This window comes from Rattus norvegicus, chromosome 6, assembly GCF_036323735.1.
Source record: "Rattus norvegicus strain BN/NHsdMcwi chromosome 6, GRCr8, whole genome shotgun sequence".
Lineage (NCBI taxonomy): Eukaryota > Metazoa > Chordata > Mammalia > Rodentia > Muridae > Rattus > Rattus norvegicus.
The window spans coordinates 46,336,424-46,871,423 of record NC_086024.1 but is presented as its reverse complement, the minus strand read 5'-3'; the positions used below and the strand labels follow the sequence as shown (position 1 = coordinate 46,871,423).

Genomic DNA, 535,000 nt, shown 5'->3' with positions numbered 1-535,000 from the left:
GGAAGGGGAGAGGGTGGCTCCAGATGGCCAGTGTCCTTGGGAGTTGATAGTCGGGCCAGTGAGCCCTATCTCAAATTCTCTCAGGCATGTCTGGACTTTGTTCATGACTAACTTTTAGAAATTTTAACCCTTCAGTAGCAGTCTGTCAATACTAAATACACTATCATCTCTCCCACTTAAAACTTTTCCATCCAATTTTCTGAATGTCTTTGAAGCAAAATGCCTTGAGGAAGTGAAGATAGGCTGCCTTTCATCCGTCTGCCTGCCTGGTACCCCATTCCAGTTCAGCTCCACTGGTTGTCTGATCAGTCTCAGCCCTCTCTCCCTAACCTAGCAGCAGCATCACCAGATGCCACTGTCCTCCTATGAAACACTGTCTCCTTGGCTTCCAGAACATCCCTCCTCTCAGCTGTCCTGACTTCACAACACAGTAACCCTGGGAAGGCCCAGAGCTCAGGTTTTTGGTCCTCTTCTGTGTCTGCATTTTGGTAACATCCAACAAACTTAGGGTTTAAATCATAGCTACTGTATTTTACGTTTGTGATGTACCCACCCACATTTTAAAACCCCTGAAATCCAGGTAACTCAAACAATCATTAGCATGTCACAGTTTAATTTACAGCATTCTTCCTTAAGGGTACTTAAAATGTTGGGGTATCTCAGTATGCTGGCTAATTTTGGCTTACTTAACACAAGTTTGAGTCATTTGGGAAGAAGGAACTTCAGTGAGCAAGCATGTGTGCCATTTGGAAATTAATGCTACAGAGCCCCAGCCTCTGGGTGGTGCTATCCCAGGCAGATGGCCCTGGGCTGTATAGGAAAGTAGGCTGGGAGACTTGATGCCATCCTTTTGCCTTTCAGCTGCTGAATTGCTGAGCAGACACAGGTGGAGTGCTGCAAAACAAGAATGGAGCTGCTGCCATCACTGCTGTGGTACAATCAGGATCCTGCAAAGTCCTGGGGAAGGGAGAGGTCCCTAAGCAGCCTGTCGTCCCTCAAGGCCAAAGTGTTCATCAGAAGAGCTGAGGAAAAGATGAAGGGTGTTGGGTCTGCCTGTGTCCTGCCGGCCGAAGCCACACAGGGAGGTTCATATAAATGCTACCATTTTCCATGTAAAACAAAACAATAACAGAAGAGGCTGAGCAAGCTGGAGCCAGTCAGTTTGTAGTGTTCCTCCAGAGTCGCTGCTGCAGCTCTTGCCTAACCTCCTTCAGTGACGCACTAGGATGTGGAGTATCAGAGAATTAAACCCTCTCCTCCCCAGTTGCTTACAGTCGTGATGTTTTGTCACAGAGTAACAGGCACTTGTTTGGAAGCTGTAGTTCAGGGGTAGAATGCTTACAGCCTGGATTTGATTATTTCATGGTTATAATGTACACTGGCAGTTATAAATATCTACCCTTTCCACTACAGACTTGTCTGTTTCACTACATATGTGATTTCTCCTCTTGGATGTCTAACAGCTGTCTCAAACTTAACATGTCCCAAACCCTACCCCTGGTCCCACCTGCCCTTTCTGTTTGTGGCAGTTCTTTCCTTCTACCTGCTAAGGCTGAGAAACCTGCAGGCATCCTTGACTCCTGCCTCCCACACCCCACATGAAGACCATCAGGAAGTCCCGTTGGATCTCTCACAAAACCCTTCTACAGCCTACTGCTCATCCTGTCTTGTGTGCTGCCAGCCCCATCCGCTGCCGCTCACCTGATATAGGATTGGGTGGGTGGTCCAGGGAGGCCTGAAGTTCAGCATTGCTTCTTTTCCACACCTCATGCTAACCTCATTTCCCAAGACCCTTCACCATACTGGTAAGTCCTCCATGGCCAGTCTGGGTTACATAACATCCTTTCCAAGGCCTTACTACACACATTCGTTTGCTCGATCTGGAATCAATAGTTATCCATAGCTCAAACACGGTAGGTTAGGGTGCAGACACTGGCCTCTCTACTTGGAACAGTTGCATCCAAAGCCCTAAGGTCGCATTTGCAGCGTTACTGAGGTCCCTACATTCCAAGGTGGGATCTGTGGTTCAGAACTGCTAGGCAAGTTCTCTATCTGTAAGTGACTCCCCAAACACATTTTTAAAAATTTTTTATTAGATATATTTCTTTACTTATATTTCAAATGTTATTCCCCTTCCTGGTTTCCTGTCCATAAGCACCCCCATTCCTTCCCCCTCCCCATATGGGTATTCCTCCTATACATCCCCCCTTATTGCCTCCCACATTCCCCTGCACTGGGGGTCCAACCTTGGCAGGACCAAGGGCTTCCCCTTCCACTGGTGCCCCAAAAAGGCTGTTTTCTACTACATATGCAGTTGGAGCCCTGGGTCAGTCCATGTATATAGTCTTTTGGTAGTGGTTGAGTCCCTGGAAGCTCTGATTGGTTGGCATTGTTGTTTTTATGGGGTTACAAACTCCTTCAACTCTTTCAATCCTTCCTCTAATTCCCCCCAAGGGAGTCCTGTTCTCAGCTCAGTGGTTTGCTGCTTGCATTGACCTCTGTATTGGACATGCCCTGGATGTCTCTCTCAGGAGAGATCTATATCCGGTCCCTTTCAGCATGCATTTTTTATCTTCATCAATCTTATCTAGTTTTGCTGGAGATAAATAAATAAATAAATATATACACACACACACACACACACACACACACACACACACACATACACACACACACACACATATATATATATATATATATATATATATATATATATATATATATATATATATATATATATATATATGGGCCACATGTGGGGCAGGCTCTGAATGACAGTTCCTCAGTCACTGCTCTAAACTTTGCTTCCATATTCCCTCCTATGGATATTATTTCCCCCTTTTAAGAAGGAGTGGGAGCATCTGCATTTTGGTCATCCTTCTTCTTGAGCTTCCTGTGGTCTGTGGATTACATCTTGGGTAACTCGAGCTTTTTGGCTAATATCCACTTATCAATGAGTGCATACCAAGTGTGTTTTCCTGTGACTGAGTGACCTCACTCAGGATGATGTTTTCCAGTTCCGACCATTTGCCCACAAATTTCATGAAGTCATTGTTTTTGATAGCTGAGTAATATTCCATTGTGTAGATGTACCACATTTTCTGTATCCATTCCTCTGTTGAAGGGCATCTGGGTTCTTTCCAGCTTCTGGCTATTATAAATAAGGCTGCGATGAACATAGTAGAGCACGTATCTTTGTTATATGTTGGAGCATATTTGGGTATATGCCCAGGAGGGGTATAGCGGGGTCCTCAGGTAGTACAATGTCCGATTTTCTGAGGAACCTCCAGACTGATTTTCAGAGTGGTTGTACCAGCCTAAACACATTTTTAATTTAAAATATATTTTTCTATCCCTTTCAGGAAACAGTACTGCAATACTAGTGTGACAGAAATGATGTGATTTACCAATGGGCTTCCAATTTCGTTTCTTATTCGCCAGGATTTAATGTGATACTATCCACCAGGTGTTTACTCACATCAACAAAACTTTTGTAAGTTTTCAGTTAGCCTAAGATTAAAGTGTCATAGAGAATCCCAATTTTTCATTTCTGTTTTCTATGTGCTAGGCAGCATCCCAGGGCGCAAAGACAACCAGAGACACCAAGTATGAAATTTAAAGGTCATGTTTTGACTATTTTGAATAATTCTTTCTTTCTTTTTTATGGCATCATAAGACCATAGAGCACCTTTTGCTTTTCGTGACAAGCATGTGGGCTCCTATACCTGGACAGGTTAGTGACCCGTGTGCAGCTCTGAGGCCTCTCCTTTGTTCACCTATAACTTAGTCCTTTCCTTTTGACCCAGGCATCTTAGACCTGGATCACTGACCTTTGCATACAGACTTATGAGGTCCTTGCCAAACTAGGAAATGTTGGACCACCTCCCAAGTTTCTAGCAAACGTGAGTCTCGAGGACTGAGGCGAAGTCCTGGAGGGTAGCTGCCACTCTTCAGACACACCTCAGCACTGGAACTGTCCTTTACTCCAAGCAAAAGTGCCATAACACACTTCGGAAGCAATTCAGAGCAAACGGCTCAGAGAGTGGCTTGGACGGGCACCCAGATTGCCTGGCCGTCACTTCAAAGCTCTGAGATGGGACAGTAAGGGGCAGACATGGAGATGCCAGGTAAAGTAAGCAGGGGGGCCAACTGAAGGAACAACACATGCAGGGCCTGGGGATGCAGCTCAGTTGCTAGAATGCTTGCCTAGCATGCACAAAGCCCTGGTTTGGATCTTCTGAATACAAACATAAACATAAAATTATATCTGTCAATCTAGTACTCGGGAGGTGAAGGCAAGCCAAGGTCATCCTCGACTATACAGCAAGGCTGGCCTAGGATACATAAGACCCTGTCTCAAAATAAAATAAGCTGGGTGGTGCACTTGCCTTTAATCATAGCACTTGGGAGGCAGAAGCAGTGTGGATATCTGTGAGTTTAAGGCCAGCCAGGGAGAAATAATCAGGTTCTGTCTCAAAAACAGCCGCCACCACCACCACCACCACCACCACCACCACCGCCGCCGCCACCACCACCACCACCACCACCACCACCATCATAGGACTACCATATGCAAAAAATTCTAACAACAGTAAAAAAAACAAGACAAACAAATACTACAAATTAAGCAGCCAAATGACAGATGTCCCTCAAAAGCCCTCTTCTAGGCCAGTTAGGAAGCCCAGAGGCACAGAGTTTACCCAACATATTAGTTTGACTCCGATGCTACAAAGCAAATAAGAAATTCCTTAAAGTTCTCTCTATAAAATGCATGAGTTGGGTTTGGTGGCTGTAATCCTAGTACTTGAAAGCCTGTAGCAGAAGGATTACCAAGAGTCCAAGGCCAGTCTCGACTAGGAAGTTAGACCTTGCCTCAAAAGACCAAAACCAAAACAACAAAAATTTCCAAAAGGAAACTGTGATGGTTTGCATATGCTTGGCCCAGGGAGTAGCACTATTTGGAGGTGTGGCCCTGTTGGAGTAGGTGTGGCCTTGTTGGAGTAGGTCTGTCACTGTGGATGTGGGCTTTAAGGCCCTCATCCTAGCTGCCTAGAAGCCAATATTCTACTAGCAGCCTTTAGATGAAGATGTAGAACTCTCAGCTCCTCCTGCACCATGCCTGCCTAGTTGTTGCCATGTTCCAGCCTTAAGGATAATGGATTGACCCTCTGAATCTGTAAGCCAGCCCCAATTAAACATTGCCCTTTATAAAATGTGCCTTGGGGGTTGGGGATTTAGCTCAGTGGTAGAGCGCTTGCCTAGCAAGCGCAAGGCCCTGGGTTTGGTCCCCAACTCCGAAAAAAAGAAAAAGAAAAAAAATAAAATAAAATAAAATGTGCCTTGGTCATGGTGTCTATTCATAACAGTAAAACGCTAAGACAGAAGATAAATTTTACTTCCTTCATGTTATAACTAGTTTAATAAACAGCCACAATTCATTTTGAAGTCTAGATCATTCTGGATTGCACCAGACGCCTCTTTCCTGAAAATCCACAGACAAGCACCACAGTCAGACTCAAGCAGTCATGAGAAACACCTTTGTTTTTCTGTCACGCGAGTGAATTTTAGTGCCTCATGTCAGGGCCCAGGGCTCACCTTGGCTTTCCTTCCACTTGTGCGAACTGGGTTTTTACAATAGGCCTGCTTGCTCTTCTGAAGGTAGCGCTTCCAAAAACTGTGCAAGACTTCATTCTACCAAGGAAGGAAAACAGGTGATGGTGACATACGCATAGGCACATGTACCACACAAGCTCTCACACTCTACAGATGGCCCCTGATCTACATGTGTTCTCACATGCTTCTCCTTACTGGGCACATGGGAAAACCAAATAAATAATGTTCCATTTTGTTTTTCAGTGCTGGGGATTAAATGCAGACCTCAAGATAGACTTCTAAGCTTAGAGTTAGGGGAGGGTCCACTCGAGTCCCACTTTTCAAACGACAACAGCTAACATCCAGACACACGTCACTTACCTTTAGTTCTGGGCTTACTCCGAGGGTCTCCAGGGCTTCTGCTTGGTGATAAAGTATGCACTGGAAGCCTTCACACACGTACCAATCCCAGCCTTTCTCTGAAGGACAAATAGCTAGCCTTAGATGCATAGATCCTAACTCACTACAATGCTTCTACATAACGCCATCTCTGTTTACATGTGCCGAAAGACTTCCATTTTTGTACTTCAAATAGTTTTCTTGTGTGTACACATGTACGCTTTATGAATATGCATGTATTCTTTGTGTATGTGTGTATACTTTGTATGTATGTGGATTTTGTGTCTATTTGTGTTGTACATATTGTATGTATGTACATTTTGTATATGTGATTTTGTATGCTATATATGTATACATGCTTTGGGTTTTGTTTTGTTTGTTTTTTTAATAAGGTCCCACTATGTGACTGTGCCCAGTGGGGAACTTGCTATGCAGATGAGGTGGCCTCAGATGTGTATCAATTTTCCTGCCTATGTTTCCACCTCCTAAGTGCTGAAAGCACAGACATCCATCACTACTCAACCATGAATAGCTTCTTTCTTCCTTTATAAGATTTATTTACTTATGTATATGAGTGCTCTATTTGCATATATGCCTACATGACAGAAAATGGCATCAGATCATTTTATAGATGGTTGTAAGTACACCATGTGTGTAGTGGCTGCTCAACTTGTGTGTCAACTTGACACAAGTTAGTCATTGGGACAAAAAGACCCCAAGTTGGGAAAACACCTCCATGAGATCCAGCTGTAGGGATGGCATTTTCTCAATTAGTGATCAGTGGGGGAGGGACCAGCCCATTGTGGGTACCACCTTTGGGCTGGTGGTCTGAGTACTATGAGAAAGCTGACTGAGCATGCCAGGGGAAGCAAGCCAGTCAGCAACACTCCTCCTTGGCCGCTGGATGAACTTCTGCCTTTAGGTTCCAACCTCGCTTGAGTTCCTGTCCTGGCTACCTCCAATAATAGACTAGAATCTGGAAGTATAAGACAAATAAGTCCTTCCCTCCCAGCTTGATTCTTGGTCATGGTACTTTATCACAACATTAGAAACCCTAGGACAATGTGGTTGCTAGGAAATATACTCAGGAACTTTGGAAAAGTAGCCAGTGCTTTTAACTGTTGAACCATCTCTCCAGCCTGATAGTCTCTTTCTTTCTTTCTTTTTTAAAAAAGACTTATTTCTTTATTTATTAAATATAAGTACACTGTAGCTGTTTTCAAACAATCAGAAGAGGGCATCAGATCTCATGACAGATGGTTGTGAGTCACTATGTAGTTGCTGGGATTTGAACTCGGGACCTCTGGAACAGCAGTCAGTGCTGTTAACCACTGAGCCATCTCTCCAGCCCCAGCCTGACAGTTTCTATCTGTACATTCTTTTTACTAATTGGATGCATTTGTATAAAGATGCTAAAGCTAAACATTTTGTTATCATACTCAATTTTCCCAGGTATCCATGAGGCAGAAAACTGACTACTTGGTATGTTTTTAAAAAAAAAATGGGGGCTGGGGATTTAGCTCAGTGGTAGAGCCCTTACCTAGGAAGCGCAAGGCCCTGGGTTCGGTCCCCAGCTCCGAAAAAAAAAAAAAAAAAAAGAACCAAAAAAAAAAAATGGGTGAAATTTGCTTGTTTGAGATTTTTGTTTTTGTTTTTGTTTTTATTTGGTTTTGAGACAGTGTCTCACTGTAACCCAAGTTGTCCTGTGACTCAATACATAGACCAAGCCAGCATGGAATTGTCTGCCTTTGCCTCCTAGTGCTAGAATCAAAGGCTTTGCCACCATACCCAGGGAGATTTAAGTTTTTTAGATGAGTATTTTACAGTGCCCAAAGCATTCCTATGTGGAAATACTTGGTCACTGCACCCACCAGTTTTCTGTTCCATTTCAACAGTATTTTAGTTGATGAATATGCAATGCCATGATCCAATAAATGATGCCTAGAGGTCAGGAAAGGGCAATCCACACATTTAAGAAAACAAACTAACTCAAAATGGCACTCTGCTTTTATGAAAATGGTTCTGGAGAGAGAAACTGAAACTAAGAAATTTGATACACCACTGCCTAGGTACCAGATGTATCCTACGTATCTATATGTGATATTGTGTGCAGTGTTTGTAATTGTTACTGTGTGTGCACATGTAAGTGGGTTGCATGTGGCCATGTGTGGGAGTGTGTAGATCTGTAATCAATGACAGGGTCTTCCTTGATCACTCTAAATCCTTTAAAAATTACTATTATTTCGTTTCATGTATATGGGTGTTCTACCTGAATGTATGTATATGTACCACATAGGAAAACCAGGTGCCCACAGAAGCCAGAAGAAACCATCCGATCCCCTGAAACTCAAACTACTGTCAGCTGTAAGCCATCATGTGGGTGTTGGCAAAATGCTCTTCCCTGCTGTCCCATCTCTCCAGCCCTTCCACCTTTAGCTTTTTAAATGGGGTTTCCCAGTGAATTTGAAACCCGTGGATTTGGTGAGGATGGCTGGCCAGTGAGCTTTGCAGATCTACCTGAATCCATCCCTCCCAGTACTGAGGTCACAAGGAGCATGGCATAATTAGCCACTTGTACATGTGTTTTGAGGCTCTGACCTCCAGTGCTTGTATGTCAGGTACTTCACTGAGAGAGCCATTTCCCAGCTCCTGAATATTTCAAATGGACCATTCTTATGAGGTAAGAGATCATAAAGAAATTGCCAGAGCAGTCAGAATTATATGTTTAGCTATGGTAACAACCAATTGCAGACAATGCTACAGTGGGTGAAGACCCTTGATTTTACCTGCCATAGCCAGGCAAACACAGAAATTCATTCAAAAGCACACTATCAAAATTTCTCACACATGGCTTCTGAAGTTTGTTACTGACTCCCACACAGCTTCTCTGCACACCCTGAAGACTCCAACTCCTTCCACCCACCAGAATATCAGTGAAGGGCAGAGTCTTAAATATAAAAAAAGCCAATCATTTCTGATGCATGCAGAGGCGAACAGGATAAACCCTCCAAGTGGTATGCATGGACAAGGTTCCCACATACTGTCATACAAAGTTAGACACTGACGATGTTGCATTTAACTTTCTCTGTACTCTCCTACATATATTGGTAAATGGTTTTCTTTCACAGGTGACAATGCCATGACTCTGGCATTGACTAGGAGACACCACCTAATGCACCATCCAAGGTTCCGTAGACATTTAAACCTGAACTATACACTTTAACTATTTACATATCTAAGTTACAACTAATCGTGTTTTACTCTAATAAAACTGAATAATAATCAACCAAGTTTTAGCCTATTAAAAAGTCACTATTGGGCTGGAGAGGTGGACGGGTCAGTGATGAAAGAGCACTAGCTGCTCTTGAAGAGGACCTGGGCGCCGTTCCCAGCATCGACATGGTGGGGTCACAACCATCTATAACACAGTCCTCTGCCCTCTAAGGGCACCTGCATATACAGAAAAATACCAACATACATAAATATAAAATAATCATTTCTTTTAAAGTTACTATTAAAGCTTAAACAGAAATCTGTGTATTTGAGCATTCTCTCTGTTATTTATCTAAGGATTTCACATATATATATTTCATGTATGTCCATATATGTATGTTCATACACATGTCACCACATATACATTTGGATACATACCTTGACAGCGACCTTTTGTAGAACTATTTACCATATCATTAGGTCAGTGGGTTTCCACTTGACAATCTATCTGGTCCTAGTTAGTCACAAAAATATAAAAACACCAGCTGGATATTTTCAGATCCTTCTCAATAATGGCCCACTGTAAGAATTCACTGAATTGGGGCTGGGGATTTAGCTCAGTGGTAGAGCGCTTACCTAGGAAGCACAAGGCCCTGGGTTCGGTCCCCAGCTCCGAAAAAAAGAACCAAAAAAAAAAAAAAAAAAAGAATTCACTGAATCAGTACTCATGCTATAGCTATCTTAGGAAAAAATAATCTTTCCTGTTTTAAAAAGGTATGTTCAAAATTCAACGTGAGAAACAGTGTTCAAAAGGTGAACATGGATGGCATTGAGCTAGCCCAATCTGAGAGGCACTCAGCTGAACCATTTCAGACAATCACATCACTATAGCACAGCACAAGACACAGGCCAGGTTCAGACAGCTGACACTGTTACTACCTTCTGCGGGACAGCTGCCCCTGCAGAAGAGCAGCCTACGGACAACACATACTTCAGCGCATTTGCTCCCGAGTGTACCCCCAGCAGCAACTGGACTTTAATAACTTGGACTTTCGTCTATGTCCTCATGAAGGAACGTGTGAGGGAGCCTTGCTGTGGGCATCGGTACTCACCATGCTTGCTTCTCTGTCTCAGGCCCCTGCTAATGGAGTTGATCTTGGTGTTAGGGATAACTGCAGTGCTCACGACTTCCTCGGATCGCTGCAGGAAACAAAGACAGGCCATGAGGAGGAAAGCTCTGTACCTTGAAACTCACCTCCCAAGTGCACACTGAGAGTGCCGGACCGAGAGTGCGAAGCCTTACTCTGACAGTCAATCTTTATTCTACTTTCTCATTCAAAACATTGGTTCCTAAAAGAGACAATTACACAGTAACCAAACAAACAAACCCTTACCTAAATTATGAGATTATAATGCAATTAAATTTAAATTTAAAAAGCTGGACAAGGTGGTGCATAACTTTAATCCCAGCATTTGGAAAGCAGAGACAGTCAGATTTTTGAATTTGAGGCTTGCCTGGTCTACAGAGCAAGTTCCAGGACAGCCAGGGCTACCCAGAGAAACCATATCTTGAAAACAACAGCAAAACAAAACAAAGATGTATTAAAAGCTTTTATTTAAATTTTTAAAAAATAAGGGGAATCAAACAAAACCAAAAATAAAATATACTCATTTTTTATCTGTGCAAAATACACTTTAACATGAAAACAATGTGTGGTTAGGGATAGTGGCACAAGCTCATAATCCAAGCACTTAGGCGGTGAAGGCAGGAAGATCAAGAGTTTAAGGCCAACCTGTGCTACATAGACCCTCCCTGAAAATAAACAAGGGACAACAAAAACAACCAATTTCCTGACTCCCTGCCATGGCTAATGCCTGCCACACAGGGAGGCTCATCCTCTTTCAGCATGGTTGTGTGAACATTAATTCAGAAAGGATTTCATTTACAAAATTACTACCATGGGTGTGGGGAGCATGCCTTTAATCCCAGCACTAGGGATCAGAAGCAGGGCAAACCTGGTCTACATAAGTGAGTTCCAGGCCAGACAGCATTACAAAGTAAGACCTTATCTGAAAAAAATAAAATAAATAAAATAAAAGCACTTTTTATTTCCATAAAAGCACTTTAAAATGGTAATAGTACCGTTCATAACAAACTGATTGGTACCAATGGCTATCAAGGGCAATTATCTCAGATTGACTTTCTTGCAACTAAAAACAAAATACTGAGTCTCATTTCTGGATAAAAGTAAAAAATTTTAAATAGTAAATAATATTAATAAACTTTTCTAAATTTAAAAACTGAGAATGAGGGAGGAGGGTTCCAGATAGCCTGGGAATGCCCTGTCCTTTGAGCTCTCGTTCCAGGCTCTACCACCTGCAGCAGAGTGAGTCTCATAAGAGTAAAAGGCATAAGCTGAGGAGTACCCCACCAACCTAACATGCCCGAACATGTTCAAGCCCCCAGAGCCAGCCTGGGCTACATGAAACCCATCTCAAACACAGTAAGAGGCATGCCTCTAACAATACATTTCTGGGTGCAGATACTGTTTTCAAAACACTATGGTATACTAAAGAGGATATGGTGAGAAGTCATGCCAAAACAGCACAACACCATTATCCAGAAAAGACAGTAAAACATGTAAGAAGTGAGAAGGGGCTTCACACTCTCAAACTATGTAAGACACAGAACAAGAACTAGGGAAGGCTAAACATCCCCATAATTAGACTGTGGCATATTCAATACTTAACAGAAATCTGTGATACTTTGAACAACGTAGTAGAAACCATGAAGAAAAATACTCAGTGAGACTTAAAGTTTCCTTTCCCTTTCCCTACACAGAAAAACAAAAGTCGGGACAGGAGCTGCTCAGAGTGCTGGGCACTTGGGCTTCCACTTACATAGTTTTCAACATGCACTATTCTTACAAAAATTATTAAACTCACATAATTTAAGCCCATACTTGATATTAAATGCTTAAGGACTTATAAAAATATGTGCCATCTAAACTGGCCAGATTAAGGACCCTAAGTTCTTTTTCCTGACTAAAACACACCAGGAAAAAAGCTTTCCACTCAGAAGGCTTTCCTGGGATTGTACACAGTGCCAAGAACTTGAAGAATCACACACAGTGAACTGAGGGGAGAGGAGAGAAGCAGGCTGTCAGGACAGGAGAGCTCTATCGCAGCCTCTGGAACAGGCGTTCCAGGCTACTGACTCACTAGTCATTCTTCGCCCACTGATTTCAACAGCACCATACTACACAGCTCCAGGAAGCACAGCTGTACACTCTTCTATGTGTTGAATATGCCTGGGCTAGTGTAAAGCCCAGAGTAACTTCACTCAGGCTTGCCTATGGTGTGGAGGGCAGCTTCTCAGACTCACACAGCCTTTTACAAAAACACATTGAGACCAGGGATATAGTTAATAGGACACTTGTCCAGCACACAGAATGTTCTAGATCATGCCACTGAACAGGAAGAAAAGAAAAAAAATGTCATCCACTTTTAAGAACTGTACATTCTCACTCCCTTGGGTTGAGACTCTTAAATATGAAGCTTGGTAGTAATATTATATTCTTTCAAACTAAAAATGATGGTAGTTGACTTAATCAGTCCCAACCAAGAAACATCAAAGACAGAAATAAAAGAAGCCATTAGTTACAGCTGTTCAATTCCTATGAAATTAGTGCCCTGACTCCACCTGCAAATGGAGGCTCCTTCACTATGTTTACATCTGAACTGCACTATAAAATTAACACTGACTAAGCCACTGGAACCTCGATGAGCATCAAAGCACAGGATAAACTGCATACATTTCAAGTGTCCAATCTGACGGATTTGTGTACCTGAGTATTTGCATATCTTGATGGGACGTGTCTCCATTGCCATGATCAAGGAGATTATCACTCCACCATTCCCCAGTGCTTTTGGTTAAGTATATACTGGGGTAATATCCTGTCTGACTAACAGGGAAGCAAACAAGCATTTGAGCTATAGACTGAAGAAGCCACCTCAAAGGAACACACCTGTATGGGGATGGGGAGATGATTCAGGGCTGAGAGCATGCATAGGTCTTGCAGAAGACCCTTGGGTTCCCCACCAATCATCAACTCACAAACATCTCAAACCCAGCTCCCCCCTGCTGGACTCCATAGGCACCTACACTCACATGTACATGCACATACCCATACATACACACACTTTTTATAAAAGCAAAGTGCTTTGTGGAACTGAGTCATCTGCTAAATTAGTTATGTATCTTAAAGGGTCTTCTGTTGTTTCGCATCTTTGTCTGAGGTAGGAAGGCAAGTCAGCCCCTATCATACTCTATGTTGGGACACAGTCTCTCTTCTGCCCCAACTAGACTTTCTGATTAAATGCTGAGGGCAGTGCTTACTCCTTCTTGGCTCTGCACTTCTAGCAAATCCTTCCCTGTGAGGAAGAACAGTCGAGGCATGTTTAGCTAGTCCAGCATCAGGCTGTCCGCACTTTGGGTACTGGCCTAAAGGTAAGATGTGCTGACTAGAACAGGACCTGGAACTTTCAGTGTGGAGATAACCTTGTTTACCATGATTACACAGTACAGCGTGACAATCTCTAGTTTAAGAAACAGGTGTGGTGGCCAGTAAATATCTTCAACAAAATCATAGAAGAAAACCTCCCTAACCTAAAGAAAGAGATGCCCATAAATATACAAGAAACCTACAGAACTCCAAATAGATTGGACCAGAAAAGAAATTCCTCCTGTCACATAATAGTCAAAACACCAAATGCACAAAACAAAGAAAGAATATTAAAAGCAGTAAGGGAAAAAGGTCAAGTAATATATAAAGGCAAACCTGTTAGAATTACACCAGACTTCTCAACAGAGACTATGAAAGCCAGAAGATCCTAGACAGATGTCATACAGATCCTAAGAGAACACAAATGCCATCCCAGGTTACTGTATCCTGCAAAACTCTCAATTAACATAGATGGAGAAACCAAGATGTCCATGACAAAACCAAATTTACACAATGTCTTTCTACAAATCCAGCCCTACAAAGGATAATAGATGGAAAATTCCAACACAAGGAGGGAAATTACACCCTAGAAAAAGCAAGAAAGTAATCTCCTTACAACAAAATCAAACATAATTTCACCTCAAACAACAAAAATAACAGAAAGCAACAATAACTATTCCTTAATATCTCTTAACATCAATGAACTCAATTCCCCAGTAAACAGACAAGGACTAACAGACTTGATACATAAAGGGGACCCAGCATTTTGCCACATAGAGGAAACACACCTCAGAGACAAAGACAGACACTAAAAGGCTGGAAAACAAATTTCCAAGCAAATGGTCTGAAGAAACAAGCTGGAGTAGCCATTCTAATATCAAATAAAATCGACTTTTAGCCAAAAGTCATCAAAAAAGATAAGGAAGAACACTTCATATTCATCAAAGGAAAAATCCACCAAGATGAACTCTTTCTTTTTTTTTTTTTTTTTTTTTTTTTCCTGGGCTGGGGACCGAACCCAGGGACTTGCGCTTGCTAGACAAGCGCTCTACCACTGAGCTAAATCCCCAACCCCCAAGATGAACTCTTAATCCTAAATATCTGTGCTCCAAATGCAAGGGCAACTACATTCATAAAAGAAACCTTACTAAAGCTCAAATCATACATTGTACCTCACACAATAATAGTATGAGATTTCAACACCCCATTCTCATCAATGGACAGATCATGGAAACAGAAATTAAACATAGACATAGAGAAACTAACAGAAGTTATGAACCAAATGGACTTAACAGATATTTATAGTACATTCTATCCTAAAACAAAAGGATATACTTTCTTCTCAGCACCTCATGGTACCTTCTCCAAAATTGACCATATAATTGGTCACAAAACAGGCCTCAACAGATACAGGAAGATAGAAATAATCCCATGCGTGCTATCGGACCACCATGGACTAAGGCTGATCTTCAATAACAAAAACGACAGAAAGTCCACATATACATGGAAGTTGAACAACATTCTACTCAATGATAACGTGGTCAAGGAAGAAATAAAGAAATTTAAGACTTTTTAGAATGTAATGATAATGAAGGCACAACACACCCAAACTTATGGGACACAATGAAAGCTGTGCTAAGAGGAAAATTCACAGCTCTGAGTGCCTCCAAAAAGAAACTGGAGAGAACATACATTAGCAGCTTGACAGCACACCTAAAAAAATCTAGAACAAAAAGAAGCAAATACACGCAAGAGGACTAGAAGGCAGGAAATAACCAAACTCAGGGCTGGAATCAACCAAGTAGAAACAAAAAGACTATTAAAAAAAAATCAACAAAACCAGGAGCTGATTCTTGGAGAAAATCAACAAGATAGATAAACCCTTAGCCAAATTAACCAGAGGGCACAGAGAGTGTACACAAATTAACAAAATCAGAAATGAAAAGGGAGAGATAACAACAGAATCTGAGGAAATCCAAAAAAAAAAACAGCTCCTAATACAAAAGCCTATATTCAACAAAACTAGAAAATCTGGAGGAAATGGTCAATTTTCTAGACAAATACCAGGTACCAAAGTTAAATCAGGAACAGATAAACCATCTAAACAACACCATAACTCCTAAAGAAATAGAAGCAGTTATTAAAAGTCTCCCAATCAAAAAGAGCCCAGGACTAGATGGGTTCAGTGCAGAATTCTATCAGACCTTCATAGAAGACCTCATACCAATATTATCCAAACTATTCCATAAAATTGAAACAGATGGAGCACTACCGAATTCCTTCTATGAAGTCACAATTAGTCTTATACCTAAACCACATGAAGACCCAACAAACAAAGAGAACTTCAGACCAATTTCCCTTATGAATATTGATGCAAAAATAATCAATAAAATACTTGCAAACCAAATCTACAAAGAGAACTTCAGACCAATTTCCCTTATGAATATTGATGCAAAAATAATCAATAAAATACTTGCAAACCAAATCTAAGAACACAATCATCCATCATGATCAAGTAGGCTTCATCCCAGGGATGCAGGGATGGTACAATATACGGAAATCCATCAACATAATCTACTATATAAACAAACTCAAAGAAAAAAACCCACATGATCATCTCATTAGATGCTGAGAAAGCATTTGACCAAATTCAACACTCCTTCATGATAAAAGTACTGGAAAGATCAGGATTTCAAGGCCCATACCTAAACATAGTAAAAGCCATATACAGCAAACCAGTAGCTAACATTAAACTAAATGGAGAGAAACTTTAAGCAATCCCACTAAAATCAGGGACTACACAAGGCTGCCCACTCTCTCCCTACTTATTCAACATAGTTCTTGAAGTTCTAGCCAGAGCAATCAGACAACGAAAGGAGGTCAAAGGGATACAAATTGGAAAGGAAGAAGTCAGATCACTATTTGCAGATGATATGATAATATACTTAAGTGGCCCCAAAAGTTCCACCAGAGAACTACTAAACCTGATAAACAACTTCAGCAAAGTGACTAGATATAAAATTAACTCAAACAAATCAGTGGCCTTCCTCTACTCAAAGGATAAACAGGCTGAGAAAGAAATTAGGGAAATAACACCCTTCACAATAGTCATAAATAATATAAAATGCGTTGTGACTCTAATCAAGCAAGTGAACAATCTGTATGACAAGAACTTCAAGTCTCTGAAGAAAGAAATTGAAGAAGATCTCAGGTCTCCCATGCTCATGGATTGGCAGGATTAATATAGTAAAAATGGCCATTTTGCCAAAAGCAATCTACAGATTCAATGCAATCCCCCATCAAAATTCCAACTCAATTCTTCATAGAGTTAGAAAGATCAATTTGGGGGCTGGAGAGATGGCTCAGTGGTTAAGAGCACAGACTGCTCTTCCAGAGGTCCTGAGTTCAAATCCCAGCAACCACATGGTGGCTCACAATCATCTGTAATGAGGTCTGATGTCCTCTTCTGGTGTGTCTGAAGACAGCTACAGTGTACTTACATATAATAAATAAATCTTTAAAAAAAAAAAGAGAGAGTGCTCAGAAGGTGTGTATGTGGGTGCGGGTCTAAAACATGACACAATTAAAAAAAGAAAGATCAATTTGCAAATTCATTTGGAATAACAAAAAACCCAGGATAGCGAAAACTATCTTCAACAATAAAAGAACTTCTGGGGTAATCACCATCCCTGACCTCAAGCTGTATTACAGAGCAATAGTTATTTAAAAAAAAAAAACTGTATGGTATTAGTACAGAGACAGGCAGGGAGATCAGTGGAATAGAATTGAAGACACAGAAATGAACCCATACACCTATGGTCCCTTGATCTTTGACAAAGGAGCTAAAACCATCCAATGGAAAAGATAGCATTTTCAACAAAATGGTGCATGTAGAAGAATGCAAATTGATCCATTCTTATCACCCTGTACAAAGCTTAAGTCCAAGTGGATCAAGGACCTCCACATCAAACCAGATACACTCTAACTAATAGAAGAAAAAGTGGGGAAGAGTCTCGATCACATGGACACTGGGGAAAATTTCCTGAACAAAACACCAATGGCTTATGCTCTAAGATCAAGAATGGACAAATGGGACCTCATAAAACTGCAAAGCTTCTGTAAGGCAAAGGACACTGTCATTAGGACAAAACAGCAACCAACAGATTGGGAAAAGATCTTTACCAATCCTACAACAGATAGAGGGCTAATATCCAAAATAAACAAAGAACTCAAGAAGTTAGACTCCAGAGAGCCAAATAACACTATTAAAAAATGGTGTACAGAGCTAAACAAAGAAGTCTCAGCTGAGGAATATCGAATGGCTAAGAAGTACCTAAAGAAATGCTCAACATCCTTAGTTATCAGGGAAATGCAAATCAAAACAACCCTGAGATTCTACCTCACATAGTCAGAATGGCAAAGATCGAAAACTCAGGTGACAACAGATGCTGGTGAGGATGTGGAGAAAGAGGAACATTCCTCCATTGTTGGTGGGATTGCAAACTGGTACAACCACTCTGGAAATCAGTGTGGAGGTTCCTCAGGAAATTGGACATTGCACTACCTGAGGACTCAGCAATACCTCTCTTGGGCATATACCCAAAAGATGCCCCAACATATAAAAAGGACACATGCGGAGCTGGGGATTTAGCTCAGTGGTAGAGCGCTTACCTAGGAAGCGCAAGACACATGCTCCACTATGTTCATGGCAGCCTTATTTATAATAGCCAGAAGCTGGAAAGAACCAGATGCCCTACAACAGAAGAATGGATTCAAAAAATGTGGTACATTTACACAATGGAGTATTACTCAGCTATTAAATATAACGACATCATGAAATTCATAGGCAAATGGATGGAACTGGAAAATATCATCCTGAGTGAGGTAACCCAATCACAGAAAAACACACATGGTATGCACTCACTGATAAGTGGATATTAGACCAAAAGCTCGAATTACCCAAGATACAATCCACAGACCACATGAAGCTCAAGAAGAAGGATGACCAAGTGCAGATGCTTCAGTGCTTCTTAAAAGGGGGAACAAAAATATCCATAGGAGGGGATATGGAGGCGAAGTTTGGAGCGGAGACTGAAGGAATGGCCGGCTATTCAGAGCCTGCTCCACATGTAACCAAATCTAGATAAGATTGATGAAGCTAAGAAGTGCATACTGACAAGAACCAGATATAAATGTCTCCTGAGAGACACAGTCAGAGCATGTCAAATACAGAGGTGAATGCTAGCAGCAAACCATTGATCTGAGAACAGCATCCCTGTTGGAGGAATTAGAGAAAGGATTGAAAGAGCTGAAGAGGTCTGCAAACACATTAGAACAATGCCAACCAACCAGAGCTTCCAGGGACTAAACCACTACCAAAAGACCACACATGAACTGACCCATGGCTCCAGCTGCATATGTAGCAGAGGATGGCCTTGTTGGGCACCAGTGGAAGGAGAAGCCCTTGGTCCTACCAAGGTTGGACCACCAGTGTAGGGGAATGTTGGGGGGGGGCATGAAGGCAGGGTGGATAGTGAGGAGAACACCCTTATGAAGAATAGAAGAAGGGGAGGAGGAGGGAATAGGGGGCATATGTCCGAGAAACTGGGAAAGGGAATAACATTTGAAATGTAAATAAAAATAATCCAATAAAAGAAAAAAAAAAGAAATAGGTGTGATGGGGTTAGAAGACTTAGAAGTAGCAACCACTTTGAACTCATTGGTAACACAAATGTGTATCAGAGAATGGGAAATAAATTCAGCCAAAATTGAAGGACCATCTACATCAGTGAAATTCTTAGGAGTCAAAGTGGTGTGGGGCACACAGAGATATTCCTTCTAAGGTGAAAGTTATTGCACCTGTCCCCTCCCACCACCAAAAAAGAAGCACAACCTTTAGTGGGTCCATTTGGATTCTGGAGACAGCACAGTCCTCACTTGGGTGTGTTACTCAGACCATTTACCAAGTGACTCGGAAAGCTGCTTGCTTTGTGTGGGGCTTGGAACAGGAGGAGGCTCTTCAGCAGGTCCAGGTTGCTGTGCAGGCTGCTCTGCCCGTGGACCATGTGATCCAGCCGACCCTGTGGTACTTGAGATGGTGGTGGCAGATAGAGATGCTGTTTGGAGCCTCTGGAGGCCCCTGTAGGTGAATCACAGAAGAGGCCTTTGGGATTTTGGAGCAAAGCTCTCCCATCATCCACAGACAACTATTCTCCCTTTGAAAAACAGTTCTTGGCTTGCTATTGGGCCTTAGTGGAAACTGAATGTTTGACAATAGGACAGCAGGTTACCACGTGACCTGAACTGTGATTATGAGCTGGGTGTTATCAGACCCTCCAACTCATAAAGTAGGACGCGCACAGCGGCGGTCTATTATCAAATGGAAGTGGTATATACATGATTGGCCTGAGCAGGTCCTGAAAGCACAAGGAAGTTATATAAAGAAGTTGCTCAAATATCCATGGTCTCTACTCCTGTGACAAGGCCATCTGCTGCCAAGCATGTGCGTATAGCCTGTTGCGGTGTTCCCTGTGATCGGCTGACTGAAGAAGAGAAGACTAGGACCTGGTTTACTGATGACTCTGCACGTTATGTGGGCACCACCCAGAGTGGACAGCTGCAGCATTATAACCCCTTTCCGGGACAACCCTAAAAGATACAAGTGAAGGAAAATCTTCACAGTGCGCAAAATATCGGGCAGTACACATGTTATTACAGTTTGTTTGGAAGAAGAAATGGCCAGATGTATGACTGTTCACTGGCTCATGGGCTGCAGCCAATGGATTGGCTGGATGGTCAGGGACTTGGAAAGATCATGACTGGAAAATTGGTGAGAAAGACATCTGGGGAAAAAGTACGTGGATAGATCTCTCCAAATGGGCAAAGGATGTGAAGATATTTGTGTCCCATTGAAATGCTCACCAAAAGGTGACCAGCTGAGGAGGAGTTCAATAATCAAGTGGATAAGAGGACCCATTCTGTGGACTGTCAGCCTCTTTCTCTAGCCATCCCTGTCATTGCTCAATGGGCACATGAACAAAGTGGCCAGGGTGGCTGAGATGGGGGTTATACTTGGGCTCAACAACATGGACTTCCACTCACCAAGGCTGACCTGGCTACAGCTGCTGCTGAATGCCATATCTGCCAACAGCAAAGACATATGGCACCATTCCTTGAGGTGACCAGCCAGCAACCTGGTGGCAGTTGACTACATTAGACCATTTTCTCCGTGGAAAGAACAATGTTTTGTTCTTACTGGAGTAGATAATTATTCTGGTTATGGATTTACCTTTCCTGCACATAATGCTTCTGCCAAAACCACCATCCATGGACTTACAGAATGCTTTATCCACCATCATGGTATTCCATACAGTACTGCTTCTGACCAAGGAACTCATTTCACAGCCAGAGAAGTATGACGTGGGCCCATGATCATGGAATCCACTGGTCTTACCATGTTCCCCACCATCCTGAAGCAGCTGGTCTGATAGGAAGATGGAATGGCCTTTTAATGATACAGTTACAATGCCAATTAGGTGGCAGCAGCATGGAGGGCTGGGGCAAAGTTCTTCAGAAGGGAGTATATGCTTTGAATCAGCATTCAATACATGGTACAGTTTCTCCCATAGCCAGAATCCATGGGTCCAAGAATCAAGGGGTGGAAAAGGGAATAGCTCCACTCACGATCATGCCTAGTGACCCTCTAGGAAAATGTTTGCTTCCTGTCCCCACAACTCTCGGTTCTGTTGGCCTAGAGGTTTTGGTTCCAGAGAGGGGGTGACCACCACATTGAACTGGAAGCTCAGACTTCCCCCTGGTCATTTTGGGCTTTTAATGCCCTTAAACCAACAGGCTAAGAAAGGAATAACAGCATTAGGAGGGGTGATAGATTCAGATTACCATGGGGAAATTGGATTGCCTCTCCACAATGGAGGTAAGAAGGATTATGTCTAGAGTGCAGGAGATCCCTTAGGACATCTCTTGGTACTACCATGTCCTGTGATTAAAGTCAATGGGAAACTACAACAGCCTAATCCAAGCAGGATGGCAATGGGCACAGACCCATCAGGAATGAAGGTATGGGTCACTCCTCCAGGAAAAGAGCCAAGATCTGCTGAGGGGCTTGCAGAGCGTAGAAGAAATACAGAATGGGTATAGAGGAAGGTTGTTATAAATGCCAGCTAAGGCTACATGACCAGAATTATAAAGTAATATGAATACTTCTGTTTTATTTCCTTAAGAACATATTTGTCAGGCTGGAGTGATGGCTCAGCAGTTAAAAGCACTGACTGCTCTTCCAGAGGTCCTGAGTTCAATTCCCAGCAACCACATAGTGGCTCACAACCATCTGTAATGGGATCCGATGCCCTCCTCTGGTGTGTCTGAAAAAAGCTACGGTTTACTCATGTATATGAAATAAATAAATCTTTAAAATAAAAAGAATATATTTGTCTTTCTTCCAATTTCCTTAACATCAATTGGTATTTAAGTTGAGATACTAAAGGAATGTTCCCAAGGGACATTGCCCCATTGTAAATTACAAATGCATTTGCAATTGTTCAGGGAATAGTTATATCATGTTAGGTGTATTCATGACTTTGTTATTTCAGGTGGACATGAGATGTTATTTGTGTCAAGTTGACAAGGGGTGGATTGTAATGGCTATTCCTGGTTGTCAACTTGACTATATCTGGAATGATCTACAATCCAGAATTGGAGGGCTCACCTGTGATCCAGACCTTGAGGCTGGGAGATATAAGTTTCTGACCTGGATCTTGGCATGGAAATCATGAGGCATAGTGGCTATAAATCCCAGCAGACTTAAGGCAAGGAGATCTCTGAGTTCAAGGTCATCTGGGACAAACCAAGTCCCAGATCCAAGCACGGTAGTACACACCTTTAATCTGAGACACATGTCCTGCTGGAGACCTACGGACATTGGAAGAAGGAAGATTCTCTCTCTTCTCCACCACCCTGCCTTGTGGGACTAAGCCACTGCTAGATTCTTGGACTTCCATTCATAGCTGCTGCTGATCATTGTTGGGGAGTTGGACTACAGACAGTAAGTCATCAACCAATTCCCTTACTATATAGAAACTACCCATGAGTTCTGTGACTCTAGAGAACCCTGACTAATACAAAGTCCTATCCAAAATCTTTGCACTCCTCTGGCATTAGCCACGAACTCATCTAGTGTCAGGTGTGGTGGTGTATGGCTTTGATCCTAGCTCTCTTGGCTCTCTGAGTGGGAGCCTACACAGTCAGACTCTGTCTTAAAACGAGAACAACAAAAACCACTAATGACTCATGAGCCCTGCTTGCTCTGTCTATCTGTGAGATACATTGTATCTCACAGGTTGTTGTGAGGCAGGAATTACATAATGGATGAGAAAGTACTTGGTAGGGTGTAAGGAACTACACAAAGATATTTGGTAAGGAAGAATGTTTCCAATACACCCAACAGTCCCCCACCATTCTAACATTCTGTCCTCCAAATCTCTAAGCTGGTACAACATGTTAAAAACTAATAAAAATATCCTTCAAGTATAATGCTAAATACTTCAAACTGGGTGTGAATCCCAGCATTCAGGAGGCAGAGTTAAGCAGATCTCTGTGAGTTCTAGGCCAGCCAGGTCTAAAAGCAAGTTCCAAGACACCCGAGGCTGTTACATAGAGAAAACCTGTCTCAAAAACACCAAAACCAAACAAACAAAAAACCAACAACAAAACCTCGTACATACACAGTATAAATGAAATGAAAAAATGTGACTCGATGCTGACTTGAAAAGTTCATCTCCAGTCTAATTTGCAAAGTTCTTATCCAAGGCTGTTTCTATTCTTGGAATTCAGCCACTGAGTGAGTGATGTGGATTCAGTTTTTAGGAGTCAGGCCATGTACCAGGTTGAAACTGCAATTTTAAAAACATAATCAAGTTCGTGAATGCCATGTTACTTACATCTGTGACATTGTGGCAGGAGGTACAATAGTATTTGCCTTCATCAGTAAGGCCCCAGGAGACAGCGGCGCACTGAGAACAGCGGTCTGTGAATGCTTTCTGTGGAAGGCAGAAATCTGTTACTGTCAGGCCAACACACTGCACCTTAAACCAACCCATGGTTCTAAGTTCTACTTCCAGTGTTCCTGGCAATTTCATCATCCCCCCCCCCCAAATTAAAAAAAATCATGAAAAACTAAAAATATATCAGACAGTATTATAAATAAGGAGAGTTTAGTTTCTTTAGCAGTAAGAAATGCTATAACTATTCTGTTACTAAAACTACTGAAATATGCAGTGTGAGAACAAAGAAGGAAAGGTGGGCGGGGCTAAATTGGAAACAAAGACATAGGTAAACTTCCCGAAGAGCTGAGGGAGGAAAAGACAGCCCAGTGTAGGCAAAACAAACACACAAAGATTAAGAACACTGTTGGCTTTCCCTTTGGGGCACTGAGAATGTATCATAAGGTAGATGTTCCAAATTTTGATTTATTCATCCAGCAATATAAAGGGTATATCAACTACATGTGTACTAGATGTTTAACTGGGTACTTGGGGGTTCTACTGTAAGCAAAAGGAGCATAGGGTCCTGGTCTATATGGACGGATCATGGTGGGTTATAATTTTAGTTTTATCAACTTATTATCTAGACACATTATTACATTTGTAATAAATACAAATAGTATTGACTGTCTACCATGAGTCCCTAATTGGTTCCTAATTCTTTGGTGTTTGGCATATGGGTCAATTACTGAATATGTCTATCATGTTAAAAGTGCAGGCAAAGTTCAGGAGCATCCTGACCACTTTTATGATGAGGTATGGGCACATGTGCTGGATAGTTGACACAAGCTAAAGACATCTGAGAGGAGGGAAGCTCAATTAAGAAAATACCTCCATACCATCAGGTGGCAGGTAGGCCTGTAAGGCACTTTCTTAATCAGTGATTGGTGAGGGAGGGTCCGACCCAATGTGGGTGGTGTCATCTCTGGGCTGGTAGTTCTAGGATTTACAGACCCTGGCAGGTTGACCAAGTCATGAGGAGTAAGTCAGTAAACAGCACCCTTCCACAGCCTCTGCATCAGCTCCTGATTCCAAGTTCCTGCCCTGTTCTTTAGATGATTGACAAATGATGTAGAAATGTTAGCCAAATAAACCCTTTTCTCCCCAACTTGCTTCTTGGTCATAGTGTTTCATTGCAGCAATAGAAACCCTAAATAGCAAGCACACTAGAATGTCTGAAATTTGTACTCTAGACAGACTGACAGGAATTACTTGGAGGCATCCCAAGTTCCAGGTCCTGCTCTCCTTTACGCGCCCCAGCATCAAAGGGAGCTTTACTGGATGGTCTCCTCTAAAGAAGACGAGCCATGGGGGTGGCTATCCCACAAGCTCACAGCTTCATCCTCTGTCTGGCCCACGGTCCATGTGAACAAACACTCCACCCACCGCATCTCCCAGGGCGGACTAGGAGCCAGGTTCCGGGCCCCGTGGCCGCCGCCCCTCGCTCCGCCCACTATGCGGGTCACCGCCCCCAGCCGACGCGTCCTCCGGGCTCTGCTCCTTCCCCTCCTCCTCCTCCTAGTTGTCCTTGGTTGTTTCAGTTAGGGAACCCGAGTTGGAGCTCGACCCATACCTCTAGGTACTTACCATCTGCTCCACGTCCATCGCTGCTGACACCGCTACCCAGGCACCGCTTCCGGGAGAGCCGGGGAGAGCGCTCCGGCAAGAAACACTGTCTCTGCCTTTGCGTTCCAGGAGTCTTCTGTGCTGTCTTTGTCGGGCTCAAGACCCAGGCTGCAAGCAGGCAATACAGGACCGAGACCAGGCCCCAGAGACAGAGCTCAGACCTACACGGGTTTTCTGGAATTTTGTTTCTGTAGCTGTGGCTGTCCTGGAATTCTGCTCAGGAGATCAAACTGGCCTCGAACTCACTGAGATCCACCTGCCTATGCTTTCTGAGTGCTGAGATTAAAGACGTGTGCTAGCACTTCCTGCTTCTGGATTTTACAAAATGTATTCTCAATGTTTTGAAGTAGAGAACTCAGATTGTTGAGCTAGAGCTGGATTTCTATTTGGATTTTTTTTTTTTCTTCCCTGATCCTAGAAACCAGACTCTCCTACATGCTAGCAAAGTACTCCACATCACTGAGCGACATCCCCAGCTCTTAGACCAAGTTTCTAATTATGACTTGACTTTTTTGTACCTCCACCTCCTCCTGTGTAAAAAGTATATATCGGCCTGTGAATATAAGTATGTCTCATGTAATAAATTCTTGATAAATTTATCTCTTGTTCCCTCGTTGAACACACTAATCCCTTGCTTGATTCTGTAAACCAAAATTGGGTTTGTTTGGGTTTTTTTTTTTTTGGTTTTTTTTTTTTTTTTTTTTTTTTTTTTGGTTTTTTTAGAGATTGATCTGTGAACAGAATAAGACTCCACCTTTGTGAAGATTTTATTTGTTTTTGTTTGTTTCAAGACAGGGTTTGTCTGAGTAGTCCTGTCTGTCTTGGAACTCGCTTTGTAGATCAGGCTGTCCTTGAAGTCAGAGACATGTGCCTCTGCCTCCTGATGGTTGGGATTAAAGGCCTGTGCCACCAGAGTCTGGTTTTTGTTTTGTTTTGTTTTGTTTTTTAAATACTAAAAATTCTTCCAGGGACACAGAGAAGTGCTGATATAGATTCCAGTTGATAAGGCCCCCAGCAGGGGTGGCTGGTGTGGGTCAAAGATGCTGCAGCACCCTGGAGAACAAAGGAAACTCTTGATATTATAGATGTTAGAGGGAAAGGATCTCCAAGCCCTTAGGAGAGGAGGACTTTTCCTTTTGCAAATTAATGAAGGCACTAAAAAAGATAAAGGCCCATTATTTAGGAAGCTAAACCTATTGTGCCTCCCCTCACGTCGGGGCCGCCATGTGCTAGGAGTTGGAAGTTTATGGAAGGTATTAGATAGAGTGGGGCTGATTGACTTTGATATCAATACTGTGGTAGGAAGAAACAAAAATAAGAAAATTGGGGCTGGAGAGATGACTCAGCAGTTAGGAGCACTGACTGCTCTTCCAGAGGTCCTGAGTTCAATTCCCAGCAACCACATGGTGGCTCACAGCCATCTGTAATGGGATCTGATGCTTTCTTTTGATGTGTCTGAGGACAGAGATGATGTACTCACATACATAAAATAAGTAAAGCCTTAAAAAAAATAATAAGAAATTCATGGGGTTGAAGAGATGGCTCAGCAGCTAAGAGAGCCCTGGCATCTCTTGCAAGGTTTCAATTTGATTCCCAGCACCCACATGGCAGCTCAAAACTGTAACTCTAGTTCCTGGAGATCAGGTGCCATCTATTGACTTCCATGGATACCAGGCACAGACATGATATACACATACCTGCAGGCCAAACATCCATACACATAAAATAAAAATGAAATACGGAAGACATGTTAAATTCAGTGAGAGAGGTGGTTTCAGTTGGAAACTCAGCGGTCTGGAAAGGTCTCACCGAGAAGGATCTTTAATACAGACACACACACATTTTTTTTTTTAAGAAGACAAAGGTTAGACTGAGAAAGAAAGCAAGGGAAAGGGAGAGCAAGCATTCGACAGGAAGCTGCCACAGACCAGTATCAGCTCTTTCTAAGAGTGACAATTCTAATAACTCTGGAAAGACTGATCAAGAAGAGAAGCACATTTGCAAGTCCCTGGGTTGAATTACCAACACCAAAATAGAATAATATAGAGTAAAGTATGGACCAGTATAATCTATATCACCAGAAATGTCATAGGCAGAGAGAAAGAGAGAAAGAGAGAAAGAGAGAAAGAGAGAGAGAGAGAAAGAGAGAGAGAGAGAGAGAGAGAGAGAGGCTGTTTTATGGAAACCCTAATCCTGTACATTTGGATTTTCTTTCCTTTCCTTTCCTTTTCTCTGTGTAGTCCTGGCTGTTCTGGAACTTGATCTGTAGACCAGACTGAACTCAGAGATCTGCCTGCCTCTGCCTCTCAAATGATTATAGACTTATGCCACCACTGCCAGGCTGCATTGGGATTTTTCAAAGAAAGTGACTTTTTTTTTAAGAAAACATATTATTTAAGAATATACAAAGAGAAATAGAAAAATCTGAATAATCCGATAGCTACTTCAGAAATTGTCTTAGGGCTATGATGTCAGGCTATGAGCTCAGGCTCTGAGGCTGGAAATAAATCAGTAATTGAAATATCAGCAAGACAAAGAAAAGACAAAAAGTGTTCACGATACTCTGCTCAGGAACAGACTTATGGAACCAGGATTGGATATGAGCCAATAATGAACAGTTAAAAACGGGCAAGAGACAAGACAGCAGAGTACGGCAGTGCTGTAGCTTTCTAATCCCAGCCCCTCGGGAGGTTGGGGCAGGAGGATCATAAGTCCAACGCCAGCCTGGGCAACTGAGCAAAATGCAGAGTAAAAAGGGGGTAGCTCAACAGATGGTAGATGCAGATCCGTTGATGGATCGTTTCCCAAGCCAGCACAAAGTTCTGCATAAAACCGGATATGGTGCCACACATACATACATACCTGAAATCTCCTGAGGCAGGAGAACCAGAAGTTCAAAGTCGTGTACAACTACAAAGCAAGTTCAAGGCCAGCCTGGGCTACATGACATGTGGTCTTTAAAAAGAGAGAGAAAACAGAAGATGTAGTTGGGTAGTAGAACAAGAATCCCTAAATCCAATCCCAATACCACATGGGGTTTTAATAGGTAATCAATGCAAATGTATTCATGTTCATTACTCATAAGAAAATGCAAATTAAGACCAAAAGGAGAAACTATCACACATCCAACCAGGTGGCCTCAATGTTAAAAAAATGATAATACCGAGACTGGGCAAGACTATGGATAAACTAGCTCTCTTCTGTATTACTGATCAGAGAGTAAATTGGTTAAGACATTTTGGGGGAAAAAATTTGCAGTAAAACTCAGGAGGCTGAGGCAGGAGGATCATGAGTTTGAGGGTTACCTGGGTTACATAATGATACCTTGCCTCAAAAAAAAAAAAAGAAGAAGAAGAAGAAGAAAAGAAAAGAAAAGAAAAAAAAGAGAGAACAGAATGCTCACAAGGAATGGCAGTGACAGGGAGAGAGAGGATTAAGTTCCGGATATAAGCAAAAGCCCAACCTGATGAGTTGGATGAGAGAGGAGTTAAGGTGCTCTATAAGTGTCAGCATCTGACCTCCCGTGTGAGGACAGTTAGCCCTTACTGAGGCAGAAAGTCTTCAGCATCAGCACACAGTACAGTGGAGAAGAAAGCAGGATTTCTTTTGGGTGTGTATCTTAGTGGTTCTTGACCCACGTCCGTGTGGGGACCCCAAATACCACACTGAATATGAGAGTTGGATATTCAGGGAAGAGGCACAACTGTGGGTATGAATGCGGGCACAAAGACTGGGTGAGATCACTGAGGGTAGGGGCTTCCAGACAGGAAAAGGACTGAGAGTGCACATCTTGACACAGAAGGAAAACCAGCAGCATGAGTGTCCTGGAAGCTAGCAGTGTCCTTGAGGAAGAACCACCACCCCCAAGCAGATGTTCTTGAGACCTGCAGTCAGGGGAAGATGGGCTCACCTTCCTGTCTACTGGATGACTGATGGATCTAGCCACAGGGGTCACTAGGGAGGCAAGCAGTGATCTGGTTAATCTCGATTGTCAGCCTGACTGGATTGAGAAATGGTTGGGAGATCAGTGAAATATGCCTATGTCTGTAAGAGTGTTTCCAGAGGTGATTAACATGTGCGATAGCAACGGAGTGAGGAAAGACCCTCATGAATTAGGGCAGTTCCATCCTAATAAACTAGGGACCTGGAGGAATCCAAAGTGGGAGGAGAGAGCCTCCAGCTCATGTAAATTCCATCGTCCTTCTTGCTGCTGTCATTACCAACAGATATCAGACCCCATTCGCTTCAGCCTTTCAACGTGATTCACACCAGCAGGCCTCTGGGGAGCCTGCAGGCCTTTAACCTTATGCTCAGGCTGCATCTATGAGCTTCTTGCTCTGAAGCGTCCAGCTTCTCAGACTCAGAAGCCACCAGGTTATCAGGGTCCCAGTGTGCAGATGGTCATTGCTGAATCACCCAGCTTCCAATGAACACTAAGAGTGTTCAGCCTTTTGACGCTGCAGCTTGACACCGTCGTCTACAAAGTTCACACTCAAGAGCTGAGCAATCGAGTTGCCAGGAGGAAAAAAAAAATACCACAGCCATAAGCGGATGCAATACGTCCTGTATTCGGCCTCCAGCATTGTGAGCTGCACGCCCGACAAATTTTCTCGTCTTATATTCTTTTAAGACTTCCGCAATCAAACTATCTCTGACAGAGAGACAGGAGCAAAACCGGCCACATTCCCTAATTGACTGGAATGAAAACTCAAAACAAAATCGGGGCTGGTTCCAAGACAAGACACTGGGGTAGAGCCACACCTGCTCTAAGGATTCGTGCAGTGACACAGCTGCTTATGCTGAATCTCGATCATCCACCCTACCAAATGGTTGCCAAAGTATTCGCCTCTGGAGATGGGAGCATGTTTAACTGCAGGAACAAATTAGCTAGATTAATAATAAATCCATAGAACTTTTTGAACTAAAACACACACACACACACACACACACACACAATGCTTTAAATAACCTCAAAATTTTGCGTTACACTTCATTCATATGAATTCATGCGAGCCACATTTGACCCACAGACAAGCCTGTGAGCTGATTCAATACATCCCCTATCATATGCACGTGTGTGTGTGTGTGTGTGTGTGTGTGTGTGTGTGTGTGTGTGTGGTATGTGTGTGTGTGGTGTGTGTGTGTGGTATGTGTGTGTGTGGTGTGTGTGTGTGTGTGTGTGTGTGTGTGTGTGTGTGTGTATTCTATCAGTTCTGTTCCTCTAGAAAAGCCTGAGTCATGAAACCAGCTTCGGTGGAGTGTTGGGGATGAAAGCCTGTAAGAGTGTGTTTTAAAAACAGAATGAGAGAGGCAAGCATATAGACCACTCTCGTTATGATTTTTATTGCAAATAGGAACAATTGCTGTCTAGGGGCTGGGGATTTAGCTCAGTGGTAGAGCACTTGCCTAGCAAGCGCAAGGCCCTGGGTTAGGTTCCCAGCTCTGAAAAAAAAAAAAAAAAAAAGAAGTACCTCGGAACAATTGCTGTCACTCGTGGGTAATATACAATTAAGAGACTTTTATTGGTTTGTCTGCTCTTCTCTTTTTAATTATGTGTGTTTTGTGTGGTGGGGGTGGGGCCAGGGGTATGTGCGCACGAGTGCAGTGTCTTCAGAGGCCCCTTCTTCTGTCGGTTGTGAGAAGCCTGAGATGGGCTCTGGGAACTGAACTGGGAGCCTCTGGAAGAGCAATCTGTACCCTTGACCACTGAACCATCTCTCCAGCCCCTTCTGTTCTTTTCCTGACTTTCTCATAAAGAGAAAAATGGTGATGACCTACAGACAGAAGAGCAACACAAGGGCTTCTCAGAGGACTGGGAGACTGGAGCTTCAGGAGGGCAGGTATGAGTGGGAACATGGTAGAGGCCGGCTCTGATTGCTTCCAGTGAAACAGAAAGCCGGTCATAGGGAGCTGAGAGTTGGGAGCAGGCCAAGCTGTGAGAGGTTTCAAGAGACATCACAAGGTGACATCACAAGGTGACATCACAAGGTGACATCACAAGGTGATGGCAAGGATGGCTCAGCTGGTAAAGACACTTGCTGCTAAGTCTGGAGCCTGATGATCTGAGTGCAATCCCTGAGACCTACATGGCGGAAGATGAGTGAGGCCCAAATCCCACAACTTGTTCTCTGACTGGCACACACATGTCATGACACTTACATGTCTACACACGTACACACTACTAGATGGATGGATAGATAGATAGACAGACAGAGAGAGAGAGAGAGAGAGAGAGAGAGAGAGAGAGAGATAGAACATAATTGTAAAAATCTACAGAGGGCTGGAGAGATGGCTCAGAGGCCAAGAGGCTACACTGCTCTTGCAAGAACTCCAAGTTGGTTCCTAGCACTTTTTTAGAGGAGCTCACAGTGGCATTGCCCAGTTCCAGGGGATCTACTGCTGTCTCCTGGCCTCCATGAGCGTCTTCATTCACATGTACATACTCATGGACAAACACAAACACATGATTTCTTTAAGAAGAAAAATAAAATCTACAAAATTAGAGAAAAGCCAATACAAAGGAGAAAATACATGTAAAGGGGGAGAGATCACAGGTATAAATGTATGAGAGAAGAGAGAATTGAATAAGAAATATCGCCAACGACTCTCAGCACTAAGTAGTCCCAGGCTTCCACCCGCTGCTCTCTTTCCTATGTCTTTCCTTTGTCCCAAATGGAGGGATTCGGTGTTTCAAATGTATCCTCCAGGACTTATTCTACATGAAGTTCCACGTCATCCCATGAGCACTTCTCACTTAGAAGGAAAGTAGGCAGCTCGGCTCATCCCTAGGCCTCGTGAATCTCTGGAGTATTTTGCCTTCAGCTTCCCAAAGCCTTCTGTGGGAAATCAAGTCTTCACTACTTCATCAAGGATGACGGTAATGACCCCAGTATATCTGCACAGTCTGTGTGTCTAAAATAAGAATCCTGCCTGCAGCAGGATGTGCCCTCTGCCTTCAGCTTCCTAGGGTACTTCAAGCTGGTGAGGGAGACGGGGAGTGAACCTCACCCACAGGCCTGCCTGCTGACATCTCAGAATGCTTTTATTTTTATAATTAAATCAGTAACTCCTTCAGTGGTTACACAAGTATAAATGTACCACAAAACGCTGTTTGTAAATTCTTCATTACATTAGGAAAATGCATTGGGGGATGGGAGTGCCATGGCATGCCTGTGGAGGTCACAGGACAACTCTGTAGGAGTCGACTCTCTTCTTCCACACTGTGATTCCTGAGGTTCTGGTCAGCAGGAGCTTTACCTACTGAGCTCTCTCTCCAGGCCTCACATACTTACTGTGGAATATATGCTCCTCGGTGCACATTATCACTAGATGCTCACCACTGGAAGCTTTCTGCATCTCATTAACGTCTTTAATGCAGAGCAAAAATTGGGAGCATTGATATTTTTATCCACTTGTTTAGCAAATCTCCAATGGGCCTACATGATCTAATCTAAAAGTTGTTTCTTTGGAAGTTTCATCAGTATATTCTAGGTCTTCCGACAGCATTTGTCATTTGGGATCTCGGTCATGTTTATCATGGGACGAATGACAGAAAACAGCCAAGTATGAAATGTCACTTCGATGAATGTACATGCTGTGACAATGGAGAGGGCTGTGTCCTTAGGATGGCTGGGAATGGGGCATGAAGAGAGTTGCACGCAGTGGTCAATAAGACAATTCTAAAGATAGACCCATTGAGCAGAGATGGGGATGGTATGAGAGGCTCGTAAGAAAAGGGCTGGGGAGATAACTCTGTGGGTAAGAGCTTGCTATGTAAGCATGAGGACCTGAGCTCGGGTCCCTAGCAACCAGGCATGGCAGCACACACCTAAAACTTCATCCGGCACTGGAGGCACAAAGGTGAATGGATCCTAGGGGCTTTCTGGCCAGCCAGTCTAGCCTGAATGGGAAACTCTAGGTTGGGTGAAAGACCCTGTCTGGCAAAAATAAGGTAGAGAACAAGAGAGAAGAAACTCAACATTGACCTACACACACACACACACACACACACACACACACACACACACACACACATAGGCACACGCACATGCACATACATGCATACACCACGTAAACATGCACACAAAGAATAAGGGGAGGGGTTGGGGATTTAGCTCAGTGGTAGAGCGCTTGCCTAGGAAGCGCAAGGCCCTGGGTTCAGTCCCCGGCTCCGAAAAAAAGAACCAAAAAAAAAAAAAAAAAAACAAAAAAACAAAAAACAAAAAACAAAAAAAAAAAAAACTAAAAAAAAAGAATAAGGAGAAACCAAACATAGTGGTTCATACATACAATCTACCACACAGGAAACTTAAGCAGAAAGATTGCAAGTTTGGGGCCAGCCTGAGCTACATAGCAAACTTGAGACCAGCCTGGGTTCATAGAAAAAAAGTAACTAAAAAGTAAAAATAAAAAAATAAACATGAAGAGGAAAAGGAACAGGAAAGAAAGAGAGGAAGAGAAGAGGGAGGAGGGAGAAATAAACATGTTTTAGGGAAATAAAAAGGACTTGAGGCACATCCCAGGTGGAATTTTTGAAGAGACCATTGTGGCCTGAGGTTAGGGGGTAAGAGGCAGTCTCATGGGGTCAGAGAGATGGGCAAGGCCTCATTGCTAATGATCTTCTTGGCCTGCAGGCCTGATTTAGCTAGGATTTACAGTCAACCTGGTTGTTTGTTTGCTGAAGTTCTCTGTGCTTGGCCACCTTCATGGGTTCTCAGCAGGGAAGGGCAGGAGAAGGAACTCCAGGATCAACCGGTGCCATGTAACTGGTCACAGCTCCTCTAGTTCCCACCAACTCTGAGCCTGTACGTGCAGTTAGCAGTTTTCTCGGGGTTTTGATCCAGAGCCAGAGAGAAACAAGGAAAGCAGAACTCCAGACACCTTCCAAACCCTCCTCAGACACTTGGGTTAATTGGGATATAGTTAGGCAGGTACTACTTCTCTACAAGGTGAACTTCACACAAATTCATGTTTTGTGCTAGTTGAGGGTGTTGGATTCCTTGGAGCTGGTGCTACAGACAGTGGTCTCACACACACACACACACACACACACACACACAAAGACACACCACACACACACACACACACACATATACACACACAGAGAGACACATATACACACAGACACCACACACACAGACACACAGACACATACACACAGAGACACATATACACCACAGACACCACACACACAGACACACACACAGGCACACCAATCATGGATGCTGGGAACTGAACTTGGAGCCTCTGGAAGAGTGACAGGCATTAACTACCGAACCATTGCTTCAAGCCCTGATGAATCTATTTTTGAAGTGGTGCCAACATTGAAGTGGATGTACATGTGAGAAAGAAAAAAAGAGGACCAAAATGGGTAAACTGGGGTAAAAGTGGAGTCCATCACCGCCACGGCTGTCAGCAGATGCAGGGATGAACATCAAGATCTGGGTCACACTAAATGTGACTACAAGAGGTGATATTGAACAGCAAGTTAGGAGTGGGAATGTGGACGGGTGAGCCGTTCTGGGGCGTGAGTGGAATGCTACATCCATTGGGGGTGGGGAGTGAGGACAACTCAGAAATGAAAGTAGACGGTGAAAGAGAGAAGGGAATCACAGTACTGGGATAGGGGATGTTATATTCTCAGAGGTCTGGCAGTAAGATGATCCAGCAAAGATGATAGAGGACGAGGAGGAGACCCAGGATTATGAAGTCCAGAGTCACCAAACGCAGAGGGATTTGAGCAAACGTGGCACAGAATTTGCAAGAGGAGTTTAAGACGAGGAGAGGGATGAAAAGTTTGCCTAGAGAGGTTTGGAGGTAGGGTAGGAGGAGAAAAAGATTGGTTGCTGACTTTACACAAGTCCCTATTTTTGTTTTGGTTTTGTTTTGTTTTTCTTTTCTTTTCTTTTTTTTTTTTTTAAAGAGCCAAGAACTGTGCAGTAGCACAGGAGAGCTGTAGACAGAGGTCAAGAGAGGTTGGGAACTATGCAGTGTTCCGTGCACTAAGGTAAATGAAATGTCAGTCCCGTAGGAGAGGAAGATGACACGAACGTACTTAAGTGGGTGACGAGGCCACCCCGAGGGGCTGTATTATCTCAAGTGACCAGATCATTGGAATTCAGTGAACGTGGCCACCATGCAGCAGACTGGAGCCTGCACTGCCAACATGGCCGTTTGAGTCAGAGCCACCTTCTGCCTCTTCTTTACCCAGGAGGCTGCCAACATCTTGAAGGCTTGCAGCTCGTGACTTCTTGGATAAACAGAGTTTAGGCTCTGTTGAGTACAAAGGGCGCCAAATATATGTCCAGGAATCCTGGCCCCGACGGGTCCATGCTAGTTTGTGACTGAGACGAGCCTCTCAAGTCTCTGCTGAGCCTCACTTTTCCTCTACATTATCAGAATGATACATTTACCATCACCTCGTGAGGTGACAAGGTATAGCTGGGATAGTGGCAGACCTTTGTCAGAATGTCAAAAACTGAAGGACAAGATACATTCCATCATTAGTCATTGCTGTCAGTGTACTGTATACTCCCTTATGTGTGCCACAGAACATTGCAGGGGGTGCGTGTGTAAGGAGAGCCTCCTGTGCCACTCCCCTCTGTGGGCTTAATTTTCACAACTAGCCTACTTTTTTCAAGATAAGGAGCGAGTCCTGGCTCCTTGCAAAAGCTTCCCAGTTTCATCGCTGACATAAATGTATCGCTTCAAGATCACCAGTTAAAAGGAATGGGAAGACATATTATTATCTTCAAAGCTCTCTTGGGAACTTATTAAATGTTAATCACAAAGCACAGGGATATTTCAGAGAGCAAACAGCAGCCTTGAGACTTCTCATACCGAGCCTTCTTCTCAGATGCCCTCAAAATTCCTGCTGGAGAGAAGGCTCTGTTGAGCATGAAAGGCACTGAATATCTTTCACTAAGTGGGTTCTCCAATTGTTCCAAGGTCTGCTTTTGTGGCCTGGTCTGTGCACCACTGACTGAACTCCTCCATAGTTTGCGTAGGCTTGGAGAAAAGGGAGAGGGAAAGAATATTTGCTAGGCATTTATTTCATACATTGAACATCACTCAAGTCCATTACTTAAATCATCTCATAACTAAACTAGAATGTAATCATTGTCTGGTCACAAAAGGGGAAAAACTGAGGCTTGGAAGGTCAATCAGGTCTCACGGCAGGCAAGAAGCCAGTTCTTCCCTAGACTTCCTGCTGAGGGAGTAGCTGCCTCCTAATGTCTCATTAGTGAATGAGGAGTATGAAGCATACCTACTGGATACAAACCCACTCTGTCAAAGGAGGACATCAACAGGTAATGAAGGTGTGGTTACAACTCAATAGAAACAAAGTAACCTTCTAAGATTCAAGTGAGGTGCCCCGGAGTTACCCCAGACTTCTGAGTGATAAGATTGCAGAACCTGTCCATGCTGGTTTGTGCATTTATAGTCTCAAGGAAAATGTGGTCTTTCTCTTGCCTCCCTCCTAGAGAGGAGAATGAGCGGACATCATGGCTCTGGCCACAGGCATGGAGGGCCTGAAGTGAGAACTCTGGCTGCTGATCATTCTGCATCCAGGACAGCATACCTCTGTTGGAGACTTTATACAGGATAATAACGTAGAGCTTTTTGTCCAACAAATGTGTAGGCATGTCAAGGTGGCAGCAGTCAGGGGTGGGGTGGGGTGCGGAACTAAGTGAGGAGCCCTTCTGAGTACAGGACCTGGGATTCAGAGGCTGTTATGTCAAGGCACCAGTCCTGTCCCTAGAGTTGATTCCAGAGGCAAGGGGGAAAGATCCCAAAAGGAGATTGCTAAGATATATAGGTTAATTGGTAGACATTAAAGGTGTGGCAAATGGTTTTGACCACTGACTAGGAGACTCCATGTCCAAGACAATGAGGAAAAGATTTTTTTTTGCTTTTGTTTTGCTTCAAAAATCATTGCAAAATAACAAAACTAAATACAAAGCCAGGCCTGTGTAATCCCAGCTACTCAGAAGCCTGAGACAGTTGGATTGATTTCAACTTAGGGAGACTAGGACCTGTGAGCCTGGAGGGTGAGGTAAGAACCTGTCTCAAAGCAAAACAAGGCTTACTTGAGTGATAGAACACTTACCGAATACCACATCTAACAAAACAACAAAACCCATAACAACAAACTTTACTTGAAACTAGCTGTGGTGGGTTGTACGTGAAATGTCCCCCACAGGCTCACATTTGAATACTTGGTCCCCCAGCAGGTGGCACTGTTGGGGAAGGTGCTGAAACTTGAAGGGTGGAGCTTTGTTGGAGGAAGTGAATCATTATGGTGGGGCCCTCAGGTTTGAGAGCCTGGCTCCACTTCCTTCTGTCTTTCTGTTTCCTGACTGTGGTAGCAGTGTGCACTCTGTCACCATTCCTTTTCCACCATGATGGGTTATATTTCTTCTTAAACTGCAAGCCAAGATAAAGAGTCCGTGTTATTCTTGCTGGGTACTTGGCCCCAAGAATGAGAAAAACCCCTAATGCACTTGTAAATGTCATAGCTCACCCATTCTAAATGTGAAGCTCCTGTGTGGCTAGGGTTTATCTGTGCTCATGTGTATGGATGTGTGTATACTGTAGTATCCCCGTGGAGGTCAGAGGGCAATTCACTGGACTTCTTTTTGTCCAGCATGTGGGTCCTGGGATTGAACTCAAGTCATTGAGTTCGGCAGCAAACACCTTTACCTGCTGAACCAACTGAACAGTCCTAGAAGAATTGCTTTTTTAAAAAGCAGGGTGTGTGGGGGGGCGCTTAGAGTGGGCAGGGAGGTGCCTCCGTGAAGAGCACCCGCTACTCTGGCAGAGGACCTGGGTTTGATCTCCAGCACCCACACTGGCTCACAGCCACCTATGACTCCAATTCCAGGGAATCAAACACCCTCTTCTCTCCTCTGAGGAAACCAGATACATGCATGGTACACATACACAGATGCAGGCAAAACATCCCTACACATGCGTTTTTTCTTTTAAAAAAAAACAAACTGAAACAAAATAAAAAAAAATGGAGGAAAGGGCTAGAGGAGATGGCTCAGGGGCTAAGAAGTGCTCACTGAGTGTGAGGATGGGAGCCCAGAGCCCAGAGGCCATGTAACAAGCTACACACACACACACACACACACACACACACACACACACAGAGAGAGAGAGAGAGAGAGAGAGAGAGAGAGAGAGAGAGAGAGAGAGAAATTACCTCTAGATCTGTGATCTGCTTCAAGTTAATTATCAGCAAGTGTGAGATAAGAGTTAAGACTCAATTTTGTTGGACAGCCAACCAACCTCTCCAGCACTTTTCTCAAGACTTATCTTTTTATCTTTTCCCACATTTCACTGTGTTAGTGCCTTGCTGAAAATCAATTGACTGTGAAGCTGGGAGTCTATTTCTGGCTTCTCTGTTTTGTTCCAGGAACCTTTGTGTCATCCTTTGTCTGGATACCAAACCACCTAGGTCTTGATGAACTTCATAGTAGGTCTTGGAAACAAGGCAGAATAAGCTGTTCAAGCGTGCACTGCTTCAAAATTGTTTCAGTATTCTGTAGCAAGAAAGAAAGGAAGGAAGGAAGGAAGGGAGGAAGGAAGGAAGTAAGGGAGGAAGAAAGGAAGGGAGGAAGGAAGGAAGGAAGGAAGGAAGGAAGGAAGGAAGGGAGGAAGGAAGGAAGGAAGGGAAAAACAAAGAAACAAAGACACAAAGAAAATTTGTGTACTAATTTTTTTTCCACTTACTAAAATATTTTCACACAGCCCCACTGAGACCTTGAATGCCCAATTCTCTGTGTGTGAGAGAAACTGAGGCAAAAAGACAGTGATGTGCAGAGAGTTCTCTTCATGCTCCCAAAGTTGAGCAAAACAAAATTGGTTAATTGGGAGTTGCGGTTAGCTGAAATCCAGTTAAGTAAGAGTCGGCTGCATTTGGTAGCCACAGTAATAGACCTGATCATGTCACACCCCGATGTTTCAAGAACCTTCACTGGGAAATAATTATGGGATGTGGTCAAAGAATAGAGTATCAATTTACAAAGGGAAAAATTGGAAGCCACTGAGCAGAGCAGGCTGATTAAGAGAAAGGTGCCAGAGACTCACAGCATAGCCTGGAGAGTGACATTGTGCAATGTGGCTTTTAGAATGGGGTCAGACTGCTGGACACGTCCAGACAGGCGTTACTGCTCCACTCATGTTCTGACCACACTAGCTCTATTCTCACCTCTTCTCAATGTTACAGTTCCTGGTAGGATTAAAACAACAAAACAAAACAAAAAGAAAAAAAACCCCAGCTGCAATAAAGAAAATGTAAAACTATTGGGGCCAGTGAGACGGCTCAGTAGGTAAAAGTGTTTACTATGCAAGCCTGGTGCCCCGAGGTCAATTCCCCAAGACCACAGCAGAAGACTGGCTCTGGAAGTCGTCCTCTGACTTGCATATAAGAGCCATGGCATGTGAGTGGCTGCAAATACATTACATTCTTCACACACAGAAATACGCAGAATAAAATAACAATTTCTTTTAAAAATTAAAAACTATTACTGCAAAAGTCTCTTAATGACTAATGAAGCTGACAATGGGTTTGGAAATCAATGTGTGTTTTTATGTCTCTGGGAGAAAGGCAGAAAGGAAAGACATGAACAGGAAAACCTGAAAGGCTACATAAGCACCATAGCGTTAATAGGAGTGAATCGTGGCCACTCAGACTATGAGTTATTTCCACGTTTGTTATGTATAGCTCTTATAAACATATACAACACGACATACTCTCTACTGAGAAGAGAATAAACAGAAATGTCCTGGCTGTGGCGGGCTCCTCATCAGATGATAGAACTTGTCTCTCTGACTCATCCTTAACCCTCAGTTCATGATAGGGGCACAAGTTCTAGCTTTAAAGAATTACTATATCCCCAAACCCCTTGAGTTTCCTTGTCTACCACTGGCCCAGAATTCTCTAACCCTGCACCATCACTCTCTGTTGGAATTCAACTGCTCGACGTCCACGATAAAATGTAAGTTAAAGCAAAAATCCATATTTAAATTATACAGAGACTGTGTCCTCAACACACACACACACACACTCACACACACATACACACACACTCACACACACACACTCACACAAACATACACACACTCACTCACACACACACTCACACACATACACATACATACTCACACACACTCACACAAACACACACACTCACACACACACACTCACACTCTCACACACACACACACACACACACACACACACACACTATGGAAGGAAGAAACAGCACCTTGGGTGGAAAGAGGGTTGCTTGTTTTGTTTTGTTTTTATGTATTTTGGGTTTTTTGGGGTTTTTTTTTTCATTTTTAGTGTTCTTATATACTTATGAATGTGAAGTCAGAGGACAACTGACTTGTGGGAACTGGCTCTTCCCTTCCTCCATGTAGGTCCCAGGAATTGAACTCAGGTTGTCAGGCTGGGCTACATGAGGCTTTCTTTGCTGAACCATTTTGCAGGCTCCATGCTTGTCCACCTTCCACCCCCACATTCACATTTTATTATAGTTTCTAAATCATCTGTCATGACATGTTGGGGAAAAAATGGTGAAAAAAAAAAAGAGAGAGAGAAACACCATGCGTTTTAAACCCCTATGTCTCTTACAAATTCTCTCTTCTTTTAAATTATGATTTTGTTTTGCCTTTTCTTCTTTTAACTTTCTGGCCTGTGTGTCATATCTGTCTCATTATATCTACAGGTTTCATGGTATAAAGAACTGAGTCTGGAGTGAGAAGACCAGGTTGATCCTGGCCTCCCCTCTCATTGATCTTTCTAATCCTCGGAATATTTAAGATGTACTTGCTTTTTGCTTTTAAATAGTATTGTTTAGAGGATGCCAACTGGCCCCACACTGCTGACACATAGCTGCTGATTTTACATTTATCTATCTATCTATCTATCATCTATCTATCTATCTATCTATCTATCTATCTATCTATCTATCTATCTATCTATCTGTATAAGTGCATGGAAGATTGCTTGGAGGCCACAAGAGGGCATCCAGTCTATCTATCTATCTATCTATCTATCTATCTATCTATCTATCTATCTATCTATCTATCTATCTGTATAAGTGCATGGAAGATTGCTTGGAGGCCACAAGAGGGCATCCAGTCCCCTAGAACTGGTGTTATGGGCAGCTAAGAGCAGCCAAGTGAGTGCTAGGAACTGAACCCAGGTCCTCTGCAAGAACACTAAGCATTTGTAACTGCTGAACCATCTCTCTAACTCTAGCTACTCATTTGAAACCTACTATGTGTATGTTAACACTTAGGATCCTGAAACCAGAGGCTCTCCAAACCAAAGCTAGTCTGGGCTACATAGTGGACTTAACTATTTCTTCCATATTAAAACATTCCATTAAGGTTCAGTTAATAAAGCACACAAGTCTCAGGAAGCTCCTGAAGTTACAAAATTCACAAAGCCCTTCTCTAGTGCTATAAAATCAGTAACAGTTGCAGGGAAGAGGATACTTCTTAACCAACATGAAACTGGGGACCAAGCTTTTCTGAGTTGTCACTCAAACTAGAGTGGGCTTTTTGGTGATGCAGCTTCCTTGAGTCATCTCTGCTCCTGAAGGAATTTCTTTCCCAAAGTTCTGCAAGGAACCCCAGTAAACTCACTGGTTCACTAAGATAGACTTGGGTGGAATTATTCTTTTGGTCTCTCATTGGTGCATTATCTAGGAGTAAATAGACATTAGTTCATCTCTCCCCAGGAAAAGTCATACAACAAAGAGTCAAAGACACATAAAATCTGGGGATTGGCAAGATGGCTTGGTGGGTAAAAGCACTCGCTGTCTAACCATACAATAACCTGAAATTGATTCCTAGACCCACAGTAATGTAGAAAAAAAGGACTCCAAAGTTATCCTCTGACCTCCACCCACACACATAGCGTACTGACATATATGTACAAGACATAAAGCCTGTGCATGTACACACACACAAATACACACATTCTTGCACTGTTTATAGAATGACTATAGAGTCTTAATTTATTTTATTTATTAGTAGTGTGTTATGTCTTTTTTATTTTTATTTTATTTTTATTTTTTATTTTATTTTTTTATCTTTATTAACTTGAGTATTTCTTATTTACATTTTGATTGTTATTCCCTTTCCCGGTTTCCGGGCCAGCATCCCCCTAACCCCTCCCCCTCTCTTCTATATGGGTGTTCCTCTCTCCATCCTCCCCCCATTACCGCCCTCCCCCCAACAATCACGTTCACTGGGGGTTCAGTCTTGGCAGGACCAAGGGCTTCCTCTTCCACTGGTGCTCTTACCAGGCTATTCATTGCTACCTATGAGGTTGGAGCCCAGGGTCAGTCCATGTATAGTCTTTGGGTAGTGGCTTAGTCCCTGGAAGCTCTGGTTGCTTGGCATTGTTGTTCATATGGGGTCTTGAGCCCCTTCAAGCTCTTTCAGTCCTTTCTCTGATTCCTTCAACGGGGGTCCCATTCTCAGTTCAGTGGTTTGCTGCTGGCATTCACCTATGTATTTGCTGTATTCTGGCTGTGTCTCTCAGGAGAGATCTACATCTGGTTCCTGTCGGTCTGCACTTCTTTGCTTCATCCATCTTGTCTAATTGGGTGGCTGTATATGTATGGGCCACATGTGGGGCAGGCTCTGAATGGGTGTTCCTTCTGCCTCTGTTCTAAACTTTGCCTCTCTCTTCCCTGCCAAGGGTATTCTTGTTCCCCTTTTAAAGAAGGAGAGAAGCATTCGCATTTTGGTCATCCTTCTTGAGTTTTATGTGTTCTGTGCATCTAGGATAATTCATGCATTTGGGCTAATAGCCACTTATCAGTGAGTGTTATGTCTTATACATGTATGTCAGATATGATAGATTTTCCTTTGTTGTTGCCAGGACTTGGGGATTCTTGAAAGTGACAATCAATGGGCATGGTCCCAGCCTAGAGATGCTCTTCTGTCTTATTAAAGACAGAAATTTATAGACCAGAGGCACACACTGGAGCCAGCTCAGGAGCCCCAGGCAGGGTCCCTATCCATAAAAGGTATGTGGTGCCCAGAACAGAACAAATAGCTAAGTCTGACAGTCCCTGACAGTCCCAATTAAGTGGGCTCCAAGAAACAAAGACACTAAGCTATGACTGTCATTCCTCTGAGGGGACCCTGAAGACCCAGGAGGAAAACCACATGCCTACTGCATGTAATAGTGACAGTATAAGAGTTTACCCAGTGCGGGGAAGGTCATCTGGGATAGGTCAGGGAGCTGAATGTCTGCTCTTTCCAGTACCCATCACCATAGCTGATCCTCCAAAGCTTGGTTGTGTGCAAAGACCCAGGGAAACTTTCTCTGAGGCTCCACCTCTGGATCTAGAAGAGAATCTTCCAGAATAAATAAAGATACTCCATATGTGTAGGAGGTTCTCAAGGACAAGGCCTCTGTAGTGTGTTCCAGCAAAGACAACCACTCTACCTGTCCAAGCTCAGGTTCACCACAATGCTGACCCTGTAGGATTGCTGGCAGGGCTGAGCAAGATAGTGGAAGGAAAGTCCATCGTAAATGTGATAGACTCAGTAATAACACACAATGTTAATAGGATTACAAGCTCTCTAAGGCACCAAGGTTAGAGGCCTCTAAGTTTAAGACACATAAACCCAGAAATGTACTGTTGAACTGAATCTGGAACACCAGATTCAGAATACCATTGCTCAATCCTCGGGGAACTAAAAACTGAACTCTTATATGGTTTACAACCCCACTCCTGGGCATATTTCCAAAGGGATTCATGCCAATGTGTTAGAGGGGCATCTTCCCTTTTCATGGTCATTGCAATACTACTCACAATGGCCAAAGGATGAATACAGTCTAATTAGTCTGCCCACTGGAGAGTGGACAATGGAAAGACATTGGGTATACACAATGGAATATTAGCCAGCTATGGATCCAGCTAATGGAATCCAGCATGAATGGACCTGGAGAGTCTTATAGATAGCAAATAAGTCAGGCTTGTAAGCACAGATCTACATGATCACTTGTATGTGGATTTAAAATAAGTCGATTTCATAGATGCTGAGAGTAAATGGTAGTTTCTGCCATTGGGCTTTGTGCCCCTGAGACAGGGTTTTTTTTTTTTTTTTTAAAGATTTTTATTTATTTTATGTGAGTACACTATTGCTGTCTTCAGACACATCAGAAGAGGGCATAGATCCCATTCCAGATGGTTGTGAGCCACCATGTGGTTGCTGGGAATTGAACTCAGGACCTCTGAAAGAGCAGCCAGTGCTCTTAACTTCTGAGCCATCTCTCCAGCCCAAGACAGTTCTTTCATTATTTCATGCCTCAATTTCTCCATCCATTGTGTAGGCACAGTGGCCGGGACTCCACCTTCGAAAGCTCTCAGGGGTGTGTGTGTGGGGAGGGGGCATCAAAGCCTTTGAAGCTGGAATTATAGGTGTCCGTGAGCTGCCTGATGTGGGTACTGTGATCCAAACTCTGGCCCTTTGATAGAAACATAAGTACTCCTAACTGCTGGGCCATCTCTCCAATCCTAATTAGTGGATATTTCTATATCAATATCAGTCTAGATTGAAAGAGGACAGAGTTGTTAGGCGTGGTTCCTGTCACCCCAGCTCTCAGAAGCTAAGGCCAGGCATTGTGAATTCAAAGCCACCGTGGGTGAGCTACAAATCAAAACTCTCCCTCAACAAAACAAAGCAAGTATACAGACTGAGGAAAGAGATGTGTGGGAGATCCTCTGAGGACACCCTGGACTTTCTATGAAGCAGGGAAGCTTAGAATTAGACAGCTGCCAGGGTCTGCTCTCATTTGATTCTGCCCCTTTAGCTTTGCAGTTTCCCATCTCTCGCTGGCTCTGGGACCCGCTCATACTATCAGTTGAACAGTAGCTGGATCCTATGATCTAGCAAGGCCTCTGCCTTGTCCTCAAGCACAAGAGACCCAGGTCATACATCCTGAAGAAAGCTCACTGGGGTTAGAGTGGGGAGAGGAGAGGTTGAGGGTTACCTTTGTTAGGGCTACTGTCACTGATGAAACACCATAGCTAAAGCAACTTGGGGAGGAAAGGGTTTATTTGCCTTACACTTCCACATCACTGTTCATCACTGGAGGAAGTCAGGACAGGAACTCAAGAAGAGCGGGAACCTGGAGGCAGAAGTTGATGCAGAGGCCATGGATGGGTGCTATTTATTGGCTTGCTCTTCATGGCTTGCTCAACCTCCTTTTTTTTTTTTTTTTTTTTTTGGTTCTTTTTTTCGGAGCTGGGGACCGAACCCAGGGCCTTGCGCTTCCTAGGTAAGCGCTCTACCACTGAGCTAAATCCCCAGCCCCTCAACCTCCTTTTTTTATAGAACCTAGAACCACCCGCCTGGTGATAGGACTACCCACAATGGGCGTGGCCCTCCCCCATCAATTACTGATTAAGAAAATGCCCTACAGCTGGATCTCATGAAAGTATCTTCTCTAGTGAGGTTCTCTCTTTTCAGATGACTCCCTGCACAGGAGTATAGGCAAATGGAATAACTTAGGCTTGAGCACACTTCACAGATGAAGGTCAGATAGATACAGAAAGCAGGTGGGTACCAGCCAAGTAGAAGCCCCAAGGAAGGCTAAGCCATGAGTCTTCCGAGCTTTGCTTCTCTCTCCAATGAGAATGGGTTGGGGGAGACCCTAGATAATGGGAACACCTTCGCTGCATCAAGGCTATTTGGTTCTAAATGTGCTTGCATGAAAGAAGCTTCCAGAGAATTCTTCCGTGAGAATGCTCTTCCCACAATACTATGAACCATATTTATTGTAGTCATCTACTCATTTACTCTCTATGATCCCCTCAGAGGCATGGGTTATCTAACTGACAGGAAAACGGGACAGGGACGTTGAGCTGGTTACCCAGTTTTACATAGCCACCAGGGTTGGAATCTTTACTGTTAACTTGAGTCTGGATTCTGAGTTCTTAACTCCTGACCTCCCAACCCTGGTACTAGGAAGAGTCAGCAGCTGAATCGGTGACATTACCAGGCATGGGTGACGTCACCGGGTGTAGGCTAGGCTTAGACATCAACCTCTTAACCTTTCATGATCTCACACTTTTTCCAACGTACAAAATAGAGTGGCCTCCTTTGTGTGATCTTTGCCCTTACTGGACTTGACTTCCTGGTCTGTCCTGGGCAAGGAGACAGGAAGATGGCTGACGTCCCACAGGTTAGCATCCTGAACTCCAGCATGATGGTAGGTCCCCCTGAGACCAACATGTATGAAGAATCAGAAATCAGATCCAAATGGGCCCATGTGAAACAGGCCCTGAAGAATCACATGGGTTTGAGTTCTACAAACATCTACAATTCTCACATCCATAAATAACAGCATAATGAATAAGTTCCAAAAACAAACTTCAAATATTGCAACTAGAAGTGTTAGCAACACCGGCCACTCACCCTGGGTCTTTAGTATTACTACAGAGGACCCGTGGGGGGGGGGGGGGAATCCCTCCACACTACCAATCAAAACCAAGCCTTGACACTCAAGCCCTGACTTTGTGTCTCAGCTACCCATGGCATTTCAATAAAATGACATATTGCCATGTGTGGTAGCTTCCGGGATGGTTCAATTAAAGCAGACTGAGCAGAGAATACCCTGAAGTCAATGACTTACAAGGAGCTTGCAGCCCTGGAGCATAAACAACCTCAATGTTAGCAGCTGAAGGGACTTTCCCACTATTCCCTGCACTGTTCATTTCCACGCTGTTGAACTCTTCCCAGGAAATCACTGCTGATAACAAAACATGTTTCTGAGTCCCCTGCTGTCACCTTGTGAACCTCCCCCAGCCTCCCCCAAGGTTGATGTTCCTGTGGGAGTACAACTTCCTCTGCCCAGTGATCCTTTGTCTCCACAGTCCTCAGAGGCATCCTCGTCATCTATAGGAGAGAGGGAGGCTGTGAAGGATGCATACTCCTAGCTCTGGTGGTTGGTTGGTTGTTTGGATTTCTTCCTCAGACATGGTTCCTGTGTCCCATGCTAGCCCGGACTTGCTATATAGCCAATAATGACCTTAGACTTCTGCTCTTTCTGCCTCTACCTTCTGCTGTGTTCTGCAGTCATGAGCCACCATGTTTGGTGCCCAGCTTTACACAATGCTGAGGATCAAAGCCAGGCCTCCTTTCAAAGTGTGCTTTCCTGTTGCTGTGATAAATACCGCAACGGAAAGCAACTTAGGAGAGGAGAGGATTTGTTTGGCTTATACTTCTAGGTCACGATTCATCCTTGAGGGAAGTCAGTACAGGAACTTGGGGTCAGGGATGAAGTATAAGCCTTGGAGGAATGCTGCTTCGGGCTCAGCTAGCTCTCTTAGGCAGCCCAGACATACATTGCTAGGGAAGCGTGGCCCACAGTGGGCTGGGCTCTCCCACACCAAGCCATCAATCAAGAAGATGTCTCCTAGACTCGGCCACAAGGCTGTGTTTGATTTAGGCAATTGCTCAACTGAGGTTCCTTCCTGCCAGGTGACTTCAGGTTGGGTCAAGTTGACAGTAAAAACTAGCCAGCACTCTAGGCACACACTGCTGACTGTACTATATCCCCAATACCTTATCTTTGTTCCTTAAACTTGGTTCTTATTAAAAATCAAGGTCTGTGAAACATTCTCAAAATCTCCCATACGTTGTAAGTATACAACTTGTTAACTTTTTTTCAAAGTAGAACATATTCGCATAAATAACTATTTGTGCTAAGAAAGAGGCTGCCATAAGAGAGGCTTACCTTCTCCAAAGGTGGCCCAGAACCCTGAATTCTGCCACTCAGATACTTGTTTTGCCTGGTTGTAAGTTTTATGTAACTATGATTTTATGTAAATGGTTTGTGCTTGGCCTCTGTGATTCACCTCCATGTTTGTGGAAGTCATGTTACCGGGTGTCCTGGTAGCTTATTTACACTCATTGTCTCGGAGCATTCCGCTCTGCGAGAGTGTTTATCTATTCTCCCATGTGGGGAAGCTGTGGCTGCTCTTGGCACTGTCTTCACCATCTCTTGGCCGCTGGCCTTAAACCCAGGAGTGGAATCACTGAGTCAAACTGTATGCATCCGCTCCCTTGAGTAGATACCGCCAAGTCTTAATATTTGTTTTTCAAAGTCTGGCCAGAACAGGTGTGGTGACACATACCTGCAGTCCTAACATATGGGAAATCGAGGCAGGAGGATCATGAGTTTAAGGCCAGTTTGGCTTAAAAGGAAAAAAAAAAAGATCCATCCAGAAGATTACATAGAGGGTTTTTGTCAGGGCTGGGTGTAGTTGAGAGGAATGTAATAAATATCAGGCCTAAACCAGGGAGAAAAGGGAATAAGAAACCAGGGAGATAGGGCCCAGGTGAAACATACAAACCTGTAAGTCTAAAAAGTGATTGGCAGATGACAGGAACAGACCAGACTGTTCTAGAATGGAGAGATTGAGGGCCCCTGAGGGACATGACAAGCCTTAGAGAACACTGTGGCATGGTTAAACCTCTGGATCTCTTCCTGCTGTTGGTTTTCATCAGTGAGAATGGGAGAAAATGATTTCTCTCACAGGGCATAAAGGGTTAGGGTTAGGGTTAGGGTTTAGGGTTAGGGTTAGGGTTGGGGTTAGGGGTTAGGGTTAGTGTTAGGGTTAGGGTTAGGGGTTAGGGGTTAGGGTTAGGGTTAGGGTTACATTAAAGAGCCTCGTCACCGTGATACAATGGGCTCGTTGCTGCTGCTTCCTTGGACTTTGGATCCTTGACGTAGAGAGCTCTAATCCTGGTGTCTTCACCACTGAGATACTCCTCTGTGGGCATCAGAGGGAGCTGCCTGTCTCAGTTGTAGAGTCGATGCTTGGAATGCCCCAGTCCCCAAACTTGCTCTGTCTTTCCTGTTGCCTCCACAAAGCAGATGGCCGAAGAGGACCTCTGTCTAGGACACACATGTGTATGGTGTCCTGAGATCAAAGGAAAAACTTCCAGTGGTCCCTGCTATAATGGAGATAGTCTGGAATCTATAGATAGTGGGACCCCAGGTAGCTACCACTGACCAACTGAAACTCCTGCTGTGTCTGTCACCTGGTGTTGTTCACATGCCCATCTGCCTTCATAAGAAAGAAAGCTTCCTCCTTGGATGGGCCCCACTGCCCAGCCTGCCATGGGAAGGAAAAGTCAGGAGTAAACTCTAGTGTGTGACCCCCCCCCCCCCCAGTGCAGAGAACATCTCTTGTTCAGTGAACACCTTGGGTTAGGCACACACAAACTCACAGCTCCTGTCTGTTTGTCCTGAATATGTACCGTTTTCAGGCATTGTTGGACTCTCTTCACTGTGGTGTCTCGACAGCTGGGTTTGCCATCACCATCCCCATTGGCCATCCTTTGAACTAAGATGTTGAATGACTCATGTGGCTAGGCAGGTTTGCAACTCAAGAGCCCAGTGGCCTTGTAAGTGTCTCTGGATTTCTCTCGGAGGTTTGGAAAGTTGGAATATATGTGGTAAGCCCAGTGTGGTTGCAAAAGATGGCTGCCTCCGTTCTCACTGTTGCCTCGAGAGGAGCCCACTTGCTTATCAAAGCCCTGAAGCAGCCAGGCAGGACGGTAGCGTATGGTCAAGGAGAAGACTAAAAGACATCACTGGGGTCTTTCAGTTTCATCCCACTGTGGATAAGAAGCAGAAACGATTGTACGACAATCAATTACAAGGAAAAAGATGATTGAGGGAACCCGGTGATGTTGGTGGCACACGCGTTGGATCCCAGCACTCAGGAGGCAGAGGCAGGTCAGCCTGGTCAGGCTAGCCTGGTCTACAGAGAGAATTCCAGGACAGCCAGGGCCTACATAGAGAAACCCCATGTCAAAAAACAAACAAACAAAAAATTGACTGAAAGAGCTTACCTTGTAAATAAAACTGATAGTAGGTGCTCAGATAAGACCATGTCTTTCTAAAGAGGCAGAACTGATGCTGACGATCCTAGATATATCATCCATGAGCTAAGAATCCCAAAGGTTAGGTCAGAAAGTCTACAGTTTCCCAAGTACTGAATATATGTCTTTGTATATTTCAAAGACACCGTCCATGTCCTCAAAAAAGGTATAAATATAAAACTTGATATAAACCATACAGAGTTATACATAAGAGTGTAATACCAATATTACATGTGTGAAAGAATTAAAAATGTATAGAAGTATCAACAGCAAAATGACACACAGGAAGGTTGATCAGATGACAGGGTCTTGACAGGGTCTAAGACCAAAACAAGAGCAGACTTCGCTGAGGGAGGGCTGGCCCTTGTGTGGCCATCGAGGAAGGATGTGGGTCAGAAAGTACAGACATTAGTAGAAGGTCATGGGCTAGCCCCCTTCAGGGAATGCGTGATAGGCCTGGTGTCTGGGAACTGTCCCTCTTACCTCACTTCCTCCTCCTGGCTCAGACTGGGATACACTCCCAGGGAGGATGTAGCACTTTCTTTGCTGGTCTTCCTGACTCTTCTTTCCTTTCCCATCCTTTTTCTAGTGGGGCTAGCCCTAAGGCATCCTTGACACAGAGCGAGTCATGAAGTCCCGTACTTACTCAGTCAAGGCCCATCTCTCCAGCACTGTCAATGGACCGAACTGAAATGAACAAACTGACAAGAGCGGGAGGCGGGGAGTGGAATGAGACTCTTCACTACATAACCCAGGGCGGCAGCAACTCACTATGTAGCTCTGGCTGTTCTTAAACTTGTAGCTATCCTCCTGCCTCGGAACCCAAAGTGCTGGGATGATACGTCGGAGCTACTGTGCCCGTTGAATTCAAGACTGATCCTGATCACCGAGAAATGTGTTGATTCTAGGAGCTTTAAAAGCAGGGGGACGAGGTGCTGTGTCTGTGAAACACAAGGCTTCCTCAGCTTTGAGGGTGTTTCCTGGTCACCGCTCAGCGACTGTCTTCCTGAAATGCCTGGTTGCCCCTTTTAACAAGCTGATTCCCCCATCTTTTCGCTTAGTCCTAAGTGAGGGTTGAGAGTGCCACCTAGTGGTACTTCAATGGAAAGAGCCTACAGTCCCAGCCTTTCTCCCGGCTTTACTATCAACAGTTACCCGGTTCCTGATGTGCATCCCTACCAGGAGAGACAACGGACATGCCATACTCTTCTTCAGGGAGAAGTTTTCAGCCCTTTGAAAGGACCATGTGGACTCAATGGATTAGGGTCTGGGGTAGGTGGTTAGTTGGGGGTGGGGAGATCCTGCCCCAGGAGCTGTTGGCCCAATGTAAGGTACATCAGGTCACCTGAGGCATTCTAAGAATCCCAAAGGAGGGTATTGGGAGGCTTCCCCATTTTTCTCTGGAGACACCCTAGGTGTTGACTGAGCAGTTAGAGGGACAGAAGTATCCTGGGTGTCACTATAGTAACGACACAGAGAACACACCGGATCTACCATGTCAGCCACTGGGTTGCTGAGAACCAGCTGGGAAAGAGTGTTGGTCTGTGTAGGCCAGTAGACTGGGATTGCTTCTAAGGTTTTCTGGAGAAGAAGGCACTCGGGCCTAAGGAGATAGTCAGTAAAGTGCCTGCTGTGCTCGACACTGTGAGTCTGGATCTCCAGCTCCCATATAAAAAGCCAGGTGCAGTAGCTGTGACCCAAGCATGAGGGTGGGAGGTAGAGAGAGGCAGAGAAGCTCACTGGTCAGCTCCTCTAGCTGCATCCATGAGCTCTGGGTTCAATGGGATTGACAAAAACACCTAATGTCCACCTCTGTCCTCCATGTGCATATGAGCTTACACACACACACACACACACACACACACACTCACTCATCATACATACCAGTCTTTTTCCTTGATTTCCTCCACATGACCCTCCAACTCCGGATGGTTGGAAGGAGAAAGGCAAGAGAACAGAGGAATTCATAGATTCATAGGCTGGAGACCTGATAGGTAACCCCACCATTTTTACATAAGGCTCAGTGAATCTTCCAGGCCTTGGTGGCCTCTGAAAGAAGGCCATACCAGGAGAATGGGGCCTACCTTTGCCCTCACCAGGATTCCTGGATAATTCTAGGTACCTAGCAGCATTATAGGTAACATTCAGGAAGGAGGAATTCCTGGGGAGGGAGAGCCAGGCCAGACAGTGACAATCTTGCTGCCAGGAGAAAAGCCTGCAGCTTCCCTGCATGTACTACCCTCCTTAGGATAAGGGCCAGGACCAGGGCTGCCCTCACTGCTCTGATGTTGGGAATTGGTTCTAATGCTTTGAATAGTCTGGCCCCACTCTGTGTGTCCAACTTTGAGATTTATAAGGGCTAGGAACTAGGAGAGAAGAAGGAAGCAGAGCTCGCCATGATGAGGAAGAAGAAAGACCAGATCTAAAGGTGCTCTGACACTTGAGAATCAGTGTAAGTGGCTACAGGTCACTCCCCGACTGGGCCTAGGTAGCAGAGATGAAATCTATATTTTAAAAGATGTTAACTCAGGAGTACGGGAGGAGAGAGTTTGCTAGCAGGGGAAGGTTTAGGAATGCCAGGCCATTGAGCTAGTCAAGGTGTATCAAAATTAACTGTGGTGTGTGTGTGTGTGTGTGTGTGTGTGTGTGTGTGTGTGTGTGTGTGTCCTCCTGCCAGCTGGCTGGTCAGGTGAGGAGATATGGCAAAGCTGTCTCTGTGTTTGGGAGGTGTGCTTCTCTTCCGGAACCACAAATATTATGGATTATCCCTCGGGACCTTCACTGCACTGGGGGAGGAGAACATTTGTTTCAAGACACCTTTGGGTCTCCATCAAAATGAGGATGCTACCCCCTCCTATCCTAGTAACTAGGCAAAACCCTCTGCCTGGGCTCTGCACCTAATTCTCAGTCCCAGGCCTGGCTCCCTTGCCTTCCCCTTCCTGATGAGCTGCTCTGCACTAGGACTAGAGTCACCTGAATCTGGTGCAGTGCTGGGCATCCTGAGTCTGACTGTGAAAGTTTATACACAGCTGTTGTCATGCTGGATAGTTTATGTTAACTTGACACAGGTTGATCCACTCATCTGAGAGGAAGAAACCTCAGTTGAGAAGATGCCTCCATAAGACCTAACTGTAAAGCATTGTCTTAGTTAGTGATTGATGGGGGAGGGCCCAGTCCATTACAGGAGGTTCCATCCTTGGATTGGTGGTCCTGGTTCTTTAAGAAAGCAGGCTGAGCAAGCCCCGAGGAGCAAGCCAATAAGCAGCATCCCTCCATGGCCTCTGCATCATCTCCTGCCTCCAGGATCCTGCCGCTTTGATTTCCTGGCTTCCTTTGATAACAACCTGTAATGCGGAAGCATAAACCAAATAAACCCTTTCCTCCCCACATTACTTTGGTCATGGCACCCCATCATAGGGACAGATGCAGAGAACACAGGCAGGCAAACATTTCTATTGGCTAAACCAACCCTCCCTGAGGCAGCCTAAACCCCACTTCCTCCAGGACACCTTCCTGCTTCCCCCGTCCCTCGCCACCATCCTGACAGGGAGACCCAGGATATCATGGGCTGCTCAACAAGGCTGCAGTGATTGGCACTCCAGCTAGAGGTGCGTGTCCCCTGCTATCTTTAGAGCAACAATAGAACACGGGAGAATAGTGTGTGTCTGCTCTTAGTCCCTAAATGCAGGCCATGGGTGCCTCTTGCTTGCCTCAGGCCCAGGTGTCTGAAGTAGATGTGGGTTGTGTGAATCTGAGTAGTTCCTCTGAGCTCAGGGGCTATATGATCCCATAGCTTCTTGCCAGACATTGTCCCCTCTCCAGTGTATCCAAGTACAGAGGGTGGAACCTACCAGCTGAGGTCTAGCACCCTTGGGTGATGGCTAGGCATGGGTCCTTGTTACAGTACACTAGTGGGAGGACAACAAGAGAAAGTGTCAACCAGCATGTGCCAAATCCACCAGAAATGGGCCTGGGCGAGGCCCAAGCGCAGAAGAACTGAGGCCCAAGTTAGGAATTAAAACCCTCCCAGGGCTTCTCCGTGTTCCCTCTAGCCAGCCCCAGGCTCTCTCATTCTGTCAGGTGACATGCTAGTTCCCTCTGGTTTCTGTAACAAAGAGCCACAGGTGGGATGAGTTTAATCAGCAGTACTCCTCACAGTTCTGAGTCTAGAAGTTCACAATCAAGGGGTCAGAAGGGACATGGCCGTCGGTGGTTAACTGGAACCCTTCGTCATCCCTCAAGCTTCTGTGGCCATCAGTCATTGGGTGCTCCTTGGCCAGCTCTGCATCACTTCAGGCCTGGCCTCTGTCCTGAGTGTCATCCTTCCTGTGACTTTGCCTTTATGTGTCATTTCCTTCTGGTGAGGTCACAGTCACCCCATAGGGTACATCTGGATGGCCTCATCTTTTACACAAGGCCATAGAGTCATACATCTCTCTAGGGGATCACAATGCACCTCACAATGGGGAACAAACTGAGCTTAAGAGGTATTAGGAGCCAAGTTCCAGCTCCTGAGCTATAACAGGAACGGCCTGGCTGCCTCTATGTAAACTCTGGGGGCTGCGCAGCCACAAAATCATCTCCTGCAGGAGGACCTAATGGAGGACTCCCGGAGAGACCAAGGATTGCAGTGTAGACAATGCCAGCCATTTGAGAACTGCTATTTAGAAGAGATGCTTTCTTGGGACCAATGTGGGCGTGGGTGGAGGGTATTAAAGGAGCTTGGAGCAGTGCTCAGCTGAGCTTGCTGGACTGTTTCTCACCTGCTCCCGGAGTCTGTGTCGTTGACTCTGTGCCACCTCACCTCCAACCCACGAGGGCAGGTAGGGTTAGGCAGCGAGCAGTCCAGGGCACGGGCAACGTCTGGCGACCACATGGGGCTCGAACCCACGACCCTGAGATTAAGAGTCTCATGCTCTACTATCCGGGCACAGGCAACACTAAGCTCTATTGTAAAGGTTTTTGTGTATTTGGATTATTCTCTATTACGTTAGTCTTTATATGAGAACTGTGTCTTCAATTCCTTGACTCTGTGGAGGAAAAGTCCACGTTTATCCCATAGCCAGAGCAGGAGCTCAATTCTTCAAGCCGCTTGGTCAGATTCTGTACCGGAGGCATAGGATAAGGGAAATTCAGGAGAGAGCATCATGTCCCCTCCCACACCCTCAAATGTGGACAGGAATGGCTGTTTGTTTGTCTGTTTGGTGGCTGTTATGAAATCAGTGACCTGACTTCTGAAACTAGCAATTTGTCACGATACCAAAGAAAGCATACTTGGAGCATGCTCAGATGTGCCATACCCAAACACTGAAAGGCATGTGGCCTTCAGCTTTCGTGTGGGAGTGGGGGAGGGACAGGAACATCTCTAAGACCTGCATTGTTAGGCAATCTGTTCTGTAGTGTGTATTCGCAAAAACCATAACAGCCATGAATGCCACTGGGGGACGGAACCACGTGGGAACACCAGTATGTATGCGATGTGACAGTGACAGAAGTGCCTGTAGGTGGCACATATCTGTGATTATTTGCTCTGTGCTCTTTATTTTAAAGGTCAGTTCAGTGGCTTTTTTTTTTTTTTCTTAAAGGGAGTGTGGCTTCCAGCCAGGACTTTGAGCATCTCTAAGAGGAATGACTTACAGTCGAATGAATAGGGAGGCGGCCTATTGTATTGATCTGTCCACACCCATTTACCCACACAGAAGCAAGCACTTACTGGCACCTGACCTGTAACCAGGGGATTCATCATGGGAAGGATGTACCTTTGCTTCTCAGAAGCTCGCAGACACACAAGAGTAAGTGGCCACAGCCCTAAATTGCAAATCAAGAGGTGGCTCTGTGTGTGTGTGTGTGTACATGTGTGTGTGTGTGTGTGTGTACGTGTGTACGTGTGTACGTGTGTGTGTGTGTACGTGTAGTGTACGTGCATCATGCTTGTTCATGGACGTTGGGCGCAAGCATGCACACATGGATATCAGAGGTCAGCTTTCCTTGTTTGTAATAGGATCTCTCTGTCACTATGGATGTCACGTTACCTGGCCCATGAGCTTCCAGAGAGTCTTGTCTCTGCCTCCCATATCCCTGTGGGAAAACCTAGGAGGGCAGACGCTTGCACTATTGTAGATGTGAGTTCCAGGGATCCAAACCCAGATCATCAGGTTTGCCACTGACCCATCATCTCCTTAGCCCAATACATGGGACTTTTGAAGATCCTGCCCTTTAGTGTGTGGATTGATGCTGTTGCCTGTGTTGTGGATTAAATATGAGAGTTAGGATTGGTTTGGTTTTTTTTTTTACCTTGTTTGCCCCTCCCCTTCTTGTGTGTGCCTACTGCAAGTGTACTGTCTTACCCCTCTGCTTTCCACCGTGCGATGTTACATCATGAAAGCTCTCACCAGATGTGGCCCTTGAACTCCCAGGTTCTAACACTGTGGGCCCACTAAGTTTCTGCTCACTGTTTGTTGCTGTGCTAGTTAGTCTTATTTGGATGTTACACAGCTAGAGTTGCGGGGAAAGGAGGGGAATTCCTCTATAAGATCCAGCTGTAGAATTTTCTTAATTAGTGATTGATGGGGGAGGGCCCAGTCCACTGTGGGCGGTCCTGTGTTCTGTACGAAAGCAGGCTGAGCAAGCCACGAGGAGCAAGTCAGTAAGCAGCACCCCTCCATGGCCTCTGCATCAGCTCCTGCCTCCAGGTTCCTGCCCTGTTTGAGTTCCTGTCCTGACTTCCTTCCGTGATGGACTACAATGTAGCAGAAGTAAGCCATGCCCCAGGTGGCTTCAGTCATTGGGGTTCATCACAGCAATGGTAACCCTAAGACAGTTGCTCAGTCTCAGGGATCTATTATTGCAGTGGTAGTGCACTAGACTACAAACCATTCTTAGTGCTTTCTTCAGCAGAGACCTTTCAGCTAGTGACCAGCAAGGCAGGCCAGGGAGGGCCAGTTGTCAGCCAGGAGCCGGCAGGCTGGTACAGGGCCCAGCACACTGAATCCTAAAGGGTTTTTATCAGCAGAGCCGTGCATGTCAGACTTGCAGCCTGAGAAGCTGATCTGTTAATTTGACAAGATGGAGGGGGCCACTGATCTAGGGAGGACCCCCTGGCTCAAGTGATACAAAATGTCAGACTCACATGATACAAAATGTCAACATATGGATTCCTAGTGGGAAACCCATGTCACATGGACCCACATTTAGCATCCAGGGGTCCATTTTCCTTTCTAGTAAGCAACATCTACTTAGTGAGATGAAGCTGCATATTAAAATTGAACCACTTGGGTATCTAAGGCATCAGACTGTTCTGGGTGCTACGGTCATTGCCAGTGGGTTACCTTGACAACCAACTGCCCTTCGGTGTCACTGACTCAGTCCCTTCACCTTCATATCTTCCTTTTTCCACTCACATGAGGCACCTCTCTCTTGTAAATTGGTACTTCTAAAGCTGTGTTGATAAATTCGATTAAAATAGGAAAGCTTTCATGCTAGAGGGATGGTTCAGTGGTTAAGACCTCTACTGTTCCTACAGAGGACCTGAATTTGGTTCCCAGAATCGATGTCCAGTGGCTCACAACAACCAGAACCTCTAGGTCCAGAGGACCCAATAAATCTGGTCTTTGCAGGCTGCATTCACATTCACACACACACACACACACACACACACACACACACACATCTTACATATACTTTAAAAACAATAAAATAAATCGTTTTAAAAAACAGAAATTTTCACTTTTCCTTTTTACTTCTTTTTCTCTCTTCTTTGTGGAAAGCAGATGAAATTCAGGGTATGTTAAGCAAAGCTGATCTGAAAGCTATTTGAAGACTGGCTGAGAGCTCTCACGAGGAACAGAGACTGATCCTAACGAATTGTCTCTCTTGACAGTGGTTGGCGAGCCCATAATTTTCAAGGCAGTCTGGCAAGTGACAAGGGGGGCAACAGATGACATGGATGCTTGAGCCTCAAGGTGACAGGCTGGGAACCCAGGCTGGGTTTCTGGGATGTAGTCTTGAGGATTCTTCAGTTTTTCTCAACTGGAATTTTAAGCTGCGGAGTTTAGAAGTCCAGAACCTGCTGGCCTGTGGCTGCTCTGAGGCTCTAAAAACCCTTCTGTCATAACAGGGTTCTGTCACAACTCCTTCCTTGTCTTGCAGGTAGTGTCCTCAGTCCAGATGGTTCCCTGAGTAGACAGATGCCCTGACCACATTTCCCATTTGTAACAGAAAGCCAGGACTATTGGATCAGAAGCTCACTTGTTCTGGGGCGCTGCTTTAAAGAGCTTCCATATACAGGATGGTTGTAAACAATGAAGTCGTTCCCCATAGTTCTTGGGGCTGAGAAGTTCAGAATCAGGGTGTCATGGATGGCATCTTCTGTTGTGTGCTCATATGATAATCTTTTTTGGTGTTTTTGAGGCAGTTTCCTTTGTAAATCTGACTAGCCAGGAATTCACTAAGCACACCAGTGTGACCTCACATTTATTCTGATCTCCCTGCCTCTGCGTCCTAAGCGCTGGGATTACAGATCTCTATTACCATGCCAGGTTGAGAATCCTTCACAGGGCTACTGACCCCAGCACACGGGTACCACCATCTTTAATTCTCAAAGTTCTGCCTCCTACCATCATTAACCTTAGGGTTGGGGTTTCAACATATAAATGAGAAAGGCACCCATTCAGGTTAAAATAGGAATGCAGCTCACAGGCTAACAACAGAGATGGGCTCAGAGGAGGGAAGAAACAGGCTTGGTTATGGTCAGCAAGCAAGAAGCCAATGCAACTAACTCTCCGCTTCTCCAGAGGACTGGGGTGCCATGCATGGCTAGCATCTTGATCCCCTCTTTATTGCTCACATTCCTGAGGGAGCCCTTGTACGGCCTGGTTGAGCCAGGGACCTGTCCTTTTGTCTAGACAAGGATAGAAGAGCCTCCTTAACCATGATTCCAGTAGACTGTGTGGAAATGTTGACTCTTGATCTACACACTGACGAATGGCTGAGAAGAGGGAGTAGAAGCCAATGAAAAATGTGCCCAGCTCCCTCTCAAGTGGCTGTCCTACCTGTCGGGGTACTCAAGTGTGGTGTCCTGGCTCAGAGACTTTTCCCAGCTGGGAGCAGCAGGCTCCACAGGTATAGAAGCCGCTGCCAGGTCTGGCAGGGATCCAGGAGGCCCAGGTGTCCCGGACACCTCTGGTCAAGTCCTGGGCACGGGCCAGCCCTCTTTACCTGGAGCGTTTGGAGCAGGTGTGCTCTCAGCCCTCCGGTCCAGATGTCCATACTGGCAGATTGCAGAGAGAACGCTGGACTTGGCCTCCAAAGTGCACTCTCCCGTTCAAAATCTCCTTATAGCATCCTCTCCCCACAGGGGGCAGGGACCAAGGCCAGTCCTCTCCTTGGCTTCAGAGGGAGCCAGATCCAATTTCAGGTATGCCAGGGAAATATGCAAGGTTTATGATTCTCTACCAGGACCAAGAGGATCCAGCTGGTATCTTTCTATAAACAGTGGGATTCTCTTGTACCTGAAAACCTGGGCTAGGGCTCCTAATGAAGCCAGCACCCTCTACAGATTAGACCCCTGCCCTGTCCCTGATGGGAACCCCGCATGTTCTTCAGAACCACTTGCTGCCTCACATTGTCACGCACCCTCCTCTGAGCTCAGACACAAGCTCCATATCTGACAGGCCACAGGCCTGGGCCATCTCTAAAGAATCAGAGGCAACGATGTCATCACTTCCAAGAACTTCAGATTAGGAAGCAAGGCTCACAGGCAGGGCCCTCACACTGGGGTCAGGAGAGCGACAGCAAGTGAGTCCTACCCCATGGCCTCGGTTCTTAACCATTTTCAAATCGTGTTACCCTAGGTAAGCAGGTGGTTATTTGAGAGTCCTGAGATCCTTTCCTTTCCCTTTTCCTTTTCCTCTTTCCTCTTTTCTTTCTTCCAAGACGAAGTAGCCCAGGCTAGCCTTACTCATAACCTTGAACGCCCACTCCCCTATCTTCACCTCCCAAGTGCCAGGACTACGGGAACACATTCCAACAACCTAAAAGTCCTGGGGTTCCTTAGAAAGATCTTTAATTGGGAGTTTTCGATCTGAGAACGATCTAGAAAGAATCGTACTTTCTAGTTTGGATCATTAACGTAAACCCCTGACCCCTGGCAACCGCTGGGGCTCTCAGTCTGGTTGTGCTCTGACAGCCCAACTGGGGCCACTTTAACTATTGCAGGTTAGGAAGAGAAGAGCTGAGAGGAGCTGACGGCAATGTTCTCACCCTTGGATGAGGGCTTAGCCTGGGTGAAGGCTTCGAGGCCTACAGGATCCCACCGGCTTGTGAGTCCACAGGTGCTTTGCCGCAGCCAGGGTTTCACGGGTCCTCTTGGCTCCAAAGACAGAGACCCAGGCCTCACACCCAAATTTTCTAGGCTACGTGACCACAAGATCAACCATCCCAAGAACACAACAGGTGTTGGGGGGGTGGTATCTGATATGGAGAGGTTGGGTCTCTCAAGGACCAGACTCTAGCAGATAGGGGCCTGGGCATCTCTAGAGAATCCTGCTGGCCTGGACAGGTTTGTAAATCTGTAAGCAGCAAACTAGGAGACTTCTAAAGAAGCAATGACCTCAATTACACTGCACTTTTGCTCTAGGTGTTTAGTGGTCCCCGTCCCTAAATGCCTGTACCAAGTTCCACCCACTCCAACCCACTGGGAGGCCCTGTCAACCAGAGCATGGCCTTGCTGGGAAGGTCAGAACCAAGACTGAGTCCAAGCAGCCTCCAGGAAGACTCACTCCTACCCTGACAAATGTGGCCCTAACTGCACCCCAGTGGGGAGGTGGGGTTAGGTCTCTGTGGTGCTGGTCACGGACTCTGTTTGGGCCATTGAAGCCACGCTTTGCTCCACCCTGGAACTGTTGACAGAGTGGCAAGGAAATCTAGGTCAGTAGTGGGTGAGGCCCTGCAGGTGTGACCCAGTGCCAGGAGAGAAGGCAAGGCCAGCTGGGGAGAGAGCACCCACGCGTATGACACATCCCCGTTTCCGGGCCCTCCCAGAAACCCTTTCCCTGGAAGCTATGCAGCAGGGAAAACAGGAGCTCAGGACCCCAGAGCTGGACTTTCAGCAAGTGTGTCTTTACCTTATCCTGGGCCCTCTATGCACCAACTTCATGCTTAAGACCATTTCCTCAGAGCTGCCTGCTCAGACATTCCTGGGTGTCCCCCTGTGTCATTGGGACCCTTGGTGGGAAGGACCTGGTGTGCATTTGCTGGATGAAGAAATAAATGTGAACATAACCCAAGCCCCTCAGTCTGGAAGAATCTGAAAGCTTAGACCGAAACCCCTACGCCTACTATCAGGGCTGACTCTAAGAGACAAGGACCCTCAAAATGGGACACCCCTCAACTGACTGCCAAGACCTTGGTTCTCTAAGAAGTCCTTAGGGTTCTGCTAGAACCACGCATGGAAATCTCTTCGCTACAGCGCTCTGAAGTAATACTCGAGCTAATCTATTTCCTCCCTCCCACCCATCCACCCTCCCCTCGTTCCTTCTATCCTTCCTCCTCCCCACACTTCCGCCTACCCACCCACCCATCCTTCCTGTACACCTGCGTATCTATGCTGACATGCAGCAGGACCTACGGAGGTTCAGGGTACATCCCAACGTTGCTAAAGTTCCCAGGCTGGGGTAGAAGTCACTCCAGTCAGACTAGTTCAGCCAGCCCGCCCTGCACCACTGAACAGAACCTTGTGGCATCCTCTACCAGAAACAGAGGCCTGATGAGCCAGCTCACACCGGGGTAGAGGGAGGGACTGGTGTGGCCATGATATAGCCCGGAGCTCCTTCCTGACAGCAGGAATGGGTTGTCCTATATAAAATGTCCCAATCCACTCCCTGCCACCCAAGGAAAAGGGAAAGGGGATGTGCACTAAATTAGATATATTGTCCCTCCCATTTTGCAGATTTAAGGTTTAGAAAGAAACCTATCTAAGACTAACAGAGTCAGGATTGAACCTACATCCCAGCCTCTAAATATCAGGAAGGGAAGGAAGATGGGAGGGAGGATAGCAAAGTAAGAAAAAAAGAGGAGCTCTCTCCAGCCCAAGCTGGAGCCTCATGGAGCTTGCAGAAGCTACCATAGCCCTCTACTCTTTTCTCTTTTCTTCCTGGCCCACACATGCACTGGAGCTAGACGCTCAAGTGCCCACAAAGCCCCACTTTCCTCAGGAGAGTAGCTATATTCCAGGTGCTGTGTGTGCCTGCCCTCTGGTGGCAAGATCTGGAAGTGCGTCTCCACTGGTCCCAATACCCTCCGGCGTAAACCAACCCAGTTCCATCCTCATAGTGGTACGTTGAGGGGAGACTGGAGCAAATCTGGAGAACTCAGAGCCTCCAAGGAGCCCTTGGTTTCTTCTGGGCAGAGGAGTTAAGAAGACACAATAGGGCCTATATCTGCCTAGGGGAATTGGGAATCTCAGCTGAATTTGAGGGGAACTGGGTGGACCCGGCAGACATATGGGGTATCCTTGAAAGAAGAAAGTTTGTCAGAATGTAGTTAACCTTCCTGAGACAGTCTCAGGGCTCAGGGCAAGCATATAGTTCAAGGCTGACACACTATGTGTCTGAATATTTGAAAGTGATACATCAAACTCACGCCATGAAAAAAATGTGTTCCGATCTTCTTCCTTGACAAATATATCTTCAAAGGGGCCTGAAGGACCTGGTTAGGATTTAGAACTTGGATTCCTGGGTGGTGTTCACTGTACCATAGCAATGTGGGAGGTGGTCAGCTCCTGTGTGTTCCCTGTCTGCTCCCACTCCCACATTGTTAATCACTGGGACACATGCATGCATGCATACATACATACATACATACATATATACATACAGCACACACACATACCTCCGACACTTCACACATCAGGCATGTATACAAGCTATATTGGCTCAGTCTCCATATATGCTGCCCCTAGGTCAGGAAGACAGACCCTTGGAAAAGTCTCCTGGGTATGGAGAGGGGGGTGAGACTCTGGGAGAATACAGTCCTCTCCTCGTGGGAAGGGTTCAGCAGTGAGACCCTGTCACAGTTTGGGTGTGTTAATGACATTAAAGCCCTGGGGCTACAGATGATGCAGTGGTTAAGAGCATGTGTAGTTCTAGCAGAGGACCTTGTATCAGTACCCATGTGGTGGCTCACAGAGGACCTAGTATCAGTACCCATGTGGTGGCTCACAGAGGACCTAGTATCAGTACCCACGTGATCTCCTGCAATCCTGCAAGTCCAGTTCTAGGAGATTCAACACACTCTTCTGACCTCCATGAATAACAGGCATGTATGTGTGACATACATATAAGCAAAACACTCACAGACATTAAAAGTAATAATAAATAAATATTTTTAGCTGTGCAATGGTGGAGCATGCCTTTAATCCCAGCCCTAGGAAGGCAGAGGCAGGTGAGTTTGAAGCCAGCCTGGTCCACAGAGCAAGTTCCAGGACAGCCAGCTCTCCACAGAGAACCTTCTGTAATGGGATCCGATGTCCTCTTCTGGTGTGTTTGAAGATAGCTATAGTAATGGCTAAAACCCTATGGTATCAGATTTTCCAATCCATGAACACAAGATGTCTTTTTATTAGTTTAGGTATTTACTTGATTTCCATCAATGATGTTTTGGGCTCTTCCACGTAAAAGCCTTGCCTTTCTCTACATGTGCGTGCATGCGTGCATGTACCTGTGTGCACACACTCAGGTACATGTGTGTGCACATGCACTTGGAGGCCACAGGTCAGCTTCAGGTATCATTCTTCAGGAGCTGTTCACCTTGATTTCTGAGTCAGGGCCTCTCATTAAGTCTGGCACATGACAGTCAGGCGAGGTTGGCTGGTGAGCGAATGCCAGGAATTCTCCTGTCTCTCTACACTGGGGCTACAAATGCGTGCCACTGCACCTGGCTCTTTATGTGGGTATTGGGGATCAGGTGCAGGTCCTCGTGCTCATCTGCCAAGCATGTGAACTGACTGAGCTATTTCCCCAGCCCCAAGTGATTCATTTTATATACCCCCCCCCCATAGATCTTAAAAGCCATCTGTGAAGTATCATGGTGATTATTCGCCGTGCTTTATAGATCAGAAAACTGGAGCTTAAGAAGTCCTCAGGACATAAGTGGTGGAGCTAGAAAAGGAACCTCCAATTCCCCAAACCCTATGCTTATCCCAGCTACCCTTGGGAAACCCCATGATGGGGGTCCCACCTCCCTCCTAAGTGACTGAGGAAGGGGATAGGGAGGGCCCAGAGTTGATGTGTTCACAACCACTGAGGGAGTAGGCAGAAACAAGCAAGGGAACTGTTGCTTTTGGTCTGAAATCAGGGGTCTGGTTTTGTGGCTGCAATGAAGATCACCTACAAATTCCTAATGTTAGAGTCTAATGAATGAGGGACGTCGCCCCCTGCAGGCAGGGCGTGGAAGCACTGATGGTCAGGGCTACACAAATGCACCTCAGCTGGGATTCAGGTTGAGGCTGACTCATCCATCCCTGCCTGTCCACTTTGTTACAGCTTGTTTTGAAGCAGCTGGGGCCAGCGGGGTGGGGTGGGGGAGGGGAGCGCTGGCTTACTCAGGCTCCAAGCTGTAGTCTTGGCCAATCTTGGTTCTGTCTCATCCTTTCTAAGGCCCTAGATGCTCAAGTCTCTGAGTTGTCCAAGGGGGATGATATAAGCCTTAGGGGGTGAGGTCTAGTTCTTCTTTTGACCCTGGGTTGCTGTGATTTGTACAGATGGCAGAAGTCACTGTGCCAGCCCTGGGGTTAGACTTGATGAAAACCGGAGGCATCAATCCAAGGTCATTGAAGCTGAGTCCAACCCCCAAGTGTGGAAAGGCGGCAAGAGCCCATAAAGACCGAGAAGGGTCTGGTAACATTGTCACCCTGCAGGGTGCCAGCTGTGAATGAAGCTCTTTGGGACCTTCCAGCAGGCCTGTCCGGCAGCCAAGTTACTCTCAGTTGATTTCCACCTGAGATCCTAATCCACAAAAAACATAGGATTGACTACAATTGGGTCGTCTTTTTTTTTTTTTTTTTTAAATAGCTGTAGATGGCTGTGGCTGTTCTGACTATTCATAGATTGTTTTACTCAGAAGTCAAAAAGCAGAGTTTTAACCTTGGACTTGGCAGACCACTAGAGGGCTATCTCTCCCCCATGTTCTTGGTCATCATACCTGCAATTAGACAGGAGGGCATCCTGAGGCAGCTCTGTCTTGGAAGGTTATTCCCCATGGTCCTGAGCTCCATCCCTCTCTAAGTGGGGAAATCTGGGTATCCTGTAGAAGTGACTGACTCTGTGTGGGCCCTGAATGAGGTCTAGGATCTAAGAACTTCAAGAAGAGCAAGTGCAGGAGGGAATCAGGAGATTGCCCAGTTTGGTAAAGTGCTTGCCATAGGAACATGAGGTCTTGAATTCAATGCCCCAAATGTGTGTGGAAAAAGCTGGTCATGGGAGTGCACACTTGTAATTCCTATAAGATAGAGATGGGCAAACCCCTGGGGCTCATTGGCCAGCTAGCTTAGCCTACTTAGTGAACTGCAGCCGGTGAGACGCCTGTCTCGCAAAGCAAGGTGAATGGCTCCTGAGGAAAGACACTTGAAATTGACCTCTGTGTCCTCGATGTGCATGCACAAGAGAACCTGCCTGTCGGATCCAAAAGAAACGGTATTCCGAGGCCCATGCTTGCCCCTCAAGGCTCTCTCAGCATCACAGGTGCCTGTTACAGAGCCCATGCTAATATTCTGCCTCTTCTCAGCTCCTCTTGCCCTACCCCCACCATAAACCTCTCCAGCTCATGGGCTTCCTTCCCCTAGCTTCTCTTTCTTATATAAGCCATGATCTTTCTTGGAGGCAAAGGACTTAGCTCTCACTACTTTCCCGGCTGGAACAGGTACCATCTGGGACAGTGAAGCGGGCCAGACTTCTCAGGATAGAACCTTAGCTAAGCCGGCCTTGGCTGAGTTGCTGTGGTCTGGTTAATAAACCTCTCTGAGCCTCTGCCACCTCTTCTGAGGCTTTTATCCCTGAGTGGGAAGAGTGGCCCCCAGGTTCCCTTTGCTCTGTTCTGGATATTTTTAGCTGAGGAGGCTCTGGCAGTCTTGCAGCAAGTTCATTTTGAGTTCACTACGGTTGTGCTGTTCTGGTAGCTTGTTGTTCTGGTAGCTTGTTGTAGCTAGTTATCGAGCTGTAGGTCATGACCCCTTTGGGGGTCAAAAACCCTTTCACAGGGGTCACATAAAACTGTCAGGAAAACACGGATATTTATGTTATGATTCATAACATAAATGTTGTGGAAAACATAGCAAGGTTATAGTAATGAAGTAGTAACAAAATAATTTCATGGTGCCGGGTCGCCACAGCATGAGGAGCCCCTGACTAGAGGAATAATTAGATCTCTGGCTCAGGAGAGCTAGGGAGACGCCTAGTGGAAGGTGGTCCCTCTCTCCACTCTGGAAGTGCCCAGGTGAGGGTCAGATTTTCCTTTGTGGGAACAAGATCTCAGCTCCCCCGTGGCCCGCACATCCTGAAAGCAGGCTGAAGTGTCCCTCCAGCAACTTCTGTGAAAGGTCAATCCCTTGGCAAGCCCAGGCACTGGGACAGTTTCAGGTGACTCAGATGCCAGATGGCCTTCCAGGTTCCCAAAGCCTTGACAGTGTCTTCCTACACCCTTCCCCCTCCCTCTCTAGCGCTTGGCTCCAAGGCCTGGGGAAGCTGAAGGGTTTATCTGAGATCTGTGTTCCCAAGACTTCTGGGATCCCATGCCTTGGGGAATTCCACCCCTGTGCAAATATGTGCTAGCTGTGGAACTCTGGCGAGCAAACTCCCTGGGGTAGCACAGACCTGGCACAGTGGACTCAGCCACCCCCCAAAAGTGAGGGGGTTCCCAATCTTCCACTCAGCTGCCTCCACTTCCCTCTGGCCTTTCACTTTGCCCTGCCCCCAAGCTTATCAGGCTGCCTTTCCCTTCCTCTGATCAGGACTAAAGTAATAAGTGCCCCCTTTGAGCAAAGAGTAACTCCTAGGACCCCCTTAAACCCCTCCAAGTGCCTCAGTGCCTTGGCCTGTCACCCATACAGGGCAATCAGGGTCTTTTCTCAAACATAGCTGTCCTTCACTTTGCCACGAGGAATTTTGCTAGCATTTGCCAAGATGATGTTTTTATTCTTAAAAAGAAAAGAAAGAAAGAAAGTATTCCAACCTGGTCTACAGAGTAAGTTCCAGAACAGCCAGAGATACACAGAGAACCACACACACACACACATGCGCACACACACACACACACACACACACACAGAGACACACACAAAGTATTAATGTTTTTTTTAAATTACATGTGTGTGCACGTGTGTTCATGTGTGGTTGCACATTCCACTGAGTCTGTGTAGGAAGTCAGAGGACCTCCCCTGTGAAGCTGGCTCTCTCCTTCCACCTTTATGTGGACTCTGGGGATCAAACTGAGGTCACCATGCCTCTGCCTGCTGACTCACGTAACCCAAGCTGTCCTCAGACTCTAGGTGCAAAAGAAACGACCTTGAGTATCTGACCCTCTAATCTCACCTAACAAGTAAGGTGCCCCACACCCAGCTGCCTTTATGCAGCACCCTACCCAATGAGTGCCTCTCAGCCTTCCCCTTCCTCTCTGTTTTATGTTGAGCCAAGATCCCCATGTCTCTGCCTCTGTGGTGCTGGGACTATAGGCATGCATCCCCAGACCTGGTCCACTCACTTTTTGCTCTTTGCCATTTTCCTGTGATATTCTTGGTTGGTTGAAACCATGTGTGTGTGTGTGTATATATATATATATGTATATATATATATATATGTATATATATGATTTATTTATTTTTTATATATGTGAGTACACTGTCACTGTCTTCAGACACCCCAGAAGAGGGCATCAGATCCCATTACAGATGGTTGTGAGCCACCATGTGGTTGCTGGGATTTGAACTCAGGACCTTTGGAAGAGCAGTCAGTGCTCTTAACCACTGAGCCATCTCTCCAGCCCGAAACCACTTATATTTTATGTGATCAAAATAAAAGTCTCTCTCTCTCTCTCTCTCTCTCTCTCTCTCTCTCTCTCTCACACACACACACACACACACACACACACACACACACCTTTGCAGGGGTGGTGTAGGGGGTGGAGGCAGTGGTGGTCAATATTAACTGAATACTCAAGTTGTCCTCTGAAGGATACCATATGATATCCTGGAAGGGCTTTTCCACAGTTCTGTGAACCCTTCCAGTTGCAGCTGGAAAAGAGGAACCGAGATCCCTGAGGAGGAACACAGACAATGTCAGCGCAGCCTGGAGAGCCAGACCTTAAGTCTCTAGTCCAACATGGCAGCTTTGAAAATCAGTTGTCTCAGGAGAATAAAGCCTCTCCCTCTAGACTGAGGAAGTGTAATCAGCTTCCCTGTGAGCTCCAAGGTGAGTAAGACCAGCTGTTTCTACCTGTTTTTGCAGCCAGGCCTGTTGTTACCATGGAAACAGCTGTCAACAGGAACACTGCCTCCCTGGGGCGCATCACATCCTTCATTGCCAAAACTGTACGTTCCTGTGTAGAAAGCAAAGCAGCCCAGGCTTTGAGGTCTAGGTACAGGGCTGGTTCCCTTCCTCTGCACGTTGCTTATTTAGACCCCAAGGGAAATGTGCCCTGAAACAGGATTTCCATGTTCCCCTGCACACTTTACTTTTTATATTCCAGGAGGGCTGCCCAAGAAGGAGTTTGTTGTTTAAAAACATTTATTTTTTTTTAAACTGTTTGTTTGTTCTCGGAACAGTGTTACTGAACTCGTGGGTCACAATCAGTGCTCCAAGTCAGGTTCTGGTATCCATCCTCGCCAAGCCAATTAAAACAGTCAAGTCAGAGCTGGGTGGAGGTGGTACAGGCCTTTCAATCCCAGCACTCAGGGGGCAGAGGCAGGCAGATCTCTGTGAGTTCGAGGCTAGCCTGGTCTACAGCTTAAGTTCTAGGACACCCAGGGCTACATATAAAGAAACGCCGGGGGTGGATGGGGAGGAGAAGGAGTTAAGAGGCTGATGGACAGGAAACTGAGAAAGGGAATGACATTTGAAATGTAAATAAGAAATACACAATTTAATAAAAATTGGGGGGAAAAGACTAATTGATAAAAAATATCTCATTTTCAGATAAATATTTACAAAGGATGAAAAAAAAAAACCCGTCTTAACAAAACAAAGACCAAACTAGAACAACAAAAATAGCAACCACAAAACAACAAGAAAAACACCAAGTTACCTTAGATAAAAGTTTCTTTCCTTTTTTTTTTTTTGAGACACTGTTTCTCTGTGGAGAACTGGCTCTGTAGACCTGTAGACCAGGCTGGCCTCAAACTCACAAAGAGATCCCTCTGCCGCCCGAGTGCTGGAATGGAAGGCCCACAGCTGCAGCAACCACTACCCAGCTGGAGTTACTTTTCTCTCAGCTATGATCAAATACGTGACAGATGCAACTTAAGGGAGTATTTATTTTGGCACATAGTTTGAGGGTCTGTCATGGGGACAGGCATGGGAGGCAGCCAATAGCACTGTGGCTCTTATCAGGAAGAGAATGGTACTGCTCACTTTATGGGTAGGTCTTCCCACACTAGATTAACCAACACTAGGAACTTCCTCACAGATATGTCCAGAGGTTGTGATAGGTGACTCTAGGTTACATCAAGTTGACAGTCAATACTGTCTTAGTCATTGTTCTATTGCTGTGAATGAACCCCTCATCCAAGGCAACGCTTATGAAAGAAAGCATTTAACAATTCTAGAGGTTTACTCCATTATCGCCATTGTGAGGGACGGGGGTGGGGTGGGACAGAGCATGGCAGCACACAGGCAGATGTGATATCAGAGCAGTAGCTGAGAATTTATATACTGATCCACTGGCCATCCTGATCCACTGACCTAGAGAGATATTCTGGGCTTGCCATGAACTTTTGAAACCTCAAAGCCGACCCCAGTGACACTGACACACTTCCTCCAACATGGCCACACCTCCTAATCCTTCCAATCCTTTTAAATAGTGCCATTGTCTGGTGACTAAGCATTCACATAAGCATATGGGGATTGATTTTATTCAAACCACCACAGATACTAGCCACCAGGCCTATTCTTTGTCCACTCCTTCCTATCTGGGGTGACCACATTTGCTTGATTGACTCTTTGGTGACAATTAAGATGCAGTCTGAGAAGGTCACCTCTCCCTGTGACCTCTTTCCTCCTGTAGCTGAGCTCAGACAGGACAAACAGGAGAAAGGGACAGAGCTGGTGCGAGGCAAGAAGTCAGGGGTCTCGTTTGAGTTACTGGGGGCCTGTCTCTTCACAGCTGTCTTGTCTGGAAATCCTTTTCCCTCTTCTTCACTGCAAAATCCATCCGTTCAGAGCCAGCACTAAGCTGTCATCTCACCAGAATAAATAAAGTCAGATTCTAGTACTTACTGGCAGAAGTCCGGTTTTCCTTTACTGGCCCCTTTCTCTGTCTGCAATGCCTGCCCATTCCCCGTTACAGAAGCAGGAATATGGCCATACACACCCCTATTTTACCCCTGGCAGAGTCTTGCAGTCCCCTCCTGGGCTTGGCCCTTGCATCCTGACTCATGGTTGGTAGAGGTGGCCATTGTTATGGTCCAGAGATGGAGACCAGGTATAACAGAGCTGTAGCAGTAAAGGCCTGGCTAGTGGCTGCAAACCATAGAGGCATCCATTGGATGTGGAAGACAGTCAGAAATGAATTCGTGTGGACAGCTGGGCTCCCAACCAACGGAGACCCTGTCAGGTCTGTTTCATGCTTCGGCCTGCTCTGGGGTGGCACATACACAGTGGTGCTTTCATAGTGACATTGGCCTTGATTTAAGAAGCACCAACTGGGAATATGTCTCTGAGTGATTCTCCAGTTCTAGGCTGTTCCATACTGTATCTCCATGGCTCCGTGACCCACAGATTTGCAGAACTATGCTGTGCTCAGGCTAATGTATTTGGCTCCTTCAACACCCTGGCTTGTGCCCTCTCCAAGGAACTGAGGGGAGGCTCAGTGTTTTCTCTCCTTCTGTTACTATCCTGTCTTGCAGGGACCATCCTCACTCTTGCTGTGACCTTCTGAATCTTCCTTGTCCTTGTCACAGCCACTGACTGCAAAATATGTCCCCAAATACCTTCCGCATTAAGTGTCCTTTCCCCAGGTTGCTATACTCAGAGCCTCCTTAACTGTGCAAAATGGGTTCCCCATAAAGTCTGCGGGTCCTGGCCCAGAAGAAAAGCCATCCCTGCCAGCCCTGGAAGACAGACCGGGGAACCCTTGGTGGCACCAATCATAAGTACTGTGTACCTTAGGCAACCATTGGTCCCCTCTTCCAAACTCAGGGTTGGTCATCAGGTTGGCTTCTTCAGGACTGTGTGATGTCACCAGCCTGTGTCCTCACCCAAAGCTGCTTTCCTGTCTTCTAGGCACATCCCACAGGACACCTCAGCTGATCATCTCAACAACTCCAGGAGGCTGCAGCAAGGGAGGTGATTTGCCTGGACCTCACTTGGGGACACAGAGATCTGAGGGACACCAAGATGCCGATCTGCCCTTGGTTGACGGCAGGTTCTCATGTAGAACCCCAGTTCATTCCCCCATGGTCATGGGGTCGAAAGAGGGTAGGATGGTGACACGCCCTGAATTCCCTCCTGGTCCCCAGGGGTGTTTCTGAGCTCTCCTCTTACGTCACTCCCCCCCATGGACATGTTCCTGTCACAGAGAAAGGTAAGGTGGCACCCCAAGATACAGTGGAGGTGAGTTCCTCAGTCCTTTGTCCAAACTCTCTGTAGCTCGCTCGCTCTCTCTCTCTCTCTCTCTCTCTCTCTCTCTCTCTCTCTCTCTCGCCCAGCGGCCATTCCCACCTGTTTAGTTCTGAGGGAGGAACGCAGGAAGCAGCTTTGGGTGAGGACACAGGCTGGTGACATCACACAGTCCTGAAGAAGCCAACCTGATGACCATCTGTAATGGGATCTGATGCCCTTTTCTGGTGTGTCTGAAGACAGCTACAGTGTACGTATATAAAATAAATAAATAAATCTTTTTAAAAGCAAGCTTTGAGTCTGGGGCTTGAATATTTCCTTGGAAGTGCTAGTACTCGGGGTGGAGTCTGCGGAGAGGGGAGGATGTGTTAGCGCTGTGTTGGATGTTGTCTGGCTTGGGGATCATTGCAGTGCAGCCACATTGCCTAGGAGATGTCAGGGGCTGGATCCAGACTCCAAGTCCAAGCAGGGACAGTGGATGACAGTGGTAGCATTTCTGTGCAAATCTGTCTGGTACCAGGCTCATGTGAAGGATTAGGGACCTTGTTCAATATCTTCATTGTTGGCTCTCAGGGAGAAGAAAGCTGGTGGCATGAGAGGGGCACAAAAGAGCGCATGTGTGTGTGTGTGTGTGTGTGTGTGTGTGTGTGTGTGTGTGTGTGTGTGGAGAGAGAGAGAGAGAGAGAGAGAGAGAGAGAGAGAACTAGTCAATTTTTCTGAAAAGTTCCAGAATTCCCAAGGGGAAGTGTGGAAGTGTGGGCTTCTGTCCCAGACCCCCTGGTTCTCTAGTCTTCCTTTAATGCCTCTCCCCACTTGGTGCTCCACCTCTCTCTCCACCCCAAGTAACAGAAACTCCTATAGACTGTGGGCGCACTGTGTGTCAAACTGGAAGACTGAGTCAGAACCATGTACACATGGATTTGCTGAATTCACTCAACAACTCCAAAAAAGGGGTGGGGGAGGGGGGTCATGATTCTATAAGGTCAGGGAAAGGGCCTGGTAATGAGGCAAACTTCCAAGGCTTAGGAAGTGTGATGGCTAACATTGGTTGTCGAACTGACTACACTTGTAGTCAACTGAACCACAAGCTGCTGGGCACCCCTTTGAGGGACACTGGGAACTTCTTTGAGGGACATTGGGCACTCCTTTGAGGGACAGTGAGCGTTCCTGTGAGGAATTTCCTTGACCAGATTAATGGAAGCAGTGAAGACTTGCCCTAAACATGGATGCCACCTTGAGTGGCAGCCACATAAAAGAACACGGAAGAAGGAAACTTTGCTTTTTGCCTGCTTGCCCTTACTCCCGCTGGCAAGACCATCGACTCTGTTGCTGCAGCATCCCTTTGCTGATTCCTGACCAGTTTCTTTGGGATTCCAATGTAGAGTGAAGACCAGGAATCCTCCACACCTTTGCGCTATATTGGGATGATTGAGACATCCAGCCCTGTGGACTGAATGACCACTGGGTTCTCCGCCTCTCTGATGTGAGATAGCCATTGTTGGGTTACCTCAACTGCATCCCACAAGCCGATGTAATAAATCCTCTCTGTATAGTCTATCAGTTCAGCTCCTCTCGTGAACCCCAATACAGAGGAACAGTAGTATACTGACCTGAGGTCTAAGTAGGGACAGAATGACCCTGAAGGAGGGGACAGGGTATCAGAGCTTCTCAGAGGAAGGCTGTTTGCTATGTCTCCAACCAAATGTCCTAAACCCTCCAGCGACTGCCACTCTGGCCTCTGTACCCACTTGTCACCTCAAGAGAAATCTAGAAAGAGAAGGCAAAGTTTCTATTTTTGGATGAGACATGGGCGAAATGAAGGCTTTTAAATTATTAAAATACAGAAGTAAATTATTTATTCAGGTCAGATATAAAAGCGCCTCTCATTTCAACCCCTGGGGGTTGTTACTAATGTGCTTTTCCTTGATAAATCGTTTGTCTGCTTGGGGTATTAGTGCTCTCGTCCGTCACACGGATTGGACTAGCGCATTACTCAGAGCTTCTAGTGTTCAGAGAAGCCTAAAGACCCAGCCAAGTCAGGCTTCTTCCCGGAAGCCTTCTCATCTCCCTCAGGTTTGCATGGCCTCACCACCTCTGTCAGATGCCTCACTCCTCCCCACCACACTGGATGCTCCTTGAGTCCTGAACCAAATTACAGTCTTCTGTATCTGCAGGCTCTAACCAGGATCCTGTGTAGGGTCCTAGCTAGTGTTTGTTGAGGGGATGAGTGGCTGAGTCTAATAAAGGTATGCTGCCCTCACTGACCTGGGAAAGGAGGATCGTTGATTGCTTCAAGACCTGTGCCCAAGAAGCCCAATGAAATTTGTACAAATTCCTTGGTTATTTCTGAGATTATTTCCTCTTGAGGACTCAGCTTGGGAAAGGAAGATATTAGGTTGCCATAGAAACAGATTTCCCCCCTTCTGTCAGAGCAAACATTTCCAAGAAACCTGGAAAGATTGCAGACAGAGCAATGAGCACTTTGTCTCCTCCCACACCCACGAAGGCCTGTGAGTCTGCCTCGGGCCCTCCTGCTTCCTGAGACCTCTAAGGGTAGAGAGGCTCGTGCTTTGCCCAATGGCTTCCTCAATTTCCCCACACAGCCACCAGTCACACAACGGACCACACCATCCTGGGCCTTTTCTGATCCTTAAGGCCCAGGGCCCCCACTGGGGCCACTGGAGAGGCATGGGAAGGGAAGAGGCTGCTTTGAAGAAGGACAACCTCAGCTCCCCAACTCTGTCAGACTCAGACTCAGTAGAAATTTGAGGTCGGGGTTGGGGATTTAGCTCAGTGGTAGAGCGCTTGCCTAGGAAGAGCAAGGCCCTGGGTTCGGTCCCCAGCTCCGAAAAAAAGAACCAAAAAAAAAAATTTTTTTTTTGAGGTCTAAGGCAGTAGGCCCTAGGCACAAGCCTCAGGGAGGTCATGGGGCTTCCTGCAGGACATATAGCCAGTGAGAGGCATGGGAAAGATTTGAACCTGGTCCTTGGTGATGAGGTCCATTATTTTGCCAGGCTTGAGCCTACCTTCCTCTTTCCAGAAATGGGATAGAAGCAGCTCTCATGGGTTTGGATGGGCATAGTACCACACAGGCACGGAGAGGGTGGAGGGTCCAGCCACTGCCCAGCACTGCCTATCCGTGGCCTGTAGAGCTTATCTTAACCTTTGATACTCTCAGATGGGACACAGTACCCAGAGAAGCTCTCCGGCTTTGGCCAGGCTCAGGAGTGCTGAGGATGCTGGGAGGCCTGCAAGTTAGGACAATGTGCTGTTTCCTACAGCCCCGACTTGTGTGTTCACTGTCCGGTTGAATGCAGTCAAGGTAAAGAATGAATGGCTAGGAGCACACACTCAAGCCAGGCAGCTGGAGCCCATGGTCCAGGTTAAACCAGCTCTACCCAGGACAGAGGTGCCAGCCAGGCTCCATTCCAGACACAGTGCAATGTTCAGCCGCCATGCAGTCACCAGAGGTAGCTGGGTTCAGTGATCAATATCAGGGATACTGGAACCCTGTCCATCACCATGACTACCTTCAACAGAGCAAGAAGCACCATAAACTTGGGGACATGGGCAGACAGCTCAGGGTTGCAGCTACAGATCTGACCACAGCAGAGTTTTCTATTTTACTTTTGCTCCTCAGTTAGGATGACTTTGAATTGAGGGAAGCTAAATTATTCTTTCTGCCCATTGGTAGCACGGCTGTCATCTCATAAACAGTTGACATTTTCTGCTTCCAACCTATGTCTTGCACTTGCTGGTGGGCTTTGCCTTGGCTGTGGTCTCAGCACAATTGCCCTGAGAGGGATTGCCACTGTACTGTGAGAAAGAGAATCCTCACAGTCTGGCAACCAGTGATCAGCTCAGAATCTCACAACCGTGTTTATGCCCCCAATCCTGACATCCTAGGGCACCCTATCCCTGCCCAGAACCCCACTTCCCAACTCCGAGCCTCCAGCACCCACCCCCACTCCTTGAGATCTGTGGATCTGTGGTGCTTAGCTACCCACACATGATGCCCGCCTCCCAATGCAATATCTTCTGTTCTTGTCTCCATGACAACGCAAACCACCCCTGAGCAGGATCACTGTTGCTCTCATGGGGCTGTGCCCCATACTCTTTGGCTGCCCATCTGGGAAGTGTGTGTGTGTGTGTGTGTGTGTGTGTGTGTGTGTGTGTGTGTGTGTGTTTCTCTGTGTGTGTGTGTCAAGGTGCACCCACGCACCTGCTTAAGCTAAGTGCATTTAGTATTCACTCCTGTTCTTGTCCCCACACACACAGGCCAGAATGACAGCGTGTGGGTGTGCACAGGGATGTGTGTGAATGAGAACACAGGCACTGGAGGCTCCAACCCCTTATCTAACACACTGAGCGACAGGCTCCACTGGTCCTGGGGCCTTCCAGCCATGACTAAATATATGACATGTCAGCCAGTGCGTGTCTTATGTGCGCAAGTACTTATCAACATGCTTGCATCTCCAGATTTGTAATCCAATTTGTGCATCCGTCCATCGGTGTCTGAGGAGGAGGTACGTCCTTCTGCTTGTCAGTGATTCGGAGATGACAGCTCCCCTAGGGAGCTAGAGCTCCTGCTATGGCTAAAATGGCTGACTCGCTGCTGTGTTCTCAAAAATCTAGGGGCACAAAAGGCTCCACTTTGGTCTTCAGGATGCTCATTTTCTCGTGCTGACTTCATTTCTTGCCCAAAGGTGGGAGCTATAAGGACCGCAGTCAAGATGTACAGTGAAAGGACATCTGGTCATGGTTCTGCTAACAGCTGCTCATGTGACCTTGTATAGGTCTTTCTCTTGTTTGTAGTGACTCCTCAGGAACTGTCTCATTCTTGTCTGCATGACAATCGGCTGACTATATGATTCTCCTGATAGAAACCATTTCCTATTATCTCCTTGACAACCCCAATGAGTACAAGTTACTACCCCAGCTGATAAGGCTGTGGATAGATGTATGAAGACAGGATTCAGACTGCCAGGCTGCTCTGCTGGGAGCCCCTCCTCACCCTTTCCTGCCGGCAGGGCCATATATCAAAGAGGAAAATGTAAAAAAAAATGTGTGGGATTCGGAGGTCAAGGACTATATCAGGGAGTGGCTGGAGCCAGGACTCAGAGAGCAATGGAGGATTGAGATGTCCCAGAGTGGGATTCTAGGAGACAAATCGGCTAGGAGAAGCCCCAGGTACAAAGATTCAGAGACCAGGGCTTAGAGGCCACAGTCCTACAAGGAAACTGAACATGTGTGCTCATAGCTGTGAGATGGTGTGTGTGTGTGTGTGTGTGTGTGTGTGTGTGTGTGTTTGTGTGCGCTCATGGGTGTGAGTGAGATGGAGTATATGTGAGTGCTCATGGGTGTGAGATGATGGTGTCTGTGTGTGTGCTGATAAGAAAGATAGCCTGTAATTGATCCTCAAAATCCTTGTGGCAGGAGAAGAGAATGACTTCTGCAAGTTTTTCTCAGACTTCTATATTTTGTAACTGGACACATGCACACACACACACACACACACACACACACACACAGATATGCATGAGCATGAGCCTGTAGGCCATGGTTTGGGAAAGGAAAAAGAAAGAAAATCTCCTGAGTTATTTAGGTGAAGACAGGAAGAGAAGAAGTAGCCAGACAATGCTGTGTAAAGAGTTTGACTACGTTCATCTGGGATGATTACCCAAGCACCTACTGTGTGCATCATTCAAAGTGGGCAAAGTATTGGACCGGTCCTTGCAGAAAGCCCATGTCTGCAAATGAGGTCCCTCTGTCCTGCTAGTACCATATGATGCCTCCCGGAGAGATGGAGAACCATCTACGCACCACAGAGAGGGACTGACAGACCCAGGAAGGACACCATCCAAGTTCAGCTCGGTGAATTTATTTGGGTATTGTAGTATTTTATTTGTCAACTTCACAGAAACAAGATATGCCTAGGAGGGGAACTCAACTGAGAAATCGCCTCCATCAGATTGGCCTGTAAGGATTTCCTTGACCGCTGATTGATGTGGGAGGACCCAGCCCACTGTGGGTGGTGCTACCACTGGGGAGGCGGTCCTGATGCTGTATAATAAAGCAGGTGAGGAAGCCAAGGAGAGCAAGCCAATAGGCAGCATTCATCTGTGGTCTCTGTTTCAGTTCCTGTCTTGAGTTTCTGCCTTGGCTTCTCTTGAGGAAGCTGTAAATCAAATAAGCCCGTTCTTCCTTCAGTTTGCTTTTGGTTGGTGTTTCATCACTGCTGCAGGGAAGCAAACTAGATCACTGGGCTTATCCTAGGAGCATGGGTAAAGGCTCACTTACAAGAGGGCAGCTTGCAGCAGCAAAAAAAGCCCACCTTGGTAGGGTAGCAACTCAGAGAAAGTCAAACCCCTGGACAGCCCCTGCTCTCAGTCATCCTTCCACCTCTTGGGTACCCTAACACGGGCCAATAATCTGCACAGCGGGGTGACAGGAAGGGGCAGTAACAATCTGCACACCCCTTGCCACAGGAAATGTAAAAGCCTCAATTCTATCACCAAACACCTGGTTTTTCTCACTGCCATGACTTCGGGCCAAGGGATTCGGTAAGTTTCCATGGCAACTGCTTCATGATGGCGGATGCTTGGGAGAAACGGTTAATTACATGGAGGCTCTGGTAAGATGAAACCTGCTGGGCAAGTCTGAGTAAATCTGTGTGTCACATCTTCAGCATGGCTGTGGAGAGCAGGGGTGAGGACTCCCACCACTCATGTAAAGCCTGAGGGTGATGGTCGGCATAATCTTGACCAGCAGGATGAGGTCTGCCTGTAACAGCATCTGCAGGGGGTGGATTACCTGGATTGACTGAGGACAAATGCAGAGGGAGCCTCGGGGGAGAGGGGGTTGTTCACCAAAGAACACAGCCACAAGAACCCACAGCATATCAGGAATGCTGGGATCCAGTCCTGCTTCTCCTCACCCCCACCCCACCTCCACCCCCACCCCTCTGATGTCAGTCATGAGTAGCGTAGCAGAGCCGGTCTTTTTCTGAAGTTTTGTTCTGTCCCTCAGCTGCACCTGGCCCTTTCTTGCTATTTTATTCTCCTGGATTCAAGGACTCTGCTAGCCCTGCAGTGACCTAGAAAAGGACCCTTCTCATGAAAAGGCAAAACACCCTGGGTACTGTGCGGTGGTGAGTGGAGGGCAGGCCACATACAGCCCCTATTTACCATATCCCCAAAATGGGTACTTTTGGACACAAGCTGTCCCTGCCTGTGGACTACACAGGAAATGTAAAAAAATAAAATAAAATAAAATACATGGGCCAGCCAGGAGGTGGCACACACCTTTAATCCCAGCACTCGGGAGGCAGAGGCAAGCAGAACTCTGAGAGTTCAAGGCCAGCCTGATCTACATAGTGAGTTCTAGGACTGCCAGGACTACACGGCGAAATCCTGCCTCTAAAAATCAAAGGTTGGGGCGCAAGCCTGGTCCTAGTATAACATAAAGCCCTATCAGGTCCTTACCCTAGTGATCTCCTCTGAGCATCGATCTTCCCCCTTGTAAGGCCTCCGGCTGGTGCTCCCAGGTCAGAGATAAATTAACAAATTCAAAAGCACATGCCCCAGTGTGTCTGTTTCTCCTGCTTGGCCTCTCTCACCTTCCACCTGGCCCTCCTTGGTCTTGGACAATTGCATGCAGCTTGAACTGCATTTTTTGGGGGGCAGGGGAGGCTAGAGATGAGGCATCCTTCGTCCCCGACATCTTAGAGACCACTAGAGGCCACATACTTGCCCCCTAAGAGTGCAATAAACTCCTGAAATGGTCCTTCTCATCCTCTGAGCTCCACTAAAACACCCAGTCCCGGAGATGGGCCATGTCTCCCACCGGCCCGGGACTGTCTGCCAGTTGTGTTTTCCCATTTTGCTGCTAGGATACATGGAGCTTTCTGGAAACATGGTGTTTATGATCCGATGTGTTGTTCCTCCAAGTGATCGTTCTCGAAAATCCATCCCTTCGTCTCTGTAAGTAACAACCCAATTAGCAGGGCAACAGATAGAAAACCACAGTCTGAATTTCCAGACTTGGGTGTGTGAGGGACCAGACAGGATCAGCCCAGTTGCTGGGCGGGGGGGGGGGGGGGGGGGGAGGTGCCAGGGCGAATGCCTGCTTGGAGCATCATTAGGATTCAGGAGGCTCCAACGGCTCGCTTCTCCTCTGAGCCGTGGAGCTGGGAATAAATAAGTAAATAAGGCAGATGGCATTGCATTCTGCCTGCAAAAGCTGAGCCAGGGAGATGAGTTACTGCTGCCATTTCCAGGGGATGGGAGTCCCCAGGAAACACTCTCTGGGGGTTGCATGGGCCTGCCTCCCCAAAAGGAACTATGAGCTCCATCTGACCATGGAAACAAACAAGCACTGCGGCTCACATAAGGTTTTCCTGGCAGATAATCAACTGGATCTGTGTTAAGCACCCAGGGCTGCCTTCCTGGATGAAGACTTTGTTGAGCTGGAGGTTCAGAGGGCAGACAGCCCACACCACTCATGTTTGGGCTTTCTTTTCGCTCCCAGGATGAACTCATTATCTTAGGTGCAAGTGTAACTTGAGACTGCTGCTGTGCTTCCAGAGGCCAGGAAGAGGAGCCTGGGAAGTCAGGTCTGCACTGTTCTGCGGCAGAGGGGGAGAAACTAAGACAGACAAGGCGGGCAGGAGGGACAGGCAAGGTAGGTGGGACAGGGGGGTGGGTGGGGCAGGCAGGGCACTCAGTGCAGGAAGAACAGAAAGGAAGACAGAGGAGCAGGCCAGTGAGGCAGACAGGGTACAGGGGAGACAAACAGGAAGACAGGCCAGGCAGGATAGGCAGGGCTGGTTTCCTCCCTAGCACCTAAGCAATGATGTCTCCATCCTCAGCAGCTGCTACAGTCACCCCTCCTTCCCCCACCGCTTGGTTCTCAGGCTGAATAGGACTTGCAGACACAACCCCACAGGCTCCTTAACACCATTGCACAGCATCCTTGTCCAGAAACAAGATATTTGGTGTCTGTCTGTCTGTCTGTCTGTCTGTCTCTCTCTCTCTCTCTCTCTCACACACACACACACACACACACACGTATGCACACACACATGCACAAACACATACACATGTAAGACACACACTACACACACTCTTAAAGTTTTACTAAATGTTGTAGTATTAAGGGGTGAGTCCTTTAAGGCGTGATATGAATACGTAGATGTGTTGTGGGCTCAGTTAGTTATCATAGGAGCAGGTTCTTGATGAAGATTAAGTTTGACACAATGCTGGCCCTTCTGTGCCATTCTGTGGAGCACAGAGACCCTCACCAAATGCCAGCACCATCTTCTGGATTTCCCAGCCTGTAGAACTGTGAGAAATAAGTTTCTTCATAGATTACCCAATATGCAGTAGTCTGAGATAATGATAGGAAACAGCCTGGCTCTGGAGTTCTGGCGACTGTGTCAAGGAGGCTCCCAGCTCTGCAGAGATACTGACAGAGTCCTTCAGCCTCCGAACTCGATGATGTCAGGGCAGCAAAAAGACTATGTTATTACCCAGTGTGGCTTAGATTTCATATTGCTAAAAGCTATTATTTGAATATCTGTGGTAGTGTACACCTGTCCTTCCTGGACTTGGTAGGTGGACGTGGGAGGATCCTGAATCAAAGGCCAGTTAGGGCTACATAGTTAAATTCAAGCCTAGCTTTGGCTGAGACCCAAATCAATCAATCAATTAATAAATATTGTTTTTGTGTACATTTTTGTCCTTTTTTATTTCATTTTAATGTTTTGAGACTTGCAAGATCTTGCTGTGTTCCAGACTGGCCTAGAACTTGGGATCTGCCTACCTTGGCTTCTCAAGTGCTAGAATTACTGCTGCATGCCACCATGTTTGCCCAAGAAGCAAACTATTACATATCAAAACCTCTTGAAGGCAACGCTCTCAGGCTTAGAGGCTCGACAGATATGACAGATATAAGGAACCCCCAGAACAGGACTGGCCATCATCAGTTCAGCCCTGGTGTATACATCAGTAACCACCCTCCTCCTCCCCACAGATCAAATGAGCTACCTGTGGAAACCTTTTGTAAACCAGGGATGCTAAACAAACACTAAAGTCGGAATGCAAACAAAGAATCTAATCCTCCTCTGGTAATACTTGTGATGGAGTTGACGGCAGTCAGGAAAACTGGGTACCCTAGGCCTGGTGAGCCAAACAGCCCCGGATTACTCCCTTGCAGCAACACCTGAGACACCGGACACAAAATGAACCTTTTGTTAAGGCGGGGTTGGGCTCTCCAGTTGTGAACTAGAATCACTGGGGCCTCAGAGACAGGCATTCCCCTCTATTCTAGAACTTCTATAAACGAATCTCATCCCTCCACTCCCACCTGGATGATCTTGGACTTGACAATGTTTTGGAACAGTGTATGCTAATAAGGCAATAGATAAAGCCCTGTGTTTTAAACCTAGACTGCACTTGACTGTAGCTGTGAGCCTGGTTCTGTCTTCATCCCGGTGTCCCTGACAAGAGCAGGCCCAGGCTGAGTCCTTTGTAAGAGTGATTTGCTGCTTGTTTTTTGTCAATTTGACCCAAACCCATACGGGAAGAGGGAATCTCAACTAAGGGATGGCTCCACCAGATTGACCTGCAGGGCATTTTCTTGATTAACGGTTGACTTCTAGCGACCCAGCCCACTGTAAGCAGTGGTCCCAGGTTATATAAGAAATCAAGCTTTCGGTCCCCAGCTCCGAAAAAAAGAACCAAAAAAAAAAAAAAAAAAAAAGAAAGAAAGAAAAGAAATCAAGCTAAGAGCTGAAGAGATGGATTAGTGGTTGAGAGCACTGGGTTGCTCTTCCAGGGGACCTCGCTCGATTCAATTCCCATCACCTACATGGCAACTTACAATCGTCTGTAACTCCTGTTCCAAGGGATGTGACTCCCTCACACAGCCACACATACAGGCAAAACATCCATGCACATAAAATAAATAAATCTCTTTTTTAAAAACCAAGCTAAGCAAGCCTGGGGAACAAGCCAGTAAGCAGCACCCCTCCGTGGCCCCTGCTTCGGTTCCTGCCTCCAGGTTCCTGCCTTGAGCTCCTGCTCTGACTTCCGATTGTGATGGACTGTGATTGGGCTAGGTAAGGCAAAGAAACCTTCACTCCCCTCATTGTTTTCGCTCATGGCGTTCTGTCACAGCAATAGAAGGCAAGCTAGGACATGTAGCAAGTGTTTCTAATTGCTGAACCATCTCTTCAGCTCTAACTTGCTCTCGCTCTTGACTTTTGAGGCAGGTATAGAATCAAACACATAGCAGTGTAGGCAAAGAGTAAAAGGCAGCCAAGGAAGGAGCTTGTTGGTAAATGGCAAACCACTTCAAAGTCTCCGTGGATCACTCGGCCACAGGTGCCAGTATGTCCCGGGCCTGTCTATGGGCAGACCGTGAGTATAGACTGTTACAGGGGCAAGGCTGAGAAATGGAAACTTTGATCCCCTTTGGGAGGAGGAGGGGCAAAAGTTCAAGAGGGTGGGGAGAAGACAGGCAGGGTTCATCTCCAGTAACTGCGCTCCTGTATTACCACGGGAGCCTTGTGCTGCCTAGAAGGTGTGGTGCGGAGACTGTCTTCTCCCGTGGTGTTACTGTGCTTGGACGGCTGAAGCAAGGTACCCTAAACAGGGTGGCTTAGAGCTAGGGCCTCAGAGCTCTGTAAGGACAGGTAAGGCAAGTTAAACCCTTTGCAACACTGTAGGTACCAACAGCACATCTCCAATGGTGACCACTGCATGCCTAGTGTCAAGGAGCCCAGGACTCTGGCTGCCAGCCACGCTATGTGCCCATCCATTGAGGTTCCAGATTAGTCCAGGGTTTCCATGATCCAGATTTGGCCAGCAGCACCCAAGAACCAGGGACATGTGACCCTCAGAACCTGGACAAGGCAGTGCCTAGCTGTTGTTTTCCCCTGGTGCGGTAATTTCACCAGCTTCCAGTCCCCTGCTGTCTCCTTCTATCTGAGCCCCTCAGAAGACAGTCTGGACACAGTGCAACAGCAGGCTCCAGTGGGATCCAGTTCAAGACTGGACATTGGTCTGTCCTACACCAGATTGTGCTAAAAACAGTCAAATCATTTCAGAGGTGTCTAGGTTTTCACTACAATCCAGCAAGGAGAGAATCCACATAGAAGGTCAAGACAAGGAGAGGCATCTGTGTGAGTTTCTGACAGAAGCACGGCTCACGCAGTCTGCTTGCACAGTTTTGCTGGGGTGACGTGTACTAATACCTATTCACACCAGATAAGGTGTTGGTGGTTCAAAGAAACAATTCCAAATAGTGAACCAATGAGTTTGTTAGAATCGCTAACAGGAACATGGGGTAAGAGGCTACTCACGGGAACGCAGATGACTCAGACAGCTGCATCAGCAAAACGGGATCACCTACACTAGCAAAGAGGCCCACCATTCTGCTTCACATGGAAAAGAAAGCCGGCTGGGGTTGCCCTCCACTCTAAGATCAATCCACCCCAATTACATGCCTTGGCACCCACAGCAGAGGCTGGGCCACTATTCCACCCAAACCCCACCTTTGTTTCTGTTGATCCCGGTGGGGAGGAAATTGTGTCGTGGGGCCTTACTTGGGGGGAGACCTATTCACCTCGGACAGAACACTCTTGACAAAACAAAGGAATGATTATACCAAAAGTCTAGCTTGCTGAGCCAGTGTGCCTATTGCATTCACAAAACGTTGGGTCATTGGAGTTCTCTGCCCAGCTTGCAGGCCTCCTCCTGCCCAGCAACTGTCTACTGCTTGTAGAGCCTTGGAGAGGGACCCTGTGAGTCCTGAAGCTCTTGTTGTGAGGCCTGTACCTCCCCTGGGAGGGAATGTTTCAGTTCACAGGAACTAACTACAGAACACCCGCTGGGTGCCTCAGGCAGACATTCAGCTTTCGCTCACCTTCCCTTCTGATGGTTAAGAAGACCAAGGCTGAGAAACCTACCCTTTCCTGTGTTAGGATCGTATCCCCATGATGTTCCAACGAACACAACCAGGGTAGGACTCCTTTCAACGCCAAGCTGGATGCTGAAGAGCAGAGCAGAAGCCAGAGTGTAAAGGGATGAAGGGGTGGGAACCTGGACAAGTCCCCTAGAGGAGGTGACACCTGGGTCTGGAATGAGACTCTCAATACACAGAGAAGAGAAACCATTTCTCCATGGGTTTGGGTCTTTTTGTTATTTTTGTCTTTTTTTTTTTTTTCCCAGAGCTGAGGACCAAACCCAGGGCCATGCGCTTGCTAGGCAAGCACTCTACCACTGAGCTAAATCCCCAACTTCATCTCCGTGGGTTTTAACACTCTCCTTTCGGTCCTTGTGCCCCACCCCAACCCCAAGTTGAATGTAGTATACTGAGAAGTATTCTGAACAAAGCCAGACCTTTCCCTGTCTAGACTCTGTTGTTCACATGCAGGAAAGAAACCATCTCTGAGTTTCTTCCTTGGAAAACTTCCAAAACCCTCATTCACTCAGCATCTATTTACTGAGCGCCAGCTTTATACGAGGCGCCATTAACATTTCGTGCTTTGACTTGCTCTACAATCCTTTCAAGTAAGGACTGGTACAACTGAAATTTTTACAGATATGGAAACAGACTGGGGAGGAGCTGGGATTTGGGCCCAAGCGGTGAACTCCAGAGTCAGAGAGAGCCACACTGTCACCTCTGAGGCACTCGCTGAACACAGTGTGCCTGTCTCTATTTTGTCTATTTGTGAGCTGACGTAACACTTGCCCTTGTCTGAGGCGTTCATTCCGTACGACCACAATTGGCTCTGTGGCTCCAGTTTGTTCCCATGAGGGGAAAGAGACAGAGGAGAGAGACAGAGAGACAGACAGAAGAGAGAGATCAGAAAAGAGAAACTGAGGGGCTGGGGATTTAGCTCAGTGGTAGAGCGCTTACCTAGGAAGCGCAAGGCCCTGGGTTCGGTCCCCAGCTCCGAAAAAAAAAAAAAAAGAACAAAAAAAAAAAAGTTTAAAAAAAAAAAAAGAAAAAAAAAAAAAAAGAAAAGAGAAACTGGTCTGAGACTGGTCCTTCTCTGACCTTGGAGCAGGTAGGGAGCAGCAGGCCTCCGCTGCAAGCCTCTTAGCTCCCCCTGTAGGACCTATAGAAACATCAGAATGAGGGAACTAATTTAAACTCTATTTGTTACTTCTCTTACTGCTGGGCCAAATCTTTGACAAGCAATTTTTGAGAGGAAGGTGACCGGGGACATGGCTCAGTGGGTAAAGTACTTGTTACACAATCACAAAGACCAAAGTTCAGATACCTAATACTCAAAAAAAGGAGCCAGACGTGGCTATGTGCACCTGTAATTCTGGTTCTGAGAGGCGGAAACAAGCTTACCTGGGCAGTGTGGCCAAATTAATGAGCTCCAGGTTCAGTAAGAGCCCCTGTCTCAAAAAACAAAGTTCCAATGTAATAGAGGACACCAATGTAGACCTCCAGCTTCCATATATGCATGCATGGGTGCATGAATTCACAGCCATGCTTGGGGAATGGGGACTTGCTTTAGTTGATGGCCTGAGGGAATGCAGTCTGTTTCAGCAGGGAAGTCAATGGAATGGCTCATAGCTGTGACAGCAGAAGCATGAGGTGGCTTGCTTAATCCCACCTCAACAGACAAGAAAACAGCCTGTGCTGGGGTGGGCTATTACCCTCAAGGCCCACCTCCAGCGACCCGCTTCATCTAGCACAGTAGTTCTCAACCTTCCCAATGCTGCCATCATTTAATACAATTCCTCAGATTGTGGTGACCCCAAACCATAACTGTAGTTTTGCTACCGTTATAAATCATAATGTAGATATCTGTGTTTTCCAACACTCTTGGGAGACCCTCACTCCACAGGGTTGTAACCTACAGGTTAAGAACCACTGCTAGCAGGTCCTACCTCCTAAAGGTTATACAACCTTCAGAAATAGCATCACCAGGTGCAAGGGCTGGGGGTAGGGCAGTTATTTAGATACATGAGCCCTTGGAGGGGGGCAATTCAAATCCAAACAATTACACTTCCTATGGCCACCCTCATACCAACAGCCACATGTTGGTCTTCTTGATCTTCCCCAACTTCTCCCTTAGCCACATGCCCCACTGAGTGCCTCAGGCCCCAGCCTGTGCAAGCAGACATTCAGCTTTTGTTGACCTTCTGGTCTCTATGCCACGTTAATTCAGATCCTCAGGCTTTCTCACTGGCATTTCTCGGGGACAGCTCTGTCTGATGATTCCCAGGTCAGTTACTTTTCTCAGTGATGTGACAAGATACTTGCAAAGGGCAATTGAAGGAAGGGAGGGCTTATTCTGGCTTGCTGCCCCATGGGGTACAGTCCTTCATGGCAGGGAAGGCATGGCAGTTGGTCCAATCACATCTCTTCAGGAAACAGAGAGGGAACAAGATGTGGAACTGGAAAAACAAAACAGATAGACAGACAGACAGACACCCTCAGTCTGGCTAAATTAGAGTTCCAGGTTCAGTATATCAAAAAATAAGGTGCAGAGCAAATGAGAAGGATATCTGACACAGACCTGTGGCCCCCACTTGCACTTGCACATGCGCACACACTCACAGTCACACACGGGCATGCACACACCAGTGGCTAACTTCCTCTAGCCAGCCTTCACCTCACAAGGGTTCTATAACTCTCCCATGCAGCAGCACCAACTGGGGACCAAGTGTTCAAATACTTGAGCCTATGGGGATCTTTCCCTTTCAAACTAGAACTCATGGTTAATTTATTAACTTAATTAAATTGAGGAGCACCTAAGAGAGCCTCTGGATGTTTCCAGAAAGGGTTGGCATGCCCTGAGTGTGGAGAGTGATGTATGAAAGCCCAGGAAAAGTACAGGGGGACAAGAAGAAAATGGAGGTATGCCGGCCAGGTTTATTATGAACTGGGACATGGGGTTAATAAATGTCTCCACAGACACCTGAGGCACTAGGATGCGTGACAGCCTTTCTTGTGACCTGTCGTGGAGTGAATCCATGGGAGTGAGGCCGATGTCTTAGGGAGAGAGTGACACTCAGCAGCCTCTCTTAGAGGCTGAAATGTCAGCAGCCTTTGCTGAGGGTGGATGCCCCAGTGCCAAGGCACAGAGCTACTTAATATGCCTTCAGCGGACAATCTGTCCTCGTGTTACGCCATGCTGGGCCAGGTTCATGGGTGTGTGACCCTCATGGTCACACAGCCCCCGACTTTCAAGGGACCCACACTCAGTTAATGTTTGTCTCTGTCTTACCTGTTGTTAATAGCATATAACTAGAGGGCTTACATATTGCCAGACCCTCAGATTATGAAAGTCTGATGCTAAGACAGGCTCACTCTGATCTACAGAGGCAATGGAGACAGGAGAGCAGGAGGTGGGGTTAGTGTGAGGCTGAGTGTTATGGGTGTGTGCAAAGATTCTTTTTTTGCAGGGGAGTGGGGCTCAAGACAGGATCTCTCTGTGAAGCTGGCTATCCTGGAACTTACTCTGTAGACCAGGCTGGCCTCGAACTCACAGAGATCTGCCTTCCCTCATGATCTTGCCTCATGAGTGCTGGGACTAAAGGAATATGCCTCCACACTCAGCAAGATCTAAAGCTCTTAACTGGCAAAGCCAGGCTTGGTGGCTCAAACTAGAAATTCTAGCACGTAGGAGGCTGGGGCAGGAGACTCGGCAAGACTGGAAGCTGGGTGAAGGCTTACAGGAGCTGGAAGAAACCACAACAGAGGCTCCAAACTGCTCAAATTCTTGGTGATGGGCCACTGTGTGGGGACCCTGACACAGCTTGCCTTGGAAGTGTGTCATATTTCACTGATCCAAGGGCCTTCCTTGGACCACGGGATAGGACAGTGTATAGCACAGCTCTGAGCTCTCACCTTGTCACTGAGCATCAGCTAGTTCTCCCCGGGACCCATTCTTGTCCAGGAAAGCAGAGAGAAGGCTTCTGACAGGCTCTGTCCTGCCCCAAGGAAACCTAAAGTTTGCATATTGCTCAGAAATATGTCCCCTTCCTACCTAGTACCCTGCATCCTTCCCCCATGGACCAGCAGGCCCACCGTGGACTAATAGGACAAACTGTGAATGATATAAAGGAATAAATTCTTGGGCACATAGTGATGCCTTTCTCAGACCTGAGACCATTCAACCACAATGCCTCAAACGGTGGAGTTGGAGGCTGGACTCTTTCCTGGAGTGAGGTAATTCCACTCCTTCACCTGCCACTTAGGAAAAGGGAAGCAGGAAGGCATGAGGTTCCTCAGGGCCCCAGTGACACTTGGGGGCATCCAGCCTACTCCTCTCAAATTTACCTAAGAGGAGTCGGAGAGCTGAAAGATGACTTAAGTTGCTTGGCAGCCTGGGGCAGCACGTGACTCAGGTCTCCTAATCTAATTCCAGGGTTTCTTTTTATCATCTCTGGAATCACAGGGTCTTCCTGGATTGTTGAGAAATCAACCCATAAAGGCTTGGTCTCCTCTATGATAATTGCAGATAACATTTGTGCCAGTGACATCCCGGCTGGTCATAACCGGGAATGACAACCCCGCTGCTTCCCCAGTGAACTTTTCCATGTTTTCAAAACTTGGAATGATGGCAATGATTTCACAACGGAATTATATGGTGGTTTTTTTTTTTTTTTTTTGAGGTCCTCTCTGTACAACGTGCAATTTGGAGGGGAACATTGGTAGGGAGCATAGACAGTTACCCCCATCCAGTCAAGGAAGCAGAGCCTGGTTCCAGGGAAAGTTGAGACTTTTCAAACGTTGGTGACAAATGTGCATAAATGTCCTTATTTAAAATAAAGGGGGGGGGGTGACCCCAGGCTCCTGACAACGGGCCTTGCTTCAGTACACGCCTCACTGGGTCTCTGCTCTAATTTAATTGTTTCTCTTCCCGAACTGGACTCCAAGAGCCTTCTGGCTATACCAGCATTTAAAGAGATAAGATTCAGGGTTTGGGAGCCAAAATACTTCCGATTAGCCTCAAGGCTCAGGTTCCATTTCAGACTCTAATGACCCCTTGAGCATCTTCCCATTGGCTTCTGGGTAAGGAAGAGCAGGGTTTGTAGCATTCCAGGCAGGACCTGAGATAGTCTACAAGAACACACTTGTGCTCCCTGCCCCAGGATATCAGACTATTGAAACAATAGACCCCTCCAAAGAAATTAGAATCTTCCCAGAAGTCTCAACTGGGAAGGAAAAGGCCGTGTGTCCCTGGTGCCAGGCAGATGGGGATCCTGTCTCCTACATAATGATGGATGGGCAGGACCAGGCCTTGACCAGAACTGACACTTCTTGCCCTCTAATCTGAACTTCACATTAGTATCTAGAAAGATGGATTTAGGGGAGGGAGTCCCCACTAGACCTCTCTGTTCTGCTTCCCAATGTGATTTTTTTAAAAATCCCCTTTCTTTGTTGTTTGGTATCACTTGTTTCTTTAATTGCTTTGTTGAGGACAGTGGCTGAGTCAGGTCCTGTTCCTAAGTGCTCTGGCAGCAGGCCCACGATGGCTGGCAGGTTGATCTTTCAGTTTGCTCAGGAGGGAGCTAAACAGAGAGGGAAAAGGAGAGGACAAAGCATGTCCCTTGGATCTGTGCAGACTTAGGTCACATTATTGGCAAGGCCTGCATGTCGGCTTGTGTCCCTGCATGAGTAGGCGACCTGTTCGATGACACTACCCACCACCGGCAATTGGATGCTAGAGACCATGAGGACCTTGGCGCTGAGGGAAGACAGGTGACTAAAATGCTCGGAGTCTAGAAATACCGATGACACTAGAACTGTGGAGTGTCGCAGTGTGTGGCCTGGGCCCTGGCAGCTCTGACCAGCTAGACTCAGCCACCTATACACAGTAAAACAACAGTGCGGTCAAAGAAAGGAGATTGAGTCAGTGAGTCCACACCAGGAAGAGCAAATAAAGGGGTCTGGTGACCCCCAAGACCACCTCTGGGATCCTGACATTAGGTTATTTTAGTTTTTTCCTTTTTCTTTCTTTCTTTTTTTTTTCTTTTCTCCATCTTTATTAACTTGAGTATTTCTTACTTACATTTCAATTGTTATTACCTTTCCCGGTTTCCAGGCCAACATCCCCCTAATCCCTCCCTCTCCCCTTCTATATGGGTGTTCCCCTCCCCATCCTCCTCCCATTACCACCCTCCCCCCAACAATCCCGTTCACTGGGGGTTCAGCCTTGGCAGGACCAAGGGCTTCCCTTTCCATTGGTGCTCTTACTAGGTTATTCATTGTTACCTATGCAGTTGGAGTCCAGGGTCAGTCCATGTATAGACTTTGGGTAGTGACTTAGTTCCTGGAAGCTCTGGTTGGTTGGCATTGTTGTTCATATGGGGTCTGGAGCCCCTTCAAGCAATTCCAGTTCTTTCTAAGATTCCTTCAACGGGGGTCCCAGTTCAGTGGTTTGCTGCTAGCATTCGCCTATGTATTCGCCATATTCTGGCTGTGTCTCTCAGGAGGGATCTATATCTGGTTCCTGTCAGCCTGCACCTCTTTGCTTCATCCATCTTATCTAGTTTGGTGGCTGTATATGTTCTTTCTTTTTTTAAATATTTATTTATTATATATACATTGTACAGTTTTCTGCCTGCATGTATGCCTGCAGGCCAGAAGAGGGCATTGGATCTCAATAAGGATGGTTGTGAGCCACCATGTGGTTGCTGGGAATTGAACTCAGGACCTCTGGAAGAGCAGTCAGTGCTCTTAACCGCTGAGCCATCTCTCCATCCCAGTTATTTTAGTTTTTAAAGCCTATTTTATTATTGGTGTGTGTGTGTGTGTGTGTGTGTGTGTGTGTGTGTGTGTGAGAGAGAGAGAGAGAGAGAGAGAGAGAGAGAGAGAGAGAGAGAGAGCATATATGGTCAGAAAATAACTTTCAGGAGTTGGTTCTCTCTCCACTCTGGACTTCTGGGGACAAGCTCAGGTTATGAGGGCAGTATTCTCACTGCTAAGCCACCTCACAAGCCAGAGGTCTAGGTTCAAATAGAGGACAGGAGGTCCGCAAAACCGGTCACGCTCTGGCCTGGCTCACCCTCTCAATCTGGATCCCGTCCCTCCTGCGAGTTGTCATAACAAGTCATCAGAACTGTGACGTCTCTTCCTGGGAGGCCAGCTCCTTCTCACACTGTATCTGTTCCTTCCTCAGCAGGGGGTTAACTGGGAGCTTCCAATTCTTGAGAACCATCTCAATAGTCTCAAGGCCAAGGAAGAGACACAAGGGTCTCTTTAGAATGTCTTCACTCCGGGGCTAGGGAGATGGTTCAGCTGGTGAAGTGCCTGCTGTAGAGACACTGGGGACCTGAGTTCAGCTCCCCAGCACCCTCACAAAGAAGCCACCATACACGTGGATCTATAACTTTATCATTAGTGGTAAAAGGAGGTGGGAAAGATCTTCAGAACCTTCTACCTAGCTAGCCAGAAGATAAATTCCAAATTCAGTGAGAGACCCTGTCTCAAAAGACTAGCTTGGAGAGCAATCATGGAAGATACCTGGTGTCAGTTTCTGGCCTCCACACACCACACACATATGCACATACCACATACATGAACACACAAACACGGCTACAAACAAAGATACACACAGACACCACTTCCATGCACACGCGCGCGCGCGCGCGCGCGCACACACACACACACACACACACACACACACACACACACAACTTTCTTGTACACATGCCGCACTTTCTTTTTACTAGAGGGTTTGCTTGGTTTTGCTGGAGGGATCTGTAAACAATAAAAACAAAGCCCATGCCCTTCCTTCTTAAAAGCTTTTATTCCATTTGTTCACTCATGTGACAGGGAGGGAGAGTGGGTTCACAGGGAGGAGAGCCCCTTTCTCTATTTGTTCCCCTGACACCTTTGTAAATAGTTCCCTGACCTAAGTTCACTCACAGACTGGCTGATGATTCCCAGAGCAGTACAGTCACCGAGATGGGAAGCAACTTCGTGACTCGGTTCTTGATTCTCCTCCACCTTGATGTCCCCTCCTAACCCAGGCATTCTCCTTCCCTTACAAGTCTTTCTTGGGTCCTTTGCGATGCCTTTTCTTTTCTTTTTTTTTTTCTTAAAACAATTCTTTTTTTTTTCTTTTTTCTTTTTTTTGGAGCTGGGGACCGAACCCAGGGCCTTGCACTTGCTAGGCAAGTGCTCTACCACTGAGCCAAATCCCCAACCCTTTGCGATGCCTTTTCTACTGCCAGATGAGACATTCTCCCGTTCTTTGTCTAGATGACTTATCCTGACTCTTCAGTCTTTGACTTTAGTGTCTGCTCCTCTGAGAGGCCAGCTCTCCTTGTACCTTCTAGGTAGCTCTCATGACCTCTTATTCTGCACTATTTAATTTTTAAAATGTTATATCCATGGATGTTTAGCCACATGTAGTGTGTGCACCACATTCAGTTCCTGTAAGAGGCCAGAAAAGGGCATCAGATCCCCTGGATCCGAAGTTATAAATGTGAGCCACGATGAGTGCTGGGAATGGAACCTGGGTCCTCTGCTCGAGCAACCAGTGCTCTTAACCATTGACCCATCCCTCCAGCCCCATCGTGTTTTCCCTTTACTGCATAATTTTGGTTTGTGATGCTGTGCCCATCTCTTTGGCTCCCTGTGCTAAATGCTAAGGGAGACAATGACTGCTTCATCTTATGTCCCTAAGGCCTAGAAAGTGGCATATATGTGATGGTGTCAGGGAGACTAGTGATACACTGGTGAAAAAGTGAAACTGAGAATGGGGAAATTCTAACCCCCCTCAAAGGCAGTCACAATGCTGTCTCCATCACGATTATTGCACAGTGAGCAGCCCTAGTCAGAAAGTCCGAATTGTTCCAAATATCTGAAACTTTCAGAATACTTCCAGAAGTGGGGAAGACCACACTTGGGTAGGGCCATGCTCAAAGTGCGGGTGTGCTCACTGAAGATATTGTATGACGTTGCCTCCAATATGGGTGCACATGGGGTACTATGAAAACACAACAACGAACTTCGTGTTTAGATTTGGCTCTTTTTTTGAGATGTGTCAGGTTTTTTTTTGTTTGTTTGTTTGTTTTTTTTATTCCTGCAGCAAAATATTCAATGAATGCGACTTAGGGAGGGAAGTGTTTGCTCTGCATTACAGTTGAGGGTATCCCCTCCTCATGGCAGGGAAGTCATAATGGCAGGTGTGTGAGGCAGCTGGCCACATAGACAGAGAACAGAGGAAGTTGGATGCCAGCGCTCAGCTTACTTTCCACTCTTTGTTTAGGAGCCATCCCATGGAATAGTGTTAGAATGGGTCTTTCTCAGTTACCTAATCCAGAAACCTCCTCACATGCATGCCCAGAGTCTTGTCTCTTAGGGTCTTACTAGACCCTGTCATGTTGACAATCAATATGAACTACCACACCAAGACATCTCATTACGTATATAGAAATGTTCCAAAATCCAAACAAGGCAAAATCTGAGACATCCCTTTTCTTTTTTTTTTTTTTTTTTTTTTTTTTTTTTTTTTGGTTCCAGGCATTTTAGACAAAGTTACTCAACCTGTATTCATCTTCGAATATTTCTTTCCAATCTTTCCCTGGTCTCCTGAGCTCCATGACCTCTCTAAAAAAAAAAAAATGGTGATGTTGTTTTCCCCAGACAGTTCGTTTTTAAGCATATGGGGCTCTGCAGAGCTGAGATGTAGGTTGCCATGGTGATGCCTGCTGGTAGAGGGTGGAGTAATTGTACTCAGTAGCCAGTTTTTCTGGGTGGGTGGAACTCGTGTCTGGTGGCAGAAAGGGCAGCTTTGCGGTAACACAGGGCCTTCATATAGTTTAGGTGGGCAGGCAAATCCCCCAGAAGGCTGAGTACCAGATCTGTGGTCCCCGCAGCTGCCTTTGTGGTGACACACAGAAACAAAATACCCACACTTTTAGCTAAAGATGAGCAAATCCATCAAGAATACTGCATGGAGACGGGTTATCATCACAAGGGTGGTGTCAGCAACCCCCTGGGGGAAACCACGCCCTCCATAAGTAAAGTTATATCAGACCACGGCCTTGACTTTCCTCAGTGGCAGACCTAACCAGTTTCCACCTGTGTGGTCTTTGAGCTAGAATTATTTACCATCTAGCCCTTTGCAGATAAGGCTTCTGGACACTGGGGGCATGAAGGGCTTGAAGGTAGAACAGGAAAGGCACCACAGGTCATTTATATGGCCTCTATAAAGGCTTGCTTTTTGTTTTGTTTTGCTGTTTATCCTCATCAAATGCTACTTTGTGGCAGGCTTTCTAGTGAAGGGTCTGAGGAGCTCTGTTCTGCAGAAAAAAACAAAGAAGCACTATCATACTGCACATGTTTCCCTTAAAATCAACTCAGACTGTTTATCTGAAACTCAACCCAGATGTATGTTCTATGTTTGAACTGATGGTGGTATAAAGGAACTAGGAAGATGGCTGGGTAAAGTGCTTGCTGTGCAAACACAAGGGCCTCCCTCTCACATAAAAAGCCTGACCTTATGCAAACACCTGCAGTCCAGCCCAGAGGGGTGGAGGCTGCCCTTGAACACCTCCGGGTCTCAGGCTCCAGTGGCAATTTCTTCTTTTACAGAGTGGGGCTCATCCAGCCCGCCAGAACTATATCCGTTATTTTGCACTGCTGGGACAAAATAACTGACAGAAATGGTCGTACAGAAAGACCCATTTAGCTCTCTGTTTCAGAGGGTTTCAGTGGTCATGAGGAGAGAGCAGAAAGGAGCTCAGGGCCTCAGGCACATGTGAGAGAAGATGCCGGTAGAGACTGAAAGGCCTGGCCCCACACTTTGAAGATTTGCCCTAGTGACCTAATTCTATAAGCCAGCCCTACCTTAAAGGGTCCATAGCACCAAACAAGCAGAAGTAGATGGGGACCAATTATGCAGAACAGGAGCCTGTGGGGGACACTTGAGATTTAAAATGTGACTGCCTAATGTCCTGACCTAGGTGGAGTCATCGCCAACACCACCATCATCACCCATTGGCTGAGGTAGGGAGAGTAGGAGTTTGATTTGTGTAAACATACCAAAAAAGATTATGGAGAAGCTAAATTGCTAACCAGTCCATACTAAAATCTCCTGTTGAGTGCTGAGGCTGCCACAATAGCAGATTCAGATGCCTGCCATGGGTCTCCATGTGCCGTCTTGTGTAAGCCATTTTCTGGGTTCTCCCTATATGAGCACTAGGAAGTGGTGAGAGGAAACAGATGTACCACTGGCTTCCAGATGTTAAAAAGAGATCAAAAATCTGCCATGTCGGCACAAAAGGTTAAATGGGCCAGCATTTCTCATCTGTCTCTCCCAAAGTGTTCAACAACTGCTTCCCACAGACCTACTGTTTTCCTGCTATCTCCATCTTGAATCCGGAGAACTTGAGATTGGACAAGGCAAACTGATGTGGATCTTCAGATAAGAAGGTCCTTGACCTGGACACACACACACACGACTCTTGCCAGAGCACAGTCCTGAGAGGATCGATAGCCCACAAAACCTCATATGTACCACTCTAGCTTCCAAAAGCCTGGGCATCACTGAGCCATCAGCAGGGCCTGCTTTGGGCTCTGGACACTACAGAGCTCCTGGAAGCTAGACCATACTTCAGGGGCTCTAATTAGTCAAGCTAAAACAGCACACACACACACACACACACACACACACACACACACACACACACACACACACCCCAACCAACCAAACCAAAACAAACCCGCTAACACCAGCTAACACCATCCCTAGAAAAACCTTCTGGAAGCTCTTGCTCTCTGGAGAGCCAGAGAGAGTGTTGTGGCCGACAGAGAGGGCTTGGGGGAAAGATAGCACAGTCACCCTGTGACATGTCCCTGACAACCTACTTCTAGTTCAGCTCTACATCCTGACGTTGCCAGAGCCTTCCAGAACAGCACCTCCAACTCCAAAAACCTACCCTTTAGCAGACAGTCTTGTAGGGGATATTTCATTTTGAAACAATAGCAGATCATATAGATTTTAAAATGCAAACTCAAGGCAAGGCAAAAGTCACCCTCTATTGGACCTTGATTGTCCCCTTCAAACACCTAACACTGTCTGTCCTGCCTGTATGTTTTTATTATCTAAGTGCGTTTTCTTCTTAAGCAAGATTGATGCTGATCTTGTGCTCTTTCATCTAATTTTGCAATCCTCAGATAAAAACCCACATTTGAGGGCTAAAGAGATGACTCCGTGGTTAAGGAGCTTGCACAACAGTGAGACCCAGAGGGCAGATTTCTGTACAAATGCAGTGTGGTCACTGTAGCCGTTACAGGTGGCCAACCTGTAATTCCAGTCTTGGAAGGCTAAGATGGGATTCCCCAGAGCAAGGTGGCTAAGGACACTCGCAAGCTCTGAGTTCGATAATTGATAAAGTAAAGGGTCGATGGAGATGATTCTAAACACCAACTTCGGGCCTTCATATGCACACAAACATTCATGAGCCCACACACATGAGTGTGTGTGCCCATAAACATCAAATGTGTGTGTATATGTGTGTGTGTGAGTGTGTGTGTACATACAGTTGTTCTCTCACTTGCTCTCTTGTTCTCTCTCCTTCTCTCAAGAGAAAGGCATGTAATAATAATAATAATAACAACAACAACAATAATAATAATCCTCTCCTCCTCCTCTTCCTCCTCCTCCTCCTCCTCCTCCTCCTCCTCCTTTTTCTTCATTGAATCAACTCCGCATCACTACGGAAAGTATTTGTGGCAAATCTCCTTCCCCGGGGCACACTCAAACCCAGGCATTCCGACTCCAGGTCTGCAACATTCCCTACAAGCCCCCAGTGGCTCGAGGCTCTCATGGAGATCAGGAAGTCAGAAACAGTGCCTTAAATGGACATGCTCGCCTCAGGAGATGTCCAAGGCTCCATTCCTACTATGATTACTGTAGCAGCCATCAGAGAACACTCACATAGTGTCAGAATCATCAGCCCAAGGCTTTTCCTGCCCAAGCTGGCTGCTGCTCTGGAACTAACACCACCACATCCTCCAGCTTTATTCCAGAAGCCATCACTGACAACTGTCCTCGACACCTCTCGACAGTGACGGTACTCATCTCTGTCCCAAGTGTCCCTGAGAGACTTCCTGCATAACTGTGTGAGTAATCTACTTTTAATCATGTGGGGTTTGGTGGCAAGTGACTTGAGTCCTTGCCCCTCCATCAGAAATGTACTGAATCCACACCCATGTCCTGCACTTTGCTGCCAGCCTGGAATGGAGAAAAATAGATTGATAAGAGCCCCTTGCTCCTCACCCTCTGTCCAGTGCATTGCAGGAGAGAGACAGAAACGCCAAGAGGAAGGCATTGAGAAAGCTGTTTCCTGGATGATGTTGGCCGGACATTGCAGGACAAGGGAAGGGAAAAGCTGGCCTCTCCTATAGGGACTGACACCAAAATAGATCACAGAACCTGAAAACTCCCACTGCAACCCCAGCAGTATGTAGCTGGCTGTAGCCGGCCTAGACCTAGTGATGTGGAGGCTCAAACCGTTCAACCACCTGTGCTGCCCAGACTAGCAAACAATACAGTCAGGATGGCTAAAGGTGATTCCAAGAAACCAAAGGGCAAGATGTCTGCTATGCCTTCTTTGTGCAGACGTGCAGGGAAGAACACAAGAAGAAAAACCCAGAGGTTCCAGTCAGTTTTGCAGAGTTTTCCAAGAAGTTCTCTGAGAGGTGGAAGACAATGTCTAGCAAATGGCAAATGCGGATAAAGTACGCTATGATCGGGAGATGAAAGGTTATGGGCCAGCTAAAGGAGGCAAGAAAAAGAAGGACCCAAATGCCCGCCAAAAGACCTCTATTTGGATTTCTCTTATTCTGCTCTGAACTCCTCCCTGAGATCAAATCCACAAACCCTGGCTTCTCCATTGGAGATGTGGCCAAAAGCTGGGTGAGACGTGGAATAATTTAAGTGACAGTGAAAAGCAGCCGAACATTACCAAGGCAGCAACGCTGAGGGAGAAGTATGAGAAGGATGCTGCTGACTGTAAGCCTACGGGAAGTTTGAAGGCATCAAGGGTCCTGCTAAAGTTGCCTGGAAAAAGGCGGAAGAAGAGGAGGAGGAGGAAGAGGAAGAAGAGGAGGAGGAAGAGGAAGAAGAGGAGGAGGAGGAAGAGGAAGAAGAGGAGGAGGAGGAAGAAGAAGATGAATAAAACCTCTGTCTCCCTGTGAGTACCTTAGAGTAGGAAAGCGCTGTGATTGACACTTCTATTTGACGTGTCTATTGCCCTTGTTAGGTTTAATCACAAGATTTGATCAGAATCATGTTGTAGTTTCTCAAAGTGTCAGTGGTTTACCTGAAGTGGCCGTGGGTGTCCGGGGCTCCCTGAAACTGTATCAAAGTTGTACAAAGCTCCAAACATTTTTAAAATAAAAAGGCGTCCTCCTCGCGTCCTCCTCACTTAGTGCACTTTGCTGTTGGTGTGACAGGGCATTTGAAGATGTTTCTGGCATTTTATTCTCAACTCGTAAGGAAGTGTTAACTCTATGGCTACTGACTAAAACTCCTAAGCTGTCAACTGTACACATCTACAGTTTGTAAAGAGAACAAAACAGCCCAGACAGAGTCTTGATGCTCCTTGTTTGGCCGGGAAGGCTGAGGGGAAGATGCCTTTTGGAGGGGGCCGCAGCTCAGGGCGAGCACTGTGAGGTTGGTCCTGTTGACACTGTGGTGGGCATCCATTTAGCTTCAGGTAGTCTTGTTTTTGTACATAGTGGCATAGCATTCTGCTGCCATTCTCAGTTGTGGAGGAGTGAGGGGTCAGCTGGCATGAGAAGTGTTTGGAGTTTTTTCTTTAATTAAGTGCAGTAGATTTCAAACTTTTTAAAGAAACGGTAGAACTCATCGTTGTCAGCAAAGCGAAGAACTACTGCAGCAATGGAAGTTCAAGAACCCTCTGTACCTAAACGCAATCTGCAACATTCTGTTATTTTGTTGCATGGTTAGACTGCTGAAATGTTGAAGTTAAATAAACAGTATTACATTTAAAAAAAAACAAACGAACAAAAACCATTCAACCCCGGAGGCTGATTTCCACCTCTCTAGGCTGACAGCACTGTGTCCAGAGCAGGGGCAATGGAAAATTCCCCCACCGCTTTGGGCTGAACTTGGTGTTATTTTATCAAATCCATGTTCTACGACTGATTGAAAGCATTTTCTATCCTAGTGGTGCTCACGGCAGACAGTGCTCCAGGCTCAGGGCTAAGCCTGTGTGAGTGATATCATCTGCCTATCCCTTACACCTCTGCACCAGGTCATCGGACCCCTACTCTGTCCTGGCATCAAACTTACCTGCCTCTCGCTAGTTACCTTCCTTCCTGTGGATGCTATGCTTGTCAGTTTTCTGATGTTATATTAAAAACTTGAGGGGGCTAGAGAGATGGCTCCATGGTTAAGAGCACTGGCTGTTCTTCCAGAGGACCTGGGTATCTAGCACACACATAGCAGCTCACAACTGTTTGTGTAACTCCAGAGCCAGGGGATCTGACACTGTCATACAGACATACATGTAGGCAAAACACCAATGCACATAAAATAAAAATAAAATAAAAATGTATTTAAAAACCAAAAACTTGGGGTTGGGGATTTAGCTCAGTGGTAGAGCGCTTGCCTAGCAAGTGCAAGGCCCTGGGTTCGGACCCCAGCTCCAAAAACAAACAAACAAACAAACAAACAAACAAAACTTGAGGCTGGCTAATTTTTAAAGAAAAGAGGTTTGTTTAGCTTGTAGCTATCGCATCTGGTGAGGATCCTTTTGGCTGTGCCATAATTTGACAGAGGGCATTATGTAGACAATTTGCATCTCCTTTTGTCTTGTTTCAAGGTCACTACACCTTTTGGGGAGCCCACCCTCCTCTAACCCTAATCACCTCCAGATACATTAACATGAATTTGGGACTTAAGTCTGTGACCTATGAACTCCTAAGGAATTTATTCAAACCACAGCAGTTGCTATTCATAAACAAGGTGCCTCTGAGGCCTTTAAGATCCAGAGCTTTAAGGTCTCATCAGGTCAAAGTACATGCCAAGAAAGACTGAGGATCTGAGCTTGATCCCCAGAGCCTTTGCAAAGAGAGAAGGAGAACAGAATCTTCCAAGTTGTCCTCTGACCTCCATATTCCCACTGTGGCCTTCAGTCCCACTACAAAATTATATATGTATATGTGTGTGTGCATGCGTGTATGTATGTATGTATGTATGTATGTATGTATGTATGTATGTAAATCCAGAGGCTTGTCTGAGTACACAGCTCAGTTTTTAGAGTGTTTAGCTGGTACACAAAGCCCTAGGTTTGCTTCTCCACCACACAAGCCAGGTACGGTAAAACAAGCCTGTGATCCTAGCACTCTGTAATTCTGGTACTTGGGAGGTCAATATAGGAGGTGCATCAGACATTCAAAGTCTTCCTCTATTGTTTGAGGACAGTTTGAGCTACGTGAGACTCTGTCCACTCAGAGCACAATCGAATCTGAACCAGCCGAGACGGTAAGGTTGTCTCTATATATGCAGCAAGTGCTCTAAACGTTTATAACAGTAGCTTGAACAATAATATCCAGTAATATCCAAGCAGACACCATGGCTCTGACTCCACTGGGGGCCCAGCTGCCTTTTGTCTTCTTGCTCTGCCCACCCTAAGGTGTTTATTATACCTGCCTTGAATGATATAACCCAGAAGTTAGAGTCCACTTGTTTCAGGTCCAGCCAGTGACATTTTACATAGCTGCAAGGGAGGCGGAAATAGTCTTTAGTCTGGGAACAGGGATGGAAGTTCCATTACTGTGGAGGAGAGATGGGACAGACACTGGGGCGCAGGCAGTGTCCTTTCCTACTGTGCCTTTAGTTGTGCCTTTCTGGTTCTACAAAAGGCAGGTACTAAGGTGGGGTTAGCCATCCCAGTGATGGACAGGAAGTGGGAGCCAGAGGATGCTGGGATAGCCACCAGATCTTTACATCAGGGAACAGGGAAAAAGAGGGAAGGTAGTATAGGATGTCTGTTAGAGCAACATAATTCTGCAAAGAGTCCTTGAACCAAAATCACTTATCCCTAGATGCCCATGCCTCCCAGCCTTCCTTATATCTATGCCAGTCTCTGTTATTAATTACGGAGATGGGGCCTCATAGAGGAATTTAGGAGTCAGAAGCTGGGGTTATCTGTCTGTGATGTTCCCATGGGTCTGAGAAGCCACACTTACAGTCCCTGCCTTGAGTAACATTGAAAAGTCCCGTACTTCCCCTTGAAGACTTGGTTCTGAGTCCAACCCACATGGTTTGAAGATTCGAAATCATCCCTGTACCTTCTACTCACTGCACACACAGGCTGCTGATATCTGGCTTACTGTGCTTAATGGGAGTGGGGTGAGGCGATGCTATTATTCATTAAAGGCCTTTGATTGTGAGCTGGAAAAGTGGCTCAGTGGTTAAGAGCACTTGTTACTTTTGTGAAGGACCCAGGTTCAATTCCCAGCACCACATGTTATATGGCTTACGACCATCTATAACTTCAGTGTCAGGGGATCTGATGCCCTCTTTTGACCTCCACAGGCACCAGGCATGAACGCAGTAGATGTAGATACATGTGGGCAAAATATTCACACACAGAAAATAAAATAAAATTTAAAACTCCTCTGGGTTCTTTGTTTGTGGTTTTGTTTTGTTTTTTTTTTTCTTTCAGAATGGTGGTGGACAGCTCAGAGCACCTCAGCTCCAACAGCTCAGAGCTTCAGTACATATTCTGCCCTTGGCCCTTTGGGAGGATCCTCCCAAAAATACTCTCAAAAACACGTTTTCCTCTTCTTTCCAAAGTGATTTGCCAAAGAAGCTGAGCACCAAGGCTCTAGCATAAGGGAGAGCTAGAAGTCAAAGGTGCCAGGCCAGCAAAATGGCTCAATGATTAAAAGCTCTTGACCCCAAACCCAATAACCTGAGTTTGATCCCTGGAACCCACATGGTACAAGCACAGAGGGGTTGGGGATTTAGCTCAGTGGTAGAGCGCTTGCCTAGGAAGCGCAAGGCCCTGGGTTCCGTCCCCAGCTCCGAAAAAAAAAAAAAAAAAAAAAAAAGAAAGAAAGAAAGAAAGAAAGTGGTACAAGCACAGAAATAACTCCTGACAATTGTCCTCTGACCCACATGAGAGCACAGTGGCACCCACATACAAAAACACACAGATACTTTACATACATACATACATACATACATACATACACACACGCATGCATGCATGCATACATATATACATACAACATACATACAGTATATGGTTTTGCTTTTAAAGGCGCAGGGTGGACAGCAGCAGCTGGCTCAGCTTGCACTGGGCTCTGGCAGCCCATGATGACAACCTGCCCCCCACCCACCACTATCTCACTTCTCAGCAGAGTAAATGGTCACCCATCCTGGTGACAGTTTCTTTGTGTAAAAATACTGACTAATAGGGGATATTTAAAATAAAAACCATTGCCTTAAAAGGAAACCATGCACACAACAACTCAGATCAACTGGTTGGGCACCGACTCCAGACCCTAACTTTGCCATGGAATCAAGATGAACAAAATATAGGCTGTGCCAAAAAAAGAACCCCCAGAAAGGACGCCGGGAAGGACGGAGCAGGCAGGGAACTGATGAACTACCCAAAGGCAGTAGTGTTCAGGTTCACCATAGTGTGAGCGCCCGAGACCCTTGACAGCTTCAGTGTGAGCTGAGACAGCCTGCAGAGTATAAGAGGGCGGGGTCAGAGTCCCGCTCCTGTGCTGTCTGTTAGGGACAGTGTGGGACCGACAGAGGCTTGGGGACTGGAGGCTCCACCCACCGTACCTGTCCCCCACTAGACCTTGAACACATCAAAGACGATTGTTTTCCTTCTTCCTCCAGGTTCCTCCAGGTCATGACCAACCACAGAGTAGGTAATAAAACGATATTTTCCTAATTCACTCATGACAGATTAAAGATACCTACATTTGAACCAACATTTTCCAAAATACGTTCTCAAATCAAAAGATTAATATCTGATAAATGTCTCTGAAGAGGATTAACAAGCCAACTACTTGCTTATTGATGCCTGGGCCAGAGACCTCGTATGCCTGGACATGTCCAGGTTAGGCCTTTACAGCAATCCTCCTGTCCTCATTTGACAAATGTAGCCACAGAAGTTTGATGAGTTTAATGCCCTGGAAGAGGAATTAAAGGTCATGTGGAGACCCTATTTGAAAACATATTTTGAAACAAGTCTCTTGTTAATACAGTTCAGATACGTACACACAGATAAACTCTTTTACAGTCTTTGGAATAGACCATACCTGCCTCTTCAATGTGAGTGGATGTGTGTGTGCGCATGCGTGTGTGCGCTAACATGTGTGTCCTGTGTGCGTTAGCAAGTATAGTATGTTGTGCATGAATGGGCACGTGTGTATATGCTGTATGTGTACTCTGCATGTGGTATGTGTGTGAGTGTGTATATAGTATGCCATGTGTGTTGTGTGTATAGTATATATGAGAGCACTGTGTGATTTATGTGTATGTTGTATGGTATATATATGAGATTGTGTGATATATCTATGTATATGGGAGTATGTGTATGTATATTGAATGAGTGTCTTTGTGTGGTATACATGTGTGTGTGTGTCTATGTTTGCCAGCCACCCTCTGAGATTTTTTTGTGCAACTGAGGTATAAATAAAAGACATTTGTTTGCTCAAGAGTGACTGTCTGAAGTGTCAGCACCCATAAAAGTAGCCACTCACAGGAACAACTGACCAGTTCAGCCAGCAAAGAGCAGAGAAGCCAGGGTGAAGCTTGTCTACACTGGGATGCTTTTAAATACAGTGACCTACTAAACATGTACATTCCCAATTAATCTCTCTTTCAGCAGAACATCATCTCCAGCGTGATAAATCACAGTAAGAAGTCACCCTGCCCTCAGAGTCACTTCTGAACAGCTGTTTCAGGATGTGAAACCCTCATTCCTGTTAATTCCTGTCAGTTCCTGGAGTTTGAGGACACTTGTAGCCCTGACTGCCACTGTGTCTTGGATTCTCAAAGCCCTTACCTCATGGTGATGCTATTGGGCCCCAACAGGGAAAGTGAGTGCAGTGGTTTGAATGAGACTGGTCCCCATTGGCTCAGGTATTTGCATGCTTAGTCACCACAGAGTAGAACTGTTTGAAAGGATTAGAAGGATTGGAGGTATGACCTTGTTGTAGAAAGTGTTCACCCAGTGGGGGGTGAACTTTGGGGTTTCAAAAGCCAATGCCAGGCTCGTTCTCTCTGTCTCTGTCTCTGTCTCTGTCTCTGTCTCTGCCTCTGCCTCTGTCTGTCTGTCTGTCTGTCTGTCTGTCAGTCTCTGCCTACAGATCAGGATGTAGCTCTAACTCTCAGCTACTCTCCAGCACCATGCCTTTTAAGCCTGCTGCTATGCTCCCTGCAACGATGATAATGGATTAAACCTCTAAAACTGTAAATTTATACTTTCTTTTATAGGCGTTGCTGTGGTCAGGCCATGGCACTAGAACACTGACCAAGACAGTGAGGTGGGCAGAAAGTAGGCACCAAGGTCAAGAGCAAGCTTAATATTATTTCTAATCCTTTCCAAAGCCAGAGATTCCTCTTAGTATCTCATTTATACACAAGGAAACTGAGGCACAATACAGGTTGGCAAGTTCCCGAGATCATCAGGAAGAAAGCATGAGAACCAAGATGGGACAAGCTTGATCCTGAATGCCTGTGCTAAGCTTAGCTACAGGGTGACCACACTCTGGGCATATGTGGGGTTTGGGTGTGCTATGTGCATATGCGGTGGGAATGTATAGGTGTGAGTATTAATGGCGTAGGCTTATAAGATATGGAATGTGAGTAGTATATGCCATCGTAGTGTTTATGTGTGAGTATAGTGAAAATGTGGTAGGAGAGCATATGTATATGACGTGCATGTGTGTGTCTCAGGGGTGCTGTGTATGGTGCATGTTAGATGCAAACAGTATGTGGTATGTGTAGATTGTGTGTGCATGTAATATTGGGGTAAGTAGAGGTGTGTGTATGTGTGTTACACATATGTTTGGTGTTTACATGAATTTGAGGTAGGTGTGGAGGACATGGCTATGTACGGTATATGTATATGTGGTATATATAAAGGGAGACAGTGAGTGCATGTGAAAGATGTGGGTATGTGTGTGTACAAATGGCATGTGTGTGGTGCTTGGTGTGTGTCATGGTTTGTATATGCTCGGCCCAGGGAGTGGCACTATTTGGAGGTGTGGCCTTGTTGGAGTAGGTGTGTCACTGTGAGTGTGGGCTTTAAGACCCTTGTCCTTGCTGCCTGGAAGTCACTATTCTGCTAGCAGCCTTCAGATAAAGATGTAGGACTCTCAGCTCCTCCTGCACCATGCCTGCCTGAATGTTGCCATGTTCCCACCTTGATGATAAGGGACTGAACCTCTGAACCTGTAAGCCAGCCCCAATGAAATGTTGTTCTTATAAGAGTTGCCTTGACCATGGTGTCTGTTCACGACAGTAAAACCCTAAGACAGTGTGCATGCACAATGTGTATAATATATGGTTTCTGTAGAAGATGTGGGTTTGTAGGATATGTGTGTGTGTGTGTGTGTGTGTGTGTGTGTGTGTGTGTGTGTGTAATACAATGTATGGGGTGTGCAGAGGCTCTGGGTTATGCAACAGTGTGTATATAACCTTGTGCCTCAGTGACAAAGTCTTATAGGTTTGCACCTTTCAGAAATAGCAGTGCTGCAGGGCTGAGCCTGAGGTGGAAAGGGGCAGGTACTTTGACAGTAGATGTGAGCTCCCATCCAAGCCCTGGCAGATGACCACAGCAGAGAGCAGGCAGTCAGACTGCTCTGCATCGCCCTGCTTGGCAGGATTCCCCAGGAATGCTCACAGAGCTCTGGCCCAGCTCCATTCTTGCTTCTGCTTCCTCTTGAGCATCAACAGGCTGTGGGCCGAAGCTTCGGTGCTTTATTATACAGCCTTGGCATTTCCCATCCTTGCCCTGTACCCTGGGTTGGATAACAGTGAAATTCATGTCCTTGCCAGAATGTGGCTTTATTGGATGACAGGGTTCAAATGCTTACGTAATTGGTCAAGACAGGATCACTCTGGAATTGGGTAACCACGACCCTCTGGGACCAGCTTCTGCTTAAGGAGAGAAGATTGCTGGGGATGGGGTCAGGGGTAGGGAATGGGAGACAGTTCAGTGAGGAGAGCACTTGCCACATAAGAGTCCCCTCCCCCAAATCCCATGTGAAAGCTGGGCGGGAATGGAGGAGTGCCTGCAGAGCCATAATGTGGGAAACAGACAGGCAGTCTTCTAAGTACGCTGACATGACAGATAATTCACAACCATTATGAGCTCTGACTTCAGTGTGAGACACTCCTTCATATAGAAGGTGGAAAGCCATCCAGAAAGACACTGATGCTAGCCTGAGGCTTACCTACATGTGCACATGTATCCCCCAAAATGTATCCACATATGCAAATACTTACACACACATCCATATGTAAATCTCTCTCTCTTTCTCTCTCTCTCTCTCTCTCTCTCTCTCTCTCTCTCTCTCACACACACACACACACACACACACACACACACACATTTAGATAGATAGAGCCTCTTTTTTTCATGTGCACACTCTCCACTCTCCTGAAATTTGTGCACTGTAGTTTCTTTAAAGGTATCATGTTTACATAATTTCATTTCTATTTTAGCTTAGAACATACTGACATGGTCGTCCTCACATCCCCTCAGAAGTATCAGGAATCTAAATATTCCTGAGACTCTAAGCCTTCTGGCATCCTGGATTCCTGCATCAGTAAAATGGACCCTTATCATACCTACAGCTGACCACGCAAGTGGTACCGTCTCTTTGACCCTTCGATGAAAAGCCCCTGAGATTTCAGACTAGCCCAGATGTTGGGTCTCAGAAAGGATCTTGAGCTCTTAGCCAATCCTACCGGTGCTAGATGTGGGAGGAACTCAGGGTTATGCCTTTGAGCATTTCCGAAAGAGCTGGTGGCTGCAGCTGTGAATCTACTCATAATAGTGGCTCTCAAAGGTCTCAAGCTGTGCCCTTTGAAGCCCACACTGTGCCAGACTCAGGCTCCAGGCAAGGAGGTAGGAAGAAAGGACCCTGGGGGAAACCTGCCAGTCTGAAGCCTGGCGTTCCCAGGTCAGAGTTTCTGCCACAAATCAGGACAGCTATTGCAATGTCCTGTGGCTATTTTCAAAGCCACCCTTCAATGACATGCATCCTCACAGGACATAGTCCTCAGTGGCAAAGAGTGTGCACAAGCAATTTCAGTAGCTGCACAGTGGACGGCTCTCATTCTGTAGCCATCCCCTTGCTCCTGGCCATCCCCTCCATCATGTCCCTCACTGGTCTCTCAAAAGGTTCCATCCACATGGGATGCTGAAGGAAGACAAATCTTCCAGGAAAGTTTGTATATTCTCCAGATAAATACACAGAACTCAGTGAGGTGAACCCAAGCCTATATGTACAGCCTCTATCTGCCCATTTCACAGATGAGGAGCTAGTAGACAAGGGACTTGCTTACAGTAGCCTCGTTTGTTGAAGAAGTGTGAGAGTCAGGCTACATGCCCACTCATGCAAGAGAGTGTGCATTTCTTCCTTCCTTCCTTTCTTTCTTTCCTTCCTTCTTTCTTTCTTTCTTTCTTTCTTTCTTTCTTTCTTTCTTTCTTTCTTTTTTTGTTATAAATAAAAACGTTTTACTTAGAAAACCCTACAGTACTTGTGGGAAGGGAGAGCCAGGCCCCCGGACCCAGTGTGTCTAGCCCTGGGCTACACTGGGCCTCCAGCCCAACTGGCAGGGACGCAACAGGTAGGGACAGAACATCCCTTTGACAGTAGCATCATCAGGGTTGACGTAGGCCAGGACGCGTCACAGCTCCTGGCCTCAGGCAGACACACTCCCATCCAAGGAACTCTGGCAGCCCTGGTGGCCGTGCTGCCCTGGGGGCAGTGTGCATTTCTTAAGAAGCCTTTGCTGCCTGTGGATGGAGCAGTCATGAGTTTGAAGAGCTAAGAGGGACTCATTCATTACTGGGGGTCACCTCTGCTGTCATATTGGGAACATGCTTGACATCCCCATCAAACTGCGATCTGTACAAGAGAAGAAAGTATTTCTTATCTGGGTGACCCCAGAGTTCAGCACTGGGCCCAACACAAAGTAAATGTTCGATGACCAAGAGAACAGAACTCAATTTTGAAACGCGGGGTTAACAACGGGCCAGGATTCAGACCCAAATCTCTGAGCTCTCAAGTCTGTTACCTTCTGCTGCCTCAGCTTTGACTGCTAAGCCTCTGTTACTTCCCAAAAGGTTGCAGTGGCCTGAGCCGAGGAGTGTCAAGGAGGAATTTTTTTTTGTTGTTGCTTTTATTTTGTTTTGTTTTGTTTGAAACGGGGTTTCTCTGTGTATCCCTGTCTGTCCTAGAACTCACTTTGTAGGCTAAGCTGGCCTCAAGGTCAAAGATCCACCTGCCTCTGCCTCCCAAGTGCTGGGATTACAGACATATGACACCGTGCCCAACTAAGGGGGAGTTCTTGGCTTTTCGTCTCTGAGTCAACTTTCTACTTCCAAATCTGATGGTTGCCCTCCATGTCAAGAATCTATGACATGGGGTTGGGGATTTAGCTCAGTGGTAGAACGCTTGCCTAGCAAGCACAAGGCCCTGGGTTCGGTCCCCGGCTCCGAAAAAAAGAAAAAAAAAAAGAATCTATGACTCTTGTAGGAGACAGGACTAACTAGGATGGAGACCTCAAGAACCAGGACACTTGGGTGGGGACCCTCAACCTTCTAGTTCTTCCCTGGAGCCAGTGGCGAAAGCTCAGTGCCAAGGCACATCAATGGGTGGCACTCAGAGACCAGTAAAGATGAGCTCACCGAGGCGGTCCCTCACACCCTAGAGAACAAACCCACAACACAAAACCAGAGTGGCATGCAAGCTGGGTGTGGTAAGTGTTGGAAACCCTGCTGTGGCAAGCAGCTATGACAAGGTACCTTGTTTCCCTGACAACATAGTGGAAACTGGCCTGCACACACCAAACGAGGGTTCCCAGAAAGACTGAGGTCTACCAGAAGTCCAGTCCTCAGAGTACTATGGTATTCTCCCAGCGGCTGCCCTACATGTGTCTGCTTCTGAGTGTAAATTCTTTCCTTTGGGAAATGTTTACTGTGCCCCAGTGTCAATTGAAGATGTGAATAATTTAGTTCTAAAATCAAAAAAAGTATGAATACTAAATAAATCCAAGTCTTGGCTGCACTGGCAGCCCAAGCATGAAGACTAGCATTTCATTTCCTAGCACCCATGTACAGAGCAACATAGACACACATACACACACACACACACACACACACACACACACACACACACACACACAAAGTGTGGGGCTCAGCTGGTGCATACTTAGGAATCTATGAATCTATGTGGACTATGTGCTGCTCTCCTGAGCCTCAGAATAGTCCTGATCTGAAGAACGAGACTCAGAGGTTATTTTGTCTGCAAAAGGAGAGTGGATAGAGCAGAGCAGGCATTCAGTGACCCACATTGTGTTAAGACTGCATATCACACACAAGCTAGATTTTTCAAGGTGGACCCCTAAGTCTCAGTCTTTGCATAGCAGATGTGCAAATGAATGGGCTGTCCTCCTTCTATGAAGGAGCCTGGATTGGTTATTGAAACTGTAAACAGACATCCTCAGATCCATAAGAAAAACAGGCAGAGTGTTAGAGAGCACAGAGGAGGACGTGGCTGGGGAGCTAGGGAAGTATGGTGGTTTGTATATGCTTGCTCCAGGGCATGGTACCATTAGGAGATGTGGTCTTGTTGGAGTAGGTATGACCTTCTTGGAGTAAGTGGGTCCCTTACTGTGGGTGTGAGCTTTAAGACTCTTGTCCTAGCTGCCTGGAAGCCAGTCTTCACTTAGCAGCCTTTAGATGAAGATGTGGAACACTCAACTCCTCCTGTGCCCTGTCTGCCTGGACTCTACCATGTTCCCACCTCGATGATAATAAACTGAACTTCTGAACCTGTAAGCCAGCCCCAATGAAATGTTCTTATAAGAGTTGCCTTGGTCATTGTGTCTGTTCACAGCAGTAAAATCCTAAGACAGGAAGCTTCTAGAAAGTGCTTCCAAACAGTTAACAAGTCAGAAATACAAAACCTGTATGGGTTTGAGGGACCACAGATTGATCAAGATTAGAGTGAGTGATTCAGACAAAGGGTTGGAGGTGGGGGGTAGAAGATGGATGAAGGTCAGAAATAGGCAGTGGCTGCATTATGAAATGTCCTGACCTTGGAACTAAGAAATCAGGACCTCGTCTCTGACAGTTTCCGAACAAGTGAGTTAGAGCTGTATTCACAAAGACCACTGTCTGAAACCAAAAGTGTACTGATGCAGAAGTGGACCTGCAGAGCATGAAGGTGAAAGGACTGGGAAGGTTCACCCATGAGTCAGAACAAGGTAGAGAAGACTCACGTGCATAAGGAGATGCAGTTCTTGATAGAATGGAACCATAAGTAGCAATTAGCTATGCACATGAAAAAATGAATAATTAATCTGGGTATGGCAGTGTATGCCTCAAGTCCAGGCACTCAGGAAGCAAAGGCAGGCAGATCCCTGCGAGTCTGAGGGCAGTCTGGTCTATATAGCAAGTTCCAGAACAGCTAAGTTCATACAGTGAAACTATCTCAAAACAACAACTACACACACACACACACACACACACACACACACACACACACACACACACAGATGCACACATGCATATTTGCACACATACACACACCTCATTCCATATGGAGGAATATATAGGAACTCAAGACTTAATATTAAGCAAACAGGCCCCTTTAAAAAACCTTATGAAGTAATTATAAGAAAAATTTAAAAACCACATCTGTGGCCTTGGTGTGGACAAAAGTTATAGACAGGGAAGCTTTTATACAACAAAAGACAGAACAAAGTTAAGTCATACTACAGAAAAATGCACACAAAACAAGATAAAGAATTTATGTCAAAGTTTTTTAAGAACCATAAAACAATATGGAATCTTTAAGTGGGAGGACAAATATATGGGCAGATAATTTTTAAAATAAGAAACTAAACACATCCACTTAATAGAATTAGCAATCAGAAGAGTGCAAATTGAAACTAAAGCCAACTGTAGCACTGAGGAAGTAGAAGTAGGAAGATCAGGAGTTCAAAACCAGTCTTAGTTACCCACCAAGTTCAAAGCCAGTCTTTACTGCATGAGAAAACAAGACAACAGAAGAAAGGTAGAAGGGAAAGAAGGAAGAAAGGAAGGGAGGATGGAAGGAAGAAAGGAGGGAAGACAGAGGGAGGAAGCAAGGAAAGAAGGGGTGGAGAAAAAAGGGGAGGAAGAGAAGGAGGAAAGGAAGGAAGTAAAGAAGGAAGGAAGGAAGGGAGGGAGGAAGGGAAAGAAAATTGTAAGAAAACATGCTCATCCATTAGACCAGCAAAAATCAAGCTTAACTGTGTCAAGTATTGGTAAGGTTGAAGATGACAGATCATCTCATACCACTGAGGCCTAAGCTGGCACCATCATTGTAGAGAGCAACTCGACAACATACAGTGAGCCAGGAAGCATACGTATCCTATGACCAGTGAGCTACCTAGGACCCAACTACTGCAGGTGTCTAGGTAAACGCTTGATCCAGAAATCACACAGTGACTGGTACCAGAAGGGCCATCTCCATGTTGCTTGCAATGTGAAGGAACCAGAAACCGCCCACCTAACACAGAGAAGAATGGGCAGATGCATGTAACACTCTGCACAGTGGAGCACTCACACGGTGGAGCATTCACACGGTGGAGCACTCACGGTGGAGCCCTCACATGGTGGAGCATTCACAGTGGAGCACTCACAGTATAGCACTCTGCACAGTGGAGCACTCTGCACAGTGGAGCATTCACACAGTGGAGCACTTACACAGTGGAGCACTCTGCATGGTTGAGCACTCACACAGTGGAGCACTCACACAGTGGAGCACTCACACAGTGGAGCACTCACACAGTGGAGCACTCACACGGTGGAGCACTCTGCACGGTGGAGCACTCACACGGTGGAGCACTCACACAGTGGAGCAGTCACACAGTGGAGCACTCACACGGTGGAACACTCACACGGTGGAGCACTCACACAGTGGAGCAGTCACACAGTGGAGCAGTCACACAGTGGAGCACTCACACAGTGGAGCAGTCACACAGTGGAGCACTCACACGGTGGAGCAGTCACACAGTGGAGCAGTCACACAGTGGAGCACTCACACAGTGGAACACTCACACAGTGGAGCACTCTGCACGGTGGAGCACCCATACAGTTAAGCACTCTGCACGGTGGAGCAGTCACACAGTGGAACACTCACACAGTGGAGCACTCACACAGTGGAGCACTCTGCACGGTGGAGCACTCACACGGTGGAGCACTCACATAGTGGAGCAGTCACACAGTGGAGCAGTCACACAGTGGAGCAGTCACACAGTGGAGCACTCACACAGTGGAACACTCACACAGTGGAGCACTCTGCACGGTGGAGCACCCACACAGTTAAGCACTCTGCACGGTGGAGCAGTCACACAGTGGAACACTCACACAGTGGAGCACTCTGCACGGTGGAGCACTCACACGGTGGAGCAGTCACACAGTGGAGCAGTCACACAGTGGAGCACTCACACAGTGGAACACTCACACAGTGGAGCACTCTGCACGGTGGAGCACCCACACAGTTAAGCACTCTGCACGGTGGAGCAGTCACACAGTGGAGCACTCACACAGTGGAGCACTCACACGGTGGAGCACTCTGCACGGTGGAGCACTCACACGGTGGAGCACTCACACAGTGGAGCACTCACACAGTGGAGCACTCTCACAGTGGAGCACTCACACGGTGGAGCACTCACACAGTGGAACACTCACACAGTGGAGCAGTCACACAGTGGAGCAGTCACATGGTGGAGCACTCTGCACGGTGGAGCACTCTGCACGGTGGAGCACTCTGCACGGTGGAGCACTCTGCACGGTGGAGCAGTCACACAGTGGAACACTCATACAGTGGAGCACTCACACAGTGGAGCAATCACACAGTGGAGCAATCACATGGTGGAGCACTCACACAGTGGAGCACTCTGCACGGTGGAGCAGTCACACAGTGGAGCACTCACATGGTGGAGCACTCACACAGTGGAACACTCACACAGTGGAGCACTCTGCACGGTGGAGCAGTCACACAGTGGAGCACTCACACAGTGGAGCACTCACACGGTGGAGCACTCTGCACAGTGGAGCACTCACACGGTGGAGCACTCTCACAGTGGTATCATAGACAGCACTTGGAAGGGGGTGGAGGGCTATATGAACTCCAGTATAGACAGATCTCAAGACACATTGTTGAGAGAAAGATTAAAGTAAGAAAAGAAGATGGCTGGGTGGTAGTGATGCACATCTTTAATCCGAGTGCTCACGAGGCTGAGGTAGTCGGATCTTTGAGGCCAGCCTGGTCTACAGAGCAAGTTCCAGAACAGCCAGAGCTACACAGAGAAACCCTATCTTGAGCAAAACAAAACAAACGACAGCAACCAGAAAGAATAGGAGGATGATACCATTCGTGTACTTGTGAAAGCACAAAGCAGTGTTACATACTTTACACACAGTATAAAAGTTGGTGTGGAGGAAGCACGAACCTTCTAACGCTGCTCTGTTGTGGGGAGTTGTTGGTAGTGCTGGAACAAAAGGTAGATTGGAGGCAGACTGGATGCCAACAGAGGAGCAAACAAGGGCCAGAACAACCGGATCACACTAGTCTCTGGGCTAGGGTTTCCTGACCAGGAAGAGGCTTTTGAAGGTTCATGACTGTTCTTTCCTAGAACTTGTTTCCTGTTCATCTTTAAGGCCTTATAAGTCACCATGGAAACAGTCACACTGGGACTTCTATCTCCATGGCCTTGGTCTTCTGTTGAAGGGAAAATTCTCCACAGATGTGTAGGTCAGCATTCCCCAAATAGAGCTCCTCGCAGTCCCATGTGCAGCTAAATAGCAGTATGATTCTGCCCTCCCTCAGGGAGCTCATGGTATTGTTTGAGACACCGCCTGATATGAGTTCTAGGCTCTAAGAAGTTCAAGATCATTCCCTAAACATAGTGGCCATTCTCCCAGCTTATTTCTCCTTTGTGCACCCTTGGTTACAAGGTCTTTTCACTGACAAACTCCAACTCCACCTTCAGGGTCCTCTGCAAATAAACCCTTATTCATCCAGGCACATGACTGGACTGATATCAGCCTAGTGCAAAAGATAACCTTATTACAAATGATTTTGATGGTGTGCTTGACAAACAGAGAGGGACAGGTAGAGTGGTCAGGTCAAAATGAGACGCTGTAGGAATGTTGAGATGGCTCTGTAGGTAAAGACGCCTGCCAAGAAACCCACCAAATTGAGTTTGACACCAGGGATCACATGGGAGGGGAAGGGACCAACCCCTGCAAGTCGTCCTCTTTCTTCCTAGTGTGGGCCGTGGCATGGCATGTATAGTGATAAATAATAAAAAAAAATGAAAAAAGTGAAAAATTTTTAAAAAATTAAATGATGTGGGGCACCAAGTACCGAGCCACGCTACCTCCTGCTACTCTCTGACTCCAGCCTCCATGGCTAGCCCCATCAGTGGCTATCCATCTAGTTCCCATGGCCGGCCACTGTCACACCAGTCCCATACAGAGACCTCCTATCTCGAGGCTCTCTTGCTGTGGAGTCTGTTCATATTCCCAGCAAACGGGTAAAATCAAAACTCTACAGGCTTATAATTTATCAGTCAGATTAATATCAGTAAATTCGCACGCCACAAAATGTCCACAAAATAAAATCAGAGCCAATTAATATTGATACAAACTGCCCACCGAGATAAGACAAATTGCCCTGTAATTAGCCATCCCGTATAAGATTTTCATAGCTTCCTGTGGCTATTTAAAGCCACACGGGGGTGGGTCATCCTTCTCCTCCATCTTCTTTTCCTCTTCCCCCTTCTCCTATCTCTCCCACCTCTCAAAAACTCTGTCCCCACCTATCTTTTCCACTGCCCAATCACAGGCCTTGCCTTATCTTGTGCCTGCCCTCACCTGCATATAGACATCAATCCACATGCATGTGTGCACACCAATAAATAAATGTGATCACTTTTTTGAATTTGTTTTGAGATCATTATTTTGCATGCGTTTTGCTTGTATTGTTTGAAGGTTTCAAAATACTGGCTGGCCTGGAACTCACTGTGTAGACCAAGATGACTGTCATGGTTTGAATATGGTTGGCCCAGGGAGTGGCACTATTTGGAGGTGTGGCCTTGTTGGAATAAATGTGTCACTGTGGGCATGGCTTTTAAGACCTTCATCCTAGCTGCCTGGAAGTGAGTATTCTGCTATTAACCTTCAGATGAAGATGTAGAGCTCTCAGCTCCTCCTGCACCATGCCTGCCTAGATGCTGCCATGCTCCCACCTTGATGATAATGGACTGAACCTCTGAACCTGTAAGTCAGCCCTAATGAAATGTTGTCCTTATAAGAGTTACCTTGGTCATGGTGTCTGTTCACAGCAGTAAAACCCTAGCTAAGACAATGGCCTCTAACTCATCCATAGTGTCTGCCTCCTAACTTAGAGTTACTATTGCTATGGTGAAACACTATGACCAAATGTAACTTGGAGAGGAAATGATTTATTTGGCTTATACTTCCACACTATAAACCATCAATGAAGCAAGTTACAGCAGGAACCTGGAGGCAGGAGCTGATGCGGAGGCCATGGAGCAATGATGCTTACTGACTTGCTCAGTCTGCTTTCTTATAGAACCCAAGTCCACCAGTCCAGGGATGGTACCACCCACAATGAGCTGGGCCCTCCCGAATCAAAAAAATGTCTTACAACTGGATCTTTTGGGGGTATTTTCTCAGTTGAGTTTCCCTAATTTCAGATAACTCTAGCTTGTGTTAAGTTGCTATAAAACCAGCCAGCACAATTGACCCCTTGTCAGTGTGACACACAAACACATCTGTGCTAAGCCATAACCTTTTCCTATGTGTGCTTCTCCAATAACACACATTAATAACAACATTAAGATACAAACATTCCAAACTTTTAAAGTCCCACAGTCTTTAAAATTCAAACCCTGGGGGCTGGAGAGATGGCTCAGTGGTTAAGAGCACTGATTGCCCTTCCAGAGGTCCTGAGTTCAATTCCCAGCAACCACATGGTGGCTCACAACCATCTGTAATGGGATCCGATGCCCTCTCCTGGTGTGTCTGAATACAGCAACAGTGAACTCATATAAATAAAATAAAAACTCTCATTTAAAAAAAATTCAAACCCTGGGGATTGGAGAGATGGCTCAGTAGTTAAGAACACTGGTTGCCCAGGTTCGACTCCGAATACTCACATGGCTGCTCGTAGCTGTCTGTAACTCTAATTCTAGGGGACTCAACACCCTCACACAGGCACATATACAAGTAAAACACCAATGCACTAAAAGTAACTACATTCAAAAATATTCAAACCCTTAAAAATTCAGTCTCCTTAAAATAGCCAATCTCTTTTAAAATCCAAAGTCTTTTAAAATTCAAAGTCTCTCAGCTGCGGGCTCCTATAGAATAAAAAATAAATCAAATATTTTCTCACTTCAAGAGGGAAGAACCAGGGCACAGTCTGGTCAAGGCACATTTGAAGAAGGCAAAACCAAACTCCAACAGTGTAAATAACTCAGTGTCCAATGTCTGAGATTTACTAACGATCATCTGGGCTCCTCCATAGGGCTTGGGTCACTTCTCCTCCAGCTCTGCCCTCTGCTACACACACACACACACACACACACACACACACACACACACACACACACACACACTTTGTTTCCTAGGCTTAAGCCAGCTCCACTCCTCACCTACTGCTGTTCTTGGTGGTCATTCCATGGTACTGGCATCTCCAAAATGTTGGGGTCTTCTGCTGCAAGTGGGCTACACTTTCACTGTTAGTCTCTCCTGGGCTCTTTTCAGGGACTCCCTGCCACATAGTGCCAAGCCTCAGATGCTCTCCATGACCCCTTCACACTTTCGAAACCTGTAACATCTGGGTCACCCTTACACAACCTTACACATCTGGGCTCCTACCCTGAGATGGGAGACTACCAGCACAAAGCACAACCTTGACCCCCTCTGGAGCACAGCTCATGTGCGCTGACTCTGAGGAAACACTCCCTAGAAGATTTCACCTCTGTGATGCTCTCCTTAATCACCTCTAATTTCTCAGCACCAGTTAATCAGCATCAACTGTCCCAGTGAAACAAAGGTTCCACTTGAGTGGCTCTGGTATCTTGTCAATCACAGCTCATCTCTCATCCATAGCTAACCGGAACCACAGACTAACTCAACATAGCAAATGGCCCCAATAGACCCTCAAACTTCCCTCTGGATCGTCATAAGCCAGGCCTCTGCCATCTGTATCTCTCTCAAGATTCTTACCAAGCTCCCACAGAGTAGCTCACCAAGCCTTGAACACTCAAAGGTTTTTCTCATCCAAAATTCCAAAGTCCTTCCACAATCCTTCCCCGAAACAGCATGGTGAGGCCTGTCATGGCAATAGCCTACTATCCTCACACCAGCTTCTGTCCTGGTTAGGGTTACTATTGCTGTGACGAAACACCATGAGCAAAGCATATTGGGAAGGAAAGGGCTTATTCGGCTTACACAGTTCATCATCAAAGGAAGTCAGGACAGGAACTCAAGCAGGGCAGGGACCTGGAGGCAGGAGCTGATGCAGAGGCCACAGAGGAGTGCTGCTTACTGACTTGCTCAGCTTGTATTTTAATGGAACCCCAGACCGCCCAGCCCAAGTATGGTACCCACAATAGGGCTGGACCCTCCCCCGTCATTCACTAATTTTAAAAATGCCCTTTTGTAAATCTTACAGAGACATTTCTTTCTCCAATTTACTCCTTCCAGACAACTCTAGTTTGTGTCGAGTTCTGGGATAAAGGTATGCACTACCACAAATAGCCCTGTAATTGAATTTTTAAAAAAATTTTTATGAGTATAAATGTTTTGCCTACATGTATGTCTGTGCCCCACATGCATGGCTGGTGCTCAGAGGAGTCAGAAGGCGGCACTGGATCCTCTGAAACTGGAGCTAGAGATGGTTGTGTATACTGGGGATTGAACCCTGCTCTCTAGAAGAGCAGCCAGTGCTCTGAACTACTGAGCTATGTCTCCAGACCTCTTAGTTACTTAAAAAGAAAAAAAGAGCATAACTACTCTCTCTCTCTTTTTTCTTTTTTTCTTCCCGGAGCTGGGGACCGAACCCAGGGCCTTGTGCTTCCTAGGCAAGCGCTCTACCACTGAGCTAAATCCCCAACCCAAAAAAGAGCATAACTGTTTTTCTTAACTGGAAGTCCTGGGACAAGCTCCTTCCTCCCCGTGTCCAGATCTCTTCTCAAAGATGGAGATTTGGAGTAGATATTTTCTCATGGGTTCTCAAGTCCTGGCAACTTCGTGCCTCTGTCACTTGGGGACTCCTCTCCTTTTTCCCAGATGTTCTCTATTACTTCAGGGAACTTACGCTGTCACATCTGTGAGCTGCCTTCAGCCTGTGTTGTCCTCAGCCTTGAGAGGGGCTCATTCTATTTTTAGTGTGGGGTTCTCTGTCCAATCCCATGCTCAGAAGTAGCGCACCAGGCAGCCAGGGGTTTCTCAGGTCCCTCTTCTGTTCTCCCGTGCCACTGTCATCACGCTCCTGGGCTATTCCAGGATGGGGCAGTGAACTCCACGTGGCCTTCGTCTCCCAGAGTGTCTCTGGGACCCACGACAATGACCTACTCCATCAGATTGTCTTCCTCTCAGATTCTCTCTCTCGACTCTGTCCTCCAGCCTTGCAACCATGCATACGACATACACACGAAACATAAACAAACTGCAACCCCCTCCCATGGTATCTCATTGTGCCTATGAAAATATCCCAAGACCTGGGATAAAAATCCCAAACACCTCTGACCGCAAGCATTTCAGATAGAGGATACTCAGCCTACGTCAGGGACCTTTGGAACCAGAGTCACAGGGTTGCTGAAACAGAGAGAAGACCAGGTTGTTGATAATATGGCTCCGTGATTGGGTCCTCGCCATGAAAGCCTGGTGACCTGAGTCAGTCCCCAGTCAGTAAAAGGTGGCTCATCCTGGCATCATATGTTATCCCAGGGCTCCTACAATGAGAGGGGAGACAGAGGCATCTGGATAGCGTGAAGTTTACAGAAACAGCCAGAGACACTGTTGACACTGTCTCAATACGGTAGAGAGAAGTGACCCCCAAAAGTTGCCCTCTGACCTCCACCTTTCTTTCTCTCCTCTCTCCTTGCCCCAATCCCCCTCTCTCTTCCTCTCTGCCCTCACACAATGAAAATAAGAAAATATGTTCATTCAACATAGCTGGAGAGGTGGAAGGCTCCTTGTATCCCCTCCACTTGTCACAAGCCAGCTCTTGCTCAGACATATTAGCATCAGAAAGGTAAAAAAATGGCTCCTTGGGTTGACATTTGCAGGCACAGTTCAGGGCATCCTTCCTTACCACAGAGGACAGGATTAAGCACATTTGTGAATGGTGGATGCTAAGACCTATCGCCCGCTGAGAGGAGACAGAGGCATGGAATCACGTATTCTCTTCTCATTAGAGCACTCAGACCCACACCAGGCCTCAGGACTCTGGGACATTTCAGAACATTCGGACAAACATTCTCCAAGTTCCCAGATAGGGGACATAGGTCACGCTTCTAAAGCGTCAAGGGCTACTGTGAGGGGTATCTTCAGAGGAGCCTTATCAGAGCTGGGATACGGAAGAACTAGATCTTCTAAGTGGGAGCAGTGGTAAGCAAACTTCCCCCCTGCTAAGGGTGAGGTTAAAGCAAGAATGTGCCCAGACCTATAAAAACCCCAGAAGCTCACAGCAACAGCTGCCTTTCAAGAAAAGGTAGTTCTTTAAAAAAATTTTAAAAGGCTCAACCTACTTCATGGAGTCAGGTGATGCAGTCAGGCTTCTTCCTACCTGGAAGAAGCCCTTAGAGGGCCATAGATGAAACCAGGAGAGACATGGGAAAGAGGACTGGACGCCTGCCCAGAAGGATGCCTGATAGAGTCTGACCCCTCTCGGGAGGACCTTGAGACATCTGAAGAAATATCTGAGGCTGCGCTAGTCGCAAGGCTCAAAACGAAGATGCCGAGGGCATGATGGGGCTTTGGGGACAAATCTCCCCGTGTTGTTGCTAAAGGCCAAGTGCTCACTGACCACTTAGGGGAGGATTTCATCTTCCAAGTCACTGTCCAGCATTGAAGGAAGTCAGAGCAGAAACAGAAAAAGTGTAAGCCATGTATGTATGGTGTGTGCTGGCCCACGCACTGGTTCATGCTCAGCTGGCCTTCTTTCACAGCCCAGGGCTGCCCAGGCAGAGCGCAGTGCTGCCCACAGTGGGCCTGGCCTCCTACATCAATTAACAGTCCAGACAGTCTCCCACAGACATGACCGCAGGATGATCTGATCAAGGCAATTCCTCACTGGAGGCTTCTCCTACTGGATGACTCTAGTCTGGTGTCAGGCTGACAACCAAAACTGATGAGGGTGGCCTTCAGCACAGGGATAAGCTTTCTTGGTGACAGAAACTTCCAGAAAGACCCAAGTGAAGGAAAGGGCCAGGGAAGTAGGAACTGATATAGACCTGGCCCTCAGTCTGTGGTCAGCTTCTCGTCTACACTTATTCATACAGTCCTCACAGTAAGAGGAGATTGAGGCTCAGACTTCAGCCTCACGGAATGCCTGGGAGTCAAAACTTCCAAATACATAGAGCCTGCCCCTGGCCCTCTTCCACCTCACACCTAAGTCTGAAAATGAGTCAATTCAAGGGAGGGTGTTGGCCGGGTGGCCGGACTGTGGGGTGCACTGTATTTTTAGTCATTTTGTCATGTTGACTGGCGTGGAAAGATGAAAAAACCACAGGGGATTGGCATAGACCTGAGGATGAACTCATGAGCCAGAAATAGGTGGAACCAAAGCCTTCAGATGCCTCCTGGCCTCTGTGCTGGGCAAACACTAGGGCTGCTCCCTTCTCTTCCCTCTCCTCCCCTCCCCTTCACCCTTCCTTTCCTCTTTCCCTTTTTCCCTTCTCTTCCTCCCTCCTCCTTTCTTTTCCCTTCCCTTATTTCCTCACTCCCATCTTGTCATTCCCTACCCCTCTCTCGCTTGTTCTGGGGCTCAGGCCTCCTTTGGATACACTAAATCAACAAATGCTAGAGTTGGACAAAACCTTGGACATTTCAGTGTCTAATCCCTGCGTTATACAAATGGGTAAGCAGAAGCTAAGAGAAGGCTCATTTCCTGTAAATTAGAGATAAAAATGAAATTCCTACTATTCCCTGAGGCCCTTGATCACATCTTTCCCTACAGAAGCCGGGGTTGAACATGAAAGACATAGCTACAGGCCTTAGGAAGCCCTGGGCCTGCTAATGATATTTAATTACACATTTGAGAATCACCGGAGGGGAAGAGTTAGAAGGCTCTAATCCAGCATCAACATTTCATGAGATGAAATGCTGATTACCCTGTGTGGTGGTTTGAGTGGGTTTGGCCCCCATAGACTCCTGTATTTGAATGCTTGGCCCATGGGGAGTGGCACTATTAGGAGATGTGGCCTTGTTGGAGTAGGTGTGCCTTGTTGGAGGAAATCTGTCACTGGAAGGGTGGACTTAGAGGTCTCCTCAGGCTCCGCCCAGTATGGACAAGTCTCCTGGCTGTCTGCCGAAGTTAGTTCCCTTCAGCTGCCTTGTGGATGAAGATGTAGTATTCTTAGCTCCCCCAGCACCATGTCTGCCTGCACACTGTCATGCTTCCTGCCGGGATAATGGACTGAACCTCTGAACTATAAGCCAGCCCCAATTAAATGTTTACCTTTATAAGAGTTGCCTTGGTCATGGTGTCTGTTCACAGCAATGAAACCCAAGACACACTGTGATGGTTTGTATATATTCGACCCAGGGAGTGGCACTATTAGAAGGTATGGCCCTGTTGGAGTGGGTGTGCCACTGTGAGTGTGGGCTTTAAGTCCTTCATCCTAGCTGCCTAGAAGTCAGTATTCTGCTAGCAGCCTTTAGATGAAGATGTAGAACTCTCAGTTCTTCCTAAACCATGTTTGCCTGGATGCTGCTATGCTCCTGCCTTGATGATAATGGACTGAACCTCTGAACCTGTAAGCCAGCCCTAATTAAACGTTGTCCTTATAAGAGTTGCTTTGGTCATGGTCTCTTCACAGCAGTGAAACCCTAATTAAGACATACCCTGATTGGATTGTCTTATGATGAGTGCACATATGGAGTTGCAATGCCATGACCACCAGAAAATATAAATACTATATGTCAGTAAAAGGTTAGTCTAAAAGAACGCTGTAGCCACTACTTACTGCCCAGCTGCTGCTCTCTTGAAGCATATTTAATGGAAGATTAAAATATTTTTTAATTTAAAAAGGATAAGAAGTGGACTAAAGAGATGGCTCAGTGGTTAAGAGCACTGACTGCTCTTCCAGAGGTCCTGAGCTCAAATCCCAGCAACCACGTGGCTCACAATCATCTGTAAATGAGATATGGTGCCCTCTTCTGACCCACAGGCATACATACATGCATACAGAACACTGTATATATAGTAAATAAATAAATATTTTTTTAAAAAAGATAAGAAGTCATGCATGTTTTTGTACATGTGAACCCAGTACTCAGGAGGCTAAAGCAGTTAGCTAGCTATGAGTTCAAGGATAGCCTGGGCTACATAGTGCAGACCAGGGCAACCAGGTTATATAGAAAGATCCCACTTCAAGATAAGCAAACAGGCAGACTAATTTTAAAGTATGAAGAAAATAGCCCTGGATTTCCACCTTGCCTTACCACCTTCTGCCTTGGCAACCTTGAACCATCTGATCTATTTTTGTGATACTCATTTTTTCAAATCAGAATGGTAAGCTTTTTGGAGAGATTCTAAGGAGATAACAGGGTGACTTCAACTCCTCCTAACTTCAGATATTTCTAGAAGTAGGTCTCTAAACCTCTATAAGAATCTAACAGGAACCAGTCCCTCTGTCCTCTCTTCCAGCAGAACCAGTTTGCATGGCACCTACTCTTCCTGGGGCAGGGTTCTGAGGATGATCCACTCCTAGCAACAGTAAGGCAAACTGTAGTGAAATCATCTTCTTGGCCACCCACCATTCTACATGTTTTTGTAGCAGGGTGCAGACCAATGAGAACTTAAAAGTCATGTTCTTGGGGCTTTCAGAAACAACAGTGCCTTAAATAAAAGGAAAAAGAAAACAAGAAATGGAGAGAAGTGATCCCTGGACATGTTTTCCAAATGTGATGCTTGGGTCCACAAAGGAGGGGCCTTAGTGTGAGGGCTGAGGGCTTCAAAGAGTGCAAAGAAGAAAACTCAAGTCTCAAGGCCTTGCTTGTTTTTTGAGGCCATACAATGAGCCATCACCAGGGAGGGTTTTGACAGATGAAGCTCAGATTATAGCAAGTCGAGTGACTGCATCCAAACATAAAAATGTAGTAATTTAATTTTTTTTGAGACGTGGACTTACATATTGCATCAAACTCACAATGGACTTACATATCCTGGAACAGCATCAAACTCACTATGTAGTTAAGGATAACCTTGCACTTTTGGTTTGCCTGCCTCAATCACTCATATGCTAGAATTGCAGGCACGTACCACCACACCTAGCTTGTGCAGTTCCTGGGATCAGTTCCAGGTCTCTGTACATGCTAGGCAAACATTCTATCAACTGAGGAACATCCCACCTCAGCAATTGTTCTGGCTTGAAAGAAAATGGCTTCCATAGACTCACAGGACGTGGTGCAATTAGAAGGCATGGCCTTGCTGAAGTAGGTGTGGCTTTGTTGGAGGAAGTATGTCTCAGTTCTCTTCCTGCTGCCTGCAGATCCAGAAGTTGAACTCACAGCTCCTTCTCTGCCTGCACGCTGCCAGGTTTCTAACCATGACACAATGGATTAACCTCTGAACTATAAGCCAACTCCAATTAAATGTTTGTCTTTATCAGAGTTGCTGTAGTCATGGTGTCTCTTCACAGCAATGAAACTGTAAGACAGAATTCATAATTTAAAATTTTCAAGTTACATTTTACTTACTTATTGAGAGAGAGAGAAAGAGAAAGAGAGAGAGAGAGAGAGAGAGAGAGAGAGAGAGAGAGAGAGAGAGAGAGATCTACCAGAGACAGGCACAAGAATAAGTTGAATGCATCTGTGAGGCTCAAAGTGAGTCTTAACTACCAGGAGACCCAAATGAGACATGAGAATGGAGTTCGATGCAAACACAAGAGGTTTATTTTCCAGCGTGTTGGGGTCGACCTTCAATCAGTCCCTCATGGCAAGTGACTGGAAGGCAACCCCTAATGGCTATAACAAAGTTTTTATACTTTTAGAGGTACAGGTTATATCAGCAAGTTTACAGTTTAAACTTATATGACATGCCTTCAAGCTCTATCTGGAACAAGAGGGTCAGGTGACTATCAGTCAGTAAATTCTACGGATTTTCAAGAATGTCCCTGTTCCTCCCAAGAACTGTGGGGTGGAGAATGGAACTTGGCCTAGCCTAGACTCGAGGCAGGAAGTTGGTCTAATCTTGACCTGAGGCGATGGGTGCAAAGCTAGCGAAAGCCCTTAAGGTCTTCATAACCTACCTACTTTTTACCAGACCAAGCCTCTCAATAGCTCTTACACTTTGATAAGAACTGAGGTCCTAAACATCCTTGGTCCTGGAATGACTCGTGAGCTGCTGTTTAGGCCAAGATAGAGTCACCCATGGGAATTTCATTCCGGATCTAGGAGCTCATTGCCTATAGCACCTTCCAGACCTGATCTCAGCACATCCTTATATTCTGAAGAAATATTGATATCCTCAGTCAGGTAGTGGTAGCACAGGCCTTTGATCCTAGCACTCAAGGCAGAGGCAGGCAGATCTTAGTTTGAGGTCAGCCTGGTCTACAGAGCAAGTTCCAGGATAGCCAGGGCTGCACAAAGAAACCCTGGCTCAAAAATAAATAAATACATAAATAAATAATAAATAAATAAATAGCCAAACAAACAATAAACAAAACAAAATAAAAAAGGTTTTAAAAAACACAAAAGTATTGAAATTCTTAATAAGCTTTTAATTATTTGGCTTATAGTTATCAATACTTAGGTTTTTAAAAATGAACACTGATGAATGTGGTAAAATATATATTTAGGGCTGGTGAAATCACTCAGCAGATAAAGCACCGGCAGCCAGATTAGCGACCTAAGTCCCATCTCCAGGACCCGCAAGATGGAAGGAGAGAGACTGGTTGTCTTCTGACTTCCACATGTGTGCTAGCACACACATGCTCACACACGCACACGAAACAAAAGTGTTTATATATTAACGTAAGCTTAATAATAACAACCCAAGTTGTTATGCAAGTTAACATAAGCCAGATGTATCTGAAAGATAATTGTCTATCTCCAAGCAAAAATAATTTCGAGGGGCCTGGAAGGACTGTCAGTTAAGAGCATTGGCTCTTGCCAAGGACCCAGGTTCAGTTCCTGGCACCCACATGGTAGCTCACAATTGGCTGTAACTCCAGTTCCAGGGCATCTGATGCCCTTCCATGAACACCAGACATGTCTACATGCAGGCAAAGCACTCCTACACATAAAGTAAAAATAATAAAAACTAAATGTACTTAATGAACTTAGTAAAACTAACCACTGCAAATATAAACTATATATTTTATATATTTTTGTATACCTCAAAACAAAATAATTTCATGAGAAGAGAGGAGCTCTCAGACCTGTGTCTGCATTTAGCCCACTAAGCCACTGCTGGTCTGATGGCACGGTTTAATGAATAACTGCCCTCCAGAGATATGCAGTTCAAAGAGAGGAGACTCTCAATAACCTTTTCCAGATAATTGTGGATGTTCTTTGATGCTACATAAAACATCGGTAAGTGGTGGTTCCTTAATTACAGGTTGCAGCGTGTAATCTGAATTCAAATCGAAAGAAATTTAACATTTTTAACACTCTGTTATATAAAACTCCGCTTTCCCTTTTGTTCTTTGAATGAATCTTTTATCCGTGTGCGAATTTGTAACATAATGCACTCAGTGTTTGGAAAACATTAGTTTGCTAAATTACACAGAGCTTTTTAAACACTGACACATTTCATCATATAATGTAAGTATCAGGAACCAGTGAGATGGCACACACACATACGGTAAATACATATTTGGAAATTAAATATCTGTGCTAAGCACCGTGCTCGTTAATCTCGACCCACGGCAAATCCATCCTTGAGTGCTGAGAGATGAAGACGCTGTAGTTGGCAAAGGGACTTAAAACAAGTTTGTTCAAATTCTTATTTTCTCATTGAAAACTAGAACTGGGTCTGGCAGCCAATACTGTCCGTTGTTTTCTTAAAGTGACTGACTCATTCACTCAGTTGATTTTTATGGAAACGTTTGTCAGCACTCAAAGTCAAGAGGACCGTCATATCTATGTCAACACGTCCTTTCCAAGCAAAAATGAGAGAGACAAGAAGGTCAGCTTATAGTCCCCGGCAGGAGCACTGTTTTTCAGACAAGTATGGCATTTTGCAGGGTGCGAGACGAGAACCTTTGATCCCTGCTCAGACTCCGGGTAGAATATTAAGAAGCAGGTGCTTCAGAGCTGTGATTTCACACCATAGTAACCTCTACATTGAGGAGATTGTTAAGTGAATTTATTTCTCTTTTTTATTTTGTATTCTCACAATGCCCAGTGACCACAACAGCAGTACTGAGGCACCAGGACGTTGCTCACTGGGCTTCTGTGCCACTAGGGTGAAGGTCAACACAGGGTCTTGGTCTTGAGGGCTCTCTGAAGGGACTATAGAACCTTCTTAATGCTGCTTTAATACAGTTCCTCATGGTGTGGTGACCCCCAACCATACAATTATTTTTCTTGCTACTTAATAACTGTAATTTTGCTAGTATTAAGAATTGTAATGTAGGGGTTGGGGATTTAGCTCAGTGGTAGAGCACTTGCCTAGCAAGCGCAAGGCCCTGGGTTCAGTCCCCAGTTCCGAAAGAAAAAAAAAAAAGAATTGTAATGTAAATATCTGATAGGCAGGATATCTGATCTGTGACCCCACAAGGGGTTGCGGCCCACAGGTTGAGAATCACTGCTGTAGAGGTTCATGGGCTACGATGTAAAACCACCTTAAAATCTGCATTATGATACACCATAACCTTTAGAACAAGGAAAGGGAGCTGCTAGTTTTCATGTAGAACTTTTTCCAAGGCAAAGGAAATAAGCAAAAATAGTTATGAAAAATAGGATGTGTGACAAGATTACATGGGCATTATGGTGTGTGACAGGGAGGGCAGGCAGGGAGTATATAGGATACTATCAGTCATTTCCTCTGTGGATCTCCACGTTTTCACTATAAATGTCTGTGCTTGAATCATTTGTCACCATGATATATTCATACAACTGTTTTGAAAGATAAAAGTTTTAAAGTTGTCCCCCTAGACACAAAGTTTAGAGCAGAAAAAACAAAACAAAACAAAACAGGTTAGGCCCCAAAATTGTATGTTCCAAGAAGCCTCTCCTAGGGCTATAGAATGGATAACTACATTGGCCAGCTCAACAGCTTTCTCCCAGAAACTAACTGACCATAAATCTTAGAGAACAATCTTGAGAAACAGAAAACAACTTCTCCTAGGAACTAGCGGACCATGAAGTTAAACAATCTGAGAGGTAGGAGACAGCTTCTCCTAGGAAACAATCTTGGGGGACAGAGAGTTCTTCCTTGTGATTTTTCACTGTTATTCTACACACTTTCCAATGACGCCATCCCTGCCCCTTGGGGTTGTGGTTTCTCCCTTTAAATACCTCTTCTCCCAGCCTCTCGGGGTCGAACTCCACTGCCCCTGCGTGGGATAAGAATCTCGACCCCAGTGCACTGGTTGCTATCGATAAACCTCATGTGATTACAACAAGGACGGTTTTGTGTGAGTTCTTGGGGGGTTGCGTCATCCCGAGACTTGAGTGAGGGTCTCCCCACTCTGGGGGTCTTTCAGTTTCACGCAATAACCAGATATTTAAAGCAAAATAAAGGGATTGAGGAGAACCCACCCTCTGGGCCAAGTTTCTCCTAACTGTCTGCACCTAAAGGACAAGCTCTGCTTTCCAGTCAGGTGTGAGGGCAATATTGTTGTGCATTAAAAAAATACGAGAAATAGGAATTCTGAAACAGTGCAGATCAATGTTGTGCATTTGTTTATAGCTTTGTTTCTTGCTTTCTTCCTTCTTTCCTTCCATTCATTCTTTTTTTTTTTTTATGGTTCTTTTTTTCGGAGCTGGGGACCGAACCCAGGGCCTTGCGCTTCCTAGGTAAGCGCTCTACCACTGAGCTAAATCCCCAGCCCCCCCTCCATTCATTCTTTCTTCTTTCCTCCCCTCCTTTCTTGGCAGGGTCTCATATTCCCCAAGTCTGGCCTCCAACTCACTGTGTAGTTGAAAATATCCTTAAACTTGTGACCCAAGTTCTTGGGTCCCAGATGTGCACCACCATAATCCGGTTTATGTGGTGCTAGGTTCTGTGTGTGTTAGGCAAGCAGTATACCAACTGAAAAACAAGCCCAGCCTCCCAGCCCAAGTGTTTCTAAAACAGAGGGTCATTCACATTTCTTACAGTCCTAGCATAAAGTTACATTTTCCAGGCTGGTGAAATGATAACGGTAACTATACCAGCTAGGCCGGAGTTTCTGAAAAAGACTCAGACACTGTGGGCAGTTTGTTCATTGCCACCTTTTCCTCCCCTCCCTCAACCTCCAAGACAGCCTCGATGCATAGTCCTGGCAGGACCTCTATGTAGATCAAACTGCTGACCTTAAACTCACAGAGATCCGCCTGCCTCTGTCTTCGTGCTTAGCTACTTTCCAGTTGATATGATAAAGCACCATGACCAAAACAACTTATAAACAAAAGCATTTAATTTGGGGCTCATGGTTCCACAGGTAGTAGATTTCATAAGCATCATGGTGCAGAGCATGGTAGCAAACAGACAGGCACTATCAGAACAGCTGAAAGGTTTACGTCTGATCCACAAGCATATGAAAATATGTACGACAAAATTGCCACAAACAGTGAGAAAGGCAGAGGCAGACAGACAGAGAGAGCTAACTGGAAGTGGTGTGGGCTTCTGAAACTTCACAGCCCACCCTAGTGACAAACCTCTTCTAACAAGGCCACACCTCCTAATTCTTCCCAAACAGTTCTACCAACTGGGACCAAGTATTCAAATATATCAGCACATGGGGTTATTCTCACCCAAACCAGCATGTGCCGGGAATAAAGGCATGGACAGTCTTGCCCAGCTGTTGATACCATTTTAAAGAGCTTTTGACAAATCCCAAACACTTTTTCTACATCCTATCAAGTCCATTTCTAGAAATTTGTCTTGTAACTATTTCTGCACAACAACAATTAAGGGCACAAAAAAAGAATGCCCACACAGCATTGCTCAAGAAAGGAATAAAAAATAATTTTACTCTTCATGGGTGCATTATCTTTACACACCATTATGACTTATATAAGGAACAGAAAAACTGAAGTGAAAGTGGGTGTGCCAGTGCACGCCTTTAATCCCAGCACTCAGGAGGCAGAAGCAGGCAGATCCCCGAGTTTATGGTCAGCCTGAGCGAGAGAGAGAGAGAGTTCCAGGATAGTTAGGGCTACGCAAAGAAACTCTGCCTCGGAAAACCAAAATAGAAAGAAAGTGTGATGGCTATTCCGGGTCGTCAACTTGACTATATCTGAATGAACTGTAATCTAGAATTGAAGCGATCACCTGTGATCCAGATCGTGAGGCTGGAAGACACAAGTTTCTTTTTTTAAAATATTTATTTATTTTATGTATAAGTAAACTATAACTGTCTTCAGACACACCAGAAGAGGGTATCAGATCCCATTACAGATGGTTGTGAGCCACCATGTGGTTTCTGGGATTTTTGAACTCAGGACCTGGGGAAGAGCAGTCAGTGCTCTTAACTGCTGAGCCATCTCTCCAGCCCCAAGACACAACTTTCTGAGCTGGATCTAGGCATGGAGATCTTGAGGCATAGTGGCTATGAAAAGCTTAGGCCCAAACATGGTGGTATACACCTTTTTTCCCAGGAGACTAAGGCAAGGAGATCTCTGAGTTCAAGGTCAGCCTGGGACAAAACAAGACCCAGATCCAGGCGTGGTGGTACACATCTTTAATCTGGGCCACACCTTCTGCTGGAGACCTACATAAGGACACTGGAAGAAGGGAGATTCACCCCTCTACACAGCTTTCACTTACATGCCAGCACATCTGTTGGAATCTACGTCTACAGAAGAGCAGCTGGAACAACTAGCCTTGTGGGGCTGAGCAACCACTAGATTCTTGGACTTCCAATTCACAGCTGACCATTGTTGGAGAGTTGGCGTTGTTGTAAAAATATAAAAAATAAAAAAGTAAGGTTGTCTTTTATCCCCACTAGGTCTGGCACCTCAGTGCCCCAAGATATCTGCTGGATATCTTAATTCTCAGTCAGCAAAGCCTCTCACCTGCTTTGCTCCATCCCATATCACACTGCTGAAGGCCTCTCTCTGAGCCGTCAGCAATCTCTCTATCTAGTTCCCAAGGCAGGTTTCCATGCCAGGCATACACATCCTAATTCCTCAGCAGCCCAGCGTCTCCAGATGCCACACACTTTCCTATACTCAAACCATCACATAAAAGAACACACAACACAATAACCTTTGACCCAATTGATAAAATATAATTGCCCACCTAAACATACAAACCCCAGTACCATCCATCCCCTAAGAACATTAATAACAACCTGTAAATACACAGAGTGGAATCTTAATGTCACCTGCCATATTGTCCTGCCACAGCTTCTCTCCCTCTCCCTCCTGTCTCTTCCTCTTCCTTCAAACTTTTCTCCCGCCCATCCTTCCTTCTTGTCCAATGACAGGCCTCCTTCTATCTTGTACCTGCCTCACCTGTGACATCATCCCACAAGTTGGACTATAGATTATAGTCATAATAAATTCCCTCAATATAGAAAGACATTCCATACATTATGTGACTCTAGAGAACCCTGACTAATATAGAAAGAAGGGAAGGAAGGAAGGAAGGAGGGAAGATCTGTCTCCACTACCTGAGAAGTTTTGGAAGATGTGTTCCTAAGTGCAAAAGACCAGTGTGGAGCAGCAAATGTTATGTGACCCTACGTGCACACATAGACATGTTGAGGTGGCTCAGGTAGAGTCAAGATCTTCAAGGATGCTCCTTTCTGCCTCTGAAGGGAAGGACGAATGACTACACGGCAGAAAGGCTGGCAAGGTGTCTCAGAGTATATGGGCACCTGCTGTGGACCCTGCTGACCTACCAGGTTTAATTCCTGGAAGCCATGGGATAGAAGGGGAGATGTGACTCAGTCTCAAAGTTGTTCTCTGACCTCCTCGTTTGTACCATGGTACAAGAGTGCACATGTACACAGAAAATAAGTAAATAAGTGTAAAATTAGTTTTAAAAAATTAGTGGGGTTGGGGATTTAGCTCAGTGGTAGAGTGCTTGCCTAGGAAGCGCAAGGCCCTGGGTTTGGTCCCCAGCTCCGAAAAAAAGAATCAAAAAAAAAAATTAGGAAGCCTTTATTGGTTTGATATTGGCATAATTTTTAAAAATCTGTAATCAATAACTATCCTCTGTCAAGAGCCACAGAATGCCCTGCCAGTTGGGACTAAAATCTTAGAGCAGTCCCCACATGAGGAGGAAAGGGCTTTGCAAGCAGACAGATTGGAGACAACGTGTTAAGAGTAAACGGCTTTGCAGATGCAAGAGAGTGGAATGGTGGTAAGGGGCTGGGCAGTTGGGGGAGGGATGGGGTAAGGCTGGTTTGCAGGCACAATATAGTTGGCTGGAAGGATCAACATCTGTTCTACGTATCATGGGAGGTACCCACCCAGCAACTCTTCGTTACTGTTACTGTTCTTGGTGGTTTTAATGATTTATTTATTTTTATTTTATGTGCGTTGATTTTTTTTTTTTTTTGCCTGCATTTATGTTCATGTGAGGATGTCGCATCCCCTAGAACTGGGATTACAGTCATGAACACCATGTGGGTGCTGGGAATTGAACCTGGGTTGTCTGGCAGAGCAGCCAATGCCATTAACAGCTAAGTTATCTCTCCAGTGTCTTTGTTTTGTTTTTTTGAGACAAGAGTTCTTGACATGTAGCCCTAGATGTCCTGGATCTCTCTAAGTAGTCCAGGCTGGCCTCAAACTCATAGTTCTCCTACCTCTGGCCACTATGCCCAGCTTTCAAACTTTAAAATATCTAGTAGAGAGGTTTTGAATGTTTCTAACACAAAGAGTTTTTTTTTCTGATAGAGATGATAGATCTGATCACTGTGTGTTGTCTATCCAAGAAATGTCTGCTATAATTATCTACAATTATACATGTAAAAAAAAATGGAAAATGGGGTGGAGGGTACAGGGCACTGACAGAGTCTGGTCCAGCATTACCTTTTGGAGGAACTGAGCCCATTGGAAGTTGGTCATGGTAGTGCATGTCTGTAATCCTGGCCCTGGGGAGGAAGGAGTAGAGAGATTATGAGTTCAAGGACATCCTCAGTTACATAGTAACTTTGAAGGCCAGCACTACAAAGGATGCTAAATCAAACAAGCAAAGAACAAACTATCTAGCTAGATAGACCCCACGTTGGCACAAGGCTGAAGGGAAAATAAACACAAGGTCCCAGAGACCCTTGAATAGGGTCAGGGTGGGGTCAGGGTTTGGGGTAAGAGTGCTAATGGAGGATGCTCTGGGTGGTTTGCTATGGCTGACCAGTGTGGTGACCTTGGCCATGCTGTGAGGAGCATGGCGGAAGATATGCTGAGAGTACACAGGCTGTGGGTAACCCCTGCAGGGAGGGTAGGGTAGCTGCCTACCCCTCTTTAGCAGTAATCCCAAGGAAGAGCCTTCTGTGGTGTAGTCAAGATGGAAACTTCTAGAAGGGAAAGATGATCCTTTGTGCCTCCAGTGCTTTACAAGATTTTAGAGCAGGATCCCAAATTACATCTCATTTTAAAAATCTTCCCTACACAGCAAGTGTGAAAACTAGAAATGAACAGAGCCAGACCAGGCCGTCTGAACTAGTGTCATGAAGAGGATGTGTTTCCCCAGGGGCCTCTTCTGTTGAGTGAAAATTGCTGTGAGAGCCTTCTCTGGAGTGTGCTCCTAATAGCTCCCTCAGGGTCCTGGCTGTGAAGCCCACAGAACTCCTTCACAGCTGGCCAGGAAGCCCAGAGCCGTGTGTGTGTCTTCTTGAAAGCCCAGCCCCACACGTTCTTGGGAGAGGAAGAAGGATGGACAGAAAGCAGGCAACACATTCGCACATCTGGGATTCTTGACTGCCGCTTCCGATCTGTGCCTCTGTCATGACTCAATGGGAGAACAGATAGTGGATGATGTCAGTAAGCCCAGCGGTTTGATGGCTGAGCTAGTCTCAAGAGGAGGGGTTTTTTGGTTAATTGGATTGTGTGGCTTCAACTGAGTTTGGCATAATAACAAAAGATGCCTAGGACAGAGTTGAAGGCCTAAAGACTTGAGGATTGACACTTTAATGGGAGTCACGTTGGACAGAAGTGGAAAGGAGCCCAGTGGGAATGAGCATAGCTCCTGGGTGTGAGGTTTTCAATGCCTCGATTTCAGAGGTGCTGGGGCTTGCCTTAGACCAACAGCCTCAAGCTATGGGGCCTTCTCTGGTTTCTTGTTCAAGACTGCCAGGGAGCCGGGTGTATCTCAGTTGGTAGAGCGCTTGCCTGGCATTCACAAAGCTCTAGGTTCCACAGTCCCAGCTGTGCATTAAGCAGGCACAGTGGCACACACTCAAAGATTGAGGCAATATAATCAGAAGTTTAAGGTCATCCTTGGCCATATTGAATTTGAGGCAAGTCTGGAGAGACCCTGTCCTAAAACAACAACAGCAAACCATAAAAAGATTGCCAGATTTAGCAAAAGTGAGCACAGCACAGTGTGCCCAGTTATATTTAAATTTCAGTCACACAATGAATGACTCTTTAGTACAAAGATGGCCACTAAACACCCTTTGTTTCCTGAAACCTGGACTTAATTGGGCATCCTGTTTTCTGCCGGGCAACTAACAACTGCGATTTACAGCGCTCGCAGCTGGTTCCGGAGGGACCCCTCCCTCAGTTAGTTCCCATTCACCGTTCCCTTATTTGTACGTGTCTGTTTTCAGTCAAGGTCAACAGCCAAACACTTCCTCCCTTTGCTTTTGCTTTCTCTTTCCCAGCCTTGGACTTGGGCAAACTGCAGTTTAGGATTCTCAGAGGTTGTTTGTTAGTTTCTTTCTTTGTTTGTTTATTTGGTTGGTTGGTTGGTTTGATTGGTTTGGTTTTTCAAGACTGGGTTTCTCTGTGTAGCCCTGGTTTTTCTGAAACTCACTCTGTAGACCAGGCTGGTCTTGAACTCAAAGAGATCCACCCGTCTCTGCCTCCCAAATGCTGGGACTGAAGGTTCGAGCCACCACACCCGGCCTTGTAGTTTGTTTTTGAGACAGGATCTCTTGTAGCCCAGGCTGGCCTCAAATTTACTGTGTACTCAAAGATGACCTAGAACTTCTGATTCTCCTGTCTCCGTGTCTGGAATTATAGAATTTCAAGCTCACACTACTACCCTTCTTTATGCCGTGTTGGACCTCAAACCAAAAGCTCTCTGCATGCTGTGCAAACACTCTTACGTCTGAGCCGCATTTCTAGCCTCTCTGTTTATTGTCTACCTCAAGCACCTTGTCTACTATACCTGTCCTTGATCAGCAGGAGGGCAGGACCTTTTCCCTCTTCAAAACTCTTCGGTGTCCTTCTGAATGAGGTCCGTGTTATATAGAGAGCAAAGAGTGTTTTGTCAGACAGAAACTCTGTTCCTTCTGTGGGACAAGTACTCTCCTCGGGAGACAGGTTCTCCTCTGACTCTGATCATCAGATTCTGATAGGAGCTTCTAGATTGTCCTATGCCATTATCATCTGGCCACAGATGATTGGGCCAGAAGTGATCACTTGATCTGTGCCAGCCTATCAGATACCCTCCAAGTCCAAACCTGAGTAGAGCATTGAGCCAAGACTCCATTATTGTTGAGGACTTAGTTTTATCAGCTAGGAGCTATAGTTCAAATTGCTAGATCTCAAGAACAGCCATGCCTCTTAATGACTGTAGTGGCAAACGAGGCTTCTGTGTGATGGGATAAGTGGTCCTGGGAGCTGAGAAAATGACTTGAATTCAGTTGCAGCTCAGCCGCTATCTCTTTAGGAGACCCATTGTTTCAACAGGTTGGAAACCTTGTAGCAGCAGATTAGAGGCAGATAGAGAGGGTGTGGTATGGCAGCCATAGCAAGTATTCAACTTGTGGTGTTCCTCTAGCCCTCGGCCTTCTGAGTGTCAGAACTACTTAATAAGAGAATTAATGACCGGGTTCAGCAGAAGGAAAAGAATGTGGACAGATGCCTCATCAAAAAATAGACACAAATGGACAATATGCATAGAAAAAGATGTTCAGGGCTGGAGAGATGGCTCAGTGGTTAAGAGCACTGACTGCTCTTCCAGAGGTCCTGAGTTCAAATCCCAGCAACCACATGGTGGCTCACAACCATCTGTAATGAGATCTGATGCCCTCTTCTGGTGTGTCTGAGGACAGCTACAGTGTACTTAAATATAATAAATAAGTAAATCTTTAAAAAAAAAACATTAAAAAAAAAAGAAAAAGATGTTCAGCACCATGTACCTCAGGAAATATTAACTGAAAACAATAATGAGGCACCCCTGTATACCCGTGAGAACAACTCACATTCACCACTGTATACCCATGAGAACAACTCACATTCTAAACACTTGCCAAGCACCAAATGCTCCCACTTGCTAGTAAAGCCCCTTAGAAAGTCAGTTTGAAAGTTTTTTGCAAAACTAACCAGGCTCCCACCATATCATTCAGCAAATTGCTCCTTGGAATTTACCCAAGCAAAGCAAACTCTTTTGTCTGCACAAAAACCTTTGAGAGAATGTTTATCAGCTTCATTCTGTGATTTCCCAAACTTGGAAGCAATTGAAATGTCCGTAACACATCCACACAATGGGAGCTTATCTGGTATTTAAAATGAGACAAAACAAAACCCGAGTTAAGAAGCCACAAAAAGGCATGGCAGGGCTGGGGACGTTCAACAAACAGGTAAAGTGCTTGCTGTGTGAATGTGAGGACTTGAGTTTGAATCCCCAGAACCAACCAAAAAAAAAAAAAAAAAAAAAAAAAAAAGCTGGGTTCAGTAGTGTGTGTCTGTAACCTTGGTGTTCTGTGGTGAAATGGGAGATGGAAACTCCCAAGCCAGCTAACTAGCCCATCATATGCATCAGAGAGCAACAGACATGGCCTCAAACAAGGTGGAGGTAGAAGATAAAAACCAGAGACCAAAGGCTGCCTGCTCTCCATCCCTCTCCCTCTCTCAACTCACAATCACAGAGACCTGCCTGCCTCTGCCACTTGAGAGCTGGGATTAAAAGTGTGCGCCACTATGCCTGGTCCCAGAGTCTACTCTCAGGCTATCGTGTTTGCAGGACACCGGTGCTCTGTCCCACACCCCACGGGAAGAATCTATGTCTTGAAAGACACTTTATTTTTAGAGTAGTTCTAGATTCACAGCAAAATTCAACAGGAAGTGCAGTTTCCATGACTCCTCTACCCGTCACCACTCCCAATAGAGTGACACCCTAACAGTTGAAAAACAAATATTGACCTATGTATGATGTCATGTGCTCTTCATGGTAGGGTTATACACAATAGTTTCACTTGGTTGGTGTCCCTTGTGCCCCATCTATCTATCTGTCCCTTCCTAACCCCATCTCCCTGGCAATGCTGGTAATCTTTTTTTTTTAGGTATCTCTATATATTTTGTTTTTTCAAGTGTTAAAAGTGTTAAAAGTTAAAAGGGTGTACCATATAAAGCCTTCTCAGATTCATTATTTTACAATTAAGTTTCCTCTGTATCTCTTGGCTGTGTGGGTGTGTGTGTGTGTGTGTGTGTGTGTGTGTGTGTGTGTGTGTGCATGTGTGTGTGTGTGTGTGTAAGGCTGGTCTGCTCTACATATCTAGTTCTGAGCCAGGGCTACGTAGGCAACTATCTCTAAAGAAACAAAGTAGACTCTGTCCAGTACCAAATCCCCCTTCCTTTTATTATGCAAATGTCTTATACAGACTTCAGTTACTGCCACCTTCACAATGCTTAGCCACAGAGGTATGTCCAATTTTTGGTAGTATGCAGATGCATTTTCTATTCTAATCCTGTGTGCGTGCCTGTGTTTCAGGCTGAATATAGCTAAATGTGATGTATAGCTGTTACTGAATTAAAATATCCCTTTCATGGAGGGAGGAGAAAGCCTAATGGTGCTCATAAAAGTCACAATAAACTTTTAAAACTCAGAGGTCCCTTCCTGAGGTTCTAGAAACAATCTGTCATTGATGGAAGGCAGAAGAGGGTAATGGGGTGCTTGGGAATTGTGTAGGGGATGCCATGGCATGGGCTTGTGAGGTGACCCCCAACAAATTCACTGGCTCACCAAGACAAATTTGTATGAAATCTGTTCTTTAGAGTGTCTTTGCCCTACGTGGGTGGACAGGTACTTCTGGGTATCTTCCTAGGCTAAGTGATATGGCAGCAGGGCAAATACATATAACGTTAACGGTCCTTTTGAATAATGAGTGCATGTTTAAAAGAAGAACGGATATAGGTAGCCTACACAATATGGATTGGAAGTTTCTCTTTAAAGTGTAAGGGGAGAAGGCACAGCAGGTAAAAGAGGTTGCCACCGAACCTGACAACCATTCTGACAATTCATTCTTTTTTTTTTTTTTTTTTTTTTTTTTTTTTGATTCTTTTTTTCGGAGCTGGGGACCGAACCCAGGGCCTTGCGCTTCCTAGGTAAGCGCTCTACCACTGAGCTAAATCCCCAGCCCCACTGAGCTAAATCCCCAGCCCCCTGACAATTCATTCTTAGAACCCACATAGTAGAAGAGAGAACTGACTACACAAAAGTCATCTGACCTTCACATGTATACACGTCCCCTGCCAATACATACTTACATACGTACATACATACATACATGCATACATATGTAAGATGACATGTGAAGTAAATAACAGAGAGTGCAAAGGATGCTGAAGCGGCTTAACACACAATTATGGCCCCCAGAGTCACATAGGGCTGGAGACATGACTCTGTGGTTAAGAGCACTTAGTATTTTCACAAGATCTGGGTTCAGTTCCCAGCACCCACATGGTATCTCACAATCATGTATAATTCTAGTTCCATGGGAACCAATACCCTCTTCTGGTCTCTTTGGGAAGCAGGCATACACATAGTATATATATAGCCCATCTCCCTGGCAATGCTGATATATATATATATATATATATATATATATATATATATATATATATATATCAGCTGGTGCTCTTACTAGGATATTCATTGCTACCTATGAGGTCAGAGTCCAGGGTCAGTCCATGTATAGTCTTTAGGTAGTGGCTTAGTCCCTGGAAGCTCTGGTTGGTTGGCATTGTTGTTCATATGGGGTCTCAAGCCCCTTCAAGCTTTTCCAGTCCTTTCTCTGATTCCTTCAACGGGGGTCCTGTTCTCAGTTCAGTGGTTTGCTGCTGGCATTCACCTCTGTATTTGCTGTATTCTGGCTGTGTCTCTCAGGAAAAAAATTAAAATCTTAAAAATAACCTGTATGGCTGGAGAGATGGCTCAGTGGTTAAGGGCACTGGCTGCTCATCCAGAGGTACTGGGTTCAAATCCCAGCAACCACATGATGGCTCCTCTTCTGTCATGCAGGTATACATGCAAATAAAATACACATATACATAAATAAATATATGTTTTAATCCCTAAATGGGGGAATATAAATGATGGTATGACAATTGCTGGCTTTGAGAGTGCTGCTGAGCAGAAATGATTGGTCATTTGGGACATCTATGAGCCACTTCAACTCTTATCTCACCTCTGCAAAAACAGCCTTTCTGTACCAGGGTCAAGTGGTAGTGAGCTCCTTCACTTCATAGAATCAACACATTTGGGCTGAAAAGATGGCTCAGTGGTTAAGAACACTTACTGCTTTCCCAGAGGACCTGGGTTATGTTCTCAGCACCCAGATCAGGAGACTCACCAGCTCCGGGATCTGAGTACTCTTCTAGTCTCTGCTGATACCACTCACACGTGGCATATACTTACACAGATACACCCACATACATAGAGATAAAATAAAATATTTTTATATAAATCAGAACGTTTCCAAGCACTTGACGTGACTTTTAGCAGAGAGGAGAGAGAGAGAGAGAGAGAGAGAGAGAGAGAGAGAGAGAGAGAGAGAGGGAGAGAGAGGTGTCATGTTGTTGTTTCCTGTTGGTAGGGTACTGTGATGTCTTTAGGTCCTTTGCATAAAGAATGACAGAGACTATGAACAATCCATCAGTCACTTTATGTCATGGTCAAAGAACAATCAGTGGCTTTGTGCCCGTAGCTACAGCTGCCCAGTTATAGAGGATTGGAGAGTCTCAGAGGAGTCATTTTAACTCAAGGCTTATAGTGTCTCGAATCTGTCAGAATGAGAAATTAAACTTTGAGTTCCGTGTGCTGACTAGGAGGCTCCAAGAGACATTCTCAGGAAGAGTTAGAAGTCTGAGGCCTAGAAGTGGACTTAGGGGGCCTAGGTGAGTTTGGGACGGGGTGTGCACAAAAGAAAGGCGCAGCAGAAGTCAAAACACCCAAGGAAGATGTATGTCCTTCTCGTTCATTCTTTTAAGACTTTTTTAAAAAAAAAAAAAAAAAAACCTCAAACTCAAACTCGGGTCACCAGGCTTGGCAGCAAGTACATTTACCCACTGAGCCATCTTGCTGGTCCTCAGTCATTCTTTTTTTTTTTTTTTTTCTTTTCTATTTTTCGGAGCTGGGGACTGAACCCAGGGCCTTGCGCTTGGTAGGCAAGCGCTCTACCACTGAGCTAAATCCCCAACCCGTCCTCAGTCATTTTTACGTGAGTGAATGGAAGCTCTTGGTGGCTCCCTTGTAGCAAAAGAGTATTCATTTGGAGCCTATCTAGGCCATAGGGAAATTGTGTAAAATGACCCACCAACCTTTACTCAGCTGCCTGAAACTGTTTGCTTTTAAAGTAAATACTTCCGTTTAGACTCGTGAGTAAAACACAGTATCCTGAAGGAAAAGCCAGCAGGGTGCAGATCTGCTGGGTATCTATTAACCCTCACATCTCTAAAGCAAGAGTGCAAACTGCTCAAGTCACTACGAACTGGAGGTGGGATTGCTATGGAGCCTCCACCAAGTGTGTCGGGCTCTGACACACCCTCCAAACCTGGTGCCCTGACTCAGGCTCTCACCAGTCCAAGAAATATGAGTGTAGGTCTGTCACGAATGGCCCATCACATGGTCAAAGCACAGCCTATCCAGAGAGACTTCACCTTTACCAGAGATGAAAGTCACAGTTACACGGGTCTTCGCCTGAAGAGTCCTCCAGTGGTTCTCACACTTTAGGCTCTGCGTTAGCATCTCAGGATCATTTGTGAAAAACTAAACCCAGCTACAGAAACATATAAGGATAAAAAGGACTACACAGTCCTGGTGGTGGCACACATCTCTAATCAGGAGGCTAAGGCACCATGGTTGCTAGTTCACAGTCAGCATGAGCAGCATGACAAGTTTGAGCTCAACCTGAGCTACATGGTATGATGGTGTCTTAAAATATATAATCCAGGTATTTACATATAACTTACGTGCTTAAGCAAAACATTGCTGCAGGGGCTAGAAAAATGGCTATGTTGATCACGTGCTTACCGTGTAGGCATGAAGACAGAATTTAGATCCCACATAAAAAAGTGGGACTCATCTCTGTATACTTGTAAACCAAGGAGATAGACACAGAAGGATCTCTAGGGTCAGGGCTAGCTGGTCTAGCTCACTCAGTAAGTCTCAAAAATGTAGGTCTGCAAGATGACTTGGTGAGTGAAGTTTCCTGCAACCAAACTTGACAGCCTGAGTTTGGTGCCCATGACCTACATGATGGACAGAGACACCCAACTCCCAGAGTTGTTCTGAAGTTGGGGCATGAGTCCCTGCCATGCACTCACACAGTCCTGCTCCAGAATTAAAGATGCTACTCCAGAAAGAGCCTAACATTAATTAGCAACCAACAACACGTTACCTAATAGTTACTGCTTAAGGCCCTACCTGGCATCATCTATTCGGAGTCTGGTCCAGAAGAACTTTTCTCATCATTCTCTTTGTCCCTGATCCATTTCCAGCATCATATGGCCCACAACAGCACAACTCTGTGTGATAACTATTGAGATGTTTGGTTTCTGTTTGTAAAGTCTTCCAATAATGGCAGACCTCACTCTGTGGTTCTGTGTTCAGGATAGTCCTGTTACTCCAGGATCTGCCAATGGCATCTCTCTTTAGGTGTCTTAGTTAGGGTTAATTTTTCCTATAATGAAACACCATGACCAAAAGCAGCATGGGGAGGAAGGGGTTTATTTGGCTCAGATTTCTGCACTGTAGTCTATCATTGAAAGAAGCCAGGGCAAGAAAGTGGAGGCAGGAGCTGATGCAGAGGCCATGGAGGAATGCTGCTCCTGGCTTGCTCCTTGTGGCTTGCTCAGCCTGTTTACTTACAGAACCCAAGACCACCAGCTCAGGGATGGCACCACCCACAATGGGCTGGGCCCTCCCCCATCAATCACTAATTAAGAAAATTCCCTACAGCTGGATCTTATGGAGGCACCTTCTCAACTGAGGTTCCCTCCTTTCCGGATGACTCTAGCTTGTGTCAAGTGGACATAAAACTAGCCAGGACACCACCTTTAGCAGGAACAATTATGAGAAGACCTGAGAATGGCTACAGGCTGCAGGCTGCAGGGAGTGGAAGATTCTTCATAGACCTTCTTGGCTTCCAGCAAAGAAAAGATCGATTCCAGAGTTGAAAGGGTGACTGTTCTCTCCCACAGGTTTCTTCTGGAGTTTCCTGTGTCGCAACAGTTAGAGTCACAGACTGGCCTCAGTTTTCTCTCTACTTCCTGGGGGTTTTCATTCTTGCTGGTGAACCTGTCACACCCGGGCTGAATGGATCTACCCACGTCAGAGCAGCTTGTACGGTGTCCAGCAAGACACAGAGACATAAGTCTCCCTTATGTCAAGTCTCCCTTTGGGGAAGACGCCCCAACACTCCAAAGCCCACGGTCACGTGTTTTGAGCCCTATTTCTTTCATGAAAAAAAAAAAAAACTGTTTCTACTGAATAAAAAAAGTTGCTAAAAAAAATATAAGATGCGTTACATATGATTTTCCTAAGCTGACACTTTCACAGGAACCCTGTTCTAGTTTGCTTGCTCTTGCTTGGACCAAAAGCAACCTGGGGAGGGAAAGGTTTATTTGGTTTACACTTCCGGATGATAGACCACCACTGAGGGAAGTCAAGGCAGGAATTTGAATAGGGCAGGGATCTTGAAGCGGAAACAGAAGTAGACTGGAGAAATGCTGATTACTGGCTCACTTACTGGTTCTCCCGGTTTGCTTTTTATATACTTTAGGACTACCGGAAAGAGAGGACACTGGCTACCGTAGGCTGGGCCCTCCCCATCTCCCATCAGTCAAGATGTACCCGCAAGTCAGTCTGACGGAAGCATTCCCTCATTTGCACTCCTTCCCTCTACAGGACACAGAACAAATCCTAATAACCAGCCCAAATCCTGCACCTATGATTTTAGATTTAAATATAATTTGTCAGACAAATAACTTAACCCTTCTATATTCTAGGTTTGGGGAATTATGCCTTTCTGCTGCCATACGGCTTCAAAGAGGAAATGACCTGTAGAAGCAGGGTCACACGTGTCACTGGAAGCAAGACCAAGTTCTAGCTGTTGGAGTCAGCTTGCCTGAGGGCAGAGGTTTTAGAGACAGAGTGAGCAAGTATCTAGAAGAAAGAACGGGACGCACATACCTGATCACCCTGTCCCCCCAAGCCAAGGGTTATTCTTCCCTGGGATGCTGCCACCAACCACCTACAGCTTGAGGCATAGATAGCTCGAAATAACCTACAGTTTATCCAGAGAAATGAATCCGTGACAGCCACATTACTTGAATGAGTAGGTTTATAAAACACACAGCAAGTAAACGTAAGAGAAGAAACAGCAAGCAGAAGAGAGACAGGCCCAGGGGGGCGGCTATGGAAGTCTGAGGAGATAGTCTTGCTGGAGTTCCCAACTGAGAGACTTTTGGGCAGAGCAGAATGGTCTCTGTTGTATTCTTGTTCCTGCTGTGGGCATTTTTATACCACTGGATCAACAACAGTAACCTTGGTTAGACATAGTTTACCTTCTAGCTGTTCCCAGGGGCGAGATGTTTTTAAGGCCCTTAGCTGCTTGCTGTTCTCCTTTCTCCCCATCTCAGTCAGGAGGCCAGCCTGACCCAGGAGAGTGTTTTCAAGAACACTTAATCTTGCTTGAATCTGAGGTAAAGAAATCCATCTCTTGGTCTCAGAACTAGCTCTCAAGAAGAACGAACAGTATAGAACAATTTACCAGTGTATGTTGTATTATACCTGCCCAATACCTCAAAGGAACAAGTCCTCAACCTGGGACCTGTCCTAAACCATAAGAATGGGCAGCTGCATTCCTTTGTGTCTAAAGCCTACAAGCTGCCAGAGTCTGACTCAAGACTGTATTCTGCTCACTTTTCTTGCTCTCTGGGGGCTGAATGGCCACTGATTATTGTTGAAGTGGCTCTCTCTAGCATCTCCATCTACTGTCCCTGGGACGTTTCCAGAGCACATAACCTTTATTCCAATTCTATTCTTTTCCTTAGTAGGACTTGCCTCTGAGTCAAAGGCCATAGTTTGGACTTTTGAACACCTCCAGCTTTCTTTACTCAGAAACCACTTCCGTGACAGTGCAACAAGTGTTTACTGTTTGTCTGTAATTGAATGCAGGACAATGACAGGCTATGGTAGTATAAAAGGGCCATGTGCAAACCACCTGCTCTGTATGACCTCCACTCTATGGAAAATGCAATGAATGCTGTGCTATGACTCCTCAGGAAAGCTGATCAAAATACATGGAACCCCAGCAGCTAAGATATGGCCAGGGTATTGACGTGGACACCATATGCCAGGGTGTCATTGAAGGTGATCGCTTGAGTCACATAGATGATCTAAGCTGATGGGTGAGCCAGTCACAAGAGTGTAAGCCAGAGGCGAATAGAAAATTGGTTGGATTCTGGACAGCAAGGCCAATGAGAGGGATGAGAGTCACACATCCCCAAGGACACCACAGGTGCATTTGCTTCCTACAGAAATTAGGGTCAGAGTTATTACACACCAGCTTCTGGGGACCAAAGGCTCTCTGGCCTCTGTCCTTCAGTAGTCTCTATTAACCCTTCACTTTGAGCTATAGTAAAGTGTTTGCTACACAAGCATGGATATCTGAATCAAATCCCTCAGAATCCTCATTAAAGAAAACAAACAAATAAAAAACTATGTTAAAAAAAAAAGCCAAGTGAAACAGCACATAACTGTAATCCCAGAGCCGTGAAGGTAGAGATGGGAAGCTCACTGGGACGAGTCCAGCCTAATCAGTATTTTCAAGTTCAGTGACAGACCTTATCTAAGATGAAGAGTAATGGAGGAAGATACCCACATCGCCTATAACACACGTGTGTACACGGACACGCACACACACACCGCACACAAAACTGTTAGTGCTATTACTGGAATTAGGGTCAGAGCCTAGACCCTGACCACACCTTAACAAGGCAGATGGTGATCACACATTCTCAACAGACCAATTAAACAAGTAGGTAACAGTGAAAATCAGATAAAGGATATTTATTCTGGGTAGCCATGTTGGGAAGAAGAGCAAAGAGGTCCAGTGACCCATCAGCTAGCTCTTCATATGAGGTTCAGGCTTCACTGTGTGAAATCTCTTTGGGGGAGACAAACTCTTCCTCTGACTGACACCATGATTCAGCCTTTTCCTTCTCCCAGCATGGATTCCTGGGGCCCTTTATTTCATAGCTGATAGTCCAAGGGAGAGCACAAGTCTCTTTAGGATATAATCACTCTTGTCAAGATAGCTATGGTATCTCTGATAGGTTATGGGTCACCCCAAAAAGTCCTGTTCTGATGGGAGACATCGTCCTTTTGTCTACCAGTGTACTCTTTTAACTACCTTTACTTGGTCTGTAGACACTCATCTTTGTCACCTTGAAGATGAAACAAGTTGGATTTCTTGTCACCTTATGTTTTTAATACATTTAAGTCCCATACATTTATATTTAGGTAGGTAGATAGATGATAGATAGATAGATGATAGATAGATAGATAGATAGATAGATAGATAGATAGATAGACGGTAGATAGATACATAGATAGATACATAGATAGATACATAGATAGATACATAGATAGATAGATGGATAGATACATAGATAGATGATAGATAGATACATAGATACATAGCTAGATAGATGATAGATAGATACATAGATAGATAGATACATAGATAGATAGATAGATGATAGATAGATACATAGATAGATAGATAGATAGATGATAGATAGATAGATAGATAGATAGATAGATAGATAGATAGATGATAGATCTTCTTCAGTATTTCCCTCCAATTCTCCTAGTGCCCCAAACCTCACTGCCTCTGTGATGCCTAATCTTGGTTGGCAACTTGACATGTCTTAGAGGAGAGACCCTCAACTGAAGAACTGCCTCCATCTGATTGGCCTATGGGTATGAATGTCAGTGAGGCATTGTCTTGATTGGTGGGCAGGGTCACCTCTGGGTAGATGGTCCTGGGTTCTATAAGAAAGCAAGCTGAACATGAGCAGGGAAACAAGGCGGTAAACCATGGTTAGTGCTTCCAGCTCCTGTCCTCAGTTCCTGTCTTGATGATGAGGTTACCTGTAATTCAAATAAACACCATTCCACCCAACCCCACCCCACTCCTGCAAGTTGATTTTGGTCAGTATCTTATCACAGGAAGAGAAGGCAAACTAGGACACCCTCCTAGCTTCATATCTTTTTAATTTCATTTTGTTATTAATAACCTCCTCAGTCCAATTAATGCTGCCCATATGCATATAGGTGTGTGGCCCTTCACTTAGGCAAGAGCCCAAAGGATAATGACTCTATATTTCAGATTATTTTGAGACAAGGTCTCTCCCTAGGGGCATTTTGTTAAGCTGAAGGCTGTTAAATACTGTCAGGAATGCCAGCGATTATGTGTGCATTTGCATCATAGCATCCTTTGGGAGTCAGAGGATAACCTTGTAGAATTCAGTCTCTTTTCTTTCTTTTTTTTTTTTTTTTTTTTGGTTCTTTTTTTTGGAGCTGGGGACCGAACCCCGGGCCTTGCGCTTCCTAGGTAAGCGCTCTACCACTGAGCTAAATCCCCAGCCCTTCTTTCTTTAGATGGGTTCTGAAGATTAAATTCAAGCTGACAGGTTTGCCTTATTAGGGGACAGGGAGCCTTTACCCACTGAGCTGTCTCAAAGCCCTGGTGACTCATCATTACTGTAAACACCTTGAGCCTTTACTATTTCAAATAAGCAAAGCTGTTGGGAGTGGGTGGTTTGGGTTCTTTGATTGACAGCAATCTGATCCTTGCCTGTGACTGGTTGCCTGGAACAGGGAGCTGTCACCTGAGTGTCCCCTCTCATGATAACTGGCCAGATGGTCACTATGGCAACACTTCAAGCAAGACAAGTCTCTGAATGTTGGGTGACCCTGAAGCTATTCCCACACAAGATGGGTTGTGGGAAGAGGCAGGTGCAGTAACAGATGTACTTGGGAGGCTGAAGCAGAAGGTCACAAGTTTGAGGCCATTCTGTCCTACAGAAAGAGGAGGAGGAGGAGGAGGAAGAGGAGGAGAAGGAAGAGCCCCTAGTGATTGTTATAATGCTGGACTTGTAATAGGTCCTCATGTGGACCTGTGATTGGTGGAACTGGAAGCTGTGTTGTGAATGGTGCAAAAACTATCTTTCATTTGACTGTCACACTCCCTTTCTGACTTTATAACCAGCCGGTTTGACTTTCTCTTTGAATCAGCCAGGAGCCACCCTCCTATGCTGCCATGCGGTTTTGTGACACTGGGCCACATAAAAGGCTTCTCCTGGGTGATCTCTGCTTGCGTGTGATCTTTATCATGGGTAGAGTAGGCTGACATGGCCACACAAAGAGGAAATAGTGGCAATGACAAGTGGTGGCAGCAATAGTAATCGAATCCAAAAGGTAGCTGGGAGCTAGAGTGGAGCTGGGCTGGTGGAGTGCTTCCCTGGTATCCTGGCATGCACAAAACCCTGGGCTCCAGCCCAAGCATTGTGTAGACATTCAAGGTCATGCTCAAGTTTGAGGATTTTTTTTAAAAAGGTAGCCAAGGAGTTCCAGAGGGCCACTAGAGGTGGGAGATGGATGGGAGCAGAGATAGCAGAAACAGAAAAGGATCATAGGAGTATCCAAAAGAGTCACAGATGAGGGACTGGGGGCCCCAGTTACTGAACGGGTACTGGGGAGCTGGCCAGCCCTAAGGGGTAAGGATCCTGGTGACCAAGGCCCAATAGCTGTCACATGGTCACCGCAAGGGGAGCAGGTCCTGATACCCAAGGCTCTGGAGCTGTGGCACTAACAATGGTTAGGACCGTCACTTGGGCATCATAGCCCTGGAAGGCAGAGATGATTGTTAACTACCAGCTGCAGCTAAGAGCTGAGGATCACATGAGCTGCTGAGCAGTAAGCTTTCAAGCCTGAGGGCCTAGAGCCACTTTGCCTTATAAGCCAATGGTTCTCTTGGAGCTACAAGCCTCTGAGTCTGTCATAAGCCCTCGGCGTCCAAGGGATTGGGTTTGCCAACACCAGAAAAATTACTTGCCCTACTTACAGTTTCTCTTCTTTCCTCTTTTAAGATTTTTCATGTGTTTTTGTATGTGGTGTGGGCATATTCCTATCCACATCTCTCTGTGTGTATGGATGCACACATGTGGAGACTCAATATTGATCTCAGCAATCCTTCTATCTTAGTCAGTGAGTCTCTCAATCAAACCTAGAGCTCACCCGTATACCTTGACTTTCTAGCCAGCTTGTTCTGGGAATCCTCTGTGCCTGCCCTCCAGAGCAGGTATTACAGGCAAGCTGTCTGGTCCACCTGGTGTCTTATGTGGATTTCTGGGCATCCTCATTCTCACACTTACATAACAAGTGCTTTAACCACTGAGCCACTGCCCCAGGCCCTATCCACAGTTTCAGAATAGAACAAAAGAACCCCAGACTGCTGAATAGGGAGAGTAGAAACTCCATTGTGGTGACCCAACAAAGCAGACTGGGCTAAGTGTCCAACTAATACTGGGGAGGAACAGGTAAAGATCTAGAGAATGCCATGGACAAGATGGGTTTCCGGTCACATTTTGGAAAGTGTTGGGTTTGCAATAGGCAGAAAGTAGAGGGAAAGCAAACCCTGATGTTCTAAGGAGAAAGTTTCAAAGGGGAGGATAAGGAGTCTGTGGATCAGAAGGTGTTCTCATAAAGACACCAGGGATCACTTTAAGTGTTTGTCCTCAACAATGACGCAGTCAGGTATGACTTTAGGAAAACTTAACGGGAGGTGAGAGAGGGGAACTGTAAATGTAACTGGGAGGGGTGTTCAATGGCCCCTTTGCTACCAAGTAACTGCACAGTGTCTCTATGCCCTATTCAGCCTGTTTTGGCTCCCAAATAAATGACACAGAGCCTAAGGTAGCCACAAGCCTAAGGTAAGCAGGTTCTGGACTATTCTAACCCAACTAGTCTGTTAATGCCCAGAAAAGTGCCCTTTTATTTGCCATCTGGTCTTGCCCTGCCTTGCTTAGTCCTTGTGTGTCCTCATGGCTGCTCTCTCATTGCCACCTCCTGGGGAATCTTCTTGTTCTCGCCATGTGGTTTCTCCATACCATCTTCTCCTCCTAATCCCTCTCTACTCTCCTCCTTCTGTGGTCTCTCTGGGACAGGCCTACAGACAGACAGACAGATGAGTGCCACTACACCTCTATCCTCAACAACACCAGGCCACAGAACACTGTTCAGCAAGCTTCGCTGTTGTCTGAAGAAGGGATTGTTCCAAATTCTTTTATTCTTTTGTCATAACAGCATGGGAGCTGGGAGAACTCAGCCCACAGAGTTCCCTGCAGTGTTGTAGCACAGAGCCCAGCTCATCATTAAAGCTTAGCTGGAGGCAGGATGGAGGAAGATAAAATGGGGAGAAAGAAAAGAGAGGCCTGTGTTTCCCTGGCTTAGTGTCTGAAGGAGGGAAAAGGAGGAGAGAGAGGGGCAGGCACACGAGGAGGGCGTGGGATACCCACTGTGCACTGTGCACAAGATTGTTCAAGGTGACATCAAGGGCAGAGGGGCTACCGTGACAGGATGAGGTAGCCATGGCAAGAGAGCCGAGTGCAGGACAGAGCAGCCTCTCAAGAAACTGCAACTGGGAGCTGTACATATATACCCAACCTCACATCCACAGGACAGAAAACAGTCAGAGGGACCAAGCCCTTCCTACAGGTAGAGAGAAGGAGAGTCTGCTGTCACTAAAGACTTCATGCCTTTGCTGCTACTGTAAAAGGACATTTGTCTTCCTCCTGCACACACACGCACGCACGCACGCACGCACGCACGCACACACAGTGCGTCTTTCAGGCATCTTGGAGTCAAAGAAGTTTGTCTCAGACACTGAATATCATGACAAATAAGAGTTTCCTAAAGAGGTCATTGACATCTTCGGATGAGAAGTCTACATAAGATGAAATATTAAACTGCTCCTGTCTCTGTGAATCAACAGACAGAGGTGGAAGGGATCCCAAAAGGAAGGTCATATTAATGATGAAAAATTGATGCAGGAGAGTTACACTTTACCTTGATCAAGAATGATCACATTAGGGTCTAGGTATTAACCAAATGGAAGACACAGGAGCTATTGGAAGGAAGAGACTAGAGGGAGACAGAGAGAGTTTGCAATGGGCAGCCTCTTGGTGTTGGGATATGATGTCATCTACCAATGCGTTGGGCTGCACTCAGAGCTATCCCTAGATGAGTGTGGCCCACAGGCTGCAGGTTGGACACACAGACATGGAGTGATCAGAAACGTGTAGACAACACATTGGAAATGTCATCAACTTGTACCTAGCAAGGCCAGTAGTCTTGCAGAACTTGGCGATCCTACACACCTCTCTTGTTTCTGCTGAAGCTGCTGTGTTAAAACACCAGCCTCCTCATCTTATACGTAAGTTTGGTTACATGGGGCAGATTTCCCACATCTACTGCTGCTTTGCGAGCCTCAGCTCCCCATCCTACAGGCTGACCACTGTGACACAAGCCTCCACCCTCAAAGAAACAAGCCAGTAAGGCAGGGACATCTCCACAAGAATCTTTTGACAAACCTCAGCTCTAGTGTGAGCACCTATTTCTATCCTAGTTGAAGCCAAGGTGGTTGGCCGGTATGGTAGGAGACCATAGAGGAGTTGAGAGTCAGGTTCCCAGCAAACACAGGAAATGACAAGTTGGGGGAAAGCCTGTCCCTGCTGCTTCTCCTCGGAGACGGAGGAAATTCATACAACAGCCATCAGGAATTCAGGCTGTGACAGCTGGGAGAGCAGTAGCAGGAGGGGTCATTTTACAGTCACTTTGGCTGCCACAGAAGATTGCAGCAGGCTCTGTTGATGTGAGACAGGCCCCAGGCCACCTCATCACATTACGGTCTAGGTATTAACCAACTGTTCTGAAAACGGGGCAAGAGGCAGGTGACTGCCTACTCTCTCTCTCTCTCTCTCTCTCTCTCTCTCTCTCTCTCTCTCTCTCTTTCGCTTCATCCCAAGCATAGCACAGAACACTACTGAAGTTTCCAGTGTTATTCCAAACATCTCCCAAAGATAGGATTTAATTTACCTTTAAATACAGCGACTAGGGGGTTGGGGATTTAGCTCAGTGGTAGAGCGCTTGCCTAGGAAGCGCAAGGCCCTGGGTTCGGTCCCCAGCTCCGGAAAAAAAAAAAAAAAAGAACCAAAGGAAAATACAGCGACTAGGACTTGCTACATTTCTTTTCAATAAAATCGCTACAAGGCAGCAACCTTAAAGGAGAAGGCACTTAAAAATCAAAAATATCCATATTGCCACAATTTAACCCCAAGCAGCCAAATGGAAAACGTTTCACAAATTACTTTCCCTATCCACATTTAGTTTTATGGCCATGTAATCAAGCATACATATAATTTGATACTCTCCTTTTGTTTTCAAGATATCAAATAACAAATAAGCATTTACAATATTGTTGACAAAAGCATTTGTCCACATTTTCATAAGGTTGCTTAGTAATGACAAATGATTACATCAGAGGTTTGGAGTGTGACAACTGGGAGTATTTTGCCACCATAGAACATCACCAAATCTCTGGGAAGTCTGGTGTCTGACTCCTGAACAATGGCAGTGTCAATACTTACCTTAAAGATATCCACGTGCATGGTGGACATGCATGTTTGAAGGAGTAAATGTAGATGCATTGGTGCCACAGCACAAGTAGAGGGTTGTTGGCCCTCACCTTCTACTTTGACAGGGTGTCTTGGTCACCGATGCCAAGCTAGCTGTTCGTTGAGCTTCTGGGGAACGCCTCACTGTAGGAACACCTGGATTATAAGCTTATACTATTATGTATGGCTTTCCTTGGGTTCTGGGATCCTACCCCAGGTTTTCAGACCTGCACAGCAAGAGTTTTACCCACCCAGCTCCCAAGCTCCAAACCAAAAGCTTCAACGGTCTCCACAGTACCCCGTCCCAGCCCACGACCTTTACAGTTGACTGACATGCTGTGTCCTCCTCCAACCTGTTCCTCACAACCTAAGTGGAAGCCCCAGAGGCCATTGTCCCAGCCTCCCTGTGTTGGGTACAGGGAGTAACATTGGCCCTGCCTCTGGGATGCTGGCTTAAAAAGAGTGAGGGACCATCTGGAGTCCTAAGTACCACTGCCTTGGGACCATGCAGGTCACAGGGGCCATAGCAGTAACAGAGACACCACATTTTCTTGTATTAAAAAGTGGCTTCAGGCTGGGTGTAGTGGTGCACACCTTTAATCCCAGAACTTGGGAGGCAGAGGCAGGAGGGTCTCTGTGAGCTCAAGACCAACACAAGCTACTCTGCAAAGCAGGTTCCAGGACAACCAGAGCCGCCTTGGAAAAACAAAAACAAAATAAAATGAAACAAAGTGCCTTCAGCAGCCCCTGGGTTCTGTGCTGTACCTGTGACCATCGTCCAGAGCTCCTGGCTCTTAATAACTTAGCGCACCTGGCTCAGCAGGTTTCTGGCAAGTCTAAGACACATCAGTGTGCTGTCAATAACTCTCCTCGAGGTTTCAATTAGCGCAAGTCTCTCTTCATTCTTTCTGACTAAGAACGCCTTCTGATTCGATTTTCATTTCCTACTCCCATCAAAAGCCACCAGAGAAAATTGAAAATCTATTTCCACTGAGACATAAAGACACATGCTTTCTTCTCTGTACAAGATTTTACTGCTTGCAGTGTTCCTTTTTCATTATGCAAACCCCTCATTCGATTTGTTAAATCAAAGCGTTCTAACCTACACATTTTCAATATGTCCAGCTTAAAACTGAGAAAAATGGAGTCTGGAGCGGCTCGGCGAGTAGCCCCAGTTTAACACAGTAAATTAATGTGTCTCCTGGAGCTGACATCTCCCTTCACAGGCTTCACTGGACAGGAGGGCACTAACTGGAAATAAAATGTCAGAGCAGGGGAAGGAGAGATTGTGGCAATGATTTCTGCCAGGTAAAATGCAAAAAGATCTTGAACACACACGTGTGCATGCCCTCCACATGCATGTGTGCACGCACACACCTACGCAAAGACACACACACACACACACACACACACACACACACACACACACACACACACAGAACCAATTTTCTCTCTCTGCATTCCCATTGCAAGGCGCTAAGCCTCCTGTGAATTAGTTAAGAGCCCCCCAGCCAGGCAGAAGCACACCTCTGATGAGCTTCTATTTCTGTCACACTAAGTGTCCTGTCCGAATGGACTTGAACTGTTCCTTCTTGGGCAGAAATGAGTCATACCTGTCGACTGTGGCAAAGTGAAAGGGACGCAAACCCTCGCCTCCTTGCCTAGCACACAGCATCACTGCCTGCAGCTGAAGGCACCAGGGATGAACACACGCGTAGTTCCAAAACAGACTCCACACCACAGATGGCTCCTGGAGTCCTCCAGGCAGAGTCTTGTTAAGGTTGGTGCCTGCTTCCGTGGCCACTGTTTGGTTCTAGCCCCCAGATGGTACCATGTAAAAAGTCGACTTCTCCAATATAAAAGAAGAAATCTGGGAATAGCCAGGCCTGCGGACCGAACCAGGATATACCAGCCCAGGTTTCATCAAGAGAGAAGCCTGAGACAAGGTTGTTACCTGGAAAATGGTTCCAGGAAGGAGTGAAGGAGGGGCTTAAAAGTAAAAAACATTTCCCAGGACAATAAAGCCCTGGGCAGTGGTAGCACACATCTTTACTCAAAGCACTCGGGGGACAGCGACAGGCTCAGGCTGTGAGTTTGAAGCCAGCCTAGTCAGGCAAAGGGTCCAGGTAGACCCAGAGCCCTCCAGGAGCCAAGGAACCGATCCCGCTCAGCATTCGTTTTCTGGACTGTGCCTGGGAAGCGCATCGTGATTACCTTTTTCCTGATTCTAGATCTTTCCAGAGCTTCTAGTAGGGAGTTTTTGAGTTATCCCTACCATTCAAACAGTTACTGGAGATGGAAATCAGAATAAAAATCCGAGCTGTTTGGACTCAGGACCTACTTGACTGACAGTTATGATTCCTCTTCTTCAGGTCTCAACTGAGAGACTTAAAAGTCATGTCAGGGAGGTAAGAATCCAAGAGTCATCAGGTCTGACCTCCCTCACTACCATCAGGAGCTTGGATCCTCCTCCCCAGTATACTGGTCACCAGGTGGTCCAGGCTGCCTGGGAGTGTCGTTAATATAAGCCACTCACTACCTTCTACCTTCTCTTCCAATACCGAGGTGCAGTCTTTCTACTTAGCCATCCAGGTGAAGAAAAGCTTGCTTCCCCCCCCCTTTTTTTCCTTTCTTTTTTTCGGAGCTGGGGACCGAACCCAGGCTTCTCTTTCAACATACAACTCTTTAGCCACTTGACAACACTTTGCCCATTCCAAGGTGTGTCCTTGGCTTATTTTAAAGATCCTCAGCACCCCTGTTGTGGTGGTTTGAATAGTTCTGACTGCCCTCCCAACCCCCAGATTCATGTGTTTGAATGCTTGGCCATAGGTAGTGGCACTATTAGGAGATGTGGCCTTATTGGAGTGGGTGTGGCCTTGTTGGAGGAAGTGCATCACCGTGGGGGTGGACTTTGAAGTTATATATGCTCGGGCTATATTCAGTGAGAAACAGCCCATTTCCATCTTCAAAACACATATCACGCTGAGAACATTATGTTAGTTAAACGAAATCACAGAGAGACTATCTCATATGCTCTGCCCACTCCCCAGGAGGTGGAAACTGAGGAACAGAGCAGCCCAAGGTCACATGGATAGCAAACGACAGTCTTCCTAATCCAGTTATTGGTTGCTCCCCCTCCGGCTGCAATGCTGACACTCAAGCACACTAGATTTCTCCGGAAGTTTTCCTCCCATACAAACGAAATGTCCCCGCTGAGATAGCAGTCCAAATAATCAGTGTGAAAAGTCTATTCTGTTCTGTTCTTGTGCTCACTCCTCAGTCTGCAGAGCTCTGGAACACAAAGCCTTTCTCAGACACCTGATAGAAGCCACGAAAACATCTCCCATTGTCTTTTCACTGCTAAGCTGCTAAGCGGAAAACTGATGTGCCAACAAAGATTGGCCCGGAGCACCACATCTATATGAAAGAACAAATGCTTTATTTTAAAAAAGAAAAGGGGGAGTGGGGGGGGGCATTGCAAACAGAATACAAAATTACGCGTTCACAGTAATCACTGTAGAGAGAGTTAAATCGCTAGGCATGGAGACGAAGACTGGGGGGGAAGTGAAAAATCCGTTCTAGGCAACAAGACCATTTGTCTTTCTCAAGAACGTATTCAAGGTTTTTAACACATGTTTGAGCCCTAACGAAAGTGAATCTGAAACACGAAAGATCTCCATGCAGTGGGATTCACCTAAGATGTGGCTAAGCTGGTCTCTGAAGTATTGGTGTTTGGTTGGCCATGTTTGACCTTGACCGGTGCAGGTAAAGGTCACCGTAGAGATAGACGGGTGGGGGAGGGGGAGAGTTGTCATTCGCCCCGCAGTCCTGCTGTTGTTCTGTACTACAACATTCTGAGGACAGACTGAGCCCAGCATCTCCTATTTTGTGCGCCTCCTCTGCAAGTGGGCCCAGTTCGCTGAGTGCTTACTGTGTACCGGAGAAAAAGCTCGCAGAGTGGGAGGGCCCCCTTGCAGAACTCTCCTGGGCCGGGCATCTAGATGACGCCAGGTATCCTACAGAACAAACTTCAATGCATCTTACAGCTAATTCCACAACCTGGTTTCACCATCTTGGGCAAATCTCCTGTTTACATACTCCCCCAGCCTCTCAATGCTACAGAAGAAGCTGCTGAGGGTAGAGTTGAGTCTCATCTTTGTAGGACCGCATCTACCACACCTGGCAACTGGAGGACGGCTGCTTCTGTAGCTTAGTTGGGGTCTGTTGAGTTCTCTCAACTTCACTCATCCTTGAAAGAGCCTTAGCTATGGGCTTCAGACCGTCCTCAACTCCCAGAGGGAAACTGTTGGAGCAGGATTTGTGCCATGATTCTAAATCTCTTCTGGCTTGCTTCTCTTCACTGTGTTCCTGTTTGAATTCAGACTTCAGGACCCTCACTAGAAGACCTGGGGGTGATAAAAGGCTAGCTCAGGGACTCAGGAAGGGCTATTGCCTTAGTTAGGGTCTTATTGCTGTGAGCAGACACCATGACCAGTGTAAGTTTTATAAAGGACAACATTTAATCGGGGCTGGTTTGCAGGTTCAGAGGTTCAGTCCATTATCATCAAGGCAGGAGCATGGCAGTATCCAGGCAGGCATGGTGCAGGAGGAGCTGAGTTCTACATCTTCATCCAAAGGAATCCAGGAACAGACTGAGCATCCTCAAGCAGCTAGGAGGAAGGTCTCCAGCCCACCCCACAGTGACACACTTCCTCCAACAAGGCCACACTTTCTAATAATGCCACTCCCTGGGCCAAGCATATGAAAACCATCATAGCTATCATCTTTGGATATAGTCAGTTGAACAGCTGACCCGGAAGGAGCCGCTTTCAGAGGGAGATGCTTATGTACATACCCCGTCTGCCAATCTTCCTCTCTGCATATTTGTGTGTTTATATATCTTAAAAGGCAAACAGAAAGCTAAGACATAGATTACTTCATGATGAAAAATAAGCCTAGCAGCAGTGATACACAGCTTTAATCCCTGCACTTGGTAGGTAGAGGCAGGCAGATCTCCAAGTTCAAGGCCAGCCTGGTCTACAGAGTGATTTCCAGGGCTACACAGAGAAACCAGTCTCGATTAAACAAACAAAATTGTTCAGAGTCTGCCTCCAACTGGCTACTGGGATGGGATGCAGACTTCTGGTAGGTGTTGCTACAGGTCTCTGAGATTACTAAAGCTCAGAGGATGGGCCACGGAGGGCTTTTTCAGTCAGCTCAGTTTTGCTGAGGCATCTTCCTGGTAAACCTTCACATGGAGAAATGACCCTTTTTTTTTTCCCCAGAGCTGATGATCAAATCCAGGGCCCTGCGCTTGCTAGGCAAGCGCTGTGCCACTAAGCTAAATCCCCAACCCTGAGAGATGATTCCTTACTTTATCAAAAAGTATGAAAACCAGAGAGTCAAATGGGCTGTAATCCTACTTCCTGCTCAGAGCACCTGAGATCTAGCTGGTAGCCATCAATCCTGCATCAAGGGCATGGTCTCAAGCAAGCAGTGATTGTCACCTTTCCTGCTGCCTCAAACCACCTTCATCAATCCTCACGGGACTCTCAAAGTAACTTTAATACAGCAGAAGGCTCCCTGGCCTGATACCACTTTCCAAGCCCTGAACACTTGAGTACACGGAAAAACAAGCAGTTGATGTAGGGGGGACAGAAAGTGATAGGACGCACAGCAAGCCTTTTCTTGCTGTTCAGATCTGGGCAGGATGTGAGAGGACAAAGCTCTCCGGGGCCCTGCCAAACCATCACTAATATTTACCCGGTGTTTGCCAAGTTCCAGGACAATAGACACCTCAAAGGTGTTAGCTCATTTTCTCTTGGCAGGAGCCCTAGGAGGTGAGTCTGCTTTCCATGTGAGGCATTTAGGTGTGGAAGGACGAGTGGCTGCTGAGCTCTTGAGGGCCATGGGTGACGTTTGTGACAGGGTCAGGGCTACAGCTGCCCTTGGCTCAATCCCACACTCACTGCAGTCCGCTCTCCATCCCACACGATTATGGGGCCCTAGACATGCCACCAAGAGACAACCATCTGCAGTGTTTGCCCAGCTGGTCTCCTTGAGTGTGGAAGGTCAGCAAGGATAGCCCAAAGTTCTTACAGAAGCTGTGCAGGGCTCCAACACCTGTCCTCTAAGGCACTCTGGGAATCTAGCATGTGTTCCCTTCCCACAGGGCTGTGGGGTGGTGGGATGGGTGGATACTGTAGCCATCAGCACAATTCTACAATGATTTCTCAAAGGCTCAAGAGCCAGACAGAGCAGCTTGTACCTAAAAGCTCTCACTCAAGAGGAAGTTCAAGGTTAACCTGAACTACACAGTCATATTCTATCTAAGAAACAAAAAAACATACCCAAAGGCTCAAAGAGGGCGAGTGACCTTCTGAAGGTCATATAACCAGAAGCAGGCAGAGTCCAGATGGGAGCCTTATCAGTCTGACCTCAAGCCTGGGCAAGGCCCATGAACCACACGTACAGGTTACCAAGGTGCATGTTTGGGGCTCATTCCAAGCATCCCACACAGCAGGTAAGAGGCTGCCTGTAGACCTCCAGTTCCTGACTCTAAAGATGGTACCTGGGTGATGGGAAAGGAATGGAGCAAGAAGATGCAGTCACAATGTTGGTACCAAGCTTCAGTTCTTCTCTCTCTCTCTCTCTCTCTCTCTCTCTCTCTCTCTCTCTCTCTCTCTTTTTCTTTTTTTTGGAGCTGGGGACCGAACCCAGGGCCTTGCGCTTCCTAGGCAAGCGCTCTACCACTGAGCTAAATCCCCAACCCCTAGTTCTTCTCTCTTTATAGCAGATCATGCAAACTGCATCTAGTCACAGGGCCCAGAAGGTTGCAAGAAAGCCCAGGGTGCAGTGTGTGTGTGTGTGTGTGTGTGTGTGTGTGTACTGGGAGACCAGACTATGTTTTGATGTTGGGTATCTTCATTTTCACCTTTCTCTTTTGACAGAGGGTCTCTCATGGAATATAGAGCCCTCTGTTTCAGTAGAGTGGCTGGCCAGCTAGCTGCTAGGATCCACCTGTCTTCCTGTCCAATACTGCAGTTACAGATATGTGCTGCCCTGACTGGCTATTTTTACATGGAAACACTTTATGCCCAGACAGAGTCACCTCCCCAGTCCTCACTGAGCAGAGTCTTTAACCTACCAATATTGCTGTCTCTGCAGTCTAGACCAGCTGCAGCCTGCCAAGAATGCTGATGGGATCAATGGCATCCAAGGGTGACTTTGAGAGAGAACAGAAGGGGGCCTGAAACAGTTCACTCTGTGACAGTGACTTTGGGGAGTGTGGGGGGAGTCAGTGCTCCAGGCAAATTGTTTGCTTTGAGAATTCTACCTGTGTGTGTGTAATAGAAACCAGCCTGACACATCTCAGATATGCCTGACTTTCTGAGTTTCACCAGAGAGTTTGAATTCTTTGTCCTGAGTAGTATGACCCACTTTAGTTTTAGCTGACCAAAAGATGCCTTCTCCCAGTGGGTTTGTGTTGCATACACAGTTTAAGAACTGGAGCAGGACTTGGTACAGGGAAGATTGTAAATTTGGGTTCAACCCTCTGCTGTGTCACTAACCTGCTCTGGGCTCTCTTGTTCCCTATTTACCTGGTCTTTCAGCTCTCTAACCAGTCCAGGCTGACATTGAAGTCATTATGTAGTCCAGATTGGTCCTAAATTGACAGTGATTCTGGGTCCTCAGTCTCCCAAGGGCTGGAACTACAGACATGAGCAGCGGGAAGGAAGAGTTACCTTGGGTTTCAAAGATAAGTTGGGGGGTTGGGGATTTAGCTCAGTGGTAGAGCACTTGCCTAGCAAGCACAAGGCCCTGGGTTCGGTCCCCAGCTCCAAAAAAAAAAAAAGAAAAGAAAAAAAGATAAGTTGGTGTTGATAGATAGGGAGACAAGTACAGCTCAGAGCGGGAGAGGTCATGGGAGGGGCTGAAGACAGGAGGACCCCGCTCACCTCCCTACCCCGACAGGAAAAGAGAAACAAGACCTTGGACAAGGCCTTTGAGTCTCCTGCATGGAGAGAAAAAACCATGAAAAGGGTTTAAACCTGGGGCAACCACTTCCTCCCCTTTCCCAGTTGCTCTTAATGTCTGCCACAAACTCACAGCTCTCTGCAGGTGAAGCTGCCTGGACCTCAAGCTTCATTGTGTGTTTTCCTGTGAGTCTCTTGACCTCCCAAGGCCACATCTCACAGATTAGCCTTCAGTGGCATCTCACCCCACTCACCACTGCAAAGCCAGGAGTGGTGGAACATACTGGTTATTCCCAGCTTTTGGGAGGGGGTAACAAGGAGAATCAGGAACTCAGGGTCATCTTTGGTTACACAGAGAGTTTAAGGCCTGTCTAAGCTACACGAGGCCATATCTAAGAATAACAACATCAGAAAACAAACACAGGAGCTGGAGAGATGGCTTAGTGATTAAGAGCACTGACAGCTCTTCCAGAGGTCCTGAGTTCAAATCCCAGCAACCATGGTTGGTGGCTCACAACCATCCATAATGGAATCCGGTGCCCTCTTCTATTGTGTCTGAAGACAGCTACAGTGTACTTATATATAATAAATAAATAATTCTTTTAAAAAAAGAAAAGAAAACAAACACACAATAGCAAATGGACAAGCATGGTGCTGCACACTTTTGAGCTCCGCACAGGGGAGTCAGAATCAGAGGCAGGCAAGAAGGCAGGCATTTGAGACTAGCATGGTCCATATAGCAACTACCATGCCAGCAAGGGCTGTATATTGAGCCCCTGTCTCAACAACAACAAAACAACCCAGAGGCTAGAGAGATGGCTCAGCAGTTAATAATACTTGTTATACAATCATGAAGACCAGAGTCCAGACCCCAGCATCTACCTCCTAAACTGAATGTTCCTAAACCACGATACCCCCTTCTGACCTCCACATATACAGCCGTATACACACAAGTGCACCTGTACATGCACATGCGAATAGAGTCAGTCGAAACGTTTAACTGCCCAAAACAGGATCTCAACAGGAGCAGAGCTGGATCCTTCACCCCTACTCCATCCCCTTATGCTACAGATCCAGATGCAGAGTATCCAGGGTTCTAGGGAAGGATCTGGATCAACTGGGGAACATTTAGGGGCTGGAATGTTATTCCTCAATTATTTTCCTTATGGAAACAGGTGTGTTTCCAAACAGCTACTAAAGGGCTAGAATGGGTGCTCATGAAAGAACCTTCTAGCAAAGGGCAGTGAGGACTCCTATGAGGAGAGTCCAAGTCCCACTAAACAAAGACTCAGGGCTGAAAGGAACCTATGCCACTCAGAAGTGTTCTTCCTTGCTAACAAACACAAGCATACTCATAACTCTTGCCCATCATGGGTCCCCCCCCCCCCTTGGAGAACTCTGAAGCTTGTCATTTCTTCCCTGCTTGGATTTTCCCACACACACTGTCTGGTTCTACAGTTTCGCATTAGACAATGTGAGACAAGGCTCCCTTCCCTCCATTTGGTTGACCACCCTCCTTTCCATCAGTAGTCAGCCCCAGGAATTAAGGAAGACACCAGTGGGCACTGATGGTCCTACTCAAGGGCAGTTGCTAATGGGGTCTCATTTCTTCATATCAAGGGATGAGACAAGCAGAGACGTGGCCAAAGAGGTTTCTGAGGCTGATGAACTAAGTTTATTTTTGTTATATATTCCTGATGCTAGTGGTTACTGGGTAGCTATTATGCACCCAACACTCTATCAGGAGCTGGGACAGGCACAAACACGGTTACTACTCTTAGGCTGGAGAAGCACCATGGTACCTGGTGAAAAATCTGCCTCTCAATGACAGCAGAAGTTGTTAGGAACTAAGAAATAACCAGTAATGATAGGCTATAGAGAGCCCCAAGCACCACAGCCAGAGTCCATTCATAGAGAGAGCATGATGCTTAATGCCGATGGGAAAGTTTTTAAAAGCATCTCAAAGCTTTTCCCTTCGACAAGTATCTGATTCTCTAATCAATTAGTCCATTAGACGCATGTCCAAGCCTATAGATTTGCCTACAAAGCAAAACCAAACCAAACCTGTTAAGGAGAGAGGGAAGGCACGCCCATCCCCATCCTTCTAGGTTCTTTGGCTGTTACAGATTAAATTGATGTAAGACAGAATAACAGGAGAAAAACCACGTTTGATCACATGCACAAGCATGAGTGTCACACATAGAGTGAGCCCTGAGGAAGGACCGCATGATTAGTTTCTAGAGCATCCTGAGCTACAGAAAGGAAATTGGTGGAGATGGGCGGTCTGGAAGGTGTGACGGTTTCTGGGAAGAGATTAGCATGAGTTAAGAAAATCAGGAGTGTCTGTGCTTCTGGGGAAGGCTCATTCCATTTCTCCTGCCTTGGTCACAACACACACACACACACACACACACACACACACACACACACACACACACCCTGCAGTAGGATTTGGCATTGTGATGATAGAGAAGGCCCAGCTGCTAAGGAAGGCCAGGCAGGGTGACACGTGACCAGAGCAAGTGAGAAGAGAAGAGAGGAAGCTGGCAAAGGACTGAAGCCCAGTATGCTGGGGTGAGGGGCCCACACGGGGTGTGGCACATGTGTTTTGAGACACCCGGGAATGGACAGTTTTGTCTACCTTTCAAGATCAATATACTACATATATTTTTGGTTAATAAATATCATATTTATATATTTATATTTTAGCATATAAATAAGAAATAAATAGTATGTTATATATATTTATAATTCATGCATCAGAGATGAAAATCATCAACCAAATGGCCTGTAATTTTGAAATAATTGTGAGCTGATAGAGAATTATTTAAAAATCAATTTAATAAGGTCATCATCTTCTCACCTTCTCCCACAAGAAGTGGCCAGGGGGATCAAAATAGTGAATAGGAATTAGAAAAAAGACATTTTAATTCCATGGGTGTCTCTGAATTCCAATATCTAACTGACAACTCTGAAATATCTTCCCTTCCCATCTGCTCTTGTCACTGTACCTCACTACCCCGCCTGCCTCCTCGTTCCTCTGCAGCTCTCCAAGCCTGCTTCCTACCCGAGGATCTTTACCTCATCCTTTATGATACAGCCAGAGAGCCTCCTAACAAGTCACATCAACTTGCTCCTCTTGCTTCCTGTAACTCAGGAAGTGGGATGGCAGCTGTCAGAGGTAGGGTGGGGAGGAGGAGGGGTGCACAGCGTTTGTCTGGGAAACTTAGAAGGTTGCCTGATGAAAGGGCATGACGAGTACACACGTTAAGCACTGAACTGATACATTTTAAAATAGTTAATACGGGGTTGGGAAGATGATTCAGTGAGTAAAGTGTTGGCTGCTTATAAGGACCTGGCACCCCCGTAAAAAGTGGGGGCACAGTGGCATGCATCTCTAACCTCAGTGCTGTGGCTGGGGAGTGGCAAATCCCCAGAGCTTGCTAGCTAAGCCAATCTGTAAGCTCCAGGATCAATAAAGAGACTCCATCATCTATCTATCTATCTATCTATCTATCTATCTATCTATCTATCTATCTATCTATCTCTCTCTCTCTCTCTCTCTATATATATATATATATAATATATATATATATATATATGACATGTGGTGCCTACCTCTGACTTCCACATGCACACTCGTACACTCACACATACATATACATACCCATTACATACACATATACATACATCACCCATTGCTAAAATGATAAATTTATTATGTATATTACTCACATGGTAGTGCCTAAAGACCTCAGCACCCATTCCTCGGGAAAATTTTTAAAGATCTTCAGACTTTCACCAGCAATCCATCCTCGGCTTCATGAATACCACACACGCATTGTCTTCTAATTACTGTGTTCCCAGCCCACCATGCTTCCTCACTGAGGCGGTTTGAATACTTGGTGACCAGATGCTGGCCCCATTTGGGTAGGTTTAGGAGGTGTGGTCTTGCTGGAGGAAGTAAGTTACCGAGGACAGGCTTTGGGGTTTTAAAAGTCACGCCCTGGTTCCCCGTCATTACCTCTGCTTCCCCTTCGTGGTTCAAGATGTGCGTTCTCAGCGGCTGCCCTAGCTGCCAGGTGTGCTATCTGCTCCCAGGCAGACCTCAGCAGTATGACCCTAAGCCATCTGGAACCGTAAGCCACCCAAAACCCTTCCTTTTATAAGACGCCCAGTCATGGGGTTGGGGATTTAGCTCAGTGGTAGAGCGCTTGGCCCTGGGTTGGGTCCTCAGCTCCAGGTGGGGCGGGGCGGGGGTGGGGGTGGGGAGACGCCCAGTCATAGTGTTGTATCACAGCAAGAGAAACGTGACTCATACAGTGACTTACGGTTTCTTATCTCCATTCCTCCTCTCTGGAATGGTCTCCTCTTCCCCTCAATGGCTGAGAATGGATTCATGTCAACTTAAACCAACTCACCTCCTCTGTTAGTTCTTCCTCTATTGCTGTGATAAAACACCAAGATGAGGGCAACTTAAAGAAGAAAGACTTTATCTGGGCTTAAGTTCTAGAAGGTTAGAGTCCACAGTGACAGAGTGAGCAGGAAGGCGGGGGCTCACACCATGAATTGCAAACACAAGGCAGAGAGAACAAATTCTCAAAACCCACCTTCAATGACATACGTTCTCCAGCAAGGCCACGCCCTCTAAACCTACCCATAGAGTGCTACCAACCAGGTACCAAATATTCACATGCCTGAGACCAGGGGAGATGTTTATCACTCAAACACCTCTGCAAACCTTCCCACCTCCACACAGTAGGCACTGGATAGGACCTTCTGCTCTGAGACACAGGCATGCCTTTGTCCCGTCTGTCCCTTCAAGGCCCAGCAGACAGTAATAAATATTTGTTGACTCTTTAATGAATAACTCCTTTGTTCCTCTTATAGGAGACCTTGACAAGATTCATCGAAATGATGTAATTCATCTCAAACAAGCATGGTAGAATCCAGAGGTAGACTAGCCCCTTCGGCAAGAGGGAGGTGTTTGTTGGTCACGGAAGAGGTTGAATTGAGCTGGGAAAAGGCTCTCAGGTAGAGGCCTCAATAATAGTCATGTTTCCCCTGTTTTTTCCCAGAGAGAGAGGAAGGTGATCCCAAGTTGAGCCTCTCTAAGGCTCTCCAACAATTTTGCCTTTTCTGCCATTCAGGCCAAATATAATGGTAGAAGTTGTGAGGTATTTGGAGGTTACCCAGCCTCTGAAACCCTTTCTTCTGTGTAGGAATTTTCCTTACAATCTTAGTGGATGGTGTGGCCTGGCACGTGACTCAGATGTGATCATATCCAGATCTAGTTCCTGGAGTGAGGAACCTAAAGAGAAGGGATTGTAGAGAAAGTCTTTTAGGGGCAAGTAGTAGGACTAGTGCCATGGGTTTCAATAAGGATGATGCCACAGCAGGGAATGGGATCCAAGGTCTGGTACCTCATGATCTAGAGAGTCAGGGCAGCATGTCCTGACATCAGCTGGATAATGGCAGAAGCCACAAAGCTTATCTGGGAAAGTCTGCAGGGCAATGCTGGCCACAGCTTAGCCAGACACCATCACCAGTCCCCTTCGTTCCATAGACTTAGTTCATTACTCTCTCACCGCCAGTATGAATTAACAGTTAGCTGGAGGTGGTGCACACACCCTTGATCCCAGCATTCAGAAGACCGAGGAGGGCCTCTGAGTTTGAGGCCAGCCTGGTTTACAAAGTTCCAGGACAGCCAAAGTTACACAGAAAAACAAAACCAGAAAAAGAATTAACAGTATTACATTTAAGTCAAGGGAAATGGGTGGTGGGGTTACTTCTTTTTTTTTTTTTTTTTTTTAATTTATTTATTTATTATATATAAGTAAAGTACACTGTAGCTGTCTTCAGATACACCAGAAGAGGGCATCAGATCTCTCTACAGATGGTTGTGAGCCACCATGTGGTTGCTGGGAATTGAACTCATGACCTCTGGAAGAGCAGTCGGGTGCTCTCAACCGCTGAGCCATCTCTCCAGCCCCCCCCTTTTTTTTTTTTAAGATTTATTTATTTTATGCATATGAGTACACTGTAGCTGTCTTCAGACACACCAGAAGAGGGCATCAGATCTCATTACAGATGGTTGTGAGCCACCATGTGGTTGCTGGGATTTGAACTCAGGACCTCTGGAAGAGCAGTCAGTGCTCTTAACCACTGAGCCATCTCTCCAGCCCGGGGTTACTTCTAATAGTGGAGGTTTTATTTTTGTTTTTTAGACCCAGAGTCTTGCATGCTCTAGGCAAATGCTTTACCACCAAGACACCCGTCTTTTGGAATTCAGTAACTTAACATAGACTATGCTGGGTCCCTGAGCAGAAAGGGGGGAAGGAAACATGTCTTAGTCAGGGCTACTATTGCTATGATGAAAAACCATGACCAAAGAAACCAGGGGAGCAAAGGGTTTATTGATTTATGCTTCTACACTGTAGACCATCACTGAAAGAAGTAAGGTCAGGAACTCAACAAGTCAGGAACCTGGAGCCAGGAAATGATGCAGAGGCCATGGAGGAGGGCTGCTTACTGGCTTACTCCTCTGGCTTGCTCAGCCTGCTTTGTTATAGAACCCAGGACCATCAGTTCAGGGCTGGTCCCACACACAATGGGCTGGGCCCTCCGCTGTCAACCAATCATTAATTAAGAAAATGTCCTACCACTGAATGTGGGAAGGCATTTTTCTCAGTGGAGGTTCCCTCCTCTCAGATGACTTCAGCTTGTACCAAGTTGGCAAAAAACTTAGGACAAAACATGTTGAACACTTACTAGGAAATGTCGCTTAGTTTTTCATGGATGTCTGAGGACCCCTTAGTGATGACACTATCAGGGAACAACTAGATCTCGGAGGTTTATTGTCAGGGCCCTGACTCTACCTTATCACTTCCTCGAAAAGCTTCAAAATGAACCTTGACTTGCATGAGTTGAAGCTACAACTTCCTGTGTTCAAGACCCAAACATGGTTACTAAGTTCTCTGACCCTCCTCCCCCTGTGTGTGGTGCGTGCGTGTGTGTGTGTGTGTGTGTGTGTGTGTGTGTGTGCGTGTATGTGTGTGAATTTCTCTCAGTTGGGTTCATGTTTTAAATCTCTTGGCTCAAGAAGGGACAGGCTGCTGCCTTTCCCCCCTTTTTTTTTTCCAGAAGTTTGCGCAACAACTGTAGCAGCCGCTACCACCGGATTCCATCGGAATACATTCCAGCAGCTCACCCGCTGTAGAATCCTTCAGAGGGAGGCTGTTTTCCTCAGTCTGGTGGCTGATTAGGAGTGGGGAGAATGGCTGGCAATCATTTACTCATTAATATCGATTGCATCAATCGCTTACCCCAGGCAAAGAGCAAGCAGTTCACGGTGGATTAACGGCCGAGCAGGGTGGAGACATCTTTCTTTCAGGGTTAGCTTTTGGACGGGTTAAGCTCCTGAGTATCATAGTTTGATGTATAAAGAGTCTCTGTACCCTGACGTAAGGAAACCCAGAAGAGAAATTGTCCAGCAAAATTAGGGATCTAGTTGTCAGAACTTCAGGGGCAGTTGGGAATTTGCTTATTGAACCGAATATGACTGGAAGAAGGAGGGTGGGAGGGGCTGCCTGGATCTTTCACCACCCACCCCACCCCCACCCAGTTAGAGTCACGGGTGTCTCCAGCTGTGGCTGGATGTAGGCCAAATCCTGAAGCCATCCTGAGCAGTAGCTCAGCTCACCCTGTCCTCTGGGCTCCTCCTTCCTGCCTTTGTTAATTCATCCCTTTCACCATCCCTTTCTTGGCACCCAGTGTCTTCGCTGGGTGTGCAGCTAGGCACTGATGCTCTGTAGGCAAATCATATAAACAGGGCCCTTGCCTTAAGGTACCTTCCGCCTGTGGGCAAGCAGCCCAGAGCTGACCCGAAGTGACTTCTTCCTCAGGAATCACAGGACTGGCTGAGAGCTCTGATAGCTGGAAGGGTGGAGGAGAGCTCAGAGGAGTGCCGTCGCAGATAGAACTGAGAGATGCGCAGGTAGCCAGGTGTGGGGAGATGTCAGGGGACAGAAAGGACAAAGCCCAGAAGAGGTTGAAGCACAGCAGTGGGTGTGAGCCAAGGGCCAAGACAGGAACTGAGGTGAGGACATTGTCAATACTGCTTCAGAAATCTTCAGAGGAAGGCAAGGAACCACTATCACCATCTTCACTAATAGGGAAACAGAGGCAGCCAGTGGTCAGGTATCCTTCAGACAATACTATAGCAACAGAGTGGTGGAGTCCTACTTTGAACCCAGGCCATCTTGCTTCCAGGTCCACCCAACATGCTGAGCTACAACTGAGTCATGGAGACTGGATTTGAATTAACGTGGCGAAGAAATGGGAAGGTCTCACTTTTGTATCAAGATCCTCTCGGGACCGTGTGCTGAGAGCATAGACAGTTTCTCCAGCACAACCTGTGCTTGCTAACATCACCATGCGCTTGGTTACTAAGCTGTTGTGGCAGAGGGAATCCCACTCTCTCAGGCTAGGACATGGTCTCCTGAGTGATCTGCATTACCACATTTTGTCCAAGCCACTGAGTGGTTAACATTGGTTGAGCTTGACAAGATCTAGACTCCACGGGCTGAGGTTCTGGGTTTAATGAAAACTATAGCTGACCACCACTGTTCATCTCTTCTTGCTTCCTGCTTCTGGATTCACTGTGACTGACTATCCCACGCATCCCCCTCTATGATCTCCCTGCCATGACACCCTGCATCCTTGAGGTGTTGAGTTCTGTGAAGTATTTTGTCATAGCAATGAAAGTAACTCATACAGCTATTTGGAGGGCTTAGCCTCATCCAAATCCAGTGCGAGGCCTCTCCAGGGATGGCTCTACCAGGGCAGGAAGTAGAGAGGTGTAGACTCTTGTTTCTATGGCTCTCATGGCTCCCTATCAGGGTCCCGTTCACTCTGCAACCTCTTGATGCCTGAAATCTCTGTCATCGTTCCTGCCCACACTCGTCTCTCCCTTCTCTCAACTCCCATGGCTCTTATTGTGAGCACACACAATCAGCTCCTGTGTGCATTGTTCTCTGTTTTGCGTTCACTCATCTGTGCTGCTCTGCCGAATTGTCTGGAGATGAGTCATAATTTGGGTGACTGTTAAAGGTTTGTTGCTTTATGTGCAAAAACTTTAAAGCCCTGGTACTCTGGGCATTCAAAAGCACATCTCTTACTGCTCGCTCTGTCAGTCCATACTCTGTCCTTGCACACTTCCTCGCTATTACCTAGAAAACTGAGGCAATGAGGAGGCTTTGCTAAAAAAAAAAAAAAAAAAAAAAAACTAGAACAAAAACAAAAAAACCAAAACGGTAAACCTCCCAAGACCAAGAAAAAGAGAGATGACATAGTGGGATACAACAATGTCTTTCTTCATGCCTTGTGGAGGTGGGGCGGGGTCTCAAATAAGGAGACGGCAGAGAAATGATGGAGTCTCTGACCTCCTCCTTCCAGTTTTGGCAGAACTGGTACAGAACTCAGTGAAAAATGTAAAAGGTATACAGTAGAGCGGGGACTGTATCCGGCCCAGTGACAGAGTATGCTCATGAAGCTTGCAGAAGACTGGTTAACGCATAAATTAGGCTTGTGGGGCACTCAGAGAGAGGGAAGGAAGAGGATCCCAAGTTCAAGATCATCATTGGTAGCATAGTGAGTTTAAAGCCAGCTTAGGCTACAGAAGACTCCATCTTTAAAGACGTATGTATGTATGTATTTATGTATGTATGTATGTATATGTATATGTATGTGTGTATGTATATGTAGTATATGCCTGATATGACAAGGTTGAAAACATGAACTTTTTTGTATTATTATTAAGGTTCATTGTTGTGCATCTAGGCCCTGATATATATGGGCCATGTACCTTGACGTCTAGGTTCTTCTCACTAGCTCTTCCTAAGTTTGCTATCTCTTTTTATTTTTATCAGATGATTGCTTTGACAGAAGTGTCTGGATCCCAGGGCATCCCTTGGAACAAACCAGAGTTCCATTCGGAACCACCTGGTGATAAAAAGAATTGATACTTAAATTCTTTGCAATTAGCCACTTCTGGGTGGTTTTGGTCTAGGAAACCAACTGAGGGGGCCTGTTGCTTAGAACTTTTTCCCCAGAGGAAATGCAAACCAGGTATTCCCCTTCTTATAAAGTTCCAATGATAAATTGAGATATGATTTCACCAAAGTTTGGGAAATCAGAGTTTGGAAGGCTTATGTAGAGTATAGATGAGTGGTTACTTACAGGAGCATAGGTGCTCTCCCCGAAAGGCTGCACTAGAAAATCTTTTCCAGCAGGGATGAGGGTTTCCTAAAACCGCATGGGGGGAGTCCCACAAACCTAATCTTCCCTGCTCTCTATCTATCCTCCCCAAGAGCACCTGCAGTTAGGGCAGACTTGCTTACAACAAGGGGCATGGAGCGGCTAGACTCGGGTGAGGGTCCTTTGGCCCTCTCTGACCCTCCTTCTATCAGGGGATGTTATTAACCGTCAGCTAGCCTAGCTGGAATGATTTTTTGCAAGTGGACACAATTGAACTCTTGAAGATGGTGGTTGTTTAGCTCAGTGGATAAGCCTGTACAAGGCCTCACAGGGCTCTGTGGGGTGCTTTCTCTGCCCTTTACCGAGCTCCTGGTTAAGTGTCCTATCTTTTACTCTCTTGTAAGCTCCTTGTAGGCACACAGTATCTTAGTCTTTCCAAAAACATCTAGGATGTGGCACATGGTAGACGCTTAAGAGGTTTTTTGTTTTGTTTTTAACAGATTGCTGAGAAATTGAGCTAAGGCTTGGACAGTCTGCTACTAGGGTGTGCATTCACGTTTATCACGTTATCGTGTTCCCTGAGACCCAGGATCTTCGTGTTGGCTTCAAGGAGCGTGTTAAGCTCTCAGAGTTAGCACAGAGACTGAACACAGCTCTGCTCTCTGCTTCCCTGTTAAGTAGCTCAGTGCCTTTATATGTGGTCGGACACACATTGAACACACAATACTAACCATCAGTGTGACTGGACATGTGTGTGCTTGATGGTCTGAAATCACTCACAAAACAACCCTTCACTGAATGCCTTTTGTGGTGGTGGTGGTGGGGAAGGCACCAGGGACGAGGGAGTGAGATCTAATTTTACCCACTAGACTAGCACAGTCTGGAGGTTGGAACTGGGGGAAGAAATACAGAAACCGCCAAAGAGAATAAGTAAGGGATTCGAGGGTGCCTTGCTTGCTCTAGATACATTGAGAGTGAAACAGAGCTTCCACATGAAAATAAAAGCAGCAGCCAACTCATTAGTACATATATACTTAGCCACCCACCAGCCCCACATAACTAAACATTGTCCTCACACCAGCCAACAGTAGTGGCTTCTCCCCCACTGCAAACATACAGAGTCCTGGCTGTTGTAGAAGAATGAAGTCAGACTGTCCCATTGCTGAGTCTTAACTCTAAGGCTTACCACTGGGTAGGTGATTTAACTGGTCTGAGCTTCAGCAAAACCAAGCAGACTACAGGGTGTTTAGAGAGGGCACTGGATAAGACAGAAAAACAACCAACCAATCCCACTCTACACCACACACACACACACACACACACACACACACACACACACACACACACACAGAGCTTCAGAGGTCTGGTAAGGAAGAGGAAAGACAGGTATCTTTGGGTATATATTTAAAGCTATAGAAAGATATTCATATCATTTGCTGAGTGGAAAGTTATTGGATGTGTTAGTGGGGGCTTCCCAGTGAAATTTTATAGAATATGTGTGTGTGTGTGTGTGTGTGTGTGTGTGTGTGTGTGTGTGAGTTACTTTTTCTTATGCTGTGGTAAAATAATTGACCAATGGAACCCAAGGAAGGAAGGGTTTGTTTCAGCCCTCCGTTTGAGGGTATGGTGGTAAGAGCTTGAGGCGGCTGGCCATGTTACATCTGTAGTCAGGAAACAGAGGAATTCGAGCATTCAGCCTGGTTTCTCTGTTTATGCAGACCAGGAACCAAGCCCATGAAATGGTGCCACCCCCATGTAGGATAGGTCTTCCTACCCCAGCTAACCGAATCTAGATGACTCCTTAAACACACGTCCACATGCTTGTCCCCTCCGTGGACCTAGATCTTGCCAAGTTGACAAATGAATGCTACCTATCGCAATATAAAAATAGGAGAGACTGATTGTACACAAATGATTTATTTCACAGGGCGGGCCAACAAGCTGAGCCCCAGAAGAGATGATGCTCCGTTTTCAGTCCAAAGGTTTCAAGGGAGCCTCTGTCGCAGATGGTACTCAGACTACTGAAGGACTCTCTTGCTTAGAGGAGGCTGGTGCTTTTTCTCTCTCCTGGATTTCAACTGAAGGCTGGGACCCACCCACACCCACAAGGGCAATCTATTTACTCAAAATCCACTGATAAAAATGTCAGTCTCCCTGGGAGGTTGACCCCCTTTAATCCTAATAGGCAGATCTCTTGAGTTGGAGGCCAACTGTGCCCCCACAGAGGGAGTTCCAGGACAAACCCTGTCTCGAAAAGATTAAAATAAAAAAATGAAATGTTACTCAAGTTAATAAAAAAAATTAAAAAAAAACCAATAAAATAACCAAAATAATAATAATAAAAAAATGAAATGTCAATCTCACTTTTTTTTTCTTTTTTCTTTTTTTCGGAGCTGGGGACCGAACCCAGGGCCTTGCGCTTGGTAGGCAAGCGCTCTACCACTAAGCTAAATCCCCAACCCCGTCAATCTGACTTTTTAAAAAAAATCTTTATGGAGGCTGGAGAGATGGCTCAGTGGTTAAGAGCACTGACTGCTCTTCCAGAGGTCTTGAGTTCAAATCCCAGCAACCACATGGTGGCTCACAACCATCTGTAATAAAGTCTTAAAAATTAAAAAAAAAAATCTTTATGGAAACACCCAGACTCACATTTGACACTAAAGGAAGCCATCCTGTGGTCCTCACCTGGGTTAATTATAACAACGATTCAAGAGAGGTTTTCCTTAACAATTCACTAGACTCCAGAGCTCCCTGTAGCTGGACACCTCGCCCAGTCCCAAGCAGAGGGAAGGAGGAAACAGGGCAAAACTAAAACTATTTACTGGACACTTGTGAGATGAGACACCCCATATGTTCTTATGTGATAGCTGATTTAACTCTCTTCAGTTAGGAACGGTTTTTACAGGTGACAGGTCTAGGAACTGAGATCCAAAGAGGAACAAGGGTGTCCAAGGTCAAACTGTCAACATCAAGGACTGAGGCTGAGGCTCATCTGGCTGCAAAACGCATGTGTCTTGTTCTGTTCCAGCAACTTCTTCGTAGGGGAGTCAGGGAAAATAAGATAACTACAAAGTACTTTCTTTGCTGTTTCCTAAGAATCCTTCCCAGCACATTGGTGTGATGCCAAATACGTCTCGTATGGACTAGGATAAATGGCCAAGAAGACAGACTAGTCAGAGCCTTAGAATCCTCACAACTCCTATTGGAGCCCGAGAAGACTAGGGAACCAGCCACAGCAAAGACTCAAGGGTGCCACAAACACCACGTGTGTCTATATGTGTAGTTTTTGCTGCTAAGTGACTTGTCCACGACCCTGATCAGGCTGTGCCTTGCTTTCTCTTCTAGCGGCATTAAATACAACGGTTGAGTTAATCCTTGCAGGATTTAAATCTAGTGTGACCCTAGATAAATAAATATGAAATAATAAAATAATATGAAATAAATAATAAAACTATTCCAAATATCAGCTCTTCTGTGTTCTGGGATCTGAAGTGCCGAGATTTTTCTTTCAGACACAGACGGAGAACCTCAGATATTACAATTTCACAATGTGTCAATATTTTTGATTTCACATGATCATAAGTATATGAGCTTGTCTGTGATAAATATTTGGCACACACCCCTTTTGGGTAGGCATCTCAGAAACAACCCTTGGACAATTTCCCTTCAAATGTCTCCATCTCTCCTATCACCTCCATGGGCGTCTCCTCTCTATGTGCTGGGCTTGCTGCTCTAATTTAGGGAGTCTTGAAATTCACTGGCTACACAGAAGGCATTTTATCTGACCTTCCACACGTAAATTCTTTCCGTTGGGATTTCTGTGTGTCCAGCTCCACCCCAACCCACAGGACCATAAATGCTTGTGTGTCTGCAGCCTGGCCTTGGGGATTCCAGAAATAACACTGGGTCGTCCGCCGCTGCACTGGGGCATAGTAAGGCATTTTTGTATTAAGACAGAGTCACTTTCCAACCAGGATTCTCCTGGTCAAAGCACAAAGCAACCTTTACAAGTTGGGTAGGGAGGGGCAGCTGGAAAGGAATCTGAATTTCTGGAAGCTTCGTCCCTTTCCCTCCTTGCCATCTGTGTTTACTGTTAGACCTTCCGTTCTATGGACTCTATGGACTCTCCAGGTCCGCTTGGTTCCACCATGCATTTGAATCCACTTTGCCCTTGGCAGTCACTGAAGTTCTTTGAACCCTTGAATTGGAATCTCAGCAGAGCCGGGTGGCAATTTCAAATCTGGTAGGACAGCCACCTCACTTGGACTTGGATTGTAGGGCCCGGAGATAAGGGAGCGGATTAAAGGAGAAAAATGTTAGCTGTGACCCTGAATACATAGCATCTGGGGCAAGTGTTCTCATTTCAGAAGGGTGTTTATCGTGCGGAGAAAGTCAGCACGTGAGAATTTTGGCTTTACAAGGATCTTCACAAAAATATGAGGGGAAAAAAAACAAACCTAAAAGCACCCCTCCCCCCAAAAAACCCCCCAAACCACCACACACAAAAACCTAAAGCATGTATACATGCTTTACAGAGTACAAAGGTGTGTTGGGGGCGGGGTGTACTTAGACATTAACGTGGAAAAGAAAGAAATGTTTGTCCAAACCGTGCTTAATGTCATTTCCCGTTTTAAAGAAAAGCTTACCTGACGCTGCCACGCGGACCCGCCCAGATCTCCTGAATCTACCTTTCCATAAGGAAATTCCTGGCTTTCGGGTGCCTGTGTGAAAACTTGAACTAAGACACTTTCTCTGGGAACGAATTCTTTTTTTTAATGGGGATCGGGATATTTCTGATTGTAGTCGAAACAGGAAATTTATAAGGGTTGCACTTTAACGTCTTGAGGATCCAAACCTTGGTCAAAAATAGGAAGGTGGAAGAAAGGCGCTTGTGCAACAAACGGCCAATTATCTCACCCCTGCGTAGTCCAGCTGCAGCCGCAGCAGCCTAAGAGCTGCAACGCCCCATCTGCAGAGGCCGCTGCTGCAGGACACGCGGCCACTGCCTCGGAGGTCGAACGCACCTCCGGTCCCGTGCCGCACCCAGGAGTGCCGGGCTGGCGGGGAGGATGAGGGGAGTTGGTAAAATCATCGCCATGGCAACAGTGACGTCCATTCACCCTGGATCTAATTGGAGGAAACCCCGTGGCCGAAGCCGCAGCCTGCGGGCCAACCGAACCTACCCGAGCCGACCCACCCTCCGAGCCTCCGCTTCGCTTCCCGCCCCGCCCCCTGGGCCCCCTTCCGCGCGCTCGCTCTTTATTGGCCATTGGAGAAGCTGGAGGCGGGACTCCCTAGGGAGGTGCAGTGTTCTATTGGTCGGTAGCGAGCTCGTCGGCTCCGCGCTAGGCTGAGACGGGAGGGTCCTCGGCTAAAGCCCAAAGCAGATCAAAGTGGTGGGACTCGCGTCGCGGCCGCGGAGACTAGAAGGTGAGTTTGGGCACGGCTCTGGGCCTGCCGCTGCAGCCGCCGCCGCGTGGGACCGGGGCGGGGGTTGGCGGAGCTCAGTCCTCGGGACTGCTGGGCTACCGCGCGCCTTAGGGTCGGGCTGGGACGGGAAGGTGCGGCTCCAACGGCCGCTTCCATCTTGGGCCGGGCGGGGCCCGTGCTCCGGCCTCGGGAGGCGCGGCGGGCGGGCGGGAGGGCGCGGGCGGAAGGCGGCGGCCCCGCGAGAGGCCCGAGGACGCAGCCTCGTGCGCTGAGACAAAGCGGGCGTCCGGCTTCATTGTCTGACGTGCTCTCCCCTCGCTCCTTTTTGTCCTCTCCGGCGCCGCCCCGCCCCGCCCCTCGCGGCTCTCAGGAGGACTCCGGATCCGGCTCGGCGCTCGCCCTCGCTCGCCATGGAGAAGACCGAGCTGATCCAGAAGGCCAAGCTGGCCGAGCAGGCCGAGCGCTACGACGACATGGCCACCTGCATGAAAGCCGTGACGGAGCAGGGCGCCGAGCTGTCCAACGAGGAGCGCAACCTGCTATCTGTGGCCTACAAGAACGTGGTCGGGGGCCGCAGGTCCGCCTGGAGGGTCATCTCGAGCATTGAGCAGAAGACCGATACCTCGGACAAGAAGTTGCAGCTGATCAAGGACTATCGGGAGAAAGTGGAGTCTGAGCTGAGGTCCATCTGCACCACGGTCCTGGTGAGTCGTGAGTCGTGCACCGGTAGCAGTGAGGGAATAGGGCGGCGGGAGCGACCCTTTTGTGTGGTCCTCTCGATGGCGAGAAACCTGTGGGGTGGAGAGCTTGTGAGATGAGCCCCAGGCTTCTTCACACCTGTTTCAGAGCTTTCTCGGGGGTGAGTAACTTCCCAGGGTGTGGGTTCCAAAAACTTGGTACAGTCGCGTAGGCTTGCACAAGACCGAAAAGATCTATTTACTTGTGCCAGGAGTGTGGTCCTGAGATGTGTAAGTTCTTTTAAGGGCGATCGGTCACTTTGGGGGTTTCATGTGATAGAAGGCATGGGGACTTTTACCATAGAAATGCTAGTATTCCCCCGACTCCGGTAAGAATATATTTAGCCTTTCCTTGCTAAAGGGGTGTGTGTGTGTGTGTGTGTGTGTGTGTGTGTGTGTGTGTGTAGGGAGAATTCACTAAATGAAAAGTTCACAGATAATTTAAAGAATACAGTGTCCTGGTGAAATTTCATTAATTTTTTCTTTTCTGTTTGTTGCCTCACTTAAGTCCGGTGTGTGGAAATAAAACGAAAGCATTTCTGGTGTGAATGGTTAAGGAAGGTTTTCCAGGTTTTGAATATCCAGTCCCAGCAGGGATGTTAACTGCTATGAGATTCACCCTTATTAGAGGGAGCACTTTTAAAGCTTGGGTCATTGCACAGATCTCTTATTCAATAAAGCAAGTTTCTAAAATTTAAATAGCATACTGTGGAGTGCCAGATATTAATGCAGCAAACAGTTACTTCTGTGACTGCACATCGATAGGTAAAGGCTGGTAGAAAGTAGCTGCTGGGTTTGCCCTTTACATGCCACCTTTATAAGAGGCAGCTAGTAGCTAATAAGCTTGCTCTGTATCTTGCCTTTTGAAAGGCAAGCATGCAAGGTTTCATAGGAGAAGAAAAAGACTTTCCCTTCTAGCCTTCATTTCTTCATCACATCAAACCAAAGGAACCTAGAACTTTTGTTCCCTGCTGTGTAAAACTTAACCTACCTGTTTTTCTAAAACAAACGAGATTATCTGAGTAAAATCATGGTTGATAGATTCAGATGTTAGGGGTCAGAAGCAATCAGACAGATTTCAGAGTGAAGTGCAGAAAACTGTTGCTTTGTAAGGATGCCATTTTGTTGTGTTAACATGTATGTGCTCTTTAAGTTTCAGTCCCTGCGTAATAGTCCCTGTTCTTTGGTCTGAGTTTTTTACATTCTAGATATGTCAATTTGGATAATGCAGACTTTAATAGCATATATTGATGGCTATTATTAACACTTTGTGGTTTACTTTCTGGTAAATAGCCAGTTCTGAATCACCAGATTTTTCATGTAAGCTAGCAGTTTAATTTTGAAACAAAAGAATATTTTTTAAGGTTTATTTATTTTATATATAAGTACACTGTAGCTGTCTCAGCCACACCAGAAGAGGGCATCAAATCTCATTACAGATGGTTGTGAGCCACCATGTGGTTGTTGGGAATTGAACTCAGGACCTCTGGAAGAGCAGCCAGTGCTCTTAACCACTGAGCCATCTCTCCAGCCCCCCACCCCCTTTTTTTAAAGATGTATTTATCAAAAGGAATATTTATTCCATCTTGCAGCTCTTACACACTTAAGAATTGTGTTCTGCCTGTATGTATGTAGGTATGCATGCATGCCACCTATGCAGATGCATTGTCCAAAGAGGTTGGAAGAAGGGGTTGGAGGTTATATCTCCTGGTAGTTGTTAGTTACCATGTGGGTGCTGGGACTCAGCTGGGGTCTGAGACCCTCTGTAAGAATAGCAAGTGCTGTTAACCACTGAACCATTTTTTCCAGCCCCAGAAATATTGGGTTTTATGGTAGCATAAATGTGGGAGTTTTCCTCTTTTTTTTTTTTTTTTTTTTTTTTTTTGATGTGGTTTTTGGGAGTGACCGGGCATTTATCAGAAACCTCTCATGCATATTCTTTTAATAAGAGAGAACTCTTGAAATTAGGACAGTACTTTTTTCTTGGACAAGACAGAAATAGAAGAGGTAGGTAGGTTGACTAATTTGTACATTGCTGCACAGATTAGCTGAGTTTTGCCCTGATGACCAATCTGGAAAAAGTATCCAAGGAAAGCATGTATGTCTTCAGGTTGGGAGATGGTGATATCATGGAGCGCCTGATGTATTTTGAAAGGTTAAGCGATACAGGGAAGAACAAAGCTGAGAACCGTTGGAGTTTTGTTTTGTTTTTACCCCTCAAGTAATTTATAATATAGAGAATATTAGGTAATTTTTATTTTGAAGGGTGGATGTTGAGGGAGCAGTGTTGGAAGCGGTTGTTGTTATTCTAGGCCATTGGGAGAACTTGGGATGGAACTTGAGAGGTTCTTTTGTGTGACTAGAGGGTGGTCTGTTGGTAGGAACCATAATTCAGTCAGGTCAGAAGAAGCTTAGTTGAAGTTTTGTCTTTTAAGTTTTTTGTTTATGTGGGAATTGGGGACCTTGCAAATGTTAGACATGTGCTCTGCCATGGTGAGCTAGGCCTCCAGCCACATGTGGATGTCTGTAATGGTGAGTGTGAACTGACAAGTTTGTAATGTGAACATGTACACAAGGAAATGGCAAGTCAACAAGGATCTCATGACTGACAGACCAATACATTTTTGAGAGCTGGAACCCAGGGCCTTGAATATACGAGGTAAGGGCTGTACCACCAAGCTATAGTCATAACCATACTCTTTGTTTTGTAATTAGTAATTTAGTAAGGTGTCCAAAGGAAAAGTAAGGGGCTGGAGAGATGGCTTAGTGGTTAAGAGCATTGACTGTTCTTCAGAGGTCCTGAATTCAAATCCCAGCAACCATATTATGGTTCACAACCATCTGTAAAGAGATCTGATGCCCTCTTCTGGTGTGTCTTAAGGCAGCTATAGTGTACTTAAATATAATAAATCTTTTTTTTTTTAAAAAAGAAAGAAAAGGTGAAGCCTTATGTTTCTGAACATACAGTAAAATGTGTGTGTGTGTCTGTATGTATGTGTGTATGTACTAGAAAGGAGAATTTTGATAGAGAAGAAAAGTCAGATTGATTTGGTTTAAATGAGTCAGCTAGATAACTGGTGGTGGTGCGCCCCTTTAATCTCAGCACTCAAAATTTTGAAATTGCCTTTTAGATTAAATTGGAGATGGATAATTTTAACCAATTTTCTAGAATGTAGATGAACAGCCTGTGTAGCTGGTGTTCTCAAGGTTCCTAAATTGTGGGGTCATTCCAAGTAAAAGGATTAAAATCCAAATAAATATTATAAAGAGAAGACGAAATTAAGAGATCCAAAATGGTCCAAACCAGACTCTTAATGGCAATTTTAAAGAAGTCAGTGGCTTTACCAGGTTCCCTATTGGTATACTTTATGCAGATAGAGGTCTAAAATTTTTTATTTTTTTATTTTTTTAAGATTTATTCATTTATTATATTTAAGTACACTGTAGCTGTCTTTAGATACACCAGAAGAGGGCATCAGATCTCTTTACAGATGGTTGCGAGCCACCATGTGGTTGCTGGGAATTGAACTCAGGACCTCTGGAAGAGCAGTCAGGGCTCTTAACCACTGAGCCATCTCTCCAGCCCGAGGTCTAAAATTTTATAATTAGTTTTAATTATAACGGTTGTGGACTTGCCATTTCACCTCTACTATAACTGCCACCTTCCTGGTGGTTTGAATGAGAATGGCTCCTATTGGCTCATTTGGTTGAACCCATGAATCCTCGGTTGGAGGAACTGTTTTGAAGGGTCAGGAGGTGAGGCTTTGTGCAGGGAAGCGTGCCACTCATGGGCGTTATTTCCTGTTAGCTCCTTCTGTCTCCTACTTTTAGGTCAAGAGTATTGTCCAACTTCGAGTATTGTCCAACTTCAAATGTGGCTGCTGCTTGCTTTCCACCATGATAATCATGGACCCTCTGAAACTGTAAGCCTCAAACAAAGTCTTTATGAGTGGTCTTGTCACAGCAATCGTAAAGTAAGACAACCTCTAAAAATAATTTTCAGGTTGAGACACATGTCATCAAAGATAAATGATAGAAGTCAGTGCCTAGTGTACTGGCTTTGTGAAGAAGTGGTACAGAAGCCATTAGCAATCTGAGGGGTGACAAGAGCAAAGTTAAGTGAAAACTCAAGCAGTGGATAAATATTAGGTGTAAAATGATTGAGAGTAATTCAGAACTTGGGTATATAAAGTACGAGCAGATCAAAGATATCAGATGGATTCATAACATCTCCCCTGGAACTTGGGGACAAAATGTCATTTACAAACCTTGGGCTAGGAACCAGAAGCTTAAAGTGTATATGGGATGGCCTCTGTCTCTAACACTGAAATACCCTCTTTTCTAGACTTTGAGTAGATGAATTTCAGTATAAGCCTGTAATTCCAGCACTTGGAAGGTGGAAGGATTAGACTTTCAGGATTAGCCTCTGCTATATTATGTGGGTTTTAGGCCTGCTAGAATTCAAAGAAAAAAAAGAGCCAGAGGCAAGTGCAGTGTTAATATATATGTCTATAATTCCAACCGTTTGGAAGGTTGAGGCAGAGTTTGAACCAGCTTGAGGAGCAGCAAGAACCATCCTTTAAAAAGAAAAGAAGAAAAAATGTTAAGAATCATGTGCTGGGTGTCGTGGCACACTCCTTTAGTTCCTGAACTTCAGAGACAGAGGCAGGTGGGATGTCCAGGTTTGAGTCAGCCTGGTCTACATTAAGAGTATCAGAACAGCCAGGATTGCACAGAGACCCCCTGTCTCCAGAAAAGAGAGAGAGAGAGAGAGAGAGAGAGAGAGAGAGAGAGAGAGAGAGAGAGAGATAAATCAAGTGGAATGGGGAAGTGCATACCTTTAATTCCAGTATTCAGGAGGCAGAAGCAACAGTGTCTTTATCAGAATCTACCCTGCTAATCTATGCTGTGGAGTTAAACCTCTCCTATTTCAAAGGAGGGCAAAAATTAAAGTAAAAAAAAAAATCACATATTAAAGATGTAGACAATTTAGAAACCTCTGAATCTGTAACAACAACCACCTTATCTTGGTGATAATCTTTAGTTATATTCTAAATTAACCTTTTTTAAAAAAAGATTTATTTATATGAGTACACTATAGCTGTTTTTCAGATACACCAGAAGAGGGCATCAGATCACATTATAGATGGTTGTGAGCCACCATGTGGTTGCTGGGAATTAAACTCTGGAAGAGCAGTCAGTGTTCTTACCCACTGAGCCATCTCTCTAGTCCCTAAGTTAACCTCTTAATGAAATATAGCTTGTGCTGGTCATTATTTTGCCAGACATTTATTCTTGATTGCTAGTAATCGTAGATCTTAATGCAATTTTCTGTATAAGTCGGGGGAAAATGGGTTCTGAATTTGGCAGCTTTTAAGTCACTGCTCCTTCATTGCCCTTTTTGAGCCCTGACAGATCAGTGTTTCTTCATCTGTAAACTGAGGATGGTGCCCACTGTTAGAGGTTTGGAAATAAAGTAAGTACATTGAGGGACTGGGGTGTGGGAGTAAAGTGGGGCGATAAGTGTAGCTGAGATTGTCCTTGAACTCCTGATGCTCTTTCTGATAAGGTTCAATTCAAGGTAGGGGTGTGTGTGTCTGTCTGTCTTCTGAATAACTGATGATTGGACCTACGGTCTCATGAATGCTAGGCAAGCACTCTCACTCTGTGCTCCTAAAATTTTGTATATTTTCTTTATTCCCATAAATTGTTAATATTTTGTTTCAAAATTGAGAAAATTGAAGCATAAGGAAGTTAGCAACTTGGTCAAGATCACAAAGTGAGTAAAAGACTAAAGATTTGAACCCAAGTTATATGCTTCCACATGAACTGAAACACAGTAGTTCGTAGATGCATGGTAGCTGACAGTAGACTGTAGTATGCCTTTCTGTGTTGGGAATTTGGGCACTTTACTAAATGTAGATTTAACACTTAACTTTGGAAGAAGGCAGGTGTGTGGACAGAATGACTAGAACTTACATTACCGAAGACTTTATGTATATGGTAGAACAAAATTTTAGTCTTGACTTGGTATTTGCTCTTGGGTTATGTAAGTTACTTGATGCTAAGGGTTTTGTAGGTTTTTGTTTTACTGAATGGAGAGGGCTAGGTGTATTATTGTGTGCTTCCTTAGCCTGAAACAAGGCTCTGATCTGAGTTCTGTCGCAGCAATGGGACAAGAAAAAGTAAAATGGAGTAGAATGTTAGTATAAATTAGGTCAGTGTTTCTCGAGCAGGGTATTTATCCTCTCCATGCTGTGCAACATCTGGAGACATTTTTTGGTTGTCAAAACATGGAAGGGAGAGGGCTGTGTGTACATGTAGATGATAAATTATACAATGCACAAGACTGCCGGCTATTACCCTAAGAAATTTAATTATCAGGTCCTTTCAAAAGCCATTTTATGATTGTCTCTGAAGCCTTGAGTTCTGCTTCTTAACAAACTTGTCCCAGAGGAAGGAAGTCTTAGCTTTATTCTTACTAGGAAGGCAGTGAAAAGCATGCATACTGCAGGTATTCTCCATGAAAACTGCTGTTAACGTGTATGTGGCCCATGATTTTTTTATACCCTGTGAAGTCTTTCTTCATATGTTCCATATTTTTTTTTTTTTACTAATGAAGCCACTCAAAACATTTGCTCAGTCCAAAACTATATATATCTCAGTAAGGTTCTATACAGTTAGAATGTCCATTCAGAAGCAATGGAGCTTTATCTTGTTAGAGTGTTACGAGTACCCAGGACTAGCGTAGTGATGACAGTAGAGAGCAGAAACATAATCACTGCATTCTGAAAAATAAACATGTAAAAAACATAAATAAGAAATTCATGGGGCGAGGGGGCTGGAGAGATGGCTCAGTGGTTGAGTACTGACTGCTCTTCCAGAGGTCCTGAGTTCAAATCCCAGCAACCACATGATGGCTCACAACCATCTGTAATGGGATCTGATGCCCTCTTCTGATGTGTCTGAAGACAGCAACAATATACTCATGCATAAAATAAATAAATCTTAAAAAAAGTTCATTACTGACCCATCAATAAGCCACAGTGATCTAATGGATGGGGAGCCTGCTGCTGTATTGCATCTTGTGCTGCTTTTGGGTTAATGGTGATACCTACATATAGAATCTTGTATTGGGGCAAGTTTTTATTTTAATAGGGGAGCTTTTTTGAAGGGTTTCTTTTTCTTTTTTAAGGATTTTATTTTTTATTATATATAAGTACACTGTAGCTGTCTTCAGACACACCAGAGGAGGGCATCAGATCTCATTACAGATGGTTGTGAGCCACCATGTGGTTGCTGGGATTTGAACTCGGTTACATCTGGAAGAACAGTCAATGCTCTTAACCACTAAGCTATCTCTCCAGCCCTGGGGGGAGCTTTTCTGTGACAGGATTTTTCTGTGTAGTCCTGGCTGTCCTGGAATGCACTATGTAGAGGCTGGCTTTGAACTCTAGAGATCTGCTTGCCTCTGCCTGAATGCTGGGATTGAAGGTGTGTGTCACCACAGCCCACCCAGGGCAAGTTTTTTTAAAAAATAAAGCTTCCACAGGTTGGCCCTTTACCATAGGACAGCTAACATGCTTATACCATATCTGGCTTCTTCCTATATTTTTAGTTCTTTAATTGATACAGTGAATTGAGAGGGGCTATAAATTTGCTATTTTATTTCTTACTGAAACTGAATAGTATGGCATCAGAGCTACATGGTAACAAGAGGACTTTTAAATTTTTGAGAGAGGATTCAGACTTGCTATGGAGCTGGAAATGCACTTCTACCTCCAAATGCATACAAGGCAAGCTCTTTACTAACTAAACATCGCTATCCGTAAACTAACCCATGTGCTTTTCACTGGGCCCATGGGAGAAGTTTCATTTTTGTTCTTTGTTACTGATGCTAATGTTTTGTGGTGCTGGGAATTGAACCTGGGGCCTTGAGCTTGCCAGTCAAATACTCTACCATTGAATTTTTCTGTGCTATCATTCCCCATTTAAAAATGCTACGGTTAGGGCTGGGGGTAGTAGTGGTTGTTGTTAAAGGATTAACCTTCAATTTATAATCTTGTTGCCTTCATCTCTGTAGTACTGGCATTGCAGATGTGCAGTCATACCCAATTTTATATCGTACTGGGAGTCAAACCCAGGGTTTTCTGTATATTAAGACAGTCATCCTATCACATCCTCAGCCTCCTACACACATTTTTAAAATTGTGGTACAACTGAAAACATTTAGGAAAATAATGCGAAGAATTCTGCCAAAGCCAGCTGCAATTGCATTACTTCTGTGACACTTTCTAATACAACTCACTGTGATTTTACCATTTTTGCCTCAACACTTCAAGAAATAATTTAACTTACAGACTAGAATTAAAGTAGCAGTGGATGACCATAAATTTTCTTTTTACACCTTGTGGTACTTCTCTACCACTTTTGTGGTGTTCAAAAGTCGATGGTGCAAACTTAAAAAATAACTTTAAAAACATATCTGCAGCAAATTTATTCTAAGATCAGAAAACTGCAAATAATCCATTAGGAAAAATGGACAAGTAAACAGTACTATTTTAGTCATGATATATGTATTAGCAATTAAAAGGAATGGATTATTTGAGAAACTGCTATATGAAAAACTTCAGGAAAAAATATAGTATATAACTCTACTTAAGAAATCTTGAAACAAGCAAAACTGATGGGAAATGAGGTTAGTAATCTGGGATAAGCAAGGAAGGGGCAGGAAGAGCTTAATAGGATGATTCCAGAGTGGGTTACGCAGGTTAGTTAACAATACTCAGCAGTTACACAGCTAAGCTAATGACCTTTCTGTTGGATGCCCTGAGACAGAGCTGATAATGTTGGCTCTGCGAGTACATATGCTATAGCTACATATATAATGGATAGCCATAATGTAGTGCAAATCATATTCCATAGTGCTTCAATTTGCCTTGGATATAACAAACTAAATGAAAATACACTGGTGTCCTTGCAAATACAAGTCATTTCCTGTCGTTAGTAGCCTTATAGACTGTAGTGGAATTTGACTTCTATTTAGTAAGCCAACCAAGAGACTTTGATGCTTTCCTTTGAACTTTCTTTGTATTGGGTATCAGAATACCTGTTCAGTTTACTTAGGACTAAATCAAGATCTTTCCCTTCTTTTTTTTTTTTTTTTTTTTAAGATTTATTTATTTCATGCATGTGAGTACACTGTCGATGTCTTCAGATCCACCAGAAGGGGACATTGGATCCCACTACAGATGGCTGTGAACCACCATGTGGTGGCTGGGAATTGAACTCAGGACTTCTGGAAGAGCAGTCAGTGCTCTTAACCGCTGAGCCATCTCTCCAGCCCTCTTTCCCTTCTTTTATTGTATTTTTTTCCTTTGAAGTTCTGTGGCTGAAGGAAAAATATAGGAGTATAGGCACTGGTGTTTCTTTATTTTTTCTCATACACCAGAAATGTTGGGTTGTATGCAATAGTTTTTAATTGATAAAAAGGAGGATTTTTTTCCTGTATATCTTTGAAATCTTTGAGAGACTGTAGTATTTTACATGATAGTTACAACTACTTAGTACTCAGCTGCCAACATGGGAATACAGAGATCAGACAGGATGTTTTTTTCCCGACAGTACCTGGGATTGTTGCAGCTGCATTAAAAGGGACAAGAATGATTTCTTTATTGAGCATATTTCAGTTTCCATGTATTTTCTTTGTTGCCTCATTATCAGAGACCACATCTTGTTATATATCTTCAACACACTACTGCTATAATCATAATAGCTTGGTAATTAAAGCAGAGATTAGATGAACATTTTACACCAGAGTATCGTGTGTGTGTGTGTGTGTGTGTGTGTGTGTGTGTGTGTGTGTGTGTCCGTGTGTCCCCATACCCACCTGCCCGTCTGTCCATCCATCCATCTGTCTGTCTCTCACTCGTTTTGTAGCATCCTCCCTCTCTTCTATTTGATTTTTAACTATTTGTGGAGGGAGTACACCCTGATCTATTGTTATTTTCACTGTAGCTAGCTAGAGTGGTATATACTCTGTTGGGCCTGAATAGCATGTTAAGTCTCTGACAATTGTGATGACTGCTCTCAATTCATGGCACTAATTTAGCAAGTAGTCTAGCTAGTAGTATTAGGCTTTAGTTCTTTTGTTACTGTTAGAATCAAATCCCAAGCACTTTGTATAAAATGTTCTGTCTACATAAATACTGGTATTAATCTCATTTTCCACAAAGAGGCATTAGGATGCTTTAGACCTTTTTGAATTTTAATAAGCAGATGGGAGCTAGGATGCTCCATAACACTTTTTCTGGTATTTATCCTTTTCAGGTTAGGGTAGGCTTTACTGCAGTTATAGAGTACACGAGTGGGAAGTCATGGTAGTGTGACAAGCTTGGATACCAAGGAGGTAGGATGGGTAGTTAATAGAAAATTACAGTGATATGTGGTGTGTTGCTTTTTTGTTTTAGAAGCTTAGACGTCTAGGAAAACATCTTTCAAGTATAGTAAATCACAGAAATCAAATGCATGTGACTAAAAAAGTTGTTTTACTCATTTAAATGGAAGAAAAGCACAGAGATGATGGTGCTGGTGCTTACATGGCTAGTATGTTTTAGTCAGGAGGCAGATAAAACCTACTCGGTCCAGTTATAGTAAAGAAGTTGCTTAGTAACTAGCATTACTTCTGAAATGTTTTTAAGGCCAGCATCTCCACAGCTGGGATGGATTTGTGTAGATGGCTTTTGCCGCTTTTGTGGGTGGTTCTTTTTTCCATCCTTCTCTACTGTTTTCTCTTTCAACCCCCTAACATTAGGTGGGAAAGAAAAAGGGAAAGAAGGGAAAGGAAAGAGATCCTTGAGGTCAGAGGTTAGAAAGGGGGCCGTGTTATCATTGACTATTTTGAGCTGATTAAGGATGTCAAGTTCCTGGGGCTAGTTTGATCTTTGGTGTCAGGATAGCTAATCTCTTCTTTCTTCTTTGTGCATGACAACAAACTGTGACCACAACCCCTTCCCACATACACATACAACAACCAACAACACCACAATTGGAGAAACTGTCTGCTGGTGGTAAAACCACACCTCTGCTAGAGCGTGAGGCAAATCATAGCTGTTCTGGAGCAGTCCCCTATTGCCACACCTAGGATTAAAACAAAAATGTTCTTAAAATAGTTCTGTATTTTTTAAAGAAACCGAAATAATAGAATTCTCAGTACAGATGTGTTTGGTACATTGATGATGATTCATGCCACCCTGGACTATAAGTGTCTCGGTCCCTTTCATCTTTCTATGATTCCATTATTCTTACAGTCATCTTTAGTGTTGATCTGTTTAATTTATGTAGTCAGGTTGCATTTAAGTCTTAGGAATTTACTATATACATATACATATTTTACGTGCATTTATTTCGCCTAGGCAAAAGAACATCTTTTTCAGCTGGTGATTTATAATTAGAAGAGAGGAAATAGGTGTTTACAGGTGTTCTTCTGTTTTCTTGTCTGAGGTTTTTAAGTGCAATCTTGACTTCCTGGAGAAAATTACTTTTGTAAGGCAGGGGGAATAAAACCAAAAGAAGAGGTAGAATACTACCAGCCTTCTAAGTCAGTTGAGTGTTCTCTGTGAGAGAAAATAGAAAAAGTGGTAGATTGGGTGTGAAAGTTAGAATTTTAGAAAACAAGTTGTAGCCGTAGCTCAGTCCATAGCGTGTCTGTCTAATGTGTATGGAAGCCTAGGGCTTGATCCCTAGCATCACATAAACCGGCTGTGGTGCTCACACCTGTAATCTCAGTGCCTGGTAGGTAGAAGCAAGAGTGTCATTCCTGGCTGCATAGTCTGTTTGAGGCCTCTTTATTAAAACAGCAAAATTAGGGTGAAAATTAGAGCAGAAAGTCTTGGTGATTGATCTAAACAGCCATACTTAATAGGCAGTCAACTTGTTGAATAAATACTGTCTGTACACTGAAGAATAGTAGTAAACCAAGTAGTGTTTTAGTAACTCATTTAATCTTCACAACAACCTTTGTGAGGTAAATTGTCAGTAACTGTTTTGTAGATGAGACGAAGTTCAGAAGAATTAGAGAGGTAGTTAGGGAATGAATGGGCTTGTGAACTGTTAACATGGGCAGTAATCAGTGATGTCCATGAATATCTCAGGTGAGCACTTATACTATACTGTTGGTACATTAGTCAGGGGTCTGTAAATGAACAGAGCTGATAGAATGGACTTATATATTAAAAAGGAGATTTGTTAGACTGACTTACTGGATATGGTCTGGGTGCCTGGCTGTCTCATACTAGAAAAGTCAACAGTAGTATAGTCCATGAGGCTGGATGCTGTTAGTGGAGGATTCCCAGAGAGCTGGTCTTTATTTAGTCTATATTGAAATACTAAAAAAATACTAAAAATCTAAAAATAACTGAGTAGTTTCTTTGAATATTTCTTTTATTTATATCTAGCTTTTCTTTAAAAAAAAAAAAAAGTCTCCCTGACCTCCAAGTTTCCTTTTTTTAAGATGCGTGAGTGGTCTGTCTTTTATTAGGAGTTTGGTTATTCTCTAGAGTGTACAGCCTCAGGGTGGGGGCAGGAGTCACATTTTTCAGAAAGTCCTGAAGAGAAGGGGATCTGCTGAATGAACTCTGGCAACTAGAGTAATAGATGTCACAGCTGCATTGTTCTTCCATCCCTTTTCTAACTTTTGTACATGTGCTGTCCAAGCAAGTACCCTCTGGTGGTTTGAGTGAGTATGGCCTACCATAGGCTCATATATTTGAGTGTTTGGTCCCTAGTTGATGTAACTGTTGGAAATAATTATGATTAGAGATCCCTTGTTGGAAGATGTATGCCACCATTGGTGGGAAAGCCCTCACCATTCCCAGTTATATGTGCATTATACTTAGGGGCTGGAGTGATACCCAGACCAGCTTGGCTCCTTGGTGCTGTGCAAAGGTGTACAGCTGGGGACCTTGAGAATGAGGAGCATACAGTACCATCTCTGAACTGGTCAGCACAGCCTGTGACTTCCGGCTGCACCATGGCATGAATGCCCCTTTCATGCCCACGCTGCTGGTAGCTGTCAGGTCAGAGGGTATTTGTGGTGAATAAGCAAGACTGAGGTTGGGAGCCTGTTTATATCTAAGCTGCAGAAGGCGGAGGCACTGGCAGGAGAAATGGACTCTGTGGCCTGAAGTAGAGGATGCCATTTTTTAACCTTTCTTGTGGCTATAACTGGGCTTGTGCTCACTACTTTCCTTCTCACGCCAACCCAAGGCACAAAGGCTTAGAAATGTCTGAGCTAAGGGGAACTATGGCAAGGGAATCCCCTTCTTTTCTCTCTTCTACATAGTCACCAGTGCAGCCTTTGAAAAAATAAGTAACTAAGACATACTTCTTCCTTAACTTACTATGTTCTTTCCTCCTGACTTTATTTCTTTTTGATTTTTAAAAATTATATTAGGAAAATAACAAAAGCTTATTTAAAAAGAAAGAGAATGCTATGCACCCCTTGCCCAGCCTCAGTAGTTTTAAGAAATCTGGGTTTTGTTGTTTGTTCTTGAAACAGGGTCCTCTGTAGTCCTGGCTGCCCTGGACCCTGCTATGTAGAAAGGCTGGCCTTGAACTCAGAAATCCTCCTGCCTCTGCCTCCTAAGTGAGATATCTTAGAGGGATTACTATATGGAGAGACTAAGGTGTAGGGTAATATATGAGAGGTGTGGAGGAGAAAAATGGAAGTGGATCCCAAATGTTTTGAATTTCTGGAAAAGCATACAAGCTAGTACTGATGGCTGCTTTGTAGGAATTGAAGATCTAGATTTCTAAGGAATTATAGGGAGAACTTCTGTTTTTCTCTCCTGTGTTTTATATTAAGTACATGTATTATCTATTCAACAGGAGTCAGTGGTTGTATGCAAAGAGAAAACATGTATTTGAAATGGACTGCCATTGTGAGATGATTTTTTTTTTAATTTCCTGAGGAGGCAGAAAACCATTGAAGTTGATCATCATGCTTGACTCTAGTATCAGATAGTGCTGCTTCAGTATCCATTCTACTGAAATGTTTAGACATAGTTCATAATGTTTTAATGACCAAGAAATTATATAGGAACACACTGTTATTTAAAAATAAAGTGAGGGTCGTACTTTGCTTAGGTCGTACTTTGCTTAGTCTTTCACTTGACTGGAGAGGTCATTCATGGTACATGAACAAATTAGTAGTTAAAAATTACATTTTTGGGGCTGGAGAGATGGCTCAGTGGTTAAGAGCACTGGCTGCTCTTCCAGATGTAACTGAGTTCAAATCCCAGCAACCACATGGTGGCTCACAACCATCTGTAATGAGATCTGATGCCCTCTTCAGATGTGGATGAAGACACCTAGAGTATACTTAAATAAATCAATCAATCAATCAATCAATCAATCAATCAATCTTTTTTTTAAAAAAAGAAAAAATTCATTCTTTGCAATTGTAAAAAAAGATTTATTTTATGTCTTTCAAGTACTATATCTGCATGTACGCCTGCATGTCAGAAAGGGGCATCATCACATAGATGGTTATGAACTACCATGTGACTGCTGGGACTTGAACTCAGGACTTCTGGAAAAGCAGCCAGTGTCCTTAACCACAGAGCCATCTGTCCAGCCATTCTTTGTAATTCTTAAAATCTGATTACACTGTTTATGGTTTAGAAATATGAAAGTTGGGCTGGAGAGATGGCTCAGTGGTTGAGAGCGCTGACTGCTCTTCAAGAGGTTCTGAGTTCAATTCCCAGCAACCACATGGTGGCTCACAACCATCTGTAATAAGATCTGATGCCCTCTTCTGGTGTGTATGAAGACAGCTACAGTGTACACATATAGATAAAATAAATCTTTAAAAAAAGAAATAAGAAAGTTTAGATACTGAAATTCATATTTTATCTATATAGATGGATATTAAGATAGTTAAATCCTTAATGTTAGCTAACAGTGGTGGGTGAGTGGAGCTTTCTGAAAGAACTAAATAGAAAAAGGAAGGAGGCAACAAAGATACTTTAAACTGAAATCTCTAAAGTGTCTACCACAGCTGTGTCCATTTGGGATATAGATGAGGTTAATATATACAGTTGATTGTTAGAGTTAACGTCTGATTGCTGAACTGCAGACCTTTAGTTGAAAAACATCAAAGAAGTGCTTTTAGGGGCTGGAGAGATGACTGCATTTAAGTAGTTACTCTTCCTGGGATGTTGAGTTGCCTTTCCAGCACTGGTGCCAGGAGGCTCACAGCCTACTGCAGGGGTTCTGGCACCCTCTTCTGGCCTCTGAAGGTTCCAATACATACCCCCCAACACACACACCATTAAATAAACAATACTTTTTAATTATGTGATTCTTGGTGTGTGTGTAAGAAGCTTTTTTGTACCTTTTGTATAAGTGGTTTTTCATTTTCACTTTTTAAAGATTAAAAATTTATGTGTGTTGCACCTGTGTGCAATGCATGTGAATCAGATGAGGGCACTGAATTCCCTGTAGCTGTAATTACAGATAGTTGTGAGCCACCACAGTGGCAGTAAGCACTTGAGTCATCTCAACACCTATGATGGAGCAAGTTTTCAATATTGAATAATCCTTGGGGGCTGAGGTTAGATCCCCAGCACCAACAAAAGCAGCATACTTTGATTTAGGCTGTTGATGCTACATCGAAGGGTCTTTATTGTCTTACAAAGCAGAGTACTTCTTATGAGTGCAAAAAACTGACGTTAGCAATTTATACTGTGACAGCAAGCTTAAACCAAGAAGACAGGTCTGGACATGGCTGCTCTATTTTTCTAGCACTACTGCTTTATTGTACTTTGTGGGGCCATGGAATTTAGTGTGGGCTTGATGAAGAATTGCCGACCTTACAGGATCTGAGATAGTAAGGATACTACTAAACTTTCATTTGAAGCTTAAGTTCTGAGTACCAGAGTTTGCTGTGTGATATCAGCTGAGGTATCATCCAGCTTGAATAAGGTTTGCTTTTATTTGTACAAGTTTTTTTCTTTTTTCTTTTTAATTTATTTTTTGAGATAGTTTCATTTAGCCTAGATAGGATTTGAGTTTGCTGTCTGCATGATGCTGGCTGGCCTTCAGCTCTTGATTTTTCTGCCTCAAAATGCTGCCTTTTACTTTATTCTTTTACTTTTATTACAGTTATGTGCATATGTAATCTCTTGTCTAATGATTAATTTCTTCCTTTTTTCTCCCAAAGACAGGGTCTCACTGTGTAGCTTTGGCTGTCCTGGAATTTACTAGGTAGAACAGTTTGGCCTCAAACTGAGAGATCTACCTGCCTTTGCTTCCCAAGTTGTGGGATTAAAGGTGTGTGCCACCACCACCTGGCTAGTGATACTTTCTAAAGCTCATATTCCGCAGGAACACAATTCTGTCTGTATTACTAATTACAAGGAAACAGACTGCTAACTTGTTTTGTTTGTGCCTCATATATATTGCTTCATTTTAGGATATATTCTTGTTTTTATTAAATGAAGAAAAGATATTCCCTATCAATAGTCAATAGTGTATTAATGAATTTTAGTCAAGTGGCAGAAACTGGAAAATGTTCGAACATTTATTTCCTGTTTATTATTTTCAAGGTTCCTCTTCAGGTACCTGCTTAGTTCATTCTGTATGAAGTAAGTATAAGTTGTATAGTTAGATGAGAGCAGTGTATCTTGTTTTGTATTTTGTTTTCAGTTTTAATGTATGTAAGCACACGGTTGCTTTCTTCAGACACACCAGAAGAGGGCATCGTATCCCCTTACAGATGGTTGTGAGCTACCATATAGTTGCTGGGAATTGAACTCAGGACATCTTAGCTGCTGAGCCACTTCTCTAGCTAGCAGTGTATCTTGTTAATGAATCAGAAATCACTTCTGAATGAAGCTAGGATATATTTATTTTGATGAGTGTTGTAGACTGTCACCACTGAAGGCAAGAAGTGGATTACTTTGGTAAAACTGTTTAAGTGGTGGTAAAATTGTGAGAGTTTGTTACTCTAGTTCTTTAAGACACGGGAGCAAAGAATGAAAAGAAACATTACTAATATACATTTGCCTCGGTGCTGTTTCTTGGCAGACTCATTTCTTAGTTTATAGCTTTTGCGGTATTGCACTCCTGTTATTCCCATCTTGTTTTTCTGAGTTTAAGATGCTTATTACACCCTTCCCTTGAGTTCTTTTGTCTCTTTGAGCTAGAGTAGTAGTTCCCAATCTCTGTGTTGACCCTTTCAAGTTATCCTGCATATCAGATATTTACATTACAATTCATAACAAAGAATTACACTGAAGTAGCAAAGAAATAATTTTATGGTTGGGGTCAGCACAACATGAGGTGGTGTAATAAACAGTTGCATTGTTAATGAGGTTGAGAACCACTGGTCTAGAGTGTTCTCAGTTACCAGATCATCTTGGAGTGAGTAGTATACTGACAGCTTATAGCTCCTCCACATTATTTTGTTTTCTACACTCTTCAGTTAAATAACACTGACAGTGCCAGAGGGAGCCCAGTGGGAGTTCCTCAAACCTCCCAGGATCTTCATTGAAGACTACAGTATGAGCTACAGTAAAAATAAGTCCATGGAAGTGGCTGTGGAGGCTCTTGAATGTAATCCTTTAGTCCCAGGGCTTAGGCAAGAAGATTCTGAGCCCAATGCTAGGGTTATCTAGATCTCCTAAAATAATTACTACTAGTAATAAGAAAACTTTCAGCTGTAAATGCTAGATGATTTACTTCTTCCCTTCTGAGTTTTTACTAGCACTCTTATCCAGAAATTTTTTCTTCAAGGAGCTAGTTGGCAGCCCGTCCCAAACCCCAGCTATATGAAGTTGTTAAAAATAATTAAGAAATTACTACAAGTTATTATATAACCAGGCTGATTATTATTATTGTTGTTGTTCATCTGTTTCGTTTTTCTTTTTTTTTTTTTTTTTTCTTTTTCTTGGAGCTGGGGACCGAACCCAGGGCCTTGCGGTTGCTAGGCAAGTGCTCTACCACTGAGCCAAATCCCCAACCCCCCTGTTTTGTTTTTCAAGATGGGGTTTCGCTGGCTGTCCTGGAACTCACTCTGTAGTCCGGCCTCTGTTGGCTGGCCTTGAATACATGAGATCTGAGTGCTGGATTACAGATGTGAGATACTGCCACCTGGCAAAGCTGTATATCATAAGGAATTATAGCCTATCTATTTTGTATTAATAGCTACTATTTAGTAGTGATAATTCGATATCGCTCTGATCATTTCAGTAAGAAATGAAACTAATCTTTGAATATCTTTGAGTTTGATTAAAGTATTTGCCTCCACTACTGATAGTGCATGGGAAGACACTTATTCTGTACCTTCTGTTCCCTTTTCAGACAGCTAGTGACTGAAAGAGAACCATGGTCCCTGGCTGAAACTCTAGAAGTAACATATAAGTCAAATTGTAAAAGCCCAACATTGTAGACTGCCTGTAATAGCAGTGTGCAAAAGAGTTGTCAAAGTTGATACATTTTTAAAAAGAAGTTTTTAATGACTGGCTGGTAACTAATGGCAGTAGATGGTTGGTAGTTCCTGGAGTCTTGGAGGGCAAGCATGCCTTGAGGTGTATGTAATAACAGTCCTGGCAACAGATCGGTGAGTGTTGTCCTTAAGTAGCTCAGAAAGGACTGAGGACTGATGTTAGAATGGAAATTCCTTTCTTCCTGGCTTTTTACCTCAAGCCCTTACTCAGGGAAAATAAGATTTTTCTTAGCTTCTTCTGCCAAAATTCTATCACAAAGTAATAGCAACGAAAGCGGGGTCTTTAACTCCCTCCTCTCTCTCTCTCTCTCTCTCTCTCTCTCTCTCTCTCTCTCTCTCTCTCTGTGTGTGTGTGTGTGTGTGTGTGTGTGTGTGTGTGTACCACAGAGGTCAGAAGAGGGCATCACATCCCCTGGGTTAGATGGTTTTAAACCACCATGTGAGTGCTGGAAATTGAACCCAGGTTCTCTGCAAAAACAAGTGCTTTCAACCACTGAGCCATCTCTGCAGCCTCGTGATAAATTTTTTAAATTTAAATATTTTAAGTGCTTTTCTTCCTATTTATTTCCATCAAACTGACATACAGTGGTTGCATTTTGTTAGGCGTGTTTTATTAGATCTTTTGTGCCCCACATGTTATTTGAGATCTGATAAACAGATCTTTTTCTTGAATAATAGATTTGAGTTTAAAAGTCTTATTCTGGGTTATTTTCCAGACTTTTCAATTTGTATCATAGTTAGTACTTTATTTATAGCTTGTTCACAGATAGTTATCTGGTATTTTTTCAAGAATTCAAAGTATGAACTTTTGTCCTTTGCTCAGCTTCTCAAAATGAACGGAGGCAGAGGAGTTACTATTTTCTGAGTTCTTAGCATGTGACACTTTTCTAGGCTTTGACTTCTTTTGGTTGGTTTTATTTACAGAGAATGCTTATTATGAAGGTGTTGAGACCATAGTACTTTTATAAGAAATAAATTTTAAATTATATCAAGTACCAATCTTATGTGACTTTTTTTTCTCCCACAAACACTTCTGTTTAGGTCCCAAGTGCAGATACCATTGTATGGAATGAGAGATAAAAGTTGTTGTGGTGATACATCTATACATTACACACCTATAATCCCTTGGGGGCTAGCATTCGAGGAGCACAAGTTCTGAGAAAGGCTGGATTAAAATAATTAGGCTCATCAGTGGACGTTGTGTGGCCCAGTAGAATAATAGCTCCTGTCTGTATTACACACGCAAGGTTGTGCACCAGTTTGGTCCCCAGCACCACTTTAATACAACTATTCGATTTAGATCCAGTTGATGTAAATGATGTGAAAGTCACACTCGGATTGCTGTAAACATTTCTAAATCAAGTCAGCAGTTCCTGTGCTTAATCTTTTTTCAGATAGACACTTGTCTGCCAAGGATATTGAATACACCATTCTAAGCCATAGTGAGTTATCTGTGCTGTCCATATGGTTATCCCTTGTACTTGATGTCTTAAACACTTTGTGTTTCCTCCTTTGTTTTCTTCTTAGTGCATTCTTGTCCCCTATTCCCTGTAGTTTAAGTTGAGGGGGCGTGTCTTACTGTGTTGTATAGGCTATAGGCTAGTCTCTGACATTTGTGATTAGGTGATCTTCCTTACTAGCCTGCTAAGACCTGGGACTACAGCTGTGTCCAGTTAAACTCAGGTCCTCTTTTCCTAAATATCCTTTCCTTTAAAAGGAGAAGGCGTATATATTTATTTAATTTTATTATGCCTTTTTCATATTTGTATGTCATGTGTTTTGATGATATTCAGTAGCCCATACTACCCTCACTTGTCCTCTTCCACTCATCCCCTTCTAATAATCTCCCCTTTAAATTTTTTTTAATTACTTGTTTGTATATAGAATTATGTGCATGTGAGTGAAGGTGCGCCTCAAGTTCAGAGGCATTCGATTTCTTCGGAGGTTGAATTACAGACAGTTTTAAACAGCTTGATGTGGGTGCTGGCACCTGAACTCTTGTTCTATGCTAAAGCAATGTGTGATTCTAACGCCATCACCATCCCTCCAAGTGCCCCTCCCCTCTTTGTGTCTTTTTTTATCTTAATGACCCAGTGAGCTTCATTGGGGTTGCTTGAATGCCTTACCAGTATTTACACCACCTGAAGAAAATAATCTCTTCCCTTAGTAGCTAATTATTAGCTGCCTACAGATCCTTAGGAATTGCGGCCTTATGAGCCCCTCTTCCAATTGTTAATTGCTTATAAATCCCAAGAAAGTGTTGAGGCCCCATATTCCTTCCTCATCCACAAGAAGATATTAAAGGGCCAAATTTTATTATACAAGGTGCCTCTTCAAACTGAAGTATCAGGGTTTTTTTATATCACTTTCAGCTTGACCCTTTCCTACCTGCTTCTCTTCATCTCCCTGTCTGTCCTTAGATCACTTCCCCCTGCCACCTTTTCTAACCTAGAGGCTGTCTCAGAGTAGCTTTTTAAAAAAAGAGATTTATGTGTTTTATGTAAATGAGTTCTCTGTCGCTGTTTTCACACACACCAGAAGAGGGCATCAGATCCCATTACAGATGGTTGTAACCCACCATGTGTTTGCTGAGAGTTGAACTCAGGACCTCTGGAAGAGCAGTTAGTGTTCTTAACCACTGAGCTGTCTCTCCAGTCATAGTATCGCATACATTATACTTTTTTTTTTTTTTTTTTTTGGAGCTAAATCCCCAAGCCCACATTATACTTTTCAAAACATGGATGTGTAGTTCATGATGTGCTTAACCAACTGAGCACTTCTTAAGGGCTGCATGAACCTTATTTCAGACTTTTTAATGTATTTACTCAGGTCAGGTTCATGGCACCTAAGCAGGTGTCAATTAATATTGGGTAAAAGGGCTGCTGAATGGACAAGCTTTTTCTAACAACAGTATTTGGTGTTATCTAAGTGTTTGCCATAAACCATGGGCCAAATCATTTAAGGCCTACTGGGTAAGCTAGTACAACAACCTATTCTAAGAACATGTTTTAGGTCCAGGTTTGAATTATAGGCAGAAATATAAGTTCTTGTCTGTGAGTAATGGCGTTTTACTAGTATTTGTTTTATTTTCATTTTTAGGAATTGTTGGATAAGTATTTAATAGCCAATGCAACTAATCCAGAGAGTAAGGTCTTCTATCTGAAAATGAAGGGAGATTATTTCCGGTATCTTGCTGAAGTCGCTTGTGGTGATGATCGAAAACGTAAGTATGTTTGACCCATGTGTAAATCCAGAAAATATAAAAAAAAGTGGGAATGGATAGTCACTTATCACTGTGACAAACAAAATACCCAAGCAAAAATAGCTTACAAGGAGAGAATTACTTTGGTTTCAGAGGATTCGGCCCATGGTTCACTAATTCTGGTAATGTAGACCCTGAAGTAGGTAGAACTTGGCGGGATATGATGGAGCAGAACTGCTCATTCAATTGCAACCAGGAAGCAAGAGGGTCAGGATCTAGAGGCAACACTCCTTTGGCCTGTTTCCTTTAACTAGCTCCTGCCTCCTAGATTTCATCACATCCCAATAATGCCATCATCAAAGGACTGATCCTTTGGTCTGGTAGTACCCTAAGGATGTAGTTCTTAAAATTCACAGACTTGCAACCATATCTTTAACACATTTGCCTTAGAGAGCATTTCATATTCAAACCATAACAGAAGAGTTGGCCTATTTAGGATAATAGTCTGTAGGTGGTTTGCAGGTTCTTTTTAACTTAAAAATAAATTATGTGTCTTGTCCCATTGGATGGCCCCCCACCTATGTCCATATGGCAACACTTAATTAGACAGGGAGGGGTATTAATTACAATAACAAAAAAGACAAGATCATGGGGAAGATGGGGTTGGGACACTTGGATATTTGGAGAGGATGGTGGTGGGTGGATATGATTAAATTGTCTAAGTATGAAAATTTAAAAGTAGACAAATGGTATTTAAATTTTCATTTTTTTTTTTATTTTCTGTGTAGACATGTTTTGCTTGCATGTATGTCTACACCTGTGGGTGCCTGGTGTCCGCAGAGGCCCTGAACTAGAGTTCACAGACAGTTGTGCTGCTGTGTAGCCTTGGAATTGAACCTAGGTCATCTGGAAGAACTGCCAGTATCTTAACCACTGAGCTATTTCTCCAGCTACATCAAAGAATAAATAATAATACCTTAAAAATGAACACTTGTGTGGTGCTACATATCCTTGGTCCTAGCACTTGGGAGGCAGAGGGAGTTGGATCTCTGAATTCAAGGCCAGCCTGGTCTACATGTTGAGATTTATGACAGCTAGGGCTATGAAGAGAGACCCTGTCTGAAATAAGTATTTTATATCAAGAGAATTGAATGTAACTTTTTGTTCCTGAAAATGAAAATAAGCAGCACCTAGGAGGCTGGAGCAGGAGGATTGTTTTTCAGAACAACCCCGACTACATAGTGAAACCCTGCCTCAAAGAGAAAGGTCCAATTTATATATCTTCAACAAAATTGGGCTCATGGGTGAACTCTAATTATACTTTGATATTACAAGCAGCCTTAATCTTTCATGCTTTGGGAGTTTGTTATAATTATAGCTCTAGAATTCCTTACGTAACACTTCTATATTTCTTATAAAATTATATGTAGAACATAGAAATAGGATGGTATAGGGTATGTGTGCTTAGAGCTTGAAAGCAGGGCTTCATATAGGACATTTACTTTGTTTTTTCTTTTATACATTTATTTATTTATTATATGTGTGTGTGTATGTGCGCGTGCGTGTGCGCGTGCGTGTGCGTGCGTGCGTGTATGTGTGTGTGTGTGTGTGTGTGTGTGTGTGTGTGTGCAAATCAGAGAACAACCTGCCCATTCTCTCCTTCCAACATGTGGTCCCCCAGGGACTCACTCTGTCAGGAGTGGTAGTGATCACCTTTTCCCACTGAGCCATCCCTCAACCAAATGTTTGATTCTAAATTGATGTTCTTGAAGAGGACCAGAATTTGGTTCCCAAGACCTACATTAGGTGATTCACAACTGTCTGTCTATAACTCCAGCTTCAGAGGATCCCATTCCTGACCTAAGGCCTCACAGGCACCTAAATACAGATTGTGCACACACACACACACACACACACACACACACACACACACACACACACACACACACACACGTCTATCTCTCTCTCTCTCTCTATCTATCTATCTATCTATCTATCTATCTATCTATCTATCTATCTATCTATCTCCCAAATGATGCCCTCCAACCCCTTCACAGAGTTCCTCCCTCTTCCGTCCACTCCTTTACCTCCGAGAGGGCACCTCTGCCCCATATCTCCCACCCTAGTGCATCAAGTCTCTGCAGGATTAGGTGCATCCTTTCCCCCTGAGGCCAGACAAGGTAGCCCTCTGCTACATATGTGCCAGGGAATTGGACCAGCCCATGTATGCTCTTTGGTTGGTGGCTCAGTCTCTGGGAGTTCTCAGAAGTTCAGGTTAGCTGACACTGTTAGTCTTCCTGTGGGGTTGCAATCTCCTTGAGAGCCTTCAATCCTTCCCCTAACTCTTCCATAGGGATCCCCAACCTCCATCCAATGTTTGTCTGTGGGTATGTGCATCTGCCTCAGTCAGCTGCTAGGTAGGCTCCTGTCGTAATTAGGCCAGTTGCCTCCACTCCCCTTAGTTGTTATGCTGTGTGTCCATCAGTGGATTCGCCCGTCTGTGCCAGAACGCCTGAGTTCTGACACACACCTCTATTTGGACGTGGTGCTATGCACCTGTGCAGCAGAGGCAGGAGGACTACATCATACTTGGGGGTAATCTCCAGTGTAGAAAAATGTGGAACAACTTCCTTTCTGCCATCTTGTCCTGCCACAGCTTCTCAGCCCCTTTCTCTGACTTTTTTTTTTTTTTTAAAGTATGTGTGTGCCTAAATGCCATAGCACATACATGGAGATGAGAGGATATCTTTTACCATGTGGGTTCCAAAGATTGAACTTGTGTTGTCAAGCTTGGTGGCAAGCACCTTTCTTTATCCACTGTCTTTGTGGTCTCCATAGTTTTATTTAAATACAGTGGAGCTATGGTGATTCAGAATAGCCAGATACCTATATATTAAAGTTGTTAGCATGCTATATATTGGATAGATACTTTTGCTGTTGTTCTTAACTTTTTTCCCCCTTTCAACTCACAGAAACGATAGAAAATTCCCAAGGAGCCTACCAAGAGGCATTTGATATAAGCAAGAAAGAGATGCAACCTACACATCCGATCCGCCTGGGGCTGGCTCTTAACTTTTCTGTATTTTACTATGAGATCCTTAATAATCCCGAGCTTGCCTGCACACTGGCTAAAACGGTGAGATCTGTTGAGTTCATGCCTCTTTATAAGGGTGTTTAAGAAACTAAGTACATTAACTTTTAGGTATTTGGGTGCTCAAGGGAGGCCATTTTTATGTGTGTTAGACACAGTTTCTTCATTAGTGTCTCTTCCCCATACCTACCTCCCAGCCCCTAAATAGTTCTCTCACTGTGATTCTAAATAGTAATGTCTGACTGAAAAGCCTAGAGGGCAAAGTAGTAAAAGAAGTAAAAATAACTTTAGGCAGGAAACATCAAATGCTGGAAAGGAGTGCCTGCCAAGTTTGGGCAGTAGAAGCCTGTATCACCCTCCCCTGGTGTCTTAGAAGGGCAGTGTAACTACATTAGCTCTTGTAAGAATATGTAAGTGTTGTTAATATACTGTGTATCTTGTGAAAGAACCAACAAGTGTTTATGTAAATACTTAGAGTGAGTTTCACGATATAGTAATTCTCTTTATTTTATTTTATTTTATTTTTTTTTAAGAAGCAGAGCAAGTATTGCTTTAGTAAGGAAGGGTGAGGCCAGAACTCTCCCAAATGGGAGGAACCTGAAGGAAGAACCTTCACAAAATCTTAAACTAGATCTCCAAGGGACTACTTCCCTAGTGTTACCATAATGTGGTGGTACACAGGGTTGTATTTGCAGACTGGCTAGCTTCTGTTCCTGAATTGACTATATTACTCGCTGTTTAACTTTACCAGGCTTTTGATGAAGCCATCGCCGAGCTTGATACACTGAATGAAGACTCCTACAAAGACAGCACCCTCATCATGCAGTTGCTTAGAGACAACTTAACAGTAAGCTATTCCGTGTTGTATGTCTGTTTTCAGAAACAACAGTAACTTCATTTTGATGTTCATGCCTTTTGGAAGCAGGTATAGAAAAGCTATAGCCTCTTTGTTGTTATTTTGGGGACAAGGTTTTCTCTCTCTCTCTTTTTTTTTTTTTTTTTTTTTTTTTTCCCTTTTTTCTTTTTTTCGGAGCTGGGGACCGAACCCAGGGCCTTGTGCTCGCTAGGCAAGCACTCTACCGCTGAGCTAAATCCCCAACTCCCAAGGTTTTCTCTTGTGTAGCCTTGGCTGTCCAGGAACTCACTCTGTGGACCAGGCTGGCTTCAAACTCACAGAGACCAGCTTGCTCTGCCTCCCAAGTGCTGGGGTTAAAGGTGTGCACTAATACTGTATAACTAGAGCTCCATAGTCTCTTACAAAATTTGGAGAAGTGTCTTCATGGTGAAGAGGTATTTTATCAAACCTTTCTATGAAAGTTATAGGAACACAGTGTTATCATTGCTATTTGACTTAGTTGAACACAATAACAGTTAATGTAGAGAGCTTGTATAATTCTAATATTTCCTTTCTTTGAGTAAATTAGGAATAACAAATTAGGGATTCTGTATGTGTTAGAATCTCCTTATTTTACCAAAAGTTTACGTGGGAGGGCTAGAGATGATTGAGTGGTTAGGAACATCGATTGCTCTCTCAGAGGACCTAGGTTTGAGTCTCAGTGCCCACATAGTGGTTCACAATGGACAAACTCCAGTCCTAAGGGATCCAACACCCTCTTTCTGGCCCATGGACACTGTACATACACAGTATTCAGGCAGCATGCCTGTGCCTACAAAGGTTTAAAAAATTAAGTTGTTTTTGGACACTTGATAGAGGGTTTTCTTGTTTGTAGTCTATTGCACTGTGGAAACATGATGACTGAAAAGCATTGGGAAGAGAAGAATTTATTACAGTTTTTTCAGAATTGATTTATACTCCACCGTAGAGGGAAGTCAGGAGCTAGGCGGTGGTGGTGCACACCTTTCATTTCAGCACTTAGGAGACAGAGGCAAGAAGATCTCTGAGTTTGATTGAGGTCAGCCTGGTCTATAAAATGAGTTCCGAGATAGCCAGGACTACACAGAGAAACCCTGTCTCAGAAGAAGAGGGTAGTCAGAGCAGGAACTGAAGCAGGGGCCATGGAGGAGTGCTGCTTTTACTGGCTTGTTTCCATGACGTGCTCAGCCTTCTTCCTTTTATTACTCAGAAGCACATGCTCAGGAGTGACACTTCCCATGCTGAAGCTAGGTCCTCCCAGGCCAATCACGAGTCAAGAAATGCCCCAAAGACATGCCTACAGGCTAATCTGATGGAGGCATTGCCTCAGTTAACTGTTCCCTTTACCCAGATGACTCTGGCTTATGTCAGGTTAAACAAAAAGAGCTAACCAATACAGAGGCTACACCTATGTGTAAATTTACCTCTGCTTGTAAGCCAAAGCCTGTTTTATCTTTTCCTTTGGTTTTTCTCCCTCATTCTTAAGCAGTAGATAAAGGATGCATTAGTGTTCTGTCCTTGTGACAGATTGGATTGAACAACTTTAAAACAAGGGAACATTTAGTTTGACTCAAAGGTTTCAGTCTATAGTTGTAGCTTTGGCATGTGATGAACAGCTTGACAATGAGGTGAAGACCTGCATTTCTCCTGGCAGCCACAGGAAAGAAACTTGTCAGTGTCCTTCAAGGGTGCTCCCATAGTGACACAGCTTTCTCTAACTTGATACCTCCTCTTAGGGTTATACTATCTCTCTGTACCTCTCTAATGGCACAGCATGAGGATCTGAGACTTTAGCGTAGGCCTGTGGGGACATTTTAGATCCAAAGTATAGCAGGAAATAATTGAGAAACAGTATCTTCAAGAAAATGTGATAGGATGATATCTTAGACTAAACAAAGAACAGGAGGGAATGATGCCTTTTCATATATTTGTTCAGTTCTCTTGAGCAGATGAGTTCATGGTTAAGTTGCAAGTAGCATCTTGGTATTGATAAATTCTGTTTTCTGAACTGATTGCGGTTTTTATCAACTGCTGACATGTTGCTTCCTCTTTTTTTATTAACATCTTGGAATACTCTAGTTTTAGCATTCAGTTAATGTACACATATTCACGCTATGTTTCTGTAGCCTTTATCACCCAACCCCCATTTAAATTTCTGTCAGTACAGATTAATTCTGTTGCTTTTTCTGTTGACCCCTTCATGTACTTGGAAACAGTTAAAAACCATGATTTTCTTCTTATATAGGTCTTGCTTTATTCTCATAAATTATATTTCAGTACTGTTTTCAAGGAAAATGGTTCACTTTTGAGAATGAAGAACATGGAATTCTTAGTATTCTCTTTGTGTGTTCTGTAATTACTACTTTACTGGTATTGTGTTAGGAACTGTCTTGGTCTCTGCTTTCTATTGCTGTGATCAAGTCCACGACCAAAAACAACTTGGGTAGGGGAAGGATGTATTTGGTTTACATGTGGTAATCCATCCTTGAGGAAAGTCAGAGCAGGACCTCAAGGAGGAACCTGTAGATGGGTGATACTGCCCATACATAGTACACATATGTATGAATATATGCATCTCTGTGGCTTTGTCAATGTCTGTTAGGCTCTGTTTTGAAGGGTTGATAGGACAGTCTTGATCATCTTCTTGCTTAAAGGATTGACATTTTAAGGGACTTAATGTCTGCATGGAAGTAATAATGTACCATGGTTCTCTTTTCTTCTATAGTTATGGACATCAGACAGTGCAGGAGAAGAATGTGATGCAGCTGAGGGGGCTGAGAACTAAAGGCATCCAGGACACCAACCTCCTTCCCCTCAAGAAAACCTTTTTACATCTCCATTCCTTATTCCACTTGGATTTCCTCTAGCAAGGAAGCCCATTCATGTGTATGGGGTCAACTGTTTATAGTCTTTTCACACTGCAGCTTTGGGAAAACTCCATCCCTTGGTTTGTGTTGTCTCCACCTTCCTGGTGTGCAGTTACTGCTGTAGAAAAGTATCAATAGCTTCATTTCATATAAACACGAGTAACTTCCAGACACTTGTGTAGAGGACTGACAGCACATTTGGTATTTAAGTAATCTGAACCAGTTCTGCAAGTGACTGTGTTTTGTATTACTGTGAAGATATGGAAATGGTAGTGCATTACAATTTAAAGTGATTGTAATAATAACGTCTTGATTTCTACATTCCTTTTCTGAACTTTCTTGGGGGTTTCCTTTCAGAAGCAACTTTTCCATGCTCTTACTACAAATTCCTTTTTAGTAGGAATCCAGAAGTGTTAGATTGAATGGGAAAGCGCTTAATGCATCCGGGCTTGGGGGTCACAGATTGAAATGTCTCCTGTGTCACATTCTGGAGGTTACATCTGTCTGTGACAACAGGGCGTTTCCTTATGCATTCTTCATTTGCTGCTGTTTAAGTTGACAACTTCCTTCCCAATAAAAATTCACTTACACCTCCTGCCTTCGTAGCTCTGGTATTCACTTTACCTTGTGACAGAAGTAGCATGTTGCTGCCAGAATACAAGCATTGCTTTGGGCAAATTAAAATGCATGTCCTTTCTTAATACACTAGGAAGGAGAAATAAAGTACACAAGTCCAAGTCTAAACTTTAGTACTTTTCCATGCAGATTTGTGCACATGTGAGGGGGTATCCAGTTTGTCCAGTGATTGTTCTTTAGAGAGTTGGACCACTATATTGTGTGTTTGCTAATCATTGACTGTAGTCCCAAAAAAGCCTTGTGAAAATGTTATGCCCTATGTAACAGCAGAGTAACATAAAATAAAACTACATTTTATAAAACCATTTATTATGGCTTTGTAACAGTTGCATACCCATATTTTAAGAACAGACAAATTTACTACTTTTTGAAGTTTGTTGCTATTTCTCTTTATGTAACATATAATGGTGATATCCATATTTCTGCATTGTGGTACACTTGTCTAGGGTGCCTGGCACTGTAAAATTGGACTATATTTCTCCAGATAGCCTCATGGGTTGTCTTCCTCAGATGTAATGATAACTGGTTAGGTGTCATGTGTAATAAAGTGAACATTTGAAAACTAGAACAGGTAATGATGTGATGATGAGTGCCTTGGCTGGGATTACAATGGTGCTTACATTATATGAGCATAACCCACTCAGTGAGGATTCTGTCTACATTCAAAATGATGTTTTTATATCAATTATTTTTAAACTTACTAGTTTGAGAAATGATCTTCAAGGCAACATAATTTGAGAAAAAGCAAAATAGCATGTAAAATAGCATCGTCTGTCCTCTTCTAAACATGAACACGGACCAGTGCAACGTTTACAGCTGCCCCATGCTTGCTCTCTGGCTTCCACTTTTTTCCTCTACACTCTTTCTTGCTTCCCTCCCCTCAGAGCCTTGTGCATGCTAGAACATCTTTCATTTGTTTTTTTTGTTTTTTGTTTTTGAAAAAGAACCAAAAGAATTCAGCAGCTTTTCAATAAGCTTGTGATGGGATGTAAATTGATGATAACCAGGCCTTGTGTTTTCCTTTAATCCCATTGTTTTGGGGGGGGGGTGTAGAGTTAGGCAGCGAAGTTTGGTCAGCCAGGGTTTTGTGTAGTTGAGAGTTGGTTTCAAAACAAGCCTTAATTTAGAACGCTCATTTGATCCTAGAGCCCCCACAAAGGAGGGAAAAACTGGAGACATTTGGCAAGACTACTTTAGATTACAAATATTTTAAAGAAGATGAGAATTTGTGAATTTGATTTGGGAGACTCGTGTCTTAAGAGCCAATGAATTTCCATGAAGTCACATGATGGATTGGCAGAGCAGCCTCTCAAGTGTGCTTTGGTGTCTGTACTCTGAACACATTTACTGCAAGGCCTGAAAGGTAAGTCAGCAGGTAGAAGTGCTGGTTGCTTTTTCAGAGGATTCTGCTTAGGTTTCCAGAACTCACATGGACAACCACCTGTGACTCCCAACTTTAGGGATCCAACCTTCTTGGCCTCCTTGGGCATTCTTACACAAGTACACACATTGAAAGGTAATCTCTGGAAAGTAAGAATGTTTTCTCCCTTTAGGAGAAGTTGACAACTAAATTTCTGGTGTCTCTGCCCTTGTGCTTTATGAGCCTCTCAGCACTAGATGGACAGATGACGTCTTCAGGCAGTGTGTGTATATCAGAAGTGTGATAGGATACGTCAAAGCCACAGTGAGGGCTTTCTTCTCTAAACTTCATTTCTAGGCATTGTACCAGGGCCTCATGGTACACGAGGCAGTTTTGCTGTCCATCAAGCCCTTGCCTTGAGCTCTTTGGAAATTACTCTCTAAGGCTGGGTGTGGCAGCACGCACCTTTAATTGCAGAACATGGGAGGCAGGATGAGTTCCGGGCCAACCTTAACAAGAAAAAGACAAAGTTCCCTTTTGCAAAAGCTCATATTTGTCAGTGTTGCATTTTTTTGTTACTGGAACTTAAAACTGTATTTTAAAAATGGCAGTAGGTTTTATTGGTCAGAATGCAGTCATAAAATATCTGAGATGGTCAGCTCTTAAGAATACTTATTTTTAAATTTTTTTGAGACAGGGTTTCTCTGTGTAGTCCTGGCCGTTATGGAACTTGGTCTGGAGACCAAGGTGGCCTTGAACTCAAAAATGCCTGCCTCTGCCTCCTCAGTGCTGGGATTAAAGCTCTGTACCACCAAAACAGAGCAGGTTCAGTTCTAAGAATCCACATGGTGCTCATAGTCTCTTTATTTCAGCACCAATGACCTCTTCTGATTTCCAGGGCAACCAGGCATTCATGTGGCATACATACATACATACATGTAAGCAAGCAGTCACCCACACAATATATATATATATATATTATATATATATATATTATATATATATATAATTTTTATTTTTTATATTCTATGGTTGATTTTTCTGGACACATGTTTTGTACCACATGCATGCCTTATACTGCCTTATACATAAACCCTTGGAGTTGTATCCTTTGGAACTGGAGTTAAAGATTTTTTTTTCCCAGAGCTGGGGACCGGACCCAGGGCCTCGCACTCTACCACTGAGCTAAATCCCCAACGGAGCTAAAGATTATTAATTACCATGTTGGAGCTGGGAGTAGGAATTGAATCTGGGTCCTCTAAGAACTGCCAGTGTTCTTAAACACTGAGCCATCTCCTCAGTTCCTGACCCCCACCCCTTTTGTTGCTGGTGAAGATGTAGACAAAAGGGATATCCTTTCACTGCTGGTAAGAATAAAACTAGTCCAGCCACTGTTGGAAGTCAATATAAAGGTTTCTTACAGACCTAAAAGTCCTTGCTGTGCCACTCCTGGCATTTTATTCAAGACTCCAGTTGGTGTGCCACAGGGGTGCAGGCGCATGCACGTCAGTGTTGTGGCCGATCCACCATGAACAAACTGGAGCCAGATGGCCACCATCAGTAATGGATAAAGGGTATGGGAAATTTTCCAGCTTTAAAGAATGAAATAATGAGGTTGGGGATTTAGCTCAGCAGTAGAGCGCTTGCCTAGCGAGCGCGAGGCCCTGGGTTCGGTCCCCAGCTCCGAAAAAAAAAATGAAATAACGTTTTGCAGGGAAGTTGGTACAACTGTAGATAATAAGGCAAACTCAAAGTTCATTTTAATATACATATGATTAAATTAGATTTTTAGGTAAAATAATTGTTTTCAGATTACTATTTTACCCTGATTATTCAAATTGGAAGAGATCGTATTTCTATATAGTACACATTGAGCTTTGACTAAGTTAAAAGACAAGTTTTCCTCTAACAGAATGTATGTACTGAAATGTTTATGACCTAAATAATTGGAGACTTGCTTTTTTAAGTAGTAAAAAATTTTGGGAAGGCCATTTAAAAATAAAACTTAATGTACAAAATAATTTGGAATCAGAATTCTAGGTTATTTTTAAATGCACTGATTATTGGGACAGGGTCTCATGGATGCCTTGGCTGGCTCGGAACTATGTAGATAAGATGGTCTTGAACTCAAAGAGAGCCATCTGCCTACCTCTGCCACTAGAGAACTGAGATTAAAAGTATATGCCACCGTGCCTGGTGCTAGTTGTGCTTTTTAATTTTTTAAAATGTAATTAGGACCAGTTAGTAGGTAATGGAAAGTAAATGGATAATAGCTAGCTTTTAAATTTTAAATAGGACACTATACATGGCATGTTAAAGAATATTTTGTAATACCTATTTTATCTTACACATGTATGTGAACACTGGGTTGTGATGTGTTATTTCAAATGATTTTAAAAGGACTTTTCTCCCAGGTTGACTTGAATTCCAGATTCTAGGACTAGAAATTGGTTGTTTTAATTTTAACAATTCCTGAGACCTTTATGGTGGCATTTTTGGGATCCTCCCACTTACAGCCTGAGAGAATGTGTTATGTGATGAGTGTCTTTTAAAAAGAGACTCCCCATTTTGAGAGTAATAACATTCTCAGAGAAATATATGGCAATTATTAAATATTTTCCTGCAGTATCTCAGTCTTGTCTCAAGACTACTTTTGTGGTGTTCAGACTGATGCTGTGGCAAAACTGAAGGTTTGTTCAAGTGCCAGAGAGAGTTTGTGATAACTGTCCCTGTGGGGCCTGATGAGGTTGTTGGTCCCTTTAGAACTGCAGTTACAGCTGGTAAACAGCCATGTGGGTTCTGGGAACCAAATCAGAGCCAGCTCCCCAGCTCCTCAGATTTTGTGTGTGTGTGTGTGTGTGTGTGTGTGTGTGTGTGTGTGTGTGTGTGTGTGTGTGTTTCTTGCACACAGGAGGCTGGAGCACGAAGCTTACCACAAATTTTATTTTAGCTTGAGTTACATACATAGTTCCAGCAAAGGCAAGAGACTATTGCAAATTCAGGTGAGCGTGGCTTGCTGTATAACAATAGCCTGTCACCAGAGTAAGTTTTACTATGATTAAACAATTAAAATTGTGTACCCTGGAAGGTTTGAGGCACTAGGCTTTGGTGAGGTAGGGCTAATAAATTTAGTGCAGATAGTTGCTCTGTTCTTACTGGGATTTGTTACCAAGGACAGTAGCTGCCCACTGTGAGATTATTTAGATTTTTTCTGTTAGGTCATTGAGAGTTTTTCCTTCCTTGTGGAAGAGTTTAAACTTGGACCACATATTCTAGATAAGTGTTCTAATAAAGCCATATGGCCAGACCTAGACTTTAGGATGTTTTTGTTTGGAACATGGTCTGTGCAGCCCAGACTGCCCTCCTTTTTGATCCTCCTGTGTGCTGGGATCATCATGTATGGTAGTTGGTAGTGAGTGTGTGACAGTAGAAATTTGTTTTCATATTTAAAGAATCGTGCATTTAGGGGCTGGAGAGATAGACAAGAATACGAACATTTGCTCCTCTTAAGAGAGAACCTGGGTTTGCTTCCCATAACTTACATGGCTGTGTACTGCTCCATTCCTATGGCTCTGACCTTTTCTGGCCTCCACAGCCACAGGCTGTGCTCATATACCTACAATCAGACACTCATACACAACTTTTTTTTTTTTTTTTGGAGTTGGGAACTGAACCCAGGGCCTTGTGCTTGCTAGGCAAGCGCTCTACCACTGAGCTAAATCCCCAACCCCTAACTTTTTTATAATTATGTATTTTGCTTTGTGGAGTAGCACTGGAGCTTTCTGACAGCTTGCTATATAGCTAAACTTTTAGCCTGGAGTTTTCCTAGTAGAAAGGATACAAGACTTTCTTGAGGCCCTGTAATTTGAGTGAGTCCACTTTAGCTCTTGAAGGGTCCATTGGATTTGGGGAGTGCTGCTGTCCGGGGTGAGAGTGGGGGGCTCTCTTTTCTTACAAAAATCCATGCTACCCCAGCCACCTTACCACCCTAACATAGGAGCTTTTCAAGGATAGCAGGCTGCACGATGCTCAATTTCTGCAGGCATTACTAAGGTTTTGTTTTTCCTTTTTTTCCCCTTCTGGAGTTAGTGCTAAGTGTGCTTCCTCTAAGTGCTTATCCCTCGTGTCTTTTCACAGGCTCCATGTTTCAGCTATTCTCCATGATCTGTGATTTTTTTTTTTCCAGATTTCTGGACCCCATCATGAATCTTGAAATACTGATTTATTTTACTTGTAGATCCGAGGCCTACGTAGCAAAAATAAATAAGAGGGTTTGTTAGGGGTAAGAGACTAGTATTAGGTAGAACTTTGATCCACATGACTTTATAGCTACCACGTGAAGCCTACCTGTGCACAGCCTAACCTGCCCCTGAGCCACTGCATACAAGGATTTCCAATGGAGAGGACTGGTGAGCATAGAGGCGAGGGGTAACGGGCAGAGCATGGAAGCAAATTCAGCTGCCGTTAGCTTACATGGTAGTAAGTCCAGCCATTCAAGCAGAGCAGAAAGGCCCTCTCTCAGCCATGTATAGTGGCACACACATCTATAATCTCAGCAGTTGGAGGCAGAGTCCATCCCTAACTACATAGTAAGTTAAGGCCAGCCTGAGTTGCATAAAACCACCTGTCTTTAAAAAGAGGAAAAGACCCTGCTTAAAATGAAAGGTGTGTTGGCAGTACAGTGAGAGTGACTTCTTAGCATGCAGGAGGTCCTGGGTACACCAGGACAGCCTAATTTAGAACGAGAGGGTGCTAATAAGTGAAAGCACTCAACTGTACCAAGCAGTCCTATTGCCCTAGATCGTCAAGGACACAGACACAAAAAGAAAATTACTAACTTGGGAATGAAGGTTTATTAAGCAGTGATTTTGCTGCTAATTAGATGGAATTAGATAGAATACAGTGGGGGCAAGTTTTTCTGTTGAAATAAGTTAGAAAAAAAAAATCAGGACCCAGAGAAGAAATGTCTGTTTCTTGTTGGTCAAGAGTTCACCTGCCTGGTGTGTTAGCACAGACTATAAATCCTATCACTTGGGAGGCTCAGCCTGGGCTGCAGAGACCCTTTCCAGAAGGGGGAGGGGCACCAACTGTTGCAGTTCTTACTGGTAATGCAAATGATTTCAAGTCTCTCCCTCTGTGAGCTTTTAATAAAGTAATTTAACTTTCTGTGCATTGGTATTTTGCCTGCATTCATGTTTGTGTGAGGGTGTCCGAGTTCTCTGCAACTAGAGTTCCAGTTGTGTGCGGCCATGTGGGTGCTAGGAATTGACCCTGCATCCTCTGGAAGAGACTCCATCTTCACTGCTGAGCCATCTCTCTAGCTCCCTTCATTTATCAGTTTATATATTTTTGACTATGTATTCTGTATCAGCAGGACCTGGCTCTGCCTATGCTAACATGTATAGTAACCACTGACCATAACATCCTGAGCTATAATATGCTGTTCAAGGTTGTCATCTAAGAGTTCTATGTATTAGGCTGGGTGTGGTGGTACATGGCTGTAAATCTAGGTAAGTGGTTATCTGTGAGCTCCAGGCCAGTCTGGTTTATATAGAGAGTTCCAGGGCTACTGTCTACCCCATTTAAAACAAAACAAAACAAAGAGAGATATGTATTGGTTACTAGCTGGAAGTTCACAGATACCTGAGCATGGTATCACACAACTGTATTCCCACAGTTGGGAGGCGGAAGAGTGAAAGTAACATCAGCCTGGCTCTACCATATACCTTGGTTATCCCTGACTGAAGGGAGTGTATGGATAAGAACGTATGAGTTAACTGCTTAAGTTAGATATTTTCCAGACTTTGTAGACTGCCAAGTTTCATCAGAGACTTTTCAAACTATGTAGGCAATAAAAATCTGACGGGGTTTTATTTTTGTTTTCTCTGTGTGGGCATGTTGCCTTTGTGTACATCTGTACAGGCAGTGTTCCTGCATTGCACATGGTTGCTAGCAGAAGGTATGAGGTTATCTGAAACTGGAGTCTCAGGCAGTTGTTAGCAGCAGTGTGGCTGCTGGGAACTAAATGAGCCCTGGTTCTTGGGAAGGGCAGTCAATGCTGTTAAGTGTTGAGCCATTTCCCCAGCCCAACTGACGGATTTTCTTGTCAGTTTATGAACAGCAACTTGGAAGGAAGGTAAGCTGGCAGCCCTGGGCCTTTTTAAAGTATCTGTTGCATCAGTCCCTTCCATTTCTGGGAAGAAATCTGTGAGCAGTTTGGAAGAGGAAATGAATTCTGTTGGTCTTCCAAGGAAAGTGCACTTGCCTTTGGGACGCTGATAGCATCGTTGCATTTAGTTAGAGGGAGGGTGAAGCAACTTCCTGCCTGGAGCAAACCCCCACTAAAAGCCTGGAAAACACATGACAATGAGACTCACTTTGAAAATTCTCCCTCCTTAAAATCAGATGGCATTTCATACCTAACTTAGGTCATCTCCTCTCTCAAGGGCAAACACTCCTCTACCTAAGAGCTCTTGACTAGAAGAGCATAGCTTCTCTCACATCTCAAAATAGATCCCATTAGAGTTCTGCATAGGTGCTTAACTTGAAAAGGCTGCTCCTGAGGTGGTAGAGGTGACATTATGGGTGACTGGCTTTCCAGCCGTTCTTTTTTTTTTTTTTTTTTTTTTAAGATTTTATTTATTTTATCTATGTGAGTACACTGTCGCTGTCTTCAGGCACACCAGAAGAGGGCATCGGATCCCATTACAGATGGTTGTGAGCCACCATGTGGTTGCTGGGAATTGAACTCATGACCTCTGGAAGAGCAGTTGGGTGCTCTTAACCGCTGAGCCATCTCTCCAGCCCCCAAGCTGTTCTTTTAGAATGTATTGTGCTAGGGAGAATGGTGGTCTTATCGACCAGATACACACTCGTTTCACTTGTCAGGTGATAGTCAAAGCTAGCTTGTCTCAGCCAGGGCCCCCTGTCAGGAGCTAGATGCAGGCAGTATGCCCTGGACTAGACATTAGGAACCCTGGACTGACTGTCATTCCAGCCATAAATACCTGGGGAAGAAAACTAAGCCTCTTTCTATCAACAATACAAAAGGATGCTACTAGATGACTCAGGAATATCTTTAAAATGTTTAGCTTCATTATGCATATGAGAGTCTTGTCTGTATAACATGCCTGCTTGGTTGTCTGAGGAGGGCATAGGATCCCCTGGAATAGGAGTTAGAGATGTGAGCCTCTGTGTAGATGCTAGGAGTTGAGCATAGGTCTTCTGTTAAAGTAGACAGTGCTCTTAACCATTGAGCCATCTCTTCAGTTCCAATTCAGGAATATTTTATGTTCAATGTTTTGCACTAATATTCCCTGGAAGACTTGTTTTGGAGCTGAACTAGAAAATAAAGACAAGATAGAACATGGGGCATGAAACTAACAATCAGGTGGTCATCATATCCAACACTTCAGCTCCCATCTATCCTACTAACAAGTTTAAATGGATGTGTGCTTTTTAAGTTCTTTCTGGAATCAAGTAAAATGTCAACAGTAATCAAATACCAAGGTCTTCACCTTATGCAGGTAATGAGCCAGTGTTCTAATTCTACTGAGTTTACCTGATCCGTAATCCTTTAAGGAAAACCAATCAATAATTGGTAATATCATCCAGGGTGACTGACTAGTAGGTTCAAAGCACATCACATTGCACAAGGATCACACAGAATGAGAATTAGGGAACACCTACGTCGCACTATGGGTTTTTCTCTGTGGCACACGCATCATCTCAATACACACTGAATGCTTTTGCCTAGTGTAGATCCGAAATGTTTTCATGAGCAAACCTCTCCGCTCTGGTGATATTTCCCATGGCAGTATTAATGCGAATGGCTCACTGTTTGAATCGGGATTGATGGCATCAGATATTCTCCAGATCCAATAAACTGTTCTTGACAAGGTGGATGGGCTTACTTGCCAGTAGCCAGGAATTTCTACAGCTAAACTTTAATAAATGAGTTGGGTATTAAGCAGGGAGGAACACCGTCAGATTACTTACTGGCAAATCCGCTAGGCTAATCCTAGAGATCTAGCAAGGCTTACAGTCATCACCTACTCACCTGCAGGCCGCCATGGGCAGGTGGCCTGGTGTATAAAAAGACTGTCTACCCCAGCCCTCTCTCTCCTCTCTCTGTTCCCTGCCAGCCTTTCTCTTTCCCCCTTTCTGTTCTTTCTGTCTTTTTCTGCTCTCATGGCTCTACTTCCCTCTGTCTGCCTCTACCCCTTCTCCAGTTCCTCACTTCCCTTCCCCCAAATAAACCTCCGTTAAACCAGGTCTGTCTCACGGGGACACCACATAACCCCCAATGCACCACGTTATATTTCATAACCACCACCACCAAACCAACATCCATTTAAGACATCTGATTGTTGTTAAAGGTACAAATCACTTCTAGATTCTGATTTGTTTCTCAGGGCCTGTTATCTAAAACTCATCTTTTTTTTAAATTGTCTTTCCAGTCTCCTAGCATGTGGTGTCTTACGATTTATGCAGGATGAGAGGGAAGATGCTGAGGGACAGAGAGAGACACAGCTCCTTGATAACCTTGGGCCAAGAGAAAGGAGGTTAAATTGCCGGGCAACAATTGGACTGACTTATGAATTTTATTGAATTCTTTCAAGCAAAATTGAGACCAGGGGAAAGACAATTAAGTCACAAGAGACTTAACCCTAGCATTCAGAAGTTGGGAAAAATATGCTGTCTCCTGGCAATATCTTGTCAGAATGACTTTGAACCCAAATATTTGCCTCATATTAACTAACATATGGCTCTTCTGCATATACATAAAAGCAGGCTAGGAAGATGTGGGAAAATTCAGCATTTATTCATGTCCTGGGGCTGCTGTAACTGCCACATTCCTGGCCGGGATTCGAGGAGCTCAAAACAGGTTGTCACAGTTTGTTATGCTATTGCTGAATAGTTTTCTCTAAGTGTATGAGTATTTTGCTTTGTTTTTCATACATGTTTCACAGACATGTATGTTTGTACACTGCATGTATGCCTGATGTGTTGGGGTAACTTATCCCCACACATATTGTATCAACTGCCTGTGAAAGTGTGTCCCTGTATTCTTGATTGTTAGTTTGTGTGCTGGCAGGATATGTAAATGTTTGTAACTTTACACCTATCCCAAAAAAACATTCTCTGAGATTATCATGTTAGAGAGTAAACTGCTATGGGGGAGGTCATGATGCCTTCAATCGTGTTGCCAAAAGGCAACACTAAGATATGTACTGGGCATAAGTCCTGCTGCTGAGAATGAGTAAACTGGAACTCATGCTATAACCAACTATATTTTATATAAATATAAATATATATCTAACTATATCTCACCGTGTGTGTGTGTGTGTGTGTGTGTGTGTGTGTGTGTGTGTGTGTGTGTGTGTAACCCACTGCTAATAGCTTTTCTGTATGAGAAAGGAATGTGGCCTTTGGTAAACAGCTGGTGGCTTGAGCTGGGGTAGACGGACAGACAGAAGGAAGAGCAGGAGCACGGCAGGGAGCTGGGTGGAGCTAGATGGGTAGCTAAGGGACAGCCACAGCAAACAGCCTTATACCATACAGATGTCTCCATGTCTGTCACTGAACCCCAAATTGGACCCCCAAAAGCTCCCACAATGCTGGTTCCGTTGGAGGCCAGAGGAGGGCATCAGATGCCCTGGAACTGTGTGAGTGGTGTGTTGGGAACCTGACTCCTGCATAAACGAGTATTTTAAACTTTAAGGACCTATCTCTCCAGACCCCAATTTCTTAGTTTTTACAAAATGTATTCCTGCGCACACATAGTAGGGATGCTGGTAATTAGTAAGTAGGAATTCAGTTTTTCAAAAATGAAAGGATTTTTAAAAATCTAAAAAAACAGGCATGACCCGGTTTTCTAAAAGAGCCACTATTTCATTTGTGTTCGATTTTTAAATTTTTAATTATATGTGTGTGATGGTGTGGATATGTGCACTGGTGTTGAGTCCCTGTGGAGGCCAGGTATCAGATCCCCTGCAGGGGGAGTTACACACAGTTTGTGCACTTAGGGTGCTGGGATCCCAACTCAGGATTCATGTAAAAGGAGCCATCTCTCCAGCCTCTACATTATTTTGTTTGTTTGTTTATATTGAACTGCCTGAAGTACTGTGCTCACCTGGCTGAAGTCTACTTGTGTGCTTGTCTACTGTGTGTGGAGCCCTGGGTTCTCTCAGCATCATGAACACTAGGTGTAGTGGTACACACCTGTCACTCCCTCACTGGGGAGAGGGATGCAGAAGGATCAGAAGTTCAAGGTCATCTCTTGACTGCACAGTGAGACCCAGGCTAACCTGGGCTACATGTCAAACCAGAATGAATCTTTTGAAGGCAAAGGTATGGTATGGGTCTCTTCTGTAGTACCAGGTTTTGAATGTTGGAAATGGGCTTCCAATCAAGGTCTCTGGTCACAGTAAAACTGGAGAACTGCTGAGTATCTTCTTCAGGACCAGTCAATTCAAATCAGAACTTGGTCACTTTAGACTAGTTATCTTGATCAAGCTCCTTTCCAACTCATTCTCTTTAAACTCTCATGTTTAGTTTATGTGGTCCAGTTACTCTGAGCTCCAAGGGAGGAAGGTATTTCAGAAGGGAGAGAGCCTCCACAGCTCCTTGTGCACGCCACATAGTACACATGATGTATGATACTTTTGCACACATCAGGATAGTCACTGCAGGTAATTCTGTAAAATGTCTTCCGGAGATGATTTAAAGTTTAAAAGTACTAGAAATGGATCTTTTTCAAAATAATGTTAGGACTCATGTCTCAATGAAATGACATCAATTTTTCTTTTTTCCAACTTGAATGGAAACCTGACTGGTTTACTGGCCCACTAAAAAACCCCCAGGCTGGGGATATAGCTCCATGGGTAAAGAGCCTGTCTAGCATGCATGAAGCTCTGGTTCAACCCCCACATCACACAAATGGCACTGTGCACACCTCACCTGTACTACTACTCAGAAGGTAGAGGCAGGGACAAGTTCAGGCCTAGCCTAGGAAATATGAAACCCTGTCTCAAAAGGGTGTGTTAATCAGTCAGGCTCATTGGCCGATTGTACCATGTTTGCTTTTCCATTTGTTTTTCTAAAAGGGTTTTATGGTTTTGTATGAATTGTTTGATCTAAAACCTTGGAAATGAGTTCTTGGTACATGAACTTTGTACAGTCATATTTAAGTGGTGTTAGTGCACTTTCTAAAAAACTGTTTTATTGGTTTTTTTTTTTAAAGATTTATTCATTTATTACATACAAGTACACTGTAGCTGTCTTCAGACACACCAGAAGAGGGCATCAGATCTCTTTACAGATGGTTGTGAGCTACCATGTGGTTGCTGGGAATTGAACTCAGGACCTCTGGAAGAGTAATTGGGTGCTCTTAACCACTGAGCCATCTATCTCTCCAGCCCCTATTGGGTTCTTATACCTCTACTTCCCTTCCAAGCTTTATTCTACCTTGATCCGTTCTAACCAACCACCAGTCCCTCCCCACAGCAGGTAAGAGAGAAGGTTAGAGGGCAAAGGTTAGAGATCTGGGTATAGATCTCTATAGGCTGCTTCCTGCTCATTAGGAATGTTGAGTTTCTTGGGCCATCCGATCTTGGCTGTCAGGATATCTCCAGTTTCCTCTCTTTGCTCAGGGACACTTGACAAACCATAAAAAAGGCAATGGGGAGCAGACTCTCCCATTTATACTTTTCTTCAGAGTCCCCAGACTCGAATTATCTGTAGCTGGCAAGGATCACACCCTTATTAGTGCATGAGGCAAATCAAAATCACCTTCTGTGAAGCCTCCTCTTATCTCACACCTGGGATTAAAACAAAAACATTCTCAAAATTGGTTTTTAAAAGAAACCAGTCTATGGCCATACCACCCTGAACGCGCCTGATCTCGTCTGATCTTGGAAGCTAAGCAGGGTCGGGCCTAGTTAGTACTTGGATGGGAGACTGCCTGGGAATACTGGGTGCTGTAGGCTTTTAGGGCTGGAGAGATAGATGGCTCAGTGGTTAAGAGTACCAGGTGCTCTTCCAGAGGTCCTGAGTTCAAATCCCAGCAACCACATGGTGGCTCACAACCATCTGTAATGGGATCCGATGCCCTCTTCTGGTGTGCCTGAAGACAGCTACAGTGTACTCACATATATATAAATAAATAAATCTTTAAAAAAAAACAAAAACAAACCAAATTCTCACCACAAAGCTGTGGATCTTTTTTTATTTTTGAGATTTGAGAATGCATATTTCTTGAAGGGCTAGCTTTATTCAGCAGCAGGAAAAAAAAAAAGGCATCCAAATTAAGGATCTGACAGGTAGGGTAAGACAAACAAGTAGGGCTTCAAGGTGACTGACTCAGTATAGTGGGTAGATAATTATGGGGATAATTTTTTTTTCTAGAAATGTACTTTGAGAGTAAAATAAAAGCTTAAAGCCAAGTGTGACAGCTCATGCACTTGTCATCCCAGCAATTGGGAGGCTGAGGCAGGGATGCCTGGACAGGGTTACAAAATGAGCCCAGCTCAAAAAGCCCATCAAACCTTCCCTCCTGCCAGAACCAGACAAATCCCAAAAGAACAAACCCTTGAGAACCAGACTGGGACTGTCAGTTTTGGAACACTGGGTTTCTCCACACAGCCCTGGCTGTTGTTCTGTCAGCCTCCTAGTGCTGGGATGACAGGCATGGGCCACCACACTAAGCTGTAGGCACCAGTTCTGCTGTGTGGGCTTTTAAGCCAGCATGGCCCTGAGATGTTCCTCTGGTTCTTTTTCTCCCCAACGTGGGCCCTTTTATCCTAAAGTTACGGACTATGGTCAAATCAAAGATGAACTGCAAATTGGAATCATAACTTGAATGCTGACTTGTGAATGTTGAAGAGTACTTAAAATTGGGACTTATCCTGGAAACTTGTTATGATGAAGTGGATCAGGAGCTTTTTAAAAAAACTAGCGTGCAGTACTCAACCGTGGGTCAGACCCCCCTTTGGACGGTTGCATCATCAGGTATCCTGCATTTCAGATTCTTACATTACGGTTCATAACAATAGCAAAATTACAGTCATGAAATTGCAATTAAACAATTTTATGGTTCAGGGTCACCTCGCAGGAGGAACTGTAACTAAGAGGGTCCACTGCATTAGGAAGGTTGAGAGCCACTGAAATAGCATTTACTAAACATAGCTCAACTGCACAAGAATATAATCTTCAGTCTACTAAAGTTACAAACCAGGGGATATGGAGAACGGACATTCAAAAGAAATACCGTAGCATTTCTACTATTAAAAAGCCATACACAGCTGTGACATTAATTTATGGGGGTGATTTTTCTTTTTTTTTTTTTTGGTTAGGTATGCCACGAATGTGTGTCTACTGAAAGCGTTTTATAACTCGTTTGTTCAGACGAGTTTAGCTAACATGCCTCCAAAACTGTACAATGCCAGTAACTGTTGAAAGCGATACAAGACATTCCACAACGAACAAATTTAAATCAGTTTATCTTTTTCAGGAAGACAACTTGAAATCTGACCAGGGCTATTAATATTCTGTACCACAAACAGTAAACACAGGAAGAAAAAAAAAAAAAAAGACTGCAAAACCACAAAGGATCAAGTCGGGAAACCAACTACAAGGGTTAGGGAGTAGATGGTCGCTTCTGTTCACAGGTGAGTGAGCAATTAGCATTCCGGTTCCTGGAGACTCTGCCTAGAGCAGCTAAGGAGCAAATAAAATGTACATTCAGAAGCCTATGTACAGTCCCCTGAGCATTTTTAGTGACAATAGAGAACTGGTCTCAGGCAGCAAGACGCCGAAGTGCACACCTGATCCACGTGGGGCGGATCCTGGGGCTGGCTTCACGCCCCCTATCCTATCACCAGAGCCTGCGATAGCAGGCCCGTAGTTAACTCCACAGCAGACTTCACAGTCCCTTTAATAAAGACGCTACAGGGGATTTTAATCACGATGAAGAGAAGGCCACACCCGCCTGAGGGCCTGCCCATCCTCTCCCACCTTCCTTCCCCGCGGTCACCCGGGGACAGAGGCGAGACCGTGCTGGGTCGAGTCAGGACGCCGCCAGCTGAAGGCCAGGAAGGCGCCAACCAGGCCCCGGAGGGACCAGGAAGGAACAGAGCCCACAAGATGGCGTCGAGCCCGCGCCGGGGCGGGGCGAGCCACGCCTCCCACAATCCTATGCGACACCTCCTCTTCCGGCTGTGGGCAGCAGGGTGGTCAGCGACTGCGGCCGGAAGCAGGCTGAGCGGCTCTGGGCGAGCGCCGCCTGTACTTCCGGGGACTTCAGCCTAGCTCTTGAGTTTTCCCTGTAGGCGGCGCGGGAGGGAAAAGTTTGCAGGGCCGTGCTGGGAAGATCACCTCCGCTTCCCAATGTGAGCAGTTTCTCGAACGCTCTCTCTAGAAGGTTGCCCAGAGAGGTGGTGGACGGGAACATGAGGCAGCGTCTCCTCTTCCTGACCACTTTGGTGCCTTTCGTCCTGGCACCCCGACCTCCGGAGGAACCAGGCTCTGGCTCCCACCCGCGACTTGGTAAGAGCTCGGGGAGCAAAGCCCGAGGAGCAAACTGACTTATCTGGCTCCAGAGTGCTTGGAGGGACGCACCGGGGCGCTGGGAGCGGGATATTGGGCTACGGTGGCGCGTCCCGAAGTTTTCAGTGTGGGAAGGGGGGTGTGGCTCTTGGTGTTTAGCGAGAGGAAAGAGTTGGGCTTGTCTCTCCGTGAGAAGGGACATCCTGGAGGGGTCTCCCAAAGGGACTGAGGACCTGGGAGGGGCAAGTTCTCCTAGGTTTATTTCTGGAATGTTTAGAAAAGAGGTTTTGACACGTGGATGGTTGTTTGTGGAGTGTGAGACTTGGTCAAGGTCCTTTGCCTGCTAACAAGTGAATCCAAGGTGTTAGGTGTTTCTGCCAAAAGCAAGACCCTGGAAGAAAGGATGGGCCCAAAGCTCTACACCACTTGTTGGCTCTTAAAGGCTAACTTGAATTTTATGTAGGAGGTACTTAATGCAGTACTGAAGTAGTTTCATTTGCATTTTCAACTGGATTTGGAATCTTGTATTGGATTTTGAGGTCATATTAAGCACTGTCTTGTTGGAGAGAGCGAGGCTCAAACTTCCAAACCAACTCTTGAATTGGCTTGCCACTATGAATGTTTTCCTTGCAGTTTTTAACAGATCACCAGGGATGACCCGTCTAAATAACCTAGAAACTATAGGGTTTCCTCTTGAATTTTTTTTTAGAGAGATCTCATTATAAGGAAAGACATGCATTAGAGGTTTCGAATTGAAATTGGGGATAGGCAATTTACCCGGAGTCTTAGGAACCTTTAGCTTGCAAAAGTGGCTAAGACATTTCAGTTAATCAGTAACAAAGTTTGAAACAGTTTTGATGATAGGGAGCTTACCAAGTGTCTTAGGATCTTTCAGCTTACAAATGTTGCCATCTAAGGCATTACAGTTAATAACAAAGTGAGAAGCAGTATTCCCCACTGTGTGAAGTTAGCGATCTTGTCATTATAGTATTTTATTTTTCAGATTGAAACCTATGTTTTTTTGTTTTGTTTTGTTTTGTTTTTTAATGTCTGTTTTGAGACAGGGCCTCACTGTGTATTTCTAGTTTGCCTGGAACTCGCCCTGGCTGGTTTCGAACTCACACCTCTGCCTCCTAAAAGCTGGATTAAAGACCTTGCACCATTACTCTCAGCCTTGTGTTACTTTTTTACCTTGTGTTTTCATCTTATTTACCGAACAGAGGCTGTAGTTGACTGGAGTAGACATTGAGTGTGTTTTATGTTCGTATTGTCCAAATAATTTTCTTGTATGTGTTTGCATTTTAAAGTGGATTATGTATGTGACAAGTTTAAAGAGTGGCAAAGGAGCTAGTTAGAAAGTGCTGAAATGTAAGTTGATACAAACTGAAAGAAGAAATTTCAGGATGGAAAGCAGAACATAAGAGCATGCTTCATTTTAAGGATGCTATTAAAAATAAACTTGCATTTGAGACAGTAAAGTGATTTTTTTTTTTTGCACTATTCTGATACAACTTATTACCATTTTCCTGTCCATGGATAGAAAGAAAAGCATGGATCCTAGGAACTCATACCAGTGTAGAGGAAATCGACATTATTTCTAGATTGATTCTCAGCAATGTATGCTAATTATAGGAATTTTAAAATTTTTATTTATTTTTAAGACAGAGTCTGACTTGATAGCCTTGGCTGTCCTTTAACTTGCTATGCAGACCAGGCTAGCTTTGAGCTCATTGATCTGCCTTTGCTTCCAGAATGCTTGTCTGTCTCTGTTTCTCTTTCTCTCTCTCTCTCTCTCTCTCTCTCTCTCTCTCTCTCTCTCTCTCTCTCAATTCTAATAGCAAAGTATAGCACATTCTATGTCAGAAAACAAAAACCGAACCCATAGGTACAGTCTATTGATCTAAGATTTGAAGAACTCATTTTGGGGCTGCCAGGAGTTATGCCTGGTATTAAAGATATAAAGATGAAATAATATTCATCTTTGAAGGTTTATGGCTTAATGGAAAGAGATCTAAATAGGTACCATTGTTTGAATGTTAACCTTAAGGTAAATTTGAAAATGTTTCAGACACAAAATCTGTGACCTACTTTTTTTCCCTTCCACCCACCACATCCTCTTTTATTAAAAGTAACACAAAGGAAAAACAGTTTTGAAATCAAAGTGAGACTTATACACCCCAGCTGCAACTTCACTATGATATCATGACTAAGCTCATGTGACTCATAACTTTCCTAAATTATGCAATTCATAACAGTTCCTGAAGTCATTTTTGGTGATCCACAGAATACCCTAAAAGCCAAGTTTCTGTTTATTATGTACCTTTTGCCCTTCAGAAAATTATATACCTAATCGATCTTCAGTACATTTATAGTCTAAGAATTGAATCGAGTAAGTTAATGAAAAAAACAAAGACAACCCCCCAACCCCCTGGGATCTCAAATTAAACTATGTGTTGGTCTTGAACAACCAAGTCTAATAATAGGGTTGGTTGAAGCAACAGACAGTATCATGAACTGCCAAAAAACCAAAGAGTTCTTCAGGAGTCCACAAGACCTGTTCACTTCATGCTCATGACAGCTCACTGAGTTCTGAGAGCGAGCGATGTTTTTCCACCTAATTAAAAAAAAAAAAACCTAGCATCTATGCGCAAGGCTGTGAGTTTGAACCCCGTTTCACAGCTCATTGTTATTAGCACCATCACACTTGGGATTTAGACGCTTGGCCTCTTCATACCAAAGCTGCAGGCCTATAAAATCCAAGCCCTTCACACAAATGGCTCCAAGGGAGGTTTAGGGTCACTTTGTTCTGCCGTAGTGGTCAGAGACGAACTATTTCTGTGATGCAGGGAAGACTTGAGAGCCGTGATGGGGAAATTGGAGAAATCCTAGAATGTTATGGGTGAAAGTCCTCCACATCCGAGTGCGATTGATTGCGAATCTTCATTTTTGTTGTGGAAGATAGCACCTGTATACAAGTTTGGAGAGAGCGTGAACTAGGTTGATAGGGAAGGAATGACGCGTCATTCTCGACAGTCCTCAGTGTGGTGAGAAGTGAAAGAGAGGTTCCTACTCTCCTCTTTGCCTTAACATCAGCTAAGAGAGCGCGGGCATATCTTTCCCTAACTTCCTCTTTGTCTATGCCCCACAAACAGGAATTATAGACTGAAGAGTCTCAGCCATTACTCTGATTTCAGAGATACATGGCTGATCTTGTTCTCTGAAGCCCCATTCATATCCAGCTGATGTTCACATCTCCATGTTCAAAAGCATGTTAGTGTAGTATGTCCAAAATTGTTTGTCTTTTTTTTTTTTTTTTTTTTTTTTTATGGGTTAGAAGAGTGAGCATGAGGTGGTGGTGGTGGGGGGCGGGACTGTCTCACGCCCTTAATCCCAGGCGGAGGCAGCTGAGTTCCAGGCCAGCCTGGTCTACAGAGTGAGTTTTAGACAGCCAGGGTCACACAGAGAAACCCTATCCCCCCCCCCCCCCCGCACACCCTCCCTCAAAAAACTGAGCATGAAACCCGTGCCGAAGCTGGACTAGGGAGGGGCCTGGGGATTACTGACACTGACCCATTGTCTTACTTGAGTTGCACCAGTGTACTGCAGTGTACTCATGGCCCTGGCCTTCTTCAGGGATTCACCTGGACTCACCCACTCATTTAGGTTGAGCAGCTATTGGTAAGAGGACTTGCTAGGCTTGACCTAGGTTAGTTTTGGCTTTGGTGAGCACCCACCATATGCAGAATTAGTTGAAGCAGCTGACTGGTGTAAACCTATAAAGTCACAGTTTTAGTTGTGAGGCTCCGGTTTCCAGGCCCAGTAGAGAGCACTGCTTCCCTTCTCTCATGTCTTAGTCCCAAGGAGGAATTCATCCCTTCCCAGGGCTTTCTGTACAGACTGACTGGCCAGACTGCATCCCTCTGTGTTCCGGGAGTGCTGACCTTGAGTTGTCAGCACAGACACAGCAATCAGTGGCCCTGTCCAGGTTTGGTATTTCCTTTTGTGCTGTTGTTGTTGTTGGGCCAAAGGATATCTATCAGTTTGTAGCCCAGGCTGGCATGTGCCAGGGGGCTTGCATTTATAATCAGGCATTATATTTTAGGGAAATGTAATTCTGTACAAAACCAAAATAATGTAAAAGGCCCATAGATATTTCTACTCCCTTCTTCTTGATACTTTATTATATTTGCCCCACAAACATGAATACATTATATGTAACTATACTATTGCATACATATGCCTAGATATGTGCAAAAATTTAGACATGATTTTTAAACTTTAAAAATTAGATGTAGTTTAAAAATGCTGTGAATTTGGTGGAAGAAATTTGATTATACTTGAGATGAATTCACTGAATTCAATGGCTGTAAAAACTTACTGAGAGATAGCAATTCTTGTGTAAGAGCAGGGTGAGGTGGAAAGTTTATCAAATCTCCTGTAGACATCACCACATCCACACCAGGAGACCCAGTTTGTGGTTTAACGGTCCAGCTTTCTCTTCTTCCTTGAGAAATTTATAACCAAGTATAAGGTGCTTTTGCCATTGGCTTATCAGCTGTGTGTGTGTGTGTGTGTGTGTGTGTGTGTGTGTGTGTGTGTAAGTAAGGGCACGTACGTACATACATACATACATACATACATACATACATACAAATGTCTATGTAGGTAGCCAAGCCAAAAACCGAGGAGTCTTGCAGTGATACGCACTTGTTCATTCAGCAGCAGTTTACCCACTGATTTCCCAGATTCCAGTCTTGTTTGTTCCACACTGAAGTTCATTGAGATTTTTATTTAATAGTACCTTACCCAAAGTCCTTAATATTTCATTCCATGTTCATCAACTGACCTTTATCTGCCTAAGAGTCTCATAAATATTTTGTTTGATTTTGTTTTAGAGACAGTCTCAGTATGTAATCCTGGCAATGAAGACCAAGCTGGCCTTGAACTCACAGAGCTCTGTCTGCCTCTCTGGTTTGAGTGCTCGAATTAAAGGCTTGTGCCACCATAGCTGGCTTCATGGCTTCATACATATTCTTGCTGTGATGTTTACAGTACAGTTTAGCTGAGGTGCCTTTTCACATCCACTGCAGTATATGATATGCCTTCTCTTAGATGTTACCTCATCCTTTTTTTTTTTTTTTTTTTTTTTCCTTCGGAGCTGGGGACCGAACCCAGGGCCTTCAGTTGCTAGGCAAGCGCTCTACCACTGAGCTAAATCCCCAACCCCCCACCCCTTTTTTTTAAAAGATTTTATTTATTTATTGTATATAAGTACACTGTAGCTTTCTTCAGACACATCGGAAGAGGGCATCAGATCTCATTACAGATGGTTGTGAGCCACCATGTAGTTGCTGGGAATGAACTCAGGACCTCTGGAGCTCTTAACCACTGAGCCATCTCTCCGCCCCCCTACCTCATCCTCTTTACAAAAAGTTTTTATCTTCTGTGTGTTTTGCCTGTATGTATGTCTGTGCCATGTACATGAATCAAGGGATCCTGTAGTACTGGAGTACAGGCAGTCATAAGCAGCCATGTGGGTTCTGAGAATCAAACCTAGTCCTCTGGAAGAGAAGCTGGTGCTTTTACCCACTGACCCAGCTCTCTAGTCCTGTCCTTATCCTCCTGATACAGATACTGCTTTCAGGAAGAGCATTGGTTTGCCAGGCAGGGATGAGTCCTAGTTTGAAAAGAGCGAAAACATGTAGACTATGTATTCATGAAAGTTGAGGCAAAGGTAGGAGGATAGAGAAAATAGAAAAACAGTAAGGAAGATAGGGTCCCTAACTAGGGTACCTAGATTACCACTAGGTAGTACCAGGTGGGGAACTAAACTTATAGCACTTGGTGGAGAAGAGCATGGCAGTGGGGACTTAGAGAATATTCTCCAGCTGACCTGCCTCTGCCTTCGGAGGGCTGGGAGTAAGGTGTGCACCTCCATGTGAGGCACCAGTTTCCATTTCTTTAAATTTTTTTGAGAGATTTGGGTAGGAATGAGGGAGAAATTCTGTTGCAGAGTTTGTAGGAGAATGAGACCACCAGAGGTTAAAGTTCCAGAGGTGAGCTACAGTGAGAAGTTGAGGATCTGAGGGGCTCTTGCTAAGAAGACAGTATTAGGAGCACTAGGTGACTCCTGTTTGCCTTCCAAGAGGGAGCTGTTTCTTATTGAGTTGTTTGTAATGGCTCTAGGACATCTAATTTGTAATATCCAGTTATTAGAAGAAGATAATTGCAATGGAAACACAGTAGCTATTTTAAAGCTATTTTAAATGTTGCAAGCTACATTTAAAAGGCTCATATTATATTATAGACAATATATATCTTGTCCTTATTTTTCTTCTAGCCCCATTTTTATACATTTAGATACTGGGATGTGAATAGCTTTTGAAACCCTCCTTTTGCTCACCTTTGTAGATAAGCACTTCAGGTGCTCTTAGAAACCTACCGTGACCAGGCTTTTAAACTGTGAGTAGTTTCCCTGTCCTTTGGAAGTTCTGCAGCTTATCTGTCTTCCGGTTTAGCTTACCTCATTTCTGGTTGTTTTTAAAAGAAATGCAAGGCCAAATAAAAAGTGAGCTGGGTGAGCTGGATCGTAAACACATGAGTGTTAGCTGTAAAAAGGAGCCAGGTGTCTACTATGCCTTCCTATAAATTAAGATAGAGTGGAGAAAAAAAAAAAAACCTATGTTGAGTGTCCCCACAGGTTTGCTTATATATTAGCTGCTTGGTCTCCAGCAGGAAGAATTATTTTTAGCTGTTTGCTTACTTTAGCTTAAGTGGTTTTCTCTTCCTCTTTTTTTTTCCTCTTAATGGTATGGGGCAAGGAGGTTTTTGAAGGCAGGTGATTCTCTTTCTCGTCTAGGGTGGCCCTGAACTCCAGTCATCCTCTTTCTTGCCTCAACTTTCAGTGACTAAGATTACTGGTAGGAGCCCTCATGCTGCCAAACTTGTTCAGTGGTTCACATGAGAATCACCTGGAAGGCAACATAACTTGCTGGACTGCACATTGAGGATTTCTGAATGTTTGTGTTTCCAACAAGCCCCCAGCTGCTCACCCTGCTGGTGTAGGAGCCACACTCTGAGGAGCTCTGGTCCATGTTACTGACAATGAAAATATGATAAGGAAGTTAGGTCTCTAAGTCAGTAGGTGAGATTGTGATCTTAAATGAAACTGAGTTCATGTACCAGCCTGTATCAAGGCAGTTGACAGCTAAAGGATTGGATTGTCGTCTCACCATTGAGATCCTTGTACTTTGTGAACATGAGCCTGATGGGTCAAGCTTCCATGCTGAATATTTTGTGGTAAAATATTATAATGAGAGCCAGGTATGGTGGCCTTCACTTGGAAGGGGATTCAGAATCAGAAGTTCAAGACCAGCCCTGGGCCCTGTGAGAAAATGCCACAAGAAAAATATGCTGTGATGAATAAAACATGGTTCCTTTTTGATCATTTCCTAATCTGTGTGATAAGACATGTTATAAACAAAAATGTCAAGAAAAAGATACAAAGAGCTGTAAACTTCCAAGGGAAGAAATGCCATGTTTGTTTGAAATGCTAGGATGTCAAAGACCAAAGAGGTAGGCTTGAGGTAGGCAGTCCCAGGAGGGCGACATGTGTTCAAAGCATCGCTTCAGTAAAGCTTGAGCATTTCAGCCTGGATGGAATTTAAAAGCCCAGGGCTGTGTGTGCTAGGCTTTTTCTTTCATCCTTTGGTTCTTTGGCACACTAGTGGCATCAGGTTTGTGATGGTAGGCACATTACTTAGTCTTCTCTGAGCCTGTTTGTCTTCATTTGGAGTCTTGGGATGTTCTGTATAGATCGTGTAGTAGAGAAAGCTTGGGAATTGTTGACCAAGTTGGTTGACCAAGGGGCAAGTTTCTTGAAGGTTTTCCATTGTGCCCCTAAGTTGTATGATGCAGTATCAACTCACCATGTCCATGCTGTTGAATCAGAACCTTGAGTGAATGTTGGTTAACGCTCATCTGGTAGCAGCCTGCCTTGCACACTTGCTTTTCTCAGGTTCACTTAAGTGTCGTGCAGCAGTAAGGTGTTCTTTCCGACTACCCCGTAGGAACTATTCAGTACTTTTATCTTGCTTTAATATCCACAACACTGTTCTCTGTTCCTTCCCCATTTCCTCCTCCCTCCTCTTCCCCTTCCCTCCCTCCATTATGTCTCTTTATTCCCTTCCTTCCTTCTTTTGGAGACAGTCTCACTGTGAGTGTATCACACTGGCCTGGACTTTGCTATGTAGTCCCCACTCTCCTAAACACGTGCCTTTGGCTTGCCTGGATCATAGGTGTGGCCCAGGCCTGGCTTGGGCACCTTTTCTTGTGCATGCTTGTGTCCTATAGTAAAATGAGTGTTCAGTTGGGGAAGAACTTTGCTCCATTGCTGTTGTGCTTTAGCTCTTGGACTTCATTTAGTGCCTGGCTCATAGCTGCAGGCGAACGAGTTGATGAACACATTGATTGGAGTATTTAGGTTGGTTCTTTTTCTAAGTTTTAATTTAATTTTATGTGTATAATTGCTATGCCTGCATACATGTTTATGCTCCACTTGTGTGTCTGGTGTCCTTGGAGGTCAGAAGAGGGTGGGTGCCAGGTCCTAAGGGATTAAAGTTATAGTTGTGAACCACCTTGGATACTGGGAGCTAAACCCTAGAAATCTATAAGAACAGCAGTTACACTTAGCCTCGGAACTGTCTATTCAACCCCTCCCCCCCAAAAAAAAAGATTTTTTAAGGCTGAATGTGATAGCACAGGCAGGCTTGTGATCCTAGCACCTGGGAGGTGAGGTAGGCTCGGGAGACTGAGGTCATGCATGCTAGACCATACAGCCTGTTCCGGCCCACCCTGGACTGCAGATGATTCTCTTTTCCTTTTTTTTTTTTTTCTTTTCCTTTTTTTTTTTTTTTTTCGGAGCTGGGGACCCAACCCAGGGCCTTGCGCTTCCTAGGCAAGCGCTCTACCACTGAGCTAAATCCCCAACCCCTCTATCTCTTAAAAGGTGGATGTGATGGCTCATGTTTTAGTTCCAGCATTTGGAAGGCTGAGGCAAGAGGATTGCTGGAAATGGGAGGCTAATTTGGGCAACAATGAGGCCCTGTTTCAGAAACCCAAGCAAACAAACAAAAATGCCCATAATCCCAGCACTTGGGAGGCTTAAGTTCCTGGGAAAAATAACTATATATAGTATTCTCCTGTGCTCCATATAGAACTATTCTTAATTTTTGGTTGACATAAAATAATTGGACACTTTTAATGTTTCTTTTAAAAATGTTTAAGTTTTTACTGTCTAGCAATAAACTGCCGCTAGCAATCAGCTGCTGCTGATGTGAGGAATTCCTGGTCCATTGGAATGCTTTGAATATCCTTGTGTGTTGAAAGCAAAGTATCAACTCACATATTTTAGATAGCTATTACTTATTTTTATTTTATGTGTGTGAGTGTTTGTATATGTGTATGTGCATCAAATGTGTGCCTGCTGTCTCTGGAGGCCAGGAGATGGTTTCAGATCCCCTTGAACTGGAGGGACATAACTGTTGTGAGTCACCATGTGGGTGCTGGGAATAGAACCTGGGTCCTCTGCAAGAACAATAAGTGCTGGTAAGCACTGAGTCATCTCTCCTGTACCCCTTTAGACTGTTTTAAAAGAGACTAAAGTCTCCACCTTGTTCTAGAAAGTCTTTTTAAGTTAAAAACCTTAAACAAAAAGTTCTTCTTTTGGAGGAGGCCAGGAGTCTGTTGGTTGGAGCATGATGAGGAATGGCATGCACTTACTATAGTGGTCTAGTTTCTAATCTTATTTGTGCTTTTTCTCAGCTGGGGGCAGTGCATCTTTGTTTTCTTGAGTGGTGACTTGGTCTGGTAAAGCAGTTGGCATTGGTTTCCTTCTGAGGAATCAGTTCCCTCGGCTTCCTTCTGAGGAGTCAGTCTGTCCCCTCGGCCTGCACCCACCGAGCAGGTGGATGCAGTTGTGTCTGTTGTGGAACTAGTGGCAGTGGTGCTCGCTGTTCCCAGCTCTGGGTTTGGAGGATGGATCTTGCTGACAAGCCTAACCTGGTCTGGAACTCAGGCTCGGGTTTGGGACTTTGTGCAGAAGCGTTACTTTCCTGGTTTTGGTTTCTAAGAAACCAAAGGCTATTGATACATACATTTGTTACTCTTTCTAATTAACTGGCCACTGATAAGGGATTGATTTAGCTCAGTTTGACAATGAAAATGATGGATAAGCTACTTTTATCTTGGACACTTTAAACATGCACACTAAAAATGTCTTTTATTTTAAAGTCTTAAGTGTATATGGTAGTCTTTAGAGATACCAAATTGTTAGTTTCTAACTTCAACCCATGCTTAGTTCTCTGAATGGTTAAGTATGTTCCCACAGCTAGCTTGTTTGCCATGATTCAGAGTGATTTCTACAGTGTAGCTATTTCTGTATTCTTAAGTCTGTTACTCTTTGCCCCTCCCTTCTTCCTGGAGAAACTGGGTCATTTGTTCTACAGGAATCTAACTTTCTAGGTGTGGCTGGTGCTTCCTTCACTAGTTATTTAACTTGGCAGCATATGGACCTTTTATGTACTAAGAATCTGAACTTACATCTCCATTAAGTTCAGGTTCAGATTTTTATAACAATACGTGATTGTTGTGCTGGGCAATTAAGCACTTCAGCTTATTGTCTGGCACAGTTGACTATTAGATTTAAGTGCTCATTATCTATAAAATTATTTACTTACTTTTTATATGTGAATGTTTTGCCTGTGTGTGTGTGTGTGTGTGTGTGTGTGTGTGTGTGTGTGTGTGTGTGTGTGTTTTGTGCCAGTGGAAGTCAGAAGAGGATGTCAGATTTCCAGGAACTGGGGTTATGGATAGTTGTGAGCTGCCATGTGAAACTGAACCTGGGTCCTCTTTCTCTGTAAGAACAAGTGTTCTTAACTGCTGATCGAGCTCTTCAGCCTCTAATAACCTTTATTAAAGATTTGTTTGCTTTTCTGATTCTATGAATGTTTTACCTGTATGTATACCTCGTACATGCCTGGTGCCCATGGAGGTGAAAGGAGGGCATTCCCCTCCTCAGGAGTGCAGTTATAGATGGTTGCGAGCTGCCATGTGAGAGCTGGGGTCTGAATCCAGGGCCTCTGGAAGAACAGCCAGCACTCATCACTGCTGAGCTACCTCTTCAGCCTCCATAATCCCCCTGCCCCACAATGTGTGTGTGTGTGTGTGTGTGTGTGTGTGTGTGTGTGTGTGTGTGTGTGTGTGGTGCTGTTTATGTGGGTGCCCACAGACGCCAGAAGATGGCTTTAGATCCCATGGAACTGGAGTTAAAAGGTATTTTTGAACTGTCTGATGTGGGTGCTGAACTCAGGACCTCACGACTGAGTAGCAGATTCTCTTGAATGACTGAGCTATTTACCCAGCCACTAATACTTTTTTACTTTTATTTCAGAGAAGCTTGATTCTTTGCTCTCAGACTACGATATCCTCTCTTTATCTAATATCCAGCAGCACTCCATAAGGAAAAGGGATCTACAGTCTGCGACACACTTAGAAACACTACTAACTTTTTCAGCTTTGAAAAGGTAATTAGAATTATACATAGAATGACATGGGACAATGTGGGGGTGGGTTTTGTTTTGGCTAAAGCAGTAAAAAAGGGTATTTACAGAAATCTTAAATCTGCTATACTTGATGTAATAACATGTTATGTGTAATTGTAATATTGTTTAATGCCTATTTTTTTTCTTTTTTTTTTCGGAGCTGGGGACCGAACCCAGGGCCTTGTGCTTGCTAGGCAAGCGCTCTACCACTGAGCTAAATCCCCAACCCCTTAATGCTTATTTTAAAGTCCATACTTAAAACATTTTATTTTTTATCAATATTTTAAAGGAAATGATTATCCCAAGAGTATTACTGATAATAACAATGTTTATAAAGTTCTAAGAATTTTATTAATTGAATGCTTATAATACTTTATATTTTAAAGTTTCTTTATTCATTGTTTGGTATCTGAGTGTTTTGCCTGAGTGTCTGTCTTTATATCCTATTTGTGTTAAGAGCCCTCAGAGGCCAGCAGAGAGGGCATTGTAGTCCCTGGGCCTGGACTACAGTTACAGAGGTTTGTGAGCGGTGATGTAGATGCTGAGAATCCAACCTGGATCCTCTAGAAGAGCAGCCAGTGTTCTTAACTGCTGAGCTATCTCTCGAGCACCTATTTGAAAAGTTTTTTAAAAGTCTCTATTTTTACTATTTATGTTTGTGTCTGTGTGAGTATCGGTGCATCGGTGTGTGCTAGGGAAGGAAGCGTATGTGCCCGAGGGAAGCAGAAGAATGATCCATTAGAACTGCAGTTACAGGAACTTGTGAGCCGCTCCATGTAGGTGCTGGATCTGAACTGACAGTTGGTCTTCATGACAGTTAAAAAAAGCAGTAAGGGGGCTGCAGAGATGGCTCAGTGGTTAAGAGCACCCGACTGCTCTTCCAGAGGTCCTGAATTCAATTCCCAGCAACCACATGGTGGTTCACAACCATCTGTAAGGAGATCCGATGCCCTCTTCTGGTGCGTCTGAAGACAGCTACAGTGTACTTATATATAATAAATGAATAAATCTTTAAAAAAAAAAAAAAGCAGTAAGATGGGACTGGAGAGATGGCTCTGGTAGTGTTCTTGCAGGGTATCCAGTTCAATTCTCAGCAGCCGTATCAGGTGCAAACATGCATACATAAGAAAGAATACATAAGGGCTGGAGAGATGGCTCAGCGGTTAAGAGCACCCGACTACTCTTCCAGAGGTCCTGAGTTCAATTTCCAGCAACCACATGGTAGCTCACAACCATCTGTAAAGACAGCTACATTGTACTTATATATAACAAATGAATAAATCTTAAAAAAAAAATAAAATTAAAAAAAAAAGAGAGAATACATAAAATCTTAAAAAGCATCAAGAGTAGTCTGGTGGTGGTGACCCGCACCTTTAATCCTAGTACTTAGAGGCAGAGTTAGGCATCTCTGTGAGTTCATGGCCAGCCTGGTCTACAGAGCGAGTTCTAGGACAACCAGCAGTACACAAACAAACTCTGTCTCAGGGGAAAAAAGCAGTAGGAGAATATAAATGGGCTTTTTCTTTTTTAATTCAGGGGTAAGATTTTTTTCAAATAAAAATAAACATACAAGTAACCAGTGTTTTTTAGGGCAAACCCCCAGCTCAAGCAGCCCTAAAAGGCTAGGCTCAGTCCACTTAGTACTCCAGTGGTGAGGCTCACACATCAGGGAGGAGGGCCATGCCAGGGACCCTCCAGTTCATCTTCTAGTATGAGAAGTTTAAGTTCCAGCATGAGGTTTAAGTCTAAGCAGAGAAAAAAACTGGGTCATGGAAAAGAGATATTTATGATTAAGCTGTCCTAGGCAAGGTGTGGTTCTGCTGGTTATTGTCTCAGTTCTTGTTCGTTGGGGTGCTCCATAGGAGTCCTTATCAGTTGTCATTACTCTGATTCTTACCAGAAGATGCCTGGGTGTAGCCTCACCCTTCTGGATTATTGTTCTCATCTGGGCTGGTGACGGTAGGCGTCTATCTTGTGGGATTTTTTCTTGGTAATACAGAGCACTTGGCCCAGATGAAGTGCAAAGATCGTAAGTGCCTGTTTTAGTAATAAATGCATCTGATTTAAAAACCAAATTGTCACAGAAACAGGGATATAGTTTAGTGTGTAGAATGCTTTTCTAACATACACAAGGTCCTGTGTTTTATCCCTGTATCCGCCTTACACCTACAAAAACCAAACCAAACAACAACAAAATCTGAAGGAAGTATAGTTAAATTTTCATTTCCTAAGCTTCCCAGATTCAAAGAGGTTTTCTTTTTGTAAACTTCTAAAGAACTTTATTTTTAGTGCATTAAGATATTTTTAACTATTTAACTATTTTTATTGGTGGTGGGGACATTTCTGCTCCAGCTATGCTCTAGCGCATGTGTTGAGATCAGAGGACAATTTGCAGGAGTTGGTTCTGACCTTCAACTGTGCAGGGCCATTAGGCTTGGCAGCAAGAACCTTGCCAACTGAGCCATCTTGATGCCCCTTCAGTGCATAGTTTTTGCACAGATTAAAAAAAAATACAAACACACACACACACACACACACACACACACACACACACACACACACACACACACACACACACACGCAGCAGCAGCAGCAGCAGCAGCAGCAGCATCCCCTCACTATCTTTTTTTTCCTCCGGAGCTGGGGACCGAGCCCAGGGCCTTGCGCTTGGTAGGCAAGCGCTCTACCACTGAGCTAAATCCCCAACCCCTCCCCTCACTATCTTAATGAGTTCATTCAATAGCAAAATAAATTTTCATCTGATACGAACATGTACAGAATTTGTCTTGTTATTACTCCCTAAAAAAATAGTGTTTTAAATTTAACCAGATATTTTATTTATTTTTGAGACAAGGTCTTGCTGTGTAGCCCTCGCTGACTAGAACTCAATGTGTAGGCCATACTAACCTTTAACCTGCAGAAATCGCCTGCCTCTCAGGCACTAGGATTACAGGCATGTGCCTCTGTACCTGGTTCTGTGGTACTGGGGCACCCAGGGCCTTGTGCCTGCCAGGCAGACACTCTGCCAGCTGTGCTATGTCCACAGCCTTGTGCACTAGGTTTTTTCCCAGCATGTAGCTTTCATTTGCTCCGTGGGCAAATATCTCAGAGTTTGATTTACATTTCAAATGAACATCATTTCATTTGTTTTCTGTGGATTTTGCTTTCACAGGCTTTCAACAGTTTTTTCTATTTGAGGTTATCCTTTTGGCTACTGAATTGTAGTATTGCTCAGGACATTAAGAAATCGGTTGTCGGGGGTTGGGGATTTAGCTCAGTGGTAGAGCGCTTGCCTAGCAAGAAAAAAGGCCCTGGGTTTGGTCCCCAGCTCTGGAAAAAAAAGAAAAGAAAAAAAAAGAAATCAGTTGCCAGGCTGGAGAGATGGCTCAGTGGTTAAGAGCACTGTAATATACATTAGATAAATAAAAATTAAAAAAAAAAGTTAAAAAAAAATCGGTTACCAGTTGTGGTGGTGCACGCTGGTAGGATTTGCTGAAGGAGGCAGAGGCAGGAGGATCACGAGTTCAAGGCCAGCCTGGGCTACATATTTTGGGCTGGAGAGATGGTTCAGTGGTTAAGAGTGGTTAAGAGCACTGATTGCTCTTCCAGAGGTCCTGAGTTCAATTCCCAGCAACCACATGATGGCTCACAGCCATCTATAATGAGATCTGGTGCCCTCTTCTGACATGAAGATATATATGCAGAGCACTGTGTATATAATAAATAATAATAAATAAATAGATCTTTAAAAACAAAAGGGAATCAGTCAATTGTTGGCATATATATTTTGTGCAAGAAGTTTTTAATAGTTTTTCTAGTTGCCATATTCATGTTATTTTAAATGACTTTTAGAATTTATATGCAGATAGTAAAATAGTGATTACAGATAGTATAATATTGACTGTCTAGCTTCCAATCATTCTCAAAATTGAGTGTATTGTTTACCAGGCACTTGACATAGCTTATCTCCAATTCTCACATTTTCTTCGTGGTTGTTTCCTATCAAGGCACATGCCCGTGGCGCATAGAAGCTAGGTAGGATACCCATAGTAGAAAGCTGTTTGTGCACAGATAGGATAACCTGAGCTCCACCCCCTGCACCTTCATGTAGGAGAGACTCCCTGCATATGTGCACTGTGGCTGGTGTGTGCCCACACATGTGCACATTAAATAAAGGTAGTAAAATGGTTTCAGTATGTAGGAACAAGGGAGGAGGTACAAGCAAGAACTGAACATTGAGTTTTCTCTCTTAAATTAGAGATGGCTTGTGGAGCCCTTACCTTGGGTGGGGCAGATACTTCTGTGGATTTGTGTATTTCTCTCTTGAGTTTCACAGATGACATTAGTTCATTAAGGAAATGTTAATATAAGCTGTGCATTGCGGTACACTCTTAATCCCAGCACTTGGAGGCAGAGGGTGAGGTGGGGGCCATCATGGTTTCCACAGGGAATTCAAGGGTGACCAGGGCTATACTGGGGTTATAGGCATGCACCACCATGACCAGGCTAAGATTCTCATTTTCAAATAGTAGTAGAAGACAAAGAATTTAAAGCAGACTACAGTAGGTCTGGGGTGACCTTCAAAGGCTGAAAAGCGTGCAGTGAGTACTGAAGGGATTGTACCGTGAAGAAGGAAACTCGCTTAAAATTTGATTTGCCTTCTGAGTTTTGTTTCCTATTTGATAAGTCAACGCCTATTCGAAAGTGATGAAAAGCTGCAAAGACCTGTCTGGAGGTTTTATAAGGCTCAGTGTTAAGATCAGAAAATTTAAAAAACATAAATTTTACCATTACTAGTGAAAGTTGTGTGTGTTCATGTGTATGAATATGGATGTATGTATGGTGCTACGGATATATGGAGCAGCTCAAAGGACAGTCTTAGGCATCAGCCCTCACCAGCCACTTTTTAAAAAAAGTTGGTCCTCACATTGCCATGTGAAGTGCTCTAGCCACTGAGCCAGTCTCCCCAATCCTACAGCAGATTGCTAATGTAGAAAACCCAGAATGCAGTTGCTGGGACTTTCCTGGGAAGAACATTAGAGACACTATTACAGCTCATGGGATCTTTAATACTGAATAGGGCATTTGTAAGAGGGGTGCTTTTCTTCTCAAAGTTCCATTATAACCAAAGTGGAAAGAACTTTAACGTTAATGCCTAGTGTAGGAGGACCCAGTTGTGGATAGCAGAGGAAATTTGCCAAGGGTTTATGAAATGGTGTATTGTGTCTCTCTGACCATCAAAATATACCTAAGCAAAACTAAAATTACCTTGTATGCTCAAAATGTTAAAAATACTTGTTGCCCTGGAGACAGTCCCAGTCTGGATTTCTTCCTGGCAGTTTAAAGATTTATGCAGACCCACAGGGAAGTAACATTTCATATTTTCAACACCATAGCTGACAATATTTGTTCCTATGGCTGAGATGAATAACATGTCTTGCTTTGCCTTTGGTATTTGTGGGCACATTGAGAGGTCTCTGTAAATATTGACAAAGTCTGGCTCACCACCCCTAGTTTTTATTTTAGAATGAACATGTCTTAAACTTAAGCCATATAAAGAACTGGATATGTAAATCTAATATCTGCATTTAGAAGCTTTGTATCTGTCTCCCCAATAGTAAGTATGCATTACTGTTTGCAGGGTAGGTCTTATTGAGAAGCCATGGGCACTTTACACTAGATACGGCAGCGGCATTTCAGTAATCATACAGTAGTAAGACCTCCTCCGTAGGACATTGGGTGGATTGCTGGGGATTGTGGGTACAGTACAAATCCTGGGGTTTTTGATCACGCAAGTCCATTGTTGAGTTTCATGGTTTCTGGGCTGTATGACTTGAGGGTGTAACTTCTGAGCCTCCTCCACTTTTACTTTTATGAAGTAGAGATAATGCACATGTTGTCTTAGGAGCAGGTAGATGTAATTAATGGCATGTAACAATCTTTACTGGTGAGTTTCTGAGATAAGCAGGACCCCAACTTCAGCCTTCAACTGTCCCCATGTGTTTCCTTATTAATCAGTTTCCAGAAAAGATAAATGCATAAGCTTTTACCCTCATTCCCCAAGCATTAGTTAATGAGCTTGCTGTCCCCCCTGCCCCATACAGAATGTGAAGGTTTGTTTTTTTTAAAGTACATTCTTTAAATTAGAATACGCACAATCACTTAATATAACAGTACTTTTTGCAAAAAATAGATTACACAATACTCAGAAATGCAGGGAATAATCTTACTCTTTCAAAATTAGACAGCAGGTGCCTGAAGCTCAAGCAGCTTTCACAGTGGAGACAGGGAATGCTTGGTGACACCAGAGAGCTGTGCTGTAAAAGAAACCACTTGCCTGCAAGCTGTCCCTGTGTTCACACAGTGCTAAGCGAAATAACCTCTGTGTCAGTCCTTTCAAGTGGGCCTCAGGAACTACAAGAAAAACAGTTGGGTGGACTCTCAAGCAGTCACAGGTCTGCCTCATAGCTTCTCTCTCTTTATGTGTCTGTGCATTTGTGGGCACACATGCCATAGCATATATGTGGAGGTCAGAGTTTAACGTAAGGGAATTATTTCTCTCTTTCCATTATGTAGATCCCACAGATTGAACTCAGATTTCAGGCTTGGGAACAGGCACTTTTACCTATGAGCTATCTTGCCGGCCCCCATGCCTCCTTTAAAGATTTTGAAAATGAGTTCTGCGCAGGTTTTATAACTAAACCAATTAGTGCATTTGTCTTTACAGGAAGAATAATGCTGTATGTACCTATAAGTTGTTGGCTGCTGTGGGTCTGGAGAGGTGACTTGGTGGTTAAAGTACTTGCCGCTTTTTTTTTTTTTTTTTTTTTTTTTTTTTTTTTTTTTTTGGTTCTTTTTTTCAGAGCTGGGGACCTGACCGAACCCAGGGCCTTGCGCTTCCTAGGCAAGCGCTCTACCACTGAGCTAAATCCCCAACTCCTACTTGCCGCTTTTACAGGAGACTGGAGTTTTCCCAGCACGCATGTTGGATAGCTCACAACTACCTGTAACTCCGCTTCAAGGGAGCCAACACACTCTTCTGACCTCCCTGGGCACTCACTCGTGGGGGTATACACGCCCACACACAGACACACAGCAGAGGAATAAATCTTCTTTTTTCTGAGAGAAAATATGGAATGTTTCACAGATTTGCACAACATCCTGTGCAAAGGCCATGCCAGTCTTCTTTGTGTCATCCTAAGCTTAGTGTGTGTGCTGGCAAAGTTCGCATATTATAAATCTGGGGGAAAAATGCTAGTGGATATTATTCATCTCATTTCTTGTAGGTCTTAAAGAGTCTTTAAACTGTGAATGCATTCTTTCTCCAGGCATTTTAAATTATACTTGACATCAAGTACAGAACGCTTTTCACAGAACTTGCGAGTCGTGGTGGTGGATGGGAAAGAGGAAAGCGAGTACAGTGTGAAGTGGCAGGACTTCTTCAGCGGACATGTGGTTGGTGAGTATGGAGAGGGTGTTCTGTGTTGCGTCTGAGATGATGTACTTTATCTTGCCACTTACTGCAGTGATGGAAAAATCTGACATAAACCAAGGAGAGGGGAGTGGATCTGACGTGAGATAAACCCTGGCAGAGTTCACCTCACAGGCCAGGAAGCATGGGGCAAAGAGAGGGGCAAAGGGACAAGGCACATCCCTCAAAGGCTTGCCCCCGCAGCCTACCTTTCCCAAGTAGATCCCGCCTCTAGTTAGCCTATTCAGCTGTGACTTCACATGGCTCAATTCCTTGATGAAGTTAGGAGGCATTTTTAGGTTCAGACCATGGTAGGTCTCCAGCTTTAATTTAATTACAGTCTTTTTTTCTTTTTCATTTGGGGAGTGTGTAGGGAAAGGGGTGTCGTAGTTGGCTACATAGTTTTATCTGAGCTGTGTAAGCTTGGGAGCAGAAACAGCCGAATAGGAGGAAGTAGATACTGTTTAGCATGTTGTTTACCTAGCCTTCCTGCCACCTTCCCTCCCTTCTTCCCTCTCTTCCTCCCTCCTTTCTTACCTCTTAAAGTAGCCCAGACTGGCCAAGGTGTGAAGTAATGCATCTGCCTGAGTTTGGATTTTACTTTGTTCTAATAAGGAAAAGGAAATGGCATTTCCTTTCCTTTCCTTTTATTTTATTTTATTTTATTTTATTTTATTGAGATAGGGTTTTTCTGTGTAGCCATGGCTGTCCTGGAACTCATTCTGTAGACAGGCTGGCCTAGAACTCAGGTATCTGCCTGCCTCCCAAGTGCTAGAATTAAGGTGTATGCCACCATGCTCAGCTAACTTTCCTTAGTTTTTTTTTTTTGTTTTGTTTTCTTTTGGAGACAGGGTCTCACTAGGTAGCCTAGGCTGACCCACAACTCATGACAGTCCTGTCTCAGTTGCCTGACAGCAGAGATTGTAGTCTCTTGCTTCTTTCCTAAACACGTTTGGGTTAAATTCCGAAGGGAAGTGGGTGAGTGTCACATTACCTGACCTGCTCTTCCTCTTGGGAAGACTGAGGTACTAGGCCTTTTCAGGATTGTGTTTCTTGTTTGCAGAGCTCTCTGTCTAACAAGGGAAAGGCTATGCTGATGAAGGGGCTATCTGATTTATTTTTTATTATCAACCATGAGTAGGTTTTTTTTTTTTTATTACTTTTTTTATGTATATGAGTACATTGTAGTTGTCTTCAGACACACCAGAAGAGGGCACCTGATCTCATTACAGATGGTCATGAGCCACCATGTGGTTGCTGGGAACTGAACTCAGGACCTCTGGAAGAGCAGGCAGTGCTCTAACCGCTGAGCCGTCTCTCCAGCCCCACATGAGTAGGTTATTACTTGGTAATCTTTCTTTTGTATTTATGTATTGGAGTGTGTATGTATCCCATACACACATGGAGATCAGAAGATAACCTATGGGAGTTGATGCTCTCCATGTGTGGGTCCCAGGAGTCTAGTTCAAGGCTTCAGGTTTGCTGACAAGGGCCTTTAGGCCTGCCGATTCATTTTGCTGACCCTGAAACAAATATTTTTGATAATAAAACCACCTTTTTCCTCCCAAGGTGAGCCTGACTCTAGGGTTCTAGCGCACATAGGAGATGATGATGTCACAGTAAGAATCAACACAGATGGGGCAGAATATAACATAGAGGTAAGTCTGTGTGTAAGAGTGTTGTATTTGTGGGCATGAGTTTGAGAGAGAGTCTCTTATAACCCATGCTAGCCTCTTAACTGGCTGTGTAGCTAAGGTTAGCCCTGAACTCCACATCTTCTGCCTCTTTTCCTGTCTGCCTTCCTTTGGAGTTGTTTTTCTCTCAGCAGCTGTCTGTCTGGTTGTTACAGAGCTTCTTGGTTGTTATAAGTTCTTTAATTAAGTACAGTGGGTCAGCCCTGCAGTCCCTTTTGGGAGGCTCAGGCAAGAAGATTGCCTTGAGTTCTCTGCTTAGCCCCCAGGAAGGCAGAAGCAGGAGGATCATTGTAAGGTCGAGGCCAACCTGGGCTACATAGTGAGCGTTTGAGCTGCATAGAGAGACCCCAGGGTGCTTTACAAAACCTAATCCTAAATGCTGCAATTATGCCGCTATGCCTTGTCTGTGGTACTAGTAATTGAGCCCAGGGCCTCTGCATGCTCGCTAAGTGCTTGACATACACTCATTGCTATGCACACCAAGTACGGCTAGCCATACTGTTCTTCCTGCAAAACTGGGTTCAGAAAATACATAGTTTGTCGTCATATGTTTTTCAACTAACAATATAATTATGCCTATCTTTCCAGGTTAATAAATATAGAGCTGAATGAAGTTTCTTTAGTGAAGCCTCCCGAGTAGACCATTGTTTAGCCAGTTCTTTTTGATGATCAATTATTGTGCTTTAATTTCTTGAAATAGAAATGTCTAGCATGAGCAGTGTTGAGCACGCTTTTGGGTGGATATATTTAATTGGGATGGTTTGGATGACCAGTCTTAGGTCTTCATTGTTGCGTTGTTTCATTTTGTTTTTGAGATTCAATCTTCTTGTGGCTCTGTAGGAGGCCATTTTGCCTGTGTTAGCTTCAGCGTTCTCAGCAGCTTGTGTGAGGGTTCATTTTTCTACAGTCCGATGTCCTAATGGGCATGAAGTGGTGGCTTACTCATTCATTTTCTTATACATCATAACTTTATGCCTAAAATCCATTTTTACATTCTTTACAGCTGAATCCAGTATATCTAAAGAAACCTTGGCTTTGTAAAAATGGGAACAGCCCTTTGACTTGGAGCACATGAGCTGTATTTACTGTGACCTGGCCCGTTGTTATAAATGCAGACTCTTCCAGCATCATTTTTTCTGTAGTGCTGGGGGTTGACATCATGGATTAGAACAAACAAAGGGCTGCTGTTCTGGAAAGCAGTAGAAGGTTTAGGCATATCATTAGGAGTTTTCAATCATCTCTTATAAAAGAAAGCTTTGCTGTATGTAAAACCTATCATGTCAAAGAGGCTGAGTGCCTGAATGTTAAAGGGAGATGAACCGTACACACCACATACATAGGAACGTCACCTGTTGTCTCTGCAGTGACATCTGTAGCACTGGAGTAAAGTAAGAATTGCAGAAACATTTTATTTTTATTTTTTTATTTTTTTTTTCGGAGCTGGGAACCGAACCCAGGGCCTTGTGCTTGCTAGGCAAGCGCTCTACCACTGAGCTAAGTCCCCAACCCTTGCAGAAACATTTTAAATAGGTCTATGGGAAAGGATAGACTTTTCTTTACTAGCTTATACAGGAATATGCATAAAATAAATTTATTTGCAGTGTCTAAATTGTAAGATAAAACAAGTAATTTATTCTCTAAGAAACAATATTATCTAAGAACAAAGAGTGTTTTAAGAATTTTATTTCATGTTAGAAATTCTTGGTTTTTTTGTTTTTTATTTTGTCATCTTTGTTTTCCTTTTTAGCCACTTTGGAGGTTTGTTAATGATACTAAAGATAAAAGGATGCTGGTGTATAAGTCTGAAGATATCAAGGATTTTTCACGTTTGCAGTCTCCAAAAGTATGTGGTTATTTAAATGCAGATAGTGAAGAGTTGCTTCCAAAAGGGCTCATAGACAGAGAGCCATCTGAAGGTAAGACTCACAAATATATTTCAGGCATGGCATAAGCACATCATACTGTTTCCCGCAAGGTGCTTGTTAATTGGTAAAAATAGCATGGTTATTGAATAACTCAAGTGCTTGGTCGGAAAATGTAGTTTTGTTACAGTAATTCTTTCCTGTTAAGTAGTAGTTGTAAACACTAGAATATAAGAGGTGCAACCTAGTTGTCTTAAAGGAGACTAAGGAGGGAGACGGGGATGTGGTCTAGGGGAATTCTGTACTTTGTAGACCTTCAAAACAGTAAAGTGCTGTGTCTGAAAAGTGGTCTTGAGAGTTTGTAAAAGATTAGTCAGGTGGCAAGAGAGCTCTGTGGTGTTTGAAATACTCACAGGCTGTCAGTCATGGATATATCTATTTGGGTTCATTTACAACAAAAACCTGTTGGGATGGTATTCTTCTGTCTTTGTTATTTTTGTTTTTATGTTTTTAAAGAGGTGAGGTCTTGATAATGTCTCAGGCTGGCTTGAACTGCATGGCTCAAGGGTCCTGCCTCCAACTCTCGAGTAGGTGGGACTGCAGGCATAGCTACCGTGTTAGGCTTGCTGTCAGTATTTGTGGAGATCTTGAAGAGCATCATTAACATTTTAGGATATTGATAATAAATTCTTAAACAATTAGATAAGTATTCTGTTAACAAAGACAAAGTAATCTTTTAAGTTTTCTATTATAAGGATACATTTGTTTGTAGCACTGTATGTACACAATTTATTAAAAAGGAATGATGGTGATTTTGCTTCTGCTTGCTTTAGTGAGGCTCCCTGACTGGCAAGTGTGAGTGTCTTAGTGTGCTTGTGCTTTCTCTTGCTGTGACACACATCAAGGTCAAAAGCAATCGTGTAAGAAGATTTATTTCACATTATGGCTTACCATCCATTAGAAAGACAAGTCAGGCCAGGACTTAAGGCTGGGTCACTACTTACTGGTTTGCTCCTCCGGCTCCCTCAGCTTATTCTTTTGTTTGCTTGTTGTTCAAGTTGTGGTTTCCCTGTCGCCTTGGCTGTCCTTGCTCTGTAGACTAAGCTGGTCTTGGATCTAGAGATCACCTGTCTCTACCTCTTGAGTGCTGGGATTGAAGGCATGTGATGCCATGCCTAGCTTTAGCTCTGTTTTTTTTTTTTTTTTTTTAAATACAACCCCAAGACCATCTTCGTAGGGGCGATACTACTCACAGTGGGCTGGGTCCTCCCATATAAATTGTTAATTTAAAAAAAAAGTCCCACAGACTTGGCTATAAGCCTGTGTCATGGAAACATTTTTTCAATTGAACTTTCCTCTTCCCATGATTCTCTAGCTTGTGTCAGGTTGACAGAGTGGCTAACCCAGTGTATATGAGTGTGTCTAGGATTATGTTTTTGTATATACCTATTTATAGGTGTTCAGATGGGTATGTGTGTATGTCTACATACTCCATAAACTTACGTTTGCTTATGAGTATAGGTAAACATTAAATAGCCTGTTTGTATCAGGGAGCTGGGAAGATTGCATCCCTACATTGATGATCTTAAAGATGCCTCCAAGTACCCTGGGTTGCTTACATTTTGATTATTTTAAACAAGGTGGGCTCTACAGTGCACAGTGGCCTTCAGCTCTCTGTCCTCTTGTATCAGCTTCCTGTGCTGGGTTACCTGTGCTGTCACACTTGGCCCAGTGTTCCTTAAGTTTTAGTGTACAATTACCTTGATCTTTCTTTTAATTTTTTTAACTTTATTTTTGATTAATTCATAGAATTATAGAAGAAAATGGTCAGTGGCTTCATTGTCTAGTGATGATTATTTTACTATATTAAACATACATGAAAAATTCTTTCCTTTTGTGGTAGTGGGTTGAAACTGGGGTCTTGCATATACCAAGCCCCATTGGTTTTGGATTCAACAATTTTAACCTTATATTACTTTTTACTTTCTATCTTTTTCCAGATTACTATCATTATTATTATTATTATTATTATTATTATTATTATTATTAAAGATACCATTAAGGACAGATGTTATGGTATATGACTATTATCTTCGTACTTGGGAGGTAGAGGCAGTAGGATCAGAAGTTGAAGGACAACCTTGAGTGCATAGGGAATTTAAGATCAGCCAAGTCTGCAAGAGACCCTGTCTCCAACCTTGCCCCTGGAAAAGAAAAGGATAACCTTTAATAATATTAAGCTTAAATAATGTTTGTTTCAGAAAAAAATTAGAACTAAGTGTTACTATAAAAAAACCGTCCTCGTTTTGATGAATTTTAATTTAATAGTGCATACACATTCATATTAGAGTTTGTCCGTCGAGTGAAGAGGCGAGCTGAACCTAACCCATTGAAGAATACTTGTAAATTACTGGTGGTGGCAGATCATCGATTTTATAAGTACATGGGCCGAGGAGAAGAGAGCACTACTACAAATTACTTAGTAAGTATTTGATGATATACAGGTTAATCTAGCAAGTCATCTATGTGGGTAAATTAATTCTATTAAGAGGAGGCTGGGGCTGGAGAGATGGCTCAGTGGTTAAGAGCACTGTCTGCTCTTCTAGAGGTCCTGAGTTCAACTCCCAGCAACCACATGATGGCTCACAACCATCTGTAATGAGAACATGCCCTCTTCTGGTGTGTCTGAAGACAGCTACAGTGTACTCATATACATGAAATAAAAAATAAAGAGGAGGCTGCAGTAATTTACAACTTACACCAGGCCTGCTCCAGGTACTGTTAATTTCCTGTTATTTTGAGGGCCATTTACTGGATCTTACATTTTTTTTTTCCCCCCCGGAGCTGGGGACTGAACCCAGGGCCTTGCGCTTGCTAGGCAAGCGCTCTACCACTGAGCTAAATCCCCACCCCCGGATCTTACATTTCTATACAGAAACTATAGTTTCAAAATTAAAAGTGTTTTTTTTTAAATGACTATTTTCTATACGTTAGGCTTTTCTACATAATGAATTGGGGGAACATTTATAATGTACCTTCTTCATGCACGTGAGCTCTTTACAAACATTAGTGTCAATGCATAGATTTATATTTCAGAATAAAACTATATATTTGTGAGAACTTGTGTGTTTTTCTGATTGTATCTATCCCACAGGTGTTTGTTATTGTCACGTTACCGAGATGACCTTAGGATAGAATATGAAATAAGTGAGACACTCATAGCCACAGTTAACCCTAGGGCAGAGATGGGAAACAAAGATGAAAGAAGTTTAATAGCCTTCTGGGGACCTCAGGACCTCATGTCTGTGAGCAAGTGCCTTGCACTGAGCTGTATCCCAGCCCGACATGAAACTTTTAGCATCTGCTACTAAAATTTTAAAGTTAAGGAAATTTTCTCTGGAGTTGTTTCTTCTCTCAGTTTGACCCCATTCATCTTGGTAGCTTGGCACTGATTAAAATGTTGTCATTGAGGGAATAGAAGAAGGGCAGCTATTCACGACCAGCAGCCTGATGCAGCAAAGACAGCTTTCTTATTGCCTGCTTTCCCACTCTCTCCATTTTCTTCCAACTCTCCCTCAGCTTCTTTCCTTCTGTCATGGATGAATTTATTAGGAGAATAGTGGGAGTCATTGTAATTCTTCTTCATAAGCAAGAGAGTCTTTCTTAAAAAAATCCCTATCTGGGGTTTGTATTAAAGGACTCCTTGTATTTTACTTCTTATTGTATACCATGAATGTGAGCATACTGTGAGGTTCACTTTTTCAAAGTGCATTTCTCATTACTACTTGAAGCAAAGAACTGTTCTTTCATGGCTGCAGCAGCCAGCTAACCCATTTTTTTGAACAGATACTCTTCTTTGAGAAAGGATAAGTAGGCTTTTTTTGTTGTTGTTGATAAGTAGTTTATTTTTCTGATGTAGTAATTATGCTATGTAGTAATTATGCACACACATGTTCTCATACATGTGAAAAATGTACATATTACATACACGTGTTCCCTACTCCATGCAAAAAGATGGAAGAAATAAAAGACAGTTACCACCATTTTACCTGTTCTAGGGCCACACTTCAGCCACTCACAACACAGAATGAAGAGCAGCTGCTTTCTAGAGTTTTGGTAAATCAGTGACTTCTTATTTTCACAGTTGACTGGGATGGCAGCATTTTAAAGCCTGAGGTTATGTAGACAAGAAACATTCTTTCTTGTATCAGTGTTTTAAGTTTGGCTCTAGGGATAGCTTCTTGATACATCCCTCAGTGATAAAGATTGGTTTCTCAACGCCAGTTTTCATAATCTTGCATTTTTCTCCTCTAGACGTCTATTCTAGTAGGTTTTATTATATTGCAAAGTGGTAGAGTTCTACATAACTTCACCTTTTATATCCACAGATAGAGTTAATTGACCGAGTTGATGACATATACCGGAACACCTCGTGGGACAATGCAGGATTTAAAGGTTATGGAGTACAGATAGAACAGGTATTCATCCATAGTATGCTGATACATGAGTATCATATACATAGTGAATATTGTTCTCTCAAAAACCAAGACCTACCTTAACATTAATCATAAACATTCTCATATTGTGAAATTTTTTTTGAGGATAAATTGTGTTGTGTTTTGGCATTTAATACTAGTTAATAAAGTTTCTGACTTGATGGTTATTTTAGGAATGAACCTCTTAATGCTATTATATTCCTCTGATCTGTTAATTATCGTCTTTCACTTCTGTAGTGTTTTCTTTTTCTTCTGATTATGTGTCAGACTTTGGTTAGAATTCTGGTACATACCAGCAGTGGCAGGGTATACTAATAAAGGGGTTCTGATGGAATTCTGCGGTTCTGAGTCTGTAGAATTTACTTCAGAATGCACTGAAGGGGAAGAGCTTCTGCACTGCAGTAGATGTCTGCTCTCCTCTGCTCCTTAGCGGACACAGCATGCTGTTAGTGCCACACCGGAACCATCATGATTGTTCTTGGTAAAAATTGACTTCGGTGGTTTGGAAATTGAGTATTGCTTTGGAAAAAATGCATGTTTTGATATAATTTCCAGGTTATTTTTTTTTTCTTTTTTTCGGAGCTGGGGACTGAACCCAGGGCCTTGCGCTTGCTAGGCAAGCGCTCTACCACTGAGCTAAATCCCCAACCCCCCAGATTATTTGTACTAAAACATAGTCTTACAGGTTATATTGCACAAAATTGATAGATTAAAAAAAAACAAAGGCAAACTGCAAAAAAAGAAAAAAAAATCACTTACTTGACCAGGTGACGCAGGTCTATAATTCTAGTTCTTGGCAGGCAGCGGCAGGAGCATCTCTGTAAGCTCTAGGCAGCCTGGTTTACAAAGTGAGTTCTAGATCAGTCAGGATTCATCTTTCCAAAGATAATGTGTCATGGACGTGCAGTATGCATGTATGTGTACGTCTGTATTCAACGTCTGGCAGTGCACTGTACATCTTGGCCCTTTGGGTTTTAATTTTATGTTATGTCAGATATTATTCCCTACTGATAATGTAAAGCAGACTTAGTGGGTTTAAAATCGCTACAGTATGTTCAGGTTTTTATGGATCAGCAAATCTTTGTTTTAGGAACTTGGAAACAATTGAAGAACATGGTAGTATGGGAAACAGATGCCGGTTTCTTTAATCCATTGAGGGATCGGAGGCTGTAATTAGGTGTGCAGTCTGTTGGGCTTCCACTTACTGCCTGTCAGAATTGACTTTGGCCTTCCCCTTATGGCTACCATAATGTTCGTGCAGACAGAAGGGAGCCCTAACCACTTTCTCAGAGTCTGATCAGAAACCTTTGTTCCTTTCCTCTTAGTCAGTTTAATAGGAATTTGTCTTAAACACACATGAAGGAGAAGCTCCATTTTTTTTTTTTTATAGTCTCCTATATTTAGGTACAAAAGTGGTGTTATCCCAACCCTTCACTTTTTTTTTTTTTTTTTGGTTCTTTTTTTTCGGAGCTGGGGACCGAACCCAGGGCCTTGCGCTTCCTAGGTAAGCGCTCTACCACTGAGCTAAATCCCCAGCCCCTCCAACCCTTCACTTTTAAATTGGCTGTAACTGTAATAAATATCTTAGGCTCATGTAATACAAGTTCTCGTTTTTTTTTCAAATGTGGAGGATGTGAGAATTTAGTACATTTATATATTTATAAATAATTCATTGACGTGTTTTCTATACCATATGTTTTTCAGTTTGTTTTGGACAATAAATATTTGAGCTAAAGAATTTGGGTTGCAAAACATTTTTTATGGGAATAGATAATTTGTGTGTGTGTGTGTGTGTGTGTGTGTGTGTGTGTGTGTGTGTGTACGTTCGTACATAGGTACGTACGTACGTACATGTACATGCATGTGAACAGCTTGTGTGTTTAGTTTTGAGTCAGGCTTTGGCTATGTAGCCCAGATTGGCTTTGAACTAATAGTGATGTCCTGTCTCTGCCTACCAAGTGTTAGGGTTATATAGATGCTGATTTTTTTCTTTTTAGACATAAAGTTATGGAAGGTTATGAACTTGGATGCTGGGGAGTCAAACCTGAGTCCTGAGTAGGAACAAATGCTTCTAGCTGCTGAGATCTCTTAAGCTCTAGGATGCCCGGCTTTGGTGTTGTTTTGGTAGTTTTTTTTAGGCAGGATCTCTCCCATCATTCCTGGCCATCCCGGAACACACTGTATACATCAGACTGCCCTTAAACTCAGATCTACCTGCCTCTGGCTTTGGCAGTCTGGGCTAAAGGTGTGTGCCACCACACCTAGCCAGATGCTGGTTTGCTTTTGTTTTTTGCTTTTTTTTGTTTTTGTTTTTAACGATGAAATAATGTAGTAAATGTCTTAAGCTGTTTTGGAATTATTCTAAGTATGTTCTCTCTTAAGTATAGATTCGAATTCTCAAGTCTCCACAAGAGGTAAAACCTGGTGAAAGACACTTCAATATGGCAAAAAGTTTTCCAAATGAAGAAAAGGATGCTTGGGATGTGAAGATGCTGCTGGAGGTAGGCCATGTTCTGCATGGTTCTTTTCATTTTTAATGCATACATCTATCTGTACCAGTGGAGGAACCTGGTAGAAACCTTAATGTCTTTGAGAATCTAGTTAGGCATAATAGCCCTTCTCTAGAAACTAACATGAATCGTCTCATCATTGTGTAGACTTTTATACTGTTTTGTACCTCGGGTCTCTGAAACGTAACTACAAGTCTTTGAGGGCAGGATTTACCAAAGAAGCTGTAAGCATGTATTGGCCAGCACAAATATCACTTGAAATTTAAATAATTTATTTTCATTCTGGTAATGAATTTGAAGAATGTTAGTGCCCTGGTGTGCCTCCTTACCTTAGTGTACAGCACAGTTTCAGTGTCTGTACACATTACTGCTTTATTGTAAATTGGCTTACTGTACTGGGATGTATATTACTTTCTTGGTGCTGCTGTAACAATTGAGTACAAATTTAGCATCTTGGAACATTTGAGTAGGTTTTTCGTTGTTGTTGTTATTGCTTTTATTTTAATCTTGTAGTTTCAATGTATTGGTCCAGGTCAGCCTATATGAATTTCTTGATTATGCATACACAAGAACAAGATTAAGTTTCAAACATGAATGGAATTAAAGGCTTTTATCATCCCCCCCCCCATGGAGATTGTATGGTATGTTTATATAGTACTAGTTTATGTAATTTGATCTGCCAGCCTCCAGGAGGGGGATTGAGATAGTATCTTTGTGTTTTATTTTGTAGGTGATGTTTGTTTTTCTGGGACAGGATTTCTCTGTGTAGCCCTGGCTGTCCTAGAACTTGCTCTGTAGACCGGGCTGACTTTGAACTCAGAGACCCACCTGCCTCTGCCTCCCTATGCTGGGATTAAAGAGCTGCATATCATTTACTTTTGAGATAAGTCTCAGCAAATGTGTCAGCTCCAGCTGCTGTTAGCAGAGTGCCACAGCCTGGGAGGGTCAAGCCACTGGCACTTACTTTGTCATAGCTCTGGAAGCCAGAAAGACAAGGTTGAAATATTGGCAAGATTGTTTTCTCCTCAGGCCTCTCTTTAGCATGCTGTTGTCTTCTTTTATGTGTGTTCTAATCTCATGAAGACATACGCGTTGTTGGAATTGTAGTTCTAGTGTGGCACACCCTGAGGTTACATTCATGTGGCCCTGGATTTGGATCCTATCAGTGCAAACCAATGAATGAACAAGCATTCCCCCCAAAGTAGCTTTCATAAGGGAACAAATCGTTCTAAGTTAGTCAGGGCCAGAACATCAGTGTATGAGCTTTGATATATGTCTTGTCCTGTGTGAGTCATAGGCTAAGCCTGAGCAGCCAGACCTCCTGAGATAGCTAACCCAGCAAACCTCTGCGTCCTGGGGGCCCAGATGTGCTCCTTTCACTTTCTTCCTTCAACTCTAGAACAGTCTTGGAGCCTCTCTCCCCTGTTGAGAGCAGTCTCATCCCCTGTTGCCAAGGGACTGTCAAGATCCCAGACAGTCATCTTTCATTTTGTATATCATATTTTCTTATCTTTCATTTTAAACGTGCATGTGTATGCTAAGATAGGACCTCACAATGTTGGCTTTGAACTCACAGAGTTCTACCTGCTTCTGCCTTCCAAGTGCTGACTTTAAACATTTTCAAAAGTCTTTTCTTTTTATTGAAACTTTGAGGGTTTTTTTTGGATTGTTAGGGTACGAAAATAAAAGCCACTAAACTAAGGCACGTGGGGTCAGGGGTAGAGTAGAGGATGTGGGGATAAAATGGATTTAAGTTTTTTATTTTGTTGCCATAAAAATCAAGAATGTGTACTTTTTTTATAAACATATATTTGCAACTCTCTTTATTATAAAGACTTAAATTCAAATAAAAATCTTTCCCAGCCCAAATAATTAAAAATAACCCCTACATAGCACTCTTAAACTCTTGAAATACTTAGACATACTGTAGCATCGGGCTGCTCTAGTCCTGATGAGGTCTCCGTAGAAGAGCAATTGACTTCATTCTGAGTAGATGAAACGTGCCTGAGTGCTACCCTCTATCTCCATGACCACTGTGCTTCCTACCTGCCCCAGGGAAAGCATTTGTGTTGCAAGCAATTGTGGGTGCTAGTGCCGAGCTGCAGCTGCTCTGTAATGTTCAGTTGAAGTACCCCTGAACCTGGCATGATGACAAACTAATTAAGAATTCCCTCTTTTTAAAGCAATTTAGCCTTGATATAGCTGAAGAGGCCTCTAAAGTCTGCCTGGCTCATCTTTTCACCTACCAAGATTTTGATATGGGAACTCTTGGATTAGCTTACGTTGGTTCTCCCAGAGCAAACAGTCATGGAGGGGTTTGTCCAAAAGGTAAGTCTTTCATTGCATTATCATGACACTGAGAGACGAAAGAGAAAGTTGATTGGGTTATGTTTCAGTTGTGAGTTTAAGAGGCAATTTTTGTCTGTTTATTTATTTATTTATTTTTTTAGCTTATTACAACCCAGGTGTGAAGAAGAACATCTATTTGAATAGTGGTCTGACAAGTACAAAAAATTATGGTAAAACCATCCTTACAAAGGTATGTTTTGTTTTTTTTTTTTTTCATTTTCTATTGAAATATAGTGTGTGTGCATACCACATGCACTCAAGCATGGGTCCTTACAGATACCAGAACAGGATGTTGGAATTGCTAGAGCTGGAATCATAATAAATGGTTGTGAGCTGTCTGATATCAGTGTGGGATTGAACAGCAGCCTCTGGAAAGCATCAAGTGCTTTTAACGACTGAACCAATTCTCCAGCCTCTGTTTTTGCTTTTAAACAGGACAGATTTAGGATCCATTGCATTAGTATCTTAGTTACTTATTTACACTGATATCTTTGTAAAATGTAATGTGTACTTGGCTGATAATGTGGCTGGGTATGTTCTGCCTTTAAGCATTTAAGGCATTGGTCTGTTGTCTGTTGGTTTTCATATGCTATTAAAAAAAGGGTATGAGTTTTTAGACTTTGTGGCTTTTTTTTTCCTAAAAGATTCTAAATCTTGTTTTGGAGCCTGGAGATATGGCCCCGCTAGTAGAATGCTGGCCTAGCATGTACCATATCAAACCAGGGATAGTGATGCACGCCATAGCCCCAGCCCTTGGCACGGTGGAGGCAGGAGGATCAACAATTCAAGATTGTCCTCAGCCCCATAACAAGCTCAATAAAACAAAAACCCTTGTTTTCTTAGATACAGCTGTTCAAGTACATTTTGCTACAAATAATAGAAAATACAGAGATTAGTGGCCTAAATAGGGGCTCACTTTTCTGAGTTACAGTAGCTGAGATAGCCTTCTCCGGTATATTCTGGAACGTTCAGAGATGCTCTCAGTCTGGGTCTCCCTGGCTTCGCTTTAGCCTCTCTCAGGACAAGCCCTCTGTCCTTGCGCTGCAGCCTCAGAAGGACTAGAGCTACTACTGTGGGCTCTTCTTCTACCACAGCTTTTCTACAAGCCTCACCCATTGATACTTGGTTATGTCTCCCAGGACGCTAGTTGGCAACATGAGTGCCTGTAACACCAGGGCAGGAAGGCACCTATTTTAACTGAATATATTGCTGCTTGGTACAGAATTGGGGCACTTTAAAAATAAGACAGAGCTGGGCATGATAACGCACACTTTAATCTGAGCACTCTGGATGGAGAGGCAGGTGGATCTCTTTGAGTTTGAGGCCAACCTGGTCTATATTATGAGTTTCAGGACATCCAGGACTATGTAGAGACTTTGTCTCAAAAAGCCAAGTGTGTGTGTGTGTGTGTGTGTGTGTGTGTGTGTGTGTGTGTGTAATGGGGAAAGTAAGTATTGATAGGAGAAATTAGTATATGGCACACTGATGTGTTGACTCTGAGCTTAACATTGACTGTGTGGCGCTGGGAAGCTGGCTCAACAGTTTCCTGGACTTCACAGGGACCCAACACCCTCTAGTAGCCTCCCCAGGCACTATACTAACACATACCCACACAGAGACTGAGTGCACATAGCTAAACTCAATCTAATCTCTATTATAGTTTGTTTATTTGCTTGTTTGTTTTTTGAGACAAGGTTTCTCTATGTAGTCCTGGCTGGCTTGCAACTTGTTGTGTACACTAGGCTGGCCTCGAGCTCAGAGATCCACTGGGATCAAAGGCATGTGACACCACCACCTGGCTCTTTTTATTGTTTTCCTTCCTTTGTGGAGTAGTTGGGACCCTTTAATCTAGATACTTTTGTCCTTATGCACAATGCTGACTTTTTGTTTGATGCGTTTATTTTGGTGAGACCACGTCTCACTTGACTTCGGGATTGACTTGTATCAGTCTCCTGAGTGCTGGAATTACAGGCATGTATCAAGAAGCCTGGTTTAAAAGTATTCTTGTGGGGCTGGAGAGATGGCTCATATGTTTAAGAGCACTGACTGCTCTTCCAGAGTCCTGAGTTCAGTTCCCAACAACCACATGGTGGCTCACAGCCATCTGCAGTGGGATCTGATGCCTTCTTCTGGTGTCTGAAGAAGCTGTAGTGTACTCACAAACATAAAATAAATAAATCTTTAAAACAAAAAACAAAACAAAACAAAACAAATTTTTGTTGGCATTTGTCAGCTCTTGCCCTCTACCCTTGTTCCTTGTTCTTGGAAGGTCATGGCCTCCTTATTCCTGAAGGAGAAGTAAGTAAGTGTGGTGTTCATTCTTGTGCTGAAGCATCCTCTTATTACTGCTTCAACGTCCAAGAAATGTTAAAGGCACTGGGACAGTTGAGATGGCTCAGAAGGTAAAGGCACTTGCTGACAAGTGTGACAGTCTAAGCTGGATCCCTGCAAGGCATGGGTTTGAGTATTGAGAGGAGAGTTGCCACTGTTGATGAAAGATGGACGGAGAAACCATATGGGTGTTTGGGGAAACAATTGACTTCCAGCCCCTACCCTTACAGCACCCCCTTACCTCCCCCTCCCTATCTATGCATGTGGCAGTCACAGGTCAACTTTGGGTGTGGTTTCTTTGCTCCATTCACGTTTTCTTTGTTTTTAACTAATGAACGTATTGCTCATATGTATGCACATGTGCTCTGAGAGTTTATGGGCACAGAGGAGCCTTCATTTCCCCTGGAACTAGAGTTCCAGATGGTTGCAAGTGCAATAGACACTCCTAAACATGGAGTCATATTCCACTCCACCCCCAGATTGTATTTATTGGGGCTGGGGAGATGGTAGATACTGTACAAAACAACTCTGACCTCACACATTCACTGTACCACCCCCCACCCTACCACAAATAAGTGTAAAAGGTTTTTATGTGGGGTGCGTATGATAGGTGTATGTGGGTACGGACCACTTACAGGAATAATTCTACTTCCATTTGATCTGGAAAATGTAGCATGGACCCAGCTGGCAAAAATAACTGATGATTATACGCTTTCTTTGCCTGATTCTTAAGGAGGCTGACCTGGTTACAACTCATGAATTGGGACACAATTTTGGAGCAGAACATGATCCTGATGGGCTGGCAGAGTGTGCCCCAAATGAGGACCAAGGAGGAAAGTATGTTATGTACCCCATAGCTGTGAGTGGTGACCATGAGAATAATAAGGTATGTGTGTCTTGATTATGTTTAGTGGTGGGGAAAATGCTATTAAATGTTAACAGAAAGGGGGCTCAGAAGAATCCATCTCTAGGTGTTTCCCTAGAGGCGGAACTGTCACCTACAGTAGGAACTTGGTGTATGGTTCCAGTGACACAAACTCATCTTAACAGTGCTGAAAGCTGTCATTTGGACAGTTTTGTCAAAGTCAGTCACATATAGGTTGGGTTCCTTATGACAATTTCAGTAGTGATTTTGTCAGAGTCCTACTTTTGAGGGTGTTTGGCTCAGCCTTAAAAATGACCTGACAGCTTTATTTACAATTTATCCCTCATTTAATTTAGCAGTACTTCACAGTGTGCTGTCACCACTCTTCCTTCCAGCACCCTTCCTCTTCCTCCCTCCTTCTGTACTAGGGATTAAATGTGCCTTAATAGAACTGTTAAAAACAAATAATAAAAATGGACAAGAAAATAGGACAATACAGAATACCGTGAAGCCACATAGAAGCTGGTGAGGGTGTGAGCATCAGTGGGACTGTTGTCTGTTTACTGCGTGCGTGGGCGCCTCTGCAGTAGACTAGAACTGCAGAGGGGAAAACTCTTCCGTGGTGTCCATATTGGCTTGCTCTGGTTGTGAGGACACTGCCAGCCTGGGGGACTGTTTGACTTTGTGCACTCTGCTGAAAGGGAAAGCACATGATGCTACTTCCTCTTCTCTGGAAATCCCTGTGGCCTGTGAGAACCTGCTAGTGGGAGTGGAGCGTGGGTAGAACGGGTTTTTTCAGGGGATGCTGAGCTGTCAGTGAAGCACAGTTGGTTTTGCCCTGTGTCCATCACAGTTAGTACATGTTTTTCCTAACAGTTTAGTTTTCCAACTGGTATCTCCCCTTATGAAAAAATACTGTGCATCTTCTATGCCTTAGACTTTCCTCAAATACTTGTTTACATTTATTTATTTGTGGAAGTCATGTGTATGCCATGACGTGTGGAGCTCAAAGGACAGCTTTGGGATCTTTCCTTTTATCTGGGAATTGTGCTCAGGTCATCGGGTTTGGCAGCAGGCCCTACATGAATTCCTTTCCTTTCCCTTACTTTCTTTTGTTTTGCCTGTCTGTCTGTCTGTCTGTCTTTCTTCCTTCCTTTCTTTCTTTCTTTCTTTCTTTCTTTCTTTCTTTCTTTCTTTCTTTCCTTTCTCCCTCTCCCTCCCACCTTCTCTCTCTGTCTCTGTCTCTGTCTCTGTCTCTGTCTCTGTCTCTGTCTCTGTCTTTGATAGGGCCTCTCTATATAGTCCTGGCTGTTCTGGAACTTGCTGTGTAGATCAGACCTGAAGTCACAGAGGTTTTCCTGCCTCTGTGTCCTGAGTGCTGGAGTTAAAAGTTGTACACCACCATGCCTAGTTCATGAGTTTCTTAAACATTTTTTAAACTACATGAAAAAGATGACTATAGGATTATAGAAATAAGGTGGTTCTCTGGTTTCACTTGGACAAATAGCCCTGTTTGCTACTGGATGACCAACAAGCAGCTGCCCTGTGCTGCCACATGAGCTGTGAGCACTGGTATTAGTGGGATGCTGAGGACTGAGATCTTCTAGAGAAGGACACTGAAAGAACGCAAGGTTGTAGACAAAGGAATAAAGAGAAGACTAGGAGTTAGAGACGGTGGTCGGAAAGCCTGAGATAGATTGGCCGCTATGTGCTCAGCATAGTCTAGGTCCTGGAGTCCCATTGTTTGAGAGTTTAACTGCTAATGATGAGGTGTTCTTGCTGGCTGTGGTAGTGTAGGTCCTTCTCTAAGGTCACTAACCATTTTGACCTGTAGGGCAGAGAGGTGCATTCCTCTAACCCCAGAGGCAGAGGCAGTGTATCTTTACATTCGAGGCAGATCTGGTCTAGAGAGTTCCAGGCCAGGAGTAAGGCTGTTTTGAGATCCTTATTTCAAAACAAAAAGTGAAACAAACACCCTAGCCATTTTGTATTGACTAGAGGGAAATAATATAGCAGTCTTTCTGAAATAAGCACTTTGACACCAGTGTCAGTGGTGGGTAGAAGCCAGGAGCTCCTGGAAGGTTTCTATGCTGGGCTCAGTTTGAATTCTTCATTTTATATTTTAGACAAGTGGATTGCAACCTTCCTAATGCTGTAGTCCTTTCATACAGTCCTCATGCTGTGGTGACTCCCAGCCATAAAATTATTTTCATTGCAACTTCATAACTGTAGTTTTGCTACTGTTATGAATCATGATATAAATATCTAATAAGCAGGATATCTGAAAGGGGTGACAACCCACAGGTTGAGAACCACAGTTCTAAAAGCACAGAGTGGGCTGGGCAAGCAAGCAATATTTTACAGAAACACAGGTGGCAATCTACAGCAGCCCATTCTTTCTGCTATTCCTCCAGGTCATTCTGTCCCAGACAGCAAGTGAGATCAGACTTGGCAGTAGGTAGTACAGGCAGTGCTTTAAGTAAATCACTCAGTAAATCAATGTCAAATAATTGATATTTTCTATCTTACTCTGTTTCAGTAATTTCTTACTGTGGCATTTGCTGGTGACTGCTTGACATAGCTCAGTGGCATTGGTGGAGGCTTCCCAGTTAGGGTTTGTCTGTAGAGTAGCAATACATGGGAATGTATTTCATCTTGTTTTCCACTCTCACGGCCCTCTTTTTCTTCTAAGATGTTTTCAAACTGCAGTAAACAGTCCATCTACAAGACCATAGAAAGCAAGGCTCAAGAGTGCTTCCAGGAGCGCAGCAACAAGGTGTGCGGCAACTCCAGGGTGGACGAAGGAGAAGAGTGTGACCCGGGCATCATGTACCTGAACAACGACACCTGCTGCAATAGTGACTGCACACTGAAGCCAGGTGTGCAGTGCAGGTGAGAGGTGCCCCACAGAGAGCCAGGGCATTGGGATAATGAGGGTCCAGATACCAGGAATTGCAAGTGCAGGCAGCTTAGCTGACTTGCAACTTTCTCTGGATAGACCAGGCTATCCTGGAACTCACAAAGATCCATCTACCTCTGCCTCCCTAGTGCTTTAAGATTTATTTTTATTTTTAAATTAGGCTTGGTGGCAAGTGCCCTTACTAGCTGTCCCACTGGAGTTTTTAAAAAAATCTTTTAAAAGCCAGACATGGTGGGGCATGCTTTATATCCCAGTACTTGAAAGGCAGAGGGAAGCAGATCTTTGTGAGTTGGGAGTCCAGCCTGGTGTACATAGTGAGCTCCGGGTCAGCCAAGGCTACACCGTGAAACTCTATGTGGAAACCCAGATCTCTTTAAAATAAACAAAGTTGCTTTAAGAAGCCTATATCTGTTACAGTAGCAAAATACTGGGATAATCAGAGGTAGTGCTATTAGAACACAATTGGTTACTGTGTACTCAGACAATAGAGTAATGTGGAGGTGCTGCTTAATGTCAGCAAGTAGATTCAGTCTGGAAGGTACCTCCTTTTCCATTTTTTAAGCAGTAAGTCAGTTGTGCGTCGAGCCTTCTGACTTGTAGATTCTTTTGGAGTGCTATGGAACTCAGGATGCTTTGGTTTTTTAGGCACTGGTGTATCTCCCCAAAGCCCACGTCTGGGTCTCTCTGTGTAGCCTAGGCTATCCTGGAACTCACTCTGTAGACCAGGGTGGCCTCTAGCTCAGAGACCTGCCTGCCTCTGCTTCTGAGTGCTGGGATTAAAGGCATGTGCTTTCACTGTCTGGCTACTCTGGCTTTTTTCTTAACTCCTTAATAAAAACAAAGAATTCCAAGGTACTGTAAAGGTGATTGCTGTGCATACTTACTTTTTCATATTAAGGGACATACGCACACACGTGTGTGGCGCAGATAACTCCAGAGGAGTCAGACTGTGCAATAGTGACTTGGGGCCTGGGGTCTTGCTTCAGTGTTCAGGTCACTAACATGATCTTAGCATTTGATGTTGGGCTGTCATTGGAATTGAATGGTGTTTGTGTGCTCTTCCATAGTGATAGGAATAGTCCTTGCTGTAAAAATTGTCAGTTTGAGACGGCCCAGAAGAAGTGCCAGGAGGCTATCAATGCTACTTGCAAAGGAGTGTCTTACTGCACAGGTATGCTTCCGTGCTTCTCTGGGTGTCCTGTGGCATATGAACATGTAGAAACCAGGGTAAAGTGTCCTTTAGTGTAGCGCCCACCTCAGCCAGCAAGGAAGACGCAACACTGTCGGATTCTTCTCAACAGCCTTTATTGCAGGAACACCTAGTTATTGATACGGGGACCCCGAGGAACAAAGGCACTAGCCTTATATACAAAACAGGCTGTGGCTATATACTTGTCCTCTAGGGATTGGTGGAGCATGAAATGCCTCATTAGCATGAATATCACTCCAGCCTGATAGCTGCCGGAGACATGACAACACATGCGCATTGTGGGTGTTTATCACAAACGACCACCGGATGTCGGCGCCATCTTTAGCCGCTCTCTACACTTCAGGGGAAAGCAGCCCTTGAGGCTTTGCTGTTTGCAGGGTCCTCGTTCTTATGAGAAGCAGTGTGTGGCAACTGTTGTGCCCTGGACTGAGTTTTAATTGGTGTTCGCCTCCAGGGAATAGCAGTGAGTGCCCCCCACCAGGAGATGCTGAAGATGACACTGTGTGCTTGGACCTGGGCAAGTGCAAGGCTGGGAAATGCATCCCTTTCTGCAAGAGGGAGCAGGAGCTGGAGTCCTGCGCATGTGCTGGTGAGTAGTTTCTAAGTCCTGCAGCTGCATGACACCGGGCTCCCTGCTGCTCATCCAGCGTGGGGAGAACCAAGCAAGGGATGAGGAAAGCAGCAAGGCAAGCTAGCATTTGGAGAGGACAGCCCTGTGTTTAGATCCTGCTCCCCACCACCTTGTGAACTCCTTTCCTACTCCATTTCAGACATGTGGCAGGCAGGCTCCGTGGGAACTAGGAACGGCATTGAGAGGAGGGTGGGGACTGTCCTCACGCTCCTCACACATCATATAAAGCATAGAAGCAGCAATAACTCCCTTCCCGTGGCACGAATGGAAGAAACTCTTTGAACTTAACCAAGGCCATTTCCTGTAGATTGGATTTCTAAAACTGCATTTGTGTGTGTGCTCGTGTGCATGCATACGTGTGTGCATTCGTACATACGGACCTTCCTCCATACACATGGTCAGAGGGTCACTTGAGGTAGTCCGCTCTCGTCTAGTAACGTGGGTCTCAGGAATCAAACCCAGGTTTTCAAGCTTGGCAGCTGCTGCCTTTACCCACTTTGCCCTCTGGGTGGGAATTTTGATGATGCTACCAAGGTCTGCCACCCTCTCCTCCCTGCTGGGGCAGCCTGGAAGGCAGCCTTTTATTGCTAGCTACAGTTTTCTTGGTTTCCCATGCTTATTTTTAGAATCATTGGGTCTGAAGGGAGGCTTGAGGACATTCAGGGCCTGGCTCCCCTCCACACTCCACTCCACTGTGGGGCTGGTGGATGGATAGCAGCTCTCTGTTCCGAGTAGAGACATCGATGTTAACTCACCCATAGGCTGGAGTGAGTGGTTCCTCCAGGTGGATCACTGTTAGCAGCAAGTGTGGGTGTTCAACAGAGGAGCATCTGCCTAGCACGCATGCATGAGTCCTGTGATTGAGCAGCAAAGACAACAGCGCTGCCAGTAACTGACTGAGTCAATAACAACAGGCTTGCAGTGCCTTGGAAAGACAAAGTCCAGGTCACAGTAAGCCCTGATAATGTAATAAAAAACGTTCGGCTTGCTTTGTGTTCTACTCGACTTTCTTTCTGAAGGTAAACTTAGCTTCCCCCTTAGAGCAGATTCAGACTATCCCAAGTTACACTGCAGGGTAAAGTTTTAGTTCTGAGAATCCACACATCTGGTGCCAACTGCTGACTTTTGCCTCAGATTGTGGCAGAGCTCCTCTTGGGGAAGGCACTGTCAAGTCCAGGCTGCAGTGCTCCTGTCACTGGCAGGTGCCCGCTGCACACCACAGGTGGACAGTTCTACACAGCTGCACTGGCTGGGGTAGGGCAGATCTACACTGAGAAGCCAGGGGTGGAAGCTGGCTGTGAGGCATGTTGGGCCAGAGGGTGCATTTGGAGAGCATTAGGCAGGTTAGACAGAGAATGTACTTTGGCTTAATCTATCAGAGTTTTCTGTTGATAATCCTTTTATTCTGTTCCTGAGACAGGATCTAAGAAATCCAAAGCCTTGGTTGTCCTGGAACTCACTATGTAGACCAGACTGTCCTTGTATTCAGAGAGATCTGCCTGCCTCTGATCCCCAAGTGCTGGGATTAAAAGCGTGTGCCCCCATGTCCAGCTAATAACTGTTTAATCCGAAGAGCTGAGGAATATTAATTTGGGAGTGTTGTCCTTTTTTTTTTTTTTTTTTTTTTTTTTTTTTTGTGGTGGTGGACCTGGCACCCAAGCCATCATAGACACTGTAGGTGTAGGCACTCTGCCTGAACCCCTCAGCCCTGGATAGTATCAGCTTTTGACATCTGGGAGTGAGGTCAAAAACTAGAAGTCAAGGAAGCCTGTGGTGAGGTCTCCTAGTCAGCGGCTGTGCTTCTCTTTCAGACACCGACAACTCGTGCAAGGTATGCTGCAGGAACCTTTCTGGCCCATGTGTGCCTTACGTCGATGCAGAGCAAAAGAACTTATTTTTGAGGAAAGGGAAGCCCTGTACAGTAGGGTTTTGTGACATGAATGTAAGTATTTTGTTGTGGAATTACGCATCTGTAGAGAGGCACAGGGTCTGACTTGGATGACTTAAGCAGCCTTGGTCTTTCCTACTCACTCTGAGCCTCCTGCAGAATCACAGTTTGAACAGTTTCGCACTCTGTGTCCAGTCTTTAAGCCAGGAAATTAGGACTTGGTGTCAAACCAGCTAAGACAGTAAAGACTACACAGAGCCCTGCCGCAGCCTGCTGTCACAAAGAGTATCAGTCCAAACAGGGTTGCTAGTGAGATCTGTTCTCAAAAAATAGACAACACATTCTTCATCTTACGCAGTCCCTATCTGTACATACTCCAAGCAGGCACTGGTTAGAAAGGTAAAAAGATAGTATTTGTGTTCGGATTGCCTTTGTTTGCAAAATCAAGTACTTGATGTTGTAAAGCCCGCTCTGTCCACTGTGTTTATAATTGCTGTCATTCTGAACAAGGTATTCCTAGGTTTATAGTTTTCTTGAGCTTTGTCCTGTTCATTCTAAAAATGGACTTCTGTGCTGGGTGTGACAACACACTTCTATATTCTTAGCCATTGCAGAATAGACAAGCCCAGTTTTGAGATCTACAGGACACCCTGTCTGAACACACCCAGCCCCACCACTGCACCGGATAGTTTTTAAGGGATGTAAATGAAAGTGCTAGTGAGTGGACCTCCTTCCTTGGGCGTCTTCATATTGTAATTTTCCTCCTGTGTCCAGGGGCCCACTAAGCAGAGTTGCCCTTTGTTTTCTGAGGCTCCATTAGTTCTAAACATGCCTTTGGGCATGATCTTTTCTCCTGTAGGGCAAATGTGAGAAACGGGTACAGGACGTAATTGAGCGGTTTTGGGATTTCATTGACCAGCTGAGCATCAACACTTTTGGTAAGTGAAATATTTCCTGGATTATTTACCAAGATCTGAGCTGATTCCCAGGTGACTCAGGATTGGTTTCAGTTTGTGCTGTGATCTTGTAGCAGAAGACTGAAGTATTCCCCACACTTGTTGCGAAATAACTCCAATGAGGACAGGAGAGATAGCTCAGGGTCAAGAAGACTGGTTATTCCTCCAGAGGACCTGGGTTCAATTCTTAGCACCCACATGGTGGCTCTTAATTACCTCTGACTCTTGCCTTAGGGTGTCCAGCATTTGTTTCTGGCCTCTCCAGGCACTGCATTCACATGGTATAGACATATGTGTGTGCAGAACAGAAAGGTGAAGGTTAAGGGAGGGGGAGCCAGGAAGAGAGGCAACATTTGGAATGTAAATAAATAAAACAATTTTTAAAAACAGGTTAAAAATGATAAAACACCTTTGTTGTCCAAGACGAAGTGAACTCAGGCAGGCCCCTTCCCGTGTGTCTTGCATGCACGAGTTTTCAGAGGGAGTTCTCCACCTGAGCATGGCTCAGTCCCTTGACTCTGGTTAATTTAAGAATTTACAGAAGGCAACACCCCATAGAGTTTAGCAGTAAAAACAATTTTCAGGCAATTAAGCAGTGTCTTCCTAGGCATGCTGTGCTTGGTGTGCGGGTACAGTCCACACAGGAGTGGCCATTGCTCCCTGGTCTCCTCATCCCCAGCACGGCCTGGCACCATGCTCACCGCTTTGTAGTGCTCCTGTGAAATGTGGCTGCAACGCTTACTGTTTGGATTATTCACAGGGAAGTTTCTGGCAGACAACATCGTTGGGTCTGTTCTGGTTTTCTCCTTGATATTTTGGATTCCTTTCAGCATTCTTGTCCACTGTGTGGTAAGTCACCGAAGTTTAAATGATCAAATGTTTTACAAAATTGCTGAGCAACTCCAAATTGAAAGATTGACAGAAAAGTTGCTGGTGCTATTGTGAGTGTTGAAGACAGAGCAGAATGGCAGCCGGGGCCTAGCTCAGCTGTAGAGGGGTCCCAGCTTGCACAGGACTGTGTCCCAAGGCGCTGCATAAACTAGGTACAGTAGGGCGTGAACTCAGGAGACAGGCAGGGGCAGCAGCAGCTCCAAGTCACTCTCAGGTTCACAGTGAGCAGCCACGGCACACGAGGCTCCGTCTCCCTTCGGTAGATGCCCACGGCAACACCCGACTGCCCGAGGGCTTTTCTTAGGACTGAAGTGTGGAAGGAGGGGATTGACTCCCCGCAGGTGTCCTCCCATGTCCCATGCACATCCCACCTTGTAGGCCGTGGCACACTCACATGCAAAATAACACAATGAGGCTTTAAAATATATTTCTGTGTGTATTTTGCTATTTAATTATTTTGGAACTTTTTACTGTAAGCACAGGAGAGCATCTAGCTGGACTTGTTTGAGGCTTGTGACTTGTAAAGTCTCTCACCAAGAGCACTTTGGGGCTGACTTGGTTATAGAGGGACAAATGTCAGCATTTCTGAGACATTCTCCATGTACCGTGTAGATTGTTGACATTGTGTATAGTGTTCATATCTTTATACATTCTTAGAGCTTTGAAACCTTACCTCGTGTGAGGGAGGGGTGGGTACCTTACAGATAGTCTCTGAAGCTCTCACAGAGCCCTCCTGGCTTCTGTCCTGTGGTGTGGAAAGGCTCTGGGGCACCTGTGCCAGCAGAACAGCTGTTGCGGCTTTGTTAGCTGTGTCTCAGGATAGCAGAGCCGGCCCTCTTGAGTGCTTTCGCTACAGCGTTGGGTGGATTTTGTGTTCATGGAACATGTACATATGGACCATGAAGCTGACCCTTGATTTCAGAGCAAAGCCACTGACTGGAGGTTTGTTTCTAGTCACAGAATGCATTCATGGCACCAGGCATTCAGTTGTGGCCCAGTTCTTCTTGGTGTTGTCTTTCCCTTTGTCAGTTAGCATTCAACCTCCCACATAGATACAACCTGAGGATCAAGACTGTTCCTCTAGAAGTGTGGTGTCTGTGAAATCAGCTAAGAAGCTGTGGGTTGGGATGGTGAAGCACCCAGGGATGCTGTGACTATCTTTGCCAGTGGCCTTGGCAGCCAGCACCGTCCCAGTGCATGAGTGTTGTGGCCATGCCTATGAACCCTCTGCCCAGTCCTTCTGCCCAGTCTAAGCTAGCTTGTTAAGCACCCCTTCTTTTCGTGTCCGTGTCACTGTTGGTGTCGAGCACTTCTTGCTTGGGTGTATGTGTCAGGCTGCACAAATGTGTTCTCAGCTGTGAACGTGCTGTCCCTTGGGTGGCAGGCAGACCCAAGGCTCACGTGTGTTGGACAACTGCTCCAGTGCTGAGCCACGCCCTGCCGTCCATCACTCTGCAGTTAAGGTCTAAGTTCACTCAGCCTTAGGAGTGAGCAGGAAACACTCACCATTTGAGGGTTGGGCTCCTTTTAATTTTAGGAAGAATGACATTTTTACCTCCTGTGCTTTCTAGGATAAGAAACTGGACAAGCAGTATGAGTCCCTGTCTCTGTTTCATCACAGTGTAAGTATACATAAAAACAAGAGCAGTCTCCAGTTGCACTTCAGCCACACTGACAAAGGCCTCAGCAAGAGTGCCTCCCTCCTGGGTTAGTGGAAGTCCTAAGGCCGATGGACATGCTGATCCCCAGAAAATGACTGTGGCACACTTGGCTTAGTTGCATGGAAAGAAAGCTAGCAGAGAGGAACCTGGTTCCCCATAACCGCAGATGGTGATGTAGCTTCTCAGCGCTGAATTCTGATAGGCACAGGTTGTCAGAGCATCTCAGAGCACTGCAGTCCTGCTCAGGTGGTCGCCAGTGCCTTGCCTAGCACTAGGTTTGGCATGAGCATAGCCCAGGGGTAGTGTGGATGAGATTATATAGTGTGATGACCTTTGATTACTTTCTCCCCATCCTTTCCAGAACATTGAGATGTTGAGCAGCATGGACTCAGCATCTGTTCGCATTATCAAGCCGTTCCCTGCACCCCAGACTCCAGGTCGTCTGCAGGCCCTGCAGCCGGCTGCAATGATGCCGCCAGTGTCTGCGGCTCCAAAACTGGATCACCAGAGGATGGACACCATCCAGGAAGACCCCAGCACAGATTCACATGTGGATGATGATGGCTTTGAGAAGGACCCCTTCCCCAACAGCAGTGCAGCCGCCAAGTCCTTTGAGGACCTCACAGACCACCCAGTCACCAGGAGTGAGAAGGCCGCCTCCTTCAAGCTGCAGCGTCAGAGCCGAGTTGACAGCAAAGAGACAGAGTGTTAGTGGGAGCCTGGGCCTGCTCTGGGGGACACAGACCTACAGATGTTCCACAGAGCTGACCTGAATCAAAATAGACTGTAATGATCTGAGAAACGGGAGCAGCTTAGCAGATGCTGGTCATGTGACAGGACCTTCACATGACATCCTGTGTATGTAGGCCCTTTGAAGAGGTGAGGTAAATCTGGCTTATTTAAGGCTTTCAGGTTTTGGGGTTTTCTTTTGTAATCTAAAAATCTCCTTTGACCTGTGGTGCAGAAGCAGAAAATAAGGCTGGATCAAGTTCCTGGTGACAGCACTGATTAAGCCTTCAGTCTGTTTTTCTGTATGCTGTAAGGTCCTCTCACTACGGTGAAGCACTTAGCAGTGAGGATGACTGGAACACAGACTTTTTGGGGGTTTTGGCCTTCACATGTGCGTTGTCTCCAAATGCCGTCTGTCTTGGCACTGAACTTTGTGGATACAGTCCTTTCCAAGATGAAGACTAGCTCTGGAACAGTCTATACAAACAGCCACATGAACTTCAAGATGGCCTATTAACTGCTTAGCCCCAGGTTCCCTGGGCAGTTTTTCCGTTTTGCAAAAAGTGTCTTCACGGGTCTCTAAACATTGTTTGCCTTAAAAAATACTGGGCTGGAGAGTTGGCCCCACAGTTAAGAGCACTTGGTTTCATTCCCAGTACCCACACGGTGGCTCTTAACTCCAATCCCAGGGGAGATGACATCTTCTGAACTCTAGAACACAAGGCATGCATTGGTGCAGTCAAACATGCAGGCAACACACACAAATTTAGAAAGCCAAGTGCTGTAAGAAGTTGCACATCCCCCAACCTACAGTGCTTCGCGGTCTGAGCTGGAGTGGAGCTCTCTCCTGAACACTCTGGAAGGCTGGCAGGTGCTGAGCTGGCTAGGGAGACGGGTGGGGCCCAGCCCTGGAAGAACCGTCTTCAGCCTCAGCAAGCAGACACTCGCGTTACCTCAGGCTTTGGGGCTTCAGGACCCAGGATGTTTTGTACTTATTGTGTGAGGATAAATACCATTAGCCTGAATTCTCATTTCTGTAAGTTTTAGTTATAAAAGCTTTTTTTCTTCTAAGAATTGCAATGTGCTCACCAGCAAACACGTCTTAACCAGAATAACTTGTAACTCTGAGGACAGTTAACCAAACCTGTGCCTTGTCTCTCCTGAGGGTGTCTGTTACACTAATACTTGAACATGTACCTTGTGGTATTGGCTCCTTTTACTAGTCATGACAGCCTTATATGTTAGTTACACTTTGAGGATTTGCTCTAAGGTGAGTGGGGTGTGTGGGTGTATGTATGAATGAAACAGTTGGCAGAATATAAGAAAACCATTTTTATAAAATTGTGACTTTTTAAACCAAAATGGTCTTAATTGTATTTTTTTTCCATGTACAGAATTAATAAGATGCTCAGGGTATATTCTGTAGCCGTGGCACCGATGATACTGCTTCAGTCCAATAAATACTGAATATCAAAACAATGGGTTAAGTATATAACATTTCCCTGAAAAGCAAGTTAGTAAGTTTTTTGGACAATAATCGTGAATAGAAGTTAAGCTTGGAAAGAACCATTTAATCAATCTCTTGATGTTTAGGAATTATTAACAAAGTTGTGCACTTGCTCATAGAATGTCTGTGATTGCCAACCTGAGGTGGTATGTGTGAGTGACCTGAGCCACTCGTTCTCGGGAACGTCCCCCATGCTAATGGTCTCCGTCTCCCAGCAGGCTCAGCTCAGGCTTTGTTTCCTCCACATCCTTCCAGTCAGGAAGCAGACGTGGCAGGGAGGAGACCTTCTTGTCCAGCAGTGGCCAGAGGTGGAAGAACAGAAACTCATTCCCCAGTGGGGATAAATGCAGGCCGTCTGATAAGTAGGACGAGAAGTCCTGTAGGGAGAGGCAGAATGTTAGTGTGTGCTCCCTCCTCAGGGTGGCTGAGAGCGGTCAGCAGCCTGATGGGGACCACAGAGGCCTCTGTGCTTCTGCACAGGTGCGAGACGCTTGCTGCCCTGTCCTATGTCTCACAGACCTGAGCTCTCAAAATCATGGCTGTTCGTGTATCTGAACTGGGATGACATGTTATCAGAGGGAGGCTTAATGGCTGACTAGTGTTAAGAGGGCTCGGGGTTGTGCTTGGGCAAGTTTGGAGTGATAGGAACTTATACTTGAACAGGAAGTCTGGGCTGAGGCCACTCTTTTTTTTTTTTTTTTTTGGAGCTGGGGACCGAACCCAGGGCCTTGCGCTCAAGCGCTCTACCACTGAGCTAAATCCCCAACCCCTATGAGGCCAGTCTCCACCACTCCCCTGTCTAAACCCAGGATTTACTCGGAGGCCCATTCTGACTAGGAGGAGCCTTCACTTGCTTAATCCGCATGGCACTGTTCACAGGCTGAGAATGACAGTCCTAGTGGCCTTTCCCATCTATAAGGAAGATTTCCCTTCTTCTAGGGAATCTAACAGATTCTAGGGAGTCTAGAATCTGTTAAACCTGAAAACTTTGTGAGTAAACCAGGCAGTGGTAGAAGATGTCCTGATGGTCTCTCCCTTCCAGTGCTAATCCAGGCCTTGTGTCTGTTACAGTCTCGGAGTTAGGAGGCAGTGACATGTCCTCCTTTACAGATGAACTGTCAAATGTCAGACCCTTCCTGGTCCATGGAGGAGGGCATGGACTAAGAATTAGGGGAGGGGGAGAATTAGCATCTGGTTTAGTGGTTGTGGATCGAGTTGTTGTTTTGTGGACACAGCAAAACCAAACCGCTGTGAACTGGGGTAGCGTGGGTCCTCCTTTCCCACCACCTCCCTGGAGTACCCTCCCTCAGCTCCCTCCCTGGGACTCAGCATCACAGCAATAACCTTTCAGTTGCTCCCACAGAGCATGCATTTAACTATGGAGTCAAGAGTAGGCCCGGGACAGGGCCCAGTCAGCAGGGTTTGCTTAGCACATACGCAGTCTCCGGCACCATAGTGTGGCAGTGCACACTGTAACCACAGCGCTCCACCCGCAGGACAAAGTTATCCTCAACTACACACGAGTCCCGGGCCAGCCCGGGATGTGTAAGGCTGGTGAGGATGAAAGCAGATGGGTCACATGCTGCAGACCAGGGACGATGTGCAGCACTGTCCTCACGCTGTCCCTACAGCCTTGTCTGAGATGTCAGACGGCTGGAGCCATGTGCATGTCCTGAGAGCCATCCTTTCCTAGCAGCGCTGTCTGTGTTTCGGGCCTCAGATTAGGTGTTGTCACTGCTCAGGACTCCATGGACTGGGGTCACCCAGTCACCTATAGAAAGGCAGGTGACTTGCTTCTAGCTTTGGGCCCAGTGTGGATATGGCTGCAAAGACACTCTACAGTGGACTGCTGCGTCCTCTGTCAGTGCATGTGTGTCCAGCTGCCCCAAGAGGCTGCCCTTCATATGACAAGTAACGTTTTCCGTGTGTGTGTGTATGAACGTATGTATGTATATATACACACATATGTGTATATACTGAAAATGTATATACACATATACATGTTTTCAGGCTTTAACACAAAATAACTCAACTAGCATGACACTCTGCAGTGGGTTTGAACTCTGTCCTGCTTGTATAGATCTGAACCTAAGGCAGTTATGGTTCTCTAGGTAACCTGTAGCTAAGCTTCTGGCTGTATTGGCTGCTTCAGCTCCTCTGGCCTTTCATCTGCCCAGTTTTCCTGGTGAAAACCAAGACTGACATTCATGTCTTTTGAGACAGTTTTATATGCCATGCTGGGCCCAAGCATGCTGTGCAGCCCGGGCTATCCTTGAACTCCTGATCCTTATACCCAGACCTCACAAGTTCTGCAGATACACACCACCATGCCCATCTACAGAGCTAGTCTAGAAAGCTGCACACATCTTGTATACTTGTGTGATCCCAATAACCCTGAGAGGACTGGGAAAATCATGGTACCTGGTTGTCCTTCTGCATCAGGGTCCACAGGTCAAGGACATCAGTCCCACAGTCTCTGGCTACTTGTAAACATGCCTTAGCATATTCTCCGACAGCAACGTTCAGGCGGTTCAATTTGCAACCTGTCGGTGAGAACTCCAGAGGGTCACTGGCAAACTTAGTGCTGGTCCTTTTGAAGGCTACACTGACTGGACAGTTTCTAAGTGTCACTGAAGCCAGTGTGGGGGCTGCAACAATGGTACTGCTTGACACAGTGCAGGAAGTGCATGGTGGAGGAACAGCCTGCTGTAGCAGCCAGAGGCTCCTAAGGCACCAGGGTTGGGTTACAGAGACTAACCAGCTAGAGTGTAGACCCCAGTGAGTTGGGTAAAGGGCAAGGAAGGGCATGGCTGGAAAGAAAGGTCAAGATCATGAGAGACACACTGCCACTGAGACCTCCAGTGTCAACATGCTACTGTAATAATGTGAGCAAAGGCTGCAGGAGACGACAGTCACTTCCTGAGCCTGCTACTACATGGCCTGTGGACAACATGCTCAACCATTCTGAGTCTTTCCTAGTCTATGTGACAGCCATGCCTATCCCATTAATGCAGATTCCAGAACAAAATGGATGGAGTTAACTAAGCGCATCCTGCCTATCTCTCAGGCATGGATGAATGCAGATTACCCAGTGGGTGGGGGAAGCCCGGCTGGGGTAGAATCTCAGGTCTCTGAGAGGCTAGTGAAGGGATTTGGGGTATAGTAGGAGCCGGGCCGACCTGCTGTGTGTGAGGAAAAGAACCACTCTTCCCCAGTGTGGGAGTGGACCTGTGCTGTCCCATAAATGTGTCCCAGTCAAACCTGTCCTCCAGTTTCAAGCAGCTTGGACAAAGTTCACAGAACACTTTTCCAGTCACATGTGTCAGCCTGAGAGCTGCTGTGCTGAAGGGACAAAACACATACGTGGAAGGAAAGTGGAGGGGTTTTAACATCACACTTTTCCAACCGCCTAAGGAGGCAAGGCAGGGGTGGCTCCTGGCAGCTGGAGCAGGGGCCATCTGCAGAGCTCTTGACGGCAGGCGCCTCCCCCACGCCAGGGGAGAAGGCTGCAGAGGACTTGGTGTGCGCATCTGGCCACCCAGCTGCTGCAGCTGGCAGTGGGCCATGTATGCGCCTTGTCGTCTGGCAACACGGACAGTAAGCTCTGGGTCACCAATGCCCTCCTGACATACAACCAGAACACCCCCCCACAAATATACATCAAAAATTTACCCCAAAATAGTCTAGCCATTTTCAACCAGCAGGTCGCAACTCCTTTGGCAAACTTCTATCTCCCAAAATGTTTACACTGAGTTTTTTTTTTTTTAAGATTTATTTATTTATTATATATAAGTACACTGTAGCTGTCTTCAGACACACCAGAAGAGGGCGTCAGATCTCATTACAGATGGTTGTGAGCCACCATGTGGTTGCTGGGATTTGAACTCAGGACCTCTGGAAGAGCAGTCAGTGCTCTTGACCACTGAGCCACCTCTTCAGCCCCCACACTGTGATTCTTAACAACAAAATTACAGCTATGAAGTAGCAATGAAATAACGCAACGGTGGGGGTCACCACAATGTGACTGTATTAAAAGGTCGCAGCGTTAGGAAGGCTGAGAGCCACTGCTAGAGCAAGACCTGACATTAACTTGACTGAAAATGGACAAGTCCCTCCCTTAGCACCCACACTCGGCTTTGACAGGCTGAGGTGTGCTACTCACCCTTCAGGATGCACTCCTTCTCCCAGGCCGCTTCACAGAGAGGGGGTGGTGTGATAAGAATCACTCGCTCCTTGGGGATGTCCACAGACCTCAGGTACTGTACCATGTCCCTCAAGTTTGCACTGTACTCATCCAAGGGGACATGCTGCTTGGGGTTCTCATCTGTTCAAGATATATATATCTTTCTCAGTCTCAACCCTAGCCCTCCCAAGTGCTGGGATTAAAAGTTTGTATGCCCACACAGCCTTATATCAGACTAGGAAGGGAACTGAACACACCACTAGGCAAGCATTGGACCCACTGTGTGACATCCCCAGCCCTTTGTGTTTTGAGGCAGGCTCTTAATCTTAGTTCAGGCTGGCCTGGACCACGCAGTGATCCTTCTGTTTCAGCTTCCCCGTGCTAAGACCTCAGTGAGAATGTGCCACCACTCACAGGCAGGAACAGAGTTTGGCAAGTTTACAGTGCCACTGAGGAACTGTTGGGTTCCAAGACCCAAAGGAAAGACTCCCTCCTCTTTAACCCATTTACTTACACAGCTCTCAGCTCAGGCCTCAGAGGCTGAGGACATTTTGAGTGTGTGGGTCTTTTCTCTAGGTTGCCCATCAAAGGTAAGGCTGGATCTGTAGGCTAAGGTGCAAGACTGCCCCATCTAATCCTGACCTTCACCGATTTAGCCTTCTGAAGCTCACGGTGCCCTCACTGGGAGCTGAGGTAATGGCAGCTGTGAAAAACAGTCAAGTGTGTGAAGCTGCTTGTCGGGCTTGCTCCCAGTCACGCTTGTGCACAAGCACAAGGCTCTCTGCAGACTCCGTGCAAATCACAGGAAGCAAAGAGCAAAGTCACGCATGAACCTACATCCAGGCCACTGCTGGTGTGTGGAGGTATCCTGGCCAGTCTTTCTCTACAGTCATGTGTAATTTTAGGAGCCAAAATCAACAAAACAAAACATTAAAAAAAAACCCAAAAAACTCAAAAACCAGCAATAGGCCAGGCTGTGTGTCACACACCTCTCTCCCAGCATTTTCGAGGTAAAGCAGAAGGATAAACCAGCCTTAGCTACCTAGTGAGTTAGAGCCAGCCTGGGCCAAAGGAGATCTTATCTCAAAAAACGAAACCAAAAACCTAACCAAAGAGGGCCACAAGCGAGCCCTTCACCGCCAACTGTATCAGCTGAGGACATCAGACAAACAATGAAAAGTCCTTTCAGGTGAATCAATGAGGCGGTCATGTGGAAAACGAGCCCTAGAGCACCTGAACCAAATCTAACCACATCAAAGTCCAAAGAAACCCACATGGGCGAGCCCCAGGAACGCACAGTTCTCTGAAACTTTCTCCCGGGAGATACAGAAACAGTCTGGGAGGAACAGTATATAAACGTGTATTTGTTGAGTCCAGGAAAACCCAAGCACGATCTAGAGATGTCCTTACCTTTGAGTGTAGAGTCATTGGCACCAAAGAATATTGTAACCGCCACTGGGTTTTCCAAACCAGCCCCTTTCCTGATTATTCTTGGAAGGATAATCTTGGCCCATCTGGTGTTGTAACCTGAAAATCCACGATTCAGGACGTCACACTTCCTGAAATAAATTGGTTAAAAAGACAGGTTATGAGCAAAGGGCTGTTTCTAGTCCTGGGGAACTGGCCATAGTAACTGTGTGTTCTGCGGGCTTTATGGAAACGCTCACGCCCTGCCCAGCCTCCTCGTGTCCCTCGATGAGATAGGAATTCCACACAAGGGGTTGATTCTATGCATTCTAGCAGTAACTCAGGGTCCATGTAAAGTGGACTTTCCGGTAAGTACAGAGCGTTAGAAACCCACTAACAGGCAGAAACTCAGTGGTTTGGAAGGGAGGTAGACCCACCACACAAGTGCTGACAGATGTCATGCGGTAGCAAACCTGATTTTGTGGACCCGAGTGCTTGCTCTGTGTTCCTCCCCTTTAACATGTGCCCGGGAGGGAAAAGGCTAACAGATAAAAGCCACTCCATCATTCACTCTTCGAGACTACGCTTCCCACCAGAGAGCAGCCAAGGAACTGTTCTAGGAACTGTTCTTACCTGACTAGTCTGTCAGCCAGCAATGTGCCCCATCCACCCTGCTGGAAAGAAAACTGAAGAAAAAGGTCTGTTATTATCCACACAGCTGCACACAATGGCAAAAGTGGGGGGCCAGGCCCATTAGATGCAGACTCCCTTTTGACACCCCCAGGCTTCTAACCTTCCTTGCTTGGGAAGGTATTTTGGGAGTCACTGTAGCTTCACTCGGTAACTCTCTGTAATGAGAGGGTTTTCTTCATCCAATGGATGTCTGAATGACAGAGTCTGTCATTAATATTTTAATGCGACTTAATATTAGAGGCATTTGTTACCTGAACAGAAGAAAACTACGTTGAGTTAGATGACATAACGTCATCCCATTTCTCCACAGCTGAAGACTAAGGAAGCCTATGCTCTATTGATTTAACAGTCATGGCAACCCATCGCACCACCACGCCCACCCACAAAAACTTAGTGCCCATTATCTAAAAATAATGTTGCCAATTACTAAGGAAAGCCATGCCCGATTATGAGTAAACCATAGAGAAGCGTGTTTCTTGTTTATGTTTTTTATCTCCCTGAAGGAAGAATTTCCCTAATTGGGAGTTAAATGTTCTCAGATGGGATTACTTTTTCACACTGTTGAACGCTTTGTTTTCAAAACCCACTTGGTACTGGACCGAAACCGAGGGAGGAAGCGAGGAGTGAAACTAGCTGGTTCAAAGTGGCTTCCGTGAAGAACCCCACAGGAGGCTGCGGGCAGCGAACCTGAACCCCTTAAGCTCCCGTGCACCCCAAAGTGCACCGGGTCATTCAAAATCCCGCTGAGAAGACCGGGACTCGGGCAGCCCCGCATCCCGGCGTCCACACCGGCTCGCAAGGTGCACGGCCCGCGGAGCACGAGGGGAACCGCGCTTGGCCTGCCCCGACACGCGCGCGGACGCAGCCGAGGGTGCGGCGTGTACCTGCGTGATGGAGTCCCCAAAGAGCAACACGCGAGGCCAGAGCAGAGAGCTCCCGCTCGCCGCAAGCTCGCACAGCGACATGATGGAAAGGTCTGAACCCGCAAGTCTACGCCGGATGTGGCGGATCTCGTGCCGTGGGCGGAGCTAACAGTGGGCGGGGCTAGCTCGGGACCAACCGGCTTAGCTCTCTGGTCTACAGGCGAGTGTCCTGGCCGGGTGAGTCTGTAGACTTTGGCTCCTTTGGCCTGTTCGCCGCAATCCTGTCTCCTGTCTCTCGGAGACGGGCGATAGCTGTGGTGTTTTGACTTCCGTTTTACAGCTGGAGCACCCGTCCATCACTGGCCACTCTCAAGTGGGAACTTCCTTTCCTTGGTTAGTAGCCTTGATGGACACAGTAAAAACACAACTTAAAAGCCAGAGCTGTCCAGGGACCCTCACCGCAGACCTCCTGACTCCACAGCCTTGTGCCCCAGCATTAAATTGAAATACTTAGCTTACGTAATAATTTAGGGTTGGGGATTTAGCTCAGTGGTAGGGCGCTTGCCTAGCAAGCGCAAGGCCCTGGGTTCGGTCCCCAGCTCCGAAAAAAAAAAAAAAAAAACCGTAATAATTTTTTGCATGTCATGGGGGCCTTGGGCTTTTGGTATAGGCCAAAGACATGGGAATTTGGCTGTTTTTATAGAAATTTCATTTAAGGAAGAGTCAGACTTAACACTGTTAGCAAAGCACCGGAGAGTGTTTACACACCTAAGAGGGGAGGTAGACAAGACAGGCTACATGGGTGAGGCTCTTTGGTTTGATAGTGTGCTCTGAAGGTGAGGCAATTCCTACAAGGGACTGAAGTGCATATTTTACCTACCTATAGCAGACCTGACCTCAGGGTTCTCCCAGCATCCCTCAGTCCCAGGGGCTAGGCTGCCCTTCCTCCAGAGGCTCTTTGGTAGTACACCAGACACCCCTCCCTCCTCCCCATGCTCTCTTTCCCTTCCTTTCTCCTCATGGCAACGTCCCTATTCTTGATCTTTGGGACCAATGCATTTATATATACCTGAACTGGCTTGAACTGGCTAATTTCACCATCAGAGAAATAACATCACTGAAATCTAATCCCTTTTCCCTTCAATTGGGTTACTTTCAAGCCTGAATTTTATGTACTTTCGAAAATCAGACTAATGAACTAATCCACACAATATATCTGAGACATAAAATGTGTCAGATCCCGTACAAAGAGATGAGTCCTAAAAGTGGTGGCTTTATAGACACAAACCAAGGAATTGGGTAAGGGGTGGAGAACAGGTTTCAAAGCTAAGGCACGTTTGCATTCAACTGAAAATAGATTTGCCAGTACAGACCATTCAGCACACACTGCATAAATGCCCGAAGCCAAACCAATGATCAATAAGTAGCTCCTTTGATGATTGGTTCGAGAATAGTGGGCAAATTAGTTGGTGGTCTAGCAGTAGTCGCCATCAGATGCAAAAGTAACAGGCCACCCCAGAGAAACTAAGGTATTTTATTTGAAGGAACCCAAGTGAATGCCAAGTGTAAAAGGTGGAGTGCTGGGAGGCAAGGCTGTCAGTGCACTGGCGGCGTCAGAGCCTCGTACAGTCTCTGGGCGGCCAGTTCCACCATTTCTCGGAGGGACTCATCATCCTCACTTCCTTCTTCACATTCTACAGCCTGAAAGGGAAAGCACTGACGTCAGCCTACAATTATCCCCTGGACGAAAATGAACACTCTAAGCCCTGGAGGCTGATCGCCAGGATGTGAGCCACTGACCTACCCTCCTGTCACCCGCACTATCTCTGTCAACATAGTGACTGGAGAGCCAAGGGGGGGGGGGGCACGCACAGAGCTTTGGACCAAAGCCCTATTCTATTCAGCCTTCGAGGCAAGTTAGCCTGTGTGGCATGGATTACTTAGCCAGCAATGATGTGCTGAATTGTTCACCATTTGGTGCTAATTTGACTGTAACCATGCAACAGCCACTGCTTTGTTGCTGCTACTGTTTTTTAAAGACTCTGTTAGTCTCACTATACAGACTAACTTCAGTCTTGTTCTAACTCAGGCTGACCTGGAGCTGGGGATCTTCTGCCTCAGCTCCCTGAGCTGTGGCTGACACACATGCATTACACCACCCACCCAGCTTAAGGGAGCTCACGTCTTATAGCTCAACTACAAAACACAGTTCCAGGCCAGCTTGGGCTACAGAGTTCTAGGTTAGCCTAGGCTATGGTGTTATTTTTTTAAAGCTGGTCTAGTGGTGACTGCCTGATACCCCAGCACGTAAGGCTAAGGCCAGCCTGGACTATATATAAGAACCTATCTTATAAAACAAAACAGAAGAAAAGCCCAGGGACCAGGGTGTTGGGAATACAGGCATGAACTTCCACACTGCCCACCTCGGTTTCCAGGGACCAAGGCTTCTTTCCGCTACGGAGGCACCTACCCTCCGAGCTATACCTCAGCCACCAAGCTGCAGCACCTAACTGCCAGCTGCAGCCTGATTCCTGTCTTCACCCCAGGCCCCAGGTGTCTTGAGACACACGGACAGCTACATACCCGAGTCTCCAAATTAATATTTGCTGTTTTTCCATCCACCGTGACACTGAGGACAGAGTCATCTTTCACACTGACACAGTCTTCTCCAAATATGTCCCTGTAAGTGAACAGAAACTTGGCATTACTGGGAAAGTCCAACTTCACCTGTTAGGGAGAAGGTGCAAGTCCTCCTCTAACTCCTCCGTGTTCGGATGCTCTGGCTGCCCAGGAGATGTGCTGCTCCTTTGACTATAGATTTACTAAAACAGCCTGCCCAGGATGGTGCTCCACTGTGCCTTAGCAAGCTCTGGTTTTGCTCTTGTTTTTAATTTAATACTGAGGATTAAGACTGAGGCCTTGCGCACACTAGGCAGAGACATGGCACACCATGCACTCTATCCTGAGATGGAGTCTCACTAAGGTGCCTAGAATGGCTGCTGACTTGTACGCAGCTCTAACATACTTGACTGTGGCCTTCCAGTTTGGAACTAACTTGGGCAATATGGTGAAGTTGTCTCTAAAACATGAAACAAAACAACAACAAAACAATAAAAAGCCATTATTAAAATTTCAGTATGAAATTTTAGAAAAATGTAAGCAACTCAAAAACCTTCCAAATACTAAGATGTCTAATTAGGTCAATTTCAATCCGAAGGCAGAAGCAGTCTTTGTCAGGGTTTGAACTTGCAGCATCTCCCACAGGCTCAATGTTATGTGCTTGGCGACCGGCTGATAGGCTCTGACCTAATCCACTGATGCCTACTCTGACAGACTCAGAACCCGGGCACTGCCACAAGTGCACTGAGAAGCAGGCTGTAGGCCTAGGTGAAGAAGCTGGTCACTGGGAGCATGACTGATGGGTACAGCCTGTGACTCTTCAGGGTACAGCCTGTGACTCTGAAGCACAGAACATACAGGTGAACTTCATCTACTACACTGTCCCACTACCATGATGCTATTCTCCACATGAGGCCAAAGCCAAGGCTACCTAGCTATGGCAGAGCCCTCTGAAACTATAAGGCAAAATGTATCTTTCTTCCCCCTGTCTGTTGCAGGCAATTGCCTAAAATGAAAAACTAAGTTATTCATTCATTCAACACCGTTAGATGATGAAGTTGTAAGTTAGCTATCTACTATTAAGAGACTTTTCTAAGACTGTTTGGAAGAGCATCCTAAATGAAGCTTAAAGAACTTCTATAGAAAGACACCAGTGTCAGAAACTCAGGAGTCTAGTACACCTGCTTTACCAAGTAATTCACACATGAGCAAACATTTAAAATAATTCTTAAAGGCACGGCGACACTGGGCTGAGACTCTGGCATCCAGTGGACTACTCTGTTAGCTTCCTAAACATCCCCCAAGGCCGGTTAGGCAGGGCACAGACCAGGCAGGGCACTGGCACTCAGCGCTAATACAGTGTGAACCTGGACATGACTGGGTACGTGGGCAGCATGGGGACTCCACCCACATAGCTGCACAGCTGCCCGCCCGGCCCCTCACTTACTGGAGCATGACCTCAAGCCTCTTGCTGTAAACGTGCATCTCTAGCTTCTTAGAGACCTTCTGCACTGCACCTGGAAGACAGACACATCAGCCTCCATATTCCCACTTACGGTCAGCACACCGGTCCCAGCACAGTTCCGGAGGCCTGAAGTAGCCGTGGAGACTTCATAGTAAAAGCCTGTGATATGTCTCTTTGCCCACTAAGGCACATTCATGTGCACTGTGTTATTTCATGTCCTTTGACCTCTCAGTTCACTTTTGCTTCCATATTTCTCAAACTTCCACTCTGAAGAGAGGTAAGCAACATTATAGGTTCAACAATTTCAGAGCATACATTTAAGCCCAAAGATTTCTTTTTTTTTTAAAGATTTATTCATTTATTATATATAAGTACACTGTAGCTGTCTTCCTGCACACCAGAAGAGGGCATCGGATCTCCTTACAGATGGTTGTGAGCCACCGTGTCGTTGCTGGGAACTGAACTCAGGACCTCTGGAAGAGCAGTCGGTGCTCTTAACCTCTGAGCCATCTCTCCAGCCCCCAAAGATTTCTTTTGTATCTGAATGTTATGTTCGTTTTAACATACATCATCTGCTTGTGAATGTTTTAATAAAGTCTTCAGGCTGGAGAGAGAGCTCAGGAGCTAAGAGCACTGTCTTGCTTTTGCGGAGTTAGGTTCTCAGCACCCGCATGGGGCTGCTCACAACGGCCTGCAGCTCCAGGGAGTCTAACCACTGTGGGCTCTACAGTGGCCCTGCACTCACATGCATAAATACACAGAACTAAAAATATATACACATAAGGGTGTCTCCCTATTAATAATTAGTTTTTTTTTAACCCCAAGAAATACACAACTTGGTGGTCAAAAGATATGCTGCCTTGAAGCCAGAGTTAGGTCACCCTGGCACACCCACATATACCTCCCTGGCTAATACCTGCTACATAAGAAAGCACCATTCATGGCCTCTGCTTCCCTGGAGGGTGGACAGTTAACATCTAGCCCTGCCCTCCTCAGGACCTGTGAAGTGTGCATACATGTGCACAAACTCCTTTTTTCCCCTGAGGCGATGTCTTACTGTCGAGACCCAGGCTGGGTTCACATTTGTCTTTCCTCTGCATCTCAAGTGTGGAGATGACAGGAATGTGCCACCACACCCGGCTTCTTTTTATTGCTTTTGGCTTTTGATTCTATGAGACAGGGTCTCTTGTATAGTCCAGGCTGGCTCCAAACTTGCTATGTAGCTGAGGCTGGCCTTGAACTCATCCTCCTTCCCCTTTCTGTCAAATGTACACCACCATGCCTGGCTGAAACCTTTCTCAGTCTGGGCTGGGTTCCGGGACTGGGATCACATCAGGCGACCGCTCACTCTCAGCACTGAGCTACATCAGCCACACGGAGCACAGAGAGCAGCAGCAGCACTGCTCACAGGGCTGAAGGCCAGGATGAGCAGAACCAGCAAAGACTTACGCCGCCGTTCCTTACAAGCCAAATGCTCACCAGAGGCTCAAGTGACGATTCCCACACACCAGGCCTGTGTATTCAGTAGCAGAGGATTTGGATGTGCCTGTCTGTTTACTCATGTGCCAGAGGAGCCAATGCAGGAAGGCTTAGGAAGCGACCAGCTCCACTTTCTTGCCCACTGTATGCCCCTGAGGCGGGAACAAACCTATACTGAACGGGCTCTGACATCACGTGAAGGGTCCATCTAGGGCGACATCTCCAAGAACACCAGGGTGGCTCCTTGCCGGTGGCACTCTGGAGATGTACACTGTAGTACACTGCAGCCACAGGACAAGCTGCCAACCATGGCATGGGTACTCTCTGTTGGGGCCCCTATTCTATTCAGCACCTTCCTTTGAACATGAGGACAGCAATCTTCCTGACAGAGGCCAGCTCGGCTGAGCAATATTTTCGTATCCGAGCAGACAGTGTTTAAGAATATTTTAGTATCCGTGCAGACAGTGTTTAAGGAGAACTGTACCATTTATGGGACCGTGTCCAGATTCCTACAGGAAGGATGATAAGTCAGAATGGAAAATAAGACACAGATGATCTGCACTCTTGTGCGTACCTCAAAACTACACACTAGAAAGCAGGAGAACTTAAGTTCCGAGAACACAGAAGAGATGGGTGGGTGAGTATGAGCAAGCCTGTACCTTTCCTTATTTTTGGATTCGACTGAACTTCCAATATCACGGTGGTCACTGTGTCTGCATACATGTCGTTAGAGGGGTTCGCCAGCCACTACAAAGAAAGGCAGAATTGGGAAGGGGTGAGTGCGGCCACTGCTGAGCGCTCTGCCCATCAGGCTACCTGGCCCAGGAGCGCTGCTGCTCCTAGCTTTGCCTGCAACAGCGGACTCTCAGTCTGGAGACTCCTTTAATTTCCTTTTAACCAGTAAAAAGATACCTAAGCAGGTTTTCTATGCATTTCCACTAATCTCCCCAAAGATTATGGAAGAGAAAACTGACCCCAAAGTAACACACGGGACACAATCCTGAAGCTCTCGTGTCAGCAGCACAGAGTAGAACAAGAGGGTGAGATGCAATGTGCGTAACACGACGAGACAGGATATACGTGCACATTGAATGTTTGTTTGTTTGGGGTCTCACCAGTGTACCCCACCCCACCCTAATTGGGTACGCCTACCTTGTCAGCCTGCATGCCTGTGCCCTATGTGTCAGAAGAGGGTGTTGGATGCCCTGGAACTGAAGTCACTGTTACGAGTGGGCACCTGGGTGCTCAGAACTGAACCTGGGTCCTCTGGAAAAGCAGACATCCCTCCAGCCCTGGTAATGTTTGTTTTCAAGAAAAGAATCCACCTGCTTTTATGTTTGTCTCCACCTAATTTAATGATGTCTAACCCCTTTGGACTTGGTTACTTTATTGTTTATATGAAACATGAAAATACCACTTTTTAAAGGAAGGTACATGATTTTTTTTTTTTAATTCAACAACTTTTGAGATGGGGTTTGATACAGTCCAGGCCGATTCTAAACTATCTATGTAATTAAGGTTGAACTTCTGATCCTCCCCCTCTGCCTCCCACGTAGTAGGACTGCCTAGTTTATGTGGTGCTTGGAGCTGGTCCAAGGCTTCGCATATATTAGTTACTGTGTGTGAGGCCGCACTGACAACTTAACTACAGTGCTACCCCAGAATTCAATTTTCCCTTAAGACTTTTAAGACCTTTTTTTAAACAAAACAAAACATTAACTATATTTGCATCATCTTCTTTTCCCTTTCTTTCCTCCAACCTGTCCCATGTTAACCACCCCACCACCTACCCTCTCAATCCATGGCCTCTAACTTTGCTGCTATCTTCCCCTCCTGGGTATATAATAAATCCCGCTCAGCATATGTAATGTTGTTTGATGCGTATGACTTCAGGGCTGACCACAGGTATTGGAAAATCAATCAGGGGACTTTCCCTGGGGAAGACTATTTCTCCAGCTCCCAGAATGTGTTAGCTGCCTGCAGTTTTTATCTAGGGTTTGGTCTGTGAACTCCCCTCTTCAAAACTAGTGGCATCCTGGAATACCAGTAACCAAGCTGCTCTGTGATCACGCAAGCACATGCGCACACGCACACCGAAGCCCTCCCACTGTGAGGAGGTAGCTGGCCTCACCTCCAGGACCACCATGCCCGGCTCCTGCACCACGGTGATGCTTTTGAATACCTTCAAAGCAGGCTTTTCTTGAATTTCTAATTCTTCTACATCACCTGAAAAAAGTTAGAAGATGCGTGTACTTTTCCTACAGACCTTAGAGGCATCTGTTTTTATAGAGGTAGTTAAAGAGCTGCTTCGAATGGTAAAACTCCTAACACTTGGTTGCCACACTTTATGTTAACTGCTTACAGCACCTGGAGACAAAGCAGTACATAAACACCTACACATTAGTCTCAAGCACCCACACTGTCGTCAGCGCACCTCAGCTTTGTATGAGTCTCATGAGACAACTCTCCACCTCTACCCTGAGTCTGATCATCCACGTGCTGAAGACTCACTAGGTCCCAAGTGACGGATTCAGACATATTTCCCAGATTTTCGATATGGCCATACGTCTTGTATGAGCTCAATGCAGGGTTAGAGAGCAGCAAGTGCATCAGTCAGGGGTGTTCCTGCTTTTGGCCATACGTCTTGTATGAGCTCAATGCAGGGTTAGGGAGCAGCAAGTGCATCAGTCAGGGGTGTTCCTGCTTCCTCAGAGAGCCCACATCCTTCAGCAGGGTCAAGATAGAACCCTTTCATTTAAAAGGGCGAGAATGGTGACTCAGGCTTAGGCTCCCGCTGAGGCCTTTCTAAGCCGGTAAGTGGGACTGGAGGAGCCAAGGACACAAGAAATAAAACTGTAGGGATAGTTAACTAGAATAGTTAATCACTGATATTCTTACGACAGTAAGTGATCAAAGATATTACAGGATTTTTAAAAAAAACTTGAGAATATAAAAAAATTTAACTTTTAGGGATAAAATGTAGTGTGCACATGGAACTCTAAGACAATCATTGGAATGAAGTAATATTGCTTCTTAGATATACAAACTTCTTAATACACACCCGTCAATTTCTGTAGCTGGTAATAGAGCAGGTAAAAGGGCCCAGTATATGGGATGGCTTGGGTCTGTTTCACAGTGCTCATGGCCAGGTCAGTGTAATCTGAAAAGAAAATTAGAATAAGCATACTGTAAGAAACCAACCAGCAGGGCGCTGCAGGAGACACACAATCCTAGATGCAGAAGTCAGAAGCAAGGATCCTGAAACTGGGGCCAGCTGGCTACAAAGTGTGACGACGGTACCGAACGGAAAAAGAAACATCAGACCACACAAAAGTCACCTTGTAAAAACCCACGGCAAGGATTAAAGAACAAGAGGCAGATCCAGAACCCATCCCGGGCCCAGCAGGATGACAGCCATGTGTCCAGGACTGTGTTTCCCAGTCTACCTCCCTATACTTAGCTCACGTCTTGGACATCTCTAAACCAGTCTGTCAGCGCTCTCTGTCAGCGCTCTCCGCCTTCCTTTCTGCCCAGTGTCTCTTATGAGCCTCACTGGCTTCAGGGCTCCAGTGCCTTGAAAGCACTGCCCAACTCTCTAGGGAAGTCTATCCCTCACTATCTCTGTGGACAGAAATACTTAACACTGCCCCCTCACAGACTGGCATGTCCATGGCCAGGACTGGGATTTATAACTCCTCAGGGTCCAGCATCAGCCCTGAGAAGGCCCGAGAGTCAGAGTTCACAGAGGCTGGAGAGGTCAGCAGTTAGGAGTATACACTGCTTTCGCAGAGGATCCAAGTTTGGTTCCCAGTCCCAGGTTGGGTCAACTGCCAGTTACTCCAGCTACACTGGGATTTGACACTCCGGCCTCTGAAGGCACCAGTATGTGAGCACACACAATTAAAAACAGTAAAAATAGGGGCTGGGGATTTAGCTCAGTGGTAGAGCGCTTACCTAGGAAGCGCAAGGCCCTGGGTTCGGTCCCCAGCTCCGAAAAAAAGAACCACAAAAAAAAAAAAAAAAAAAAAAAAAAAAACAGTAAAAATACATCTTTTAAAAACAAAAGTTTTTTATGAGTTAGTGAAAACCCCCCGCATGTACCTGTATTTGTATGAGTTGATAGCTGGAAGGTGACTCATCTCACAGGTAAGTGAGTATCTAAGTATGCTCGTGACCCCTTCCTCACAAAACACTTCCAATTAAGCAGCACACAACAACACACGCCACACACCCTGCCTACACCGCTAGACTGAGCACTTTTCGCAGACTTTCTTTCCTTCTGTGCTAAGCCCAGGCTGCACTCCACAGTAAACAGTGTACTTACTCGAGAGGTCACAGGGAGAGAGTATGTGGTAATTAAAGTTTCTTTTAACAAGAATTCCAGAGACCCGCTGGCCCTGTTCTGGCTTCTTGTCTGCTAAAAAGCCCATGACCTAGTGAAAACAGAGAACACAGTGGTGTCAAAGGTAGGCTCAGGCTGTCGCCACACAGGGCGAGGTGTGCCTCACACTGGGGAGTGGGTTAGCTATGTGACAGCAAACAGCATTTCTGAACACAAGGGTCAGTAAGGATGGGATCAGACGCCGAGAGGACACTCAAAAACGAAACACCACCACAGCAAAACACCTTACAAATTCAGAGACCACAATTGTTTGTAGGCGGCGCTATGCAGCGCAGGCGTGGCCTAAACCTCAGCCTACAGCAGGCGACACCATGTCGGGCTGAAGCCCACACTGCTCACACGTGACTTCTCTCCTTTACACACCTCGAGCCCCCCCCCCCCCCCCGGGATGGAGATCTGTCTGTCCTAGTGCCGCCATGGATGCGCAGCTGTGGAGACAGCGGTTGTGTGGCCTCACAGGGCACAGCACACTCTCCTGAAATCCTGTGACCCGCTTTACTCCGAAGAGGTGCACTTGAGTGCGGTGATATGAGTCAGAGGAACGTAGAGCTAAGCTTTAAAATGTCTGTTTTTGGTGGTTATGGCTTCATCTTGGAGGTGTGGCTAGGCAAGTGCTCAACCATTGAGCCATGCCTAAGCCCCCAGTAGGCGGCTCTCCTCAGTCATAACCGGAACCTTTTTACCCCTCCCCCCAACATCAGGGTTTGATAAATATACTTACAGGTTTTTGACTGACTGTCCAATTCTACAGGCCTAAGAAACAGACCACTGCAGTCTGCACTAGCTCAGCCAGAAGCCCCCTAACTGGAGCAAAGGTCACCCACCCCAAGTCCTAAGGTCTCCAGTCCCTATGGCTCTGTAAGAAAGGCTCTCTGCAGTCTTTTCTTTCTAGTTCTGAGGCAGGATTTACTTCTATACTTCAGGCTGGCATTAAACTCTTAATCCTCCCATTACACTCACCCAAGACTTGGTTCCTAAGCCTGTGCTACCAAGGACATCTCTCATAAGACTATCTTTCCTGGGGCTACAGCAATTGCACAGCTAAGACCCCACTTGCTGCTCTTGCAGAGGACACGCATTTAATTCCCAGCACCCAACTGATGGATCACGACTAGCCACAACCCAGGTCCAGGGGATCTGACTGCCTCAGGCAACACGCACATACACAGTGTACAGATCTACATGCAGGCAGCACACACACACACACACACACACACACACAAACACACACACACACACACACACACACACACACACCTGAACTTATCTCCCTGAAAAGGCACAGTCAGGGTGAGCACCTGCTGCCTTGTACCTTGGCGAGCTTCTCCCCTCTGAAGTTCAGGGTCACGGCCTCTGTGTTCCGAGGATTGTGAACCTCGATGTGAACTTCATCGTTATCTTCATATTCTCGGATCAGTGCTGCTTTCAGTCTGGCCATTTCATTCTGTTCCCCATGGACTAAAATCTGCAGAGTAAGATGTGACTGTATAAAGAAACATGCTCCACCATAGTGAAAACTGTCTTTATGAACATCAGCTAATTCATGAAATAGAGAACTTTACTAACCAAACATTCCCTTCTTTTAGACTATTTGTGTTTGTGTGTGTTTGTGTGTGTTTGGGGGGTGAAGGGTGGAGGAGGCATGTCTGTATGTGGGTCCTGGAGCCAGCCAGGTCCTCTGAAGGACAGGAGGCACTCTGAACCACACAGAGCCATGTCTCCAGACCCAGCTTCCTGGTTTGAAGAGCCAAACTTCAGCCTTAAACTTGTGTGGCATGCTCCCTCCCCTCTGTCTGCTAGGCACACCTACTTTATGAGGGAGTAAGGAGACTGCTTGCTCTAAGCGCTAACTGGACTCACAGCTGGGTCATCTCTAGAGCCCATGTTCACATCAAAGGCTCATCCAGGTGGCCTCCATGGCCCTTCCAGCCTAAAGTGCACATTTTCTTTTGTCCTTGCTAAGAAAACATTCCATTTTCTTCAGGTTTCTGACAGTTTCTTGTTTATTAAAGTAACTGCAAATGAAATGCTACAGAACCAAACGCAGTGTTCTAAGGGGGTGCCTGCCACTCGAGCACTGCTGTCAGTCTCTGAGCTGCCTACACACGAACACTAGCACTGCTGTGCACTGTGTAACCCTGACCAAGCTGCCCAGCGGTACAACAGCATTCTCTGTGAAGACACAGAATGGGTCCGATACTCTCTAAGCAGCAACTATAGGCTACTGCTACCACAACTGTAATGTCATGTGCAGCCACATTCAATAGTGCTGGCCATCAGAGTGTAAACAGCTAGTCTCAACCCAGGGCACAGACAGAACCAGACAGCATCAAGGCAAAGCAGCAGCAGCAGCAGCATCGGCAGAGAAAGCAGAATAGTTTTTTGACCTGGCCTCAAAGTAGAGGGTGGTATCCATGAAATACACACACCAGAACACATGAAACACATACACACACACCAGAAACATGTGGTAGGCAGGAACTACACTGTGCTCATATTATACATGATGCTGAAGAGGGGAGTGACTAACTCATGAAGAGTCTGTTCTTTAGGTGCAGAGGGCAAACACCTAGGAGGACCAGTCTTCTGGAAAGTGCTCCAAAACTAAGACCGCTACCAGCCACTAAATGTCGCTCTCACTAGCCAGCCTCTGCATCAACAGCCTGACGGTAAACAGTGGACTACTGCTCAGCTGTAAGTGGAAGATTAATGGCTACCTTGAAAACACATGATTCTGCTTAGTGAAATACTGGGAGCCGTCAGACTCAGAGAGACAGTAGGCGATGAGACGGAAGCTAGGGGCACACAGGAGGGAGAAGAGGGCACGGGCTTCTGCTTGGGAAGCAGAAAGTTCTGAAACCTGGGCTGGGGTTGGCTGTGACATCAGTGTAGATGATGCTACTGAATTCCATACTTTAAAATGGTGAAAGCTGCAACTGCATTCTGTATATTTTTTGGCACAGTAAAAATATTTGATAAAGAAACAAAAGACACCAACAAAAGTCCATTTCCTTTAAGCAAGTTTCAGATCGCTGGGAGGTCTGATCTGTTTCTATGGATACTTGTTCCACTTCCATTACAAGCATCTAACTGTCTCCAGCTTAAAACTCTGGGAATAGGTAACTGCTGCTATTGCCAGCCTCATTCTTATTCATTATTACCACCATCACGAGAGTACATGACATGGGGTGCAGTGTCTCCGTGCACACTGAAATCGGGCAGCTCTGGTCGGTTCTCTTTCCACCTCCACACGTGCTGAGGGCCAGCCTTGGGCTGTCGGGGCAGCCCCTTCCCAGAGCTAGCACACTGGCTCATTACTGTTTTCATGATACTTAGAAATATAACCAAAAAAACCAATACAAAAGGAATTAATCCAGTATGTGTTTACATCTGTATCCTTTAAACTTTAACCGTTTACTGTGACTTTCTCCTCTGTGAAAATGTTTGCACTGCCAATTTACTAACAATACAAAGCATGCACTGTGAGCCAGGCACTGTGTCAAGCATGTCATATTCTCTCATTCTTTCTGCACAATGACCTTATAGAGCACTATCACCCTTATTTATACAGAGCAAAGAGGCTCCCCAACTTGCCAGATACACAGCAGGCCAAGGAGGAGTTAGGGTTGGAGGTCAGTGGTCATGCTCAAGCCTGGCATCCACGCTCTTGGAGAGGTAGCAGAAAACGAAGAGAACACTAGCACAGGTAGGGAAGTCTGAAGGATTCTGTGTGAAATGAGGGATCCCAAGTGCAGAGGGCCTAACTCAAAGGGGGACAGTAAAGGTTAGACCAGGTGCAAGTAGAATGCTCTGTTCACAAAGGAGCCCTGTGTGCTTCATGCAGCTCTATTACTACACATGGAATTCAGACTAACCACGTGAGGCGGCTTCAGAGCACGAATAAATTCACTGGTTTGCTGGTAATCTGTGTGAGCAGAGAAAGAAATGTAATCAACCGACATTTTCAGTGGCAACTTCTGTCCAGACATGGTAGTGATTTCTTCAGGTTCAGACATGATGTGCTGTCGGAAACAAATACAAGAAAAACAGACTTTGCAATTAGATAAAAGAAGGTACATTTTGGTTAAGTCTTGCAGTCACGATCTCTAATGTTAACTTTGGAACTGTACCACAAGTGCCATTCTGATGTTCTTGACCTAGCAAGAACCAAACACCTATGTTCTTCATTGAGTTAATAGTTAATCAGAAGGCCAGAGGACTAAGTAGGACCCAGCATGTCCAACACTGGAGGGAAGTCTGTGACTGAATAAAGCTGCACAGAGCACTGCTGCAGCATCCCTCAGGCACAGCCCTCAGGACAGACACACCTCTCATCTGCAGCCAGCTGAGCGACCGACCAGCAGTGACCTGCGGGCTCTCTTTTTTTTTTTTTTTAAAGATTTATTTATTTATTATATATGAGTACACTGCAGGTGTCTTCAGACACACCAGAAGAGGGCACCAGATCCCATTACAGATGGTTGTGAGCCACCACGTGGTTGCTGGGATTTGAACTCAGAACCTCTGGAAGAGCAGTCAGTGCTCTTAACTGCTGAGCCATCTCTCCAGCCCACCTGCGGGCTCTCTAACCACATCACTGACTGTGGCAAAGGAGGAAAATGATCACAACAAGCAACCGCATTTTACATTTAAATCAAAACAGATGGTAATGGCAAGAAGACAAGAGAACATGCTTCCCAGGATGTCCACAAATTGCCTTTAAAGATCTGCAGTGTCCTCTACAAGTGACATCCCACATGCTAAGATCACACATTTCATACCAAAATAGAGATGACTGTCAGCCCTGGCACATCACACAGCTCTGTAAAAGTCCACGTCATGGTTGTGTACCCCTCATCTGAAAAATCTAGTATTTTTGAGCAAAAATGTCTGGGGAAGCTCAGGTAGTAAAGCCTATGCAAAATAGCCCCAAGTCGAAAAGCACCGAGCCTGAGCAGGACTTCTGCCAGCATTCTGGATGGAATATCAACTCGCACCCCAAGATGGTAACTGACCTTGGCAAGTGTCCCTTCTACACAGTACCCTGCGATGATGACGCCATTCCTCTTATCTGTACACCAGCTTTCAAACAGCTCTCTGGATAAGCCATTTTGAATCATGCCTGGTGAGGCCATTACAACACTGGGGCCAATGTCGTCAAAGTGATCCATGCTCTGTGAGACAAAGGAAGGGTTAAAAGCATGACAGTCACCAGGCTGGTCAAAGTTGCCACTTAGAGTAATCACACTTCTGCATGGGCCATGGTAAGAGCAGCTAGCACTGTGTGTTTAAGTGCCACATTACAAAATTAAAATGTACTGAGCATGGTGGGAAATGCCTTTAATATCAGTACTCAGAAGGCAATGGCAGGCAAATCTCTGAGTTCAAAGCCAGCCTGGTCTACAGAGTGAGTTCCAGGACAGCCAGGGTTATGTTGGGAAACCCTGTCTCAAAAAAATAAAAACCCAAACCAACCAACCAAAATTAAAACATGTTATTAGAAAGCATTTGATCATAATATACTTTAAATTAAATCCAGTTGCATTAATTCATCTTGGGACACACACATGGAAGTTTTATAAATTCCTACATGGAATTTGCAGTGCTAATCAAGGAGGATCAGATGTGAATAACAGAATCTAAACCTTTCTTCCTGTGGCAGGAGGGTTCAGGTTGACTGCTGTGTACTGAGGGAACGTGGAGACCCCAAGCAAGGGCAAGCCTGACTCCAGTGAGTCCCAGCACCATGAGGCCGGCTGGAGAGCAGAGTCTCAGCAGGGCAGGCTGCAGTGTGCCCACCCCCCCCTCCCCACTCCCTCCGCCATGCCTCCCCTTCCTCCATGAGCATCACCTTGAGGTTGCTGATGTGCTTGAAAACGAAGGGGTTGTTGATGTTGATCTGCTTCCGGATCTTGTCGTTCATGGCGTTCACGTAGGTCTGGTACACGGCCATGCACTTCTTGGCCAGAGACGATGCGTAGTAAATGGGGATGTCGTGCAGCTCTGGGTGGTTCTGCCAGTACTCATCTGCAGTGGTGTCACAGAGGCAAGCATCACTAAGCAGGCCAGGCAAGCAATCAAATCATGATGATAACTAACTGAGAAACGAAGGGCCATATAACTGTATTTTAATGAGTTTGTCAAAGCCACCCTGTTCCTTACTACTGTAAACTACAAATCTAAACAGAAATATAAAATCTAAAAATAAAACAAAGTTGTAGTCACAGATCAAAACTATGGAGTCTCTCACAAATGCTCCTTTTATATTTATACTGATTAATATTTTTGTTTGGTTGGTTTGTTTTGTTTTTCAAAATCGGGTTTCTCTGTGTAGCTCTCGATGTCCTGGACTGTCTCACTATGTAGACCAGGCTGGTCAGGACCTCACAGAGATCTGCCTGCCTCTGTCTCCCGAGTGCTTATAGAGGTTTTAATATAATTATTATTTCAAGCAATTGCTTATTATATATTACATAATGGTATTTCTAAAAAACTTCTGTATAAACTGCTTCTTACTAATTAATGAAAGTTGTGAACAAAATACTTTCATGTGAAGGCCTATTTTTTTCTGTTTTCAGGGATAACCTCATTAAATCCCAGCAGTTTACAAACACGCTGCCCAGGTTTGTCTGAACGGCTTAGGAGTGGAGTGCACAGGAGGTACAAGTTAAGGTCAAACGAGATGCCCTTCCTTGCCTGTCTGCAATCAAGTGCCTGGATGATGGACATTTTTATCTGTGACAGCACAGGGCCACCTTCACCCCTCTGGCTCTTTGCTGGTTTCCACAGATTTTTACTCTACATGTTGATGGACCAACTTGTCTCACCATCAGGTTCAGAGGACAGAACTGAACAAGCGCAGTCTCTGTAAAGGACTGCTGTGGTCCTGAGAGGTGTTGGCCTATCCTCCCTTGACTGTTTTCCAGTCACTGCAACAAGAACGCTGTTCATCCCTTTCTCAGAGATGCAAGCACAGAGAGCGGAGGACAGGCACCTCTACCTCACACACACTTGCTGTGAGTGCAGGCCCTGACTTGTCTGCAGCACGACCCTCACAGAATCATGACAGATCAAATCAGGGGGATCAGGGAGCACAAACACACAACCCTACAGTACAAAGTTATGCACACTGACTGAGGTCTTCGGAAGACACAAGAGGGGCAGATCACGGCCACTCATCTTCCTATTATTCCTTTGTGCTTGTGTCATTACCTAAGCCGACTATAGGACAGGTAGTTTTTTAGTCCTATTTTTTGGGGGGGGAGGGTGGTATACTTAATATTCTGTGAAAAGTCTACACTCTGCTCTCTAACTCAACTTATGTTCATGGTATTTCCTGAAAATACTACAATAATGGAAGTTCAGACCTAGGACCCAGTAGTCGGAAATACTGGGCTATATATACAGTAAGACCTTATCTAAAACAAACAAACAAACAAACAAACAAACAAACAAACCCTCAAATACAACAAGGACTGAGAAGACAAACACCTCCACCTATCTCTCCTCACGTCCTAGAAGTGCCATAGTTAGTCTACAGTTGCCCATGCTGGAAGGCTTCCAATACTGATGGGAACCAGAAAGGCATGTCAGGTGGTCCTAGCAGCAGTGGACATTAGGTGCTGCTTTCCCCCAGCTCTCACCAGCACCAGGTCCCCAAGTTGCCCCCTGTAGCTCCGGGGATTGAACCTGGGGTCTCGTGTGTGTTTGGGAGGCCACCGAGCTACACCTTCAGTCCCCAGTCACAGTTAGAAATAAAGATAAAATGCTGTATCCACAGCTGCGAGAGTAAGTCACCCAAATACCTAGAATCAGGAGCAGCTCCTGAGCTCTTCCGAGAGCAAAGACAGGAATGAGCCCTCTGCCCCCTCTGTTGACAATGTCGTGCACAGTGTTGCAGAATCTTGCTTCTCGCTCTTCACGCTTCTCATGGATATGGGTCCCATACGTAGATTCCTAAATAACAGATTAGATATGTAAGACTAAGACCAACCACTCTTGAGAACTCAGAACTTAAGCATTAAGGAAAAGCTGAGGCTGAGATTCATTTCTTCAGCAACACGGCATTCACCTGAGCATCTGTTGTTATAGCAGTAACTAGAAAAACAATAAATAACAATAGAATCCAAATCATACCAAGAATGCTACAGACACTGAGTCAGGGATCAGTATAAAATGTTCCTTCTTCCCTCAAGGGCAAGCACAGTAAGTACAGTAAGCAATGTTTCTCTGGCTTATACTTAAGAACCTGGGGCCTCCTCACTATGCGAGTGCTGCTGCAGTTCCTGTACTTATTGGGAACGCAGAACCCACGGCCCAGCACACTGGCTGCAGCACCAGACAAGTTATAGCCAGGGAAGCTCTGCTCGACAGCACAAGTCACACGGAAGGGCTGGAAAACAACTTCCCCAGCACAAGTTGGTGCCTGTGCTGAGCACCAGGCCATGTCACAAGGAATCCACTCTGCATGTTGCACACGGACAGCAACAGGCAGGGGCTCACACTTCAGCAGCTATGTGTCCAAACCGCAGCCGTGGGGACCAAAGGTACTTGATGCTTTTGTGTGTATGACAGGCCCAGAAGAGGACCATTCCTGACACTGTCAACCATCAGTCCCCTCAAAACTGCTTTTGAAGACAGTTCATTCTTTTGTTTCCTTGAGACTTGCAAACTAATAATATATGACAAGTACTCCACAGAAAAGGGCAAAGCCATCTCTAAGACCATTTAATATGTTCTCCTAACAAACTCGCCTAGGGAAAGACATGCAGGTGGCGGGGAGGCACACCCTGTCTCCTCATGCTGCAGAGACAGACCATGATCCTAAGACTAAGTCAGCGTGAATGCACTGTAGAGCAAAGGGGAGGGACAAAAAACAGCCAAGAGAATCCTCACATAACAAACAACAGGCAAACAGGTGCCCATCAAGGATGTCAGGACTGTGACACTGTCATTCTTTTCCCCACTAGAAGTTCAGGTTTACATTACACTAACTATAATCCAGTCCGTTAATACTCACAATGATCAGGATGTCTGGCTTAATATTAGGAATTTCAGCGGCCATTAGATGTCTGTCCTCTTGTCTTGAGAAATCACCTGTATACAAAAGCTGTGAAGACACAGAGCCAGGATATCAGGATCTGGGAAAGGCTCCTCTTCCTAGTGAGCAGACAGACCCTCACGTCTAGGAGGAAAACTGAATTTAAACAGCAAACTACTCACCTGCCTACACTTAAGGGACTTTAGAGACAATGCCTGCATCTAATTCTAAATGTGTCAGTTAGTCCCTAAGACACCCTGGGTTTCAATCAGTAAATCTAACTTTCCAGAAAAATATATCCCATAGTCAACCCTCAAAGATAAGCATGTATCAGCACTGTCAGGGCCAAATCAGAATGAATCAGATCTGCGCCCTGCCATTTCCTGCTGACTTTTGGGGCCCTGGAACATGGATGAGTGATCTGATGACAATGTAGGGCTAGGTATGCAGACATTTCAGATAGACCATGTTCACATAGAACCATGCTGTCCAGCTTCCAAAGCAAAATCACTAAAAACGTACAAGAGAGAAGCCATATCTTTCCATCTAGGTCTCAGTCAATGGCTACTTGCCCTGGAGTCTAGAATTCCAGAGCCAGTAAAGGCACTGCCAAGCCTGATGCCCTGAGTTCAACTCCCAGGACTCACATGGCTGAGGGAACCAACTCCTTCGAGTAGTCCTTCCTACACATAAACACAGTCTCCTCCCCCATCCCCCACCTCTGCCATGCATACACGTGTGTGAGTACACACATCCCACACTAATGAACTATGCAGATGCTTTAGTCCACTCAGGTATCACAACTTCACTGACATCTCCACCTTCCTTTCCTTGGCATGGCCACACAATCCTGTGCTGAGCAAACTCTTCCCTTCTGCAGGCCACCTGCTCAGGTGCTTACCTGAGTCCTTCCAGGTCAAGGACATAAACACCAAACTAAGTTTTCATTTGGATAACTTAACTCTAACTGTATGTGTGTGCTGGTGGGTAGATGGTGCGTGCCACAGCATGTGTGGGGAGGTGGAGGACGATTTGGGGAGCTGGGTCTCTCCTTTTATTGTGGGTCCTGAGGAACTGTGCTCAGGGCCACAAGCCTGTACAGAAACACCCTTACATGCCTTGCCATCCATGTTTGAGTTTTAAGCAGAAGTAGTGGCGGAAGGTTCCCCAGCTAGTTTTCTTTTTTTTTTTTTTTTTTGGTTCTTTTTTTCGGAGCTGGGGACCGAACCCAGGGCCTTGTGCTTCCTAGGTAAGCGCTCTACCACTGAGCTAAATCCCCAGCCCCCCAGCTAGTTTTCTGACGGACGGACACTGAAGTGGGACCAAGCCTGTGGTGTGCTGGGGAACTTGCTGTCATGCTGGGGAAGGAATATCCTCAAAGAATCAACACCAACTTAGCCTTACCTGTTTCAGTGTTCTGTCAGTCTGCAAATCTTAGGGAAGTTTCTACACCTCTTGGGGTCATGGCGTTCTGCACTGACTCCTCCTGGGGAGAAGGGGCCTGAGCTAGAGCGTACCTTCACACCAGCAATCTCTATCATAAACATGGCTGCTCCCAGGACGTGGCCGGCATGGTAACACCAGAACTTGATTCCTGCAACTTCCTTAACTTCATGGAAATTGATGGTTTCGATTTTGTCCATGCTTTCTTCCAAGTCTGTCTCAGTGTACAGCATGTCATCTGCTGATATGTTGCTGAAATTGTAGGTGACATATGGATAAAATATTTCTTAAGGTCACAGTACACAGGATTGGGGCTGCAGTCAGGGACAGAGCATTTGCCACAACGCACAAGGCTCCAGGTTCAGCAGTGACAAACCCTGGTGTTTAGAATCTCCGTATTTTCTATAATTATGACACAACAGGGTGGGAAGCTGCAAAGCTTGCCTGTGAGCTAAGCGTGACGCACAGCTGCCCTGACTTTAGGAGCTCTCAGCCCCTGAGACAGTGTTCTCACGTTTATCATGTAGAGTACTGGAGCCTGGAGCTCCAGGCGTGGAAGGCAGGCAGGTGCTGCACCACAGAGCTGCACTCCTGGCCCTTAGGCTTCTGCTGTTTTGTGAAGATAGGGTCTCACCAAGTGGCTCAGGCTGCCCTTGTGTCTTATGGTTTCCACAACTTTTTCCTCTCTAGACACCACGACCAAGGCACTCGTATAAAGGACAACATCTGATTGGGGCTGGCTTACAGGTCAGAGGTTTAGGCACTACCATCATGGCGGGAGCATGGCAGCATGCAGGCAGACATGGTGCTAGAGGAGCTGAGAGTCCTACATCTTGATCTGAAGGCAGCCAGGAGGCAACGGAGATGAATGTGCTTCATACTAAATGTGTCGTGAGAGCATATGTATACATGACCTCAAAGCCTGCCTACACAGTGACGCACTTCCTCCAACAAGGCCACACCTTCTAATAGTGCCACTCCCTATGGGCCAAGCATTCAAACACAGGAGTCTATGGGGATCAAATCTACTCAAACCTCCACACCGTGAACTTGTAATCTTCCTGTCTGAGCCTGAGCTGGGATCATGGACTTGTGCTAGAGGCCCAGGTCTGTAAGGCAGTCTTTAATACAGTATTTCACAACTTTTTCCTCTCTAGCATTCCTGGGAGAATAATGTCCATACACGTGAACATATAGCAGAGATTCTCCACTAGCCCTGTAAAAAGGCCCCTCTCAAAGTTAAGTATAACTTATCACCAGGAAATTATATAAATGAACTTCACACAGACTCTGTAGCCACACTGGATGGGTTCACAGGTCAGTGTCTCTTACTGAGACTGTTTTAGGCAAATAACCTCTCTGTGCCTCACTGGCCCTGTCTGTAAAATGGGACTCACAGTCGATGACCACATTAGGGTGACACAGCTTCCCATTCCTGTGTATTACATATGAAGACTAACACACACCTTTAGAAATACCCCCAAGTGAAGGCCAACCTCCATAGGCTAATAGTTCACCGCAGGTGTCACAGGCCCGGTGTGCCCTTGGTGGTACAGGAGTGGATATTTCTCTCACAACTGGTGCCAACTTCCCCAGAGAACAACTTTGCTTAAGGCAACATTCTCTGGTCAGACTGTCCAAACAATCCCCCCTGTATCACTGCTTAAGGAAGCTAGTCTCAAATTAATAAAATGTCCAAGTGCCACTTGCAGGGAGAGCACTTCTATCAGACCTCCTGAGTTCTAGACTTGATCCTATGTTTGAAAGGATGTAAACCATCTATCAACTAAAGTCGACGGTGCTGATGTATAAGACGGATCCTGGAATTGGATCACGGAATCCTTCTGGACAGGTTAGGGTCTGCATCTTGATCTACAAGTATGAGCGGAGCCTATGTAATCCAGTGAAGTGACTTACCTGACTTTGACATAGTCTGAGAGGAGCCATCTATAGATAGCTTTTGTGGCGTGGGTCATAAACGTCCGTCCTTTGAAACTTGTCTTCTGAAGGAACCAGGGCAGGGCTCCACAGTGGTCCAAATGGAAGCTGACAAGGAAACAGGGCCGTCAGGGCTTTAGCTACCAGAGGCCAGCACTGCTCCAATTCCTGCTCACCCGACAAAACTGTGCTAAGTACACTGGGATGCTGTGAGGAGACCGAGGAGGCATGGCCGCTCTCTTCTTCTAGCATGGAGTCTGGGGGTCAAACTCCTGTCAGGCCTGGCCGCTAGTACCTCATCCTCTGTTCTTCTCAATGCCTCTCCACTCTATCAGTGACTGATTAGAAGGGAAAGAACATGAACCAAATCTACACTTGACAGCCAGAATTGTAACAATTGAAACTTGTCACCGTGGTTTTTTTTTCTCTTTTTGGTTTTTTGAGGCAGGGTTTCTCTGAGCAGCCCTGGCTATCCTCGAACTCAGAGATGGGCTGCCTCTGCTGGGATTAAAGGTGTGCACTGCCACTGTCCAGCTTCGCCATCTTTAAATGAAGTTTTTCAAGATAGTCTTATTGTGCCATCTGCACTTGCTACAGACCCAGCAATCCTCCTGCCTCAGCCTTCTCAGTGTTAGGACTGCAGGTGTGCAGCACCACAGTCTCCTGAAGCTCTTACTGAGGAGTGTGACAAGGTGGCAAGGAGCTCCTGTGAGAGGAGACACCTGAGGATGGCCCACAGCGGACATGACACCCCCAGCACTCACTGTCACACACAGATGCTTCCTGGTTTGAGCCTCAAGACAGAGCGGCGCTGGTTTACACTTAGAAATTTGCTTTCATTCTTATCAAATTTTCGTTTTATTTTAATTTTGAGACAGTCTCACTATGTGGCTCTGATTGACCTGGAGCTCACTGAATAGACCAGGCCTTAAACTCAACTCCCAAAGATCTGCCTGTCTTTGCCTCTCAGTGCTGGGACTAAAGGCATGCAATACCAGTCCCAGTTTATTAAGAAAAAGCAGGTAACAAATCTGACCAGCAAGATGGCTCGAGGATAAAGGGATGGCCAACTAGGAAGGCTGACCTCTGATTCTCATGAACATCACTGTGGCATGTGCATGTTCATACTATACATACAGCTGGACGGATGGGACACACACACACACACACACACACACAGAATGTAAACAAAAACCCACACCAAAGCCTAGAAAGGCGGATCATCACAGCAAAGGTCAGTAGGTCAGTAAGGGAAACTTACTGACTGATCAACAGAAGGTCGATCTCAGCTGGGTCGATGAGGTCAATGTAAGGAAGAGCATCCATTCCTTCCAGGCCAGGGTGGATCCCACAGTCTAGCTGGAGGGGGAAAAACACAGACAAAACAGATGACAACCTGCTACATATCTGATAAACCTCATCCAGCAGACCGACACTAGGACCGCGCTCAGAGGAGCCCAGGACATGTGCACTCAGAACAGTCTCAGGAAAGAACAGGATGTGCCCGAAGCAGCTCGTCTCTTTGGGCACTGCTCACGTTTGACAGCACTGACTTGCTGGGGTTCTTCCTCAAGTGCTCTTCTATCAGAAGCCGGCAGACACAAGTTTGCAGGTTTGGAGCAATTCTCCCACCAGGGAGAGCACCATCACACCTTCCTACAGGCTGATGGCTGGGAGCTTATCCTACGAGGTGTCACTTCCACACTAACAAATGCTTAAATGTCATTTACAGGCTGGAGAGGTGGCTCAGCGGTTAGAGCACCGACTGCTCTCCCAGAGGTCCTGAGTTCAAATCCCAGCAACCACATGGTGGCTCACAACCATCTGTAATGGGATCTGATGCCCTCTTCTGGTGTGTAGGTGTACATACAGCCACAACATTCATATACATAAAACAGACCTTTTTAAAAAATGCCTGAATGACTGGTGGGAGCTGGAGAAATGGCTCAGCGGTTAAGAGCACTGTCTACTCTTCCAGAGGGAGGTTCAACACCCACCACTAACATGGTAGCTCACAACTATAACTGTATTTCTAGGGGAGTCTATATCATCTCCTGACCTCCACAGGCACCAGGCACAAACACAGTGCACAGATATACAGACCAAATAACACATAGAATAATTTTTTAAATAGTTGACTCTGGTAAACACATGCCTGTTCTTTTAGGACTAAGAGAATTAGGGGCTGGAGAGATGGCTCAGTGGCTTTTCCAGAGGTTCTGAGTTCAATTCCACATGGTGGCTCACAACCATCTGTAATAGGATCCGATGCCCTTTTCTGGTGTGTCTTAATACAGCTACAGTGTATTCACATACATAAAATAAATAAATAAATCTTTAAAAAATTCTTAAATAAAAAAGAAAGACTAAGAGAACTAAAGAAGAAATGAGAATCAAGGAACTAGAGTCAGTGTTCCTCCTTTCTCCTGGGACCTTTGAAACCAGCGCTCCTGATCCTATAGCCTCTCAGGACCTGACAGAGCCAGCCAGACTGGTGCCCCTTGTGGCGTGGCCCAAGTTGACACCCATTCAAGGCACTTAATTCCTTGAGGTCTTCCAAAGGAGTGGGGTCCTCAGGTTATCTAGACAAGGGAATGGACAAGGACTTTGAGGAGACAACAGTCTGGCAGATCCAGCTGGCAGTTTTACAGTGTTTTATCTTTTTAGGTTACCTGATGCTTTTAATTACTAAGTGAAGTGTGTTAGTCTCTCAGCGCACAGTGTCCGCTCTATACATCTCTCTCAGATAGGGCTAGAGATAACTGGCTCAGTAGGACAGACCTAACGGTTAGTATGGATAGAGCTACACTGTTTTCTTGACTGTATAAATAATCATTACCTAGGCTAGGAGTGTGATTCAGCTTAGAACACACGCTTGGCATGCACATGGCCCAAAGTTCAATTTCCAGTAGCAATAACAGCAATAATAATTACCATGATTTTCCTTCCTTTGAACTCCAGAATAATACATGATCTTCCCACTTCTTGGCCAGCACCACTGCAAATAGTCAAGGGGAGAACTAAAGTGAGTAAAAAGCAATCACACAGCCCAGAGCTTGGTTTAGAGGCTCACAATGACAATGGCAGCTCTAGGGGCTATGGCAAATAAGTCAGTGTTCAGTACAGCCCGTCTCACTCCACCCCAGTAACATCCAACACACTAAATTCAAACTCTTTCACAACGAACTGCCCGAGTTACAACAGCAGTCACTTAATTCCCAAGACAGGACAGTTCTACAGGTTCAAACAGAGGATGAGTGTGGGGTAGAAAAAGGAGAAAAGCGATCTTCAGGTGACGTGGGATGTTTAAGACGTGAACAAGCAATCAAGTGACACTTCCAGAACAAAGCCATGTCAGTGTTTCACCCTGAGATCACCTTACCATGTAGCCTGGTCACCATGGTTTTAGCCCTAACCCTTCAGGCACATCTTAAGCTAAAAAATAACAGCTTCTTGGATATTTTCCCCAAAATCTCGCTCACAATGAACTCTCAAACATGGTACTAACAGCCTAGGATGTTGACCAGACCTCAAAGACCTTGTGATCTAGGAGGAGTGGGGCTGAGACAGACCCTTACCCACTGGACTAGCCACAGACTAAGAGAATAAGAAACAATAGGGATGTAATCCCAGCACTTGGGGGACACACAGAGAATAAAGTTGTCTGGCGGGCAGAGCTCTGTGGATCTGGGGCCAGCCTGACCTACAGAGAGCTAAACGACAGCCAGGGATACATAGAGACTTTCTCAAATAAATAAATGAATAAATTCCATGGTCATTTTTTTGTTCTTCAATTAAAACTCCTTGATTTTTATCTCCACGATTCCCATTTTGTTCTTAAGCCAGCTTCTCCACACAGGTGCCTGTCTGCATACCCCCCAATCCCTCCAGTCCATTCACCAGCTTTTTCCAGCTTCTTCTCTGAGACTGTTCCTGCTGCTAAGTGCAAACAGCTCTCCTTGGTCCTTAATCCACTATCCCTTCAGATGACATCCAACTTGAAGTGTTCCTTCAAGCACTTCCTGGCTTCTCTGCTCTGTCTTGCTGGCTTTCCCATGGTTTTTTTGTTTTTTTTGTTTTTTGTTTGTTTGTTTGTTTTCTGTTTTTTTCTCCTTTCACTTATCTGCCCTGTCTCTCACTACCCTCTGAATGCCAACTTCCCAGAGTCTTTTCTGGGCCCCTTTCCCAACTTCATGGTCTTTTCACGCATGCATCTGACACGCTGTTGAACTCAAGAGTCTATGTAGCTCAGACTGTTGTGAATTCTAGACCTCTGACACATGTACCTGACATTTAAGCCTCTTTGCTGGGACAGTTGCCAGGCTGTCATGTTTAACACGTCAAGCTAGTGTTCACAAGCCCCTGGACTGACTCTTTCTTCTTGGAGTGTTCTGCTCTCAGCTCAGGTTTCATCTTCTCAGACACTTTCTCAACTACCAACTCCAAGTTATCCTTTACAGCAACTGCTCTGCCATTCCTGTTACTGCAGTGTAACACAGCTACATGAAGGCATTCCGCTTATGGTGTGCCTCACACATTAAAATGGGAGCTCTATTAAGAAACACGTCTGTCCATCTTGTCCACTCTGGTACTGCTATGGGGTCTGAAATGTTTGCCAAATGAATGAAAAACTCCCAAATCAGAAGCCTTAGAAATGCTATGCCAGGTGAAATAAACAAGGCACAAAGGGTCCAAGCTGTACAATTCTATTTGTATGACAAGTCTCCACAGAGAAAGAAAATAGGCTGGTAGTTGCTGAAGGTTGGGGGTGGTGGAGCGACTTGAGCGTGACTACTAATGAGCTTTTAAAAGACAGCAACGTAGATGTTCTGGGATTGGGTTCTACAATGGTAATAAAGGATATATAACTTCAGACACACTGAAAACCATGAAAGCTCATTATGATGGCTCCTCTAACCCTGACATTTGAGAGACTGAGGCAAGAGAACTGTCATGGGTTTGTTCCAGGCCAGTGTGTGCTACATAGCCAGATACTGGTTAAAACAAAACAGACAGACATACGCACTCCTAAGCAAACAAGCACGTTCTGAAGCGCGCAGTTTCATCAGCCATATGGTGAGTTACATAGTTACAGCTCCCGCCAAGCAATAAAATCTCTCTTCCCTGCTGCACCTCCTGTACAGAACCAAGGGGCCTGGAATGTACTCTCTGCCTGTGTTCTACCACTATCCGTTCAGATGACATCTGATCAGTTACCAATTCCTCAAGACTTTACTCCTGAACTCCTCAAACCCGTCCTTCCTAGTCCACCACCCCTCACTTCACTGTTTGCCAGCTCTCATCACTCAGAGCTGGACCATATGATTACATCCCACCAGGTTCTCTTTACTTCACATTTTTATTCACTACCACACTGGAGGGTTTTTGTTGTTGTTGTTGTTACTCTTGTCACAACATTGACTGAAGCAAACAGCGCGTTACCACTTCTCCCAAAAGTGATGTTTTCACTCTGCCCCTTCAGGATGGCTCAGTGGGTCACTAGCAAAAGGCCACTGAATGCTTTTAAAAAGGGGAAGTAGCCACATTTTTAATGTAATTCCACTGTGTCACATAGTTGCTTCGAGACTTTTGCTGGCTTACTACAACTGGTGTGAACACTCAAGCTCCTTAATATGTCTACAACAAGGTCCTTCATAAGGTGGACCCTGACAGCCTGCCCCAATCGGTCTGCTAATCTGTTAACTGCAACCAAAGTAAAACTGGCCATAAATCAGAACCTCTCATGTTCGCCTGGAACATTATGCTTCCTACACTATCTTTAATTTTTACCAACTCTTTACCAAGCCTTAGCTAAAACGTCAACCGCATTTCCAGGATGTGTGAGAGCTGTCAGAAAGTAGTGCTGACCTGTGCTCCTGAAACAGATGTCAAAATGAGCATGGAACATGGCCATTGGTGTCACTTACTGAGCATGGAACATGGTCATTGGTGTCACCCAGGAGCATTACTCCTCACGGTCAGTGTCTTTTTAACACACAAGGAAGTGGGCTCACTGAGGCTACTTCCGTATTAAACAGGAAGACTGGGTTTCAGGTCTGACTCCAAGGTAGCTGTCTATTTTCACAAACTCATTCCAGCACTCCCCACTTTACAATTTCACCAAAAGGAGTTAAATCAATGAACTCAGCCCATGCCTGGTGATTTTGTTTGTTTGATATTTGCTTAGTGTATATATGGAGATGACAACATTCATTGGTAAGTGCTCAGTAAGTCTTACTTCATGAATGGAGATAGTTCCCATCTTTTGAAAATGTACACATTCATGTGGTGCCAGCTAGTGTCTCCTACTAAGCAACAATCGCATGTAGAGTCACATTGCTTATCCAATATTCTGCACCTTACATGTGTGAGGCAATTCTCTACAAAACATTCCAGAACGCTGAAAGCCATTTCCACAAAAACCAGTCTCTTGTGGTGATTTAGCTCTAAATTTCTCACCATAATACCTCTGCTCTCCCCTCTCCAATTTCCTCCTACCTTCTGCTAAGGTCTGAGCTCTGAAGATACACACTCACACCAAGTCTTTAATTTCCCCGCCCACCTGAGCACGTGCAGGGGCCTGCAAAGGAGACAGATGCAGTTCTTCCTCGCACTGTCCTCTATCTGTCGGTTCCCTCAAGGCTTGCCCTGATGTACGAGATCCGGACTTGTGTTAATTGGCAACTCTTTCTTTATGAAAACGTCCAATGACCTGGATTTTTTTTTCAACTCCGACATACCCTCCCCGAGACTGAAGGAAAAATGACATTCAACCTAGATGGCCCCTGAATCAGTATTCTCCAAAACCCTTGAGCCTGAGAGACTGGACCCGCAGCTGCCTCCGCGGGCACCCCTCCAGTCTCTCACACATCCGGGGGCCTCGCTCCCCTTATAGCTCGTCCCTTACAGGGGTCGGATCAGCAGCTGGTCGCTCTCCTCTGCAGGAATTGCAGACATCCTGGCAGTCTCTGGAGCAGCGTGGACCACAAACCCGTCGCCGCAGTCTCTAAATTCAAAGCACAGCCACAGCAAACTAAGGAAGAGAAAACCCCGACCACCAACACATAACTTCCGGCGCTCTAGTGCTCTCGGAGCTAGATTCGTCCCTCCAACTTCCGGTCGGAGAACGAGGTTCCATAGGTTCCCCCGGTGCGGTTCAGGAACTAGAGGCGAGGCCTAAGGGCTGCGCCTGCGCATGCTAGGGGCGTGGCCTAGCGGACCATGGCAGGAAAACTGGCAAAGATGGAGCTGGATTACGAACGGGAGTAGCCTCCCGGACGCCGCTCCAGGACCATCCCACACCCCGCAAGGCGGGGGAGACCGGGGGACGAACCGAGGAAGAGAGGTGAGAACCGGGCCTCGCCCCAGCCAGGCCAGAGGACGCGGGGAAGGTGGGGGGAGTCCTCCGAAGCCAGCCATTGCTCCCCCCCATTCCCTCCTTGTCCCGAGGCGGAGGCACGCACTGAGTGTAAACCGAGGGAAAGGAAGAGGAGTCAGCGCCCGGTCTGGGAGGGACCCGTGTTCCTGAGAGAGGTCTACTGCCTGCCTGCCCGGGGACCAGGCTCCGCAAAAGCCTGAGGCCTCTCTCTGATGGCTGCTGCACCGTTGGGGTTGGAGTTAGCGGTCTACATCCTCACTTGTGCGAGGCATATGTGCGGAGAGCTTTGGAAGCCTGATCTTGTCGGGATCCCCAAAGTAAACTTTGATGTGGGGCAAGTTATTGAATCTCTGGCTTGGTTGACTCATGTGAATGCAGCTGGGCGTTTCCACTGCTCCGAAGGCTCCGATGACCCTAGGGACCGGCTGCTCCAGATGGGTTGGAGTGAGGGCTAGCGGTTTCTGGAGCACCTGGTGTTTCGGTTGGCGATGTTAAAGTTCAGTGCTAGTCGTATGTTGGATGTCACCTCCCAAGGCAATTCTCAGAACCCTATAGCGAGCTCTCCTCCGCCACAGTCTATCCACTGAGAACTACCTCAGCCTCACCTTGCACTAGTTAGTTGAGGGAGTGAGAGTTTTAAGTAGAAGATGCCATATTGTAATGCTGTGATCTCATGTCTTTTAGTCCAATCTGAAAGTCCAAGGAAGGCTTTCTTAGGAAAGGCCTCAGTTAAGTCGTGCGAGGCAAGTAGCTGCCAAGAAACGTACAAAATGAGAGTTCTGTGGGAGGGAAAGTTGGATAGTTATAAGAACACACACAGGGAGCTTAGAACCGCTGAGAACCAAGGTGGCTTTGCGTTTCTGAGAGATTAACTCAGTGTGTAGCTTGTTGTGGAAGATAAACTTGAGAAAAGAGTGGTTAGAGAGCCCTGGGTGTCTTGCTGGAGAGATTTGACCTTACTTAGTCCATTACTGTAGGGCACCAGCTGGCCCTAATACTGGTCTCTGATCAGAAACCATTGTTATCTTTTGCTTGGCGAAAATGTTGGCAGACCTTAGAGCTACACAGAAGGTCCTGTAGGACAAGATCACTAATGCGGAGAGCTGGCTCAGTGGGTAAGAGCCTCTACCTCTCTTATTGAGGATCCAAGTTACGGTGCTGGAGACTCAACACCAGCTCCAGAGGAATTCTACTCCTTTGCACTTTCTCTCTCTCTCTCTCTCTCTCTCTCTCTCTCTCTCTCTCTTCATTCTTTTCTTTCTTTCTTTTTCTTCTTTTCTGTTCCTTCCTTCCTTTCTTTTTTCTTTCGTAAGGGCTTTTATCCTGAAAGGATCTTCAGTGGGTTTGTAGATTCTTTAAATTGGTCAAACTGTGTAGTGGGGGCATTTTCTACAGATGGAGGATTCCTCACACTCACGGAGAAAGAATGCCATCAGTCTCCCAAAGATGTGGGGCTGGCTACAAAGCTGAGGCAGAATGCTCTGCCACTCACGCTGGGATCCTGGTCCTTAACTGGATGTGGAGGTTGAAGAACAATGGGGAAGTGATGATTTTCTGGTTTCTTCCAGTGATGGCTTAATTGCCTGAGTAGGAGAGATGAGGGAGGAGCAGGTCTGAAGGGAGGGTGATACAATCAGGCTCTGGCAGTTTTTGCATTTGATGAATCTGGGTAACATTCAGCTGACAGACAGCACCTCCTGGATCGTTTTTAATGCATGAATAATTTAGAAGCAAGAACAATTTACTTAAGTTACACGCATCCAGAACAGAAGTAGATATCAAAGACCAACCAATTCTTTCCCCCTCTGTGTTCCTGGATTGGTGCTGGAAGGCAAGTTTTGAGAAGTTGTAAAGGCCTCAGTGATTTCCAAATCATTGCCAAGGATCTGTGGGGATGCTTTAAGATTCTACTAACAACAGGACCACATTTTATTAAGTAACTTTTAAAATTAATATGTAGGCATGCATTTAAACTTGTAGTCATCTCTCCACATCTGGTGGGTTCTGCATGCTGAGATTTAAACAACCCCAGATTTTTAAAGCTGTGTTGTAAAAACAAGACCAAAATGCCATTGTACTAAACAAGTGGAGACTTTCCCCCCCTTATCATTATTTTCTAAATAATACATCGTAACAACTATTTCCGTAGCACTCACAGTGGATATAATGTGCAGCTCAGTGCAGGGTGCTTGCCTAGTTACACTAAATAATTTAGAAGTGATTTAAGGTGTAAGGGAGGGTGTGTGTAGGTTATATGCATTTGTGTGGTTATGGGACCAATCCTCTGTAAATATCAAGAAGTCTGCACCAGAATAGCACTAGAATATAAGTATGTCATACAGCAGCACTTTAACTATCATAGACCAGGGCTGGTGAGATGGCTCAGCGGTTAAGAGCACTGGCTGTTCTTCCAGAGGTCCTGAGTTCAAATCCCAGCAACCACATGGTGGCTCACAACCATCTGTAATGGGATCTGATGCCCTCTTCTGGTGTGTCTGAAGGGAGCGACAGTACACTCACATAGATGAAATAAATAAATCTTAAAAAAAAAAAAAACTATCATAGACCACCAGCATGGTACTGCTAAGTTTAGCACAGCCCTAGGACCATCCCCGCCTCACTACAGGCATCTTTTGATGTGGACTTATCCTTTGCAGCAAGTTCTGCACAGTGTTCAAATAACCTTTAACTCCCTTTGCCCTCGCCTCAGGCAGTTAGCTCCCTATCTGGTGCCCAGTGAGGGTCTATAAAGCAGAAATCTGGTCCTGTTCTTTGACTGCTGGGGAAACACCTCTGCAGACTCTTAGGCTCAAACCATACTTACCTGTGGCCTACAGGCTGTGGGCCTTCTCTCCTTTTGCTTCTGCTGTTCTCTTTTAATTTTCCTCATGGGAATGATTGCTCCCTAATATTTTTTGTTGTTGTTGATCTACTCATTCCCACTAAAAGAAGACACACACACACACACACACACACACACACACACACACACACACACACCTACCCATGGGTCAATTTTGTCCTTGTGCCATGAGTCCCTCAGTGTCTAGGCGCTTACTGCCTATTCAGGACTGAGTGGATGAGTCAGCTCTTGCTACAAATAAAGTACACATGGAGAAGGGTTTTGGGTGAGAGGCTGACTAAACTCCCAGGCACAGGCCACCATAGCAGGTGGCCTAGAAGGTGGGCTGAGAGAAGGTTCTACAAACACAGAAGCCCTGGGCTTGCTTTGACCATCTACCCACTACCAATTTCACTCATTTTCTTCCCCCACCAGGGCCCAGTGTTCAGCCTGAGGAGGACTGGGTGAGTCAGGGGAATGGAAACTGCTCTGCCCATTGTCGTGTGTGGAACCTTGGGGGACAATACAAGTATCTGGTTCTGGCAAAAGCATGATCTGTAGAATGCCAAGGACCAGCCTCAGCTAGGTCCGGGTTCCTGAGAGAAGGGGTGTCTGAGAGCGGTGAAAACAAACGATGATGTCAAATCGTGGGTCCAGGCTGGCGGCCTAGACCCACGATTGAGATGCTGAGATGGCTTTCCAGATCTCTCCCCGATCCCCTCTCTCTTTCCTGCCTCTTCTCTCTCCCCACCGTGTGTGTGTATGTGTGTGTGTGTGTGTGTGTGTGTGTGTGTGTGTGTTCTGCACAGCTCTTGACAGCGTGTTCTTGCTATTCTAAAAACTCTTTGAGATAGCTAGCTTTCTGCTCCAGACAGCAGCTCTCTCTGCTAGTAAAATTCTAAAAGCTCTCTGGACAGTTTATGGGTTTTTCTGACCAAAGTCAGAAAAGCTGCTATAAAACAATTCTTGGATCTTCCGACCAAGTAGAAATCCTATTAGAAATATTCTAAAGGTAATTCTTTGGATTTCCAAATGAAAGCAGAAAGCCCCCCCCCCCCCAAAAAAAATCTTAAAGAGAATTCGCTCTTCGGACAGCCTTCTCTGGATTGCTGCTAGGAAACGTTCTGAAAGAGCTGTGTCCGCTCTCTATGGATTTTCCAACTAAAATCAGAAATCCTGTTAGAAAAACTTCTTAAAGAGCTGTATTTGGTCTCCAGAGATCTTTAGATAGCTCAGCTCTCGATAGAGAAAAATTTCAAAAAGAGCTGCTATCTCTTTTTGTGAGCTCATCTGATACAGACCAAAGCCCAGTTTTTTCTTTACGTATCAATTTAGTTATTTATCCCAGGTCCCTTTTATTATCCTGTGAGTCAGCATCTGTGACTCCAGCCCTTAATTCTTAGGAGAGAGCAAACACACGTATTCTTTTAACATTGCAAGAGAATTCAGAGATCTCCCTGCCTCTGTAAACTTAGCTGGGTGGGACCTAGTCCAGAGATTGCCATCCTGACCACACCTGGGTCTAAGTCTGCTTTCTCCCAGGCTGACCTTGAATTTAGGAACCTGCATTTGTATCTGCCTGTCTTTGTATCATTCTGACAAGCTGGCTGATAGTGTAAACTGCCTGTTTCTTTAGATCTGTAAAGCTCCTTATACAATCTATATTGTGTCCTTATATTTTTGCATAATTGAGAAATGATTTATTTTCAAATTCTCATTTTTAGAGTTTTTTCCCACAGTCTTAAGGGTGGTCATGAAGGCACCATTTTGCTGCCACATTAGCCACACCTTTGCCTCCTGGACTCTGCCTGCTGTCTCTGATTATCATGGAGTCATTAAGGAGGACATTCTTGGGAGAAACATGAAAATATGTACATTATTATACAAGCAAGTCTTATGTTATGATGCCCACATCAGTTACGGAAAGGTAGAGGCCCACACCTGCTTTCACGGGGGCAGGAACCAGGGCATTCTGTCCCTATGAAGGCCATGTCCCTACCAAAACTGTATCTCACCTTCCTTACGCTCCTGCTTTTTCTTGTTGCAAGGAGGTGAGGAGCTGAAGCCTAGGTGTGTTTTTATATCAGATTTTCACTTAAATGTCTTTGTCTATGAAAAGAAAATGCATGTATTACCAGGTGTGGAAGTCCTTACCTGTCATCCCAGCCTTCAGGAAGCTCAGACAAGAGGATCATGAGTTTAAGTCTAGCCTGAGCTACATAGGGAGATACCTGTCCTTACCTGTCATCCCAGCCTTCAGGAAGCTCAGACAAGAGAATCATGAGTTTAAGTCTAGCCTGAGCTACATAGGGAGATACTGTCTCAAAGGGTGGGAAAGAGAGCATGGTGGTGCAGGCCTATAATCTCAGCACTCTAGAGGTAGAAGTGGGAGGATCAGGAGTTTGGGGTCATCCTAGGTCTTGGGTTGAATTCAAGTCCCACCTAGCCCGAGAGACCCTGTCTCAAAATATTAGAGGTGGGGCATGTGAATGCTAGTCCTTACCCCTTAGCCCGGACTCCCTACCAAGTGCCTGAAGGAACTGGATCTCGGTGTCTTGGTTGATAACATGTCACATGGTTTAGTCAAATCTTGAACCACCTGAAAAGTGTAGCCTCTGAATCTTCGAGACCTGGGCAGCACGTGTTAGTGTGAGGAAAAGAAAGGACTTTCACCTATTACTATGACAGGATTTTTTGTTTGTTCATTCACTTTTTGTCAATCTTTAGAAGAATTAAAACGTGTAGTAGTGTTTTGCCTGCATGTGCGTATGTGAGCCACATAGACACCTGGTGCTTACAGAGGCCAGGAAAAGGGCATCAGATCCCTTGGAACTAGAGTTACAGATTGCTGTGAGGTGCTAGGAACCTACCCAGGTTCTGCTCTCAGGTTGAGGCAACTGCTCTCAACCAGTCAGCCAACTCTCCTGCCCTGGTTTTGTGTAAATTGTGTGTGTCTCTGTGGTGTGTGTGTGTGTGTGTGTGTGTGTGCGCGCGCGCGCGCACGTGTGTTTTTGTGTGTATATATTACAGGTATGTCGGTGCCATCAGAGAACAGAAAAGCACAATAGATCCTCTGGAGCTGGAACTGCAGGTGGTTGCCAGCCACCTGCTGTCACTAAGAACCAAACTCAGGTCCTCTGGAAGAGCATCAGGCACTCTTAACTGATGAGCCATCTCTCCAGCCACGTCTGTAAAATCTTTAAGGGAGGGATAGGGTTTGAAGCCAGGTGCTCACACATTGCTAGGCAAGCGCTAAACCACTGAGCCTCATTCCCAGAGCAGCCTTTTATAATTTAATACAGGAAAAAGGTGAAAAAGAGTAGTATCCAAGGGAAGTAAAAAGAACAAACCTACAGATGTGGAAAGGGCTGATGGTTTCTGTTCATGCTGTGCAAAACATGGTCTGCTGTTGTTTTTCTTTCGTTTCTTTTCCTTTCCAGACTTGGCCTGTGTAGCTCTGGTTGGCCTGGAACTCACTCTGTAGATCACGCTGACCTGAACTCGCTGAGATCCGCCTGCCGCTGTCTTCTGAGTGCCGGGATTAAAGTGCGCCACTATCCGGCTTATGTTGATTTTCTTGACAGTACTGGAGACAACACTTCTTCCACTGGGCAACTTCTCTGACCAAGCTATGGTGAAAGATGTTTCGCAAAGGCAAGAAGAGACACAGCAGCAGCAGTTCCCAGAGCAGTGAAATCAGTACAAAGAGCAAGGTAAGAGGCCAGGCTGGGACGGAAGCACAGAGCACTGAGGATGCCTCTCCTAACCGACTCTGCACAGTGAACTAGCCATGGCCAGATCCACAGTCTCATCCTACCTGCCTATAATTCTTGTTTTTGCACTATGGGGCCACTCCGTGTTTGCTCTAATTTTATTATTTTGGTATGTTTCCTGAACATTTTAAATTCATTCCACTAAGTGGGACTTGTTGGGTTTGTCCTGGAATTATCTCTATTTTGATGCTAATTCCACTGCCCCAAGGATGGCTGCCTAGTCAAGGTGCCTAGTCACATACTCAGGACTCTGGTGACTTCCTCAGAACCTTCTCCCCATTTAATTTGTAAAGTACAGGTGAGGGCCGGTACAGGATAGAACGAGGCCTGTCATTGGACAAAAAGGAAGGGGGTGGGAGAAAAGTTTAAGGGAAGAGGAGGAGAGAGGAGAGAGAAGGCAGAGAGGGCAGGACAATGTGGAGGCTGACGTTAAGATTCCACGATGTACCCTTACAGGTTGTTATGAGTGTTCTTAAGGGATGGATGTGTACTGGACTTTGTATGTTTAGGTGGGCAATTATATCTTATCAATTGGGTCAGAGATTATTGTGTTGTGTGGTCTTTCATGTGGAGAATTGAATTTGGGAGAGTAATTGGGATGCCACAGAGTTGGGATGTGTGTTTCTGGCAAGATACGTATTAGATATCTTGGGGCACTGCAGTACAGGATCTAGTGGGGGTAAAAGACAGCATTTTATTTTTTATAATTTTACAACAACAGGGACTAAAGCTATGAGTGGTCTCATTAAAACACATTTTTTAAAAATTTTATTTTATGTATATGAGTGCTTGTCTGCATGTATGCCTGCATGCCAGAAGAGGGTATCAGATCCCAGTATAGATTGTTGTGAGCCACCATGCAGTTGCTGGGAATTGAACTCAGGATCTCTGGGAAAGTAGACAATGCTCTTAACTGCTGAGCCATCTCCTCAGCCCTGATTTAACGTTTATTTTTTCTTAAAAAAAAAGTTTTAAAAAACATTATTTAAGGTATTGAGGCACATTGTGTGGCTTGTGGAAGTCAGGGGGGCAACTGGCAGGAGTTAGATCTAGACTTCCACCATGCATGCGGTTAGTGGGAATTGAACTCAGGTGGTAGGACATGGGCAACAAGTACTCTTACCTGTTAAACCCATCTCGAATGACCCATATATTGCCACTCTGTGTTCCGGACACTGGGGCTTTGGCCCTGGCTAAGCGGCCAAAGAGTTGCGCTCTCCAAAGGGAAGGGAGAGTCGGATGAAGGCAAGTTGCTGGGTCTCTACCACTGCCTCCACTGCTCTGCAGTCAGTGCAGTACAGCTACTCTGCAAGCCAGCAGGGCGTGGAGGCCGCTGAGCAGGAAGAGGCTGCAGTAGTCTGTATGACAGACGCTCTCAGGCCTTTGAGGAAATAACGCTCGAGTGCTTTATTCCTTGTGAACAGGGTCTTATATACATTTGGGGGTGAGTTGGGGTCTAAAAGCAGATGCTTTCTGTGGCTTGGTCTGAGACGTTAAGGAAGCCCCTCATGTGGAGGGGCTTCAGGCGCTGCTGCCCCTACATGACTGATTGTCACGGTCTTCTCCATGAGGCATCATGGTCACATGTTCTAGGATATGAACCTGGTTGGGAGTAAATGAAACACCTATGGTCCTCAGGTATAAGGATAGCGGGGTTTCTGAATCCACTCCACCTTACCAAGTTTTCTATCTGATGGCACTGTCCACTGCCCACAGTATATAGCCTCTTTTCTCTTCCTCCTCCTTCAGATAGGGTTTCAGGTAGCTCAGGCTAGCCTTAATTCACAGCGAGGTCTCCTATAGCAGGGCTTAACATTTATCCCCTGATTCTATCCTTCCCAAGTGCTAGGGTCACCATGCTTGGTCTACATTTTTTCAATTAATTTTTAAAGATTTATTTTATCTTTAGTTATCTGTAGATATTGAGGAGTGAGATCTCATGGAGTCTAGTCTCTCTTCACTTATCAGACAGAGACGTTGCTCAGAACCTGTCTTTCTGCACATGGTTCTTTTGAGATTCCATGGAAATAGGAATAGGAAGCAAGAAGAGACGTTCATGAAGGCTCCAGTGTAAGGCAGAGTGAGGCACTGCCTCGGCCTGAGGATGCCAGCATCACATGCATCCGGTATTGTGTAGTTGCAGGAGCAGTCACCTGTCACGTGGCTTTTGAAGTTTGTTGTGGAAAGTGTCTTTAGCTGCAGTCAGTCTGCTTGAATCATTGACCACATGCTGTGTCAGCTCAGCTTAGTAAGTAATTTGCCTCAGAGAAGACATGTGTCTTTCGGTCTTTCTCCTCAGTCTGTGGATTCCAGCCTTGGAGGGCTTTCAAGATCCAGCACTGTCGCCAGCCTCGATACAGACTCCACTAAAAGCTCAGGTACGAGGAGGGGCCGGGCAAGGCTTGGTGACTGATGTTGTATTTACTTTGGTGTTTTGTGTGGTAGAGTGATGTCTCCTGGTCCATTTTTTTTCTCCCTCCCCTGTGCCACTTGTAGGAAGTTCAGAAATGGAGCACAGTTTGGTGAGATGGGTGAGGGTGTTGTGTGGTAGGCACTTAGGCAGTGTTCTCCGTGGGTCTGAGAGCAAGCATTTGAAAACATCCTGTGGCAGTGACTTAGCAGTTCCAAATAGTAGGCAGGGTAGCAGAGACTGAATTATACTTGGGCTTAATGTTTATGGGAAGAGGACAGATGTGTTAGTGGTGAAGGATTTAGGAACCGTTAGCCTCAAAGGCTGCGTCCAGATGAGATGACCAGCAGACACACAGGAAATGAGGATGTATGTCCCAGACCTGTGCAGTTAGACAATCACCTCAAATCTTTAGAAATTAGGAGATTCCTAACTGAGCTCCATAATTACCTAGTAATTGGAAATAAACTGTATTTTTATTTTACCTAAAATAATATTGGCACATAAAATTCATTGTCTTTACCTCCAGATGTTAAAACGATGGCGTCAGATTCCTTCACAACAGCATAAATATAATTGCACTGCATTTCCTTAGCACCGTGCCTCAGTCCTTTGTTAGAGTTTCTATACTGGAGATCTCAGTGCCATTTGTTAAGGGACACCCTCTCCTTCACATTATTCTATATAAATTAAAAAAGCAGTTGGTGTTTCGGGCAGAATGATAGGACAGGTATCTTGAGTCAGAAGTCAAGTAGCCAGTAGCTGTGTATTATAACAGCACCATTCATTATCTAGTTGGCTTTCAAAATCCTGTTTATTTTGAAATGAAGGTCTTCAGTGTTCATTTGCCCCTATTTTTGAGATTTTTATATATCTGGTGTAGGCAGTCACTGAGGAAAAGCTTAGTAGAAATTTAGCTTCCTCCTTATTATCATCAAAACATCTTGCACTTAGAAGCTTGTAACTAAAAGGTGTAGGACCAGGCATGGTAGTGCCTGCCTTTGATCCCAGCACTTAGAGACAGGTGGCTCTCTGTGAGTTAGAGGCCGACTTGGTCCACATAGTGAGTTCTAAGCTAGCTAGAACTACTAGATGGTAAGACCCTGCCTCAAAAACGAGTATAAAATCAAAAGCTGATGTGGGAGAGTAAACCTTTAATCCCAGCACTCTGGGAGGCTGAGAAAGTGACTTCTAAGCCAGCCCGGTGAACACAATGAAACATCACAAAAATGAAACCGGGGCTGGGGATGGCTCAGAGGTTAAGAACACTGGCTGTTCTTGCAGAGGGCCCTGGTTTGGTTCCTGGGTACCTCGTGAAAGCTCAGAACTGTCTGCAACTATAGTTCCAGGGGATCCGTCACCCTTTTCTGGCCTTTTCAGGCATTGGATGTATATGATACGTATCTATAGAGATAGGTAAACCACCTATACATGTAAAATAAAAATAAATCTTTAAAACAAAAGCTAACATTATAGTTCAGATTATATTCTAATGACAGTCTTGTTTTATAATATATATTTTAACTTTATTTGTATACTATATTTTATATATAACATATATAATGATATATATAAAAGGACTGAGAATGTGAGAATGCATCACTTTTCAACGTCTGTTGTAATCTTAGGACAAAGTAACAGCAATTTAGACACGTGTGCTGAGTTCCGAATAAAGTACGTTGGTGCCATCGAGAAACTGGCTGTGTCTGAGGGGAAGAGCCTCGAAGGACCACTAGACCTGATAAATTACATAGATGTCGCCCAGGTGAGTGGCAGAACAAAGCTGGGTTCCAACTGAAGCCTCCGGCTGCTAACGTGCAGCCTTCTCTTGGGTTCACTGCAGGGCACTCGATATCTTTGGCTAAAGCTGATCTCATCCTGAGTCGGCATGGAGTCACAGATGGGGCCAGGGGCCCCGGAGAGGGAGACTCATAGGAAGAAGCCGTTTTTCTCCAGGCATAGAATGTTTTACTTTATGGGGTTGACTGGTATCCTTGCTTGATTGAAGAACTGATTGCACGGACGGCCTAGACTCTGGATTTTTCTCTAAAGCAATCTTTCAGAGCCTTATCGCATCGATCTGGTCTCACAATGTAAAAAACTCACAACATGGACCAAACAAGCAAGTAAACAAAGAAAAAAAAAAAAACCCAAAACAAAAAACCCTAAAACCAACCAACCAAAAATCATCTCTCTCTCACTCCCTCCCTCCCTCCCTCCTTCTCTCTCTCTCTCTCTCTCTCTCTCTCTCTCTCTCTCTCTCTCTCTGTGTGTGTGTGTGTGTGTGTGTGTGTGTGTGTGTCTTTTTCAACACAGGGATCCTCTATGTGGCCTGGCTGTCCTGGAACTCAGAGATCTGCCTGCCTTCTGCCTGAGTCCTGGGATTGAAGGCGTGTGCCACCACTGCTAGCGTATCTCCTTTCTTATACTCCATTTCCAACAAGAATTAAGCTGAGGGGCTTTGAAAAATATACTCAGAAAATTACACGGAAAATTAGTGAATCTAATTTGCAGTTTAGCAGAACTTCTGGTAGGGCCTGTTATCCCAGATTTAGCTTGGAATATGGTCATTCAAACAAAGTGTAAGTGACAAATACTGTTGTGCGGAAAGATGTTCAGAACTCTATTAGCACTCTCTTCATTCTGTAAGGATGGCTAAGTTCAGCCACCAGAGCTTTTGTTTGGTAAAATGCCATCGTTGTCAGTAGCACTATTTTGATCCTTGTAATTGTCTTAGATCTGTGAGCAATGGTTGGCAGGGTATTATTACTCTTAGTATTAGGAGGGAGGGCCAAGAGCCGAGGCGTCTTGACATGGCTCATTTACTGTAATTCATCAGTCCACAAACCACTTACAGCACAGGACATTTTTTTTTTTTTTTTTAAAGATTTATTTTATTATATATAAGTACACTGTAGCTGTCTTCAGATACACCAGAAGAGGGCATCGGATCTCTTTACAGATGGTTGTGAGCCACCATGTGGTTGCTGGGAATTGAACTCATGACCTCTGGAAGAACAGTCGGGTGTTCTTAACCACTGAGCCATCTCTCCAGCCCAGCACAGGACATTTATCTGCCAGTAGTATCTTTGTTCTGAGAAGACAAATTAGGCAACATTCTTGGGTAGATGGGACCAGGTGATCTGCTGGGGCTCAGGGGATGATCAGGTATCACCCGACAGCTCACACTGGTGGCTGACAGTTTTGTGAGTGGAGTTAGTTCACCAACAGTTTGTAATCCTCCTGGAATCTGTAACTAGTGTATCTTAGCAGTCAGACAGAAAGTGACTGTGAGAACAGATGCTCCCTGCTACCTAACTTCCCAGTCATTCCTTGTCCTGACTTGAAGATGAGCTTCGAGGATTTTAAAATCTGAGTAGTGTAAGTTTTGTTTTGTTTTCAGATAAAGTACGGAGCTGTGGCTGTCCTAGAACTCACTGTGTAGACCAGGCTGGCCTTGAACGCACAGAGATTTGCCTGCCTCTGCCTTCACAGTGTTAGGACTAAAAGTTTGCATCAACACACCCTGCTTAATAATGCGAATATTTTAATGTCACTAGGATTTGTGGCTAGGATCTCCATTTCTATCAGTGTTTACACCACAAAAGGACAGCAGTACATGGGGAGTGGAGCAATCTGAATTTGGGGGTGAAATACTTGTACAGACTGGATTCTAAAGAGTCTGAGGCTGTGATACCAGATCTCAAATGCAATTAATTGAACCTAAGATTCAACTTGTGGTTTTAATGTCTGATGTGCTTTATGTTCACTTTAAAGCAAGATGGAAAGTTACCTTTTGTTCCCATGGAAGAGGAGTTTATTCTGGGCGTTTCTAAGTACGGCATAAAAGTCTCGACCATGGATCAGCATGTAAGTGCAATGCTCAGTAAATACATTCTATGAGGTCAGGAGCCCCAGTCCTTAATGGCCTCACTTAGACTCCTGTGTCCTGTGTGGTTGCCTGACTGCTGGGGTTAAGTCCTGCTCATTCCTGAGCGTGAACATGGGCTTCTTTTATATTTCCCACATACATGTGGCCCCCCACTGAGTTTTATCTAGGGACCCCATGAAGCCACCCCATGAAGTAGCTGTTGGTTGGCGTGGAGGCCAGGCAGCGATGTGGACAGTTCCTGCGATGTGGATGACCCTGTTCCTGTTTCTCTGGGTTTAAACAGGAAAGTGTGATCCTGAAAGCAAGTCACCCCATAACTAGGTATACTAGTATCCCTTGGGCTGAGAAGCTGAACAGTCTTCTCCCAGATCTGTGGACCTACCTTTTTAAGCCTCCTACAGCATTCTATGTGTTTCCCGAGACCTGAGAGACATCGGCAGCCATGCCCCAGCTTTCTGAAGGTCTTGTGATTTCCGCAGGGTGTTCTGCATAGGCATGCCCTGTATTTAATCATCCGGATGGTGTGTTACGATGATGGCCTGGGAGCCGGGAAGAGCTTGCTGGCACTCAAGACCACCGATGCAAGCAATGAAGAATACAGCCTGTGGGTTTACCAGTGTAACAGCCTGGTGAGAGATCTTGGCTTGTCCTTACTCAATAGATGAAATGGTGAGACTGTGATCTTCCACAGCTTTCACAGGCTGAGGAAAGGCTCTGCCTAAGAGCCATCCTCAGAATGAATAAACCCTGGGTCAGCAGCTATTCTGACAGGCCGGAGCTGCTTCTGCTGGGCAGCACTGACCTGGCTGGGCTGGGTCAAAGCTCCCCCTACTCCCAAGTTGCCATCTTCTTAGTCTCAGGCTTACTTAGCACCAGCCATTACTGCCGTGTCTGCTGGAGTGCCTACCGGCTAGGCAGGTGCTGATGTATAGGTTTGGGGGAAGCAATGTGAGGTAGGCAGGTAAGTTCCTGGAGAATGTATAGACCTGTTTGCACTCTTATCTTCTTTTCACTAGTTCCTTGAGAATTCTGTACAATGTGTGTTGGTCATATATCACCCTCTGCCAACACTGTGTCTCTTTATACAATATAGGAACAAGCCCAAGCAATCTGCAAGGTCTTATCCACAGCGTTTGACTCCGTGTTGACCTCTGACAAGTCCTGAACTCTGCAGACAAGTGGAAACTGACCCATTGAGAGCTCACCTTTTCCTGCATCCGTCTGCAGCCATAGACTGTTAGAGGGTGTAAAACTTGACCCAGTTTTCTAAAGTGTAATTTATAAAATATTGGTCTTGTACTAAAAGGTGTCGTTAACAGTAGGTCAACGTCCAATAAATTACCTGCTTTCTGGACTAAAGAGAAACCTTGGGGTCGGGACAAACGGCCTGGTACTTAAGAGCATTTGCAGAGGGTTCAGTTCTCAGCACCAATATGGTGGCTCAAAAGTGCCTGTAACTCCAGTTCCAGGAGATCCGACCTCCTCTTCTGGCTTCCTTAGGTACCAGGCATACATGTGGTGTACATACATACATACATACATACATACATACATACATGCATGCATACATGCAGCCACTCACCTGTACACATAAAAATAAAATCTAAGAAAGATAAAGCGACCTCTGCCGTCTTTTTTTAAATGCAAATAAGATTAACGGACACGTCATCCAAGTTTGCTCTGAATGACTTGCCCCTGTAGCTTCATGGACTCAGGATCATTCGCTTGGAACTGAAACAAGCAGAGGTTTAGACTGGGGAACCTCGATTTCACATGACCTTGGACTGACAGTGTCAGCTTAGGATGAAAAGCCTCCTACCAGAAGGGTATTGTCAGGATAATACCCAGCACACTTACTTTATCACAGAGTTACGAGAACCTTGGAGGACACCTGCTGGTCGCCGGGTGCTAATAGCTAATACTGTACAGATGAGAACCATGTCCATTTAAAAGAACTTTATTTTTTTTTTCCAGTCAAATGACTGGTTAACGGGAAGTCAATTTATTAAACATGCCCTAATTATAAATCACTGCAATAAGGACAATGAAAATAATCCGTCTAGGTTATACAGTATATACAGTTGCGCTGCAACCAGACCAAAGTAATCAAGTGAATGAATTGAATATCATACATCTCAAAATAGCGTTCTCGGCTACAGGTCATTCTCCACCCTCAATAGATGACATTAGTCTGTGCACCCTTTTCTGAGTCATCCGCCCTCCACATCAGAATGATGGAAAGCGGCAAAAAATTAAAAAAATAAAATAAAAGAAGCCCGAATTCCGCAGCTGACTCTCATGAAAATGTAAACCTTAAATATAAATAGATATCTACAATGCTTTCCTTTCCGTTGCTTTCTCTTCGATTTGCAAAGAGCAAGTAACAGAAAGGATAATTAGGAGGGAAGTCAATAGATTTTTCTCTTCTGGTAAAAAGTACTATCCATTAGCGCACAATAGCGCCACCAAATTAGAGTGGAAAAATATTTCCTAGGTATTTATGTACCAGTGAACCTGATAGATTAGCTTGGGACTGGAGGTAAAATGTTGACATAAATCAACTAGATTCCTCAGAGCTGGCACCAGGTCACTAAAGACCGATGAGACAGATGCGTGTGGGGTCGGGCGGGAGGCACTGTAAAAGGTATTGGGAAGTGCAATGTGCAAAATGCATCTGGTCACGCTCTTCAGTCTACGAAAAACGTGACTAGGAGAAGGGCTCAAAGGACAGAAATTAGCAAGTAGTGAAAAACAGATGCAGTGTGGGGAGAGGTGGGGGGGGGAGAGAGAGAGAGAGAGAGAGAGAGAGAGAGAGAGAGAGAGAGAGAGATACTGACTTTACAGATCTAACACGTTGTTTTCACCCAGAATCTGAAAGACAGGAAGCAGTCACTATGTAGCATCATAAGACATTCCAGTTTGTCCTGTTTTCCTTGAAAGAAACAAAGAAAGGGAAGCTCCGAGCTTGTAAGAGCCTTGCACAGAGAGTAAAGAAGGGGCTGCTTCGATTAAGTGCTGCACCTTGGCAGCAACATCGCCTCACTGTCGAGCTCAATCCTTAATCCATAGTCCATTCCTTTTGCTCACACTCCAGCTTCTGTTCAAGCTCTATGCTCGCCTCTCATTTCCCATATCCCAACCATGACTCTTTTGCTTACAGTTACTAAGCAGAGGTATGACAGTCAAGTTCATGAAACTAATGAGTTATGATTTTTATCACACACAACCTAGTTCCCCTCCCCCACCCCACAGATTGTAAGTTTAGGAGTGATGTGATGGGCTTACGTAGTGTAAATGGGACGTTTGGGGGTACTGGGCTCCCCAAGATCTACAGATTTCTGATATGCTCTTGAATACAAACAATTGGATAGGCTAAATTTCAAGACAGTGTAGCTACCATTTCTCTTGGAGAATCCTATTAAAAGACAAGAACTAAGCCGAGCAGGTGTCCCCAGGAGCTGGGAGGGGAAGGCAGGAGCACGCACTAGGACATGGAGGAATGGGCTCTTCTTACTGTGGCCTGCACCACGTATTCTACTTCTGTACAGTTGCTTCCTGCATGACAGGGGACGCTGAACACGGCAAATCCTAAAACACCCAGGCATACGATAAAAGCTAGTTTGAAGGGCTGCTTTGCGATTCAGCATCCTTAGTGTTCAACCAAATTCAGGATCTGCAGTTTAAAAACACCCGGTGCAGAACAGACCACCGTCAGCTATGCTGTAATAACCCATCAGTAGTATGCTAGGCATGACTGTTCACAACCACGGGTCGTAATACATGCAGGAGGTCATGACAGCTGCCCCCTTACAGTCAGGGTCCAGAAAAGTACAAGGCTAACATATAACTTGCCAAGTTGCCTTGAACAGACACTGGCTGAGTTTCAAAGGGATACATGTCTTTAAAGGTGAATGGATGGCATTTGTGGTCAAAGTCCAGGGGAGGGCGACAGACTGGGAAGCAGTATGGGGCTGGCTTGCTAACCTGACTGTGCTAAACAAGATAACCAACGTGAGAACTGGGCTAAGGAAAGCCATAAGAATCCCTCAAATTTGTTGAAGCTGGTTTTTTGCTTAGTTACTCCTGGAAATACAGGATCCTGGGTATAAGGTTAAATAGCTTCTCATCCCCCCCTTTTTAGGAAATTCCGCTTTTCCTAGTAGAAGTATAGCAATGTTGCATGAAAACCACAACTTATATAAAAAAAAAAAAAAAGAAAATCCTGCTTATATATAAACCTTGCCTCTGAGTTTTCAGAATGGGACAGGATCGTGAAAAGATGGGCTGCCGTACAACCCGGTCCATGGAAATGGTATGGCTGGCCTTGGGACCAGTAACAAAATGGAACATAAGGGTGAAACAGAGGCTTCTGTTCAGTGGCAGTTTAGTCAGCAATAAAGTGCACGAACGATACGGGAAACGCTCCTTTGCGGCTGGGCTCTCCATCAATGTGGCCAATCTGAAATGAGCAAGTGTGGGTTACAAGTGCCACAGACACAGAGGGGAAACTAACATCTGCGTTTGCCCAGGAATCTCTCCTGCTAAAGGATGACGGGAAGCACACTGCGCCGTGCCGGACTTCCTTTTTCCTTCCTGTCTGTGCTTGCTGGAGCTCCTGCCTCCCTCCACAAGCCCTGTACGCCCTCATGTGGCTACAGGTGAATACAGATGTTGCCCCTGGGCCCCAGCGATCTAGAAGGCACCAGGGAAGCCATCTCCCCACTTAGTACATGAATGAGGAAATTATACTCAAAGTCATATAACTTGGCAAAAATATGATGTGGCTCCGTTCATATTTTATCAGGCATTTGTAGAAAGGCTTAAAAACATTCAGTCTAGATAATAACAGTTATAGATCTCAACCATGTTTATGATATTGGCAAACTCTAAAGGGAAAATCCCAAAGTATACTATTGGTTTGGTTTTTTTTTCCCAAAAATGCCAATGAGAACTGTGGGTCCTCAGGAGGGGCAGGCTCTGTAGCTAAGGCTAAGTTACTTCTTTTGTACCCATCTGAATTTTCCATATGTTACATATGACTAAGCCTGTGTCAGGTTGGAGTCTCATCCGTATGGTACTACGTAAGATGGTGTGAATTCCTTATCTGCTTCCAAAGGATGGGTAATGGTCGGTGTTTACATGGAGGGGCAAGGTTAGGTTCTCAGACAATGCTGGGTTCTCACCAGGCCCAGCCATGTACAGGAGTTCTTCAGCCTGTGGAGGAGGGAGTTTGGTAGCTATGGCCCCTAATGGCCCTGTTCTGAGGGAAGCAGATGGGAATGCTCATCTTCTGTCAGCTGCTTTAAGAAAGGAGAATGTAATCAAGCCAACAGCAGTGCCACAAGCCTGAGCCCCAGACTCACTGGAGGCAGAGAACTTAGGGGTCAGATAACAGAAGGGCGGCTTGCAGGAGGGGCAGTTACAGATCAGGTCAAACTCCTGTGAATGACAAGCAAAGTCCTCAAGTCCTGAGGTACCTTTTGAAATACTTGAATCTAGGCTTTGTTTATGCAGCAGGGCCGTGAGTGGCCACTGGGTGGCAGCACCGGTGAGTGCTTTCTGTGTCTACCTCATTCCACTGGCTTATTCCTAACCCCCGGTGATGTCACCCAGGTCTATAGATCCAAGCGCCTGCTGCCAACCAAGGTCCTCAGCTTGTAAATGGTTGAGTCTGAGCTTCAAGGGCTTCTGGGAGAAGCCCAAAGCCCATGCTGCTCTTATGCTACCTAGATGCTGAGCAGCATAGAGATTTTGTTGGGGTCATAGCGACAAGAGGACTCTCCTGGAGCCCAGCTCCCTGGATGCCTTCCTTGCTCCATAAATTGGTGGTGAAGGATTGTATGCAAAAGTCTGGGACCTCGAAGCTCTTAGTTCAGGTCAAGTGTGCTCTGAAAATGTCACCTAAATGGTCTACCCATCATAATAGTGAGGTGTTCACCTGAGGGACAGATTAGGTCCACTCAGAGGAAGGTGCCCGACACACAGGAGACACAGAGGATGAGGCAGGTACTGCACATCAGTCTGGTAGCAGCCCCAGAGCCACACTGCTTGGGCTGAGAGCTTCTATTGTACGCTGGCCCCGTGGCCCCACCCCGACTCACCCACCACTCCTGATCCTCTTCTCCATCCACAATGATCACATCCCCCTCAGAGAAAGTCAGCTCGTCCGGGTTGTCAGCCACGCAGTTGTAGAGCGCTTTGACTCGCTTGGGCTTTGACTTGGTCTACATCAGAAGAGGAAGCATTGAGGGCTAGGGTGGTAGGAAGCCAAGTTCTTAAGGAGAGAATGGGCCTCACGCCTTCTGCTTGCCTCGTGAGCTTCTTACCCAGGCTCGAACCCACAGGGGTCAAGCAAGTGGGGCAGAGGCAGGAAATGAAACACCTAGAGTCTGGCGCTCATGGGGGCTACGAGCAGCGGGCCAAACTCCCAGCGGCTCCCCCATCGTCAAACAGCACCAGAAAGAAGCCCCAGCCCTCCCAACAAGGAACAACCCTGGTTGCCTCGGGACCCTCTAACCAGTGGCGTAATAGGCAGCATAGCAGGCTTGTGCACTTACGGCCTGTGACTTCCTAGGCATGGGTGCTGGGGGCTGCAGGGCCATGGCGTTGGACAGAGGACCCGAAGCTTCTGTTCAGAGAGATCCACTGCGTTAGGGCCAAGACAAAGCAACTTTATAAGACGCCCCACCCCTGCCACATCCACTGTAACTGTAAGACAACTGTAAGAATCACCGGGTTATATCTGAAAACAGGACTCTCCACAAGTTTGGTCGTGTCAGGAGAAAAGGCCATGTACAAGGCAGAGGACTTCCCTCTTTTATACCTGACCTAGAAATCCACACCCCCTAACCCCAACTCCGCCCCATCCCACCCCTGCAGAAACAATCTGTTCCAAGTTAAATAATTACCAGGTCCTCTTGGCTGTCCTTTGTTGATCAGCGGGGTTGGCTTGTCAGTCCTATAAGGAAAGAAATACAGATTTATTGATCACTGAGGCCACCTACCTGCTCCAACCTTAAGAGGACCCCTCCTGCCTATCAGGCCATCAGTGCTTAAGCTTGTGCTTGTCCTGTCCCCATCACCTGTGCCTACTCCCCACTCTTGAAAAGGGAAAAGGCCCAGTGCCAAGTGCTAGGTCCTGATCCTAACACAGGGCAGAAAGAAGCTAGGCAACCATCACTGCCTCCCTTCATCTTTGCGCACTCCAGCCCCAGCTTTCATCATCATGTGAAAGGGAGGGGCTGAAGCTTAACCTCAGGCCTGCGTGGCTCTGCCAGCATCTGTGTAGGCACCACAAGTCCGTGCCTCCCACGCCTCTGAGCTCCGCACTGCCTGCCCTGGGAACCAATGCCGTGATCAAGAGGCTGAACGCAAGCCTGTTGAACTCTTGTTCCTATAGCCATGCAATAGAGAAACAAGTACTTCTCACAGCGGGCAGAGGGGGGCTCTACCCATTCAGACCTGCCACTGGTAGATATGCAGAGAGGTGGCTTTTTGTCTACAGGAAGTGAGACATTAGCTTTGTTCATTCTCTGAAGTGAAAAGGGACCAGGGTCTGTGAAGGGCTAAGAGGGAAGCTTTTCCCTCAGTTGTCTAGCTGGGTTGGTGGGACCTAGTGAGACAAACAACTTGGCAGGCAAGCCTTGGGAGGGGCTGAGGAAGCAGGGAGGCAGCCTGGAAAGGGATTCTTTCCACAGCAGGTCACTTCCTTCAGACACTTCCTCTGCAGCCCCAGTGGGTGCTGGTGTCTGCAGCCTCAGGATGAAAAGGAAAAGAACAAGTCTTGGTTGTATTCTTATTTTTTTTCCAAAGGGCTGAAAACCATAAAAGCCAAGGCTCCATTTGATTCCCACTGCCTCTAGGCGTGTATGCCCTAGCAGACGGTATTAAGTGGAGTAGCCAACTTCCTACTCTATGGTCATCTCAGAAATGAAGTACTCACATGAGATATTTAACAGAGAACCATAGTCCTCAAAGGCCAGGTAAAAGAGAATGCACCCAATGCCGGGGAGGAAGAGGGGTCACAAGTTCAAGACCAACCTAGGCTAGTACAAAAAAAAGTAAAAATCCAAATGATACATTTTTGTGAGTTAGTCTTTCTGGCAACTATTCAGTTCTGTCTGCTACCGAGGTGGGAAGGTACCATGGATGGTGTATCAGTACACAGAGTGTGCCATGCCAACGAAACTTCACTTGCAAGTGTGGTGGTTTGAATGAGAGTGGCCCCTCTAGGTTCATGTATTTGAATACTTGGTCCCCAGTTGGTGGAGCTGTTTAGGAAGGATCAGGAGGTGTGGCCTTTGGGAGGAGGTGTGTCACTGAAGGTGGGCTTTGAGGCTTCAAAAGTCCATCCTATTCCCAGTTCGTTCTCCCTCTGCCTTGTGCCAGTGGGTCAGGATGTAAGTTCCCAGCTACTGCTCCAGGGCCATGCCTACCTGCTGCCACACTCTCCACCCTGATGATCATGGCCTCTGACTATGGAACTGTGAGCCCCAGTAGACTGACTCCTTTTGTAAGTTGTCTTGGTCACAGTGTCTCTTCACAGCAAGAGAAGAGAAACTAAGACACTGGTACACAAATCTTGAGTCCCGGGAATTTCACACGCCATGAAAGAGTCTCATCTGAGAATTTTACCCACCACGTGTAAGTACACAACCCACTGACAGCTTGTGACTCATGGACATAAGCAGCGGCGGCAGCTTGCCTGTAGGCCTGCTCTTGCTGTCTCCTGCTCTAAAGGAACAAATATGAAATGACAGATTTATATCATGTTCAAAATAGTTGGCAGCAGGGTGGTGGTGGTGGTTCCTTTACAAAGAATATACACCATGTCTTCCTTTATATGGAAGCAACCTGGGTCCATTTGCACAAATCTGTCGTAGACAAGCCACACCCTAACATCATCTGTGTTGTCATCCCACGCCTCCCTTTTCAATTGGATTAAAACCAGTGAGACAGCACTGGATAGAAAACTCATCCACAGTTCTAGCTTGGCTTTTGTGAACCCTGGGGAAGTAGCCATGAGAGGACGCTGGGAGCTGGTGCTTGCTGGCTGGTGCCATGGTTCTCATCTGCCTGGAGAGTACCAGGAGTCCACTGTTTCTTGTCCAGAATTCTAAGACATGACCTGGCACCTTAAAAAGCAATATCTAGCAGCCAGAGAACCCAAGAATGTTACAAGAGGAAGAGGAAGGAAACAGACCGGGAGAGGCCCAGTCCGTGGCTGTCTAGCATAGGGGCTTGGGAAGCATACGTGTGACAGCATGACTCAGCAGTCGACCTTAAATCGCCATTTATGAATAGTACGGTGAGGATGTGTACTTCGGGCTCTAGAATGATGTCTTGGCAAAGTAGTACATACGATATTCTGATTTCAAAATGTCAGGCTGGGCCTGGAGCTGGCTGCTCAGTGAGGAGTGCATTCATAGAAGGTGTGGAACTCTGGGTTCCATCCGCAGTACCATACAGGAAGTAGGAAGTGGGAAGAGAGAGAGAGCAGTGAGGGAGGAGGGAGGAGGGAAGGAGGGGGAAGGGAAGAAGGAGGAATAGCATATTAAAAGTACACTTCCCAGGCAAAAGAATTAGAAATGAAAACTCAAACCAGTTGTACAAAGACCTGGAAAGGAATGAACTTTAGAAGCTGGAAACGTCAGGATGAATTATAACTGACCCAGGTGACCAAGCAGGGGACTCCTACACAAGTGTAGCAAAGCCCTGAGCCGTTCCAGGTATTTGGTAATCTCCCTGTCAGGCTATGGACCTCTGGAGGTGGGAGACAGGGCAGGCCATGCAATGAGCAAGAACATTCACCAAGAATAAACGACAACCAAACCCCCAGAGCTATGTCAGGAACTCACAAACCCCTGGACTCCCAGGGACCCTCCCCAGCATACTGAAGACAGCTTCCATTCCAGGGAGGAAACAGGGAAGGACATCTCCCCCCCCCCCCCCCAGGGACACTAGGGACATCTCAAAAGCACAGGGACTGAGTATGAGATTCATTTTAATATGACTCCCAGAATTCATACACCCTTTAGGCAGACACCATGAACCTGAGTTGTCCAGGGAGGGGGGAGTCACCCAGACAACCCCACTGCCTCAGAGAAACCTATTGTTAGGGTGTGGATAGGGAATGTTCCCCCAAAAGGTTCCCATGCTTAAATGTCGGCGGCCAGGTGATGTACTTTTGGGAAGTGAGTTCGTCCGTTGGAGGAGTCAAAATCTGGTAGCATTATCAAAAGGCAGCTGCAAGTAGGAGACAGGATCGCCAGGGTCATGCATCAAGGACCATTCTCCACTCTGCTTCCTGCTGCTGTGAGGTAAAGAGTTTTGCCCATGCCGCCACGATGTTCTTGGCTTTCCACAGGCCGACTGTAATGGAGCCAAATGGCCCACAGCAAGAACTGTGAACCAAGACAAACCTTTCTTCTTTCAGACGGTTCCTCTTGGCTATTTGTTACAGTAATGAAAGAACCAAGCATAGTCTGCTAGTAAGGTTAACTGTCTAACCGGAGGAAGGATGAGAGGGCGCAGGGGCACTTACAGGGAACGCCACAACTACACAGAGGCCAGCAAAGAGAGAGCCCACTTCTCTCCCAAATGATCCTGTCCTTATGAAATGAGAGAGGAAGCCCCCATAGAACAAAACCCAGATGGTATAAAAAGTTTGATTTACTATGAGAACCGAAATTTTAAGAAAAGTATAAAATGGAGAAAACTTCTCTGCATCCGTATTTTTAAAAGAGGCACAGAAACAACACAGGAACTGAAGAAGACGGTGGCAGAATTGCCAGTTAACAAGAAAACCTCACTCCCCTACAGTGTAGAGCCAAGCTGGGGACTGTGCTCCCAGCCCTGCCTCTAGGTGGCAGTGACACCAGGCTAGCTTTGGTGAACCATCTGAGAAGCTAGCATGTTGTCACCACCACCATCTTCAAAACTGACTTTGGCCCAAAGGATAATGAGGGAAGAGTCAGAAAGACACAGGGCCTTGGGGCTGGAGTTCAGTCGGGAACATGTACTGGATTTGACCTCTGGGATTGATGGGGCCGTCAGAACAGTTGTGTTATTTGATAAAAATCAGATGTCACATTAAAGGGAAGGCCAACCTGGTCTGACAGATAAGATGTGGGGATTATATTGAAAGAGAGAGGGAGCAGGGCTTAATGCATTCGAATAGAGAGGTTTGTCAGAGCCAGGCAGGGCAAAGGTCAGGCTGGGGGTAGGACTGAAGTGGTCTAGTGGCCAACCTGGGTGAAACAAGGAGTCAATGACACAGCAGGGATACCTGGCCTGGACAGGGGCTAGGGGCTGCATGATTAAGTGTGGGTACTGGAACTGGACTTGGTCCAAGCAGGGAAAGAATGCTTCAGCCTCTAGGACAGGCAGAGGCAGAACCAGGAGAGTGTTCACAGAAAGGGGCAACTGCATTACTGAGTACAGGAGCGGGGTTCTCACCAATGAGCAAGTGTGGGGGAACAGAATTAAAATGCACAGTCTGGCTGTCCTGTGTCCCACCAAAGCCCTCTCTAGGCATTAGGTCTTAGTGTCCGGTACCACCCATACGGTAACGCTGGCTAGTTCCCAGGGCCTGGCTGGTTTTGAGGGAACTGTCTTGGGTCCAGACCTCGTGTCTTGAGGAAGTCACACCACCTGAAGAGATCATATATATCCATGTGGGTGCTGCAGCCCAGATGAGGTGTTGCTAAGGCAGTAACAGCTACCAAATCCATGGAGTTGGGAGATCTCCATGACACCAGCCTCTACCACAATACTCCCACCCTGGGGGACTCAGCTGTGCCATCAGCAAGTCTGGTGACAGGACTTTTAAGCATGTGCACAGCTAAATGGGTGTGTCTCAAAACCTTAAGTGCTGGCACTGTCTGTACCCATGTGAGTGAGACTGGAGATGCTGCCATGAATTCCTGGGTTCCAACAGAGGAAGCTAGAGAATACAGAAAGAGATAAAGGTGCATTCTTATACATATATTCTGTAGCTCTGACTACATTACCGTCCACACGGACCTCAAATCTTAGTAGTGTAGCCACAAAAGCAAAGACCCTCAAACAAAATCCACTCTCTAGTATAAAAAAATATAGATTAAGAGATTTAGAGATTGAGGGTTGGGGGGCTTATGTGCTAAAGAGATGGCTCAAGGGTCCGGAGCACTGGTTACTCTCCCAGGTGACATGGGTTTGATTCTGAGCACCCATATGGTGGCTCACAACCATCTTCAACACCAATTTCAGGAATATGACACCCTCTTCTGGCCCCCTCAGGCACCAGATTTGTATGTAGTGCACACATATGCAAGCAGGCAAAACACAGGTCCCTTTGCAGTGTGCGCACAAAGGAGAAAGCCCTTGTCTATAGGAAACATCTAACAGACCCTGTGGAGGAACCATACAATCAAGATAATGTTTCTAGGGAGCAAAACACAAAAACAGCAGGAGCCTGGGTCTTGTGGACTTGACCCCAAAAATCCCAGTGTCAATATAAAAAAAAATCTAAGTCAATTATGCAGATTCAAGATCTAAGTTTGTGGGGGCTGGAGAGATGGCTCAGTGTTTAAGAGCACCGACTGCTCTTCCAGAGGTCATGAGTTCAATTCCCAGCAACCACATGGTGGCTCACAACCATCTGTAATGGGATCAGATGCCCTCTTCTGGTGTGTCTGAAGACAGCGGCAGTGTACTCATATATAATAAATAAATAAATCTTTAAAAAAAACACAAATAAATAAATAAATCTTTTAAAAAAAAAAGATCTAAGTTTGTGAGACAGTTAAAAACCTCCTCGTAGAATTAACATTAATACCCTGGACAGCTGATCAGTAAGTTACACACTTGGCCTCTAAGCCTAGCATGGTAGAAACACAGATTCCAGGGCTCACACAGAAATCCCAACAAATGAAGAAATAAGGACAACGCTATTGGAAGCCTTCTGAATGTAAGAGGCAGTGATGGCTGATGTGGCCAGGCATAAAGTGGCCAGACAGGGGCAATAGTTACCCAGAAGCTGGCTTCTTCTGAGGCAGGCGGCTGGGTGGCTGGGGTGGCAGGGGTGGGGGCTTGCTCTGTGAGGTCCCGGGTTGGGAGGACTTGCTTGGCTGGTTTATGGCTTCTAAAGTTCCTGATGTCTTAGCCACAGGAGGGGGTGGTGTGGTGGTCAGGGGATCTGTGTAGAGAAAAAGGGGGAGGGAAAGAGAGAGTGAGCCCCTAGGTTCCATACCTGGTCTCCTATTGGAAGTGTCTCCCTTTTCTAGCACTCTTCTGGGTATACCAATGGCTGCTTCTCAGCTTGTCTATTCTGGGAAACTATAAGGAGGGGCAGACCAGCAAGGGTAGTCTCAACTACCACTGAAAGTTTGCTATGGCCTGTGTGTGTTTAGCCAGAAACCCATGTAGGGGCCAGCCCTTGATTCTGTGCTGAGCTGCCCCCAAACCAGCCAAACAGGCAGAGTCTGAGGTTAGGTTTCATGCCTGGCATCTTTCCTGAGATACCCAGAATGCCTGGGCCAGGGCTCTTTTTGCATCAAGTGACCTACCCACCACCAGAGGGGCAGACTGTATTTCACTGGCCTGTAGTCGGGGAAGCTCTAAGGACAAACTGTGACAATTGGCTAGTAGGAGGCCAGTCTGCGTGGAGAAGTGCTGGTTTCTATTACTACCTGAATTTTACAGACAATAAGCTGAGGCACAGAAGCAAAGCATACTGACAAAGCGGGCAGAAGTGTTTAAAGACAACAACGGAGTGAGGTCAAGTGCCTGGGCCTTCCGTCACCCACCCATCTCTCAAACAGCACCAGGCCCTTGTCAGTGGCTTGCTTCAGGATGGGAACAGACGTATATAGAACATGTAATGGATATGGGGAGAAGGAAAAAAAAAAAAGGATCTATTTTATGGTCTCTCTCCCTTTGTTTCCTTTTCCACTTTAATGGAAAAGTCTAAGGTATATTAGCACAGCAGCACCATATTGAGAATCCTTTTAATATTTGACCTGAGTGTACTACAACTGGACCCTGCCCCAAATCCCTCCGCAGAGCTTCTGGGACATACTGTCCCTGCTGCTGCTGCTACTACTAGCATCTACCCTCTTGGCAGTTCTTGCAGAAGAGTTATAACTGCTTTCTGCATATAAGCCATAGGCACCACGGCCTAGGAAGGGCCCCCGTGTCTTGGAAGCAATCAACCCAGAGATGTAGGACTCCCTGCTCCTTAGGTCGAGATAAGGCAGGGAGCAGAGAAGGCTGGTCCACTGACCCGGTGAAAATGTTTGGCTCTGCAGCAGGAGAAAGGCCCTTTCTCCCAGCATTGGGAACTGCCAACCAGACATTGGCACTGGGAATATCGACACATTGCCAGGTCATGAGTGAAATGACCACTCCCAAACCACTACACAGCCAAAGAAACTCAAGTGTGGATGCTGTTAAAATACCTGGTGAGACAGAATAAAGAGTGAGCCATTTTAAGGGTAGCAAGGGAATGAATGGGGGGTTTAAGACAGAGGCTGCAAGGGTTGGGGCCGTGGGGGCAACATCTGGTACGTATCTGTGTGCAGCCCACAGTTGCCAATGATGCCCCTGTCTTCCAGATTCATAAGGCCCCCTGGCAAGAAAGGAAAAAGGAGGAAAAAAAAAACGTACTGGTAGATGTCACTCGAAGAGGGGGCAGCGGTGGGTGGACAGCTGGCAGATCTGACGAAGATCGCTGCCTGCTGATACCGTCCACACCTACAGAGTTTGTCTTCCACAGGGTGTTAGCTGAGGTGGCTGCCTGAACTAAACCCACACGCATACACACACATGCACACACACATACAGGCAAGCACATACAGGCACGCGCACACACACACACACAGAACAAAAACAGAAACAAAACACTTCGTTATTGATCCTCTCACTCATAAAAGGTCAACATGAGCCTTTTAGAACAGCAATAGAGCCCTGAGGTTTACTCTTTTCTCTAGTAGAGAGAGTGAGACCAAAAAAAAGTAATAATAAGTGCCCCAGGGAATGCTTGAAGGCGGTCTTTTCACTTTGATGAAATTTTAAAAACATTACAGTTTGAAGAAGGAAATAAATAGTCATAAATCTACTGAGCATTGCATTCAGGACCTAAGGACTATCTGCTCTTCTCTGCCCTTCTATCACCTCCCACTGTAGGCCTCAGAGACCCTGTTCTCAGCCAACGTGGGCAGGAGGAAGGGCGTGTCCCAAACACCATGGGTGGGGCTTTCCCCCAGCCTCCTGTAACATAGCCACCAGCGCAGATGATCCCAGTTGTTTCAGGTGACCCCCACAGTGGCCTAGTCACCATCTTTCTCACCGTGCACCATCTACTCAGATATACAGGGTTGTCCCTGTTCCTAAGGGGAGGGCTGGGCCTGGCGTGAGGAGACACACCCTCCCAGGCCAGCCCTAAGGTTGGGAAAGAGTTTCAAACTTGCCCCATGGTGGGTAAGTTTGTATCTCAGTGTGGGACATGGGGTGAGGACTCCATCTTCACACCAAGTGTAGACTCAGGGTAGGGGAGATGCAGGACAGGGGTGAGATTTACTTCTCGTGAAAACAAAAACACACAGAGCTAAAGATATTCTGGCAAAAAGTGGGAAAAGCAATCCCTCGGATTCTGGGATTGCAGGAAATCAAGATGAGGAGCTGACCAATCCTTCCCGACCACCCAGTGGAGTGAATGAGGTCCTTGTCATAGAGCCAGTGCAAGCTTCTCCTGGGAATGAAGATACCCAGTCTCTGAGACACTGGGCCTTTCAGAATCAATACACCTCTGTAGGATGAAGAGCGGTGAGATGCCCATAAGGCCCTGCACTGCCCAGGTCAGCCTGTAGGAGGTGACAGGGAGCCCAGGAGGAATGAATGATCCCTGGGATGTGGTGCTGTGGGTATGCGAGGGTGGGGTGGGGGAGGTGGAAGATACAGGGCCTGCTCTCTATGCTTTTGCTCTTCAGTGGTTCCCCTAACTCTTTGGGCCTCCCTGAGTGCAGGACAGTGACGTGTGTGGTCTGTCCAGTTGGTCTTCTAGCTGCTCAATACCCAGGACCATCCCGTATCCCCCCAGCCCCTTCCTAGCTGTTGCAAAAGACAGTTTACAGTGCCTTTCTGCATAGCAGCCACAGCCCATGGACAGCAAGCAGAAGCTGCTGTTCTTCCCTGGGGAAGCCTCTCCCTCCTTGACATCGAAGGCCCTGAAGACTACCACCTGAGGTTGGCAGGTCTGGGCGAGCCAGGATGCCCACTTGCTGGCCACTTTGTGAAGCACAGTGACTGACTGGTCATCACTATAGGACAAACTGTTCATGTTTCCGTATTTGTAAAAGCAACTAAGCAAACAAACCAAAAAAAGTCACCTGTCCAGTGGACCTGCTATGTAGAGATGGGGTAGTTTTGTGTCACTTTTCATACTGAAGACATCAGGAGGGCCTACACATTTGTGTTTTACAGTTAGGTTGAGCACTGTTCCCCAAATGACTACCTTTTACTCCTTCACTTTCAAAGGTATTCTAGAGAGACACTAAGTCATCACAGTGCTCTAAGCTAGCCCTGAGAAAGAAGAAAGGGAATAATCAGGACACCGGGAGGGGAGCGTGTGGAGAAAGCATAGGGCGGGAAGGCAGCAGAGGACACCCTAGCTGGCCAGCAGGCCCGCCCATTGCCACTGCTTGGGGCAGCCCAGCAATACCCCATGCACACCTCTGCCCAAGTAAGAACCCTGGTAGTATCTCGACCAGTTTAGCATGCTAAAAATAATGGAATTCCTTAAGGAAGCAAGCAGAAAATAGCTACAGAATTAACAGCCATATATGTAACTTCTCAAAGCCCAAGCCCATATGCGTTTGCAGGGGACTCAAAATCGTATACCTTTGCCAACATTCCGAGGTGGGAGTGGGGGTGCGCTGGTGGTGCTGGGGGGTACTGACTGGGATGAGGGTGGGCTGCCACTCAGGATGGCTCCATAGGTCTCATTCTGCAAGATGCTGGGCCCGAAGCCCCTCTGCTTGTCCTTGGTGAGGTTTGCAGTATCTCTGGCCAAAGACACAGCATTGGGCTGAAACTGGCTGGACCCCAGCTGGTAGAAGCTGACAGGCCGGTCCTCCCGTCGGTTGGGACTAGGCTGCAGAGGAAAGGCAGGGAAAGAGCGTGAGACGGAGCTGTGGATTTCTCTGAGTCAGTTCAACTCAACGGTGAGCACTCATCCATGTGTGGTGACCTACGCTGCTGCATTTGAACTGCAAGGTTTTAAAGTTCACTCTTCTTGTGTCTTGTAATTAAAACACAGACGTGCGTGCACACACACGCACACGCACCTCTCCTCAGAGCCATGGCTTACTAATTACAGGTCTTAATTCTGAAGAACTTCCAGGAGCAGCCATTGCATCTTACGAACCAGCCTAGCTCTGTGCTGTCCTTGAGGTCTCCCTTTCCAAACACATTGTGACAGGACAGTCCCAGCCAGAGAGCGGTAATCGACCTCCACCAGCACGTGCTTAATTCAGTGCAGAACAACAAGTCCTTTCCACATTACTCTGAGCCACTGAGCTGTTGAGATCCCAATAAATCAGGGGTCAGTAAACCGCTCTGGGATATCACTTGCTTAAAAAGAAAATAACGTGTTCTTTGTGTATGTGTATAAGTACATACGTGTATAAGTACATATGAGGAGGCCAGAGGAAACCACGGGGCTCAGTACTCTCTTTCCACCATAGAGTCCTAGGGACCAGACTCAGGTCTCTGTGACTGACAAAGACCTTACTGCTTTTATAAATAAAGATTTATTGAGACTCGACCTTCTCCCATTGTGTACATATCTGTACTACAGAGAAATACTAAGTATAGATATTAATGGCTCCTTTTCCGTCACCAATAGCCCAACAGCCTTCAGAAATCCTCTTTTCCACTTGTATCTATTAGTCATCTGTTTAATACTTCATATTAGAATCCTAAAGTATTATTAAAAAAACATTAAAACAATAAACGTGTTCATATGCTGTGGTGGGAGCTGAGAAGGGTCACGGCCAAGGGTTAGGTGTCTGGAGGGAGGCTGCCTGAACTTGGCTCTGCGTCTACAGACTTGCACGAAGGTGGCATCCTTCTGAGGTACCCCAAGTTATGCCTGGCAGTGTGCGTGATAAGGGGACTGGACCAGGGCTAGAGTCCTATGCTCATTCCAAAGTTGTGTGAAAACAGCTGTCAGCCTCTCTTGAGGCTTTTGAAGTCCCCATCCAATAAAAGGAGTTGGAGTCAATGAACCCCCAAAGGCTGTGGAGTGGTTCCCACTTGGTGGTTTCTAAGGTCACTCAAATAAACATGACCAGCCACATAGTAAACACTGTCACCTGCCAACATGGACTGGGCGAGGAGAGAAACAGGAACGGACCGGAACCCGCCCAGATCAGTGAACACACAAGACAGCAGGCCAGACCCCAGCCTGCTCTGCAACTGTGGCAACGTGGCACAGACCTGTAGCTTCTCGTCCACATCATCGTCGCTCTCATCCAGGTCCTCGTGCAGCAGCCGCCATTCGTACTCGACGTGAACGTGGGAGTTAAACCTCCCTGACAAGGCCTGAATGAGCTAGGAAGGAGGACAGGCAGTTAGTGCTCCTGTCCCCAGGCCTGAATGAGCTAGGAAGGAGGACAGGCAGTTAGTGCTCCTGTCCCCAGGCCTGAATGAGCTAGGAAGGAGGACAGGCAGTTAGTGCTCCTGTCCCCAGTACTCCCAAGGAGACTCCACTTTGCTCCAGGACAGCTCATTTAAATCCCTGGGTCTCTATGGAGGTCCCTGTACCTGATTCACAGGATAACCCAGACCCTCAGAGCTCCCTGTCAGTGACTTTTGGTAAACTGTGCAGTGTGTCACACAGGTGGGGGATTTGGGGACCTAAAAGGTGATGGCCAGGGCACAGGTATTAGCACTGCATGGGAGTGCACTGGACTGCAGAAGGAACGTGTTTGCTGCTAAGTCAGCCTTCACATATTAAGAGAACTGAGCCCTGCAGAAAATGATGCCCCTTTCTTAAATTCTCTCACAGAAAGTAGCTGGCTAATTCTCCTCCAGCTATGCAGGAGGTCTGTCAATCTATTATCTGTGCTTAGTGTTAAGGGTTTAATTTTCCCAAGGGCCAGACAGTGTGTAACTGTAGGTAAGTTGCTTGACTTTTCTTTCTTTTTTTTTTTAAAGATTTATTGATTATATATAAGTATACTGTAGCTGTCTTCAGATGCATCCGAAGAGGGCATCTGATCCTATTACAGATGGTTGTGAGCCACCGTGTAATTGCTGGGAATTGAACTCAGGACCTCTGGAAGAGCAGTCAGTGCTCTTAACCGCTGAGCCATCTCTCCAGCCTGTCACTGACTTTTCTGTACCTATTTCCTCGTCTATAAAATGGGAAGTAAAGATGAAGCAAGGTGATGGGTAGGGTCTGAGGTGAGCACCTGTTACTCATCCTCTAGTTGTGCAGGGCTAAGAGTTCTGTAGGTTGGGTGCTTACCGTGTGCACCTACTTTGCAAAATTCAATAATCCTTACAATAACCTTGCAAAGGAGTGTAACTAACTCAATGTCACAAGTGAGGAAAACAGCCTGGGGTTGCATTCTCTAAGCTGCAAGGAGGCACAGCCCATGGCAAACTGAGGACTGATGACCCTGCTGCCCCTTCTGCCAGCCACAGCACCTCTTCTTCCAGAATGGAAGAGAAACACACACTGACCTGCGTGTTCTGGGCTTAAGGATAAAGGTAGGAACCGCAGCTGGACATGGTGGGAAGAAGAGAGCTAGGTGCTCATGGGTACCAGATAGCGTGGAGGCCCCACCTTTATTCTAGCTACCCAAGGAGCCCAGGGCTACCAGCATGCTGAATAATCACGTGCTGAGTCACAAGTGCAACCGCAAGAGGGTAGCAAAGAATCCCCAGAGTGTTCCTCCAGGCTAGCCAGTACTTAGCATGGCCCAGGATGTGTGTGTTCTGTGCCCTGTGGTTGCTGTCCAGGGAGACTGGCTCTACCCCATTCCCCCACTCCATCATACCCCATCTACTCATGGTGGATGCTCACCAGTTCCTCACAGTGTTCATGCTTGAGCCGCTTGGCAATGTCCAACGGGGTCTCTCCTGACTCATTGGCTGAAAGTCAAAGTGGGAAAACAAAGCAAAACTTGGCCTTACCTTTTGCTTATAAAACATCCCTAAAGACTCCCATGTTAAAGGCTTGATCTGCCAGCTGGTGGCGCTATTGAGAGGTGACGGGATCCTGAACTTTTCCATAAGTGCTTCTCAGTCTTTTGTGTTTTATCTTTTGAGAACTCTACTTAGTTCTGTAGCGCTTTTTTTTCTCTCTCTCTCTTTTCTTTCCTTTTGAGACAGGGTGTGGCAGTTTGAATAGGAGTGGCCTCTACTCTGGATTCAAGTATTCGTTTGAAGGCTTGGCCCACAGGGAATGGCATTATTAGGAGGTATGGCCTTGTTGGAGTGGGTGTGGCCTTGTTGGAGTAGGTGTGGCCTTGTTGGAGTAGGTGTGGCCTTGTTGGGGTGGGTGTGGCCTTGTTGGAGTAGGTGTGGCCTTGTTGGAGTAGGTGTGGCCTTGTTGGGGTGGGTGTGGCCTTGTTGGAGTAGGTGTGGCCTTGTTGGGTGGGTGTGGCCTTGTTGGAGTGGGTGTGGCCTTGTTGGAGTGGGTGTGGCCTTGTTGGAGTGGGTGTGGCCTTGTTGGAGTGGGTGTGGCCTTGTTGGAGGAAGTGTGTCGTGTTGGGGGCAGGCTTTGAGGTCTCCTATGCTTATACTATGCCCAGTGTGACACAGTCTCCTACTTCCTGCGGATCAAGGTGTAGAACTCTCAGCTCCTTCTCCAGCACCGTGTCTGCCTATGGGCCACCATGCCCCCCGCCATGACGGTAATGGATTAAAGCTCTGAAACTGTAAGCCAGCTCCAGTTTAAATGCTCTCTTTTATAAGAGATGCTGTGGTCATGGTGTCTCTTCACAGCAATAAAACTCTAAGTAAAATAGACACACCCTATTAAACTAAGCAGGAGTCACGGAATGTAGTCAGGTTAACCTGGGCAGGGATGGCTGTCATTTAGTTATACAGAATACAGCAGAGTGAAGAAGCTATGATTTTAAAAGAAAGGATTGAGCTACCTAAAGAAATGTCAAGGCAGACAACCATTATCCTAAGTTAGCGTTATCAACAGAGCAAGAACTACACATTGAGTGCCCCCGCCCCCATACTAGCTTTGTAGTCCAGACATCTATCTTCCCTGTGAGTCTCTATCAACAATGTTTGGGGGTTTTGTTTTTTTTTTTTTGTTACTTTTCTTTCTTCCTTCCTTTCTTTCTTTCTTTCTTTCTTCCCCTCCTCCTCCCCCTCCTCCTCCTCCCCCCTCCCCCTCCCCCTCCTCCTCCCCCTCCTTCCCCTCCTCCTCCCCCTCCTCCTCCTCCTCCCCCTCCTCCCCCTCCTCCTCCCCCTCCCCCTCCCCCTCCCCCTCCTCCTCCTTCTTTAGAATTCAGACAGGGCACTGCTATAGTTCTGGTTTGCAGAGACTAAGCCTCAAACCCTAGTGATCCCCTGCTTCACACTTGATCAGTTTTATAACTGTGTCTTTTCAGCAATGCGTGTCTTTTTTCTTCTTCTACTTTTTGCTTTGTTCAGTAGTTCTTCAACTACGTCCCCAGGACCCACCCACACCTGGCTGGCTCAGGGCTTGGCAGTAAAGGACCCACGAACGAGGGAGGGTTAGGATCTGTTGCAGGCACTTCAAGAGGGGGCCAGTAACCAGCACCTCCTCGAAGAAAGGCTTGTCTGATCTTGGGAGGTGAGCCAAAATTGCTCACAACTGATCTAGATTGACCCAGCTGCAAGGGCTAGCCTCATTGTTCCTGAGGCCTGCAGGTTAGGCCACAGGCTAACAGACAGCAGGCAGAGCCTTTCGATACCCAGGACAGGCCACTCTGCAGGACAGGTAGGGAGAGGCACTCTTTAGAGTGTGGGAAATGCTCCTACAACAGAAGTGCAGAGCTGCGGAAAGGAGGCAGAGGGGGGCCAGCAGAGCCCGAGCACCTAGTGCAACCCGCGTGGCTTACCGATCTCAATGGAGGCCTTTCCCCGCAGGAGGAGCTTGAGGCACTCAGCATTGTCGGTCAGGCAGCAGTAGTGCAGGGCTGTGCTGCCCTTACCTGTCTGTTTGTCCAGGTTCCCACTGCTCGGAACACGGACAGAAAAAGACAAATCAAAGTTGTAAGCCAGAGGACTGAGAACTGCCCTGCAGACTGTGGAAAGACACGTGAGTTAGCAGCAGACAATTTACCTCACTTATCCCCGCGGTGAGCGGGCACCAGACTAGCTAGCATGAAAGTAGCCAGGGAGGAGTCTGACTGAGAGACTGCAAGGAAGACAGGGAAGGCCAATGGTGGCTGTGCTGCTGCTGAGTTTGGGTCAGAGCAGTGATTTGTAACCCTTTGGTGGTCAAATGACCCTTTCACAGGGGTCGCCTGATACCACTAGAAAACTCACATATATTTACAATTCATAACGGTAGAGAAATTACAGTTAGGAAGTAGCAACAAATATCATTTATGGTTGGGCGTCACCACAACATGAGGAACTGTATTAAAGGGTCACAACACGAGGAAGGTTGAGAACCACTAGGCTAGAGAGGATGCCCTGGAGCAATCTTAGTGCCTCTGTCCTCTTCTCTCTTGCCCTGTGGTACCAAGAGCACCAGATCCACCATTCAGTCTATACAACCACCCCTGCCTGTCACCCTGGAGAACAAGCAAGCTTTCCATTTTCTTTTCAAAATTATTTTATTTTATATGTATAGATGTTTACACATACATACATACATACACACACACACACACATACACACACACACACACACACACACACACACACACACATATGGGTTTCATGTACATGCCTGGTACCAATGAAAACCAGAAGAAGGCACTGTATTCCCTAAGAACTGGAGGAATATCTGGTTACAAGCCACCACGTGGGTAATGAGAACTGAAGCCAGGTCCTCCGGAAGAGCACCCAGTGCTCTTTTTTTTTTTTTTTTCTTTTCTTTTTTTCGGAGCTAGGGCCTTGCGCTTGCTAAGCAAGCGCTCTACCACTGAGCTAAATCCCCAACCCTGCACCCAGTGCTCTTAACCGCTGAACCATCTCTCCAGCCCCCTTCGTTTTGTTTCCTCCAGGGAAGGGAATGCTTCTATTCAGTTTGGTGTCCCAAGGCTCCTGCAACCCTGCTGGCCCTAGGACAGCCCCCTGAAAGTGGGTGAAGGGGAGACACTTCTGAAGGCTTTCACATGATCTTCTACCATTAAACAAGACTAGATTACCCAAAACCAAAGGTGCATATGTTCACCATACAGGATAAAGGCAATTATTCTCCAAACTCGCACCACCACCAATGAAGGACAGGGGCTCTGTATCCATATGCAGACAAATGGGAACAGACATTCCCTTGGCCTGGTACCCACTGGTCCCAGCGGAAGGACAGCAGCTGCCTCAGTGTAAGGAGAGCCACCTTTGCTTCCCTGGCTTTGTGCAGTGCCGAGGTTCGAACTCTTAAGCCCAAGCACGCGAAGCAAGCGCTTACCACTGAGCTACCTCAAACCACTTCCTAACCTGATGTGCCATCCTCTATCGCTACCTACCTTCTATCTTAGGAGAAGACAAATCAGGCTCCTGCACTGGGAGGGTTTGTGTGGAGGCAAATACAAACCAGCTACTTATCAAAGGCCCATGGACTCAGCATTCCACGTCAAGCCCTGGGCTGGGCTCAGAGGAGAGAGTTTAATTGACTCAACCCTGAGTTCTGGGCTTCACAGGTTGTAGGGCTGACTGTCCTGCAGGTCTCTCCTACTTACCAGTTTCTTTACTCCATTTTCCGGAAATGACAGGGAAGGGCAGAGGCCACAAATACAAACCATCCATCCCGTTGCTGTCACACCAGGACTTCTCATGGCACTTGCAGAGTTTAACCAGCATCCTCTGCTCCAACACAGTCAACCCCAGCCATGATCACAGAGTCAACAGTACAGACTGAAGGGACTTAGCATGTGGCTTGCAGTCGCCAGGAGGGGTGTGCAAATGGACGCAGCACACACAGAACAACTCAGAAGACTGTTTCTAGTCAATGATTATAAGTGGCCTCTCAACCCAGAGGGAACAGCCCTCACTGAGTTCTGATTTACAATTCCTGGCTTAGGACCCGGGCCAGTACATCTCAATCCCCTCCTATCTCTCTGCTATTGATATGCTGTGTAGGGACTGATATGGGAAAGACCCACCCACAGGACAAACCAGAGAAATGTTCATGTCACAGACTTTGGCCCTGACACCATGAGGTCTTCCCCAGGGCTGGGAATTGAGCAGCCATGGTTCCCTGGAGTCTCTCCTAGCCTCCAGGTCCTGCAGGTATCATGAAGGCCTTCTGTTCTCATACTCCGGGTCTTTTCTAAGAAATTCCTATAATTCATATTTAAGCCTGAGATATGAGCATCTTGTCAACACAGCCCAAGTAGTGGAGACAGGGTCTGGTTCCCTTCTTGGAAGCCCAAGCGAACTGGAACGAAGGTCTCTGTTTATTTTTGAGACACCCACCTGTTCTGGACGAGGAAGTCTACAATGTGAAGGGAAGTCCGGTCCACAGATCTGACTGCAAGATGGAGGGCTGTCTCATCTGGCTCCTGAAATTCAAACCAAGACATTTGGAATTCCAGTGGCACCCACCAACTCCTGGACCACCAAGGTGAAATAGCATATATCTCTTCCACAAGCCTTTCTACCTCTCCGCAAAATATTTATCTATGACCCAGAGGGCTCACTTTTCAATCTCCACAAGCAAAAGGCGTATGTGGTGCTTTGAGTGAGAATGGCCTCCATGGGCTCGTGTGTTTGAATACTTGGTCCCCAGTTAGTGGGACAATCTGGAAAGCATGAGATGGTGTGGCTTTGGTGGAGGAGGTGTGTTACTCGGGGTGGGCTTTGAGGTTTAAAAGATTTATGACCTTTCCAGTCCAGTCTGTCTGTGTGCCTGTCTGTCTGTCCGTCTCTGCCTTATGGATGTGTCTTAAATGTGAGCTCTCAGACAGACAGACAGCCAGTCAGTCTGTCTCTGTCTCTGTCTCTATCTCTGGCTTATGGATGTGAACTTCAGCCACTCCCCAGCACCAGGCCTGCCTGCCTGCTGCCATGCTCCCCACCATGATGGTCATGAACTCTAACCCACTGAAACACAAATCCCCAAATAAACACATTCTTCGACAAGCAGTCTGGGTCATGGTGCCTCATCACAGAAATAGAAAAGTAACTAAGACAACATAACTGTCCTATCCCTCCCTACTCACAGGAAGTGAGACACGCTGGGGGTTTCAAGTCCAAGCCATTTCGATTGTGTCCCCATCCCTACATCACCACCGGCTGAGTGGGTCAAAAAGTAGAGGGAAAGCAAACAGTCAAAACGCAGACGGCGGGGTTGGGGATTTAGCTCAGTGGTAGAGCGCTTGCCTAGCAAGTGCAAGGCCCTGGGTTCGGTCCTCAGCTCAAAAAAAAAAAAAAAAAAACGCAGACGGCATGAACAGGGCGGCTGCCTTGTTCTTCACTTGTCCTGCCTGCTCAGTCCTCTGTCAGTAGTGCACATTCTGCTCTAGACACGGGGCTGCAGATTTCTCCTGAGAGAGAATGGAAGTGACACTGGCTAATACTTAGGAATAGCCTGTGTTACCAGGAGAAAATGGTGTTACCTTGCAATGTTCCCGATCAAGGGATCTAGCTCAGCCTAGAACTCTGGATCCAAACACGATAGCCTACCTACTATCTGTACTGGCTGGTTTTGCATGTCAACTTGAAACGAGCTGGAGTCATCACAGAGAAAAGAGCCTCCCTTGAGGAAATGCCTCCATGAGATCCAGCTGTAAGGCATTTTCTCAATTAGTGATCAAGTGGGGAGGGCCCAGACCATTGTGGTGCCATCCCTGGGCTGCTGGGCCTAGGTTCTATAAGAGAGCAAACTGAGCAAGCCAGTAAGCAGCATCTCTCCATGGCCTCTGCAACTGCTCCTACCTCCAGGTTCCTGCCCTGTGTGAGTTCCTGTCTGTTTTAGGGTTTTACTGACAACAGTTGGGGCTGGCTTACAGGTCCAGAGGTTCAGTTCAGTATCATCATGGTGGGAGCATGGCAGCATCCAGGCAGGCATGGTGCAGGAGGAGCTGAGAGTTCTACATCTTCATCTGAAGGCTGCTAGTGGAAGACTGACTTCCAGGCAGCTAGGGTGAGGGTCTTAAGCCCATGCCCACAGTGTCATTCCTACTCCAACAAGGCCACACCTCCTAATAGTACCACTCCATGGGTCAAGCATATACAAACCATCACACTGTCCTGACCTCCTTTGGTGATGAACAGCAATGTGGAAGTGTAAGCTGAATAAACCCTTTCTTTCCTCCCTAACTTGCTTCTTGGTAATGATGTTTTATGTAGGAATACAAATCCTGTCTAAAACACACCCCACCATACAGGATGATGAACCCCATCCTGAGACCAGGAGGTTCTTTGGACCTAGACTATGTGCCCATGGGAACTCCATCGGGAAGGCCAGGAGACTAGACAGCGCCTTAGGTATCGACAGTAAAACAGATAAGATTCCAAGACCAACATGTGGAGGCTGGAGGAGGTGCTCTACCCATCCCTTTGGGGGGACACTCAAGAGTATGAACTACAAGATGGTCCTCAGCATGGCCTCAGAGACGGTCTGGGACCAGCTTCCCACACGAATGAGACGCTAAACCTGTTAATGGTAGGGACAGTCTTCTCAGGGTTTTAGGCATCTGAAGATGTATCCCTTCCACCTCAGAAGGCTTCCCTTTAACATCTGGCATTACACTTTTGGCTTAAGATGAAACCAGGGCTAAAGAGACAGCTCAGTAGTTAAGAAACTTGCTGCTCTTATAGAGACTCATGTTCGGTTCCCAGCATCCATACTGGGAGGTTCACCACCACCTGTAACTCCAGCTCTAAGGGATCTGACACCCTCTTTTGGCCTCTGAGGATGCCCCACATCCACATGGTACATATATACACTCGGGTACATACACACAAAATTAAATCAATCTTTTTTTTTTTTTTAAGAAAGAACAAACCCAAAATACAAAAGTTCAGTTTGAAAGTAGTCAGTCTAGGTGGGATGGTGTTCAAGAATAATCTCAGTATCCAGGAAGCTGAGGCAGGAGGATTGCCAGCAAAATGAGAGTCTTTCAGAAAAAAAAGGGGGGTGGGGTGGGGTGGGGGAAGGGAGTGGGAGTGGGTCCTGTTGTATAGCAGTGGTTGTAGTTAATCATGCGTTTGAATCATACATCCAAGACTGCTGAGTAGATCTGAAATGTGTCTATGACAAAAGATCAGTATACGAGGTGATCTACACTGTGGTCATTCCAGTGTCACTATATAGCAAAATGCTGTGCCATACAACATAATAGCGTTGCATGTGATCAGGTCAGGCATCCTGAATGCATGTCAGAAATCCAAAAATGTGACACAACCTTAAACTTTTTGACAAGCGGAAAATTCCACACCCGAGCTCTGATGACAGCTAACAGTTAAAATGGTGGCACGCTGATGATACTGTACAAGATCGCTTCTACGTCCACGGCCTACGGGTGACACAAGCCAACTGTGCCCCATCTCTAAGCTCTAACAATGTATCAAGTATTTCAACACCTAAAAAAGCACCCCAAATTAAAACATGTGTGGTCCAAGCAGTTATGATGATGTATGCTCCACCCAAACGTGCCACCCTTTTCTCCCCAAGGGAGTGATAGGTGTACTCACTGCACACCTCCCTTGTCCTGCCCCGCATTTCCCATCCTTTGCAGCCCTTCTTACATGACCGTTGGCCAGTGGGATTTTCTCCGTCAGGTCCACACCATCAGCATAAGCTTGGAGTAACCCGAAAATATCTCTGGTCTTGACGGCCTCGCAAAGGCTGTGGAGCTTCGCCGCTGTGTCCGCATGCTTTCTCCGTGCGTATCTCCTCTCCATGTACTTGGCTGTGATGTAGTCCTTCCTTGCAATCCTGAAACCAGACATAACGGATGGGTCAAACACTGAGGGCCTCCATCCACCCATCCAGTCCATCATCCACAACCCTGCCCAGGCCTCTTGGGGCCCTGTGGGTGCCTTCCTTAAGCAAAGGCATGTCTAGCTACCAGTATCAGAGGTGCCAAAGCTCACCAGCAGTCCTGGGCCTCACCCAGTTATAAAGACAGAGGCCAGATGTGTGGCTTTTTTACATTCTCTCAGCTGCCTGCTGCTGTCTCCTTCCATAGCCCTGAGGGCTCCCTCAGCATCTGCAGTCCCCACACCTAACCTGTGTATTTGCCTGGCTTGCTCACATCCCTCTATCCGCATGCTCAAATCTTTCTCTGCTGTTATCCGCATTCCTCCTGCTGGTCCCCAGCTCCCTCTTCAGACAGGCTGGCCACCCTGACTGCTCTCTGTTCTGGCTCTCCCTGGTATTCTGTCTGCCTTCCTACTGACCTGATAGTCACATCTGCATCCTGTCCTTTGTAGTCCTCATGGGTGCCTTAAAAGGTGCACACACACCAGTGGCAGGGAATCAGAGGAAACTAAGTGACAAAGGTGTCAAACCCTCAAATCGAGGGGTCCCAGGCGACAGACACTGGGGTTCGGGAGTGTGTGGGTCTACTCGGCATTTTGAAACACAGTACTGATATCCCCTCCTTCCTAGGAAAAAATGGACGGGGGGGTGGCTCTCTATCATCCCGCTGGTGTCTGCAGATGGCATTTCTCTAACCTGGGGCCTGCAACAGGGCACCGTGAGATGCAGACAGCCACTCTCCCAGAAGCAGGCATCAAGAGGCAAGAGAGCTAACCAAGCCAAGAGCCACTGCCCACATGGCCTCTCATCTCCAGGGAGATAGGAACCAGAGAGAGAAAACACCCAGGCCCACACTTTACCAATCTAGGTTGTACCTGCTCTAGCTAGGATTCCTTATCACACATTCTCTCCCTGTCACCCCAGCCACACTGCAGGGAAGCCTTGTTCCTGCAGAAGCTTCCATAGACTGCCTTCAGTCTGTGGCAGACAACCTGCCTGAGCTCTCTGGGAACGGAACACACAGAGGCTTGTTTAACTGGGGGACCCTGGAGACAGTCATTCAGCCCAGGATAGAGGTCCCTCCTCTAGAACATGCCATCCCAGGAAGGCGGGGCTGAGCCACTTCAGCCTTCACACTGCTCACACGCAGTCCCAACCTGCAGAGAGTTAGTTCTAGGTCCACCTTGAGGCTCAAGCCTTGATGTAACCCATCAGCCTGTTCCCAGCCTGTCACAGAGACAGTCCAATTCACGGATCCCCACAGAACAGATGAGCACGCTGAAGCCGTCAGAGGAAGAATGGGTAGCTTCCTGAGCCTCCTGGCAAAGGCCCTGGCTGGCCCAGGTCAGAGCTAGAGATCTTTTCTGGTGTGGGACTTTCAAGAATTACCAAACCATAGTGGGATAGTCTTCATGGGGAACTTAACTCAATGCCTTAAACTCTATGGACTCTAGTGACAGGATAGTTGTCAAGTTCTGTGTACTTTCAGTAAAATGTGGGACATGCCCTGTGACTCCTAACAGACAAAGGTGCGCTAGAAACAGCTGAGTTCCATTACTTATCTATTTATTTGGGGGTGGGGACTGAACCCAGGGCCACACGAACGTCAGGCACAAGCTCTCTATCACTGGAAGGACGTCCTCAGCTCTTGTTTTTAAGGCCTGTTTTGTTTTATGTGCACGGGTGTTTGGCCTGCACATATGCATGCCTACTGCCTAAAAGGTGGGCCAAGGGCTCTGGATGCCTGGGAACTAAAAGTATAGTCTGGGAGCTCATATATGGTGCTGAGATCTAAACTCAGGTCCCCTGCAAGAGCGTTAAGCACTCTTAACCACGCAGCCATCTCACCAGCCCTAAGCTCTGGCTTTGTTTGTTTTACTTTTCATTTAAACAGTCTCACTATATAACCCAGGATGGCCTCAAATTCTCCATCCTCCTCCTTCAGCTTCTAAAGTGATCGGCTAGTCTCTTGTTTTTGTTTTTTCTTTTGGGGGGTGTGTAGGTTTGTTGCTGTTGTTGTTTTAAATGGATCTTCATGTATTCTGGCCTCTGAGTTCCCTGAAGATAATTCCAACCCAAATATGGGAGAGATCTCTGTAACCCACTCTGACCCTGGTTGCACGGAGATAGACTGGGCCATTTACTGTGTTCTCGTTTTTTTGTTTGTTTTTTTTTTGTTTTTTTGTTTGTTTGTTTTCTTTTCTTTTTTCTTTTTTTTTGGAGCTAGGGACCGAACCCAGGGCCTTGTGGTTGCTAGGCAAGCGCTCTACCTCTGAGCCAAATCCCCAACCCCTCTCGTTTTTTTAATATATCGACTGAGACGTGTGGGGAGAAGCATCGGGACACCACAGACTGATCCATCTGGTGTTGTTGGGGGTGGAGGGCTTCCTGCTGCTTCTTCAGAGAGTCTGCCTCTATGAGCAGATGCTATCTGGCCTCTGGGTGGCCCAGCCACACATGCTCTGTGCCTCCATTCCCGCCTGGGGGTTCACAGGCCATTAGAGGGTGCCTTTGGTTTCCCCTTCAGCATATGGTTAAAGATGGTGCGTGCTTACTCCAAGCTGCAAGCAGCTCACTCAATCAAATCTGGAAATAAAATGGTCGCCGAATGAAGCAGGCACAGAGCTGGGGCTATTTATGTGATTTGTTGAGCCATTAAATATTTACGGAACCACTACAAGCAACATACTGTGGGGGCAAACGCAGAAAGTGAGTGAAATGCAATTTGCAGAACAATATGTGAAAACCCAAGTATACTGTAGAGTGTGATGGAGTGTTACAAGGAAAGAGGCAGCTGCCGGAAGCACGCGGAGTCGCTCGATAAATTTTCTTCTTTTATTTGGGTGCGAGGAACCAGACTAAGGGTCTCCCTATGCCACCCATGCTAGCCTTGAACTCATTATGTATCCCAGGTTAGCCTAGAACTCACTGTACAGCTCAGCCTAGCTCCAAATGCATAATCCTCCTGCCTCAACCATGCCCGCTCATGCAGTTCATCTCACATGCATAGGAACGACTGTGAGAGGCTTTTCACTACTGTGATAGCCATCTGCCCTCATTTCTGAGGAAACGGAATGTAAACTTCCTTGTGAGAACTGTCAAGGTGTGTCTGTAGGTGTGCATGCGTGTGTGTGTCTATGTGTGTGTGTGTGTGTGTGTGTGTGTGTCTGTGTCTGTGTGTATCTGTATGTGTGCGTATGAGAGAGAGAGAGAGAGAGAGAGAGAGAGAGAGAGAGAGAGAGAGCCTCAGAGCTGAGTCAAGGTGTTGAAAGGTGGTATTCATTTTTAGAATCAATTACCCCTCAAACAGACAGATGCTCAATTTCATAAGGAATCTTGCTAGGTTTTTTTTTTAAAGATTTATTTGTTTTTATGTATCTGAGTACTTTGTCTGTATATATGTATACACGCCATAGACACTCCTGGTGCCTGTAGAGGCCAGAAGAAGGTATTAGGTCCTCAAGAACTGAACTGTTGAAGCCCTCATGTAGGTGCTGGGCTCTGATCCCAGGTCTTCTGCAAGAGCAACAAGTGCTCTTAACAGCTGTACCATTACTTGAAGCCGCTAACCCAGTACTTGAAGTATTTTACTATACTCGTAGTTTAAAGTTGACTGGTACTGTACCATTCTTGAAGACTAGTCCCTCAGCGAGACACACCACCAGCATGGAGCAACAGCTGTCACTAAACTTGTCATAGTGGACCCTGCCATTTCCTTCACTAGATGGGGTCCTCCAGTTGTCCAGCAAGGCACTGTGCACCCATGGTCTCAAGGAAAGCCTAAATCACAAGGGACCCTCTTTTCTCAAAGGCAGCCAGGGCACTTGCATAGACTCCGTTGCCAATACCACTCAAAACTGAGTGCAAGCCATGTTTCCAACTTCTCCAGGGCCCCTTTGAGGGGGTCAGCATGCTCTCCCTTTTTATTATAGAAACTGAGGTTTAGACTTAGGTGACAAAGAACCTGCCCCATTCTGTGGCCCAAAATGTGGGCTCCTGATGTCACTCCAGGTCAGATCTGAAACGAACAACTTCATGTAAAGAAGACAATGCTTTATAACCATGCTATCCAGTCTCTGGGAGACACTACGTCACAAATGCTTGCCTACTACCGGATGCAAACAAACTGACATAACTGAACACCTGCACTGGCAAAGCGCAAACGAGAAGAGGCGGCCTGATACTCACATGTCGCTGCCTGGGTTGGGTTTGACTGGGTCCTCAGGCGGTAGGCAACACTCCATGATTTCATTAAAGCCCGCATTCCCAATATTCTTGGCAAGCTGCAAAAACAGAAGTCTATTTCAGAGCACTCAATTATTAATACCCTCCACTGCTGTCCATTATTCACAATCTGATGATTTATTTAATGGCCACTAAGAAATAGGGCCATAAAGCGGTTTGCTTTTAATGAAAAGGCACAGTCCGCAAAGCCCCATGGTATCAGCACAGCACGATGACCTGCCAAGGATCCTGTGGAAAACGGATGACAGTCACCACAGACTTGGAGAAGCAGGAATTCAACTCACGGGAATCTACATTTTTACCTGTGCTCCTGAAAAAATTTTTTTGGCTCTAGCCTTCCTCACACCAGCTGTGAATAGTGTTACAGAGATACCCATGACCAGGAGTTAGCCCTGGATATGGGGGTTGCAGGTGAGATAGCCCTGACTCTTGTCAGCAGTGTGGTGGGGGGTTGCACAGGCCGGGGAGAAATCCCCTCCCCTCCCATTAGCCCTTACCACCAGCGGCAGGCAGGAGAGTTGGTCCCGATGAGGTCATGAGAACAGGGGAACTGTCCCTGTCCCTCACCTGCTACAGAACAAGGGAGAATGGGCCCTGCACCTCTCCTGGGCAGCAGAGTAGAGCTGCCCCTGGACATGGTGGTTGTAGGTGAGTCGGCCCCATCTCTTGTCTGCTGGGCAGTAGTACAGCCAGGCTGAGACACAATTCTCCTCACCACCCCATCCTTCACCACCTATGGCAGGTAGGAGAGCTGGTCCTAGGGTATGAGTGTTGAGAGTGGGAGAATTAGCCATGTCCCCCACGGGCTACAGCACTCAGGGGAGTGGGCTCTGCACCTAGTCTGGTGGGACTGGGGGGAGGGGGTTTGCTGGTGACCTGACTCGTGGGTGTGAGAGCTGGTGGGCTGAGCAGTTCAGATTCCTCTCAGGCCCAGAATCGGGGCTTTGAATCGGCCCACCCCACTGATGAACTGCTGGAGTGCATGAAGGGGCCGGTCCTATAGACCCAAAACTACACGATCTCTATGACACAGGGCAACAACAAGATATCTGGGAGGAGTCCCGGTGAGGTTCCAGTATTGATAGAGTAGCAGAAGCCAGAGGCCTTATGTCAGACCAACAGGCCATTGCAATGAACATAGGCAGGCAAGGAAGCATGGCCAAGAGGGAATACTGTGAGGGGCACTGTAACTGCAGCCTTCACAGTGAGACCGCTTTTCTCTGCTTGGGGGAGGAGGTTGCAATAGTGGGATTGGGGTGCATGATGTGAAATTCACAAGAGAAGAGAAGAGAGCGCAGATGGGACGTGCTTGGTGAAAACTCTTGGCAAACTGAAGCACTAACGACATCACACATGACATCCAGGTGACCTCCAGATGTGACTTCTGACTCTTCCACACCTTCTCATCTAATAATCACCAAGCACTGTCATGCCGGGCACAGCCATGCTACCTTGATAACACGGCACCCGGCGTTTGCAGAGTGAAGCCAGGAGCTCCTTTAGAGCAGGGACAGCCCCACCTCATCCCCAGCACAGAGTTCAGCACCTGCCCTCGAAGTGAGCTTCTAGAACAGACTCCTGCTACTGCCCCCAAGTCAGATTGTTAAATATTTCCTGAAACAATACTGGTAAGGGTGCATCTTGCACAAGGATCAGAAAAAACAGATTATTTAACTTTGTCATCAGAAACACGGTTAGTAACTCAATGTCAAACTTCTTAGCTAGATTGCCTAGTGGTGGCCGTCAGGAGGGTCTGGTGTGTTTTTAGGGGTGACTGGCTTAAGTTCAGATCCAAAAAATAAATGTCAGAAGCCACCGCAATGCCTCCTAGTCTACATTAAGTGGAGGGGGGATGAGAGGAGAAAATTCAGCAGGAATCAGAATGCTTCCTTTCTGCTCGGATCTGGCTGGCTTAGCTGGGATGGCTGGTGCAGGGAGTCATATACACATACATCTGTGTGCCACACACATGCAGATCCAATACTGGAACGACCTGTCACCTCACATATCTAAGACCCCGTTTGTAAAGTGGCCTACAGGGAACCACTTGGAACCACGGAGAGAGTCAAAGCCCCCAAGGCCCCTGGGGATCCTCCTGGGAAGCAATGCTTGGATGGGGGAGAGAAAGTATTGACCAGAGCTTTGGCATCAGGAGCTGTCGCTGTCACGGTCACCTGAAGGAAGCGTGGATGTGCTGAGTGGGACCCCGAGTGACATCGGCTGAGGTGGAGGCCAGAGGGTTCACTGGTACAGGACTCTCCCTGTCTGGGGTCTCGGTTCCAGGGCTGAGAGATGGGAAGTGTGAGGGCACCTAGGTATACCCTCCACTGCTTTCGATGACTTCTAACTCCTAAGACACGGAAGTGCCATGTCAATCACTGTCAAATGACACTGTTCAGGGAGCAGCAACAAGAAAAGTCTTCATGTGTCCAGTATCAGTAAAACCTCGGTAGGCTCAGCTACTTAGCACGTGAACAAAGGATGCTCCAGGGCCAGAGAGGTTGAGGGTCTTTGAGAGACTCAGCAGCCGGGCGCCTCACTCCATCCACACACATGTAGGATAGATTTCAGGATGAGGAAAATTCAAATTTGGGTTTTCTTTTAATAACTCCTAGAATACCCTTGAATATTACTTTTGGGGTGTATTTAATTTATGTATATGAGTATTTTGTCTGTCTGTCTGTATATGTACCACAGGTGAACAATGACCATGGAGCTCAGAAGAGAGTGTCAGATCCCCTGGAACTACAGATGGTTGTGAGCCACTGTGTGGGTGCTGGGAACCGGACCCAGGTCCTCACAAGAACGACAGTGCTCTTCATGTTGAGCCAGCGCTCCAGCATCCATTTGAAATAACTTCAACTTGAGGTTGGCTGGATTTGTAAATTATAAACCCACCAACACAGGGGATCAGCACTATCACTTAAGGCAGTGAAACTGAAGCCTCAACTTCATGCTGCTTCATAAGCCCAAAACGAGTCAGTCCTTCATGTAACTGAGCTCCTTAGCTGTTTTGGGCATTGGACACGAGCCAAATGTTCTTCACTGGATCAGTCCAACAACAGAGACAAATTGATAAAACAAACAAATAAATAAAATTGAAAAGAAAGCAAAGAGGAGAAGAGGAGGAAGAAGAAGAAGAGGAGGAGGAGGAAGCAGCGGTGGCAGCAACAGGGACAGGGACAGGGCACAGTGGGTAAAAGCACTTGAATTTCAAACTGACAACTGACTCTGATCCCTGGAACCCATCGAAGCTGGAGGTACTGCTGTGCGTCTGTAATCTCAGCACTCCGACGGCAAGATGGGAGGGGCAGACATTAGAATGACCCAGAAGCCCATGGGCCAGCTAGGCTCAAATATACAGATTGACAGAAACAAGAACCACCCTTGTTTCTCAAGGAAGGAAGATAAAAACAGATTGCTGAAAGTTGTCCTGTGACCTCCACATGCACACGGTGGGACGAACAATAAAACATGAAAAAACTATTTTAAAGCAGCACAGTGTCGGGGGTGCAGCAACAGACACTCCTACTCACCCCTGCAAGACCCCAAGTCCAGGCATGCTCATGGCCAAGAAGAGTTTGTGAGAATCACACATATGCCCAGAACAGGGAAACGGAGCCTCTATAAACCTTTAGCAGCTGCCCAAGTAGGACATGAAGCTACATGAGTTTGAAAGTTTTAGACTTTGGGACTGGCTGGAGCAAACTTCCTGCTTCCCATTTCCATGAGATATCAACTTGTTCTTTACCTCTCTGTCCTCTCTTGAGGACAGAAACCAGAAGTGAGAGAAGCAAGACTTCTCTTAAGTCTCTTAGGTCCCACAGGGGTCACTACATGGAGGCCTGATCCTCCTCTAGGCCTGGTGCCCTCAAGCTAACCCGTGGGGTGGAACTACCACACAGTTTCTGCACACAGGCACCGCTTAGCCCTCTGGGCTTTGCCTTAGCTTGCTCCCTGTTTACCCCTAGCTCTGCTCCAGTAGGGACGGAAGGCCTGAAGACACACCATGTACTTTGACACGCATGAGGACACAGAAAACACAGTGACTTATGCAGGAAGAATCAAGAAATGCTGGGGGCTTAACAAGGGCGGGGCATGAACATGTAGTGGATGGGGGGAAGGGAGTTCACATGCCTGACATCTGTGTGGCTTTGCCATTTCTCTAATGTATCTACAACATACATGGATGCTTGGGAACTTGGTTTTACTTGTAGGTAAAAACAGCTCAGTGCTGTTTGCGCACAGCCTGTGGTGTTGAAGAATTTTTAGACGATGAAGTTCATGCATTACACGAACAAGTTTTTTGGACTCTGAATCTCACTTAGGCCAGAGAAAAAGTGCATGTGTACACACACACACACACACACACACACACACACACACACACACACACACAAGCTCCAGTCATGCCAACGCCTGGAGCCTAAACATGATTCACGGATGGCAGCTGACTGTAATTTCTCAGAGCCGCCGTAAGCAACTGCAGTCACTACCCAGAGTGGCTTAGCTGAGTGTCAGTGAAATGCCATTGCTGAAAAGCCGTTCCCAGGGCTTGGGGCTGCGGCTGGCCAGCCCTGCTGTCTGACAGTGCAGATGAGATAGACCTCAAGAGACAGCTGAGTCAGCTAACCAACTCCCTGGGCTTCCTGACATTCCTCCGACATGACAGAAGACTTTAAAACTCAATTGCCTTTTTTCTCCTTTATTCTGTTCAGGCATGGTCTCAATCTGCAGCCCAGGGTGACCCTGGGACCCACTGGGTAGCACAGGAGGCTGGTCTTAAGGTAGCAGCAATCCTCGTTTCTAGCCTTACAAATTTTGAGATCACAGGTTATGAACCAGCACAACCTGCTCTAAATTAAGCTTCAAACTACCAAGGTTTTCTTTATTAACTTCAAATATGAGAGTGAAACAGACCCCATGATACCAGTACCCTACTAGGTAATACAGTTTTCCACATGACATCCCTCCGACCCCCTAAAAAGCTTCTTATAATGTTTTTCAGTGTTAAGGGGAAAATTCATTTCTTTAAAATCCGGGCTTGTCATAGGTTTCTGGAATCAGGTTCATTGAAGCCCTAAGTCAGTAGTTCTTAGCCTTCCTAATGCTGTGACCCTTTAATACAGTTCCTCACGGTGTAGTGACCCGCAAGCATAAACTACTTCATGACTGCAAGTTTGATACCATTATAAACCTAACGTAAGTGTCTGATATGCAGATGGTCTTAGGCAACTCCTGTAGAGGGGCCATTTGACAACCCCAAAGGGCTCACCACCCACAGGTTGAGAACCACCACTCTAAGCCTACTGGAGTATGGAATGCCGAAGTGGTTGGGTGGCAAACTTCCCCAAAAGAACCTGACAGACCCTCCACCCGCTCATGTTCCATTTCACTGAACAAGAAGTGATTTCAAAAGCAGGAAGTGGAGACAATGACTAACCAGCCACCTACAGAGATGCTGCCCAGGGCCGACCAGTCAACACGGAAAGTGTGCTTTGAAACAACAATACATGAAAATGGAGAAATGGCCAGGGCGGGGTTGGGGATTTAGCTCAGTGGTAGAGCGCTTGCCTAGGAAGCGCAAGGTCCTGGGTTCGGTCCCCAGCCGGGGGAAAAAAAAAAAAAAAGAAAAAGAGAGAAATGGCCAGGGCACAGCACCGGGGAAACGCTGCGGACCAGGCAATAATCCACAGAACTGAGCAAAGGGCTCCTCTGGAGAGGAAAACACCGCTGTCACCTTGGAGGACAGGAACAGGAAGCCATTGATCTCCCATTCAAAGACATGACACCAAAGAGAAAATGGAAGTGTGCTCAGGTCCTGTTCATGGGCTGCCTGTCTCTTTCGGATCGTTTTAAAAGTCTCGACTTGCTAACAACAGCAAAACTGGGAAACTGATGAGACAAACACCTGAGATGCTGGTCTGACTCAAGGACAGAATCCAAACTGTATAATGAACTTGAATAACTTGACAGAATGAACGGAGATAGTCCTGACCTGTGGGCAGAGGACCAAAGACACGAAACAGCAAATGGGTACAAGACAAATGCCCAGGAGTGCCAGCTACAGCAACATGTGAACACAAACCATCACTTCATGCCAAGAAGCCTATATCGAAAACTTTGAGGTGAACCACCACTCTTACGGAAGACCCAAGTCTTATCCCCACCACCTGCATCGGGTATCGTACAGCTGCCTGTAACTCCAGCTCAGGGGTATCTGATGCCCTCTTCTGAAGCATCTCTCCAGGTCCACTTTTTGGGACAAGTTTAAGTAGTCATTACTAGAGCAGGGCTCTAACTAGCTCTTGAAAGCTAACTACTAGATGTCTAGGGATGCTGAGAGACAATAGACACTGCTACTGTTAAAAATTATACTATGTAAGCGCATGATAAATCACGTCAACAACTAGGCTATTAAATATTCAAGGCTCGTTATCTTGCTGGGCAGACACTCGAATTCTAAGCACATAGGGATCTGAGGAAGAATGGAGGAATTTAAGTTTAGGAATAGCCTGGGCTACAGAGTGAGACCCTGTTCCAAATGTAAAAGGGAGGAAAATCTCATCATTTCTAAGTCTTACTACATTGTCACTATTACCCGTGACTGGAGTTGCCTTCAATGCACTGTATTCATAGGAAAAATGTACACCAGGACACTGTCACTGAACATCCCTTTCCAGCTCCCCACTTGGTAATTCCTAAGAGTAGCTTGAAGCCAGCAACGATAGAAGCGTCCACACCCCAGGACTAGGCAGGCTTTCATCAGGGGTGCTCTTTGCTCCTCAGACTTGGCTGCTGAATATTTGTTGGGCTCTGGAGAGGGCAGATGTGATGCTCACGTATTTCCCACACGGCCAGACAAGCCACTGCAAATGCCAGTTTGTGTCCCAGAAGTCTCAAAAGTGAGTGAGAGCCAGGACAGAGTAAAGGCAGCCTTGTTTTTCGTGCATTCCCTGGATGGGTGCAGAGCCTGGGTACGTTAAGACGCTGTAAGCAAACCTTTCCATTGGCAGGTGGGGATAATGCACCATGGATGTTGAGTCGTAGTGATCGGATGAGCCACCACACACAAAGTGCTTCCGAAATAAGCCATTATTTCACAGTACATCACTTGACGCGTCCCTCCCTCTGCTGTAAGCAGACCAGGGAAGGTTGGAATTGCTGCAGTTTGTCAGTGTTTGCTGAGGTACTGTTTCCTTGAGAATTGAATGCAGCCATTTAAAAACTAAACCATAATCAGCTTCCCCAGAGATGCTGTACGCCTCAAAAACGTAGGCCAGCATCTCAGCAGCAGGAGCCACACACATAACCAAGAACAAATGGGGGACTTGCTGAGTCTGCTTCATTTATAAGAAACCAGGGATGTTGCTGTCTGAGATGCCAGGATCCACGCTAGCTACTCCTCACTCTTGTCCTCCCAGATCGAATAAGGAATTCCTTGGAAGGACAGGGAAGCTTCCCCAGGGTAGCCAGAGGCATTGGGAATACAGACACACTGGATTCAGAGTTGTCAAGAAGACTTACTGCCCCGTGGGAGGAACGCTGACTGTGTGAATTGATGTTCTATCACGATTATTGCTCTTGACATTAAAATCAATGGCAATCAATATCCACTTACTCCTTGCTACCCAACACCGAAAGTCGGGAAAGACTCTCAAGCATGGCTTTCCAAATGGAAACCATGGTCTCTGAAAAAGCCCAGGTAGGTACATAACTGGCCTCGTGACTCAGTCAGCCTGCAGTGTCAGGTACCAAAAGATGTTTCTCAAAACATGCTTACATCACCTGACCCCTCTGTCACAAAGCATCCATATTACCACGACCCAAGAATGAAAAAACTATCTCGTAAAAGCGAGAGCAAGAACAGAAGACAGTATTTCTCATGAGAGGAACAATACGGATCAGGAAGACAGTAGAGTCTTGAAGTCAGAAATGGGTACAATTTTGTTAGAAAATGGTTGATGATTTGGGGTCATTTATTGCCTCTTGGGTTTTGGGTTCCATGACTGGTTAATCGTGGGGTGGACAAGAGCCCAGTTGTCACTTCGGAGGTTTCAGAAGACTCCTACACAGCCTTGGTCATTTGCATTTCTGCATTTAGGAACAATGTCACATAACAAGACACACCCTTGCTCACCAGTGTCGGGAAGTCAGTAGTTATCAATGAGTTTCTAAATCTAATTACCAGAAGCTCAGACGTTCCCAATACATCTAAGGTCAGGGACTGCATCCTGGAGTAATGAACCCCCAGCTCCCGGTGGATCCCAGAGCACTCGATGCAAGTCAGGATGCCCAGGTTGGTAGAGAGCCACGTCGGATCTGTCAAAGGAAAGGGGGCATCATGAGCTTGCCGTCAGAGAACAGTCGGGAGGCAGAAGTTTCTCCCTGTCGGGCTGCTGAAAATGGAGCTTTGACTAGGAACATTTTACCCTTGACACCGCTGGCACTCTGGTCATCTAAAATCACACCAAACCCACAAGCAGTGACGAGGTGTCCTTCCCCTTCCAACTCCTATCCTTTCAAACTCAAGTGGCTGCAAGTCACTGCAGAGTGGAGGAGCAGGACTCTCCCAAGCAGAGCGTTGAGGGGACCGATCAGATCTCTGGATACCAACAGTAACAGAATGCACACCCCATGCTCGTGCTGTGCTGTGCTCAGGGTCTGTGCTGTGGTAATAGTCAACTGCACTGTGAACACCTGAGGTCAGAGTACCTCTCCATACTATCACCTCACGGACCGCTCAGGGCATGCTGCTAGCAGGTACAGAGCACATGGCCGTCCTCGTCTCCCGGAGTTCAAGCTCTACCTTCCCCACATGGCACATTCATTTCCTCGTTTAAGTATCCTTCCAAGTGCTTAGTGCGCAATGTGGACCCAGCCAATACTTGACAGGCAAATGCTGAGTTTACGAAGCATTGGAATTAAGACGTATTCGAGAACAACGTCTCCCGAGTGCTTCCTGCCCCCAGAAATCCTCCACAGATAAACATTGTGACCGTGCCCATGGGGTCATCATTAAATTCTTTAAGAACCGTCTAGTTGTTTAAAAGTGGGAGTTGGGGGACGCCCAGCACCCATGTGACCACAGACATCTGTAAGTCCAGTCCCAAGGGATCTGATGGCCTCTGGGCATTACACATGTGTGGTAAACTCACTCGGACCCATACACATAACTCTAAGTAAAAACAAATTAATCTTTAAAAGCACATTGTGAACTGGGGTGTTTGCTCAGAGGTACAGTGCTTACTTAGCACATGCAAGACACTAAATTCAATCCCCAGTATATGTATGCACACACACACACACACACACACACAGACACCTGCACACTAACTGTACCCACATTAGTAAATATTACTGCCACCCATGTTTGCAGGTATCTCGGTTATTCTGTGTACACCCTGCTTTGGGGAACAGTGCATATTCAAATAACATAGCACGTTTCACACCATCTGTGCTTTCTTAGCATTTTACAGCAACTTTTCTTGCTCTCTCTCTCCCTCTCTCTTTCTTTCTTTCCTTCTTCTTCCTCTTCCTCCTCCCCCCTCCTCCTCTTCTTCCTCTTCCTCCTCCTTCTCCTTTTCTTCCACTACTACTACTGCTAGCTGTCCTTGAACTCACAATGAACCGCATGCCTCTACCTCCCAAGTGCTAGGATTAAAGCATGTACTGCCCCTGCCCGGCGTCAGCAGTGTTTCTTTATGAAGATGTTGTAAGCGTCTAAGAGCTGCACTGTTCTTATCCTTTTGGGCGCTCTACTCCCTGCGTCTGCTCCTACAAAGATATTTCTTTTTTTAAAAAAAATAATTAATTAATTATTTTAAGTATATATGAGTACACTGTAGGTGTGGTTCAGCCACACCAGAAGAGGGCACCAGATCCCATTACAGATGGTTGTGAGCCACCATGTGGTTGCTAGGAATTGAACACTCAAGACCACTAGAAGAGCAGTCAGTACTCTTAACTGCTGAGCTATCTATCTCTCCAGCCTCCGCAAAGATATTTTCTAAGAGAACCAAGACCAAATAGAAACCCAGGGAACGAGGAACTTAATAGCACCCTTAACTACCCACTCTACTGTGGCTGTGATTTAATAGAGACTGTCACAGAACTAGATAAACAGAAAGCCACCTTTCTCAGCAAACAAGCATTCAGAAAAGCTACTGTGTAGATCCTGACTCCAATCTTAATTAAAATGCCAATTCCTCAATCTTTAAGGTACTCATTGCTAGTATCCATAAAGGTGCCAAGTACGTTAACACAAACTCTCTGATAAATTCTATCAAAATGCAAACACAAGGTGTGACAGCTAGGCGGGAACCCATCGCTCATTTCGGTTGCTTGACAGTCAGTAGCTCTCTTCCTGGGTCACAGAGTATGCCTGGAAGTTAAACGGACCTCTAAGTAGGACAGACAGGCTGATGTAAATCCTAGATAAAAGTGCCTGCTGTACCACTTCACAGGTCCTCAGAGCCCGTGAGACCGGTGACCTTCTGCTAACCCCCACTTCAGTTTTCATGGCCGGAAAGGCGCTGTGGCTGTAATCTTTTCATCTCTACCAGGTTGCCTTCCCATGGTCCTGCCCTGAGCCCAGCAGGCAGGGATCTCCCACCCGTGCGCCCCATTGCGCTCTGCACACAGTTCATTAAGCATTTGTGTAATGGGATGAGCCCAGACTGGTCAGCACCAATTTCATGTTTGAAATGAGAGCAGAAAAGAAGAAAAAAAAATCAATGGGTGGATTCCAGGCATCTCTGGAGTCTGAATGCCCTACAGCTGGGGTCGGGGCTCGGTTCCCGGGTCACCTGGTGCCCCACAGTCGCAGCACACGTCATTGCCCGTCATCCTCTGCACCTCCGAGATGATCTCCTTGGTCAGCTCTTGGACGATGTTATTCTCTCCGGTGTTGTCATCACCCTTAAACGCGTTGTTCAGAGCTTCTTCCTTGCTGTTCTGCAGCACAGACATCCATCTGGGCAAACAGTAGCAGTGCGGGGTGTTAGTGGGGGTGAACACGCCCACTCCCACCCCTGGTCCCAGCCCCACCCACGGAACTTACATCTGACATTCTTGTTCGTCTTCCGCTTGGAAGTGGTACGTCCTGTCATCTGCGTAGCAAGGGAGACTTGTCACTGTGCAGCAGGCTTATTTACCTCAGGGACAATGTGTGCTCTCTACCAGATTAATGTATAAAGCCAAGCAGCCCTGGGGGCTGTGCAGTGCCATGAGTGTGTGTGCGTGTGTGTGTGCGTGTGTGCGCGTGTGGGTCTGCCTGTTTGCCTGTGTGTGCTAACTTCAGTCACTGTGACTTTGTAGTGCAAATTTATCAACCTGCCCCACTCTCAACTAAAAGATGCAGTTTCCTGAAAATGTCTACACTCTCATTACAGAGCCATCCCCACAAAGGAACTGTCCAAGTCCTTTGATAAGAGCCTTCCCTATTTCACTTTCTGAGGCAGTGTCTCCCTATGTAGGCCAGGCTAGCTTGGAACTCACAAGAGATTTACCTGCCTCTGCTTCCTGAGTGACAGGACTAAATGCGCAGATAATTCTCCTGGCAAACAAGAGCCTTTTCAGGAAAGCACCATCTTAGACGTTTTCTGGCTTCCTTAGAAAAGAACTAATACCCTATGAGAAATTCTAAAGCCACACCCCGAGAGTCCTATGTCACAAGCACAGCTAGCCCGAGAAGATGTGGTTAAATAATGGTCTAATAGGAAGTGTCACAGTGCATCAGGTGCTTCCGGTGTTTTACAAGTGTTCTCAGGGGCTGTGTTCCCAGGAGGCCGGGACGAGGGGACAACTTAGTTCCTGTGCTACTCTTGCCAAAAATGTACAACCTCAGTTAGGTCCTGAGCTAACACAGGAGAAACATAGCTTGACAGACATTTCTCTGGACAGCAGTCTTCAAAACATACAGAGGTCAACATGGGCAAGGGATGAGTATAGAAACTGGACCCCTAGAAGCCACGACTACATATAATCTAAAGGCAACGTGGGGCCTGGAAGGATTCATAGTGTCAGGACAAGGACAGGAGTGGGGACTTGGTGCATTCTGGGTATCATTTCACAACACCATGCCTGTGCCCTTCCTCAATGTGGATTTCTCTAGAAATACACACTGGCTAAATTGTATTGAATATCTACACACACACATATCTACAGAGAGAGAGAGAGAGAGAGAGAGAGAGAGAGAGAGAGAGAGAGAGAGAGAGAGGAGGAAGAAGGAGGAGGAGGAGGAGGAAGGGGAAGAGGAAGAGGAGGAAGAAGAGGGTTTCCACAAAGCCTGTGAACAAAATCAGGTGAAAAGAAAACTGAATTTGAAAAGTACAGAAAATGAAGTCTAACTTTGGCAGTAGCATGGAGTGGTTCCTCTTCTTGGGGCCCAGTAAAGCACCTATGATCTTAAATGCAAGCAGGGGTGATGACTCAGCAGTAGAGGGCACTTGCCACCAAGACCAAGCTTGAGCTGAATCCTGGGCACCCATGCGGTAGAAGGAGAGAACCAATTCTCACAAGTTGTCCTCTGGTCTCCAAATGGCATGCGCACATAGGAACACACACACACACACACACACACACACACACACACACACACACACACACAGGAATACATGCATACACACACGCGTATGCACACATGCATATATGCACACATACATACACGCATGCATGAACACAGGAACACGTAGGCAAATACATACACATAAACAAATGCTCTTCACAATATAATGGGTAGACACAGCTTTGCAATAGCAGTTTTCACTCCTTGTCTGAGAAAGACTCTTGATGAACTGTCTGGTCGGGGCCAAGTATCAAGAGGGGTCAAGTGCAGACACAAGTGAGGTTCAGAGCAGAGGTTTTGTTTCTTTAAAATCTTAACGCCAGGGGGAGTCAGGCAACACTTGTCTATGTCCCATCTGTCCCTGAAGCAAAGAGAACTACTTCAAGTTAGATAAGCACCAGACTATACCAGACTGAAGTGAGAAAAGTAGCATGGCCACTTTTTCCTCCTGGGTACCTAATATGCCCATCCAGCCTCCTAGGAAGAGGGCCAGAGGGGCAGGTCCACAGTTCAGGCTGGGAGCTTGCCAAGTGGACCTCAGCGTTCTCAGGAAGCTGTGACTGGAGGGCATGTCAGTATCCTGGACCCACACTGGGCTACTTTACAGCCAGGTTGGGTGTGGCTTCGTCATCTGCTGACTAATTCTGCCAGTAACCCGACTGGGCACTGGAGAAATGGGAGGACATTCTGCACAAAGTGTCCAAACAATAGTGCCCTCTCTGCAGGCTCTTTGGAAATCCACCTAAAACGGGACAGTTTCCATGAGCTTCTGCCACAAGAGAAGCATTTGGTGCTGTAGAAAGGCAGGCCACCAAAGGACCTCTGAGCTCCATCCTGCCTGGGAGACTGGCCAGGTTCTTTCATGATTCTAACTACTGTCCTAGTGAGCCTTTGCAGCTCAGAGACAATGGCTCAAGAGTCAGTCTGAGGGCACAAGACTGGACGAGGTCCCAAAGGGCTGGCTTTTCTGCAGACGGATGCCCCTAGAGGCGCGTGTTCCTGTTTGACCAGAATGGGAATAATAGTGGGGGAGGGCCTTGCAGGCAGTACCTCAAGGCAGCCAGCCAGCATGTCATCCTCTCGTCAGATTCAATACAGCATGATCTGTGAAGGTAAGGGTGACTCCTGGGGTGCAGCTAGACTCTCCCTGACCGGTTGTCTCCCGGCCTGGCCTTGGGTTCATCTTTGATTTCCCAACAACTCAGGTAGTTTAAGCTCACGGGCACTTGACGGCATTTGCTTCACTCGTCAGGGGGCAGAGGGAACAGGGTGCTAAATGAGCCAGCCCCCAACTTCCCACCTTCTCAGAACAGCAGCCACATGGGAACTTTAGCCAGTGCATTTCACCTGGTAACTTCAGGTCCTTCTACATGAACTTAAGTCCCAGCAGCTCTGCAGAAAGCATACCCACCAGATGTTCCCAGAGGAATCGGGCACTTCTGAAAATCTGCTGAGTTGAATTAATTTTGCCCCTTAAAGACCAAGCAGGAGAAGTGGGTCAGACAGGTTTTCAACATGGCCACAACAACCAACGGTGGCTGCAGTCAAGCAAGAGCCATGGAGCACCTCGGGCTGCCACAAGGTCAACAGTGGGCTGGTGGTGAAGTCTGTCTGTATGCCCTCGGGCATAACCAGACTCACACGCTAGTCACCTCACCCACATCCTCAGGATGCAACGATTCACACCTCACAGGCGTCTGTGTGCCCTCCCTATGTGCACTCCTCCCTGGTGAGCTGAGAACATGCAGGAGAAAGGTTCTGTAGCAACGGCTTCTGCACCTGTGGTGTTTGCTGGGACCCCACCAGCCACTCTGAAGGTGACAGCTGAGGAGATGCTGCACCTTCCTCAGTGTGGTACCCAAACCTCAGCCAAGCTCAGATGCCTACCAAGCCCTGTTCTGGTACCAAGGGGAACCTACACCCAGGGTAACGTCTAACAGGCTACTTTTTCTTTTCAAAGAAGGGTTGAAAATCCTCTTCTCCAGCCACCAGCAGACATCTAATGACACCATCATGTTTTCTCCCTCTAACTCAAGCTTTGGTTACAGTCTAAAGGCAGGTGACCCAGCAGTGGCCACATTTTAAAATACAGTCAAGGCTTAGCACTGTACATTATAGATGTGATTCTGAGAATAAGGTTTGCTACACATGGGACCTACCAGAGTGAGGAGACAGGAGCAGCATAGTCTCTCTGTCTCTGTCTGTCTCTCTCCCTCCCTCTCCATCCCTTTCTCCATCCCCAGTGATCCTGCCTCTGCTTTCCTCACAGAGTTGGGAGTTAGAGGGACAGCCACAGCTTGCACAGCAAGGGTTCTAACCCTCTGAGCAATCTCTCTAGCCCAGCGTAAATGACAGACAGTCTCCAGATGTTCCCCCTCAGCCCTGCCTGCCGCTCAGTGCTGTGGGTCCTCAGACTGAATTCTGACAGGTGGTACAAGCCACACAGGTGGTGGAGATAGCACCACCAGACTTCTCGGTTCCTGTGTTAAATCACATCACACTGGCTCTGAGGTCTCAATCATGGGGTCAGACCGTGGGATGGCATGCCAGGGTTGATGGGACACACCACCAGCCTAGGCCCCACAGGCTACTCCTTTGTGTAAACTCAACCGCTGTGCTGGATTGCTGGTGACACCACTTCAGAGGGAAGACTGGCCCACCCTTTCCTGAACTATAATCATGCCATGCACAATGACCGGGGACAAAAGGTATTTATCATATTTTCCTTAAGATGTCATGGGCCTCTTCCTTGTTTCTGGAAGATTCTGGGTAAACATTTTCTGTAATTGCTGGTTATGGCAGTTCTTTTGTGTGTACCACAAAGAGGAGGAATACACAGGAGCAAAAATGCAAATTCTGTAGTGGGAAAAAATAAACAACTTAAAAAAAAACAAACCCTGAAGTTAAAGGGCTGAATTGAAAACCTAATCATTTTTTGTTTTAAGGTTTAAACAGACCCCATTACGTTTATTTATGTTTTGGGCAGGGAGGGGACTTGTGTGCACCATGGTGTGTGTGTGTGTGTGTGTGTGTGTGTGTGTGTGTGTATGTGTGTGTTTGTGTGTGTGTTTGTGTGTGTATGTGTGTGTGTATGTGTGTGTTTGTGTGTGTGTTTATGTGTGTGTGTTTGTGTGTGTGTTTGTGTGTGTGTATGTGTGTGTATATGTGTGTGTTTGTGTGTGTTTGTGTGTGTGTGTGCGTGTGCGTGTGTGTATGTGTGTTTGTGTGTGTGTGTGTGTGTGTGTGTGTGTGTGTGTGCGCGCGCGTGTGCGTGTTTGTCCGGGGACCACCTGCAGGAATAGATTTGCTCCTTCTACCATATGGGATTGAGGAATCAAACACAGGTTGTCAGGCTTGACAGCCAAGGGACTCTAACCCACTGAGCCACCTCACTGGCCTCCAGACATAGCATTTAAAACACCTCCCAAATAAATTATAGAAGCTCCACACAGCAAAACTGTCCTTCAAAGAAGGCAGGCGAAAGGATTTTAGGGTGCGACTCATCCAGAGCAATCTGTCTGTTTACGGACGGAGTAGCTGAGGCTCAAATGGAGAAGGTGGCTCTCAGTTTACAGAGCAGATAGAACAGGGCTGGTTTCAAAGGCCAATTCTAACCCAAGGACCAGCAAGCCACCGATCGGCACTAGAAAGATAAGAGGCAGGTCGCTTGAAAACAAGGTGTCACAACGCACACTGGACTGACCTCAAACTCATAATCCTACAGTGTACTCATATATACTTAAAATAATTAATTATTTTTTAAAAAAAAGAAATATCTTTGATTTATCATGTGCTTACACATGTACATAATCCTCCTGTCTCAGCCCTCGGAGTGCTGGTTTTACAGGCTTACGCCATAATACCCACCCACCTTAAGAGCACCTTAGGACCGTCAGAAGGCTGAAGCTCCAGGCACATGTACAAGGACCACTGCACAGGCTGAGAAAGAGCTTACGTGATATGAGGTCGAAGCACTTCTTCTCCTCGGGGTTGGTCTTCACCTGGCAGGTTAGCAAGTTGAGCTTGGCAGGCGGCCGGTTGGCCTGTTTAAAAACAAATGGGAAAAAATGCAGAACGGTGGGAAGTGGGAGCCGGTCCTCAAGAGGACACCTCTTACTAGTTTACAGGAGGGTTTCCAGGGGCGGGACACACAGAGGAAGGCTGGAGGTGGGGAGGGCTTCTTGGACCTCAGCACCACGGCGGCTCTCTACCAGGACACATACAGCGGTCTATACAACCCATCTGAGAGGGCTAGGGCCAGTCCAGAGTAGAGGTTGGTGGCAAAATGCTCTAGAGCTTGGGCTGGAGAGATGGCTCAGTGGTTAAGAGCACCGACTGCTCTTCCCGAGGTCCTGAGTTCAAATCCCAGCAACCACATGGTGGCTCACAACCATCTGAAATGAGATCTGATGCCCTCTTCTGGTGTGTCTGAAGATAGTGACAGTGTAATCATAATATATAATAAATAAATAAAATATTAAAAAAAAGATATTTAAAAAAAATGCTCTAGAGCTAAGAGACTAAGACACAGGGCTTTGACACCTTGAGGTGGCTTGAGCAAGCACCCGGCTTCATTTCATGAGCTTTTCAAAGTGGAAGCATTACTTCCAGGGAAAGCCGTTCAGCACATGCGCATAAAAGGGCATTGTCTGTGGTCATTTGTTTGTTTGTTTGGTTTGGCTATCTAAAATGAGAGCAGGCAGCCATTCACAATCCTAAAGGCCAACCATCACGGGCACTCCACTCGTTTTCACGGAATATACTCCACATACACAAGACAGCAATACATTTTATTGGTTTCAATTAAAAGCTGGGGGGGGGGGTGACTGAGAATAGGGGACTGGAGAGATGGTTCATCGACCGACGAAGAGCAGTTGTTGCTCTGACAGAGGAACACAGATTGGTTCCCATCACTCACTTGGGTGACTCAGCTTATAACTCCAGCTCCAGAAAATCCGATGCCTTCTTCTGACCTCCATGGGTACCATGCACTCGGGACATACATACACGCAGTCGAAACACCCATACACACAAAATAATAATAAATACTAAGTCTTAAACTATTCTCCCTCTCTGCTCTCCTTGGTCACTAGAGGCTTCAGGACACATGACCTAGATTCCTGATTAATCCAGAGACATGTCTAAACCCATAGCAGGGCAGGCCTAACAGATGCTCTTGCGCTCCCAGACCTGGGGATTCCTGCCACTAACTTTACAGGGCTGGAGGTGGGGGTGTAGTAGTCACCATTAAAATGGGTCAGATCCTTGCAACTTGTGAAATCTGTATTTGATGTAAAACAAATGAAAGATCTGAAATCTGAAAATGCAAACTACGTGAACAGGTTTGTCTAACACTCTTGTGGGTTACGGCCATTTTGAGCTTCTTGTTTTTGTTTGTTTAAAGATAGGGTTTCTTTATGTAGCCCTGGCTGTCCCTGAACTCTCTCTGTAGACCAGGCTGGCCTGAAACTCAAGAGATCTACCTGCCTCCGCCTCCCAAGTGCTGGGATTAAAGGTGTGCGCCCAGATAGCATGAACGAATGAAGTCACATGACCTGGGCTGAGCATCTAGGGAGTCAGGGAGTTAGGGAGCAGGGCTCCAACAAACACGCAGGGTTCCACACACTGAGGATTTACTGTCATCACCTTCCCTGGCTTTGGCATGGTTTCTAGAGAAGATGGGAATTACCTGCACTTACATTTTTTTAAGTTCCAGAGAATTCCATATATGCACATAATGAAATACGATCATATCTATCCCCCAGACCACCTTCCCTTCCCTTCTCCAGACTTCATGTCTTTCGGTTGTACAGTTAGTGTGTGCCCACATGTGCGCAGATTTGGGGTCATCCACTGCAGCACAGGAAGCTAACCAGTGGCTACATTTTCAGTAAAGACGAGTCTCTCTCTGCTAACAACTGTAACTGTCATTAGCAACTCAGTATGTGGTATCGGTATGTGGACCGACCGTCCAGGCAAGGATGGTAGCTGGCTGGCTCGCTCACTTGTAGGTCTTATGCAGCTAACCATGGCTGCTACCAGGATACATTTAAGAGCCACAATTCGAGTTACACATTTCCTCTCTCCTCACCTCTGTCTGTCACCTTCCTTCCCTGCTGTGGCAACTGTCACTCTCTACCTTGAATTACCCGCAAAGACAAACCATCACTTGAAGGAGAAGAAAGTCAAGCACAGAGAAGGATGCAGGGCTTCATCTGGTCTAGGGATCCGAGGCCACGAATATAGATAGCTACGTGTTAAAGGCGGCAGCCAAGGAGGGCCCAGAGGCACGTAACAGGCATCTCAAACACTACTAGCTCCTACAGGTTCCACTTTAAAAACCCCTGGCTTTTTGCTCACTCAACTAATAACCAACAAAGTGGTTATTAATTACCAACAAAGATGTGAGGGAAACTTATGAGAACGTTCTATCCATCAAATCCCCTTTGCTGCCATTTTGGGGGGAAAAAAGTCATTATTCAACTTAGCAGAAGAGCAGTGCCATCTTCTTCTCAAGGCAGCCTGTGGCCAGCAGGAAACGAGCAACCAGGAAGATGCTACGCCTTAGAGCTTGCAGCGTGAGGGTTACAGGTTATTAGTGATTCTCCGACTTGACCGTGCTGTTCTACTTTCTACTAAATACCCCAGGCTTTTAAAAGGCATTGATTGATTGGTTGATTTCCTGATTGATTCAGGCCATAGGATTTAACCCTGGCCCCATACACATATGGCAAACAGCCTACCACTTGCCAGTATCTCCAGTCCTTAAAACGCTTTAAAATACAAACCTGTACTCTTCCTTCCAAGTGAATAACAATTACGTTTTAGAATGTTGGGCTGGCCAGGTGTGGTGGCACAAGCCTTTAATTCTAGCACTCAGGATGCAGAAACAGATGGACCTCTAGGAGTTCAAGGCTACCTTAGTCTATACAGTGAGCTCCCAACTAGCCAGAGTTACATAGCAAGACTTTGTCTTAAAAATACATGCATGCATGCATGCATGCATACATACATACATACATACATACATACATACATACATACATACATACATACAAAAATACTGGGCCCTCTTAGGCAGCAGGCAACTCTTCCAGCACAATGTAGCACTCAGGCCTTGGTAGGGTAGCAGTGCTGTGAACTCCATCAAGAAGACCCCACTAAGAACTCTTTGCCCAAGAATGACCGTCCCAGTGCCAGAAACAAACCTGCTGTGGCAGCGCCTACACAGGCTCTCTCTGTGCTATCCTAGACGGCATCTGTGCTCCTCTGTGGGAGTAAAGAGGGCAGCAATTTCACTCCCCAGCGGCTGCCGGCTTCCAGGAGGGTGTCTTCCTCACAGTGCAAGCAAGCCCTAGGAGCTTACACTTCCCACAGACCCCACTCCAGCTGTGTGCCAGGAGCTGCTCTTAGATTCCTACTTCCTCAGACCCACCTTTGGAAACCTGTCCCCCTTTCCTTCTGGCAATGAGGCAGAGTCAGGGACTACTGGCAAAATGGGCAAGCTACACAGGAGACAGATAAAAACTCATACACTCCAGTAGTGCATCCCTCACTCTCAGCCTGGATCACTCACGACTGCAGTGCATTTACTTGGGACAGGGACTAGAGACCCTTTAGGATCCGGACTACCAGGGCATACAGAACAACCTACAGTAAGAGGAGAAAGCAACACCTGGCAGCTGAAGAGAAGATGAAAAGCGAAGCTATCCAGGCTCCTCTGGGGCAGTTAGGTGGAGGCTGCACCGGGACCCACCTACAGCTAGAGGAGGAAGTAGCTGCCAAAGCCAGAGGATGCCTTCCCCCAAGTGGAGGCTCCATGAGAGGCTTCAACTCAAAGCACACAGCTTTTAAAAATATATATCCACTGTGTAAGAAGAGCCATCAGCATCTGGGCGAAGATAATTATAACTACTGTCTGCCCCAGAACTGGGGCAACCCATTGAAATGTAAAGAATTTTTATTATGCCTTTGGAGAGCCAGCTGGAACTCACTTGAAGCCACTTACAATGTCAGCAAGGAATCGCCAGGCACGTCTAAGGGATCACAGCCCTGTTATGGACTTAAGTGGAGGACCTGCACCTCAGGGACCCCAGATATGCCTTGTGATATGGGAGTTTTATCTACAAGAAAGGAAACTTGGCTTTTCCTCTGCAATGACTCCTGTACTGAGGTAGTGTGTGCCTCAGCTAAAATAGACTAATGGACACAGTAAAAATGAACCACATCGGAGAGCATGAGACCTGTCAGGGAAATCCAGCTGTCTTTCTGGCCTGATGTTCTACATCTAAAAGATGCATACATAGTTAAACTTCCCTAGTCTGAAGCAGTCACACCCCCTCATTCCTGTGCATCTGCAGTAGGGAGAGAATGGTACATCAAGATTCCAAGTGAAAGACCCAGGAGCGAGGAGCAGTTGCGTTATGGGAAGATGGATGATCTATACACCTCCAAGTCAGCACCCTGGGCAGAGGTGACAGAGACTAGGTAAGGCTTGCTTCGAATCAGTTCTAGTGATTCTAATGGAATCATCAAAAGTGAAGGGGACAGGGGTTGGGGATTTAGCTCAGTGGTAGAGCGCTTGCCTAGCAAGCGCAAGGCCCTGGGTTCGGTCCCCAGCTCCGAAAAAAAGAAAAAAAAAAAAGTGAAGGGGACAATCCATCCCTAAACTCCCACAGCAACATCTTTGTTTCCATGACATCCTTCTATAAGTTAAGTTTCTTAGGACCCTATCTTAAGTGAACACCTTTCTACTGGGTCCAAGAAACCCAACTGTGCTTCTGTTACACCTCTTAAGGGGACTGGAGGATGATGAGAGAGGCTCAGGCCATCACCCATGCTCGTGACCAAGGAACATATGCAGTGTGAGGCTGTATTGTACATTATAAACACACATTATATATTGCGCATTATACACCTACACTCAACAAAGGGGCAGCCACTTGGCCTTGACAGTCCCGACCAGTGGCACCAGCCCCAGTCACACCAGGTGGAGGGAGTAAAGGACTGTGACAGTGTTCTTGATCTCTGAAAACTGACTGGAAACTGATTAGATCTTCACACAAACCCATACAGGGCTCCGTTACGTTGCGTGAGCTTTTATAAACAGGAAGAAAGGGAGGAAAACTTGGTTAGGGTTGGGCGCAGTATACGAAATTTCTATAGGATAGATATAGAATTCCCTTTCCCTCTAGATTAGGTTCCCAAAATTCGGATGATTAGAAAAATACTCACAGTGCCGTGGGAGATGGTGAGGAAGCCATTTTTAACGGAACACTTCCTCTTCTGCCACACCTTCCGGATCCTTAAGGAGAAGAGGGGAGATTGGATGGGTTTAGACAAGAACACGGGAGAGAGAGAACAGGGGAGCTAAGCAGCACACGGTCCGGCTCAACACCTGGCTGGCTAGCCACCTACCCGTCACTCTTCTTGTAGAGGTTCCCGTTCCTCTCCGTCCCATGCTCCTTGTTTCCCTGAGGTTGATGTAAGCTGTACGCTGTACTTTGGCGAAGTTGTGAGTCCTGAAATGTGGTCAAGAAACTGCTTTTTAATGTATCTTGTTTAAGTCCCAGTTTTTTGGTTTTTTTTTTAAATGCACTATACAAAAAGAAACATATGCCTAAATATTTTATTATTATTATAAAACTTCCCCTCTCATAAAGGCCATTCATAAGGCTGTAGAAGGGAATGTCAAAAACCAGTATTTTTAGTGTGGTGTCAGGGAGGTGAGTGTTAGAACATTGCCTCACCTGTGGCCGACCCTGAATTCCATCCCAGCATTTCCATTCCACGCCCCCAACCCATTAGTACTTCTAAACTAATGAGCCACCTTGGAAGTGCTGGATTTTAATATGGCCCCTGGCAATGACTGGGGGATCCTGTGGTGGTGAAGCCTTGAGAAGGAAGATTCCGTGGTATTTTGAGAAACATTACTGCTTGCCACTTGGGCAAAAAGAAAAAGAAAGCTATTTGGCCTTTCTACCTCAGTTTCTTTCTTGGACAACTCAATAAGACAGTAAATGTGTAAGGAGAGATGCTGTCACATACGTAAACACCTGGGCATAACAACATTGATCAACTGCTCGTCTTCTCAACCTTGTGGTGTGTACACGAGTGTGTGGGAGGGGGCTGGCACTGTTCCTAACTGCTCTAACCCTGACCAAGTGTGCCACACGAACAGAGGCCATCAATGTGCTCTGCTGAGACTCACAGGGTACATCCACCCGATGACAAACTCTACTACTTGAGTTTCCCAGGGCAAGAACCAGTGAGAATTCTCCAGAACCCTGGCCAGTGCCAATCCTGGCAGGTCCCCATGACACACCAAGAGTACAAGGAGCGACCAGCCACCACTGGACTCCAGCAGAACTATGGCAAGTAAGCCGGAAGAGCCCACCAACAGCTCACAACTTAGGCAAGAGCTAAGACCTTTTCTGTTTATTGTGGATTCTGTCAAACTGGTTCACATCTCCTGAGGAAACAAGAGATGTGAAGACATTAAGGGGTTTGTTTAAGGGGCAGAGCCCCTCAAAGCCAGAGCGGAGTGTGGAACAGAAGCTCAGGTCCAGCACCACCGCTCCTTCAATCAAGCTACACTGGAAGTCCCGCCAGAGACTAGGGCCGACTTCCTTGCAGGTGTCAAGCAGCTGATCATTCCCAAGACAGCAAAGGCAGTGGTCAGACAATGAAGGGACTAACACATAACCCAACTCAACAAAGAATTAAAAACACCCAAGAACTGAGGGGACCAAAAGTGCTCGCTTTTATATATATAAAGCTATTCAAAGCAAGGGCGTTATTAGACAGGAGACAACAGTAGGTGCTGTGACCATGACTCAGGGAAGAAGAGACATGAGCCGAGCCAGGAGGCAGAAGAGCCAGCTTGACAGTACAGGCTTCAGCTTCAAGTGACAGCAAGCCTTGGGGACCCTTCCCAGTTTGGAATATTTCTGTAATTTGTACTTGAGGGGGTCATACATACCTATAAGAAACCACCACCTAATTTAAGATCATGGAGGTTGTAGCTATAAATAAGTCTTTTGAGAGTTTTACAGCTCTCTGGGTTAATTTAGGTTAAGATGTGAGGCAGGGTTTCAAATTCCCTCCATTTCTGATGCGGACACAGATGTCTCCGGACCACTCTTTTCTCACCATCCTGGCCACACGGGTGTGGAGTCTACTGGCCATAAACACATGGTTTCTGACTGAACTCAACCCTGTGTCATCCCTCGGCACACCCACCCACAATCCAACATACCACGGCACTGCAGTTGCTACAGCTTTGTGGTCAGTTCTGAAGTCAGGACGTGCGAGTCCTCCAACCTTGCCCCCTTTCATGATTGCTTTGGATAGTCTGAATCCTTCTGCACTTCTGTATAAATTTCAGAGTCAGCTTGTTAATTTCTGCAAAAAAGACAGCTGGGACTCTGATGCAGAGAGCTCTGATGTATGTGGGGAGTGCTGCTTATGTGTAATGCTGTTAAGTCTTGCTATACACCTGATACTGGACCCACGAATGCCAATGTCTGGTGCTGACTTTATGCTCCTCATAGGACGGTAGCCTCAGGTCTACCACTCTCCCTAAAGGATAGTACTTTAAGTCTCAGAATAGCCAGAGCAAACCTAGCTTTCTACATTGTGAGGAACAAACACAGCCCTTGCTTATGACTCTTTTGGGAGACTAAAATTAAGCCCATCAAAGGCTCATTTGAGCCGTGCGTGGTACACACCTGTAATGCTCGCACTGAGACAGGGAGGAGGGGCTAGAAGAGGAACAGTGATGCAGGTATGACCTGTGACTGGGAAACCAAACAGCCCAAGAGGCCTGGGCCTATAATAGGAGGGCAGACTTGAGCAAGAGATAGATGGCTCAGCGGTTAAGAGCACTGACTGCTCTTCTAGGAGCTCTGAGTTCAATTCCCAGCAGCCACAGGCTCACAACCATCTGTGATGGGATCTGATACCCTCTTCTGGTGCGTCTGAAGACAGCTACAGTACACTCACATACACACAATAAATAGTTTGTTTTTTGTTTTTTAAAAACAAGAAGGGTGGGAGAAGCAAGTTGTAGGGGAGAGAAGAGGCCAACGGGGAGGACTGAAGTGTAGCAGGATGCACTGGAGATGGACAGCAGCCGAGTTGTCCATTACAACACTGAGGGTGAGCACAGAACACGGCCTCTCTGGTTCACTACCGCATCTAGAAGCTCTCAGCTGAAGAAATGAATTAGTCCCTGTCAGTAACTGCTCTCTGGTGAAGCCAATTTCCTCAGACCTCAAACTCTGCACAGCCTGACCCACCACAGCCTCTGTGCCCCAGTGGCTGCCAACCCAGCCATGCCTCATAAACTGCATCATTTCTTCCAGGGTTAGAGCCTCCTCAGACAGAAAACAGCTCTCCACCATTCACGCCAGCACTCTAGAGAGCAGCCACCTCGATGACGCGCAGCCTGCATCTACTACTTACTGTGAGGCTGTGGTCTCAAGTCACCAGACCTGCACTTTCTGGACGAGGACAAGGTCACCACGCTGTGAGCGGCCTCTAGCAAAGCAGCACTATGGAGAGGGCGCTCAGAGGCCGTCCACTGAGACAGGGCTGGGGATGGACTAGAAGGGTTTGCAGAATTCAGCCCTGCAGGGAGGGGGTAGTGGGGAAGCTCCATTCTCGGAAAACATGGCAGAAGAAGTAGAAGAAGTCTAATCTAAACTTGGAAATTTTCCATTACCCTTGCCTTGCGTGTCCAAAATGTATCACCTTTACAGTAAAATCATCTATAACAGTGAAAGTGGAGACATTAAAGGTTGAAATGAACCAGCCACTAAGATGTATGAAGAAATAGCTATGACCAAAACATGCAAAATTCTGCAATTTTCGAAAATACTGGGTACTTACTCTCCTAGACTTCGGTCACAAAAGGTAAATGCATTTAGGAAAAAAACAACAAGATTTAGTTACAGTCTAAGCACTGTTTTGTTAAGCAGTGACTTAAGTCTACTGAAAGGGAAGAGGATTTACATTAACTTCTCACTACATCCCAGTACTCAGAGGCTGAGGCAGGAGGATCATTTGAGCCTGTGAGTTCAGGGCTAACCTCAACAATGAACTAGAGACAAAGTTACTCATTTTAATACCAAAGCCACATTGTTATCACTTAGTGAAGTGTGGGGGACACAAGATATCACCATTCTAAAGGAACGATGGAGAAGGACCACAGATGACTTGGCCACTAGAGTGGAGCTGTATTGCTGCTGCTGTTGCTGCTGCTGCTGCTGCTGCTGCTGCTGCTGCTGCTGCTGCTGCTGCTGCTGCTGCTGCTGCTGGTGTGTGTGTGTGTGTGTGTGTGTGTGTGTGTGTGTGTGTGTACGCGCGCGCGCGCGCGCATCTGTGAGAGTAGCCATGCAAGTGCCATGACAGGTGTCCTCATGTTGGTTCTCTCCTTCCATGGCAGCATCTGGGAGCTGAACTCGGGTATTAAGTTTGCGTGCTGACGGCTTTCACCCTCTGAGCCGTCGTCCCGGCTCTCTCTCCGTCTTTTATTTTTATACAAGATATCATGATATAGTTCACCCTGGCCTGGAACTCACTATGCAGCAGCAGCAGCTGGCCTCAAACTCAAGGTGGTCCTCCTGCCTCAGCCTTCCAAGTGCTGGGATTACAGGTATGTGCCTCTAGATGCAGCCTAATTCCTCACAGATAGAACACTCCTGGGCTTTAAGGGGATCTGTTCTACCCCTACTCCATAGACCAGAGGAAGTTCCCACAGGGCAGTTCACATAAGGTGAAGTTCACACGGGGGGGGGGGGGTCACACACAGCACGACAGGGAACTCACAGTCCAGAGCTAAAACTTAGGGCACGCGTGAAATAACGGAACTACCAGAATCTGGCAGAGCAAGAAAGTACCACACCTGGCCACCCAGGCTCACAGTAGCCGCTGCTCCTGGAAGTCACTCTCTTAAAACAGACAACCTTATAAAACTAAACTTTAAAAACCCCCAAAACCATTTCAGGGCTGATAGACACGGTCCTGTGAGCCCCTGGTAGATACAGATGTCATATTCCTCAGCCCAAAACCTCTAAGGCATTGGTGGAAGTAGGGGGCGGAGACTGTGATCCTTCAATCTTAAATCCCCTCACCTCTTTCTGTTCAACCTGTAAGGCTGATTTCAAAATATCTCGAAGTTGTATCAGCTGTCGTCGTTCCTCATCCTGGGCCTGTTTGATCTTTAAAAGCAAGCAAAGCAGAGAAAAGTAAAACCGGGGTGCATCTTAGACGTGGCAGATCGTGGTGTTACCACACACAAGCATGCACGGGAGTGGCCTATGCACACCACCCCCTCAGCGCTGCTCCAGCAGCGCCAGTCGTTTCTGGACAGCACAGTGTGCATTGCACAAGGTTACAGACCTGGGCCTGAATGTGCTACCAGCTCAAAGTGTGGTAAAGCGGCACAGAGGCGGCTACTCACCGTGTGGAGGTCCGTGGAGAGCGTCTCGATGGAAGGCTTGAGGCTTTCTACTGCTTTCAATCCATCCTGGAAAAAACTGGGGGAAAGAAAAGGCAGAGGATGCATGTCATAAGGGAGAAGACGGCTGTTAAGAGACAAGAACTGTTGAAAGAAAGGCGGCTGGACAGGATGTGATGCCTGGGGGAACAGAAACGATCCGGCAAAAACCAGAATAAAACGACAAAGCTGTAAATGAACAGAAAACGAATTATAAATCCCGAGCATTTGTGACTTTTTTTTTTTTTGACCCACATAACAGGAGACCTGGTTTTTCAGTTAATAAGTGGAAATTAGACTCTCCTGACAGGGGCAGTGAGGGCTTTGAGGCCAAAACTCCATGGGATACAGGCGGGAGTGTGTACTAGAGAATTCCCCCAATGGGAAACAGTTGAGTGGGAAAGAGTACAGGAGAGAAACCAGGCAACTTTGACACACATGAATGGCCGGGCTCCATCCGCACAGCAGAAAATCGTGGTGGGGTCTAAAGGTTAGAAAGCAAAAGCAATCTCCTACAGATAGGGACTGACGCCCATGAGTTCACCTAAGACAAAGGACTCAGGAGTTGTTGCCAAGTTGCTGGTCTTCAGCACAGCCCCAAAGCATGCTGGTCAATCTTACATCAACCTGACTGGATTTAGGACCTGAGAGACTCACATGTGGGTCTGTGTGCAAGGGCATTTCCAGAGAGGAAGCAAGAAAGACCAATGTGAATATTGGGGATGCCATCCCATGAGCTGGGGCCCCAGATTGAGTTAAAAGTAGGCAGTAAGCCAAAGCTTTCTGATACCCTACCTCCCCCATTACCATTGGGGGACCTTCCCTTTGGTAGGCTACACACACACACACACACACACTGTGAGCCTCCTTCCTTAACATGCTTTTATAGGCTATTTTACCACAAGAAAGGTAAGTGAGACATCCTGCTGGGCTGGGGAAATTCTGTTGTTTTATAAGTCTGACAACCAGAACTCTATCATTCCTGGGAAACTTAACACAAAAAGCCAGATGTGGTGAGCATTCTAATTCCAGCACTCCTACAGGGAGAATGGAGGTGAAGACAGGAGAACTGGCCAGGAACACACATCACAGAAGAAAAAGAAAGGCTATGGAAGGAGAGGGCGGGTTCCCAGAGTGATCTTCGGACCCCGGGGTCACCCCATAAAACGCATGCATCACATACCCCCACACACACACAAATTCAAGAACAAATGATAGAAATCTGAGCTGAGAAGAAAATGGCCTGGGTCTCACATAAAATATTCATTCGTGTAGGTGATTTTTCCTTTTTTCCTTTTAAATTCACCAGTGGTCCTATGAGACTCTTTCCTACTGTGTGCCGCAAAACAAAGGGTCATGAGAAAAAAAATGTGGCCTGTAACTCAACTTAGTGGTGGGACACACACATCTACATACACACACAGGCATGCACACACAAATGCATATGCACACATGCATACACATGCATACACACACACACACACACACACACACACACACACACACACACACACACACAGTGGGCTATGAACCACAACAGCAAGCCCAGGACACACTGAGGCAAGGCTACTAGAGTGTTCTTACCGCACTCCTTAGACGCACATGGTTACTATACATTCTTGATTTATCTGGTGTTTCTTTTCTAAACAGACTGTACTCCTGGATTAGCAATTCAGTTCCTGTGACAGTGAATGATTTGTCCAGGTGTTGGTGGCCAGAGTAAGGACAGAAATGCCAGGTCCCCTGCCTCTCTGTCTGGGCCCCCTAAATTGACAAGGAAATCTTGAAGAACTACGGAGTTACAGGAACCAGAAACTGGGTTTGCTCCCATTATGAACTCACGTGATCCCTGTGGTTTAAAGTTTTTCTTTATGTAATGATTCCCGTAGCACCTCTAAATTCTGGTGGTGTAGTTAGGTCATAAGAGAGAAAGAGACAGGGCTGGAGAGATGGCTCAGTGGTTAAGAGCACTGTCTGCTCTTCCAGAGGTCCTGAGTTCAATTCCCAGCAACCACATGGTGGCTCACAGCCATCTATAATCAGGTCTGCTGCCCTCTTCTGGCCTGCAGATGCATACATGCAGACAGAAAGCTGTATGATGTATATATAATATATAATGTTTAAAGAGAGAGACAGACAGACAGACAGACAGACAGACAGACAGACAGTGCAAATATAGGAAAAGCAGAAAGTCTGACCGCACATGAAGATGGTGGTGCTTGGGAGGGAACGGGTGTGCAGCCCTAGGATTGTCTGGAGCTTGGCAGCTCCCCCTGAGATAGACGGGGAGAGCAAGCATGGAGCCAAGGGCTTGGAGACCTGGTGCTCACCCATACACATGTTTCCTGGAGAGTGCACTCAGAAGAGCCATAAAACTTAGGTTAAAAATATAGATCTCATCTTTGTCATAGCCTTGATGTACTTACAAATCTACCTACAATGCCCACCCCACCCCTTTCAAAACTTCCGCCTGGAAGATGCCAGGCCTGGATAGCAGCTTCAAAGCACAGAGGCTCTCAGGATGGCTGCTTCGGTGACCTCCGTGTCACCGGGACACTCGCAGGTGGGTGTCCCTGCGAATCTTCCCCTAAAGTTAATTAGCATTTTTCCTAGTCAAGCATTTTCCTCCAGTCAAAGAGCATTTATCATCAGTGCTATCAAGCTGGACTTTGTTCTCTGGCCTATTAGACACTTTCTAGCCGGTTCAACCAGACTTTCAAGCCCTGGAAACAGAACTATTTAGATGCAATCTCTGGTCCTCTCCTGGACCTTGCACGCTGTATACCAAGCCTTTCACACTCACTCACACTACCACCATCACCCCAGTCGGGTACCTCATCTGTCGAGGACCTGCCAGTAGCACCCACCTTTCCTGGCATGAAAGTAAACCCCTCCAGAGCTCCGGTTCCCAAGTCTCACCAACGCAATACCTCAAGTCCATCACGTACAGCTGGCCATGATGGCGCTGAGCAGTAAGCACTCAAAGCGCAAGACAGTTTAACAAACCTTTCCACCTGAGAGCGGCCGCCTCCTTAGAGTTACTGCTCCAAAGGCTGCCCTACTTCTAGATTCTATTACAAAACAGCATCGTCCCCTTCAGCTGTTCCAGGGATGCAGGTGCCCTCTTTACATGGAATAAAAAGCCATGATGTATTCTTCAAAACACATCAAAAAGCCGCTAAAAATGTTAACAAGCAAAAATGAATTTAAAAAGCAAAATTAAGTAAGGTGCATGGAAGTTGTCCTAAGGAGCGGGATACCACACAGAGGCTTCTCACACTCGCCAAAGACAGCTGTGGTGAGGAAGCTGGGAGGCTAGGGACCCGGATACCTGAGGAGGGAACGTGAAGGACTTTACAACATGCAGAACCGTACATGCGGCCCCAGGTTCACAGGGTCTGAGAGCCAAGTCTCTTGGGCTTCGTTTTCTCTCCCCATGTATGAATTAACCAATGTGAGGACACAGCCCACACACACGCCCATGTGCTAGTACTCATCCAAGGAGGAAGCAGGAAGATTCATATTTTAGAAGGTTTTTTTAAGCTCATGGCCATAAAAGGCCAAGTAATTCACTTTCCACAAGTGGCCTGTTGCTACCCAACTGATTAGTTTGTGCAAAATAAAGAAGAAAAAGGAAATCTGAGAATAACTTCTTCCTAAAAATAAAAACTCAGCAAGGAAGCGACCCACTTCCTACATAGACTGGCAGCCGGGTTACAGGGAGGGCAGCAGCTGATCTGCTCAATAGTCATTGCCTTGAGTCTGTCAGGGAAACCACCTTAAACATTCTAGAAATTCCAGGTCCTCCTGACGCTGGGCCAGTCTTCCCCAGCACATGCTCCCCCTGACCATAGCTGTAGGGAGGCTAAGTCACCACAGGCACACCAGGGTGAGCACCCGAGCCTGCTGCGTACACGTATGTGCCTGGTCCACGTAGCAGCCCTGGACATGGGAATGAATGAAGAGCCACCTGGGAGGCACACAGAGGCAAGAACCTATCAGGGCTGCTGCCAGGACTGAGTCCCAGGAGAAACTAAGACACGTGTGCTGACACCCTAGGAAAGCAACAAGGTATGGGCAGTGATACCAGCCCCAGGCAAAGCCCATTCAGGGGGAGGTAAGCAAATGGCTGTGGCAACTTGAGCCTTCACACTCTCCACTCCAGCTGTGACCAGTCCAGCCAGGCTACTTCATCTCTGGCAGTCCACTGTCCGAGGCTGCTCTTTTATTAAAAATGTATGTGTTTAGCGTTATGAGTACATGTGTGTGCCTGAGTGTATGCATGTGTATCACATGCCTGCAAGAGTCCTCAGAAGTCAGAGGAGTTGGATCTCCCGAAACTGGAGTTATAGATGGATGTGAGCTGTTAGGTAGGCACTAGCAATCCAGCCTGAATCCTCTGGAAGAGCAGCCAGCGCTCTTAGCCGCTGAGCCATCTCTCCAGTCTTCAGAACAGTCTGGCAGACACTCAATTCCTAAGTCCATCTCCCCAACCACATCCCTTTAACTCAGTGCCTTGCACGGAGCCTGATGTATCGGGAACTCCATCAAAGACTGCTGGGCCGGTGAGTAAAGGAGCCATGGGTGTGTACTTACACCAGTGCTCAGGGGCCTGGGACAGAAACAGGACCGTGGGGAGGGCTGACATCCAGAGAGCAAAGCTAAGAATCTAGAACATGAAGTATTTCTTTCTTTCCTATTGACATTCTAGATCCAGCAGTTTATGAAAGGTACTGCTTTCATATAATAATACAATACATCAAATTAACCCCATTTCCCTACTCTTTCAAAAACAACAAAAACCTCCGAGGTCATGTGTCAGATCAAGCAAGTCAGACAGAAAAATTACGTATATGATGATTACTGCCAATTTTTAAATACTGTATATATACTTTTATTTTTTTATTGAGACACAAGTCTCAAGCCATAAGATGGTTTTTTTCAAAGTGTATATGGCGGTGGGTTTCAGAATACTGACGGGGCTGAACAACCAGCACAATTCCAGAACGTTTCTGTTACCTCCAAAGACAAGTGCATACCCATGAACAGCCAGGTCCCATCTCTTCCTTTTCTATAGTAACTGCTAAGCTGCTTTCTGTCTATAAATGTGCTTTAACCCCTGACTTGGCAAATGCAGTCATGCAATGTGGTCTTGTGTCTCTGGCTTCCATCCCTCTACAAGGTCCAGGTACATCTATGTTGTATCCTGAGCACTTCTTTCCTTCAATGGTAACTCATTCACTCATTCAAATTCATTCATCCATTGACAGGGTCTCATGTAGCCCAGGCTGGTCTCTATTTAGCCAAGGATGACCTTAAACCCCTGCCTCTGCCTCCTAGGAGCACCTGAACTATGGGTGTGGGCCATCACATTGGTTTATGTAGTGTGGGAATTAAACTCAAGACACCACCATGCCCCCACCATATCCACCCCACATGCTAGGCAAACACTCTACAAACACAGCTGTGTCTCCAGCCCCAGCCCGTGATAACTTCTTCCTTTCCTTCTCTTTTCTCTGCAGTTCTGGGGATTGGGCCTGGTCCCCCCCACATGCTGTTGTCCGGGGAGCAACATTGGAAAAGACGCCATAAAGAAGGGACACTTACTTGCACTGGGCGTGGAAATACTTGATCAGATTCTGAAGCAAATCCACTCCCTTTTTCACCTTGATTTCATTGACCTTCAGCAGGTACTGTGGAGAAGGACGGAAAGGATGTGAGAGAAGAGCAGATAGGAGTTTAGCGTGAGCTTCTGAAGACACGGGGATGTCTTTTGAACCAGGGACTCCAGTAGCCTAGGCTAGCCTTGAACTTGCGTGTGATACAGTCAAGGAAGACCTTGACTTTCTCATTCTCTTGCTTCTGCCTCCCGAGTGCTGGGATTACAGGTGTGCAATACCACACCTGTCTTATCTGAGGGGCTGGAGCCTGACCCCAGGGATTCGTGAATACTATGTGCAGACCATGCTACCAACCAAGCCACACCCCCTGTTCTAGACCTACTCTCTCTTGACATTTTTAACAGCTTGTAGACTGGGCAGGGCTTGTGGTAGACCAAGGCCGGGTACCTTCAGCATGCATGACTCAATGGTTATGACAGCCAGGTAATTCAGTGTTTAAGAACTGTATCTCATAACTAGATATTCTACCACAGCCAGCCAGGATAAGCTTCCTCTGGTTGCCTGGGAGGAGGACACCCGGAACAAATGGGCGTTTCTAACCATCTCGGATCTTCCTACACACACTTTTCTTCTTCCCAGGTCTTTTTTGTTTCATCTGAGATACTGTCTTTCTGCGTACTCCTGGCTATCCTGAGATCAATGGCATGTGTCACCTCCCCCAGCTTCAAGTTCCTTTCTTTGTCTTCAATACCAACTGCTACAGTCCAGTAGCTGGGACTTCATTACCGTGTTGCTGACCTAAGCACCTCCCCTAAACATGAGCGCTAAAAAGGTGAATTTTAAATTAAATTGTATCAAAGTCACTTCTAACCTGGAGTATCCACTAAGGAAGGGCCACTTAGCAGGCATTATGAAATGAACCTGCCCCTTCCTGAAAGTATACAGAACAAGGGCTCTATAAACCCCCTGTCAGGCTGTGGTATAAGAATTCTGAGCACACTTCATCTTCAGGACAGGATGGCCCAGGAAAACCTGCTAACCTGAGCTGGACCTCATGAGTTCCCAGCTGTCTCTCAGGATTAGCCCAAGTCCAGGAACTCTCCCAGCTGTGCAAGCCAGGGAGGGGACAGGAAGCCATTCCGAAACCATAAGAAACCATAACGACCAATTTTCTCCTTTCTGTAAGAACTGCCTATGAGTTCTCTTCTCCTTCCTTTTTGATAGTTATTTACTGTTAATTGGATGTCTGGCCATGGGCCAAAATGATACAATAGTTAAGTAAAATGCTTGGCAACGAATCAAGACTTAAAATGTGCACGCTCTTTGACCCAGAAATTCTACTTACCGGAACTTCTTCTAAGAGACAAGCGTACAGAGATGAGTAGGAGGGAAGGTTTACAATGGCTTTTTTTTTAAATAGTGCCCAGTTTAAGAGGGTGTAACAGGTGGCACTGGGCCAGAGTTACACTGATGCAGAGCCCAGGGAGAGACGGGGCCATTTTCATTCACAGTAAGGCACAGAAACACAAAGGCCTTCATGCTCAGTGGTCTGTGATCTTGATAAGGACCGCTGGGGTCGGCTCCCTTTCTGCCCTCCTCTAAGACACAGGCCACAGGAAGCAAGAACCCGAGGCGAGCGATGTCTGAGAACTGGATACCAGGGATGCTGTGATCCCAGGGGCTGCATAAATGCTGGCTGGCTGAATCTTCATTCCTCCCTCTCACCAATTCCACAGGCGCACTAAGAGTCTTAAAAACATCCAAGAATTAAGTATCCTAGACAACTCCTGTGAGAAAGGATGGGAGGTCTGGGAGGACATTCTTCAAGTCCTCTCTTCTACTTAAGAAAACGAAAACAAAACAAAACAAAAAACAGAAAAGAGATTCTCATCTGTCTGTGTGTCTATGTGTACCTGCACACATGCGCACAAGCACACACTGTCATACATGCAGGTCTATCTGGAGGCCAGAAGAGGGTGTCAGATCCCTTGGAGCTAGAATTACAGGTGTTTTTGCCAGGGATCCACAATCAGGTCCTCAGGGCTGAGCAGCAAGTGTTCTTAACTTCTGAGTCCCCTCTATCCTCCTTTAATAAAAGTTGGTGTTAGACTGACCTAAACCCACACACCAGTAAACTGTCTAACATTCCTCAAACAAAAGCAAACCTTTAGTACAGAAATGCAACCCAGTACCCTAGCCCCCTAGCCAGTACTGTCACCAGGGCCACAGGTCTTGGTGGAGAGGAAGCATGCACATGTGGCAGGGCTTGTACTGAGTGGCTTTCCTTTCACGGCGTCTTACCTCACACATCTGCAGCTGGAAGAACCTTCTTTCCTTTTCCATCTCCTCTGCAATCTCAGCCCCGCTTATTTCGGTTCGAATCATCCCATGGAGCTTGGCGTGTTCCTTCTTCTCCTTCTCTATTTTGGTTCTATGTGCGAAGACAAAGCCAGGATTAGTCAAGAGGCCTTTCAGCATAGCACTCCTCACCGGACAGCCTCAGGATCATCTGCAGGGACAAATGCACGCTCTCTCGAGCAGGCAGGCTCTTAACTCCTACAGAAAGCAAACCTCCTGTTGTCTAACAAAAACACGTTGGCCTTCCTGCTACCTCCTGAACAGATCCTGCTTAAGCACATGTTAGGTCTGTTGGAAGATCGCCAGCCTCTCTCTGAGCCCTCCACTAGCACCCTCCTGCCCCGTTTAGTAAAGTCACATGCTACCCCGGCTTGGCTTCCACTCTCTACGGCATCACGATCGCTGTTCACCGTCCTTCCAGCCCTTTTCATGGTGGCTTCATGCTGAGCTACGTTACCTAATGTATACAGTTTGGGCATAAACTGACCAGCCCAGCACACAGCAGAACCACCACCAAGGGGAAGGGAGTCACAGAGTCACATCAGCCATAGAAAGCCCTGGATCTAAAGCCCATGGATCCAGGGTGGCACATGGAGACAGAGCTGGCATTTTCTCTGAAAGTTGTTTGAGCTGTTGAGGCTACTTGAGGGCCCCCTGTCACAGGAGGTAAAGTGAGTGCACATGTGTCTATGTGGAAGAGACAGGAAGGTCAGTCCTTTGCTCTTTTGTCTGGGCACACGACAAGCGGAAGGAGAAAAGAATGTGAGGGACCAAGAGGCCATCTGGCAGGGACACTGTTGAGTGAATCCAGGCACCTCGGTAGAGCCGTGACCATGGGGTACTGCAGCCTCTGGACTCCTTATACAATTCTACGGTCACCAGTCATGGATCTAAATATCCAGTACAGAGCTGCTGTTGAGAATCGCGAAGACATCTTAAACCTAGTTATTACGTGTGGCAAGGCCTCTTGGGATAGAGGAACCACTAATGTTTGCGGGTTTAAAAAAAAATTAGCTTTTAAATGTATCCTCAGGTTGCTTTGAGTTTGAAAGGCTCTGCCCCTTCCAGACTCTGAAACTCTGCAGGGGATTCTACCCTGTGCTGTTCGGGCAAAGCGTCATGTTAGAGAATGTGACGCCTTCTCTCCCCACCCTTCTCTCCCGGGTCTGTCCAGAGGCCCTCGCTCCCATGGTGCTCTCTAAGCAAGCTCTTAGGGGAAGAAACCAGACGCTGGCACAGCCGGACAGAAGCTGGCCAATGGTACTCCTGACCCTGGCTTGCTGGGTGGTGGCCCTCAGCAAGGCCCATCCCTGCTGATGTCACAGAACCTATCACAGTAAAGAGGCTAAGTGGGCAGGGCCCATGGTTGGGAGTCTCCTTGGGTTGAACAGACCTTCCAGGTCCCCCTGGTTTCATGTCACCCCTGTTGGAGCATTTGAGTGGATGCCATCGGTGAAACTGCAGACCTGAAATTTCCAGACAGAGCGTACTACTTCCACAGGTGGGATGAGTGCCAGGAGCGGCACTGCATATGAGCTTTGAGATACTTCATTAACAGGAAGAAAACCCCAGGGAGGCTTAAAGACAAAACAGCCCAGTTAAAATACTTAGAGTCACATCTGAAGTATTTTTTTTTATTTTTTTATTTTTTTTTCCCTTCCTAACCCTCCTCACTACACCAGATGGTCTCACATGAAAGTTCCTTTCATTCAGGAACGACTCCAGCCCCCAGAGAGATTACAAAGTAAGCATAAGGCATTTAAAAGAATTGACGATTTCTTCAGCATTTAAATAACTGAAAGCCTTAAGCCCCCCCCCCCTCCCAGCTTTTTCTAGCTGGCTGACTCTTCCCGCCCTAGACATGAGAACTGATAAGGTCTAACTGCCCTTGCCTACAGCTATCCAGGAGCAGCCTGGTGGTTCAGGTCTCCGAGTCACAGAGCCCCAACCACTACATCCCTCCCTGGCAACAAAGGAACCATGAGGGCCTTGAAGTCCTAAAAACAGGAGAGCTGGTATTTCAGAAAGACAGGAACCTAGAGCTAGGGGCATGCTTAAACACAGTGCAAAACAAGCGAGCAAACAAAGCAGCTTTGTGTGTGGCAGTGGGCCTGTCCGAGTGTGAAAATGGGGGTGTGTGTGCATCCTGGAAGGCATGAGGAGGTCAGAGGGACAACCTTAGGTGTCAGTTGTTTTTTGCCTTGTCTGAAACGGAGTCTCTCAATCTGCCACATGTAGCGATGGGCCACACATCTTGCCACAAACTTCCAGGAATTCTCCTGTCTCCGCCTCCCATCTCACACCAGGAACACTGGGATTGCAGACATGCACCACTGCATCTGGCTTTCCATGGAGGTCCTGGAGACTCCAAGTCAGGCCTTCTCGTTTACAGGACCCGTGGCTTACCCACTGAGCCCTCTCCCCACCTTCTGAGGTTTGTTTAATGAGTCACCAGGAAGACATAGCATGAAACACCGGTCTATAGCCACCATGACACCACAGAGCTTGCTAGAAGAAGCCACCATTTCCGAATGCAGACAGCAGAATCACACCTGTCACCATGAGCCACGGCAACGCAGCTTTAGGCAAATTCCTACCTGGATTAGGTCTTCTCAATAAGTCCCTTCGAGCAACAAAAATCTTTTTTTTTTTCTTTTTTTTGGAGCTGGGGACCGAACCCAGGGCCTTGCGCTTCCTAGACAAGCGCTCTACCACTGAGCTAAATCCCCAACCCCGAGCAACAAAAATCTTAATTTAACACTGAAATCTCCAATTACCTACATATGCCTCAAAAAATAAATAAAAAAAATAAAAGCACTCACATTTTCGTTTCATAGTCCTTCCAAGCTTTATCAAAGGGCTTTTTCAGATCCTGCAAACAGAGGGGCAGCGAGTGAGTTTAATTAATCATTAACTCCTGTGCAAGACACACATCCTTATCCTTAGACTGGCTCTGTACAGGACTAGTCTGGAAGAAATCATGCGTGGGATCCTATAAAAATAATAAGAACCAGGTGCCTGTGATACCCGGTGGGTGGGGCGGCCAGCCAGCCTGCTTTCGCCTGCTCTCTCCCTTTAAAGTGCATGTTATTTTAAACACACAACACACACACACAAAAGCTGCCCCTACAACACGCGAATCGCCCATTTTCACTTCCACCCCCGTCCTCCTCTCGTTTCCCTGGACTTTCCTTCTGCACTTTTCTCTTTGGAACTGAAGATTCAGGATCTTTAATAAGGCTTGGCTATTAAAAAAAAAAAAAATCACTGAGGCTTTCAAGCCTATCAAAAGATTCCTACGCAGGTCTGTTCTCTTCCTCAAGATTCTTTTCTGCGTTTAGTCTTTGTGTCTCCGCCGGCCATGGAAGGTTTTTATGTGAAACCGTCCTCCTTGCTCCTGAGAGCCTGGCTCCTGATCCGTGGTGTGGACCCATGCTTCCACTGTGGGATCTGTCTTTCCTCTGTGGAAGACAACCTCATACAACTTGGCTTTTGCTTTTGTTTTTCTCCTGGTAAATCAGATGGCCTGATTTCCAGGTCTCCACAGGGAAACCAAGTAATGCCCCCTTGTGGTCCTAATAGCTCCCTCCTCGAATGCTCTGCAAGGGACACAGCAGGAGGTCCAGGCAGAAGTCCTCAAGGTGGGCTAGACAGGCTTCCAGATATACCAAAAAGAGATCCAAGAATCACACACACATACAAAGGCCTGGATCTCTCAAGGACCCAGCCAAACATCCCTGTGGCCCCAAGGACTAATAGTTCTAGCTTTCACTAAGCACAGACAACAAGGCCTCAGCAGTCTGAATGTTCAGGCCTGTCCAAACAGCCAGCATCCTCTGAAGGACACACATGTACTTAGCTCAGGCTTATGAGACTTTCTGCCCTTGCTAGGAGCCTTTCCTCGAAGTAATTCAGCACCACAACATCTAGGAAGCCAGATTCCATTGCCTGTCCCTGCTCCTGTCATGTTGAGGGAACCCTGACTGGCTCGTCTCCTGCCTCTGTGTTCTCCCTTTGCCAAGTTTGCAGCATCAGCAACAGAACAACCCAATGGCCAAGAGGCACCGCTGCTCCCAGGAAGCTGGCACCAGAATGTCAAATTAAAGGAAACAAAGCAGATGCCATCCCTGTGGCCTCATGTGTTGGGTGTGGTGACGTCTGACAGCACTGTGATTCCCATGACGTCAGAACATTAGGGCTGGGTGGCTCCTCCTACCCCTTTTACTCCTTTCAGATCTCCTTTCAGCAAACTGTCCAAAGGGAACGAGATGATGTTGTTCATATTCTGAATCTGAAAAGGGAGAGAAAACAAAAAAAGATATTCAACTTCCTTTCTAATCCAAAGCAAAGATAAGGAGGGTGTGGGAAGGGACACTGATAATAATTCACCTCCACGGAAGCCATGGCCAGCACACTTTCAGAAGTGAGCACACAGCTAACGAGAGACCAGGATCTGTGTGCTTCCACAATAAAAACCTTCCATTGTTCAGTTGAGAAAAGTTATTTCAATGGGTAAAACCTAAACCTGTCTGAGAACTATCAATCAATAAGAGAAACAGTCGGTCAAAAGCCTGGAACGACCTACCTCCTACCACCACTGCATGGGGTGGGGCAAGTGAAGTGGTGTCACCAGGCAAAAACTGGGAGGGGGGGCAGATTAAGGGACCCCTGCAATTTTCATAATTGAGAATGGTAGGTGTTTGAATTTGTTCCTGACCAGATTCCTGTCCTGGAGCACGTGACCGTGACGCCCCATGTGAGGACCATTGTCACGTAGCATAGAGCCCAGAGTTCTCCATGCTCATGAGGTATCTAGATGGGTCGGCACCGAGGATTTAACTAATGAGCTTCCCTTCCTGGTCATTCCTTCCTGCAAAAGATTTAATCTCTGGTTCACCCTAAGGAAGCTATATGTACCATTTCATCATGAATGAAGAGTCAGGACAAGCAAGAACCGGTGAGGGGAAGCCTACGTTATTGAGCCAGGCTGCCTAAGATTCCCACAGAAGGCCCCTCCCCGCCCCACTGTCAGTCCTGAGGGTCTCCATTCCCAACTCCTCGAGGTTCCCAGAAGCACCTGGGTGTCTGAAACTTTGGGACCCAGAATCTCAGCCTCAGCCTCAGCCGTCATTTCTCACCTGGAGAGACATGAGCTGAGGTCCCCATCTCAGGCTGTATTCCACCTCTCCTGAGTGGTATATCTGCTGCGAGCAAAGCTGGAATACAGCCTAGCGCCCCCGCGTTTTGTCAGCCTGAGTGGTGTCCACACACCCCAGTGGTAAAAGGAAACACAGAACCACACGGCAGGCACTCAGAGCTATGAGGGGACTGGCAAGCATGGTCCCATCATGAGAACGAGAGGAAGGCAGAGGTTTCTGTCACTGAGAAGGCATGCTGAGGGCAACGAGTAAAGAGACAGTGAGTGGGGGTAGACAGTAGAGAACAAAGGAGGACCGTATGTCAGTGCACGGAGAGAGGGGGTGCATACCAGTGTGTATGGTTGTGAGAGTCTGGATGTATATATGTCTGTGCACACATCTGCGGCTGGGAAAAGGAGAAAGCTGAAAGAAGGAAGGGCAGGAGTTGGGGAGCCAGCCCCCCCACTGTAGCAAGAAGCTAAAGATGCTGTCTTGAATTCTCACCACGGAGTGAGTCTCATGTAATCAACCCCCCGACATAGTTAGGGTCCAGTACAGGCGAGTGGGGCTGCTGCAAGGGCAACTCCAATAACCTGGAACCACAAAGTTCCAGCCTGGACCCCAAATCCCCTCCCCACACAGGAAACAAGCCTGAGACGCACTGCGTCACTCCGGGCTCAGCCTAGCCCTGCCATCAGCACAACTGCTGCCAGACTATGGCAGCAGGTCCCAGGTCTACATCCCAGGGATGGACGAGAGACAGAGGGACAGAATGGTGGAACTTCTCTACATTTACGTTCAGCCTCAGTGAAGGGAACCTAATTTTCAGTGTAGCCATCTTGAATGGGGTGATGAAACATATGTACCATTTAAAAAGACAATTCAGAATGTAACTGGGCTTGGTAGTACATGCAGGTAGATGCCTGTGAGTTCTAGGACAGCTAGAACTACACCGTGAGACCCTCCCTCCTCCCCCAACATCTCAAAATCAAAAGATAAATTGAATGTGGTAACCAGATAGAAATATCAGCATACGGGATTTTAATTACTGCATGCATGGACACATGGACGCCATGGCAAGTGTGTGAAGTTAAGAGGACAACACATGGGAGGGTTTTCTCCTTCTATCATGTGGGACCCAGGGATTAATGAACTCAGGTCCTCAGGCTCGGCTGGCAGCAGGCATCTCTAACTGCTGAGTCATCTCCTCGGCCCTCAGCACAGGAAATTTCTGAGTGAGATAGAAACCCACTTGATCAATATTGCAAAAGTGTACAGGGATACCAGCATCAAAATAAGAGCCAAATAATTAATGGCTGTCACTTCCAAAACAATTTTTTGAGTAGCCATTTGTGGTGGTTTGAGTAGGAATGGCTACCATAGACTCATGTGTCTGAATGCTTGGCCACAGGGAGTGGCACTATTAGGTGGGGCCTTGTTGGAGTAGGTGTGGCCTTGTTGGAGTAGGTGTGGCCTTGTTGGAGTAGGTGTGGCCTTGTTGGAGTAGGTGTGGCCTTGTTGGAGTAGGTGTGGCCTTGTTGGAGTAGGTGTGGCCTTGTTGGAGGAAGTGTGTCACTGTGGGTCTAGGCTTTGAAGTCTTCTATAATCAAGCTATACAGTGAGGCTCACAGTCCCCTTCTGCTGTTGGGAGACCAAGATGTAGAACTGCTAGCTCCTTCTCCAGCACCACGTCGGCCTGTACGGTACCATGTTTCCCACCATGATGATCATGGACTAAATTTCTGCAACTGTAAACTAGCCCCAGTTAAATGTTTTCCTTGATACAATTTGCTGTGGTCATGGTGTCTCTTCATAGCAATAGAAACCCTGAGACATCGTTGCTTTTGTATTAAATAAGTCAACATTTGCCATGGGCCTGGCATCAGCCCAAAGCACACTGTAATCAGCTTACTTGTGAGGATTAAGCTTAATGGATAAACTTTTAGGTACTGTAAAGCTCTGTCGAAAGTGAGGTCTGCGGCTGACAGTAACAAACCAGTTTTTGCCTATAAGTAATCCCTGAGCAATCACGCCTGAGAACAATCACACCTGACAGCAATCACAATCACCTGACAGCAATCACACCTGACAGCAATCACACCTGACAGCAATCACATCTAAAAGCAATCACACCTGACAGCAATCACACCTGACAGCAATCACACCTGACAGCAATCACACCTGACAGCAATCACACCTGACAGCAATCACAATCACCTGACAACAACCACACCTGACAGCAATCACACCTGACAGCAATCACAATCACCTGACAACAACCACACCTGACAGCAATCACACCTGACAGCAATCACACCTGACAGCAATCACACCTGACAGCAATCACAATCACCTGACAACAACCACACCTGACAGCAATCACACCTGACAGCAATCACACCTGACAGCAATCACAATCACCTGACAACAACCACACCTGACAGCAATCACACCTGACAGCAATCACACCTGACAGCAATCACAATCACCTGACAACAACCACACCTGACAGCAATCACACCTGACAGCAATCACAATCACCTGACAACAACCACACCTGACAGCAATCACACCTGACAGCAATCACACCTGACAGCAATCACAATCACCTGACAACAACCACACCTGACAGCAATCACACCTGACAGCAATCACACCTGAGAGTGCACAATCATACCTGGGTTCCATTGGGAGCTGATGGGAAGACCCTGCTCGGAAACAAAGGGCTTTGAAGAGGCTCACCTCTTCCTCCTGCAAGGTCAAGGACCAAGGCAGAAACTTAACCACACAGCCAACTTTCTTCCTATTACCACCCCCCCCCCACACACACACATACACACATAATCAGCTGCTTCACCAAGAGGTAGTTCTCCAGTGACTCTCTGCTCTGCACCACACAGCCATGCTAAGCCAAGCAGTCTTGCCTGCCAGGCACTTCCACGACCACACCATGTCCTGGCCACCTGCTTCAATGTCCCCTTCTCCTTACAAATGCATCGTGTCTCTAGTTCCCTGCCACAGGCTTCTAGGCCCTGACTGCCCCAAGCCCTCCTTCACAGTCCTCGAAGATCTACCTAGGACCACGGTGGTAAGAGAGAAAATAAAATGCTGACTTGTGCATTGAGGCAACTGACCCCCCCCCCCTCCGCTCATGTACCTCACCTGCTACTTTTATTTCCCCAACTCAGTCTACTGAACTGTTTTCCTGGATCAGTGTTGGTCCTCATTCTGTCCCCTGACTGCGATGCCCTCTCTTGTCCTCACTGTCCCGGCCATTTTCCCTCCCTGCAGAACTCAAATGCTACCTTTCCCAGCAGCAAGTGAGTGTACCTCCTTTGCCAGCACTCCTTTTCCCTGTTATGAATTTCTTCTGGCACCTGCAGACCCTACCTGCATCCAGTAAGTTCTAGAATATATCCATGCTACCTCTCATGTGTGCACCACACACCCCCTCAGTGGGGCAGTGTGGGATGGAGGAGTCTAGGGTAGGATTAACAGGCTTAGTGCAAGAGTGGGGTCAGGGCCTGTCCAAACCCTGAAAATCTCATCTTGAGATCAGCAGGAGTAGGACTTTTGCCCCGATCCCCAGGAGGTTAAGTAGCACAGTAGATGGGTTAAACCTCCTCTCCCCTTATAAATTAAGACCACCAGCACCTAAAATCCCTCCTTATGCAAATGGGGCCTCTCCAGCACCCTGGCCCCACCCAAGGATGTACACTCGCTCCGATAGCCCCTATCCAACCCCCAAAGGTTTAAATAACTTTTGTTCCCCCCATTAAAATGAGCTATCTCCCTGAAGCTCCTGAGAGTCTCCTCTCACCTTAGCTGCCTGAGACCTCTCAGCCCCAGGCAGTTCCACCCTCCCCACCCTCCCCATCCCCCCATCCACCTGTAGTGAATGGCAGGGCAGTCAGTACTGAGGGGACACATCAGAGAGGGGAACGAGGCTTCAGTTACAGAGTGAATTACACTGCTACTTTTAAATCAAATGTAGGTGTAGTGCATATGCCTGTAACCCCACCACACTAGAGGCTGAGACAGGAGGATCCCAACTTCAAAGTCGGTCTGGGCTAATCAGCAAGACTCCCCCTTAAAACAACAGACAACAAAAAAAATTAGCCGACTCTAATACCGCAAATGTGTGTAAAATCATCAATCCATCCATTAGCTTTTTTGAGTCTTCTCTGCAAACAACTAGCTAAGAGAATAAAAATATAGACATGAAGAGAGAATTATATGTAAACTCTAGGGCTGGGGTATAGCTCCCCATTTTGTTTTAGTAGAGCTTTTGCCTAGCATGTACGGAGCCCAGGATTCAATTCCCAACACTGCATAAACCAGGCATAATTCCGCACACTTGTAATTCTAGTATTCGGGGAAGGCAGGAGGATCAAGAGTTCAAGGACATGCTGGTTCTACAGCAAGTTCAAGGTCCTGTCTCAAAAGCAACAACAACCAAGCCAAACCAAACCAACAAAATAGGAAGGAAACAAGGAGGAAGGGTGATGCTGATAGGTTCATCAAGGTAAAAACAGGAAGAGGTAGGCAAAGTCTCTTGGATGCAGAGAAGTGTGAACCACAGCTCTGCACACATACTCCGTGGGTGGTTTTTACCTTCATCCATTTAAGAATGTCTCAGGCAGGACGCAGGGGCTGGACCTAGACTCCTTACATATTTGAACAGATAAGAAGCTTGGTCTTCGTGTGTGTGTGTGTGTGTGTGTGTGTGTGTGTGTGTGTGTGTGTGTAGGGGTGTCTCTGACTCTGTTGCCTGCCATTGGATGCCCTTCTCCTAGACATATTGGCTTAGTCCTGCTTCTACTTGATGTCCCAGGATGGAATGGTACCCAAGGGGAGGAGCAGGAGCAATGGGAGGGAGGATTTGTCAGGGTGGGACTTAGAGGAGAGAAGAGAGGAGGGTCTAAAGTGAGTAAATACATAAACCAATGACAGTCCCTGAAGGAACATTCAAGAATTAAATCAGTGAAGTCTGGTACAGATGCACACAGCCAGAGAAGAGACAGAGGCCCAGAGGGGTTAGGAGAAGGAGATGAACAGAGACAGACTGAGCACCAGGAATTGGACTTTGTTAGGAGGAGAGCTGCCTGTACTGGAAGAGCCTCCCTAGCCATAAGGGAAGCCCCAGGGGGTTTCTTGAAGTCATTTTTATCTGGAAACTAGGGACATTTTGTTGATCATGGCCTGAGAAGCCAGCTTTAAAACACAGAAAAGCAGAACCAGAAAGCAGTGTTCCCCAGGTGGATGGAAGGGCACGGGGTGGGGGGGTGGGGGGGTGGGCTGAGGTGCTGCTGCAGGTGGGGGTAGTCACAGCAAGGAGGCTGCCATGTCAGCTACTGGAAGGTGAAGCATGGGTGCCAGGCCTGCCAAAGCAGTCTCAACTCTATTCACAAAGTTTTCTTCTTGGCCTTAGTCAAGTTGACTGAGAGGACAAACTTGTTTTTCTGATCAAAATTGAGTTATAAGAAGAGAGGCAGAAAACAGGTAAGTGTTGACTTAAGCTGGGGAGATGAGATTAACTATCAGAGCAAAAGCAGGGTGGAGTCGGGGTGGGATTCCCTAAAACTGGGACACGGCAAGAGGCTCAGCTTTAGGAAGGTTCCAGAAAGCACTAACCCATTTATATAGGTAGTTCTTATGATATGGAAAATATACCTTAAATAGGCTGTTTATGTTGCCTGCTGGAAGAAGAAACTGGGCTAGAAGGATAGTTAAGAACACCCACAATCTGTTCTTGCAGAAGACCTGATTTCAGTGCCCAGCACCCAACTCACGGCTACCTGTATGAATCTCCAGCTGCCTCCAGGAGTCACTACCTGGCCTCCTCAGGTATCCAGATATGTGCACGCACATGCGCGCGCGCGCACACACACACACACACACACACACACACACACACACGACTAAAATAAACCTTAAAAATAAAAGTCAAAACGGAAATGTAGAACTGTAACAGTGCCTCCACTGGTGGCTTCCCTGGGAGTCATGTGCTCCCCCTGCTCCTCCATGTGTATTGGCATGAAGGCATCAAGACCGAAGCCTCTGCTGCATGTACACAAGCGAATGAGCTAGAAACTCAGACAACCTCAGACAAGCGGAGAAACTCCTGGACAGGAACGCCAACACAGGGATAACACCTTCCTTGAGGATGTTAGGATCCAGAGACCTCCTGAAAAGACCAACAGACCAACCTCCTCTGGTACTGACAGCTTTGAGACTGCAGGGAATAGATCTGCAGATGGAATCTTCCACCCCCAAAGTCCCCTTTTCTACCAGGTAATAACCCCAAGCCCCATGTGCTTGGGCACACCATCTCCACCCCTAGGGCACACAGCCTCTATCCTCAAGAGACCACTTGTCCTTTTTCATTCTCCTTAAAGGACAACCTACTTCCGTACAGGCCTGTCTCCTCTCTCTGTTATTTTCAAGTTGCCTCAATCAACCCCGATCTAACATAGGCAGCTGTTAAACACACCATTGCCAAGATTTTTCTGGGCAGAGATGAACACCTTGGCCCAAACACTGAGGCAAGGATTAACTTAACCTCAGGCAATGACTGAGAACATTTTTCTCTGCTGTAAACTAGTATTGTAAAATGCCTTTCAAATGGCAAGCACTCCTGAATACAATGACCACTTAATCGAGGTTATAACTATTGTGAGCTAATATACAATCTTCTAAAATAACAGCCCTTCCCTTTTTTCTCCCCTCTTCTAGTCTTTCCTGAGTTCATTTGGACAAGATGAGTTAACTGGAAGTAAAAGTCTATAATCTATCTCCTAAGTACAAATAAAGTACATGGGCCAGCAAGGCAGGGGCACACAATGGGGAGAGGTCAAGAGCATCCATTATGGTAACACCAGATAATAACTACAAGGGTGTGGCACTGTATCTGCAAATACCACCTTTACCGGCTGCCCACTGTGGTGGTTTGAATATTCTTGGACCAGGGAGTGGCACTATTAGGAGGTGTGGCCTTGTTGGAGTAGGTGTGGCCTTGTTGGAGGAATTGTGTCAGCATGGTGGTGGGCTTTAAAATGCTCCTCCTAGCTGCCTGGAAGTCAGTCTTCTCCTGGCTGCCTTTGGATCAAGATGTGGAACTCTCAGGTCTTCCAGCACCGTGACTGCCTGGATGCTGCCATGCTTCCTGCCATGATGATAATAGACTGAACCTCTGAACCTGTAAGCCAGCCCCAGTTAAATGTTGTCCTTTATAAGAGTTGCCTTGGGCGTGGTGTCTCTTCACAGCAATGAAACCCTAATTAAGACATCCACCCTAACTATTTTTACTTTTTGGCCTTAAAACTCCTTAACTCTAGTTCTGCCTGTTGCGACCTTGGCCCACATACTCGTCTCACCCCTGCCCCATGCCACACCCTGGAGAGCCACCTGTCTCTCTGGGCCCAGGATCTAGAATGTTTGTGTGATATGATACTAGGGGACAGCATGATGTACAGAATGGATGACAACTGCCTGTGCCTCTCCACACATACACAACTGAGCCTTATGTCAGGAGTAAATTCTTCCCGTGGCTTATGGCCTAGCCATCTCTCTCGGTGAAGAAGCTCTTCCGGATGCCAATGCTTTCAGGAATGGTATAAAATTTATTATGCAGGCCTTCTGAGGTGTAACTCATACCACAAACCACACACATTTAAAAACGTGTTAGGAAATAAAATGAAGGTTATAACACCCATGAAACCGTGCCAATATCTGATGCACAAAACCAATCATCTCCCAAAGTTGCTAAGTGTTCACTCCTGGTCTCCAGCTGACTCCTCCCCTGCCCCACACCAAAGGAAAGCTTTCAACTTCCCAGCATTTCTTGTCTGGCTCCTTGAGCGTCATTTCCTTGGGACTCATTCATGCCGATCTATCTGCCCATAGTCCCTTCCTCCTTAATGCTAAGGTCTAACCCAGGGCACAGACACAATTCGTTCGTCCTGCTGTTGACAGACTGTCAAGCTGCTCCCCGTACAGGTGTGACTATCAGAACAACACACAACGATGCTGTGATCATGTTTGGGGCAGGGACTCTTCCAGGATGCCCTTCTTACGAGGTGATAGTTGAGCCAAGTTTGAAGTATGCAAGACGGAAAACCATGAGAGTCTGGTAGAGGAACACTCTTGGCAGAGGGAGTGGCTAACACAAAGGCCCTGGCAGAAGTACACCCGAGGGCTCAAAGGAGAGTTCTCTGTGTTCCTTCTCAACGCTGCCTGTCTGAAAGAATGGGCATCCAAGCAGAAAATTTTGGAGAAGAAATGGCTGGAATATATCAAAAAGCGGCACAGGTCAGGCATTTCATCTCACTTAACCGTCACAACCATCCTGAGAGGTACGGTACGCCTTATTCTCTCCATTGACAAGGTTTGGGAACAGGGGGTGGGTGGGGGTGGGGGTGGGGGGTGGGGGTGGGGGTGGGGATGGGGGTGGGAGTGGGGGTGGGGGGTGGGGGTGGGAGGGTTTAGGGCATTCACCTTGTCTCCCAGATCACACAACTAGGAATGGATAGGGCCAGGCCAAGAACTGTGAAGCCAGAGGGTTGTTTTTTGTTTTGTTTTGCTTTGTTTTTGTTTTTGTTTTTTAAATAGGTTCACAGTGAGAACAGTTCAAAGCATCTCTGTCCTTCCAATTAAGCTACTCCCATCTGATGTGGAAGGAGCCATCCCCACCAGGCTTCCTTATGATCCATACCCTTGCATGCAAGACGGCCATCATATATGCATCCCATATATGCACACACCTGAACCTTCCTAAGCAAAACTGTCTGGCCCACTTCTGTTCTTGGTAAAGAACACTGTCCCTGGATACTGACGCCTTAGTCTTTCTAACACACACGCACACACACACACACACACACTCACACACACACACACACTCATACACACAGTCACATATACACACACTCACACAAACTCACATATACACACACTCACACTCACACACACAAACACACACTCACATACACATACACTCATATATACACACACTCACACACACACTCATATATACACACACTCACACACACACTCATATATATACACATTCACACACATACACACACAAACATACACTCATACACACACACACTCATATATACACACACACAAACACACTCATATATACACAGACTCACACACATACACACACAAACACACACACACACTCACATACACATACACACACACACACACACACACACACACACACACACACAGGGTTGGGGGTGCTCCAGGGGAGCCTAGTGGGCAGATGCCCTTTATCCTGTCTCTCTGGCATAAGAGTCATCTTGATAAGTTTATTTAATTAAAAAGAGTAGAGGAAGCCCATGCTGAGTATTTAACATAAACTTAAAAACCTAAACAAAGCCAGCTACCAAAAATGCACTGGCAGCTTTCACACAGGAATAAGAGAGGGACCGCTGGTGAGGCTGCTAGGACTCCGGGGACTGCTAGTAGCCTGCAAGTCACACAGTAGGTGCTGATGATAAAAGACAGGCACTGTGGAGCCCACTGGCCCATACAGCACCAGCTGTATACAGCAAGTACCCAGCCTGCTCCTGGGATTTGTCTCAGTTCTCCTCCCTTCCCAGGGAGCCTAGGTAGCCTATCCCTCCTTCTCAGACTTTGCCATGGTGGTGCACACCTTGAATCCCAGTATTTATGGGGCAAAGGTAGGTACTGCGGGATACCTCTATGAGAGGGAGCCTCTCTTCTAGGTGAGGTGGGGCAGGGGCTGCCAGGCCCAGCATGTACTAAAACTACCTGCTGCTGCTCAGCCAAGCAGAGCCCGTTAGCTGGCTTCACTTGAAGCTATGTCATCTTCTAACTCTAGGCAGATGCTCAGAGCAGTGGTGATAAAGGGAGGAGATGTTTGGTGGAACTCCCGGTTCCTCTTTTGGTATGAAGAAATGGAAATTCCTCAGCTCAGGGCCACAGTGGCTCTCACACTGTAATTCCACCCTTGGCCCCGCCTTCCTGGCTGCTGTTCTGCTGGACTCTGGTCTTTACTTGATTGAGTAGGTTCTGTGACTACAAAGGCTTGTCTACTTCCAATTCTCTGCAATCAGAGATGAGAGCGTTTATCTGCAGCTGACCTTGTGGAAGTCAGTCCTGGTTTGAAGCTTGTCATTTAAAAGTCCCTTCTCGTCACAGAAGTGGTCCTCGGAGAAATCTCTCCAGGATGAATCTAAGAACCCAGGCTGTCTTTATGACCTGTTTAATGTCGTGATGTTAGATTTCTGAAGATGCCTGGTTTCTCCCTTTACTCTGCTTGGCTGCTTGGGCTTTTTTTTTTTTTTTTTTTTTTTTGGTTCTTTTTTTCGGAGCTGGGGACTGAACTCAGGGCCTTGCGCTTCCTAGGCAAGCGCTCTACCACTGAGCTAAATCCCCAACCCCAGCTGCTCGGGCTTTTTAAGGGTGAGAGTGTCAGTCGTTCAGAAGAAAATCTCATTTCGGGCTGGGGATTTAGCTCAGTGGTAGAGCGCTTACCTAGGAAGCGCAAGGCCCTGGGTTCGGTCCCCAGCTCCGAAAAAAAGAACCAAAAAAAAAAAAAATCTCATTTCATACTGAGTCAGTCTTCCCTGGAGCTGTTCCAACTGCTTCAGAAGCATCCTTCCGGGCCTCCAAACAGTCAGGTAGTAATTATTACTCTTTCTGGAAAGAGGCGGAGCTGAGAAGCTCACCTACACTGAACTGCTTCTTAAATGGTCTGTGGGAGATCAAAGAAAAGACCCTGAAAACCTGAGATGGGACAGGTGTGATAAAAAAACAAGACTTTGAAAATACCCCCAATCCTCCCCCCCACAAAAAAGGTGAGCTCTCCCACTCAGTTCCTAGGCTGTGGCTCAGCACCCCTAGGGTTGACAGCATCCACACCATGCCTGGTGAATACTGATTTAGGCTCAAAGAAGATTTGTCTCTGCCTTTATCTTCGCAGGAGAGTAAGACCAACAGTCCACACTCCACGATGTGGAAGTTCTGAAACTTAGAGCGAGCCACGTGAGTCTTCCAAGTTACCAGGGCCAGGGTGCGCAAGTTCACAGGTCACGACAACTCCAACCGACCACCTACGCGCCGTGCGGCACTTTGCAAGTCCCCTCATGTGTGCAATTCACCTCCATGCTGGCCATGCAAAGCAGGCTGTTGTCCGAGCAGAAAAACCAGCCTTCACGGTCTCTGACGGCTTTACCCGCCATTACTTCCTCCTAGGTTCCATCCTCTGTCCCTCCAAATGCTACCAAGCAGCTTCCTTGGGTGTCAGCAGTAGAAAGCCCCATGAGTTTGGATTCCTTCTGAATCCTAACTCAGTCCCTCGTCTGCTATGGCCCCAGACATCACTTAGCTCACGCGTCCCACGTTCAGGACCTGGGTAGGACAGACTCTCCTGCGCTGCAGCCACCAGAAGCAAAGGAAACAGAGGGTCTCTCATGCCCACACTTGCCACACTGTGGATGCTAACCATGTGCCACCCTCTGGGACGTCCACTCCACACAGAGTCTGACAGCAACTGGACTCAGTGATTTTTTTTTCCCCCAAACACTGCAATGGCAAAGCTGCAGTATTTATTGGTGAGCAATGTTCCAGACACAACATCCTGGTCCTGCCCTGCTCTGGTTCCCTCCTTGCTCTTACAGAAAATAAAAGGCAGGGAGAAGAAATGCTTTCACTTGACTGAGCAACTGCCTGTGCGAGGAACTGCAGACCCTGAGGTGCGGCACGCCGCAGGTGCCCTTTCTTTTCTTTCTTTTTTTTTTTTTTTAAGATTTATTTATTTTCTGTATGTGAGTACACCATCACTCTCTTCAGATACCAGAAGAGAGGGTCAGATCCTATTACAGATGGTTGTGAGCCACCATGTGGTTGCTGGGATTTGAACTCAGGACCTCTGGAAGAGCAGTCAGTGCTCTTAACCGCTGAGCCGTCTCTCCAGCCCCACAGGTATGCCCTTTCTTTATTAGCAGAACACGCTCCAGAACGGCCGAGCACTCTGACCCTCCACAGAGAGATTTCAGTTCTGTATACTATCAGGGCCTACGTTATCAGATCTAGACATCCGGTGTGAACCTGACTCCACTCACAGGGCTGGTATAAGGATTGGATGAGTTGAAGAGTGGGAAAGTATCTGGCTGGTTTTAGTGTACACAAAATCTAGCTGAGAAAGTCCAGAGGGAGAGAGGGAGAGAGGGAGAGAGAGAGAGAGAGAGAGAGAGAGAGAGAGAGAGAGAGAGAGAGAGAGCGCGCCTCCCCACCTGCCTCCAGCATCCCCACCTGAGCCTAGCAGGCTGCTCTTGTCCTCCTCAGATTGCCTTCACTGCCCACTTACCCACCCTAACTCCAAGTCCTCCTCTCCTGCTTCCCTCTTCGTTTGCCAAATCACTTCCTGCAGGAGCTTGGAGAAGTGATACCTGGGAGCCTGAGAGTGTGAGAGCATCTTTAACCCCATGCTCAAGCTCAAGCTCATCTGGGCAGAGCCATGTTTTCCTCAGGATTTAAAGGTACTGCTCCATCTTCAGTTTTCAGTGGTGCTGCTGCATCCACGGCTCGCTGGGAGAGTCATCCTCTCTATGTTTTCTCATTGGCAGTTTTCCTTTATTTAGTTCTTCGTCTGCTTTTTGGGAGAATTTTTTCCTACTCAATCTTATCAATCTTATCAGGTGTGTGTGTGTGTGTGTGTGTGTGTGTGTGTGTGTGTGTGTGTGTGTGTGTGAGAGAGATACATTGGTCCATAGACACCTTTTGTATAAACTGGGGTTTCTTATGGGTCTGGCACCTGGCCAGAGGCCAGACTAGCTGCTTTGCTGGCCTCCAGGGACTCCTCTGGCTTTGTGTCCCACGTTGTCACCAATGGAATTTCGAGTGCTTCATGGATCCTGGCAATGTGAACTCACATCCTCGTGCTTAGGAGGCGAAAGTCCTGCCAATTAAGCCATCTCCTCAGCCCCAAGAATTTTTTATGTTTTGTTTTGTTTTTGTTTCCTTGAGACAGGGTTTCTCTGTGGAGCCCTGACTGTCCTCAGACTCAAGAGACCCACCTGCTCCGGCCCTGAGTGCTGGGATTAAAGGCGTGCACCACCACTGACCAGCGCAGAGGCCCCCGGGTTTTTAATTTTATACTTTCATACACTAATGGTCTCCCACTTCCCCAACTCCTCCAATAACCAGAAGCTCCTGCCTTCCCCATACAGAGCAGGTCTCCTCAGGCTTCTCTGGGGTTACACTAAACACACAGCTGCCATCACGCTCCCCTCTGCTCTCCGGATCGGATCTCGATCTCTCTCTCTCTCTCTCTCTCTCTCTCTCTCTCTCTCTCTCTCTCTTGTTTTTTTTTTTTTTCTTTTTTCTTTTTTTCTTTTTTTTCCGGAGCTGGGGACTGAACCCAGGGCCTTGCGCTTGCTAGGCAAGCACTCTACCGCTGAGCTAAATCCCCAACCCCCGGATCACTCTCTTTGCTGTTGCTCTTTTCCAGCCTACTCTGGTCTCTCGTTCTCGAGGACGCTTTTTGGTACTCACGAATGGAATGTTGAGAAGCTGACTGACCACTCTGCACTGAGACTCGGAGTTCAGGAACACAGTGACTTTTCCCTAGGGAACCCTACCACATCGACATCTAGAGAGAGCTTTACCCTGGGTCATGCAAAGACCCTTTCCCTCCTTTTTGAACCACCCACTATGCATGAATGTCTGCTCCAATCATGGAGAAGTAGACTCCAAGAAGCAGCATGTGGCCTGCCAGTGTTTGGGACAGGGACAAAGAGTAACTGGATTTTTATCAGAATGCCAAGGGGTTTCAAATTGATTCAAGTTAAAACAAACCAGCAAACAAGCAAGCAAGCAAATAAATAAACAAAAACTAAGGACTTTGTCAGCTTTTTGTTTGTAAGGAAGGATCTTTCAAGAGAGAAGAATAGCCTTGAACGATCCTGCTCTCTGCCCTTCCTGTAATAAACTAATATGGGACATTCCCTGATCCCCACCCACTGACACAGCCCCACAGACCAACCACCACCACCTCCGAGATGAGCGCTTTCTTCACTTGTCATGAGCTGAGAGGAGAAATGGAAACACTTTGCCGCTGCCTGTGACCTCTACAAAGAGCATGACTGAGTCCTGACCTGGCCTTCTGCAGCCTTTAGGAGAAGCTGGGGGAGAAAAACAGGAAGGAAGTGCTGGGGAGATCTCCAGGGCCCATTCCACTTGGGGAAACAACCACCCACCAGGGCAGCATCACAAACAGCCCTCTCCCCTGCCTCTTCAAAATCCGATTCCCACAGCAGGGAAAGACAAGGCAAGAAATGTCTGATCTACATAACCCCACCCCACACCACCCCATCCCCACCCCTACTGCACCCCACCCCCTGGACTATCATTGCACTCAGTTTCTACCCACTCACAAAGCTTTCCTTACCATCCTGAAGACCTTTAAATATCCATGGTGACATCTGTGTGTAGGTTTTGTTTTTTTTTTTTGAGGTTAACTTGCTTCATAAGTCTGAATTATATTCATTAGGTATTATCAATCTGGATGCCTTCTATCATGTGGTGGTTTGAGTGAGAACGGCCCCCAGACTCATATTTGAATGCTTGGTCCAGTTGGTGGGACTGTTTGGCAAGGATTTGGAGGTGGGTCCTTGTTGGAAGAGGTGTGTCACTGGGATTAGGCCTTCACATTTCAAAAGCATATACCATTCCCAATTAGCGCTCTCTCTCTCTCTCTCTCTCTCTCTCTCTCTCTCTCTCTCTCTCTCTCTCTCTCTCTCTCTCTCCTATTGCTCCAGCACCACCATGCCTGACTGCCTATTGTCCTGTTTCTCACCATGATGGTCATGAGCTGTAAGCCAGTCTGGGATGAACTCTTTCTTCTATGAGTTGCTTTGATTCTTCACAGCAACAGAAAAATGCTAAACGTCACCACTGCAACCCCAGTCTACAGTTTTAAAACTACTAGAAACTAAAGTCAGGGGCCCATAAGAAGATGAATGAATTCACCCATTCTATCCTGCACCTGAAAGTTTAAAATGCCAGGTTAGGTTTAAGTCGTATTAGGGGGAAACATTACAACTGTAAACTTTGTTCCAAGTTTACACGATGTGAATATATAAAGTGTAGTTGTTTTACGTTCCACAGGAGCCGGAGAACAAGCCGTCCTTCCACCAGCGGGGGCCTGGCACGCATTACGCACAGCGTATATAGCTGCATACGCACAGTGGGCACTAACCAGGTTTTTGAAGAGTGCGGTCAACTCCTTGGTGAACACAGAGAACTTCAGAAACGCGCTTCCTAAGTCTGGGTCATCTCTGCATACACAGTTGCCACCGAACTTCTCCAGAGCCTGGGTGTACTGTTCCTCGTTCTCCACGTGTGCTGCAAGACCAAGCGGAGGGGCTGTTAATTTACCTACTGAGCAGTCGAGTCCTGGACCACTAGGCCCTTCTCTGTCTCGGAGAACACTAAACACATTGCCCAAAATTAAACATGGAGAGCATCCTCAGAAAAGACACCGAGTAAACAGTCAGGTTGCAGGAGCGGAAATACAATTACTATTCCAAAATGAAACCACTGTGCCCAAAGAAAAAGCTAGCGACGTGAAAATGTCCTAGCAGGTGCCCTCGTCTGAAGCACAACAGAGACTCTCAGAGATATCCCCATTACCCCAGGGTTTCCCAGACTCCTCCTCCGCCCAACCACATTGTCTAAGAGAGGGTCCCAGCTCCCTCTTAGAAATGTGGGAGATGACAACTCTCCTCCCAGTAAAGCGCAGGATGCCCAGTGAGAGATCCACACCACAGTCACCTCTTCACACAGGGACTGTGGTGCTCTCTGAAGTCTTGGCTGGGCAACCAGAGCCAGCTTGGTCCTCATTGCCTCTGCTCAGGGTTCCCTCTGCCCAGACCTCCCACCCTAGCTCCCACTCACACGATCCACTTGTCTGTTCTCCTGAAACTCTAAAGACTTGTCCTAATCCCTAATCCCTAATCCCTCCTCCCCTCTCCTTCCATTGACAGGCCACACTGAAACTGTAAGTCTGTTCTCATCCATTGGAAGCACTTAGGTGAGGGACCAGGCTGTACTGGTCCGCATCATGAACATAAGGCCACAGAAGGAGCAAACTCTGCCATCCCTTTACCATTGAATTCAAGACAACACACTAAAGAGGAAGAGTCCTAGGCTCTCTAAGCTCAGCGGCTCCACTGGTACAGAGGACCAAGATTACCCACAGAAGGAAATGTGGCTTGCTTCATGGTTGATGGCTTGCCTAGCGTGCTCCAAGTCCTGGGTCAGATCCCAGCATCGCACAAACCAGGCAGTGTGGCATAGAGCAAGTCTGGACTACATGAGAACATATCCAAAAAATAAGAAAAGTATAAAGTCATACCCAGCTGTTTACCGACTAAAAGCCGGAGTCCGCACTCGGATCTCCAATTCAAAGCAAGGGTAAGGAGCATAGTAACTCCAGTAAGTTAACATGATGGATTCAAATTCCCTCTCTGCTAGGACAGGCATTTCAAATGCAACCAGCCAGTCTGAACTACCACTCCCATGGGTCTTGCCTCCTAGACTTTTGTCTCAATTAGAAACTAAGCACAAACAGTTTCCAGGAGAGGCAGGGCAGGCAAGTGCACGGCACAATTTGTGTAGGGGTTGCTGGGCAGAGATGGTCCACACACACTGGCTGTCTCATCAGGGAACGATCCAGAAGGCTCCTCCTCAAGGCTTCTCTGCAGTCGCCTTCCTCAGAAACAGAACCACTGCTCATTAGCGCCAATGCCCGGTAACAAAGGGACGAAGCCCTTTTAAGGGCAGGGTAAACCCTGAGCCAGTCCTGTGATCTATGAATGGCCTGTTCTGCCACTGCCAGGGAGGCGCCACGTCCTTGACCTCAGCTGGCACCTGGTATTTGTGGGGATGCTAATGTGGATTTAGCAAACACTGGAGAAAATTAAATTTCAATGCCTCAGTCTTTTTATTTTGAGAAGCATTCCAGGGCCGGGGATGTCCTTAGTGGCAGTGCTTATTTAGCGTGGACAAAGCCCTGAGGATCATTTCTCAGCACTGGGTTGGGGAGGTTCCAGAAAGAGGCTCAGGAATTCTAGATGAGTACACACACACACACACACACACACACACACACACACACGTACGTACACAATCACACACACAATTGCACACACACAATTGCACACACAGACACACACACGCACACAATTGCACACACACACAACTGCACACACAAACACAGACACAGACACACACACGCACACAATTGCACACACAGACACAGACACACACATACACACACACGTACACAATCACACACACGTACACAATCACACACACGCACACAATTGCACACACACACAATTGCACACACAGACACAGACACACACATACACACACACACGTACACAATCACACACGTACACAATCACACACACGCACACAATTGCACACACACACAATTGCACACACAGACACAGACACACACACACAACTGCACACACAAACACAGACACAGACACAGACACACACACGCACACAATTGCACACACACAATTGCACACACACACACGCACGCACACACATGCACATGTTGGTATCACAGGGGAAGCCCTCAGGAGATCTGGGCTCTGTTTCTATGGCTGCCAGGGGGCAGTTGTGTGACTGGTAGGTAAGGGTAACCCCCACTAAACCTACTCTTTCTGTTTTGTGACAGAGGCTTGCTGGCCTCTGATGTCAGAATATAATAAGAGTCAACGTAGGGTAAGGACACACCATGCACACAGCAAACACCACACACAGCAGTAGCAGCGACAGCAGATGCCGCAGAATGGTACAGCTGGACTTCAGCCCTGACAGTGTCTAACTCTCCAGCCTGCTCCTCTCTTCTCTGACACTCGCGTTTCATATCTAAAAATAGCTTACCTCTCGCCAGCAAGACAGCTCAGCGGAGATAAGTACCTTCTGTGCAAAACGGACAGACAGGGTTCAGTTCCCAGGTCCCACGTAAAGGTGTAAAAACGGATTCCGTGGTCATCCTCTGATCTACATGCGTGTGCTGTGGCATTCATGTGCTCACATACAATAGTAAATCATATTTTAAAAAGCAAAACTAGGGCTGGAGAGATGGCTCAGTGGTCAAGAGCACTGACTACTCTTCCAGAGGTCCTGAGTTCAAATCCCAGCAACCACATGGTGGCTTACAACCATCTGTAATGGGATCCGATACCCTCTTCTGGTGCGTCTGAAGACAGCCACAGTGTACTTATATACAAATAAATAAATAGATCTTAAAAAAAAAAAACCTAGTTTACCTTGCTAAAACTGAAAGTACTCAATTTTTAGATTCTTAAATTCCATTTCACAGTCAGATCAATAATCCCCATTTCGATGTATAAGTCTAACACATGTGATGAACTACAAAGAACAGGCCTTCTGCACCAAATACTATCAAAAAACAAAAACAAACAAACAAAAAACCACCTCCAAGTTAAAACATAGGCAAGGCCCAACGAGGTTTTAGCCCAGAGCTGATGGCCACAGCATATAGCTGGGGCTGGTCACGTGCAGAGAGAGAGAGAGAGAGAGAGAGAGAGAGAGAGAGAGAGAGAGAGAGGGAGAGGGAGAGGGAGAGGGAGAGGGAGAGGGAGAGGGAGAGGGAGAGAGGGAGAGGGAGAGGGAGAGGGAGAGGGAGAGGGGAGAGGGGAGAGAGGGAGAGAGGGAGAGAGAGGGGGAGAGAGGGAGAGAGAGAGAGAGAGAGAGAGAGAGAGAGAGAGAGAGAGAGAGAGTGTGCACGTGCGCGAGTGTGTGGAAGGGAATCTCCTTCAAGGTTCAGATGAGTAGAAGCCTCTCACTCCAGCTTGTATGCTCTGTATTTCTGTGTCTTCCTAGGATGCCCAGGGCAGGGCCCACTGTGAGAACAGCCAACTTGCCTGTAAGCATGGTGACTGACTGTTCCAGATCATCCCCAAGTTGGAAATTTCCCTACCGAGATCTGAGCGCAATCTGAGAGCCTTTATCATCCTTTTGCCAAAAAAACAAACCTTAAAATAGGAACCTAAAATAAATAGCCTGGGAATAAAGTTTCTGGAAAGATCCCAAAATGAATCTATCAGCTTTTATTTACAGAACTGAAAACTGTTTTACGGGACACCCGCTCTCTTACCTCCCATGCTTCAAATACATCTTCTGCTCCAGTTTGTGGGATCCCAAGCCCAGAATATCTCCTCTGGGAGACTCGGGAAGATGGGAATCTGAGCCGCAGGACCCAGCTCCAGGATGAGACCCATTTCTTTGGAGTTTTCTCTGCATCTGTTCCTGTCTCCCACACCTCAGGGCACAAAATCCAATCTACTCAAGAGATGAATGAACTAGGGTACGCTCACCCAAGAACCTATCCTTTAAGCAGCAGCAGACATGAAGGTTAGAGGCAAGGGTTAGGTTTTATCTTGTGCTTTTCGACTTACCTGATTGTGTCATTTTAAGTGTGTATACCAAGGAGGAGACCCAATGAATGTGATTTAAGGGAAAAAATCATTGGATCTAAAAAGGCAAAAGGCAGCTCCTTACTGCTCTTAAAAAAAAAAAAGATTTATTCATTTATTATATGTAAGTACACTATAGTAGACACACCAGAAGAGGGTCTCAGATCCCATCACAGATGGTTGTGAGCCACCATATGGTTGCTGGGAATTGAACTCAGGACCTCTGGAAGAGCAGTCGGTGCTCTTAACCTCTGAGCCATCTCTCCAGCCTCCTTGCTGCTCTTTAATGAGACACATATGCATAAAGCTGCATGTCAAAGGGGCACAAAGCACGAAGGGTGCGGGCCACCAGCACATAGCAACAGCACATGGCAGTAGGGCTGGCTTGCCACAGCCAATCAACCTCCAGCTGCCAATGCGGTCATAACCGTCTCCATCCTCCGTTATCTCATTCACTACTTTCAGCCCAGCTGCAGAAGCACAGCAGTGCATTAGATTGAGACCAGGGACAAGGACGTTCATAGGAGCAGGCATAAATGCCCAGGGAAAGAGACATCAGTGTCCTCGCTGATCACTGCTCCATGCCAGGCACCAAGGAAACATTTGGATAGATGATCCAAGGGAAAACAAGAAGGCAAGAAGCTCTGTGAGCCCTGGAGAGTCCTGTGCATCCAATGGCTGTTAACATCTCTTTCAAAGTTCCTGCCTGCATCCAGCTCTCAACTCCGAAACCAAAGCCGGCCAGGACAACCTTCCTGTGCATCCTTATCCTTTACCCTGTCCTGTTCTAAATGTGCTGAGGGAAGGCCTGCCCTAGCCCTCTCTTTACAGATAGCAAGCCAGGCACGGGGAAGACAGCAACTGCATCAAGTTACACAACGAGTCTGTGGAGCTGGGGGAGACCTCTGGCATCCAGACTCTCAGCCCAGCGTTCTTCCTCCACACCAGGGACCGTTGGTGCATTTGCTCTACTCACAACCCTCCCTTCGGCTCTAGGCTAAAACAAAGGCCACACCCTTCCAGTCAAGGCAACAACTCATCGATGAGGAAGAGAACCAGGTGGGCAGTTCCTGTTCCCGCACCAGTCTGGCACAAACTCCCACGTCACCCCGAGGGCTACTGCAAGCCCCTGCTCCATACAAGACCATAGTCACCTGGATTCTGGCTGAGAAGCATCCACTGAGGTGACACGTTTGAGCTACCTAGACAGCTAGTGAAGGGAACAGTCAGGAGACATTCACTCTCCATGACAGCAGCACCAAGAGCCACTCCCCAGATGAAATGATTAATATTCAAATGTGCATCACATGTTCACATAAAGATACTCCAAAGGTGACCACAGCTAGGGCTCTACAGGTTGTCTGGTTTCAGAACTCACCTGAAGCCCACAATTTCTAAAGGAAGGGATGATCTCGCCCCCTCGCAGGGTCATTTCCTGTCCCAGGGGAGAGCTGGCTTTAGAATTCATTTTTAGGGTCAAGCCCAGATGAAACACTGAAAGTAATCTTCTGGCAGACAGCTTGGTGGTCTGTAATAAAGTCTTTAAAATGTTCATGCCATTTGAGACCTCCACTTCCGGGAATCTATCCAAAGCATCGGTTCTTAACCCGTGGGTCTCGACCGTGAGAAAATGCACATTTCCGATGGTCTTAGGAACTGCAATACCACTCGGGAGTAAAATTACATTTATAAGATAGCAATGACAGTAAGATAGTTGGGGTTCCCCAGGACCATGAGACATACGTGTTTTCTGGGGTTGAGAACTGCTGGTGTGAAGAGAAAAGCCAAGGTCAGTACAGCATTGTATACAAGACGATTTACAGACTGGAAACAGGAACTGTACACAGTGCCAACAAGGCTCAGCTGGAGGAGGGTGAGCATGCTTACAAAACAGCACATGAGGTTGGCTTTTAAAGATTTATTTATTTTTAATTTTATTAACTTGAGTATTTCTTATTTACATTTCGATTGTTATTCCCCTTCCCGGTTTCCGGGCCAACATCCCCCTAGCCCCTCCCCCTCCCCTTCTATTTGGGCTTCCCTTCCCCATCCTCCTCCCATTACCACCCTCCCCCCAACAATCACGTTCACTGGGGGTTCAGTCTTGGCAGGACCAAGGGCTTCCCCTTCCACTGGTGCTCTTACTAGGATATTCACTGCTACCTATGAGGTCAGAGTCCAGGGTCAGTCCATGTATAGTCTTTAGGTAGTGGCTTAGTCCCTGGAAGCTCTGGTTGCTTGGCATTGTTGTTCATATGGGGTCTCGAGCCCCTTCAAGCTCTTCCAGTCCTTTCTCTGATTCCTTCAACGGGGGTCCTGTTCTCAGTTTAGTGGTTTGCTGCTGGCATTCGCCTATGTATTTGCTATATTCTGGGTGTGTCTCTCAGGAGAGATCTACAACTGGTTTCTGTCGGTCTGCACTTCTTTGCTTCATCCATCTTATCTAGTTTGGTGGCTGTATATGTATGGGCCACATGTGGGGCAGGCTCTGAATGGGTGTTCCTTCAGTCTCTGTTCTAAACTTTGCCTCCCTATTCCCTGCCAAGGGTATTCTTGTTCCTCTTTTAAAGAAGGAGTGAAGCATTCGCATTTTGATCATCCGTCTTGAGTTTCATGTGTTCTATGCATCTCGGGTAATTCAAGCATTTGGGCTAATAGCCACTTATCAATGAGTGCATACCATGTATGTCTTTCTGTGATTGGGTTACCTCACACAGGATGATATTTTCCAGTTCCATCCATTTGCCTATGAATTTCATAAAGTCATTGTTTTTGATAGCTGAGTAATATTCCATTGTGTAGATGTACCACATTTTCTGTATCCATTCCTCTGTTGAAGGGCATCTGGGTTCTTTCCAGCTTCTGGCTATTATAAATAAGGCTGCGATGAACATAGTGGAGCACGTGTCTCTTTTATATGTTGAGGCATCTTTTGGGTATATGCCCAAGAGAGATATAGCTGGGTCCTCAGGCAGTTCAATGTCCAATTTTCTGAGGAACCTCCAGACTGATTTCCAGAATGGTTTTACCAGTCTGCAATCCCACCAACAATGGAGGAGTGTTCCTCTTTCTCCACATCCTCGCCATCATTTGCTGTCACCTGAGTTTTTGATCTTAGCCATTCTCACTGGTGTGAGGTGAAATCTCAGGGTTGCTTTGATTTGCATTTCCCTAAAAATATGGAACGCTTCACAAACTTGCGTGTCATCCTTGTGCAGGGGTCATGCTAATCTTCTCTGTATCGTTCCAATTTTAGTATACGTGCTGCCGAAGCGAGCACTTAAAGATTTAATTGTGTGTGTGTGTGTGTGTGTGTGTGTGTGTGTGTGTGTGTGTGTGTGTGTTCTCATGGAGGCAAGAAGAGAGCGTTGGATTCCCCGTAGCAGGTACTTGCAGCTGGCCTAGTTGCAGGTACTAGAAACCCACTCAAGTCTTCTGCAAGAACAGTGTGCACTCTCAACGACTGCGGTCATTTCTCTAACACCAGGGGCAGCTTGTTAAATCATCTCATGGAATGGAGGAGACTCGGCTTGAAAAAGGAAGAATATAAAATTAGACATTCAGTCTCCATCTTCATAAATTATAAGATAACAGGATGGAGGCTGAAGGAAAATGCATCAAAATGCATGACTAAGGTTAAAAATAACAAGCACTCAACACACTGTTGCCTTTACGCACCAGGCAGCGGACCCCACACTTTCTGGAATATTCCTTTATGCTATCTTATAGCTGAGGAAACGAACCAACCGTTCGTGGTGCCAGTCCAGGGTGGCTCGTGGTAAGCACCCACCAAGCCCCTTCTGTTCTTGCACACCAGGAAAGATGTCTTCACTCACAACCAGATTTCCTAAGCCAAACTTAGGCATCCTCATAGTAAGAAAACAACATAAAGAAGCTACCATTGGCTGACTTAGCTCCATTACTTTAGCTCTCCATGCCTGTGTGACTGTAGTTGCCACTGGAGAGATGGCTCGGTGGTTAAGAGCCCAGGGTGTTTTTCCAGTGGATCTGGGTTCATACCCTAGCACCCACATTGGAGGCTCACAAAGGTCTGTTAACTCCAGTTTCGGGCGATCTGTTACCCTCTTCTGGTTTTGGTAGGCATCGTACACACCTGGTGCACAGACATACATTCAGGCAAACACCCATAAACATTAAAGGATTTTTAAAACTCGCTATAGTCTTTCCACTTGTGTACAGTGGCATAAGTCTTTAATCACAGCACTTGGGAGGCAGAGAGAGGCAAGATGATCTCTGTGAGTTCAGGGCCAGCCTGCTCTACATAGTGAACTCCAGGTCACCCAGGGCTACAGAGAGAAACTCTGTCTCAAAAATCAGACAGAAAGAAAGAAAAAAAGAAAGAGGGAGGAAGGGATGCATAGAGAGAAGGAGGAAGGGAGGGAGAAAGAAAGAAAAGAAAAAAAAAAGAAAAAAGGTAAAATCACTGTAGTCTGTTACTCTCTCTCAAAACTCTCCCTGGAAGAGACAGCACGAGCAAGAAGGTAGTCATCTCTGGCAAGACTGATTTCAGGGGACACTCCTTCCCAACCTGGAGCTTTCTCAAACACCTGTAGGTCTTCCCATTTCAAGAGTCCCCTGAATGGCACTGGTCCCAACATATACCACCCTGGTCTGATGTCATGTACTAAGTCAGGCTGTGGTCAACACAGGCCAAGACATGAGCTGACCACTACCTGTGATTTGCATGGCCCTCTGCTCCTGTCTTTTAATGATCCTGTACTGTCAGGGACAGCTCAGAGGCACTGTGAGTAACACAACTCCCAACTGCTTCTTCCAAACTCCTACTGGCCACCACACACTGACGTCAAGAGGAGGATGCAGTGCCGACAGAGCTGCCTGTTCATCATGTTGCTGGTTTCCGACCCTTTAGAACACAGGCTGTGGGTACTGAAAACATCAGCTCTCGTGTGTGTGTGTGTGTGTGTGTGTGTGTGTGTGTGTGTGTGTGTGTTCTCATTCTGTATTTCCTAAGTGCCCGTCATCTAAGGGAATAAAACCCAGTCATGTGGGCAGCCTATGATGCAAATGAATAAAGATTCCTATAATAGGCCTTGGCCTTGAGAAGCAAGCCTCTCTCAGACAGAAATGCTCTCGGAGAGTCATGAGCTTGGTACATGCAGACCCTGGGCAGAGGCAGCAGCCAATGGAGGGCCCCCTGGGACAAGATAATGAAGTGCTTCCCCTCGGTAATAGAAAGAACTGGAAGGTAATTTAAAGGGTCATAAAATCTGTATTAAGGAGATGGATGAGGGGTTGGGGTGTGTGTGTGTGTGTGTGTGTGTGTGTGTGTGTGTGTGTGTGTGTGTAGGGCCTAGAGAGAAGGCTCAGTGTGTTAAGAGCGATTGCCCTGCAGGCACAAGGACCTAGGCTCATACCCCCAGCACCTGTGTAAAAAGCCAGGCATGGTCATGTAAGCAATTCGGTCCCACAACTGGGAGACAGAAATGGTGGATCCCCGGCCCCAGAAACTTGTTGGCTGGCCTGCCTAGCCCAAAAGGGCAAGCTTCAGCTTTAGTGAGAGACTTGTCTCAAGGCAATAAAGTGCTGGCTTCCACACACGCACTGATCATACACACACACACACACACACACACACACACACACACACACACACACACACGAGGTGCACACCTACATTCCAGCAATGGAGGGGGTCAAGCAGAAGAATCGCTGGAAGGCCAGCCTCAGCTACATAGTGAATACCAGGCAAACCAGGGCTATAAAATGAGATCCACATCTCAATTTTAAAAAATGGAAGAAGGAGGAGGAGGAGGAGGAGGAGAAGTAGAAGAAGAAACTGGAGGTGAGGCAGACTTAGATACAACACAATGAATAACGCTGGGATCTGCCAGTACAAACATGTTAAAACAACCCACGGTGACAGCGAATGTACGAGGCAGAAACAACACTGGAAATGAGGAAAACCTCCAGCCCTGGAAGCCACAAAGGTCCCTGGCAGTTTCCTGAGACCCCAGGACAGGATGCAACTGGAGATGAGCTCAGGGCTGCCTGACTCATGCAGGGACTCTCCCTGGTTAGAGCTGCCTGTGTCCGACTCTGCTCTAGGCCTAGGTTAAGGGTGCGGCAGACGGCTCTCTTCAGACATGTAATTTCCAGGTGCCCCTCGAAAGGAAGTAACTCCAGGCAATTAGAAACACGCCGAGATTTGCATCCAATTGCATTCTTTGCCAGAGGAAGTCCTCTGAGGAGGCCAAATGATGAAATCAGCACAGCACAGCACAGCACAGCACAGCACAGCACAGCACAGCACAGCACAGCACAGCACAGCACAGCACAGCACAGCACAGCACAGCCTAGCATGTGTTCTCCACCCAAGCTGCCTTTGGCCTTTTCCCTTTTGATTTGATTTTATCGACCTGGGCGTATAATTCCCTATTACTTACAACGGTGACTTGGTGAGATGGTAAGATGCCCTCCTATTCAACCCCCAACCCCTGAGGCAAGGAACCCGGACAACTTCTAGAGTTTGATGAGGGACAGTTATAGTCCCTGAAAGTCAGAGTCCAAAGCCTCATTTGATGGCTGCCACTGCCGATCTGAGTCAACCAAACAGGTAACTAACGTTTCATCTTGGATAGCTCTGAGGGAACAGGTTCAGATTCTGCTGGGTGGTCCTGCATTACGCTAAGGTAAGCAGTGCGAGGTGACAGTGTCCACCTGGGAGGTTGACAGTCTGCACAGCCGATCAATCTTCACCTTCCAGCTCTCAGAGGCACCAAGAAAGTTTGCAAGATTATTCTACACTGTCTCTCTAGATCAATGGTTCTCAACCTTTCTAAGACCGTGACCCCTTGATACAATTCTTCATGCTTTGGTGACGCCCCCAACCATAAAATTAGTTTTGCTGCTACCCCTACGATAGGGTTGTCTGACTTCCCAGGGGGCTCATGAGCTACTGCTTTAGAGGCTTTTAATGTACAGAATCCGGGGATGCGCACATCCCATTTAGGCCTGGACGGAAGAAGCCAGGGCCCAGATGAGTCTCAATGTCCCTCCAATCAGAACAATACCCACAAGTCTGACTCAGGCCAACGCTTACAGGCTTGATGTTCCTGTGATTAACATGCCAATCACTGCTGACAAGATTCCCTCTGCAAGTGTCCCAGTACATTCCAGTCATCGTACTTAATCACCACAGAGAGTGAGCTGGCAGCCAGAGCCTGGACCTGGGAACACTGTCAGACTTCAACCCCTGTCATCACCTCTTCAACCTGCTGCTAGAACCTTCCAAGGATCCGCTCACACAGTCACCTTCTCCATCGAGCTTCAGTCAAAACCTGCTCTTGGAAAACCACCTCTTAGACAGGAACAAGCCCTCGGGTGGGTGTGGCACCGGCACACCTTTAATCCAGCACTCGGGAGGCATAGGTGGATGGATATCTGAGTTTAAAGCTAGCCTCATCTACAGAGTGAGTTCTAGGACCACCAGGGCTACACAAAGAAACCCTGTCTCACAGGTTGCCTCTCCCCTCTGAAAAGAGCAAGTCCCAAGTCCTTCCGCATTCTGGTAAGATGAGCTTTCTCTGGCCCAAAGACTCCAAGGATCTTACAACTCAACAAGACAACAATCTTCACACTCCCCTGAGGGCATCTGAGAGTCACCTCTAGCTTAAGTGGCATGTACAGCCTCACACTAAGCTAGTGACCAGCCAAAACAGCCTACAGATCGCCAGGCTCGGGGAGGAGCTGCACGTAGCATGTTTTCCTCTGGTGTGCATCCTCGCCACGCCCTAACTGTGTGCCAGCTACCCTGCCTGCGAAAGGTCAGCGCCTAACTCACAGCGATGCTGTAGGGATGACATTTATGGAAGCGGATCTACAGCAAATACACAGACATCTGACATCCGTATCATTTCTATTCTACCATCAAGCTTATAAGGATCTTGACGGTGGTATATGCCGTTTCATGATGTGATGGTGCGCTATCTCTTTCTAATAACAGAAATGTGTGCACGGATTTTGTACCCTGGATTTCATAAATGTTCTCCTTCCTGTTGTACAGTCCCATCATCACAAGCGGCTGATCCCGGTTTTGTCACAGGAGATGCTGTTGATTTTTTTTGGCATGATAAGCAAGGCAACGTGCAAGTATATCCTTCCATGTAGAGGCTTTGATTTCAGTGATGCACACTGCCTACAGATTTCTGAAAACTCTGTGTGCCCATTTTCAATGCCACAACCATGGAGCAGGGTCCCCGATTTCGAGTATTCTCGCCCACCTCTAAGGACAACTATGATTCATTCTTCCATGTACGAATTAGAAAACCATACCCAGATGTGGTGTCCTTCTTAATATGCACTGAAACTTCGATCCCTAAGCTAAGAGTACATGCTTCTCGTTAATAAAAATAGGGCCAGTGAGGTGTCTCAGCAGACTGAAATGCCTGTAACAAGCCAAGTAGTGGAAAAAGAAAACTCCCATGAGTTGTCCTCTAACCTCCTTGCTTGTGTGGGTAAGACTGTGTGCGTGCACACACACACACACACACACACACAGACATGCACACTCACAGACACATATACACAGACATGTAACACACAGACACACAGAGACACGCACAGACAGACACACACAGACACACACAGACATGTACACATACACACAGACACACACACACACACAGGGTGGGGGTGGGGGGCTATGAATTTTCTTCAGTAGGTGGAAGACAGTAGAAGTTGCAGCTAAAATTAGCATTTCTTCCTCTGTACCTCCCTATTTGGGGAAGTGACAATTCCCCCCAGGGTCTCCAGATTCCAGGTGAGGAGGATTCTAGCTCTCCCTAAGAACATTCCATCCTCTCAGTGAGTCTAGAAGTGAAAATGAAAGTCTCACACTGCTTCCTCTTTGATGGAGATGAATTTTCCCACCCGCTGATGTGTCAAACACAGATGGAAACATTAGCGTCAACCTCCTAGCTTGGAGGAAAACACCTTTATGCTGAGACAGAGCTTAGAAATGTTAAGAAATAAGAGTTGTTTGTGTGTTTTTTTTTAAATATAAAGTAGGGTTCGTTTTTGTTTGTTCATTTTTTTTTTTAAGAGTTTGGGTAGCAGTCCACTGAGTGGGAAAAAATTACAGAACCGGTTTCTCAGCAACACGAAAACCTGTTTATAAGACTTTCCACAAAAGGCATTCCCAACAGAGAGCACGCTCCCTTGCTATCACAGAAGAAAGTCAATGCTTAGTAGATAAAGGGGGAGGGGGATGCAGATACCTTTACAACCCAGGACAACTTCAAAGGTGGACTTATCTAAGACCAGTTCTACCCCGGGGCACTGTTTAATTAGCAAACACTGAAGCTATAAATAGACCAGTTGAACCAGGGACTCCACAGGTGGGGGTCTAGCCTGTGGTTTTTAACCAGATCTCCCTGGAGCAGCGGTTCTCAACCTTCCTAATGCTCAGACCTTTTAATACAGTTCCCCAAGTTGTAGTGTCCCCAACCATAAAACTGTTTTCATGGCTACTTCATAACTGTAATTTTGCTACTGTTATGAATCATAATGCAGGGGGCTGGAGAGATGACTCAGTGGTTAAGAGCACTGACTGCTCTTCTGGAGGTCCTGAGTTCAATTCCCAGCAACCATATGGTGGCTCACAGGCATCTGCAATGGGATCCGATGCCCTCTTCTGGTGTGTCTGAAGACAGCGATAGTGTATTTCACAGACATGAAATAAATGAATCATAAGGCAAGTATTTTTGGAGCCACAGGTTTGTCTAAGGGGTTTCGGCCCACAGTGAGAAGTGTTGCCCTAGAGCCCTCAGAAATATTGCTTTTAAGGCAAGAATTGGTAAATTAAAACAACCAAACAAAGCTTTGTGAGCTAAGAGGAGATCCTGAAGTGTTTGTATACACATCAGATAAAAGAATAAAAACCAGCTTAAAACAGGTTTGCTGATCCCTGCTCCAAATCATCCAGGCATGTTCCTTCTACACAAACCCACAGAAACCCTCACAGAGCAAACCTCACAGCCGGTGTCTGCCGCAACAGACACTGCTTGGATCTACCATTATCGGCCGGTCTTTCTCTTCTGCATGAGGAGGGGGATCCTAGGATAGTGCAATGGAAGCAAAATGCACTGGGGGTTTATTGGGCACCTATATGCAGCTGTTAACAGTGCCTGGATACCAGGGACCCATTAATGTGGGACCCACCAGAAGAATCTAAAGGGAACCTCAGAGGCTTGATGTGGGAGGAAGAATGTCCCATCCCTCACACCATTAACCCCTGGAACCCCTGAGTTCAGTGTGCTGCCTGATGTGCAGAAGAGTAGAGGAGTTAAACTTGCTAACCAATTCGAGATGTGGTTGTTCTAGACGACGGGGTCCTCAGCGGGTAAAGGTACTTGCCACCAAGCCTGACAGCCTGAATTCCGTTGCTAGGAGGGCCCATGTGGCAGGAAGAGGGAATCTAACTGTGAAAGTCACTCTATGTATGCACATAGCCCCCACCCCACCCCACATACAATAATTAATACATGTGATTCTGAAAGCGTAAGGCACTTAAATGTGAAGGAGGCGGGAGAGTCAGTGTCTGTAGTGGGACTGAACCACTGTATCCCCAAGTTCAAGACTGAAGTCCAAACCTTCAATGTGTTAACATGGAGAGATGGAGCTTCTAGGAAATCGTTAGCTTTAAATGAATTCTGAAGGCAAGGCCCTCATGGGACTGATGCCCTTGTGAGCAAAGGACTTTCTTCCTGTATCTCAAGAAAACAACTGTCAGCCATGCATGGTGGAACACCGGAGGTAGAGGCAGATGCATCTCTGTGAATTCTCAGCCAGTCCCGTCTGCATAGTGTGTTCCAGGCCAGGCAGGGCTACAGGGCTATGACCTTGGCAACCTAAGGGGGGGGGGTCCTGTTTCTAGAACTGCAATAAGCACCTGCTGTTTGAGGCATGGATATACAACGCCACGTTGTGACAACCAGTGGCACACTCTCAGACATGACCTGTGGGAAGACTCCAGTGGCCATTTGCTGGCTCTGAAGATACAAGGGACGGAGAGCCAAGGAGTGCAGCTGGCCTCTAGCGGAAATGGGGACGGGACCTTGAAGATGCTTTGATCTTAGCAGTGAGACCCACGCTTTACTTCCCACCTGCATATCTGAATGAGGAACGTGTGCTCCCTGAAGCCGCTGGGCGGACAGAAGCGTGCTACAGAAGCAAGAGGAAGTAAAGAACGGCTCACCCTGCTTCAGGTCTCAGCCTGAAAACACAGTAGGGGTGGGAAGGTCACACCCAGGTGACAGAGCCAGGGAGTGTGGAGAGAGACACACAGTCTCGGGAAGCAATGGACGGAGCCAAGTGGCAGTAGACAAACCGGGGCCAGGAGGGAGGTCATATGGGGCCAGTCCATGACAAATCGGGACAGACTTAGGAGGGTGAGACCAGAAAAGACATAGCACAGGCCAGGCATAAATGCTCGACTGTTCTCACTATTGTTTCAAACATAAGCAAAAGGTCCACTCTCACTGGATAAGTAGCCATCCTGGGACGCTGAACTCTAGAATCAATCGCTGGGATTCTCCTCTTTGGGAACAGCCTTTGGAACGGAAGCTGTCCAAGTTCTAATGCAACTAGACAGCCGTGGTGGCCAGCAGCTGAATCCCATACTCCGTGTTCTGACTTACTTATGACTAGTTCTAAAACAACTCAAACTATCCTTAGACTCACTTAATAAATGTATTCTGAAGAATGAGTCACAACCTATGAGTTACAAAGGAAGTCACGTCGCTGGGACCGACCTCAGCAACATTGAAGGAAAGAAATCATGGTCTCCTCGGGTGACTTGCCAAGCAGACGACACCTATTCTCAAATAAGGACTCCAAGACAGTACTCGGACTCAAAAATAAAATAAAATAAAATAAAATAAAATAAAATAAAATAAAATAAAATAAAATAAAATACCACACTCACAGTCTCATGACAACTCAAACTTGGCATAATGGAATTGATGGGTACAAGACAACAAAGACGAACGATTCCCCCGCTCAAGGTCAGGTGCAAAGCCAGCTTGCTGGATGCACAGAAGCTCAGAAACAACACAGACCTAGACACAGTGCCCAAGAGCTGGGAGGCCCTTGCAAGCAAGCGAAGCTCCTTCCTGGGGTCTCAAGGAGAAGCAGCATTTTGATCAGACTGTGTGCATGGAGGGAGGCCCAAACATGCAAGACAGGAAATGGCGAGGCAATCAAAGATGTGCTTACGGGCTTGAGGAGTGGACCTCTGATGGGTGGCCTAAGACCAGGGGATATGTGGTGATATATGGCAGCTATGGATGGCTTCAGGACTGCTTGAACATGGAAGAGATCAAGGCAACATCCCCCGACAACCCCTACTTGAACACTGAAACTGTCGGGTGACTCTGGTAAGAATCCGTCTACTCCACCCCCATTCTACTGCTTCTACAGAAGGAGGCTTCTATAGGCCTCCTTCATGGTTCCCACGTTCTGATGGAGCTCACGGCCATTGACTTCTGTGCGAATAAGAGGAGTTCTGCTGGATTTTAAGCAGACACAGCAGTGCCTCTGGTCTTTATTTCTAAAATGCTTCCAGGAAGAGGTAACAGAACGAGGTTTACGGTTCACGCACGGCGATGTGGGTGAGAAAGGCAAATAAGAGATGTGTGCGTGAATCAAGGCTGACGAACACGTGCATCAGCCCGCATACGAGCCACACCAACTCCTATTTATCTCACGTCAAAAAGACAATCTCCTTTTTATCTCTGATAAAGCCTTTTCCATGCGTGACGGCGAAATCACCTTTTTTTCAATCTGGCCGAAATACAGTATCCCTTTTATACGATGCATACAAGACACTCCAAACGATAAACTCAAAAAAGCCAAGTGAATCCAAATTTTAAAAATTAAAATAAATTCTCCTGAGGTGCTTTGTGAAATCTGGAGTTTTGTCAACAGTTGAGCACCCCGCCCCTTAGTGAGTTCTTGGCCTCCTGAGAAGCAACAAGGTACTAGACATACTGAGGCAGCCAGGCAATGGCTTTGTGACTGAACAGCCACTGTGCCAACAGGAAAGGAGCACCCTGGGGACAGCCCGGTCTGCAGGCCCCTCCTGTTGTTAGTTAGAGTGGTCTGTGTACAGGTTATCACAATGCACAGGAAGCTGAGGGGCCACGTGAAGTGTTCATTGTCCCCTTGCCTTCTGCAGGACAGGGTCTGAGGCAGAAGACCACTTTCTAGCCCTCCACCCGTATTTAAGAATCAGCTTGTCCTCGTTCCTGCCAGTTCTGACTGGGACCGGGGTGAAACTTGGGTTCTTTGCTGTACTGAGCCTCCTGTCCCTCACACATGTCTTATCTGGGCTGTCTCTAAGTTTCTGCAGAAGCATTTGGAAGGCCTCACTGTGGAGGTCTTGTATAACCTCTGTAAATCAGTTCCTAAGTCTTCAAGAGAACGTTGAGGCGGTTACTGCCTCAACCGCTTATGGAGTCAACATCAACCAAGAGACGCGCCTCTGGGCAAGTCTGGAAGAACGCTCCTAGAGAAACAGAGAGAGGACTCCCAAAGAGTGGGCAGTACCTTCCGGCAGGGGCCTGGACATAAGGAGATCTGAGGGACAAGCCGACTGGTGTTAGCCTGTCTACCGTGCCCTCTGTAAGTGCCTTTCAACACCAGAACCCAGCGTCTTGGGCCTCCTTCCTCAGACTGACTGACCAATAACTCTCCTGGGACTCTCTAGGCTTTCAGCTCCAGATGGAGGCTGCTCGTGAATCCAGGCTGGTGGATTGAGCATCAACTGGTCCACAACCTCTCTGGTGTGCTGACAGCCATTGTTGGACTCCACAGACCATAATGCGTGACTCAATCTTACAAATCCCCTATGTCATATATGTTCACTCTATCTGGGCCTGAGCCCCGTGGAATCCACTCATCTGGTTCCATTTTACCCTTCCAGAGAACAGCCCAACAGGTAGATCCTGGAGCAACAGGCTAGCCAGCCTGCGGGAGAGCAGCCCGATAAGTGTAGGAGTGTGGGTGCCTATGTCTAGAGGGACATTCAGGCCCCCAGGCGTCTGTACTGTGACTCTCTTCCCTTGAGATGTCTCCTTTTAGTCGGAGGAGTTATTGACCAGGAAGACAAGATGATGTCAGCAGGCTGTGGAACAGTCTAGAAGTTTTTATCCTCCCTAGCCTGACTCAGTGTGAGCATGACTGTGGGGCTGCCCTGGGTTCATGCTCAACACTAACTGCACACGTCTCAGGTAAGGGCCGTCTCCACCCACGTGTTTGCACTGAGCAGTGCCCACTTGCCCCACACCTACCAGCCTCTTTTAAACGTCTACCATTATCACCATTTCTGCTTTCTGAAGGCTGACACCTTCCTTCTGAATGAGGCCACACAGACATTTGGTGACTTCTCAGAAATATTTTCCATCATTAACAGTATTTGTGTGGGGCAGCCTTCCTACCATCTGCACAGCCTGCTGACTTCAAGCCAAAAAAGTTCCAGGGACTCTTTTGTTCTGAGACGGGGTCTCATGCAGTCCTGGCTAGCCTCTAACTTACTATGTAGCTGAGGATACCCTTGAACTTTTGACCCTTCTGCTTCCGCTCCCTGTGCTAGAGTCACGCACACATGCCACAGGTGCTGGGAACCAAACCCAGGCTTCACCTGGTGTGCTCAGTAAATATTCGAGCGACTGAGCTCTCCCCAGTTCCGAGGTGATTTTTTTCTTCTTCAGTGCATTTATAAGTCAATCAAATATTCCTGGGTAGGTAGTGGATTATGCTTGAGTGTTTACTCATTGTCATTCCAAACTAGGAAATAACGAGAGAGATGAGAAATACAGAGAGAAGTCTGCTGGGATTCATGGCACAGACTAAATGCAAGCAGCATCCAGTCCGAGGGAGTGGGCTCACTCAAGGGCAGACAGGGGACAGAGGACTGAACCAGACTACAGGTAAATAAAGCCAATTTCTGGAGTAGGTGTCCCAGTGTCTCTGTGCTCAGTGCAGGAGGCTCAACACTCACTGGTAATTGGTGATTAAAGTCAGGACTTCACTACCTACCCCTCCCACCTCCCCCCAACCCCCACCCTTCACCCCCCGGGGAACAGGGAGGACTCACCCAGCCCAGAGATATTGATTGCCTTCACAGATTTCTTCATTTTGTAGAGAACCATCCGGTCCACGTCCAAAGCCTAAAATAACAGAGAATATGTGAATTAATAACATGTTTACATACAGACCGTAACTGCAGGCAGCAGCAGTGAGAATCTTCTGGGGTTCCTACTGCAAAGCCCTGGGCTGCTTCTATGGGTTGAGTCTTTGCATAGTTTAGTCTTTCAAAGAGCACAGAACAGCAGTTCAAACCGGTTTACAGAAAACCAACTCCCGTGTCTCAAGCACCTTAAGCATGCAAGCTGCCTCTGCCCACATCACCTGCTGGACACAGCACACTACATCAAGGCAAGTGACGCTGGACAGATGGCTCTACCACATCCAGGCCGTCCCTAAGCCCCGTCTGCCCCTCTCACCTGGAAAGAGCAGTCTCAAGTATACCAAGTGCCTTCCCACAAAGAGTACCCTGATCTGCCCTGACCTGCAGGCTCCAAAGAGCAGGCAGCCAAGTCACAGAACCAGACCTGCCCCACACAAATGCAGCTTGGTGCTTTGCATGTGTGAAGCTATTAGCTGTGTTTAGGAAGCTTGCTCCTAATCCTCTCTCCAAGCCTCAGATTTCTCTTCCAGAATCCAGCTGCAACAACTTTGCAAGGCTGAATGATTAAACAAACATTCACACGGTTAATATTCAGCAAATATTTACAGAGCCACCCTCACAGAGCAGCAGTGAGTGGCACTTACAACATCTACACATAGTAGGTGTCCAATAATGAGTACAGTGACTCGTCAAACTTGGGGATTTATTCTCAGCTAAGCTTCCACCACAGAGACAGCTCAAACTGTCAAGACTCTGCCACAACTCAGTTAAACAGCTCAGTAGATCAAAGGACATCAAGTGGCTGTAACAGAGGACTAAGCACACCGGGGACGTGAGAGTGAGGCCAAGTGAGCAGTAATGGTGGTGACTAAACACCAACGTGACCCGTCATCTAAAAACACGGAATGGGCTTCCAGCATTGGCCTCTGTAAGTCCTCAGTCTGATGCTGCAACGGCTATTTTCTGGGGTGCGAAGGACAGGTGAGATTGAAGTTGACAATTATAAATGGAACAGCGATCAAGGGGCACCAGATGTAGTAAAAGGGGGGAGGGTCTTATTACACTACTATGTGTTTGCCTGAACACATAGGATGTACTCTGAGTGACCCCTTAGGTATGTCAAGATCAAACCCCGGCCCTAGGCAAACACACACAGCTAAATATCCCAGGTTTGGTTTAAAGACAGCCTTGCCATATTATATAGCACAGGCTGGCCTCGCATCAAAATTTCTTATGAGTGACTCAGCTTTCTGTGTATAGGGAATGATTTTAAGTGTGGTATATGTGTCCCAGAGATATTCTCCTGCCTCATCCTCAGTGCTGGGTCATAGGCGCCTGCTACATCAGGCTTTTATATAGGATCATGGTGTGCTGGGGGGCAGGGGTGGGGGTGGGGGGTCCTCACTTGTAGAAATCAGAAAAAGACACTTGATGTCCTCCTCCTTCTTCACTTTCCACCCTATGTCCTTGGGGACAGAACTGTTTCAGACATTTAACTCCCAGGATCTACCTGCCCCCACCTTCTAGCTCTGGGATTATAGCTATGCCTGGCTTTTATGGTGTGGACTCTGGGTTGTTTTAAAACTGAGGGCCTCATGCTTGTATAGCAAACTCTCTACTGAGCCATTCCCCTAACCCCCAAGGGAACTCTTAACGTTCCTGGGTGGTCATCTCTGATCCACTCAGGACAGTGAAATATACAAGGGCATTTTATATCTCAAGGGAAAACAGTAACTAACCCACAAAACGCTGTACTGAACCGTCCCTCACAACAGTCCTCCCCAGTCCTCCCCTCTGTCCAAGCACTGTTTGATCAGGCTGTATCAGAAACACTGGTTCCTGAAGAGCCAACGCCCATGTGTCGGGGAGTAGAGCCTGACATACAGACATGAATCAGTGTGCTGTCACAGCTGGGAGATCCCTTCCCATATGACAGACAGGTCCTTGCTACAAAGTGCAATTGATCTAGTAAACATGCAGTCCACGACTCCTGCTGAAGAATCTGTCTTGGCCAGTCTCTGCAATCGACCAGAAATCAACTGACCTGAATTTAAACAAGAAGGGCCACCCTCTTCCCAACCTCCTCACAGACAGCAGAGGATACCCACAGCAGCCCGGCTGAGCTCTCTGGAAGTCACTCAGCAACACTTGCCAAAAAGCTTTGAGTGCGAGGTGTAAAGGGATAAAACATAGCTTCCCAGCATTCGTAATACCCAACTCAAACAAGCAGTAGACTCTCCCTGTGCTCTGAGCTTTCCTTGCCCACCCATCCATGCCCCTGGACCGTCTTCTTCACTTCTGGTTATCCCCCCAAGCTCCTGTCCAACTGAACTGGTTGACACTCGCCTGACTCACTGTTTTCTTCTACCTCCCAGCACCGTTAATTCCCTGGAATATCCTCCTACCTCTTGACCCCCAGCAACCCAGGCTGGTCCACAGGTCCTCCAGCAAAGCCACCCGATATCCCTCCATGGCAAGGGGTAACCACCCATCTTTGGTTGGCCCACAGTGTCTGTGCTTGTTCAGGGTTTCAGCTCAGACTTCCTGGACACCAGGTACACGCCTGATGCCAAAGCCGCTAGTGGAGTTGCAATGGTGAGCGAACCAAGACAAGGATCCGGCAAAAGATAAACACTTGGTAAGAGCAGAAAGCCAAGACTCGCCTTGTACAGTGACCTGCTTTGCCAACCTCGAACACTACCCCGGCACCAGCGCTGACCGCTTCTGTGCACTACTGAGCACCAGTAACACTTGAACACACTGAGCTCTGTGAAATACTGATAAAACTACATTCACTGCTTGTTACCTTCCCCAGGGACCTTCTCTAAGGCCATGGGCTAGTGCGCGCGCAGCATGTACATCCCACTGCGCACTAGAGAGCTCGCCAAGGAAGCCACGGAGAGAGCCTCCCTGAGAGAGTGCACTGAGTAACTCAGGGTCACCAGAGGCAGGCAGGAAATGAGTGATTCCAGGTCAATGATGGAGGAATTGGCTGCTGCTACACTGGCTTGGGAAGCAATCAGGCTCCATCTGTGTGTTAGACTCCTGGGTTAGCAAGCCGGCCTGCTTCTCTCCAGCAGAGTTCATTGCTCTGCCCACCGACAACCCCAGGTCACACGACACTGTGGAGTGTCGCTCAGCCCTGCTCAGAAGTGGGGGCTGGAGGTGGTGAGCTACTGAGGTACCAGGGGCGGGCACTCTGCAACTAGCTGGAACTCAGATGACGCCCCACACAGGGATGTGGAGAGCACGACTCTCTCCTATCAAGGACAGCACAGAAGCCACACAAAGCTATGCCTCCATCTGAGTTCGGCCCCTATTGTTGAAGGGAAGCCGTTTCCGGCCTCGAGAATGAGTAGATTAAACAAACACTAGTGCTGCTTTCCCCTGCCTGCTCAGCAGAGAGTGAACTGAAGGTGAGTTTGGCACTTGGTGGCAGAGGTAATTACAGTTAAAACCCACACAAGGGAAAAGCGGTTCCCTCCCGTCTAAAAACGCACCTCCATCACGGCGAGTATTTATAGATCGTCAAGAATAAGCCAGTCAGGAGAAAGGAGTATGATTAAGACAAAAAGTCTTGTATCTATGGTCTATAAAAAGCTTTGCCAAAACCTTAAACTGAGAGCAATAACACGGCTTTTGGCCGTCTCCTGAAATCAAAGGTACGGCTCAGACTTTTAATGGTAACTCGCCTCCCACCACCCCTTCTTCCACAACTACTCAAACCGGGAAGGGGAAAGGAGACAACCCTACACCAAGACGTGGGCCAACTACAAGCATACAGAACTGTAAAAGTCAATAAGGACATAAAAGAGGGCTGGCCTGACCGGCAGCTGGTGTCTGGCCAAACTCTATAAACTTGGAGGGACTAGACTCAAGCTGACCTCTAGTTTGTAAAACAAGCTTAACAGATTAAATTTATTGCATAAATAAGACTGTAGGGATGTGTCTCAAATATTTCCAAGGAAAATAAACAACTGTTGGAGTGGTAATTGGAGATGGTGAACGGGGAGAGGGAGCAGAGACTGTGGGGTATGGGTCATGGCAAACCCCCACCCTCACACCCCTGCTCACTGCATTTTCACACCTGGTTGCACCACACAGTAGCCACAAGCTGCAAGGGATTCCATTACAGTGAAAAACATTAACAGTTCGTTTCTGCATACAGCTATCTTCACAGAGAGCTCAGCCACATAGACATCCTGATGGTTCCAGAATGTCCTTAGGCTCTTCCTCCTCTGCCTCTGAAGGTCCCTCTGTGCACTTGAGGGCATGACCCAGGGCCAGAGAAACCACCCGGGCAGCCTTGTTCCATATCTTAGGACCAGCACCCCGATCATACATTACCTTCTAGGCAAGGTAGGTCAGTCCACTCCTCTTGGGTCCCACAACCTTGGCAGGCTAAGTGGAGGGGTGGCCTCCACAGTCTGCCAAAGGAGCTGGTCTTTGTTTGCTCACAACCTAATGGTTTTGACGGGTGGACATGTCAGGTGGATGTGGTGATGGGTAAGGGAAGGCCCACTCTGACTCACTCTGCTGAGGGAAACATCACCCCAGCCCTCAGATCCCACCTTCCTCAATCACAGGCCTTGACTATTAGGTATGTTTTGAATTTCACTATAAATATTTGTGGGAATTTATTTAATTACCATCTGGCCCTTTACAAGAGAAGTTTGCTGCCTCTGACTTGTATGATCCATGCAAAGCATCCCACCTTAGTTAGGGTCTTAGTGCTGTGAACAAACACCATGACCAAAGCAACTCTTAGAAGGACAACATTTAATTGGGACTGGCTTACAGGCTCAGAGGTTCACTCTATTACAGGCAAGGCAAGAGCACGGCAGCATCCAAGCAGGCCTGGTGCAGGAGGAGCTGAGGGTTTGACATCTTCATATGAAGCCTGCTAGGGGAAGACTGACTTCCAGGCAGCTAGAGTGAGGGTCTTAAACCCACCCCGACAGTAACACACCTACTCCAACAAGGCCATACCTCCTAATAGTGCCACTCCCTGGACCAGGCCTATATAAACCATCACACAACCCTTCCATGGCCTCACCCAAGCCTGTCGCACTGGAACATACCAGTCCAGGACCAAGTTGGTCCAGCACTCTGGGATCTCAAATGGAGCCAGCATAAGAGGGAAGGGGCCAACTTCCTTCCCAGAACCCAAAGATAATGTCTGAAGGATAGGAAGCCTATAGACCACAGACATCTCTATTGGAGCTGGCACCACCTATGTCCTCCCCTCTTGGCCCATGCCGCCTTTCCTCACTCAATTTATAAAGGGCCAGCGTGAGAGGGAATGCCAGTTTTGAAAGCTAGCTAATAAACCCAAACACGCCCAAGGGCAGCTCTGCCAGGACAGTCACGCAAACATCGATGGCAGCCAGGTTTCACCACACACTTGACTTTGAGCAAAGTGCGTACGGTGCATAAAGGACCGCGGCAAACATTTGCAGAAAGCCACTGGGGAAGCACAGGACCGCATGGCAGCTGCGAGCTCGCTGTGAGGCAGGGCAATAATGGGCCTACCCTCCTTCTGGGGATTAAGCAAGGCCAGGAGAAGAGCGGGTATCGTTCAAAATTAAGATCAAATTCATGCCCAAGCCCAATGGCAGCTGCGTGAAATGTGTGCACCTCCAGGCAAGCCAGAAGGGGGGCAGGTGGCTATTACCTAATGACAGAAGTCAAACACGAGGATATACATAACACTCTTCAAAGCAGCCCCAGACTGGACAAACCCACGAATGTGTTGGAGGGTTAACCCAGGCAAATCGCCATGGGTTTGTACCAAAGAGAGCTCCAGAGCAATGACAGAACAGCCTTTGTGGACACAGAATACAAGCGATTTTGACAAAAACGCTAAAAACAGAACACACGCAGTATTATGCTGTAAAAACCCCAAATAAAAGGCAAAGCTACCTGTGTCACTGCACCATGGCTGGCAAACCACAAGCTTCCTGAAGGATTTAATCTAATATTCAAGTACACGACATGGCAGCACAGGCCACGAAGGGCAAACCCCGGCTCCACGTTTGCCCTAGTCATGGTTCCTACAAGTAGGGCTCTGTTCCTGCCGCAGCCTGGCCAGTGAGCACACCTTCAGAGGACGGTGCCACCATCACAGGTCACCACCTTACCAACTTACTGTGCACCGGTAGGAAGGCAGGCTGCACCCTGACACAGCTCACCCAGCAGAACTGCCCTCCCCCTGTGTGTACAGTAACACACACAAGAAGCAAACAATAGTGTGTTGCAGGAGATAAGATTATAACTATTTTAAAAAAAAAATCTCATCACAGGAAAGCAGAGAAGAATGAATCAGCTTTATCACAAAACAATCACACACACACACACACACACACACACACACACACACACACACACACACACCCCAAAAACATGCCAGGTTTGGTAACTCAGTCCTGAGTTACCCAGGAGGCTGAGGCAGAGGGACTGCTGCAATTTTTGCACGGGCTAGAGAGTGCGACTGTCTCAACAACAACAACAACAGCAGCAGCTGAAAGGAGGGGAAAAGATGCAACACAGTAACAAATCATTAGCCAGGGTGCATTCGCTATGTTTGAGGTTTAGACGGAGACAAAGGAGAAGATGTCGATAGTCTACACTTTGTCTCCTTTCCTACCATCCTTCCATTGAGCATTTGTTTACCTCTGACCACAACAACACATGGAAGGAACTCATTAAACAACGGAGAAAGCAGCGATACTCGAAGCTGCATATCCCCACATGTAAAAATAAACACGGAGAATCCTTGGTTGGAAGGTACAGGAAGCCATCATGTGGCTCCGGAGGAGAGGTAGAAAATGGTGCCAAGAGACTAAATTTCTGGCACTCTCTGGACGATTTACCAGGGTGTACTTCTGCGTTCGTTTATTTAAGGATAAATACATGATTCATGTGAAAGCAGCTCTGTGGGCTGCAGAGGAGGGTGGGCTAACCCGCCGTGGGTAGAAGCCTCACCCCAGGGCTCTCTGGATGTAGACACAGAGGCCACCGGGGCTGGGGACTTATGAAGTATGAAACCACAGCAGGCCCAGGGCAGCCAGGAAAGACTGACCAACACCAAGAAGTCAGGCGAAAGGTGGGGAAACCCCAGCAGAAGGTACACAACGGGGAGAAGGGAGTGAAGCGTCTCATCTTTACCCTGCCATTCCAGGGCTGAAATCCACTTCCCTCTTTCTCCGAAAGCTGGTTCTGCAAAGACCTTCTCAATAACGCTTTTAGAACTGGAAAAAGAGGAAAAGCCAAAGCTGTCGTCACCCGAGAGATCAACTGTGCAGAAACGGTTAGGCGCTAAGCAGCAGTGTGCCGTGACTGAAGGTGATGGGGCCATGTGGAATGGACGGGTAAAGGGAGGGAACACACCTGTCCCCAGATGTCTCGTACATCCCAGGTAAGAATCGTGGGTCTCTGGGGAGCAGCTTCAGTTTCATCAACTTTCAAGAACAACTACCTAGGAGACTATCCCCTGCAGAGACCGAGGGGGCCACACACAGCTGCTAACGAGACTATGCCACGGTCACTATTTAGAGAAAAGGAAACAGATGCCCATGAACCCAAGCTTTGTCATGCTTCACAGTGATTACCGAAACAGTCAAGAAGCCTACAAGTGCCTAAGGAGACTAGAAAAGGAAAGCACACGCGAGGCAATGCACAGATGCCATGCAGAGACTGCTGGCATAGCCTGCACGGTGTCCTTCCTGGGGAGGAGCCAGCAGGCCACAGGAGACCCTGGAGGGTCCAAGGTCCTGATGTCTATGCCACTGACTTGGTGCCTTTCTGACTGCAAGCAGAGTACAGAGCTGAGGCAGGGGATGAGCCATGGTAGGAGAAGAACCATGCACAGACCAGAGGATATCATCCCAGAATATGCCCAGCCATTACTGAAGGGATGGGGGATGGATAAAGTCAAGAGAGAACGGCACAGCAGGTCGTTTGGCTGTGCTGCTGCAGAGACAGACATAGAGGCTGGGAAGGTGGTGTTGGTTGGTGGCTGAGGACAGCGTCTGTATCTTCCCTGGCCCAGAAGACAATGGTTTCCTAGACCAGACTGATTTCCCGAGGAAACGAGGCTCAAGCAAGCCACATAAATGTCACTTCAGTAACATAAACGGAAGGTGATCTCATACCTGGCCCTTCACTGAGTCTTCCACACTAGGAGGGCTTTGCTTCCTGAGGTGGTGGTGTCTGACTGGGGACACCTTCACAAATAGCACACGGCATGGCTCTAACCACTACTCTGTCACCCTGCCCAGCATGCCAGGTCCCATGGATGCCTTCCTGTTGGCCACAAGCTGTCAGGTTTGTGTTTTATGTGTTCTTTCAGGGAACACCGTGTAACTGTGACCAGAAGATTTAAAGCAGTACACATAAACTAACAGTGGGACAAGGCGGTACCGGGTGTCTTTGGAGAAGAGAATATACCACACAGCACTGAGGGTGTGCTAAAGAGACACTTGTCTCTCCATCTTGACTATCGAAACTACTGAGACAGTGGACCCCCAAGTGTGAATTCTCCAGGAACCTGCAGCCTCTGAAGAGCATTCACTGGCTTCCTAGGCTGAGAATAGCAAGGCCTGGTGTCTGCCGCTTCTCAGAGGGGCACAGGCTAAACCATGCTGATTAAAGTAGCCGTTAGAGACATACCTTTTCCACTAGGACTGCCCTTATCATTGGGATACATCCCTCTCAATCACGGGGACATAGCGGAAGTGGGGGTGCAAAGAGCATCAAGAGGAGGAATTTGGTAAAACACTGCCTTCTGGATATGACGCAGCCATTGTGCCCTGCGCAGTGCAGTTCCATTTGTATGCACAAGATCAAGCCTAACAGATCAGTCACGATTCCATCAGCAGCACTGAGTGGCCTTAGTAGATGATGATGATGATGATGATGATGATGATGATGATGATGATGATGATGATGACGACGACGACGACGACGTGGGAGGGGGTGGGAGTGGGGAAGGGGACGGGAAATGGGGAAACTAGGAGGAAAAAGAAGACACAGTGAAGACGTGAAGGTGGATGTTTCAGAAGGGATGGGGGTGGGAGGGAGGAATGGGAGATGAAAGCAATCGAGATATACCATGTGCACATATGAAACTGTCAAGGAATAAATTAATAACAGATAAATAATAACACACCTTCCTGACCAGCTTGCACTAGCTTCCTGACCATTGCCTTGCCTCTAAGAACCAACAGCAAGGTTTTTCTTTTTTTCCCCTCTCATTCGTTATTTAAGTTTTCAGAACATTTCCTGGCATTTCCTGCAGGATCCCCATAAAGGTTACAAGGGGTGCCCTGAGCCAGCCTGGTAGAAGGGAGGCCCTGTCCTCTTAGCTTTAATATTTAGGGTTAAATGAATAATGTATGAGGAGTACGGTCACCAGGAACCTACAAAACCCTGCTTCCCTAAGTCAGAGACTCTATGTTGGAGTCCTTGGCTATGATATAAGATTCCTAGCAAACTCTTCCGTGTGCAAGGAGATCAGCCAAGTCTGGGCTTCCTCATCAGCTCTCCCTGTACAGTCCTCACAGTGTCAAGGTCAGGGTCAGAAACGATGATGCTCTACCCACACCCCACAACCCACACCCCCCACACCCCACACCCCACAACCCCCGCCCCCCCACACCCGCCACACCCCACACCCCCACAACCCCCACACCCCCACACCCCCACACCCCCACAACCCCCACACCCCACACCCCCACACCCCCCACACCCCCCACACCCCCACAATCCCCACACCCCCACACCCCACAACTCCCACACCCCCCACCCCACAACCCCCTGCCCCCCCACACCCCCACACCCCACAACCCCCACACCACCCTCCCCACAACCCCTGCCCCCCCACACCCCCACACACACACCCACACACACACACACACACACCGTCCTCTAAGCCCTAGCCTCATCAAAGCCTTTCAAGGGAATGACGCAGCTACACCACCACTCAGGTACTCTGTAAGCATCAGGGAAACACACAGAAATATAACTACCGCAGGATGTGTACACTCTAACAAGACAGGGGCTTAACTTCAAGTACCATACAGCAACTGACACTGAGCGCTTGAACTCCATCATATTAGACAATTCCCTAGGTCAGCCTGCAAAATCCTCATTCGTTTTCCCAGCTCAAAGCAGAAGAAAATGGCTCAAATACTTTAAGAGACTCACCCCCAGGCTGTTTATTTGGCTTTGAACGGATCAAAGGCTTTGGAGAGCAATTTGGGGAAGGACAAGGCTAGTTCCCAGAGCTGTATCCCTACACTGTCTCCTAAGAGTGTCCCTGCCAGAGCCAGGAGGCAACAGGCAGCCCCCACCTCACTTCTGCTGCTGTGCCTGTGACCCTTTTTCTGAGACCCCCCCCCATGCCTCCTCCTCTAAACCTTCCCCACCAGCCAGGTAGTGGTCATGCAAGCCTTTGATCCCAGCACTAGGATGGGTCAAGACTTGCCTGTGTTTGAAATACGACGTCTACTACTGGACTTTTCAAGGGAGAGGATTATAGATCACTGCTACCTTTGGTCAATTTCTTGGACTGATTCCTGAGTTCCTGTTTCCCATCCTCAAGGACCTCTTGGCCCTTTTGCCCCATGGTAGAAGAAGCAGGGACGGCCAGAATATGGAGGGTAAAGAAAGCTAAGGAGAACATCACGGCTGGCTGCTGCCTCTCCATCCCCAAGCTGTCTGCCACAGGAATCATTTTTTCAGAGATGCCTTTGAAAGTGCAGAATGATCATGTACCCTCTCCCATTTCTCCCACACTGGGGCTGGTCTGTTCTTCCCCTATGCCTTCTTCTGGGACCCCTGGAGGGGCCTGCCTAGATCTAAATGGAGCAGACGATGAGTCCTCAGGTGCTCGGGTAGCATCAAAGAAACACTGAAATACAACCAGCACAGAGAATGTAGAGTTTAACTAGACAGCTAGGGGCCCAACTCCAAGGACCACACAGTAACTGACAGTGGCTTGTCCTGGCCTCCCTCCGCAGCTTCCACCCCACGTCTGCCATATCCACGCCCTAATCTTGTTGCTCTGTAATCCATGCAGTGCGGTTATTACTGTAAGAGAAAGACGGACTGAGGAAGGACCGGAGATGCACGGAAACCACCAGGGCATCCTCCCTGCTCCAAGCAACTTGTCCTCGTCATCTTTAGACCCAGACTTCCTGCGAGAGCCACCGGCACTTCCATTCCCACATCTCCATATGGCAATTATTTAATCTCCTGATCACACTCACCATATTCCTAAAACAGGACGGCAACATCTGCTTGAAATGGAATTGCTGGAAAGTGATGAAGCGTCCTGATTAAGAGAAAGACCACCCCACCCCATCCCTGAAAACACAGCAAAGCAGCAAGGCTACCTGACAGTGGCTGGTTAGAGAAGGGAGGTGAGCCTGCCTAGGCCCTTCCTTGTTTTATGATTAGGACCCCCTGGGGAAGGGTATAGGTGGACACTGAGGGGCTATTCCTAGATATAAACCGTGGACTCATATTCTGCCCCATTTAGCTCCAAGGCAATTCCAAGTCCCTCCATGGTCCCCACAAGAAGTTATTGGGTAAAGACAGAATGGAACTTTCCAGCAGCTCAAAACAGAGCCTGCTGCACGGCTGGGCCTCAAATGCTTTCTGGTGATGAGTCGGTATTGCTAAAACACTCAAGAGACCATCCTAGTGCAGAAGGGAGCCACACACTGGTGGCATATTTCCAACCTTGGCCTGGTCACAAGCACAGAGGCCTTAAAAGCCAAAGGAAACAAGATGTGGACAGGGTTTAGGGACCCCCAAGAGGTACAGAAGCTCCTGCTATTAAGATTTATTTCCAAGTAGTGGCGACACACGCCTTTAATTCCAGCACTTGGGAAACAGAGGCAGTCGGATCTTTGTGAGTTTGAGGCCAGCCAGCCTGGTCTACAATGTGAATTCCAGGACAGCCAGTGCTACAAAGAGAAGCCCTGTCTTGAAAATAGAACGGAACAGAACAGAACAAAACAAAACAAATAAATAAAAAATATTTACTTCTTACTTATGTATACAGGTGTCTTGCCTGCACGTATGCACCACATGTATGACCCCCTGTAGAGAACGGAAGGGGGAGTCAGATCCCCTGTAAGTGGAGTTAGACTGTTGTGAGCAGCCAAGTGGGTGCTGGGAATCAAACCCTTGACCTCTGCAAGAGCAATGTCTTAGTCAGGGTTTCTATTCCTGCACAAACACCATGACCAAGAAGCAAGTTGGGGAGGAAAGGCTTTATTCAGCTTACATTTCCACATTGCAGTTCATCACCAAAAGAAGTCAGGACTGGAACTCAAGCAGCTCAGGAAGCAGGAGCTGATGCAGAGGCCATGGAGGGATGTTACTTACTGGCTTGCTTCCCCTGCCTTGCTCAGCTTGCTTTCTTATAGAACCCAAGACCACCAGCCCAGGGATGGCATCATCCACAAGGGGCCCTCCCCCCTTGATCACTAGTTGAGAAAATGCCTTACAGCTGGGTCTCATGGAGGCATTTCCTCAAGGGAGGCTCCTTTCTCTGTGATAACTCTGGCTTGTGTCAAGTTGACACACAAACCCAGCCAATACAAGCAACAAGTGTTTAGAATAGCTGAGCCAACTCTCCAGTCACCTGTTCATTTATTTATTTATTTATTTTTTTATTGAAGCTTTTGGCCAAAAGTCACTAAGCCTTCAGATAGTAGCTCCTGCTCCACCCTACCACCAAGGTCACACAGAGGATGATTGGAGGCCATACTCAGAAGAGAAATGTGGCCAGGGCTAGATGAGTAGGAGCCTACCTACTCACGGGAAGGCAGGTAAGTAGGAGCGGGATGAGCAAAGGTAAGGCTGGGCTGCGTCCCTGTCACTGAGAAAGGAACAGGAAGTGCAGCAGAGGGCAGAGGCAGCTCCTGGCTGCCTGTGCTGCAAGGGTCAGCAGCAGGGAAGTTTACTTTCCTCGCTGGAGGATGCAAGTCCCTCCCCAAGGAAGGACTCTGGCCATTAGTTATCCTGACCTTTTGTTTGGGGTGGGGTGGGGTGGGTGCAGAACCTGGAAATGGAAGGGAAAAGGGAAAGTGATAAGCACTGACTGAGCCTTCTACACAAAATGGCACAGCCGGACTCCCTTGTGCCTACAGGAACATCTGCAGAAACTGAGAAAAAGGGCCCAGGGTCCCTGACAGGCTACAGGACACAAAGCCTGCCCTCCTCCTGCAAATTGCAAGCACCAACCCAAAGCCCAGGCCCCATAGACAGTACCCAGGGACAGGCAAACCCCAGCTCACAGAAGCACAATGAACAATGATCTACCAGCTCCAAAGGCCAAATGCACAGAGGCTATGCACGGTGATGCTGCGTCCGCTTTGATTGGCCTGCAGGAGAGCGGGTGGAGAAACAGCACGGAAGAATGGACGATAGACACAGACATGGTTTAAAGTCATTTCTCAAACCAGTGTGCTGTCTATTGTAAAACTAACGTGCAGAACACACTCTGCCTCAGGCAACATGAGAGAGAGCTTTGATGCCTCCAAGACAGACAACTCGGGCTGGCTGGCTGGCTCGGTGAGTAAAGACACCAACAACCAGTCAGAATTCAACACCCAGGCCCCATAGGGTAGACAAAGAGAAGCAACTCCACAGGTTTTCTCTTCACTTCCAGATACACATTGTGATGTACACATGGGGGGAAATACTAAAATTACATTCAAATAGTTGATGGGATGAGTCGTTTATCCTGGGCCGGGGAGACCCTTCAGTTACAACTACAATGAACAAGGGACCAAAACTAAAGTCAACTATAGCAGAAAACACTTTTTAAACTAAAATGTCGGCTGTATTTCCCTGGCTTGGATAGAAAGAATGCCTATGGGAGTACCACTTGCCTGAAAGCCAGAGCCCCGTCACCGACCCTACTGCACAGGTGAGTGGCAGCAACCCTACAGCAAGTGTCTACATGACACTTGCAATACAAAGGGCTTTGACGTGACAGCTGGGGCAGTGGGTAACACAGGCAGGCGGTGTTACTGAGGCTCAGAGGTGAAAACAACATACAGTGGCTGTCTGGATTCTCCTTTCTCGTCCCAATACTGACATATCCACTCAGCCTGTTCTTACACAGTGTTCTTATACAGTGCCATTTCCTTAGTCTATTCACTGTAAACTACTGTTAAAAAGTCCAGGAATCAAGAAAAAAAAAGTGTTTAATGTAGGGGGTTGGGGGACCTTTGAAAGTGCTTCGGTCACTCTATAACGCTCACTGGGCAGACAAGCTGCCCTTATCGTGGCCTGAGGTTACTCTGAAAGAGACCTTGCTTTCAGAAACCTAAGATTTCCTGGGGCCATCGAATCTTCTAACAGAACTGTGGAAGACAAAGGCACATCTTCCAGGGCAGGCCACCGGGTCTCTTCCCTGATGGGCACATGCTTTGGGAATGTGGCAGGAATAGAGTGTACAGTACTGTACTTAGTACCTAACACTGCTGTGACTGACTCTAAGGAGAGAGATGATGACACAGTGGCATCCTGGGAAAGTGACAAGTTGTTAACAGGCAGGCAGGTTTCCTGAATGAAACCAGGGAGGCTGTGCCAACCCTTCCCAGCACATGGCTTCGATCGAAGCGGGAGATGGATAGAGGGATAAGAAGGCCGGTGTTTTCTCGAACCACTTCTTCTCCCTACAATGGACTGAGGCACCCCTGCTAGAATCCAGATTGCTCATATGTATGGCATCCTGTCCTCCAAGATGCCTCGGTGAGAACACAGAGCCGTTGCCACTCATCGGGAACGACAGCACTGATGCCAACGGCCCACACCACGCTTTCGGCAGTCTCTGAATTACATAAGATAGAGATGAGACGGGTTTGCACAAGTAAACAGAAGCAGATGGGCATAGACATTCTTTGTTAAGAAGAAAAAGAAGAAGAAGAAGAAGAAATGTTCTAAAGTGGTACAAAATTGTTTTCAACTTTATCAGCGAGTGGCACGTAGCATGTCCCTGCAAATCCTTATGACAAATGTACTAGACAAGACATACCTTGAAATCCCTGCTGGACAGAGCTATGGGCCATATGTAACAAGTATTACATATAACTATATATATAGTTATAGATATATATTATAGCAATTATTAACTTCTCTGTTTAATGCTGTCTCTGCTATACTACCTGACCTTAGCATGTACATGCATACAAGACACACACCACACACACACACACACACACACACACATACACACACACACACACACACACACACACACACACACTCCACTGTTAACATCTTGGAGATCATCAAGGTGCCAATGTTTTGTCTTCACCATCCTAGGGCCATGCACGAACTTGGTCCTCAATAAACAATGAATTAATTGGGCTGGTGGGATAATTCGTCTTTGCAGGGGGACCCTAGGATGTCTTTACTCCCAAATGTCTATGAAGGGTCAGCATCAACGAATGTGTCATTGGTTAGGATGACTACAGTGGAATGCTGACTGTTCTCCAACTTCATGTCTACACAAGCACCTTCGTTAAGACAGCAGAGCTGTGTAAACTGAAGCAATTCCAACCTATGGACTCTAGTTCCTAAGTCCCCCAACACCTGCTGTGTGCCAAGAGGCATGGAAATAAATCCGATGCCCTCACACCCTTCACATCTATGGCTTATGGGGAGGTTAGAATGCTTAGCAGAGGCCCCTAATGCCTGAGGAAGCATGCCTTAGCATGCAGATCCTTTTCATAAATGTATTATTGTTCTTAATTACATTATGAGTATGCATCTACGTGTGCGTGCATGTGAGACTGCAGGTGTCTTTGGAGGCCAGAGGCATCAGATCGCCCTGGAGCTTAAGTTACAGGCGGTTATAAGCCACCCAGTGTGGGTGTTGGGGATGGAACTCAAGTCCTGTGCAAGAGCAGAACTTGCTCTTAACCGCTGAGCCATCTCTCCAGTGCCAGCATTTAAATTTGAAGAGTTTTTTTTTTAAAAGCAACTATTAGAGATGTTGTGGGTTTTTAAAAATTGTAGACATGTTTTAGAATCTCTCAGGAACTTCTGGGGAATCTCAGGCCTTATTAGTCCTAAGTAAATTACCTTCGTAATCTTAGGCAAGCCTTTGAACAGAAAGTCTGACTTTGTTCTCTAACCGGCAACCAAATCCACTGCCATGTCCTCAGACAAGAGAGCTACCTCTCTAGGTCCACAGTTTCCTTTAAAACGCCAGCAGAGTTTTGATTTCTTTCTTTTATTTTTATCGTTTATGTGTGTGGGTGTTCTGCCTGCATGCATGTACACGTGTATAGTGCCTGCAGGCCAGAGCAGAGGGTCGGAGCCCTGGAAGTGGCATTACAGACAGTTGTGAGAGGTTGTGTGGATGTTAGGAATGGAACCCAAGTCCTCTGGAAGGAAGAGCAAGTGCTTTTAACCGTTGAGTTATCTCCGCAAGCCTCCCCCCAGATATTTTTCAAATAAATCACAGTTCATGAATCATTTAAAATTTTCTCGTAAGGGTGATTTAATCCAGCTCACAGAACACCTGCAACACGGTTTTGCAGAGTTCATCTTTCGCAGACTTGTCTTGGACCATCACCACTTAATCCAGTAGTCCTCGACCTGTGGGTCCCAACCCCAGTGGAGGTTGCACATCAGATATCCTGCACATCAGATATTTATATTACGACTCATAATAGTAGCAAAATTACAGTTACGAAGTAGCAACAAAATGATTTTATGGGAGTCACCCCAACATGAGGGACTGTAATAGGGTCGCCGCATTAGGAAGGTTGAGAACCACTGAAACATTCACTTTCTCTTGGTAGCCCCATCCCTGAGAGACATCCAGTGTCTCATGATCTCCACTCCTGTGATGCACTTCCTAAGAAACCATATACACGGTGTGAGTTCAGCCAGCTACATCAGATAGAGGCCACTGAAAACATGGCATGCTGGATACCATGGTTACCAGGGATATGTAAGTTAAATCACAATGAGATTCCACAGCACACCCCTTAAATGACAAACAGGCCGACAATGCCGACCACTGAGGCACAGGTGGAGTGACTGGGACTCTTGTGTGTTACAAGTGAAATGAAACTGATACTGCAGCCTGAGAGAACAGAATGGCAGAGTCTTACAAACACAAATCCACCCAGCACCCAGTCTTGCTCCATGTGTTTACCCAGGTCAACAAGAAAACATCTTCTGGGCACGGCAGTGCACATGTGTGTGCCAGAACTCAAGAGTAAAAGGCAGGACAGCCACAAGTTCAAGTCCAGCTCCTGTCTCAAAAAAGTAGAGAAGAAACATGTTTGCAGATTTGAGCTGGGGTGTTCCAAGCCACTCTTATCCATGACAACTAAAACCCGGAAAAAAACTCAACTGCTCATTACCTAGTAAAACTGATTTTAAAATTATGGCCTGGTTGCAGTGCTCAGCAATAAAGCGGAGTGGTGTGAGAATGCAGGCAACACGAACGGATGACTACAATGTATTAAGTTCACGGAAGGAGCTATATACCATGGTTTCCTTGTATAAAACTCTAAAACAAAACAAAACCAAAAGACAGTGGCCACCAAGCAGGAAAAGGAATTCATTTCCAGCAGAGCAGAGGGGAAGGTCAGAGATAACCACTCGTGTGGCATGCACAGTGTGACGATAGTGTATGCGTGTATGACGTCCACTATAGAGGTGACCACACAACCAGACACTTAAGCAAGTTCAATGAATGCACATTTGAAGCGGACCAATTATATCGTGCATAGAACATATCCCCATTAAGCCTTTCTATTTTAATTCTCAAAACAACTTTGGTTTCTTCGGTACCTCAGGACAAGCTGGGGTGAAGGGTAGGAAGCAACGAACTATTAAAAGTCAAGGCACTTAGCACAGGGCTGAAGATGAGTACACACCAACTGCATGCATTTCTGAACTCTTAGCGTCTTGCTAAGACTTGTTAAATGTTTCCCACATACACTGATCTCTCAGTTCCTTCAGTGGACCTCGCTTTGGTCGGTCGTATGGCTCCAATATCAGGGTCCCTCAACACCTGAGGCCTGGTTTGGCCCCTCTGATGTCTCTTCGCAGGACATCTGTCAGCATCCATACGGCCTGTGACTCAACCCTAAGGGAGCCCTAATCTCCTGTGTAGGGTTCTGCCTGCTGACACCCCAACTCCTTCCCATTAGTTAGTACTTTCAAAATGCATCTGATTTATTACAAAAGGATAATGATGGGCCAGGGAGATGACTCGGTAAGTGAATTCACTCCTCCAAACCCTGAGTAGTAGAAGAAAGGAACTAACTCCACATTGTCCTTTGACTTCCACATAGAGGATCCAGGTTTGACTCCCAGCACACACAAGGCAGGTCACAACCATCTGCAACTCCAGCTCTAGGGGATTTGATGCCCTGTTCTCGCCTCCACAGGCTTCTGCACACATATGGTGCACATAAACTAATTCAAGAACACACAACATATATGTACAAATAAAAAAGAAAAAAGTCAAAATAGCAAATGTCCTTTGTGTGTTGGACTGATGTTAGATGGTAAGAAAGGCAGTGTTCCCACCCCACAAGGTCATGTGCATTACGACAGCTTCGTAACAGACGTGTAAGGCAGTTGCAGCAGGATCCTCACTTCTGAGGTAAAGTGAGGCTCAAGATAAGTGAGTTTGTAGGTCTGGATAGGTGGCTCAGCGGCTACGGGTACGGACTGCTCTTGCAGAAGACCACACCTAGGCTCCCAGCACCCATGCTGGGCAGCTCACAACTACCTGTATACACTGGCCTCCTCGGAGACCTGCACTCTGTGCACATACCCATACCTAGACACACACATGAACGCACGAGTGCACACACGCATACACACACACACACACACACACACACACACACACACACTTAAAAAAAATAAACCTTAAAAAATAAGTAAACTTTCCAATTAATAGGTATTGGATGTCAACTCTTGCCATCTGTCTTCTTCCACATGACCCACGGTCTTTTGATGGCACAAGTAGCAGCCTAATATTCCTGAGTCCTCGTTGGTCCGAAGCAGGACTAACCCACAACAAAACCTGGGAACTCAGCATTGCTTGCAGGATGACCCCTGCCGGGCTGCACCCCTGCACGCTGCCTCCAGCATTTTCCCTCTGCTGGAAGTGACAGTGCAAGCCCCGTACCCAGCCAGTCCCGGAGCACTCGCCTGCAGGAACAAACACGTCTCTGCCAGGTGCTGGCAATTTCTGTGACTTTTCCTCTGCCTGCCACCTAGACTGCCCCACCCTGGTAAATCAGAAACGCAATCCAGATGAGGAGTCCACCTGCCATTTCTTCTGAGGGAGTCATCTGTGACCTCTGCAACGCCCTTCCTCGCCAGCAGTGGTTCCCAACCTCCCTACTTTAATACAGTTCCTCATGTGCTGACCCCCAACCATTACATGGTCACCGTTGCTACTTAGTAACTGGGATTTTTGTTACCATTGTGAATTGTAATGTAAATGTCTGTGCTTTCTAATGGTCTCAGTTGACCCCTGATAGGGTCTAGTCCCACAGGCAGGGAACCGCTGCTCTAGAACCAGTTTGGCTGGCTCTCAGGGAGTGCTTACAGCAGACTCGGTCTTATGAATCCCCACAAATTATGTTCCACCTGAACACAAGATTAAACCCTAATGTGTGATTCGAGTTTGTAAGTACGAAACCATCAGACACAGCGCCATCACAGAAATGAAAGTTGCCATATAAGGACAGCAGTGCTGTTCCCTTGGAGATATGAGGGCAGGAGGAGGTGGAAGGAGGGAGGGGCTGCGGACAGGGCTGAGGCCCAGGCCATGGTATGAGATCAACTCCACTCTAAGTTCACTCCATACTTAAAAAGCCTCAGCAGGTGAGGGGGACACTGAAGCTTTGAGGCAGAGAAAGACTGCCTTAGACCACAGAGCAAAGAAAAGCAGGGCAGATCCCCAAACCTAAGGACCAGCCTGAGTCCCCCTGTATGACCTTGGCCAAGGGACAACCTCTTAGCCCTTACAGGGGCGGGAAACATGCAATCTGTCCACAAGAATACAAAACAGATTCACCTGGAAACCTAAAATTCTAGGCATTCGAGACGCAACAGACAGGTGGAATTGTACTCTTTAGCATACAACATGTCCTTTGGGTTCAGGGCCATGGAGAAGTCTCCATGACGGTAGTACATAAAGGCCATCCCTACTGTCACTCAACACTGCATTTAGTCAGCAAGTCCACACTGAGACAGTTCACCAAGGATCTGACAGGAGGCATGAGTGGAAGCGATGAGCAGAGCGAGAAGGAGGAAGTAGAAGGGACTTCTGAACCAGAGAGGCTTGCACCCTGAAAGTTACCACCCAGCGGCCCTGGAGGACGCACAGAAATGGACACACAGGCAGGAAGGCTGAGGCCCAAAAGGCCAGCGTTCAGTAGGCGGCTAACCAGCAACGTCAGGGTAGATGCCCGTCACGCCTGCCTGCCTTCCATGTCCTCCTAGCTTTGCCCATACTTCAAAAGTGAAGTTTCACAGACATTAATTACCCAGATGAAGTGATAGCAAAATACCAAAGGTTTTTGGGGTGGGGGTGTGGGGATTGAGGGCGGAGGGTGGGGGCCCGGCACACACTAGAATTTTAGAGGTCAGAGGTAACTTTGGGGAGTTGATTCTCCTCCTCCACCTTTTGGAGACAGGGTCTCTCTTACCACTTTGGCCATGCCAGCATCATGTATACTCCAGACCAGCTGGACCGTGAACTCCAGAGGAATTGTCCACTCTTGTGTGCACCTCCCATCTCACAATAGGGATGCTAAGGTGAAGACGCAGGCTCCTGCAGCCAGCTTTTTAGGTGGAGTCTGGGCATCTGAACTCAATTTATCAGACTTACCCAGCGAATCCTTCTACCCATTGACCTTTTCCAAACCTCACCAATGGATTTGTTTTTGTATTTGTTTTTAAATAAAAGTAGCTAGAAATCCAAGAGAAGTGGATATAGTCTTCTGCTTTCTTTCTTTCTTTCCTCTTTCAGATGTGTTTATTTTACTCACATGGGTACTTTGCCTGCATGCCTACCTGTATACTCTATGTGCGTCTGGCATCCATACAAGTCAGAAGGCTTCAATACTATCTCAATACTCAGGATGGAGGATTCTCACTGGGAAGGCTATTGGTTTGGTCTCACTGTCTGTGTGTGCACAAACAGCCCACTCTGGTGTTTACCTTCTTCACCCACTGCTACCTCTCACTGGTGCCAACTGGATATCCTCCCATCAGCCAGGGTGCGACTCCGGGGCAGCTGAGCTCACAGGCCTTTTCTGTCTGGTTCATGGACGCATTCCAGATGGCAGAGGTTGCTAAACGTCTGACCTCTGGATAAGTGGAGCATAATTACGACTAAGAGCTTGGAGGACATACATTATGGAGAGGTTATCAGAGTGGGGCGAGGGCAGAAGAGAGGATGAGGGCCAGAGAGAGATGGTTTCCTGGTTCCACCAAGCTAAGTTCCAGATTTGAAATCTAAGAGAACTGTTAGCATGTACAGAGGAGCTAAAAGGAAAGCAGCTACACGCACTGAGGACCTACCCTGGGCCTGGGCTGGCCTAGGTGTTGCCCAAGCCACTGTCATTTCACCGATGAGCTGTAGCATCCTCAAACTCAGGATGAGGAAATCTGGGGACCGGAGGAACTTCTAAGTCCTGACACACAAGCTGATGTGTTGAGCATCCGTGCTCCTTCTGTTAGAACACTGACTATTCTGACAGAAGCTGCCAGCACATCCACAAAACATTCAAATCAAAAGGCTATCAGCTGTGGCAGGAAACAGCTTATGAGGCGATGGGGTCTCAAAGCCAATATCCTACTAGGCAGGCAAATTGCTAAACTGAATCCACCCCGTGCAAACGAGGATTGCACACCATCTGAGTCTCCCAAAGCATCTGGTGGCTTGAAATCCGTCCAAGATGGCGGTCATTCTGGTGAAAGGCAAGTCGGCCCCCTTAATTGAGGTGCAGGGAGTTCATGCTGCCACCCCAGCACCAGATCTGTACAGCCTGTGCCTCAGAAATCTGGAGCTGACAGACCCAGGGTGAGCAGCCTTGTGTGGAAACCACCATCTCATGAGGAACAAGGCCAGGCTGAGCTAAAGACTTCCCACAGTTCCTTTTCTTCTGGAGACCTTACATGCAACGGGATGGCTAAAACAGCACGTATGTTCACAGCTCTATGTGGTATACCTATCTGGAGCTGGAGATACGGTCCAGTAAAAGGCTCTCCACGCGAGTATAAGGACTTGATTTCCATGCCCCTGCTGATGTTAAAGTGCGGTCATGGTGACGCACATCTGTAAGCTGAGTGCTGGGGAGGCAGAGACAAGCAGATATCCAGGGCTTGTCAGACAGCCAGTCCGCTGCAAAGAGGTAAGAGAGAGGCTGCGTCTCAAAAGAACGATAACGTGGAGAGTGACTGTATTGACATTGCACACCATCCTCCGGTCCTAGCGGGCAGAAAGCCCTAGGCTCTAGACCTGGCACCTCCTTAGAAACAATAGCAGCGGGTTGGGGATTTAGCTCAGCGGTAGAGCGCTTGCCTAGCGAGCACAAGGCCCTGGGTTCGGTCCCCAGCTCCGGGGAAAAAAAAAAAAAGAAAAAGAAAAAAGAAAAAAAAAAAGAAACAATAGCAGCAAACGAGATGATTTTCTAAAAGTCTAGTATGGGGACTGAAGTCAGTTAAGAGCACCTGTTGCTCCTGCAGAAGACCTTGATTTGGCTCCCAGTTCCGCATGGCAGCCTACAATCATCCATACTCCCAGCTCAGGGGACCCAGCATTCTCTCCTGGGCTCCAAAGGCACCAGACAGGCATGTGGTGCGCATACATACGTGCAGGCAAAACACTCATTATACATATAATAAAAATAATAAATCTTCTCTTAAAAGGTCTGACTTTTTTTGAACAGATTTTTAATAATTCTACCTTGGGGTTGGGGGAGGAGTGGGGTAAATGTAAAGAACTGCGCCCGAATCAATCCGATTTACTAGAGACAAAAGCCCCAAACCAGGTCCCTCTTGTCTTTTGGCCAGACTCCTCCCTCATCTCAGGCCACACCCGTCTCTCTCCTTTTGATGCTCACACCTCCCCTGGGCTTAGATCTCCTATTTTGTTGGTTACACCATCAAGCACGGGGGTCTGTTTTCCTGCACCTGGCTCCCAAACGTCACCTCAGCCAACCATTCCCTGTGGCAGAGTTCCACCTCAGGCACCATTCGGGGGGCCAGCGTCTGAGGCACAGGAAGCAAACACTCTGTCTCACAGGGTTCCACCAGCGCCATTCCAGTGGAGAGACATGGACAGACGACCACATGGTAGATATGGTGGGAGCACATAATGGCGGGTGGGAGGGACAAAGGCAGACACGGCCAGCCCGCCAGGAGGGCTCTCTGTGGGCTCTATTCACTGGTGTAACAGCAGCACCCAGAAAGCATTTGGTGACTCAAGGGATGAATGAAAGTGACATTTAAGTAAGACACATTGGGGAATGAAAAAAAAAAAAAAAAAGACTTGGAAAGTAAGTTTAGGTTGCAGAGGGAGTCATCACTTGGACAAACAACCAGAAATAAATACATGACTAATGGGTTTAGGGTTTGTTTGCAGAGCTCCACACCCAGCACAGCAAATAGCCTGAGGGAGCGCAGATAAGGCTGTAGCTATGCAGGCTGGCCATGTTTCAGGGAGCCCAAATTCACCCCACGTGTCTGTCTCCAGAGCCCAGCAACGACAGTTCCACACCATCGCCCCACCCATCTGGAAAAGCACAGTATTCAACAACTCGAGGACCAGTCCTCCTCAGACCAGAAGCCCAGGAAAAACTCAGACCCCAAACACCATTATTAACACCCTCCACAGACCCTTACCCTCCATGGAAGCCTACCGGGTACTGCATACGTGCGCTACATGGATCCCACTCCCCCCCAATCCAATACAGTAAGTAGTCAAGAGACTTGTCCTATTGGGCCACAGACAGAAGCTCACATCTGTCTGACCTAAGGCTGCATGAGCCATGAACTATTCCTATCCTAGTATGGGTCCAATAAGGCACTGGCAAAATGTACCATAAAGCATTCTGTAAAACGAGAACTGCACGCAAGCATGCAATTTATACGACGCCTCCCAGAAGGGCCTAGGGGAAAGGTTTTCCTCTAGAACACTATGTAGACCAAGCTGGCCTCAAACTCACAGAGATCCACCTGCCTCTGCCTCCAAGAGCTAGAACTAAAGGATTAAAGACGTGTGCCACCATGCATAGCCTAATGTCACATATTCTTAGACTATGAACCCACTGCCTACTCCGCCTTTTAATACATCTGGGTGGTAACTGGCAGTCACAGGCACTGTTGAACTGTGCTTTAACTGCAGTGACAACCCAAGTGAGCCATTCTGTCCCCAGACATAGCAAACACCAAGACCGGTGGCTCTTATAGAAGGGCTTCATGTGAACATTCTGGACTCCATTTGATATGTAATGTGTTAGGCACTTGTGAGTACTGACTGTTACAAATGTCACTGCATGCTACATGTGTGTGCTTGTGTGTGTGTGTGTGTGTGTGTGTGTGTATGTGCAAGGTGTGTGCATGTGCATGTGTTTCCTTCTCCAATTATCTGTCTTCTATGCATCAGGAAAGTCTAGAATTTCATTTGTGGATTTTACAGAACCCACTGTCCCGTGTAGGTTAGCATTCACCTTGCAAGGGCAAGCCTTTTAACTAGATCCCTGTCTTCACAGGCCATTATGGGCCTCGGAACGTAAAATTTCAACGTATTACAGTTTTTATAACAAGGCATTTATTATAAAAGTAATTTTCCACCAATTCACCAAAGAAAAGTTTATACACAGCTGCTTCATAAAAACATACTTTCCTGATTCTCACTGAAGAGGGGTAGGGAAAGGCAAAATTCCCCCAATAAGCTCTCCAAATCACTTGCTATTTCAACTTCTCTCTCAACCCTAGACTGTGAGCACTAGGAGACACAGATTCAGGCTCCTGGGTGACTGGGGTCATAATCCAGATTGCCTCATGAATAAACAAACACACAAGGAAGGGAAGGAGTGAGGAGTGCATGCCCCGATGACCTACTTATAATCTGGCTAAGATACCAAAACAAGCTCCGGTTCAGCCCCACTCCCCACATCTCCTGCAAAGACATATTTACATCTTTGGTCTTCTACCAACCTAGAGCTGGGAAGTATTTTAATTAAATTCATCTGCGTCATGACATAAGCAAGCAGCTACTTTTCAAATAAAATATGACTTTCAGCAGCTACTTCTCTGATTGAGTCACACTTTCCAACTGTGTTCCTACGCCAACAGTGACTATCATCTGTGCCTTACCCCCAAACTCCAAGGTTCACTAAAGGCAAAGCGTCCCCATTGGTGAAAACCAAGGAAAGACTCCTGTTAAATCATAGCCGCCCTCAGGGGTCCAGAGTGCTAATCATGACGTAATGGGACCAACCCAGAGACGCATTCTCTCGGCAATATTACAGCCATCATGGAGGGCGGCCCCTGTTAAAACAGGCACACAAGCCACGTATGCCTCCTTTTCTTCCCTGGTTCCTAAACTACAATTATTCAATCATATTAATTGTACAAATTAGTGGGTTTCAGCGGAAACATTTCTATACATGCATACAATCGTGTTTCGAGGCCTGTTTTATTTTTAGAACAAAATTATGTTCTTCGCTGTTTGTTATGAGTCTGTCGCATTCGGGCAGGAGCTAATATGCGCAATGGCCTCACACCAATTCAACAGCTTCTAGGAGCATTCACCCAACCAAAGTCTACCTTCTTAGCATCATGCTGCCCAACGGTTGCCGCAGAAGAAACAGAAAAGGTGATTAGAATGGCTATGAACCAAAGATTCTCTCCTGGGCCTCGCCTGGCATTCAGAGGAGCCACGGGTGTTGAGTTTGGGTCTAACAGTGAACCATCTGGTCACCAGCTCTCCTCCCTCACAGCTTCTGGGCGGACTCAGAGAACCACACTGCCCCAACCCCACACAGGTGCTTCACTATCCAAGTGGATACCCTGCTGCAGGATTCTGGTTCTAGTCACCGTCTTTAGCGCCCAGTTCCCCAGTGTGCAAACCTAGAAGCAGACTGTCACAGGTTCCTGTAAACCCCAGTTCACGAGTCTACAAACCGTGACCAAACACTACTGTGTCAGCGCTGGGTGCAGCACAGGGAGGGCAGCTGACAGTCAGAAGGCTCTGAGCCTGTGCCTCCTGGGGCTCGGGCCAGATCTCCATCTGGGAACCACCAATTGTGCTCCCAGGAGAGCACAGTCCAAACACTCCCCACCCACCCTGCTGTCTGGCCAGGACGAAAGTGTCATTCCAGCACAGAGCCCAGGCCTTCAGCCTCACTTCTGCAACAGGAATATATTCTCGCCAGATGCCTTTGAAGGACACACAGACCTTCAGCTCTGTGTCTCTGAGAAAATTCAAGCTAAAAGAGGCACCTGGCCCAGGAGTACAGCGCTACCCAACAGCAGAAGCCTATTTGAAATTCACAAACATCCGTCCGGTGACAAAAGTCCTGTACCTCCACCTGTTTTCCGCCCGTAGGATCGTCCTCTGCGGTCTACATCAAAATGTCATTCCTTTCTGTCATCTCCTCCCTCGCCTGGATCCTGCAGTGACTAACCTATGTAGATGCGTCCTACTGAGTGTGGGCTGAGTTGAAAATACACGTGTCCACAGTAGGATGTCTACAGTATTTTTATGTACAAACATTAATTTAAATCCATTAATTTTGCTTTCAGAAGGCTCTCTAACTCTGTACAAGTGGTTCAGAATAACCCACTGCCTGGCACACAACTGGATAACCACCCCTCAGAAAGCTATAGACTCGAAGCAACCACAAACACAAATGGTCAACGCGGTCCGGCAAAGTTCTGCAGAATCACTCTCTGATCGGGAGGCAGTCCCTTCTGGAACATGACTGAATTAAGGCTGTTGTCCTAAAACATAAATAAGTGAGCTCATAATAGTTCGCTCCGGAATGCGATTTTGCACTTTTTTTCTGATAAATTTAGATAGATAAGTCTACAGGGAGTAACTACGAAAACCTTGTCTGAGTCACGCCAGGAGACCATCTGGTCTGTTTTTTTATCCTGACTTCAATTCCTTTCCACAACCTTTCCAGTGGCAGCAGGGCCACAGCAAAGAACACAGCTCAGCAACAGGAGACCTCTGTGTGTGTGTGTGTGTGTGTGTGTGTGTGTGTGTGTGTGTGTGTGTCCACCGCTCTGCTAATGTAAGGACATTAGTGCCACTCACATGAGTCAAAATGGTTGGTGCTTGAATGGTACAGAATCACTGTAGAGGAGATGGGGTTCTCTAGTCTTCCAAGGAGCAGGGCCTCAGTTTCTTCATTTGTACACACACACACACACCCGTCACCTCACTTAAAATACACTGAAGAGGCAAAACAGCAACAAGTCATAATTCAACCGCTCAGATCCCGAGAGCAAGTATTCCCGCGGCACAGCCGATGTCAATAACTCTGAAGGCGCCATAGAGCTGAAGAATCCCCAAGTACCAGCACCACACCGGACTCAGTGCTTACCCTACAGAGAAGGCTTTCACAGGGAAGCAGAGTCGGTAGCTTCTAGAAACACAGCTCACCACACTAACAAGCTAAAAAGGGAAAACCATATGGTCAGCTCAGCTGGTGCAAAAGTAGCATCTGACAAAATGAAACACCCATTCATGACAAAAATCTCAGCCCTCCAGCAAGGGAAAGGAAGGGGCTGAAGCACAAGCACAGGGACCCTGCAGCTACCGCAGGGGAGCAGGGAAAGACCACAGAACCAAAGCAGCGGTGACGCTCCCCTCCCCCATACCGGGTCCTACAGAAATTCAGGGGCAGCGGGAGGGAAAGAGAAAGAAGGAAGGAATCAAACGTGGTGTCTAAGAAAGACATCGATCGTGTACGTGGAAAACACCCAGCAGTCTACAAATCGCTATGGAAACCACCAAACCGACAAGAGGGCTCTAAAAGGCTCTGAAAGGACACGTCTATAGCGTAATTATGGTAGTGATTCCCAAAGAGCGCTCTCAAATCGAAAACTGGTGAATTTTAATGCATATAAATTATACCACAAAATAAAGGGTTGTGAGGAAGGAAACAAATGTCTTACGACCCCATAGCCAACAGGCTGCAGCTCCCGTGTCTTCCCCAGGCAACGCTGCTTGAACTTACTCCTGCAATGCAGCAGGAGGCAGTGGTGTTACCCCCCACCCCCAACCCAGGCCAGCGTCCTGACTGGGGACCTGTGAGTCAGAAGAGGTCTGGGGAAGGCATTTGAAATAATACAAGAGATGTAAGCTTCCCAGAGGCCACACAAGCCTGCTGGGGCTCCACGCCGGCCACATAAAGTGAGTGGCTGTAGTGCACTCCAGCTGGGAGTCACCAGTGACTCTCAAGTCTCTAATCTCAATACACGGATGTAGGCTGAGGCAGGGTGACTGTCTCAAGAGTGAGGCCCAGTGTAAAGAGCAGAAACACATGGATAGGCACTAGTAAAATCACAGAAACGCAGTGCCAGAAGTCAAACGGACACACTGAGGGACTTCCCTAAGTCTAGCTCTGCGATGTTATGATAAGGAACCTGAGGTGGCTTTAGCAGAGAAAATGGCTTGCCCAACATAGCATGCAAATTTCTGCCAGAGATCAGACGGAGGCTGCTGAGATGGAATTGGAATTTGCAATTTATTCACACGGCTAATAGATCCATATGATCCCAGCTGAGTTGTGTGGCTCCTTCTGCGGAAGGAGGAAGCCTGCATCCGGGGCACAGGCCTGTCTGAAGAACTGCACACGTGGAACCACAGGCTAGACCCTTACCTTCAACATCATTACCATTACTCCTGCTTTGGAGTGGGCGCAGCATACTGGGAGAGAACGCATGGAGCGTCTTTAAATGGCTACTCTGCCAATCGAAGGCAGCGGCTGGAGTGGGCTCCTGAGGACTGACTCATCATCGAACCTAGCTACAGCCAAGACCACCGGAGGCTTCCTAGAGTCTAGAAACAAGCAGAATTGGCTTTGTCTGGCCAAAAGTATCAAGTGTGTTTTCACTTAAAATTTTACATAAATGGGAAATGTCCTAGTCTAGCCTGTTCAAACTTCTCATTTTCACCAACTGTTTGAAAAGCAAAAGTCCCGGGGCAGCATTAACTATCAAAACATGCTAAAGACAGACTTTCCGCTTTCTTAACAACTTTAAATTGTCCACCCACTCAAACCAGAAAGGGGTTTTTCCTGGACTCCGTCCCTTCCTCGGCCCCCACAGTCTGAGGTCAGTCTGTTCCTCCTGTCCACATTGTCCCTCCCTTCCTCCCCTCTGACCAGACACCTACCCATCTCTCACCCCAGCCCCATCTGCATCCACAGTGGCTCAGAGGGATCTTGCTGACATTCAGGTTTGTCTCAAAAGCCCTCTCAGAAGAGGACACAGCCTGAGCTATCTCAGTTTAACACAGTGTTAATGGAGAAGTAGACCAGTAGCAGTCAGCACATAATTAGAAGCATATAAACCCGTTCCCTGGCAAAGACAAAGAGACTAAAGAAAACAATAATTTGGGGCTGGAGAGATGGCTCAGTGATTACTGCTTGCTCTTGCAGAGGACCCTGGTTTGATTCTCAGCCATCCAAGCTCCTGACACCCTCTTCTGACCTCTGCGGGCTCCAAGTGCGAATGTATTACACATACATACATGAAAGCAAAACACTCATGCCTTTCTTAATTTTAAGAATCCAAATAATAATAATAATAATAATAGTAATAATAGTAATAATAATAGTAATAATAATAAACAACTGTGGCCAGGTATAGTGATGCATGTCTGTGAGCCCAGTTGGGAGGGGGGTGTGAGAATTTGAAACTGACCTAGGTTATAGAGACCCTGTGAAGAAGAGGAGGAGGAGGAGTAAGAAGAGGAAGAAGAAGAAAAATACACTGTGTATCTCCCAGAGAGAGGTATACACAACCATGTATTAGCTTTTAATATTTTAAATTAATTCCACCAATCTTTAAATTCCCCTTGGCTTTCTGATGAAGTCCTCCTACTTAATAAACACTGAATTAAGAATGTTTATACCATTTTAGTTTTATTAATCTTCTTAATACAAAAGGAAGATATCAAAACACACTCTCCAAAATACATTTGGTATTGGGCACATTTCAGGTTACAAAGATAAAATAACAATAATAACGATACAAAGATGAGACTATGGGAGTGAGAGGGTGGCTCAGTGGGTACAGGTACATGCTCACACACACGTGCACACACACACACACATACAGACAGACACACACGCACGCACACACAAGTAGATGAAATGCAATCATAATAAAGATGGAGCTGTGTCAGGAGTCTGGGAGAATCATCATTTTAATCCATCTCTTTGAAGGTCTCCGCAGACCTACTGTCACCAAGTGTCCTGAAAACATGGCCTTTGCCTCATGGTGCTTAATACCTATAAACTTCAGCTTATACGAATTTGGAGAGATGCTCAGTTGGTAAAGTGCTCACCACTAAAGCACAGGACCTGAGTTTGCATCCCCAGCCTCCACATGAAACGCCGGGTTTGGTGGCAAATGCTGGGAAGACAGAGATGGCCGAGTCCCTGGAGCTTGCCAGTTGGCTAGTCTCACCAGAATCAGTGAGAGACTCTGTCCCAAAAAATAAGACAATGTTATTATTTCATATATATAATTTAAAAATATATAATTATACATAATTTATAATAGATAATAATCATATATATAGATGCAATCAAAGAAGACACCTATGAGCCTCAGCGCGAGTGCCAGAGCCCAGAGCCCTCAAACATGTCTCCAGACCTTGCCATGAATCCCTCTGAACCACAGCCGCTCAGGCTCTGAAGCACCTCTCTTGTCCCACCACCTTCGCCATTTGCAGGGAGACCTTGACAGTTTGCCTTTCAACAACTTTCTGCATCTTGAGGCACTTGTGGGTTCAAAGCGCCTCACAAAAATGGCTGACGGCTTCCTCAGCATCATCCTCACAGCCTATCTGGTTACACTGCCACTCAGCAGGACCAATATCTCAGCGTCCAGCTACTTCTCAACCTATGTCTCCAGCACATCATGGCCTCCGCTGTGCCTGAGACTGCCCCAGCTTTTTCTCCCTCTCACTTCACTGCCTGTTCCCTGCCTCAGTGTAAGCCTGCCAAGGGCCTCTGGCTATACAAAAGGGAATCGCTTTGGCATGACTTACACACCCAGCCTTGGAGACTGGGAGCAACACTCTTGCTTGTGAAAGAAGAGCAAGGCCATGGGCAAAAATCGTAGCATCCAAAGACAAGGCTGGCATTCTGTGCTCCGGGCTCAATGCTGCCATCCTGCAAGGCCTCCTGGCCTCTTCTCATATGTGAGGCTCTGAGAGCAACTGTGTCTCCAGGGTCACAGCCCCTCCCTGCTCCGTGATATAATCCTCGTATCAGGAAGACAGGGCATCTGGGTGGTTCAAAAGGTCATCCCACCCAGCCAGGTTCAAACTCCAGGCACCAACTCTGATTTGATTCAGCAGACCATAAGTCACTCTTGACACACTCAGATCCCTACCCACAGCCTGAAGGGAAAACTGCAACGGGAGTGTCAGGTGAAGGCAGGACCTGCGCTCCTTGTCTGGGGCTTGGGGGAGGCCGGGAGAGCTGTCTTGCAGGCTCCTGTCTGCACCACTTATCACTGGCAGTCAACATGCCTGCTCTGAATTCCTCTGAACACTTCCCCAAACAGGATATGTTCAATCAGTGAGTCATGAAAAGCGGGGTATTTCTAAAAATGCAATGGAAGGAAGGTGTGGGAGCGAATTTCTAAAGAGAATGAACAAAAAGACAATATGGAAAGCTAATCAGAAATTTGCAGGGCCGGAAGTGGCTGCTGGCTGGGCCTTTGCAAAGAGCCCCACAGCCGCTGGCTGATCAGCCCGTGTGCTAGACTACCCCAGATGTGTCTAACTCAACAATACAGGCATCTGGTGCCAGGCAGACCCACCTTCCTGCTCCTCAACTCTACCTGCCCAAGGGCCTGGAATGAGAGTTCCAGTTCCTAGATTCACACCATGGGCAGAGCCTGCTTTGGGGACTTTGGTCAGGATCTACGTGTCTCCTCCAGCCCCACAGGTTGGCTTCCCAAGTGTCCCAACAGCTTCCCGCTCATGTAACTTTGAGATACTCTGACCATACAGGTAGGGCTCATGGGGCAAGTGCTCTCACAGCAATCCTGTCTCAGGGCAGCCGAGCTACGAATATCTCCAGTCTTACAGTTTCAAAGTTCAAACCCAGAGAGATGAAAAGGTGGGACGGACAACAGGGTCGGGACAAAGTGGGAATCCAAGACTGAGCTGGCCTGGAACTGGTTCTTCAACATCCCGTGGGGATCTGATTCATCATTTCTTCTCTAAATGTGGTCGAGATGACAACACGCACAGACTGTATTTAACACTCACTGAGTACCTTCACCGAGCTGGGCATGCAGGAAGTGCAACTTAAGTCTCCCTTAAACAAGTAAATGAGGCATTTGCCTGGGGCCACATCAGTGTCACCCGGTGAAGCCATCGATTTAAGCTCAGGTCCAGCAGGCTTCAGGGCACATAGATAGGCAGATGTCTGATTATCGTCCAGGCTAAGGCAGAACAACACAAGCTCTCTAGGAAACAGGCCAACTGTACCCCTTCTCTGGATTTTCTTTTAAAACATAGTAATCCCAACCCACCATACTCATAAGTATCACTAAAGAGTGAAATCTGAAGAATTTATAAAAAGCCCCTTCTTTGGGGGTTGGGGGGGGCAGCAGTCTCAAACACTAAACAGCCACTGGGCCTACAAAGAAACAAGGATCGTTTAGTAAAAAGCCTCTTGTCCGTGTAACCTGTACCTCAGGAGAGCAGGGTGAGAGCGCAGGTGGTGCCCCAGCTCATCAAGGCTCCACAGACTCTTCAAAGCCCTAGCATGACATGGGCCTCCATTATAGCTGCCGATCCCTATCAGAAGCTACCGCCAGAGTTAACCTCCCAGTCCTCCCGAACAATGACTGGATGAATCAGACCCTTTCAAAGCCTTATCTCTCAATCTCCTAACACAGAGCAGCCATGGTCCCACTGAGTAAAAGAAACCCTGAGCACACACTGGCGGCATTTTCCCCCGCAATTGGAGCTCTGCTCACCCTGGATCTGGAATAAACTGAAGCTGGGAGTGTTTTACCTGGAATTTCTTCCTCCCCACTCCTCCCACACCACGCCGGGTGAAGCTGGCTCATTCAAACAGCCTCTTGCCTTTTGAGGGAGATTATATTCAACAAATTCAGCTTTTTTTTTTTTTTCCTGGACCTTTCTTTGTGGACCAGGCTGGCCTCGAACTCACGAAGCTCCGACTGCCTCTTCCTCGGGAGCGCTGGGTTTAAAGACACGTGTCGCCACGCCCAGCTCCAAGTACAACTTCTAAACTGCAGGCCTTTTTCATAGAACCAGTAACTCCCCAACTCCCACCCCGTGCCACCTAAGCTGGAGTTGATCGTTAGTTTTATGTATTTACAAATATTTCCTTGTCTCTTGTTGGTTTCTAGTCACGCATCCCTCCCGTCAGCTCCTGGGATGCTGGAATTACAAGGGTGAGCCACCACACCAAATCCCAAATACTTCTTAAGCATGTGGGATGCCCCGGCCACAATTCAGAATGCTGAGGACATGATCGCAGGTCCTTGTCCCCACAGAGTTTATGATTTAATAAGGTAAAGGGAGATAGAAAAAAAATTCTGGCTAAAGCCAGAGACTTCTTTCTGGTGAAAAGGCTGAAGGCATATCTCAGATGACCGTGAGAAAAGAAAGCAGATGGGTTTTAGGAGAGATGGGGCCTGACTCGGGTTCTAACTGAAAAGGTCAAGTCCTGAACTTCAGTGGAGACAGGGGCTGTTGTAGTCTGGCTGATGATGGTGGGGCTGTGAGCTGGGCTGCAGGAAGTGAAAGGGGGACCAGGTCAAGGAAAATCAAAGCAGAAGGGTAATTTACAGATGACGAGATGCAACAGGAGGCCAGAGGTGCTGGCTACAGATGTCACTTCCAGAAAGGACAGCAGCAGCCAGGGCTGAGGGGAGGAAGAACCCCTTACCTACTGCAGGAAAGGACCTGACCCTCAAAGGCAGCAAGGGAAAGTTCCAAGGAAGGCGCATCTCCACCGAGAAGAGGAGGCAGGGATGTTCCAAACAACAGCATGAGTGTGGAGACAGAGTGTGGATGCCAGAGACACCTAAACACCAGGCAGGCTGGTGGAGAAGCCGGGATCAAGGCAGAGAGGCCTGGCTGGACAGTGAGACTGACAGCTCTGACCTGGAGCTGGAGAGAAGGCGGGAGCTGCAATCATAGTGACAGGTGCTCCCTGGCATCTTGCTAAGAAAACCACATCATGACCAAGCCCTGCCCCCACCACACCAGATACATGTTGAAAAATGGCCTGACATTAAGTCCTACAGCAGACTCCTCTTGGCCAAGGTCAGAGAAGGCAGAGCCAGAAACCCCACTGAGACGCTGAAGGAAACTGTCACCTGTGGCCTGCAAGAGAAGCAATCCTTGGTTGGCAGGGGATTCTCAGCAGCAGACAGAAGTGAGCAACACTGCCTTCCCTTCCTTTCCATTCTGCTGGTGGGAAGAGGAAATTCCTCCTGCACATTCCGGCACAGGAAGAAAAAGAAAGGAAGTGGTTCAAGGAAAGTCACTGACCCAGAACCACAAACCAGCCATCTCCACACCGGGAGGGAGGCATGGGGGTGGAGAGACTGTGCTGCCAGGAAGCAAGCTGGCCCAATATGCATCATGGTGTAAGCAAAGGGCATCCTTCTTGCCACAGGCCCCGCCCCACACTTTCGGTGAGAGAGTGAACACTGCACCTGGCTTTGCTGCCATGTGGACACGGCTGCTGTCCTCAATGTCCTTGCCAGAACCCTCCTGATTAGAAAGGCAGGCCATCTTCCTGACAGCCTTCCCTCCCTTACTGATGTATGCAGGTAGCTCAGAAGATGTAAACACTATATTTAGCATCTCCACTCCCAGCAGCAGCAGAGCCCTGATAACACGTGTGGACACAGCTCTCTCCCTCCAGCGCTCCCTTAGGAGACCGGTCTCCCAGTCACCACTTGAGAACAGCCGTGAGCTTGCCCTCTAGGGAGGGAGAGCTTGGAGGGCTGCAGGTTCCAACTCCACCCCAGGTCCTAAGCTCAGCCCAGAGTTCCTGACACGCCTCTGTATGGTAAACATTCTGGCCATGTTGGTGCTGGCCTATGACAGTCTGCACATGTCCCCATCACTGGTCCTTTGGATCTCCTGCCAGACCCTGTCCATTCTCACAGGTTGTTACAATGAAAGTCTTGTTGTCATAGCAACTGCCCCTGTGGTCTGTCATCATCGGTTTATGTGTCTGTTTATTCTCAAAGTGACCTCGCAGAAATCCTGGCCTCTACTCACATTTAGTAAATGGTTCCATGCCTGGAAAGGACAGACGGGCTGCCAGTGAAGGACTGGGAGACAAACATGACCGTCCCTTTTGCAAGAATTATGAAGCTGTTCTCAACCAGTGTCTCTCTTACCCTCCTTGCTCCTGCTACAACAATCCATCTCTTCTCCAACATACAGCCTTGGGATATGGAACGTGTCCCTTCCTAGAAATAGGTACAGTCCACATGTGGCTTCCAGTGGCTTTATGTGCAGGTGAGTCAGGACTGCCTAACATGTTATCATCTTTGCTGCGCCTGTTACACAGCCTCAGGCTCCTACTGGAGACCAGGCATTCCCAGCCAGCAATGCTAATTCCACCTTGCTCTAGACTCATGGGACCTCTCCCGCTGAGCTAGGTACACATCTCCTATACGCTTCAGACTCCCCTGCTGCCCAGCTTAGTACGAGTTTTGCTGGGTACACATGCTCAGACAATAGAGCTCTCGGGGAGTGTGAGCAGTATCAACGAGACCGATACTTGCCCTGTGGAGGTCACTGAGTACAGTCTTGACCCAGTGGCCAGTTCCCAGAACAAGAGTGAAGCACACATCCTAGAAGCCACATAGAACCAACCCTCCAGCATACACTGCCTCGCCTACAGTGTCTCCAAATCTTCTGGGTTCTGTCTCTGCTCGTGAACTGAAGAGGGTGGGCGGGGCACATTGCCTTCCTCCCATAGTGCTGCCTTCCCCTCTCTGCGCCACACCCCTACTATTTTTGCAAGGCTCCTAGGTCCTGTGAAGACCATCAGAGTCTTCTGAGGGGAGCCAAGCACCACTCAATCACAGATACTGACTGGCCCTACCCTACAGCCACAGTGTCTCCGACAACGGCCTTCTGACTGCAGGAATATTTACAGGAAACAGGACTCCCAACACACCTGAATGCTGAGGTGGATAAAGCTGAAATTTCATTTATGTTGCAGAATGTCATTGTCAACCAAGCAGCATAAATTTGCATATATTCTATGCCAACAGAAAGAATTTGCGTTGGAATGGCCCAAGGCATGCATATACACACACGCACCTACACACACACACACACACACACACACACACACACACACACACACAGAAATGCTGTTGCCTGAGTCTGAGAAGTTCAGTGTCCCAAGGGCAGTACTGTTCTCACCTCTGTGAGAGTCAGAAGGGAAGAGACCATTCTGTCTACCTCAACACACGAAGGGTGCTGTTGTGCTCTGCAAACCAAAGCAGATATTCCTGCTTCCAGCCTCAAATAGATTCACTCCTTCATCAACCACCCAACTCAATCCTCTCCTCAGAAAGGGCAGAGACCACGTATGAGAACATAGCAAACAGCTGAGAACGTGAGTGAAAAGTAGTGGACGGCATCACTGTAGCCTCTAAGACTGGGTACCACTTGGCTCTCATCCCAAATCCCTTTCTCTTCTCAAGAATAACACCGAGTTAGTGGGCAGGAAGCAAAAGACAGAAATACACATTGAATGGGACTGAATACCCACTACGACAGATGACATGAGCATATTGTTAACGCTGAGGGAGGATGAGGGGCTCTCGGGATGCTGCGTTCCCATAACAAACAATTCAAGATTAGAACTTCCTTGGGGTTGTGTGGCTAAGCATGCCTTATCAAATACTCACCACACACTGCCCCTTACACAAAGACGTTAGCATTCCTAATGCCTCGCATTAAAAGATTCGCCCCATTGCCTTTAGGTTGTAATTACTCTTCTGCTCATAACGCTGTACCGTCTGCTCTCCCCAGTCTACAGCAATTATCTGGGTATTATGAATAAGCAGCACCTCTTCCCAGAACAGCTAATACAGCCGGTATTAATAGTAACCAGCACTAACAATCAGTGCACACTGCACATGAAATCCCTCCTCAGAGGCCGGACAGAGACATGTGCACACAAGGAAGATCCAGGCGCCCACACACTGACTTGGTAGTAACGCTTTTGTGATTTTTGTTCTTGTTGTTTTTATGCTTTCTGGGTTTGTTGCTTTGTTATTTTGCTCTGTAGAATAAGCTGAACTGAAATTCAGCCTCCTGTATTACCTCTCAGAAAACTTAGTAATTACAAGTGTATGAGCCTGTAAAGTGTGTGTGTGTGTGTGTGTGTGTGTGTGTGTGTGTGTGTGTACACAAGTGCACTGGCTAACTCTACAAAGTCATTACTGAGGAGTCTCAGACCCTCAGCTGGTTCTAGAAAACAATGCGGCCACTCAGTGGACAAGGCTCACGATAAGGTCCCAGTTCCAGACCCTGGGACATCTCTGACTCCGTATCTTACTTTACGAATCATGAAAGACCATCAAGGGCATCTATCTGTCTGTAAAGCTTGCAAAGGGTTTATTCTATCCAGACAGTGTTTTGAAAATAACTGAGTCCAAGTAAAAGCAAGAGCTTACTTTACAAAGAAAAGAAAAATGAGCTCACAGGGTCAGGAGTCTGCAGCAGGTTTCAGGAACTAAGAACAAATGCAGGAAGCGGGCTGCAGCGTCAGTGGTGTGGGTACCGTTCTGTAGGAGGACAGCCCTCAGGGATCCCCAGGGGGGGCCAACAATGCTTACGTGGGCAGCACTACTGGACACGGTGGCACTTCCCCCTAAAACATCTACCCTTACAGCTGGGGGCCGACGGGGACAACAAGGGTCACACACCCTAAAAATGCAGGCTATTAGACATGGAAACTGCTCAGAAACAGTACAAATATCTCAGACACAAGAAGACTGGGGATGCTGGGAGGAAAATGAAGGGATTCAGACTCACTAGAGGGTGTGGTCAGAGCACCGCTCCCCTATCCTAGCTGACAAGCATCCCTCTCCCCTTGCTCAGTTGACCATAGTCCTGTCTCCGTTCCCCTGGCAAGCCGACATGGGGAACCCTAATCCCCACACAGCAGGAAGGGGGTACTGGCTTAAGACACCTCTGCCACCACCACTGAGTATCCAAGGACTGCTTTTCCCTGGTGAGAGCTGGGGTAGCGCACGCATACAGTGATGCGAAAGATGATCTGAGCCAAGCCTATGGCCTACTAGCACTTTCCCTGGATGGGTTATCTTCCCAAGCACCCTATGGCCAACTCCCTGAGTCTTCTACTCATAAATAGCCCCAGGTCCAGACAGGAAGAAGTGACAAGGAGTGGTCATGGGTGACAGCAAGGGATAAACTTTGGGCAGAGGCCAGCATCCAGCCCAACAACTCCACTCTTATCTTTTCGATAAGCCCTGTGGCAGTGGTAGGGAGCTGAACTTGTCAGAACGCAGATTCCCTAGGCTTGGAAGGTGCATTTGAAGTCACTGCCCAAGAGACTCAGGTCAAGAAACAGGCACGTGGAATTTGTGGGGGAAAAGAACTGAAAACAAAACAAAGCAAAACAAAAACTTGCAGACTGGTCCCTACTGTGGCCCCAAGGGAAAACCCTGCTCCCCACTATACAACAGGCTTCATATAAATAAATGATTGATAAATGGTTTTTAAACAGGTTCCTAGAGTGTAGGGACGGGATGGTATTTTAATATTCTTACTACCATCACTGACCTCTAGTATACAGCCTTAATCTGTGTATATACAGTCAGCTGAGCGTAACCAAGCTTCCTTCTCAGCTCATCTCCAATGCAAGGGATCAGAAAGACACTTCTGGTTGCATGGAGGAAAGCAAGCCCTGCTTCAAGGACCTTTCCCCTGAAATGTGCTTCATTCTCATATTCTCTCTCTCTCTCTCTCTCTCTCTCTCTCTCTCTCTCTCTCCTCTCTCTCTCTCTCTCTCTCCCTCCCTCCCTCCCTTCCTCCCTCCCTCCCTCCCTTCCTCCCTCCCCCGCTCTCTGGTAGACCACTGCTTTTCCTGGAAGGCAGGAGCTCTGGGCATCTGAGGCCTCTACAAAGCCACAATGAAGGAGAGAGAAAAAGGCCCGAACAAGCCAACCACAGCCCAACACCCCAGAGACACGTGATAGGCCTGACAGTGAATGCGTAAGTGACATAGACCTTCCTCGGCTCAGGCCCCTCATCCACCTTACAATGGCTAAGGTCTCTTACAAGACTCCCTGCCTCTGGCCTATCTCCCCCTCTCCATCCTCAACTGCATGCTCTTCCCACAAACTCCTGAATCCATTTCCAAAGGTCAGGCTCGGCCCTCCATAACCCAGCTCTGACCCACTTGTCCCCAGGCTCGCGTACAATCTTAAGAGGTAAAATCAGAAACGAAGAGGCAGAGGACAAAAGCACTTGTGTCCGTTGATGTAAATCTCCAAGGGAAGACACGGCTGCTTCTGTTAGCAGTCAAACACCTGGTCACTGTAGCAGGCAGGCATTTAAAGAGAGTGACATGGACCACTGCAAGGACATAAGAAAACAAGCTGCAGGATGTAGCCTAGATGTCCCAAGCCAGTCTGCGTGAGACCTCAACTCAAGCTAAATAGACATCTCCTCCTCTGAGATTCCAACGCTATAAGGGAGAGAAGCCAGGACACACTCCCAGCCTGGAGAAGCACCCGGAGCTGTGTGGGTACTACATACACCTCACAGTACTCTGTGATTCTGAGTACAGACATTTTAGGTCAGTCTCCATGATGGAAACTTGCATGGATGACAGCAAAGAGACTGATGGGTGGATGGACAAAAAAAGCTACCCAAATACATCAAAGAATGACCACCTTAAGGATTCAGAGAAGAGCCAGGTGACGGTGGCACATGCCTTTAGTCCCTGAGTTTGAGGCCAGCATAGTCTATCTTGAGAGAGCCAGGGCTAACTAGAGAAACCCCATCTCAAAAACCAAATAGGAAGGAAGGAAGGAAGGAAGGAAGGAAGGAAGGAAGGAAGGAAGGAAAAGGAAAGAAAGAAAAGAGAAGAGAAGAAAACGGTTCTAATAGATGTTGAGGATTAAGGAAGAATTACAGGAAGAGGATCAATATTTTTCAGTGAAGAAATTAGGTATTAATTGAAGTACTATAGGGAGCAGGGACTTCAATAATTCTTGAGACACTTTCTTATTTCCTGTTTCCAAATGTGCCATGACAACCTTGATTACAGTGACTACAAGCCTTTTAAGAGGGACTGCCTGGATACCCAACACACATCCCTGAGCCACAGGCTGGACACCATTAAAAGTACTCTCTACCCTGGGCATGAGAACAGAGACAGAAGCACACACTGCACACACATTCCCTCATAGGAAGAGTTTCCTCTCCTCATACTTGACACAGGCATCCATGGGCCAAAGCCTGTCCCCACATCACAGAAACGCATGTCTGTATTATTCCACCATTGACCAAATGTCACCCTCAAAGAGACACTGAAAGCGCCTTGGAGTCAACACCGCAGGAAGGAGCTGTTCACAAAGATAAATTTTCCCAGCGAACATGAGTTCATAAATTACACAGCAAAAATGTATAGCTGATTTTCATGGCAACTTTCCTTGAGGGATTACACAGTCCTCAGGCCACTGAGGCAGACTTTCCCTGCTTTGGACTCAGTTTCTGTTGTTTTAGTTTGGGGAGCGAGAACTGCTTTGAAGAATTAGGGCCCAACACCAGGGCTTCGTCCGCATCAGGCAAGCTGCCTTATTGTGTCTGGTCTCGGGTCATCTTAATGAGAATCTGCACACATCAGGGGATGCTAGCTGGGGCTGAATGAGACCTTCCTTGGGATCTGTGGAGTGGGGAGTAATCCCGCCCTTCTGGTCTAATCCTCATTTCTCCTCCCCGCTGGCCTCTGCTAAGGGAGCACAGGGACCCTGCGACTCCCAGATTGCTGTATCTCCTCTCTCGTTCACCCTCCAGACTCTCATGCATGTGTGCCCCATGGTTGACAGCTTACAGTACATTTTCCTTTGGAAAAACAGTTAACAAATGTCTGAAATATTCATTCATCTGCTGGCACTGCTACTCCATAATTCAGCCCCAAATCTAACAGGCTGTCAGCTACACACTGAGTACAGCAGTCCTTGCTGTGTCTGAGGCAGAAATTAAACTCGAGATGAGGCAGGCCTTACCGGCTAGTGTACCGATGCACGAAGGATCCGAGAAGGGCTCATAAATTGAAAGAGCAAATGAAACGGGGGCCTTAAGGGATTTTATATTAGTGACAACTAAAGCCATCTTGTCCTAGGATCAATCAAGCCCTCTCTTACTTTGACCATAAAGAAATTGTGCACTCAGAAAATTAAGCTCCAAGATGACTATCAAAGACAATAAATCATTTGAAAAGATAGAGCAATATGCCTCAGCTCTGGAAGTCTGTAAGGGAAAGGAGGAAGAGGAGGAGGAAGAGAAGGAAGAGGAGGAGGAGGAAGAGGAGGAGGAGGAAGAAGAAGAGGAAGGGGAGGAGGAAGAAGAGGAGGAGGAAGAGGAAGAGGATGAGGAGGAAGAAGAGGAGGAGGAAGAGGAAGAGGAGGAAGAGGAGGTGGAGGAAGAGGAGGGGGAGGAAGAGGAGGAGGAAGAGGAAGAGGAGGAAGAAGAGGAAGAGGAGGGGGGAGGAGGAGGAGGAGGAACAGTAGGAAAGGAAACCCATGTTCCCCGTCATCGCTCAGGGAGTGGAGAGATGCAGGGGTCTGCTGCTAGAAATCCCAGACTACCGTTTGATCCCAGACTCCCATAGGGTAGTCAACACAGGTCCGGGGAAACTACAAATACACCAGGAAACAGGTTCCTAAGCATCCTGAAGGGAGAATCAGTACACAGTCACTGGCTGAGGCAAACAAAAGCTACAGGCTCTGATAACCTGACCGGGCCATTCTTTTCCAAAAAGGAACAAATGGGAGAGCAGCACACAGTGTGACAAGGACCAGCAACCTCGACCTCAGTGAAGAAGAGCGGCTGCCCTGGGAGAACAAGTCAAAGAGATGCTCCTGGAAAGACCTTGCAGGACAGACCCATTACCAAGTGGGGGGGGGGATGCGGAATTGGATGTTGCAGAGAGCACAGGGCCCTGGTTCCCATTGAACCAGAAACCGGGTGACTCGCAAACACCTCGGCCAAATGAGGTATCCTAGGAATCAGACAGAGCCCTCCCTGCCATTTTCTCTTGCAACCAAACTCCAGGCCTCTGAGTCTTCCACTTTTTCAGTACACAGGCAAACCAAATGAGAGGGAAGATGAATCCAATTACATAGAAGCGGTTTCAGCCACATATAAAAAAATAGTTATTTTAATATTAAAGCCAGGGCTGGAAAGATGCCTCCATCGGTAGAGGTGCCCGCAGCCATGCCTGATCACCTCAGCTCGATCCCCACATGATGAAGGTGAAAACAGACTTGTTTTGGAAAAGACTTTCTCTACACAGCCTTGGCTCTCCTGGAACTCACTCTGTAGACCAGCCTGGCCTCAAACTCACAGAGATCCACCTGCCTCTGCCTCCCAGGTGCTGGGATTAAAGGTGAGCACTGCTGACTGCTCCTTGAGAGGTTCAGCCAGCAAGTGACCAATACAGATGTGAGTCAGCCATCAAACTGAGCTCAGGGACGACCCTGGTGGGGGAGCTGGCAGAAGGACTGGAGGAACTGAGGGGATTGCAACCCCATAGGAAGAATAACACAGGCTGGCCTGACCACCCAGTTCTCTCAGGGACTGGACCACCAACCAAGGAGTGTACAGGGAGGGCTCCAGGGCTCCAGATAGGTATGCAGCAGAGGATGGCCTTGCCTGACAGCAATGGAAGGGTAGGCCCTTGGTCTGTGGAGATTTGATGCCCCAGTGTAGGGGGATGCTGGAGTGGTGGGAGAGGGTGGGGCAGCACCCTCATAGAGGCAAAAGGGAGGAAGGAGAGGGAGATTGTGGGGCGGGGGGCTTGTGGAGGGATAACCAGGAAGTTGGATATCATTTGAGATGTAAAATGAATGGAATGACTAATTAAAAAAAAAAGTGTCCACCACCACATCAGGCACAAGAACAGACGTCTTAAAATCGCCCTATTACCTCTACACGTATGCATGAGATGTGCACCATGATGCATGTGTGCACATATACAATGATTAAGTCAGCTTTCAAAATATATCTAAGGGGTTGGGGATTTGGCTCAGTGGTAGAGCACTTGCCTAGCAAGCGCAAGGCCCTGGGTTCGGTCCCCAGCTCCGAAAAAAAAGAAAAAAAAATATATCTAAGTCAACCATTCAGAAAATTACTATTCTGAAAACCAGAAGATATTTTTAAACGACTAAGACTTGATCCAGCAATTAGGCAAGAAAAAGAAATAAAGCAGCCAGCTCACCTTACAACTGTATCTAAGATGCCATTACAGAAAATCCTAAGACTATTCACACAGCACAAGAACCAGTAAATAAATCCATCAAGGTACGACTTATATATAGTATGCAGACATCAACTGTATGTCTATACACAGATGACAATCTAGAAATGAAGTTAAAACAATTCCATTCACAGTAGCATCCAGAAGAATAAAATATTTAAGAACAAATTGAGACGAAATGATGCAAGGACGCATAATACAGAAAAAAAAAAAAAACAACCATAAAACATTGTTAAATTAATTAAAAAACTCCAATGGGAAAACATCCCAAGTACAGAGATAAAGAGATACAGAGCTGGTTTACTGGTGTCTATACTCCTCCAACTGATCTATGGAGTCCATATAACTGCCCAAGAGTCTTAGCCGGCTTATTCGCAGATGTTGAACATGATCCCACCGAACTCCCAGGGATCCAGAAAGATCTTAGAGAGGAGCAGTTGAGATCCATACATCCTCGTTTGAGCACTAGCCTGTGTGCTACACAGAGAGGGCAATGGGATGGAGGGAGAGTCCACAGATGCTCATCCGAGGTTTAAATGTATGTCTCAGGCACGCCCTAGTTTGCTTCTTATTACCGTGATATACACAAGGACCAAAGGCGACTTCATCTTCCAGCTCACAGTCCATCTCCAAGGGAAAACAAGGCAGGAACCTGGGGACTGGAACTGACGCAGAGACTCTGGAAGAACCCAGCTTACGGGCTTGCTGTCTGTGGCTCTCTTATCTAGCCCAGGACCACCTAGGCACAGTCCTGCTGCAGTGGGCTGCGCCTTCCCACATCAGCCACTAATGAGGAATATGCCCCACAGTCTTTCTTACAGGTCATTCCGATATAGGCAATTCTTCCATTGAGGTTCCCTCTTCACAGATAACCCTGGACTGTGTCGAGTTAACCACACACAGAGTGTGCGTGGCTCTTACAGAGAACTCGGTTCCCAAATCAGGCAGCTGTAAGCTGTAACCCCTAATCCAGGGGCTCTGATGCACTCTTCTGAGATCCAGGCACTGCATTCATATATACACGGTCGCACATACATATGTGCATAATTAAATATTTTATTTAAAAAATTCAAATGTTTTGTTTCTAAAAATACCATGACATGAATGAAATGACAATCCAAAAATGGGAGCATTTGCAGGGCAGAAATTACTGTCTAGACGTGTGTGTACAACTCAATAATAAAAAGGCAAGCCAATATAAAAATGAGCAAAGAATTTGAAAAGTTAGACCTCCAAAAATAATATATACAAACAGCCACAGGCACGTTAAACATGGCTTGACATCATTAGCCACCTATCCATCAAGGAAATGCAAATCAAATAAACTCACAGTGAGATACAACTTCACACTCGTGAGAAAGGACATAATCAAAAAGGACAGACGATAATTAGCGCTGACAAGGATGTGGGGAAATTGGAACGCTTACACATGGCTGGAGGGAATACAAAATGATATATCCATGTTAAAGTCTGGCAGTTCCTCATTCCTCAAAAACTTCAATACAGAGTCACCCTGACTTAGCCATTCAGCTCCAAGAGAAGTGAGAATAGATGCCCACACAAAAGCTTGCAAAAAAAAAAAATTAGTACATCATTCATAATATCTAAAAAGCAGAAATAAGTGTGTTGCAACACACAATGGAATACTATGCAGCCATTAAAAGGGGCAAAGCGCTGCTTCCTGACACAACATGAATGAACCTCTCGAACATCAGTTATGCAAATGAAGAAAACACAAGAAGCCATAAAAGAGGGGTTGGGGATTTAGCTCAGTGGTAGAGCACTTGCCTAGCAAGCTCAAGGCCCTGGGTTCGGTCCCCAGCTCCGGAAAAAAAGAAAAAGAAAAAAGAAAAAGAAGCCATAAAAGGTCTGACCCCATATATGAGATGCCTACAGTTAGGAAATCCAGAGGCCAAAAGCAGATCAACAAAGGCCCAGGGTGAGGGGGAAAGGAGAGGACGGAGAGACTGATAACAGGTGTGATGTTTCCTATTTGAAAAAAAAAAAAGCTCTAGGATTGAACAATGGGGGTGACTAGACTCTGGGGATGTACTAAAACTCACAGAATTGGCTACTTTAAAGCAATGCTTCTCAACCTGCGGGTCTCAACCCCTTTTGGCAAACCTCTATCTCCAAAAAATTTTTTTAAATATTTATTTATTATGTATACATCATACAGCTTACTGCCTGCATGTGTGCCTGTGGGACAGAGGATGACCCCAGATCCCATTACAGATGGTTGTGAGCCACCGTGTGGTTGCCGGGAATTGAACTCAGGACCTTTGGAAGAGCAGTCAGTGCTCTTAACCGCTGAGCCATCTCTCCAGCCCTCCAAAATTTTTATATTATAATTCGTAACAGTAGCAAAATTACAGTTATGAAGTAGCAATGGAAACAATTTTATGGTGGGGGGGGTCCACACAACATGAAGAACTGTGTTAAATGTCGCAGCATCAGTAAGGTTGAGAACCAGTACTTTACAAGGACGGGGGTGATAATGAGAGGGAAACAAAGCCTTTCTCTGTAGACATAGCTGGCCTGGAACTCACTCACTAAGAGACAAGACTGGGGGTTGGGGATTTAGCTCAGTGGTAGAGCCCTTGCCTAGGAAGCGCAAGGCCCTGGGTTCGGTCCCCAGCTCTGGAAAAAAAAAAAAAAAAAAAAAAAAGAGACAAGACTGACCTCAAACTTGAAGTGTCCACCCAGCCTCGGTAACAGGATTCTACACACTACCATGCCTGAACAATTTTATGATACACGTGTCGTGTTTTAACTCTTCTTAAAGCAAAAATATAAAGTACCACAATCTTAATGTAAATAATTAAACTTGGAGATAGACGGTTAAAGTCCTCCCCTGTCCTTTCAGGACTACAGAGTAGCTGTTTCTTGCTGATATTCACTCCTCTCTTAATTCATTACTGTGACACAGACAACTACGGGGATTTCAGGCTGGAGAGGGTGGCCAAAGAGCAGCTAAACCCCTCATGTCAGAGGGTAGACTTCCTGGGAGGAATTCAAAGTCACACAGTAAAACAGAGGCCTGGACAAAACTGGACCCCAGCCCTCCCAACTCCGTGGCTACTAATATCATCCCACCACAACACAAACAGCCAGGAACCATGAAGACGGATGCTACATGCGACATCATAAAACTCTCCTTCATAAAACCTCAATATACGGAGTCAGAGGGCTGGACAGATGGCTCAGAGGTTAAGAGCAGTTGCAGCTCTTGCAGAGAAACTGTGTGTGGTTCCCAGGACCCACATGGGGACTCCTAACCACCTACAAACCCCAGTTCCACATCTAATGCCCATTTCGGCCTCCTCAGGTTCCTCAAGCACATGATGCACAGCTACCCACTCAGGTTCACACAGACACATGATGAGTAAACAAATAAACAAATAAATAACTTTAGAAAGAAAGCCAATATCCACACAACATTCAGTAGCCCACATTCGTGACCACAAAACCTTGTGATCATTAACACAACCTGCCTTTTGTCAGAGAGATGTAGAACAAAGCAGAACCAAGAGAGCAATGCTTCTGGTCCATGACTGTAAAATAAAAGACCACAGGCAACACGGCCCTGCTTGTCCCAAATTTCAGCCAGCAGTGAACCCAACAGAACTCCAGATCATTGACAACTGTCATGGTGGCTGCACAAGTATCTGGATATTTGGGGAGACACTTTACAGTGGGGAACAGAGGAGGCCAAGCTTGACCTGTACATCCCCGAGACATCCTTCAGGGTCACCTCACCACGCACAGATCCGCTGGCCTGGAAGGCACACTCAGTCTGTTCACTCTGAGGCCTTTATATACACAACCCAGATTGTTTCCTGGAACCCACAGCCCTAAGAGACCAGGTATTATTCGACAGCTCACTGGGTGGCAGTGAAGGCTTCTCTGTAAACTCCTCTAGACCTCGGTTGGCAGAATGTTTGCTTGACACGTGCTGTAACTGCAGCCTTCAAAGATGGAGGCAGTGGCTGGAGGACCAGAAATCCAAGGTCATTTTTCGCATATAGAGTTCAAGGCCACCCTGAGATACAAGAGACCCTGCCTCAGAAATAAACAAGGGGGAAAAAGGGCCTCTAAAAGGGTCTCTAATGCTAAGTGCCTCCCCAGGGGTTAGCACTTAATAGCTCTCAACACTTAATGTGTCAATCCAGGCTCCTCTAACTTGACAACAATGGAGGCTGGCGGGCATTGGCCTGAGACTCAATGGACACTGACTTGCTTTGAGGAAGCCCACCTCTGTACAGTGAAAGGACATTAAAGAACCAACAAGGGCTTAGCCCTGATCCTCCTGTGGTCAGGATCCCTGTTCTGTCCACGGTCAAAACCCAGAGTCACATGACTCCACCGTGCCTCAATTTCTTTAACTATGAAAGAGAAATACGACCTCTTTCAAAAAGGAATAATCTTAAATAAACCCACTTAATGTTTTCTTGCTTTTCGAATATTTTTCTTTATTTCTTGAAATTCTAATATAATCTCATCATTTCTACCCTCCAAACCATCCCACATATCCCTACTTGCTGTCTCGCAAATTCATAACCTCCCTTTTCATTGTTATTGTATACATATGTGTATATTCCTAAACACATAAACACAACCTGCTCAATCTGTACAATGTTATTTATATGTATTTATATGTATGTTATTTATATGTATTTATATGTATGTATTTATATGTATTTATATGTATGTTATTTATATGTATTTATATGTATGTTATTTATATGTATTTATATGTATGTTATTTATATGTATTTATATGTGTGTTATTTATATGTATTTATATGTATGTTATTTATATGTATTTATATGTATGTTATTTATATGTATTTATATGTATGTTATTTATATGTATTTATATGTATGTTATTTATATGTATTTATATGTATGTTATTTATATGTATGGCTTCCATGCTGACCATTTGGTATTACGTAACCAACTGGCATAAGCACATTTCTTAACAGAGAATTAAAGCCCATAAGAATACTGGTTATTGTCATTGTCTTAAACAAAAACAAAACACAAGATTCCTTCTGAGAAATTAGGGAGAGGGGGCCCTAAAGTCTTGCTGACTTGTTAATTCTATGTCAAGGGAGCCCAGCGTTTGAAGACAATGTCTTCACCAACCACCTGATGTTATTGGCAAAGGCATCACCGGCATCCAGTAGAAAGATGACATCATTAAAAACGCCCTTGGCAGAGCAGCCTCCTGCCAGAGTGTGAGCAATGGCTGGCCACCGTCTCTGCAGAACTGGCCTAGTCAGGACAGAAAAAGAAAAGAGTTTCTCCAGGGAGGAAACAGAGCAGCCCCAGGGATCTACCGGAGTTTCCACTCAAGAAAAGCACCAGAGCCCACTCACTAAAAGCAGCAGCAAGAGAGATGGCCTTGACCCAAAGGCATCAGTGCAGGAAGAGTTTGCTTAGGCACCAGCTCTACAGAACAGGTAGGTGGCTGCAGAAACAGCAGACACTGATGCCAAATGCTTGATCTGAGTTCTGGGGAGATGACCCAGTGGATAAAGCGCTTGTCATGCGAAGGTGAGGACAGGGTTCAGATCCCAGAATCCATATAACTGTTGGGCGGACATGGCAGCCAGCCTGTAATCCAGGGGTTGGGAGGTAGAAATGGGAGACCCCAGGAACAAGTTAGCCTAGCCTGTATCTATGAGCTCTAAATTCTATTATGATCTCTTCCTCAATTAACAAGGTAGAACATGGTCAAAGGAGACTCCTGATGTCAACCTCAGGCCTCTACACACACAAGAGGACACATATGTATAGGGAGGGGAAAAAAAAATCTGGGTCCAAATCCTGGCTCCAACTCAGTCCAGCTCTGTGAAGTTGATAAGGTGATCCATCTTCTCTACGGCCTCAGTAACGACCACACTATATTGAGGGATGTCTGGTACTCGATAGTGCCCAACAAATACAGGAAGACAGGAGGGAAAACGCAACATCCAGCATGCTCTGCTGCAGCTGTGAGCTCGTATGTAATCTCACTGGAAGAACGATGTCGGTCAAGGCTCTCTTGATCCCTTGGGTGGAAGGTGCCTGGGAAGCTACTATCATTTCCCAGTGAAGTTCCTCTTACACCAAGGCCAGCATAAAATAACATGTTAGACAAACAAGGACAGTACAAACAGCAGAGACGGCCTGCAGAGGCCATCGGGTTCTGATCCTAACTACTAGACTCTGAGGTACAACTGCAGGCCTGCTAAATTCAGAAGCACACTACAGAGCAAGAGAAATTGCCCAAGACCTCACCATGGAGCAGCGAGGGTTATCCTGGTGACACCAAAGGTTGGCAGCTCCCACACCCCTAGGGCTCTGCTAAACACCTGCGGCACCTCACTAGGTAACACTGGCTCCTCGTAGGACTGTTCTCAGCCAGATTCCTAGGCCCAGTTCACGACACCGACGATACGGTCTGGTTTATAGAGTTTGCAAAGAACCAGTCATCCAAAGACAAATTCGAGACATCGTCCCATCAAACCTGCAAACTTTAGTCTGATTTTAAGGGATCCATATATTACTTGGATGAGAGGGGGAAAAAAATGCATGTGTGCACACATCATTAGCGTCTAACTGAAATCCAGCCTTTCCTCAACTGTGAATGAAAGCAACACATCCCATTTAGTGTTACTGTTACCCGGGCCTCAGATAAAAGGTGCCACAATCCCACACTGTAATTATTAGCGAGGTCACACCGTATTACTTACATTCACAGTACTCCACAACTGAAGTACTTATTCAGCCCAATAATAAATCCTGACATCATAAAAAAAAAATCACATATCCGTATGCATATTTTTTTAATGCTTTGCAAACTGAATTCGGTATAACTGGTTCCATTTGAAAGCTTAAAGTTTTTATTCTACATTTTAACCTCTCTCTGAAGGGTACCTATAATATTCCCAGAACTCGGAGGCTAAAAGGGAGTACTAAAGGCCAGCCTGGGCTACACGATAAGCCTAAGGAAAGAACAAAAGAAGTTCACGGTCCTTCTAAAAAGAGGTATGCTGTCAAAGAGGTGCACAGCACAGAAGGGAAAAAATGAAAACTTCATACACAACCTGAGGGTCAGTCCTCAACAGACCCGTCCTCTTTCACAGCCTGGACATTTGACAGTGACACTATATGACAGGTACATATGTGTGTGTGTGTGTGTGTGTGTATATATATATACACACACACACACACATACACACATATACACACACACATATATATACACATATACATACACATATACATATATATATATATATATGGAGAAAAACTCAACCAAATTCCTATGGAAGAACAAACATCATCATAAAAACACAGGCTCAGCATCCCAGTTCCAAGTGGCGGTCCCTTTATCCCACAGCATCACAGACACGCTAAAACCACACAGGCAGAAAAGCAGCAAGCCGTCTACTTTGAAGGTCCAGTCACGGGGTCGAATTAGGGAACCGTGTCTAAGTGAGCTCATCTCATTTCCGTACAGAGAGGAGAATTTGAAGAGCTGGGAAGGGGAGAGTGTGCCAAGGAACCAGTATCACCGGTTAGCAACTGCCCCAGAACACAGTAGCAACAAAGGCCCCCTCAGCCCCCTCCACTCCTTGCTCAGAGTCTGCAGTAAGACTGGTTCCGATACGAGTCCTCCAGCCAGCCAATCTTCACAGTGGGCCTGCTCTCTGCCACTGAGGCACGCTGGACGTGCCAGCTTTACCTTGGTGCTGATGGAAGGCGCATGCTCCAAGTGTCAGGGCATGAACTGTGCTGTTGGCCCCACACCCAGTTCAAAGGACACTTGGCCTTCTGCACTGCTACCACCTCAGCACCCAGATGACTGCAATGAACCCCTATCCCTTGCCGATCTTCCCACTTTTCTCCTAGGCCTAGGAACAACCACTGAAATGTCTTTAAAACGTGAACTAATGGCTGGACAAATGGCTTAGTCTGAGAAAGCTTCCTGCTCTTCCAAGTTTCACTCCCAGCACCCACAACCAGGCAATTCACAGCTGCCTGTAACACCAGCTCCATACACTCTAGTCTCTGGGGGCACCTGCAAGTGCATGCCACACACAGATGCAAATCAATAAAAAAATAAATAAATCCTAAAGAGGAAATCAGACCATGATAGTCTGAGCTCCAAACCCTCTAATAACTCCACTTCGTTCCACAGCAAAAGTGCAAATTCCCTGCCCAAGGTAAAGGCCCAGTGGGATCTGGCCCAAACCCACCCCTTCACATAGGCCCCTCCCCTCTCTCCCTCACCTCTGATCACAGGCCTTCTTTCTGCCCACCCTAATACTCACATCTTGGGCCTTTTCCAGGACTCCTTTATGCCCAGGTAGCCTCTACATTCCTGCTCAAAGGTCACCTCTGCAGAGAGGCCTGTCCTGATTTCAGTTCCCTCCCCTCCAAAACCACATCCTATCCCCAAAATTACACACATATCCTTGACTTATCACTACCTGGCACACAGCATTACATCATCACCTGCCTATCGGTGATTATCAACTAGGGAGGGACCTTTTTAGAAGTCTGGAAGCCTCAGGCCTCCCCCAGATCCTATGAGATCAGAATTGAGGAGAGTGGGACCAGGTTCTTCCAGTCCACAGAAACCCCCTCCCCCAACCAGGCAACTCTAAAGCACAGCCAGGGCTCAGGGCAGCAGCCGAGAACGAGAACGGTACTTTCAAACCCTGGTGCACACACTGCTCCTGAGAGTGCTGTTGAAATGCAGACTCTGATCCCACAGCTCCGCCCTGGGATCTGAGGCTCCGCCATTCCACACCACACTGACTGGTGCTGTCCGGTGAAGCATTTTTGGAGTTGCAAGGGTCTAAAACAGTGCTTAGCAACAAGACTTCCTGCAACTATGCAGGGCGAAGTGCTGAACCTATATCAGTCAGTAGAGTGGCCACCACTCTGAGACAGTAATATTAGCAAGGAGCTGCCTCCATTCTTGGACTACTATATAGGCCAAAAGCACCAATCCAGGGGTTGCCCCACCATGAAAGGCCTCTATAAAGTCTTGGCCTAAGCAGCCTTTTGCAGCCCAGATGGATATGAAAATCTCACCGAAGGCCTAATTGGTCACCAGATCAAAAGTGAATAAATATTTCCCTAAGGTAGGGACACAGATATGGAAGACTGGATTAAACTACCTTGGAGTCTCTTCTGACAGGCTTCCTCCATTCAAGGCCCTCTCCATCCACACCTGTGACCACATGTAAGCTGTCCCAGTCTTCCTGGTCTCTACATCATCACCATAGATGCTCACAGAGACATGGCCTCATGTCACCTAAGTGCACCCATCTGCCCGGAGAATCGGTTTCTCCCCATAGAACCACAAGTTCTTTCAAAGAGAAGGGATTTCTAATCCCTTCGCCCTAACACACACACAGCAACTGATCCCGGATGAACCACGGTGAGAGCTGGGACGCACGAGGAGTGGTATCATCGTACTTGCACTACCAATCATAAAAGAGAAATTGAATTCAGCCGAGGGGGAACCAATCCCACCCTAGCTGATTCAGAACGTTCCAGATACACCAATTCAGATTTTAGGGTGGCATAAAATGATGGCCTGTTAACCTAATCCCTTCCAAGGACAAAAATACACCGAGAAAGAGGTGGCGTCCTTCTGACCATAGATCCAAACTCTGGAGCTGGTTTACAAACAAGTCACAAAGGACTACGGCTCAGAATCAAAGGCAAGGCCAGTTCCCACTGGCACTGCTGGGCGGAGTCTGGCCCCATGAACAGCACCCCCCCCCCAATCCCAGGGGAGTCTGCACAGTCCAGATGTTCATTCTCCTTTTACAGTTAGGACAGCAAAGCGATTTCCAAGGTAACCAAGGACAACAGACTAAGAGACTCATGGCTCCGGAAGGAAGAAGATTAAATTTTAATACTTAAGAGTCAGTATCAAATTTATTTTTAAAACTACATCAATGCCAAGTAAGCAAGGCAGAATGGAGCTATGGAGAAGCTCTAACTAACAACACGGATATCCCAAGAATGTACACAATTATTCTCTATTTCGAGACTATTTTAAAGTAACGGGGGGAGGGGAAGCCTCAGTTTTCAGATTTATGCTCCAGATACTTTCCTCCCTTATTTCCAAAAGCACAAAGCTGACGCCAGTGGTGCTCTGCACTTTGCAAGGTCTGCTAAAACCGTGCAAAATAAACACGTCACCCAGAGAGTCCTCACTAAGTGAAAGTTTCAAACCAGCTACACTCAGATTTATCTGTTACCAAGACAGTAAACTCGTTAGAGGGAATGCATGGGGGCTGGGAATACAGCTTAGGGGGTATATGGTGGTTGCTACAAAAGCTTGAGAACCTGAGTGGGGATCCCCAGGACTCAGGTGAAAAATTGATTGAGGGAAACACGGCAATGTCGACCTCTGGCTTCAGTCAGCACAGGAGCCGTCACACGCATGAGCATGGGGAGCGCGCATGCATGGATACACACACACACACACACACACACACACACACACACACACGCCTAGGGAGAGGGACAACGGTTTTCATTTATGTACACGCCTTCAACCATTCATCCAGTTCCTTCTCCCTTGATCCAGTCTCATTCCAGGTCTACATATTAACTACAGTGAAATCTGGTAAAGCAGCCAGCATTTAGTCAGTCAGGTGCCTGTTGGGTACTGTACCAGAACCTTCAGAGATAGACATGATTATCTAGACTGTGGACTGAAAATGGGGGGGAAAAAGAGAGGGAAGGGGGAGAGTCTCGCCCCAATTCATACAACTAGAAAGTGATGGAGCCTGACTTGGGTGGCTGATCTAGCAAGGGGCAGTTTCAAGAACGCACCATCACTAAGCACTGGATAAAGCCATGCAACTTGTGAAAGCATCATCAAGCCAAGTTCAAACTCCGCTGGTTGGATCTATAACCGGAACGAATCCCCTAGCCTCAAATTCCTCATCTACAAATCAGGGATAGAGATTAAACACAGGCCAGGCACTAGCTAACTACTGACATTCTGGCTACAAGTATGCAAACCAAGGAAGCCTATTTCAATCAGAAAATGACCATGGCCAGACATATCCTCCATTGGAAGCAAACAGGTCTGCCCAAGCTAATCAGATATGTTCACTAATTCCATAACTCATTTAAGTAGAAGGCCAGCGACTTATATTTTTTAGTCGTATTTCTATGAAATGTGAAACTTTTTGTGGGTCACAAAAACCACTCTGATGTCTCATCCCACCATAAAAAAGATGTCTGCTGAAAATCCAAGTATTATGAATATAGTGTGTTATTACAGTAGACAGAGAACAACTTTTCGTACTGGAAGAGAACATTAAATAATCTAAGAGGAGAAAGAAAGCATTATTTTAAGTAATCCACGCTGAGTCCTTTCAACTTTCAAATTAGTTCCAACTCTAAGTTCAGACACGCCATTATCCTACAGTGGAAGCTGGGTTTACTTAAAAATGAGATAAGCCTACAATGATTTCAATTTTCCCCTGTTTCCAACTCAAATCCATTTTCTGCTTAGGAGACCAAGTGGAGCAAGCCTGCAATTTAACAAAATGACCAAATCCAGTCTCTCTTTAATCTACTCAGTAACTGAGCTCTTGGGTAATCTCCCGCACTGCATGCAAAAGCAGCTTTGGGTTCATCCACTAGAAACTAAAATTAATCAGAGAGAGGCTATGCCAACTTTAATTGCAGCTCCTATTTGTCTGGCTGGCCAACATCTACCAGTATTAATGATACTTAACGGATCCGATACCGTGAGAGAAGCATGGTAACTTCATAAACAAGAGTTTTCTTTTGAGGACATCGCACACAGCGCGCGCCCTTCCCACAGAAGGACTCCTACCTTTTTGAATGCCGTCATTCTTAGAAGCATTAATGATGTATTTTCAGAACACTGTTGACTATTTTCCCAGTGCTTTTCAACTTGGCACTCGTGGGGGGAGGGGCTCCACATGCCTCATCTCCAACCTGCCTTGTCTAAAGGCATCGTTGACATCTAAAGACCATGCTAACAAAAGCAGACTAAGGCAATCTGCACTCACTGAACTCACCACAAAAGACTTCCAAGCAGATCTTTTGGAAGAGGGGTGAGAGAAAAGAAAGGGTGGGGGCCAAAGGGGGACAGCGGATATTAGCTATACTTCCAGTAGCAGGATGCTGATCCCAGTATTTTTCCTTGAGTCTAGTCTGAACTGTGTGTGTCTACAAAGAAACATATTCTACACGAAAGAAAAAATAGTCCAGGCTTTTTTTTTTTCCCCAAACGAAGCTTAATAGCGAATGCTTTGTTCAAGCAAGGGGAAACGATGTAATGACATAGCTTAATTTAAAAGCTCTCTGAAGACCAACCCCTCCCCCTCCCCCAACCTCTGGCACAGGTATTTTAAAATATCTACATCTTACCCTGATCTTAAAATTCTGGCCAAAGGAAATCTACTCATCAGTTCACTACTGCTACACGTGTGTGTCTCGGACTCCAGCTACCGATTGTGAGTCCAGCTGGATACACAAAGCCTAAGGAGCTGAAAACATGCAACTGTAAATTCTGTTTGGGAGGTAAAGAAAATGATGGAAGTGAGGCTGTCCCAAGCCACGATCAGCCGTGGTCCCTGGACTCACACAGCCTCTTCCAAGCCTGCTTCAATTTTCAAACCAAGCTGTTTCATTCTTGCCATCCCTCTTCCCCGGGATCTGGAGAGCTCGCTGCTTAGCCACTCAATACGATGACTATGCACCTTCAAAACCCTTACTAAAATCAGGCCTTTTTCAGGTTAAGGGCAAAAGAGCTGACCATACTGTCAACAGGCACCACACAGGTAGCTCAGGAGCGGCCAACAAGGGCGTTTTGAACCTCAAAGCGCTGGTTCTCCACATCCCTCCGCAGCGCTGCTCTGCGGCACGCAGTGGGAACTGCCAGGCCTCCCAAGCTGGGATGGGCACCCTTGCCTAAGAAGCTTGGGGGTCCCCTGGATCTGCTCTGCTTGTTGGCTCAGAACGCACAGCTGCCCCCGCCGGGCCACTTCTGGAACAAGTTGGAGAGGTCCGCGCAGGGGGACCCATCACTCCAGGGCCGCAGAGCTCGCAGGGGTCCCGGCTCGCAGCCGCCACGGACTCCGCAGCCGAAGTTGACCTCTCCAAGGATGGGAGCAAAGGACCTGAAACCCTGCGAGTGAAATGGGAGCAGACAGGAGGGTTCGCCAAAAAGGCCCAAGGTGGCCAACCAGCCTCTCCCCAGAGCCACCTCTCAGGGAACAAAGGGCTTCTGTGTCGGGCACTGCTGGCCCGGCCGCGTCCAGCTCTGGGGGACCAGAAACTTTTCCCGGGTATGGGCGCAGGCGGCGGGCACTAGGCATCCGGCACCAGGCGCCGAAGCCTAGCGGGTCCCCAGGGCGCAGCGCGATCCCCACGGCCCTAGCCTCCCGCCCCGCGCAGCCGAGGCTACCACTCACCTCCTCGATGGCCGCCACGGTGTTCCGGCACTGGGCCGTGCGCGTGGTGAAGCTAGAGGCCGTGGGCGCCTTGTAGTCCTCATGGGTCTCGGCCACGAATTCCGACACGGAGATCTGGTCCGGCATCGCCGCGGCGCCGGGGCGCGGACCGCCGCCGCCTCAGTCGCCCAGGGCGCGGGCTCCGACCCCGCCGCCGCCGCCGCTCCGGGCCGCGGACAAAGGGGAGCGCGGGGCGCGGGAGCCGCCGCAGGACGCGGGAGCCACCGCGGGACGCCCGGTGGGAGCAGGGGCGCGCGCAGCCCGCAGCTCTGCCCGCTGTGCTTCAGGAGCCGCCGCCGCCGCGTCCTCTCCGAGCGAGCCCAGACGCGGGCGCGCACAGCCGGCGGGAACTGCCCGCCACCCAGCCGCTGGCCCCAACGCCTCCCGCGGAGAGGGGCGGGTCCCGGCCGGGGAGGGGGCGGTGGCCGGCGGGGCGGGGCGGGGCGCAGGCCGGGCCGCCAATCGGCGCGCTCGCCGCCACCGCGCCGCCGGGAAGCGGAGGCCGCAGGAAGGAGGGCGGTGTGCGCTCCGGGCCGGTCAGCCGCTGCGGGCCGCCGCATTGTGTCTGCCTTCGGGGCGTGCAATGGTTCGAGGGCGCGCCCTATCCTGAGCTGCGGTGCCCGTCCCCCACCCCGCACCCTCCTTGAGCCCTAGCCACATTACCCAGAGGGCGTGGACAGGTACCGGGGACACCGGCTTCCGGGCTGGACGGGAGCCCACTCTTTTGCTCCCCAGTTCCACCCCTGGGCTAACAACCCCCTGAATTCCCCACCAGCATATCAGGGAAGGGCTAGTGTAGACAGTGTGGGTAGCTCGCCCCCTACAGGACGGTGAAATCCTCCAGGGCACCCTAGCGGGACTGGTCGCAGGGACAGGTTGGGATGCAATAATAATGTTCTTTCTGTCTGTGCGCCTCCTCACAGCCTTAAGAAGCCAGGGGTAAAGATGGGTATTTTGCATGGGAAGTTGACCATAGATCACCTGGTATAGGTGGAACGGGAGTTCAAACCCATGGCCTTCGACTTGGAAGAATACTTCCAGGCCCTAGTAAACATCATATTCCTTAAGCTTGTAGAATTAGGGATACTCCCAGTTACGTGTAAACAATTTTAGGGTGCTAGGCCAAGCTTCACCCTGAGAAGATTGCAGAACACACTGATATTGCTATCAGAAGTGGGGGGTACCCAAAAGAACCAGAGGTAGAGCATGAGATAAAGGGTGTTATTGTACCTGATGGTTCTCAGAGAGAGAGAGAGTACTCCAACCCGCAGCTGGCCGATCACGAACAAGACTGGGTCAATAAATCATCTGAATTAGTACATTTTCCTCTATATCGCCTATGGAAATTCTCAGCTGTATTTTAAAATCCAGAGGTTCTCAAGACACTAGTCAAAAATCACACCCTATAACTCCCCGAGGCTTGAGGCATGGTTACTGCAGCTGCCAACAATACAGCCTAGAGAAACTTTACAAAACCCTTTTGTGTGTCAGAAAAGGAGGGAGTGTGAGAGCCATTGTAAACCCAACATGGGAGATAAAAGTGGTCTCCTGCTGCCATAGGACAGTAGACCAGTCAATCTTTTTAAAGGCTCCCATGGACAAATTTGCTGTATGAGGTGGCAGCTGGGGTCAGACATTATGTATGGCTTCTGGTATTTTACTAGCACTGTGCGTGAATAAGTTCAGTCTTCAAAAATAGCCGTGCCGGTGGGTAGCTTTTATTCCTGCGCTGGGCAATAAACTGCAATCCCAGAGCTCAGCATCTCACTGCCACCTTCTACCCGTGTGAACCTCCATTCATTCCGTGTCTTGGGAACACACCTGTCTTGGCGTGTATACCTCCAGAGTACTGTGCTGTAGTACACACTCCCTCTCTTCCCACCCGTAAGTCCTTGGTACTGAGGACTGAATCCAAGGCCTAGAACAAGTGATCCACCAATAAGCTACCTCCCCACCCTTCATTTACACATTTTTAATGCATCAAGAGAAGAAGATGCTGATATTACCATTAGAGGCCTGGACACCATTATGTTTATTTTAAAAAATACCTGAAAATATCTATTTTTAAAAATAATTCTTGCTGGGCATGGTGTCACACACCTTTAACCCCAGCACTCAGGAGTCAGAGGCAGGTGAATCTTTGTGAGTTCAAGGATAGCCAGGTCTACACAGTGAGTTCCAGGAAAGCCAGGGCTCTACACAGAGAAACCTTGTCTCAAAAAATATATATAATAATTCTTAATGAAAAAAAAATTGTCGGGGCTGGGGATTTAGCTCAGTGGTAGAGCGCTTACCTAGGAAGTGCAAGGCCCTGGGTTCGGTCCCCAGCTCCGAAAAAAAAAAGAACCAAAAAAAAAAAAATTGTCCTGAAACTGAATTGAGGCAATATATAATCTTGTTTATCTCATATCATACAAACAGTTACATTTTACTGTAAAATATAAATGTTCTAGATCCCATTAGGGATTGGTTCAAAATGTATACCATGTAAAACTATGTTAAATATTAAAATCTGAGGGGCTGGGGATTTAGCTCAGTGGTAGAGCGCTTACCTAGGAAGCGCAAGGCCCTGGGTTCGGTCCCCAGCTCCGAAAAAAAAAGAACCAAAAAAAAAATATTAAAATCTGAGATATTATGACTCCATATGTATTTGAGCCTATATTTTTTATATAAAAGACTACAGTTCTTTTTTTTTTTTTTTTTTTACCTTGGGTGTATTGGTCTGTTTTTGTTGCTATAACATACCTGAGGTTGGAGAGTTTGTGAAGAAGAAGAGGTTGGCTGGATGTCACCTAGTGGTAGATTACTAGTACTTGTCTGGAGTATATAGAACCTGTGGGTTCATCTCTCACATTGGAAGAAAACAAGAACAGCAAGGGGAAGGAAGAGGGGAGGAATTTAGCTAGTGGCTTTGGAGGCTGCCCTGGTTAGTTTTATCAACGTGACACAAACCTAGATATAACTGGAAGGGGAATCTCAATTAAGGAATTATTTCCATCAGATTGGGATGCATACATGTCTGTATGACATTTGTGACTATTAATTGATGTAGGTGGGCCCAGTCCACTATGGGTGGCACCATCCCTAGGCAGGTGAGCTTGGGCTATGTAAGAAGGGCTGAGCAAGCCAAGGAAGAGGCAAGCCAGTAAGTATCATTCCTCCATGGCCTCTCCTTCAGCTCCTGCCTCCAGTTCTTGCCTTGGCTTTTCTGAATGATGGTTTATAACCTATAGCCCAGATAAATCCTTTCCTTCCTCAAGTTCTTTTTAATCAGTGTTTTATCACAGCAACAGAAAACAAACTAGGACAGAGGTGCATAGTCTAGGATCAAGCAGCCCCTTCCATGTGGCTTCATGGTAGGTGGTAGCATAATGTTGAAATTATTTATGTGTGAGATTGATCACAGGCTGGAAGCCAGAGAGACAGACATCAAACTCTCTATTTTAGAACTCTCTTTAATGAAAACTAATGAAGATCCCAACAAAACTACCTTTATTGCTTCCAAGAATAGCACCCTCAGTGGCCTAACTCCTCCTAGACCCCACCTCAGCCCCACCACGACACTAAGGCCAAGGCTCCAACACGTGAACCATTAGGGTCAAACCACATCAGAACAGTAGCAGAGAGAGAAAGGGTTTGTTATCACAGAAGTTTGGATAAGCGAGAACTATGTGTAAATTCATTATGAGTTCGTTTCAGATCAATTTTACCACTGTGAGTTATTTTTAAAAACTGGATCCTGGGGTTGGGGATTTAGCTCAGTGGTAGAGCGCTTGCCTAGGAAGTGCAAGGCCCTGGGTTCGGTCCCCAGCTCTGAAAAAAAGAACCAAAACAAAAACAAACAAACAAAAAAAAAATGGATCCTAGCTAGGTGTGGTGGCCATACCTTTTTTTTTTTTTAGAGAATACTTTATTAGTTTTTGTAATCAAACCCACGTATATAAGACCTTACATATTTCATACAGTGTGTTACCCCTGTACAAATGGAAAAACTTAAGTTCAACATTTCTAGACCAATATGGCTGTTAATTTCTGTACAGTGCCAACTCAACACAGTAAACGGGGATACTTTTTTCGAAAGTTGACAGCACAGGTAAAGTTTCAAAAAATTCAAATTATATATCTGTATATATATATTTATATTTATATAAAAAGACCAATAATAGCAGTGTGTTATGCATCAACAGCAGCAACAGCTTTTCCAGGTTCTGCAGTCATCTGAACAAAACTGTAGAGACATCCAGCACACTCCATTAAAAAAAAAAAAAGTAAAAAAACAAAACCCGAGAAAACAGCACAGTTCTGTTACTCTTGTGGTACCTGGCACCATTTTTTTTTTAAATTAGCTTCTCAATCATCATCTGGAAAGAAAACATTCTGAGCAACATCATTAAAAACAGCTCTGATAAAGCACGGTCACTACTACGTATCATAAAGCAGGTACAAGCTATTTTACATCCACAGAGGTATGATACAGTACTGTCCTACATCTATAATACTAGAGGATACAATTTAAAAGGCATTATTTGAGACTTGATTCTACTTTTCCAGCAGAGGGCCCAAAGGATGGTGTGACACAGCTTTGTAAAGAAACATACTCTAGACAGGATTTCCTTTCACTAGTGGCACACTTCTAAGGATTCATTCTCTCCATGAATGTCAGCTAAAACCGTTATTTAAAAAATGAAATATCCCTAGAACAAAACCGTATAACCACCAGATTCACATGAAGATGACCTAGTGGAGACAAGCTGGACCTCACCTTACCAACAAGCTATCAAATCTGTTATGTTAAAACAGTGAGACCTCCAAGGAAGGAGATGCCAAGTAGTGCTTCAAAGCTTCGGACCACAATCAAACACAGCATCCTTTTCAACAGAAGCAGAAGCTCATCTGAATATGCTCATGGATGCTGACATCAACATTTAATCATCTCCTCACTCATCCAGGAAGAGGGGGAGATCAGTTACTACTGTACTTTATTGTGTTCAACCAAATCACCATGTTACAAAAATAGCAAGCTGCCATAATAAAAAATAAGGCTCCTCTATCCAGCACCAGATAGCATCATTTTACTTTCAAGCCTAGAAATTGCACACTTGTATATAAACCAATAGAAGATGAGGATTGAGAGTTCATCTTGGTGGATTTTTCCTTTGATGAATATGAAGTGTCCTTCCTTATCTTTTTTGATGACTTTTAATTGAAAATTGATTTTATTTGATATTAGAATGGCTACTCCAGCTTGCTTCTTCTGACCATTTGCTTGGAAAGTTGTTTTCCAGCCTTTCACTCTGAGGTAGTGTCTGTCTTTGTCTCTGAGGTGTGTTTCCTGTAGGCAGCAGAATGCAGGGTCCTCATTGCGTATCCAGTTTGTTAATCTATGTCTTTTTATTGGGGAGTTGAGGCCATTGATGTTGAGAGATATTAAGGAATAGTGATTATTGCTTCCTGTTATATTCATATTTGGATGTGAGGTTATGTTTGTGTGCTTTCATTCTCTTTGTTTTGTTGCCAAGATGATTAGTTTCTTGCTTCTTGTAGGGTATAGCTTGCCTCCTTATGTTGGGCTTTACCCTTTATTATCCTTTGTAGTGCTGGATTTGTAGAAAGATATTGTGTAAATTTGGTTTTGTCATGGAATATCTTGGTTTCTCCATCTATGTTAATTGAGAGTTTTGCAGGATACAGTAACCTGGGCTGGCATTTGTGTTTTCTTAGGGTCTGTATGACATCTGTCCAGGATCTTCTGGCCTTCATAGTTTCTGGCGAAAAGTCTGGTGTGATTCTGATAGGTCTGCCTTTATATGTTACTTGACCTTTTTCCTTTACTGCTTTTAATATTCTTTCTTTATTTTGTGCGTTTGGTGTTTTGACAATTATGTGACGGGAGGTGTTTCTTTTCTGGTCCAATCTATTTGGAGTTCTGTAGGCTTCTTGTATGCCTATGGGTATCTCTTTTTTTAGGTTAGGGAAGTTTTCTTCTATGATTTTGTTGAAGATATTTACTGGTCCTTTGAGCTGGGAGTCTTCACTCTCTTCTATACCTATTATCCTTAGGTTTGATCTTCTCATTGAGTCCTGGATTTCCTGTATGTTTTGGACCAGTAGCTTTTTACGCTTTACATTATCTTTGACAGTTGAGTCAATGATTTCTATGGAATCTTCTGCTCCCGAGATTCTCTCTTCCATCTCTTGTATTCTGTTGGTGAAGCTTGTATCTACATCTCCTTGTCTTTTCTTTTGATTTTCTATGTCCAGGGTTGTTTCCATGTGTTCTTTCTTGATTGCTTCTATTTCCATTTTTAATTCCTTCAACTGTTTGATTGTGTTTTCCTGGAATTCTTTCAGGGATTTTTGCGATTCCTCTCTGTAGGCTTCTACTTGTTCTCTAAGGGAGTTCTTTATGTCTTTCTTGAAGTCCTCCAGCATCATGATCAAATATGATTTTGAAACTAGATCTTGCTTTTCTGGTGTGTTTGGATATTCAGTGTTTGCTTTGGTGGGAGAATTGGGCTCCGATGATGCCATGTAGTCTTGGTTTCTGTTGCTCGGGTTCCTGCGCTTGCCTCTCGCCATCAGATTATCTCTAGTGTTACTTTGTTCTGCTATTTCTGACCGTGGCTAGACTGTCCTATAAGCCTGTGTGTCAGGAGTGCTGTAGACCTGTTTTCCTGTTTTCTTTCAGTGGCCATACCTTTAATGCCAGCATTCTGAAGGAAAAAATGGGTAGATCTCTCTTAGACTATGGCTAACCTGGGCTACACAGTGAGACCTGTAGGCCTCTGATGACATCATCAGCATCCTCTTGACAGAGCTTCTAGGAGGTAATGGAAGTTAACAGACAGGCCTTTGTTGGTGGAAATGTTCCTAGGTCCCTGCAGGCCTGCTCTCAAAGAGAATACTGGGAGTCTGGCTTCCACCCTCTCTCTGATTCCCCTCTGCCATGCTGTGAGTGAGTGTCACCCCTCCTCTGCATTCTTCCATGAGGATATCTCACCTCCCCTTCAGGCCCCAAACCAGCAGGGCCAAGGGACAGAGCACAGAGACCTCTGATCCTTCACAGGATCAGAGCCAACACACTCCTTCATCCTTTAACTCTATCCATCTCAGGAAACCAAAAGGAAGAAGGAGAGAAAAGCCCACGCCTGGCGCCTAGTAAGATTGGCTAGCAGTCCCTTTTCCAGAGGAGTGCTCTGCCTCTAGTAATTCCCAAGAACCTCAGATTTCTCACTGTCCAGCCAAAGGAAAAAGTAATGTTCTCAGCTCTGGATTTTTCTGGAGGCTTGGCTGGTTTAACACTGACACTTCCAGTTTGCTTGCAGTTAACTCGTAAATGATTACTCTTGGAATGGACAGATCTGAGCCTTAAAGGAACTACATGGTAAACAATGCAATAAAATAGGAGTACCCTCAGGGACCCGCAATGTGAGCAGGGAAATGTTACTGGGACTCTCTCCTCCACCTCATGGAGTACTTTCCCAAAATTATGTTACAAAAGGGACTTGTTCACTCCCCAAACGGGAACTGAACCCCATTCCTCTGGAAGAGCAACAAATGCTTTTAACTGCTGAGTCATCATTTCTCTACCCCTCCCCCAGCTTTAAAACACATGCACACACACACACATGCATACATGCACACACACATGCACACACATGCATACATGCACACACACATGCACACACATGCATACATGCACACACACATGCACACACATGCATACATGCACACACACATGCACACACACATGCATACATGCACACACAAACATGCACACACACACAGACACACTTTAATGTTTTTGTCATTATTGTATGTGACTGTTTTACTTTCATGTATGACTGTGCACCACATGCATGCAGTGCCCTCAGAGACTGAAAAGGGTATTACATCCCCTGGAACTGGAGTTACAGATGGTTCTAAACTTCTGTGCTGGGAATTGAAGCTTCTCTAAACCTCTGAACCATCCTCCCTTTAAAAGGCGTTCTTCCACTGAGCTATGCCCTAGATGAACTCCTGGCTACACCACCTCTCTGCTCTAGTGCTCCCGATCCGTTACCCACGTTCTGTGTTTGTTTCGACAAAGAAAGAAAATACAGTAAGAGATACCTTGCTGCCTAGGAGCTCAACCTTGGGCCCAGACACTTGTGTTTGCTTTTATTTTTTGCAACAAGGTCTACTTTGTAGCCTGGCTAGCCTGGAATTTTCTTGTAGACCAGGCTGGCCTCAAACTCACAGAGATTTGCCTGCCTCTGCATGCCTGAGTTCTGGGATTAAAAGCTTGTGCCGCCCTGCCTAAAAACATTTTGAAATTAAACCTTTTTTAGGCCTAAGAACATTTGAAAATGGATGTATTCTGGATCACCTCCACGCCTGACTTTCGAGAATGGATAACAAGCAGATTTATACTCAGCTTATTTTATAGACTGGCACTCAGGGACTGTTCATGCCGTCATCTTAATAAGAAGTGTGTTGGTTCTCTGTGCTGGAATACAAGAGGCCGTCCTAGACAAAGGAGCTTTAAACTGGAGTAGGTGGGACTACTCAGGTGAACTTCTGCCACACAGCCAGGAGTGCTGAGTTTGGGGATTCGTGGGTTTGGAATGCTCTATGGTGGTGTGCTTCTCGAGACTATTTACACCAGAGAAATGGGCAACTGCTAATCATGACTGCACTTATTGCCTAATTGATTGTCCAAGCCAAACAAAGTGGCGGAATGCTGTAAGCGTAGTGAGGAGTACACTCAGCGTGGACATCAGCAGCCACCGCATCACGAGTAGCGAAGACGTTTGAGGGAAGATGCTGCCAATGTTTTATGTTGTAGCAAGGAGGCCACGAGTGTCACGGGCAGATGAAGTTACAACATACATCTTTACCTGCCTTGCTTGTTCATTAACATAAACAAATGCCAACCGGCGCTGATGTCAGGACGAGGCTCATCTGTCAATGACAGCAGCAACTTCTTTGCTGACTGAGGTGGAGACTGAGCACTTCTTCTACGGCTTATTTTGCCCAGGCATGGTTAGACTGCAGACCGGGTACTGATGCAAGCACTTGGCGGAAATCAATGGGAGCGTCTGTGAGAATCAATTAGCTACACGGGATTCACTCTAGAGTAACGGATAGCTCGGAAGGCTTTGCAGGCTGCGTGCTGTCCAGTCTTTAAGTCAGCAAACATGAAATAAGTGTATTTATGTGTATACGCACAGGCATCTATTTTCAGAGGTTAGGCTTTCAGTGTTTACCAGCCCACTTTGAATATAATTCCATCCTCCCTGCCAACAGCGGTGGCCCTCCCAACTCTGAGTCACGCTCCTGGAATTAAATACATATAGGATTAAAGCCCTGATACGCTGTATTGTGCAAGCAAAGGCAACTCGTGTTAATAAATATTATTTGTCTTACAGCAATTAAGGAAATGCCATTTGTTGTTTTCAAGCGCTTAGAATGATACAAACAAGTGCCAACGGAGGGCGGGGTTTGTTTTCATTGGAAAGCAAAACAAACCCAAAAAGTAAGAGTTTAATTAGCACTCCATATGCAGATAGCTTTTGCTAAGGCCTTTAAAGGGTGCCTGCTATGCCTTGTTTTTTTGCATAGATCTCATCACTCCCTTCATATCTGGGTGTGGGGGTGCACACCTGTCATCCCAGCACTGGGGAGGCTGGAGTGGGATGCTTAGGAATTTGAAGCTACAAAATCTGGGCAACAGAGCCAATTGGAAGCCAGACATAGTGAGATCCTGGTTCTAGAAAACAAAACAAACAACACGGATCCCTCTACCTCCAGCGTGAGGGTGCACTCATGGGTTTTTCTCCCGCTCCTTTAGATGGGGCAGGAATTTCTCTAGTGGTTTTCTATTGTCGATGAAATCAAAGTGAAGCTTCTTGGTTCTATTCTAGCCCTTTCCACAATCCTTCTCCCGGCTACCCTGTGGCTCATGTTAGCGGCGAATGGTGACCTCTAAGCACCTCCAAACCCTGCCTGTGTTTGTAGTGACCTTCCACTAAGAATGGCTATGACAGGTTCTGTAGGACTCAGCTGTGAGTGACTGAGAAACTTTTGTGACCACATCATTCATTCACCTTTAGAGAGTTGAGAAGTTGCAGCACACGCCCAAGGGCCCCCACACTAAAGCATTTACAGTATGGTAGACCTCCTCAGCAGAGTGTCAGCCACACCCTTGGAACTTCAAGCTGCCCTTTCCCCCAGCTCTGTGTTTCCCCACTGAACACACCTCTGCTCCCCATTGGCTTACTGTAGGACTCGCTAGCTGTTGATTCTGGAACATTCTGTGAGCTTCCTCATCCTCACACACCGTCAACCCGACGCACCAAGTCCTTGACCTAAGAACACTTTCTTTTTCTTGACTGCTTGGGAAGCATCTTAGTCATCTTTCAGAATCAGCCCCAAACCTGAGGGTCAAGGTCTTTTCAATTATTTCTGAGTCCATCTGAGCAAAATTGGTGGTCTTGCCTACTCTCCTTCCTCCAAGCATTAGACAGAGAGTCTATAAGGCTGCTGAGGAGAAACAGAGCAGAGCACAGCACTAAGACCTAAGACCTTGGTGCACAGTGATGTCTGTGTCCCTTTCTCTCTCCCTGTTTCTATTCTCACTGACACGTGAAGTGATTGGTTTTTTGCCAAATATTGAGTAAGACAAGATGAGAGCACTCATTTCACCAAACCTATGTATGCTACATCCAAACACCACTCTGTTCTAGAAGCTTCCATTATAGAACAATTTGCGTTTATCACTAGAGTGCCTGTGTCTTCAGCTCACCTCTTCACTCAGCTTCTGGGAAGCTCTAAAGTGGGGCAGACACACAGTAGGACCTCCATAAATTTTATTGTTTTTTGAGAATGGATCTCTCTATGTACTTATTCCCTAAACGTTACTAGAAAACTAGTTGCAGGGCACCACTTAGCTTTTGGAAGGCAGAATGAGAGGTTATAGGAAATCCATATTAGAAAAGCCATTGGTCTGCCATCTGCCAAGACAGAATGGGGACTTCACCCATGATAGGTTAGGTGAGCTGCTCAAGTAGTCTGGGAAACATATTTACAGAGGAATGAACACACTGATTGGGAGGATGGTGATTGGACTAGTACACCTTGCACCTCCCCATCCCACCTCCAATTAGACACAGTAACTTCCAAGCCTCCTCCTCCATGTTGGAAGCCCAACATTCAAGATGACAGCCATGAACCAATTCCATATGAACAAAGGAACTCGTGCCTCCTCAACCTGTGGTATTCTAACTGTGGTCTGGAGAGCGTCAGCGGCCTGGGAACTTGGTAGAAATGCAGAACTCACTCCTACCAAGACTTAAGGAGACCTCTCGCTATCATGTTTGCACTTAACCTTTGAAAGACATTTTTCTAGCTTACATAAAGGATACACCAAAAACAAGCACTTTGTTTTTTCATCCTGCCAGAAGGCTAATATTTCAAACTATGTGAATTCTATTGTACTGCTGGGATTTAATCTAAAGAAAAAAAATCAGGTTTGGGTCTCTATCACAGGAGTGTGTGTGGTGTGTGTGTGTGTGTATGTGTGTGGTGTGTGTGTGTATGTGTGTGTGTGTGTGGTGTGTGTGTGTATGTGTGTGGTGTGTGTGTGTGTGTGGTGTGTGTGTGGTGTGTGTGTGGTGTGTGTGGTGTGTGTGTATATGTGTGTGTGGTGTGTGTGTGTGGTGTGTGTGTGTATGTGCATGTGTGTGGTGTGTGTGCGTGTGGTGTGTGTGGTGTGTGTGGTGTGTGTATGTGTATGTGCGTGTGTGTGTGGTGTGTGTGTATGTGTGTGTGTATGGTGTGTGTGGTGTGTGTGTATGTGTGTATGTGTGGTGTGTGTGTGGTGTGTGTGTGGTGTGTGTGTGTATGTGCATGTGTGTGGTGTGTGTGTGTGTGTGTGGTGTGTGTGTGGTGTGTGTGGTGTGTGTATGTGTATGTGTGTGTGTGTGTGGTGTGTGTGTGGTGTGTGTGGTGTGTGTGTGTGTGGTGTGTGTGTGGTGTGTGTGTGTGTGTGTGGTGTGTGTGTGGTGTGTGTGGTGTGTGTATGTGTATGTGTGTGTGTGTGTGTGGTGTGTGTGTGTGTATAGTAGACTCATATATCCCCCAGGTTGTCTTCTAAAGTGATACATAGCTAAGGATAGCCTTGAACTCCTGACCCTCCAACCTCTACCTCTCAAATGTGAGATTACAGTCCATGCTCCATTTATTTTGCTCAGGGGTTGGGATGGGGCAGGAGTGGAAAGAGAGGCACAAAATGGAGCAGGGTAAGGACATTAGAGCAATAGAGGTGGCAGTCAGAAAAGGCTTCTTTTGAGCTAAGTCTGGGATGAAGAGAAGAAACAGCTGAGCCTAAGTGACTGGGCAAAGTCCTACAAACAAATGAAAGCCAAGGCCCTGAGGTGGGAACTTGGTAGCTGTGAGAAAGAAGGCCTTACCTAGGTTAGAGCCCTGTCCCCAAAGGAAAAGAAAGCTGGTGCTGCAGACATGGGCAGGCACTGATCGCATAGGACCCTAGAATCTTCTAAGGTGTGTTTTTTTTTCCATGTACGCAACTAACACACTGGCCTTTCGCTTTAAAAACAAAGAAGATTGGACTCTGGGGTGTTGCGGTTTGCCCCGAAGTTATCTGTATTTTGATGCTAATTCCACTGCCCCAAGGACAGCTGCCTAGTCATGTTGGACTGGGTGTTAGATATATTTTATGCTTTTAATTACAACATGATAACAGTTGTGCTCAGCTTATATTTGAGAGAAAAGTTGTTTTTTTTTTAATTAGACAAAAAGGGTGAAATGTAGGATAAAGTACAGGTGAGGGACAGGTACAGGATAGAAGCTAGATTAGCTGGATAAGTAAATAAATGATAGAATGAACATAAGGGAAGGTCTGGTAAGGGTACATGAGGCATTGTTAGAATGAGAGGACAACCCACCTAGAACTGGGCAAGCATCCCACACTCTCCTTTCATAAGGACAGCAGTCTTATCAGTTACTTCCTGTTGCCGAGAAGAAGAAAAAAGAACATAACCAGAAACTGAGAGCTCACATCTTTTTTTTCTTTTTTTCCCCCACAGTATTTTTTCTTTTTTTTTTTTTTAAAGAAAATATTTATTTTCATTTTAGTGCACTGGTGTTTCACTTGCATGAATGCCTGTGTTAGGATCTCCTCAAGCTAGAGTTACCGACAGCTGTGAACTGCCCTGTGGGTGCTCACCTTGGGATTCGTCATTCCATTGACAGCAGCCCTGTGTTATTTCAAAAGTATTATCCAGGTTTGGGATATAAACTCCAACGCACAGAATACTCAAGCAAAACCTCGCCTCCCCACCTGTTCAGAATGCTGTGTCTTTGCTCATGGCCAGCCTAGGCCTCTCCACTCCCAGGTCCCCATAGGCACAGTCCTCAGCATTTTGTCTCACCTACTGCGCTGTGGTTGCAACGGCCATGGTCAAAGCCCAGGTGGCCACTCATGCCACTCAGTTCAGAAGTATTGTGGCTCGCCCCTAATCACAAGTTTCCAGGGACCCTTTTGCTTGCTTACTTTCTAGATTTATTTTGCTTTTAATTATCTGTATATGTGTGAATCTGTGTATGGGTAGGTATGTAGACATGGGTACGCAGGTACTCATGTACCTGCGTCCAGAAGAGGGCGATGTATGTCCTGATACTGCCTAACATGGATAGACTTGACTGGGGAAATTATCTTTTCAGTCCATTTCTTTTTTAAAGTGTGTGTGTGTGTGTGTGTGTGTGTGTGTGTGTGTGTGTGTGTGTGTGTACGCGCGCCCATACACAAGTACAAAGGCCAGAGGAGGATATTGAGTGTCCACTCTGTCATCTACACTCCATTTCCTTGAGACAAGGTCTCTCATTGAATACAGAGCTTGACTGGCAGCCATCAAGCCACACCATTCTGTCTCCATAGCACTAGCATTGCAGGACAGTACATGGCCATGCTTGGTTTTTCACATGTGTGTAAAATGTCACTCTCATTTCTGCAGATGGAATGATGACATGAGAACCGTACTTAGGCTGTGTGAATACATGGCCTGGCTGTTTCCTTCTCAGTTCTAACCATCCCTAGGCCTAGACCTGAAAGCTTCTAGCCTCTGTACAACCTAACATTCCAAGCTGACTGATTCAATCTGGATTCTCTGGGCTTCTGACTCAATTGCTTTCCTTGGCCTCATATAAACTTTAGCAATATGTTTTAACTTTCTGGCTTCTTCTCATTTTCTTGCTCATTCTGTCTTTACCTGTGTCTAGCTTGTTCCTTCTGTAATCTGTTTCTGTAAAACTGTCCTGGTAAAACTGCCATACACACACACACACACACACACACACACACACACACACACACACTTTTTTTTTCTTTCTCCCTGCTCTTAAGTAGCCTCTCTTCCACTGCTGTTCTCATATGAATTGGGCATATCCTATCTATGACTCATTCTGTCAAATCTTTCTCTGATTCATCACTTTGTCTGTCCCTCAATTAGATGTTATTGTCAAACATGCTGCTTCCTTCTATAAACTAACTTTATCTTCATTGTTAGTAATTAAAGGTGTGTACTAAGGGTGTGTTTGTATTCCAGGTAAATCATACTGCAACTGGGGGCATGTCTGCATTCTGGCCAGATTCTGGCCAGATTCTAGCCAGAACTGCCATGTTGCTGGATTAAAATTTCTCTACATATATGTTCTAGGTTTTGAGCTCACGTCATGCTTGCATAGTAAGTACACTTGTGCATCATCTCCCCAGGCCTTAGGAGTCATTTTCAAAGTCTAGATTCTGGGAAGCCTTTCTTAGACCCATAAAGTTAGTCTTCAGGAGATGGGCTCAGGTATCTTGTATGCTTAATAGTCCTTTCCAGATTTTCCAGCAGACAAATGTCTGCAGCTCTATGTGGCATTTGGATGGAGAAACTCAAAGTCAGAGTGCTGGGGATTTCTTTGTGAGTGTATGCAGGCATGGGGTAATTCCTGGAGGTAAGTGAGCAGCAGGGGGCCGTGACACTTGCCACCAAGCCTGATGAACCAGTGTGGTAGAAGAGAGAACAAACTCCTGCAGTGTCCTCTGATTTGCACATAAGTGCATGCTCACACCAATGTAATAAGAAATGTTTTTAAGACCAAAAGTGTTCCCAGTAGATCTGAACGTGTCTAATATCCATGCTTAGATCACTCCTTCACCCTCCTGGTATGTGTCTGGGGCAGAGGGATTGGCTTGTAGGATTCTGGGTTGTCTGTAAGCAGAAGCAATGCTCAAATCACAGAGCAGACCTAGTCCCTACTGACTGTTTTCTCAGTGCAGTGGAATTCCTAGTGTCTGATCTGGTGTATGGGGCTTTCTTTGCAAAAAGGCTTATAGATTATTTTCCTGAAGCCTTTTTACTTGCTTGAAAAGCTACCTCTGGCAGCCTGACGATCGGGCATCAGTCCTCCAGACAGCAGTGGGGAGCCAGGCACTTTGCCCCAAAATGTTCCCTTTCCTGTTGGTGCTTAAAAAACAGGGTTACATTCTGATTTTGTTTGTTCCAACACTCCTCTCCTCTCTCCCCTGGCCTCTCCCACTCATCTTGGGGTTCTCAGCCAATGCTGACCTCACTGGCTGACTCTGCATTACATTTTGGTGAGTCCCACTTACCAGTGCCAAGAAGTGAACGCAGCAGCAGCAGCTAGCTCCTGTCCTGGTCAAAGTTTCCTAGGGGCTCCCAGCCTCCCCAGGGGCATGCCCCAACCCTCCCTTGGGTAGAACCCTTGAGTATGGCAAAGAGGGCCCTGCCTGGGCCAGACCTGTAGAAATGGCTGGTTGGGCGAGCACGCTGGGTCCCTCTGATTAATTAGCTGGAGATGGGAGCCCAGCAAGGCAAAGACTAAGGGATTTGACACCAGGGTTGCCATCTGATCAATGCAGCCTTTGTGTGGTGCTCCAGTAAAGATGACACAGCACAGTCTGAAGCTTTTAGGGGCAAGCAGCACCCCTGGAAGACATTGCTCACCACCATGGACCAGGCAGAGCAGTGATAGAAAGCCAGGTATAACCTTCATCCTCCATGTCTCTGGGGACTCAAAGCCCACATGTGCAGGGTTCTTACTTTTCCCAAGTCAGATCTGAACAGAGCCCAAGACCCTATAGATCCTGTGCTCGCTAGTTTTATGTCAACTTGACACAAGCCAGAGTCATCTGAGGGGGGAAATCTAGATTGAGAATCTATAAGATTCAGCTATAAGGCATTTTCTTAATTAGTGATTGATGAGGGAGGGCTCAGGCAATTGTGGGTGGGGTTCGTCCCTGGGCTGATGGTCCTGGGTTCTACAGGAAAGCAGACTGAACAAGCCATGAGGAGCAAGTCAGTAAGCAGCATCCCTCCACGGCCTCTGCATCAGCTCCTGCCTCCAGGTTCCTGCTCTGTGTGAGTTCCTGTCCTGACTTCCTGTGAGGTGGCAGTGTAAGCCAAATAAACCCTTTCCTCCCCGGTTGCTTTGGTCGTGGTGTTCCATCACAGCAATGGTAACCCTGACTATGACAGGCCCCCCACTCAGATTAACTACCTGGGGTAGCAGAAGATGCACAGCTCACTCCGATGGAGGTCCCAGTGGATGACAACCCACAGGGAATGGATGGTTCTCTTGCCCACTGCTCATTGTCTTTGTTCTTTCCCCTCTAACTGTCTAGGTGGAAGCTTCAGCACCACTTTGGGGCCTCTTCCTCCTCATCCCACTAATCCAGTTGTCACTGAATTAGATATTTCCACTTATTACCCACAGGCCCTGTGGTCCTGAGTCCTCGTTTCCCACTGTGCCCCTTATCCATTTAGGTCTCTCCTCATCTGCAAATGCTACTTTATAATAAATCTTCCCTTCTCTGGGTTAGTCAACTCTCCAATCACCCTGAGTACTGGGTACCAGGATCTTTCCCACAGTGATTCTTCTAAAATGCAAACGTTGGTTTAAGTGGCTCAGAATCTTCCAGTGGCTCCCTACCGTCTACCAATAAACCCTAAATTCTTCAATATGCTCTCAGAGATCCTTCATGGCCCAGACTGCCTGACTGTGCTGCCTAATTTCTTCTCCAACCTTGCTTGTGTCCAGAGACTGAACCATAGTCTATGGACTCAGGCACTTCCTCATTCGGTTCCTACTTTATTTATTATTAACAATTACTGTATGTGGGAGGTGGGGTGCATTCAGGTAAGGGGATGTGCATGTGCTCTGGTGTGAGATCAGAGGGCAGCTTTCGAGAATTGGTTGTTCTCTTTCCATGATGTGGGTCACCGGATCAAACTCAGGTTGTCTGCTCATGGAAAGTCAACTTACCACTTCGAGAAGATTTGCACTTTCAAAGTATCTCCCTGGTTGTAAATGAAGGATATTTTGAAAGCCAGGCACAGTGGTACAGGCCTTTAATCCCAGGACCTGGGAGGCAGAGGCAGGCAGATCTCTGTGAGTCTGAGGCCAGTCTGGTCTCTATAGTGAGTTCCATGTCAACCAGGGCAACATAGTGAGACCCCAAAAAACAAAAAGAAGCCTTGAACCACGTATAGCTTCCCTGATTATCACATGGTCTTCTGCGCTTAACCTAAGCCAATAAATCTTTCATCCACTTGGGCTGCCTTCCACCTCGGTCTTCCTGGGGAATTCATTCTCACGGTCCAAAGCTCAGCCTGCAAGCTTTAAATTTGAGAGCACCCCTTCCCTTCTTCCTTTGCTGAGTTGAGCATATTTTCAACTCTCCCCATGGCATCTCGTTCTGTTATAGCATTGTTTACATATGAAATGGCTGCCAAAGGCCTATGTTTTGAAGGCTTGCTCCCTAGAAAGTTAGGCCATTGGGAGCATTTGAGGGAATGTTGGGACCCTGCTCCCCTTTCCCCTTCCCCCTTCTCTGCCATGGGCATGGACTGCCAAATAACCACGGACTGAAACCATGAGCCAAAAATTAGCCCTTCCCTCCTCAATTGATTCTTTTGGGTGGCTCTGAGAGCCCAGCTGTGAGGCTGGAGGATGACATGAGGAACAGTCAGGGTGGCCTGGTGACTCACCAAGCTCAGGAGAAAACATGGGAGACCCACTGAACATAAAGGAAGACGGGGTGAGAGTGGCGGGGGGGGGGGGTTCTGCTTGGGGACAACGTGATTGGGCAGTCTGTGTGCAGCAGGGTCATTACAAGAGAGGCCCGGGACAAACGTTGAGGATAGTGGGCAGGTAGCTTTGTCACATGACCTCTGAGCATCAGGTAGGGAGGCAGGGGAAATGCCTCCCTGCGTGCTGAACTGGGCTGAATTGGCGCACAGTGTCTAGGCAGTGCTTGAGAACCGGAGGGTGAGGTCAAGGCCAGCTTCGATCTACGACAATGGGTGTGACCTTCAGAGGGGACATTAGTGCCCTCCCCCATTTTGTCTACCTTGTCTATCTTGCCACTCACTGCATTACCATTTACATATCTGTTATTAGGGCAGCAATAAAAATGCACAAAAAATGTAAAAGCATATTTTTTTTCAAACCTGAAAATATAAGAAAGAGAAATTTGTGGATTGGAATGTCGGGATCATTAAGTTTTCTGGGAATGACTATAAGACAGACGGAATTTGGGGGTCTAAATGAGGGAAATAACCTTGACGATCTAAGCTAGACCCCAGCCCTGGGTCTAGCTTCCGGGTGGAAGGAGAGTTTGGGTATGCTTTCTGTCCTGCGTGCCACTGCTGTGCCAAGGCAAAGCCTGTCACTCAGGAAGCGTGGCATTGTAAAACTTCATCTGTCACACGAAAAGTCAATTATCTCTTCCCCGACATTGCCTTCCCTGGGTGATAGATAGGAGCTATTAGTGTGCCCTTGGCAAAGACCTTGCCATGTGCTAATACTGTCTTCCTGGCTGGACCGTCCCTGGTCTGGACCCTTCTGGGGATCTGCCAACTCTGTGGAAACTTCCCCATCTCACTTAGACCCCCACAAAGCCTCTGCTGTGGGTCATGGAGGGACCTCGGTGCCCTTGGCTCTGTTACTTTCATATGTGGCTTTTGCTAAATCATCTGTGATCTGAACAGTTGATACTGAGAACTTTTAACAGTAGATGAGTCATCTACCTCCCTGATGTGGGCAGAACTCAGTGCTGGTCCTCTTTTTGCAGAGCAATCCTGGACCTCTTTGCCTTGTGACCGTGAAGATGGAGCGAGCTGGTGGCTGGGACCTATTTGAGATCACGTTCTATTTTAGTCAGTTCAGGCAGGCAGCTGCCAACAGCCCCAGTGGGACTGACTGACCATCCAGCTTCCACAGAGAAATCCTTAATGCTGCAGCCAGGAAGAGGGGCGGGGGGTCAGGCTGCAAAGCCATGCCTACTCCTGGCTTTTTTCTCTGGGAGAAGTAACATTTTGGTATCAGTCTCCTTCTTCTTGGTAAGTTATCAAGGTGGTAAGGAGGACCGGGAAGTACTATCTGTGAGAGCAGGTAGGCTCCTGGCATGTTCCTCCCATGGGCAAACCAAATATAGCCGTCTCTTCTCCCACCTGATTCAGAAGGCTTCTTTTTATTCCCTTGCCAAGGAAAGCAGACTGTGCGGCCAGCTTTGAACCCTAAAGGAACGCATCCCTTGAGCATAGATATACCACCTCCATATAGACCCTGATCCTTAGAGTCTGACATAGAGCAGTCACAGAAGGACACCGGACAGCAGGGAAGCTCATGGGCTTTACAGATGGGCACTTTGAAGTGATGTTAGCTCACAGGGCCAGCTGACTTGTTTGCAAGGTGTGCATGGGGCGCCTTCTTCACAGTTAGAACGGTGAAGTACAACTGAACGTATGCCATGTCCCCTTTCTGTGGTGGCTTAAAATATAAATGTCCCCCACAGCAGTGCTGCTCAACCATCCTGGTGCTGTGACCCTTTAATAGAGTTCCTCACATTGTGGGGACCCCCCAACCATAAAATTATTTCACCGCCTCTTCATAACTGTAGTGAATCTGTAATGAATCATAATGTAAATATCTTACATACAACCCCTGTGGAAAGGTCATTTGACTCCCCCCGAGGGGTTGAGACTCACAGGTCTATAGGCTCAGGGATTTGGACAGCAAATCCCCAGCTGATGGTGCTGTCAGAATTAGGGCAGAATTGTATTAAATGCCTGCAAGGAGAGGCTGGGGGGTCGGCTAAGGATCCAGGGACCCCTTTTCTGAGGGAATGACAGCATTCCACAGGCTGCTTCTGATAGCCTCTTGAGAGCATGCATTGCTGACCTGATAAAGGTGACGTTTGTTTTGATCAGAGGACCATGTCCTACAACATCCTCCTGCTAACAAGCCCTCTGGCCAGCATTCCAGTACCATGATTCCTGTAATTCACCTTAGTCGTTGGGACCCAGCCCTCTGGGTTAGGTTTAGAGATTAGCAACAACAGGTGTGGGACTGAATGACCCAGGTCTATCTTCTGAAGCATAGTTTCTACTTCTCATAGCAACCGTTCTCCCATCTTTAAGTCCAGAACTTAGGGAATCCTGAAGACAGAGGCTTGAATACCAGTGTTTTAGCACCAAACAATGTTCTCACCCAGGAATGTGTCTTTCTTTTCTTTTCCTTTCTTTTCTTTTCTTCCTGAGTATTTGTGTTCCAGACTTGGAAAGCTTAGCACTACTCTACACGAGAGCTGTTCCTTGTAAGAGGCTGTTTATCATAAAGAAATAATGATTAGGCTACATACTGCAATTATTTTATATATGCTAAACTCTATATTTAAAGGTGTCTATGAAATTATAAGATTGAAAGCAATCCCATTTGCCGAGTGTTTTTGAAAGCATGATAAATTCGAACGGTAGCAAACCCCATAGACAGGAACACCATAGACCACACGAAAGCATCCCTAACAGTAGAGACCCTAGGGTAACAGGTTTCAAGTTTCATGTAAAACAGATCCCTAAGGATTAGGGAGTGTTTCCCAGGGGAGTCCTGGAATGTAATGTAGATATATACTTTGTTTGTTTATTATAATAGGATCTCAATGTAACCATGGCTGACCAACTTGCTACACGGAGAAAGATGGCCTTGAACTTTGACCTTGCATCCACCTTCCAAGGGCTGGCATGACAGGCATGTGCCACCACACCCATTTTATGCAGTGCTGGGACTTGAAGCCAGGGCTGAGCAAGCAAGCCCTCTACAGACTGAGCTCTAACTCCAGTCAGTCAGACATGCATTTGATCTTGAAAGAGTTGAAGGAGCCCGGATAACAAGCGTTCTCTCTTCCACCGGCTTTACTGTTCTAACCGCATTTCCTTTTACATCCACAGCCTGCTCCAGCTCCAGAGACACAGGCTCTGTGGTAAGCAGAGCTATAATAACTGACATGCTATAAAACTCCAAAGAATTAGGAAAAGCCCACAGTCTGCCTTTCTCCTTGCTGCCAAAGAATGTGCTTCACGTTTTATTGCCTGGGAAGATAAAATCAAACATGGCATCTGATCCGGAATCTGCTCTGCTGATTCAAAGCCCTCCTACCTTGTGTGTGCTTGGGTGGCGTGGGGCTCCCTTCTTAGCCTCTTAAATTGTGGATCAGTGGGGCTGTGGCTCTTCAAAGATGAGTGCCAGGGGGAGGGAGGGGGCTCTCGAATAACTCAGTCCCTCCACCCTTCTGTTTTCCACACCTCCTGATGTTTGTATCCTCCCAGGACTGTCAGCTTGAGAACAACCCAGGGCTGCATGAGATCACTTGCTTTGTGATCTCATCCTCTTCTCTGCATCTCCAAATTCTATTGATGCCAAGAAGCTGCTTTGCCTGTCAGGAAGGCCCTTCCTGGAGCCAGGGAGATGTCTCAATGATCAATGAGAGATGACTCAGCAATTAAGATCTACTGCCCCCTGAGAAGATCTGGGTTCAGTTCCCAGCATTCCCAACTGGGGATCCCAACCAGCAGGGGATCACACTCTCTCTTCTGGTTCTATGGGAAAATGCACTCATATGAATGTGTACACACACACACACACACACACACACACACACACACACACACAGACACTCACACACACAATTAAAAATTTTAAAGAAATCATAGTGCGCAATGGCATATACCTTTGATCCCAGCACTTTGGGAGGTAGAGGTAGGCAGATTCCTGTGAGTTAGAGACCAGCCTAGTGAGTTCTAGGACAGGACCTTATATTGTAGGTTATTGGTATTTCCCCATAGTTCTTGAAGGGAGAGGGTCCAGACTGGAACCCTACGTTATGTCCTAAACTAAGCACACTTACTTAGCTCTGTGAGCAGCACAGCGGGAATTAAAGTAGATGGATTAAAAGGCTTTGTGAAAATAAAATGGGCAGAGTCATTGCTAAGGCACAAAAGTGATGCTTGGACCAGTGACATGGCTCAGTAGGTAACAGCGCCCGCACGCAAGTCTGACATCTTGTGTTCAAACCCTGGAACCCACAGTAGAAGGAGAAAACTGACTCATGAACATGATCCCCTGACCTTTGCATGCATACTGTGGCATGTGTGTGCCATAAAAAAGAATAATAATGATAAAAGTGATAATAAAAAATACATTTTAAAATGTTAAGTAAAAAAAAAAGTATTAGAAAAGTGCTCATTGTCTGTTCAGACTTCCGAAACTCCTGAAGCCGGTTCAGCCAGGTTGATTTTTCTAACAACGGAGGTCTTGCCTCTGTGTTGCAGTAAGCACCTTATGTGGATGAGGACCTCACACAGTGTCTTTTTTTTTTTTTTTTTTTTTGGTTCTTTTTTTCGGAGCTGGGGACCGAACCCAGGGCCTTGTGCTGCCTAGGCAAGCGCTCTACCACTAGGCTAAATCCCCAACCCCCCCCTCACACAGTGTCTTACACATAAGCAGCAGCTAACAACTGAGGATTAGAGGGTGTCCCTAGAAAGGACCGCACTTGGAATAGGGACACAACACATAGGGCCACAGTCATAGGGGCACCCAGGAGACATGCTGGCTGATGGAATACATACGCAGATGTCCCTTTATGCTCCGACACCTGCCAGGATTCCCCTCTCCCTACCAAATCAGTGTTCACACTGCTCAGCTTGGCATTCCACATACTATCTAAAACCCTCTGTGTTAGTCAGGGCTCTTTCTGTTCTGAGAGATCAAATAAGGGGCTTCATTACAGAAACAAATGTCAATTGGCTTTCATGCCTAGTAGCTAACCTAGCAAATGTTGACAGGGGAGTCACAGAGGGGCTACCACATGCCTGGCTTCCTGAGGCAAGACCTAGGAGTTGTACATCGTCACAGGGGCGTCTCCGAAGAGGCAGAATGATGGGAGGTGTGGCACTGATTGTCTGAGCTCTGGCTTTGATGCCGTCGCCACACATGCACAAGCAGGGCAGCCTACTGCTGCCTCTGTGGGTGACCCCCTAGACTTTCATCCCTTGTTAGTGTGAGGAGAGAGGGGAACACCACCAACAAGGAGAGGAGGTAAAACAGTCAAGAACGCCCACCCAGGGACTAGAGAGATGGCTTGGTGGTTAAGAGCACCAACTGCTCTTCCAGAGGTCCTGAGTTCAAATCCCAGCAACCGCATGGTGGATCACAACCATCTGTAATGGGATCTGATGCCCTCTTCTGGTGTGTCTGAAGACAGCGATAGTGTACTTATATATAATACATAAATAAGTCTTTTTTTTTTTTTTAAAGATTTAATTCATGGGGCTGGGGATTTAGCTCAGTGGTAGAGCGCTTACCTAGGAAGCGCAAGGCCCTGGGTTCGGTCCCCAGCTCCGAAAAAAAAAAAAAAGAACCAAAAAAAAAAAGATTTAATTCATTTATTATATATAAGTACACTGTAGCTGTCTTTAGATACACCAGAAGAGGGCATCAGATCTCTTTACAGATGGTTGTGAACCACCATGTGGTTGCTGGGAATTGAACTCATGACCTCTGGAAGAACAGTCGGGTGCTCTTAACCGCTGAGCCATCTCTCCAGCCCCATAAATAAGTCTTAAAAAAGAATGCCCACCCAGAGCAAGCCATTTACAAGGACCCCATCCTCCATGTGGCTATCATTTCCTTCCTGTTAAGGAGCCAGGGCAAGCTCCAGGACCAGAGCTGCCCTGGATAATGTAGGGCCACAAATCAGAGAGCTGCTTCCTGCCCCTTCACTGTGATTTGTTGTTGCTTCCCCCTTTGTCAACATGGGTTTTCCCCCTTTCAAAGAGGTTGATGCAAACCAGCCGCACTTCCTGGAAACCCCCTGAAAACTCAGGACAAGTTGATGAAACCAAGGTTGACAGCCGCAGGAACTACTGTCAGCGTTTGTCTGTGCTTGGCACGGAGCATTGTGGTTCGCAGCTGATGGGTTCCTGTTGGCTGTGTGTGAACCAGGGACACGTTTACCATCACTGTCCATTCAGGCAGTTTTCATAACAACAGATCAGGATGTGCTGGAGGCCCATAGAAACCTTGGCTGCTTCCTCTGCTTCTCCAGCTGACCATCGAACACAGGGGCCTCGAAGCCTGAGTGAATCAGATAAGGCCTGGGGCAGACATGTAGAACTCACCAGGATCCAGATCAGCTCAAGTTTATGACTGTCTCCTCCAATAACAGTGTCACCCACCTCCTGCTGCAGAGCAGGAAGCCAGGGCTCAGGAAAGTTAAGCAAAGGGCTGGAAAGAAGGCTCAGCAGTCAGGACCGCTAGCTATTCTTTCGGAGGACCTGGGTTCAATTCCTAGCACCTGCGTGGCAAGCTCATGACTGCCTGTAACCCCAGTTCCAGGGGATCCAGTGCCCTTATGTGATCTCTGCAGACATGCATGGATATACACGCAGGGAAAACACTTGAACACATAAATCAAAGATAAACAAGTCCTTTTTAAGAAAGGGTAAGTGACTCTCCAAGGTTTCACGGATTATAAAAGTTGGAACATAGGTTGTAACCCAGGTTTTCTGGCTCCATAGAAGTGCTCTAGGAGGCTAGAAAGATGGCTCAGTGGAGAGGACCCAGGTATGATTCCCCGCACCTGCATGGTACCTCACAACCATCTGTAACTCCAGGCCCAGGTGGAATCCTATGCCCTCTTCTGGCCCCAGTGGTCAGCAGGCACTCATGTGGAGCAAAGCCATACATGCAAGCAAAACACCCATCCACATAAAATAATTAAAATCTAAGAAGGTTCTTATCAATCAGGTACACTCTAGAGCAGTGCTTCTCGACCTTCCTAATGCTGCGGTCTTCCCTTAAATACAGTTCTCCCCTTACAGTTCCTTATGTGGTGGCGACCCCCAACGATATTTGTTGCTATTTCATAACTAATTTTTCTACCATTGCAAATTATAATGTAAATATTTTTGGGGGATAGAGGTTTGCCAAATGGGGTGTGACCCACAGGTTGAGACGCACTACTCTAGATAGACACTGTATCCTGCTGCCTGGTTGTCCCCACAGAGACATTCTCTATGCGACCCTGGCAAGCCACTAACTCTTTCTGAGCCCTGAAACTTGAATGTAAAACAAACAGAACTGTGTTGTACTTATAGTAAATGTTCCATAAACGGACTCATGGTTATCTATTATACTGTAGCTACAGAGAGTAGATTTGCCTAGAAACACAATGGACTGTAGGCATAGCCTCTTTTCTAAACAGCCCTGGAAAAGCTGTTTCCCTTTCCCACCAGGGCCAGGCTCTTCACCCTCCTACCCCCACCCTGGGCCCAGGACCAGGGCACAAGATCCTCACGGGGAAGGTCAGCTGGGAGCTTTTGGTGTGTTTTCCCTCCTCGGCCTAAATTAGATGGGCTGATGGCTATTTGGGAAAAGAAAAAAGAAAAACAGCTGCATTCTTCATGTATTTCCCCCATCAAAACACGTCTGTTTCGTTCTCTTTTAAAGGGCATCCATGAGTCATTGAACAGGAACAAAGACGTCTCAGTCTGCGACTTCCATGGAGACTCAGCTTCAACAGTGTGGGTGCACAGAATCTTTTAAGACCTGAAAACATGCCCCGGAGATTCCCAGAAGCACCCGAGAGCAGTGGCTGATCTCACAGAGCATTTACACAGGTGACATCAGAACTCTCGGCATCCTTTTCTCACAGATGTCAGCGGGCAGGGAAGTGGTCATAAGCAACCTGCTTGTTCTGTCAGGGAAGAAAGACAATGTGTTTTCCCAGGCTAGCTCACTGGGTAAGACACCATGTGTTTCCCCAGGCTAGCTCACTGTATAAAACATCATGTGTTTCCCCAGGCTAGCTCACTGGGTAAGACACCATGTGTTTCTCCAGACTAGCTCACTGGGTAAGACACCATGTGTTTCTCCAGGCTAGCTCACTGTGTAAGACACCATGTGTTTCCCCAGGCTAGCTTGCTGCTGGAGTATCAGGTTCTCAGGCTGGTCCCCATTCTTTGGGGGGGGGCAACTCTCCCACTTAGTCCTCAAGAGATTAATAAAGACACCTAAGGCAAATGGAATGAGAGGAGAGATAGAGTTAACTCCAGCCTGTCCCCTGGGCCTCTGATACCTTCACCCTATGTATGTCAAGCAGGCTTCCAGTTGTGAGTTCCGTGTACACCCACTCCACACTCCACTCAATCCTGTGTCGGCTGGGAGAGCCCAGAGGTCAAAAACACAAGTTGGGTGCTGGCTTTCCTCATTGACCTTGTGATCAGACCCTGTTTCACGGTTTCATGGAAAGCACAGTTCCTTATCTGATACAGAATAAGCCCAGAATAGAGGTTACATGCTGTCCTCAAGAGCATGACTTTGTCCTGGCTGCCTCTACCAGCACCACCATCACCACCACCACCACCACCACCACCACCACCACCACCACCACCACCACCACAATTTCTTCCTCCTGTTCTCAGCAATTCAAACCCATTCTCTGCTCCCTAAATTTATGTGTATGCTGGTTACCTTGTGCCAACTTAACACAAGCTAGAATCATCTGGGGACCAGGGATACACCTCCATTGAGAAAATGCCTCCATAAGATCCAGCTGTAATGCATTTTCTTGATTGATGGAGGAGGGCCCAGCCCATTGTGGGTGGTGCCATCTGCAAAGGCTGGTGGTCCTAGGCTCCATAAGAAGGCAGTCTGAGCAAGCCAGTAAGCAGCATCCTTCCATGGCCTCTGCATCAGCACCTGACTCCAGGGTCCAGCTCTGTTGAGTTCCTGTCCTGACTTCTTCAATGATGGACTATGATGTGGAAGTGAAGCCAAATAAACCCTTTCCTCCCCAAGTTGCTTTTGGTCATGGTGTTTCATCACAGCAGTCATGACCCTAACCAGGACAACGTGTGATCTCGTCTCCCTAAAACCTTCAGGACAATAACATAAGTGTTGGCACATAGCTTACCATACCTTCCGTTCTCTGACTCACTAGATCATTCTTTCCCTTACTTATGCATTTGTTCACAGCACTACAGAACATGGTGAGACCGTTGTGTTCAGGGCACTATGTTCATCCTATGTCTGCCTCTGAGAGCTGAGGTGACATATTCTAAAGGCTGAGCATCTTAACAGGGTAGAAGATGGCGGGAGCAGGGTGGTAGCCAGCAAGAATGACTTGGATAGAGGCTGATCCAGGATCTCAGGGGCCTCTCAGAAAGTGCCCCGCAGTTCTGGGGATGCTCATTGACTTCCTCAGTCTTCTATATCTCAGCCAAGGGCTGAAGCACTACAATCTGTGCCCTCCATTTGGCACAAGCGTCTTCCCTGTTGACTCCTGCTAGCTCTTCCAGCCTCACTGGCCTTTACTCCCACATCCTCACTATGGTCCATGTCCTCTGGAGCTCACCCAGCCTACTATAGCATCTTTCATTGCTTGCTTCCTCGTGTTTTCCTTGGTCCCTTGTCTGTCTCCACCAGACTGTGAAATCCCCGGGGGAAGGGACTGTCCCACTGGTGTCTGGATCCTGGGAACTATAGAGGCCATTGTAAAGAGAGTTCTGTTCTCAGGAATTACTGGCCCAATGACTAAGTGGTCTGGGGGCACCAAGCTTATCACTGTTCAGTTATCCAGTTTGTTCTGGCTAAATCTAATCTTCAAGAGCAATTAAATCTAGCCTTGGACTCCGTTTTTGCTAATTTCTCTGGATCCCTCTTGAGAAATGGAGTTTGTTGGGGATTTATTGTTAGGCAAACCAGTGTGACATTCAAACTATTCAGTAGTCAGGAAGCCTAGGTGCAGATGTCTCAATGAACAAGTCCTGATGAGAAAGGGACTCCTGGATTCACCTATTTTTGAAGATAGGATTCTCCACATCTGCAGCAAAGTCTAGTGTGGTGGTTTGAATGAGACTGGTTCCTGTAGTCTCATTTGTTTGAATACTGGGGCTCCAGTTGGTGGAATTGCTTGGGAAGGATTAGGAGGTGTGGCCTTTGTTGGAGGAGGTGTGTTATGGTGTGGGTTCTGAGTTTCAGAAGACTCCTGCCATTCCCAGTGTTTCTTCTCTGCCTCCTACTTGCAAATTGAGATGTGATCTCTCAGCAGCTGACTCAGCGGCCTGTAGCCATCCCTTCACTCTACGGGCATAGACGCCAACCCTCTGTTGTCTTGGTCAGTATTTAGCACAGTAATGAGAAACATAACTAAGACCCTGGTCATTTTAACAGCCAGCAGTGGAAAGCGCTGCTGCCAGGCACAGTGACTTGCACCTGCAGTCTCAACACTTGGAAACCTGAAGCAGGAGCAGTGTCACAAGTTCAAGGGCAGCCTAGGCTACGTGAGGAAGTTCACGGCAGCCTAGCTCGGGCTACAGAGTGAGACTCTGTCTCAAGATAAAAGGAGAAAGATGAAGCCTGGAAAATCTGTTGGCACTGACAAGACACTGTACAAACTCCAGGGCCCATCTACCTTCATCTCTGTAGAGTAAGAGTGCCCAGAGAAGAAGATAAGACCTAAAGTTAGCAAGAGAGCCCTGGAATCCCTGCCTACCACATCCCTCCCCTTGCTCTGGAGCAAAGCACTTAAGATTCCGGCATTTCCCCAGTCTAGTGTGTGTTTGCCATCTCAGCTACACAGGAGGCTGATGCAGGAGGACTGCAAGTTCAAGGCCTGCCTAGGCAACGCAGTGAGCTCTTGTCTCAAGAAAAATATAAAAACGAGTGTATAGCTCGGGGGTAGTGTACTTGCCTAGGGCACATGAGGCCATGCGTTCACTCCCTGATACCTCAAATTCAATTTCCTTGAATTTCAATTTCCTTTTCTGTGGCACAGATCAAGGGTCCTGCGAAGTAAGAGAAAACATACATGCAAAGTGCACGTGATGGCAACAACGTGCTGTTCCCCTTGGGTGCTGTGGCAGGTCCTTCCTTCCTCTAGCAAACGTCCTGTCCCCCAGGTTGCTGTCACTCAGCTCCTGAGAGCCAAGCATGACTCACCAAGGGCCTTGCTCACTCTGACCTTCTTACATCCTTGGACCTGTGACTCTAAGTCCATGTTTTTACTGTGCATCTGCAAGGTGTGAATAGAGTTATGTAGAAGCAGCAGCTTCACCTTAGAGCGGTGGTTCTCAACGCTGCGACCCTTTAACACAGCTCCTCACGTTGTGCTGACCCTCCCAGCCATAGAATTACTTCGTTGCTGCTTCATAACTGTGATCTTGCTACGTCATGAATCTTGATGTAAATATCTGATGTGCAGGATATCTGATTGGGGGCCGTGACCCACAGTTTGAGAACCACCACCTTAAATGAAAGAAGGTGGACGGCTGCCTTTGAGTACTGATCATCCCAGTCACCTCTCCAGCCATCTCCGCCTGTCCTTAGACATTTATTTTAACTCTAAATGCACACTTGCTCATCCGGTCAGTGTATTATCATGGCAATAGCAAAGTAACTAAGGCGCCGTCTTCTTCCCACAAGCGGTCATGGCCCGGGTTCCCCATTTGGCACTCCAGATCGCTCACAGCGAGGAACACTTCCTTTTTGCCCCTGCAAGGGATCCTCCTATGCTGACCACATTCTGATGACTCAGATGAGAGTGGGCATCTGAAGCGAATGTTAACGTTTAAGAGCAGGCAGAGAGAGCTGGAGAGATGGCTCAGCAGTGAGGAGACATTTTTCTTTTGCTCTTGTAGAGGAGGAGCCGGGTTCAGTTCCCACATCCACATGGCAACTCACAACTGTTCGCCATTCCAGCTCTGGGGACCAGATGCGCTCTTCTGGGCTCCCCAGGCACCACGCACACACACGGTGCACATACGCACATGCAGGCAAAACACACAGGCACATAAAGGTCTCTTTATCTTAGAGAGAGAGGAGGAGAAAAGACAGTTAGCGGTTTTCTGTTTCATATTTGTGTCCCTGTCTTGCAGTGAGGAAACAGACTAGGGAAGGAAGCATGGTTCCTGCAGTATCCATGCGACTAGCTGCCAGTCCTGTCCTAGCACAGAGGATGCACTTGGCTACTGGTGAGTCATATGTCTCCTGGGGCATCTGCATGACTGCAGCTCTGAAGCCCACCCTCCCCAACACCGAATTAAGAGCCCCCAAGATGGATCTAGGTCCCATTTATCCATGGCAGGTTTTTAATTAGTTTCCATTTTTGAAAAATGGTCATAGCGGCTTGGGTCATTATTGCGACGTGTGATTCTTCAGAGCACTTCCTTTCTAAAAGGAAGACTTGTCAAAGGAAAGTATCTGCGAAGATGGGTCCAGATGTCATCAGCATAGGAGAGTCCTTTGCGGGGGTGAAAAGGAAGCGGTCTTCAACTGGAGTGCCAAATGGGGAAACAGTGTCACGATCTAAGAAGACAACGTCTTACTTTTCTATTTCTGTGATAAGTCACGGACCAAAAACAACGTAGGGGAAGTTCATTCAGCCTACAGATTATAGTCCATCTTGAAGGGTGGTCAGGGCAGGACTCAAGGCAGGAACCTGGTGGAGGAACTGATGAGGAGACCATGGAGGAATGCTGCTTACTGACTTTCTCCCTTTGGTGCTTAGTTTGGCTTTTACACTCCAGGACCATCTATCTAGAGATGGCACTGTGGGGCCTTCCAACCAATCATCACTCAAGAAAATGCCCTACACACTTGCTACATCCTGATGGGGGCATCTTCTCAGCTGAGGTCCCCTTCCCAGATAACTTTAGCTTATGTCAGTCAAAGCAATTGGTCCTTGTCAATTTGACACACCAATGCCTGATTATTTTTTTTTTTGTTCTTTTTTTTTTTCGGAGCTGGGGACCGAACCCAGGGCCTTGCGCTTCCTAGGCAAGCGCTCTACCACTGAGCTAAATCCCCAACCCCTCCAATGCCTGATTATTAAGCCAGAACTCTTTCTTTCCTGTTTATCCTCAATATTTCACATTAATATCAATACCACAACATAAATAACTTTAAAAGTCCCACCGCTTTTAAAATTTTCAAGACTTTTAGTTCAAAGTCTTTTTAAAAATCCAACATCGTGGGGCTGGAGAGATGGCTCAGTGGTTAAGAGCACCTGACTACTCTTCCAGAGGTCCTGAGTTCAATTCCCAGCAACCACATGGTGGCTCACAGCCATCTGTAAAGAGATCCGATGCCCTCTTCTGGTGTGTCTGAAGACAGCTACAGTGTACTTATGTATAATAAATGAATAAATCTAAAAAAAAAATCCAACATCGTTTTTAAAAGTCCAAAGGATCTGAACTGTGGACTCCTGTGATATAAAAAAGAAGCTAGGGGTTGGGGATTTAGCTCAGCGGTAGAGCGCTTGCCTAGCGAGCGCAAGGCCCTGGGTTCGGTCCCCAGCTCCGGAAAAAAAAAAAAGAAAAAAAAAAGAAAAAAAAAAGAAAAAAAAAAAGAAGCTAATATGTTCTCACTTCCTGAGGGAAGAACCAGGGCATAGTCACAGTCTGAAAAAACCAAAGCCAAACTCCGACCATGCAAATAACTCAGTCCCCAGTGCCTGGGACTCGTGATCTTCTGGGTTCCAGAGGTCCTGTGCAACTCTGCTTCACAGGCTCCGCCATTTTTAACACACATAATTCAACTCAACTCACAGGCTCAGGCCAGCTCCACTCTTCAGCCACTGCCATCACTGACTGGCATCCACCATCCTGCCATCTCCAATACACTGGGGCTCCACAGGCTGCACCTTCAACGTAGCCTCCTGGTCTCTCTTCAGGGACTCCAACCCTGACATGTGCCAAGCCTCAGCCTCCCTCCAGGACCTCTTCAGTCTTAGGGTTCCCACCACAGCTGAAGCTACACTTTCACTGATGATCTCTTCTGGTCTCTCAGAGCGCTTCAGCTGTTCTCCATGACCCCACTGTGTCTTCAAAAGCAGTTAGATGTGAGAGACTCTGACACATTACTGAGTTTGGCTACCAGCATGGGCTGTAGACTTGGCTCCTTCTGGACAACACTTTAGTGTGCATACTCTAAGGAAACACTCCCACACTTTACCTCAGTGTTGCTGGTCTCTTCTTAATCACCACTAATTTCTTAGTTCCAGCTATTTTTGGTCAGTTCTCTATTTTCCCAGTAAAGCAAAAGTGTCAGTTTAGTGGTACTGGTTTCTTACTAAGCACAGAAGATTCTTCAACTCCAATTGACCAGACCCACAGATTCTTAATTCAAATATATCATACAAACTGCCCCAATAGAGTCTTTAAGGGATTCTCAAACTTCCCTCTGAAACTCTGCAAGCCTCCATCATCTACATTGCTCTCGATATGCTTTTCCAAGCTCCCACAGAACAGCTCACTAAGTCCCTACTACTCAATGGCTTTTTAAAAAATACATTTTATACATTTATTATTATCGCAAGATATGTGACAGAATCCATGTCTGCTGTGTTAGGTGTTTTGTTTTTTTTTTTTTTGTTTTGTTTTGTTTTGTTTTGTTTTTGTCTACTAGACACAAGCTAGAGCCATCTGAGAAGAGGGAACCTCCATTGAAAGAAATGCCTCGGGGTTGGGGATTTAGCTCAGTGGTAGAGCGCTTGCCTAGGAAGCGCAAGGCCCTGGGTTCGGTCCCCAGCTCCGAAAAAAAGAACCAAAAAAAAAAAAAAAAAAAGAAAGAAAGAAAGAAAGAAAGAAAGAAATGCCTCTATCAGACTGCCTATAGGCAAGACTATCCAGCATTCTCTTTATTGACAATTGATGTGATCCTGGGGAGTACAAAAAAGAAAACTGAGCAACCCAGGGGGAGCAAGCCAGGAAGCAGCATTCCTCCAATAAACTCCAGGTTCCTGCCTTAGGTTAGTGGCCTGCCTTCCCTTCCAGATGGCCTATAAACTGTAAGCCAAAATAAACACTCTGTCCTCACATGTTTTTTATCAGTGTTTTATCACACCAACAGAAAAGTAACTAAGACAAAAATTGGTACCTGGAGTGGGGTATTCTTAAGAGCTGGCTCCGTGTTTTGGAAAGGATTATGAAGGAATTTGGAGTACTGGACTAGAAAAGCCACTGGGTACTTAATTGGGCTTAGTGAGCTGTTGTGTGGGATCTGTTATGTAAGATAGAGAAGCTCTGGTGGGACCATTCACTAATTGAGCTTGGATAATATGACACTGCTGCTTCGTCTAGCTGTCCCACTAGAACTCTGGGGCTGGGTCCCCTTTTCCTGTTCAATGTTTCTGTGTTTTGGCTTAAGAAAAAAACTGGCCCTGTAGAAGCCCGTGAGATGACCCAGAGATAAAGGTACTCACTGCACAAACCCGATACCCTGAGTTCCATCTTCAGAACTCACACGGTATAGGAAGGAATCTACTCCTGAAAGTTGTCTTCTTACCTTCAATATACATAGTACATGCATGCACATGTATGCATATACATGTACAAAGAAAACACACACACACACACACACACACACACACACACACTATAGTAATAGAACAAATTTGTAAATGGCCTTGAAAACTCAAGAGGTAGGGAGAGGATGCTCAGTTGACACTTCCTATTGGTAATAGATACAAACGTCCACATGTTTTAAATTCAATTCTTGGGTCATATATTGTGGCACATGCTTTTAATCCCGGCACTTGAGAAGCAGAGGCAGGTAGATCTCTGTGAGTCCCAGGCCAGCCTGGCCTACATAATAAGTTACAGGCTAGTCAAGATTATATAGAGAGAACCTGACTCAGAAAGAAAAAAATCAATTATTGAAAAAGAGTCAATTGAAAGGAGTCAGGATGTAGCTCAGCGGACTGTGTGCTAAGCATACCAGAGGCCCTGACCTCTCCCCTCAGCATTGCATCAACTGGGCAAAGTGAACATGGCTGTAACTTAAAACTCAGTAGGTAGAGACAGGAGAATCAGAAGATCAAGGTCATCTTTGAGTACAGTGGGATTTCAAGATCAGACTGGATTAAACAGACCCTGTCTCAAGACAGACAGACAGATAGATGATAGTTGAGATAGACAGACAGACATAGATAAAGATAAATGATAGGGGCTCAGTGGTTAAGAGCACTGACTTGTCTTCCAGAGGTCCTGAGTTCAATTCCCAGCAACCACATGGTGAGTCACAACCATCTGTAATGGGATCTGATGCCCTCTTCTGGTGTGTGTGAAGACAGCAAGATACATAAAATAAATAAATAAATATTTAAAAAAAGATAAATGATAGATGATCATAGATAGATATAGGCAAACAGATAGACATAGATGATAGATGCAAACATATAGATGATAAATAGATGATAGCTTGAGATAGACAGACATAGATAGATAAAGCTAAATGATAGATGATCATAGATAGATAGATAGATGATAGACAGATAGACAGACAGACAGACAGAATTATTAAGTACTTCTTGTACAGCCCTGGTCCAATGAAGAGGAACTGAGAAATCACACAAATCAGGGATAGCAAACCCACGCCATCTTATGCCTGCCACCTGCTCCTCCTACCCAAACCTTCAACTCAGAAGACAGTGGCCAACAACCAGTGAGTGCAGGTCCCAGGTCCCCTTGTTAGTAACTGGTTCAAACAGTGCAGAGCTGAAACTTAGAATCTAGGCTTGTCGCCGTAATCCCGGGCTCCCTGCCCTCACTCTGTGCTTACACCCGGAAGCCATTTAACATCCTGTATTCCCCATAGAAGAGCTATGTGGAAGTAGGCCCTAGTGTGTGGCCTTTTTAAGAAATAAGAACTTGGCTGAAGTGAGCACGGTGTGTCTGCTCCAACAGCACCTGTGTCCTTCTGAGAAGAGAAGTTTGCCTTTCTTCTTTTTCAGTTTTAATTTGGTTTAAAAGCCATTACAATCAAGGACTTCTAAGAATTAGGGTTTGTGTGTGTGTGTGTGTGTGTGTGTGTGTGTGTGTGTGTGTGTGTGTGTGTAGTCTCTCACTGAACTTGCTGCTAGGCAGGTGACCAGTGCTCCCAGTGGTCCTCTCGTCTCCACCCACCACAGTGTTGGGTTTTCAGGGATGCAGCCAGCCACTCCTGGCTTCTTACGATGGCACTGGGAGAAGGAACCCGGTCCTCAAGCTCACACAGCAGGACTCTTACCCACCGTGTCATCACTCCAGCCTGCAAGGGTGTTTGCTCGGTTTGTTTCATAGGAAAGGAGATCTGGACCCAGAGGCAAGTACGGATGGAAGGAGGAAGACATAGGACAATGGCTAATTTCAAACACAGAGAGGCTTGGGCAAAGTTCAGCCTCTGGGCTTCACACGGAACCAGACCCTTCAACGTGTTGATCTCAGTCGTTAGCATCTAGAATGCCAAATGATCAATTCCCAGGTGAGTCACCCTAAGCGTTAACCTTTTTTTACAATAGCCATAGGAATGAAGAAGACATTGATGAATGGTCGGTCATCGTAAATTAACTGCTGTTATGGGATACACTGGGGGCTTTGTTGTTGTCTTTTGAGACAAAGTCTCATGCATCTCTGGCTGCTCTGAAGATAAAGATGGCCCTGCCACAGAACTCGGCCCAGTAGACCCCATCCTAGTATCGGCTGCAGCAATGACCTCCATGATACCATACACCATTGAGGTTGGAGTGGGCACAGTCATGGCACCACCAGAGGGCACAATTGCCTGAGGGGGGAGAGAGAGGGGAGAGAAAGAGAGAGTGTTCGTTTTCCCACCAAAATAAAAGTCTCTACCAGTAAAAAATAAAAAATAAAAATAAAAAGATAAAAGATAATCTTGAGCTGGGCGGTGATGGTGCATGACTTTAATCCCAACACTTGGTAGGCAGAGGCACGGTCTGGCTTTGAGGCCAGCCTGGTCTACAGAGTGAGTTCCAGGACAGCCAGGGCTACACAGAGAAACCCTGTCTCGAAAAATAAATAACAATAAGATGAACTTCTGATCCTACTGCTTCCAAACATTAGCATCACAGGCATGAACCACCACACCCATTTTACATGGTGCTGGAGCCCAGGGCTAAGCAGTGAGGACACCAGTGTCTGTTTCCTACAAGTGCGATTAGCAGTGAGACTATTGTAGAAACAAGGCTTCTTGACTCCAAGCCCATCTGGCTCTCGGCACTAATGTGAATCAACACCTACTCACTGATGGTGAATAATGATTGTCAACTTGATGGAATTTAGAATCACCTAGTCGATAAACCTATGGACACCTCTGCAGGGGAATTTCTAGATCATGCCAATTCAAGAAGGAAAGACTCACTGTAAGTGTTGGTAGCACCCTTCCATAGGTTGGGGTTCTGGTCTGAATAGAAAGGAGAAAGCAGGCTAAGCACCAGCATCCTTCTCTCTGTTTCCTGACTACAGTTGTGCTTAGATTAGGCAGTCTTGGTCAAGGTTGAACCTGTGGTTGACCCATCCTTCTCTCTACTCAACACACAACCCTTTCCCATGTCTGTCCTGCAGGCTGTCAGCACTGGAGACCGACTCCTGCTCTGGCTAATGTCAGGGTCCCAGCCCTTTCCTTTTCCCAGTGAGAGATTCCTGTCGGAAATTCCAGGTTTTATGTTGCGAGACTTCAGTCTCTTTCCATCAGGAGAGCCCTGCCTTTTCAAGGACCTGCTCCAGGCTTGTATTAAAGGCTAAAACCAGGGCTCCCAAGCTTCAGGTCCTGGAGGCACTGCCTCCGGAGAGGTGCAGGAATCCAGGTGCCACTCCCCATTACTGTGATGCTGTTGGCCAGGGGCCAGGCCCAAGGAGCTGCATTCCGGGAGCCCAAACTTCAGGCACATTGTTGCCTTTCTTACTGCTGGAGACTGACCAGGCCTCAAAGACCTGGAGATGGCTTGAAGAAGACCCAGAACCCTGCCTATCTGAGCCTGCTCTTCAGACTGGCTAGTCCCCTTAAGGACAAGGTCTTGCTCCTCCTTCTGACTTCACAGCCAACAGGCTCTTTTTTCCCAAGGAAGCAGCATCCTAATTTGGCTAATGGAAGTAGTAAGGGAGTTTATTTGTGAGCTTGGGGTGACTCCCAGGATCTCCAGAGGGGCATAGACTAGGTCAGGAGCTATGCAGCCAGAACCACATGTCACTGTACAGTGGTGCTTGTCCTCTCAGGACCCTGCTGCCCAGCTGTGGCTTCTGGTCATGCTATGATGGTAGAGAGAGGTCGTTAGATCTTTCTGCTGATGTCTGCCACCCCAGAGAGGATTCTTATCTCCTTTTCACACTAAAATCCCAGTTCAAGACTAGGGCCAGAATCTAGGCACTGTGCAAGGAGGCTGGGACAGCAGTTCAGGCATTTCAGTTTCTAAAAGCAGAAGGGTCTGTGCTTAAAGGAAGAATCAGGACACAGAAACCGCTCTATAGGGCCAGAAGAAGCCTGTCAATAACCCTGCTGCCTCCCTTGAAGCGAGCACACAGATATCTTTTTTTAAAAAACATCTTGTTTATGTATTTGTATACGTGGATGGTGTGCATGGTCAAAGGACAACTTGCTAGAGTCAGTTCTACCACACTTGTCCACAGGATCAAACTTAGGTCATCAAGTTTGGCAACAAGCTCCTTTGCCCACTAGGCCATCTTGCCAGGCCAACATGAATCTTCAACATTCTACTCAACTGATCTTGGCTTGCATCAGGGCTGGGAACCACTGTGTCTTAGTGTGAAAATCTATGATGGCGTGGTGTTCGTTTGGGAAGAAGGATTAGAGTAGTGAGGGGTTGAGGGGCAGTGCTCTTGAGTTAGAAGAACAGAGATAGCCAGGGAGGGTGCCTGAGAAGGGGCATGAGGTGGGCCTGTCCTTGCATTCCTCTGCCTGAGCCCCAAGTCCAAACTCGAGCCTGGGAGAGTTATTTAGTTCCCCAGGTAGTTGGATCTGACTGGACTTAGAGAGTTTACTACATCTCCACGCACAGGGAACAGACAACGGTTTTTCCTTGTTTGACTGAGACAGGTTTCGGTCTGGACACTCAAATCAGTGATCACAGAAAGTCCTTGTGGCCTGGAAGAAACTTGTGATCTAGAGCTTAGAAGTGGTGATCAGATAGACTAGACAGACAGAATGTGTCAGCCATACCACGGACACGCATTCTGTGATCCCCCACATCCATTGAGTTTTGGTCTATGGTAAGGAGGTGTAACAGCCTGCAGGGGTTCCAGCGCACACCCCTGTAAAACAAGATGGATTCTCTTGGCTGTTTGACAGGGAGTGCTCTGGTTAGTGGTTTTGTCAACTTAACAGTAAGTTAGAAGTCCTCTGAGAAGAGAGAACTTGAAGTTGAGAAAACCACCTGTATCAGATGACCCGTAGGCAGGTCTAAAGGACATTTTGTTGATTAGTGATAGATGTGGGAGGGCCTAGCCCACTGTGGTTAGTGGTCCTCAGTTGTATAAAAAAGCTATCTGAGGAGATGGAGAGATGGCTCAGTGTTTAAGAACACTGACTGCTCTTCTGGAGGACCTGGTCACAATTTCCACAATCCACATGGTGGCTCACGACCATCTGTCATCCACTTCCAGGGGATCTGGAGTCCTCTTGTGGCCACGTTGGACATAGCATGCACATCTTAAGCAGACACACAAACAAAAACATCAATACACTAAAAATAGATACATCTTTAAAGGGGGGGGGGCTGGAGAGATAGCTCAGTGGTTAAAAGCACTGACTGCTCTTCCGGAGGTCCTGATTTCAATTCCCAGCAACCACATGGTGGCTCACAACCATCTGTAATGGGATCTGATGCCCTCTCCTGGTGTGTCTGAAGACAGCTACATTGTATTCATACAATAAATAAGCATTAAAAAATATAAAAAAAATTTTTGAAATGCAAGCTGAGTGCATCCTGAGGAGCAAGACCATAAACAGCGCTCCTTCACGGCCTCTGCTTCAGTTCCTGCCTCTAGGTTCCTTCCCTGTTTGAGTTTCTGCCTTCTTTTCCTTCCTAATGGACCGTGAGCTGCCAAATGAAATAAAATCATTCCTCCCCAAGTTGCTGCATTTAACGCAGCAATATGAAACAAAATAGGTCAGTGGGTGAGAGAGTTGTTTTTGTTGGTGTTTGGGAGCCATGAAGAACGGTGTTCAGTTAATACGGGGGTGGGGTGGGGTGGGTATTCCCCATAGATATACACATGACCATGTGGATGTCCTAAGGGTACCAGCTCAAGGCAGCCTGCCTCCCTCGTGTCTTAAAGCTAAAACTGCCTCCAGGGAGGCAGTGAGGAGAAAGTGGGGGAGCAGATGGACAGAGATTGTCCAGTTCTATTATGAGTCAGCTGAGGGATGTCTTGAGTTGGCAGGACTTTACCCCCTACACCTCAGACGACTGGGCCCTAAAGACAGAAAGTTAGATTTGAAAGACCCCAGCTTAACAGCAGTAACGCCATTTTGCAAGGCTGTACTTAAGATGACTGGTTCAGGGAAAGGTTAGAACACTGAGTACACAGCGGCTGCCAAGCAAGATATGTTTGGTTGAAGGCCTGGCAACAGGACGACTTCGGTTGAGCACCTGACAATGAAAAAAAGCCCCAGGAGAGGTCCCACACCCTGGTGGGGGGCCGAGTCAGTCGTTATGTTCCAAGAAGGTAGCTAAGAAACTTGCCCCCGGGCTGAACCCTTGGGGGGCCGAGTCAGCCGTTATGTTTCAGGAAGGTAGCTAGGAAACTTGCCCCCGGGCTAAACCCTTGCCATATTAGAATCCACCAATTATATCCCTGTAACCATGCATCTGCTTCTGTATGCTTGCTTCTGCTCCCCAAAATCCTATAAAAGCCCATCCTTGGTTCCGTGGGGCGCGCCAGTCCCCCGAGTGACTGAAGCGCCCGCAGGTGCCTGTGCCTGTGTATCCCGACAATAAACCAAATCCTCTTGCTGATTGCATCCTGTGGTGTCTCGGTCTGGTCTTTGGAGTTAGAGGGTCTCCATCCCGAGGGAAAGTTCTCCCTGAGAGCTTTTCATTTGGTGCATTGGCCGGGAAAGGAGATCCTCCACCCAGGGACCACCGACCACCCACTGGGAGGTAAGCCGGCCGGCGTCTGTCTGTATGTCTGATTTTGTCTCGTTCTGCCTTATTCTGTCTGTTCTGTGAGCGCTCAGCCAGGTCTGTTCTGTGAGCGCTCAGCCAGGTCTGTTCTGTGAGCGCTCAGCCAGGTCTGTTCTGTGAGCGCTCAGCCAGGTCTGTTCTGTGAGCGCTCAGCCAGGTCTGTTCTGTGAGCGCTCAGCCAGGTCTGTTCTGTGAGCGCTCAGCCAGGTCTGTTCTGTGAGTGCTCAGCCAGGTCTGTTCTGTGAGCGCTCAGCCAGGTTGTTTGGAATTTGGGCGGGACGAAGAAGGAGCTGACGAGCTCGGACTTCTTGCCCCGCAGCCCTGGAAGACGTTCCAAGGGTGTTGGGGCCCGACTTTTCGGGGCCCAATCTGGGAGAGGAGAAAGATCCGGACTAACGGCACCTCTGTCTGTATTTTTGGCTTTCAGAGGGCCCCGGACTTTTGCCACCTCCATCTGACTTTTTGCTTTCAGTTTGGTACCAAAGCCGTGCAGCACGCCTGTCTGTTGTTTGTTTGACTGTTGGTGTTGTTTGTTTTCTCTGTGTTCTAATCTTCCTTAGAACTAACATGGGACAGTCCCTAACAACGCCCCTAAGTCTCACTCTTGATCATTAGAAAGACGTCCACGACCGGGCACACAACCAGTCCGTTGAGGTTAAAAAAAAAAAAGGAAAAGGGCAGACTCTCTACACATCCGAGTGGCCCACTTTCGGAGCGGGATGGCCAGTGAATGACACATTTAATAAGATCATTATTTTACAGGTTAAAGATCGGGCCGTCCACGGACATCCTGACCAGGTTTCTTATATTATCACTTGAGAGAGTCTCGCCTTAAACCCCCCCGCCCCGGGCGGAACCCTTCGTGGACCCGAATTGGCCTCCCCTCAACCCCCAGCCTGTCCCCTCGGCCCCGCCCGGTCTGCCGGCCACGTCTTAAGAAACCTGTCCTCCCGGCAGACCCAAACTCCCCTCTCATAGATCTTCTCTCTGACAGGCCCGGCTGAAGTGGAGGAGGCAGAGCCGCCGGCCAGATCAGTTGCCGGGCCACAGTCTGATAAGGGTTTCTCCCCTGTCGCAGGGAGATTGCGCAATAAGCGAGAGGTGATGCCAGATTTCAACCTCCCAGGCTTTCCCACCTAGACAGGGAACCGGTGGCCAGACCCAATACTGGCCGTTTTCAGCAGCTGACATTTACAATTAGAAACAACACAACCCTTCTTTCTCCAAAGATCCGGTGGCACTCACCGACCTAATAGAATCTGTTTTACTTACCCACCAGCCTACTTGGGATGACTGCCAACAGCTCTTACAGGCCCTCTTAACCTCAAGAAAAAAAAAAAAAAACAAGGAGTGTTCCTAGAGGCCAGAAAGCATGTTCTGGGAGATGATGGGCGTCCCACCCAGCTGCCTGAGAAAATTGATGCTACATTCCCACTTAAGAGACCAAACTGGGATTTTAATACAGCTGAAGGTAAGGGACACCTACGCCTTTATCACCAGTTGCTTCTAGCGGGTCTCCGAGGGGCTATACGACGCCCTACTAATTTGGCTCAGGTAAAACAGGTATTACAGGAAGCAGGGGAAACTCCCTCCGCCTTTCTAGAGAGACTTAAGGAGGCCTACCGTATGTACACTCCCTATGACCCAGATGACCCAAGACAAATGACGAGTGTCTCTATGTCCTTCATCTGGCAGGCTGCTCCAGATATCAGGACTAAGTTACAGAGGTTAGAAAATTTGCAGGGCTATACATTACAGGATTTACTTAAAGAAGCTAAAAAGATTTTTAATAAGAGAGAGAATTGAGTCGAATCTTGGCCGCCGTAGTTCAGGGCCAAAAAAGGAAGGGAGATGGGGGGGAGCTCGAAAGGGGCTAAAGCTAGATAAAGATCAATGTGCCTATTACAAAGAGAAAGGGCACTGGGCCAGAGAGTGCCCCAAGAAGCCTGGCGGACCCCGAAAGCCTCGACCACAAACCTCCCTCTTGAAGATTAGGGAGGTCAGGGCCAGGAGCCCCCCCTGAGCCCAGGGTAACGCTTAAAGTTGGGGGGCAGCCGGTTACTTTCCTGGTAGACACAGGAGCCCAGCATTCAGTCCTCACCCAAGCTTCAGGACAACTCAGCGACCGGACGGCCTGGGTACAAAGAGCTACTGGTGAGAAACAATACCGATGGACTACAGACCGCCGGGTTCAGCTGGCTACCGGTAAGGTGACCCATTCCTTCTTACATGTTCCGGACTGCCCGTACCCTCTGCTGGGCCGTGATCTGCTCACCAAACTAAAAGCACAAATTCATTTTGAGGAAGGAGGGGCCCAAATAACTGGCCCCCACGGAACTCCCCTTCAAGTTCTAACCCTATAAACCAGGATAGGACACTGGCTTGGACAGAGACTGGTGAGATGGGGTTGGCACTCCAACAGCCCCCCTTAACTACAACTCCAGTCTCCATAAAACAATACCCCCTGTCACATGAAGCTTATCAAGGTATAAGGCCTCACATTACGAGGCTTCTAGATCAAGGCATCCTAATCCCCTGCCGGTCGCCTTAGAATACGCCTCTTCTGCCTGTTAAGAAACCCGGCACTGGAGATTATAGGCCAGTACAAGACTTGAGAAAGGTCAACAAGAGGATAGAAGATATTCATCTGACTGTTCCAAACCCTTACAATTTGCTCCTGACTTTAGGGTTCAACATCCCACCCTCATACTCCTGCAAACCTTTTGAACTGTTCATCGATGAGAAACAGGGGTATGCTAAAGGGGTCCTAACACAAAGGTTGGGACTCTGAAAACGCCCTGTGGCCTACCTGTCTAAGAAATTGGACCCTGTGGCCTCCGGCTGGCCACCGTGCCTAAGGATGGTGGCTGCTATTGTTGTCCTGATCAAGGATGCTGGAAAATTGACTTTGGGACAGCCACTCACCATCCTAGCTCCCCATGCAGTGGAGGCCTTGGTAAAGCAGCCCCCAGACCGCTGGCTCTCTAATTCTCGCACCAAGCCTTGTTACTGGATGCAGAACAGGTTCAGTTTGGGCCCGTAGTCGCCCTCAATCCTGCCACCTTGCTTCCTCTACCAGAGGAGGCAGAACAGCATGACTGACTACAAATCCTCGCAGAAGTACATGGAACCAGGCTGGACCTATCGGACCAGCCTCTTCAGAATGCTGACCACACATGGTACACGGATGGAAACAGCTTCTTGGCAGAGGGAGAGCGAAAGGCTGGAGCTGCAGTCACTACGGAGGACAAAGTGATTTGGGCGAAAGCCCTGCCTGCTGGTACCTCCGCACAACGGGCTGAACTCATCGCCTTGACTCAGGCGCTCAAGATGACAAAAGGTAAGAGGCTAAATATATATACAGACAGCCGTTATGCCTTTGCCACGGCACACATCCACGGGGAGATCTACCGGAGGCGGGGGCTGCTCACATCTGAGGGTAAAGATATGGCTAAAATTCTGGCCCTCTTAGAAGCCCTATTCTTGCCCAAAAGACTGAGTATTATACATTGTCCAGGACACCAAAAAGGGCACAACCCAGAGGCACGAAGAAACCGCCTGGCCGATGCCACGGCGCGAGAAGCGGCCATGAGCAAACAAATCTTGCCCTTAAATAGCCCAGACCAACCCACGCCCCCACCAGTGGGACAAACTAGTTGGGTTTATGCCCATGAGGACATAGAGCTCCTAAAAAAATGGGGGCCATCTACCACCCTCAACTAAAACAGTGGGTCTACAAAGGACTTTTGAATTGATCTCCTTTTTACATAAGAAGATAAAAACCTTACTAGATCGAGAAGAGATAAATCTGTGTTTTTTTTTTAATTGGGACAAAGCGATACAAAAGGTGACTGAGAATTACAAAGCGTGCGCTCAGGTTAACCCGGAAAGGACCATGATTGGACAAGGAGTTCGTCCTAGGGGACACCGTCCCGACATCCATTGAGAAATTGATTTTACTGAAATTAAACCAGGTATATATGGATACAAGTATCTCCTAGTGTTTGTAGACACCTTCTCAGGATGGGTCGAAGCCTTCCCCACAAAACACGAGACTACAAAAATGGTCACCAAGAAGCTCCTCGAGGAAATCTTTCCCAGGTATGACATGCCTCAAGCGTTGGGGTCGGACAACGGGCCCGCTTTCGTCTCCCAAGTAAGTCAGTTGGTGGCCAAATTGCTGGGGATTGATTGGAAATTACATTGTGCCTATAGACCCCAGAGTTCAGGTCAGGTAGAACGCATGAATAGAACAATTAAGGAGACTTTATCCAAACTTACGCTTACAACTGGCTCAAAGGATTGGGTGGCCCTCCTTCCCCTAGTTCTATATCGGGCCCGGAATACCCCGGGCCCCCATGGTCTAACTCCTTTTAAAATAATATATGGAACACCACCCCCATTTGTCCATTTCTTTGATTCAAACATTGCTGATTTTGCTGACAGCCCTTCTCTGAGGGCCCATTTACAGGCCCTACAGATTGTGCAGAGAGATGTCTGGAGACCTTTGGCCACTGCTTACCAGGACAAGCTTGAGCATCCGGTGGTGCCACACCCGTTCCAGATTGGAGACACCGTGTGGGTGCACAGACACCAGACCAAGAATCTCGAGCCACGGTGAAAAGGACCCTACACCGTCCTCCTGACTACCCCGACCGCCCTAAAGGTAGACGGAGTCTCGGCTTAGATCCACACACCACACGTCAAGGCAGTCCGGTCTGAGGAATTGACTAATAACAACACTACACCCCAGACATGGAGAGTTCAGCGCACTCCAAACCCCTTAAAGTTAAAACTCCTACGTGGCTCCTCCTAGCCCTTTTGTGGCCTAGAGTCAGTGAGGGAATAAGCCCCCACCAGACAGAAATTTCTTGACCAAGTCGAGTGAAAGATTTCACTCAAAGTTAGCAAAAAAAATGGGGGAATGAAAGACCCCAGCTTAACAGCAGTAACGCCATTTTGCAAGGCTGTACTTAAGATGACTGGTTCAGGGAAAGGTTAGAACACTGAGTACACAGCGGCTGCCAAGCAAGATATGTTTGGTTGAAGGCCTGGCAACAGGACGACTTCGGTTGAGCACCTGACAATGAAAAAAAGCCCCAGGAGAGGTCCCACACCCTGGTGGGGGGCCGAGTCAGTCGTTATGTTCCAAGAAGGTAGCTAAGAAACTTGCCCCCGGGCTGAACCCTTGGGGGGCCGAGTCAGCCGTTATGTTTCAGGAAGGTAGCTAGGAAACTTGCCCCCGGGCTAAACCCTTGCCATATTAGAATCCACCAATTATATCCCTGTAACCATGCATCTGCTTCTGTATGCTTGCTTCTGCTCCCCAAAATCCTATAAAAGCCCATCCTTGGTTCCGTGGGGCGCGCCAGTCCCCCGAGTGACTGAAGCGCCCGCAGGTGCCTGTGCCTGTGTATCCCGACAATAAACCAAATCCTCTTGCTGATTGCATCCTGTGGTGTCTCGGTCTGGTCTTTGGAGTTAGAGGGTCTCCATCCCGAGGGAAAGTTCTCCCTGAGAGCTTTTCAGATTGAACCTGAAGACGAAAGGAACTAAAGAGAACTAATAAACTAAGAAAACTAAAGAGAAGTGTTCTTAGCACCTGAGCATGCAGATTAAAGACAAACTTCTCCAGCCAGGCTGTGGTGATGGTGGTGCTGGCCCTCACCTTTAATCCCAGCACTTGGGTGGGTGGGGGAGGCAGGCAGGTCTCTGAATTCAAGGCCAGTCAAGTCTACAGGGAAAGTTCCAAAATAGCCAGGGCTACACAGAGAAACTCTTGTCTTGAAAAACCAAAACCCAACCAACTAAACAAACAACCAAAAAACAAAAACAAACAACAACAAAATCCAAAGAAAAACCAACAAGCTTTCTGGGGCAAGAGGATGATGGCTCAAGGGAAGTACTTGTTATTCTTTTAGAGGACCCAGGTTTGATTCTCAGCACCTGCATGGTGGCTCACAACCATGGTAATTCCAGTTCCAGGTGAGGGGCGTGGGGTGACCTCCACAGGCACCAGACACACATGCACTGTACACCTCTAGCATGAATGCATAAAAATTGTTTCCCTGTACATTTTATATTAATGAATGTTTCATTTAAATTTTCCCAAATATTTAATTATGTAGGGGTGTGTGTGTGTGTGTGTGTGTGTGTGTGTGTGTACAAGTGCAGTGCCCATGGAAGCTAAAAAGAGGGTTGGTTCCCTGGAACTGTGGCTACATTTGGTTGGAAGCTGCCTGATGTGGTGTTGGGACCCGAACTCAGGTCCTCTGGAAGAGCATCAAATGCTCTTAACCACTGAGCTATTTCTCTAGCCCCCCTCTATGTTTTTAAATCACAGAAACTCCATAGTGAAATATCATTGCTTGTCTGTCAAAATGGTTAAAATAAAAACAGTGGGGCTGGAGAGACGGCTCAGTGGTTAAGAGCACTGACTGCTCTTCCAGAGGTCCTGAGTTCAGTTCCCAGCAACCATATGGTGGCTCACAACCATCTGTAATGGGATTGGATGCCCTCTTCTGGTGTGTCTGAAGACAGCTACAGTGTACTTATAAATAAATAAGTCTTTTAAATAAATAAATAAATAAATAAATAAATAAATAAATAAATAAATACAGTGACCACACCAAACACTGGCAAAGGTTCACAGAGACTGAATTTTGCATAAATTGTGGGTGGGAATGTAAAATTTCCCAGCCATGTATGGAGGCTACTTTTGGTTGTCAACTTGACTCCATCTAGAATTAAGTGAAACCCAAGCTGCTGGGTACATGTGTGAGGAATTTTCTTTTTTAATTTTGAAGCGAGAAGACCCACTTTTAATCCAGGTTTTTCGAGTTGGGAAGACCAACCTGTAATCTAGATCATTTGAGGTGGGAAGATCCACCTTCTATCTGGGCTATACCTTCTCATGGCAGCCTATATGACGAACATGGACCGAGGAAGCCTTTGCTCTTTGCCTGCTTGTCCTTGCTCTCGCCGGCAAGTCTGTCCCTTCACTGACATTGGCATCTACTTCTTCAGGATTCCAGTGTCTATGATGACCAGCTGAGATGCCCATCTTTTTTTTTTTTTTTTTGAGCTGGGGACCGAACCCAGGGCCTTGCACTTGCTAGGCAAGCGCTCTACCGCTGAGCTAAATCCCCAACCCCGAGATGCCCATCTTCATGAACTGAAAAACTACTGGATTCTTGGACCAGTAGACAGTCATTGTTGGACTAGCTGAGTCACAGCCTGTAAGCGGCTCTAATAAACCCCCCTTTTATGTCTCTATATAGATTCCCTCTATCTGTTCTGACCTCCCAATACACCATCCTAGAAAATAGTTCGACTGTTTCATAAGAAACAAAACCTAGCACACAGGCTGGTTAGATGGCTGAGAGGGTAAAGGTACTTGATGACCTGAGGTCAAAACCCGGGACCAATATAGCAAAAGAGAGAACTGACTCCCACAAGTTGTCCTCTGACCTCCTCATGCATACACCCACATACGAAATGAGTAAATGAATAAAATAAATAAAATAAACACTGAGCATACAATTGCTGTGAGGTTCAACCACTGCACTCCTGGGCAGTTACCCTGGAGACATGGAAACTCGTGTCCCCTTTTTGTAAATGTGCACAATGACGGTATGTGTAATGGCCAGGAGCAGCCGTCCAGATGTCCTTCAATGGTGACCTGCTAACCCAGCTGCCATGCGTGAGTGCTGTGGAATGCAGCTGAGCCATGAAGGGGAACAAAGCCCTCAAATGCACCGCTCAGGTGACTCTCTAGAGAATTCCACAGAGTGAAAAAAAGTCCTGAAAAGGGAGGGGGAGGGGGGTTATGATTATTAAAGGTCAATGGAAGCTTCCTGCGGGTGCTGGAACCATGTGGAGTCTTGACTCTCTTTGCAGATATGTGAAAAGAAAGAGAAAGGTATAGAATGCAACACACAGCCACACCCATAGACACAGCCACACCCATAGACACAGCCACACCCAGACACAGCCACACCCATAGACACAGCCACACCCACAGACAGCCATACCCTCACCCACACTTATACCCTCACCCACAGCCACAGACACTCCTTCACCCATACAAATGAGTGCAAGTGGAGTGAATGACTGGGGACAGGTGGGTCATTAAGAAAACTATTAGCCCTAGTGCAGTGTCACACATCTTTAATCCCAGCACTTGGGATACAGAGGCAGGCAGAACTCTGTGGATTTAAAGCCAGCCTGGTTTACAGATTGAATTTCAGGCAAGGGCTATACAGAGAAACCCTGTCTTAAAAAAGGAACAAACAGTCAAACAGACAAAAATAAAATATGCTTGTGTGCATAGTGTTTGAAAGAGCAAGAACCACGTAGTTGCTAGTTACTTTAAATTTCTTATATAATGTATTTATTATTATTATTATTATTATTATTATTATTATTATTATTATTTTATTGGTGGTGGTGTATGTGTGCATGCTTCTGTGCCACTGTGTGCAAGTGGAGGCAAGAGGACAACTTTCAGGAGTCTGTTCTTCCATTGTGTGGGTTTGGGGGACCAAATTCAGGTCATCAGGCTTCCTTGGCAAGTACATTTACCCTGAGACTTCTTGTTATCCTGCCAGTCACTTTTGATGTATTCGATCTAAGCTGAATTCTCATTTTTATAGTCATTTTATTTGAATTTTTACAAGTATCATTCATTCATTTATTTTCAGGACAGACTGACTTCACACTTACTATATAGATGACAATGACCTTAAATTTATGATCCTCCTGCTTCAACCTCTGAGTTCTGGGATTATAAATGTGTGCAGCCCAGTTTTATGTAGCTCCGAGGACCCCACCCAGGGTGTTAGGAAAGTTAGGCAAGCCCTCGACCAACTTTGCTACATCCCCAGCCCAAATATGATTTATTTTTGTAACTACGAGGGAGATTTTGCTTTAAAAATAAACCTCTTCATATCTGTAGCAGTTGCTTAAGCCTTGCTAAGCTGGAGCCTCAAGAACTCCTTTCTCAGGCTGCTGAGGGGTGGGGAGAAAGCAGAAACTTCTGCTTGCAAATGAGGCCTAAATTTCTACCTAAGAACGTCCACCTCCACCTGGGTTGGTGCCCCATGGTTTCTGAGAGTCACCTGCAGCCTCAAAGGCCCCAAGGATGCCTGTATTTTATGAACCATAGGCACGTGTCCTTGTTCTTTGCCCTCATCTTTCTCTGAAAGCCCTGGTTGCTGGAAGGTGTATCTGCTGCTGGAAGGTATATCTGCTGCTGGAAGGTGTATCTGCTGCTGGAAGGTGTATCTGCTGCTGGAAGGTGTATCTGCTGCTGGAAGGTGTATCAGCTGCTGGAAGGTGTATCAGCTGCTGGAAGGTGTATCAGCTGCTGGAAGGTGTATCTGCTGCTGGAAGGTGTATCTGCTGCTGGAAAGTGTATCAGCTGCTGGAAGGTGTATCAGCTGCTGGAAGGTGTATCTGCTGCTGGAAAGTGTATCAGCTGCTGGAAGGTGTATCAGCTGCTGGAAGGTGTATCTGCTGCTGGAAGGTGTATCTGCTGCTGGAAGGTGTATCTGCTGCTGGAAAGTGTATCTGCTGCTGGAAGGTGTATCTGCTGCTGGAAAGTGTATCTGCTGCTGGAAGGTGTATCTGCTGCTGGAGGGTGTATCAGCTGCTGGAAGGTGTATCTGCTGCTGGAAAGTGTATCAGCTGCTGGAAGGTGTATCTGATGCTGGAGGGTGTATCTGCTGATGGAAGGTGTATCTGATGCTGGAAGGTGTATCTGCTGCTGGAAGGTGTATCTGCTGCTGGAAGGTGTATCAGCTGCTGGAAGGTGTATCTGCTACTGGTGTTCCTGTTCTTTCCCATCTACAGATCTTTTGGTGATCTCTGTCCCGTCTCCTAATCCCAAACATCCTCTGTGCTCCTTCAGGGCCAGGCCTCTCCTTGCTGCATAATCATGACATGTTTGCTCTTCAGAGGTTGCCCTGCCTGAATAGTGTCACCAGCTCCCTCGGGAAGGGTGGGACCCACCTCACTGCTAACAGTTTTCCCTTCTGAATTCCCATGAACGTGTTTGTCCTGCTCAGGACGGAGCTATATCTGTGAGCCAGGAAGAGAGTTCGTTTGCTCTTAGTTGTACTTAGGCTGTTGGAGGAACCCCTGTGGGACTTGTATCTTCTGGGGCAAATTCAAGGAACACAAGTCAGGTCAGTGTCCACACATGCTGCCGTGGGCATGCTGAGGAAGCCTATTCATCAGT

General features: G+C 46.2%; 7 protein-coding genes, 3 long non-coding RNA genes and 4 other non-coding genes across 38 annotated transcripts in view; 6 read left to right on the top strand and 8 right to left on the bottom strand.

Moving 5' to 3' along the window:
* The window catches only part of Taf1b (TATA-box binding protein associated factor, RNA polymerase I subunit B), a 77,639-nt gene extending 51,786 nt beyond the window's left edge, over positions 1-25,853 (bottom strand). Inside the window, exons 1-6 of one of the 7 annotated variants that reach the window (XM_039112970.2) lie at positions 25,355-25,853; positions 24,607-24,816; positions 23,666-23,764; positions 10,317-10,404; positions 5,974-6,071; positions 5,596-5,691 (exon numbers count right to left, since the gene is read on the bottom strand). In XM_039112970.2, the coding sequence (XP_038968898.1) occupies positions 5,596-5,691; positions 5,974-6,071; positions 10,317-10,404; positions 23,666-23,764; positions 24,607-24,690 (465 nt within the window). In that variant the 5' untranslated portion in view covers positions 24,691-24,816; positions 25,355-25,853. Of the gene's footprint in view, positions 1-5,595; positions 5,692-5,973; positions 6,072-10,316; positions 10,405-19,602; positions 23,599-23,665; positions 23,765-24,606; positions 24,817-25,354 lie in introns of those variants that run through there. The other 6 variants (XM_063262521.1, XM_063262520.1, XM_006239995.5 and 3 more) reach the window with 6 other exon arrangements.
* A 90,697-nt stretch (positions 25,854-116,550) lies between these two features.
* Positions 116,551-173,526, top strand: LOC134479119 (uncharacterized). Its single transcript, XR_010052221.1, has 2 exons — positions 116,551-116,717; positions 173,091-173,526. It is a non-coding gene; the product is annotated as an uncharacterized LOC134479119 (long non-coding RNA).
* LOC134479120 (uncharacterized) lies at positions 124,233-165,092 on the bottom strand. The gene is made up of 3 exons (XR_010052222.1): positions 164,642-165,092; positions 133,830-133,891; positions 124,233-125,346 (listed from the first exon to the last, which is right to left on the bottom strand). It is a non-coding gene; the product is annotated as an uncharacterized LOC134479120 (long non-coding RNA).
* Positions 173,527-176,548: 3,022 nt separating the features above from the next.
* Ywhaq (tyrosine 3-monooxygenase/tryptophan 5-monooxygenase activation protein, theta) lies at positions 176,549-207,066 on the top strand. Its single transcript, NM_013053.1, has 6 exons — positions 176,549-176,593; positions 176,964-177,297; positions 198,938-199,061; positions 202,013-202,176; positions 202,883-202,978; positions 205,731-207,066. Exons 2-6 carry the CDS (start codon positions 177,004-177,006, stop codon positions 205,788-205,790), a joined length of 738 nt encoding a protein of 245 aa, NP_037185.1. The 5' UTR covers positions 176,549-176,593; positions 176,964-177,003; the 3' UTR covers positions 205,791-207,066.
* Positions 207,067-207,733: 667 nt separating this feature from the next.
* Positions 207,734-269,841, top strand: Adam17 (ADAM metallopeptidase domain 17). 3 transcript variants are annotated; one of them, XM_063262376.1, is made up of 20 exons: positions 207,734-207,871; positions 221,382-222,415; positions 233,865-233,997; positions 241,344-241,474; positions 243,056-243,144; positions 244,928-245,096; positions 247,391-247,524; positions 249,431-249,520; positions 251,926-252,039; positions 254,232-254,376; positions 254,499-254,587; positions 257,462-257,614; positions 260,286-260,485; positions 261,581-261,684; positions 262,178-262,312; positions 264,166-264,296; positions 265,102-265,180; positions 265,959-266,047; positions 267,661-267,711; positions 268,112-269,841. In XM_063262376.1, the coding sequence occupies exons 2-20, from the start codon at positions 222,319-222,321 to the stop codon at positions 268,460-268,462; spliced, it is 2,484 nt and encodes an 827-aa protein (XP_063118446.1). In that variant the 5' UTR covers positions 207,734-207,871; positions 221,382-222,318; the 3' UTR covers positions 268,463-269,841. The 3 variants fall into 3 exon arrangements, with proteins under 3 accessions (XP_063118446.1, NP_064702.2, XP_038968723.1); NM_020306.3 differs by lacking the exon at positions 207,734-207,871 and having other exon boundaries at positions 222,080-222,415; XM_039112795.2 differs by lacking the exons at positions 207,734-207,871; positions 221,382-222,415; positions 233,865-233,997; ... (2 more) ...; positions 244,928-245,096; positions 247,391-247,524 and having other exon boundaries at positions 249,444-249,520; positions 251,921-252,039.
* Positions 219,740-219,858, top strand: LOC120093275 (5S ribosomal RNA). The gene has a single exon (XR_005486384.1). It is a non-coding gene; the product is annotated as a 5S ribosomal RNA (ribosomal RNA).
* On the bottom strand, positions 241,141-241,242 carry LOC120093315 (U6 spliceosomal RNA). Its single transcript, XR_005486419.1, has one exon. It is a non-coding gene; the product is annotated as a U6 spliceosomal RNA (small nuclear RNA).
* A 188-nt stretch (positions 269,842-270,029) lies between the features above and the next one.
* Iah1 (isoamyl acetate hydrolyzing esterase 1) lies at positions 270,030-277,247 on the bottom strand. The gene is made up of 6 exons (NM_001100540.1): positions 277,154-277,247; positions 276,210-276,262; positions 275,580-275,728; positions 274,149-274,310; positions 272,408-272,529; positions 270,030-270,363 (listed from the first exon to the last, which is right to left on the bottom strand). Exons 1-6 carry the CDS (start codon positions 277,232-277,234, stop codon positions 270,181-270,183), a joined length of 750 nt encoding a protein of 249 aa, NP_001094010.1. The 5' UTR covers positions 277,235-277,247; the 3' UTR covers positions 270,030-270,180.
* Positions 277,248-278,647: 1,400 nt separating this feature from the next.
* Positions 278,648-306,569, bottom strand: Cpsf3 (cleavage and polyadenylation specific factor 3). Of its 3 annotated transcripts, none has more exon segments than NM_001030030.1 (18): positions 278,648-278,833; positions 279,716-279,812; positions 281,199-281,268; positions 283,355-283,442; positions 284,827-284,921; positions 285,757-285,855; positions 287,020-287,128; positions 288,410-288,562; positions 290,973-291,119; positions 292,113-292,271; positions 292,949-293,124; positions 294,903-295,053; positions 296,117-296,206; positions 297,655-297,832; positions 299,498-299,626; positions 300,780-300,877; positions 302,453-302,516; positions 306,426-306,569. In NM_001030030.1, coding segments are annotated over 18 exon segments (2,058 nt in total). In that variant the 5' UTR covers positions 306,476-306,569; the 3' UTR covers positions 278,648-278,728.
* On the bottom strand, positions 304,923-305,051 carry LOC120093425 (small nucleolar RNA SNORA21). The gene has a single exon (XR_005486486.1). It is a non-coding gene; the product is annotated as a small nucleolar RNA SNORA21 (small nucleolar RNA).
* Positions 306,570-306,688: 119 nt separating the features above from the next.
* Itgb1bp1 (integrin subunit beta 1 binding protein 1) lies at positions 306,689-321,430 on the top strand. Of its 8 annotated transcripts, none has more exons than XM_006239980.5 (8): positions 306,689-306,863; positions 310,174-310,202; positions 313,323-313,451; positions 315,811-315,889; positions 317,550-317,686; positions 319,699-319,791; positions 320,293-320,442; positions 320,907-321,430. In XM_006239980.5, exons 3-8 carry the CDS (start codon positions 313,380-313,382, stop codon positions 320,976-320,978), a joined length of 603 nt encoding a protein of 200 aa, XP_006240042.1. In that variant the 5' UTR covers positions 306,689-306,863; positions 310,174-310,202; positions 313,323-313,379; the 3' UTR covers positions 320,979-321,430. The 8 variants fall into 8 exon arrangements, with proteins under 8 accessions (XP_006240042.1, XP_038967879.1, XP_038967881.1 ...); XM_039111951.2 differs by having other exon boundaries at positions 306,711-306,863; positions 313,179-313,451; XM_039111952.2 differs by lacking the exon at positions 306,689-306,863 and adding an exon at positions 306,882-307,213 and having other exon boundaries at positions 313,179-313,451.
* Positions 321,431-321,754: 324 nt separating this feature from the next.
* Asap2 (ArfGAP with SH3 domain, ankyrin repeat and PH domain 2) lies at positions 321,755-484,819 on the bottom strand. Of its 8 annotated transcripts, XM_039113144.2 has the most exons (28): positions 484,398-484,775; positions 427,008-427,080; positions 407,608-407,753; positions 391,451-391,525; positions 390,057-390,106; positions 387,178-387,307; positions 384,863-384,948; positions 379,220-379,295; positions 378,891-378,977; positions 374,173-374,276; positions 373,990-374,059; positions 368,711-368,798; positions 363,250-363,298; positions 362,996-363,162; positions 360,376-360,509; positions 352,131-352,225; positions 347,708-347,897; positions 344,432-344,517; positions 341,905-342,020; positions 339,885-339,952; positions 338,291-338,404; positions 336,692-336,944; positions 334,460-334,594; positions 332,825-332,990; positions 326,722-326,771; positions 326,371-326,441; positions 325,915-326,037; positions 321,755-324,272 (listed from the first exon to the last, which is right to left on the bottom strand). In XM_039113144.2, exons 1-28 carry the CDS (start codon positions 484,521-484,523, stop codon positions 324,198-324,200), a joined length of 3,003 nt encoding a protein of 1,000 aa, XP_038969072.1. In that variant the 5' UTR covers positions 484,524-484,775; the 3' UTR covers positions 321,755-324,197.
* LOC120093281 (U6 spliceosomal RNA) lies at positions 415,045-415,151 on the bottom strand. Its single transcript, XR_005486390.1, has one exon. It is a non-coding gene; the product is annotated as a U6 spliceosomal RNA (small nuclear RNA).
* A 39,244-nt stretch (positions 484,820-524,063) lies between the features above and the next one.
* Positions 524,064-530,211, top strand: LOC134479349 (uncharacterized). The gene is made up of 2 exons (XR_010052539.1): positions 524,064-524,867; positions 525,018-530,211. It is a non-coding gene; the product is annotated as an uncharacterized LOC134479349 (long non-coding RNA).
* Positions 530,212-535,000: the final 4,789 nt, after the last annotated feature.

What these genes read in the sequence shown, in the direction of transcription:
- Asap2 (XM_063262069.1), bottom strand. Translation starts at nt 484,523, where the DNA reads ATGCCGGACCAGATCTCCGTGTCGGAATTCGTGGCCGAGACCCATGAG. An exon ending in CCGCACTCTTCAAAAACCTG is followed by an intron (nt 391,526 to 407,607) that starts GTTAGTGCCCAC and finishes CTCCCTTTTCAG; the next exon opens with ATTCAGAATATGAACAACAT. An exon ending in TGCCTAGGAAGTCACAGGCC is followed by an intron (nt 326,038 to 326,370) that starts GTAAGTGCACAA and finishes CTTCTGATGTAG; the next exon opens with ACCAAGTCAAAGCCCAAGCG.
- Iah1 (NM_001100540.1), bottom strand. Translation starts at nt 277,234, where the DNA reads ATGTCGCTGTGCGAGCTTGCGGCGAGCGGGAGCTCTCTGCTCTGGCCT. An exon ending in TTGGGGACTCCATCACGCAG is followed by an intron (nt 276,263 to 277,153) that starts GTACACGCCGCA and finishes CTTTTTCTTCAG; the next exon opens with TTTTCTTTCCAGCAGGGTGG. An exon ending in CAATGACTCTACACTCAAAG is followed by an intron (nt 274,311 to 275,579) that starts GTAAGGACATCT and finishes TATCTTGAACAG; the next exon opens with ATGAGAACCCCAAGCAGCAT.
- Cpsf3 (XM_039111954.2), bottom strand. An exon ending in TAGAGATTGCTGGTGTGAAG is followed by an intron (nt 296,207 to 297,654) that starts GTACGCTCTAGC and finishes GTGTCTTCACAG; the next exon opens with CTTTTGTATACAGGTGATTT. An exon ending in GAATCCAAAAATAAGGAAAG is followed by an intron (nt 281,269 to 283,354) that starts GTACAGGCTTGC and finishes TCTGTCTTCCAG; the next exon opens with GTGCAGTGCAGAAGGTCTCT.
- Adam17 (XM_063262376.1), top strand. Translation starts at nt 222,319, where the DNA reads ATGAGGCAGCGTCTCCTCTTCCTGACCACTTTGGTGCCTTTCGTCCTG. An exon ending in GTGACCATGAGAATAATAAG is followed by an intron (nt 257,615 to 260,285) that starts GTATGTGTGTCT and finishes TTTTCTTCTAAG; the next exon opens with ATGTTTTCAAACTGCAGTAA. An exon ending in TGTCTCTGTTTCATCACAGT is followed by an intron (nt 267,712 to 268,111) that starts GTAAGTATACAT and finishes CATCCTTTCCAG; the next exon opens with AACATTGAGATGTTGAGCAG.
- Itgb1bp1 (XM_006239980.5), top strand. Translation starts at nt 313,380, where the DNA reads ATGTTTCGCAAAGGCAAGAAGAGACACAGCAGCAGCAGTTCCCAGAGC. An exon ending in ATTACATAGATGTCGCCCAG is followed by an intron (nt 317,687 to 319,698) that starts GTGAGTGGCAGA and finishes TTCACTTTAAAG; the next exon opens with CAAGATGGAAAGTTACCTTT. An exon ending in TCTCGACCATGGATCAGCAT is followed by an intron (nt 319,792 to 320,292) that starts GTAAGTGCAATG and finishes TGATTTCCGCAG; the next exon opens with GGTGTTCTGCATAGGCATGC.
- Ywhaq (NM_013053.1), top strand. Translation starts at nt 177,004, where the DNA reads ATGGAGAAGACCGAGCTGATCCAGAAGGCCAAGCTGGCCGAGCAGGCC. An exon ending in CCATCTGCACCACGGTCCTG is followed by an intron (nt 177,298 to 198,937) that starts GTGAGTCGTGAG and finishes TTTCATTTTTAG; the next exon opens with GAATTGTTGGATAAGTATTT. An exon ending in TTGTGGTGATGATCGAAAAC is followed by an intron (nt 199,062 to 202,012) that starts GTAAGTATGTTT and finishes TTCAACTCACAG; the next exon opens with AAACGATAGAAAATTCCCAA.